Here is a 576,716-nt window from a genome sequence, read left to right as displayed (position 1 = left end):
TAAAGGGCAAATTTTGCAGTTTTCATACCTTATTTTATATCATAGGTCATGGTGCTTGTTCCAGTAAATGTTTTTTTTATAATCTGTTGATTGTGCTATCTGGGCAGGGCTTCATGGCCAAAGCACCACTTGGCTCCGCCCACAACACCACCATTGGCACCATTGGATGTCAATGCTGCATGGTCCTGCCCCCTTAGCTGACCTAGAGGGCATGGGACCTAGACCTTTAGCCTGGTCTGTTCCAATCGCCATCGACGGGCGGGGCCTATGCGCCATAGATGTGACGGGGGTAGGGCCAACAGTGGCGTTGTGACCAGGGCTCAGTGGCGCTTCGGCCGTGAAGCCCCGTCCAGATAGCACAATTTGCAGATGATAAAAGATCACTTTTTACTGGAACAAGCACCATGAGGTACAATCTAAAATAAAGTATGAAAACTGCAAAATTTACCCTTTTATACCTGTGTAGAGAAGTCATAATGCAAAAAGGGGGTGACAGTGTCACTTTAAGCAATAATATAACGTATTGACATCACTGCAGTATGTAACTTTTATGGTCCATATGGATTCAAGTCCAAAAAGTGTACCTGGATGCTGGTTCCTGAGACACCACTATAAGGTTAACACAAGATAACGAGAGGTGTGGAGACCTAGGTATCTGCTGCTTTAATTCAACAAAATTCAAGGAAATTTAACAAAAAAAATTATAATTAATAAGCCCTGAAATATTGGAGCAGTCTCTCTTTAAGGTTCTGGAGGAGAGATGTCCCATGTGGCTGGACATGCACAATTAACAAAGCAGAGAACTAGAGAAGAGCGAGCTTTTAAAAGTTCGTTTCGGGAGGGCTCACCAAATTTTGAGAAAAAGTTTGAGTTGTCAGCAGCGTGACTCATGTGAGTGACTCAGCTAATCACTGGCCAGAGCGCTGTCTTCTTTCAGTCAGTGATTGGCTAACTAGGCTGGAGGCGGTAGCGATCAGCAGGGGACTCCGGAGACCCACAGGAGGACACCAAGGGAGCGCAGACAGGTAAGCATAGCCTCTTGTTTTCTATGTGTAATAAAATGTGCAGCCGCTATCTTTACACACTCATTACGAACTGTAATGGGCTTGAAACTAACCAAACTTTTTGCTTAATTGGTAACTAATCTCAGTTTGTGAAGTTTGGTTCGCTCATTATATCTTGTTGTCATAGTGACATCATGTCATCAAACAGGCTGCCAATAAGGGAAACAATGCACTGTTGCGTCTCATGTGCACCCACTACTGATGATATAGATATCTTTCTTACTGGACACTTCTCATTTTAACTTGGCAGGAAATTACAGCAAGTTCTGAAGCACCAATCTGCAGCCAAATTTTTCGAATCAGTAAGAAGCGACATGACTGTTTTAGGCTAGTGTTCACCTACACAGTAAACAGTCCTTTACCATAGAATGCAGTCAGAAAATAAATCTTTATGAAGACAGGGAATGGAGGTTTTGTCAGAATTGAAAACACCCAATCTCTCATCAAATCACGATATTTACAAGGAAGACAACTTTCATTGCTTTTATCGATGTGTGCTACTGACAGTCCTATATTGATTTTTTTTGTTTTTTATTAAAACCGTTACTGATCCAGTGATTTTTGAGAATATCATAGTTGCTCTTTTATACTCCCTTATATTTAATACCAAATACCAAAATATATAATTGTTCTACTACTTTAAAAAGTTGCCAGTATCTTTTATTGTTCTGACTGCGGGATAATCTTGGGGAAGCCATCATGTAACAAGAGCAACGCTATTATTGACTGGCGACAGGTTTATAGGTCCACAAGTTTTCTTCTCCTGCATTCCCTATGTTAGGACTAGGGTTCTGGATGACAAGAGACAGGTGAAGCCCTGGCACTGACACCCGCCCGCTTTCCCTGCCTAATTTCCTCGACTGCCCTAGGCGGCAGCACATAGCAGGTCAACAGTCCCTTACAACCCCTGATACCCTAAGGCTATGTTCACACCACATCAAAAATAGAGAAAAGGCGTCTGATTTTGATATTTTAAAAATGTCTGTTTTTACCTGACTTCAATGGCACTGCATTAAGGTCAATGGGAAGACAGACGTCCAAAGCACACAATGCATTGAATAACGAACATTATACCGCAGACGTCAAAATAATGAACATGATCGTTATTTTTGGGCATCTTTTGCAAACAGCAGACTTTTTTTATTAGTTGTTCACATACAGTTTTTCTTTTGTCACCGTTCTTTCTCCGTTTTTACTATTAAATTTAATGGACTTTTCAATTAAGCCACACCAAAAGGGCAATTAGTAACCCAAATTAGACTAATGTACCAGCAGCCAGGAAGGGAAGGCCAGGCTGCTAAATAACGTCCGTTATTTTAGACTCAAAATAAATCGTCATTTTAAACAAAGCTGAAAAAAAAAACGTTGTGAAATTAGTCTAAGGGTTGCCATAATAATCATGCAGTTTACCATAGTGTTTGTAACAAAAGAAATAAATTAATAGAATAAAACAAATTGGTGATCCCTGTGTGTGGAAAACAAAAGTAATGTTTCTGTAAAGCCTGACTACAGAGTGGGCTGCTTGTAGTCAGGATCCCTCAGTTAGCCACAGAATTCTGTACACCAGAAGGAAATACAGTTACAAGTAAACCAAAGAAAGCAAAACAGATCATTAAGATATATTATTATATTTGATAGCTATTGGCCATAACATGCACTTTATGCCATTTACCTAGTCACAAAGCACAAAGCTCAGATAAATTATAAATGATCGTACTTCATCTTACTCACACATCTCCCAACAAGTAGTATTCTGCATGCTAAGATATGAAATTATCGTCTAAATGTAAAGATTAATTGAATGTTAGGGTAAAGAAAATTAAAGAAACTCCAGAGAAAAGCTTTAGAAATTCATGATTTATCATCTGGGCCATTTCACTCTATGAAGGTGATTAATCCCATTAAGTGTTCACAATGAGATTAAATTGCAGCATTACACAGATGATCACGCTCCGAGGAGATTAAAAATTTCTACTGTGCCAGGTCACATAGGTAATCATTTGTCAAAAAACAGGCGATTTCATAAATGAGACTATTTTCCTGAAACTAAATTATTAAAAACTAGCTGCATTTATTACTTAAAGGCAAACAACAGGGGCTCTTGCTCACTGAAATTAAATTCATGAAGTTAAATTCATGGCAAAACATATGGCAAATATTCATTATCACAATACTGAAATACAGGTAGATACAGGAGCTGCTGCATTAGCACTTGGTTCCAGGGGAAGATGGGGACCTGTTTTCTTTGAGGCTCAAAATTACATCTTTGGGGTTCAAATGTCACATCAATGAGTATTAAAGGGATTGTCTTTTTCACCTAATTTTGAAATAAAACCTATCCGGTGATTGTAAACAATCCAACAATCTGCTATTATTGCTGTGGTTAGATGCACATTTCACTGCAGGGGAAATAAAGCACTACACTTTAGCCATTCAGATTAAGGGATTTTCCAGGACTAACTTTTTTCAATCAATATAAATGGAAATGTTAAACACATTTGTAAATGACAGTCTCTTTATTATATTCATTATTCTGCCTATTCACACAGCAGTCATGTGATCTTAACCTCTCTGCCGGCAACAAGCTAAACATACTGTGCATCCAGCACATGATCTAGGCTTGGTGTTTTTCATGCCATTGTACATCATCATGGGTGATATCACATAAGCAGACATAAATTCCTTGACTGTAGTGTATGCACTGTGAACCTATGTTCACACAACGTAATATTTTATATATTGCAATGGAATCAGTGTTCGTTCTTTACTGCAGGGGCGGCATTGCATTGAATTCTATGCAATGCACCAGGTTTCATCTACAACGTATTATGTTAAAGCCCATTCTTTAGAACAGACGTTAAAATAATGTACCTTCCTAATTGTGGACACTGTTCACACAATGTAATGTGTGGCGACAGCCACACATTACATTGAAGTGAATGGCTAATTACGGGCAAACACGACGGTGCCCGCGAAACAATAGTAATAAAAAGCATTCCTGCAGCCGATACAGAGGTATCGGCTGCAGGAATGTCCTAAATGCAGCCAGCCGGCCAGCAGATTGACAGCATTAACAGCAATGGATGCTGTTAAACATAGTGTGAACATAGCCTCACTGTACTGTGAGAATCGGCACAAATTGGGGGGGAAGGGGGGGGGATCATGTGAGCCAGTCCATGTAGTGTGGTTGAAGTGGTGGGAGTTTGCTGCAGGAAGTGCCTGGCACCAGGAAGCTCAGGTGATTTAAAAAAAAAAAATCACAAATGCACTAAATGTATTGATTCATTGAATTATCTTAATTTTAGCGTACAAAAAGTGACAAACAATAATTGTGGGCTTTTTCATCTCCCAGCCCCATTATAGCTCCTTTATTTTCTTATCCAAAGAAACTGATTGTGAATGCTATCCCTCATGACAGCAGAATACGTATTTATGAGGTCACACAGATATGTTTTCTAATTTGATTCTGTGCAATAACCTTAGTAAAAAATGTTTAAAGAAAATCTAAAGCTTGAGCAAGTAATGATAATTTAGCTATAACATAATTAACAACTAATGAGATTTTTAATGACTTTTCACAAATACCAAGACTAATGGCTTTATGCTTTTAAAGGGTCTACTTTATTTGAGAAACAGCTTGTCTATAGCCTGTATCTGGTTTTGCAGCTCAATACTATTTTAAAGGAGAAGTCCGGCCACAGATATAAATCCACTGCAGACAGGGTCGTGCAGAAACAAGAATGTATACTTACCTGTTCCCCTGTAGTTTCACATGACCACCTCTCTGACAGCTGTCAAATTCCGTTTTCTCACGGCTTCTTGGTACATCACGACTCAGGGGAAAGTACCCACTCAGCCGATCAGTGACTGGCTAAGTGGCATCCCTAAGCTCAGGTTGGGATGTTGCAGCAGTGGGAGCCAGGGGAGTGGCTCTACGGAGGGATGGGTAAGTACACATTCTTTATAATATTCTCGCACCCCTGCCTGCAGTGGAGTTCTCCTTTAATTGAACTGCAATACCATACACAACCTCTAGGCAAAAGGATAGTAAATGAAAAAGAGTACTGCAAACGACAGTAGTTTTCCTTGTAAGGCTATTTTCACAAACGTTTCTCATGCAGACGTATTTTAGACAACTTTCATTTTGATGGCAAAAGAAGGCTGCAAGTAATAATCATTATTTGTAGTCATCTTATTCTGGGTATTCTGTCCATGACCTCTTTTTTAGCAATGCCCGGGGAAGGAGTGGGTGAAAAAAGGTACACAGTTTCCTTGGTGTTCGGACGCTTCCTGGTCTTGAGATGGGACGTGGCAGGCTCGCTAAGCCATTCAGCAGCGTAGATGCAACAGCATTACAGCCAATGAATGGCTGAGTGGGTCTGCAAAAAAAAAAAAAAAATTGTGTTTATGTTGAATATACCCAGAAGCATTTGTCATTCATCTAAATAGGACAGGTCCAATCTGTTATTTCATATGGTGAATGGTAAGGATGAGCGAACTGAAAAAATAAGTTTGTAAAAATTATGGCCGCACATTATACATTACATAACATTAAAAGGACGGGTCCAAGGGATTATCCATGTTCACTTGCAGACGGCCAATGCAGCACATGACCTTGCAACGTCATATATATGCAGGAGCACGCTGTCAGCCCCCCATTCAACTCCTGATCAGTAAACTGAATGCAGACACAGTATAGAGAAACAACAAATCAAAGATGAGAACAGCAGCGACCAGTTAGAGATATGTAAATCCAGGGGAAGCTTCACATGAGGTGCTGTCTCCATCGCAGTGTTTATCCATTGTAGAGTGTATCACCATGTGGTGTGCATAGCTCTCCTGGCTGATTTGAGCGCTTTTAATGATGAATATACGTCAGTCATCCACCACTGCAAATTTCATTTACACCTTAGAATCACCAGTCAGGTGACATATTTAGTGCTCCATGTAAAATGTAAACTAGATTATACGTCAGTCATTCAATTCTCCCGATTTAATTTAAGCCTTTGAATCACCAGTCAGGTGTCATCTTCAGTGCTTTCTTAAAACCGTGCCTGGCACATAAAAACTGTGATTATACGGCAGTCATTCAACTACCCTGGTTTTATTTAATCCTGTAAGGCAACTGTCAGGTTTATTTTCCTATTAAAAAATTCAATATGTCCAAAATCTGACCCTTCTCAGGGTATGACCAGTGGCAGAACTAATAAAAGGTGGGAGAGGCGGAGGCACATGTGGTCATGCCGGAGGTGAGGGCCGGATTAAGGTTGGTGGAGGCCCCTCATCCCCCCCCCAAAAAAAAACAACAACAACTATTTAGTGATTTATACAGATGGCTGCTTACTGTTGGGGACTTAGCATGAACCCCTCTCACTCCTGGCTGTATGGCTCAGCAATTGAGGAAGATGCCAGGCCTAGAGACAGGAGTGTGTGGGGGGGGGGGGGGGTGAGTGTCAAGGTGTGTTCTCACATTGTTATTGTGTTAATAACTCAATGTGAGAATCTGCTCTTCTCCACTACAGCTAGCATATGCAGTTATGAATCATGGGCAGAATCAGGACTTGGAAGTCTAGGTCCCATCTTCAGTTCCCAATCACATACACTAGCTGAAGCAGTAAAGAGCACCCACAAAGTAGAAGCATTAGAGCAGGTTTCTCCTGGAGGGGGACGGGTTCAGCCACATCCAGGAGAAGCAGGTGAGAGAGCTCTGATCTCCGGGGCTCTCCTGTGTGGCAGAGCGGCGCACATCTTCTCCTGCGGGCCACGTGATGACGTCATTTCATCACACACAGCCTGCACGTTCCACCAGGGACATGGACTTGGGGCACTAATCATCCCACCCAACCCCTACCAGCTCCATGGCCCCAACACCCCCCCCCCACCGGTTGGGCTCCGCTGGGGGTTTCTGTAGATAACTACAGATCCACCAGCCTGAACTCGGAACCCTGCTTCCGGGTTCAGGCTGGTGGGGGCCCCCAAGTAGTGGGAGCCCCGGGGCACGTGCCCCTGGTGCCCTCCCTTTAATCAAGCCCTGCTGGTGGTGTTAGCAACAGGTGTGGCAACAGGGTGCAGCTACCTGTAAGAGCTAGTTGTTATTATTTGAGCAGCCAGCATGCAGTCCTGGATTGGCTAAGCTAAACCTGTAGCCAGCAATCTGCGGGATCCTTTTACTGGCTGTTCTAGGCCCTACTTTGTTGAAGAGACTGCTGCTTCTGCTAATGCTTCAAACATGAACTGGCTGTTCTAGGCCCCACTGGATCAAAGAGTGCTGCTGGGTCGCCAGATTCTACCTCATGTCCTAGGCCCTGTGGGGTCATTTACACTGTGACTATTTATGGCCAAATCTGTTACAGAGCAAGTAAGGTCAAAATAAACCTTACTCCTGTCTGTCTTTGGCCCTGTGAGGTCACTGAGATCACTGTTACTACTACTTACTGATTTCCACAGTAATACTCTAAGGGTTTGTTCACACCCTTTTCTGGTGTGTTTCTTGATGTGTTTTGTGTTCATGGATTTTGCCACAAAAATGCTCTTTAACCCTTAGGGGACACAGACAGTTTTAATTTTTGCGCTTTCATTTTTTCCTCCTTGTGTATATAAGGCCATAGCGCCTGCATTTTTCCACCTAGAGACCCAAATGAGCCCTTATTTTTTGCCAACTAATTGTACTTTGCTATGGCAGATGTAATTTTTGCCTAAAATGTGCCGTGAAACCAGAAAAAAATTATATGTGTGGTGAAATTGAAAAAAAAAAATGTTTTTTTTTTTTTTTTAATTTGGGGGGGTGGGGGGGTGGGCGGGTTTTGTTTTTACTCCGTTCGCCCTAGGGTAAAACTGACTTGTTATATATGTTCCTTAAGTTGTTACGATTACAACTAAATGTAACATGTATAACTTTTATTTGATTTGATGGCTTGTAAAAAATTAAAACCTTTTAAAGAAAATATATGTTCCTTAAAATCGCTCGATTCCCAGGCTTATAGCGCTTTTATCCTTTGGTCTATGGGGCTGTGTAAGGTGTCATTTTTTGCGCCATGATGTGATCTTTCTATCGGTACCTTGATTGCGCATATACGACTTTTTGATCACTTTTTATTACAATTATTCTGGATTTGATGCGATTAAAAATGTGCAATTTTGCACTTTGGGATTTGTTTGCGCTTACACCGTTTACCGTGTGAGATCAGGAATGTGATTAATTAATAGTTCGGGCGATTACGCACGCGGCGATAGCAAACTTGTTTGTTTATTTATTTAATTTTTTTATAAAATGGGGAAAGGGGGTTGATTCACAATTTTATTAGGGGAGGGGATTTTGTGTTATTAAAAATACATTTTTCTTTTACTTTACACATATACTAGAAGCCCCCCTGGGGGACTTCTAGTATATGCACTCTGATCTCTCATAGAAATCCATGCAGTATAGTTATACTGCATGAATCCATGAGATCAGTGTTCTATTGCTTTTGGCTGCTGCAGCCGAAAGCAATAGAATGCCGAGCCAGGATCAGCACCATTATGGCGCAGACCCCGACCCGGCATGGATGTGGGGATCGCCCCCCGCAATCGCGTATTGAGATGAGCAAGTATTTAGAAGCAGCTGTCAACTTTGACAGCTGCTTCTAAGTACTTAATTAGCGGGCACGGCGATCGGACCGTGCCCGCTAATAGCCGCGATCCCAGGCTACACGCGGCACCCGGGATCGCGGCAGTTCAGAGGGGGGTCGCCGCGCGACCCCCCTCTGAACTCCCATGGCGGCACGAGGACGTTCAGTAAAGTCCTGGTGCAGCTATAGGTTATTGCCTGGAACAAACAAAAACTGTCTTAATAAGTGACTTGGATGCTTCTCCCATTTGAATCAATGAGCCATTAAAACTTAGCTTTTGTGCATCGAAAAAAAACTATTTTTTTCTTTTTTCACCGTCTTTTCACTGTCTTTACTAAAAAAATCAATAGACTTTTCCATTAAAGACACACCCAGAGGCCAATTAGTTTACCTGAACTAGAATAATGTACCAACAGCTGTCATTGTACTGAAGGGCGGCCTAACAGCGAATTGATGGACGTAATTTTAAATGAGAGGAAAAATGTAGTATGAACATAGCCTATCACTCCAGGAAAATAGACAGAAAATAGGACCATTGGAGCGCCACTGCTAGATTGGCAGGGATTGCAACAGATAATTGTTATATGTCATTGCAGCTCATTTCTTGTTGTTAGACAAAAAATTTGAATTTTTTAAATCTGTTCCACCAGGAAATAATCCATCAGAACAATAGATAAGTGAAGAGAATGAGAAAGACATCACATCTGGGTGTTTTTCAGTGTTAATTGGATCCTTTATTAGAAATGAATGAAAAACAATTAGAGACAACTCGCTAATAAAAAAACTCCAACAGAGCTACTTACAGATACGCATAAATGATGCTTGACTAAGTAATGTATTGTATTATTGATGTTTCAGACCACATGACCTCATTAACCGAAGAAAACAATGATATTGTTACAATTGGGGCCTCAGGCAACAATACACATAGCTAAATAATATAACATTATTTAAAGGATATAGCATACAAAGCGGAAATACTTTAGACATTTCCTTGATGTAAAAAGGCAACACAGTTGGTAGTTTGCAATGAAGAAACACAATTTTCATCAACAATTAAAAATGTATGCATGTCATATGGCGATGGTAATTATTCATATCACAAAGAACAATGCTGAGTGCTATATATAGTAACATGAAAAATGGATCACTAGAGAATTAAAAAAGAAAGGTTTCCCTTCTTTCTTTAGATGGGACTCACTCCTACTTTAAGCAAAATCCGTCGAAGGTAATATGCTGTAATGTACATTTTTTAGGTATGGTTTTATGCTTGGGCTTTCCTTTCTAATACCGGTAGTTGAACCTAGTAATGAGCGAACATCCTGATGTTCGGTTTGGATCCCGAACACGAACATAAAAAAAAAAAAATAATTGGTTTGTGTTAGTGTTTGTGTTTTCCAAGCGTTCATGAACAAATAACGAACATACAGTAGAAGCATCTACAGATCTATGCACATGCGTACAGATTATCAGGTGCAAAGTGTAAACTACGCAGTTGCATACATTCGCAAGTTTGAATATGTTCGAAATTGATCGTTATAACCATTCCAATCATCAAACAAATTGTTTCGTTCGAACATACGAACATGTTCACTCATCACTAGCTAAAACTCAGACTCAGTGTTATACTAGGGTGCCTCAATTTAAAGGGAACCTGTCACCCGGCATTACAGCGCAGAGCCCGCCCGACCCCCCGGTGGAGCCCCGGATACTTACCCTTTGCTGCAAGTTCCGCTCCTGGACCCGGTCCTGGGACAGAGATATCGCTGTCGGCAGCCCTACGCAGGCGCTCCAGAGATGAGTCCGACACCCATAGAGAATGACGGCTCCAGTCATTCTCTACGGGCATCAGACTCATCTCTGGTAATTAGCATACAGCGCGTGCTCACCTTCCGGCACTGATATCTCTGTCTGGGGACCGGGTCCAGGAGCAGGACTTGCAGCAAAGGGTAAGTATCCGAGCTCCATCAGGGGGAGGGGGGGAGGGCGGGCTCTGCTATGCAATTCCGGGTGACAGGTTCCCTTTAAGTAAATTGCTATTGCAGCCATGTCTACTTTTAAGCTTTAGATGAGCATGGCATGGGGTTAGTTAGTTCCTATAAAATTTGTAATAAATGAAGAGATGGTGGAGGGGGGGGGGGGCTAAAAAGTCATATGCTCAACCATGTTGGACCACAGAAGTTTGAAGCCCCTACCCCAGAAAAAAAAGATCTATCATACAGTCTGGCTGTGAGCCTCCCTAGTAATTCTCTCCAGAATACAAATCAATATGAAGAAGAAATAGAATCACTCCAGGATCAGACTATATTAGGTTTGTTTGTAGTCTGTGTCCATGGAGACACAGAGCAGTAGTATGTATTTTTAACCAAGACTATTTGGAATATTGTTTAATTTTTTGTTTTGTTACAAATGTGTTGAAGAAAGATTAAAATTCCCCTTTCATACAATACTCAAATAACATTATTTTCCTGTACACTTGATTTAAGTCTTGTTTCTTAATTTTTTTTTCTTTTTTCCCATGTTGAAACATTTAAGCAGCAAGCAAGGTGGACAGGAAAGATGTCATAATTATTGCTGAGCTGCTATGACAAGCCATGCCACTCTTGTTTAATGTCTAAGCTGTCACAGGAAGTCACATAACCTGGCACAATCATGGTCAATTAAATAATTCTTCAATTCGTCCTGATTAATATCGAGATGACACTTTTTCAGACTCCACCACTGCAATTTCAGTGCTAGAATATCCTATAAGAGAAAATGTTGAAGTGGAATGAATTGTCAAAGAGCACATCTGAAGTAGTAGAAAACACTGCAATTTAAAGGGGGCAGTTTATACACCAATCAGCCAATAAATTAAAACCACCGACAACTGAAGGGAATAATATTGATTGCCTTATGATGATTGTCAAATAGTGGCAGCAAAAGAATAGTTAATTCTTGAAGTTGTTGTTATAAAGGAAGCAGGAAAAGTTGTGACAACTATGACAAATTGTGATGGCCAGATGACTGGGTCAGAACATCTTTAAAACAGCAGGTCTTATGGGGTGTTCTCAGTATATAGTGGATAGTAGTTACCAAAGGGATCCAATGAAGGGCAACCAGCAAGCTGGTGACAGGATTATATGTGCCCAAGGCTTATTGATATATTTGAGGAGTGAAGACGTTCCTGTCTAGTAGGATCCCACAGATCCCAGATGACACCACAATACAATATGTAAAGAAGACAAGCTGAGAGAAGCAATAGAATATTCTTGGCAATATTCCAATCATGAACATTGGTCTTGTGAATGCACAATATTCTTGCCCCCGTTACCCCTGTCACTCATTGGTAGGTAGGTGCCTGCAGTAGGTAGATAGGTGCCCCTCAGTAAGTAAAGAGTAGCCCTTGTAGATACAGTATATCTGCCTCCAGTGGGATTAAAGTCCCCCCAGAAGATATAGTTGCCTGCAGGTAGGTAGATGTACCCCCAGTAGGTAGAGAGTCGTCACCAAGTAGGTATAGTTGCCCCAGTAGGTACAGAGTTGTCCCCCTCTACGGAAAGTTGCTCCCAGTAGGTACCTGTATAGTTGACTCCAAGTAGGTAGAGCTGTCTGTAGTTTTGTATCGTTTCGCTGGGTTGTGATATCATTCTAAGCAACCCATTTTTGTTAAGTACACTTCCCTTTTTTATTTTGTGGATCTGCAAGTATAGATTTAAAACATATATTTTGCGAAAGAACAATGTAGACTACATTTCTGTATTTTTTTAGTCGGCAAAGTTCTTAGAGTTGTGTAAAAAAGGCCTTAAAGCGATTATCCAGGATCGGATAAAGCATGGCTATTTACTTGCCAAAATCAGCACCAAACCTGTTCCCAGGTTGTCTGTGGTATTGCAATTCATCTCCATTCGCTTTAATGGAACTGTCTTAGCCAGAACAACCCCTTTAATCTTGTTTTTAATACATGTCAGTGTTTGCTATTAAGTAAATAGGGTGTCATTGCTAAAACTGGAAAGTATGTAAAATGTGGGTTTGAGGACCATCAAGCACCCGCAATGCAACCAGATTTGCGTATTTTAACTGTAACTATAAACTGCTGGTGTATTACACACTAATTTTGTTCCTATATTGACTAAATCATTTGTTGATTACAATAAGCTATACTCCATTTGTATAAATATAGTTTATCTTATTTACTGTTATTCACTCACTCATACTGACTTATCTACTGTAATTCATGCAATGGCTTTGATTAAATATCATGCATTCTAGTGCCAGGCCAGGGTATTACTGACACGCTTGGAAGGAAAACCAGGTTGCAGATGGTTCAAAGCTTCTTGATTGGAAACAAGCTTTACCTATTTTTCATGGATCATGGTTGGCACATAGAAAAGAGACCTATCAATGGAAAACAGGAATAGTTTTTTAATATATTGTAGCAATTTTTGGAGTATTGCACTTTTATTATACAGTATACAAAGACTTAAAGAGACTTAAAACATAACATATACTGTATGAATAATGCACTCAGAACTTTGCAAAGTAGAATCCTAGCAATTAGGTGGGTTTCAAAGTAAATGTACAAATGCAACTCCTATGCTTAGAGCTCCTCTTGTGTTCTGTATATTGATTCAGGTCCATGTGTCTCCTAGGAGATGCAGTATTCTAAAAATCCAGAATTTACATCATGTGTATAGAGTGAAAATGGTGCACATTGTCAAAACGTGAAGGGGTTATGATCAGTGTCGGACTGGGATACCTGGGGCCCACCAGAGGAAATGATCCTTGGGGCCCACCAATATAGAACCAGTGAGACACAACATGCTGACCCAGCCCTATCCTGGATTCATCTGAATCTGCAACAACTCCCTTGTCTATGACATGTTTTCAGTCAAACTATAACTCTCAAAATACCCTACACTTTTGAAGCTTTATTGAAGGGTATGTTGGGAGTCTTAGTTTCAGAGAGAACAAACCTTTAACAATTGACTGTTGTGCAGAAGCTTCTGGTGGCTGTAATCTGTTATCCATCAGCCCTGAAGGTCCAGCACTATATCTTTCTACAGTGGCAGCTCATATGTACTACAACTCCAAGTGTATCCTGAGGGATGTAGACTATGGCTATGTTCACAGAACGTGAACAACCGGCCGTTCTGTGACCCTGGCCGGGTCACGGAACGGCCGGTCTCTGCCCGGATCATCCCGGCCGGTACTTAAGTACCCGGCCGCAGAGTTCTGATGCCTCAGAGTTTCCCATAACACACAATGAAGCAAGCTGCCGGAGTCGCTTGCTTCATTGTGTGAACTGACAGGGTTTCCTATGTCCGCAATTCAATGAATTGCGGCTGCAGAAAACTGACATGTCAGTTATTTGCGGCCCCGCACGGGATCCCGGCCAGAGCGTATACGATGCGTATATGCTCCGGCCGGGATCCCATTGAAAAGAAGGCATTGTTCCACCCCGCAAAAGTATAGCCATTGTTGCCGATGGCAACAACAGCCGTACTTTTACGTTGTGTGAACATAGCTTATAAGTAAATGCTGGGAGTTGTAGTGCCTGCAGCTGTTGTAGTTGGAGGGTCTTAGGTACATTGTACACTGAATGCTTTGTGGGAGATCAGAATACATACTGTAGTTATGTGGGGGCTCAGTGTGTGGAAGTGACCCCAGAACAGCACTAATTATATATATATATATATATATATATATATATATATATATATATATATATATATATATCCCATACTGTACCTATCAACATACCATCACACTGTTACTGACCAAATCCAGTACACAAAGAACAATAAATTCTCCTGCCCCTCCATCATCATACTACTACCTTCTGTATTCCCCTGCCCCTCCATCATCATACTACTCGCTTCATTTTCCTGCCCCTCCATCATCATACTACTACCCCCCTTCATCCTCCTGCTCCTCCATCATCATACTACTACCTCCTTCATCCTCCTGCTCCTCCATCATCACACTACTACCCCCTTCATCCTCCTGCTCCTCCATCATCATACTACTACTAACCCTTTCATCCTCCTGCAGCTCCATCATCATACTACTACTAACCCTTTCATCCTCCTGCAGCTCCATCATTATACTACTACCTCCTTCATACTCCTACTCCTCCATCATCATACTACTACCCCCTTCATCCTCCTACTCCTCCATCATCATACTACTATCTCCTTCATTCTCCTGCAGCTCCATCATCATACTACTACTACCTCCTTTATCCTCCTGCACCTCCAAGATCCTCCGTTGGCCCCTCCATCATCATACTACTACCCTCTGTATTCTCCTGCCCCTCCATCATCATACTACTCGCTTCATTTTCCTGCCCCTCCATCATCATACTACTACCTCCCTTCATCCTCCTGCTCCTCCATCATCATACTACTACCCTCCTTCATCCTCCTGCTCCTCCATCATCATGCTACTATCTCCTTTAATCTCCTGCTCCTCCATCATCACACTACTACCCCCTTCATCCTCCTGCTCCTCCATCATCATACTACTACTACCTCCTTCATCCTCCTGCAGCTCCATCATCATACTACTACCTCCTTCATCCTCCTGCACCTCCAAGATCATACTACCCCCCTTCATCCTCCTGCTCCTCCATCATCATGCTACTACCTCTTTCATCCTCCTGCTCCTCCATCACCAGGGGTGGATTAACTTTACCATAGGCCCCGGGCTGTTCACCAAGCCTGGGCCCCCCCACCCCACTGTAACTATGGCAGCACTAGCCTGGCGTTCATAGTACAGGACAGATAATGTCATGATGTCCTGATTTGTGCAAAATTGCCATAAAAAAACCTGTGATTTTTGCAAATCATGGCGGAAATGTAGCCAGGAGACAGTACACCACTGAAAGTATAAGTCTTTTTGGGTGGTCATGGGCCCCCCCAGGAGCTCAGGGCCCCGGGCTACCGCCCGAAACGCCCCTATTATAATCCGCTACTGATCATCACACTACTACCCCTTTCATCCTCCTGCAGCTCCATCATTATACTACTACCTCCTTCATCCTTCTGCAGCTCCATCATCATACTACTACCCCCTTCATCCTCCTACTCCTCCATCATCATACTACTACTAACCCTTTCATCCTCCTGCAGCTCCATCATTATACTACTACCTCCTTCATACTCCTACTCCTCCATCATCATACTACTACCCCCTTCATCCTCCTACTCCTCCATCATCATACTACTATCTCTTTCATCCTCCTGCAGCTCCATCATCATACTACTACTACCTCCTTTATCCTCCTGCACCTCCAAGATCCTCCGGTGGCCCAGTCCGACACTGGTTATGATCTGAGGACATATATTTGATTGTTTATGTAGCTTCATTCATTTACTAGAGAGTCATGCATGTTTAACAACCACCTGAGATTGGATGAGAGTCCCAAAGAAAGGACTCTCATCCAGGGCCTATTTTACATTTGATGATGCCCTTCGCCCTCCCCTGTTTATGCCCTATGGAGTATATGCTTAAAGTGTAACGTTGTTGTTGTTGTTACAGAAATCAAAAAGCCTCTTTCTGCACTGTGTACACTTTTTATTTGTGCATTTTCAGGCAAAGCTGTCTTCATTACAGAGGAACAAAGTGTTTGCTGAGTCCATTATAACCTATGAAGGGAGGAAGAGCAGCTGTACAGTTTGAAGACTGTCTGGGCACAGAAAACGCTATATTCACAGGTAGGGATGGTCCGAACCGAGTTCGGTTCGGGTTCGTACGAACCCAAACTCTCGGTAATGATTCCCGCTGTTTCCCCGCTCCGTGCAGCGGGCGGATCCAGCGGGAGGACCGCCTGGAAAACTGGGATACAGACTTAGCCATAGGCTGTATCCCAGTTTTCCAGGCGGTCCTCCCGCTGTGTCCGCCCGCTCCACGGAGCGGGCAGACAGCGGGAATCTGATGCCGAGCGTTCGGGTTCATACGAACCCGAACCTTGTAGGGTTCGGACCATCCCTATTCACAGGTAAGAAAGGTCATTGCTTATCTGGAAACTTTGTGAAAGAAGATTGCAGGATGTAGCGTTTTGTAGGGCTGCCTTTTCTCTTCTCCGTGCTCAATCACCCCCTCGACCCCTCCCCTCTCCATAGAGCATTTGAATAAAAGAGGAAACTGTTTTGCTTAATAAAACCTATTACAGAGTTTCTTAAATTCACTTGTACTATTGATTTCTGAAAAATGGTACTTTAAATTCATACAACTAGTTTCTAGTTGGTTACTTGCTGTTAAAGATTTACTACCATACTGTACGTTAATGTTATTTTTCTATCTTAGTATTTTAGAAGGATATACTAGTGGGTGTCCAAGGGCTGGTACTACCACCATTGCTCTTAAAGAAAGGCCCTGACACTCATTTCAGCAAAGCCACTTTGCAACCATTTTTTTTTTTTAAACCCTAGAGGCTGTGGATGAGAAAAGGTGTTAGACGGACGCTATGGCTGCGGCAGCGACCCATGTCCCGGGCCACCGCCGCACACGCTCTCCCTGCCAGCATTCTCTAGCAGACGCCGGAGCCCATGTGCACTGCTGTCTCTTTGGCCCCGCTGGGCGACTCACCTGGTCACGCTCCTGCTGTGTCCTGCTCTGTCCAGCGGGTGTACCCACCTCCTAGGGTGTATGCATGCCGCCTCTTGCAGATTTAAAGGGACGGCATGTCGCTAATTGATTAAGTGCACTCAACAATCCCGTATAAATCCGGGCACCTTCCTGACCCATATGTTGGAGCCTATGCATGCTTCCTAGCACGTGGTCCCAGCTCTCCTGTGATTCCTGTCCATGGTTCCTGCCATTCCTGGTTCCAGCTGTCTATGGTTCCTGCCTGTGACTGCTATCCCACTTGCAGCTGTGAGTCCTCCTTTGTTCCGCCTGCTTTCCTACCTGTCTCCAGCTGCACCTCGCCCACTACCACTAGCAAGCCAAGCCAGGGGTAGCTACGTGGGGGTCACCTGCCGCAGCAAGTCCATCCCGACTTGTGGTGGGTACTGGTGAAGATCAGTGGCCCCTTAGACTTTGCTCCCTGGTGCGGATCTGTGACTCCAGTTGTTACAATGGAAAATAGCAATGAATGTATGCAGGATCAAACTGTACATATGAAGGCATATAGTTCCGTAAGGAAGATTTGCACATGAAATGGTAAGATAATTTTGTTACATTAAAATACATGTGGATGAAAGGATTTTAAAAAATCGCTGTCAGAAACTCACCTGACCCTTTGTCTAAACCCAGTATCGAACTGGAAAACCAGCATAAATCAATCCTGGGGTTCACCTTTCAGCTACCTTACTTATCTATATTAAAATGATTAACACACTACTACATGCATGATAACACTGCATACTTAAATACAATAGTCATAGAGCTACCAAATACCAGTACATAAAGATATTATCACTGTGCATATTACCTCAATACTGTTACTGCCCAAATCATGTATACTAAGACCAATAATACCAATGGTACCAGTTTACAAGGGACACATATTACCACCACATCCTGACTAATGCCGCAACTCTGATACTGGATAAAATCCACTGCCCAAAGACAGATATCACCCAGCTATGACTGGTCTCTGCAGAATCTGTCAGACAAGCACTTTAGAAGCCTCACTCATGTACCATAATCTCTATACAAACTACACATTTGTATTGGCCTCTCTGTGTCCTCATATAGTGGGTAGGTCCAACTCTGTGCCCCAATATCATATTAGGCCCTAGGACTAGCTTCAGGCTTCCACATCTCTTCCAACGTGACCTATTTGTTCAAAAATCCTAATAATCCTAGCAGTGATGCATCGGTGCTAAAGTAATATACTATAACCACCATAAATGTAAAGCTAGCTAAACACATTAGACAGCTAGACAAGAGTTTAGCCCACAGCAATTTCTCCAGATCACCCACTATACCTATACATGGTTGTTTTTGTGTTTCAACTGAAGTTAAAATTTTAAAAAATCTTCTATTTGTCAGCATTGGAAGTCAAGAGGCCACAATAGACATTAGAGGATGGGTGGTCCTGCTAAAATCTGTGTGTTCAACTGACATTTACTGTACCTAAGTGTATGGCCAGCTCAAAGGTGCTATCCCAAGATTAAAAGTTATCAATTATTCATTGGACAGGTAAAAACTCTGATTTTTAGGGGTCCAACTACTGCAACCTTCAGTGATCTTGAGAATGAAGATCCTTTGTCCCCTGAGTGAAAGGAATGGCGCAAGAGAAATCCCATTGGAGAAATAGGACAGGCAGAATTTCGAGGAGAATTTCAGCCTCTTCTACTCAGTGTGCAAGGGCCCTAAGAGACTTCAGAAGACTGCTGATCGCAGCGCTTTCATAAAGAGTGGATGGAGTTGAGGCTAAACATGCGTGCTGCTCCCCCATTCACTGCTCCCCCATTCACGTGCTGCTCCATTCTCATGATTGGCAGGGGGTCCAAGCGGTCATATCTCACTGATCAACCATAGAGGCACCCAGGCAGAGAGAGGCTGCTCTGCATACTTATCTTTGGTGTAGAAAGGAACGCTGTATGTCTGCAGGAGCGCCATTAGAAACCACTGCAGGAGCATGGTGCTGGGGGGCCAGCTGGGGGAGCGATCGGGGAGGACAGACATACACAGCACACTGTCACATAATGCATGTAGTGTATGTCTGTCCGCCCCGATCGCCAGGGCCGGCGTTAGGGGGGGGCAAGCAGGGCAAATGCCCAGGGCCCCCATCCCCCAGGGGCCCCCTACCGCAGTTTCAGTGGAGAGGAGAGCACAGACAGGGTCCTGCAGCGTCTGGCAGTGATCCCTGGCTGCTGCTATCAGGGGCCACGCAGAGGCTGCAGGACGCTGGGCTCGGTGTCTGCTCCCCCTCCCCCTCCCTCCAGCTCCTCTCACTGCACGTGACTTCCTGCTCTGGTGTGGAGCTGTCGGGACGATGGAGGAGAGGGCTGCCGGGTGAGGATGACAGCCTGCTACTGCTGCTGCTGCAAGGAACATGAGGGGGATTCACCACTACAACCAGCATGCTAGAGGGAGTAAGTATACTGTATATGTAGTGTGTATGAATGTAGGTGTATAATGCATGAATGTAGTGTGTGTTACATGTCCTGTGTATAGTGTATGGACTGGATGGTTTGTATCTGTATAATGTGTTTTCATGGGTGAGTGTGTGTGTGTGTATATATATATATATATATATATATATATATATATATATATATATATATATATATATAATGGTGTGTGTGTATAAGCACTGCTGACTCCAAGTGTTGAGGTGAATAGACTGTATATAGGAGCTGCAGCCATTCTCCGGCCTCATCAGTCCTATGTAATTGCTGCAGCTCCTATGTATAGTGCATGATGACATCACTAAGGCAATACGGTGTATTTTATTGAGAAAAAAATAAGATGGTATTCAGTCCTTAGGTGGTGGTCACTGTATGGTGGTAATATTGGTCTGTATATAGTGTCATTATGCAGTGGTCACTCTTTGGCATTAATATTGGTCTGTATATAGCGTATATATATACACTCATTACTGCCATAGATTGACTACCACATAATGACACTATATACAGACCAATATTACCGCCATACAGTGACCACCACATAATGACTCTATATACACACTATATACAGACCAATAGTACAACCGTAGAGTGATCGCCACATAATATTGGTCTGTATATAGTGTGTATATAGAGTCATTATACAGGGGTCAGTCTATGGCAGTAATTTTGGTCTGTATATAGAGTCATTATGCAGTGGTCACTCTATGGCGGTAATATTGGTCTGTATATAGTGTCATTATGCAGTGGTCACTCTTTGGCATTAATATTGGTCTGTATATAGCTTATATATAGAGTCATTATTGCCATAGATTGACTACCACATAATGACACTATATACAGTACAGCCACAGTACAGTATATATAGTACAGCCATAGAGTGATCGCCACATAATATTGGTCTGCATACAGTGTATATAGAGTCATTATACAGGGGTCAGTCTATGGCAGTAATATTGGTCTGTATATAGAGTCATTATGCAGTGGTCACTCTATGGCGGTAATATTGGTCTGTATATAGAGTGTATATAAAGTCATTATACAGGGGTCAGCCTATGGCAATAATATTGGTCTGTATATAGCGTATATATAGAGTCATTACTGCCACAGATTGACTGCCACATAATGACTCTATATATACTATATACAGACCAATAGTACAGCCATAGGGTGACAGCCACATAATATTGGTCTGTATACAGTGTATATACAGTCATTTATTATACAGTGGTCAGTCTATAGCGGTAATATTGGTCTGTATATAGTGTATATAGAGTCATTTATTATACAGTGGTCAGTCTATAGTGGTAATATTGGTCTGTATATAGAGTCATTATGCGGTGGTCACTCTATGGCGGTAATATTGGTCTGTATATAGTGTATATAGAGTCATTATGGGGCGGTCACTTTTATGGTGGTAATATTGGCCTATATATAGTGTGTTTTCTTCAATAACGGTATGGAGGTAATATTTGGTCCTGATTATAGTGATTTTTTTAAATTTATTCTTTTAAAGCAATTCATATAAATAGTTCTTGTATTTACACCACTAGCATTTACACCACTAGCAACAGTCCTGACATTTAGCGGCAGTCCTGGCATGTAGGGTCAGTCCTGGCATTTAGCGGCATTCCTGGCATTTAGCGGCAGTCCTGGCATTTAGCGGCAGTCCTGGCATGTAGCGGCAGTCCCAGAATGTAGCGGCGGTCCCGACATGTAGGGGCAGTCCCAAAATGTAGCGGCGGTCCCGGCATGTAGCGGTAGTCCTGACATGTAGCGGCAGTCCAGGCATGTAAACTTCTGAACTGAGTAAGGGCCCTAATACATGGAGCGAAAATTGTCCGAATCAGGACGCTATCGCTCTGTGAGGACACTGGGGAACATGATCAGGTAGTATATATCACAGACAAGGCCTGAGGACACCGGGGAACATGATCAGGTAGTATATATCACAGACAAGGCCTGAGGACACCGGGGAACATGATCAGGTAGTATATATCACAGACAAGGCCTGAGGACACCGGGGAACATGATCAGGTAGTATATATCACAGACATGGCCTGAGGACACCAGGGAACGTGATCAGGTAGTATATATATCTTTATTGTTTACTATATACAGCAAGGATTGCACACACATCACTAATGATATACTGTATATATACACATAGGGGGAGATTTATCAAACATGGTGTAAAGTGAAACTGGCTCAGTTGCCCCTAGCAACCAATCAGATTCCACCTTTCATTACTCAGATTCTAAGTAGGTGGAATCTGATTGGTTGCTAGGGGCAACTGAGCCAATTCTTCTTTACACCAGTTTGAAAAAATCTCCTCCATAGCTTTTGCTGTAGTAGGCTCTCTAAGCAAGCTCCATTCTACCAGATTGGCGCTCACTTCTGCAGAATATCAGGCAGTGTAATACGGCCTTAAAAGTGGCCGTATGCTTCCAATAACTGCTGGCTGAACAATCCTTCAGCTCACAATTATCTCTCCCATCTGGTCCCGTCCTCCCCATACACAGAAATTTGGCACATCTGAGTTTTCCTATGTTTTCTATGAGAGGGTAAAGCCATAGCCATACAGATCTGATGGTGGCTTATCTCTCTTAGAACAAAGAGGTTGGGCATTGATTTTCCATCAAGCTCGATCCCCTATGTCCACTGATATCATCTGTCAGAGGACTGTCCAGAGAGCCCCATACACCTTACACTGATGGCCGAACCCACCAGGAGCAAAAGGTACCACCAACAAAAGAGTAACATGTATAGGGACCTTAAATTGTTGCTAAAATTTCAGCATTTGGGGCCCCACCTTTAACTTTGCCCAGGGCCACATCTAGTCTAAAACCGGCCCTGCCGATCGCTACCCCAGCTGGCCGCCCGACACCCTGCTCTTACAGTGGTTTCTAACCACGCTCCTGCAGACATACAGCGTTCCTTTCTAAACCAAAGATAAGTATGCAGAGCTGCCTCTCTCTGCCTCTACGCCTCTATTGCTGATCGACAGCGTCCCGATGGCCGAGTGACGTCACTGGAGCGACGTCCGCTGAGCTGAGGAGAGGAGACGCGCGGCGGGGAGCCCGGTGAGTTAAAGTGTCTGTTTTTTTTGTATATGTGTTTGTCAGTGCCTACATCAAGAGATGACAGGGGATGAGAGGGGAGGGGGTGTCAACTACCTACCTACAGCTACCCACAACTACCTACAGCTACCTACCTATAACTACCTACCCACAGCTACCTATAACTACCTACAGCTACCTACAACTACCTACCTACAGCTACCTACAGCTACCTAAAACTACCTACCTGCATCTACCTACACCTACCTATCTGCAGCTACTCCCAGCCAGTCTTTCCTCTTTGTACAGCTCTCTGCCCACCCTCCTCATCCCCCTCCTCTCATCTCTCTCCTATGGTTTTTGATAGCTAACCCCCATTTTCCATCTTTCCCCAAATTTTCCCTTATTTCCATCTTCTCCCTGCCCTTCTTTCCTTCTCCCTTTTCTGATACTGCCAATTCCCTCTCTATGATCTATCTCAGGAGATCGCTCTTGCTCTGACATTCTAGTGCTCAAGTGACAAATAAGTGTGCTGGTGCATTATAAGGGGGCACAGAGGGGTCCTGAATACTATTTGGGGGCATGTATTGGGCGTACTGCTTATATGGGGGCACAGTGGGGGCATGACTACTATTTGGAGGCATGTATTGGGCATACTGCTTATATAGGGGCACAGAGGGGGCCTGACTACTATTTGGAGGCATGTATTGGGCATACTGCTTATATAGGGGCACAGAGGGGGCCTGACTACTATTTGGAGGCATGTATTGGGCAAACTGCTTATATACGGGCACAGAGGGGGCCTGACTACTATTTGTAGGCATGTATTGGGCACACTGCTTATATGGGGGCACAGAGGGGGTCTCTGTTACTGTGTGAAGTGATACAGATGAGGATTTGTATAGAGATGATGATGGTGCTGCAGCACAGAGGAGCCTAATGTGATTCTGCGAAGATGAGGTGTCAGCAGAAGTCTCCATGATGGTCTAAACCAGAAGAAAAGAAAAAGTGCCTGCAAAACTATCACCTACAATTTATGCAGAGAAGACGCCCTCTGTGAGTCTTGTGTTGAGTATTGTCTTATGTTAATGTATTATTATTTTGTAGTTGTATGTGGTATTACAGTTTGTCTCTATTCACATCAATGGAACTGCGTCGTAATACCACACACAACCTGAGGACTGGGATGGAGCGGTTTATGAAAGATAGTAGCCATGTTTTTTTGAATTCTGGATAACTCCTGTAATAGGGTTGTCTAAAAGTGGAAAAGAACAGCTACTTTGCTTCAGAAACAGCACAGCCACAGGGACAGCAGCAGCTCTGCCCTGTATGTGAATACATATATATAGTGTGTGGGGGGGGCGCCAGAAGACGGTTTTGCACAGGGCGCCATCTACCCTAAGGCCGGCTCTGGTGGTTGACTTGCCATTTGCTTCCCCTGGCTATAGCTCACTATTGCGGCAGTTCTCAGAATTGAAACTTTGTGAGAACTGTATGAGAAAAGTTTTGACATCTCTGAACAATATGTCAAAAGTTTATATAAATGCTGTTAATGTTTTAAGGCAGCATTAGAGCCACATGGGTGAAAGTCATCATGGAGCCCTTGCTGAAAGAAGATGTTTTGCACTTTACAACTTGAAATGATAAATAGTTTTCATCAACTTGGATAGTCCTAGAAGACGGCATTCACAGCTACAGGAAAAAATAGAAAAAATGCTAACAAAACACATAAGTAAACTAGAACCCAAGTGATTGGAAAGTCTTAGCAAAGTGTGATTTAGTATGTTTACCTAGAACAAATCATTGTATGGACACAGGAGACAATGCTGCAGGAAAGAGGTGAGCTTAAATTATACTAAAGGGAGCAGAGTAATTGGCTGCTGCAATTGATTAAATGTGATGTTTCACCATTAAGCCTAAAATGAAGTCTTAAAATGATGAAATAGCCGGGGTTACAGTTCTCTATACTATAACTATGAAACACGCATAAGGGCTTGTCTGAACTTTGTCTGCAAAGTGAGCAAACAACTCTTGGTCAATCAGACTGAAAGAATGACAGAGGATTACAATGCTTTATTGTTTCACTTTGCTATCAGAATGGTGCCCCTGCCAAAAATTAACAGGGAAACGTAATTATTGTTTTTCTCTCTCTCTCTCTCTCTCTCTCTCTCTCTCTCTCTCTCTCTATATATATATATACTCCCTAAGAGTAAGGTAGGGTGAATTAGCCTATCTAGACTAGACCCACCTCAGTGTGCATCGCACATCTCTAACGCTCATCATGGGTATATTTTGTATATTAATTCCCACTGTATATATTTAATTCTCACTGTTTATATGGAAAATTACCTTTCACCAAAAAAATATTTTTGATACACTGCTACTTCCAGTGTTGTGTCCACCACTTATTCCACTTCTATACAATACTGCTTTACTTTAATAAGTGGGGACAACAAGCATCTATACTTTATATCGACCTGGGATAACGCTTTACTACTTTTTGATATATATATATATATACATATATATACAGTATATATATATATATATATATATATATATATATATATACACAGTATATATACAGTATATACACTGTATATTCCGGCGTATAAGACAACTTTTTAACCCCGAAAATTCTTCTTAAAAGTCGGGGGTCGTTTTATAGACCGGGCATGGTCGCCCCATACGGTGAGGGGGCTCAAAAATGGCCGCATCCCTACCGTATGGGGCGACCACTATAAAAAAGTAAACAGTTAACTCACCTGGGGCCCATTCCCGGCCTCCGTGTGTTTTCTGTCCTGTTCCCTGCGCAGGAAGTGTGACGTACACTGACTGCGCTGCTCATACCTCCTGCAATAAGAAACTCTTCCCTCTTCAATCTGTAGATAAGATAAGAGTGTTTATAGTTTTAACACCTCTTAAAGCATACCTCAAGCTATCCTTTAAAGGGAAACTAAGAGCAGCTCAGAAAACTTTAACCTGCTGTTATGTTCCCGTAGCACTGGGGACGCTGAAGATAAAGGTAATTTTCTCACCTTCCTCCTCAGCTTCATTTTCAGTAAATCTTGGCTTTATCCAATATGGAAAATGAGTGGTTTTGAGCACTGGGGGTGGGAATATTGCCTTCATTGCACTGATCCACCATGCTAGCTCTCTCCTTCTCTTGAATATTCATCTGGTGCTCTGCAATGAACAATGCTGCAGTGATGTCACTGCAGAGCTCTACCTCTAGATTCATGAGGAGAGCCGGTAGGGAAGATCGGTGCACTGGGGGCAGTAGTTTCACCCCAGTGCTCCAAACTGCATAATTTGCATATTGACTAAAGTAAAAAAAAAAAAAAAAAAAATTGCCAATAAAAAAATAAATTGCCTTCATCCTCAGTCCTCTATGCTCTATGGGAATATAACAGCAGGTTAGAGTCTTCTAACCTGCTGTTAGTTCCCCTTTAAGAACCTCTTTGAATGTGCTTCTCAAACTACAATTGAAGTTAGTGCTCAATGTTATTAGTTTATTTGAGCGGCAGGCTGTATTCATCACATAATAGTAGGGGGAGACTTGAATTATGGTGGTCCTTTTTTTACACTTGTCAGAGAGAGGCAGCCAGTGAAATAAAAACAATATCTTTTTATTTCACTATAATTTCATTAATATGAGAGTGGTATAAATAAAATATTCAGAATATCAAATGGAATTGTAAGGCCTCTGTGTATCTTTAAGAAGAACTAATGAAGTACCATGGTCACTGAAGGTGCCCTTAGGGTATGTGCACACTAAAGAATTTGGGTGGTCATTTCAAGCAGCGATTTCAACTGTCCCATAGACTCAATGATATTCTGAAGCTCATTTCACCATCCGCCCAAAGAATCGACATGTTAATTCTTTGTACAGATGACGGAATGAGCTTCAGAATATCATTGAGTCTATTGGACAGGTGGAACTTGGAACAAATTCTATAGTGTGCACATACCCTTATACTGCAGTGTGAGAGAGGAAGAGTAATATTAGGCTGCAGGTATACAGACAGAGTGACTGTGACCGAGCTGTTGCTCCACTTTATCTATAAAATCCCATTTGTACATACTGTACCATTTAATAGAACCCTAGAATGGCACATTTTCCTTCACAACAACGTGAAATAACATGTAATATTTTGCAAGATTTTACCCATATCTTGCAGAATATTTCTTGCACTAAATCGCACTTTAGAATTAGGTGTGAATTTGCTGAGAGATTTCATGCAACCGCATGTAACAAGTCACCATGGAGCAGGGAAAATAAATTTAAACTCTTTCTGAATAACTTTTCTGTAGAGTCTAATTTGTGTTCCTTTTACTGTATATTGCTGCATATTCTTGCTACTGCCCTTGCAATGAATATCTAGAAGACATATGCCATCTGTAAGCAGAGCCTCATTTGCCATCTGCCCTTAGACCCATATTGGTGAATTTACACTTGTCATTTTTTAACTGTTTTGTCATAATTATTCTTTTTAAAGCTAATTCTACTAAGACTCCACATTGGTGTTGGATTCAGTTTTGTCAAGTGCCTGTCATTTATAACAGCAATAACAGTTTAGCCTTCAGTAAAATTATGGCCATTAAATGGAACCTAAGAAGAATCTTGCTGATATGTCCCTATAGTGCATGAGACACTGGGGGTAAAGCTAAATTTCCTACCTTCATTCTCTGCACCATTTTCATAATATTAGCAATTTATTTGCTATGCTAATGAGGCATTTTCATGTACTAGGGATTGGAAGAAACGTCCCCAGTGCACCGATCCGTCCTGCTGGGCCCCTCCTAATGAATATAAGCAGAGTGGGCAGACTGGGGTTGGTCAGTGCAGTGGGGACGCTATCTCCCCCCCCCCCCCACACACACACACACAAGTGCACCAATAGCATAAGGAATAAACTGTAAAACTTACCTTCCTCCTCAGCACCCATGCACTATAGGAAGATAGGAACAGTTTCCCTTTAAGGCACGTGGCCATGCAGCTTAAAGCCGCTTGCTCATCCTCTAAGGGGATCTCTGAGCAGTGGCTGGCAAAGCCAGCGTCAGAGTATTATGTCTTATGGCCACAAGAGGCTGCTCTTTCCCCAGCCCAGGGGCACCTGGGGCAATGTCACGTCCCTTGCAGAGCAGGGAAGTGGACGGAATGCTGGGGGGCTGCATGGGAGGGAGGGAAGTATGGTTTGTTAGTTTTCTCAGTAATACCTAGAGGGAGATACAGGGCTTAGTCATGACATCTAAGTATCCTCCGCCTCCCAGGTTGGTGTTTTCTCCATAGCCCAAACGGATCTCAGTGCGCTCCAACCGCACCCCCAGAATACATAGAAACAACATGCATAGTTGCTAACACTGTCCCGGGTATGTCCCAATGAGCCCAACTTTGCTTGAACATTGCCCTGCTATCTTTCCATTCCGCTTAACAGTGGCTAAAGCTTAGAGGGAACATTGATTAGTGTGTTAGATTCTTCTATTTTTGTGCATGGTGTATATTTTTTTTCAGCATTTATAAAGCAGTTTGCACTATTTTTGAGCAGTTTATACCATTTTGAGGCCTTTTTTTTATTTGTTTTCGCTAGGAGGTGGTGTGTTGGGGGCTGGTGTGCTTCATGCAGTTTCTAATATACCACCATTCTTATCTGACCAGTATACAGGGCGTTAATGGCTGTGAAGCAGTGATTCCTTTGATACATTACATCTGACTTTCATCAGCATTTGCAGTGCTGTATATCCAGGCAAAAATACATTTACTACACTCTCATCATTGCATTTTAATGGAACTGAAATCCAGTTAAAGCAAAAGAATCCTCTTCAGTAGTAAACAGTGATGGGGCATCCAAGGCTATGTTAATGGAGGCACAATTCAAAATTAAGCCTCTAAGCCTTCACATCTGTTCTCAAATCTAATTTTAAATGTACAAAGAAAACATAATTCATAACAGCGCTGCATCAGGGCATGATAATTCACATATGTATTTTCATCTATATCTCAGACAGGATGCATCCACTTTATTTTATTACTTTGTAGCCATTATTGTTATTTGATACTGGTGAAAAATGAACATTATGTGGAAGGACTATGTGGGGTTTTACTTTGCACATATATCTTGTTGTATTTCTTACCGTGTGAAGAATACTTTTCTCTTCTGCCTGATACACAAATTTATTCATTGATATAGTAACCTGTAAAGCAAGGACCAGTTGTATATGATAGGTAAAGGTGTGAACACGCTTGAATTTGTTTTCAATCTCATAAACATATAATGTAATAATATGTAATTCTTAGCTAGTGCTCCATACAATTCTCTTTGCCAGCACATCCATCTGAGGGTCTGGGATTGAGTTCCCCATTGTTGCAGTCAGTGAGTTAATAGTAGATAAACCCCCAGAAATCAAGTTATGACCTATATCCCGGGCATGTGATCTGTGAAGCAGCAGTCATACCTTGGTCTTACTGGCTAAACACCCTCACATTGGCATAAAGTCCTATGGGCCCTGAGGAAAATGTTGAGCTTTAGAAATTGAACCTGCCGGGGCTCATCTTTTGTGAATCTACTAGACAAACATCTTGGGTTCCTCTCTTTTCTGGCACCCTATTAATATCTATATATAAACTTATATAATTTACTATGTGCTCCCACACTTCATTCTGTGTTCCAATTTTAGATTCTCTACAGTGGCTCCAGACTTTTTAGGTCAACTTCTGTACCCTTTGATAATGCCCCATTTAGTGCCCTAATAGTCTAATATATGCTTCAAAACCAGAAAAAAAAAATTTGCATTGTAAAATAGAAAAAAAAAAACATTTTTTTTTTATTTATTAGGGGGGTTGTGTTTGCGCTGTTCGCCCTATGGTATAACTGACATGTAATCTATGTTTCCTAAATCTGTACGATTACAATATGCAACTTGTAAAAAACGCAAAAAAACTAAATGTGTTTAAAATTGTTCTATGACTTATAATTAGAGATGAGCGAACCTAGAGCATGCTCGAGTCAATCCGAACCCGTACTTTTGGCATTTGATTAGCGGTGGCTGCTGAAGTTGGATAAAGCCCTAGGACTATGTGGAAATCATGGATATCCTCATTGGCTGTATCCATGTTTTCCAGATAACCTTAGAGCTTTATCCAAGTTCAGCAGCCACCGCTAATCAAATGCCGAATGTTCGGGTTCAGATAGACTTGAACCCGAACCCGGTTCGCTCATCTCTACTTATAATGCAGGGGGATTTTTTATTAAGGAAAACCTTTTTTTTTTTCACTTGGGGGACTTTTATTATTACTACACTGATCTCTCATAGAGATCAAGGCAGTATTATATATATATATATATATATATATATATATATATATATATACACACTGCGTTGATCAATGAGATCAGTGCTTAATTACAATGAGCAATTAATTAAGCATGTGGCCCAGACAGTTAAGGAGCAGGGATCGCCCCTCCGGGATTGCAACACGGGGGGGGGGGGGGGGGGGAGACGCTAGGGATAGCTTGTTTATAGTCATTTAAATGCAGCTGTCAGCTTTAACAACTGCATATAAATTGCTAATTAGCTCGGCATGGCGAACAGCTGCGCTGTCTGAAGCCCGCGGTCCCCGGGGCATCACGATAGCAGCCGGAAGCAACATGCTTCAGAGTAGGTTCGTGACACGACCCGTATCTAAACTCCTCCTTTTAGAAATAGTAACCTTCTTGTCCTCAGTTTAGTTGTGGTTTTGTAACTTAGTTCCATTGAAGTGAATAGAGGAACAAGGGATTCCACTATTATTTGAATGTTAATGACTTTTACTCCTATATGTTAAAAAACATAGCTTGTTGTATGGGCACAAACTAGTAGAATTGTTTAACTATTGTATGGATGTATTATTTAAATACTATATGGTGGTATTATATTTATGTAAGGCTGTATGAAAGGCTGTACTGTTTCAGCGGTATCTTGATCTTCGCCCTATCTTCATACAAATAAATATCTTCCCAATTACTAGTCTGTGACTGGCTGAGTGGACATTTCTTATGTATTAAGACAGGGACAATGACATGGAAATTAACTAGGATATGACAAATAAGCATTAAACCAATTCACATTAATTGTGTTTAATTAAAATGTATTATTCTATTGCCTTATTATTTAAGAGACAATCCAATTCCAGCAAAACTACCAAAAATGGAACAGTTCATTAAAAATAAATGTATCATTCTACATGTTGACTATGCTGAGTACTCAGCTTAGTAAAAACAAATGTCAAAAATTCTTTAGAGTAACTCTTTCAACAAATTTTGATAATGAATTATATTAGGGATTTCTGCATTCCCCATAATAAAAAACATATGAAAATTTATAAGACTCAGTCATTGTCGTCGACAAATTGAATTGTCCTATATATTTTAATCATTTTGAAAAAGCCATTTCTCCCCTTAGGGCGTTAATATTTACATAATTGTAATTTATTGCTTAAAGTACTCGCCCATGCAAAAGACAAACATCAAAGTATTTCAGTTCATTAAATCGCTGATTTATCCGGGTTTCTGTCTAGCTGTGAGAATGTTAAATGTGCAATACTGTTGGCAGGAATAAATTAGAGGAGATTTATAAAACAAGTTGGTTTTGTGTAGGATCAGGATTAGGACTAGGCAGAAGTGGCGGCTGCTATGGGAGCCATCTGAAAGCTCACGGCATCAATGCTTTACAAGAGCTCTCAGGAACACAATGCCAACCTCAATGGCACTCATTACAGATTTCCACAGATCTTGGACATGGGCTTATGTATTATGTCATGGGCTTATATACTATAACAACAAGCCATGCAGGTGCCTAGACTTGATTGGCTGTAGAAATGATTTTTATGGATAGTCTGGGATCCCCTCTCCACAGGTCTTGCTGCAATGTCAAAACACAAAGAGGTAAGAAATTGAAAGTCTAAATAATATATCATGGAAGGAAGACTGTAGGTATACAAGCACCAAGGTACCCTGTCCATGAATAGATTACAAGCACAGTAGGGCATATTTGCTCGCCATTATTCAAGCACTTTTCTGGTAGTTTTCGAATTTTTGGTTGTCTTTGGTAGTGAAAAAAAAAAAAAAACACTGGTGGTCAAAGGCAGTGAAGGGGTATTTCTACATTCTTTTGTGGTCTAAGCCATTAAGTGGGGGTCAATAGTAAATTCAGAGCATAAGAACAAAAGTGATAGAATTTTCCAAAGAGTAAAAAGGGGTTGCCCCCTTTGACCAGTAATCAAATGCTAAACAATAAAACTCGAGCATGCTGGAGTTGCGCTCATATCTACTGGTAAACAATGAGGGGTACATCGAAGCTGAGTAAGAGCCATCAATATCAAGGTACTGGGAAAACCTCTTTTATGTGGACATAGCATTAAAAAGGTCATGTGAGGTTCCCTATCTAAATATAATATAGGATAGAGGTTGGTCACTTTATAGTAAAATAGTTCAGTGTACAGTATTAGTTAGTGTATCCACAGCACTTGCTGACAGCAGTTCCCTGTGTACCTCATAGAGCTAAAATCAGACTGCCCTCCTCCAGGCTGTGCTGCCCTGCTCTGTGGTGAGTTTGTCCATAAGATGGATGACATGGAGAAGCATGTGACCATGACCCCCCCCCGCAGTGTCCACCACTGAGCCGGTATATGTCTAAGGAGTACACAGAGGGTAGGGCATAGTAACATGCTTCTCCATGCTAGGCAATTTTATGGACAGAATCACCACAGAACAGCACAGCCTCGATGAGGGGAGTCTGATTTTAGCTCTATGGGGTATACAGGGAGCTGTCAGTAAGTGCAGTGACTACTCTAAATAATACTGTACACCAAACTAATTCATTATAAAGTGGCCAACCCCTTTAACATCTCGACCTCTATGCCACATTGTAACATACCTAGTATACAGTGAGTTAAAGGGTGAGTGGTTTGGTGGTTGGTGCACTAAGGACAAGGCTTGTGGGTAATCGTCTTTTTGACATTTGTCTTATATACATTTTGTATCATATTGAGTGTTATCATCTGGTTAGATATATGCCCAATGCCCAGTGCTCCATTAGTATAAATTGATTTCATACATTTCCTTTTGAGGTTTACTATGTAACTATATTTATGCCACCTGTTCCTTTGGGGATCTGGATACGTTTTAGCTCCTGTACAACATTTTAATATTGTTTTGTAAATCTTTGTTTCTATATATTCTAATAAAGGAAAGATAATACATTTTCTTATATTTGGTCCTGCACTTTTTGTCTTTGGGTTATCACCCTTTCTTTTTGGTCTGATACCTAGTTTATAACATAGTTTAGTTGTAAAGAGGTAGTACTTTAGTGTGTTTCTATTCATAGTGCCAGCATTTTACATTAATGTCAGTGACACATCCAGATTGTCACAAAAGAAAGAAGATCTGCATATGTCACCCTTAGAAAAGACTGCTATTTCTTTGTAACACAATATATTATTATTCACTATGGAGTAAAGGATTTCTAATGAATAATAATTAGAGGACTCCATTTTCTTTGGGTCTTTCCCTTTAATGGTACCTACAGATACAATAGATTCAATAAGAAATAGTAAACTCTGCTTCATAGAGATAGAAGCAACTTTTTTTTTCTGTCGGTCTATTGCAAAGATTCTGTTGCCATGGATACAATGAACCGAAGCTGTGAGGCAAATTGAATGATCCTGGATTTAAGTAACAGAATAATAGATGAACACTGTAGTTAGGTAGAACACAGGGTTTAATGTTAATGATTATGTATAGCATGTAGATAGCAGATATTCACTGCCGAGGAACTCTGAGTGATGGTCTGCATGTACGCTTTCTAGGAAGATGATGCAGGAATGCAAATGACTCCATAATTATTTTAATACGTCTGAACCAGAAATGTCTTTTGGTTTTTTACCGGGTTATCCAGGATAGATATTTGCAGAAGATTCCTTAGGGTGCGTTCACACCTACAGGATCTGCAGCAGATCTGCAGCAGATTTGATGCTGTGTTCAGTTATTTAAATGAAATCTGCTGCAGAAAATCAGCTGCAGATCCTGTAGGTGTGAACGCACCATTAAGCTCTGAACGTTAGACGTGTGTTACTGAAATGTAGTCGGGTTTGGAGAACATGTATGTAGGTGTATGTGATAATTGCATTTCTTATCCTTTCATTTACAATATGTATAAAGAATGTTGAATGATACATTGGGTTGTGCAAATACAAATAGCTCCTGCTCTGTGGCTTTATGTTTCAAAGGAAAAGCATCTTTTTTTTCACAAAGTTCTGTGTATAGCTGTCTATGTAGAGTGAGCTGTCAATCACTGAGTAGGACCACCTACTTAATTACGCAGTCCAGATGAGCAGAGATTTACATTACAAAATAACAAGTTATCCTGGAAATGTTTCTGAAAAACTATATACCAACTCCTCCTGCTTTGTAACAAGCTTCATTTACATGGGACTCCATCTTTAATATAATATGGTCAATATGACAGGTGAAATATCTACACAAGCTCCAGAAAATATTTTGGAAATATGTAGTTTTATCTTTTTTTTTCTTTTCTTCTCACAAGAAATTTAAAAGAAAAGGAAATTGTCAGTTTATTTATTCCAGTCATATCAACACCCCATTTGTGGTTTTGAGCACCTGTTTTTTTATCCCAGATTTTCAGGGTATAATTTTTAGGGTTCATGTCACATTTGTACAATGCTTCCGTGGGAAGGGAGCCCAAAGGGAATGTAGATGGTACAGTGCAGGGAGACTTGTGGAGTGGCTGAGCTTTAAAGTCCCCATGTTAATAATCACAGTGGGTATAGAGCTTACGTAGTGTCCTAGCACAGGTGTGTTACTAAGTATTTATTGCACCTGGGCAAAGTAACTCTTTTCACATTCCCACAGTGGGATATAGCCTAGTGTACTTGTGTATTCCACCGCTAGAGGTCACTACTATGTTTTTGTGTTCTTGTATCCCGCACAGTTGAAGGAGGTATAGGGTTAATTGCTGTTTGTCATATGTGTGTTTTCTCCCAATCACAGGTGCAGGCCTGTTTTCCCTCATTTGTCTACCTATCCTCTTTCTCCTCTGTTTACACCACACAGCCCCATTAATCACTAGGAGATTAGTTGCCCCTATAAAAGGAGATTAGTTCCTGGTGGGGGTGAGTTCTCTAGTCAGACAAAGACACTTCCTGCTGCAGTGAAGCCAGGGCCTTGCTTAGGCCAGGACCCTTGTCACGGACCAAGAGGCTCAAACAGATTTCTTTTGTATGCAAGTAGCCAACACTAGCATGCAGTGCTAGACCCTTCAGGAGGAAAAGACGTCATCTGAGCATCACCTTGTCCATGCCAGGGACAAGATACAGGGCAGTATACCTGAGTTTGGTTCTCACCCCAGCAGGACAAAGCTGCAACTTGCCTACGTATTTCTTGCCTTGTAATTCTTAGTAGGAATAAGTGTTGTCCCAAGACTAGAAGTTAAGCAGGAGCAGATGTTGTCCCAAACCGTCCTCACTCTATGGCTTTTCTCATCAGTATAAAGGCTAGACCAGAGCATGTTCTCCCCTCCCCTCTGAAAGGCCCCCAGCTGTGTGTCTGGATTAACCTCCCTCATGCCTGGCACGGTTAAAACTATGTAAACAGTATAAAACACCATAAAACAGTGCAACTCAGTAGACACATCCCAGACACTTGCAAAATAAATTACACTCATCCATAGTCCCCAAAATAATTTCACTGGGGCACTGCATTCAAGCTTGCAGTAACGTGGAAACCGCGCTGTAGTGTCCACATTTTAGAAACTATAACCCTTAAGGTATTCTTTTAAGGATGTAGTAAACATTTTATTCTTAGAAATGTTAAAAGTGTTTTTCAGAAACAATGAATGCTGCAGAGCCAAAATTGCAATTTACGGTACAGATATTCGATTTTATATATATATATACTGTATATATTGTCCCATATTGAATGGACGGCAGTCTAATTATTATGCTGTTTTCTAAATATAAAAAACACCCTAAATCTATGTTCACACATAGTATTTCCTTCAATCTTCAACCAAAATTAGAGGTGGAACTGACAGAGCAAAACTAAAATGGAAAGATTTGCATAGTTTCTTTGTTTTTAACTCATTGGCGTCCCATGACGTATTTGGTATGTCATGGCGCCACTAGGGGGGGGGGGGGGGTTCACAGGGGGTCGTGCCATGACCCCACTCTGAACCGCCACGCTCCTGGCAGCAAGTTCTCAAGAGGAGATGTGAAACTTATTAAGATGCATTCTGCTGCTTCTAAGTATTGTATGGGTTTACGTTGACTAAAATTAGTTGATGCGAGCATATCCCCAAGAAGAGAGACAGGAAGACACAAGGTTGTTTTAAAAAAAAGGTTTAGTAAGCAAAATGTTAAGATATTCAACAGTGAGTTGCAGAATATTGAAGTTATAGGGCAGGTCCACCAAATGAGCAACATATTACCAATGTCTGGGCATAACAAGTCAGGCTTTGTAAAGCCTATAAATAATGGTGGGTATATAATAGACTTTCTGCAAAATTTGGATAGAAGATAATTTCTTGGTGGTTCCCTTCTGCAAAAGTGATGCTATCTGTTAAGAGAAAGTGTGATAACAAAGTCATCTTTCCATTTGGTCATAAATAGTAGCCATACAAACTGTAAAGAATATGGTGGTGTTTTACACATGGCTGTCCCACAACTGCAGATGTCTAACAAATTATAAAGGAAACCCCATGAAGTGACCCTATTTTTGCTGGTAGGAAACATCACTGTATCAGTGGTAGCTTGTTATATTGATCACAAATGCTCACTTGTCACTAATCACATGCTGCACACTCCAACATATTACTACAACCTCAACTAATCACTTTTGGCAGGAAATCACCATTTTTACTGGGTGCCCATAGACTCATGGAATGGTCATGTTACACTGTCACCAATCTTAGTTACACAGCTGGCTTGCAATGCTAGCCCCTGCTACTACCTAAAGCCCCATGGTGTCCAGTTGTGTGCTTCTGTATCACAGCCAACACTGTAATATATATACAGCAACAAAATCAGAGACGGACATATCACTTGTGCAGCCTGTTCAGCTGCACAGGGGGCCAGGCCAATAGAGGGGCCGCAAGGGTAAGACTCTAAAGTGCCAGCTCAGCATGTCACGTGTCTGTAGTGGGGCCCACTTAGTCACTGGATGCTATGCCCGGTTGGGACCAGGGCCGACCTTTAGGGTGTGCGACTTGTGTGCTTGCGCTGTGCAGCCAGCTGGGGGGGCGCTCCGACAGGCCGAGATGCACTGCACATTTAACTACAAATAGAAGTTAGATGTGCTGTGTGTCTGCTAGAGAGTGTGTCAGTCAGGCTGCTGTAAGCTGTAAGATAGAGGGTGGACTGTGTAAGAGAAAGTGCAGCTCACCACCACCACCCTTTGATTGGAAGTTTATGCCTTTTTAGTAGTGATGAGCGAATACTGTTCGATCGAATAGATATTCGATCGAATAGTGAGATATTCGAATATTCAAAAAATATTCAATAAGAGTTCAAATCCCCCAGCTTCCGGTTTTACCCTCCAAATAGTCAAATAGATGTTTTTAACTAATCGAATATTTGTTCCCATAGACTTTAATGGGATTGAATATTCGATCGAATATTCGCGGGATATTCGTATGAATATCGAATATTCCAATATCTCACTATTCGCTCATCACTACTTTTTAGCCAATAACTGTGCCCCCTCCTCCCTGCAGCATGGTAGTTTTTCTCTTTCATCTACCCCCTAAGCATCCACATACAGTACATGTATCCCACCTGAGCAGTCACATACAGTACATGTATCCCACCTGTGCAGCCACATACAGTACATGTATCTTACCTGTGCAGCCATATACAGTACATGTATCCCACCTGTGCAGCCACATACAGTACATGTATCTCACCTGTGCAGCCACATACAGTACATGTATCAAACTTGTGCAGGCACATACAGTACCTGCATCCCACCTGTGCCCTAACAATGATTAAGGGCCCATTTGTTCTATCCCCTATTAGTGCTGCTCTGGGTTCACTTCCACACTCTAAGCTATATACTCTCATCCCCCACACAGCATCCAGTGTACAATGAACCCAGGACCCTCCAAGTACAACAGCTGCAAACACTACAACTCCCAGCATTTACTGCAGTCTGCAGCCCTCAGCATGTAGTGGGATTTGAAGTACAAATAGGTAGACAAGTTAAGGGGTTGTCCCCTCGGAAACTACAATTCCCAGCATTCTCTGAGAGCTTCATAAGTGTAAGGCATTCTGAGAGTTGTGGTTATTGTTATTCCGAGGTCACAGATACATCAGTCCTAGATGGGACCAGGTCAGCATGTTGCTTCTGACGGGTTTTTTATTTGGGTGCCCAATGATCAGTTCTATTGGTTGGTCACAGGTACCTTAGTTCCACACTGGGGCCTGCACAGACTACAGTACAGTCCTTTAGTGGGGGCTGGCATCTGTGCTGCACTGTAGGGCCCTCCCGCGCAACCAGGACATATTCCGGGGCGTACATATGTGTGCACCTTTAGGGCAGAAAGGTGGAGAAATAGGTTTTAAGGGCCCAAACACATTTTTTGCACAGGGGCCCTCTGCAGTCTGTGTCCACCCCTGAACAAAATGGTAAAACACAATATTCTCAGGGCTACAAACTTTTCATCTATAAGAGGCACAAAGGTTCAAAGATATAATCTTAGCAAGCATTCACCTGTCAGCCCCAAAGGGGTCTGTGTGTAACATTCTTTTACCCCCTTATACATATAGTGTATATTATATATACTCTAAGGCTATGTTCACACTACATATGAGTCCGGCCGCATTTCGTATGCCGCCGTACATGTGCGGCTGAAACTACGGGCGGATTGCGAACATACGGGCGAACCGCAAACATACGCCGTGAGTTGGAACATTTCCGTCCTCAAACAATGGTCTTGTTCATTTTTCACGGCGCCGCATATGATCCGGCCGTAAGCTCATTGTGCGGGCGTATATTGTATACTTTCAAGCGAACGCATCAACCTCAAAACTACGTGCGTATATTCGCGGTTCGCACTACGGCCGGACTCACACGTAGTGTGAACATAGCCTAAAGGTGTAAACAAGCATCAGGATTCATCTACATTGTTTCTACTTTGAAGTATTTTTTTTATCTTATTTTCAGTTCCAATATTTACACATTTTTAACAGTTTTTTTTTTTTTAGAAAGTTTGGTTGAAGCTATGCCGTCAATTTATTATGAGAACCTTTGATCAGAACATTTAATTTCAGAGGATTCAGCATAGAACGGTATAACACTAACAATGTATCAACAAAAAAAAAGACATGACCCTCTTATCACGGGGTTCAAGGAACCATATTTTATACTGGGTTGAAATGATCAAGGAGACAGTATTAGAACACCTGATCCCAGGCAGCAGAATATAATTTTCATTTCTCTGTTCTGGCTGAACATAATAATATTTTCCTTTCAGGCTCTTTCAAGGTTAACAACACTGAATGTATGATGCTTTGTCTCGCTCTATTTTGTATATGACAATAATGTACTGTACTAGCTGGAGAACCTTCTGAAATCCCTAGAAGCCAGGCTTTCTGTTCTGAATGATGAATGTGGGGAGCAGGTGAATCTTTTATATCGCATCTTCTCTAGCTTCTTCACAATTGTTTTGTTCTTTCCTCAATGTGCCTATGTTGGTTCTTTCAATGTTCCTAAACGTGTCTTTGAATTTTTGTTACAAAGCATCTTCTGGTATAGGGAGCAAAAAAATAATTACAAAGAAATATGGAAGAAGAAACTGCAATAAATATAAAATTTCATTAATCAAGTACTTAATGAAAATACAGTTAATCTGGTACTCTATGTGATTAAAGTAGTACCATACTGGATTAGCATTGTCCTCACTTGCTACTGGGTCCACAGTGAGGCTGGGGCTACATGGCTACACCCAGTCAGATAACCAGGAACCACTGTTTCACGTGACCCCTTCACTTATACAAGTAAATGGGGTCACATTGCGACTGAACCATGACTGGCCATGACCGCACAACCACACAGTCTAAAAAAAATTTTGGCAACTGCTTAGGCACAGTCGCCTGTAGATCGGAATGTGACCCCATTCACCTGACCAAGAAGCATGACAGACAGTGTAATCAGCCGAATGCGGCTGATTGGTGGTATTATACATTCTAATTTTGGTCAGTTGCAGTTCATTTGAATAAGGAGGGTGCACGGTCCCGACGGTGGCCATCCATCATTCCATAGGGACAAAGAATACAAAAATGTGGTTCCAGCACTCCAATAGAAATATTCAAACTTAATACTTTATTAGAAATCCAGTTGAATGTGTTGAGAACAAAATCACAGAAAAATCAATGTATTAACCAATAGAGGCATGGATTTGGAGTCACACACAAAATTAAAGTGTAAAAACACACTCCAGGCTGATCCAACTTAGATGTAATGTCCTTAAACAAAGTCAAAATGAGGCTCAGTATTGTGTGGGGCCTTTGTGTGCCTATATGACCTCCCTACAACACCTGGGCATGCTCCTGATGAGGTGGTGGATGGTCTCCTGAGGAATCTTCTTCCAGACCTGGACTAAAACATCCACCAACTCCTGGACAGTCTGTTCTGCAATGTGACGTTGGTGGATGGAGCGAGACATGATGTCCCAGATGTGCTTAATCGGATTCAGATCTGGGGAGTGGGCGGGCCAGTCCATAGCTTTAGAGCCTTCATCTTGCAAGAACTGCTGACACACTTCAGCCACATGAGGTCAAGCATTGTCCTGCATTAGGAGGAATCCAAGGCCAACCGCACCAGCACATGGCCTCACTAGGGATCTAAGGATTTCATCTTTAGACCTAATGGCAGTCAGGCTACCTCTGGCGAGCAGATGGAGGGCTGTGCGGCTCTACAAAGAAATGGCAACCAACCCCATTACTGACCCACTGCCAAACCGTTCATACTGAAGGATGTTGCAGGCAGCAGATTACTCTCCACGGTATCTCCAGACTGTCACATGTGCTCAGTGTGAACCTGCTTTCATCTGTGAAGAGCACAGTGCGCCAGTGGCAAATTTGCCAATCATGGTAGTCTCTGGCAATAACCAAGCGTCCTGCATAGTGTTGGGTTGTGAGCACAACCCCCATCATCTGTGGACGTCAGACCCTCATACCACCCTCATGGCTCCGGCCGCCATCACTTACTCCTATGCAGTTCCCACACACAGTGTCTCCTATAACTCTTATGCACAGTATACCATGTTGATAAAGGTCGTAAGTCACCAAAACGTACACCAAAACTTATGTTAAATCATTGCTACCTGTGTTGGAAACTCAAAAAAAATCTTTTAAGTACATAAAATAAAAACATAAAAATTGATGGCAATTGGTGTGCAGTTGATATTTCTGTATTCACCACCCTCATGGAGTCAGTTTTTAACTGTTTGTGCAGACACATGCACATTTGTGGCCTGCTAGAGGTCCTTTTGCAGGGCTCTGGCACTGTTCCTCCTGTCCCTCTTTGCACAAAGGTGGAGGTATTGAGCCTGCTGCTAGGATGTTGTTTTTCCACGGTCTCCTCCCCATCTTCTGGTGTACTGGCCTGTCTCCTAGTACTGCTTCCAGCCTCTGGACACTACGCTTACAGACACAGCAAACCTTCTTGCCACAGCTCTCATTGATGTGCCATCCTGGATGAGCTGCACTACCTGAGCCACTTGTGTGGGTTGTAGAGACAAGTGTGAAAGCACCACCAACATTCAAAAGTGACCAAAACATCAGCCAGAAAGCATAGGTACTGGGAAGTGATTAGCCTGTAGTGTGTTTTTCCACTTTAATTTTGTGTGTGACTTCAAATCCAGGCCTCCATTGGTTAATAAATGTGATTTTTATTGATTATTTTTGTGTGATTTTGTTGTCAGCACATTCAATGTAGTACAAAACAAAGTATTCGAGGAGAATATTTCATTCATTCAGATCTAGGATGTGTTATTTGAGTGTTTGAGTGTAGTAAAGGCCCCCCGTATGCAGCATCCCCTATAGTATAGGCTTCCTCTGTGCAGTATCCCCTTATATTTAAGCCGTCCCATGTGCAGCATCCCCAAATAAAATAGCCTCCAATATGCAGCATCCCTTTATATTATAACCCCTCTCCATGTGCAGCTTCCCCATATAGTAAAGGCCCCTTCATGTGCAGCATCCCTATATAGTACCCCCCCCCATGTGCAGCATCCCTATATATTATAGCTCCCCATGTGCAGCATCCCCATATATAGCCCTCCCACATGCAGCATCCCTATGCATAGCCCCCCCCCATGTGCAGAATCTTCATATATATCATTTCAAGGACGTACTATAACTGACCTGCTTCCGATGTGAAATGCCTAAAGGGTTAAAAAAAAAACCTGTATGAATGTCAACTTGAATTCTTGAAAGGGTGAAGATTTAAAAAAAAAAAAAAAAGGTGAATTTTGGGGGTTTCTAGTATACAAGCCTCTAAAATATACTCCCAAACTGAACTGGCTCTTAAAGAATTTATGAAAAATTTTAAAATTGCTACTAAACATTTACAGCCTCTAACATCCTAAAAACTTAAAAAGATGTTCACCAAATGCTGTTATTATAAAGTAGACATGTTATAGATATGAATTAATAAATATTTTATGTAGTATTACTATTTCCTTTATTGGCAGAGACTTTCAAATGTAGAGAAATGCTTTTTTTAAAAAAAAATCTCAACATTTGGGTTTTTTTTACAAAAAAAATTTCTAAAGCTATAAGCCCAAATTTACCACTAACAGAAAGTAGGATATGTAACAAAAAAAAACAATCTTGGAATCACAAGGATTGGTAAAAGCATTCCAAAGTTATTGATGCTTAAAGTGACACGTCATTTGAAATATTTGGCCGTGTCATAAAGGCTAAAACTGGCCATGTCCCCTGAGGGTTAATTATTGTTTACATACGCACATGCACTATATGAGATCAGTGATGATATTGTTATGTATTGTGCTTTGTACTTTGTAATCCCCCAGCATTTTCAATATCCTTGGTACAGTATTCATATTCATCATATTGTGCATATATCGATTTATATAATCATGCATTGTCATATAGGATATGGGTTGTTTTATATAATTATGCCTGTAATGACTTATAATAATTATACATACTGTGACCCATGTGCAGCATTCCCATATAGTGGAACCCCCCCCCCCCCCCTCATGCAGCATCCCCTATAAGAAAAATGAAAAATAAAAACAAACCACTCCCAGCGCCTCCCAGCAGATCCTCTATCCTCCCTTAATTCCGGTTATCCAGAAGCTATTGCCAAGTTTACCCTCCTCTAATGCCAGCCCTGGTTATGGGGGGGGGGGGGGGGCAGGTACATTTTTTTGCACAGGGGCTCTATGCAGTCTGTGTCTGCCTGGAGTGAAATTATAAAATCCTTTCCTACTGTGACTACCACTATGGGGAGCTCTTTTCATAGAAATGTATACAGCTAATATTAAAGGACAACTCCGGCGAAAAAATTTTTTGGCTTATTTAACACACATTACAAAGTTATATAACTTTGTAATGTGGTTAAATACCCGGTCTGGCCCCCTTCCCCCACTTTCCGACCCCCGACCCCGGAAGTTAAAGAATATATACATTACCTATTACGGTCGTCACGGTCCTCTTCTCTGGTGTCGAGTGACGTCAGAGCTGGGGGGCGGTCCGGGTCTTCTTCCTCTTCGGCGTCTTCATTGAGAGTGAATGGGAGAGAAAAGGCTGCTGGTGCACATGCGCACCAGCAGCCTTTTCATTGGCTGGAGCGCATCACATGGCTTCCAGCTTGCTCAGCCCTGATTGGCTGAGCTTGCTGGAAGCCATGTGATGCGCTCCAGCCAATGAAAAGGCTGCCGGTGCGCAAGCGCGCTGGCAGCCTTTTCTCTCTCATGGACCCGGAAGAAGGAGACATCGCTGGACGGCGGACGCAGGTGACGGTGAGGTGGACGGCGGGCGAATGGAGTGGCGATCGTCGCCGGAGGGATGTTGAGTATGGTGTCTGTGTGTGTCTGTGTTTTTTTTTGGGGGGGGGGTCCCGCCGGAGTTGTCCTTTAAGTGGTTTTCCCTGCAGCAAAACAGAGCATTCTTAGTTCATGAGAACTAATATGCCTTATCCCTACTAGGGGTTCATTTTAGTCAGATCGAGCAGTAGGCAACTTTAAACCAATCTTATTTGCAATTCCTAAATATTTCCGTTTACATGTATAACACAAGAATGCAAGTCAAGCCTTTGAATCAATACAGCAATAGTAATATGCAAAGATAACATCTCCGATACCCGTTGTGAAATATCCTCTAACATATAAATATTTTACAAAGCCCCATTTTTGTAGCATGGGCGACTCAGTTCACTCAGCTTGATTTCATTATAGATCATAATCCCACTGTTATGGTAGGATAAAGAAAAATGTACCGTGATGGCAGTCAACCGAGAAAATGAATAATGAATGCTAAAAAAAGGAGGTTCAACAAAGAAATGCAAAAAGCTGAAAAAAGAAGAATTCCAGGGAAAAAGTCATATATATCTATATAAATGTGAGGCTTTATGCTTTTCTTAAATGAAGTTTGATCTGCCAGAGGCTGACCACGTGATACACATAAAATATTAACCAAGCAAAGAGTATAAAGGAGATTGTGAGTCATAAAGTGACACATGTACAGGACCTGACACCACTGCTGCATTCGAGGCTGAGAGATAGTTCTGCTGTATGTGAGTATTATTATAAGTATTCTTATGGTTGAACAAAGCAATATTTTTTAAAGTGATTATCCACTTTTTCTCATCATGTCATAATCAGTCCCAAAATCTTTTCCTGATTCATTTCTTAAAGGGGTTTTCCAGCCTGTAACTTCCATAACAGCCTTCTATACTAACCTTCCTGTGACCCGCTCCTTGGTTAAACTGCACTTCCTGGTTAGTGGTCAGTTCAAGATCTACTGGGTGTCCCCTCATGCATGGTGTACACAGTAGATTGTTCTCATGCAGCTGCAAATGATAGGATTTGCTGACAAAACCTTGAAGGATTATTCTAATTTCTGATATTTATGGCTTATTCATAGGATATTCCATAAATTCCACCTCTAGTGACCTGCTCCTATCTCTAGATATCTACAACAGGGCTTTCTTGACCTCATCTGGATGTGGTCACCAGAAATGGTAAGGACAACGACTGAGCGTGCATCTTTTCCGTTTCTGTGACTCTAGTAGATAATGAAGGGCGTTATATAAACAGCAAAGCACCAGAAGCTACACTGTTTCTGCAAGGCAACGTTCACACTACAATTGTGCCTTTTGAAGCAGGTATATTTACGAACATGTTGCTCGCCACTATTTTTAATGAAATTTGTTTGTATGCAATTCGCGAATATTCCCGAATTGCATACAAACAAATTTCATTAAAAATAGTGGCGAGCAACATGTTCGTAAATGTTCGTATTCACAGATACAAACAATTTGTTGGTGGTTTTAACAATCATTTTCAAACGTGCAAATGTTTATCTCGTGATGTACACAACTGTGTAATATTCGTAACTGTGTAAGTATAAGCTAACATGTGCGGTCACTATAGTGGCCGCCGTGTTTAACAATTTGTGAAGAGAATCTGGCGAATTCGCGAATCGCAATGAGGCAAATTAAACATGGGATTTGCTGCAAATCTGAATTCGTCAGATTCGCTTCGCTTATCTCTTCTAATGATCATGCTTGGGTCATTTTCTAAACCTATACATGTTTGCCTCAGTCATGGTTACCTGGGTGAAGCTAAGTGTCCGAGTCTTTCTGGTTACCTGCACTGCGAGATAGGATTTGTAGACCCTCTGGTTGCTATGTCCTATCCAGACTAGTTCCTCTTGTGTATCAGGATACTGCCCTGCACTTTGTAGAGTGGTTCTCGGTGTGGACTAGGATGATCCCCGACCTTTCTCCTTTGTAGTGTCTAGCACTGCATAGTAGATATAGGATAAGTACTGAAAGAACTGGTTGGCTCTGACTGCATCTGCATACACACATGTCTTAACAAATTCAGTGAACACTCTACATTGAACTTGTCCCAGACAACGGTCACTGGCAGAGCCAGGTTCTGGCTTGGCTACAGCAGGGAAGTTTGCTCTGTGTGTCCTTCTTCCATGAGAATCTGAGTAGAACTGACATTACACCTTCTCCCACCAAGTAACTTCTTTAACCCCTTAGCGACCCATGACGTATCTGATACGTCATGGTGCCGCGGGGGGTGTTCAGAGCGGGTCCCGCCGGGCAGTGCAGACATGTGCAGCCGGGCAGTGCCTCTATTAGCCGGCGCGGGTCCCGTTGCCGCACCGGCTAATTAAGCCTCTTAGTGCAGCTTTCAAACCTGACAGCTGCACTTAGAGGCTTCAGACCTCACGTCCCTGGTGTCTAGTGGGACGGATCTCCCACGGATTGCATCGCGGGAGATCGGAATGACGCTGATCCCAGCTCGGCAATAGATTGCTATGGCCTGCAGTAGGCCATAGCAATCTATGACCGATCTCATCGATCTTTGCTGTGTATATACACAGCATTGATCACTATGAGAGATCAGTGCTGTTTATATACAAGTCCCCCAGGGGGACTTCTAGTTAAAGTAAAAATAAAAGAAAAAAAATTTTTTTTATTAATAAAAATCCTCTCCCCTATTAAAAGTCCAAATCACCCCCCTTTTCCAATTTTATAAATATAAATAAATAAATAAATAAATAAACAAATAAACAAATAAACAAACATGTTTGGTATCGCCGCGCGCGTAATCGCCCGAACTATTAATTAATCACATTTCTGATCTCATACGGTAAACGGCGTAAGCACAAAAAAATTCAAAGTGCAAAATTGCGCATTTTTGGTCGCATCAAATCCAGAAAAAATGTAATAAAAAGTGATCAAAAAATCGTATATGCGCAATCAAGGTACTGATAGAAAGAACGCATCATGGCGCAAAAAATTGCACTTCACACAGACCCATATACCAAAGGATAAAAGTGCTATAAGCCTGGGAATAGAGCGATTTTAAGGAACATATATCTGTTAACAATGGTTTTAATTTTTTACAAGCCAACACATAATATAAAAGTTATACATGTTAGATATCATTGTAATCGTAACGACTTGATGAACATGCATAACCAGTCAGTTTTACCATAGGGCGAACGGCGTAAATGCAAAACTTTTTTTTTTCAATTTGACAGCACAAATGATTTTTTTTCCCGTTTCGCAGCATATGTTATGGAAAAATAATGCCCGTCATTGCAAAGTACAATTGGAAATTTTACTTCTCTACTTAGTCACTAGTTGACTACATTGCGCCAAGTCTATGGAGTTGTGTCTGCCCATGCTCGGATACGGCACTATCCTGTCAAAGGCTCAGTTATATGAATGCACCCTAACTTAAAAGTTATGGAAACAGTGTAACTGGCAGTGGTATTATGCTAGTCACATCTATGGAAATTACAGAAAAAGTAAAACATCTATTATTCTATTATGTGGATTGGAGGCCCTGTACTGAAAATAGGTCAGGGTTTGGAGGTGTCACATTTTTCTGACATTTATAACATAACCTGGGGATATCCTGTAAATGGCTTATATTGACATATCAATTTAATGGGTATGAACAATGGTATCGACTTTAATAGGGTGCAAACAAAAATAGATTTGCATATGAACTAAACTTTGCTGTTTGTTGCACGTTACAGGGCTTTATGTTGGGCAACAATTGTTTAACTTTTTCCAAACATAAATGTAATATAAGTGCATTGCATTCATAAGCCCGTTTTTAGCTATAATGTAGACCGCAGAGCCACTAACCAACTACTATAACCTTGATCCACTTGATTTGCTTTATAAAAAATTTATTTGAGCGGCACTTAGTTCATGCATTAGGCCCTGAACATACACTTAAACAGTGTTCTAGTCCTTGACATTGCCCAAATGGTCAGTCCACCCCTGATACTCTGAAAAAATGTTCTTCTATAGCTTTGTCCTCCAAATTATTTATGTGTCTACATCTTTCATTATATCTTATTTACCTGTCTCGCAGATGGAACTGATAAATGTTCCCATCATCCACCTTCTTCGCTCCTTGGTTGAACTTGATAGACATTTTTTTTAACAATACTACAATACTTGATTGTCTTTTTTTTTTAACAATACTAAATATGTAAGAGTGCAAGCAGAACAGACCTGTCTCCTAAATGCCTTTCTTGCTTTTCTCTTTATTTTACATTAAAAAAATAAATGAGCTGACAAGAACTCGTTCCTAGTATGAGTAATACCTATACAGTGATGCCAAAGGGATTTACTTCTGTGTTCCCAAATACAATTTAAGTTCTAATTTCCATTGTGGGAGACAGGCTGTATGGAGAAAGAGGAGAAGAAACAGAGCCTTGCATTTATTCTAATCTAATACAGCAATGTTTGTGTAGCAATCTCCTAGCCAAACGCTTGTAATACTCTATGAACAAAAACCTGGGAAATAAATTGCGGAGACTGACTACATATTGGCAAGCTTAATAGGACCGCTAGCAATCATTTATTATCTGAAGGGAAATCTAGCAGTAAGCTTTAAAAGTCTCTACAGCACCACCACAGGGTAAATTAAGTATTACACAGTGCCTACTTTAAATTAATGGGTTTTCTGTACATAGCCTGACAAAACAAGTCCTCCAGAGCAAGAGATGTTCTTTATAACTGCTACACGAGCTGCGCCATAAGCTGTCAGACTGCTCATCAATGGGTTAACAGATCGCCCGCACAAGCCTGGTAAAAAGTACTGTGTTTCCGTCGATAGTTGCAAGTTACGCCCCACTGCTGCCCACAGAAACTACAGAACTCTATAGTTTTTCCAGTGGAGCCCCTGAGTCTGCTGCACACGTCCATTGATGTCACAGAAAGCATCCATCTTGGGAGAGCCCTCTCCCATAGACTTTTGACTTCAGCTGATTGTCCCACCTACCTGAAGTGATGAACTTTCCTCTCATGCTTGCAAGATGGCGATTTGGGAGCAGCATGTGATGACAGCTATGGCCAAAGCCTTATTGGATATTGATGGCATCCAGCCCAGCAACTTCTGATACAGCCCTGGACCCAGTGGCTGCATGTCTGATTGCATACCTTGGGTGTATGCTCCACCGCATGCCATGTGGGTGTATGACTCGGATTTTTATGGATTCTATGGCCCTGATGAAGATGAGGCCAGTTATAACTACACTTCCTTTGAAGAAGTGGAGGAAGCTGCTGAAACAGTCCTGGTGTGATGGAGAATTTATCCGGCGCCCGAAGAAGCCCTGTGCAGGTGACAGCCTTCTGGATAGGTGGAGAGCCACTGTCCTCTCATTTGACAGAGAAAGAGGGTTTGGGGTGCTTCAGGATTTTTATATGGACACGAACACGAACATTTTGCAAATGTAGAGGTCCAAGGCATCTGTTACCTGCACAACCCAGAAAGAAGCAGCCTGCTGCAACCTGGCAGCTAACCAAGCTGTGAGCAAGCTACTATGCAACTGATACTGCATTGCTAAGACTTGGCCCCAATTGGCCATCTTGTTGCAAAGGTTCTGTGTTTCCCCAGTGAAGAACCCGACACAGCTCTGAAGTGAACTTTCCCCTTCCTTCTCCCTCCTTTCTGTGAGGAAGAAGACGTCTTACTCTGCCTTCACTGCTTTTGTGACGTATATGGACTGACATCATAGCACCAACAAGGGTGTATATTGAATGATGCATCCAGTTGTTTTCAGTTGTTTCAGCATACTATCGATGATCTCACCATTGCCTAGTATATAGCCTAAGTTATTGCAATATGGACAATTTCATTATTGCCTTCTGCACTTTTATATGCATTTTTATACAGTTTTATAATGTCATATGATGTAAGCTATGCTGTGCTCATTTTCTGTAGTTACTTTCCCCTAGGTGTTACACCTTGGTAGGGGAGTGTGTAGTGTCCCATATGGGTGATCCACTAATTTTTATGTCACCAAGGTAAAGGTAACTCTGTCAGAAGTCACACAAGGTGATGAAGTTGCCTTTTGAATTTTCACCACTTTGTGTCTCACTCTCACAGCTGAAAAATACGGGTTAACTATGCTTTCTACATTTACTGTTTCTAACCAATCACAGGTGCAGGTACCTCACACAGCTTTCAGCCACTCACACTTTTCTCTTTTTTTCTTACACAGTCCCATTAATAGAAAGTTAGACCCAGTCACTCCTATATAAGGTTAATTAGTTCCTGGTGGGAGGTCTTTTTGTTTGGTTTATGGGAGACAAAACACGAAAGCTAGAGAGTTCCCGCTTCAGTAAGCCCTTGTCGGGGACCAAGTAACAAAGAAAAAGATTTTTTCTATGAAAGAGACTCTTGCAAAGATACAGTGCTAAACCCACAGGAGGGGTAGCCATGCTCTAGAGAAAACCTTTTCTTAACAGGAATCCTTCCCCAGTTTTGTCAGGACAGTCTTAAGAAGTCAAGGGACTGATCAGCAGTAAGACAAAGAGCACAAGCTGAAGTATCTTACTGATCATGCACGGCTATCATGGAAGGTCTTGAGGAGTCTCCTATGCCCAATTGTAGCTCTTACTACCCAACTTTGCACTTCCTGATCTGGTTGGGCGGAAGGCGGTCTGTTATATACGCAAGTACAACTATTTTCTCCTTCACACTGAGTACTATTCTCTACCCTAATCCCGGTAGAGTACACTTCTACCTTGGACAAGGACCCCAAGACGATCTCTGTACTTTCTTTATGTGAAGCTACACCTCTACTTCTACTCAGTACTTTTTTAGACACTATCTCACACACTATTGTCACCTGCACCTGTCAATTTCTGCATTATATCGATTATATTGCACTGAAGTGCATTAGTAAAAGTCACCTTTGATTAAGCGCTGGACTTTGTGCTGTTGTTTATTTTTTTGTCAACGCACCTGCACCCTCACAACTGTGCTACCTTTACAAGTGCCAATGCCCGTGTGTCCGAGGGTATCACCACTCCTGGCAACCGTGACAAGTGAACCAGCTACAAATCACCAAACGCCCACCTGCTGCATAACGCCTTAGCACCCCAGGCCACTGCAATTACACAAACAGCCTATTGAATCAAATAACAAAAACAAAGCAGGCAATACCTGTGCTGGGTAAATAAATAACCAACTCATCAGTACATCAGTCCTTCAAAGATAAAAGATTCTCCCCCCCCCCCCCAGATATTAGCACAGACACCAATCATGTGTCCATAGACTAACATCAACAGAGACTGCCAGATGATACTTCACAGGAAGCATATACGTGGCAGGGTTGGTTTTCCCTACATTATTTTGATTAATTTACACAGGGATTTGTTAAATAGATTCTGCCACTGTTCAATTCCCTTTAATGAAAGTTTCAGAAATACATGTGCTTCACCCAAAATAATCTGGATGAATGCTTATTTCTGCAATAAATCTGAAGTTTGTGAATATATAAATTTTAAAAGCATTATATAAACACGAGAGATTAGCGAACGTGCTCGTCCGAGCTTGGTACTCGATCGAGTATTAGGGTACTTGTTACTCGGACGAGCATCTTGCGATACTCGAGGAAATCTCATCATCCGTTTCCTGTAAGTTTGCTCGCTTTTTCGCAGCCAATAAACATGCAGGAGACTCTTTGGTACATCCTGCGATGAAGTGGGACCCATACATGTCGAAAGCAGCGATTGGTTGGCCAGATCAGATGACCCTGCCATATAAAACTCTGCGCCGGTAGTGCTCGCTTCAGACACATGCTGTGAGAGATCAGGGACAGAGCTGCTGCTGGTCAGGGAGAGTGTCAGTGTAGGATTTAGCATTCCAGTAGGCAGGGTATATACTAGCAATATAAACAAACAGCCCTTTTCAGGGCTTAAAAGCTTTTATTAATACTATTACTACAGACTGCTGGCTGGGAGTTGCAGTGCTGCTACCGAGATTTAACCAGCACACTTTGGTGACCGGCTGCTGGCAGAAAGGGGACATTAGGTGTTGCATACACACCCCTAAGAAGTACTCAGTGTACTCCTTTTTGATTTTGGGGCTGGTGGTCCTGGTGTACTGCACTGTATAGCTGGGAGTTGTAGTGCATCTCACATAGAACTTACTTCACTGTTCATTGTATTGGGGTGACAAAGTGTGTACAGTTGTTGCCTATACCAGATAGCACCATCAAGCCCCCCCTAAACTAGTGTGTACTGCACTATATAGCTGGGATATGTAGTGCATCCTGCATAGAACTTACTTCACTGCTTATTGTATTGGGGTGACAAAGTGTGTACAGTTGTTGCCCATACCAGATAGCACCGTCAAGCCCCCCCAAACTAGTGTGTAGTGCTCATTATAAGGGGGTGTCACAGCGTGCGTGTATAGTTCCGGCCAATACCAGATTGTACCATACAGCCCCCCCTAAACTAGTGGGTACTACACTGTATTTCTGGGATTTGTAGTACACTACCCCTCAAGTGATGATCCCTTTGCATAAGACAATTGCCAGATCCTCAAGGATGAAAGTCAAATTCAAAATCAAAAGAGCGGTGGGGGGAGAGGTGGTGAGTCACATTGTGCAGTCAAATTGAAAATCAAAAGGGTGCTGGGGGTTGTTGGCTACTTGTTGGCTACTGCTGGGCCTTAACTGGCACCCATGTAGCCTACTGGTGTGCCTGCCCTTGCCTCGTTGTTGCTGGGCCTTAACTGGCACCCATGTAGACTACTGGTGTGCCTGCCCTTGCCTCGTTGTTGCTGGGCCTTAACTGGCACCCATGTAGACTACTGGAGTGCCTGCCCTTGCCAGTAATGGCCACTTTTTTTTTTTTTCTAACCTTCAATTTAAATTTTAAAATCAAATCGACTTCAATTAAAGTGCAATTTTCACTGTTCAAAGGAACAGACAGTGATAATGGTGAATCCTAATTTAGCATCCTTGTGTTATCCATTTCAAACCATATGACCTATGGATGTGAACTTGCGGGGATTCTCTGCTGTCCTTTCATTTTTTAGCTTGGGGCCTCTTAAGAAGACTGTATTGTTATTCTTCGTCCCTACCTCCAAAGAGATGCCTATCACGCACAACTGCATGAGCGTGTGAGGCTAAATCTGGCCATAATACGGCTATTTTACTTTTAGGCGCAGCAGCACTGCCGTGGGTAAGCGCTACCAGGCAGTGCTCAAACTGCTGATCAGCACCTTCTACCTTCCTTGCATGTTTTAGCCGTTTTGAAGGCAGGATTGACCAGGCCTTTTACTAGTAGCTTCTTTCCTTCTTTGGATCTTATAGTAGCCTTTTTGAAGGCAGGATTGACCAGGTCTTTTTAATACACAGGCTACCGCACTTGCCGTCTCTTAAATGATTGAAAGTGTATTTAATCAAATTCCGTGGCCTCTTAAGCAGACTGTATTGTTCTCTGTGTCCTTAATGCCATGCTCTGACGTCACACTACGTCTGCGGAGGAGCAGACTGGTTGCAGGGGGCCCGCCAATCGCACCCCTGCCAACCAGCCAGCTGTTTTATTTTATTTTTTTTGTCTAGCCGTGGCACGGGCCTCACCACCCCCGGTCGAGAGGCATCAAGTGCACCCTTGATGGTGAGTGCTGACTGACAACTGGCCTAGCCAGTTAGCTGTCAGCACCCGGGTTCATGTCCACTACATATCCCAGCCCCTGGACTCAGTCCAATTTTTGGGTGGACTCACTTGTAATGGCTCTCTTTGTCTGGCCTAATTTTTGGGAGGCTCACCAGCTTCCTCACTCACTTGTAATGGTTCTCTGTGTGTTCAAGGCCCTGCACTGTCTGACCTAGTTTGGGGGAGCCTCACTAGCTTCCTCACTCACTTGTAATGGCTCTCTGTGTGCTGAATGCCATGCTGTGTCTGGCCTAGTTTTGGGGAGCCTCACTAGCTTCCTCACTCACTTGAAATGTCTCTCTGTGTGTTCAAGGCCCTGCAGTGTCTAGCCTAGTTTTTAGGGAGCCTCACTAAGTGTGCCTGCCCTTGCCTCCTTTTTGCTGGCCCTTAACTGGCATCCATGTTGACTATTGCTGGGCCTGCCCTTGCCTCCTTTTTGCTGGGCCTTAACTGGCATCAAATGTTGACTATTGCTGGGCCTTTACTGGCATCCATGTTGACTACTACTGCTGGGCCTGCCCTTGCCTCCTTTTTGCTGGGCCTTAACTGGCATCCATGTTGACTATTGCTGGGCCTTTACTGGCATCCATGTTGACTACTGCTGGGCCTTAACTGGCATCCATGTTGACTACTGCTCTGCCTGCCCTTGTTTTTTATTTTTTCATTTTATTATTTGTATAGGGCACACAGATTCCGCAGCGCTTCACCTATCTGTATGTTTTTGGGCGTGGGAGGAAACCGGAGTACCCGGAGGAAATCCACACAAACATGGAGAGAACATACAAACTTTTTGCAGATGTTGTCCTTGGTCGTCTTTAAACCCAGGACTCCAGCGCTGCAAGGCTACAGTGCTAACCACTGAGCCACCGTGCTGCCCTTGCCTCCATGTTGGCTACTGCTGGGCCTTAACTGGCATCCATGTTGACTACTGCTGACTACTGGTGTGCCTGCCCTTGCCTCCATGTTGGCTACTGCTGATCCTGCCTGGCCTCCATGTTAACTACTGTTGCTCCTGCCTGGCCTCCATGTTGGTTACTGTTGCTCCTGCCTGGCCTCCATGTTGGCTACTGCTGATCCTGGCAGTTCTCTGTGTGCTCAATGCCATGCAGTGTTTGGCCTAATTTTGGGGAGGCTCACTTTCTTCCTCACTTACTTTTAATGGTTATCTGTGAGCTCACTGTCATGCTAGGTCTGGTATAATTTTTGGAAGGCTGACTGGCTACCGCTTCTACCTTGTTCACTCTGTCCTCACCGCTATGCGGTGTCAGGCTGAATTTTTTGGTGGTTCATGATAAGCTACTTCTGTTTTAATGGTTCCCTGTGTTCTCAATGCCATGCTGTGTCAGGCTGAGTTTTTGGGTGGTCCCTATGCCTACCTCTGTTTTAACCAGGCTGATTTTAACCAGGCATAATGGAGCCATTAGGCAGCCTCAGAGGCATGCATACATGCTGCCCCTGCTGTTTCCTGTCCATTTCCGTTGTGTTTCCCTCAATTTCTGAGGTTAACAGGTTTTCACACGACCTTCTCTCTACCGAACTTGAGTCCCCTCAAAAAATGCTCGAGTCTCCCATTGACTTCAATGGGGTTCGTTACTCGAAACGAGCACTCAAGTATCGGGAAATACTAGGCTCGAGTAATGAGCACCCGAGCATTTTAGTACTCGCTCATCACTAATAAAACACCTGACTACACAATGTGTGTAATGTGATCACAAATTCTGGTTCCCTAGTTTTTCTAAAAAAAAAAATAATAATAATAATAATCCCTTTAAAATGAATAACATTTAAAAAACTGCAATGGTATATACAGGAACATCTAGAAAAATAGAATATTAATTATTTAAACAGCAGTGTGCTGGATGTCAAAAAGCAAAAGGATTAAAAAAAACAAAAAAACATTGGCAGAATTGTTATTTTTCCCCACTCCTTGTTAAAATTTGTAAGTCAAGAAGTAATTATACAGTACAGTGGTCCCTCAACTTACAATGGCCTCAGGATACAATATTTTCAACATACAATGTTCCTTTTTGAACCATCGTAACTTGTGACCAGTCTCAACATACAATGCTACAAACAGTCCGGATCTGTGGAACATGTGAATAAGTAGATGATCGACCAATAAAAGTGTCAATTTTGCTGATAAAACCCCAGTATTACTGGAGTGCATGCAGTGATTGGCTGTCTAGTATCTCCTCTCTACAATACAGTGTGATATTACACTACCGTTCAAAAGTTTGGGGGTCACACTGAAATGTCCTTATTTTTTAAGGAAAAGCACTGTACTTTTCAATGAAGATAACTTTAAACTAGTCCTAACTTTAAAAAAATAAACTTTATACATTGCTAATGTGGTAAATGACTATTCTAGCTGCAAATGTCTTGTTTTTGGTGCAATATCTACATAGGTGTATAGAGGCCCATTTCCGCAACTATCACTCCAGTGTTCTAATGGTACAATGTGTTTGCTCATTGGCTCAGAAGGCTAATTGATGATTAGAAAACCCTTGTGCAATCAAGATCACACATCTGAAAACAGTCTAGCTTGTTACAGAAGCTACAAAACTGACCTTCCTTTGAGCAGATTGAGTTTCTGGAGCATCACATTTGTGGGGTCAATTAAACGCTCAAAATGGCCAGAAAAAGAGAACTTTCATCTGAAACTCGACAGTCTATTCTTGTTCTTAGAAATGAAGGCTATTCCATGCGAGAAATTGCTAAGAAATTGAAGATTTCCTACAACGGTGTGTACTACTCCCTTCAGAATTCAGAGGACAGCACAAACAGGCTCTAACCAGAGTAGAAAAAGAAGTGGGAGGCCGCGTTGCACAACTAAGCAAGAAGATAAGCACATTAGAGTCTCTAGTTTGAGAAACAGATGCCTCCCAGGTCCCCAACTGGCATCTTCATTAAATAGTACCCGCAAAACACCAGTGTCAACATCTACAGTGAAGAGCCAGCTGCAGGATTTTGGGATTCAGGGCAGAGTGGCAAAGAAAAAGCCATATCTCAGACTAGCCAATAAAAGAAAAAGATTAAGATGGGCAAAAGAACACAGACATTGGACAGAGGAAAACTGGGAAAAAGTGTTGTGGACGGATGAATCCAAGTTTGAGGTGTTTGGATCACAAAAAAGAACGTTTGTGAGACGCAGAACAAATTAAAAGATGCTGGAAGAATGCCTGACGCCATCTATTAAGCATGGTGGAGGTAATGTGATGGTCTGGGGTTGCTTTGGTGCTGGTAAGGTGGGAGATTTGTACAGGGTAAAAGGGATTCTAAATAAGGAAGGCTATCACTCAATTTTGCAACGCCATGCCATACCCAGTGGACAGCGCTTGATTGGAGCCAATTTCATCCTACAACAGGACAATGACCCTAAACACACCTTCAAATTTTGCAAGAACTATTTACAGCAGAAGCAGGCAGCTGGTATTCTACCGGTAATGGAGTGGTCAGCGCAGTCACCAGATCTGAACCCCATTGAGCTGTTGTGGGAGCAGCTTGACCGTATGGTACGCCAGAAGTGCCTATCCAACCAATCAAACTTGTGGGAGCTGCTTCTAGAAGCGTGGGGTGCAATTTCTCCAGCTTACCTCAACAGATTAATAGCTAGAATGCCAAAGGTGTGCAATGCTGTAATTGCTGCAAAAGGAGGATTCTTTGACGAAAGCAAAGTTTGATGTATAAACAATGTTATTTAAAATACAAATCATTATTTCTAACCTTGTCAATGTCTTGACTCTATTTCTATTCATTTCACAACGTATGGTGGTGAAGAAGTGTGACTTTTCATGGAAAACACTAAATTGTTTGGGTGACCCCAAACTTTTGAACGGTAGTGTACATCTCCTCTACTGCCCTTTACCTGTGTTGCTCCTTTGGGCACAAGGTAAGAACGACTTTATTTTATTTTTCTGGGACCGTGACGGAACTGTACAGGACCCTGAAAGCACTCCAGTCTTCTACACAACCAATCAGATTCCACTTTTCATTCCTCACAGACTCTTTGGAAAATTAAAGGTGGAATCTGATTGGTCGCTAGGGCAACTGAACCAGTTTCACTTTACACCACCATGTTTGATAAATTTCCCCCAAAGTTCTTATAAGATAGCGCATTACATATAATATAAGGTGATGTGATTCAATGGTTGGTGGCCAATCTGAACAGACAGAAAAGTAGACATTTTCATTATGAACACAGACCGTCTCATAAATGTGTCCATCTGTTCTTACTTAGCAATGGCTTGAAGTTACAAATGAGAATTTTTCCAAATCCATTAAGTGCTTTGTGTTTATCCTCCCAAATATGTGTATTTTATGTTCAGCTTCAAGTCAACTCCCCCGACTCAGACTAAATCTGTTCAATAAAGCAATGTTATTCACTCAACAGAACTGTTACATTCATTTGGCTCAGGCAGTCCTGCTACTTGCTACGTGAGGTATATGAGTCACATCTTTAATGCCTGCTTCATGGCAGATGGCCAGAATATCACCTTCTAGAATCAACAGCAGAGAAAGTGACAATGTGGTATAATAATCCTTTCTGACTTAAATTGTCAAAAACATTCAGATTACTGTGACAATTCACACTTCAAAAATGGTTTGGGATAGGCCTTGGCTTCACCAATATCCATACATCTATACAACCACTCAAATTTGTATCTAAAAATTGTCATCCGGAGGTATGATACAAAAGCCATAACAAGGCTGACACCTACCATGTACCATTTATGAGACCAGTATCTTTTCAAGAGGCCATTTGGCCCCCTTGAACACTAAGGCTACCCCTTATACTTTACCACCTGTTTACATAATACTATGAGATAAACAAACTTTTCAAAAGTTCGGTTCACCAGACTTTGCCACAAAGTTCGGGTTCATCCGAACCAAACCTTAAAGGAGAAGTCTAGCGAAACTTTTTATTAAAGTATTGCATTGCCTCCCAAAAGTTATACAAATTACAAATATACACTTATTATGGGAAATGCTTATAAAGTGCTTTTTTTCCCTGCACTTACTACTGCATCAAGGCTTCACTTCCTGGATAAAATGGTGATGTCACGACCCGACTCCCAGAGCTGTGCAGGCTGTGGCTGCTGGAAAGTATGATGGCAGGTGGATACTGAGGGACACAGGGTTCTGGAGGGACACTGTGCATCCCTCTGCTATCATCCTCTCTTAAGGCCCTATTCCATGGAACGATTATCGGACGTATTCGGCTGATCTTTGCATCGTTTGTCTTTCAAACATGCTGAAAGACGACTAATACAGCAACGATCTGCTGCCGTCGCTCCGTGAAATAGGAGCTTCGGCAGCAGACGCTCGATCAGCGATCCCCCGGGCAGCCCTCCCGCAGCTCCCCGCGCCCCCCCCCCCCCAGACTCACCCGCTCGCTGCTGCCGCGTGGAATAGCTGCAGCAGCGAGTGGGAACGAGGAGCAAACGAGCGCTAATAGCGCTCATTTGCTGCTGTCAGTCGGCCCGTGGAATAGGGCCTTTAGAGTACCTGCACACTACGAAATCCGGGCGTAAAACCTCTTGTAGATTCAGCAGCTCGCACTCGTGGGCTTTGGCGGCTGCGGGCATCTCTGCCTGTGCCATAGACTCCAAATACTACTTTTCTCAAACTTTCTACTATCTCTACCTAATCAACCTTCTCTCTCCCAGCCTCTCTCTCCCTTTTCCTATCTCTTCCTCTACAATGTGTGAGTGTTCAGTTCACTGATCAGAAGCTGAATGGCAGTCTGACAATGCCCTCCTACATTTATACTGAAGGAAGAAGTGTGACATCGCAAAGGGTGGCCGCTGCAAGGGATTATGGATAACTCCTTGCATCCGTGCTTTTGATGTGATATAATGTAATGTACAATGTGCATGAGGAACTTTTCAGAGAGTTCAGTTCGGCATGAAACCAAATTGTTTTTGCAAAGTTAGGAACGAATCTCGGTTTGGGAAGTTTAGTTCGCTCATGTCTACATAATACTTATGAGTCTGTAATATGGATCCATGGGTACTTTATTTGCTGCAATACAAGGGCTATGTTCTTGGCATCGCCATGCCCATGAGTCCTTTCTCAGGTCTCAGGGTTATGATGGATGAATATCTATCTATCTATCTATCTATCTATCTATCTATCTATCTATCTATCTATCTATCTAGTCCAACTTGTGAGATATCTATCTATCTATCTATCTATCTATCTACCTGTGCATAACCCCCTATGGGGGGGTAATATATATATATATATATATATATATATATATACATATATATATATATATATATATATATATATATTTAAACCTTTTCTTTTAATCAGTCAAAACAGCACAAGGCAGATCTGATCTTTCTAGTGGAGATGTAAAAAGCACAGGAAGCCGGACAAAGGCCTCTCCTGTAAACAAATCCCATTCTTTCAAAATGATGGTGGGTGGGGGAGCTAGAATCAGATAGAGCAGAGGAAATAGAGAGCTGGAACTGCCCAAGCATCCTGCAAATACTCATTATTTGATTGATGGCGAGAGGCTTCATTATACATTCAGTGCAATATGTACAGATGTGGCCTTGGTAAGTGCTCTGCCAATACTGTACATGAAACCTGCTGGGCTCCTATAAATAGGCTTCTATTTTAACCCATTCACTAGAGACAAGATACAGTAATCACACACAGCACACAGAGGAGGCACAGTATCTGGGCTTCTGTCCCTGAAATAATAACCACCGGCAATGTAGGCAGATCGAGAAATCTCTGACTCTGAAATGGTTTATTTTATCACAGATGTCATTCATGGCGTCAACCCCAGAATCCCGGCTCTGCTGTCTAGACCTGTGTGACAGCTTCTAATGAGTAGGCTGCAAACTGATTGGTGGCACCGCCATCTAATTATACGCAGCCCTGACACATGCACCGCACGGCTCGCTTTTATTTGCAATACAGAATATTGAAAAACAGTAATTTAGTCGATTTATTATTGGAGATGCATTTGCTGTCCGTATAATGCTCAGCTGTTGGCTTCTCTATGGAGACACGCCTCATACTAGTTCTATACTATTGCTACCTAGCAATTAAAGGGATGCTCTGCCTTAAACCTCTCTACAGTCAAAGCTTGCAAATAAAGCTATTTATTGGTACTTAAGCAAGGATCACTAATCATATAGCTGTTTCCAGGTTCTTGCTCCTTATCAGTAGTGATGAGTGAGCATGTTTGTAAGAGTTCATATGTTCGTACAAACATGCCACTAATTGTTTGTGCTCCCCGATCACTAACACTTTGTTTGATGATAGCAATGGTTATAACGATAATTTTCAAACATATTCGAAAATGCGAACGTTTATCTTGCCATGTATGCAACTGCGTAAGTTTCCTCCCATTAATTTGAAAGCGCCAACGAACGTGTGGGGAAGGAAGGGCATATCAGGTAATGTAGTAACCATCTTTACTACTCGAATTAGTTCGATTGGCTATGCAATTTGTGTAATTACGTATGTTACGTATATGCTGAAAAAACACGGTGCGGTTCAGTAGGGAGAGTGAAACGAGCAGGGACAGCATCTGAATTGAGTTAAGAGGCAATATTCACAGTTATAGTTAGTCAGTGTAGGAAGGGAGAGCTGACCGAGTAATGGTCCTTTTAGGCGGAACGATTATCGTTCGAATTTGCACGATAACGATCGTATTTGAGCGATAATCGTTCCGTGTAAACACTAACCGATCAAGCGACGAGCGAGAAATCGTTCATTTTGATCTTTCAACATGTTCTCAAATCGTCGTTGATCGTTCGCAAACAAATTGCAGATCGTTCCATGTAAACCGTCTTTCAACGATTTCACCTATGTGTGAGATAGGCTTAAGCGATCGCAAAACGAATTTTCCATACGATGTATCGTTCCGTCTAAACGCTGAGCGTTATACAAAACACATTGTTCATTCAAAATCGTTAATCGTACGATCGGGCGAATTATCGCTCCGTCTAAAAGGACCATTAGGCTTAAAACATTGTGAAATTGTAGTGAAAGTGTAGGGAGGGTGACATAATCAAGCATTTTAGCACTGTAGAGACCAGGCGTCCATCATAGTCCATCCTGTCAATTATCTTCACAATGTATTTGAGTTCTCCAAGGCCAAAAGGGGAGGCTCACTGGGACATCTTGACTTGCTGACTGTAAGCTGCGGCCAAGCATTGTATATAGCGTGATACACGCATGCATGTCATTGCATATATATGCACGGACGAATAAAAGGTAATGATATGCACCTCGTAATTGGCCCGCTATTACGTATGTTATGCTTTGCACCTGATAATCTGTATTCACCAAAACGTACGCTTCTACTGTATGTTCTTTATTTGTTCATGAATGTTCGGCGAACACAAACCGAACCGATCACGATAATTTTTTTAATGTTCGTGATCAGGATCCAAAACCAACATTACTACAGAAGAGGATGCTGCATGGATAGAGAGATGCCTTAGACCAAGAGTAGGGAATGTCTTATATGGCCCACAAGATCATCTGTTCTGTTTCGCATTCCCCTAAGTCAGGAACAGTTAAATATTCTTGTGTATACAATACAAAAACGTGTGCCCACTGCCACTTTGGGTCCATCTGTATATACTGATACGCAGGGGCGGTCTTGGCATTTCTGGGGCCCCAAGCGAAGTTATGTCTGGGCCCCCCCCCTCGACGTGCGTTCCAAAACAATAGACCGCTGTGTGTTGCCCCCAGTAGTATATACCTCTTGTGCGCTACCGCCAGTAATATATACTCCTTGTGTGCTGCCCCCAATAGTATATACCCCTTGCGTCCTGCCCCCAGTAGTATATAGACCTTGTTTGCTTCCCCCAGTAGTATATAGACCCCTGTGTGTTCCCCCAGTTATATATAGCCCCCCCCGTGTGCTCCCCCAGAAGTATATAGACTTCCTGTGTGCTGCCCCAGTTGTATATAGACCCCCAGTTGTATATAGACCCCCTGTGTGCTGCCCCCAGTTGTATATACCCCCTGTGTGATCCCTGACTAGTATATAGGCCCCCTGTGTGCTCCCTCAGGGGTATTTAGCCCCCCTGTGTGCTTCCCCACTTGGATATAGACCTCCTGTGTGCTCCCCCACTTGGATATAGACCACTGTGTGCTCCCCCACTTGGATATAGGCCACTGTGTGCTCCTCCAGTAGTATATAAACCCCCTCTGTGGTTACCCCAGTAGTATAAAGACCCCCTGTGTGCCCCACCAGTATTATATAGACCCCTTGTGTGCTCCCCCAGTTATATATAGACCACCTGTGTGCCTCACAAGTAGTATATAGACCCCCTGTATGTTCCCCCAGTAGTATATAGACCCCCTGTGTGCCCCACCAGTAGTATATAGACCCCTGTGTGCTCCCCCAGTAGTAAATAGCCCCCCTGTGTGATCCCCCACTTGGATATAGACCACTGTGTGCTCCCCCAGTAGTATATAGCCCCCCTGTGTGCTCCCCCACTTGGATATAGACCACTGTGTGCTCCTCCAGTAGTATATAAACCCTGTGTGGTTCCCCCAGTAGTATAAAGACCCCCTGTGTGCCCCACCAGTATTATATAGACCCCTTGTGTGCTCCCCCAGTTATATATAGACCACCTGTGTGCCTCACAAGTAGTATATAGACCCCCTGTATGTTCCCCCAGTAGTATATAGACCCCCTGTGTGCCCCACCAGTAGTATATAGACCCCTGTGTGCTCCTCCAGTAGTATATAGCCCCCCTGTGTGCTCCCCCACTTGGATATAGACCTCCTGTGTGCTCTCCAAGTTGTATATAGACCCCATTCTGCTGCCCCAAGTAGTATATAGACCCCCTGTGTGCTGCCCCCAGTAGTATATAGACCCCTCTGTGAAGCCCCAGTAGTCTATAGCCCCGCTGTGTGCTCCCCCTGTTATATAGCCCCCCTGTGTGCTCCCCCCATTTATATAGATCTCCAATGTGCGCTCCCCAGTTAAACAGACCCCTGTGTGCTCCCCCTCCCATATAGTATATAACACAATAAAACAAACACTTATACTCACCTGGGTCCGGGCATCTCCTCTTCTCTTCACTCTTGTGGCGGCAGGAAGAGTTTTCCCTGCGATCACAAGAGGCCGCACTCCCCTTGTCCTGGCGCCGATGCTCCAGTGATGTCACTGGAGCACCGGCACCACAAGGACAAAGCTGCCACTTGTGACCACAGGGAAAACCCTTCCTGCGGCCACAAGAGTGTCTGACAGGAAGGGGGCCAATGTCTCCCGCCCTGTCAGTGCTGCAGCATGTAACTATAAGCGCTCATAGTTACAGTTCAGATGGCAGCAGCGAGCGGGGCAGTGGCCCTGTCCAACGGTATTAAGCACAAGAGCGGGGCGTGGGGGCCCCTCTGGATGTTGGGGGCCCCAAGCGATCACTTGGGGTGCTTGGTGCCAAAGACCGCCACTGCTGATACGGTTACACAAGGGAACAGCACCTGCAGCTAGACTAACAACTAGAGATATTAGTAATTGTAATACCAAGTGTCAGTTATAATGTCAGTAGATTATAGATTAGAATGATGTATTACAACCCCCATCTTGCATAAATTTAATGCAGTATGGTGGGGGTTGCAATCTTTGTGAGGGTGTCTAAAATACACTTATGGTATGGGTGCTAGCTGTAAATTAAAACCAACACTAGCTGGCAACTGTTGGGATCAGACTTTACTCTGATTCTGACAGTTTAACACTGTGGATGCCATGGATCAGAATATGGCCATGCAAACACTTAATAATATATATACTGGGCATTGTTCTGATAGATCCCACTGAGATGTCAATTCTTTTGACGGAATGCGGAATCAGCCAGCCCATAGAATGGTGTCTATGGAGCCGGTGGAAAGGCGCACGTCTGTGAGCGCATACAGCTGGCGGAGTTCCGCAGAGTTCATCAATCACGAGGAAATCACGAGATTTCCTCAATGTGAACCCATCCTAGCAGAGCAATAGATAAGACTCCTCCGGAGCCCTAAGTAAAGGGGGCAATGACTTTGTGAGGAGGGCCCTACAGCTCCTGCTGTTTTGTCTGTATAATGCTATACATTTAAGCACAGGTGGTTCTGATTTAAGAGTTAGAAGTATAAGCCTTTTTTATTGCTATGAATGAGGAGGGTGTGGTTTAGGAATAGATATAACCTCATGTCTTGTCTATCTTTCTCTCTCTCACACAAGAAGATCTGGAGAAAAACATTTCCCTCCTGCCCTCTCCCATCTTTACAACTAATTCTCTTTATACAAGTGTAATAATGCAATTATTATTGTAAATTTTATCTGTTTGTAAATGGTATCATATATGTGATGACAATATTGATTTTATTTTTATTTGAATAGTTACAGTTTGGCATTAACCTTGTAAACCCAAGTGAAGCACAATCCTTTAGCCATGGTTCCCTAGAGGTTTCCCCCACGGGGGAGGGGGTGTCCTCCCCTGAGTGCTGGAGGATGAAATAAAAATTGTAATAAATTAAAAAAAATCATACAATTAAAAATTTTTGTATATATATTTTATTAACCCCTTGCCTCTAAAGTCTGTTTTGGCCTTAATGATCAGGCTCATTTTTCAAAATCTGACCTGTCTCACTTTATGCGCTTATAGCTCAGTGATGCTTTAACGTATGCTAGCGATTCTGAGACTGTTTTTTCATCACATATGACACTTTATAATAGTAGCAAAATTTGGTTACTACTTTGTGTATTTTTTGCGAAAAACATCAAAATATCATGAAAAATTTGAAAATTTTGCATTTTATGAACTTCTGAAATTCTCTGCTTCTAAAAAAGGAAGTCATAGTACATAAATTAGTTGCTAAATCACCAATATTTCCTCTTTATTCTGGCATAATTTGGGAAACATATTTTACTTTTTTAGGGTGTTATGGGGCTTAGAAATTTATTAGCAAATTATCACATTTTGTGAAAATTTCCAAAACGGATTTTTTTTAGGGACCAGTTCTTTTTTAAAATGTATTTAGAAGGCTTGTATACTGGAAACCCCCATAAGTGACTCCATTTTGGAAACTAGACACCTTAAAGAATTAATCTAGGGGTATAATGAGCATCTTAACCCTACAGGGGCTGGAGGAAAGTATTCACAATTAGGCCGTAAAAAAATCGAAAATTTTAATTTGCAAATAATATATACGTTTAGATTAAAGTTTCTCATTTTCAAAAGGAACATGAGAAAAAAAAAGCATGCCAAAACTTGTAACGCAGGTTCTCCTGAATAAAACGGTACCCCATATGTGGGTGTAACCACTGTATGGGCACACAGCCGGTCTCAGAAGGGAAGGAGCGCCAATTAGCTTTTTTAATGCAGATTTTGCTGAAGAAGTTTCTGAGTGCCAGGTGCGTTTGCAGTGCCCCTGTAGTGTCCGCAGAAGAGAAACCCCCAAAAAGTCACCCCATTTTGGAAAGTACACCCCTCAAAGAATTAATTTTGGGGTGTGGTGACCATTTTGACCCCACAGGTATTAGAGGAAAGTATTTAAAATTAGACAGTAAAAATGAAAAACTTGAATTTTTCCAATAATATGTTTGTTTAGTTTTAAATTTCTCAATTTCACAAGGAACATGAGAAAATCCGCACCCCAAAATTTGTAACACAGGTTCTCCTGAGTACAACGGTACCCCATATGTGGGCATAAACCACTGTATGGGCACACAGCGGGTCTCAGAAGGAAAGGAGCGCCAATTAGCATTTTCAGTTCAGATTTTGCTGAAGTAGTTTCTGAGCGCCAGGTGCGTTTGTAGTGCCCCTGTAGTGTCCTCAGAAGAGAACCCCCCCAAAAGTCACCCCATTTTGGAAAGTACACCCCTTGAAGAATTTATCTTGGGGTGTGGTGACCATTTTGACCCCACAGGTATTAGAGGAAAGTATTCAAAATAAGACAGTAAAATTGAAAAACTCGAATTTTTCCAATAATATGTTCGTTTAGTTTGAAATTTCTCAATTTCACTAGGAACAGGGAAGAAGCTGCATGCCCAAATCTGTAACGCAGGTTCTCCTGAGTAGAACGGTACCCCATATGTGGGCATAAACCACTGTATGGCCACACAGCGGGGCTCAGAAGGGAAGGAGCGCCAATTAACATTTTTAGTGCAGATTTTTCCGAAGAAGTTTCTGAGCGCCAGGTGCGTTTGCAGCGCCCCTGTAGTGTCAGCAGAATAGAACCCCCCCAAAAGTCACCCCATTTAGGAAAGTACACCCCTCAAAGAATTCATCTTGGGGTGTGGTCACCATTTTGACCCAACAGGTATTAGAGGAAAGTATTTAAAAGTAGAGAGTAAAAAAGAAAAACTCGAATTTTTCCAATAATATGTTTGTTTAGTTTGAAATTTCTCAATTTCACGAGGAACAGGAGAAAAAATGTACCCAAAAATTTATAACGCAGGTTCTCGTGAGTAGAACGGTACCCCATATGTGGGCATAAACCACTCTATGGGCACACAGCAGGGATCAGAAGGAAGGGAGCGCCAATTAGCTTTTTCAGTGCAGATTTTGCTGAAGACGTTTCTGAGCGCCAGGTGCATTTGCAGAGCCCCTGTAGTGCCAGCGGAGTAAAATCCCGCCATAAGTCACCCCATTTTGGAAAGTACACCCCTCAAAGAATTCATCTTGGGGTGTGGTGAGCATTTTGACCCCACAGGTATTAGAGGAAAGTATTCAAAAGTAGACAGTAAAAATGAAAAACTCGAATTTTTCCAATAATATGTTCCTTTAGTTGGAAATTTCTACATTTCACGAGGAACAGGAGAGAAAATGTACCCCAAAATCTGTAACGCAGGTTCTCCTGAGTAGAACGGTACCCCATATGTGGGCATAAACCCCTGTATGGGCACACAGAGGGGCTCAGAAGGAAGGGAGCGCCAATTTGCTGGAGCAAAACCGCAGCTAGAAACAGTTATTAGAATAGCGCAGTTACTAAAATACAATAAAAAAATTAGATTACAGGTAATGTGGGGTGGTTACGGGTAATCTGCGGTGGTTACAGACAATCTGGGGTGGTTACAGGTAACCTGCTGTGGTTACGGCCAACGTGGGGTGGTTACGGACAATCTGGGTTGGTTACGGATAAACTGAAGTGCTTATATGTAATTTGGGTTGGTTACGGCAATCTGGAGGGGGTCTTTGGCAATTTGGGGTGGTTAGAGGCAGTGTGCGGTGGTTAGAGGCAACTTGCGGTGGTCAGTGCCAATGTGTGGCGGTCAGTGGCAATGTGCGGAGGTCAGTGGCAACGTGCGGCGGTCAGTGGCAACGTGCGGCGGTCAGTGGCAACGTACGGTGGTTACGTGTAATCTGGCGTGATTAAGGGCAACCTGGGGCGGTTAGGGGCAACGTGCGGTGGTTACGGGTAATCTGGTGTGATTATGGGCAACCTGGGGCGGTTAGGGGCAACGTGCGGTGGTTACGGGTAATCTGGTGTGATTACGGGCAACCTGGGGCGGTTAAGGGCCAACGTGCGGTGGTTACGTGCAATCTGGCGTGATTACGGGCAACGTGCGGTGGTTACGGGCAACGTGCGGTGGTTACGGGCAACATGCGGTGGTTACGGGCAACGTGCGGTGGTTAAGTGTAATCTGGCGTGGTTACGGGTAATCTGGTGTGATTACAGGCAACCTGGTGTGATTACAGGCAACGTGCGGTGGTTACGGGCAACGTGCGGTGGTTACGGGCAATGTGCGGTGGTTACGTGTAATCTGGCGTGATTACGGGCAACCTGGGGCAGTTAGGGGCAACGTGCGGTGGTTACGGGTAATCTTGTGTGATTACGGGCAACCTGGGGCGGTTAGGGGCAACGTGCGGTGGTTACGGGTAATCTGGTGTGATTACGGGCAACCTGGGGCGGTTAGGGGCAACGTGCGGTGGTTACGGGTAATCTGGTGTGATTACGGGCAACCTGGGGCGGTTAAGGGCAACGTGCGGTGGTTACGTGCAATCTGGCGTGATTACGGGCAACGTGCGGTGGTTACGGGCAACGTGCGGTGGTTACGGGCAACATGCGGTGGTTACGGGCAACGTGCGGTGGTTAAGTGTAATCTGGCGTGGTTACGGGTAATCTGGTGTGATTACAGGCAACCTGGTGTGATTACAGGCAACGTGCGGTGGTTACGGGCAACGTGCGGTGGTTACGGGCAATGTGCGGTGGTTACGTGCAATGTGCGGTTGTTACGGGCAACGTGCGGTGGTTACGTGCAATCTGGCGTGATTACGGACAACCTGGGGCGGTTATGGGCAACGTGCGGTGGTTACGGGTAATCTGGGGGGGTTAGGGGTAATTTGGGAGTAAACTGCAATTATTACTAAAAAGTGTGTGTTTTATTTTTTTGTATGTTTGTCACTTTTTGTACTTTATACATTCATTTTCACTGTATTACTATGATTACTGTGATATTTTCTATCACAGTAATCATAGTTCAGTGACAGAGACCAAATTGGTCTCTGTCACTTTAAATTTTCAGAGCTGGCTGGTTGTGGAGCGCATGCGCACTTCATAACCAGCCAGGACACCGAAGAGGAAGGAGCTCCGTGGATCCAGTGAGTATATGGGGAAGGGCGGGTGACTGGGGGACGGGGGTGACTGGGGGGGTGGGGGGCAACTTGGGGGGCGACACTGTAAGACTTTGTATCCCCTGTCACCAATGATTTATGGTGACAGGGGATAAAAAGTGCTGGCAGCACTGGGAACAGGCGATCAGCGGTATATAGTATATACCGCCGATCGCCTGTTCCGGGACCCCACAGGGGGGTCCCCGATCACTGCCCCATGCTCTCCGCTACCTCTGGTGGCGGAGAGCATGGGGCTTTGATAATTTTTTCATTTCCATCCCTGCGAACAAACATCGTTTGTTCGCAGGGATGGGGGCGGCCATCTTGGATCTGATGGCCGCCCGGGGAGGGAGCGGGTTAGTGATCGGGGCACTAGGGGGGCTGATCTGGGGTCTGATTATTACATTTTCATCTCCCCCCACCGTGGATTCACGGTGGGGGGAGATGAAAGCTGTCGGCGGCGCCGGTACCGGAGATTGCCGTTATAACGTTGATAGCGGCGATCTCCGGTACCGGCGGCAGGGGAAGGGGGGCCGGGGGACACAGTGACAGTGGCGGCGGGAGGAGGCAACGTGCTGCAGCCTCCTCCCGCCGCCCGATCGGCGGCAAACATCACATCTCCCCCATAGACGCTGCGGTCGCATCGACCGCGGCGTTTATGGGGTTAACTGCCTGGGGGGAGCGCGGCTCCCCTCCGGGCAGAGGCAGCGGGAGTATGTGGTGTGATACTGCCTCCTCCCGCTGCCCGATCTCACTTACAGACAGCGGGGGGAGGCAGGAACAACATGACGTTTGGGGAACGTCATGTTGCATTAACTACCTACTTTACATGACGTTCCCCAAACGTCATTTTGCGGCAAGGGGTTAAAGGGGTTATTCAGCGCTAAAAAAAACATGGCCACTTTTCCCCTCTCTTGTCTCCAGATTGGGTGGGGTTTGGAACTCAATTCGATTGAAGTAAATGGAGCTTAATTGCAAACCACACCTGAACTGGAGACAAGAGCAGGGGAAAAGTGGCTAATGTTTTTGTAGCACTGGATAACCCTTTTAACTGGACTTGTGGTGGACTCATTTTAACACACAGAGGATGTTAAACCTCATGGTGGTGAACAGGCTGAGCTTTGGAATTGGTTAGTCTTAAGGATGTCATAATGGTAACGTCATCTATTGGCGGGCATGGTGGTTAAGCACAGGAGTAAAGTTATTAAGTAGGGTCATTGGTGCCCTTAAAGTAGACTGCAACAAAAATCCTACTCTCCCCAACTGGGTCCAATGGGTGCAGACCCAGGTAAAAATAAGCAAGGCAAAATTAAGTACTAAAAAAATTTTATTAAAAAAACGACAAGACCCATTTCTGGATTGCACCGATCCCTTTCTCAACTGTCTTACCAGGTGAGATGCTTGAGAAAGGGATCAATGCAATCCTGAAACATTTTTGTATTAGACTAGCTCTGCTGGAAAGAAAATGTGCCGCCCTCTTTATTGCCGTCTGTCCGGACAGTTGGGGATCTCACGGTATCTGTAAAGTGTAGAATTAGCTCAGCAATAAAATTAGCTCAGGTATGGCTACAAAAACGTTGTATGTACAAATTGAAAACAATGGGGGAGATTTATCAAACTGGTGTAAAGTAGAATTGGCTCAGTTGCCCCTAGCAACCAATCAGATTCCACCTTTCATTCATCACAGATTCTTTGGAAAATGAGAGGTGGAATCTGATTGGTTGCTAGAGGCAACTAAGCCAATTCTACTTTACACCATGTTTGAAAAATCTCCATCAGGGTGTGTTCACACCTAACGGATCCGCAGTGGATATCTCGCTGCAAATTTACAGCGAGATCCGCTGCGGATCCCGGCCCTGTAAACTCGACATCCCGCTGTGAGTATGTCAGCAGCTGCCCTGTTAATCCAAGAATTCACAGAAAAGGATAAATCGTCTAGCTTAAACCAATAGGATCACAGACTAAAACTAAAACTTAACCTTTATTCTTATCAATAAAAAATCCCTTACCTAAACAATATACACAGTGATAATTACAAAATACAAAGTAGCGTCATCAAACCCAGATGAACGCTTAGTAAAAAAAGCCACTTTGCCAGCACTAGATAATAGAAGAGGCAATGTACCTACGCTCGGAACACGATAAGTAGACGTAGATAAAGGGGTCTGTATTGCCCTAGGCTATAAGTCCTTTGCTCTCCCTTAAAAGTACGGCCCCGCACAGGAACCTAATCCCTGGCTCCTAGTATAACCTGCTAATTCTGAAGGGAACTATCTCACTAGGCCAAGTATCCTATCTGGCTGTGTGTACTAGTGAGGTAGAATTCCTATACTAGGTATATAGCACACAACCGATGTTATTAATAAACATCCTCAACCAGTCTGCCACCTGATGTAACAAAAAGTGGCAGACTTTTATGTCTCTGATAATGCATACGCACTTAGTGATGCAGTACCCAGTCAATTAATCACGATTCAGATAGTGACGCTGTAGGGATAGATATCTTAGAGTACCCCAGTGTGATATATGTGTACCTAGATGTTACTCGATATGTACTGTAAGCCGTTGATTAGGCAGTTATATTCCCAAAATCCTAGGTATAAATAGATAATAAACATGCATTAATTACAGCACAGTACATTGCTGAATACCCTTATCCAGTATCGCTGATAGCTCCCATACATGTAGTGGCTACCAATGATGTCCTATAGTTATCCACTCCAAAGGGGGGAATACTCAGTCCGACACTGGAAGGGTACACCTGCAGTCACCTCAGGCTAGACAAATTAACCGCGATTATCAATGATAGACAAATAGATCATGATTCTCAGATATACACAAATAAATCACAGTTCTCACTGATACGGTAAACTGCCGTGTCCCAGAGATTGTGCAGCCTAATATGCTCTCCAGGCCCCGCTTCCAGACAGCCCGGGCTCACCCGTGATATCTTGGTGATTGGGGCTGCGTGTACACTTCGCTGCTGGCAAAAAATGGACTAAATAACTAATAAGAGAGGCAGATGTAACATAGATATATACTCATCTGTCCCCCTACAGAAGTGGTCTCAACGCGATTCATTTCCTTAAATCGTCAGGAGACCCAATAGAGGAAAGATAACTGATGTCCGTGGTCATGATGGACTCTGCTCCACTATGATGAACGTGGCTGGTATCGCTGTAGTGTCCATACTAATGGGCTTTATTGATAAGAATAAAGGTTAAGTTTTAGTTGCCCTGTTAATCCCCCTGCCGCCGGAGTGTATACATCACCTGCTCCCCGCTATGGCTTGCTTCGGGGCTCCCGGCGTCTTCACGTCCCTCTCAGCCAATCAGTGCGCTGCGGCGGGGCAGCGCACTGATTGGCCGAGCAGGACGTGTCGGGAACCCCTGAAGCAAGCCACAGCGTGGAGAAGGTAATGTATATGCTCCGGCGGTGGGGGGGTTAATAGGGCGGGCTGCTGACATACTCACAGCGGGATCTCCATCCCGCTACGAGTTTGTCTGCCCATAAGTGTACAGGGCAGGGAATTGCGAATTGGCAGCGAGAAATCCGCTGCGGATCGATTACGTGTGAACGCACCCTCAGGCTATGTTCTCACATCGTTTAACAGCTGTTAAACAGCTGGCCGCCGGGCTGCACTCAGCCGTTCCTGCAGCCGATACCTCTGTATCGGCTGCAGGAACGTTCTTTTTTCATAATTGATTTGCGGGCACCCGCAAATCAATTAGCCATTCACTTCAATGCAATGTATGGCCGCCGCTGCACATTGCATTGTGTGAACAGCTGATGTTTCCGGACGCTGTTCAGTGAAGAACGGGCGTTAGAATAACAATGTGTGAACACAGCGGGCGGCATTGCATTGACTTCAATGCAATGCCACTTCTGCAGTAGAGAACAGACGCTAGGGCCATTGCAATCTGCGTCCGTTCTTTAAAAAAAAAAAACGTTATGTGAACCTAGCCTCAATGTGTACCGAAATCTGTACAAGTATTTCACATGTACAGATACAGCTGTGCTTCCTACCATCCAGTCTTGAGAGGATGAATATTTAAAAGGGGTCATTTAGAATCTTGAATAACCTTTAAAAAGTGAGTAAACAGTACATGCACTGCATTACCTTATACTGGACTTATTATACAGTACACGTCTGAGGTTAATGGGTCCAACTTGTATAAAGCATCTAAATGTTACAACAGGACTTGGTTATCTACTAGCGCTAAACATCTGATAAAGAAATGTAAAAAACCGAAGCATTTGGTCATATGTTTACATTATCTACTCAATCTCCTCTTATCTCTTCTTTTATGTTCCTATAAAGTGATTAAAGAGTATCCTTCATCTCACAGTGCACTCTGCTGGTAGTAGTTGGAATTACAACTGATTTATTATTGTTCTAGTTTGTGAATGGAGTATTAAAAGAATTTAGGAAAATAGATAGATAGATAGATAGATAGATAGATAGATAGATAGATAGATAGATAGATACAGATAGTATAATCAAGCAGCACAGCACAAAGTCCTGTTATACTGGTGCCAGCAGATTGCCTTGACCAAGGGCTGATAAATCCAATGTGAAATAGTCTGCAGCACTCCCAATGGTACGTGCAAAAAGTGGTTTATTCCATCAAAACAATAAATTCACAACATGTGAGTAAATGCGGCGTGTGCAAATGCGTTTGCACACGCCGCATTTACTCACATGTTGTGAATTTATTGTTTTGATGGAATAAACCACTTTTTGCACGTACCATTGGGAGTGCTGCAGACTATTTCACATTAGATAGATAGATAGATATAAGAGGAAGAGGTGCTGGAAGAGGTCGACCTCGGGGCCGTGGTAGAGGAAGGGGACGGGGTTTTTTAGAAGGAACTCCATCGATGTCCCATTATGTTCTGAGGGAACGCAAATAATAAAACAACAACAAAAAAGCACAGACTCATTACAGATAATAAATCTAACAACTAAGACATTGACAGACACAGAAATGCAAGTACTTGCCAAAGGATTATCCTTTGTTCCCACAAATAAATATAACGCCTTCATGTGGGTTAAAGATCTTAATATGTTCTCGAGGAATCTAAAATGGAAGAGATACTTTGAAGTAAAAAATAATAAAATGAGTTTGGAACTTGGCTTGGCTGAGGAAGACATAAATGTATACAGAGATATGATGGAGTTAACGGATTCTGCTAACAGACAAGAAGGCGAAGGTCCCTTTACTAATCTCAAACCCACAAATGTAAAAACACCACCAATTGGTGACTACGGTTACATTGATGCGTTTGTGGAGGTGGTAACAAAAGAACTAAGAGAACTTGAAGAAAAAACTGTGAAAACACAAAATCTGACTGTGGCTGAAAGGGAGGCTCTTGTGACATTAGAGCGTGATTCCTCCCTGGTCATCAAGCCCTCGGACAAAGGGGGCAATATTGTGTTGATGACCAGGGAGGAATATGACGCTATGTGCCTCAATCTGTTAAAAGATAAAAATTGTTATAAACATCTAAAATCTGATCCTACAGCCATGTATAAAGAAAAACTCATTTCTATATTAGACCAGGCTAAATATAAAAAACTGATTGATGAAAATGAATATAAATACCTGAGATGCGATAACCCCAGAATTGCAAGCTTTTATAGCATTCCAAAAATTCATAAAGGGTACCCCCCCCTGAGAGGACGTCCCATAGTGGCGGGGATAGACAATGTCACCCAGAATGCAAGCCAGTATGTGGATGTTATACTGAGACCGTTTGTGGAATCATTGCCTTCTTATGTGAGGGACACTACCGATGTACTCAAGAGAATAGAGGGAGTACAAGTTGATGGAGGAGTATTTCTGGCCTCACTGGATGTTGAGGCATTGTACTCCTCCATCCCACACGAAGGGGGAAAGCAAGCTGTCCAGTTTTTCCTGAGTTCTAGAGGCACGCAATACATGGCCCATAATGAGTTTGTCTGTGAACTATTGGACTTTATACTTACCAGCAATTATTTCCTCTTCAGAGACGAACTGTTCCACCAGCAGCGGGGTACAGCTATGGGGAGCCCGTGTGCCCCCACTTATGCAAATCTGTACCTTGGCTGCTGGGAGGATCGGGTTGTCTTCGGAGAGGAAATGCTGGAATGGTCATGTCATATAGGCCTTTGGTTAAGGTTTATAGACGACATCCTAATAATTTGACGTCCACAGCGGAGAAATTCACTCAATTCGTGGAACGACTTAACGTTAATCAACTGGGATTAAGATTCACCCAAACTATTAGTGAAAAAGAGGTGATTTTCCTGGACTTGAAAATATGGATTGGTGAAGGAGGAGCCCTCCTAAGCACGGTCTACAGAAAGGAAACGGCCACGAACTCCATACTTCAATGGGACAGCTGTCACCCCAAGTCTCTGAAGACTGGCATACCGGTGGGGCAGTATTTGCGCGTAAGGCGTAACTGCTCCACGGTGGCTGAGTTCAAAGAAAAGGCAGGGGAGCTAAAAAACAGATTACTTAGGAGGGGGTACCCCAAAAAAGGGCTACGTACAGCATATTGGAAGGAGCTAAGGATAGAAATGAGTTGCTGTCATCCAAAAGGAAGGAAGAAAGAAATCAGGAGGCAGCTATAAGAATTGTGGGAACGTATGATGAAAAATCGGTTCAGGTCAGACAGATACTGGCAAGATACTGGCCACTACTAAAATCTGACAGAATAATTTCTCACCTCATCCCTGAGTATCCGCAGATAACGTACAGGAGAGGGAGAAATATAAGAGACAGGCTGGTTCACAGTTATCTACCTGCAAAAGATAATGAAGAAAAAAGAAGAAGAAATGAAGAAAAAGTGAAAGGAACCTTGAAGTGCGGACACTGCACTATGTGTAAATTTGTCAGTCAGAGTAAAACATTCTCAAGCACTTCGACGGGTGAAACTTTTGCAATGAAAAACTTTGCTAATTGCTCAACTGAAGGAGTAGTCTATTTACTCACATGCCCATGTCCAAAGGGGTATGTGGGGAAGACATTCAGATCTCTAAGGAAAAGGCTGAGTGAGCACATTGGTGACATAAAAAACAAAAGAGAAACGCCAGTTGCACTACACTTCACAGAAGAACATGGTGGAAAAGTGGATGGTCTGAAGTGTCAGGTACTGGAAGTGATTGAGCGGACGAGACGTTTAGGAAACTTCAATAAACTGTTGTTGCAAAAAGAAGCCCAATGGACTTTTAGACTAAATACAGTCAAACCAGAAGGCCTGAATGATTTTATATCATATATGTGTTTTAAGTGAGATCTGTATAGGAGAGCTCCGATATACCAAACACTATATACATTAATGATGGATTTTGGAAGTGCTGTGTAATAATGTGAATCATCTTGTTTCTAATCATGTAGAATATCAGAAATACCTTACCTCATTACTAATCATATCAAACTCCAAAAAAGACATGGAAGTCGTAAGCGGAACTTGGAACGCATAATGCGTTCCAGGGTGAAATCACATGACAAAGAACACGTGACAGTCACATGACCGGGACCCCGGACGTAACAAGATCCTCTCCCAGGTGTGTCCACACTGACGAGTGCGGTGTGTGACCTCTGATTGGTTGAGGACTGCGTCCATCAAAAGGAGGGTTGGATCATGGACAGTATAAAAGGAGGCTGGAAGACAGGAGTTAGTGTGCGGCCAACATCAGAGCTGTTCACATGTAAGCAATTCCATCAAGAAGTAAGCGAAACGAGCCCCTGAGGATTTATCGCTAAGGAAACGCGTAGGGCTACCAACAGAACAATCTGAATGGACCCCAATGAAAACAAAAAGGGAAGTCTTTTTAATTCTTTATTTTTGTGGAATGTCTGCATTTTTTTAGAAGTACTAATCATGCAAGGCATAAGAGATGGACTATGCACCGTATTGAATAGTTGCAATAATAAAAAAAGTGGTTATGTGCAATAAATGAAAACAAAAAAAGTGCAATAACTACTAGTGGAATAATACAATCATATAAGTGCAATAATAGTGATGCAATAAAGACACTAAGTGAGAGCTTATAACAATTTAGTGGCAGCGAGATGTTGGCCGTGAAGAGTCTTAAGCACATTTGAACTTTTGTTGTTTTTTTGATTTGCCTCTTATTGAGGATATTTTTGTGTTTTGTTTTTTCTTTATGAATATGCATTTTTTCTTGGCACATTTTAAATGAAAAGAAATAAAAGGTATATTTTACAACTTCCCATTCTTCAGTGATTATAATCAAAAATAAAAAGGAAGTGATACTAAAAGTTTCTGACTATCTCAGTATAGATAGATAGATAGATAGATAGATAGGAGATGCAATACAGGAGAGAAAAGAGCGCTGCACCTCACACCTATGGCTTACACCAGTGCCTCTCGGCAATTCATACACAAAATTCTGATGTTTTTTATGCAGCCGAGAGGCACTAGTGTCAGCCGTAGGTGTGAGGTGCAGCGCTTTTTTTTCTCCTGTATTGCATTTTTCTTTCTTTCTTTCTTTCTTTCTTTCTTTCTTTCTTTCTTTCTTTCTTTCTTTCTTTCTTTCTTTCTTTCTTTCTTTGTGTTTTGCACTCGTCCTGGTAAGACTCATGACCGCAATCAGCAGGAGACACCTGAGTGCACGTGCTTTTAATCCCTCCTGTTTGTCCCATTCTATCTGCAGTAGCTATGGTGAGCGCAATACTTCATCCAGACTTGTGCTGCTTGGGGGCGACCTTCTCCGCCGGCGGTGCTGGCCGGGTTCTGGCGTGGCATTTTTGGGTCTGGCCCTGTGATATGGGGGTCGCAGGGCCGTTCCATTGCCCCCCTTCCCTGACTGTGCACGCCTGCGGGGGTGGTGGTCACTGACCGGCACAGTGTGGACTTAGTGTAGGGACCCATGTGTATCAGATACCTGCACGCGGTACATGGGGCAGTGTGGCTTGATCAATTCATACACAAAATTCTGATGTTTTTTATGCAGCCGAGAGGCACTAGTGTCAGCCATAGGTGTGAGGTGCAGCGCTCTTTTCTCTCCTGTATTGCCACACACCTTCATTAGTACTGCACCATCTGTATTTTCTTTAAGCTGCAATAGATAGACAGTTTATTTAGTGTTCTTAATTTTCCTTAAAATATAAAGTTATACAATACAGAATTACTTTATCTGAGGTGCCCTTAGTGTTCAGGTATCTTTCAGCTGTTGGACAGGAGGAGCTGGGAAAGCGATGCTGACAGACGTACACTATAGAGAGACACAGGGTTTTCAATGGTTGCAACAATGTTTGGCACCCTGACTCCTAATTTTCAGCTTCTGCTACGTTTGGAAGATATATTTTGAGATAAATTGAGGTTACTGATAATATATTGTCATAGGCTACAATCAGTGGTGAGGCCTATGCTTCACCCAGTTCTAGTTGGTGAGGACCCAGCAGGAAAAGATACAATTTATCCTTCCCAAGTGCATAGTAAGTTTGGGCACATTTATGTAGAATTGCTTATATTTTAGTTTCTACTGCCATCTAGTGGTACTATTTCAGAATACAATGAAATATATAGAGACATAGATAACTTTTTTTGCAGTCACAGTGACATGTCAGAAATATTTATCCGTGGGTATCTGGCCCCTAAGACACATGCAGAGAGGTATAAAAATTTATAGAAAATATATCAGCACGTTCATGCTAAATCCAGGAGTTTATGCTAAATCAGTCCGCTGCCTGGCCTCTGGTTCTTTGCTCCCGGCACCTTTCCTTATGCACGAAAATGCAGTTTGGAATTGACCATTTCTAGCATACACACAGCCACAGCGCAGGACTCCCAAGAGAACTCCAAAGACCTCACGTGTATCTTTCTTGGACGTTTATTCACTCTAGGCTTAAAAATGAGCGGCGCGTTTTGGTGTCGGACTGACACCTTTATCAAGCTCCTATATACAATAACACAATGTACACTAGGGGGGAGATTTATCAAAGGGTGTAAAATTAAGACTGGTGAAACTGGCCACAGCGACCAATCACAGCTCTTCTTTCCTTTCACCAGAGCTGTAATTGGGTGCTGTGGCCAGTTTGTACCAGTCTAAATTTTACACCATTTGATAAATCTCCCCCTAGATGTCCAAAAGAGAAACCAATTAAGTAGCCTTAATACACATATATAACTCAGTTGTCAGTTCCTAAGTGTCTTATCAGCTATAACATACTAAACATAATAAATACCAAAAATGCTGTGTGTCAGATCAGTTGTAAACCACATGTAGCAATATGCCAGCAACTTACCTCCCCACTGCAAAACGCCAAGTCCTGCTCTGACAGCAGCAGCAGCAGCAGCCCCATGACATCACTTCCCCTGACATCACCTGACTCACATCACCTGACTCACATCAGGAGCTCTTAACCCTCTCAGGACCAGGCCCTATAGCGGGCAGGGGTAGAATGTGGAGGAATGTATATGTATTTACATTGGATGGCCAGCTGGAATGTTGATAGAATTTGCTGCAATGTTGATAGAATTTGCTGCAAGTGAGATGTGTGAAAATATAAGATTATAAAATGTGTATATAAATTATATGGATGATGTATGCAGTTAAAATATCTTTACCTCTGAAGTAAATATAAAAAATTAAATGGCCTGCTGGAATATAATAGTGGCCTGCTGAAGTGAAGCTTACTGAATAAAATTCATTCTCTGTACATGTACATCCAAATGAATTGTTGCTGCCCATACAGCATGATGTATGTAAATGAATTGTGACTACCTCATTATACATTGATAAAATAATGCTGGTAAGTACATGATTAAAAAAAACAATGTAAGATGCACTGAAAATAGTACACTACATAAAAGAAATCTATAAAAAAAAATATTTAAAAAAACAAAACAAATTTCTAACATATGCCCAATGTCCAACAGTACAATAAACACTCATATTCTAGATTCTAGTGCTTCATTTAGGTCTTCTGTCATAAGTGTTTTAGGCTTAAATATCCAAAAGGCTTCTCGTCTATTAGCCGTTTTTATCTATTGGCCTCCATCATTGGGACCTGTTCTATGGGTGTCAATTTAATACAGCTGAAGTCACCGTGGTGAAATTCAAGTAGGTGCCTCGACACACTGAGTTTGGTGAAATGAGGATTCGTGTTGAATCTGCGGCCGGTTTTTGTTGGCCTCCCAACATACTGGAGGCCACACTCACACTCAAGAAGATAGATCACATAGTCTGAAACACAGTCGAGGTCAGATTGGATGTTAAAAATTTTTGTACTTTTATTGACATGTTATAACTGACCTGATATTGGCTAACCAAGTCAAGGCTATCTGTAATCTGAATGTCTATGCCATTCAGTTTGGTTCAGTGTTGCATGATGAGGTTATTATTCATTATATGTACTGTAATTTCTTAGTTATATAGAGCATGTTTGTCTGCTCTTGGGTGGAACTATCTGTGTATTATTGAGTAATTTATGTTATTGTATATAGGAGCGTGATAAAGGTGTCAGTCCCCCAACGAAACACGTCACTCATTTTTAAGCCTAGTTTGAACAAACGTCCAAGAAAGATACTTGTGAGGTCCTTGGAGTTCTTTTGGGAGTCCTGTGCCGTGGCTGAATGTGTGGTCCAATGGTCAATTTCAAACTTATATGGTAAAGGAAACCTAAACTGTGAGCCCAATTGGGGTGATGACAGTAGCTCCATATGGGTAATGGGTACAGTGCAGCAGAATATGCTAGCATTACATAAGTACCAGGAATGAAGAAATAAGGTGTGTATGTAATTGGTGTTAAAGGTGTTTTTTTTTCTCTTAGCACCAATACCAATGACTACATCATGGAAGGAGATCGGCCTCTGATTGTTAGTAGGTAAAAAAAGAAGTACAAGTTTAGTCATGTGTACAGGTTTTTCCCCTTTTTATATAGTGTAACAAAATGACTTTTACAAATTTGCATTAAACTGCAAATAAGTCCATGTTCTCAACTATGGCTGGAACCAACTCCAGTCCACCCAACAACTTTTCTTGTATTGCTTAAGAAGAGGCACCTTGGCTTGGCAGTTGCACAATAAACAGACAATGGTGTCATGTATAACAGTTCTAACATATTTCTATGTTCCACACAGTTGGTTGCAATATTTGTGCTGTCTGCACCCAGAGCTTAGGGTTTTGTCATTAGAGCCTTGGACCTACTTAGTCGTAGTTCACAGTCTACAGATCTGGAGGAAACCTCATCTTGTAGTGTGCACCACAGTCTGATACACACTCAAAGAAACAAACTTGTGGTTCCAGTACTCAGTGTTCTCACCATATGGGAATGCTCTCTGTCTTGGAGTTTTAGGGGAAGGCTATTTTAAGCCCAACCAGTGCTCATATTCAAGATGGTCCTTTTCTGAAGACTAATAATTCCAGACTCACACTTCCAGACTCCCTGGGGTCCATGACCACTACAGCTTCCCATGCTCTTCTGTCGTTCTTGCTCCTAAGGGCGGGAGCCTGAGAGTGGAATCACTAGCTCAGAAATCCAGGGGAAATTCCCTTTATTCCCAAGTTGATGCTGCTTTTTACAATGAAGCAGGTAGATATTGTCTCCCTGACCCATTCCGGCTCCTTATAAGAAATCAACGGCAAATGAGGCATGAAAAATCCAGTGCAGCTAGCATGATGATATTAAGGTGTGGTACTTGGCCAGTGCTGTGATGTTACTCGTGACGCCAGTTCTGTGATATACAGGTGTGATGCTGGTATCTGACCGGTTTGTTGTCTCCAAATGGTCGGTAACCTCCGGGAGTGTTGAGGGTCCCCTGGGCACTTGTCACGGTAACCTGGAGGGGTAGTAGTCCCAACTGGGATGTCAGTGCTGCCACCCAGAGAAAGGGGAAAAAAAACTAAGATAAATGGTGTTGTGTGTGGGTACAGGTGCAGATAGATGAGGCAGAGTCCCGTTTGTTTAGTATAAAAATAGAACACTTTACTTAACAAGGTTGAAGGTAAACAGTACACAGAATACAGTTATTGGCAATCTTGACACTGGGAAAGTAGTTGCTGACAGTAGAGTAGAACCAGTGCTTTGTAGTAGTAGGTGCTTTGTAGAAGTAAGTACTTTGTTGAAAAAGGTGCTTTGCATAGAATGAAGAGGATAGTTGCCAGAGGAGCCCTGCCTGATGTAGAATATGTGCTCTGCCGTAACAGGAGTGTAGATAAGAAGAGATAAATGATACTCGTACTCATGTATAGACTATAGTCTGACTGCCTTCTGCCCCCTAGGTGCATAAAACCAATCCTAGGTGGGTAGCACGAGCCCCAGCCAACGGTTATCTGGGTGTAGCAGGTTTCTGAGATTAATAGGATAAGTAGACCTTTACTCTGGTAGCTTTGTCCTGCTGGGGTCAGTTCCTCTAGTGTCAGGAAACTGCCCTGCACATTTTATAAAGGTTCCTGGCATGGGTTAGGGTTATCCTAGGTGGCTTCTCTCCCCTAAGGAGAGCTTAGCACTGCATAACTGTGTTAGTTGCTTGCATAAGAAAAAATCCTGTTACTGTCTCTGTCCCTGTCAGAGAGGCTCCAGTGATGTAGGTTTAGTGGATGTTTCCTTCCGGGGGCATCCTGATAATGTGACTGGCTGGTGGATTGCTGGGCTCCCAAGATGGTGTAGATGTTGTTGAGAAGGAGGAGCAATGGATATTTTATACTGAGAGACTTGAAATACTTTCAACCTATTACAATACAGTCTCTTAAACTCCCAATCCTAGAGATCTAGAAAAAATTATCCACGTGAAGAGGTACTGCTGCTGACAGTGTATCACTAATCTGGTGTTATTGCCGTCAGGTGGCTAAGATCCCTTGTGGTAAATAATAAATCCTGACTCATGCTTCACCACTTTTTCTCAGGATCATGCTTTTAAGGGGTTATCCAGTGCTACAAAGACATGTGCGAGCCACATGTGGGGGCCACTCCGCAATGCAGGTGTTACTAGCAGGCAGAACCCGGGGCAGCTGCAGGGTATAGAGTTGTCACGGTCAGGGCCGCTTCTGCCATGAGGCGGAATGAGTATTCCGCTTTAGGCGGCAGATTCTGCGGCCATGCAGGGGGCGGCAGATAGCCGCCCTGCAGCCGCTCACTTGTCCTGCGGCAGCCGTCCGGTCCCGCCACCAACGCTCACCGATGTCCCCTGCCGCGCTGTCAAGTCAGCAGCTTTCATGGTCCTCCAGCAAGTCGTGAGTGCCCGGGGTCAGCGGGGGCCGCGATGAGCTAGGACAGCGGTTATCGTTGGCGGCGGATGGCGGCGATGACAGCCGCTGACTGACGGCGCGGGAGCGCGGCAGGGGACAGCGGTGAGCTTTGGCGGCGGGAGTGCTGCGGCAGGACAGGTGAGCGGATGCAGAGCTGGAGCGCGAGCAGGGGGGCGGGGGGGGTGTTCTTTGTATACGGGGGTGCCGGGTACGCATTGTGGTCTGGGGGGGGGTCAGGAGCTAGTGAGGGGGCGGCCGCCTGCGGTTTGCCTCAGGCGGCGGAGACCCCAGAATCGGCCCTGGTCACGGTTCTGGCACGAGGGTGGCACAGCTGTAGGCCGGTCTGCGGTACTATGCGGGATACTGGGCATGAGATTCTTCGCTGTACCTAGTCGGGGCACCAGATAAGGGACACCAATGCCAGGGTTCAGTAACAGCGGTGGTTACAAGTCTATTGTAACTGAGGTAACTGGTAGCAACAGTCTCTTCCGGATGCAACTGGTTATATAGCAGGTTTGAACAGACAGAGCAAAGGTGGTGCTGCATAGGCTGAGGTGAAGCGTGCCAGATGATGGGAGTAGTAGTGATAGAGGAATAGAGAGGCTGGGTGGATTAGAGTACTTGCAGTGAATATCTTGAGTTGATGAGGAGATAGCAGGAACGACACCCAGATGAGAGGATACTCCAGGCACTTGAGCAGGCGGACAGCCAGGAACAGCTACAGCAGAGCACCGAGTCCACTCTTCTCAAGGTGAAGAGGGACACACACACACCACCTCCTTGCTTGGGAGCAGAGGCCGGAACTGCGCAGCAAGGGGAAGTCACATGGTACCCCTGGCCAAAGCTAGACGGCCATTGGAGGAACCATGGTCACGGGGCACGGTCACGTGATCACCAGCCTTTGCATACCACTGCACAGAGTTATACACACAAGATACACATGAACCTGGGAGTAATAGGGACTACACAGGAAACAGTTGCAGTGCATATAGTTTCCAGGACAGGCATGGCTATAGTAATAAAAGTAAACTTAAAGTGAGAAACAGACAGCCTTTTCTGGGGCACTGCACATGGCCACTTTTGCACCACTGTTGTCTCCAGTTCAGGTGTGGTTTGCAATTAAGCTTCATTTACTTCAATGGAAGTGAGTTTTAAACCCCACCCAATCTGGAGAGAAGAGTGGTGCAAAAGTGGCCATGTTTTTGTAGCACTGGATAACCCCTTTAAAGGGCAGACGAGGCTGCTGAAAGTTCCTGGATTGTGTTTACCTCACTGGTGAAAAAATGTATGTTGAACTAGACCTAAACCTCACATGGCCTAGCACGAGACAAAAAAAGCTGTATTTGCTCAATGCTAGAATGTGTATGTATGTGCTGCTCTTGGATTTGTAAAATACTTAAATCCCATTTCTCTTCTAATGTAACTGGTGAAAGTTTTCTTATTCATTGAGCATGATTGTTCCACTAGTTTTGTAATATATATGTTGGAATGCCACTGTAAACTTCAATATAGACCGTGCGGTCCCGCATTAACAAACATTGGGCAAATATCTGAAATGCCTATCTGTTACATGGTGAGTCAAAACACATTTTTTTTAAATATAATAATGATCTTAGTAATTTAATTTTAACTATCCTGGAACATATACCAGCGATTAAACATAATAGATTCAGGCATCTTATTAATCGAGAAGCACTCTACTGCTTGTTGAATCCATCACCAGTGTGACCAGTGCCAGATACCACCTATGTTGTTTGAAGTGGAGGTTTGATGTCTGAAGTCCTATCGGTGTAACATTCATAAAGGAGGCTGCAGTCCTTCTTCTCACCCTTAGACCATGTTCACATAGCGTAAGAGACTGGCCGGTCCATTACCTGACCGGGTCACAGAGAGGCCATTGTCTGCAAAGATCATCCCGGCCGGCTGCAGTACCTGCTGGATGATCTTTCGGCCCACTGAGTTCTGATGCGGGCACATCCATGCAGTGCAGTCACATCAAAGCTCACTGCTAATTGCCCTGTGAAAGATGGTGGTATATACTATATAATAGTACTGAGGACTTCTTAGGGGTCTGCATGCAACACCTACTGTCCCCTTTCAGCCAGCAGCCGATCACCACAGTGTGCTGCTAAAATCTTGGTAGCTGTGGGATACAATCCGCTAGTGGCTGCACCTATACACACTCTGTGACACCACCTTTTCTCTGTGCAACAGTTGTGAACTCAGATAGACCTTGCGTATGAAATACAGAAATCAGGAAAAATACTTGTGGTCCCACTAGTTTTGGGGGTCTATGGAATACAATCAAGTAGTGGCTAGACCTATACACACTCTGTGACATCACCTTTACTCTGTGCAAGCAGTTGTGAACTTAGATAGGCCTTGCGTATGAAAAACAGAAATCAGGAAAAATACTTCTAATTGAAAGGGGGTATCACAGAGTGTGTTTAGGTGCAGCCACTACTGGATTGTATCCCACAGACCCCCAAAACTAGTTACATAGTTAACTATGTAACTATGTAACTAGTTTTGGGGGTCTGTGGAATACAATCCAGTAGTGGCTGCACCTATACACACTCTGTGATACCCCCTTTCAATGAGCAGTGAAGTTCTATGCAGGTGTACTACAAATCTCAGCAATACAGTGTAGTACCCACTAGTTTTGGGGGGCTGTGCGGTAAAATCTGGTAGTGGCTGGACCTGTACACACTCTCTAACACCCCCTTCCAATGAGCAGTGAAGTTCTATGCAGGTGTACTACAAATCCCAGCAATACAATGTAGCACACACTAGTTTTGGGGGGCTGTGCGATACAATCCGGTAGTGGCTGGACCTATACACACTCTGTGACACCCCCTTCCAATGAGCAGTGAAGTTCTATGCAGGTGTACTACAAATCCCAGCAATACAATGTAGTACCCACTAGTTTTGGGGGCTGTGTGATACAATCTGGTAGTGGCTGGACCTATACACACTCTGTGATACCCCTTCAAATGAGCAGTGAAGTTCTATGCAGGTGTACTACAAATCCCATCATACAATGTAGTACCCACTAGTTTTGGGGGCTGTGCGATACAATCCAGTAGTGGCTGCACCTATACACACTCTGTGATACCCCCTTTCAATGAGCAGTGAAGTTCTATGCAGGTGTACTACAAATCCCAGCAATACAGTGTAGTACCCACTAGTTTTGGGCGGCTGTGCTATAAAATGTGGTAGTGGCTAGACCTGTACACACTCTCTGACACCCCCTTCCAATGAGCAGTGAAGTTCTATGCAGGCCCTTCCAATGAGCAGTGAAGTTCTATGCAGGTGTACTACAAATCCCAGCAATACAATGTAGTACCCACTAGTTTTGGGGGCTGTGTGATACAATCTGGTAGTGGCTGGACCTATACACACTCTGTGATACCCCTTCAAATGAGCAGTGAAGTTCTATGCAGGTGTAGTACAAATCCCAGCAATACAATGTAGTACCCACTAGTTTTGGGGGCTGTGTGATACAATCTGGTAGTGGCTGGACCTATACACACTTTGTGATACCCCTTCAAATGAGCAGTGAAGTTCTATGCAGGTGTACTACAAATCCCAGCAATACAATGTAGTACCCACTAGTTTTGGGGGCTGTGTGATACAATCTGGTAGTGGCTGGACCTATACACACTCTGTGATACCCCTTAAAATGAGCAATGCAGTTCTATGCAGGTGTACTACAAATCCCAGCAATACAATGTAGTACCCACTAGTTTTGGGGGGCTGTGCGATACAATCTGGTAGTGGCTGGACCTATACACACTCTGTGATACCCCCTTCCAATGAGCAGTGAAGTTCTATGCAGGTGTAGTACAAATCCCAGCAATACAATGTAGTACCCACTAGTTTTGGGGGGGCTGTGCAATACAATCTGGTAGTGGCTGGACCTATACACACTCTGTGACAGCCCTTTCCAATGAGCAGTGAAGTTCTATGCAGGTGTACTACAGATCCCAGCAATACAATGTAGTACCCACTAGTTTTGGGTGTGTGTGTGTGTGTGATACAATCTGGTAGTGGCTGGACCTATACACACTCTCTGACACCCCCTACCAAAGAGCAGTGAAGTTCTATGCAGGTGTACTACAAATCCCAGCAATACTATGTAGTACAGCAGCACCACCAGCCCCAAAATAAAAAAAAGATTACACTGAGCACTTCTTAGGGGGTCTGTATGCAACACCTAATGTCCCCTTTCTGCCAGCAGCCAATCACCACAGTGTGCTGCTGAAATCGTGGTAGTAGCACTGCAAGTCCCAGCCAGCAGTCTGTAGTAATACTATTAAAAAACTATTTGAAGCCCTTAACGTTTCAAAGAAGTTTTTATTTAGGATTTTTTCTTATATAAATTTTCAAAGCATACATCAGGTTATACATATAAAATATAGGTATACAATATAGGTATACAAATTAAATGATTAGAAATGTGTACAGCTCATATGGAAATCTGTGGGGTATGCGTAGTTGGAAAGTCTATTAAGGTTATCACCTTACATGTATTGCAAGGCCATGGGGAGTAGTGAGGGTTAACCAGGTAGAGGGTTCATATTCCTGATAGGCCTTGTAAGAGTAGTTGTAATTAAAAGGTCTTTCAAGCTGTACAATTAATATAACCTTAGTATCAACATAACAACAAACAACCAGTAAAAAGAAAAAGGAAGAAGGAAAGCAACCTTCTAATGGTTTGCAGGCAAACAGTATAATGTGGAAGTGATCAATAAGAAATAACTATAGAGTTGTTGTGTCAGGTGTCCGATGGTGCATGGTATTTACTTGATTCCCAGGATTGCCATTGTTTCATAAAGGTAGGATATGTTCCCCTGCCGTAGGCAATATGTTTTTCCATTAGATATATCTGGCGTATTTCCGATAGGACCTCAGAAGCTAGTGGTGGTGCACGAGATTTCCATTTCCTCGTTATCAGCAGTCGGGCCAAGGTCAAAATTTTACATGTTAGGGGTCTGTCTTTGGGGGGTATGCAAGAAAGGTTTAGTGCCAGGATTGCCATTGCTGGGGTGAGTTGAATCTTGTTGTGCAATATTTCAGATATAATATCTGAAATCTGATGCCAGAATAATTTTAGATATGGACAGTCCCATAGTATATGTAGCAGGGTACCTACGTTTCCACATTTGCGCCAGCAATTGGCGGATATCGCTGGGTAAATAGTGTGCAAACGTTGTGGCGTAAAGTACCAATGTAGTCGGCATTTGAGAGCGTTTTCTCGTTGTTGTGCGCTGATGACAGATTTTAATGACCAATGAAATGCCTGTTTCCATTCGGAAGTTGAGTATGACATTCCTAGCATGTTTTCCCATTTGGAAATTGGAGCGTCTTTAACAAACATGTCAAACCCTCCTATGTGGTTATAGAGTGGTTTAAGGCCTCTAAGTGGTCTATCCAGGTGGGATATTAATGTTTTATTCCATTTGACTGGTTGTTGAGGAGGGGATGTCAGAAGGTGTCGCAGCTGGAGAAATAGGAAAAATTCCTGTTTTGGAATCGAGTATATAGTTTGGAGGGAGGAGAAGTCCCGCATCAAACCATCTGAGAATAGTTGGGACACCGATACGACACCTCTGTCATGCCAATTTTGAAGGTATGATTGTGACGAAGCAGGCATTAAAGCTTTAAGGGACAACAGGGGAATTTTAGACGATGTCAGGGTACATGGAGAACCGTGTGTCTCATGACATAGTGTCCAGCATTTAATACTCGCTTTCATTGGAGGGGATAAAGATGGGGTAGGGTGTGGGCTTTTCCATATATGAGATATAAGGAGGTCTTTTAGGTCAGTGCCACTGATGTTGCGTTCAGTCAGAACCCAGGGTTTGTCAGTAGAGTTAGTCCACCAGGATTGAAGTTGTTTCATAAGTGTTGCTTGGTAGTATAGGTATGGGTCAGGTAGGCCTAGGCCTCCCATACATGTTGGTTTTATAAGAATTTTTTGGGCGATACGTGGTGGTTTCCCGGCCCATGTATATTGTGAAATGAGCTTTCGGATAGATTTAAAAAAGTGTTGGGGTATGAAGATGGGCATGGTCTGGTACAAGTATAATAACTTTGGTAACAGGAGCATTTTGAAAGCGGCTACTCTGCCAATCCAGGACGTTTCGATCTTGGACATTTGGGATGCTAGTTGGTTAAGTTCGGCCAGTAGGGGGGGATAGTTGCTTGAGAATAGTAATTTTGGATCTTTGGTAATTTTTGTGCCTAGATACTTGATGGAATCCTCCCTCCAATCTAGTTGGAAAGACGATTTCATCTTAGATAGTTCAGCAGGAGAAACATTGATGGGCAGCACTTCGGATTTTGAAGCATTTAATTTATAGTAGGATACAGTGCCAAATTTTTGGAGAATTTGCAGGGCTCTCTTTAAGGATGAAGCAGGTTTACTAAGCATGAGGATGATATCGTCAGCATATAGTGACAGTGTGTGCTTGCCTCCTCCAACGTCGACCCCCTCAACCATGGCATCAGAGCGGAAGAGTTGTGCAAGGGGTTCAATGGAAAGGATGAATATTAAAGGGGAAAGGGGGCACCCTTGCCTTGTCCCATTTGTAATTGGAAAGGAAGAGGACAAGGCACCGTTGGTGAATATTTGTGCAGAAGGGTTAGAGTACAATGCAGTCACACACTTATAGAAATCGCCAGAAAGGCCTATGCGGCGTAAAACAGCAAAAGCATATGACCAGGCTATTCTATCAAATGCTTTCTCAGCATCAAGGGCTACTAAAACTGCCGGAATTTTCTTTGTAAATATGTGGTGTACCACACTCACAACCCTTCTTGTATTTTCGTATGCTTGACGGGATTTGATGAAGCCAGATTGGTCGCTGTTAATGATGGCAGGCAACACATCTGCTAACCTATTAGCTAGTAATTTTGCATATATTTTTAGGTCGCAATTTAGTAGTGAGATTGGTCTATATTGTTTAGGGTCATCTGTGGGTTTGCCTGGTTTGGGGAGTGTGACTATTATGGCACGTTGATTTTCATCAGGGAATTTCCCTGTGTCCCTAATTGTTTGGAAAAAGGTTAAAAGGTGTGGGGCTAGACAGGAGAAAAAGGATTGATAATATAAATTTGTAAGTCCATCAGGACCAGGGGACTTGTGTGCTGGCAAAGATTTGACTATTTGTTCCACTTCTTGTATGGAGAAAGGGGCGTTGAGTAGTGTTAGGTGTTCAGGGGTGATTTTTGGTAGTTGCATGGAGTCAAGAAAGGCCTCTATTTGGTCTGAGGATGGTTGTGGGGTGGTAGGGTCATCGCGCAGGTTGTATAATTGGGTGTAGAATTTTTGGAAACATTCAGCTATGGCGTTTGGTGTGATTAATTTACTTTTGGAAGTTGGGTCAATTAGGAAGGGGATTCTCGTCTTAGTATGATGTGTTTTCAATCTTTGTGCAAGTAGTTTACCTGCTTTGTTGCTTTGTGAATAGTACATGCGTTTAAGTTTTCTAAATTTATATTCGTAGTCTGCTACCATGGTTGCACGTAGTTTGGAACGTAAAGCTTTCAGTTCCATTGTGGCTGAGTGAGATTGTATGCGTTTATGGTCTATCTCCAGCCGTTTTATGTCCGCTAGGAGAGATGTTATAGTTTTCATTTTTTCTTTTTTGACTTTTGAACCTAATTTAATTAAGGTGCCACGAACTACAGCTTTGTGGGCGTTCCAAACCACCTCTGGCCTGACCTCTCCTGTGGCGTTATGCATGAAATATTCTTTAAGAGTTTTTTCAACTTCGGCTTTATGTTTGGAGTGGGAGATTAGAAAGGTGTTACATCTCCAGAGGAATGTTTTTGGAGTGTTAGTTTGTTCGGACATGGAGAAGGTTACTGGGCAGTGGTCTGACCACGTTCTAGTTTCAATATTAATTTTAGTGATACACATGGAAGTTGGTAAATCAGCCAGCACTAGATCAATCCTGGAATAGGTGTTATGCGCTTGGGAATAATAAGTATAGTCTAGTTCATTCCCATGAAGAGCGCGCCATGTATCATAGATTTCGTGTTCCCATAGAAAATTGTCCAGTGAAGGCAGATTTCTAGTGGATCTGGATGTAGAGTCTCTTTTTAAATCTGGAACTATATTGAAATCGCCGCATATGATCACATGACCTTTTTGGTGTTTAGTCAGTAGGTTATGAACTTTTCTAATAAAGGGTAGTTGTTTTTCATTAGGGGCATATACGTTGAGTATTGTGAATGCAGCGTTGTTAAGGGTGCATACCAACAGAATGTATCTACCCGCTGGGTCGCATATTTGGCTATGGATAGTGAGAGCAACTGTGTTCCTAAAAGCGATCAAAACTCCTCTATTTTTGGCTTTGTAGTGTGAGTGAACAATAGTTGGGTATGCTAGATTTTTAACTCTATATGCGTCATTTGATAGTAAGTGTGTTTCTTGAACACAGAGGACATCACCATTAAGTTTTTTGGCTTCAGACCACAAGTAGTTTCTCCTTATTGGGGAATTAAGACCTCTTACATTATATGATATAAAATTAATTACCATATTGATTTGTGGGGGAGGTTGCTATGGGAAGGAATCTATAGTTACCATAGATATGTTGTTTTGGGGATGTACCATGCACCAAAGGACGACACATGTGAGTCACTTCATTGGCTACAGTAGTCTGCCAGTCTAGGCCTGCAAAACAAAATGTCAACATGTCAAACACAAAATGAACAAAAAAAAAACACAAAAGTGCCTTGTTGGGGCACAAAAAACAAAAGAAAAAGAAAAATAGCTAACATCCGGTTAGCTCTCTATTTCCAGGGGTGGAAAAGTTCAGCCAATACCGACTCGACTTGGAGCGAGAACTAAAACAAACTCAGGTCATGTCAGGCCTCTGATGTTAGGCGGTGGAATGACCTTAGCGTTTAGGGGTGGATTGCCAGTCACGTCGCAGTCTCTGTGGGAGAGGGCCGGGGTTAGTTGAGGTGGTAGATGATGCTGCAACTAAGTCCCAAGACTCCAGCAATTGAAGGCCATCTTTTAACTGGAAGACAGTGGATGTGGATCCATTTCTTGTAATTAAGAGGCGGTTGGGGTACCCCCATTTGTATATAATGTTTTCCTCTCGAAGTGTAGATGTAATGGGGCCCAGTGATCTTCTCCATTGTAAGGTAGCTGCTGAAAAATCCGCGAAGACTGATATATCTTTGTATTTCTCTGGTATTGCTTCTTTCTTTCTACATGCTGCAAGGAAGGATTCTTTAATGTGAAAGAAATGTACTCTCACTAGAGTATCTCGTGGAACATCTGATGATAAGTGTCTTGGGCGGGGGACTCTGTGTGCCCTATCAATTATCAGGTCTCTGTGGGTGCTATCTGGGAGCATTTCTTTAAGAAACCGTTGAACAAAATGTGTCAGTTCATAGGGAGCAATTGCTTCTGGAATGCCTCTAAATTTGAGGTTATTCCTCCTTGTACGGTCCTCCATGTCTGTCACTTTAGATTTTAATTGCTGGACCTCGGTTTCTAGTGCTTGATGTGCCTCAGTAAGCGTATTGTGTGACGTAGAAAAGTCATCCATCTTGTGCTCAATATGGTCTATACGTTGTCCAAAGTCTTGGATCGCTGAGTGTATAGGGCCATTGAGCTTTTCTATTTTGCGTTCAAGTGAGTCTCTCATAGCAGAAAGCATTTGTTTGATTGACATGTTCGTGGTTGGTGATTCGTTAGCTGGTATAGCATCAAAGCAATCATCATTGTCACTGTCTTGATCTGAATCAGCTATAACATCATTAGAGGGCTTGTGTTTTTGTTTCACAGGGCTCTGTGATGAGGGAGAATCATCAGAGGACGAGTTGTGCCCATAGGGCTTGTCATGGGGACGCTTGTTCTCCCTGTCTGCTGCAGAGCTGTGCTGTGGAGTTAGTCCCTCCCCCTCTTCCTCCGTTCTGCTGCTAGTGCCCGCCAAAGCAGAGAATTTGTTTAATAAAAGTGTACCTTTGATTCCTGATGTAGGAGAGACCTCGTGTTTGTTAACACTTTTATTCCCAGTGTTTCTTTGCGAGGTTTTGAAGAAGGCAGGCTGCTGCTTCTTGGTGGCTGCGTGTGCCGGAGCTCCGTCTTTGATCCGGGAGCCGGCGCCATCTTGTTTCCCTGCCGGGTGCCGAGTTTCGCTCGATTTAGGGGTTTTCCCCCCATCTTTTTCGCCCCGCTGCATCCCGATGCTGTCAGCAGTCCTTCCCCTCTCCAGTCGGGTGGTTTTTGCGTGGGGATGTGCGGTCTATGTCGCTTTGTAGACGCTGTGAGGCCGGAGCTCAGAATCAGACGTCCATGCGAGTCGGCTGCAGGCCACGCCCCCTTGAAGCCCTTAAAAGGGCTGTTTATTTGTATTCCTAGTATTCCCTGCCTACTGGCAGGGCGAATTAAAGAGAGAGCACCCAGGTCCCCCACCATTTTGGGGCCCCACCAGCCCGAACCCAGAAGCAGAGTTCCGGGTTCAGACTGGTGCATCTATGGCAGGGTTGGGGTGAGGAAACTCCCACGAGCCGCATCAGGCTCCCGACATCTGATGCGGCCTGCGCACACAGCGTTCTCCTGTGTCCGGTTCCCGCTAGACACAGGAGAGCGCTGTGCCTGTGAGCTCCTGTGAGGCGACGCACGTCTCCTCTCTGTGGCGGGCTGTGCGCGATTACGTCATTTCATCGTGCGCCGCCTGCCGGAGAAGACATGCACTGCAGAAGATGGCAGAGGGCTCGGCCAGCTCTGGAGCAACAAAAGGTAAGTGAAGTGTTGTTTTTTTTTTTTTTTTTTTTACTACAGCTATCAGCACACCACAGGGGATTGGGGGGGGGGGGGGAGAGAACTACAGCTATCAGCACACCACAGGGGATTGGGGGGGGGGGACTACAGTTATCAGCACACCACAGGGGATTGGGGGGGGGAGAGAACTACAGCTATCAGCACACCACAGGGGATTGGGGGGGGGACTACAGTTATCAGCATACCACAGGGGATTGAGGGGGAGAACTACAGCTATCAGCACACCACAGGGGATTGGGGGGGGGGACTACAGCTATCAGCATACCACAGGGGATTGAGGGGGAGAACTACAGCTATCAGCACACCACAAGGGATTGGGGGGGGGGGACTACAGCTATCAGCACACCACAGGGGATTGGGGGGGGGGAACTACAGCTATCAGCACACCAAAGGGGATTGGGGGGGGAGAACTACAGCTATCGGCACACCACAGGGGATGGGGGGGAGAACTACAGCTATCAGCACACCATTAGGGGTTGACTACAGCCATCAGGGGCATCACTGGGGGGGTTGGACTACAGCTGCCAGGTGCATCACTGGGGGGTTAACTCCAGCTACACGAGCACCACTAAAGCGTTAATTACAGTGCTAGAGGCATTGGGGGCGCAAGTACTTTTCCTTGCCGCAGGTGCTGCTAACCCACACACAGCACATCTGCACACAGTATAAGATTAGGGGGGAAATTATTGCTATATGGAGGGCACAGCCAGGGACATTATTACTATATGGAGGCACAGCGGGAGACATTACTACTATTTGGAGACATAGGGACTTTATACCTATTTGGACGCACAACAGGGGAATCCTACATACAGGGGCAACTCACATACTTACTGTGCTTTTATTTATAGCCTGTGTTGTAATGAATCACTGCATTTCCAGACTTCAGAGCATAATTCAGGACAGCTGTACCTTTTACATGAGGCAGACCAAAATTGTCTGGGCCTTCAAGGCAATAATGGTCTCTGGCCCTTTACCAACCAGATTACTCATAACTAGAGATGAGCAAGTCGGGCTGAGGCTCGGGTTCGTATGAACTTGAACCATCGGCTTTTGAATCCCGCTGTCTTCCCGATCCGTTGAGAAGGTCGAGACAGCCCGAGTCTTAGCTGGAAAACAGGGATACAGACCATGACCTTTATCCATATTTTCTAGGCGGAACTTATGCTATCTTCACCTTCCCCACAGAGCAAGCAGACAGTAGGATTCAAATTCTGATGGTTCTGGTTTAAGCCTGGCATAAGTCTAAAATATTTCAGAATACATAGAATTAAAAATAAATAAATAAACAAACCCCCCATAATCCCGAGACTTTTTTTTTTCCTTTCAACACTCATCTATCAACAGGACCTGTATATTAGCAGGTACACATACCATAGCACACAATTTATATGAATTTTATTTATAATAAAGGAATGCATAAAACAAAGCAATACTATAATTTTTGTCTTTTTTATCCTTTTTATTTCCTATACAGCCTTGATGCCAAAGCTTTATGATAGGGGTTTTGCGTAGGGAGTTACCTAATGATATAGCTAAAAAAAATCTTATTTTGTTATATTAAGGGGGTTATCCCAACAGGAGAGTTTTTATGTATTTGTGCGGGGAAAAAGAAGGAAAGAAAAAAAAACATGCACTTTCCATTTGCATATAAATTTACCTACCAAGACAGCCCTTACATTTTTAATACTTATTTTTTTAAACACACGTACTATTAGGCTATGTTCACACAATGTTTTATGTTGGTTATTCTAGTTAGGTGGACTAATTGGCCCTTGGGTGTGGCTTAATTGAAATGTCCATTGAATTTAATAGTAAAAACAGAGAAAGAACGGTGGCAAAAGAAAAACTGTGTGTGATCAACTAATAAAAAACGTCCGCTGTTTGCAAAAGACGTCAGAAAATAATTGTCATGATCATTATTTTGACGTCCGTGGAGACAATGTCCGTTGTTCAATACATTGTGTGCATTGGAAGTCTGTCTTTCCATTGACTTCAATACATAGCATTGCAGTCAGTTACATCACGGCAAAAATTAACGTAATTTTAAAGTGCAAAAGCGTCTGCCTTTTCTCTATTTTTGATGTTGTGTGAATATAGCCTTATACTGTATATCTGTATGATTCAAGGTGTACACCAAAGGACACTGTTACTGGACAGACCTGGGAGCTGTTTGACTGTCAGTGATAAGTACACTCGTAGAAGCTTAGTATAATGTATATGGATGATATGATCGAATCGTGAGGGTATTACTTTCTACCAATAGTTAAGTAATGAACCTACTGTGGTTACAGCCTCAGAAACTGCTAATGCATATGGCACTAGAATGGGCCCTTTATGCGTCTCCTTTATTACTGGTACATGGTAGCAATTTTTGAAATATATAGAATGAGTATATAGAAAAAATAATATTAATAACAAAAAAGAAAGAATTACATGGTGCTCAAAGAAAAAATAGATTTTCTTGTAAAGATGTATTTTATTTCAAAATTAGAGTGTGTTAGACATACAACTAGAAAACAATACACAAGACTTTAGTAGGAAATATACTTATGACAGATTTATCAAAAATTCCACAGCAAAATGACAAAAAACGGGAAAAAAATTGAGAACTAAAAAATCAACATTCTTAAGAGGCACATACAAGTTTTTTTTGACTCAGCCATACATAATGCAAATTATTATAGGCTTCTATTGACCAGTTATAAGAACCATTAGACTCACACAACAGCATGATTTGCAATGGAGAAAAGAAAAATTGTAAAAAAAAAAAATTGTAAAAATAAAAAAGCCTGTATTTTGCATGATGGAAAAAACACATAAAACCCTCACAAGATAAATCTTATAATACATTTTTGTCTATCAATATATTAATGTCTTTATTGGTGTTGATCATGTAAATGAGTTGCTTTTCATATAATACAATCTAAAGTTTGTGAACCCTCCTACTAATACCTAATTTATACAATTTGTCTCCTTTTCTATGCAAATTGCTTTAAAATAAGAAAGTTACAAATTTTTATTTGTCCAACCTTAAAATTCAGATTTCAGGCTATGTTCACACTACGTAAATCTACGGCCGTAATTCTCGCCGCAGAACTACAGCCATAGATTTGCGGGGTGGAACATAGCATTGTTTGCTATGGGATCCCGGCCGGAGCGTACACACATCGTATACGCTCTGTTCCCATGCGGCGCCGGAACATCTGACAGGTCCAATATTTGCGGACGGAATTCAATGAATTCCGTCCGCAGAAGGACCTGGCAGTTCACACAGTGAAGCGAGCGGCTGTGGGCTATGGGAAGCTCTGATTCGGGCGCGTGCTAATGCGCCCGCATCAGAGCTCCAAGGAGGAAAGATCATCCGGCCGGTACTTAAGTACCGGCCGTGATGATCCGGGCTGAGACCGGCTGTTTCGTGACCCGGCCGGAGTCACGAAACGGCCGGTCTCATCCGTAGTGTGAACATAGCCTAAAAACGTAAGTTTACAGCTGCATATATAGTGAAATACTTGCATAAATAATATAGGGAAAAAATGGCTCTCCACTTCGTAAAACCTTCATGAAAACAGTAAAAAAAAAAGAGGACTTTTTCTAATCAGTTGAGATTTTTGTCAGTCGTATACATTTTGTTAGTTGTAATAAATATAATCTACATCCAATTAGAAACTTAAACTTTTTTGTCAAAAATATGTGTTTAAAGGGAAACTATCAGCAGTTTCATAAATGCAGTAGTTGTAGTTGTAGATGTACAAGTCGGCAGGTGGGACGTACACTGGCGCCACACAGAAGAATAAGAAGATTAGCGTCAGAATGAACAACAGATGCAGTTTAACGGCTTCCTATGTGCAAACCTGCTGATAGTTTCCCTTTAATGAACTCATATACAACTTCACTCAGTCCTACCCCATATATGCTTGATGAACAATAATAATGTATATATTTTCAACATAAATATTACTAAGTTTATGTAGAAATGATAAATAGAAATTGTAACGGAGCAAAAATTACTGTATATATCTCTTCTGCTGGTGTACCAGAAGAGCTGCATGTATATTTGTTAAACCCCCATGTCATCACATGGCCATAGCATCAGTGGTAAAATAATATATATATGTGATAATCTGTTTATTAGGAGTCCAGTGGCTGGGATTTCTATTAATCACTGGCACGTGGAAGGACAGTTGATCACGTGACCCCTGTTCTCATGATCAGTAGGAATCCTACCAATGAGATATTTCGATCATAGATGCTAAGCTGTAATCTGAGGATAACACCCTTAATTGAAAAGGAATTGGATAAAATAGCACATTTAAAGTTATTTTACACATGGGCCAAATAAATAATCATTGCATTTTACTACCATGAATAAATGAAAGGGTTTTTATGACTGAAGAAACATAGATTTTTTTTTTGCCCAGAAACAGTACATCTCTTGTGCATGGGCTCTGTTTGCAATTCAGCCCCATTCTCACATCTTCCTTTTTACTTGTCATTGTCCAGAGTGATGCAAGGTTAATTTCCATACTGTATTATTCTTGCCATAGATATGGAATATACAAAATTGTGGTGTGTGTGTGTGCGCCCAATTTTTATTTATAAATAAAATTGGAAAATTGCCCTAAACTTGCAACTAAACTCTCACTTAAAAAAAAAAAAACATTCGACATGTTCTACGGACATGAATTCAATGTTTCATAGTATAATGTCGAATAGCTGAGTACTGTGCAATGTTTTGAATCAAAAGAGTTGAAAAAGACCCTTTTGGGTAGATACATTGAACTGAACCACAAATATGCTATAAAGTCATAAAGTGATTTTACTACCTTGGATGCTGTCAAACCTTGTACTTTATTTTATGTTCTATGTTTATGTCAGAAGTTTTGATTTTGCTTACATGTATATGGCTTTCTGAATAAACTTCACCAAGGATTTACACAAATGGATGCTGTTGGAATTCTTTTATGCTATGTTCTCTGGCCTTCTGTTCTAACTATGCCTCACTAGACTGACATTCTAGTGCAGTTAGACACTTGTTATTTGGTAAATCTCTAGGACTAGAGATGAGCGAACCGGGTTCGGGTTCGAGTCCATCTGAACCCGAATGATCGGCATTTGATTAGTGGGGGCTGCTGAACTTGGATAAAGCTCTAAGGTTGTCTGGAAAACATGGATACAGCCAATGACTATATCCATGTTTTCCACATAGCCTTAGGGCTTTATTCAAGGTCAGCAGCCACCGCTAATCAAATGCCGATCGTTCGGGTTCGGATGGACTCGAACCCAAACCTGGTTCGCTCATCTCTATCTAGGACATATAAAATATTTTTTTAAAGCGACATTTCCAATTAAGGAGAAAAATGGTGAGATTGTGGTTTTTTTGGGTGCGATGCTCATATCATAGAGGTAGACTATGTGGCTACTTTTGGGTCCATAGACTTGGTTCAACTTAGATTGGTTGCAATACTTATTTTAATGGGTTAGAACTAGAGATGAGCGAACCTCGAGCATGCTCGAGTCGATCCGAACCCGAACTTTCGGCATTTGATTAGCGGTGGCTGCTGAACTTGGATAAAGCCCTAAGGCTATGTGGAAAACATGGATATAGTTATTGGCTGTATCCATGTTTTCCAGACAACCTTAGAGCTTTATCCAAGTTCAGCAGCCCCAGCTAATCAAATACTAAACGTTCGGGTTCGGATCGACTCAAACCCGAACCCGGTTCGCTCATCTCCTGTTATGATTTCTTTTTTAACAAACTTAATCAAGTTCACACTGCATTTTTTGTTTACATTTAGTATATACAACTTGAGAAGGATAAAAGTCCAGCGGAAATTTTTATTAAAGTATTAAATTCCCCCCCAAAAGTTCTACAAATCACCAATATATTTTCCCTGCACTTACTACTGCATACTACTGGATGATAGCAGGGGGATGCTCAGTGTCCCTCCTGTGTTCCTCAGTGTCCCTCTGCCATCATCCTCTCCAGCAGCCACAGCCCGAACAGCTCTGGGAGTCGGGTCGTGACATCACCATGTTATCCAGGAAGTGAAGAATTGATGCATTAGTAAGTGCAGGAAAAAAAAGCACTTTATGTGCATTTACAGTAATAAGTGTATATTGGTGATTTGTATAACTTTTAGGGGCAAAACAATACTTTAATAAAAAATTTTGTCGGACTTTAATGTCAACTGCCTTGGAAACGATTAATAATGCAGCTAAGAGCTGTAAACTTTTTGGAGTTGAAGTTGAAGTTTTAATGACGAGTTGCTTCCACAGCATGATGTCATGTGATGGCATTTCCAGTCATTCTCATAGTCAGGGAATAAGAGCAGGGAGTCAGGGAATATTAATGAGCAGAATTTAAAAGATGTGACAAATAAAAGATAGGAATTGTAACTTTTTTCTTTAATAGTATGTAAATTGAAACTGGTGGGACCGACTAAAGAAAGACCAGTGCTGGAAAAAATGAGATACACGACTGCAATAATACAGTATGCATCAACCTGCTGATAGTTTCCCTTTAAAACTGATCTGCCCGCAAGGCATGAAGAAGGGATATATAACTTTGTTAAGAACCACAGACACTAAACCTTTAGCATGTATTATCACTCTATATTTTGTAGTTGACTATGATGAAGCTTTATGTCGGTTTGTTATAGAGGAGGAGATGCTGAGCAAATAGATATATACTTTGGGGGAAAAACATTCAGTATAGCTTTATTTATTTAAATTACTATTTTTTAACACGTATGAGTCCAGTGATTAATTCTAATCTGTGCTTGGCTACTATGTATGCATGCTCATACAGTGAGGGCTGTCAATCATTGAGTGAGACCACCCACAGAACTCCTAGGCTCAGTATAAGCAGACATTTTTATTAGTAAGTTAGTAAGTTAGAGTTCCTTAGTGGAATTCCGGTGGTTTTGCTCAGTGTGAACTGGCCCTTGATGTGCATTTTCTTTGTTTATTCTACATTGTTTGTACTTCACACACCCGGTCTCTGCTTTGGACATATTAGTTATCCCGGTCTGGTGGGGTGCAAACCCCATATTGCAGGGTGTTGCTTGTCATGCCATGTATTTAGATGTTTTTAACCTTCTGTGTTTTAAACTGTCAATAAAGATTTTCTTATATATTTTCCATTATTTTGGTGTGCACTTGAATCTTTATATGTGCCTCCTGTTCCTTTTTTTATTTAACATTGAATTTAATGCCAACAAGCAACAATTTGGGGGGATTTTCCATAATCAAGTATTGGAATGGTTACACTAGAGTGGTTCTTCATGTAGTCCTTCATAGCTATGACCATACACTGTACAGTATATAAAAAACAGAATTGCGCCAGTATCATATCTATACTTGTAGGACTCATCAAGTTGAATATTTTTGCAAACACATTAATTTAGCAAACTTGCCTACTTCTGATATTTCCTCACCTTGTTAACAGCCAATTGTTTCCTTACAGCGCCACCACAGGGCTAATAATGCATGACAAGGAACCTATTCAGACTGTGTACTGTATCACTTTGGGTCCTCCAGAGGTTAGGCAATCTTTCTGCTTTCTGCACTGGCTATGAGGGTCTTGAGTAGGAGACCCCCTCATTCAAAACGGACTAATGCTTAAAAATGAGTTTACTAAACCAGATGGCCCCTTTAACCTACAGAATAGAATTAAACACAAATGTTTAAAAAATAAAATCCAAAAATAACTACACCTTTTTTTTATTTACTGCATTTAAAAAAAAAAATACTTGTGTGTGTTTAGCTCTTTAACATGAACGAATGACAATTTTAATTTTGTAGATTCAACATAATACATCATGGGGTAAATAATCTAGAATGACTTGTAACCAAACATGCTTGGAGTCATCCAGATGAACCTGTTCTTACACTGCAGATGTACAGCTGGATATCTGCTATTGACCATCTCTGGTATCCTTCTGTTTGGTCTAGCAGTGTGGAAAACGACATGGGGTGGTAACGGATTGTCCTATGGGTTGTGTTGTTTCTTGCATGCATGTCATACTGTTAAGATCATAGTTCGTGATGAAATTAGGAAGATACATTGTCCAGAGTCATATTCTCTCGCTAAACAACCAAGATGTAAGATATTATTTATTGATCTAACCAGATGATTCAGTTATTATTACATGTGAATATTTAGAAAATATAGTTCTTGCACCTGCAAGAATAGTAAGCAAAGTACATTGCAAAATGAAAAGCACTGTATATATTCTATGATAAAAAATCTAATAAAGATTGACTTTCCAAGTAACTTAGGGAGTATCCCATGTGAGGTGTTTGCTAACATGGATGGACGTTACAAGCTCGGATTTCCTTCTTGTCTTTACAGCTGGTGAACTGAGAACTTTTGAACCTCTTCTTCACTGTCATGAACCTCTCCTGAATGCCACCACCACAAAATTTGGTGCATTCTGTCCACGCTGTCCATGGCTTCATTTTGCAAACTGAAAGTAAAAGTAGTAGTGTTACAATTTCATTAACATTAGTTGTGCAGAGGTGCCTACTCTGGTGCTCGATGGAGGTCAAAGGCACAAATGCAAAGAATCCAAAATTTCAAATAGAATATAAGTGAGGCTGCACTACATATTTTGCATAGGGGCCCAGTAACTTCACGCTATGTCCTCGTAATGGTAGACAGTTACCATAACTACCATAACTAGCTATTTCGACTGTATTAGCAAGACATTGCCTGACTGTTTCAGGTCTGGCTTCTAAAACCCTTGGTAATCGGTTGTTATGAACAGGCAATGATGATATTTGGATGTGTTCAGAATTCAATAATGGGAAGTGCTTCTTATACTTACTATCTGATGTTGTTAAAAAATAACCTTTCATATAGATAGGAACTCAGGCTAGACTTAGTGAGTTGCTCATACCATAGTTAAAGGGGTTCTCCAGGTCCGGGACAAGGAGTTCTGGTGCCCTAGGCAAAGAAGGCAAATCACCCCCCCCCCCCCAAAAAAAAAAAAAAATACATACATACATGGACCCTCACTAACACACACATACATACATGCACCCTCACTTACACACATACACACACACACACACATACATACATACATACATACATACATACATACATGCACCCTCACTTACTCATACATGCACCCTCACTCACACATACATACATGGACCCTCATTCACACATACATACATACATACATACTGTACATACATACATACATGCACCCTCACTCACTCATACATGCAACCTCACTCACACATACATGCATGCATACATACATACATACATACATACATGCACCCTCACTCACATGCCAGCACTGATTGATTTAGGTTAAAAAAATAGCAGCAGTGCACCTGGTAGTACATTCGTTTTAAGCACAAATCAGCTTTTACATGCAAGGGTTTGTCAGTCGCTGGTGGCCAAAATAGACTGAGATAGGAATATGTTTGCAGTGCCTTTACCTGGCACAACAAATCAAGTAGCAGGGCTGTACAAACAATCCTTGTATCATTTGTGCAGCCCTGAAAACTGACAGCACCGATATGTATTGTATATATTTATGCTCTCAGTTTCCAGAATACAAGCAGTGTACACTTACCATCTACATTGCTTGAGATTCAACATCCAGCTCTCCAGTCCCCCGTCCTGAAGATACAAAAACGGCTGGGGCAGGAAACAGGATGTTGGATTACAAGCAGTGCTGATGGTAAGAAGACATAGCTTGCAATCTGGAAACTGACAGCACTAATATATACATATTTGTGCTGTCAGTTTTCCTTAATCATTATCGGTCACACTTATACCTTTTATTTACACAGGCAGATAGTGACACATTTTAAAGCATGGTCAAAAGATGCGATCATCTGAGGATCTGGCAATTTCCCAGACTTCAACTGATCGCTGACACTGCACTACAAGCTAGAGCTACACCAATATGTATTTCTCAGTGCCTGCTTGAAATTCTCATAAATTCTTCTGATTGCCCTCAGTCTCTGCTCTTATGTTATGAGCATGGTTGTAAATTTTACCAGGGGACTCATGGTTACCTGCCATGCCACTAGTTACCAGAAATATTACTATATATATACACAGCCAATCAGGGGAGGGGGCACTATCAGCCTCATCGCTTTTCATGATTAAGTAAGACCTGGACAACATTCTAATGTACCTGGAAACTGTTCACCATCTGTATCTTCATTCGTCCTTTCACTTCTCCTCTTCTCTCGGGCATCTTTAAGACGTCTCTTTTCAGCACCGTTATTTTTTTGGCACTTTCGAACTCTGCATTTTTTACGTTGTACGGTTTCTGGACAGAGGCCACCTCCAAACTGTGGCTCCAATGTGATCATTCTTGTTCGGATCATATGTCCTTTTCCACATGACTTGTTACATTCTGACCAGTGAGACCATTCAGTCAGTTCACAGTTGATAGCTGGAAGGTAAAGTAGATGTTAGATACTAACAGAGAAATATCACAGCTAGAGAGAGCATTTAATAGACTTCTTCAAAATAGGACATCATTCACTAAAAACTATTACTTTTTGTGTGTCCTATTAGAATAAAGCTTATATCAGAGTGACTCTGTACCCACAATACCTCCCCCCCCCTCCCCAAACCACTTATACCATCAGATAGCTGCTTTTAATCCAAGATCTGTCTTGTTTTTTTTTTCAGCAGGTGATGCAGTTATTGTCCTAAAAAAAACAACTTTCAGGGTGTGTTTACACGTACAGGATCTGCAGCGGATTGTATGGTGCAAATTTGATGCTGTGTTCAGGTATTTAGATCAGATCTGCTACGGATATGCTGCAGATCCACACCATCAAATCCACTGCGATACGGTACATGTGAAGCTACCCTTAAACTTGCAGCCCTGTGTCAAATTGTCATGGCCTACAGTGTCTTTGCCCTAGGCCTGTGACACCTCTCCATCCTTCCTTACCACCCTCTTCATCATTAGGAATGCCCCAGGCAGGTTTTCTCCTATTCATCACTTATCTGAACACTGCACGTGTCTCAACGATCCAGCACATGTGCAGCGTGAGGACAGCATAGAGAGTCTGTGAGGAATGGGGGGGATGGGCATGGAGACAAAGTGGTGGATGCTAAACAGGAGTGTGAGAACCCCTTTTCACCCTTTCTACATGTCATTTATGACATTATTGTCTCTGGTTGTACTAGTTATTATGTATTCTGTGACTGTCTGCTCAGTATAACAGAAGGCATGTACAGGAAGGTGGACAGCAGATACTAGGGGCATATAAAGAAGGGAGGACAGTGGATATTATAGGGCACACACATATGGGAAGGCAGTGGACACTAGGGATCACTACAAAAGGTAGGACAGAGGACACTAGGGGCATGTACAGAAGGAAGGACAGCGGACACTAGAAGGCAAACACACACCCAGGAAGACAATGGACATTAGGGGCGCTTACAGAAGAGAGGAACTAACAGGCACAGAATTAAGTATAGGTCAAGTTCAGCAGAGCAAGAGACACTCTTTTACAGCTATTTACTTTTTCCGACACATGATTATCCTGGATAAAGTCTTAGGGGATAGGAATCTGAGGTAGAGGTCATGTAATTTTCACATGTACCATATTAATTATTTATTGGAAATATTATATGCTGTTGGGAAGCTGAAAATCATGAGCTTGGCCTTTTATATAAAATTAAGGTGTCTAATAGTGTGGCTCAATATAACATTTTTTCATTCAGAACCGTGTAACAAATTAAAATGATCTCAACCATTTACAAAGCTTTTCTTTTTATACATACGACATTCTGGGAGCATGCATTTTTCCACTTGTTTTAGCTCTTCATTGCAGTCTCCAAGTTCAGCTGGTGATTTTAACATCCTTTGTCGTGTTCTGGTTCCCTTGCCGCATGTCACACTGCAGTCACTCCATTCAGACCATGGTGATAACATACATGGAATAGTATCTGTGGGATACAGGTAAGAATAAAAAATACTAAAACAAAACAAAACCTGGACAGTAGAATATCTACTCTTATACATAGTACTCGCTACATTTATCTCAATGTCCAATTGCTTTACTCTAAATGCCTTTTAACAGCACATTGTATGTACACCAAAAACAAACAGACATATATATCTAAATAACATCAATTTTATAGTAAACTGTGTTATGTTCACAGTTTATAGGACACCATGGTGGCAAGTGGCAGCCATTTTAGCAGATGTGGAGCTATAACTTAGTCAAAGAGTAATTCAGATTCATAGTATAATAAAACTTTAGTAATCCCAGGAACCCTGCCAGGGAATAGAATGATTGTCTAGCCTGATGCTGCGTTTACACGTAACGATAATTGGCCCGATCGTACGATTAACGATGTCGGAGTAACGTTTTTTTTTTTTCATAACGAGCAGCATTTAGACGGTACGATATATCGTACGGAAAATTCGTTTTGCGATCGTATTGCGAATGCTTAAGCCTATCTCACACATTGGTTAAATCGGCGAACGACTGTTCACACGGAACGATTTGTGAATTTTTTGCGAATGACGAACGACGATTTGATAACATGTTGAAAGATCAAAATGCGCGATGTATCGTTCGTCGTATGATCGTTCGCTGCGTTTACACGTACGATTATCGTTCGAATTAGATCGTTATCGCGCAAATTTGTACGATAATCGTTTCGTGTAAACGCACCATGAGTCAGCACAACCTGGGTCAGCACCAGGTGAACCTGTCAGGACCAAGTCAGCAGTCAGAGGAAAAATTTACCCACTTCTAGCATCATATTGGAAATGGGGCAGGGGGGATTTCACTATAGGCCTTCAACGTCTGTGTTGTCCCCGAAACACGGAATATGGGAATAAGGCCTATCCCTGCAATACACTGGGCCTTCTAATCTGTCTTCATACTACCAAGGGAAATGCCTACCATGGGGGACACTATGCACTGAGGGGTAGGATACTAGGGGTGATGTTTATTTTAGAGGACACTAACATATACTGTCTACAGGGCAGAGAGCTAACAAACAGGGGGATTACCCACAGTGGGATGGGGGCTCAATGAAAAGTTTGCTATGGGGCCTACGCCTTTCTAGTTACACCCCTGAGTCTGAAGGTGAGAAGCCAGGAGAGAACACAAACAAAATCAGCAGACAAAAGTTTAAACTCCTGCTCAGTTAAATGATCAAAGCCAGGAGAACAGGTATACACAAAATCAGTAGGGAAATGGCGTTACCATGTACTATCATCAGAACACAGTATAACGGAGCTGCAGCCACGTAATGACATCAGTAAATGCCTTGGACTGTAGGAATGTGTGTCAGCTGTTTGCTATAAAGCTTTTCCAATCTAGCAGACAGCCCCTGAGCCACTGCTGGGGACCCCCGCCTTATAGTATAGTATAGTGCTTACATTTCATTTAATGATTCCGTCAATAATAGGCAATGATTTTGTGTTTACCTTTTAAGCACAGAAATAGCATCATTGTATGAATTTTTATATTCCCAGTTAACTACACTGCCAACTTGTTTGATACATCATTCTGTAGAACACGAGGATAATGGGCCATTTTCGAATCTTTTCATAAGCTAGTAATAATGATTCACTGTGGTTTGTAAAGGGCACTATGAAAAACTTTGTGATGAAACGTATTGAGATCACTTAGACTGGTCAGACCGAGGCCACAAAAGAACAGTAAATGGTCTATAACAGATATTAAGAGAGTCGCGAAAAGCCTGCAGAGAGGAGATATTCATCGGGGCATCCCCCAAATGGCTTCACATGAACATAAGTACATTTAAAGAAGGCTTTGATGTGGCGTCATTACAGCACAATACAAGTTAGAAAATGGATTTTCCTTCTTGCATTTGACTAAAACATTTTTATGGTGCTTTGATTTCCTTACAGTCAGTGGTATACATAGAAGAAAGTGGTCTCATAGCAAAGATTAAATGCCCCCCTTTATGGCACAGTGTTTTCCAATCAATCAGATTTTTCAATGTTCCCCTCCATAGCATTTCCATGACCCTGTTTGCAGACAATACATTTCCCCTGTAGAGAAAAACTGAGATGGTAGCCACAGAGCCTGTCTTTAAGGTGTCTATGCCTTTGCTAAAATTTAACTTGATAGGTTCTTGCTCCGTCTGATCCACTTTGACGGGAACCAAACCTTAAAAAAAATGTGTAGAGTAACCAGTTTGACAATGGATTTAATAGTAATATGGTTTGTACTTACGACATTCAGGCATCATACACTTTTCCACTTCAGAAGTCTCTGCTTTACACATGGACCCATCTGCCGGAGTCATCTTGATCATTCTGTGTCGCTTTTTCATCCCCATACCACAGGTGGCGCTGCATTCCTCCCACTCACCCCACTCTGTTACGATACAGCTGCTTGGCTCTGTGCAGTGAATAATATAAAGCAAAGAAAAAATGTACAATATATTTTGATGTAATCAAAACTATTTACCTATAGGAAATAGCTTTGATTGATCATTTGGATTAGATATTGGCCTCCTTGTAAATATATTGCATTATTTATCCCATATTGTTCCTGAGTTATAGCATAGGTAGTAGTTCAGAGCTGTATTCATAATTCCTTAGCTTCAGAACTGCCCCCTGTCCTTCATTGCTAATTGCCTGATCCTTAATATAATTTAGGATCAGTAAAGCATAAGAAGCGTATGTACACAGTGACTCCACCAGCAGAAGTGAGTGCAGATTCATAGAGCTTCATGCTCCTGCAACCTACACCATCTGTCTCCACCCCTAGATGGCACTAAAACTCTCTCTGTCTATATCATGTGCACGTAAGTATTCTGTAGATCCGCTGTGTTTCGCAATAAAATGCGGTGAGGCTTCTGATGGACTCCTAGTGCTTGTCTGTCTAATGTCATAGATATGTTTGACAATCCTCATCCTCACGTACATATAGAAGATGGTATTGCAATTGAGAAACATCTTTATCTCAAACTCTTTGGATCGCCCACTATTGCTGAACTTTTTACAAGGAAGAGTATATTGACATTGGGAATTATATCACTGCCAAGTCTCAAAACTTCATTGAGAATAGTATCTCCCTGCAGAATATACAAATTGCATGTTAACATTTGTTTGATGAGAATTAATTGTGGAGTATACAGTATTTAGTCACAAATGTGGACTTCGCTGGTCGTTCATTACGGTTCTTTTTTTCATGACACTGAATTAAATCCTACCTGTCCCTTTTATTAACCCTACTATGTGCTCTACTGAGAGTCCATTCAGGGTAAACTCTCGATCGTAGCCTATCTCAGCTCACACCACACTCCTGTACAAAACTGTCGGTGGTACTACAGTTGTGTCTTATGTCAAACAGCTTTCTATGGGCCTTAGTGATAACAATATGATTTGGTACACTGGTAAGTTCAAGATCTAAAAAGGTTCTGTCCGTAGCATGTGAATGATAGGAAAATTTTTGTCCCCATTGGTTGTTGAAATACACACCATAATTTTTATGGAATAACCTCTTTCATTTGTCTTCTAAATTGAATAATTATCTTTCCAATTAGAATCTTTGATTAACTCGTTATATTATAAAGGAATTTCTATTTAGGAAAACCCTTGTGAATAGTAGTGATGAGCAAACGTGTTAGTAATTGTTCGTATGTTCGTACGAACATGACGCTAATTGTTCCTGTTCGCCTATCAAGAATAATTTGTTCAATGATTGGAACGGTTATAACAATAATTTTCTAACATATTTGAACTTGTGAATGTAACTCTAGACCAAAACGTAGAAAATCTGTACACAGCGGCGTAATTTACGCTTGCACCTGATAATCTGTGCGCATGTGGGTAGACCGAAGTGTACGCTGTACTGTATATTCGTTATTTGTTCATGAATGTTCGACGAACATGAACTGATCACAATCAATTTCTTATATGTTTGGGATCTGAACCGAACATCGGGATGTTTGCTCATCACTAGTAAATAGCATAATATGTATATTGAAATATGACTTACCACATTCCTCATTGACTATACACTTCTCTGTTTCTTCTGTTGGAACTTTGCAAATAGATCCATCCTCTGGGAATTGCTTTACATAACGTTCCCTGGATCTCATTCCCATGCCACAGGTAGCACTACACGGTGACCACATAATCCACTCTGACATCATACATGTGGACGCATCTAAAAGAAATCAAAACGAAACTGGTGGCCAAGGGAGAGCAGGAGTTTTCTATACTAATGTTTGCACAAAATATGCAACTTTGGCTTGTTTAAAAAAGTACCATGAGTCCCAATGCAAATTCTGTAACAGAGGCCCAAACAATCAGACTTGGTGGAGGGATCTTTTGGATCAACTAAGGAGACAGGGACTCTTTACGTTGATGGTGATGTCTAAGTCTAAGTCAAATATTAGAATATTTCCATTGACTTTCATACCATAGACACAAACCTCCACCAATGACATCTTTTGACACGAGTCAATATTATGAGACAGTTATGGTTATTAATGGTTATGGTATAATGAAAGTCCCAGACATGGGATTGCAATATTTAAAAAACAACCATGAATATAGACATCTGGAAGAAAATTGTCCCAATGGTCACAGGAATTTAAACTGACATAACCTTTCATAGAATTCTTTTGAGCTCTAAGTTACCATCATCACTGCATCCTGGTCCCATACAAGGTTCAAAGTCCTGTGTGTCTGGACAAGGAACGCTGAGATCTAGCTGTGCCTTCAGCATACGCTGTCTCATTCTTTTGCCTTTCTCACACGTAGCAGAACTGCAAGCAGACCAAGGAGACCAGTTGGAATAGATGCATGTCTCTGGGGTGTCATCTAAAAAAACAAAAGAAAAAGATAATTAAAAAAAAACATCTTCTTGACCCCATTCAGACAGCTTCGGCTTAGGTATCAGGCACTAAATATCATTTTATAGGTAGAACATTTAGATAGTTCTGTCATGAATGTGGGGGACAGTATTATGTAAGACTCTAAGGATGTGTCCATTGGATCTTTTCTGCAGATTTCTTCAGGTCATCAAGATTAGACTGGCGGGGGTCCGAATTCTGTCACTCCTGATGATCAGCTGTATGAAGGGTCGATGAAGGGTGTGGCAGCCCCTTTATTACTCCTACATGTCATTTTATCATCATACTATTTGTGGTCACAGTACTAGGCACTGCCTTATTCAAGTAAACAGGACAACGCTGCAGGCCTGTACTTTGCCCTTCAAAGGTTGTAGCACTCCCACAAATGTCATGGCCCCTTCAAAAAGTTGACTAGCGGTTGTGCTGGGAGTCGGACCCAAGACAATCTAATAATGAGGGCTTACTGCGTTTCTCATGACATGCTACCAAAACTCTTACTAGACTGCAATTCACATTACAACAACTGGCTGGCCACACATAGCATAAATACCTCCCAGCTGAGTATTGTGTGACTATGTTATTAAACCAGGTCATCATTTAATTCAGTAGCCTAATAGACATTGGAGGCATACATCTTTTGTCTGTCTAAAGGATCCCACCTATTTACTGAAGTGGCAACAGCACTAGAAAAGCAATGTGCCACTTATTTGCTGTACACATCTTGGCTCGTATTAGCTGTATACAGCTTGGCTCCTATTAGACAGTTAGGGTATGTGCACACTATGGAATTCTTACGGATAACATCCTGTGGATTTCACTGCTTGCCCCCATGCGCTCCCGCTTGTCTCTCCAAAAAACTAACATGTCAATTTTTTGGGCAGATGGGACGGGCGAAGAGTTAAGCAGGAGTGTGCAGGGGCGAGCGATGGAATCTGTGGGATGTTAATCGCAAGAATTCCATAGTGTGCCCATACCCTTAGGCTCCTATTCATCTTGAAATATAGCCCCATTTACTATGATTTTTTTTTTTATATTTATTATTGCCAGATAACTCCCAGGTGACCTGGTTCATTCAAAAACATTGTATTCTGTATTTATCAATCCTTTACTATCATAGAACTGGATTTGATAGCTTAGATCCTGTCACAGGGCTGATTTATCTGTTAAAAACTTTGCATTGCCCACAGAGCTGGGACTACAACACATTGAATATATTGAGGTAATTTAAGTCAGCAGCAGATAGAGAAGAAAAATACTTTTTGAGGGCAGCACAATGCATTCTGATAAATCACTTCAAAATCCCCAAAAAGTAAAAATCCATCAAGTGCCATTTTCCTGCCTTTTGTGTGCCCTGCCGAGCTTGATAAATGAGCCCTTTAATCATACATCTTGCAGATCTTACAAGGGCCACTTGAGGGCAGTGACTGGCAAATAAAGAAGTAATTTTTCCTTTGCTCTTTTGTGGTGGCAGCGCAGATGAGTGATTGCGAGGAGGAGAAGCGGCAGTATGATTTTAAGACAAACAAAACATTCCTTTTGCATAATCGCAATCAATTCTTGTCATCGTCTCACTTCGGAATCAGGGCAGATTTATTTCATTTTAACCATTAGAGATACAGCAATGCTGATAGGGGCGGCTTCTAGATTGGGGCATTTATCTTACACGCACCTTGGGAAGACAGATTCAATGTTCCTACCACAAAAATAATATATTACAAATAGATGCATGTAAAATAACATTAAGAGGTTATGCCAGGGAATGTTGCTTGAAGGGAAGGGGCTGATGAAATTTACAATTTATTATACGGAAATTGTAAACTAGCTGGGAACTGATAAGCTTACTGTGTATGCCCCTGGTATACAAGCTAAACAAACATCACAAATGTTATGTATACATAACCTTACGTGCAATGGGTCCAAGATCAAGACCAAGTCCAAGATCAATGAGAAATAGGTGAGGCTTGCTTCAATGTGGGTGTTCCTTGTGGCGCTGGTGGGGCTTAAACATGGTGTATATGTTGGTATATGGAACACATGTATAGTGTATGAAGTGTGTATGGAGTCTGTCCAGATGGGGGAATGAGTGTGTGAACCATATGACAGTGTACAGGGCAGGGCCGGACTGGCCATAGGGCACTTCTGGCAAATGCCAGAAGGGCCGGTGGCCGTGCTCCTTGTGACCTGGTGACTCCTTTCCCCTACCGTAGGAAAAAGGAGTCACTGGGCCAGGAGAAGGACGGGATCAGCCGGCCCACAACGCTCCAGTCAGCCCCCAGCTGATGCGCGGCTGCCGGGGGTGTCCCGTCCTATTCCCAGCAGCATGCACATCATAGAGCTCTATGTGCAGCTATGGCCGGGATTTCCAGTACAGGGAGCGCACGTAAGAGATGCTCCCTGTGCCGAAAGTCCCAGCCCCGGTGCACAGGGAGCTCTCTGATGCACGTGCTGCCGGGGGAAAGGACAGGACACCCCTGGCAGCCGCGTATCATCGGGGGGCCAGAAGGAGGCGGAAGAAGAAGAGAGGGACGGGTTGTCAAGCGAGTTTTTTTTATTTTTATTTTATCTGCTGTGTACAGGGGGTGGGGGTGGGTGTCTGGAGGGGCCAGGGAGCGAAGGGGCTGTCTATAAGGGAGGGGGGAGAGAGGGGGCATCTATAAGGGAGGGGAGGGGGAAAGGGGCCATCTATAAGGGAGGGGGAGAGAAGGGGCCATCTATAAGGGAGGGGGGAGAAAAGGGGCAATCTATAAGACGGGGAGGGGGGAGGAGAAGGGGCCATCTATAAGGGAGGGGGAGAGAAGGGGCTATCTATAAGGGTGGAGAGGAAAAGGGGCCATCTGTAAGGGAAAGAGGAGAGAAGGGGCCATCTATAAGATGGTGGGAGAGGAGAAGGGGGCATCTATAAGATGGGGGAGAGGAGAAGGGGCCATTTATAAGGGAGGGGAGAGAAGGGGCAATCTATAAGGAAGCAGAGAAGAAGGGGCGATCTATAAGGGAGGGGGGGAGAGAAGGGGCCATCTATAAGGGGGAGAGGAGAAGGGGCCATCTATAACAGGGAGAGGAGAAGGAGCCATCTATAAGTGAGGTGGGAGAGAAGGGGCCATCTATGAGGGAGAGGAAGGAGAAGGGGCCATCTATGAGGAGGGGAGAGGAGAAGGGGCCATCTATAAGGGGGAGAGGAGAAGGGGCCATCTATTAGGGAGGGGTGAGAGATAGGGGGAGAAGGGGCAACATAGGGGGAGAGGGGTCCATCTATAAGGGGGAGAGGAGAAGGGGCCATCTATTAGGGAGGGGTGAGAGATAGGGGGAGAAGGGGCAACATAGGGGGAGAGGGGTCCATCTATAAGGGGCGGGGAGAGAAGAGGGGGCCATCTATAAGGGAGGGGGGAGAGAAGGGGCCATCTATAGGGGGCAACATAAGGTGAGAGGGCGCCATCTATAAGGGGGGGCAACATAGGGGTAGAAGTGGGCCATCTATAAGGGGGGCAACATAGGGGAAGAGGGGGCCATCTATGGGGGGACAACATAGGGGAAGAAAGGAGTAACATAGGGGAAGAGGGGTCCATCTTTAAGTGGCGGGGAGACGCGAGGGGGCCATCTATAAGGGAGGGGAGAGAGAAGGGGCCATCTATAGGGGGACAACATAGGGGGAGAATGGGCAACATAGGAGGAGAGGGTGCCATCTATAAGGGGGCAACATTGGGGTAGAGGGGGGCCATCTATAAGGGGGGAAATATAGGGGGAGAGGGGCCTATAATAGGACGGGGTGTCTCGTCCTATTCCCAGCAGTATGCACATCATAGAGCTCTAGAGCTCTATGTGCAGCTATAGCCGGGATTTCCAGTACAGGGAGCGCACGTAAGAGATGCTCCCTGTGCCGAAAGTCCCAGCCCCGGTGCAAAGGGAGCTCTCTGATGCACTTGCTGCCGGGGGAAAGGACAGGACACCCCTGGCAGCCGCGTATCATCCGGGGGCCAGAAGGAGGCGGAAGAAGAAGAGAGGGACGGGTTGTCAAGCGTGTTTTTTTTATTTTTATTTTATCTGCTGTGTACAGGGGGTGGGGGTGGGTGTCCGGAGGGGCCAGGGAGTGAAGGGGCTGTCTATAAGGGAGGGGGGAGAGAGGGGGGCATCTATAAGGGAGGGGAGGGGGAAAGGGGCCATCTATAAGGGAGGGGGAGAGAAGGGGCCATCTATAAGGGAGGGGGAGAAAAGGGGCAATCTATAAGACGGGGAGGGGGAGGAGAAGGGGCCATCTATAAGGGAGGGGGAGAGAAGGGGCTATCTATAAGGGTGGAGAGGAAAAGGGGCCATCTGTAAGGGAAAGAGGAGAGAAGGGGCCATCTATAAGATGGTGGGAGAGGAGAAGGGGCCATCTATAAGATGGGGGAGAGGAGAAGGGGCCATTTATAAGGGAGGGGGAGAGAAGGGGCAATCTATAAGGAAGCAGAGAAGAAGGGGCGATCTATAAGGGAGGGGGGAGAGAAGGGGCCATCTATAAGGGGGAGAGGAGAAGGGGCCATCTATAACAGGGAGAGGAGAAGGAGCCATCTATAAGTGAGGTGGGAGAGAAGGGGCCATCTATGAGGGAGAGGGAGGAGAAGGGGCCATCTATGAGGGGGGGAGAGGAGAAGGGGCCATCTATAAGGGGGAGAGGAGAAGGGGCCATCTATTAGGGAGGGGTGAGAGATAGGGGGAGAAGGGGCAACATAGGGGGAGAGGGGTCCATCTATAAGGGGCGGGGAGAGAAGAGGGGGCCATCTATAAGGGAGGGGGGAGAGAAGGGGCCATCTATAGGGGGCAACATAAGGTGAGAGGGCCTATAAGGAGACAACATAGGAGAGAGGGGGCCTATAAGGGGACAACATAGGGGAAGAGGGGGACTATAAGGGGACAACATAGGGGAGAGGGGGACAACATAGGGGGAGAGGGGGACTATATGGGGACAATATAGGGGGAGAGGGGGACAGCTATAAGGGGACAATATAGGGAGAGACGGGCCATCTATAAGGGGACAACATAGTGAGAGAGGACATCTATAAGGGGACAACATAGGGGGGGCATTTATAAGGGGGGATATATACTATAAGGGGCACAACATAGTGTCAGCATAACCACTAAACAAGGGTGTAAAGGGGCCAATACAGATGTGCAGTTTGTAGAGAGATGAGGATTGTGCCAGAGTGAGGAGCCTAATATGTCTTTCTGGCAGATTCTGTGGATTTGGGGCTTGGAGAAGTTCTCATAATGGCCCAGGGCAGAAGAAGAAGAAAATGAAAAGAGAAGAACTCTGATCAGAGAAGACATCCCTTGTGAGTCACCGGATATAACTGCACTGTAATGTATATAGTGTACAGATCCTGTGTGGAGCTGCGTCCACCTCTATATGACTGTATGAGGTGATAGTGATCTGTGTACAGTGGATGTTATGTGGTGGTATTAGTCAGTATGCGGTGGTATTAATCAGTATGCGGTGACATTAGTCAGCATGCGGTAGTATTAGTCAGTATGCAGTGGTATTAGTCAGTATGCGGTGACAGTCAGAATGTGGTGGTATTAGTCAAAATGCGGAGGTATTAGTCAGTATGTGGTGGTATTAATCAGTAGGTGGTGGTATTAGTCAGTATGTGGTGGTATTAATCAGTAGGTGGTGGTATTAGTCAGTAGGTGGTGGTGGTGTTAAACTCAGCACGGTTACCGGGGCTGGAAAAGGTCTGTCTCTGTACACTGTGTAGTGGTGACGACCAGTAACTGCAGCTCAGCTACACAGTACAGAGACAGAAGCTTCTGACCCCTTTTACTGTGTTATTATCTGTTATTCCAGTCGTGGCCGTGATGATACAACATGTAGCCATGCAGCACTCACAACATCTTCTTGTGACTTTTCACCACACGGAGAGTGGGCCTGTGTGCTCTGAAATGCCAGGGCTAATTTTCAGTCCCAGTCTGGCCCTGGTACAGGGAGCAAGTGAAGAACCAATACAAACATGTAGAGCATTTGTGCTGAGTATGTGCCCATTATTCTTGAAAATAGTGTGTAAACGAAAATCCACATGAACATTTTACACGAGACACACAAATGTGGTAATTGCTTGTCACTAACTGTGGTCATTTGCTACCTGTAAAATATTATGAAGATGCCATGTCGAATGTTGGGTAACACAGTGACCAGTTTGGTTTTAGAGTATAATATATATATATATATTTTTTAATAATAATTCTTTCTTTTTATAGTACAAACTGATTCTGCAGGACTTAACATAGATTTTGGGTGTGGGAGGAAACCCACACAAACATGAAGAGTACATACATACTCCTTGCAGTTCCCCTTGAACCCGAGACCCCAGCGTTGCGAGGCTACAATACTAAAAACTGAGCCACCATGCTACACATCATACCACAGTATGGTGACAACAGTTTTTCTTTCCTTCATAAGTAAAGGCCTCCATAAACATTGAACAAAAAGGTCAGCTCATTGATATTTGTCAGGCTGGTCGACTTTTTGAATACTGAATTTCTGGATTTCAACACTGGATTCCTAAGCTGCTGCTAGAATTGTCTGACTGCAGCTTTCCCGTCTCTCCCCATTAGAATCACACGCAAGCTTGCCAGAGATAAATGTGCATATGTATGGGGAAACTCAGAGGAGAAGCTGTCAGACAGAAATCTGTAAAGAAGGGCAGGAAGAAGTCTTAGGCCAAAGACCTAGCCCAAGAACAGGGTTATGGCATCACACGAAGAATAAAATATTTAGTTGGGAGGGGGGGGGGGTTGTAATTCCCTTTAATTCCCATAGAATTCTCTAAAGCTACCCACCAAGAAGACATGTGGATTATTCTTTACATTTCTTCCGGTTAATGACATCTATTTTTGTAGCATTTTTATTTTTGAAGGTTGTTTTTCTGGTGCCTACAATAGTCTGTCAGGATTCATCGCTGAGCCAAAGAAATGTTAACTTTTATTGGTCGCACACATGATATTTTTACCTTCTTCTTTTTCTTCAGTGACAAGATCAGCTACGATGTCATCCACGTTGTCGGGGACTATATTGCATTGTTCTCCCTGTAAGACACAAGACATAATTAATGGAGTGTAGAGAGTGTGCCGCTGCTCCAATCACTGATCAGCTTCTTACTAATGAGAGACAGAGTTTTCAGTGTGATAAGGTTGAGTATTTCTCAGTATACATTCATCAAACAACGCCCTGCTATGTCCCACAATAGAGTGGATCATTAAAGGGGACCTGTCATCAGCTTCAAGCCCCCCCAAAGAACCTATTGCCTTATAATGTATGTAAATACCTTTCTAAACATGTCTCTATAAATGTTAATAGCATCTTTATTATGGTTGTATGTGCTGTATGCTAATCACCTGCTCATAGGCTTCGAGGTCAGTATACTGTATGTCATCGCACCCAACTATGTAGGGTTGAACAATAAACATCCTCATTATTCTTGTGGATGTCCTGCAATCTGCATTGATGGACAGCCACATCAGATCCTTGACATGTTCACTTAGCCTTATGTTCTTCTTCACATTAAAAGGTATTACAAATTAAAAAAAACTTGTCACCTATCCACAGGAGTTGCTTAAATTAGCCAAAAACAGTATTGGCTATCTTTGGTAGCTCCATAGACAATGAATGAAGGGGTGACAAAACAAAACTTGGGATCTCATTTTTAAGATTTTAGGGGGTCCCAGTGGACCCCCCGTGATCTGACATTTAACATCTTATATGCATAAGTGTGTACACTTTCAATACACGTTTAGGCTGGGTTCACACAGTGTATGACAACGGCCGTTCTGTGTCAGAACGGCCGCTGTCTGTGAAGTTTGTTCCGGCTGGTACTGCAGTACCAGCTGGATGAACTTAAATTATTTTTTAGTGGAATGCAGGCACATTCTGGTGTGCCCACATTCCAATTACCCATAGTAGACAATGTAAAGTACAGCCAGAGCCGTACTTTACATTGTCTGCACTGTCAGTTTTGTGCAGCTGCTATTCAATGAATAGTCAATGCACAAAACTGACATGTCAGTTTTTTTGCTGCCTCATAGAATCCTGGCCGGAGTGTATACAGAGTGTATAAACTCCATCCAAAATTCCATAGCAATTAAAGCAATTGGCAAATTTATTAAATAAAGACCGTGGTTGCAAAACTGCGACTATGGCAGTTGTTTAATGAATTTTACATTATGTGTACTTAGCCTTAGATGTGACGTCTCAGGTCCACTCAGCCGTCTCATTGAAGGAGGCGGGATCTGAGCGAACTTGAAACGGATCCCGCCTCCTTCACTGAATGGCTGAGTGGACCTGAGACGTCACGTCTCGGGCCCACGTGAGACACCAGGAAGCGTCCGGGAAATGGGCACCGGAGCGGCGCGATGCGGGACCTGCTGCTGGAACCTGGGAGGTGAGTGGATGTCTTTTCCCTCGGCCACCTCCTCCCCGGTCCCAGTGAAAAAGTGCCCCTTTAACTCTTTGTTGTCCTGTTTTGCTGCCTCTACTTTCTCTCTCCATAGGAAAATCATAAAGACAAAGGGAGAGCTTCAAACTGCTTTTTTATGATAAAAATTATTTTTTCGGCTAATAAACCCAATTACAAAGTTTCTTAAAATCGCCTGTACTATTGATTTCTGCAATAAAAATTTTTAACGACAGTGACACTTTAAGCCCTTATTGGTTATGCACATGCTTTTTAGTGTTACTTACCTTTCTGGCAATTCGCTCAATAACAACTCTAGCAACTGGAATAATAGGGCCTCCTTCTGGATCATAATATGGGCTCTGTGGGTGGTCCAAACTGGTCAATGGACGGATTTTATCTTGTGGTATCGTAGGCTTGTTAGGTGACTAGATATAATGAGAACACAGAAAACATATATTACTCAAAAGAACTCTGTATAGATGTGATTCATCTATCCCAAGCCTCTAGTGATCCAGCCTGCGGCTCTCCAGCTGTTGCAGATCTACAACTTTTACAATGCTGTGACAGCTCTTAGCTGTTATTATATGATGGGAGTTGTAGTTTTGAATCAGCAGGAGAGTGTCAGTATTACTAGCAAAAGAAGAGCCTGTGGAACCTCATTGAAGAGTCTCAAAACACAGGACTAGCCAGATATCCCTTCGGGAAGGACTCAGCCGAGGGGTGACTCCTGTAAGGAAACCACCAAAACCACCATATTAAGTGGCCCTATAAGTCAATGTAATGACAAGGGAAAAACAAATAAAGCTGTTTCAGGGTGTTGCCCCTCATCAGTGTGGAGCAGGATTCTGGCTAGGTGGGAGCAATGCCTAGTAAAGCCATAAGAGAAACAGATCGCTGATCTCAGGGAGACCAGCCAAACAACAATACTGCCGGCTGCTAGTGAAAGCGCTCAATGCAGTGAAATCCTGCTAGCAGATAGGTATGCTAAGGTATAGCACTGCAGACCCATTAATGGTCCAAATCTAACCTACCAACTATGTTCAGCTTGTTTCATGAATATATACTTCTGTTTTGCAGGACTCAAAAGCAGCATAAAAAATGTACATTCAGGAAAAAAACTAATGTATTCATTAGTAGACTATTTTTGGACCAATAAAGTCCCTGTCAGGACCCAGTTATCCCACAGTATTCCTTAGCATGTAAACCAGCGATATAGATTTGAATCCTGGCTTGAAATATTCACCACGTTTCTGAAGAATTTGTAATGATAAGACCGTCCTTTAGGTGGCGGTATAATCACATCATGCTACCAGCTTGTCTGAAGGGACTCTAAAATATATGACTACAGCGCAGCAAAAAATAAGGAAATTTGTAGATCAGTACAAGACATTAACAGACCATTTTCTGTACACACATATAAGAATAGGTCCTTAACAATCAGCGTAAAGTTATGTTTCTTCAAAGCTGTGAATTTATATGGGGATTGTGTCAGTAATTCACTATGCACATTGAAGGATCGGTTTCTCTGACTTAACACTTGCTACTTAAGAATATCTATGCACATTTTTGCTTTTTTAAGAAAAAAAAAAAGATGCAGAATGCGGAGATCCATTTTTATCTTCAATTCTGAAAAAGAGTTCATTTCAGGCAAAGGTTTCTGCAGGAAGGGATAGAGAGTGTGTCTGATATTGTGCATTGATTTTAATTTGTAATCCCAGCTTTTACATAGAGCAGAAAATCAATAGAATATTCTCAATTTATGTTCTGTTTTACGCAGTGTCCTCGGTGCGCACAAGTAAAATGAAACTTTAGCAATGTAGGAGAATGATATGCTTTACATCTGCAGTACTGTACGGGTCTCGGCATGGGTTTAACTACCACGGTCGGAGATGTAGCAGCTGCTATGGTGCCCAGCAGCTAAGACACTGTGAAGTCCAAAATAATCTAAATTGCCTCAAAATTCTGTGCTGATCGATGTCTTGTTATATCTTTATGGCATAAAAAACTGTTTATCTGATACACAGCACCAAATCTCCTGCTTAGAAAGTTGAAGAGGTTTTCTGAGTTGTGGAAAAACTTGACCGAAAGGGGGGAAATGTGATTAAGGAACAAAAGAAGCATTACCTGATAAATCCTTCCCAGCTCCAGCATTAGAAAAATAAACCTACTTTATTCCAGATGCAGCGTCACACCTGTCATTAGGTTATGTGTGGTATTACAACACCTCCATTTACTTTGATGAAGCTGTGCTGCAATACTGAGCATAAAAATGATGCTATTTCTGAAAGAAACAAGCTAAGTTATTGTAATTCTGGACAAGCCCTTTAAGCTAGGTTGGTACTATCCCATGGGAATGAAGTCAAGAGGAATATAGTTGTAAGTTAGTTGTTGATAGTTACAGTAATTATCTGTCTCTTCATCTTAAAGTGTCACTGTTGTTATAGCTTACAAAATCTAAATCAGCAGTAGATGTGATATAAAGCAAGATTGCAATTTATATTCATTATTTATTTTTTAGTTATCATTGGAAAACATGGCATTTCCTGTTTTCTGACTTTTTTTTTTCTAAAAAAAAAAAAAAAAAGGAAACAGTCAGAAAACAGGAAGGTCTGTGTATCCCAGGTCATCTGAGCGCTCACAGAGAGAAGGCAGTCATGTGACTCTCTGTACTGGCCGGAATTCCTGTGTTTAGTCTGGTTTTTTTCTACCAGCACAAGTCAGAAAATCTGCCTTCAGGAGACTGGACCTGGATTTCTGGTAAGTATAGCTTTGTTTTACAGCATGATAACAAAAAAAATAAAATAATGAGTGTATATGGCAAACTTGTTTTATATAACATCTACTGTTGATTTAGATTTTAAAAGTTATAACGACAGGTACACTGTCACTGGGAGCAAGCGAGCGCCGACCTGTCAGATCAGTGCTCGCTTTCTCCTTGTTCCCCACTCGCTGTCTGCGCTAGTACACGCGTACACATAAGTGCGGGGGGGAGGGCGCGGGGAGGTGAGCGATGGCAGCAAATCCTTGCTATCATAGTCATTAAGTCTTTCAACATGTTAAAAGACGTTGAAAGACAATGATTATCTGACATGGCTTTTATTACACAAATTGATTATCGTCTGTAATGGCCGATAATCGGCCTGATACGGCCAATAATCACTTCATGTAATAGTGCCTTTAGGAATGTACATAGACAGGGATAGACTGGGGTCCTCATATGGAGTAGTGGTTCATTCCTGTTAGGGATCTTTATCCACAAAAGTGATATGGGGTCAACCTGGTGAAAGGCCGGAATAAAACACCTTTTTCCTGATGTAAAGTTACTGCTGCAGACGTGACTAGTATGCTCGGGGAGCTGTCGATTTTTAGTGTGCAGCTGGGAACCATATCAGCACAAGCATGCTGATTGGTTCCCTTTAACAAAACTACACTGTGTAGGAACATCCTTTCTTATCAGAAACGAATGTGCTCACGACCGTTCATTTGGCAACTAATCGGCATGTGTAAAAAGGACTTTTAGATTTATCTGGTGGGGGGCAGTACTGAACCTCATTGAAGAGATCACTATGTATTTTTCAGGCAATGCACCATGGGGAAAAAATATGCAACTACTGGTCTCTTCAATGAGAGTCAATACCTCCCCTTGTGTTCTTAAATACATGCAGCAATTGCTTAAATGGTTTTATGTTTTACATAGGCCACTGGTGTCCAATATTAATGTACATGTAAAGATATAAAAGCATTAGTATAATGGGGTAAATCGGTAATCACATCACTGCTGGCTTATGTGAATTAAACTGATAATGTGGATAGAGATGATAAAGACCCCCAACAGTGTGAACTAAGACAATCACAGAAATAATGAACATACCACTTACATTCTGGAGGAAAAAACAACTAATTTGTGCTCAAGAGTTAATGCCATTGGCACATTGTAATAAACTCCATTGGGGGCAGTCACTATCAAGTAATAGGTGGAAAAATCTGGCAGCAAGGGCTCAATTCCCATGGAGTGCTATTAAAAGGATTACATAGAAACTATTGAAACCTATGAGCCGGCCATGTTATTCACAAATGTGCTGGGTTCTCTGATGCAAGAGATGTTATTTGTAGCTGCTTCTATTTGCCAATTAGACGAGAGTTTTTAATGGAGGACTACCTACTGTTAACACCGAATTATCTAATAGGGTTATGGATGAGAGAACCCTGCTAAAAATAACACCTTTTTTCCCCTTTTATGTGTTCCTGGGCACAGTCAGGGATCTTCAGCATATGTTTCTGAACAGTGCTTTAGACTGTTTCAGAGATATATTTCCACGATTTTTTGTAAGCGACAGTAAAACATGAGTTTATATTCGTCATCTGTATCACTAAAATGACAAGTTAGACATGTCATTGGCCCTGAGGGGACAGATCAACAAACTACCTGGGAGATCCTCTGGGCTGATTTTTCTTCAGTCTTTTTTTTTTTTTTTAAGAAAGAAATATTATAATTAGAGATGAGTGAACCGGGTTCGGGTTCGAGTCGATCTGAACCCGAACGTTCGGTATTTGATTAGCTGGGGCTGCTGAACTTGGATAAAGCTCTAAGGTTGTCTGGAAAACATGGATACAGCCAATGACTATATCCATGATTTCCACATAGCCTTAGGGCTTTATGCAACTTCAGCAACCCCCGCTAATCAAATGCCGAATGATTGGGTTCAGATCGACTCGAGCGTGCTCGAGGTTCGCTCTTCTCTAGTTATAATAAAAGTAAAAAACTGTAATAACATTAGAGATGGCATATATAATAATGTCATTAGGAGAAGACTAAGGGCACAAAATCAGAAAATTTTAACACTGGCTTTACTATCATGTTTTTATAGATTTATTTGATTTAAAGGAGAAGTTCACTAGGACTAGGACATGCAGGTAGATCAGGAACATAAACATGGGGCCCCATAGCAGAAGGTTAAATGGAATCCCTTTCCAGCAATAGCAGCAATTGAGTTTATAACATGAAAAGCAGAAAGGAGCTAGAGCAGGAGTCTGGCTTGATAAGTTACTTAGCTGGGTGGGGGACAGAGTGCAGGTGGACCTGCATCAGGGACATGGCGGGCACAGGGAGAGCGGGGGCGGGCGCAGCTTGTGGTACAGGTCGTGGCGCCGTCCATGACATTCAGTAATGTCATAATATGGGGCTAAGTGCAGTGCAAATGTACACAGTGATATCACATGGCAGGGAGAATGCATACAGTAAATTCACAATAGAGGGATAATGTACATAGTGATGTCACAGGTAAACACAAAGTTATAAAAAGTCTTTGCCCTCCAGGTGACAGTAAATTGTAATGCAGTAAAGGAAAATGCAGCTTACTGTAACTATGTGGAAAGCACAAGCAGCCGACAGCAAAAATGAAATAACTCAATTAAAAAACTTCCTGCACTCCAAGTGAGCGCAATGATCCCAAAATGTATAAAGGGGCCCACAAATATAGATAAAGTTATAGAACTGGCTTGGCATGTTTGATAGAGGGATCTTTTAGGACCCCTCAGGCTCCGGAGCTCATGTACAGCTGTAACCCCCAAACCCCAGATAATTGTACCCTTGGAAGGTATCACTAGTCACAATGGTCTACACACAGCACATGCAAAAATAACCTAATTCACACATCACATAAATGCTTCTACAGCATGCACAGAACAAAGCACCGCCATGCTCTTGGACACTAGATTTAGTTATGATGCTAAAATACAATTAGTCTGGCTTATTGCTAAGTGACTCAATATATTGGCTCACATTTCGCTCCAATACGGCCAAATAAACTACATTTAATTTAGGTAATGGGGCAGTTGATAATAGAATAGTATTAATAAATATGGAAAATACATTAAGAAGATAATTATGCATACCATTGAACTAAATGGGCTTTATATGAAATAGCTGGATGTAATTGTTCCCTGCAACTATAATAGATAACATTATCATTAATTTGTTTTCTTTAGCCATCTGACCACAGACCTTTGCTTTACAGCAGGCACTTGGATAGAAGAACCCTATTGATGTCTGTAGGAGAGTGTTGTGGGTATGCTCCATGACATATTGAAAGGTCACTGTGTATGGAGTGACCTATTACCTACTGTCAATGGTGTAATCTTGCCTTCAGTTTTAGCCTATGTCCCGCTATGTAAAAATAAGGACAAATAATGGCTGTTGTTGTAAAACAATGTCCATAATTAATGATCATAAACATTAATATTGGCCGTTGTTTTGGAACAACGGACACTATTTGCTCTGATTTTTACCTAATGGGTACATAGACTTATTTAAAAAATTTTTTTTTTTACTGTTTACTGTAATCCTGTCTATGATAACTATGGGATATGCACACTGCTATAGTTAATATAGAGAAACAATGGGATATTTTTGATAATAGATTGTCTATGTGTACCTGTCATTTAACATAGCATTTGAAGATAAGATAAAGTGCGTGTATACATGAGTAGTAGAGCTATTTCTAGCCATTATATAACTTGCTTGTGACATTAATTTTTATAGAACTGCTCCTCTGCAGCCTGCAGGTCTGTTTTTAGGTTTCCCCTGAGCTAGTTGGTGGAGACTAGCTGCCATGATGTCTCCCTACACTGCATACGAACATAGTGTTGCATCCAGCTTCCCTTTTTATAGCACACCCTCAGAAGCAAGAGCATGAATGACATTACAGAGCAGTACTCAACAGTCTAAACTGTGTCTCAAACCCTTGGATGAGACCTAATACTCACTGCATTCTCCTACAGTCTTTCGGAAGTCTCTTTGCTTCTTTACCTCTCTAGCTATGTCACCTCCTCTTTCTTTTTCCCCTCACCTTTCCATAGCTTTTCATGAGCAGCATGTAACCTGATCACTTTGTGACCTGCTAGTTTAATTAACACCTCAGGACAGATTTGTGTTGTTTTTCAGAGTGAAGAATAGGTTTAAGACGACTCTGTACCCACAATCTTCCCTCCCCAAACCGCTTGTACCTTCGGATAGCTTCTTTTAATCCCAGATCTGTCCTGTGGTCCGTTCGGCAAGTGATGCAGTTATTGTCATAAAAAAATACTTTTAAACTTGCAGCCCCTTGCCCTATGGCTGTGTCTTAGCTTGTGTATGCATTAGGCTGGCACCACACCTCCATCCCTCCTCCCCACCCTCCTCATCATTAGAAATGCTCCAGGCAGATTGTCTCCTGTCTGAACATTGCACAGGTGCCTTAACGATCCAGCCCATGTGCTGGGCTGACACAGCTGACGAATAGTAGGCAAACTGCGTGGAGCATTCCCTAATGATGAGGAGGGACGGAGAGGTGGTGCCAGGCTATTGCATACACAAGTTAAGCCACGGCCACAGGGCACGGGGCTGCAAATTTAAATGTTGCTTTTTATGACAATAACTGCATCAGCTGCAGAACAGACCCCAGGACACATCTTGGATTAAAAGCAGCAATCCGAAGGTACAAGCGGTTTGGGGGGGGGGGGGGTCAGATTGTGGGTACAGAGTCACTTTAAAAGAGAGGGAGAGCAGAAAAACACCTGACAATGGGATATTTCTTTCCTGACGGTATACATTATACAGTCTCCTATAATTGTTCCCATTATTGATTTATGTACCGTATGTTGAAGCGACAATAACTATTTAAAGGATGCTTTAGCAGAGCTCCCTGAATTGTTTACGTATATCACAGACCTCAGTTGATTGTGATACATGTCAATGTAGTTTCTGCTTTACATGAATCCATACAACATAAGAAAAAACTGAACATCACCATATCATGAATCCAAGTACGCCTTTAGTGTTTTTTATCTTCTTTTTTTTCTTTTCTTTTTTTTTTTTTTTTAGCTCCTAGTGACAGGTTCATTTTAAGCAGTTGATGACAAGCGTGTGGCTACACAGCACATATTCTTTATCTGATCCATAGCCATGATTTCACTAGCATAAATCTATTTTTTTCATTTAACAAAAAAAAGAAGAAAAAGAAGAAGAAATCTAATAGAAAACACTAACAGAATGTTCTTAAAAATATTATTGTGCCACCTTATACTTTGTACGTTTCTTGCATCTATGTCTTGAATGCTCTTCTGGAAATATCTGTTTACTGACCTCCACTAATGTATTCCTTAGAAGAAATGGTTGACTTAATGTGAATGGAAATAAGCTGCACAGAGCTGGACCTTCTTAAATAATTCTGCTTTCATGTAACATTCTAAATGGTAATGCTGCCACAATCACGAGATAAGTATTAAGAGGAGCTATCTAAACACTGTTTGACAAGCTATTTACTAATGAATCACAATTCTATGTCAGTCTCCTGTCTAAAAACTACTTGAGTTTAACTAAATACGCATGCAATAAATTCATCTGTATCTGCTGGAGATGACCTAGATTTGTTACTCTGGTTACACACTGAGTGATTTCTGTTGCTGTGATAATGGAAAATCTATAGAAGAAAAAAGAATAACAAAAGCTTAATTTGTGCTATGAAAATTGTACACAAGTAATGGAGGCCATATATTTTCAATAGCTGTCAAATGCTCATTCAGCTAGCAGCTATTCCTATTGGCTCCCCCAATGGTTTGATCAAACATGCATGTGTACTCAATGAGGAAAGGGACACCTTTGACAGTGGCTTGAGATAAAAAAAATAAAATAAATGATGTTGAAATTCAACATGGTCAATACTTTTAACATGATGTGTCACAGAAGAGTTAGGCTGGGTTCACACTGCGTTCTTGCAGTCCGTTTAACATATCCATGAAATGGGGGGGGGGGCAGATGCAAAAACTGATGCAATTGCGTGTATCCATTTTTTTCCATTGACTTCCAGTATACAAAAACTCATCGAAGCCGATGAATTTTTGTTGTTGTTTTTTTTTTTTTTAGTGCACACAAAAACGTGGTTGACCACATTTTTCTGTACATTAAAATTATCTAATTAAAGACGAATGCTTTAAACGGACTGCAAAAATGCAGTGGGAACCCAGCCTAACGTACAGAATAATGAGATCAACCATGTTTTTGTGTATGCTGAACAAAACAAAAACAAAAAATGGATCAATTTTCATCCATTTATTTATTTATTTTTTAATAATGGAAGTCAATGGAAAAATGGATCCAAACGGATGCACACAATTGCATCCATTTTTGCATCCGTTTTTTCCCCCCATAAAACAGAGATGTTCAATGGACAGCAAAAGCATGCTGTCAACCCCGCCTTAGACCACAATAATTGCCCAACTTTGCCCTGATACTGCCCTGAGTTCATCTTCATAAACCAAAATGAAGTCTAATAACTCATTAAGGCAGCTTTCATTTGCTTCAATGTGTGAACAGAGGCTTGGAATGTCACTAGGGATTTTACAAGGTGGTTTTCCCAAGGATAAAGAAAAGATACAGCGATCATTTATGCTGGCCCAAAAACCGAGCCATGTAATAGGCTCAAAATAACAGTTGATCAGAGCTTACAGCCACACTGTGTCTTGGCCATTACCTTCATCCAATGGCAGCAATATGAATCTTGTAACAACATTGTTTAATAAACAGTTTTAAGACCTCCCAACTTTCTAAGAAATATTTACAATAGGAGGATCTGCGATCAGGTATCAGGATCAGGTATCGTTTGCCACAAAATGGACCATGGGGTGATGTCAAAGTTAGAGTCAATACCATCCTGTGATTGGAGAATGCTCAAAATGGACTTTATGTAGATATTTTATAGTATGAGGTGAAAAGAGGAACAGTGAAGCTCATGGCTGTGATAGCGTATAATGAGCAACTAGTAACTAATAATATAGAAAGAAGCCAAGTGAAATATATTAGAAGTTTAGACATCAAACTTCCTCCCTGGCTTCTCCATGTAGGACTTGAGTGATAAGATATTAAAGGGGTAGTGCGGCGGTAAAAATTATTCACAGACTAACACACATTACAAAGTTATACAACTTTGTAATGTATGTTATGTCTGTGAATGGCCCCCTTCTCCATGTCCCACCACCCCGACCCGTTTACCCGGAGGTGTGATGCGCTATACTCACCTGTAACATGCCGAAAAGCGTCTCTGATCCTCAGCGAGTGACGTCTTCTTCGGGCGGCCGGCGAACAGCTCCGACTGTCCCGAATGCCGGCCGCCCTCTGCAGCGTCATCCGATGCTCAGCCGCGATTGGCTGAGCATAACTGTGCTCAGCCAATCGCGGGTGAGCACAGTTGTGACGCGGCGGAGGGGGGACGGGCGGCAGCGACTCGGCCGTCCATCCGAAGATGACGTTTGGCACAAGATGGCGGATGGCCCTCGACATGGATCAGGTAATGTATAATGCACCAACACTTCCGGGTACACGGGTGGGGGTGGTGGGACACGGGGAACGAGGCGATTCACAGACATAACATACATTACAAAGTTGTATAACTTTGTAATGTGTGTTATTCTGTGAATAATTTCTGAGCGCCGCACTACCCCTAACTACATATTTAGGACCTGTACAATCATTGACCAATTTAAAGACCAAGAGGGTGTTGTTTTTAAGAAACACATTTATATATATAAGTAGTATACACAATTATTCTCTATTGAGAAATATTTCTGGATAGTTTAGAGACTGCTACAAGACAAAAATTCTTGAATGAAAAGCCCTAAAAGAATGTTCTTCTTGGAATCAAAAATGGAAAATGCAACTACAAAACTACAGCACAAGAAAATACCTCATACGTGACCCCGCTGTCAGTGCCTGCATCCCATGGGATTAGATCCTGGATGACTCTTTGGACCCAGCCACAGTCTTTGGTGCAGAGATCCTCAGCAGAGAGTCCAACATTCCAGTCTGGGCTTGGACCCAACATAGCCAAGAAAGACATCAGATGTCGACTCCTGTCCACTGAGAACTCAGCAGATGGAGCAGCTCTCCTGTACAAGACAAAAACAAGATGAAACGAAGAGCAATAATAAACTTTCTCAAATTTTTTAAGTATCATTTAAGTATGTTACTGTGTAACAATGTACACATAAAGTTAACTGTGTTCCCATTATTTGGGTATCATGACAATGCTTTCAGTTTGGATACTACCCCCATCTGCTTTATGCTATAAAAAGGAGGTCTTTTAAATCATGCTGTATATTTCTGTCCTCAGTTTTTGTTTTTTGTTTTTACAAAGTTTGGATTCCTGTTCTTGGCTGGCAAGACTTGAAACTGATGTAGTCTACATCTGCTCTACTCCATCCACTTCAAGGTCTGAGATGCTATGGGTTTGAGATGCTCCTATGCACATCACTGCTATAATGGGGGTGGGGGTTCCTTTTCTTACAGTCATCTAGATAGAGCCTGGAAATTCTCCTTTGATGTCTCTCATTTGCAACTCATTCACTGGGCAATATTGCCATAGATAGTAACAAAGAGGCCTGATGTAACGACTAACAAAATGTTTTCATCCACAGAACTGTTCTGTTGTTCTTAGTATCCTTTATTATACACATCATAAAATACCCTAGAGAAATGGCTAAATATAGTAAGCCTCCAAATGTCTAAATATAGTAAGCCTCCAAATCTGCCACCACTCATTTATCAGTAAAAATCATGCAGATTATATTTCTTCCCCAGTCTGGTATTTGAACATATGCGTTTATGCATTGAGCTCGGCGTACATAGATTGATCCTATTCCTCCTATGCTGTTTGGAGGAAAATAAGTAACCCTACAGAATTCCTTTGGTTAAAAAAAAAAACTGCAGTGTCTGCAAAAGAGGAGTGAGAAAAAGGCTTATGTGCCATGGAAAAGCTATGAAGGAAGAATAAGGCCTTCATTCATCTGACAGCTATTCCTTCAGAACCCAATACACATGTATACTGTTTATGTGTCACAGAGATAATGATAAGCCATTATATATGGCCCCCAAATCACATAATGTGTAAAGTTATATCCTTCTATTTTAGGAAGGCAAAACCCAGGCTCTATAGTGGGCCCATTTTGAAGTGAGTAAAGAGGGGTGCAAATAAACCCATGGCTAGATATGGCTTTTTATTCAGATTCTGGACTTTTTAATCTCCATAGTCCTCTTCAGTGCCAAGATATAAGACTGAAATTAGAGAGTTTCCTGCAACACAGCTAAGTCCAGGGTTAGCCAGCACAGCTGCTCTTAAAGCATTACTGTCATTGGATATGTAAAAAGTTACAGGATTTACCAGCTCTCAAATTGCAGAGACCTGCTGCAATCCCAAGATCCCGCTTTGGAGAGTGCACAACAACACCACTCACTCCCACACCATTTTCAACTCTTTTGCTTCATAGACTGTTAGGAAGAGCACCTGATGCGATCTGATGACATGTCAAAAGTTATTGCAAATGACAGTAGCACTTTATTACCGCCTTTTAGGATAGGTCCTCACTGTGTTTTTGCTGTCTGTTTAACGTATAATGGATTTAAAGAAAAAAAATGGATGCAATAACAAATAGTAAAAATGGATGCTATTGTGTGCCATACCGCAGGAACCGATTTCCATTGAATCACTTTATTAAAAAAGGATTGAAACTGATACATTGTTTTACCAAATTGTTTTCTAACGTACACAAGGACCAACTGATCAAATCACGTAAAATTAAATTGACCGAAATGGATATAGTGAAACTAATTCAAAAAGGCAGTGTTAAGGCTTGTCCAAGTGAGAAAAGGGCCAGTAAATAGGGGCTGGCTAACCCTGGAGATAAAAAAAACGGTATGCCCATTGCTGATTAGAAGCCTTATCTAAAGGTCATATTACACGGGCCGATTGCGGTCCGATCATTTTAGAAAATGAGCGCTAATCTGCTAGATCAGTGCTTTATTTACTGGACCTATTAGACAGCTCGATAATTGGGCAGCAAGAGATGCATTGCTAGCAATGTCCATGCAGCTCTTACCCACACAAGATACCTTACCTCTCCCCGCTCCCAGTCTTCTCTCCTGCACGGTCGTCCCCCAAAGATTTTCGGTCCAAATCTAAACCAACAATCAGCTGATGATCATTTCATTGGTTCATTGTTGTTTCTATTACACAGGGCAATAATCGTCCGTATCGGCCCAATTCAGCTGATTTTCGCTCCGTGTAATAGGGCCCTAACTATGGCCTAATTTTTCACTACTGACAGGTCCACTTTTACATTTACTATGGGCCCCCTCTATTCTGTATATGTCATGGTATATGAATAGCCAAATATTTACAGTAACTATATATATATATATATATATATATATATATATATATATATATATGGAACATACTTTGCTTAAAGTTTTTAAAATTGACAAGACATAATACATAATAAATAGCAGACCTGTCCTTGCTATAAATAGATGCAGTTTAATTTAGTTAATTTAGTTAGTGGACTACCATTATGGATAATGTGAAAAAAAAAATAGAAGAAAAATGTCAAGGAACATGGACAAAACTTTAATTACACAGCAGGGGACAAATATTTATGGAGGCCAAGAAATAAATTAAAAAGACGCTCATTGCAGTGCAATGAATCTACAGCCTACTTATGTCCGTAGGCAAATCTAATGTAGATTATAGTAGAACATTTTGTACTTGCGAAGGGTGTGCAAAGGTAACAGTCTCTTCTTTCATCATTTGTCACCCTTCCAATGTAAAGTGGATGTTATTAAACTCTCATTAGCGCAATGAAGTTGAAAGACTTTGGCACAAGTCCAGCACAGCTTTTAGATGTCACAATGATGGCATCAAACAACCTATAGCTGTGACTATGCAGCCATATTATACTTCCAAGTTCTAAGTGTTAATAGGAGAAAGGTACAAAATACTGCATATTATACTTTATTCTCTGTAATAAATTTTAGTCGACACATGGCGGTCTATTGGTGGTTGGTCCATCGGTTACTGGTTATGAGTTCCACTTTGTATCACTAATAGCTACCCAAACTATTTAAATATTCTTGTGCTCTTAATTCGATGGACATTTTGAAACGAGACTTAGAGTGTCCATTGTTAAAGGGATATTCCGATCTCATAAAATCATTGCAAATGACTATTATATGCCTCACATTACTATAAGTGGGGATCCATTATTTAGGCCACCAATATTTTGCTAATGTAGGTGATGCAGTGTTGGTGTTGTGTTCCCCTACACTGTCTTCTCTGCACAGCACCTCAGTTACCCACTTTGTAGGGAACCACAAGACCCCCCAAAAAATCTTGACACCCCTAACAAGCTCAGGAGTCCCTTTAATTCTTGTGATCATTGGGGATTCAACCTCTGGGGTCCCCAAAGAGTTTGAAGAGGAAGCAGTTCTGGCTTAGCATTACATCCCATTCACATTTCCCCTGCATAAAAAGCACTGGCCACAGCTATGAAGGGTACTGCAGCATGCCAAATTACCACGAACAGAACCAGTTTCAGTTTTCTGTACAGCCAGGTAACTAGGTAATGCTGTACATGAAGAATACAGTTCTCCACCACTACTGCATAACTGTAATTGATATGACCCCCAGGCATTGCAATTCTAACAAAAATACATTACTTTATTAGATGGGATGGCCCCTTTAAGACTTTATCATAGAAGTAACTCATAAACTTGTTTTGTTTTTGTTTTTATCTCTGGAATTGTGTCTTTTTCCAAAGAAATGAATGCTTCAGTCCTCTGCTTTTCTGAAATCTACTTAGACAGTAAAGTCTGAACATGAAGTGAATTCAAGCAGCAATGACAGCAGACAGGAAGGGCCCCGTCTCACCATTTGCAGCAATAGATCAATACAATTGTACTTTGCCTCTGTGATGAGAATATCTGGAGCCAATAAAGACAAGAGTCACTCTTAACAAATAATTACTTTTACAAAACATACAAAATTCTTCCATGCCCGAGCAATTAATCCCAGCTCTAATCTTCCCACTGACTCTTTAGCCACAGAGCCCATAAACCTTGCCCTGAGGTAACATATTAAAAATGCATGCAATGGTCTGAGCAGCCAACGTGTCCCACTCGGTTATAAACTATTTATTCCTAAATAGGGCTTCATTTTCAAAGGTTTGTTTCAACTCTTTTGTATCCCCTGGGCTTTGTTGCACATTACAAGACAAAGTAATAGAATCAGTCATAGGAGTTAACAGGGGAAAACCACAAGGTTCTAGTTTTTTTCTTTTTTTTTTTTTTTTAAACAGACATATGATAGCAATACTTGCTGCAAGTTTTTGGAGTCAACTGTGGTTTCAACTTTTTATTATTGTTTTTATGATTGTATATGATTTTACAGCTTGCATTTAGATATTTAAAGTAGTTGTGTCACCAAGAAAACCCATTTTGAGGCTATGTTCACATTACGTGAACAACCGGCCGTTTCGTGACCCAGGCCGGGTCGCGGAACGGCTGGTCTTAGCCCGGATCATCGCGGCCAGTACTTAAGTACTGGCCGGATGATCCATCCGGCCGCGGAGCTCTGATGCGGGCGCATCAGCGTGCGCCCGCATCAGAGCTTCCCATAGCACACAGTGAAGCGAGCGGCCAGAGCCGCTCGCTTCACTGTGTGCACTGACAGGGCTTTCTGCGGCCGGAATTCACTGAATTCCGGCAGCAGAAAACTGACCTGTAAGTTTTTTCCGGTCAGGATCCCATTGCACATAAGGCATTGTTCCACAACGCAAAACTACGGCCGTAGTTCTGCGGCGAGAACTACGGCCGTAGTTTTACATTGTGTGAACATAGCCTTATACTGTAACAGGCCTGAGCCAGCTATATGGAGGAGGAAATTAGTCAATTCCAGAGGACATATAGTACGACATGTAAGCCTTTGAAGAGAATGGAGGACCATGTAATAAATAATCAGGCCAGGTCCGAAGAAGTTACAACAGCTGAGTTCTCTACTCTGGCTAATGGAGTGAGGGATACTCCTATATATTGTTGAGCTGACCTGTCAAACTGCTTGGGTTCTGCAATGTACTCTCCCAACCCTAACGCTTAGCATTTGATTCCCTGCAGCTGCAGAAGTTGGATGCCACCCTAGGGCTGCCAAGAAAGATGGATACAGCTTATGGCTATGTTCACACTACGAAAGTACCATAGTGATCACGGATGCGATTACTACGGTACTTACGTGGTGCTGCACATAGTATACTCTCCCGCCGGGATCCCTAGCGGTGCCACAAGAAATTGACGTCAGTTTTCTGCGGCCAGTATTTACTGAATAGCGGCCGCAGAGAACCTGTCAATGCACACAATAGAGCACGCTCCATTGTGAGCAGCGGGGAATTCAGATGCGGGCGCACATGGATGCATCCGAATTCAGCCGCAGTAAAGATCATCCAGCTGGTACTGCATTACCGGCTAAGATGATCTTCTCAGACACTGCCCGTTCCGTGAACAGGCTGGGTCATGGAACGGGCAGTGTCTGAGAAGATCATCTTAGCCGGTAATGCCGGTGTCTCACAAAGTGGGGACATAACCTGCAGCTGTATTCATGTTTTCCAGGACTCCGTAGGGTTCTGCAGCCACATGGAATCAAATGCGAGGGTTCAAGTTGGGAGAATGTTACCGAACCCAAGCAGTTTGACATTTCTGCTCAATACTACTCCTATAAAATGTCCATATGTTCATATATCTAGCAGGACATATTAAAAAAGGTTTCTTCAACCTATACTAACCTTGTGGGTAATACTCTGATCATATCCAATGCTGCATCCAGTATTTTTCTCAAAATAATCTGGGACACATGATTCATAAAAGGGTAGGTTCACATGTGTCAGATGGGTTGCAGTCATCTCTAACTAAAAATCTTCTTCAGGAACGGGTGGATTTTTATCACATATACCGGTATGTAATTTTCACAAAATTCCATTCAAAGATATGACCTAGATTTTGACCGGGGGAAGTTCTGCAATAGTAGGGAGTGCTCTACAGGCACTAAGAATGATCTCTAAAATCACTGCTGGGTTTGTGATATCAAAAGAATTCTAAATATATTGTATAATTGTGCAGAATGCTACGATGCAAGTAAGGATGCAGATTTAGAATTACATAATTAGGTGCCGTTCATCTACAATAAATGCCATCTGCATATGTTCTGCTCGCAGTGATGAAAACATGACTGTGGCTTCATCAGAATTAATTAGAACATATTCATCTTTGTTATAAGTGCTGCTCCATCTGTCAGACACTTGATCTCTCTGAAAGACGGGGAGTGTATTACAGGAGTAAATGCACTAGAGGCTTTCCTTGAAGTGCCCAATTAAAATCATAATTTTTGGGCAAAACATTAACAGCACTAAATTGTTGGGGTCTGATTTTTTTTTTTACGAATTTTTTAATGTTAGCTCGTTATCATTATTTTCCTTTAAAGAGGACCTGTCACCACCCCAGAGCGCTATAAACAGCCCCCAGTACCTTATAGATCAGGTGAACAGCAGCACACTGGCTTGAGTGATGTCCCTGATCTCTGCAAGTGAGGAGATAAAGCTTCATCTTGGCCTATTACTGCTGGCAGGCTTGTGCAACCTGTACACATCACCGCTCACTATTGTATAGGAGCAGGGAGTTCGGTGGTAAACTGAAATCCCTGCTCATCTACGTACATTGTGTTGCAGACTACATAATGTACATACAGGAGCAGGAACTCCCCTAATTGCCGAGTCAACTACCAGCTGGGGCCATCTTCTAACTGTGTGTATGTGGGGGGATAATTACTTGCTAGGGCATCTACTGAATTGGGGGATTAACTTAATTGGGGGGGGGGGGGGTAACTACTGCAGGCATCCACTTGATTGGGACCAGGACTTAATTACATACAGGAAGCTTTATCCAGGGTACTGAGGGTAGGGAAAAGGTAATAAAAAAGCTGGAAAATAGTAGCGCCTAAGATATTTGTCTGCCAGACTCTACGGAGACGAGCCCTGGCTTGAAAACTTAGCCAGATAGAGAAGAAAAGGAAAGAGTCATTAAATATAACTGCAATGTAATCTCTTATACTGTCTGCAGAGCCTGTGTAGAGCTGGGATCACCATGATATTAATGTTTTGTATGTGGGATATTGGTCTGTGTACAGTTTGAGGCTATGTTCACACAGCAGAAAAGTACGGCCGTTGTTGCAATCGGCAACAACAGCTTTACTTTGTACGCATACCTACACTGCATGTCCTTCTATAGGTCCCTGGCCGGAGCGTATACACATAGTATCCCATGGGATCCCAAGCGACGCTGCAAAGAACCGACATGTCAGTTTTCTGCGGCCGCTATTCATTGAATAGCGGCCGTAGGAAACCATGTCAGTGCACTTGCTTCACAGTGTGCTATGGAAATTTCTGATGCGGGCATGCGCCGATGCGCCCGCATCAGAACTCTATAGCCATAAAGATCATCTGGCCGGTACTGCAGTACCCGCCGGGATGACCTTAGCAGAGACCGGCCCCTCCGTGACTCGGTCGGGTCACAGAACGGCTGGTCTCTTACATGATGTGAACATGGCCTTATTCATTATAAGTATGGCGGTATTCAGTCAACATGTGGCCATTGTGTGGCACAGTTATTTGTCCCTTATGTAGCTGTGGTATGTTGGTCTGTTATAGTGTTTTTTTATTCAGTACCAGTATGGTGATATTATCCAGTCACTATGTGGTAGCAATGGCAGTAGTGGTGTGATGGAATTATGTGTTCCTTGTATAGTGGTGCTTTACTGTGTAGGGGCCCTACAAAGGAGGCAATATACTGCGTGTGGCACTTAGGGAGCATTATACTATGTGGGGACACTTAGAGAACAAAATACAGTACTATGTCCTTGAAAGGCCACAGAAATTATTAGCAGTGCGCTCACTAATGTTCAGTCTGGCCCGACAATCCATCCATAAGAAAGCTATAGATCTTGGAATGTGATGACATTTTTGTTGTTTTTGTAGGAAGATATTTTGCCTATGTAAAGTAGAATGATGATACCAAAAGCTCTGAGGTCTGATCCGCAGAATACTGTGCGTACATGGATAGTATTTTGTGGACGGGTGAATGGCCATAGATTTCCTATAGATCACAGCTGAAGACTGGGGGTCCCAGCAGGGGGCATTGTGTGATCAGCTTCACTTCAAAACATCCCAGCTATGGATTTCCTGATCAAAAGTAATAAGTAAAGAAAACACTGAAGACATTAAACTGCTGACAAGTTCCCTTAACATATTTCTAGCGCCTCTCTCCTCAGATGTAACATTCTGTCTTTTTTTTTCTGCTAATCCGGGGGGTAAAAATGTTCAATTTTCGACAACATCAAAAGACAGTTTCAGCTCTGGATACATCTCAGCTGTCTGTTACCTGATAAGGGCAAAAGCAGAAACCTTGGAACGCAGATCTGTTGCCATGGAAACAAAAATATGTCTACCTATGATTCTATGAAACCGAATAAACATACACCTGAAAAATAATCCAGTATACAGACCCTCTTGGTTGACTGCGCATTTCAGCTAGCACAAAGGGCTGCACAAAAGAATAAAACACTCAGTAATGTGTTAATATAAGCAAGAACTAAAGGTAAATAATAAAGTCGCTGACTACAATAAAATAAGGATGTAGAGGACAACAAAATAATATTGCGGCCACAGCTGCCAGTTACCGTTGGCAGTCGGCGCTGGCTACTGGACCGGATAAGTTTTGATGCCAGTGTCAATTCAGTTTTATTTTCTCTGTGGTAATTACCAATGTTATTACTTGTTAGCTTAGATTTACACTGGAATTTAGTCAAATGACATTATTACGGTTATTGCCACTAAAGGTGCCCATACACATAAGAGCAAAATCTGCTGAACCCACAGGTTTTGTCAACTACTGCCAACTATCTTATGGGGGTGTGCCAGCTGTCCGCCGATAGATGATCAGGCATCAGGCATACTGAATTTCAACACCCGACAAAGAGGTGTAAGGATGGGTGTGTAAGGAAATCACTATTAGCAGAATGAGCGAGTGTGACTACCCAAAAATGCTCTTCCTTAGTTATTATTATTTGTCTGTTTCTTCCGGCCTAGTTCTCAGGCCAGCCTTAAAAAATTCTTAAAATTTCAATTAAAAAAAAAAAAAAAAAAAGCTCACTGACTCAAAGGCACTGTAACATACATTACAAAAAACCCTAAGAACTTTTATTCCATACATTGCAAAGCCATGTACTGTATGTGTGTTTATCTTGCTAAAAATGCTTTTATTTGAACCAAGAGAGTGTCAAGAAGATGTGACCTAGGGTACTTTGGAGTTTGATGGACATGCAGGGCTTGGCCTACAGAGTCAGGCTATGTTCACATTATGTAAGATCCCAGCCGGGTCACGGAACGGCCGGTCTCTGCAAAGATCATCCCGGCCTGTACTGCAGTACCGGCCGGATGATCTTTATGGCCGTAATGTTCTGATTCACGCCCGCATTAGTACTCCCCATAGGACACAATGAAGCAAGCGGCCGGAGCCGCTTGCTTCATTGTGTGAACTGACAGGGTTTCATACGGCTGCAATTCACTGAATTGCGGCCGCAAAAAAACAAACATGTCAGTCCTTTGCGGCGCCGCAAGGGATTCCGGCCGGAGCGTATACAATGTGTATATGTTTTGGCCGGGATCCCATAGAACAATAGGCATTGTTCCACAACGGCCGATGGCAACAACGGCCGTACTTTTTCATAGTGTAAACATAGCCTAAAGTGGGCTTCACCATTGGAAGAATGCAGTTTTCTTGATGCCTGTTTTACAGTACAGGTTGCTTGTATGCAGAAGCTAAGAGAAGGGGAAGATGCATCAACGCCTCTTGCTCTGTTATATTGTATGGGAGTTACTGACATAACTTTTTTCTGGGAAAGACATATAAGTACTCTTGCACTGAGGACCCGTGGGTGTGGGAGCTCATTTTCCTAAACCAATTATTACATTTTATTTCACTGTTTACAAGATTACATGTAAAGGACTGTTCTAATTATTGTCCTACTAATGGGCCAACTAACTAACTGGAGTCAATTAAAGAAATTGTTACTCCAATGGTAAGATGGCATGCTGGCTGCCTGCAGGACACCTCGGAGAGGCTGTGTTCCTCTGTCAATGCATAAGGTGCGTTTGTTCCTGCTTAGTTTCTTAAAAGGCCAGTGTTCATACCCATAAATCTTCTCCTGTCCACTATTGGTTCAGAACATTTGCAGTGCAACCATTTCACAGCTGTTCCATTGCTCTGGATCAGCTATCTTGACTGGAAAGTAGTTCCTACTGTTTTTACTTAAAGGTCATTGTATTTCTGTAGTTCTATAGTCAGTGTCCTTATTCCTACTTTCTCAGGTATTTCTTAGTTAAACTTTATGTATTCTTGTATTTGTATTTGAATGTTGCTGCGTATTTGCTCAGTTTGTCTTGCAAGTTTCAGTTTTTCAGCTGATGCTCAGCATTGTTTCTTTATATCCTAGAACCATTTTGTTGTTTCTGTAAGTGGTACTAGGGAAAGATTAGTCTAGGGAAAGATTATGGACAGTTAGCATCATTCCTTGTATTCTTTTCTTTGTTTTTTTTTTACCTTCTACTTAATTTTTAACTGCCATCATATCCTTAGTTTATGTCAACATTCATTCTATTATCTTTGATTCCAGACAACTTAAGGTAAGCTCCGGTTCTTGCTACCTGCTGGTACCATAATGTTCTTGTATGGTTTTCTTTCCAAAAGCATTTTTGTCATACTTTACAGATCTACTGTAAGTCTTGGGGGTAACTGAATACTGGGAGCCACAATTAGGTTTCAAAAACAAATTGTAAGGACTGTGCACTGGCACTCCTCGGTTCAGGCTGTGCGTCCGAGAAGACGCTGAGTTGGTGTTTCTGTGGAGTTTCAGAACCCTGTCTGAACACAGTTCTATTTTAGGTTTGTTCAGCCTCATCCATCTTGCTTGTTATGCCTTGGCAGCTTCAGGGTTAACCTGCTGCTGTGCAGGTGAGCTGTGTGGAGGATCAGGGGCAGGTCCAATCAGCTGCTGAGTCTCTGATCCTCCATAAATAGTGTGAAAGCCAAGCAGACAGACGCTGGCTATTAGTGTTCCAGCTAGGCTAAGCGCGTCCTTGCTGTTACTTGTAGTTCTTCTGATCCTTTGCTCGTTCTCTGACTTCTCTGTTTTGCCGCCTGACCTGGCCATTTTTGCTTGACCTTGACTACCCGACTTCCTCTGTTTTTGTACCTTAGCTGCCCACTGTTATTGATCAGAACTGTTTACCTCTCCTTATTGTTTTCGTTTTTCTGTCTTTTTTGTGTCACACCTTACCAGCGTAGGGACCAGAGGCGGGACTCCCCTACAGCCGCTGAAGGGGGCAAAGTAGGTTATAAATGCTTATAAAGCCTCAAAAGAGAAAAAAATGGCAAAATCTGTGGAGGGGAATAAAACCTTATTTAGGTATATAAGTGACAGGAAGAAGAATAGCTGCATCATTACTTAAATAAGTAATGGCAGAGAATTATGTTTATTGGCGGAGATAAGGTGGTTGCTGACTATTTGAATAAATACTTCCATTCCGTGTTTACAGAAGGAGGCCTTCACAATCACAGGATGGTTGAACACAGCATTACCTCCAGCTATATGGATTTAGCCCCAAAGTTTTCAGAGTCTGAAGTTGCAGAGGAACTTGCTTGTTTGAAGTTAAATAAGGCGATGGGTCCAGATGGTGTCCACCCCAGGGTTTTTAACCCCTTAAAGACGGAGCCAATTTCCATTTTTGCGTTTTTGTTTTTTCCTTCTTGTGCTTAAAAGGCCATAGCACTTGCATTTTTCCACCTAGAGACCCACATGAGCCCTTATTTTTTGCCCTACTAATTGTACTTTGCAATGACATGCTGAATTTTTTCATAAAGTACACTGCGAAACCAGAAAAAAATAAATGTGTGGTGAAATAAAAAAAAAAAGCATTTTGTTTATTTTGGGGGTATTTGTTTTTACGCCATTGGGCCTGGGGTAAAACTGACTTGTTATGTATGTTCTTCAAGTCATTACAATTAAAACTATATATAACATGTATAAGTTTTCTTTTATCTGATGGCCTGTAAAAAATTCAAACCATTGTTAACAAATATATGTTCCTTAACCCCTTAGCGACCCATGACGTATCTAATACGTCATGGCGCCGCGGGGGGTGTTCAGAGCGGGGTTCCGCCGGGACCCCGCTCTGAACGGCGCTGATCCCGGCTGACACGTGCAGCCGGGCAGTGCCTCTGTTAGCCGGCGCGGGTCCCGTTGCGGCGCCGGCTAATTAAGCACTTCAATGCAGCTGTCAAACCTGACAGCTGCATTGAAGGGCTTCAGACATCACATCCCTGGTGTCTAGTGGGTCGGATCTCCCCCCCGCGATGCGATCACGGGGGGGAGATCCGTTCTTCTGGCCGTGCCGGGCCTCAGCGTCGGAATGACGCTGATCCCGGCTCGGCAATAGATTGCTATGGCCTGCAGCAGGCCATAGCAATCTATGACCGATCTGATGGATCTTTGCTGTGTATATACACAGCAATGATCTCTCATAGAGATCAATGCTGTGTATATACAAGCCCCCCAGGGGGGCTTCTAGTGTATGTAAAAAAAAAAGTAAAAAAGTGTTTTTATTAATAAAAAATCCCCTCCCCTAATAAAAGTCCAAATCACCCCCCTTTTCCCATTTTATAAATATAAATTAATAAATAAATAAATAAATAAACATATTTAGTATCGCCGCGCGCGTAATCGCCCGAACTATTAATTAATCACATTCCTGATCTCGCACGGTAAACGGCGTAAGCGCAAAAAAAATCCCAAAGTGCAAAATTGCGCATTTTTGGTCGCATCAAATCCAGAAAAAATGTAATAAAAAGCGATCAAAAAGTCGTATATGCGCAATCAAGGTACCGGTAGAAAGAACGCATCATGGCGCAAAAACTGACACCTTACACAGCCCCATAGACCAAAGGATAAAAGCACTATAAGCCTGGGAATGGAGCGATTTTAAGTGACATATATTTGTTAACAATGGTTTGAATTTTTTACAGGCCATCCGATACAATATAAGTTATACATGTTATATATCATAGTAATCGTAACGACTTGAGGAACATGCATAACAAGTCAGTTTTACCATAGGGCGAACGGCGTAAATGCAAAACTCCCCGAAATCAAAACAAATTAGTTTTTTTTTCAATTTGACAGCGCAAATGATTTTTTTCCGGTTTCACAACATATTTTATGGAAAAATTATGCCTGTAATTGCAAAGTACAATTGGTTTCGCAAAAAATAAGCGCTCATATACGTCTCTAGGTGAAAAAATGCAAGCGCTATGGACTTTTAAACATAAAATGGAAAAAGCAAAAGCGCAAAAACGAAAATTGGCTTGGACCTTAAGGGGTTAAAATCGCTCCATTCCCAGGCTTATAGCGCTTTTATCCTTTGGTCTATGGGGCTGTGTGAGGTGTAATTTTTTGCGCCATGATGTTTACTTTCTATCGGTACCTTGATTGCGCATATGCAACTTTTTGATCGCTTTTTATTACAATTTTTTCAAACAAAAGAGTGACGAGGTCGGGGGTCAGCGCCATCTTGGCGGAGACCCCGGCAGGTAATAAACACGGAGATCGCTCCTCCGGGACAACGTCCCTGGGGAGCGATCTCCGCCACTAGACCCCAGGGAAGTGCTGCATCTGGTAATTGGATGCAGCTGTCAACTTTGACAGCTGCATCTGATTGCCTGATTAGCTGCGGTCCCGGGCTACACGCGGTACCCAGGATCGCAGCGGTTCAGAGCGGGGTCGCCACGCAGCCCCCTTCTGAAACCCCTTAACGGCAATAGGGTGTAAATATACGCCCTTTGTCGTTAAGGGGTTAAAGAACTTGAATCTGTGATTGCTGCCCTCCTGACAGATCTGTATAACCAATCCCTCCTAACAAGAGATGTTCTTGTTGACTGGAGGAGAGCCAATGTATACACATCCACAAAAAGGGGAGTAGAGAAGAACCCAGTAACTACAGGCCAGTGAGCTTAATATTTCTAGTAGTAAAATGATGGAAACTCTTCTAAAAAAAGAAGATAATGGATCACCTAAGAATCAACAATTTGATGGATCCAAACCAGCATGGCTTTACTGCGGGCCGATCATGTCAAAATAATCTCATTGATTTCTTTGATTATGTCACAGAAGTGCTGGATGAAAGTGATGCTGTGGATATCACCTATCTGGACTTCAGCAAAGCCTTTCATACAGTTCCCCATAAAGAGCTGATAGAGAAAATTAGACTTAATCCCTGACTGTAACGCTCAGTGTTGTGGATCCGCTGTGCCACCACTAGCGATGATGTAAGCTGCACAAGGAAGTGGAGATTAAGGGGCAGCTGGTCTTCACCAGTGCCCGCCGCAAGGCGGGATGGGCTTGCTGCGGCAGGCGACCCCCAGGTCACTACTCCTGGCTTGAGACGAGTAGGCAGAAAGGCTGGAACTCAGCAGGAGGCTCGGCTGGAACTGAGTCAGATGGCAGAAACCAGGAATGGCGGGACCCATTGGGCAGGATGCACAGGCAGGAACATACGGACAGGATACACGGGCAGGAATGTACAGGAATTATAAACGAGAGCTGGGCCACACACTAATGGAAAGCATGTAGAGGCTCCAACAGGGAATCTTAGCACAGGTGCAGCTTTGTAGGCAGGTAATTATGTGCACACCCAATTAGGGATGCACTGGCACTTTAAGTTTAAGCAGAGCCGCTCCTATTCCACAGAGTGACGGCAGCAGATCGTTGCTATTTTGGTTGTTTGTCTTTCAACATGTTCAAAGACAAACAACAGCAACAATCAGCCGACATCGTTCATGTCGGCTGATCGTTGTCTTCAATTACGCTAGCTGATTATGGGCGGTAACGGCTGATATCGGCCAAACACGGCCAAAAATCATGTAGTGTAATATGGCCTTAAAAGACTTAAGGAAAATACTAAAAGGGCAGACTAGATGGACCCAGTGGTCTTTCTCTTTTTCTGCCAACAATCGTTCTATGTAACATACCATTATTGTAACTACAGTATATTATTATTATATATATATATATATATATATATATATATATATATATATATATATATACAGTATTTTAATGAATAAATGCATTGGGTATTCTTTAAACCTTCTACAGTGTCCCTACATAAAATTCTATGCTTATTTTCCGGTTTTTATGTCATTGCTTCTTAGCATTTCAATATTTTCATTTGTTTTAAAAAAAAATCCAACTTTTTGAAAACCAAAATGCCTTCTCTCCTGCTGAGTTCACAACTTCACATTTCAGATGTATTTAATTAAATCACAATATTCTGTGAATCACCACTGAGCGGATAAAAAAAGGTTGAAGTCAGAAGAAAGTCTTTTCTGGCTTTCCTTTCTACAATCTCCAAACACCAACTGCGGCATCGGCAGTGGCTAGATCAGACTATATCTCCAAACAACACCCGTGGCATTACATCTTTTTTGTTATTGAAATTTCTTTTTCCTCGGACGGTTTGATCTATAGAAATTGAGATCTAAACATACCTTCTACACTTCTTTTTATTCTCCTTCAAGTTCTTAGATGAATAGTAAGGCCTAATTAATTGAGCAAAACAACAATTTGCAGTCTAATTTGTCCTTTCATGATTAACACTTTTATCAATTGGTTCTGTGGATAGAAAAACATTCATTGAAAAGCGAGGCAGTGCGGTTTCAAACTAGGTCACTTTGGCATCTTAATGAATCGTATGAGTGAAATGTTATTAACCTAAATTAACAACCTTTGCTCTTATTAATAATGTGTTTTTGTAAAAGAAAACGAGCAGAGAAAATGGCCTTGCAGAACTAATGGGGTTTTAATGGCTATTTCTGTTTAAACTTTATATTTAGCGAGCAAATAAAAAAAAAAAAAAATAACAGGCAAGTTTAACTTGGTTTATTTTCAACACTTTCCTACAGGTCAGGAATCAAAGAGAAAAGTTCTTAAAAGGAACTCTGGAGCTCAGTTGAACTGTTTTTGAGGGAACTTTGAAGAGGAGAATAAAAGTTTCCTTAGAAGACCACATCCTAAATAGAGAATTAGGAAACAAGCCAAGACGACCACAGGCATGGGTGAGGATTGCAGGATTGTGAAGCAAGAGACGGATTTCCTGAGCTTTTTTAAATTGATACCCAGAGACATAGAGAATGTTGCATTCGAGCCACGGTGACCAAGAGGCAGGATGATGGTATAAAGGAAATTAAATGTCAAACGCAAGTCAAAAGTGGGTTGGGAGTCATTACTGTAAAAGACTTAAAGGTGATGAGCAATGTACTGTAGCAAAGTGTTTCCAAATGTCAGGGTAGTCAGTAATATATAGCAGGAAGAATGGGAAGAAAACAAAAATGAGGGACTATTCTGTTTAAAACTTCAATGTTATATTTATAGATAATAAATATGGGCAAAATATTTCTCTCTATAACACATAAGAATAATTGGAGAGAGGAGCTCTGTGTCCCGAGTAGAGATGAGCGAACCTCGAGCATGCTCGAGTCCATCCGAACCCGAGCATTCAGCATAGCGGGAGCTGCTGAACTTGGATAAAGCCCTAAGGCTATGTGGAAAACATATCCATGTATTAATGTTTTCCAGACAACCTTAGAGCTTTATCCAACTTCAGCAGCCCCCGCTATGCCGAATGCTTGGGTTCGGATGGACTCGAGCCTGCTCGAGGTTCGCTCATCTCTAGTCCCTAGTCCTGAGTTACAGGACGTGGAATGGTGAGCTATTAGTAGTCTTAAACCAACACTTTTACCCCCAGACTTCCTAGCCAGCTTTTGGCTCCACTGAATAGATATCAATAAAAAAAAGTTTTAAACATACCTTTTGTTGCCTGTCTCTGTTTTTTTTTATTTTCATAAAAAAACGTCTTTACTCGGGCAACAAATATTGTCAAGGGGGTGGGTCCTATCGTTCCCACAGTGAGGCATAATGTAAAAGGCCCCCATTATAACAGCTATATGTGGCGTTTGAAAAGCTGGACCCATGGGTAACAGCTGATCACTGGGATGGCCACCTTATAAAGGTTACTATAAATTTAGCTATTGAGGAAAAGGCCCTGGTTTGCCTTGAAACGCGTTTAGCATAATATATATCATTTGATATTAATAAAACACCTCCCCAGAATCATTACCGCTATTTTACACCTTTGGCCAAAGCTGCTGGCAAGAACATCTATAACGTCAAGGTGATTGACAGGCCGCTTCCCGCGCAACTTTGAATCTAACAGCGCTCTATCACAACTCTAGTACAGCTGCTATTCTGAACTCACAGCGGTCGTAAGCAGGAACAACCCCGTGATACGATCCAGCAACAATACCTTATAAGCCGTCATGGCCCTGCACAGACCTGCCTAAGACGCACACTCCACGATAAAGCTGAGAGCTCTCCGGTGCACTGCAAGTCACAAATCACCCCTGTGAACAGCTTGCCCAGACGTAATACAAGTTGCAAATTACCTCTGTGGACAGCACGACATCACAGTTATCTGGTGAGAGGTGTAACACACCAACATTCTTTCTACAATATTGCTATTACTTTTTTACTTTTTACAAAGACATTAACAGTGTTTTAAACTTACAATAGAGACATTGAGTGACGTCTGCCCAACACATTCCGGTGTTTAGTAACCTGGGCCCAGCGTTAATCATCAACATCATATATCATTATTCTTATGTTTTTTTATTTCACTAAGTTCTATTATGTTCGTTCATGAAGTGTGTTAGTACATTGTGTCAATACATGAATTGATTTTTTTAAGCCCATTTTAACAATTTTTATATGAATTGATTTTTAATAAATACCACATTAATTTAATAGTAAAGTTCCTTTGAGGATTGGCCACATTTTTGCACCTTATAAAGGTTGCCATACACCATCTTTCCCATCCGTCAGCCGTCCTCCCCATACACAGGAACACACGGGGCAGCCAAGCATTCCTGTATTTTCTATGGAGAGAGGAGGAATAAGCCACAACCAGCTCTGACTGTGGCTTATCGCTCCCAGAATAAAGGGGTTGGGCACACCCGACCCCTTATCTCCACTATTAACTGTTGGTGGTCATTCAGGGGAGCGAAGAAGAACCTCTCTGCTTCGCACCTATATGGCTGGGTTCACACTACGTATATTTCAGTCAGTATTGTGGTCCTCATATTGCAACCAAAACCAGGAGTGGATTAAAAACACAGAAAGGATCTGTTCACACAATGTTGAAATTGAGTGGATGGTCGCCATTTAATGGCAAATATTTGCTGTTATTTTAAAACAACGGCTGTTATATTGAAATAATGGCAGTTATTTACTGTTATATAGCAGCCATCCACTCAATTTCAACATTGTGTGAACAGATCCTTTCTGTGTTTTAATCCACTCCTGGTTTTGGTTGCAATATGAGGACTACAATACTAACTGAAATATACGTAGTGTGAACCCAGCCATACAGCATATTCCCCTGAATATGGGAGATTGTAGCTGATGTGTTGATGTGCATTACAGGACTTGTTGTTTTCCATGAATGATACAAGTATGACTATTTGGATTATTGGACTGAGCTATTGGTACAACACGAGACCTTATGCTTTATGTACCGTTTACACAGTAAATAAACAATCACTTTTAAAGCATACGTTTTCATTCTCCACAGTCTTAACTATATGAGTTATATGAAAACAAATATATGAGACAGATATCTATACAATTGTTATTGACAGTAAGTATAGCCAACTAAAGTCTCAAGTCTTGATAAATATCCCCCTGTGTCTGAAAGAAACACTCAGATGGATGAATTTCCCAAATGTGTTGCAGCTGTCGTCTAGGGGTAAATCACCTGATGGAATTTCCTCTGATGAAAATTAGATATAGTTATATACTTTTTCTTTTTCCTTATTATCATATCATTTTTGAGAGTGCAAAGTATTCCCAATCAGGTCTAAATTTGTTTTCAAATTCAGGTTTTTTTATACAATAATGAGAAAAATAAATATATATTTCATTTTCATAAAGGGAATCAAACCAAGGACCAACTTTGGTCTCTACCCAGGTGATTTCCCCCTAGACCATGGCTCCAACACATTTGGCTAGGCATTTCAACTATATCTGAATGTTTCTTTTAGGCAGAGGACTGGTCTGCAATTAGAGACACTGACTGACAGCTGAGTGAGCAGAAGGCCAAGCAGCAGAGATTATTCATGAAGGAGAGGGAGGAGGAAGGAGAGATGAGGTGTACCAGAGTGGGGCACAAATGCTGAGCCAGAACTCCTCTTTGACTCTTCATTGCAGTAGGAGACCTGTGCATAACTTACTCCACAGAAAAATTACCAAAAGCTAACATGCTCCCTAGGGGACTGCCTGCTACAGCACACTGCCAGCACCTCAGGTATGGCCCGGCCCTGGTGCTGACAGAAGTCCAGCTTTTTTTTGCATCGGACTTACAATTGTCCCCAGCTGTGCCGCTGCTCCACAGATTTATGTAGAGGCGCAATACCTCTGCATAAATCCTTGCACACCAGTGTGCGCACATAGTGAAAGCTACAGCAGCTCAGAGCGTTAAAAATGTTAAATTGAGCTGATACAGAGCCCGTGCCTCCTGTTCGGCCCCCTCTTCACCCCTAATGCAAAATAATATGCACCATAATAAATGTATATATATATATATATATATATATATATATATACTGTATATATATATGTATATACTGTATATTGCATTTGACAAACAGCGTAGGCTTATTCTGTGTCCCGCAGAGAGTAATTCATTGTCCAAACTGCAGTATAGATTGGGCAATTTTCACCATTTCCAGAACTAAAAAACCTGATGTGAATGTTAGCAGTAGATTTGTCAGTGCGAGCTGCCTCCGTGTTACTCAGTTTATCACTTTACCTCTGGGATGTAGCAGGTATAACACTTGTCAGGATTGAAATTAGGAAGAGCTTAGAGTTCAGCAGAAACATCTGTCTTTTCACACTTACACATTCAAGGGTTGCCAGGCTGGCCACTGCGCTTTGGCTTTGACGACTGTTAACACTTCATCGCCCTGGAAAAAGAAAGAATAGTTGTCAGATACTTTACTCTCAGACCCTGTGACTGCACATCATTTTTTCTATCATCAATTGTCAATAACAATCACATTTTCAGAATCTAGACCCAGGTAGGGAAGGTATTATATGAATGTAACCAATAAAAAGTGATTATCAAAGAGTTACTTTGGAATCTGGAACTGTGATATAGAAAATGATATCTCTTCTGTCAAGCTGGCAATAAACAATGCTATACCTGATATTTATCAGCTTGACTTCTCCATTACTATGCATGCACGGTTGAGCCAAATACACTTGTTATTTCTGTGGGGGAATGGAAGAGGACCAGCTGCCAGGTACTGTAGTGTCATCACTTATTTCTAGAGAAACAATAGGCTTAGATAATAAATGTCCAGCTTGTCAAGTCCCGGTTCTCTATGTGGGAGATATGAGCGGAATGCTTGGAAGTCTGCCTATATATTACATTGTTATTGCTTCCGGGCTATAATCTGATGTCCATGTCCATTGACAAAATTGAAAAAGTTTTACTTACTCCACTTTTACATCCTCTTCTGCGCACGCAAGGAAGATTTCGAGTGATTATATACTACCCCTTCCACCTTTCTTACACAACTAATTATCATGTAGCATCTGGAGAAGATGTTGGTGGGGTTTCATATTTGCCAACATTTAAATTTGGGAAATTTAATCTGCACCCCTAAGAATGCTCAGAAAATCTCTCATAATTACCAGACTTTTTGGATAGGAATTACATGAATTCTTCCCCTTTTGAATTTAGTATTTTCCTGCCAAAATCAAGACTTCTGGCAAGTATGGACTGCCTAGCTGTTTTCTTATATATTAGATTGACTAAGGTTCTATAGCTGTAGCCAACTGAAAGAATTCTAGGCTCTACCATGTCATGTTTCAAGGCTCTTTAAGAGGTTAAAGATGGCCATGAACCTTCAAAAACCAACTGTCAAAAGACCATTCAGCCGTCAGTCACCTCACCCATCCGCCACCTGACCTCCCCAAAAACAGGAATGCCGAGTGATCCTGTGTTCCCTATGGGTAGGAGAAGGAAAGCAGCAGTCAGAGAGCTCTGACTGGCTTTTCTCTCCCAGAACAAAAGGGTCAGGCAATATTTTCCATCAAGTTGTTGGTGGTTGGTTGGGAGAGCCTATACTGAGTATAAGGTGCATGGGGACCTGGAGACTTGGGTTACAGGAATGCTACCCCAATGGATGACAAAAGTGAGCAGACTTCTTTACTTCTGTTTCCCATGAAGCATTGCCTTTCCTTTAAGACTCCTCATACCAGCCTAGTGGTGGTCTCTCCAAGGAGACTTGTTACCCACTTGTTACCCTACAGCACCCTGGAAGGAACTAAGGTAATTGTGTTATACATAACTCTGTTACCTCTTTACTTTAGAATTGGTTGGACCCACCAGACATTTCCTCCATTGGACGCTGATTCCCCTGATCTATGAACCTAATACAAATCTTAACACTGACTACTTTCCCTTCAGCAAAAATGTTCTATCCAAAAGTTATTTGCTTCTATATTAATAAAAAAAAAATGCTGGCACGGAGAACATAAGATACTTTCCCCATCATCGTTTACTGTATAGCATTGCATTATGAGTTATGCTGAATGTGTGGAAAGGTGAGGACCTTGCCTTGGGTGACAATTTAATAAGAAGTGCATTGCTACCTCTCACATTGCTTTTGACAGCCACCATTAACAGTAATCAAAAAAGCTTTGCAGGGTAGTGCAGAAATATTTTTTTCATATACCTAGAGGTAAGTTTGAAGCTAGAGATCCGAAGTTCCAAGCTGACCTCGAAGTATAGGTGATAATACACTTGAGAAATGACATTACAATTGCCAAAAAAGTTTATCATTTTTATCTCGGTCAACTGAGGCTGAAAAGTTAGTTACTAAAGAATCTTAAAGTACGTCTTAAGGCTATGTTCACAGAACGTTTTTTTTTTTTTGTATTTCTATGGCCGTTGTTGCAGATTACAACAATGGCCGTAGTTAATACGAGAAATTACGCTGGCCGGGTGTCTATGGGATCCTGGCCGGAGTGTAAACACATAGTATACACTGCTACCAGGACCCCTAGCTGCGCCGCAAAAAACAACTGTGGCCACTATTAAGTGAAAAGCGGCCGTAGAAACCCATGTCAGTGCACACTATGAAGCGAGCGGCTCCGGCCGCAAGGTTCATAGCGGGCACTGGGGAGTTTTGATGCAGGCACGCATGGATGCGCCCGCATCAGAACTCTGCGGGCCGAAAGATCTTCCGGCCGGTACTGCAGTACTGGCTGGGATGATCTTTTTAGAGACCGACCGCTCCGTGACCTGGCTGGCTCACGGAACAGCCGCTCTCTTACACCATGTGAACATGGCCTAAATTTAGTTTTTTTTTTATTGCTACAACAAAATTTGTTTAATTGGGCATCCCTCTGTGCTAAATTATAATATTTTGAAGATTATCAGATTGTATACAGTGCATAAAGAACATCTGGAAAGAGAGGATAAAAAAATAAAATAAATTAAAGTGCACAGACTTCTTTTCTCAAAACAACGGGGGAGAAGGTCCTCCACACCGGTTCCAGGTCTCCAGAAGCCTCTAGGACCTGGGGACCTGGCCTGGTTATCCAGTCAATGGACATAGCTGGTAAGAAACATAACAAGTGATTCTTATGTTCCTTATACTGTTGTCAGTGATTAATAGGAGGGAAATTGCATCCATATTCAGCAATCAGCAGGAGATGTAGACCAAATCAGGTAAATCATTTGGCCTCCAAAACTGGCCTCCGTGTCATAATGGGAGTCAATGGGAGGCTCGAGCGCCTCCTAAAGGCTGTTAAAGGAGAAAATTAAAAACCCCTTGCAGCGCTGACTTACCAATTCCTGCCAGCCACTGGTCTTTTGCAGCTCCTCTAGCTGCAACATCACATACCCCCCTGATGGACTGCCCGCTCAGCCAATCAGTGACTGGGGCAGAACATCACTGCAGTCACTGACAGGCTGAGCAGGCAATCCCTCAGCCAGACCATGACATTGCAGCTGGAGGAACTGGGTATGTGACGTATCCGGCTGCTGGCAGAGAATGATATCCAGCAGCTGACAGTGGCGAGTGAGAGTGGTGTGATGGAATATGGACAGGTATGTATACTTTCTTTATTATGTTCCCACACACGCCTGCCTGTCTGAGATTTTTAATTTTGGTGGGAACTCTCCTTTAATAGATCTATTGATATGCTATCAGTGTGTGATTGGTTGGGGTCTGACCCCTGAACCTCCACAGATCAGTAGAATATACAGTACATGGGCTAAGCTTCAATACCATACTAGACATATACACACAGACTTTAGAATCAGATCCCAGTAAGCATGCTAATAGCCTGTTCTAAGAATCTTTCATGTCGATATCTTTTTTATGGTGGATCAATTTTTGACTTTACATCTTATCTGCATTTGAAAATGTTTAATTACAACTAAAACAGAAGTTCTGAATTGGGTTTTCACCCTGTATTGGGCTAGCATAACAAGGATATGCTGCATTGTGTTCTGCAAGTGCAACTGATGTCCTTGTACTATTTCCCTTGACCTTCCTTAAATAGATAGTCCGCCCGACAAGATAATTGCTGCTTTATTTCTTACAAGACTAAGGCAATTAAAGTCTAATACTTGGCTCTTTACAGCCAGGAAATGTTATGAGTGTTGTGTTTGCATGCAAGTTTTGATCCTGTGTGACCTGACATTTAAAGGGGAATGGAGACAATTATTTCTTATGCAATGTTATAAAATTGTTCCGGACCTTTACATAAGAGTTGTATAGCACACATGATTAGTGAGATCCCCTATTTTATCAGTGCACCTAAAACGCCCTCCTTTAATAAAATAACGGATGTTTGTCAGTGCGAACGTCAAAATAATGATCATGACAATTTTTTTCGGACATGTTTTGCAAACAGCGGACGTTATTTTTTAGTTGTTCATGCACAGTTTTTCTTTTTTCACTGTCCTTCCACTGTTTTACTGTTAAATTCAATAGACTTTTCAATTAAAGACACAACCAAAGGCCAATTAGTCCACCTAAACTTGAATAATGTACCAGCAGCCATCATTGTACTGATGGGCGGCCAAACCGCTAAATGACAGACATAATGTTTTCTTTTCAAAAATGGAGAGGGAAAAACAGTTGTTTGATCATAGCCCAACTGTGACAGACGCAAAAACATAGCAAAGATGTACTATGAAGATGTACAGAAAATGTTCACACTGCGGCAGTGCCAGTGATTCAGTCTAAAGACTTTTTAGACTCTGTTAAAATGCTACTTTAGTAATACATATGTGGATATCAAGGACTTTTCCCCACAGGGCTCAGAAACCTATTTGCACTATATACCATTACATTGAGAAGAAAATGGTCCAGTAATATGTCTTCCTAGACATTACTGAAGCATTAAATGTAAAATTGAGTTGGTTTTAGCCAATTCTAAACAATTATGTCCCATTGATGCTTCTAAATAACCTATCCCATGCTGCTTGCTCTTAACAATACAGCCATTTTATTATGGAAATTGTAGTTGCTTAGGATACAGTTGATTTTTATTCTACTTATGTTTATTTTTTATTTTATAAAAAAAAGAAGAAGAAAGTAAATAATGAAACTGCTTTTACCTTTTTACTATAGTAATAAATGACTTGAATGTAATTAATAAGCCATAGTATTAATTGTAACCTGCAAAATGTTTTCATTAATTGTATTTTTTTTCTGAGAGTAAAGGTCTAGCAGCTCATTTTGTCAAGAGAGAAAAATCGTTACATTCTGCAAGACATAAAATGTTATTGCTTATCATTCTCTAACAGATGTTTCCTTAAAATGAGATCATAAATGTCGTCGAACAGCGCTCTCTGAAGATTCACTTGGCAGTTCTATATGTCTCGTACATGGGGTGATAATGCTTAACATTTGTATCTCCAAATAATTTTTGTTTTACCGGACTAAGATCTATGTAAGAGCGATTGAGTCCACTGCAGAGGATACTAATTGAAATTTTTTATTTTTATTTTGTTAGTTTTTTTTTTCTATCCAGTTTAAAAAGACTATGGCCTAGATTTATCAAAGGATGCAAAATACAGACTGGTGTAAACTGCACACAGCAACCAATCACAGCTCAGCTTTCATTTTACCAGAGCTAAAAGCTGAACTGTGATTGGTTACTGTGGGCAGTTTACACCAGTGTATATTTTACACCCTTAGATAAATCTCCCGCTTTATGTTTTTATATTTTGCATACAGTATTTTAAAGGGGTTGTCAAAGGGGTTGTGTGCCTAATAAATAAGGGAGGGTTACTTAGCCAATCCCCAGTCTTTGTTGATCAGTTCTTCTTGGGGATGTCTCAACACACAGAGAATGCCTGATCTGCCAATCAGTGGCCACAGTATTGACCTGCCTCAGCCAATCAGTGGCCACAGTTTTGAGCTTCTTAAGCTAATCAGTGATTACAGTAGTGACCTGCCTCAGCTAATCATTGGCACAATAGTGACTAGAGATGAGCGAACCAGTCGAGGTTCGGGTTTGTATGAACCTGAACTCTGGGCTTCTGATTCCCGCTGTCTGCCCGCTCAGTGGAAAGGGTGGATACAGCCTGAGGACCACTTGAAAAACTGGGATACAGCCTATGGCTATGGCTGTATCCCAGTTTTCCAGGCAGTCCTCAAGGTTGTATTCTTCCTCTCCACGGAGCGGGCAGACAGCGGGAATCAGAAGCCGAACCAGGTTCATACGAACCTAAACCTCGTCCGGTTCGCTCATCTCTAATAGGGACCTGCCTCAGCCAATCAGTGGCCACAGTAGTGACCCATCTAAGCCAATCAGTGGCCAAAGCAGGGATTTAATGCATTTTAAGTATAGATTAAGAAGATGAACAAACTTCAAGGATGAGCAAAATTTAAGTTCCAGGCCTGGAACTAGTAGATTTTATGAAAATTTAAATAAAATTTTCATTTACGGTACTCAATCTTGTAAAGAAAATAAGTAGTTCCTTTATTGTATTCCTAAGGCTATAACAAAATAAATCTCCTGAAATGGATCTAAAAAGTTTTAGTTACCATAAGTTTTGAGAAAAGGTGAAGAATAAATGTTTCTTGATGCCACTTTGTAAATGTTAAAGTGATGTATGGCATATAGGCATACCCACACACCTTGGCAGACATTCAAACAGCAATTAGCATAAAATACAGCTTACTATTCACAGCCACAAACACTCCAAGGTACGAATACACACAAGGGTGAATGTTATTACATTCTATTTCTAGAATCCTGGAACCAGATGGATATTTCAAAGGACAATGAGTGAAGGGGAGTGATAATTTATGCAACAGAAAAGTCTTAAAAGTTAGTAGCAGAATGGACCAAACTGGTTATTTATGCATGGATAGACAGTAAATGCAAGTATTTGACTTTCTGTCATGCTTTATGTTCTATAATTGAATACACTGCGGGCCAAGCGACCACACCACTCATCTACCCAACCACTACCACCAGTCCAAGGTGACATCCAGAATTCAATAAGCCACACCCCTTTCGGGCATATTGAACATACAGATGAAAATTGCACTGATGATGAGGACCTTGAGGACTATGAGTGCTGGGAAAGAAAGAGCAAGTTATAGGTTTTCTGGGTTGTAAAGTAAATGTTAAAAGATCATCTCTCTGGTGCCACCTATTGGAGATAGCTACCTTATAAGTCAATGATTGCCCTTTTAACAAGACTTAGGGTCCTATTACACAGACCGATGGCGGCCTGATCAATACTGTAAACAAGCAATGATCTGCTAGATTGATGCTCATTTACTGGGCCTATTACACGGCCTGATAATAGTTTAGCAAGCGCTGCATGAACATAGTTAGTTAGATAGTCCTGCGCTATGTTTCCTCCCTGGCACCGTGCTTCCAGCTTCAGCCAATCACTGTCCGGGACCACTGAGGCCAGTGATTGGCTGAATGGCCTGTCGGCTGAAACAGGCCGCTCTGAAGCTGCAGCGCGCATGATCGGGGAGGAAACAGTGGGCAGGAGAAGACCAGGAGAGTGGACAGGTGATATTATCGTTATTACACATAGAAATCAGTGGTCCCTGGGCGATGATTTTAGGTCTGGGCTGTTTCAACGGCTAATCGTTGTCTCTAATTACATGGAGTGAAAATCGGCCGAATTAGGCCGATTATCGCTCTGTGTAATAGGACAAAGGACTCAGGTTCTAAACACTAGGCACATTGCTCAGACTGTAAGAATAAGTTTGCGAGCTAGCCTTTTTGTGCTTAGAACAGGTCACCCTCAATTGAAATAATTTTTTTGTACATCTAAAGCCAGGGGGCATTACTGAATGCCTAAAAGATTATTGTTATTCTGCCTAAAGATAAATCAGAATTTCCCAGCAGCTCACTATCAGCTAATTACTCCCGCTATCAAAACTAGAGGTGCAGCTTCCTATTCAGCACCTCAGTTATTCAAAGGAATTAAACGCTTAGCTTTTTTCTTTTCTTAGTCATTTTTATTTCTACACAAAGCAAACTGTGAAAAACCAACTCAGGAATTATTTGTGATAGACTTGAAAGTGTGCAAATATGTAAAATAATGTTAAAAAATGAAACAAAGGTAGAAGCTATAGAAGTAGAAGATGGAGAAAAGAGTTAGAATATTAAAGAGTATCTGTCATTAAAAATAACCTTTGACATGTCATCAGGCTTTTCAAAGCTGATGACATGCCTGATGACAAAGAAAATAGGACGAAGAAGGAGATGAAGCATAAGAACACAAAAAAAATCTTCCTTTCAACTTCTTATATGCTATCATAGTCTTTCTCTTTTCTTGCCTTAAGCCCTAAAAGGGTTTACAGGGAGTAATTTTTTATTATTATTATTATTATTATTATTATTATTATTATTGTCTGTGTCAACACTCCCCCACTGCTGCTATTCTCTTTGAGGTTTGGTCTCACCATGCAGCACTTAAGGGGTTGGGGCTTGCAATTACCACGGAGCACAACATGCATTTTATCATAAATTGCTGTAGATTTGTGTTATTTTTATTATTTTTTTTGCCCTGAATTAATGATAAATGTGTAACACTTTTTTTTTTTTACATCTCACTTGTTAGAACTCAAGCAGGGCAAGTGCCAGGGCCCCAGCGCCCCGAGGGGCCCAGAGAGGGAGGGGAGCCCGGAGTTCTGACGTTCAGCCTTTTTACTGTAGTGCATGATGAGCAGGCTAAACATCAGAAGATAGAGAAAGAGCAGGACCTGTGAGTGTCCTGCAGAGAGAGAGAGGGACAAAGGACCTGATCACATGACCCGCAGGTCCTCAATACTACAGTGTGGAGATCAGCCTGACAGGGAGGAAGAGGGAGAAGAGGGAGCTGTAAGTGGTGTGTGTGTGTGTGTGTCAGTCAGTAATGTGTTTAAGTTACGCTACTATCCTGGTCGTTTGTCTTTCAACATGTTTGAAAGACAAACGACGCAACAATCAGCCGACATGAACGATGACGGCTGATTGTTGCCTTTTATTCGACGGGACAATTATCGGCCGTAATGGCCGATATTGCCTGAATACGGACGATAATCGTTCCGTGGAATGGGGCCTTTAGTGTGTGTGTCAGTCAATAATGTTAGTCAAACAGTATTGTGTTTGTGTCGGTCAGTAAAGTGTATGCGTCAGTCAGTAATGTGTCAGTCAGTAAGTGTCAGTCAGTATTTTGTGTCAGTCAGTCATGTGTATGTCTTTAAAGAGGTTATCTAGCGCTATAAAAACATGGCCACTTTCCTCAAGAGACAGCCCCACTCTTGTCTCCAGCTTTTGCTGCTCAGTTCCATTGAAGTGAATGGAGCTTAATTGCAAACCACACCTGAACCGGAAACAAGAGTCGTGTTGTCTCTGAAAGAAAGTGGCCATGTTTTGTAGCATTGTAGAACCCCTTTAAGTGTCTGTGTCAGTAAGCATGTGTGTCAGTATTGTGTGTTTGTGTATGTAAGTGGTGTCTCGAGTGATTGTGCATAGGAGATGGATGAGGGGCCTGCTAAATCTCTGACGCCCAAGGGCCTGCAAAAAAGGACTATAGAACCATAGAACTATAAGGCTATTTTTCCACAATATTAAAATAAGTGCAAATAATACCCACTGTTTTGCAAAAACAGCCATTTTTTTCCCCTTGTTTTGCAACAGTGACCATTATTTTGCCTTATATTTTCATTGTGAGTACAAAGCTGCATATTTCTGGAAAAGGAGGGCAGATCAAGAAACTGTAAAAAGCTTTGTGATTGTAACAACTCATTTTGGGGGGTCAACAGGTCCTCTTTAAACCCTGCCCCATTATTTAAAACAGGAATTTCAAAAGTTTTCACTTGTAGACTGGGTTTTGAGGTCCAGTTTATGGAATTGTTCCCCCAAAATTGGGGCAAGTATGCATTTAGTAAAAAACTTTTCATATAAAAGCTTGTTTATATAGAAAAAAATATGTATTCTGGTATTTCACCATTTTTACATAGTCTATAGGGGTAAATGTTTCAGACCCTTGGGAGTTATAAAAACAAGGTGGGAAATTTAACAAATGTAAAGTAGAATTGTCTTAGTTGCCCCTAGCAGCCAATCAGATTCCACTTTTCATTTTTGAAAGAATCTGTGAGGAATGAAAGGTGGAATCTGATTGGTTGCTAGGGGAAACTGTACCAGTTCTACTTTCAACAGTTTGATAAATCGACCCCAATATGCTTATATTTATCTCCATCTAACCATGGTTTCACATAGCATTTTTAAGAAAAAGGCCACTGCAGTTTTTGATGCATTTTAAGAACCAACTAAGTAGATTCAGGAAGAAAGAGAAGTATAAGTCCCATCTTTTTATCTCCCATTCCTTTTGAATCCACTCCTGAACTTGGCAAAAAGAAAAAAAAAGCTGCTTAAAAATATCCAAAAAAGCTGTTTGTTAAATGACTTTTATAAAGAAATTTAATTCCCCAAATGAAGGATTATTCCATCAAGTTTACAGGGGTTTTCCAGGATAAAATTACATTTAACTATGCTGCTGAGGCTGTGAGGAAGATGTTAGCGCCCTGTTCCAATGACACTGCTAGGTGCTGTCAGCGGTTTCTGTTGCTGCCAGTGGTTTTAAACATCCTATCTCATGCCATTCCCACCAGAAATGGAAGCTCATTATAGCCAGTATAGAGACTATGCTGAGCTTACATTTCCGGTTAGTACGGCGTGTCACTGGATGTTTTGAAACCATTGACAGCGGCAGAGGGCTGGCAGCCCAGAGCCCAGCAGCGGTGGTGGAATATTACAGGTAAGTATATGTAACTAACATCTTACCCGCAGCCCTGGCAGCATAGTAAATGTAATTTTATCCCGGAAAACCCTTTTAATCTTTCTCATGGCAAATTAACCTGTGTAATGGCGGAAAATTAGGGATAAGCCAAGGGAAAGTGCACAGTAGGTGCCATGTATCTAAAATAGCAACCTTTATAAACATTTCTAACACATGTTAGTCATAGTCACACTAAGATAAATAGATGATATATCATTATCTGGCTTTCAGAAACGAAATCCTACTATTTAGCCATGTTTTATTCCAACACTTCCAAAATAAGCATATACTGTAGATGACCCTTAATGCGACTCTGTACCCACAATCTGACACCCCCTCCACCCAAAAAAAAACAAAAAAAAAAACACTTGTACCTTCAGATAGCTGCTTTTAATCCAAGATCTGTCCTGCGGTCCGTTTGGCAGGGGATGCAGTTATTGAGCTAAAAAACAACTTTTAAACTGGCAGCCCCGTGCCCTACGGGAGTGGCCTACATTGTGTATGCATTAGGCTGGCACACCCTCTCTGTCCCTCCTCCCCATCCTCCTCATCATTAGGAATGCTCCAGGCAGATTGCCTACTATTCCCCACCTGTTTAGCCCGACACATCGTTAAGACACCTGTGCAAATGTTCAGCATGGAGAAAATGTTCCAGTGGCATTCCTAATGATGAAAAGGGTGGAGAGGAGGGACGGAGGGGTGGTGCAAAGTTAGGGCACAGATACTCCCGTAGGGCACGGGCTGCAAGTTTAAAAGTTGTTTTTTTAGCACAATAACTGCATCACCTGCCAAACGGATCCCAGGACAGATCTTGGATTAAAAGCAGCTATCTTAAGGTACAAGTGGTTTGGGGGGTCAGATTGTGGGTACAGAGTCGCTTTAAGTTTGATCTTACTAATGTGATGGTTATATTACTTTTTAACATATAGTAAATAATGCAATTATACTGATGATATCAGTTAGGCTAGGTTCACACTGCGTTTTTGCAATCCGTTTAAAACTGATGCATTTGTGTGCATCCGTTATGATCCGCTTTTTTATTGACTTCCATTGTAAAAAAAAACGTATCCGTTTTTTTGACGGACACAAAAACGTAGCTGACACTACTTTTGTGTCCGTTAAAAAAAAACGGATCCGTTTTGATCCGTTTTTTTACAATGGAAGTCAAAAAACGGATGAAAAAAACGGATTTCAAAAACGCAGTGTGAACCTAGCCTTGAAAAGCCAGAACCTAGCCAGAAAATAGGTTGTATATTTTTGTCTGCCCTTACCATACCCTACTTTCAGGTAATCATATAGATTAGTATATTATCATTTAATTATAATATAATTTGCTTCTATTTTACTAATTCTAAATGTACCCCTAAAAAAGATAAGATACACTTTTTAAAATGTTCTTATTATTTTTGTGCAGTCATAAATATGGGACGTTGCTATTTTTTTTTTGTACCATTCCTACAGTTTTTTTGTCCCTCTAATGCAAAGATCTGAAGATCTGTTCCTAGTTTTCTGTAATGGTATGCACCCAGCAAACTACATTTCCCGGTGTGCAATGTCCCGAATGTCATCCAGCTAGGCACACACCACTCTCCACTAAAATATTGTCACTGCTGCTATACCATAGGAGATTCTGTTTTTTTTTTTCTGTCTCTTGTCCTGGTGCTCCCATGAACCATGTGAGACGTATTACAGCTATATCTATAGAAGAGTAAGGACATTACATGTCCTCCATCTCCGAAGGGAGAGGCAGGATGACGGAGTGGAACTGACACTCATGAGCTTCCACAGCTTCAGGGGGATGGGGGGATTGATGACTGGTTGGGGATAGATAGCCGGATGATCGCATCAGATGGATATCAGTGGGTTTGGCTGACTTTTATCTTTTGTGCATGGTTTGGTTGAGGCAATTTATTTATATTGCGTAAGGGTGATGTTATTCTTGTTAAGGTATTATAGTCAGGGATATGCTCTGTGAAGGAAGAATGCAACACCACAATTAATATGAGGGACCTTTGTACGTTTACATCTTCGGCTAATAGATACAACACTCCATTCATTGTATACTGTATATCCTTTAGGAACTAACTTCTTTTAACTTTCTCCAGCCTCTCTGTCTTCCTAACAGCCCCCACCCCCCGGATTTAATGTACATAAAATTCTAGACTTTTCTACATTGTTTCAAAATCCACACAATGGTGACTCTATATTTCCTTTATTATATGGATGTCTCCCCAAGTTATCAGTCTAAATATCTAGCAAAAAGTATGCTGGTTTGGCACACTGCCCGTAATGCATTTCAGAACAGATTAAGGCTGTTTCTAATATCACAGATTTTCCCAGATGACAAAATAAACAGAGCAGAATCTCTCTGAAGGGCCAAAAAAAACCTTAAGCAAGTATAAAACAAACATTACAAGACACACAAGGGATAAAATAAACCTTGGACCATGTGAATGGTTTAACACGTCAAAGCACTGATTTGTGAGAGATGATCTTGGTCTATAATATTGCTGAGCTAAGCATATACTTTATAAATGTACAAAAAAAAATATTAAAATTGTTAGGAAAAAAAATCTATTTAATATTATCATTCACTTTTAGGTTCAGGTTTTGTTTAATGGACTTTTTCTTCAGACATTTTTTTCCCATATACCTTATTGGGGATAAGAACTTCATAAAGGAGTATACTCCTCTTGGGACTCCCTTCTAAGCTAGAGCCGAGAGATGCTAAAAAGTGGCCTTGGCCATGGTCATCCATTCATTTATGTAGATGGCATGGAATACTACAAGAAGAACCATGGCTGGGCAACTTTTGCCTTTTCTTTGGGGTTCCTGAAGTTAGACTCTTAGCTGATTTGCAATCTTTTTATGATACTGAAAACCAACAAGTGTTGAACACACAGACAAATATACCTTTTTGATGAAAGTACACACTTGGGATTTTTTTGTGACTGGAATTCTAGACTTACTAGAATTTACTTGGACCATGTGAATGGATTAACTGGGGACTTATTAGCTGCACATCTTAAATATGGAGTCCCAAGATGTTATATAGTTGATGAGGTTGGAAAAAACAGTAAGTCCAACCTACAATGCTACTGTGTTGATGCAGAAAAAGGCAAAAAAAAACCTTATCAGACAGATGCCAATTTCTCAGTAGCAGGGGGAAAATCAGAATAAGTCCCTGAATCAACCTCCTATCTACAGAAATCTTCCAACAATAACTTAGGCCCCTATTACACGGGGCGATTTAGAGGAGCAAGCGAGCGCCAACCTGTCAGGTCAGCGTTCGCTTGCTCCTCGTTCCCCACTCACTGCCAGTGATATAACACACACCGACAGCAAGAAGGTAAAAGCAGGTGGGGGCGCGGGGAGCTGAGGGGGGTCTACCTGGGTGATCACTGGATCATCCGGGCAGCCCATAGAAGGTAGCGGCGGTCTGCTGCCACCGCTCCTATTGCACGGAGCAACAGAGAAGATTGCTGCTATTTAGATAGTTGGTCTTTCAACATATCGAAAGACACTGAAGTACAATGATCAGATAACATCATGCATGTTGGCTAATCATTGTCTTCTATTACATGAGACAATTATCGTCCATAGTGGCCAAAATCGGCCGATAATTGCTTTGCGTAATAGGGCCTTTACTAAACTATACTTGTTTTTTTTTTGAGGGAGGGTATCCAGCCCATCCTCCTTGAAATTCTTTCAGCCATCAGAACATCATGCGGCAAAGAGTTCCAGTCTCACTGCCCTTACAGTTAAGAATCCTCATCTGTGATGATGGTGAAATATTTTTTCCTCCAGATGTAGAGCATGTCTCCTTGTCATGGTTCCAGGTCTAAGTGTAAAAGATCAGTAAGACAATTTCTGTATTGTCCATTCTTTATTTATTTTCCTTTTTTTCCCCCCAAACTCAATAATCCCAATTTTGAAAATCTTTCTTGGTCCGGTAACCAACCCATTGATTATCTTGGTTGTTCACCTCTGCACCCTTGCTACTTCAGTCATGTCCTTCCTATGTACAGGTACTCAAAACTGTACACAATATTCCATATGTGTGTTTGTGTTCTTGTCATGTGCATTTAAGCCTCTTTGATGGCTCCCATGATAATATTAGCCTTGGCAGCCACTATCTGGAGCTAATCACTAAAGCTAAGTTTAATTTCCACCAATATGTCCAAGTCCCTTTCGGAAGCAGATTTATCAAGTGTTTTGCTATTTAGCACATAATTGTAGACTGCAGGAACCTCCAAGTCATTGCTCCACAGTACATTGCATATGTAGTGCTCTCTGCCTCATTTACTGTGGAAGCATCTGTTAAGTGGAACATCTCTAACTCTGCCGCCAAGTTTATTGTTTATTTTCCATTCCACACTTCTGCTTGACACCCAGCTGCACGCGTCAGAGGAGATATTTCATACGGCCAGACACATTCTTGAATAATACACCGTATTTACCACTTTACAAGTACTTATTTCACAACTCAGCCCAGAATGTTGACATGTTTATGAAATTGAAGAATTACTCAATGTCTGCATTACTTTAATGCCTAACTGATTGTGGCGTTCTGACTGTTGGGGCTCCCTGTGATCTTGAGAAAAGGGTTCCTGTTGAAATGGAGAAATCATCACCTATTTGCACAACCTTTCCATTTATTGTCTATGGAAGCTGCTGAAGATAGGAAAGTACATAATTGTAAAGATCACAATGGAGGGGGGTAGTATTGGAGTCCCTGTGATTAAATGTCCCCAAACATACAGCTAAGAAAACTTTTAACTGGTTTCAAAGAAAGAAAATAAAGCTGCTAGAATGGCCGAGCCAATCACCTGATCTGCCACCAGGAACTGTTATATAAAATACTCTGTCACTAATAGGGTCTCATTGGACATGTTATTTTACAGGATGGAATAATGTAGTCCTCTTGTTTATCAGCAGTATAGTAAAGTATATAGACCAGTAGAGATCAAAGAGACACTCTTGGCTCAATGGTCTAATGAACCCCTTTCTGAGATATTTTTTTGCAGGAATATGAAATTTGGCACATTTTTTAGATGATTGACAAAGAGAAGATAGTCTCTTATTCCTGTCACCCTCATTAATATCCTGTACCCCAAATGTCAGTGTCACTTTCCTGTTAGTCCTGCGCTGAAGCACAGTCATTATACCTGGGGAGAGGGTGCAATATAGTGCCAGCGGCTGCCATGCCGAGGCACATTAACTGTCGGGGGGAAGGTAGTAGCTAGTACCAGAGTACCATGGAGGCAGGCGACGTGTTTTGCCCACCTGGGGCCACATATTAATGGGGTCCATTAGTGGTTTTCTTGAGTACCTTTTCTTGAGTGCATACACAAGTACCTTTTGTGATGTACACATCTCTATTATGAGCAAATTTTTGGGCATATCAGATTGTAATTTTATAGGCATAGACAGGCACTATGCCATATTGAACTGTTTGTTATTTCAGCGATAACATTTAACGTTATGATGACAAAATTAATTTGCAGATGAAGCCATTTGGTGAGCAATATTTAATATCTTTCTAAACAAACAAGCTACATTAGGAACATTCAACAACTCATTTCTTACTCCCAGAATGATTGGAATGGAAGAGCTGCTCGCTGCCAGGTCATATACAAAATGAAAACTTCATTCCAAATTGGATTTATATTTACAGTGTGATTCCAAAACACTATCTGTCCATGCACACAGTAAAATTACAGTCACTATCAAATAATAGGTTTGTTGATAACTTTTGTGACCCCAGATCAATGAGGTAAGGTGCAAAATGCAGTTGACTTAAAGGAAATCTTATTGTTTGATGACAAAGCCTACAATGGAATTGGAAAACATGATTATCATACCTCAGGATAAATATAACATATTATTTTATCCTCAATTTGTGTGGGAAACCCTCATATAGTAACAAGGGTCAATTAAAGGTCTTTTTAGCAATGGCAAAAGGCTCCAGATAACAAACACAGATCTTGGTGATCGCCACCAAGCCCAGTAGACTCATTAAATAGTGCAGCTGGAGTTTATGAATGATCACTAGATTAGCAAGGGACTTTTTAAATTTATCATTGTTGACTGCTTATCACCTGTTGAGACAGGGCAGGGTTCCGCCATTAATAATAATTTAAATGACTAGTTTATCAGCTGATCGCTAGTTCTTTTACACGGGTCTATTATTGGAAATTGCCTATGTGTCTGATAACGGTCAATATAAGAGCACCTTGGACTGTTGTCTCCAAGCTCTACTGTATGTAGTATGTACTGGATGCAATGATTTCTGACTTCAGTTCAGTAATATTCTGCACTCTGCAACACTTTTTGTAGCTTTTAATTGACTATTACTTAAAAAGCTTAGACACACTTCTGTGTACAGACATAATGCTAGGTATAGTATCCAAAAGGTAGTGCCCTCGGGTCAAGCAGTTATGGTGGAAGGTTAAATTGGTTTACAAGGATTAACACAAGTAGATCGGAATTGCTGTTTTTTCTCCATTCTGATGGTTATTGTAAACTATTGATCAAGAATGTTAATATTTTGCTAATTTTTTGTTGACATTTTGTGTTACATGTGATGTCACACCCTAAAGCCACATTCACACTGTGTCACAGAACGGCTGTTGTCAGTGAAGTTTATCCGGGCTGGTACTACTGCAGTACCAGCTGGGATAAACTTCATTTCTATTGAATTGGGATGCGGGTGTATCTGTGTGCCCCTGCATCCCAATTGACTATTGCACACAGATGGAAAGTATGCGGCCAGAGCTGCACCCTTCATTGTGTGCACTGTCACAGTTGTGCAGCCGCTATTCAATGAACATAGCCTAATAATGTGAAACTGATACTGCAGAATAAAGATAATGCACTAAAGTCCCATGGGTATTGTCCATGCCAATGATGAAGGTGGGTCTGCCTAATTATAAGCCCCAAAGTAGTCGCTATGCCTGTTACTCTGGTGTTTATGTAGTTTCCAGTCTTCTAGTTGAATTTACCACTAAGTTGGCATTGTAGAATGGAAGCATTCAATTCATGTCATGAGATATTGGTTGGAGGTATCAAGGTGATGATTTTCCAAAGTATGACATGTGCCACCGAGTATGTCAGCCATTGGCTCAGTGAGAAGAATCCTCTAGTACCCTTGTCGGCAATTCAACCTTTCTTTAGTTAAAAAAAAAAAAGATAAAGAAATAAGAAAAGAAAAAAATATATCTTAAGGGTGCGTTCACACCTACAGGATCTTCAGCAGATCTGCAGCAGATTTGATGCTGTGTTCAGTTATTTAAATGAAATCTGATGCAGAAAATCAGCTGCAGATCCTGTAGGTGTGAACGCACCATAAAATAATTTTTATAATCCATTATCTACATTGCTTTACTTTTGACAACTGTATTTAAGAAAAAATGCTAGTTCTGACTCATAGACTCATATACTGTTGTTTGGCAAACTACACACACAAAGTTTGCTCTGAGGAAGGTTATTAATATGTTTATGCATTTTACAAACTAGGTATCATAAAAAAACACCACTGTCAGCTTTTTTTATATCATACCAATTTTTCAAAGAAACTGAAAGTCACCAAATACTGCTGAAACTTCACAAAAACGTTCAGCATAAAATCAACCAGATTAGGGAAAATTATTCATCCTTGAATGTCAATGTGTACTATTTAAAACTCTGAATCTAATTTGGTGCATCCAATAGGGAACACTGACGCTATATAATGGTAGGAAACATGATGAATATCACATCATAAATAGGGAATATTTGTAAGACAAAAAAAATTGAAATGTGTCAAAATGTTGGATGGAAATTTCTATTGTCAACTGATGATGAATTAATTTGTTTATCTGAAATGATTGTTGTCTACATTTCCATTACCTTTTTATAAAAGCATAAAATATATATTACAGCTATATCTGAGAAGGATTTAAATGAAAAGAAGGAGCTGTTCAGCCAGAATTTACTGATGAACGTCCATTGCAATATAACGACCCCTACCATACCAATGGGGTCCAACCTCTAAGACACTCATATCCTAAGAATGAAGAAGCTGCAGTGTTGATTTCAAGCACTTTCCTGCACAGCGGCACCTCTGGCTTTGCAGGGAACTGCAGTGAACTCCATTCACTTGAATGTAGTTGCATTGCAGTTCTATGCTACAGTGTATGGCTGGGGTACTACCATGCAGGAAAAACTTTGAAAGGGCAACATCACTGAGTCTATTCTTTTCAGGATTGGTAGCGGTCCTAGAAGTTGGAAATCCACTAATCATGTGAGTGCATGTTCTAGGGATATATGGGACAGTGCCATGTCCTTATAAGATGGCAATAACTCTTAAAGTGTGGATGTCCTAGAGACATATCAAAAGTTTTGATCTGTGGAGGATCTTGGCATTCATACCCCAACCAACTGTTACCTTTTTAATCACCTTACACCAAAGTTTAAGGACAGCAGAGTACATGGACAAAAGAGCCAAACTGTAGTCAAAGGAGCTCCCACGGGTGAATTGCGCTGAGAATTTGAGTGTTAAAGGTAGTTCAGGTAGATCAGTAATGGTTTTTCTTATTGCATTATACATGTAACTCAACAGTATAAATATTTGGCTGTCACTGTACTCAGCAGACAACTGGATGATTTGACTGCTAAAATCCCCTCAAGGTTGCTTAATATACTCACAAAGAACAATGATTTTATTATTCTCCCATGGCAATAATAAAATGTAATCGGAAGTACTTAAGCTGAAACATTAGAAACTTGGCATCTTTACTGAAAGTGTGTTTCTTTTGTGTCAGATAATTTGCATCAAAATAATTACTCGTTACGCAACAAATCTATCCACAGCCGGCTCACACGACCGCAAACCAGTGTTGGATACTTTAATTACTTAGTTATATGAGACTCAAGAATGCTGACATGCTGAAATACGTGATAATCTGTTATAGTTCATCACATCAAACTTGGCTCCAGGGTACTTTATGTATTATTAAAGTTTTTCAACTTTTTAATTGGTTTCATTAGTGGCTGCGTAAGAACGATTTTGTAATGGAGAGAAGCTCTAGCGCCTCTGAGCACTGCTTAGACTTTTTATTATTATATGTTATGATTATTTCAGTATATTTCCTAAATCTGGCACAAACTCTAAGCCTGATTTTTGTTGATGAAAACTAACACTTTAAGGCTATGTTCACACTTTGTAAGAGACCGACCGTTCCGTGACCTGGCTGGGTCACGGAACGGCCGGTCTCTGCCTGGATCATCCCCGCCGGTACTTAAGTACAGGCCGAATGTTCTTTCGGGCCGCAGGGTTCTGATGCGGGCACATCAGCGGCGCATGCATCAGAACTTCACAAAGGACACAATGAAGCAAGTGGCCGGAGCCGCTCGCTTCATTGTGTGAACTGACAGAGCTTTCTGCGGCCGCAATTCAGTTATACACTCCGTATACACTCCGGCCAGGATCCCATTGAAGTAGAGGCATTGTCCACCCTGCACAAAGTACAGCCCTTGTTGCCAATGGCAACAACGGCAGTACTTTTACGTAGTGTGAACATAGCCTAAAATGGTATTCCACCCCAAATCTTTTTTACACCATTTTAACCTCTTAAAGAAGGAGCCAATTTTCATTTTTGTGAAATGCACAATTTTTGCACTTTAGCGGGTCTTTGCGATTACGCCGTTTACCATGCGAGATCAGGAATGTGATAAATAAAAGTTTGTGCGATTACACACACGGCGATACCAAACATGTTTATTTAGTTATTTTTATTTATAAAATGGGAAAAGGGGGTGATTCAGACTTTTTTTTAGGGGAGGTTTTTTTTATTAATGAAAACACTTTTTTTTTTTTTTTACTTATACAGTAATTATAAGTCTTTGGGGGACTTCTAATACAACTACATTGATCTCCAATAGAGATCAGCATAGCTGTATTATGCAGCATCGATCCATGAGATCGGTGCTCTATTGCTTTGGTCTGCTGCAGACCATTGCAATAGAATACAGAGCCAGGATCAGCATCATTCTGACACTGAGGCCCGGCCCGGAAAGACCAAGGGAACCCCGGGGGGGGGGGGGGGGATACCGCCAGTAGACACCAGGGATGGGCTGCAAATAACACTGTTAGATGCAGCTGTCATGTTTGACAGCTGCATCTAACGGTGTTAATTAGCGGGAGCGGCGATCGGCCCACTCCCACTAATAGTCGCGGTCCCGTGCTGCAGATAGCAGTCGGGATTGCGGCAGTTCAGAGAGGGGTCGCGGCGCGGCCCCTCTCTGAACACCTCTTGTGGACATATGCCGTACGGGTACGGCATATGTCCTTAAGGAGGTTAAGCAGCAGGCTTTATATGTGTGCTATAAGTTAAAATTACAGCTTCCGTTCTGTTCCTGAGCTTTTCTATGGCACTCACCCCTTAAGACAAGAGCTGCTGCATGGAGATTTCTCCGTCTCGCTCCTTGCTCTTTCCCCCCCTTCCATCTGAGACATGGATCGCATGTCTCCCCAGTGGGTAGAGTTAGCGTTTAAAACCTTGACCACTGCAGAGACAGAGACACGTGACCCACTGACAGTGGTGTTGTGGCATGATCAGTGGGAAATGTGTATTATTTCTCTACCTGGATCGTATGCCAGAAGTTTAGTAGTTTCCCAACCGGCACCATATTCAGAAGAGTCCCTGGATTACAAAAGTTTGTAACGAAGCAAAGGATGCAGTGAAAACATCGGGGAAAGTATTGGAAAAACTCAGGGGGGTTGGTGAATAAAACTAGTGGCTTTGAAAGTAATTAATTGGAAATGGTCTGGGCAGAATACACCTTTAAGATCTTTTAAGTTGTCCCATAATTTAGAACTATTCATTTAATAGATTTAAGGAAAATGTTGAATAAAAGAAGCAAAGAGAAGTAGAGACAGGAACATAGTAAAATAAAAGAAAACTATGAAAGAAATATGAGAAAATAGAACCAGAGTTTACAACCCGAATATCGAAGCCTTGGGGTTTGATGACTCTACCTGGGTCATTTGTCTATATCTCTTTATAAATAAAGTTACCTCTTTTCCCTTAAAGGGAACCAATCAGCACAATTGAGCTGATATGGTTCCCAGAATCATAGTATAGAGCTACTGTCCAGCTTGCGGCACGTACCAGCTCTGGTTGCAGCAGCAGCTTTAGTAAAGAGAAAAAGTACTTTTATTCTGCTGGGCAACTAGTTATCTGGGTCGGAATCCGCTTGTATTTAGTCACCTTTCTCTGCCTGTTGGCGTGCAGTGCGGGGATGATTGACAGGCAGAGAGACCCATTAGTGGCAGAATAAAAATACTTTTTCTCCTTACTAAAGCTACTGCTGCAGCTGGTATGTGCCACGAGCTGCACAGTAGCTCTATACTATGATTCTGGGAACCATATCTGCACAATTGCGGATTGGTTCCCTTTTAACGCTTCCAGAGGACTGCATTGGCATCACCTCCCTTTCCCTTCTCCCCCTTATCTTATGTTTAAACATTTTGATGCAGAGATCTGTGCGTCTTATTTTCCCAGGCTTATGGTTAAGGCCGTCAAGTAAAAAAAAGTATTTGTACTGTTCTCATTTGAATAGTTTAATTGTTGTACCAAGAGCAGCCTTACTACGTTCGTATGTCTCTCTCTGAATCCCCTTTGTACCATGTTACCATCCCCCCTTTTTTGTTTTCTGTACCCGAGATATTTTTCACTTCAATAAATCTTTTGAATAAGAAAAAGCTGAATTTAGAAGATGGCCAGAAAAATAAGAAAATATAACAGTGTACAACAAGCATAAAGTCAGAAGCATAAGGAGACAGAGCCAAAACAATGACAGAAAAAGGACCATGAGGTCAAACTGGTAAATGGAAGTGGAACACAATGGAGAATTCATAGCATGTGGAGAAAAGAGAACCAATAGAACCACTAGAAGCACGAGGAATTACAATAAGGCATCTAAAATTATGTGGGGAAAGAGGCAGAGAAGTCAGAGAGCAACAAGAACCACATGGAAACCATGTGATAAAAGAGTCAGTGAGGGGACCAAGAGGGAAGAAGAGTAGAACAGGGAGAGAACATGGTCACAGAATAGAACAATGATGGAACAGTCTCAGAATTGTAAGGTGAACCATGAGGTGAAGCAAAGCTAAAACTGTACTTTCAGGACCACGAGAAATAGAGCCAGAGTAGTTAGGAAACAGCTGAAAATCTGACATATTAGAGCAAGAAACGTGAAGGAACAGCTAGAAACATGAAGGTGATAGAAACAGAAATGTTAGTAAACTGTTAAAATCATGAAGTAGGTAGAGTAAAAAATCTGAAAGCAGTCATAATCATGACTGATATAGAGCCAGAAAAGTGAGGGAACAGGAACAATCATGTGGAAATGGAACCAGAAAAGTGAAGGAACAGCAAGGAGGAGGAACATGCAATATAAAGGAACAGCCAAGACCATAAAGATATAAAAAAAACTGAATATATGGGTAGCAGAACAAAAAGTGGGTAGCATATATTGGTAGCAGTCAGAATATAGAGAATATAGAGCGAAAATCAAAAGAATACTGGGGAAATAATCAAAAAGTGGTTTGTTTGAATTTTTCAATGCATCTGTTGTGTTTTTCCATGTACGGCATTTTAAACATGGCATATGGTCTGTGGACTTTTGAAAATTTGGTGCATTATTGAAAACTGTTTGCACAAATAGTTTAACAGTGTGGTGTAAATTACTCCAGATTCTAAGCCATACTCACATTATAAGCCTGGTGAGAGAGGGTAAAATGTGACTCACAGTCTGGGTTTCTTTTTTTGTTTTTTTTACTTTCACATTGGTCAGTTTAAGAGGAAACCAGAGAATCTAGGGCAAACCCATTAAAGCATGGCAGAACCTAATAAATCCATGCACTTTTTTTGCAAAAGTAGGGGGCTTCAAATAAGGTAAGGCTATGTTCAGAAGCTGTTTGAGACTGTCCGGGTCACGGAACGGCTGGTCTCAGAAAAGATCATGCCGGCCAGTACTACAGTATTGGCCGGGTGATCTTTAGCGCCGATGAGTTCTGATGCGGGCGCATCCGTGCCTGCCCGCATCAGAACTCCCCACTGCACACAACAGAGTGTGCAGCCGGTGTTTTCTGAGGCCGCTATTTATTGCTATTCATGTTTCTCGCTGCGTCGCTAGGGATCCTGGCCAGAGTGTATACTATGTGTATACACTCCGGCTGGGATTCCCTCAGCCTGCAGCACAACGTAAGTTCCGTAGTAATCATGGCTGTTGCAACAACGGCCGTGATTACTGCGGAACTTACGTTTTGTGGACATGGCCTTAGACAATTTCTTAGAACAAAATAGCATAAATTCATATGTATAGAATCTACCCAACATCCATACCTCTTTGTTGAACTTGATGGACATGTGTCTTTTTTCATCTGTACTATTTAACAAGACAACAGTGCTAACCACTGAGCCACTATGCACTGTATATGACATATTAGGCTGAAAATAATTCCTATATACAGTAATAATGTGGAAAAAAGTCTAAGCTATTAAAAATGAACAACAAAAATTTCTCGTATATCTGACAATGACACAATCTGAATCATTGACCTTATTATTCAGGTTGAATATCTCTGCAGGAATGATTAAATACATTACAAACTATTATTTCAAGCAAACAAAACGCAAAGTTGTATGTTTACAGATTTCATGAAAATACTTCAATTATATCTACTGCCTTTTGCCTTCAATGCAAAAATTTGCAAAAGCAGACAGCTCTAACAGATGGCGAGCAGGGCTGAGATACATTCTACCACTGTGATGCTAATAGTATGCCGCATCATTTGTATTCATTATTTTTAATGTGATAAGGCAAGTGGAAAAGTCTTTTTTTGCATGAAATTATAGTGACAAAACTTCGAAAATAGAAGTAGAATATTAAGCTCAATCTTCGTCTGTTCCGGCCATTTACACATTGTTATCTATAAAGTGGCAGTGGCCCTTGAACATCTGGCCTCTTGCTATAAGACAAATACTCCCTTGAAATATAGCAGCATAATATTTGGTATGCATGAACATTCAAAAGTTTATAAATGTCCCACTGAAACTGTCATTACACTTGTAAATGTATAATATAAGAATATTGTAGATTGCCCTCACTGAAAAAAAAGGAACAGAAGAGAGAAGTGAAGTGAACAGATCACGTAGTAAAAAGGACCTGGGACAAAAATTATGCACATTCTGACCAAGCTGTTAGGTGGTGTTACTTGAGGGCCCACTGTGTGTCCTGCATTAACACTAAAGTTATTGAGAAACCTGGACATCTACAGACTAGAATCATTATCTTTAGCAATGAATATAGGTTCTGCTTGGGGTCCAAAGATGGTAAGGTTTGGGTAAGGAGACCTCATGGCTTCAATCCTGCCATTATCTTGAGCAAAGCGCATGCGCCCTACTACTGGTGTGGTGATCTAGGGAGCCATTGCATATTACAGTCAGTCACCCATTGTAGTGATATGGGCAGGACACCCTGTAGGTGTCACCTCTCATGGCTCCCAACTGGTAAAAAAAAATTTAGCTCGGGGCACCCCTACCAAATAATGTTCAACACAATATAAATACAGTATAGTAATAATGCTTCCTGCTGTATTCCCCATATAGTAATAATGCCCATGCTTTGCCCTCCATATAGTAATAATGCCCATGCTGTGCCCCTTAGTATAGTAATAATTCCTTCTGCTGTATTCCCCAAATAGTAATAATGCCCATGGTGTACCCCCCAATATAATAATAATGACCATGCTGTGCCCTCTCCCTGCTCTGCCTCTCCCCCATGCTGCCCCCTCAGTATAAATGGCCCCTGCATGCCGTGCCCCCACCTATACATAAAAAAACAAACAGCTGTGTGGCTGCTCTTCTTCTCTTCGGGCTCCATCTTGTGAGCCGTGGGGACGGGACCTCTGGCAGGCAGGATGACATCTGCCGCAGAGGTCACATCCTGGAGTCCCATAGGCTGCTGGCCTGAAGTGCCAGCGGCCTATGGGAGTGAATGTCGGAGCAGGACGCTGACAGGTCCTGCTCCTACATTCTTCTCAATTGAATGTTCCGCCTGCTCACTGTGTGACCGGGCAGAACATCAAACCGATCGGTATATCCCTAGAAGCTGCGTGGCCGCAGCTTCTAGGGATATTAAAGGGACAGTGTCGCATTTCCCACCGGGATCCCGCGGCACCCCGGTTGGGAACTGCTGATCTAGAAGCTCTGGAGATGTGTGTGACCTCAGAGGGAGAATACATACTTACCAGCTCTTGACCCAGGGTGTCAGCAGCCAGCTAACACTCACAGAGTGGAGAGTGGTGGTCTATAACCTAGGTAACGAGCTTTCAACTACAGGGGAAGAGAATAAAGCCAAAATGCTAAAGTAAGCAATTTTACTCATGAAAAATATGGGCAAAATTGCTTACTTTTGTATTATCTATAAAATAATAAAACTTTTGTAGCTCAGAATATCCCTATAAGATCCCTGCCTAACTGTATCTCATCTTGTATCCAGGCCAAAGGTGGCCCAACAGATGCCTCATTTCAATTGGACAGTTTTTCTTTATAAACTTATCCTTTCCTCTTAATTTTGTAATTACTTAACATATCGTCAGTACATTCACACATATAAGGATTCATTTCTTGGTATGTTATTTATTTCTCTGTGTTTTTTTTTTTTTTTTTTACCTTGACACCCAAAAGGCAAAAAATAAATATATATCCTTCCCATTCCTGTTTGCTCATTGCTATAACATAACCTGAGTACAGTATGTGAACCTGCCCTTTAATTACAATACTAGTGCCACAAGATGATAATAAATGGGAAATTACCATACTCCAAACCAAATTACAATATTAATCACATCAGAACATTAGGTAGGCCAAAGACCTGAAGAGGCCATCTTAAGAATGTATGTGAGGGTAATGTGATTAGCTTTCATTTTGTTGGTCATTCCCAATGGATATATTAAAAACACACCACGGATGACTGCCAGAACCTCTATGAACCCCTCGATTCATAATATGCAAGTAGTCATCATTTTCCACATACATATATACGGGTCATTATCTACAAATAGCACATTTCAAAACTATTTTGAGAATTAATAAGGCAATCATAAAGCACTTAAGCAAATTAACCTTTACATTCAGAACACATATTAAAGCAAGCAGAACATATAGGAAATCCTCGCATGGTAGACTTTACATTTTACAGACACAACTGGATTTTTCTTTTTGCCTTTGCCTTTGTGTTTTTTTTTTTTTTTTTTTTTGCTTTTTTTGGTCCTCCTAGTGAGTTATTAGTACACAAGGCACATGCAGTGTTGTACAATATGACATGTTCCACCCACACCAGTAGAGCGTTCGCCAGGAAATTGTTCCATCCACCAGTGAGGTCCTGGCTCTATGTACACTGCCTTGGAAAGCTTAGACAGCCTAACAACCTAATGACACAATAACACAGCTAGAGACTCGGTCCAGAAATCTATAAAGATTTATAGCTTTCAAATTACAATGTAAAGTAGGAACAGTTTGTAATCTAAAAGTAATTTATACAACTTGGAAAGGGCAACATTCCCAGATTAAACTGCAGCTAAACTTTCTGTTTTTATTTGTTCATGTTTAATATTTTTTTAGAAAATATTTAGCTAATGCAGTATTTGTATTCAAAGATATGGGGGGGCATTTATGAATCATACACCCGAGGCGTACGCCAGGGAGAGCATGCAGATTCACCCCTTCTCCCTGGGGTACGCCTCCTGTACGCCCCACTCGCCAATGGGCGGGCTGGGGGAGCTTGCGGGGTGTGTGATAAGGCAGGGAGGAGGCGTGGCCTCCTCCTGCACCTCATTTATCATGATTTACGCCTGCTTGCAGGCATAAATCAAGATCAAAATCTGCACCTGCTGGAAGCTCGAAGATTTAGTATGCCGGGCGCAGATTCAGGTGCCTCTTAGTGAATCCTGCCGGGGAAAAGAGGGCCGAGGCCTAATATAAGGCCGGCGTACTTGTACGCCGCTCTTCGTAAATCCCCCCCATGGTGTCTGAAACCATAAAGGGAGAACATACAGCAACCCACAAGACCCACGCTTCAGCCCTAGCTAGTCACCTCTTCTGGGCAACTACAGTATGTCCACTCTTTATTTAGGTTAAATGTCAGTCTTTTGTTTAAACTACCATCTGTACCATGTGCCTCTGTAATCTGAGTCATGCTCCACTGCACTCGATTGGAACCATGCTTTTGACTTGGTCACTCTTTGTTGTAGAAGGGATAGTTCTATAGGGTCGCAGTATCTATGATGTGAGTTATGGGGACTAAGAGATATGGAATTTTTTTGTTGTCATTTTTGTACGAACTCTGACTTGATGTACCTCCAAGACTTGTATGGGTGCTTTATGACTTTATAGTACCTAGACATGAAACCTAAAAAAAAAAAAATAAGTAAACTAGTAATTGATGCATAGCAAACTAATTAAATAGTCACTGCCATTTCAACAAACTTCATAATCCAATAGCACCTGTGAATGTAAGAAACTTTGTAATAAATCTTAACTGAGAAAAAAATCTTTTTTATCCTCTTATTAGGCTCCCTTCCAACAAAAAAATTTAAATTAGACTAAAATACAGCTAAATTTTCTACTATCTATACAAAATTGATTAGCACTTTAATGAGATATCACAGTATATGCTCTTCAAGCCTATGGAGAAGGGAGGGATGAAGCAGGAGATATGAGGGGTAATGTTTGATTACCAAAGACAAGTTACAAAGAGTACACAAGTTTACTGTATTAGATTAGATTTGAACCTTTTATGCGGTTCAGTCTTCCAGGCTACTGCAGCTTCTTGGTATGTACTATGTAAAGAAATGGAAGAACATGCTCCAGTCTTTTGCATATGAAGTGTATGGGAGACACCATTAAGGTAAGGCTCCCCTATTAGATCATGGACAACTGAAAATAGGGACTCTGGAGCAAGCATCTGATGAAAAATGCCATATACCTGTCATATACAGGTTATATAATGGCTAGCTATAGATATCCTCCTCATATTCACACACATGACAGCCTATTCTGACATGTTGCCTGAAGCGACAGGTAAGCTATAAGTATATTTTCTATATTTTGCTATTCTAAGTTGGTATTTTACATATAACTATTAACCATTCTATGACTAAGAGGAATTAAATAAATAATCGCAGTCACGCTCTCGCTTCTTGGCAGCATTATGTATTCTGCGACGGCTTGAAATTCAAGCCCTGATTGATATTGCCCTTTCAGCAATGACTTCACTGTGTATTTTTTTAAAAAAAGGTTTATTTTAGAAAATGTCAAAACTCTCCGAATTTGATGAGTGCCATTTTCTCACCTGCCCAGGTTTTATAATTTAAGTGCAAGCTGCCAAAGTGCCTGATGGTGGGAAGTGGAAAATGGCAAAATATTAGATTTAAACAAAATGAATTTATTTCAGCATCAACGATAAAACAAGCCGCCAGGTGCACAAACACTGATATGTTTTTCTCTTTCAACTAAACTTTCTAGATTATATCGTCTTTAGATGAATTTTAGCAAGGACTTAGACATAATGGTACGATTTCTCAATGTGCTTGAGCTGTAAAACTGTGAGATAATAATGAAAACTGCAATTTATGGCTGTAAAACAACTCCATACAGCCATCAAGTTGTTCAGAAAAGTTATAATTGAACACCCATAAGCTTTGTATTTTACGCGTACCACTTTTTTTTTAAACTATGCGTAATACATATGTGCAATGGGATTATTTCTTTTTTTGAAGCAAAGTCCAAACTTTCTGACTCCATGTACCTCCATACATCTGCAGAGCACATGTAGAACCCTGTTCATAAGACATTTTGGCCTTCCATTGGAGGTTAGGGGGCCTCCCATGGAAGGCTTTAATGTACACACTATTTACAAAAAGTTAGAAATATTTGGCTTGCGGAAACCTATGGAAAACTTAAAAAGTTCATGCTACAGTGATATTATTTAACGAAAGTAGGGCATGCATGTAGAAGCATGCAATGGTGATTTCCTCATCTCAAACTATTTATTGAACAAAAGCCAACAAGAGTAGTGTGTATAGCCCAACAAAATATATCAATGTTTTAATAACTTGTCATGTGCCCTTGAGCATCAATTGACAACAACGTCTCCTGCTGTTCACAAGCCACTTATTGTCTGCTGAGACATGGCAGCCAACTCTTCTTGAAGGGTGGCCTTGGAGGTCATTGAGGTTCTGGGGTACAGAGTTGTGAGTCTCTACACAGTAACCTAGGGAGGTACATCAGTCTCCAGCAGCCATTCCCTATTGATGCAACCTCAATTTGCTGGAGCACTGTCATCCGTGAAGATACAATTAGTCCTGTGTTGTTCATCCCCTGGACGAAGACTACGAAACGCGCGTCGGGTGTCCCGGAGGACATATATGGAAGTTACTTGATAGGTATTTATGCTGTGTCTCTAAGATCATTGGGGTCAGGGATTGTTTTAGGCAACTTGTGATAAGATGTATGACTTGATGCACTAAGATTACTGACAATTTTGCACTAGCACTTTAACTGTTTGCCTATGTCATGGTACGTTAAGCCGGTCAGGGACACGGCATGTACAATAATAGTATAGTATAACATCATACCTCCTCCGGGATAGCCACTGTTCTTTAATGTTGGTCTTTCTTTAAAAAAAAAAAAAAAAAACGAATTGTTTTTAATATTGTATTCAACAAAGATTGATTTTTTGGCTACATAATTTCAGCATTTTTTCTTTGGAGGTAATTAGGAAAAAAAACATTAAAATTTCACCTAGAAAAGTCAGAGGCTGAGACCCCCACCAATCTGAAGCTATAGCTAGGAGAAGCAAGTGTGTATTCCCTTCACTCCCAACCTGTCGCTTAATCCAACTCATTGCAGAAGATGGGCTCAACATCCTTACAATAGAGCCTTTTCCTACAATGAGTGGGAATGTGCAGCGAGCTGGGGAGTGAAGAGCACAGCCACAAGCTTCTATCTTGGTCGGATGGTCTCAGCACTGAGACCCCTACAAATCAAAAACTTTTGACACATCTGTGTGACACCTCCAAAGTTCTAAAGCTGTAAATCTCTCTTTACTCACCTGTCATTGCCATTGGCACTGAATAGAGTGGACACACACAAACTCTATTCTTATCATAGTAGGGGAACTTTATGCTTCAATTTTAATGGCCCATGGAGGTCCCCATTATCATGTACTTCACTCATTTATCTCCTTTGTACAGTGAAGGGAGTGTCTTAGAGTGCTTCTTACTACTAATGCAGAAGAGAGTATTCTAAAAGATGGTGATATCTGTCACCATGGCTACCACCGTGATCGCACATAGTGGTACATTAAATTGTAATTATACCAGATCCAAGGATAATGAATAAACAAAGCAATAACAATCTCCCAGACCAGTAGTGGACTTGCAGCTTCATCCTCATTCCTAAAAGCATATTTCAGCTCTTAGTAATGATTTTCTCTCAGTGGAGATGAAGGTCACCATCCGACTTCTCATCGTTTCATTATTAGTAAAAACCTCTGCACTTAGAAACCTCTTAGCTTTCCTTTAGCTATTAAACAACAAACAGACCAGCTTGTATTATATAAGACAATAAATAGGGAAACAAAGTTTTGCTGATTTTTATCTGATTGTAAGTAGGGATGGTCCGAACCTGCCGAGGTTCGGGTTCGTATGAACACGAACGCCCGGCAACAGATTCCTGCTGTCTGCCTGCTCCGTGGAGCGGGCGGATCCAGCGGGAGTAACGCCTGGAAAACTGGGATACAGCCTATGGCTATGGCTGTATCCCAGTTTTCCAGGCGGTCCTCCCACTGGATCCGCCCACTCCACTGAGCAGGCAGACAGCGGAAATCATTACCGAGGGTTCGGGTTCGTACGAACCCGAACTGAACTCGGTTCGGACCATCCCTAATTGTAAGTAATTAGAGTCCGAAGTTTCTGTTGGTGGGGTTTGAGGGGGTTAAGACCTAACAGTAGCTAATTGATGGGCAGAAGAGTCCCTCTGTGTCTGCTCAGCTCTCCTTGAAAAGACAGACATACAGGGTGATCAGAGGGTGTCTCAGCACCAGCAGCACCAAAATTGTTTGCAAAAAACTGTTAAGCTATGTTCACACAATTTGTTTTTTGTATTAGTCTGTTGTCGCAATTTGCAACAACCGCTGTGATTATTACAAAAGATATGTTGCATAGAAGTCAGAGGGAATCCCGGCCTGAGTGTATAGACATAAGGCGAAATTTATTAAATGGCTAAAATGCCTTTTTTAGGCTAGATGGGCCAGATCGGCGTAAAAATATTCGCAAACAGTCTATTTTCAAATATTTTATTTGCATTGGGCTCATCTGCGCCTCCTGCGCCATTGGGGCGGAAAGGGGGCGTTATGGGGGGTGTGGCAGCACAGAGAGGGGGCACGGCCTCTGCGTGCGCTGCATTTATAGGGGAAAAATGATAGTGAAACCTAAGCCAGTTCTGAGCTGGTGAAGGTTTCAATTAGGGATGAGCGAACCGAACCGTTACGAACCAGATTCATTACGAACTTTCAACAAGTTCGTTACGAAGTTCATTAAGATCGCAACGGCGTCGCACAACTGTATTGTTTTCACAGAATGGAAGAGGATATAAGGAATTATTACTCCTATAATCCCTTTTATCCTGTTATTATGTGAATATCAAGGTGTGTGACATCACTACAGGAACAGGAAGTGCCTGAGCGTCCATGCTCTTTCTCATTGTGTGTCTAGACTGCAGAAAGAGAGGAGGTGTACGTTAGGCAGAGAGGGAAAACACATAGATTACATATCCAAACTGGATAAGTACAGGGAGAGATAGGGAAGGAGTATATATTGTTTGTGAGAGAAGCAGGAGAGAGGAAGATAAAAAAAAAATTGCAAGATCCAGGGAAAGCTTGATAAGCCCATACATAGTGAAAGAGGCTGAGAAATCAAGAGTTAGGTAGAGAGAGGGATAGATAGGCATATAACTAAAAAATTGTGATATCTAGGGAGAGATAGGGAGATAAAAAAAAAGAAATAGGGAGAGAAAAGTGAGAAGAGTCACTCAGGACACGTAGCATTGAATCAGCTACTGTTCCGTGACAGAGAGGAGACGCTAGACGTTGCTGCTCTGCTGGGTGCCGTTAACCGCGTATAGCCGCAAGCAAAAATGTTTAAAAAAACTTCAAAAAAAAAAAAAAAAAGTTTGTTTGTGATAAGCTGTTCTAGGTGATGCTAAGTCAACGCCCCACAAAAGCTGTCCATTTGTGCTCTGCTGGTTGCTGTCAACCCCGTCTAGTAATACTGGCCTAGAGTTAATCAACTGCTCTGCTGGCAGAGAAACTGGAGTTTTCCTTGGCTCTGCTGTCCTGCCCAGCTAGTAGTGTGGCGTCAGAGAGAGTAATCAGTGGGTAACATCGTAACACCGTAAAGAACGAGGCTCTCTTGCCACAGTGTTGAGATGCTGACTTTTGTGAAGATGAATCGTGCCTGAATTAATAATACTGGCCTGGAATCAATCAACTGCTGCCTCCTCCTGCTCTTCAAGTAGTCTTTTTTTAATTATACTGGCCTGGAATCGATCAACTGCTGCCTCCTCCTCAAATAGCCTCTCCTCTATAATACTGGCCTGGAATCGATCAACTGCTGCCTCCTCCTGCTGATCAACTTGTCTCTTCTCAACAATACTGGCCTGAGAGGCGAGCAATCTACTGCTGTCTCCACCTGTTCCTCGACTTGTCTCTTCTCAACAATACTGGCCTGAGAGGCGAGCAATCAACTGCTGCCTCCTCCTGCTGCTCAACTTGTCTCTTCTCAACAATACTGGCCTGGGTGCAATCAAGTGCTGCCGCATCCTCCTTGTAAACTTTTTTTTTCAATATTTTTTGTCACTATTTTGGTACTTTTATTTACTATATTTTATTATTATTTCTATAATTAATTTTTTTTTTCTCATTATTTTTGCACTTTCCTCCTCCCCCACACTTTTTTCATTGTAATATCAACTGCAACTAAACAAAACTATACCCTATCACACTCCCACTATTGTAGATGCAATTATTCAGCCGTTAGAGCAAGGTTCGTTTTCGGTTCGGACCAATCCGGACTTCACGAAAGTTCGCCGGATCGAGCCGAACTTTTCAAAAGTTCGCTCATCCCTAGTTTCCCTAGAGGTAATGCGCCTCTACATAAATCCTCTGAGCTCCGGAGCTGGGGGGACAATTGTAAGCCCGGCCTTAAAAAACGTTGGACTTAATAAATGTCCCCCATAGTATACACTCCGGCCGGGATTCCAACCGGCTGCACGAAAAACTGAATAGCGGCTGCACAGACCTGTCATTTCACGCAAAGGAGAGTATGGCTCTGGTCACACTGTGTGCAATGGTGAATTGGGATGCGGGTACACACATGTGTGCTCACATCCCAATTCAACATAAATGAAGTTCATCCAGCCAATACTGCAGTACCGGCCGTTCTGTGACCCAGCTGGGTGTGAACCCGGCCTTAATGGAGTAGTAAATAGAGTCAATTCCATTAGAGCTGCTCCTGCTTTCCTTTACACACCTAGACTCCCCAATCATCAGCTGGTTGCACGGAGTCAGTCTTGAAGGTGAGGTCATGAGATCCTTAACCCCTTAGTGACCGCCGTGCTGCCTTTTCACGACGGCTACTAATGGGCTTTATTCCGATGCGTACACCTTTTAACAGCGTACGCACCGGAATGAATTGCCGCCCGGCGGCGGCAGTGCAGGGGATCATCTGTCAGTATGACAGCTGACCCCCTCCTGTAACTGCCCGGAGTTTAACCCTTTAAATGCCGCTGTCAAAGCAAAGTGTGTACCGGACGGCGCCGCAGGTCCACTTACATGATTGGAGGTCCCGTGGCGCCGTTCGGTTTCCTTGAAGTCTCCATGGTAACCTCGGGGGGCCTAATGTACTGCAGAAGCAGTACAGTGTATTGTATTAGTGATGAAAGTGTTACACTAGTTTACAGTAATGTACACTAGTGTAAAAAAGTAAAAAAAAGTGCACCAAACACAATCCCTCCAGCCCCCCATAATAAAAATGCATTACATTCCCCATATGCAATAAACCATTACATAAAAGTGATCAAAAACACAAATCATATACATATTTGGTATTGCTACGTCCGTAATGACCCAATATATAAAACGATATCAATAATTATATCGCACAACACACGCTGTAAAAAAATAAATAAAAAAACAGTACCAGAATAGCTGTATTTTATCAATCTTCTTTAACAAATGTGGTATAGCCGTAATTGTAGTGACCCAGAGAATACATGTATTATGTTATGAGTGACCGCCGATATGAATTTTTACGGCGATCACTAATGGGCTCTATTCTGCTGCCATCAGCTCTTTATGGCGATGGCAGAGAATAGTGCAGCAGTGCCGGTAATGCTGTCGGAGGTGGCTGAGAAGTTGGGGCAGAATGTGGGGTCAGTCCCAGCCAGTCCCCGCACCGACGATCGCTGTTATTACCAGTATAATGGCGGCCACCGGTAACGGGCACTGCATGCTTTCATCTCCTCTCACTGTTAATCCACAGTGAGAGGAGATGAATACATGTACCCCCCCGCCCCCCCGGAATAACCTAAGTGTTCACAGTGATTAATTCCTTGGGGTATAAACACACTTGCTGTATCCGCAGCGAGTTTCTCGCTGCATATTCGCAGCAAGACTCGCTGATGATCCCGGCCCTGTGTACTCAATGGCAGACAAACTCGCAGCAGGGATGTACATCCCTGCTGCGATTTTGTCCAAAGGCCGACCCATTAACCCCCCGGCCGCCGGAGACTATACATCACCTGGTCCCGACTATACATCACCTGGTCCTTCGCTGATTCCGACAGTTCCCGCTCGGTCAATCAGTGCGCTGCCCCACCGCAGCACTGATTGCTTGAACGGGCCGTGAAGACGTTGGGAGCCCCGTAGCCAGGATCAGGTGACGTATAGTCTCCGGCGGCCGGGGAGTTAAAGGGGCGAGCTGCGGACCAACTTGCAGCAGGGATGTACATCCCTGCTCTGAGTTTGTCTGCCTTTGAGTACACATGGCCGGGATCCTCAGCGAGTCTCGCTGCGAATATGCAGCCAGAAACTCGCTGCGGATACAGCAAGTGTGTTTGTACCCTTAAAAAAGATCAAACTCTCATTCTCTCCACCACCAGAGGTGGCGGACAGCATGGGGCAATGATCAGAGACTAGCCGATGTGGTCCTGGTACAAGTGATCAGCGGTATATATCACTTGTTCCAAATGCTGCCGACACTTTTTGTCCCCTGTCACCAAAAATCATTGGCTGCCTGTAACGACCCCAGATAGCCAGTAAACACCCCCAGATTGCCGGTAACCACCCTAGATTGCCCATACCCACCCCAGATTGCCTGTCACTCCTCCCCCAGATTGCCCATCACCACCCTAGTTTGCCTGTGACCCCCCCGATTGCCCATTACCACCCCAGATAGCCAGTAAACACCCCCAGATTGCCCGTTACCACCCCATATAGCCAGTAAACACTCCCAGATTGTCCGTTATCACCCCATATAGCCAGTAAACACCCCTAGATAGTCAGTAAACACCCTCAGACTGTCCGTTACCACCCCAGATAGCCAGTAAACACCCCCAGATAGCCAGTAAACACCCCCAGATAGCCAGTAAACATCCCTAGATAGCCAGTTAACAACCCCAGATTGCCTGTAACCACCCCAGATTGCCCGTAACCAACCCAGATAGCCAGTAAACACCCCCAGATTGCCCATAAACACCCCAGATTGCCACAGACTGCTCGTACCACCCCAGATTGCCCATCACCACCCCATATAGCAACTGCGCTATTTTAATAACATTAAAATATGAGGCACCTTTGTACTCAGGAGAACCTGCTTTACAAATTGTGCAGTGCATTTTCTCTCCTGTTTCTCGTGAAATTGAGAAATTTTAAACTAAACAAACATATTATTGAAAAAATAATTTTTTTCATTTTTACTTTCTAATTTTGAATCCGTTCCTCTAATACATGTGGGGTCAAAATGCTCACTGCACCCTAAGATGACTTCTTTGAGGGGTGCACTTTCCAAAATGGGGCTACTTTTGGGGGGGTTTCTCTTCTGCAGACACTACAGGGGCTCTGCAAATGCACCTGGCGCTTGGAAACTTCTTCAGAAAAATCTGCACTGCAAATGCTAATTGGCGCTCCTTCCCTTCTGAGCCCGGAGTGTGCCCATACAGTGGTTTATGCCCACATATGGGGTACCATTGTACTCTGGAGAGCCTGCATTACAGATTTTGGGGTGCGCTTTCTCCCTTTCCTTGTGAAGTTGAGAAATTTTAAACAAAACAAACATATTATTGGAAAAATTCAAGTTTTTCATTTTTACTGTCTAATTATGAATACTTTCCTCTAATACCTGTGGGGTCAAAATGCTCACTGCACCCCAAGATGACTTCTTTGAGGGGTGCACTTTCCAAAATGGGGTGACTTTTGGGGGGGTTCTCTTCTGCGGACACTACAGGGGCTCTGCAAACGCACCTGGTGCTCAGAAACTTCTTCAGAAAAATCTGCACTGCAAATGCTAATTGGCGCTCCTTCCCTTCTGAGCCCTGCTGTGTGCCTATACAGTGGTTTATGCCCACATATGGGGTACCGTTGTACTCAGGAGAACCTGTGTTACAGATTTTAGGGTGCGTTTTCTCTCCCTTTCCTTGTGAAGTTGAGAAATGTCAAACTAAACAGACATATTATTGGAAAAATTCTAGTTTTTCATTTTTACTGTCTAACTTTGAATACTTTCCTCTAATACCTGTGGGGTCAAAATGCTCACTACACACCAAGAATAATTCCTTAGGGTGTGTAGTTTCCAAAATGGGGTCATTTATGGGGGTTTCAAGTATAAAAGCCTCCTAAACACACTTAAAAAAAGAACTGGTCTCTAAAAAAATTAGTTTTGGAAATTTCATGAAAAATTGGTAATTTGCTGATACATTTCTAAGCCCCGTAACACCCAAGAAAAGTAAAATATGTTTACGAAATTATGCCAGAATAAAGAGGACATATTGGTAATGTGACCTAGTAACTAATTTATGTGATATGACTTTCTTTTTTTAGAAGCAGAGAATTTCAAAGTTTGTAAAGTGCAAATTTTTCATGATATTTTAATGTTTTTCACAAAAAACACCAAAGATAGTGACTAAATTTTGCCAGTAATATAAAGTACCATATGTTACAAAAAAAAAAAATCTTAGAATTGCTAGCATATGTTAAAGCATCACTGAGCTATAAGCGCATAAAGTGAGACAGGTCAGATTTTGAAAAATTAGCCTGGTCATTAAAGGGGTTATCCAGTGCTACAAAAACATGGCCACTTTTTGCCCTACTGTTGTCTCCAGTTCAGGTGTGGTTTGCAATTAAGCTCCCTTTACTTCAATGGAAGTGAGTTTCAAAACCCCACTCAAAGTGGAGACAACAGTATGGGGAAAGTGGCCATGTTTGTGTAGTGCTGGATAACCCCTTTAAGGCTCAAATAGGCTTTGTCCCTAAGGGTTTAAAGTGTCACTGTCAGGAAAATTTTTTTTTGCAGATATCAATAGTCCAGGCAATTTTAAGAAACTTAATTTTGAAGAAACGATTTTAAGAAACGAAAAATGCATTTTTATCATGATAAAGCAGTTTGAAGCCCTCCCCCCTGTCTTCATTGTTCTTCTATGGAGAGAGCTAAATAAAAGACCAAAACAGGACAACAAAGAGTTAATCTACAAATACATCACCCTCTATATCCTCTGACAGTCACCACTGACCTCTCTGAGCTCTGATTACAGAGTTTACCCAGCCCCGTGCCTGTAATCCTCTGTTATCTGCTTTCTACTGCCGTCTAACTCCCTCCCCCCCCTTTCCTCTCCCTAGAACAGACAGGGTTGTGTCTGATGCAACAAGTCACAATTTCCTGATTTTTTTGCAGTGAATGGAAAAGAGGAAGGAGGGGGGGACCTGGGAAAAGGCTTTTTAACCCCTTAAGGACCGGGCCTGAAATGGCCTTAAGGACCGGAGCAAATTTTATGAATTTGACCAGTGTCACTTTATTCATTAATAACTTCGGGATGCTTTTACCTATCCGGCTGAGATTGTTTTCTCGTGACATATTGTACTTCACATTTCTTGTAAATTGGAGTCGATACTTATAACGAATCTTTATGAAAAAACCCAAAATAGCGTGAAAAATTGTGAAAAAATGCATTTTTCCAACTTTAAAACTTTTCTGCTTATACAGAAAGTGGTTATACCACATAAATTATATATTGAATAGCATTAGCAACATGTCTACTTTATGTTGGCGGCATTTATTAAACTATATTTCATTTTTTTTAGACAATAGGAAGCTTAAAACATTAGCAGCAAATTTCCAAATTTTCTGTAAAATTTCAAAATCAGATATTTTTAGGGAACTGTTCAGGTTTAAAGTGTATTTGAGGGGACTGTGTGTTAGAAAGCCCCACGAAGCACCCCATTTCAGAAACTGCACCCCCTAATCTCTGCAAAAGCATATCCAGAAAGTGTTTTAACCCTTTAGGGGAGTCACAGAAATAAAAGCTAAGTGTGTAAGAAATTTGAAAATTTTAATTTTCTGTGCAGAGATTTTATTGTAATCCAATATTTTTCATAATTATAAACCTATTACCAGAGAAATGCACCCCAATATTGATTGCCCCGTTTCTGCAGTTTATAGAAATACCCCATATGTGACCCTATTGCGCTATTTGACGCAACCACAAGCCTCAGATATAAGGGAGCGCCTAGTGAATTTCAATGGCTCCGTTATTTTTGGTCATTTTTGACTGTACCACTTCAGGTTGGCAGAGGCTCTGGGGTGCCAAAACCTAAAAAACACCCCTAAAGGGACACCATTTAGAAAACTACACCCCTCAAGGAATGTAACAAGGGGTGCGGTGAGCATCTGGACCCCACAGGTGCTTCACAGATTTTCCAAACAATATGGCTTGAAAAAAGACTAAAGTATTTTTTACACTAAAATGTTGTTCTAGCCTTCAATTTTTCATTTTCACAAAGGGATAAAAGGAAAAAAAAAAAACAAAACATGTAGCGCAGTTTCTCCCGAGTACGGAAATACCCCACATGTGGACATAAAGTGCCAAGCGGGCGCAGGACGAGCCTCCAAAGGGAAGGAGCGCCAATTGGCTTTTGGAAGCTGGATTTCACTGGAATGGATTTCAAGGGCCATGTCGCATTTACAGAGCCCTCGTGCTGCCAAGAAACTGGAAACCCCCCACAAGTGACCCCATTCTGGAAACTACACCCCTCAAGGACTCTAACAAGGGGTGCAGTGAGCATATGGACCCCACTGGTGACGGGCACAAATGTGGAAAAATGTGACGTGAAAGTGAAAATTTTAATTTTTTTCACTTTCATGGCACAAATGTGCCCGTCATCCAGGGGTCCATATCCTCACTGCACCCCTTGTTAGATTCCTTGAGGGGTGTAGTTTCCAGAATGGGGTCACTTGTGGGGGGTTTACAGTGTTTTGGCAGCACAAGGGCTCTGTAAATGCGACATGGCGTTCATCATCCATTCTAGCCAAATCCAACCTCTAAAATCCTTCCTCCTTCCCTTCAGAGGCTTGCCCTGCGCCCACATGGCGCTTTATGTCCACATGTGGGGTATTTACAGACTCGGGGGAAATTGCTCTACACATTTTGTGTTTTTTTTTTCACTTTTAACCCCTTGTGAAAATGATAAATTCAAGGCTAGACCAACATTATAGTGAAAAAAATTTAATATTTCATTTTCACGCCACATTGTTCCACATTTGTGCCCGTCACCAGTGGGGTCCATATGCTGACTACACCCCTTGTTACATTCCTTGAGGGGTGTAGTTTCCATAATAGGGTCACTTATGGGGGGTTTAACTGTCTTGGCAACACAGGGGCCTTTTGAATGCAACATGGCCCCTCGAAATCCATTCCATCCAAATCCAGCCTTCAAAAACCAAATGGCGCACCTTCCCTTTGGAGGCTTACCCTGCACCCGCATGGTGTTTTATGTCCACATGTGGGGTATTTCCGTACTCAGGGGAAATTGCTCTACACATTGTAGTTTTTTTTATCTTTTAACCCCTTGTGAAAATGAAAAAATCAAGACAAGATCAATGATTTAGAGTAAAAATTAAAAAAAAAATTACACTAAATGTTGGTCTAGCCTTGATTTTTTTCCATTTCCACAAGGGGTTAAAAAAGAAAATGAACACAAAACGTGTAGGGTAGTTTCCCCTGAGTACGAAAATACCCCACATGTGGACATAATTTGCCATATGGGCACAGGGCAAGTCACCAAAAGGACAGAGCGCCATTTAGAGGCTGGAATGGGGGATGGAGGCCATGTCGCAATTACAAAGCTCCTGTGCTGCCAGAACAGTAGAAACCCCCCACAAGTGACCCAATTCTGGAAACTACAACCCATAAGGAATCTAACAAGGGGTGCAGTGAGCATATGGACCCCACTAGTGATGGGCACATGTGTAGAACATGTGCGTGAAAATAAAAAATACCATTTTTTTCATTTTCACGTCCCAAATGTGGCCGTCACCAGGGGGCCATATACCCGCTGCCCCACTTGTTAGATTCCTTATGGGGTGTAGTTTCCAGAATGGGGTCACTTGTGGGGGGTTTCTACTGTCCTGGCCGCACAGAGGCTTTGTAATTGCATCATGGCATCCTCTAATGGGAATGGCGGCCATACCTACTTAGCTGTGGAAAAGGGACAATTCTAATTTATTTGGGGGTATTAGGCCAATTATTAGTTTATAAGGTTGAAAATGACAGGTGTCCATCAAATTCAACCTGTGTTGATCCAGAGGAAGGCAAAAACCCCTTGTGAGGCAGACGACAGTAGCCTCATCACAGGGGAAAAATTCCTTCCCGACTCCATAATGGCGATCAGAATAATCCCTGGATCAACGTGACCCCTGAAATAGGAATAAGGGACAGAATTTAGATAATGTAGAACCTCAATGACGTGTGGTGCACCTTGGAGCGATCCAGTATGCAGAGGCCGGGGGGATCAGGACAGGTGTCACACTGGAAAATGTTGTCCTTCCTGATCCCCCTGTTACCCCACACTCTGCACTTCTTCTGGGGTCTCCCTTTCTCCAGTGTGGGGGACGTCACCTGGAAAATGTTGTCCTGGTGCGATACGGGGTCCTTCATATCCAGAAGCGATGGGTCCGCTCCATGGCTGCTAAATATTAGGGCTCTATTACTACTTCTGATATGTTCGGATCGTGCCGCAAGCTACAGTAGCTCAGGCAGCGAGAGACCAGAGGAGGGGGTGCTGGTATAAAAGTTATCCCGTACAGGTGGTAACCTTTATCCAGCAGTGGGAAGATCAGTTCCCGGACGATGTCCCCACTAACTCCGAGGATGGGGGGGGGGAGTGGGCATCTGGGGGCTGGATTCGAGTGTCCCTTCCTTCATACACTCTAAGGGTACGTGCACACTGCGGAATCGCGAAGGATAACCCTTTGTGCATTCCGCAGTTGGCACCCGCCGGCGGACTGATGCAGGCGCACGTCTCCGTCCGTGTCGTAGACTCCATTCTATGCACGGGCGGATTCCGCTCTGCGTCCAACGTGTTGATGGAATGACGGATGATGGAATCCGCCCGTGCATAGGATAGAGTCTATGACACGGGCGGAGACGCGCCCCTGCATCAGTCCGCCGGCGGGTGCCAGCTGCGGAATGCACGAAGGGTTATCCTTCGCCATTCCGCAGTGTGCACGTACCCTAAATCTGTAAGTGTACCCTGAGGTACTCTCACAGAGTTTGTAGAATTTCACACCATACCGTGATCTCTTATTGGGACGGTACTGGCAGAAAAGACGTGTCTGGGGGGCAGCGTACGCTACGCTACTCCCAGACACGTCACTGGATGATGAGGAGGATGAGGATGAATGGAGGAACAAAGGACCCCCCATTCATCCTCACTGGCTGTTTCGGTGTCGGAGGCAATAATAACGTATGCGTCCGATACCGAAAACACCCTGGGGGCCATCTTTATATGGGGATTGGTATATAGGGTATGTAGTGGTGTAGTGTAAAACTTTATTCAATGTAGTGTGGTGTAATGTAGTGTTTTTTTACGTGTTTTTTACAGTAAGTATACAAAAAAAACCTACGCCAAAAATGGTGTTGCTGATAAATGCCGCACTTATGTTCGGCACTTATCAGCAGACCGTGGCAGTAGAATATAGAAAAAAAAACACCCTACGCCAAAAAGGAGGAGTTGCTGATTAGCAGCGCACTTTCGTGCGATGCTGATCAACACTCAGCGGCGATAGGGTGCGGAAAATAGAAAAAAAAAAATTGGGAAAAAAAATTTTTTTTTTACTACATTCTGAACATCCCTGTAGTGGCTGATACGTGTATTACACTTATCAGCCGCTAGGGGGCAGCAGAGCGCAAGATCTGAAAATAGACGACGCTGGAGCCGGAAAAATACGAAAAAAGACGACGCTGGAGCCGGAAAAAGCCGATCGGGACTCACGGAAGAAGCCGAAGTCCCGACAAGATGAAGAGGACGCCGGGAACCCGGAAGACGCCGATCAGGACCCCGGGACAGGTGAGTAATGTACAAATACCTGCTCTGGACCCCTCAGCTACCTAGCTGAGGGGTCCGGAGCAGGTATTTATTACTTGTGGGAACTTTGATCGCCGTGAACGGCCGGCCGGCTGGCCGGCCGTTCACGGCGATCGGGACGGTGGTACCGTGACCACCATTACTTTTTACAGTAATGGCGGTCGGTGCCGTCCTCGGACAGCACCGACCGCCATTTTTTTCCGGGTCATCGGGCCACCGATGGCCCGGAAAGGTTCCGATCGCCGCTATGGGCTTATCAGCCAATAGCGGCGATCGTCGGCATGGGGGGGTTAACAACCCTCCATGCCAACAGGGAGAGATGGCCTGCTATGTATTATAGCAGGCTATCTCCCCCGATCGGGACCCTGGCCGGCCGCGGCGCCCGTTTAAAGGGCGGACGTACCGGTACGTCATGGGTCCTTAAGTGACAGTGATCCATGACGTGCCGGTACGTCATGGGTCCTTAAGAGGTTAAATGCAGATAATGTCATATTTGGCTAATAAACCCAATTACAAAGTTTCTTAAAATCGCCTGGACTATTGATTTCTGCAAAAAAAAAAAAACCTCCAGTGATCCCATTAAAAAAATGCACAAAAAGTATATACTGCACCTCAGAGCCAACTGCCTGGTACCCACTAATCACTGGCTCCTTCTGTTTCTGATTTGGTGGGATGATCACTCATAGGTGTGAGTCAGTTACAGAAGATGCGCTACAGATTGCCTGTCACACAGAAGAGACGGAGATCACATGTCCTCAGTCTCAGAGGGGAGGGGGAGGACAGAGGAGTGGAGACAGAGTAGATCAGGCAGTGAGTATTTTCAGCAGCTTAAGAAATCAGCTTGTGACACAGACAAATGACCCAATTCATGAAATAGAAACCTAATACAAACAAGCTTAGTGATTGAACAGCAATTGCTCTTTCCTAACCAGAGTACCCTTTTAAAGGGAACCCGTCAATAAGAACATGCTACCTATGCTATCGGCATCATATTATAGAGCAGAAGGAACTGAAAGGAGTGATAAATCTTTATGGAAAAAGATTCAGTGTAATTAATTGATTGAAATCTCTGATCTTTCCATGCTAAAGAGTCCAGTCCACTAAGTGACACCGTCAACGTGTTACAAGTTATACTGAATGTTTTCCCACAAAGAGATATATATCTATATGCTCAGTTCTTCCCGCTCTATAACATGATGACAATAGATTAGATAGCATTGTCTTGGTGACAGGTTTCCTATAACATATAGTAAAGTAGATTTTGCCACATGATGTTTATGTCTGGTTTTGCATAATACTGCAGGTAAACTGTCATCTATGATCGGTAACACCAAAGAAGAGATGTGCTTGGTATGTTTGTATATCTATACTGCAAGCCCCAAGGTTACAATATAATAGTCAAAAGTCTGCTTATTCTGTCTGTGCTTTGATAAATCTTTCCAAGTTTTCTAAACCAAGGCACACATGCTCCGGAGGATATGGAACAGTCTTGAAAACATATTATAGGCAGCTTAAAATAGCTGAAATGCAGAAGTAATGTGCAATCTGTGTTTATAGCGTAAGACTACATGAGTTAATAGCTGCTTGGAGCATTGACTTGTTCTGCACTGTGCGCTTTATGCAGACCTTCCTCGGACAACTATGGCACTTAGCTGCCTCTTGGGCTACCAACATTTTACAGGGAAGGGTTTAGTAAGACAAGTATTAAATGTAATTTTGGTATTTTGACTCATAATCATTCAACATAATGGGAACATCTCAGGATCAGCCTGGTTGTTTTCTTAGTGTGTTCTATCTGAACTTAAGTAATTTCTTCAATAAGTTTCTCTGTGGGGATCTGAAAATGTGCTTGAAACAAATAAACCATACCCATAAAATAAATATCATATTCATATTTGCCAAGAGAAATAAGTGATGACCACAATGCAAACACTTCAAGTGCGTCTATATTATGTCACTGTACAGTGCTAACTTACGTAGATGAGTCTGCCAGAAAAATAATGCTTTTTGGACTGTATAGTTTTGTAATATAGTGTCCGATGAAACATAGCATGATTTTTGTCTGTTAAATTATATGGAGTCCACACAAAAAAAGGCCAAACTATAGTAACTACAGTACTGGGACTGTTACAGAAAAGTGAATTTGTTAACGCACGTTCTTGTAAAAGTGTCAAAAATTGAAAAATCACAATTTAAAAAAAATGTCAGTCAACCAATCATCCAATCTAATGAAACCCGATTTATATAACACAGCAAGAGTGGAGTGCTAGAACTGATTAAGTAAAGCACACACTCAGTTCAGTAATGAAACTAAATTTGTTTAACACAGTAGGAGTGCAACCACTGATTATGTAAGGTGTACGCTCCCTTCACTGATCCCAGTAAATTGGTATAACTCAACAGGAGTTTACAGTGCCCATTGAGTAAATAATATGGACTGTGTCTTCACTGGTCCCAGTAAATACCTATAGGCTTTCAGTTACTTGGTAAACTGGACACTTGGTTGGCAAGTACAACAAACAATCATTCACAATCAGCACTTCTGTCCTTTCCTCTCTTTCCCTATATAGTCTCTCCCAGCTGATTAGACAGGCGCTAGAGATTATGGTTAATCCCTTTCTCCCACCCAGTGACACTGCAGACACCATGTGCGGCCACCATTTTTTTTTTTTACAATTTTCCTTAATGAATTGGCGGGAATTCACTTCGCAGGACAGAGTGAATTGCCAACCCGATTCACAGCAAATTATAATTTTCCGGATTCGCTTTGCTCATCTTTAAAAATGATATATGATCTCATAGACTTATGGAGTTACGGTAAGGCCCCATCTTAGTATATGAGTCCAGAATTGCATCTCCATATTTCTGATTAATTGTTTAACTGGAAGATATACCTTAGAGCTGATCCAACATCCTCCTAAACCAGGCATGTCCAAACTTTTTTCGAAGAGTGCCAAATTTGATGAAGTGAACATGTGCGAGGGCCGACCATTTTACATGCTATATGCTTTATAACACAGACAGATAATAGCAAGCTGGATACCTGGGGGGCCTGACAATTTTCATAATGGCTATGAAGCTTACCTAATAGACTTGAGTAGTAAATCCACTACAATGCTTTTGATTTAGTGTTCTGTTTCAATGAGTCTCCCATTCTTGTGATCCAGGACATTGTAGCCCCAGTAATCATACATTTATTACCTATTCTGTGAATAGGTAATGTAGGTTGTTAATGGGAGAGCCCAGTAGAAGTGTACGCTTTGGTCTACGCACATGCGTACAGATTATCAGGTGCAAAGAAATACACAGTTGCATTGCATAAACATTTGCATGTTCGAATATGTTCAAAAATGATTGTTCTAACCATTACGAACATCGAACAAATTGTTCATGATCGGCGAACACGAACAATTAGCGTCATGTTTGTACAAGCAAAGGAACATTTACAAACATGTTCGCTCATGACTTCTGCTCTTTCCCCCATGCTTTATGTTGCAGCTCTGCTGGTTCAGAATGGATTTATGATTTGCAGATAAACATTCAGGGGGACATTTATGAAAGCCACATGACTGGCGTACGTCAGATAGAAGGCGCATATTTGCCCCTTCTGTCCGGCGTATGCCAGCCATATCCCCCCTTTGCCCAATGGCCGGGCAGGGTGGCTGCGGCAAGGACTGGAGGAGGTGTTGCCTTCTCCCGCACCAGATTTACCATGATTTACCTCAGGAGCAGGGCTGATTCTGCCATGAGGCAGAATGAGTATTCCACCCCAGGCGGAAGATTGTGTGGTCCTGGAGGGGGCGGCATAATCTTCCCTCTCGCTGTTATTTAAGTTAAAGTGATACTGTCACCCCCTTTTTTCATGCTTACTTCTCTGCACAGAAGTTTTCATACCTTATTTTGTATCATATGTCATACTGCTTGTTCAAGTAAAAAGTGATCTTTTATCAACTGCAGATTGTGCTAAGTGGGTGGGGCTTCACACCATTAGCGCCACTTAGCCCCGCCCACAGTGCCATTGTTGGCCCTGCACCTCCTTGACGTCATTGACACATAGGCCCCGCCCCCTCGACAACCATAGGTGGGCCAACCTAGAGGGTCCTTTGTGGGCCAGCCTGTTCCAATGGTCATCGAGGGGGCGGCACTTATGCGCCGATGACGTCATGAAGGGGTGGGGCCACTTAGCCCAATCTGAAGTTAATAAAAGATCCCTTTTTACTCGAACAAGCAGCATGACGTATGATATAAAATATGGTATGAAAACCACTAAATTTACCCATTACATCTGTGTAGAGAAGTCAGAATGCAAAAAGGGGGTGACAGTATCACTTTAAGTTTAACTTAACTAAAATGACAGCAGCCCTGGCCTCTAACAGTTTCTGGCTGCTCACCGTTGACCCCCCCCCCCCTCCATCGCCGCCCCTGCTTACCGCCGTCCACTCGCCGGGCCACGTCTCAGGCAGTGTTCCTTTTAAGCTGCGGGGCTTCAAAAGGAAGCCCCGCTCACTGCCTCCGGCCGCCCGTAATTGGCAATGACAGGCTTCAGTCAAGCCACTTTCAAAAAGGGGCATGCGCCTCTGAATCCGGCGGGGCAGTTGGGGGTGGGGCCTAATTTAAGACCAGTATATGAGTATGCGACACTTCATAAATGTCCCTCTCAGTATGCAGCAGAAGATTGTCTATAGCAATTTCAACATCATTATTGTATTAGACTATTCTAATGTTTGAACTCATTGCCCCCAGTACCACATTGCAGCTGACGAAACTACAGATGGGATATGTCCTCCTTCCCTAGATGACACCTAGACCAAATTGCAGTTGCAGTACACAAGCCTTGGTACACGTCTCGTCTTCACGCCAGCTTTCATTAACTGGTTTGTATATCTCAGATATGATATAAAAATACTAAGGGTTTAGGCTTCAAGTGCATCTCATCAGATTTAGGATGATTGCATACATCATGCCGTAATTGCCATATCACTGTGAAACCGAATCATGTATCAAGAGATTCAATTGATGATAATTTAAGAAGAAAAAATGCAAAAAGCGTCAGTGTTGGGCTTCGCCTATAATAGAGTGCTCTTAGCCCATTTAAGTTATTTTCAGGCAGGAAGAAGCAACATTTCATCGATGACAGTAATCTCACACAGAGGCAGCGTTGTTTAGACCACCATATTGCTGCAGCCATTATATATGTATTTTTTTTTATTCCCAAATGCTCAGAGGAGGGATAATTGCCACATAAACTATCAAAGTGCATAAATGTAGCTGTACCCAGGAGACATTGTTATCCAAGAGGCACTGCGGGGACTGTATTTATGCCAAGCGCAGGAATCTTTGTAAAACTAAAATAACCCAGAAACTTTTTTTTTTATTTATGCTTTATGTTTTGAAGGAGGAAAGCACATCCCTTTAAACAGTAGAACCTGGTGTGTTGTGACCTATTTGGATTGCGGTACAACAAGAGTCAGCCTTTCTATACTAAATACATCCTTTTAACTCTGAAATGAATAAAGACTTAACAAAATGCTTTATTGCCTCATTATGTACTTCTATGTCAGACAGTCATTTGTAGTAAAACCCTTATGCTTTTGTTATCTTTACCTTCCGAGAGCCATAACCCACATACCAATATAAGGGCTTGTTTTTTGTGAGGCAAGTTGTATTTTTTGATGCTATTATTCACTGTATCATGTAACATATTGGGAAAACGTTAACATATTTGAATGCAGTGGGAAAAAGTAACTACTCCATTGTTTGTTACTATTTGTTTTTATAGCATTCACAGGGTAAATTATATGTTCATTTATTTGTTCACTGTGGTACCTGACCCCTAGGGATCATTGTCACTAGTGAAATACTGTACACTATAATATAGCTGTTTTGCAATATATGGAGACCAAAATCCTGCTGCACTCTGGCAAGACATAGTGTACAAAAATGGCAGCCTAGAAGACCTTATAAGGCCCCTTGCTGTCAACCACTCAGTACCCAAAATCACATTCCTGGAAGGCAATGGGTATATTAACTATCAGATCAGACCCAGTCCTTAAAGGGGTAGTGTGGCGTTTAACATTTATTCACTAAATAACACACATTGTGTGAATGTAAGTGTAAGTGAATGGCCCCCTTCCCCGTGTTCCCCCCACCCCGGAAGTGCGGTGCATTATACTACTCCAGTCGTCCCTCATGCCGTCCCCCCTCTGCCATGTCATCAGCTGCTCAGCCGTGATAGGCTGAGCATAACATCGTCGACCCAAGATGACGGCCGGGGTCGACAGCAATGGAGTAAGAATAATACACCACACTTATGGGGTGGGGAGAACACAGGGTGAGGGGAACACGGAGAAGGGGGCCATTTACTTAAATAACACACATTACAAAGCTGTATAACTTTGTAATGTGTTTTATTTAGTGAATAAATGTTAAATGCCGCACTACCCCTTTAAGGCCCTATTACACGGGCCAATCTGGAGCGCCCACCTGTCAGATCAGCCCTTGCTTGCCCTGTGGGCAGGTAAGAGTGGGGGGAGCGGGGAGCTGCGGGAGTGGCTCCCTAGATGATCTTTATATCATCCAGGGAGCTCATAGGTATAGTGGCGGTCTGCTGCCACCACTCCTATTACATAGGGCGATGACCAGCAGACCGTCGTTATCTTTCTAAAATTTTTTTTAACAAGTTGAAAAACAAGAATCAGCCGACATCGTGCATGCTGGCTGATAGTTGCCTTTTAATAGGAGCTATTGCACAAAGTGATTGTCTGACGTAACGGCCAATAATCAGCCAAATGCGGCCGATAATCACTTGGTGAAATAGGGCCTTTACTTCCTGACTTGGACCCTAATGCACATGAGGTACTTTAAACTTGGTGGCTACGGGAAGTATACATACAAATCCTTATGATTGGTGGTTACTACTCAGACCTACAGATATTAGGAAGAGCCTGGCACTCACCAAGTAAATTATGCTTCTTTATTGTAGTGTAGCAAACATATGGTACAAGGACGCGTTTCGGCCAAGCATGGCCTTCATCAGATTAGGTACACCCCTAAACTGATGAAGGCCATGCTTGGCCGAAACGCGTCCTTGTACCATATGTTTGCTACATTACAATAAAGAAGCATAATTTACTTGGTGAGTGCCGGGCTCTTCCAAATATCTGAACATTTTTCTCACCTCGAGCACCACCGCCACGGAAGTGCCGTCTTCTACATATTTCTACAATACTCAGACGTAGGCCTGGACAATATGGCCAAATAATTAAATCAAATTTTTTTTAACATTATGCATGGTTTTAATTTTTTATTCTTACAGACAGCCTTAGATATAGTATTTGAGTCAGCAAGTGTATTCCTTCACACAGTAACAGTGCCCCCAATGAAGATAACTCTGTGCACACCATTTAGTAGACAAGCTTCCTCTGTGATCCCAAAATAGTAGACAAGCCCCTTTTTTGCCCCCCATATAGTAGACAAGGCCCCTCTGTGCCCCCCATATAGTGGACGACCCTCCTCTGTGCCCCATATAATTTTGGACCCTCTCTGTGCATCCATGGAAGTAGGGGTATAGTGGATGAGGGGTGTAGTAGCAGGAGAAGTATAGTAAATAAGGGGTGTAGTAGTAGCAACAGTATAGTAGATGAGGGGTTTAGTAGTAGAGGAACGTGCTGGAGTCTATTAGTATCCGTGCCGCTCCGGCACTTGCAGATACTTATTCAGGGGTCTGGTGGTTTTCAGTCTCTACTCTGAACCCTGAGTCAAGGGTTCAATATATCATTATAATGCTAGACCCCAGCACCCGAAGCACAATATAATACTGTCTCTCTTAAATGACCCTGCTTCAGTGATAACATTGTTCAGTCTCTGCATTGCTTCAGAACCACTTACTCTTAGATGGTACACACCTGTCTCCAGTAGTGGATCATAACAGATCTGTTTCGGGTGGTAGCCCTGGGACCTGAGCTCATGGGAGGCCCATGGCCACCCAAACACACTTGTACTTTCAGTGGTGTCTTGTCTCCTGGCTACAGTTCTGCCATGATTTGCAAAAAAATTGCTGCTTTTTTACCAAGAATTTGCACAAATTAATGCATCATGATATTATCTATCCTGTAGTATGAACAACACGCTAATGCTGCTATACTTACAGTAGGATGGGGGCCCAGGCTTGGTAAACAGCCCGGGGCCTATGGTGAAGTTAATCCCCCCCTGCCTGTCTCCTGGTCAAGTTACCCTCTGTCTTCAGATATCTCTTAGGCTACCCTCCCACTGAGTAGGTGTCATCACTACCTTGCTCCACACGGATGGACAGTGTATAGCACACTTCATTTCTTTGTGGCCACAGCTTCACCTACTTCACTTTTGATGCCCCAGAAGTCTCCTCTTGCTAATGTCTCTGCTGCTCCAGAACTTCCTTACCACCATGTTACTAAACTGCCCAGATACAGCAGCAAAACATTTCTCAGTATTGCATTAAACTATGTTTCTCATAAGGAGGGCACCTGCCAGTTCAAAGGGTTCTTATACAGTTCACTGGTGTTCTTTTCCCGCCTTCTTACATGTGTTAACATCACACAGGTGATTTAAAGACTTTCAGATGTTTCCACTATGGGGGTTCCTGCTGAGGCTTATGAATTCATGCCTCACTATATTAGTGTGCGCCCATTAGGAACCAATAAGAACAATATACAAAAGACCATCTGTGTCGTGATTTGGAATAACTAGCATAGCACATTTCTTCTTCCTATTTTTACTGGAAACATTGCATTGTATTCATTTGGGAAGTATTTATTTAGCATTGATCTGTTAAGAAATTCAGTGCATCGCAAAGAAGAAGGTTTGCTGTTTCCTGGGCCAGGCAGTATTTAGCATTAATATATGCATCACACCTTCATAAAAATGCTGAGGAAATTAGATCCAGAAGATTTCACTAGCAAAGCAAGAATTGTAAGTGGCACCAATTAGCCGAAGAGGGATTTGCTGGAATGAAAATTCAATAAGAACTTTACATATCGCTACTTTTTAATAAGCGTTATTATTAACACCAACAATTAATGTACAGTAGTTTCCTACTGTGGTTATTGATGAGGGAGTTTCTCAGACTTTTCATTTTAAAAATCAAGATGTGGATGCTTAGCCATATCTCTATTAGTCAGAAGCAGAGGTGCACTTGGAGGGTGTTTCCTAGTACCTGGATAACATCTCTAAAGGCTGAATTACACATAGCGATTATCGTTCAAAGATTTCCAGAGTCAGATAAAAACCTGACTTGAGGCAGACACCAAGGGCGACATTTATCATACTTGTGCCCCTGGTGTACGTCACAGAGAAGCCACAGATTTTTACCTTTTTCCTGATGTATGCCAGCAGGGAGGAAGCATGGTCTCCTCCAACACCTAATTTACACCTGGCTCAGATTTCTGCGCCCGCATACGCCAAGTGCAGGTCCGGATTTACTGTGTGTCTCTTAGTAAATTTGACGGGTGAATGGGGGCAAGTTCTAATAGTACATCAGTCTTAATAAATCCTCCTTCACCCGATTGTCTAATATAAGGTAAGGTTTTCTATGGGTATTTGTTACTGTGCTGGACAGTTGCTATCAAGGACAGCAGCACGGTGACAGGATATGTGCACACTGCTGAAAAGTGACAGAAACTCTGTCGCGTAATCCGGACGCATGTCTTTGCCCGTGTCATAGACTCCATTCTATGCACGGGCGGATGTACGATTACGTTTCCGTCTGTTTTAAGCAGTGTGCTAATACCCTAAGGGTGGGTTCAGACTAGGGAATTCTCCTGGATAAATTCCGTGGAATTCCATAGCCTGTACGCGCTCATGACCGCACGCCTTTCCGCTGGCTCCATAGACACCATTCTATGGGCCGGCTGATTCCGCATTCCGCCAAAATAGTTGACGTGACAATTCTTTCAGCGGAATGCAGATTCAGCTGGCCCATAGAATGGTGTCTATGGAGCCAGCGGAAAGGCGTGCGGCCGTGAGCGCATACAGGTGACGGAATTCCATGGAAATTATCCGTGAGAATTCCGTAGTCTGAACCCGCCCTTAGATTGGAAAGTAAACCCCACCTCCTGCCAGACATAGAGCAGCTGATATGTACTGGGAGACTTGACATTTTTAGATAGAAGTAAATTACAAATCTGTATAAGGGTGCCTTCACACCTACCGTATCGCAGTAGAAAATCCGCTGCGGATTTAACTAAATGAATGAACACAGCATTAAATCCGCACTTACAAATCTGCTGCGGTTCCGCAGCGGATTTGACAGTGCGTATTTAATGCTGTGTTCATTCATTTAGTTAAATCTGCTGTGGATTCGCTGCGGATCCGCAGCGGATTTTCTACTGCGATACGGTAGGTGTGAAGGCACCCTAAATTCTGAAACCAGTTGATTTGAAAGAAAACTAATTTTGCTAAAGTACGCCTTTCATTTTAGTAGCATACACAAAGATGTTCACGTACGTTGAGACATTTTGGTTCTTCCCGATCCTTTCTCAAACATGAGATCTTACGTTTGAGAATGGCTTAGGCACAGCTAAAACATGCCAATGTGAGAGTGCAATTTTGTATATTCTACAAAGCTGAAGAAATCTTTACAAATGAGTGCCAGTCATCTGCTCTATACTGATCCTGTTACTGGTTAGTTGTTGCCTGGGAGAAGAAACAAGAGAGAGCATCAACCACATTTTTTGGCTATAAATGTATTTGTGACCTCTTGTTTGGATGCAGCCTCAGTTTTAAATATAGAATTGCAAGTGCAATATATAAACAAAGGGTCCAATGATAAAATTCACTCTTCTTGTAGCCATCGTAAGAACTTGCCGCATACTAAATAATACTAAAATAATAATCCCTTGTAGTGAGAAGCAATTTATTATGAATGCTATACGGCTGGTTTCACACAGCGCTGTATTTGGTTCTCCTTAGTGGCACCATAGAGAAATAACGGAGCAGTTACAGGCATGTGTGGCCAGCAACTTCATTCTGCGGGGATTTTGAGATTCCCCATATATGAGATTACAGGGTCAGCGATTATCGGATGTATATGGCCGATTTTCAGCCATTATGGCTGATAATCGCTTCGTGTAATAAAAGGCAACAATCAGACCACATGCACAAAGTTGGCTCATCGTTGTCTTTCAATATGTTGAAAGACTAATGATAATGATAGCAACAATTTGCTGGGGACACTCCGTGTAATAGGAGACAGTCACTATCTCCTATGGGATCCTCGTGCAACTCTCCCCGGCCCCTCACACTTACCTGCTTGTTATCAACACATGTAATACCGCCGGCAGCAAGCGGGGAACGAGGAGCAAGCGAGCGCTGACCTGACAGGCCGTCGCTTGTTTGCTTCCGCTGATGGTCTCGTGTAATAAGGGCTTTAGTTATGCCCTATCCTGTGGATACAGTGGATAGGATATTACTACGCCAATTGAGAATACATCTTTACAGTATGGTAACAGAATAAGTAGGCAAAAGGTATATCTCTTCCTTTCTACATGGGGAAAATGTGCCAGGTTTAAGAAAAGGTGACACATTACTTTTAATGATAGAAATCGTTACCCTGTGTGACAAACTTCAGATGCAAAATTTAATGGATCTCCTGGAGGTGACTTAAATGAATTTCTCAGGAGGAAAAAGTCTTAAATGGTTTTCATTATAAGGAATTACTCTTGCAATCTGTTGCAATTCTGTGTTATACATGATGGTCTATGTGCATTACTTGTAGGGATCACTTTGAAGTAAAAAAGAACTATAAAGTAGGTGAGTCATAGAACACCTGGTGAGTTTCAGAGAAGTTGTTACAAAGTACCAAGAATGTCCATGCTCAGAACAAGGGAAGGGTAAGGCTGAGCTGTGAATAAGCCATAATGAGCGAAGCTTTGATGATGAGGAGGAGGTGCGAGACTGCTGGGAGAAACTCTAATCCTGGAAACAAGGTGTTAAAGCAGTTAGTAACCAGCTCTATTATAAATGGTTTTATGTTTTACTATAGCACATTCTACCGCTACTATGTGTGGCTGTTTCTGTACAGCTGGTCGTGTATATTTGACAGCTATTTCTTTCTATCAAAAGTGCATCCTTATTTCAATAGGGTTGGAAAATATGCCAGATACCTTTGTCAGCAACTTACCCCCTGACAGCCAGGCCTGCCTTAGAACCACAGTACTTGTATAGTCATAAAAGGCACTTCCCTGATCCTTACTGGAAGGGTTGTCAGTGGACTGGATAACCTGGGAACCTGGGGTTTGATCCCCCAATCCTGCACTTTGTGCCCCAAACCTATAAAGAGGCAGCTGTACTGGATCTAGCTACATTGCCGAGTTTATTGATTGATCAGCAATCAACACATTAACACCTTACAACAATGTTATTTCAGTATTTTATGGATTGATTATATGAACACTGAAACCAGTTGCCATATAAGATAGTCAACGCATGCATTAGGTGCTTAAATGTACAGTCTGTTCCTGAGTAACTTTTATATTGTTTGATTGTATGTGGCTTCTACTTGATCCTGACCATAGCATACTCCTGACTATTTTTTTTCCCGGCAGGAAGAAGCGCTGAGTGGGCGTGAAACGTCATCCCGGGGGTGTAAGCGCCTGCCAGTCCACCTGTCCTCCCTCACCTTTGGATTGATGTCGGATTAAAAGACTTTAAGCTTGGAACTTTTGGGTGAGTGCCCCAGTCTCTCCTTTCTAAATTTGTATTGCATACTCTATCTGTCTCTCACCTGGGAGCACCCCTAGCACAAGCTATTGCAGGTCTGAATTCTGGCAGCCAGTCCCATATTGCTATTACCGCCGGCAGTGCCGACTGCACTCTACCACTATATTATACTCCTGACTATACTACAACCTAGTAGAATAGTGTAGCTGTATTCCTGTTCCTGGTTCTGACACCTGGCCCTAGCCTTTCTTTTGTCATGTGGACATACTCTATTCTTGTCCTCTTGGCATGCGTTCTTTTGTTGCTCTAACATCTAGGAGCCACCTGATGACTACTATGGGGACTATGACTTTGGGATACTCTACAGCACCTTCTTGTGGAAATTAAATATAAACACTAGGGCTCAGTTTAGCCAGATTAAAACTGTTGGCCATCCCAAGATGCACTATATCCATCATAAGAAACATGACAATAATGAGAGGGGGGATGAGCAACCCTGGAATTCAGTATGCTTGATTCTCATTGTCCCTGAAATGAGCCCTTAAGGGACTGTAGGAAGGTGTCCATAAACATTAGAGTGTCAATAATTCCCAGAAATTAAGTTGCTGGAACGGTAGATGTGCAGATAGGTGAGTATCATTTATCTTTTTTATTATTACTGTGCCCCCCAGTAACATATGAAAAATTTTAGCATACAGTATATACGGGAATACCTCTTTAATTTGAGGTGTATCAGACATACATTCTGTAGCTCTTCCACAAAAAGACAGAGATGGTAGAATCGATGAGACAGGTGCTTTATTTGCAACAAATGATGATTTGGCTCTTTAAAAATCTACGCCTAAAATGCAAATTCCAATCATTAGAGATAAGTGAACTGATTTGCCTTTTCTTATATTTGTTATTAAATCTGTGCTCATGATGCATGATAGAGGAGTCAGTCAGCACACAATATACTGTAAAAAACTAAAAAAAGAAGAAAAAAAACCCCACATGTATAGTGCACCTAAGAAGCAACACATGCTTGCCAACAGTCTCATTTTTGCCAGGATAATCCCAGAAACCAAACAACAAAAGGGGCAAGGTTTATGCAAACCATATTCAAAAGTGGACTTTCAGGACTGTTATGGACGGTTCCAGACAGGATCCAAATATCCTGATGTTAAAGGGTTGGCAAGTAGGGCAACAAATGAGCTTGTTTTTTTATAGTGGGTAATAAATTGGAGAGGTAATGGAATAACAGGTTAGGAAAGGAGTGAAAAAAGGGCTCAGACAAGTAGGTAGTGGACTCTACACTGTGACAACAAATCTAAAACTTTTGACTTATCTCTAGGAAAATACAAAAACTTTTACCTAAGTTCCATTTAGTTTACAAACCTTACCAGAATTTGTTTTGTAAAACTTCAGCAAGTCTTATAGTTCTTGGCTAATAAGTGAATGGAAAAAGCTTGTACTTGCAGATGCAGATGCTGACCATTAATTTCCATGACAAAGTAAGACATCACAATTGTATTTCATGTTCAGTTCAACAGTACAATGTAAGTACAAGGCAAATAAACACATCTCTATCACACCTACTAATGTACCCCTGGAGACAACCTGGCATGCTATACTCATCTGTTATTGAGATGACCTTAAAGGTTACCCTCTGAATGCAATGGCAGCACTGCAAGTAATAGCTGTTTTTTGGATCCTTCCAGTCTAGCCGATAAGGTGTGAGCAGATAAGGCATGGGAGAAATCATCATACAATCATTCTCATTGTTACAAGGAATACATTTCTTAGATTATGTTGTTTAAATTATTGAAGGATGTAGAATAACACCTAGGTCAAATATCCTAATATTTATCAAAAAGGTGAAAATGTCTACTTAAACTATTCTAACTAAAACTAGCACTTGAATTGCTGTAATAGATATAGATCTTTTCACTGGCAATACATTTCATATGTTCCAATTTCAGCAGGGCAGGCTGTCTATCCAATGTGCATGGAGATTTTCTAACTCTTTTTAAGCCCTCTTTTTAGCCTTTTCTAATGGCACTTAGTAACTAAAAATTGGTTAGTTGTATTTTAAGTGACAGAATCTTTTGTTCTTAAGGGAGATATTACCGCAACTTCCCTAGGCGGCAGGGGGTAACTGGGCAACGGTCCCTAACCTGTTAAAGTGTAACACAGAAATGCAGACAAGACAAACACAACAGTTTCAGGGTAAATAAGCTGGGTCAGTAATAATCGCTCGGTGCAGTATAAAATCAGAAGTCAGGAGAATCGTTAGAGGTCAAGCCAGAAATCAGGAAAACCTAGAAATACAATCAGGATACAAACGCTAGCTTATTTACTCTAACAAGCAGGCTCTATCGCAGGCAAGGAAGCATGGTGGGGGTACTAGTTTTATGGAAGCCAGAGTCCCAGACCCAGGACGTGATTGGGGCTGAAACTCCAGCCCCCCAGTACACACTATGGAGCTGACTGGTGATGTTGGCTGCCCAAATATGGTTACAAATCTCTAAAACTGAAAATATTAAACTACAACATTTAATACTATCTTGTTTAATTTTACAAAATCACGGTTCAAATAGTGAAAGATAAGCTCATAGATAAGGACATTAAAGTTGCTTTAATTCTACCATCTCAGTGGGGTTCAAGTAAGGTCACTGCAAACCTTAATTTTGACAGGCTAGCATTGTAAAGCTGCCAACAGACCTTATATTAATGTTGACTGAATCCTTCGATTTTGGCAAGATGGGATGACAATGTAATGTGCATGGCAAGCCCCCAACTCTCAGCAGCAGCTGCACAATACTATCTCTGTCTAGTGTCATCCATGTCCACATTTTATATAAAAAATAATGGGTTAAGGGTAGAGATGAGCGAAGCGGGTTCGGGTTCGAGTTCATCCGAAATCCGAACTTTCGGCATTTGATTAGTGAGGGCTGCTGAACTTGGATAAAGCTCTAAGGTTGTCTGAAAAACATGGATACAGCCAATGACTATATCCATGTTTTCCACATAGCCTTAGGGCTTTATCCAACTTCAGCACCCACCGCTAATCAAATGCCGAAAGTTCGGATGGACTCGAGCATTCTCGAGGTTCGCTCATCTCTAGTTAAGGGAGAACAAAGAAAACTAATCACCACATAGGCCACTTTATGTTTTTGTTTTATTTTATTGGACCAGCACAAACATTCTTAACACTTGACATAAAACTGTGACACTGAAATTGGTGTCACTTATTACAGTTTTATGAATTGTCAGTAAAAGATGAAATAAAAATTATACAGGCAGGTTGGCAAAGTACTTACTAAGTGCTACGTGTCTTGTTGAAACGGCAGAAAACTGACACTCGAAAGCTTATTTGTATCCAGGGCTTACTATGGAAGCTAAATATTATGATATTGTATGACAAGACTTTCGATAATGGTTGGTATTACAGTCTAGAAAAAAAGCATTCAAACTTACAATTGAGGACAAATAGTTATTGAATAGTAATATCTCAAGGTAAAATATTGGGAGTCAAACAACCCCTTTTTACATTACAAAATATATGTTATGAAGATGTAGGATTAGACTTTGAGGTTTGTCTGTAGTCAGGGAATATGCAAGGTGGTTTGCAAGGTTGCTGATAAGAGAAATGGTCAAGGAAGTCATAATGACTAGATAATATACACAATCAACCACAAAAAAATCTACTTGCCTAATGTGTAAGGTCACTGTGCCACCAGCATGACCTCTACAAGACCTCTAAAGATGTACCTGCAAAAATATTTTACTAATAGATCTTCTTAGTTTTGTAAATTGTAAGGTGTGCCTCCCATGGGTTGGACTTACTTTTACAGCACATGCCAAGTCAACATCCTTCAAACTATTTCTGAACAAGAGGTGCTGCAACTATGGTGCTGCCAAAAAGGGTCATACTTGGTACAAGATCTGCTAGCATGCCTTATTCCTAATGCATATCCCTGGGTAAGAGGCGCACATTAACCTGATTGTCCACAAGCTGCAAAAGTGAACAGAGTTTATCATACCAGGCCATCTGTAATGTTAATCCATTCTCCACTTCAGATGCCCATGTGCCTGTGGCAGCTACAAATACAAACAACCTGTCATGTCCTGTGTTATCTGACATCTTTCTATCCTAGCCACCATTCAAGTTTTCAGCAATTTTTGCTAAAACATCTTCTGTGGGATCAGACTAGATGGGCTAGACTTTATTCCTTATGCATATCTGTAAACCATTAGTGCCCATGACCATGTAATTGTTTTACCTGATGTCTTTATTTGCACTGCTTTTGGTAAGCAAAACTAATGCATACCTTGAACACCCTACAAGAGTTGCCATTTTGGAGATTTTCTGGCTTATTTGTCTAGCCATTATTATTTGGTCCTAGTCATAGTTTGCTCAGAACCTTTGCTAAGAGCTTACTGCTCATTTGCTGCCTAATATAACCATGGTACCATTTCCTTAAAGAGTAACTGTCATTAGGTAATGAAAAAAAAAAAAAAAATGCAGACGTGTCGTACATACCACCTGCATCCTTGCTGGTGGGTTATTTTAAAATTCTGCCTCTCTGGGTCCTGGTAATAGCCTCCTTTCCCTAGCAGTCTCTCCAGCAGCTTTCAAAAATTGAATGGGCGTTCCCTTTGCTGATATGGCACACACCCAATGTCCATTTCTGCAAGCCTGCCCACATAACTAAGCCCATCCACATAACAAAGCCCGGCTACATAACTAAGCCCACCCACATAACTAAGCCCACCCACAGTTCTGCTGCTTTGTCTTGAATCTTTTGACACATTTTCGAGTTTTTAGGGTTTTTTTCTGGAGCAAGCAAAGAAAAAAATTTAATTCATGTATAATAAATTAAAATTTTTTTTTTTTTTAACAGGACTGAATTGATTTAGAAGTTGATTGTAGTAACAGTGCCTCTTTAGGATAAGGAATGTAATTGGTTCTAGTGGCTATATCATCTATATAATCTAATCATTATCTGACCTGAAAAATACTCATATTTTCATGTGTACACATTTCTTTTTACTGGCACCGTAATCTGCCATTCGTAAGTAAACGCATTATAAAAAGATCTTATACATAGCCAGCTCCAGGTTTTTGCGGGCCCTCGGCACCAGAGCCTCAGCAGACCCCTCACCCATCCACTATGCACCCATCACCCACAAACTATGCGCAATCACTTAAGACACCACTAACGCACATTATTGACACAGACACTGACTATGACTTACTGACACTGACTGACTGACAATGTCTGATTGACACTGACACACAGCTTTTAAAGCTCAGTCTTCTCCCTCTTTCTCTCTGGCTGCTCTCCCCACTGTAAGGTTGAGGACCTTCAGGTCATGGCATCCAGGCCTTCACCCTTTTCTCTCTTTGTGCAGGTCCTACTCCATCTCCTATGTCATCTGATGTTCAACCCGGTCATACTGCATTACCCTCAGCAGGCTAAACATTAGAGCGCAGGGCCCATCTCCCTCTCTGAGCCCCTAGAGGTGCTGTGGGCCCCGACACTTGGCCGGGTAAGCCCTGTGCTGATGCCGGCCCTGATCCTAGAAATTTCCTCCAAAATGAGTTCTGAATTGAGTTTTCTGCTGGACCTTTGGACTCCATTATTATAGCAGAGGCGGATGCAGAAGGAGGCCTTGGTGGGCCAGTCAGACCCTGGCTGAAACATTTGCTGACTTCATATAGTTAATAAGGTGAAAGATTGAACATATGATGATGCTGTGCTGTAAATTTGCTGTGTAAGCAAAACTGAATCTCTGCACTGTACGTTATTAATTGTGTTTTACAAATTTCAAACAATAAGAAAAAAAGTATAAATAATATATTGAACAATGGATTTATTATGCTGTTGATGTTCCACTAAATTAAACGCTAATTATTATTCAGTGCCGTCTTAATGCTAAACATTTTTCGTTAAAGACTGTTGAATTAGAATTTGTCCAATTTAGTTCCCATAATTAATCTGAGCAATTTGCATACATTTCAAGAGGACAGTTCATGTCTGTTGTATTAATCTGCCATAGAAATGACCCATTGTTTTCTATTCATGCCTGTAAGTGATTTACATGGGGATCTCATTTTAGAGCACTTCCAGTTCTATCATACCAGATTGATTCAGCTCTTTAACAAAGTTATTCAGTTATTCAGCTCCTCAAGACTAGTGGTTCTTTTATCAAAGGATGGTGAAAATCTAGAAACGTCTCAATCAGATCTGTCACCAGTAGGACCAGAGCCAAATAATAAAAAAAATAATGTGGGTTGCCACTGCATCCACATTGAATGTAAATTGTAGTATAAAGCAGTATGTAGACAGCCCTATGGTATGCTCTTGGGAGAAACATCCTTCAGCAATATTGGATATTAATATTGAAATGGTTGATCCTTTTTTTAACTAGGGGAAAAGCATTGTCATGAGTGTTACAACCTGATCCCATGTTCCAGAGGGCATTTATAATACTAGTAAATTCTTATATCACAGATTTCAAGCCCAGTTGAAACTCCTGCATCTGCTCTCCCTATATTGGCAGCTGTCCCAAGGGTATGTGCACACTAGGAAATTCATGCGGATAACTTCCAGTGGATTACTTCAACCGATCCCCCCCACCCCCCTGAACCCGCCAAACTGTCCCTGCCTTTTGGAGTTGTTGGCTCCTTAACAGTCCAACTCCAACCTGATGACTGGAAACTACTCTGGATAAGGTGCAACACAAATAAAGAGAAAAGACTATACAAAAAACAATGCAGGGCAGGGTCCACCAGCCAGGTCAGTCACTAACGGTCATCGCAGTACAAGATCAGAACACAGGAGAATAGTCAAGGGGTAAAGGCCAGGAATCAGCATACCAGGAAAATCAACCAGAATCAAGATGCAGTAGCTAGCTTAGTTACACACTAGGAGGCTCTATAGCAGGCAATGAGTGACAGGAATAGACAGATACTTAACATAACTGCAGTCCTGGCCGAAAACCTGAATCGGACAGGAACTCCAGCCTCCTCACATGACCTAGAGCTGACTGGCAGTTGCACCTGCCAGTCAGAAATACTAGTAACACATATCAGCTGAATGCCCGGCCAGGGAGCAGTGTGGCCCCAGCAATAAGTAGGGCCGCCGTTGTCGCGCCCCCAGCAACCGTCCAGGCCAGTTGCTAGGGATGCCATCGGCACGTCCTGGCAGACAGCGGCGCACTCCGCCACTGTTGTCTATGCGAATCAGGAGCAGAGCATGACAGCAGGCGCCGGCTCCTGGCAAGAGGATGTTAAGAACTGAATTTCTGAGATTTATTTCTTTTCTACTTACTACATTTAATGTTCCTTTATTTAATCTATACCTGGTGAGCCACTGAGGTTCTTAGGTCAACATTTGACATTTTTAATCATTTGTATCCTTTGATACAAATTATTATTTTTTCCCCTAAGGATAAAAATGTTAAGTAAAATGCTATGTGTATCAGATTTAAACAATGAGCTTAAACAAGCTGGAGTCTCTGATGCAACAAATGCCATTTTTGGCAGAGCATTGCTCTATGCTTTCAAGATAAATGCTTGTTTTACTTACTCGGAAATCAGATACCAAGAATACAATTCAATTAGCCCTTGCTTGATGGTAAACACACACTGATGATTGCTTTCAAACCTTCTACCGCATGGATGCAGCACTGGAGCTAGATAAAACATCTGGCCGAATTGGTCTGCTAAGGGGGAGGCAGAGAAGCTCTTTTGTGTGTATATGGACACAGCAGAATCTAAGGATAGTTATCGACCAGGATGTAAACAGGCAGCACAAGAGACCACAATTATTTTATTCCTTTGTTCCGTCTTGCAATGTTAATGGAAACAACTATAGTGAAATCTATTAGGACCCGAAGAAGTTGAAGAGTCAGCTGAGATAATCAGATGTATGGAAGAAGATGGGTAAACCCCAAGGAAAAGCAATGTTTTCTGGCACAGCCAAGTTAAAATAAAGCTTTAGATTTCCAATAAAGTCTTTTTTTTATTAATAATAATAATAAAAATAAAAGAAGACTTTGGTGAATATCTAAAGACTGGTTCTTCTTTGGCTGATCCTGAAAGGGTCTATTTTTCCTCTGTGGTTTGACCATCCACTTCATACATTTGATTTCCATATTGGCTGATCACCAAAACCCTAAAAACCCCAGGCTGCAAACCATTAAAAATACTATTTAATTTGTCATCCACTGGACTCCCAATCATTGCCCCTATATACTCTATACTGATAACCAACAGTGTAAAATGTATAAGGGCCTGTGTATAGCATGTAACACTCTAAGACACAGTTTATGTAATCTCATCTGTCTTGCAGTCCCCGTACACTTTAGACAGTTGACCAGTCTTGTTGAAGCTTGCAGGTTCAGTCAACTTTTGACCAATGTGTATGGAAGCCTCCCGACTCTTCCCGGACTAATGATGTAACGGAAGAGAAGAATTGAGCATGTTGAATTTCAATTGCCCACCCATTTTGTTCTCTAAAAGGTAAAACAATGTTTGGCAGTAGCTTTTCTCTATTCTCTCTAGTGCTGAACCTACATGTGTATTGGGAGACCAAAAGTGATAACTGTTGATCAAATAAATTGATGGTGCATGGCCACCTTTAGGGACCCTTTATAAGTCCAATATTGGCCATGCAAGGATGCAAGAAAAGCATCTGCAAGCTTGGTGCTCATTTCCACTACACTTAGAAGGCATGAATAATCACGTCGCCGGGCCAATTAAATATATTCCTGTCGACTGAAAGCTATAAAGGGGAACTCCAGGTAGAGGTTAAAAAAAATGAAATTTCAGCATATAGCATTACTTACCTATCTATCCCAGTTTTGAAACTGCCAAAAATCCATTTGTTTTGCGGGGTTTGTTCTGTTTTGTGTTTCTGTACTTCCTGGTTGATCAGTTCCCAGAATGCAGTATTGGTTCCAGAATGCAATGCTTTCCCTCAGTTGTTCATCACAGTCCTCCATCCTGCCCATTCTCTGCCCAAATCTGTTGCAGAACATCCAGGCTATGTTCACACATTACAGTTTCATTGTGTTACTGAATAATTTGCTGTACTCTATCATTTCATTGTTGTCCCACCCACACAGCATGCTGTATTCTCTACCTGTAATGCTGATATTGGAATAAAGTAAAGAACTTTTAGATTTTTTTTTTCCTTTTCATTTCCATGCACATATTATGGTCAAGCATCTTTTATCTCTGAAGTTGAGCCCCACAATAAGGCTCTGATCCTTTCTGCTGTTTAGCATCATTTACTTGTGTTACTGCATCATTTTTGGGAATATGCTGCAGAACTGTAATGACACTCCAACATGTGTGAATACAGCCCTAATTTCACTGCACACTTCTGCACAATCAGTGAAATCAGTGCAGCAGCTGCTTCTGGCCGGTCAGAGATGGTGAATCACTCAGGGAGAGATCACGCCCTGCCCCCTGTCTGCATCATCAGCCTGATCTCAGCAAACAGACACAATGTGAGACAGAGACATGGAATATTTGTCTCCTAAGGTGGGAGAGCAGAAGGAGCAGGAGACAATGTGAATTGACACAGAAGCCATTTTTCTTCACTTCCTGGATTTCAAACAGCTACCAGTGTGGCAGAACTGTACAGATAGGGTAATACATTACATAGACATATCTATATAACTTTTAATGTACTTTTAATAGAAAACATGTTTTCCTTATCCGGAGTTCCCCTTTAAATGTATTGCTGTCGACTAAATTTTGAAGCCATGCGAAAGATGCCATCAGCCAATGAGCAGGCATTTTCCCACTCCTTGGCTGATCACCGTAACCTTCCCATGGACCAATTATCGGCCAAAGGAGAGTTTCTAGCTTCCTGCTGATAATCGGCCCATGTAAAAGAGCCTTTAGGCAAGTGGTTGCAGCAGGAACTTTTTTTCTACTATAATAGGAGACTAGGAATATTAAAGGGGAACTCCAGGTAGAGGTTAAAAAAATGAAACTTCTGCAGAAGCATTACTTACTTGTCTATTCCAGTTTTGAAACTACCAAAAATCCATTTTTTTTTTTGCTCTGCTTTGTGTTTCTGTGCTTCCTGGTTTGGCATTTCCCAGAATGCAATGCTTCCCCTCAGCTGACCATCACAGGCCCCACCCATTACAATCAGTAAAATTAGAGCAACACCTGCTTCTGTTCGGTCAGAGATGGTGAATCAGTCAGGGGATTGGGTTATCCAGCCAAGCCTCCTGTGACATCACACCCTGCCCCCTGTATGCATCATCAGCAAACACACACAGTGAGACAGAGGCATGTAAGATTTGTCTCCTAGGGGGGATAGCAGCAGGAGCAGGAGACAATGTGAATTGGCACAGGGGCCTTTTTTTTCACTTCCTGGATTTCTATCAGCTACCAGTGTGGCAGAACTGTACAGATACGGTAATACATTGTATAGACACATCTATATAACTTTTAATGTACTTTTAACAGAAAGCAAGTTTTTCTTATCCGGAGTTCCTCTTTAAAAAGAAACTCCGATGGGTCGGGCTCTGTTCAAATTTCCTGCCAATCGCGGGTCCCAAGAGCTCCCGTCAGTGGTGGCTTCTCACGGCACTTTCTTCTTCTTCGTCTGGCAGCGTCAGATGCCTGACAGCTTGCTCAGTCAGAGCTGAGCAAGCTGTGAGTCATGTCCTGACGTCTCCCAGGGGGGTGGAGAGCATCAGATGACTGACAGCTTGCTCAGCCAATCGGAGCTAAACAAGCTGTCATTCATCTGCTGACATCTCACAGAGAGGCCGGCCCACTGTGAAGACATCATTGACAGAAGATGGCGGGGGCTTGATAGGAAAAGGGGGCAGAACGCTAATTAAAGCACATTACAAAGTTATATAACTTTGTAATGTGTTTTAATTACCGGGGGTAGAAAAATCACTGGAGTCGTCTCAATTACCATAACTTTTGTAAAAATAGTAATAAAAAAAAAAAAATAATGAACTCTTGGAAGGGTAGTTATAGATAGCATAGGTTTCAGAAGCATAACAGTTGTAACAGGAAGGTTGCTAGCAAGTGGGTGCATTCAGTTGCAGCTGTGGGCTCTTGGTTTGCTTTCTACAATAACAGATCATTCTCATTCTAGTTCTAAACATAGAAGACTTGACAACATAAAAAGCACAACATCTCTGACATTTGTTTAATGGAGATTAATTTGTTAATTCACTTAGGAAGCTGCAGAAACTGTTCAGTGCCAGTGAGCATTTCACCACAGTCCTGAGAACTGTTTTTACAAACCCCTCTGGCACTCTGCAAGTGAACAATCAGGAAGAGACACTTGAAAAATGTTTTTCACATTAAAGCTGGCAGCTTGATGATCAACAAAGGAAGACTTTTGGGGATACGGCTTTGTAGGCACAGAAACATCATAAATGCCTTTCCATAAACTTTCATTCATCTCTTCATATGTCTGATGAAATTGTCTTCATTGTCTGCTCATCCATTGTAAGACTTCAAAGTCTTTTAGAACCATTTTCTTACTTAGCAAGTGGAAACTGATAGTATGATTATGATATAATGACATTAATGTATGGCAGTTCTATGAAACGTGCACTAGAATCCTTACTGTTTTATATTAAGAGCCTGTTGGAACTCTGGGGGACATTTATTAAGATCGGCGCACTCGTACTTAAATAAAACCCTTCCCTTAAAATCCCCTGCCGAATTTACTTAGAGACGCACGTCTTATAGCAAATCCAGCTGGACCTCCGCCTCTCGCAGGGTTAGCACAGAAATTAACATCTGCTCCAAAACAGGTGTGGATTGCTGCCATGGTTTACACCTGTTTCCAGGTGTAACCCATGATAATTTAGGTGCAGGAAGAAGCCATACCTTCTCAACATCTTGGCGAGCAGGTTTACGTCTGGCTTATGCCATGGAATAGGCACAAATCTGCATCTTTTCCATAGCATGCGTCAGGGGTGCATCCTTAAAGGGGTAGTGGCAGAAATTATTCCCAGAATAACACACATTAGAAAGTTATACAACTTTGTAATGTATGTTATGTCTGTGAATCGCCCCGTTTCCCGTGTGTCCCCCCACCCCCACCCGTGTACCCGGAAGTGTTTGTGCATTATACATTACCTGATCCGTGTCGAGGGCCGTCCGCCATCTTGTGCCAAACGTCATCTTCGGATGGACGGCCGAGTCGCTGAGTCACAACAATCGCGGCTGAGCATCGGATGACGCTGCAGAGGGCGGCCAGCATTCGGGACAGTCTAAACTGTTCGCCGGCCGCCCGAAGAAGATGTCACTCGCTTGAGAAAGGCCCTCCTAGATTAGAGGGCAGAAACGCGTTGCCAAAATAAATGACTTTTGTTCTTTATGATAATACAAGGATGGCACTCGTTTGTTAGCACCGCGTTAAGAACCTGATGCGGTTCAGCTATAAGAGTGCCAGTATTTGAACACCTGCGCCCTACTCGTGAAAGGACAACCTGTTTTCTGCTGGGCCCTGGCAGTTAACAATTCCTGGTCATTTCCACTCAAAGTTCGTTGTGGTCCCTCCAGTGTGCTGCGGTGATTCATCTTATGCGATTACTAGCGTTGTGCCTAATTGCACAACCCTAGTAGGTGAGTGTATAGTCTGCCCTCGTTGGGTATCTCTATTGCTCATTTATTTTAAGTTTTTGACTATATTGCACCAGGAAGCGCCCTTCTGTTTGTGTTTTGTTTTAGTCACTCTGTTTAGGGGAGAAAACCTTCTCTACAGGGAATTGATTCCAAGGCTAGAGATATACAGATGTACAGTATGGGTCATCAGAGTTATTAATTATCAAATGTCATTGTAACTTTCAAAATCTAAGTGAACATTATATGTAATATAAGGCAAGTTTGAAATTTACATTCTTTTTTTTTTTTTTTTTGTATACCAGTCAATGTGTCCATCAATCAAATGACTGCCTTCTCTGTGGGCGCTCAGATGGCCTAGGTAACATATGTATAGGAGTGTGTCACAACCTTGGAGTTTACCGGGGATGAGGTATGGAGGACTTCATTCGGCGCTGGACGATATTCAACACGATTATTTAAGATGTCAGTTATTTATTATCTCATAAAAACAATGCGTTTCGAGGTCTGTACGTCTTTTTTAAGTTAAAAGAGATATATGTCTCTTTTAACTTGAAAAAGAGGTACAAACCTTGAAACGCGTTGTTTTTTATCAGACAATAAATAACTGACATCCTAAATAATTGTGTTAAATACCGTCCAGCGACAAATCAAGTCCTCTATTCCTCATCCCCGGTAAACTACGAGGCTGTGACACACTCCTATCCATTTGGACTCTGGGATCTCGTGGCCCAAGATCCTAGACCGTACGTTTGGCCTGGCTGCTGCGGATATCCTTAGTATCTTCACTGATAGCGCTACAAGGTGTTGTACTCTTTGTACAACATCAAAAGGTGAGCATAACAATTTGTGCTCCCCTTGTTCATTTTATTGCCTGATGATATCACCCTATGGAGCCTTTCTATTCCTTTCAACCTAATACATGTGGTCTAGGAAACATGGGACTTCCTGTGTTTAGACTCTGGAGAAAAAAGAGCGTAAACACTGGAAGTGCCTTATTTCCCATGCTAAGAAAATAATAATAATTACTACACTTACAGGTACACTTTAACTGATAGAATATGAAGTCTTTTTTTTTTTTCATTCATGTAAATGTTTACAATAAGTCACTCTTACTCTGACTCTACTCTCACTCTAACTCTAACTTGTTATTTATGCCCATTATACAACTTTTATGTGACATTTTCACCAGTTTTCTTGTTCTCGACTTGGTGGAGACTAATTGCTACATTGTCTCCCATATAATGCACACAGAAGGAATCCTGCTACCCTGTAGCCTTGTATCACATATTCAGAAGCAGGAGCATGGAAGACCTTACAGAGCAGTATTGAGGAATGCAAGCTCTGAATCCAGCACTGCAGTAAGATATAACACTCACTGTATATTTCAGCAGTATATCTCTGTGTCTCTCTGCTGCTGTCTCACTCTGTTGGAACATTTTCTTTCTCCTCCCCTCTACATAATTTTTTACGGGTAGCATATAAACTGATCCCTAAGTGAGTGAATAGTTTTTCTAGACTCAAGACATACCTTTAGCAGTTTAGTAGGGAGAGAAGGAGACAAAAGAACTCAGAAAAAAGACTAAAAAGATTACCATTACTTTGAAAGTACTGTCAATAATTTGAAATACAAAGTGACAGCATATGCTAGCAATTTGCCATTACTTTACAAGATGGGAATACCCCTTTAATTTATACAATGCTGAGCTTTCCAGTAAATCTCATGTGAAATCATGTGATTTGGGATTTAACTCAAATGGCCAGTTCCCAGGGCATGATAAAAGTGTATTTCTCTTCTTAAAGATTCTAATTAACATGCCGCTTCTCATTCAAAAATTGAATTCTGGCACAAAGTACGCTATCAAAGCCTCGCACATCAGACTAAAAAGTAATTTCAACCGGCTCGGCTATCTTCACAAATACTTCAATTTTATTCTAATGGGCCTGGAAAAGTGACACCAAATAGTGTTAAAATAGTTTTCATCTTATTAGATGCTGAAAAGGAATAAAAAGATTATGAGCTGGATATTTTAGTGATGGGGAACTCTTATAATCTTAATAACCTTATCTCTATAGGAAAAAAAATCAATGCTACTAATAGGTTCAGCAAATCAGTAATGGGTACAATTTTCTTATGTTATTTCAAGTACAGTAGAAAGCCAGTAGAATGCAAGATTAATTTAAGGTATATAGATGGAATTTGGCTTAAATAGGTCCTTAAAGCAAATGTACTATCTAGTACATCACTGCTATTTTTTTTACCTTAATCGATCGGCACCGTGATCCTGGTGGCGTGGAATTGCCAGATGGTTCCCGCGCTCGGCGCCAGTCTTTTCCCAAGCACTGGCCCGCCCCACAGCACTAGGGGCAGGTCTGCCGAGCCCTAGTGTGACGAAACCCCCTCCCCTCTGTGACGTGGCTCCATCAAAATCAATAGAGCTGCGTCACAGAGGGGAAGGGATATCGCCGCATGGGGGGGGGCGATGGGCCTGCCCCTAGTGCTCCAGAGTGGACCGGTGCTTGGTAAAACACTGGCAGTGATCGATAAAGGTAAAAAATAGCAGCGATGTACCTAAAGGTACAATCATTAGTTTTGAGTGAGCATCTTGAAACGATCCGCTCTTGCTAAAGTTTTTCACAGAATACAATCCTTGATCCACATTTACTGGAATAACCCTTAGAAGAGCAATAGATATTCATTGGTTGTGACTAGAGATGAGCACAATTCAAACATGCCTATAGCTGTATCCATGTTTTCCAGGACCTCTCTAGCCACCAGTATTCAAATGCAGAACAATCACACTCAAGCATGCTCCAGTTGCGCTCATCTGTAGTTGTGTCTCTTCGATTTGGTCAATAGTCCCCAGAGAGGATCCTCTTTCTGTGTTGTTCATGTATGAAAAGATGTTGTGGTGATCTGATCTGAACTTATAGGGGTATTCCGGTAAAAATTAACTTTTTCCCTATCTACAGAGCTGGCGGTGTCTAGGGGTCAGACCCCGCTTGTGGCTAGGCGAAAAGTAATTTTTTCCCGAAATACCACTTTGAGGTGTCCAAAAAGGCACTGGTCGTCTTCGAGAGTTAATCAACCGATATTTTCATTCCATTAGAAAGTGTTTTTAATCAGTAAAGCTTCATATGACACTTTGATTTTTGTTAAACTCTGTTGCTGAGCTTTTTTCTGGTGTTCATATGGTGGTATTTTTGGATTAGTGCTGAGTCTGATCAGAGCAGGCCAACAAAATTGGCAACTCATTTTATCATTCTCTGGAACGCATCTCAAGGCTTAAGGCTCAGTCATTAAGGCTATACGATCAACTGGAGTCCCCAATGTGTCCACAGTAATGGCACATGCCACTGTGGTAATTACTCTAATCCATCTGTTTGACACAGGTGCTCTGCTCATGATAGCTAGTCAGGTGTCTAGTTTTATGGGAAGGCTGAGAGCCAGACTCAGCCTGGCATTCGGACACTTGAGTGCAACAGTTAGATGTCCTAGATTTTGAGAATTTATTAAAGCAGGTTCTGATATATCAGTCTCCATGACCTACTTTCAAACTTTTTTACTAAAAGATCTGCGCCGAAATCTATGGATTCAGTGGTATAATGCTCTCTGACTGTATGAGCCATTGCTGCAATATGTAGGCCTAATTAAACAGTTTTGTCATCTGTCACTCAATATCTGAGCCCATGTAGGCTTCATTTTGTAAGCTAAGTTTTCTATTTCCACTCCATTTCATATTTAGTAAAACACCACAGCTTTTTTTTTCTCTTATAAGGCAAAGTGCACACGGAGCAAAAGTGGCAGAATTCCGCCACAGAATGCCACCAACCTTTCTGTCATAATGACAGTCATTCTTCAGCGCGGAGAGAGAAGGCGGGCGAGCTTTCCATAGACTGTCATTATGACAGGGAGGCTGGCGGCATTCCGCGGCGGAATTCTTCCACTTTTGTTCCGTGTGCATGAAGCCTAATAATAACCTTCTGATGACCAAAAATGCTAAAGAAAGTTGCTAAATTGATTGCAAAACTTATTTTTCATCAGGTACTCCGTCCTAATCGGTACACCATCTTTGCTCATCTGGATCGGTGCACATGGAAGAAGTACTTACTGTCAAACTGACCCCCTATCAGGCCAATAATTCACTGGTTCAAAATTTGATACCCCGTGGCTTGCGAATATCGGTCTTTCCCTCATTCCCAGTAGATGATAATGTATTGTGTAATAAATGGGAGGAAGCATGTAATACATGCTCTAAAACATTTCTGGAGCTACTGATTGGCTATGACCAGAAAAATCTTGATACTCTGGAGACACAAATCAGTACCATTCAAGAAAAAATGCAACAATCCATGAACACAGATTCTATCAATCAGTACCAACAGGAAATCAATCTTTTCTCAAATGGGTCTTTTCTCAAATGGGAGAGAGAATTCCAACAGCGAAAGGCAAGCAAGTTTCAGAGGGATACGAGTGACCAAAATAGGGTGTATAGGTGGAAACAACAGAAAACATTGTCAAGATCTAATTTGGTGATGTCTATACAAAGTAATGCATCTACCAATTCACAAGCAAGTGTGACGAGTGGTCAGTGGCCCAGGAGAGATGTAAGGAGAACAAACATGAAGCGGAAGGAGAGAATATCAGGTGATGGTGAACAAAGGATGGATAACAAGATGAAGGTAATTAATCTATCGCACCATGCACTTACACCTGCACAACTATCTGTTTTATCTTTGGGACTTACTTTTAGCCCAGCATCCCATTTTGACAGCTTTGAAGCAATTAAGGATGTCTTTTTGTTTGCTCGCAAACTGTTATTAAAAAAACATTTTTCAAAACAACCTGCATCCTCTATTTTTACAGAACAGGAGGAATTGGAGGTACTCCGCTTATTAGAAGAACTGCTGTTGGAACAGGAAAACACAGATGGGGGTAAGTTTCCTGATTTTATTGAAAAGAAATCCACAATGTTTCCTCCCTTGAATTTAAGCTCACCAGTAGAGCTTTTTGTCAAAATGGTGGTACAGGATCTAAGAAAGATACCTGAAAATAGACGTTATGACAATTTGTCAAGTGAACAACGAATAGCCTTGAAACAACTAAAAAACATGAAGGATGTTATTTACAAACCTGCGGACAAAGGGGGGAACATTGTGGTATGGCCTTGTGATATGTAAGAGGCAGAAGCCAACAGACAGTTGGGTGATCGCAACTGCTACAGAAAACTTACTGAGAACCCTCTAACCGTGTTCAAAAAACGGTTATGTGACATTTTGGGATGCGCCCTTAGAGAAGGCATAATTTAAAAAAAAGTGCATGATGGATTGGTGGTTGAGTATCCAATAATCCCAACCCTATACCTTCTACCGAAGATCCATAAAAACATTCTAAATCCACCAGGTAGACCAATTGTCTCCGGTAGAGGGGGACTTTGCGAACCAGTTTGCCGCTTTCTTGATTATTATTTATTTGATTTATTATTATTTGAAACCCTGTGTACAGGACTTACCGTCATACATTAGGGATTCAAGTGAAGTATTGCAAAGACTGGAGGGAGTTGGATTGGAGAGAGATGTATACATGGTCTCTTGTGATGTGGAGAGCCTATATACATGCATAGATCATCAGCAGGGTTTGAAGGCATGTAGGTTCTTTCTTGTTAACAGTGGCTTGGATTCCAAATTGACGGATTTGTTGTTGATATTGCTAGAGTTCGTTCTTCATCATAATTTTTTCCTTTTCAGGGACAGATATTTTTTGCAAATAAGGGGTGTGGCCATGGTCGCGACTTGCGCACCATCGTATGCTAATTTATTTTTGGGCCACTGGGAAAAGGAAAATGTACTGACCTATGACACCACATCGTATGGACAGGTAATTATGTGGATGCGTTTTATCGATGATATATTGTTTTTGTGGCAAGGGACTAAACAAGGCCTTGAAAGGTTTATTCAAAACCTCAATAATAACGCCTTGAATATCAAATGAACATATGTCATTAAACAAGACTGCATCGACTTCCTTGATTTGCATATTTTTGCAGACAATCATGGCCTATTACATACGAAGATTCATCGCAATAGTACCAGTACTAACTCTCTCCTACATGCCAAGTCATCATATCCAAGACACGTGGTCAAAGCCATACCCACTGGTCAATTTCTGCGGCCACGTAGGATCTGTGATTTGGAGGAAGAGTTCAAAAAAGAATCCAGAGAGATGGAAATAAGGTTTCAACAACGAGGTTATCGTTCCAGAGATATTGATGCCGGAATTTTGAGAGCAAGAACATCACGTCGGGATCTGTTGATACCACATCAGAAATGGACAAATGATGGAGCGATCCGGCTTATTACCAGATACCATACGAGATGGGCAGAAATGACTGAGGTATTTAAAAAACATTGGCCAATTTTGTCACATGACCCTGATTTAAAAAAGGTCTTGTCCTCACAACCATTGATTACACCTAAGCGAAGTCGGTCTTTGCGTGACGAATTGGTCCAGAGTCATTTTATACCTGCTAAATCTAATTTTATTTCTCAGACACGGGGCCCCAAGTGGGGATCATTCCCATGTGGTAGATGTTCCGTTTGTCCACATGTGATCAGAACAGACCGTTTTTTTGATTCCACGAAAGAACGAGAATTTCGCATAGTGCACCGCATTGATTGCCGAACTACTGGTGTCATATACTATGCCACTTGTCCATCTGATTTGATATATATTGGACCGACAACAAGAGATCTGAGAGTCAGAACACAAGAACATATCCGTGACATCAAGGCAGCTATGAACACTCCATTGGAGGATAGTTTTGCCATTCCACAACTCAAACCACTGGCCCATCACTTCCGTGTGAAACATAAAGGACAATGGAAAGAATTGACAGTACGAGGAATAGACCATGTACGTCTCGGATCCAGAGGGGGAGGTATGGCAAAACTGTTGGCACAGCGAGAATGTAAATGGATTACGAAGCTGAAAACAATTTCTCCGGATGGTCTGAATGAACAATGGACGTTTTCAAGTTTTCTGTGAAGCTAGCACGTATGGATTTATACACTTAAATACATCTCAGGGTCATTTTCTAGTATTGTTTTTTATGGGTTAGGTTTTACTTTGCGGTGCGGGTTATATTGGTTGGGTACGTAGGATCTCATTGCGGTTTATCAGGGCTACTTACCTCTACTAGCAGGTGGTTGCAACAGTGCAGAGAGTATAGGGAGACTCCGGCAATGTTCTTTATAGGCTGGGTTCACACACTGTATACTTCAGGCAGTATTTGGTCCTCAAATCAGGTCCTCATAGCAACCAAAACCAGGAGTGGATTGAAAACACAGAAAGGCTCTGTTCACACAATGTTGAAATTGAGTGGATGGCCGTCATATAACGGTAAATAACTGCCATTATTTCAATATAACAGCCGTTGTTTTAAAATAACAGCAAAAATTTGCCATTAAATGACGGCCATCCACTCAATTTCAACATTATGTGAACAGAGCCTTTCTGTGTTTTCAATCCACTCCTGGTTTTGGTTGCTATACAGCCTCACAAATACAGCCTCAAATATACATAGTGTGAACCCAGCCTTAATATGTATACAGCTTTTGTTCTTTTGTTTTTTTCTTTTTCTTTCTCTGTTTCTTTTCTTTTCTTTTTTTTCTTCTCTTCTTTTTTCTTCTTTTTCTCTTTTTTTCTAGCAGGGTTCATCTTCCAATTATGTTATTCTATTTTTTTGACACACTCACCTTTTTTTGCATACTTTACACAATAGAGAAAAAACTTTTTTGTATTTTTTGTTATCACTGCACTTTTTTGACTACATATTGCTATTTGCACCTTGTAATGATATTTTATATTCTTCACACATTTCATTTTTCTTACAGTTTCTTTATATTATCCACTCCTTTTTAATAATTATATCACGATTTCAATTTTTTTTTTTACTATACCACACTCATGCACACATGCACTTTATGGCACCCAGACACTTATATGCACTTAACCCTTAGGGGACACAGCCAGTTTTCATTTTTGCGTTTTCGTTTTTCCCTCCTCGTGTATATAAGGCCATAGCGCCTGCATTTTTCCACCTAGAGACCCAAATGAGCCCTTATTTTTTGCGCAACTAATTGTACTTTGCTATGGCAGATGTAATTTTTGCCTAAAATGTGCCGGGAAACCAGAAAAAAATTCAAAGTGTGGTGAAATTGAAAAAAAAAACGCATTTCTTTTATTTGGGGGAAATGTGTTTTTACGCCATTCACCCTGGAGTAAAACTGACTTGTTATGCATGTTCCTCAAGTTGTTACGATTAAAACGATATGTAACATGTATAACTTATATTGTATCTGATGGCCTGTAAAAAATTCAAACCGTTGTTAACAAATATACGTCACTTAAAATGGCTCCATTCCCCGGCTTATAGCGCTTTTATCCTTTGGTCTATGGGTCTGTGTGAGGTGTCATTTTTTGCGCCATGATGTGATCTTTCTATCAGTACCTTGATTGCGCATATATGACTTTTTGATCGCTTTTTATTACAATTATTCTGGATTTGATGCGACAGAAATTGCGCAATTTTGCACTTTGGGATTTTTTTGCGCTGACGCCGTTTACCGTGTGAGATCAGGAATGTGATTAATTAATAGTTTGGGCGATTACGTACGCGGCGATAGCAAACATGTTTGTTTATTAATTAATTAATTTATTTTTATTTATAAAATGGGGAAAGGGGGGTGATTCAGACTTTTATTAGGGGAGGGGGTTTTGTGTTATTAAAAATACATTTTTCTTTTACTTTACACATATACTAGAAGCCCCCCTGGGGGACTTCTAGTATATGTACTCTGATCTCTCATAGAGATCCATGCAGTATAGTTATACTGCATGAATCCATGAGATCGGTGTTCTATTACTTTTGGCTGCTGCAGCCAAAAGCAATAGAATGCCGAGCCGGGATCAGCGCCATTACGGCGCAGACCCCGGCCCGGGATGGATGCGGGAATCGCCCCCCCGCAATCGCGCCGCAGGGGGGCGATCCCCCCACTAGACCACCAGGTATGGAGATTAGCAAGTATTTAGAAGCAGCTGTCAACTTTGACAGCTGCTTCTAAGTACTTAATTAGCGGGCACGGCGATCGGACCGTGCCCGCTAATAGCCGCGAGCCCGGGCTACTCGCGGCACCCGGGATCGCGGCAGTTCAGAGGGTGGTCGCCGCGCGACCCCCCTCTGAACTCCCATAGCGGCACGAGGACGTTCAATAACGTCCTGGTGCAGCTATGGGTTAATTATGTAATCAGGCACTTCATTTAATCATTGTACTCATATTTTATATATCTTAACATATTGGTCACTATCATCATGTTTGAAAATTCTTTAGTGTACAAATCCATCCACTTTGATATGTGGATGCACATAGATACTAGTTCAATTCATCTGACATTGAGGTTTTTTTTTTTTTTTAGTATTGTATATTCGTTAATCATTTATACACGTTTTATTGAGTATTGAGTATTGTATACTTATTGTATTATATATTATATACTCATCATATATTCATTAATCATTTATACACAACTTATAGTTCATTTGTTACAGTATTAGTAGTCACTCATATGTCTTAATCATGTTGATTGTATATTCATGTTTATCATCTTTCACATCACCCACCATCACAGTTCACAATTATGCTCATTTAAATGACACAGTTCACACTTCATCACTTATCACTGGTCTTATTTGGTCTGCTTTAAAACAAAGGCTGTTTGTTAATTTATGAAGGGGATGGCATCTTTAGAATTAGATGCTATTCAAATGATATAACCTGAACACTACTGTGGTTATCTAGAGTGACATGTTATGGGCATATCTGGAGCTTTCCCTTATTTAAAATGGCCGCCGCGATTGAGCGCTTCGGTGCGCATGCGCCCCCTCCTCCGTGACAGCTTCCGGTCCGACGCTCGCACCGCTGACGGCGCACCATGTGCGTCCTCTGTGATGCGGCCTCGTGGCAGGCGTGGTCTCGGTGGAAGGGGGCGGCATGGCGTCGGAGCGCCTGGTAATCATAATCACGGTATGTTATTGGCCAATGTACTACTGCACCAGATATATAAGCGTGCCCAGCTCTGCACATCTCACCACTCCTTGAGAAAGGTCTACGAAACGCGTTGGAGGGTGAGGTGCAGGGGTCGTATCACAAGGGGATATGGGATTCCATGTATTTGGCAGTGGTCTGAGGTTTTAAAAAAAATTTTTGGTGGCAATATCAGCCATATGATGTATACTGTTTCCAAACTCAGTACCAGTTAGGTATAACATTTTTTGCACATTGCACTTTAAAGCATATGAATTGAGCCATTTGGAATCCCATTATTTATGTAATCTTCTATTTTTCCCCTTCTTTGTGTAATTTAATGTGATCTTGCTATGGATATTTGTATGGTCCCCTGCACCCTGTTTTTAAGTGTCTCATGTGTATATGTAGTTTTTATGGGATAGGTTTGGGATTTATATATGAATAAAGGATTTGGATTTTTGATCATATTTTTGGCATGTGATTTCTTTATCTGATTATCTAGGGGTTGTTTGTTTTGGTTGTATATGAATTGAACCCTTATTAGTTAATATTGGTCAGAGACCCTAATATAGGTTTTTTTGTTTTTTGTTTAATTCACTGGGGTGGCTGGTGGTCAGACTAAAGTCAGATGACTAGCTTCTCTTTTTTTCTGAAATAGTATGAAGACAATAGTAGAGAGATTGCAGTAGCTGAAGTATATATGTGAAAGCTAATAGGATATTAGATTAGGATATTTAGTCCGTTTTTTCTTTTGGCCCATATATGTTACTCGCCTTGTTCTTGATCAGACGTGTCAAACTCAGGCCCTCCAGCTGTTTTAAAACTACAACTCCCATCATGCCTGGGCAGCCAAAGCTAAAGCTTTAACTGTCTAGGCATGATGGGATTTTTAGTTTTGCAAAAGCTAAAGGGCCTGTTTGACATCCCTCTTCTTTATGATACATACCACCAAAGTGGTTTGAAGGTTGTGGCAAACGTCATGGCTTATATTATATCAAGAAAATATTGGTGAGGAAGATAACAAAGCCCACTTAAAGCAGTTCACTTTAATGATATCTTGGATAGTCACACAATACATTAATTCACAAAGAAATAGTAAACCTGTTGGGATGTAATGGTGTCACGCTCAACCCTTTTTTCACAACCTAAAGCATCTACAGTTGGCATATGAACTGGACCTCAAAATAACTAAGGATGGTGACCTGGTCTGATGGATTACAATTGACATCCTGGTGTGTGAGTTTCATTTAACTGAGATAGTATAATGATGGGGAAAAAAAGCAAGCTGTCAGGGGCAATGTGATGCTTTTTGCAGTGTTCTGCTAGGAATCTTTGATTCCTGGCATTTATGCCGATATTACACATATCATCTAGCTAAGCATTGTTGGAAAAAGGGCACCACTGTAGCCTTGCAGCACTGGGATCCTGGGTTCAAATGCCACCAAGGGCAACCTCTGCAAACAGTTTGTATGTTCTCTCTGTATTTGCGTGGGTTTCCTCCAGGTACTACAGTTTCCTCCCACATCCAAAATATACACACAGGAGAATTTAGATTGTGAGCCCTAATGGTCTTGTGGAGTCCATTCCTTGAAAAGTCACATCTGTCCTGGTGACTCAAAGGGAACCTAAACAATCTTTCGTTTTTAAACCTAAATTCAGTAAGCCAAAATTATTTCATCCAAATTTACAAGTTCACTAGTTAGTATAAATATTTAACTTAAAGGGTTCTCCAAGGTTTCTTAAACCAGAGATTTTCAGAACTGTGTTTTAACAATGATACATAAAACTGGATGCAAACAAAGTAAGGGGGTCTTTAGCGCCTCAAAAAGTTCATCTTTATTAGGCTATGTTCCGCCGCTTGCTTCATTGTGTGCTGTGGGAGGTTCTGATGCGGGCGCGTGTTGATGCACCCGCATCAGAACCCTGCGGCCGGAAAGATCCGGCTGGTACTTAAGTAATGGCCGGGATGATCCGGGCAGAGACCGGCCGTTCCGTGACCCGGCCGGGTGACGGAATGGCCTGTCTCATACGTAGTGTGAACATAGCCTTATACTTTAGATCCAATTAAAACATCAAATTGGATCTATAATAAAGATTAACTTTTTATGGAGCTGAATACCTTCTTACTTTGCTTGAATCACTACCAGGAGTCAGCCCAAGTGTACATGCACTTTGTACTTCTGAACAAGAACTTGGTCATTACATGGAATTGTATGGGGTAAGCTGCCACTTATATGCTTCAGGACATAAAAACTGGATTATTTGACCGTTAGTGTTAAGGTATTCTCATGATGAGCTATTTAAAGCGACTCTGTACCCACAATCTGTCCTAAAAAACAACTTTTAAACTGGCAGCCCTGTGCCCAACAGGCATGGCCTAGATTGTTTATGCATTAGGCTGGCACAACCTCTCTGTTCCTCCTCCCAACCCTCCTCATCATTAGGAATGCTCCAGGCAGATGTGTTAGCACGGCACATGGGCTGGATCGTTAAGCACCTGTGCAAAGTTCAGACAGGAGTAAATGTTCCAGTGGCATTCCTAATGATGAAGAGGGTGGGGAGGAGGGACAGAGGGGTGGTGCAAAGTTAGGGCACAGATACTCCCTTTGGACACGGGGCTGCAAGTTTTAAAGTTGTTTTTTAGGACAAAAACTGCATCACCTGCCAAAAGGACCCCAGGACAGATCTTGGATTTAAAGCAGCTATCCAAAGGTACAAGTGGTTTGAGGGGGTCAGATTGTGGGTACAGAGTCACTTTAATTTACTTGGTTCTCTTTGGTTGTAGGACTAAGATACAGATCTGATCAAGTTTTAGGGTACCAATCACAATGCTTCTCCACCCAGATGTCAGTGCAGTTGCAGCTGACGCTCAAAGATTGGGTTGCGGTCACAGCTATGACTGCACTCCAATCTGCTGAGAAAACCCTAGTTACTTTTTAACATGGACTCAAAAACTTTATACTTTTAAAAGAAATAGCTTGATAGGCTGCTTCAAAATTATTTAATAAATATCTTGCATTGGGAAATATACAGGTAGAATGAAGGGCTTCTGCTAGGTCATTGGCCAACAGTTGGCAGTCAAATACTGCTTAAGGCTATGTTCACACTACGTACTTCATAACAACGGCCGTATAGGCGCAAACAACGGACATTATTTGCAAAATAATGGCCGTTGTTTGCGCAAATACGGCCATTGTTAGGAAATACGGACGTGTTTTTAATGTAGTGTGAACCCGGTCTAAGGCTGGGTTCACACACAGCATGCTTGCTCAGTATTATAGTCCTCATATTGCAACCAAAACCAGGAGTGGATTGAAAACACAGAAAGGCTCTGTTCACACATTGTTAAAATTTAGTGGATGGCTGTCTTTTATTGACTTATATTTATTTTGCATTAAATGACGGTAATCCACAAAATTTTAACAGTGTGTGAACAGAGCCTTTCTGTGTATTCCATCCACTCCTGGTTTTGGTTGCAATATGAGGACAAAAATACTGAGCAAAAATACTGTGTGTGAACCCAGCCTAAAATTGATTGATTCAGTGGAAATTCCAGTCATCATCTATACAGACACAATGGAATTCTTAGCAAAAACAACTAACAGCTAACAGACCAATTAGATCAAGTGAAGTATTGGAATTGAGTTAATCATTTCCGCTTAGAGTTGGGGACAGTGTTCTATATGAACATTCCTATGAGAGTTAGTACATTGGTTATCTAGTAGGTGTACAGAGATCATTAAAAAGCTGATCATTTATCTTACTGCTTTCATATTGCAATGAATGAAAATGAAGGTAATGAAGATAAATTGAATAACAGAGATAAAACACCCTAAGAACAATGGGTTTATAAATAGAAAGGTATGGATAAAAATAATCACATTCCTGTACTGTCTTCAAAGCTTGAAATCAATGAAGTGATTAACTAAACTGTTCTAAGCCAAAGCCTAAGAAGATGACAACAATTACAAAGGTACAAAGACCCCCAAAATGTTTTCCCAAGCTACTGTACATAGCCATAGATGATGAACCTGTGCAGCTCCAGTAATGTTATAGTGATCCAGTCTGCAGTTCCTTAAAGGAGTTGTCCATTTTGAACAAAGTGTTTTGAAAATAAGGGTCTACTAACAATATACTAATTACAGGATGTCTCAATTATGGAAATCTGCAAGTTATTAGAGGGCTGTTCATCTTAAGCTCACACATATATGAATCCACAAAAGGTAAATTAGGAATCTACTTCTTTTAACTAGCACCTAACTACAACCCAATAAGTGTTGCTGGCTGCCCAATTTGACTGTTAGTCCTGGTGCAATCTTAACTTTTGTCTAAAGTCTTACTTTGCTACCATATATATCCAATCTAAGATATGTTTGCCCCATCTAAATGCTTCTTAAATGTGAATATTTGAAACCAGATGGCAAGTAACAAAAGCTAGGGACCCTTTCTCTATGAGCCCCTAGGCCCAATCTATATAGTACCGTATAGTACTTGTAGTAACTATAATCCTTATATATAGCTCCTTTTGAAGATTTTATTGAAAAGCAATTTTGCTCTTAGTCAAACTGAATTGTGGTCCTAAATTAGGAGTCATGACCAAATAGATAGGACTCACAAGGTCATCTTGATATTCCTACTGACAATTACATATTAAAATATACTTATTACTGCTGAGCCAAAAGTAAAATGTTCACATACAAAGGCTGAGCATTTCATACCACATTTGGTTTACCTATATCCCCCATGCTGCCATTTTTGACAGTGTCTGCCTATTGTTCATAGTGCAGAACTATATTATTATTATGTAGAGAAACAGATCGCTGATCTCAGGGAGACCAGCCAAAGGATAACACTGCCTGCTGCTAGTGAAAGCAGTCAATGCAGTGAAATCCTAGGTGAATTGCCCCCTTGGAAACATGAATATGCAAAAGAAGAGCCCGTGGAGCCTCATTGAAGAGTCTCGAAACACAGGAGTAGCCAGATATCCCTCCGGGTAGGACCCAGCCAAGGGGTGGCTCCTGTAAGGAAACTACCCAAACCACCATATTAAGTGGCCCTATAAGTCAATGTAATGACAAGGGAAAAACCAAGGCCAGGTTACCATCCACATACAGCTGTTTCGGGGTGTTGCCCCTCATCAGTGTGGAGCAGGATTCTGATTAGGTGGGAGTAATGCCTAGTAAAGCCATAAGAGAAACAGATAGCTGATGTCAGAGAGACCAGCCAAACGATAACACTGCCGGCTGCTAGTGAAAGCGCTCAATGCAGTGAAATCCTAGATGCATAGCCCACTGAAAAACATGAATATGCAAAAGAAGAGCCTGTGGAGCCTCATTGAAGAGTCTCGAAACACAGGATTAACCAGATGGTGGTTTTGGTAGTTTCCTTGAGGGAGCCACCCCTTGGCAGGGTCCTCCCCGGAGGGATATCAGGCTAGTCCTGTCTTTTGGGGCTCCATGGGCCCTTTTTTTGAATATTATTATATAGAGAAGCACATTTCAAATTTTAATGGCAATTTACAATGCCAAGTCAGTCTGGGGCAACTGCTTACAGCCTAGGGTCCTGGACGTCTAGACCACTATGCTAACTATAACCAATAACAAGATTAAATAAAAATCATTTTAACACAGTGATTAGTATTCCTGCTTTTGAGTCTTGGAACTGCAGATTCTGATCAGGGCACCATCTGCATACAGTTTATTTGATGTCCCTGTGTTTACATTTGTTAGCTGCAGGCGCTCAAGATTTCTTCCAAAAATCAGGCTTTAGAAGTAGACTTGCACATTTGTGTGTAAAAGTGTTAATCCTGCTGCAGAGGAAAGTAGACTAGAAGTGTATCTACACAAATCGCTTCATCCTGAAGGTTTAAAAAGGATAAAACAGGTAAAGATTGCATTAAACTTTAGAATGGGCCCCCAGAGTCAATTCTACCAGTGACCCTTAGGCTCTCTGCACGCAAGAGATTTTTATCAAGCATGGTTGAATAAGATCCGTGCACAGGTTAACATCCAGAATGTTAATTTTTTTTTTTTTTTTTTGGTAATGGAGTACTTTAGAGGTTCTTGGGGTGTGTGCCATTCCTTTTAGCTGTACAGTGCTTGTTGACTGTATTTGCATATGCTATGTATACTCTCTAGTGCCTATTCCTCTGTGAGTCTGCCTGCCACCTTCCATACTATGACTCCTGTAGCTGCCCCTTGCAATCAATGTATATATGTATATATTTGTGCATTAATACATTCAAGTATCTAGTGAGCATGCAGCACACACAGCGCATCCTGCCACTTTCACTCACACTGGGCAGCAGGCGACTGTACCACAACTGTCTACAAACAAAAGGAAAAATGGCTCCAGAATCAGACTACCTGGGTTTATTTGTAGTCTGTTACTATGGGGGGGCCTAAAAGTTTTCATTGGAGCTTTGGACTGGTTAGAATGGTCACATTAGATAACATTTTATTACAGTACAAATAATACTTGCAAAAGTATTCATCCCATTTAAAGTTACAGAAAATCACTCTCAAACTACACAGGTGAGAAAACACTACTCATGAAAGAGTTAAACGTTCCAGAACAGCGTGATGTTGCCGCACTATTTCTTATTCATCTATTGTTGTGTTCAAATTTAGCAATTTTTTTGTTTATCTGTTTTTCACTCCTGATGTTAATGACAAACCATAATCATGCAATCAGAGTTCCAGTAAATTGGTTCTCAAAGTTACATGCATAAAATACACTTGATTTGACATTTAAAATGATTTTCATTCAGACTGGTTCGATGCCAGCAGGTTCCTATCAGGGCTTTATAGGCTTCTGTATAGATTGGAAATATTATTTTAACTGCTGATGTGTCATTTAGTCAGTAGAGCATTGCTTTGTGTTCTGTTGACTTATACTGAATAATTATACCATGTAATAAATAGCAGAATTAAAAGCAGTTGATTTTTCACATCATTGTATAATCCTGATCTCTGAAACACAATGTAACCTACCTCCTCCAATAGTCGGTAACCTGCCAGGTTGTTGTGGGTCCCTTGGCCCTTGGACTAGGCCCTCACATTGTCTCCAATAGCAACCCCTAACCCCCTACACCAGCATACATTGTGTAAGCAGAACTCTGAACATTACTTTTTGGGGCCCCACAAATCCCGTACAGCGTAAACATAATGTTCAGAGTACTGCGCACACTCTGAGCCTATTATTGACTCAGCAGCACAGACATTCTGATGTGGGATGGTCAGAATGTGTCCCCCAGACTATACAATGCCCTGGTCTGATTTATAGGATAGGGGATAAATGCTAGACTGTGGGGGATCTGACCACTATGCCCCTCTGCAATCCCCAGAACAGTGCCCTGAGTCTTTGCAATGAATAGAGCAGCGAGTCCAGCATGAGTATTGTCACTCCCTTCACTGTCTATTTTTTGGATCCTCCACAATTTGACATGTATGCAGTATCCTGTGAATAGTGGATATGTATCCCATCTCAGAATACCCCTTTTGAAGTAATTCATCAGATATCTCAAATTTACGGTACACCATCTGAATTTTTTGTAATATTCAAAACTAAATGAATAGCCACAAACTAGAAATGAGTGAACTTGCCAAAATTTGCAAAAAAAACCCTGAACAATCGTTTAAATCCCGCTGCCTCCACGTTTTCCAGGCTGTATCCATGTTCTCCAGACAAGGTGTCAGGAACCGGCATGGGGACACAGACAGTGGAGTACTATCAGGAACTGGTATGAAAAGACACAGACAGTGCAGTCCCTAATTCTGAGCCCACATAAGCTGTCCTTACCTACTTTCTGCACTCTACCCTAGGCTGCAGTGGGCAACTGGCAACTGGGCCCAGATACCGACAGCTAACTGGTGAGTCGGCTCCCAGTCAACAATCAGTGAACACACACAACACCTTTGCTGATCAGCCAAGGAGAGAATACTTGCCACTGCTACAACAAGGAATAACAGAGAAGAGTATAGATAAAACATGAGAAGCATTCTGGTTGCTATGAACACCGAGCCAAACGCATGGGCTGAGTCCTAACACAGGGTTTGTGCAGACCTGAACTTTTGGCAAATTTGCTCATCTCTACCGCAGACCATTAAAAAAAAGAAAAGAATTTTAGGGACTCATTTATGAAAGTATGCCATGGAAAAGACAGAGATTCTTAAAATCTCCATGGCGTGCACCAGCTTTAACACCCCCCCCCCCCTCGCCTAATGGGTGGGCAAGGGAAGCAACAAAGCAGGAAGGAGGTTTACACCTGAAAACAGGCATAAAACCATGCAAAAATCTACACCTGTGTTGGCAACAGGAGCAGGTCCTGCTGGCTATACAAAAAGGCGTGCACCACTTAGTAGATCCAGCCAGGTAAATAGGGATGAAGCTTTTATAGGCTTTATTTACACCAGTGGTACTAAAAATCCCCATAGTGTCTACATAAAAAGTGTATATTGTTGAAAACCATAAAGATAAATGGGGCTATTAAAGTATTAAATGAGTATGTCTAGTAGGCCTGATCATTACGGGTGTTTAAACCTACGTAGTTAGCCTCTGCATAAATACGGACTCTAGAGGACCCTAAACAAAGACAGTAGACTAGATTTCCTCTACATGTAGAACACCCACCTCTTAATACCAGGATTGTTCACCATTACAGCACTTCTTTTCACTCCAGTGCACCAGCACAGGCACTGGAAGTACTTGGCCTAGTGTGAAATCCAAACCCTCTGAATAGAAATAGATGGAAGAGCTTCCATATCCCCTCTGTAAGCATCTCTTTATCAGAATTTTATTTGTAGCAGTAACCTTTTACAACACTGCTATAATATATCCAGGAGCTGAAGGAAGCCCCTCTAATATAGAGGCCAGGATTGTCAAAATAAATTTTAGAAAGTTTTCATAGTCAGTATGTAATTCAGCATTGTGCATTTGAACTTATGATGCTATGTTATATCATTAAATCAATAGCCACATATTTTTTCTACGTGAATTGAACCAAGAACTGAGAATTTCTAGGCCATCTTTGGTCTAAAATAAAAAATCAATGTCTGGAATATACGCTTTCATTTACTATAAAGTCTGTTCCATCTTCAAATCGCAGTACGCACAAACATCCATTTATCCCATATGGCTGAATTTGCAAAGCAAGTAACAAAGTGAGTGGTTTTGCCTGTAGAGATGAAAAATGTTGTATTCATAAATGTCTGACCAACATTCCTATCACCGGTCTAAGTACCCACCAGACATAATTTTTTAAAGAGTTTTACAGATTTTTCTCTTGTATTCCACAAAAAATGCTGCCTCAGCAGAGCTACAGAACCAGAAGGCGTTATACGACAGCCGGCTTCATACGACACAGTTATATGAAGAGTACCTGCTTACTATTTGTTACCGCAGTCTGAAGGGAACTAGCAGATATTTTATTTGTATTTTTGGATGTTATATAGTTGAAGTTTTGTTCGAACCGTCATCAGATTTTTGTGGCAGACACCAATGGCACCCAACAAACCCCAATGGGTTTCCTTATATTTGACAGAAAGTACATTCTGCTATTCGTCCTGTCAAATCTGAGAGAGCTGCTGAAGGAGGTTTAGTAGTATGAACATATCCTTTAACTACATGGATAAAATATTATTATATTATAAAATACCAAAATTGTACAAACCCTCCATTGTGTAGATATCACAATTAGAAATTAACATTTTTGAAAAAAAAAGTGATGAGTATTATGGTATACCTTATACAGTAACTCCTGTTAGTGACCATGTTAAACAATGCCTGATTAATAAGTCAGTGGCATGTAGAGGTATAGCATAAAGCCATAAACTAAGGGCTGTATTACACGAAATGATTATCGTTCGAAAAATCGTTGGATCGCTTGGCTTTAAACGTTAAATGTTTCATGTAATAGCAGGCAACAATTTAATGACCAACAAGAAATCGTTGATCGTTTGATAGAATCTGGACTTATTTTCATTGTTAATTGTTCACAAATCGTTTGAACATCATTCAGAGTAATAACACGTTGTTCGGTCAGCCAGGAAAGGACGAGCACAAGAATGACTGCAAGTAACCATCATTGTACTGTATAATAAGGAGAATGATTTAAGATCGTTTGTCATAGTGGTCGTTTTAGATCATTTATTGTTAATTGTTAATCGCCGAAAAAATTTTCTGCAAAGTTTTCTGTGTAGACAACCCATAGATTGTTCCCACTCATGTCATCGGGACTAATCCTTCAGGATCTGTAGTAGGATCTGTAGAGTGCACGTCCACAGCAGAAATTAAAGTGTCGGACTTGGATTTCTGCCATGGAAACACTTGAACTGATGTGCGAATACACCCTAATGTTTTTTTTCTTGCCCAACAGCTCAGTCAATGGCTTGTGTAGTACACCTTCCATTATAGCAGCCTTTTAGAACCATTTTTGGCTCTAATTGTAGGACTTTCAGAAACAAAATGATAAAGAAATGGTGCTTTTTATGGCAGAGTCCATCTTGTTCAGGATGTGCGCTTTGTACACTGTACACGCCTTGTTTTCTAACAACAGGAGCCTTTTACATTCACAAACAGATTTTGCTTTACTAAAAGCGCCAATTACCAGCATAGAAGTGCAATTGGTTTCTCCCGCGTTCCTTGCAGAATCAGAATCACTTATAACAGTCTATTATGGAGAGCTACGTACTCTATAGATAATCACTGCCTTCAGGTACAAACAAACATATTTATAGCGTTGGGTAAGATGGAAAAAGCCTAGGGGGAGTAACATACAGTAGCTACGTCTGTAAGTGATTCAGGCAGCTTTTAGTGTCGATTATACTGTAGGGAAGAAAGTAGGTTATAAGTTTAGTGTTTAACTAATTAAAGGGAACCAATATGTATTTGGTTTTTAAAAAGTTAAAGTGTTATTCCCATCTAATAAAATAATGGCAGGATATGCCATTAGTTTATGATTAATGGAGGTCTGAATTTTGGGATTGAAGAGAGCATGGCGCTGATGTTTTTGTACTGCATAACAACTCCTGGCTGTAACGCCTGGAGTAGTGGATACACTGGACCGTCACCAGCGATGGCACTAACCTCACCAGGTAGCGGAGTCTAAGGGGCCGCTGGTTTTCACCAGAGCCCGCCGCAAGGCGGGATGGACTTGCTGCGGCAGGCGACCCCCAGGTCGCTACCCCTGGCTTGGTTGCTAGTGACGGAGGGCGAGGCGTGGCAGGAGCAGTAGGCAGGAGATAGTGCCGGCAGAGGACTGTAGACGTGACCGCAGGTGGCGGACAGGACTCAGAAACAATGGGAAGGCAGCGGGCAAGGACTAGGGACAAGGACTGAAGACAGGAACAAGGGACAAGGACTAAGGTCAGGAACAACAGGGAGCTGGGCCAAATGCTATGGGAAGCAAGTAGAGGCTCCAATACCTGAAAGGGGGCAGAGCTGGAACTTATAGGGGAGTGATTGACATGTGGACCAATTAGGAGCGCACTGCCCCTTTAAATCTGAGACAGCCGGCACGCGCGCGCCCTAGGAGGCGGGAACGCGCGCGCCGGCCGGCACAGTGAGTGACAGGAGCGGAGGAGAGGTGAGGCGCCCCCAGGGGCCGAACTAGCAGCAGCGCGGGTCCCTGCACAAGGACCCCGGCGGCTGCATGGGGCAGGAGGAGGTCGCGGCGGTGGCCCGGAACACGGGACGCCGCCGCGGCCGTGACACTGGCCACCCAGATGGCAACATAGGGGTCCCAGGGGTCAACCTATCATTGATTATAAAATGATATACCTTAAGGATATGCCATCACATTCAAATGATAGAATACCCCTTTAAAGGCTCTGTCTGAGGAGTCTTTCAAGCCTCTTTTTCCGACCCGATTTTGTCTTGGAAGTACAGTACAGTACAGTACAGGCGATGATTCTAATACTATTAAAAGTTTTTATTTAGACACATAGGGGGAGATTTATCAAACATGGTGTAAAGTGAAACTGTCTCAGTTGCACCTAGCAACCAATCAGATTCCTCCTTTCATTTTCCAAAGAGTCTGTGAGGAATGAAAAGTGGAATCATATTGGTTGCTAGGGGCAACTGAGACAGTTTCTCTTTACACCATGTTTGATAAATCTCCCCCAATGTATTTTAAAGCCGTAATGGCTTCTTTTTCAAGTGTCATACATGACACTTGAAAATGAAGCCAGTGCGGCTTTAACCCTTTAAGGACCGTGCTAACTTTCGTTTTTGCGTTTTCGTTTTTTCCTCCATGTGCTTAAAAGGCCATAGCACTTCCATTTTACACCTACAGACCCACATGAGCCCTTATTTTTTGCGTCACTAATTGTACTTTGCAAGGACAGGCTGAATTTTTCCATAAAATATGCTGCGAAACCAGAAAAAAAATTATATGCGCAGTGAAATTGAAAAAAAAAACGCAATTATTTTTCTTTGGGGGGGGCTTCATTTTTACGCCGTGTGTCCTATGGAAAAACTTAGTTGTTATATATGTTCCTAAAGTCATTATGATTAAAACAATATATAACATGTATAACTTTTATTGTATCTGATGGCCTGTAAAAAATTAAAACCATTGTTAACAAATATACGTTCCTTAAAATCGCTCTATTCCCAGGCTTATAGCGCTTTTATCCTTTGGCCTATGGGGCTGAGTGAGGTGTCATTTTTTGCGCCATGATGTTTACTTTCTATAGGTACCTTGATTGCGCATATGCGACTTTTTGATCGCTTTTTATTACAATTTTTCTGGATTTGATGCGACCGAAAATGCACAATTTTGCACTTTGGGATTTTTTTGCGCTTACGCCATTTACCGTGCGAGATCAGTAATGTGATTAATTAATAGTTCGGGCGATTACGCATGCGGCGATACTAAACATGTTTGTTTGTTTATTTATTTATTTATTTTTATTTATAAAATGGGAAAAGGGGGGTGATTCAGACTTTTATTAGGGGAGGGGATTTTTTATTAATAAAAACACTTTTTTTTACTTATACTTACAGTAATATGAAGCCCCCTGGGGGACTTCTATATACACAGAACTGATCTCCCATTGAGATCAATCCTGTGTATATAATAGAGCAATGATCCATCAGATCATGGCTCTATTATAATGGTCTGCTGCAGACCATCTAAATAGATTGCCGAGCCGGGAACAGCGTCAGTACAACGGATCTCCCTGCCGCGATCGCATCACGTGAGGGAGATCTCCCACTAGACACCAGGGAGAGGGGCCACATTCACTGTTCAAATGCAGCTGTCAGCTTTGACAGCGGCATTTGAATTGTTAATTAGCCGGCCGCGGCGATCGGCCGCGCCGGCTAATACACGCGGTCCCTGGCTGCACTTAGCAACCGGGGAACCGCGCGCTGCAGAGAGGGCTCACGCCGGGAGCCCTCTCTGTTTACTCTTAATGGCCGCATGACGGGTATACCCGTCATACGTCGTTAAGAGGTTAAAATAGCATTATAGTCATAGATAATATTATAGTCATCACTATGTTCTTATAACAGCAAATACAGATCGCAGAACGGCACTGGGTGGATCAAGGCTCAGATAGGGTGCACAGCCTCGTGGTACCAGACCCAGGTTCCGGTGATGATACAGCAAAAAGTATTTTGGCGTGTCCCCTTCTTTCTACCTTTTGTCTTGTTCTTATATGTAGCACTAAAAACACTTTTTTTTAAATAAACAGGGGATGGACGATTGTTCCCGCATCTGCTCACCTCCCATTGATCAGCACTTATAAATGTCAATGATCTGTGTTTAAGGATACTAATACAATACATCTTCAAGATCGGGTCGTTACATGGACTGGAGTGCTTACCTTTTGCCGTATCTCTTCTTCCATCTTGACTGGGGAACCCAATTCTGCTACTTGTTTCACCCCTTCACTAGCATATCCTCCATATTCCCACAGAACATATTCCTTAGAGTGTGAACCGCCAATAATTGCAGACCAGTGATTGGCTCTCCCTGTAGAGATGGAAACAAAAACATTTTTTTTTCTAATGTCAACTAAATGTATTTAGCGAGAGATGAAAGACACAAGCACAACGGGGGAATTCATCTAAATGTAAAATTATGCAGATCTTCTGTATGAAGGGGAAAAAAATAAATCAAGACAATATTTTGTTGACCTAGAATGGTTAATGGCAAAATGATTTACTGTATGAATTTAAAGGATGAGAATAAAAAGGCATGGTGCCAGGGGATCACTCGGGCCGAGGTGTCTGTATGGGTCCAAAGACCCCTCTACCAGATAAGAAGACATCATAACATAAATGAACCATGGGAGCTGAAGGCTGTTACCGATTTTAAGAAACTTATTTTAAGAAAGTTTTACATCTATAAAAAGTAAATGTGATACCAACAAATTATCCCATGCATTGTTTTTTTTTACTCAAGTTATAAATAGGGCTGTATGACCCACAGAGGAAAATTCTAGATTTTTTTTTAAGAGGGGACTTAAACCCAATTTTGCTTTAACCTCCATTTCTACTGTGTCAACTTTCCACAGACATAATAAAGTAACATGGAAAGGTGGCATAGGTTATGCCTACCCCTGGGGCTTTGTTTTCTTTATGTATAGCCTTAAATACAGTATTATAGCTTTCCTTAAATAATTAAAAAAATATATATTTAATAATATTTCTGCCTTATAGGGGTTTTCCAGGACTTTATTATGAATAGTGTGGTGGCCGTGCTCGGCTATGCTGGCGGCGCAGGGTCATCTGGTACGGTGGTGTAATAGCTGAGTGGGCCTAGGGTCACTTGGGAACTTGTCACGGTAGCCTGGAGTGGTGTTGGACCCACCCCGGACAGTTGGAATGGCAGCACCACAGTACAGAAAAGGTAACTAGAGATGAGCGAACCTCGAGCATGCTCGAGTCTATCCAAACCCGAGCATTCGGCATAGTGGGGGCTGCTGAACTTGGATAAAGCCCTAAGGCTATGTGGAAAACATATCCATGTATTAATGTTTTCCAGACAGCTTAAGAGCTTTATCCAACTTCAGCAACCCCCGCTATGCCGAATGCTCAGGTTCGGATAGACTCGAGCATGCTCGAGGTTCTCTCATCTCTAGAGGTAACCCGAGTGTACAGGTGTGTGTAGGTGCAGGTGCACAAGGAGGAAGCCAGAGTCCAATGCGTCTAGCAAAAATAGAACAGTTTACTGGAGGTAACCGTAGTGCAATACAAACTCAAGGATAACTTGTTGACCGCCTTATGCCCACTAGTTGCCGGCTACCCGTCCTAGGTGAGTAGTATGAGCCCCAGCCGTCAGTTATCTGGGGGAAGCAGACTTCCAGGGTTTCCTAGTCGTCCTGCACTGCGCAGTGGGATATGTAGACGTACCATAGCTTTGTCCCACTTGGGTCAGTTCCTATGGCTTCAGGTAACTGCCCTGCACTTTTTAGAGAGGTTCCTGGCATGGGCAAGATGAATTCCTGTTTGGCTTCTCTCCCCTGGAGGACGTTTAGCACTGCATAGTTAGAATTGCTTGCATAGAGAAGACTTTAGTTGCTGTCTGTCCTGTCAGGAAACCTGGCCAAAGCCAGGCCCTGGCTTAACCTCAGCAGAGACCAGTTGGTTTGCTACACCAGAACTCCTCACTTCCTCCTGCCAAGAACTAACTCCTCCTACAGGGGCTAACTAAACCCTTCTGTGAGTAGTGGAAGCTGTAAGTGTGTGGAGAGAGAGAGGATAGGATAGGACAGCATAAGAGAGAAAGCACCTGCACCTGTGACTGGTCCATACATGTGACATACAATATAGTTAACCTTGAAGTTCCCTCAGCTGTGCATAAGGTTAAATACAGACAGTGGTGACACCTAGTGGGGAAAACACAATAGCACACCATCTTCCACCTGAGGGAGTTACTTTCTCAGGTGCAATAGACAGCACCCTGTGCTGGGACGCCACAATAGGTGCACAATATCATATCACTGACTCTTGGTACTCAGGGCTGTAGTACTTTATGCCAATGTTTTGCACTACAAATATGGCAAAGTGGGGCAGATTTACCTTCTTTTCTAGCATTACCATTATACTTTTGAAGCCCTCGCAGGACTACGTCTGACACAAATTTGTTGGAACAAGAAGTTAGGACTTTACCTTTCACTGAACAACACTCATTTATCTAAATGGAAAAGTGTCAGAAACGTTGTCAAACTGGCAAAGTATGGCGCAGTATGACAGTATTTATCAACAGGGCATGAATCTACTTCATGCTGCTAGTTTAATTAACCCCTTCCTATCGTGTCCCACAAATAAACAGCACTGGGAGCCAGTTACAGTGCTGTGACTGCATGGGCACATGGGGAATGGGATGGTGTGACTGTGATAAAACAGCTGGCATTCCGCAGCAGTGGCCAGGATATGAGAAATCGCTGTTATCTCATAAAAGCATGCATAGTAAGACGCTATTAACTAATCATCCCAAATCTTCTGAAGCTGCGGATCTGCTAAAAACAGCTTCCTATGGATCCTTTTTTTTCATAAACATCAAGTTTTGGGTCTGTTGATCTTCCTTGCAGCCAAATGATTTTCTTTCAGGAAGCCAAAACAAAACAAAAAAAAAAAACTTCAGATTCCCTGCTTTCATCTCATCTGCAAAGACATTAATTTTCTTAACCTGGCACAACATAAGAGCCATCTTTACAGCTGCTACCTCTGCAACGCCACGCTCATCTCTCCTAATAATAAACTGTTCCAGTACTACAAGTGATTTAACACATAAATGACATTCTATGATCTACTTCATTACCTCTCGAAAAAATGGGAATATTTGGAGCGCCAGTAAGATAGTAAGATGCTGTAGGCTAAATGTGAAAAGATGAACCTTTCCTTTGTGTCATTGTGAATTAAAATCTTGGAATATATTTGGCATACTCGGCAAAGTTTTAGATATTCGACTTTAGGCTTTGTTACCTTATAGATCCCTTTGTCATTGTAAAAGATACTCATTCAGGAGTAATAGTGTAACGGATTATAGCAAACTACAAAGGAGTGAAGAACATTTTTACTAAAGCTAAAGGATAAGAATGAACTTCTAGCTCTACATAGACCATTATAAATTTCTTAGACCCATAAACTTTTATACATAATAGGCAGTATTTTGGGGTTGAGAAGTAGAAATAATTTTGTTTTTGCCATCTTTAGAGGTGGACAAGGACAAGCTTCATAAAGTCAGGACGTCTAATTGAGAAATGGAGTGGTTATCCCAGGTGGATCCCAGGTGGTTATGAGTATAATTGAGTTAGGCCCTTAGGTCTTTGGAGAGGGTTGTAATCTATGTATATTATGAAGGTGAAATAGCAGCAGATCTTATTAAAAAAAAAAAAAAAAAGACATATGGGGAGCTTTATCAAATATGGTGTAAGGGGAAACTGGCTCAGTTGTCCTTAGCAACCAATCATATTATACTCATAACAGAATCTTTGTAAAATAAAAAGTGGAATCTGATTGGTTGCTAGGGGAAACTGAGCCAGTTTCACTTTACACCATGTTTGATATAGCTCCCCCATAATTCTATAAAAAAGCTCATTTTCATCAAATAATTTTAAGTTCACACACAGTAAAATAAAACTAAAAATCAAAAATACGATCGTAACTATGAGTGAAAATGAAACAATGCCTGAATAGGTGAGAAAAAAAAATAAAAGGCTGTATTTTGCAATGGAAGGTGGTAAATAATGAGCATGTTCATTAATTTTACGGCCATTATTCTATACGGTTTGTGCACTACCTACCAATTCTTTCTACTGTATAACATAATGCCTATAGATTACATAGCATTATCTTGGTGACAGATTCTCTTTAAGAATTTATCCTTTTGTCTACTTTTGGGAAATTGTTCACATGGCATCCCATACAGCCGATCATAACTATATACACATATACAGTGGTCCCTTAATATACAATATTAATTGGTTCCAGGACGACCATTGTATGTTGAAAATATTGTATGTTGAGACCAAAAATCTATGGAAAACTGGCCGGGGTGAAGAGCAGCACAGGACATGTAGTATCACACTATACTCTGAGAATCACTATTACCCATTTCCTTAAGGGGGTAAAGTTTGCTTCATATTAATGCTGCTCACTCAGGAGAAAAGAAACATGAACAGCTCGGTGGCGTTAACCTATAACTAAAAATGCGCTTTCAAAAAATTTGATTTTGTCTCCATATATGATGAGAATACCACTTGTTTGGGGGTGGTGAATTCCAGGTATCCCCAAATCTACTCACAGATGAATTTAATTGTGCTTGCTTACCGCTGGAATAATAAGGCACACCTGGAGAAGACCATGAATTTATTTATATTTGGTTAAACTAAAACACTCTTGCATAATAGTATAGGAAATATTCAGGGCATTTTTAAATTTTTATTTTTTTACATTTTTTGCTTGTATTCAGGGAAAGAAATTGACTACTAGTTACAAAAGGGATCTTTCATAGTGACTTCCATATTCAGGGCCATCCAAATTAGTTCTAAAGGGTCAGCTAAACTAACAATATCTAAGGCTACTAAGACTTCTATGTGTGTTAAGTGCCAGAAAGAAAAATAAGAAGAATGCCAAGGTTAATTTCAGGCATACCTGGATCTATTGGTTTTATACATGTTGTTTATGAGGTTCATTAGCTCTATACTCACAGTAGTGTATTTCAGTATGAAATAGTGCAATATGCCAACATTTAGGATTTATCATTTTCCTCAAGTTGCCACGAAAGGAAGGTTTTGTAATTACCATTTTCAGTACCTGTACTGCTTTTTTTATAGCTGTGGGCATGGATATTTATCTATGAGAAGGCATAAGATGAATATTGGGTATAATAAGGCTTATGTGCCACAGGCAAGTATAATGAGAGGCGCACAGCACTATGTCTATGTCTGTCCTCTCCGGCTTCTGGTGCATAATCGTTGCACAATATGTAAGTGTGCTAGATATTGTACCACCGGTAATGAAGACCGATAAACACCATTAGCAGTTGGACTTGGAAGTGCATTGTTCGTTAGTCTCAGACTAGAATCCTATTGAACAAAACATATGTTCTATGTACACAATGGAAGAGATTCCGAGAACAAAGAGCACTCCAGGCACCCAGCGATTATCAGCCTGCGCATTGCAAGGTAGGTACGTGAAAGGCAGCAGAAACAAGTATAAGAAAGGTTTCAATGATAAACAACATTTGCTGAGCACATCCTCCGAGTTATTATTCAAAGCCCCTCAGCAACTGCTGCCTGTTTTGTTCTCTTCTGTACCTAGCAATAGGAACTGAGTATGCAGCTTGCACAGACTCCATTCCCCAATTAACATGGACACAAAGGTCTAACCGATCCTGATATAGGCTTTTGTTATAGAAGATAAAGTAGAAAACTGGTTATGTACTATATTTGTAGCAACTGTATCAAAGAAATATAATTCACTGATTAGCTATAACATTAACCCCACTGACAGGTGAAGCAAACTTTGACAAGCATTTAAATTGTGATGGCTCAATGAGATGATCTCCAAAATGGTAGGTCTTGGGGGAGAGTGGTGTTCCTGACATACAGTGGTTATTACTTAACAAAGGGGGGGGGGGGGCAAAGGAATGCCCAGTGAACCTGCAAAAAGGTTATGGTAATTCAAGACCAATATACAGTGTTTTGCAATAAATTAGAAATATCAACAAAAAGATTTTTTTTTTCCAGTAATTCAATTCAAAAAGTGACCTCATATATTCTATAGAGTCATTACATGCAGAGTGAACTTTTTCAAGCGTTTATTTCTGTTAAAGTTAATGATTATGGATTACAGCCAGGAAAAACCCATAAGTCAGTATTTCAGAAAATTAGAATATTATATAAAACCAACTGAAAAAAAAAATGTTTTTAACACAGAAATGTTGACCAAATGATAAGTCTTTACAGTAAATGCCCTCAATACTTGGTTGGGGCACCTTTTGTATGAATGACGGCATCAATGTGGTGTGGCATGGAGGCGATCAGCTGATGGCACTGCAGAGGTGTTATTGAAGCCCATGTTGCTTTGATAGCGGTCTTCAGCTCGTCTGCATTGTTGGGTCTGGTGTCTTTCATCTTCCTCCTGACAATACCTCATAAATTACTGGCCAATCAAGCACAGTGATGCTGTGGTTAGTAAACCAGGTATTGGTACTTTTGGCAGTATGGACAGGTTCCAAATCCTACTGGAAGATGAAAATTCCATCTCCAGAAATCTTTTCAGCACAGGGAAGCATGAAGTGCTCTAAAATGTCCTGGTAGACGGCAGCGTTGACTTTGGTGTTGATGAAACACAGTGACCCTACACCAGCAGATGACATGGCTCCCCAAACCATCACTGATTGTGGAAACTTCACACTAGACCTCAAGCAGCTTGGATTGTGTGCCTCTCCACTCTTCCTCCAGACTCTGGGACCTTAATTTCTGAATAAAATTGAAAATTTATTTTAAACAGCACCTTGGACCATTGTTAAACAGTCCAGTTCTTCTTTTCCTTGGCCCTGATAAGACACTTCTGGCGTTGTTTATTGGTCAGAAGTGGCTTGACACATGGAATGCAACACTTGTAGCCTATGTCCTGCAGACGTCTGTGTGTGGTGGCTTTTGAAGAACTGACTCCAGCAGCACTACACTCTTTGTGAATCGCTCCAAAATTTTTGAATGCCATTTTCGTTACAATCATGTTAAGACTGCAGTTCTCCCGGTTACTTGTGCACTTTTTTCTACCACACTTTTTCCTTCCACTCAACTTTTCATTAATATGCTTTGATACAGCACTCTGAGAACAGCTGGCTTCTTTAGCAATGAACTTTTGTGGCTTACCGTCCTTGTGGAGTGTGTGAATGACTGCCTTCTGGATATCTGTCAAGTCAGCAGTCTTCCCCATGATTGTGTTACATACTTAACCAGAATAAGAGACCTTTTATAACACTTAGGAAGCCACTGCAGGTGTTTTGGGTTAATTATTTTAATTTTATGAAATACTGACTTTTGGGTTTTTCTTGTCTGTTATCCATAATCATCAACTTTAACATAAATAAACGCTTAAAAAAGTTCACTCTGTATGTAATGATTCTATAGAATATATAAGGTCACTTTTTGAATTGAATTACAGAAAAAAAAAATACTTTTTGTTGATATTCCAATTTATTGCAAACCACTGTATGTGAAAAATGAAGACTTGCCTACCTGATTGAATCCTGCAAAAAAGCTACTGCACCACAAAATGCTGAAAAGTTACTTCTGGATATGGTAGGTGTCAGAACTAACAGGACATTGGTTTAATGCGTAAAAGGGCACATACTGACCTCCCAAAATAGCTACAAACGGTACGTAAGCATCAGAAATGGACCACGGAGCAAAATAAGATGCTGTTAAATCACATCTTTTTTACATTATGTTGGCCACTGGGTGCCTGTGCATTGTTTACCTGGAGAATAAATGGCCTCTGGATGCACTATGAGATGAAGACAACACAGTAGAGGCAGCATGATGATCTGGGCGATGTTCTGCTAGGATACTTTGGGTGGACATTGCTGTGTATCACATACCTTAACATTGTATGGGCAATTGTGTTGCTTCATGGCAGCAATGTTCTTTGATAGCAATGAACTCTTTGGCAGGATAACGGTCCTGCCACACTGCAAACATTGTTCCACAATGGCTTAAAGGAACACCAAATAGAGTTCACAGTGTGAACTTGGCCTCTAAATTTTACAGATGAAAATTGAATATGGTTTGGCTGTACTGAAAAAAACTGCTCCAATCCCTAGAGGCCCAACCTTACAATTTTCAGAATTTTCTGCTAACTTGGTATAGGATAACATAGAACATCTTCAGTCAAAGCGTATCATTAATACAGTGGTGCCTTGGATTACGAGCATAATTAGTTCCGGGACCGTGCTTATAGTCCAAATCAACTCTAAAAGCAAAGCAAATTTTTCCATAAGAAATCATTAAAATGCAGACAATTGGTTGCATACCCCAAAAATAATGAAGAGGATGGGAAATCCAAGGGCTGACAGAGACTGCAGGGAAAGTGAAGGCATGAGCAGGACAGATGTAGGCACATACATGCAGCACTTTCTGTCTGGGGAGAGAGGGCTTACAGCTATGAAGAGATCCTGCCCCCTGATGCAAACCCCAGCCTGAAGTGGATCTGCTATGATTTGGAAGGTGAGGGAGACTTCCCGGGTCAGAGTATAGTGCTGTAGACTGCGCTATGCAGACCATGCCTCTCCTCCAACCCCCCTCCCACCCAGTACAGGGAGCTCTTAAACCAAAGCAATGCTCTTAAACCAAGTCACAATTTTGAAAAACTGTGACCTCTTCTTGCAAAATGCTCTCAAACCAAGTTACTCTTAAACCAAGTTACCACTGTATATCGAATAAGTTTAATAATTAACCATAGGAAATAATTCCTAAAAATAAGTGATAGGTTTAAAAATCCTCCTACTTAGAGATGTTTTGAGTATTTCGTTGACTATTTTTTATTTGGTAAGACTTGAATATAACAGTGAAAAATCTCCACACTTTTGGGGGACATTTATGAAGACTGCGCCACTGGGGTACACCAGGGAGAAGGTGCATATTCACCTCTTCTCTCTGGTGTACACCAGCCATATCCCCCACTCGCAAGATAAGTGGGCAGGAGGACACAGCAAGGCGGGGAGGATGTGTGGCCTCCTCCCGCACCAGATATACTATAATTTACGCCTGGCAGAAATCGTGGCAGAAATCTACACCTGCTCAGGTCAGACCAGTTTCACTATGTAGCAATTGGGGGCAGGGCCTAATTTAAGACTGGCATGCAAGAATGCCAGTCTACATAAACGTCCCTTTTTGAGTACTAGTTCATCTATGAAAACTTTTTAATTTCCCAACAGGAGCCATAAATAATAAAAAAAAAAAAAGAGAACTTATCAGGACAGCAAAAGAAAATATATTCTTCCTTTAAACGACAAAGCAAAAAAAAATTACTAACTAGCGTATACAAATATTCGGATTGCATCATTGTACAGAAAGACCTTTACTCAGATTTCAAGACTGATTATTAATTATTAATTTCGCAAACATATTAGATTTAAAAGACTGAACAAATCTGCTGTGTTCAGCTGTGGCTTGGAACCCTACTTGCATGCCAGAATTCTGCAGTGCTCTACAGCTTACATTGTAGACTTAGGTGCTGATTCAGTCATTGAAGCTAAAGTCATAAATGTTGAAAGGGACTTGGAAAACAACCCATCTGGGAATATTCATCAAACTTTGTTCATCTCTATAAGGTTTAAAAAAAATCCCCACCATAGTGTTTCCTTAACGTTTGGTAATATTGTGCTGATAACAACAGGTTTGTTTTCGTTTTCATCCCTTCAATTTTATGTTAGAAGATGACTGAACTAAAGGGAAGGGGCTTAGCATTCTTTGTTTACTACTTTAGACCAAACAATGGGGGAGACAATATAAGACAAGATGAAATCTAAGGACAGGGATATATTAAGATAAGTATGTGTGAGATTTTAAGTTAAACAGCCACCATAAAAAGAGATGCTTGGTTGGCCACATCTATCCACAGCTATCAGAGGATCCAAAGTTTGCAAATTAGACGATCCCAGCACCATTATTCCACCTTCACCAGCCTGAACAGTTGACAGAAAGGCATAATGGAATTATGCTGCTTGTGCTAACTTCTGCATGGTGCTATAGAGCCTTGGACTCATCTGATCAGGTAATCTTTTTTCTAATGCTCAATTTTTGGTGTTTTTTTGCTCACTGGCGTCTGTTTTCATTAAACAGCAGTGACACTCAAACTTGTTATCTGCTATTATAGCCCATCTATGCTAAGGATCGACAAGACGTGTGTTCTTTGATACTGTAAGATACTTGACTGTACACTGTCTGCTTGTCAAAACAATTCGTGATATCTTCTTGTGACCGCTTTTATCACAAAGTTGTTTATGTTCACAGGATCTCTCTCTGGCCATAGCTAGTCCAGTACTGTTGACTAGGTCTTGAAGTCACTTTAATCTCTTAAATTTTCCATTTTAATTTGGATTCACAATAAAGGCCCTATTATACGAAGCGATTATTGTCCGTTACCACCGATAATCGCTCTGTGTAATAGAAGACAACGATTAGCCGACATGCACAATTTCGGCTGATTTTTGTGTTTCCACAGGCGCTAACAAACGCTAACAATCGGCCTGGCAACAATCTGCTGCCATCACCCCGTGTAAAAGGAGTGGTGGCAGCAAACCGCTGCTGTCTCCTATTGGCTGTCTGGGCTGTGCTGGCCGCTGCCAAGGGAGCGAGCAGCAAGCGAGCGCTGTCCTGACAGGTTGGCATTCACTTGCTCTCCACATTGCCCCATGTAAGAGGGGCTTAAAGCGTAAATTTCATTTCAGGGTAATTTTACTGAAAACAATAAATATCTATAGTACAAGCAATTTAAAGAAACTCTAACAGGTTTTATATACCAAAAGAGTTTCCTTCTGTACTGAAAAAGCTGTTTTCCTAGGTCCCCCCACTCTTCAGATGAGGCAGGATTTCTGTGTCCATTATGTGGCTATGGAGAGAGGAGGGGCTGAAAGGAGTGAGTGAGCACAGAGGAGTCCTGCACAGCATGACACCCTGCAATCTTCTCTCAGCAAGTATCTAGATAAGTACTGACCTCTCTGACCCCTGAATCAAGCGTTTTAGATGCCCAGACAGTCTACAAACAGCTGACCTTCATGTCTCCTCTTTCTGCTCTCTCATCTCCCTCGGCCCCTCCCCCCTTCATAGGGATATAATGGACACAGCAGAACTGGTCTTCACTGGCTTTTCTGTAAGACGGATTTGCCTGATAATGCACAGATAAGAAGTGAGGGGGGGAGGCTGGGAGATTGCTTTTTGAGTACAGAAAGAGGCTTTTTTGCCTAATAAAACCTATTATAGAGTATACTACTGATTTCTGTAAAAAAAAAAAAAAAATGACAGTTACGCTTTAAGGCTATGCTCATACTGTGAAAAAAAAAGAGAAAAAGGCGTCAGCTTAAATTTTTTATAAAATTTTTTGATCGGTATTACCGCATTTAACCCCTAAAATACCTTTAACGACTGCAACAATTTTTAATTTTATGTTTTGTGATCACACCCGGGTCTGGCGTGGGTGGGTGGAAACAAGGGGAAGGGGGCCATCCACATACATAACATACATTACAAAGTTGTATAACTTTGTAATGTGTGTTATTTTGTGAATAATTGTTTAGCACCACACTACCCCTTTAATGTTTTATAATTTTTTTAATAGTAAAAAGTTATTTTTTTGCAAATAGGTATGATTAAAATAGTCCTATTGTGACTGTTAAAATGCTTTTTTTTTCACCTACGGGGCTGTAGCAGGGGCAGCACTCAGACTCTCTTCGACCCTGAGGGGACTAGAACAGACACTAGGAGGTGGCAGAGGCACCACTTAGACTCTCTTCAACCTTGAGGGGCCTAGAACAGACACCTGGGGATGGCAGTGGCAACACTCGGTCTCTCTTTGACCCTGAGAGGCCTGGCACAGATAGTTGATGGTGTGATGGTGGTAACTGTAATGGGCCTCCTTTTTTCTTTAAAATATACAAGAATGTCACGCAAAATTACTGTAATTTCTGTGAAAAGTTTACTGGAAATAAGCACCTTGTCAATGGGGATACACTTAAATAGAGTGGAAAACCCCACCCACAAAAGTGCCTACGATATGATGGAGAATAGAACTGAGAAAAGCCCAGATTCAAGAAGGGTTTACACTGATTGTAAAAAAAAATAAAAAAAAGTGGCAAATATTACAACAACCTAAAGTTGAAGAAAATGTTTCCACTTTACTGTATTTTCTAAAAAAAAAAAAAAAAAAGAAAAAATGGTTCAAATAATGTGTTAAAATATCTGAATCTGCTGAATCTTGCTGAATCTGGGCCTCTGGCTTTTTCCCAAGACATCCACACATATTAAGCACTGGGTTATTGATTCAACAAATTGGAAGTAGCAACCCATGCATACATCTCTTGGGATGTTTAAGCTGTCCCCTGGGAAGGGGGATACCTCTGATGGGTGTGAGACACTGAAGGGGTTAATCCTGGATGGTCGCTATGTTTCGCCTGTGTTCAGCTATTACACCTACTAGGACTGAGGGAAGTTCATGTCTCACTATCTGAGACATGGAAAAACCAGGGATGTGAGGGGATCTCCAGCAAAGGTAGTTGCTGGGGATGTATTGATAAAATGTGTTTGGGCCTGGTTTTTAGGGATGGGTGGCAGGCTTGGTAGTGGGGCTGTCCATTCCACTTCCTCCACTCCAGATATTGTTTTGGTGTCAGGCACCACAGGTGCTGAGGCTGGATCATCAGCATCTTCATAAAGTTTTGCAGAGCCATGGACAGAGAGAGGCCGGGTGCAGCTGAGTGTGCTGGAAGGCTGCAGCCTCAGGAGAAACCATATACCTGACCAAGGTAAATACTGGACTGTATACAATGTTATGTTCGTGCGACTGCAGCTAGTCGTAGCGTATAGACAGGGCCATCTTCTGTTTAGTTAGTGCTGGACAAGCAGAGTTTATTTTGTGTTATGCCTAAAGCCAAGGCTGTTTATTTGTTTTCTTGTATTGGATAATAAACGCAGGCAAAGCCTGTACTTGGACTTCATTCGTTTGAGCCTGTTGACTGCTGTTCACACTGCAATCCTGCACTCTACTGAGCAAATCCTCCCACATGGGGTATGGGAGTGACTCTCTCACCCTCATTTTGTTCACTCCCAAAAAACCTCACCCTCATGGTGCACTCACATGTTGCTCCAGGGCTGCTGCATAAAGTCATCAGCAGATATTTATGCCGGTCAGTATTATGTAGAGTTTTGGAAATACGCAGCTTAAGTGTTGAAGTGAGTAGTTGTACACTGAACTTTGTATTATCCGACCTTCCCATAGTACTGAAAGGTGGCTGAAATATAGCTGCGCATCCGTTGAGGGTTTTAGACAGCAAAAAACAAAAAACAACTATTGATAAATGCACAATAAATAAGTCAAGGTAACCTGCCTTTCAGTAACAGATAGCTGTTGGTAGTTACTTTAGAAGTTTCTAAACTCTAATATCACGTTTAGAGGACATATTCCTCTGTTATATATACCCCATCAAGAAACCTTTCTATAGCTTTAAACCACCCAAGAAACCACAAGAGCCATTAAAACGTCACATAACAAGTACCCAATCAGGAAGCATCGCACAAGCTCTGAGTACCCTTGTGGAATCTTAAAAACCCCAAGAACAGTTATTGTCCAGTTACCATGTGTGTCTGGAAAAATGGGACAGAAATGGTAAGATTCCTCAGCACAAGTGCCAGGGTTTAAACACCATGGCTATGGTTAGCGAGAAAGGAAATGTCCTTTTTGTGAGCCATAGTTATGAGGATTTGTGTCTGGATAATCCTGTTCTTGGGGCATGGGTCGTAAATTGTCTTATTATACTGATGTAGATAATATAGCTGTGTTGGAAATATTTTGGCATGGGCACTAAATTGTTTAAATATATCTAAATTGAATATAGGTATTTGCTACGGGATTTTCCTATTAATTTTTGGTGTATGGGGTAAAATTACTTGGTAAAATACTTAGGGCGGGTGAATATTTTATTGGGGACTTTACTTAGATAGAGACTGGCACAAGTGCTAACTGACGGCTGATGTTTCAATCATCAGGCATCGGGGTGGTGAAATCCGGTCCTATCCTGGCTTGATTTATCTTGAGGAATGTGAGCCTCTCCACACTATGGCAAGACAGTTTGGTCCTCTTGGGCCCCTGCCACACTGTACACCCTCTCCAATGAAACTCTGCTGGCTGGACATGACAAGAGCAAACTGCCAGCTGCGACCAGATGTCTAGCTTTTCTGCCCAGAATTTTACTGGGCTGGAAATATTTAGGGGCAAGGGCTGTCAGTTTTCTTCCTTTAGTGGCTTGAGGAAGTCACTTATTATAGACTGAAGGCTCAAGTGGCTACTGTGCCTACTGCTGCACCTCATGCATCCACTACCTATCGTTGTTGTAGAGTGTCCAATGTCCTCATGACTTTGGCGTTGCAGTCTGGTGTTGTTGCTGATAGGCCTCACCCAAACGAATGCACAGTAGCTCCTGATAGAGTTTAAGTTTGGCTTCCCTGTCCGTCAGTGTAAAAAAATACCAAGGGTAAATCAGGATTGCCAGCCAGTACTCATTTCTCCTATGCATGTCCTTTAAACGCATGTTGCAGGGCAAACATTTCAATAAGCATGTGGCGTCCATCTGCTCTGGTGTTTCCAGGCTAGAGATGCTGCTCATTGGTGTATGGAACACCTGGCCATATACCCCCTCCTCCTCCTCCACCATCAATTCATCCATCTCCCGCCTCAGATTACCATTATATTGCTCCCCTCGGCAATGATGTTACTCATTAAGGTCTCCATGACGTGAAGCAGGAGGGCGAAGTCATTTACACCGTACTCATTGCGGCTGACCAACAGAGTGGTTTACTTGAAAGGTACGAGCAATCGGCAGACATCACGCATCATCTGCTTAACAGCACTTACAGGTTGGTTTGACTGGACACTGCCTTAAAGGGGTTGTCAGGCGATAAAAAATTATTCACAGAATAACACACATTACAAAGTTATACAACTTTGTAATGTATGTTATCTCTGTGAATGGCCCCCTTCCCCGTGTTTCCCCCCCACCCACGCTAGACCCGGAAGTGTGGTGCATTATACTCACCGCATCTCGTGTCGTCCACGGTCTCCGATCGTCAGCAGTGACGTATTCTTCGGGAGGCCAGCGGATCTTCCCGAGTGCCGGCCGCCCTCTGCAGCATCATCCGAAGCTCAGCCGCGATTGGCTGAGCATAACTGTGCTCAGCCAATCGCGGCTGAGCAGCTGATGACGTGGCCGCGTCATCAGCCGCTCAGCCGCGATTGGCTGAGCACAGTTATGCTCAGCCAATCGCGGCTGAGCTTCGGATGACGCTGCAGAGGGCGGCCGGCACTCGGGAAGATCCGCTGGCCTCCCGAAGAAGACGTCACTGCTGAGGATCGGAGACCATGGTCGGCACGTGACAGGTAATGTATAGCGCACCACACTTCCGGGTACACGGGTGGGGGTGGTGGGACACGGGGAAGGGGGCCATTCACAGACATAACATACATTACAAAGTTGTATAACTTTGTAATGTGTGTTATTCTGTGAATAATTTTTTATCGCCGGACAACCCCTTTAACAGCACCCACTGACTGGTTTGAGTGGACACTGCCTTAACAGCCCCCTCAGACTGATTTTAGCAGACACTGGCTTCACAGCACCCACAACTACTTACAATGTACCCTGCTATCCTCTCCTCTCTGTCCCAATCACTCCCTATTTCTCTCACCTCCTTGTAGTAAATTCCCGCTGTGATCCTACTGTCCTCTGCACACACAGCCTGCCTCTAGGAAGTAGCTCACACTATATACAGGGTGAGGGGGAGATGCTGACATCACAATGGGGCTTGCAAGTGATTAGACAGTTGCAAGGGATTATAAATAATCCCTTGCTCCCGCAAAGTGACAGTACTGTAACTAAATATGTGCATCTACCATTCCGGTCATCATGTTTAGTCAATTTGTTAAAAAAAAAAATCAACAAACAAAGAAAAAGCCATGTCACACATACAGGGGTGGCACATCCCCAGAAAAAATGATGGAATAGACTGTATGTGAAAGTGAAAAATGATACAGATTTTATTAGTACACAAAAACTACAAAGTGAAAAACATACATAATAAAATCAATTAAAACCACAGCATACACAGGTCCATGTTAAATGGACATGGAACCAGGACATACCCACATGTATAAATATTATGATCCCCCTATGGCTAATGATATTGACTCGCAACAAACATGGTGTAAAAATGTCAGAGTATGAGCAATGATGTCTGTATAAATGACTAAACTCTATGGACACAAAACAACAAATAATAACAAAAAAGGGGTAGGGAAAGATATGGGAGGCAAATAAATAAATCAAATATCACCAGGGGGGAGTCCATGTCAGGGTCCGAGAAACCCCACGCGTTCCGTCTCTGTCACAAGACTTTCTCAAGGGTCAAGTCAATTTGTTAACGAATCGCATAGAATTTGCTTCGCACAATGAAGTAAATTAACAGCGAGATTTGCAAGATTCGCTTCACTCATCTCTAGGTAAAAGTGCAAAAAAAGTTGCACTTGCTTATAAACTCCAGGCCATTCCCATGCTGTGATGATTTGTCGTCTTGGCACATTACCATGGAAACCAATAACTGGTCTTCGCAATGATATCAATAAAGAGTCTGGCCACCACAGTCATATGTCAAGAAGACACATTATCGGTGTAGCAGAGATAACGAACACCAGCAGTCGGCTAGGAAACTGACAGTTCAAGAACACTGGGGAGTTTAAAAGGTAAGTACTACCTTTTTTAGTTGAAAGTGTTATTTAACAAAACTTTAAAGTGATATTGTCTCCTGCCTTTCTCTATTTGCAGTTCTCTGCACTATCCACAAGCTTAGATGCTGCACATTCAATATATACCTGCATAACATTTGCCCATGTCTTCTTTTTGTTTTAAAATTGCTTAATTTTATCGATGGACAGTGGCACCTAGGCAGGGTTTCATGGCACTTGGGTCATCTCTCCTATATGGATAGTTGCAGTTAGGCTTTATCTCCCAGTTGGATAGAGTGCCTAACTGCCATAAAGCACCAACTGGGTACCTTTGTCTACTGATAAAAGAAGCGATTTCAGAGCAGAAAGAATACATGGCATTATACACGTATATTCCCCATTATAAAACATGCAGAAGTGTGTCTCAAAGATCACAGGAACCAATAAAAAAACCCGTAGGAGGGTAATCGCAGGTGAGCGTCCAGGAGACCAGCAAATTCACAGTTGGAGAATTAACTGTGTGTGATGCAACAACTGTGATTTTGTTAGTCTCCTGGACGTTCACCTGTGCTGACCCTCCTATGGGTTTTCCTTTGGTTCCTGTGATCTCCTTTGAGACACACTTCTGCATGCTTCTACCCACTGTTGGTGGCTGCAACCCGAGGGATAGCTGTGGTCTTTGCACACAAACGCATCAGGTTTTTTTTTTTTTTTTTTGCAAAAAAACTGATGAAAAAAACTGATTGCAAAAACATAGTGTGAACCCAGCCTAATTCCATGAGAATTGTATTGCTTCTTTCCATTGGTTCTTTTAATTCCACCATAGTATCATTTTGTTTTAAAGTGGCATCTAATATGGATATAGAATTGTCCAAATCTGCAAGTTTCTTTTCCTGTTCGGCAATTCCTATGGACATTAAAGGGGTTATCCAGCACTACAAAAACATGGCCACTTTTCCCCCTACTGTTGTCTCCAGTTCAGGTGCAGTTTGCAATTAAGCTCCATTTACTTCAATGGAACTGAGTTTCAAAACCCCACCCAAACTGGAGACAACAGTAGAGGGAAAGTGGCCATGTTTTTGTAGCGCTGGATAACGCCTTTAACTTAAAGGAACATGCCATCAGAGCCTCATTCCACTCACTCACATATTCCTGTCCCTCAGCTGTGTTGAGAGGCTTCTTCAATCTGAGGCCTACTATCTGTTTGTCCATACATTGATAGTGTGGTAACGTCCCACCAAAGTCTTAATTGTTTGCTTTTAGGGTGCGTTTACACAGACAGATTTATCTGACAGATCTTTGAAGCCAAAGCCAGGAACAGACTATAAACAGAAAACTGGTCATAAAGGAAAGACTGAGATTTCTCCTCTTTTCAAATCCATTCCTGGCTTTGGGTTCAGAAATCTGTAAGATAAATCTCTCTGTGTAAAGGCACCGTTAGTTTCCTTCATATTCCAAACTACTTTTTCATATGCATATGGTGATTCTTATTATTGTAACCGGAGAAAACATTTGCAATTATTTGTGGATGGTCTGCATAGTTCAACGACATGGTATATGAAACAAATAGTATTGAATAGATGTAATGTGGAAACCAACACCACAAATTATCTGTGAATTTTGACTTGTGTATAAAAAGTCCTTTCAATCCATACCAGGAATTTATCACCTGGTATGGTAGGTATATTGATGACCTACTTCTAATATGGAGCGGGGGGACATGTGGACTAGGATTTTATACCAGAAATATGTTAACCGCAGATTTACATATCAGTATGATCCAGTCCAAATTTCTTTTGTTGATATTGTATTATGCTTTCAAGAGGGTAACATTCAGACAAATTTATTCAGGAAACACGTCTGTGTAAAACGTGAATCAGTCAGGGTCTGATCATTAGAATGAGGAGAGAGAAAATGTGGATATGCACTTCATTCTTGACTCCCGAAAATCCTATGGAGTCTTTTTAATCCAGTTGCTTCTCCCCATTTCTCTCAGATCCTGATCTGGCTAAAACTGTTGACATTCATCTGGGATATCAAAACATTTGCTCGACAACAGGGGCCCTTTAAATTATTTATCTTTAGTTTATTGAGAAAATTAGTGGGGCTAAAAAAAATTGGATCCCCTTTAAACACAAGAAAACAACAAGGTAAAAGAGATCAGAAAATAATGCTGCCGTTACACATACTTTGTGTTGGCTTTATTCTGCCATCTTACAACACCGTGAATGTAAGATTATTAAATCGTGCTTTTTTGGTGCAATATTGTCTTTGACAGCTTAATGTACCTTTATTGTCAAAACCCTTATCGTACTTTTAAATAAATTTCTTTCATAAAAAAAAAATTGCTGTCAGCCTGTTCCCAGCAGTAGATTTCTTTATATATAGGGCCTGTGTGTAATTGGTGATTTGAAAGAAAAGGCCAATAAAAAAAAAAAGTCGGTGGAAAATGATTCTGTCATCCAATATTGAAGTCTACAGATAAAACATTTCATTAAAGAGTTTCCTTTGCCTTCCTAAGAATGGAAGGTCAAAACTGTTACAGGCAACAATGAATCATATTTTCGAGAGTAGAACTCAGTTGAAGTAATTACATGGATGGATATTTCAATGAGCAGCGCCCTTGGCTGACAGACGACCCATTGGGACCATTTCTGTAGCTCAACAGAATACATCATACAAGAGTTTGTTTGTTCTAGAAAACAACTGAAAGAGATCAAACAGTCCTTTGGAAGTAGATATTGTTGTGGCTTTCTGTCTGATGCTCAGAATATTTTTTTTAAACATCAGCTAGGATCAAAAGGTATACCTCTGGGCCTCAATGCAAAATGTTTAACAAGGCCCTCATCTACCAAAAGTCATTTGTAATATTGGTCTTCTTATGTGGCCGAAATGCTACACCAGGGCGTGGGTATGATTGCTTTTCTAGAGTTTCGCCACCACCTTCGATCAGGAACTAAATTCACCACAACATTTTCAAGGAAAATATATTATTTTGTGTACTGTCTCCCAATGCAGTAAAACAATAAAAGGGTGCATACCTACCTCCCTTTCTCCCCCGCTGCCAGATCTTCTGGTCCTGGCTGTAACCAGCTCCTGATGACACCCCTCTCTGTGATTGACTGAGCAGAGAGCAGGATGTCAGCAGAAGCTGAAAGAACAAGAGTGCAGCAAGAACCATAAGTTCTCGTAGCAGGAGCCAGGACATCATTGGAAGCTGGCAGAGCCGGAGCTGGGAATGGAAGATGTTGAGCAGGAGCCGAGGGGTAATAAGGAAAGGTAAATATGTGTTTGTTTATTTAACAAAAATTTGTCAAAAAAAAAAAACAAAACCCTTAAAGTAACAGAATATAGATAAACTTACTTGGATAGTCTTTTGGATGTGACTTCTCTGACCAGTTTCCATAGAATGTCAATCTGTATTTAGCAGTTCCACATGCACAACAATCTGGGATTGCCTTTTCGTTTCCTGCATCAAATGCCGCATCTGAGGAAAAAAAAAGTCATATGCATTATGACTACCTAATGAAATAAAAACTGCATAACTCTTTTAAGATCAGTTTTATGTTTTCTATGAATAATGTTAATTTGAATTTACAAAATGGTTAAAGCTAAATAATTGGTGCAACCCACAACATATTAGATATATATTAAGCCACCATCTTTTGCCATCAAAATTACGGTAGTCCAAAAAGATGGCAAACATTTCCTTAAGCTGCCATACGTGCGTAACAAATTATAGCACAACTCAAAAATTATTAAAATGCCACTGTTTAAAAAATCTGTAAGAAATATTCTCACCTTGCTCACACATTCTTTTTGTAAGTGAGCCTTCATCTTGGAAATAAATTATCTTCTTCTGTACAATGCTTGCTCTACAAGTGAAACAGAACAGAATGACTGAAATCACTGAACTTATAACAGGGGATACACATTTGCTACTGGTGAGATTTAATATCATTGCATACTTTTGTTTACATAGTCCACCAGAGAGGTCCATTGAATTCTAGAGGCATAAGTAGGGTTAATGGGGGTTATCCAAGATTGGACAAAGCACAGCTACTTTCTAGCAAAAACAGCATCAAACCCGTCCTCTGGTTGTGTGTGGTACAACCCAGCTCTATTCACTTCAATGGAAATAAGCTGCAAAACCAAACCCAAACTGAGGACAGAGGAGGTGATGTTTCTGGAAGAAATCAGCCATGTTTTTTCTAAGCCTTGACACGCCTTTAAGAAGGATAGATAAAGTAGAAAGAAGAAACAAGATACAAGAACACAGATATGGTCACACATTATAGTCAACTTTTTGGTTACCTGCATGGGCATTAAGAACTTTGATCAAGGGGGTTACGCAATGGCAGACAAAAGATAGAAGAGAACTCCAATGAAGTCTCTCAACTGATCATTATAGATTGCCCAACATATGTCTCCCTGTTTATTCCACAATCCACCAGCAAATTCAAGCCTTGACATCCACTGGCTCAGTCCCTTAGCTGTGATCTAATAAACAGTGAACAGGCATGCCAAAAGTTATTGATCACAGTGGATCTACAGAAAGTACAATTTACAGTGAATCGGGGTACTTTCAAACATGCCTAATGGCCCAGTCCAACTGTGCACATTTTTAGTACAAATTCATGTGGTTTAGCTATGTGGTCCTTTGGCTCCTACATGTGCGACAAGGTAAAATACTGTGTCACTCACTATGTGAATGTATCATAAAACAATGTGTTACGCTATCCAGGCTGAGCACCTGGCCCAGAGAAGATTACACGTAGTAGCTTTGGAGGAATTGCTGTTGCGGCCATCTAATTGATAAGAATGGAAGATCAGTTTTCAGAACAGCAATATACACAAGAAAGCCATTTGACTGGGACATCCTCATAAATCTTCCTCACACTGCACAGCTCTTCAACCAAAATGACTTTATATCTCTCAAAAATACACTGTGCCCAGCACATAAAAACACTTTAATGTTTATGGGCCTTTACTTAACCTTTCAAATTTCTCCTAAATAATTTACCACTCATTTTTTATGACACAGAATTATTAATATGGCAATCAAATTCTAAATGGCACATTCACTTTATCCTGAAACAGCACTAGAAGTCAAGATTATTTATTAATAGACATTTTATAAAAAGGGAGAAAATAACACACTTTCATGTTTTACGGCAAACTCTCACATGTCGCCCCCAAACAACAATTAACTGGGCTGGAATTGATGTCTTAATTTCCATATGTATGGGGCTGATGGAAAAATCTATAATTTCACATATTTACCTGAAGGTCAGAAAGAGAGAAATCTTTAGATAAGATTTAGAGAATTTGAAGAGGACAATTCCCACAAAATAAGTACATGAAAAATAATTTTTTTTTATTGTTTGTGCTTATCCTGAGATTTGCATCAAACCGTTAATAAATAGATATGAGTAAACTTCTGTCATAGCCCTGTATTTTGTGGCGGTCCTCTCTGGTTAAGCAGCTGCTGAGTACTACTACAAGTCCCAGAATGCATCACTTTTTCTCTGCTCTTCATCACAGTCCTTCTACCATGCCTACTCCCCCCCCCCAGCAATCCTGCCAGTACTCTCACCAAAGTTTTTCGCAGAACATTTAATTTCATTGCAGACCACTACACAGTGACAAGTTGCAACACTTGCTTCTACACACTCAGGGAAATGGTGAAGTACTGGAGACCGGAGGGGTAAATACTGCAACTTTTAAACAGATGTGTATCGGGGAACCATTACAGCTTCTATTGGCATATGCTTGGGCAAACCTGACTCTAGAATAATCTTTGGCATAATTCTTTTCTCTATTTTGGTATTGTCGAAGTGTTTTTTTTTCTCATACCTACTGTCTAAGTGCCATAGCATTTACATTTTTCAGATGTGTCCAAGTGGCCCAAGATGGCTATGAATGTGAGCCAACATAAAATTGTAATATTAAATAAAACATTATGAAATGCCCTGCAGAACATCTGTACTACAGCATAGTATAATTGTCAATAATGCATTGAATGTTAGCCTGCAAGAGCCTGCCTGTGGCTGGGCCTCACAGACATCCATCTATGACAGGCCTGGAAGCCATGATTTGGCCTGTAGCTGCTGAAGCAACTATTTAAACCCTACAATTGCTTTACAGCATTACCAATGGGTGCCCTTTCCCCATGTCAACCCTATAAGTGTTGTGACATTTACAGGGCTAAACTGCCAATACTGGTGCCACCACTAGCCAATCACCAATCAGGTGGGCTCTCTTCTGAGACCACCTGATCACCAGGACATTGAAGTATGTTCTGGAGCAGAAAGGTGTTAAAGAGGTTACCCCAACATCAAATTATGTTCCCTACCCATGGTATGGGTGATTATAAGGGGTGACCTCCACCAATCTCAGAGGTTTAATGTCTTTGGAAATTATTATTGGAGCCACATTGGAGCTTTAGAACTTTATAAGGTGGATATGACATTTTACCCTTCAATTTTGAAAACAAGAAGTGACCCACCAGTTCTGAACATGGAATCTGCCATGAAAAGCCACACATAAATTAGCCACATTAAATTAATAGTCCTGTTTTCCTGTTTACCAATACAGTGACACTAGGAAGGAAACTGTGACTTGCAGCCTTGGTGATAAAATACTATCATACTACTATAAAAGCCTTTTAACCCCTTAGAGACCAAGCCTATTTGAGCCTTAATGACCAGGCAAAATTTTCAAAATCTGACCTGTCTCCCTTTATGCGCTCAGTGATGCTTTAACATATGCTAGCGATTGTGAGATAGTTTTTTCGTAACATATGGTACTTTATGTTAGTGGCAAAATTTGGTCACTGTCTTGTGTGTTTTTTGTGAAAAACATCAAAATATGAAAAATTAGAAAAATTTGCACTTCCTTTGAAATTCTTTGCTTCTAAAAAAAGAAAGTCACATGACAAAACTTAGTTAGTAAGACACATTATCAATATTTCCTCTTTATTCTGGCTTCATTTCGTAAACATATTTCACTTTTTTAAGGTGTTACGGGGCTTAGAAATGTATCAGCAAATTATCAAAATTTCATGAAATTTCCAAAACTGATTTTTTTTTTAGGGATCAGTTCTTTTTTTTAAGTTGATTTAGGAGGCTTGTATACTGGAAACCCCTAGAGACCCTATTTTGGAAACGATACACCGGGGGGAGGCTGCAGAACGTTGCCTCCCCCCACCGCCACTACATTTATGTCCCCCGGCCCCCTCCCCTTGTCCTTGGTAATAGCAGAAATCCGCCGGTACTGGGCATTACCGCCGCTGCCTTACATCTCCCCCCATCGTGAATCCATGGTGGGGGGAGATGAAAATGTATCCCCCAGACCCCAGATCAGCCCCCCTAGTGGGCGATCACTATCCCTCCCCTCCCCGGGCAGCCATCACATCCAAGATGGCCGCCCCCATCCCATTCGCAGGGATGGAAATGAATAAATGATCAAAGTGATCGGGGGACCCCCCCCCCGTGGTGTCCCGGAGAAGGCGATCAGCGGTATATACTATATACCGCTGATCGCCTGTTCCCAGTGCAAAAAAACACTTTTTATCCCCTGTCACCATAAATCATTGGTGACGGGATAAAAAGTGATACAGTGTCGCCCCACACCCCCCCAGTCACCCCCGTCCCCCAGTCACCCCCCTTCCCCATATACATTACCTGTTCCAGGGAGGTCTGTCCTCCTCGGCGTCCAGGCTGATTCTGAAGTGCGCATGCGCTCCAGAATCAGTTATCTCGGAAAATTTTAAGTGACAGAGACCAATTTGGTCTCTGTCACTGAACTATGATTACTGTGATAGAAAATATCACAGTAATCATAGTAATATAGTGAAAATGAATGTATAAAGTACAAAAAGTGAAAAACATACAAAAAAATAAAACACACACTTTTTATTATAGTAATAATTGCAGTTTACTCCCAGATTACCCCTAACCCCCCCAGGTTACCCGTAACCACCGCAGGTTGCCCATATCCGCATCAGGTTGCCTGCCCGTATCCACCCCAGGTTGCCCGTAATCACGCCAGATTGCACGTAATAACCGCACGTTGCCCATAACCACTGCACGTTGCCCATAACCACCGCACGTTGCCCATAAACACCGCACGCTGCCCATAACCACCGCACGTTGCCCATAACCACCGCACGTTGCCTCTAACCACCGCACGTTGCCCATAACCACCGCAAGTTGCCTATAACCACCGCACGTTGCCCATAACCACTGCACGTTGCCTATAACCACCGCACATTGTCCGTAACCACCGCACGTTGCCTGTAACCACCACATGTTGACCGTAACCACCCCGAATTGCCAGTGAACCCCTCCAGATGGTCTGTAATCAGCCCTGAATGCCCGTAACCCCCCAGATTGCATGTGAAAACAGCACGTTGCCTCTGACCACCGCACGTTGCCTCTAACCACCGCACGTTGCCTCTAACCACCGCACGTTGCCTCTAACTCACACACGTTGCCAGTGACCCCCTCCAGATTGCCCGTAACCACACCAGATTGCCGTAACCACCAAAAATTACATGTACCCACCCCTGATTACCTATAAGCACTTCAGTTTATCCGTAACCACCCCAGATTGTCTGTAACCACCCCATGTTGCCCGTAACCACTGCAGATTGTCTGTAACCACCCCATCTTGCCCGTAACCACCATAGATTGTCTGTAACCCCCCCAGGTTGCCCCTAATCACACTTAATTCCCCCCAGATTGCCTCTGACCACCGCACGTTGCCCTCGACCACCGCACGTTGCCTCCGACCACCCCAAATTGCCAGTGACCCTCTCCAGATTGCCCGTAACCATGCCAGATTGCCTGTAACCACCCCAAATTACAGGTACCCATCCCAGATTACCTATAAGCACTTCAGTTTATCCGTAACCACCCCACGTTGCCCGTAACCACCCCAGATGGTATGTAACCACCCCAGGTTGCCCGAACCCTCCCAGGTTGCCCATAACCACCCCAGGTTGCCGGTAACCACCCTAGTTTGCCCGTGACCACCCCAGTTTGCCCGTGACCACCCCACATTACCTGTAATCTAATTTTTTATTGTATTTTAGTAACTGCGCTATTCTAATAACTATTACTAGCTGGGGTTTTGCTCCAGCAAATTGGCGCTCCCTTCCTTCTAAGCCCTGCTGTGTGCCCATACAGTGGTTTATGCCCACGTACGGGGTACCGTTTTACTGCGTTACAAATTTTGGGGTATGTTTTTTCTCCCATTCCTCGTGAAATTGAGAAATTTTAAACTAAACGAACATATTATTGGAAAAATTCGAGTTTTTCATTTTTATTGTCTTATTTTGAATACTTTCCTCTAATACCTGTGGGGTCAAACCGCTTACTGCACCCCAAGATGAGTTCTTTGAGGGGTGTACTTTCCTAAATGGGGTGACTTTTGGGGGGGTTCTCTTCTGAGAACACTACAGGGGCGCTGCAAATGCACCTGGCGCTCAGAAACTTCTTCGGAAAAATCTGCACTGAAAATGCTAATTGGCGCTCCTTCCCTTCTGAGCCCGGCTGGGTGCCCATACAGTGGTTTATGCCCACATATGGGGTACCGTTCTACTCAGGAGAACCTGCGTTACAGATTTTGGTATGCAGCTTTTCCCCTGTTCCTAGTGAAATTGAGAAATTTCAAACTAAACGAACATATTATTGGAAAAATTCGAGTTTTTCAATTTTACTGTCTTATTTTGAATACTTTCCTCTAATACCTGTGGGGTCAAAATGGTCACCACACCCCAAGATGAATTCTTTGAGGGGTGCACTTTCCAAAATGGGGTGACTTTAGGGGGGGTTCTATTCTGCGGACACTACAGGGGCACTGCAAACGCACCTGGCGCTCAAAAACTACTTCAGCAAAATCTGAACTGAAAATGCTAATTGGCGCTCCCTTCCTTCTGAGCCCGGCTGTGTGCCCATACAGTGGTTTATGCCCACATATGGGGTACCGTTGTACTCAGGAGAACCTGCATTACAAATTTTGGGGTGCGGATTCTCTCATGTTCCTTGTGAAATTGAGAAATTTCTAACTAAACGAACATATTATTGGAAAAATTTGAGTTTTTCATTTTTACTGTCTAATTTTAAATACTTTCCTCTAATACCTGTGGGGTCAAAATTGTCACCACACCCCAAGATGAATTCTTTAAAGGGGTGCACTTTCCAAAATGGGGTGACTTTTGGGGGGGGGTTCTCTTCTGCGGACACTACAGGGGTGCTGCAAACGCACCTGGCGCTCAGAAACTTCTTCAGCAAAATCTGCATTAAAAAAGATAATTGGTGCTCCTTTCCTTCTGAGCCCAGCTGTTTGCCCATACAGTGGTTTATGCCCAAATATGGGGTACTGTTGTATTCAGGAGAACCTGCGTTACAAATTTTGTGGTATTTTTTTCTCTTGTTCCTTGTGAAATTGGGAAATTTCAAACTAAACGAACATATTATTGGAAAAATTTGTGTTTTTCATTTTTACTGTCTAATTTTGAATACTTTCCTCTAATACCTGTCTGGTCAAAATGCTCATCCTACCCAAGATGAATTCTTTGAGTGGTGTACTTTCGAAAATGGGGTGACTTTTGGGGGGATTCTGTTCTGCGGACACTACAGGGGCACTGCAAACGCACCTGGCGCTCAGAAATTTCTTCAGCAAAATCTGCATTAAAAAAGCTAATTGGCGCTCCTTCCCTTCTGAGTCCGGCTGTGTGCCCATACAGTGGTTTACGCCCACATATGAGGTACCATTGTATTCAGGAGAACCTGCTTTACAGATGTTGGCATGCTTTTTTTCTCATGTTCCTTTTGAAAATGAGAAACTTTAATCTAAACGTATATATTATTTGAAAATTTTCATTTTCGATTTTTTTACGGCCTAATTGTGAATACTTTCCTCCGGCCTCTGTAGGGTTAAAATGCTCATTATAACCCTAGATTAATTCTTTAAGGTGTCTATTTTCTTAAATGGGGTCAGTTATGGGGGTTTTCAGGATACCAGACTTCTAAATCCATTTAAAAAAAGAACTGGTCCCTAAAAAAATCAGTTTTGGAAACTTTCACAAAATGTGATAATTTGCTAATAAATTTCTAAGCCCCATAACACCCTAAAAAAGTAAAATATGTTTACCAAATTATGCCAGAATAAAGAGGACATATTGGTAATGTGATTTAGTAACTAATTTATGTGCTATGACTTTCTTTTTTAGAAGCAGAGAATTTCAGAAGTTCATAAAATGCTAAATTTCCTAATTTTTCATGATATTTTGATGTTTTTCACAAAAAACACAAAAAGTAGTGACCGAATTTTGCCACTAATATTAAGTGCCATATGTGACGAAAAAACTATTTCAGAATCACTAGCATACATTAAAGCATCACTGAGCTATAAGCGCATAAAGTGAGATAGGTCAGATTTTGAAAAATGAGCCTGGTCATTAAGGACAAAACAGGCTGCGGAGGCAAGGTGATAAACAAACAGCCCCTTTCAGGGCTAAAAGCTTTTATTAATACTATTACAAGAGACTGCTGGCTGGGAGTTGCAGTGCTGCTACCGCGATTTAACCAGCACACTGTGGTGACCGGCTGCTGGCAGAAAGAGGACATTAGGTGTTGCATACACACCCCTAAGAAGTGCTCAGTGTACTCCTTTTTGATTTTGGGGCTGGTGGTCCTGGTGTACTACACTGTATTGCTGGGATTTGTAGTGCATCCTGCATAGAACTTCACTGCTCATTGTATTGGAGTGACAGAAAGTGTATACAGTTGGTGCCCATACCAGATAGCACCCCCTAAACTAGTGTGTACTACACTGTATTGCTGGGATTTGTAGTGCATCCTGCATAGAACTTCACTGCTCATTGTATTGGGGTGACAGAAAGTGTGTACAGTTGGTGCCCATACCAGATAGCACCCCCTAAACTAGTGTGTACTACACTGTATTGCTGGGATTTGTAGTGCATCCTGCATAGAACTTCACTGCTCATTGTATTGGAGTGACAGAAAGTGTGTACAGTTGGTGCCCATACCAGATAGCACCCCCTAAACTAGTGTGTACTACACTGTATTGCTGGGATTTGTAGTGCATCCTGCATAGAACTTCACTGCTCATTGTATTGGGGTGACAGGAAGTGTGTACAGTTGGTGCCCATACCAGATAGCACCCCCTAAACTAGTGTGCACTACACGGTATTGCTGGTATTTGTAGTGCATCCTGCATAGAACTTTACTGCTCATTGTATTGGGGTGACAGAAAGTGTGTACAGTTGGTGCCCATACCAGATAGCACCCCCTAAACTAGTGTGCACTACACGGTATTGCTGGTATTTGTAGTGCATCCTGCATAGAACTTTACTGCTCATTGTATTGGGGTGACAGAAAGTGTGTACAGTTGGTGCCTATACCAGATAGCACCCCCTAAACTAGTGTGTACTACACTGTATTGCTGGGATTTGTAGTGCATCCTGCATAGAACTTCACTGCTCATTGTATTGGGGTGACAGAAAGTGTGTACAGTTGGTGCCCATACCAGATAGCACCCCCTAAACTATTGTGTACTACACTGTATTGTTGGGATTTGTAGTGCATCCTGCATAGAACTTCACTGCTCATTATATTGGGGTGACAGAAAGTGTATACAGTTGGTGCCCATACCAGATTGCACCGTGCAGCCCCACCAAACCATTGGTTACTACAAATATTTTTCCAGATATCTGTATTTCATACGCAAGGCCTATCTCTGTTCCATACTGTGCAGTGTCCAGGGGTAAGGGTCGAGGGTCGAGGGCGTGGGGTTCCAAGTGATGTGGTTGCTGGAGGCCGTGTTTCAGGGCAGGGTGACACAGCAGCACCTGTTGAGGAGGTAGCAGTGGCACACCACAGACGTCCACTCCCTAGCTTCTTTGACCAACTTAAGGGGTCTCAAGGTAGACCGTTATTGAAACCGCAGCAGTGTGAACAGGTGATCATGTGGATAGCGGATAATGTGTCCAGTAACTTATCCACCACCCAGTCTTCAACGCAGTCCGCCCACACTACCCAAGGGAGTGGAACCTTTGCTCCATTAGCTCAGCCTCCTTCCCCACAGCCTGGCCCCTCCAGGGAAAGAAGGGATTCAGATCCACCACCATGCTCCCAGGAACTGTTTTCATGACCCTTCCCTGAGTCAGAGCAACCGGAGCAGTCGATCTGTCCTGATGCCGAAACTATGCAGCTCACGCAGTCAGTGGGTGATGAGAGTGGGGAAGAGGTGTCTGATGATGACGATGAGACCCGGTTGTCAGACAGTGAGGTTGTTGTCATGGATGCAAGTCAAAGTGAGGAGGAGAGTGAGGAGCTGGTGGATGAGGACGAGGTGACTGACCTGAGCTGGGTGGATAAGCCTAGTAAAGGCCGTGCTTCTGAGGGGGAGGCAAGTTCACCCACCGGACTGGTTGGAAGAGGAAGAGGGGTGGGCAGAGGGAGAGGCAGGGGCAGAGCGAGTAGATCAGCAACTGTTTCACGTAGTCAAACTCCCGTGGCCAGGGCTAGATGTTCCGAAGTCTGGAGGTTTTTTGAAGAAACTGCGGATGACCGATGGACTGTAGTGTGCAACGTGTGCCACGCCAGGATTAGCAGGGGAGCCACCACTACCAGCCTAACCACTACCAGCATGCGCAGGCATATGAGTGCTAAACACCCCATTCAGTGGAAGCAAGGCCGTTCAGTGACTGCAAGTCGCACCCCTGCTCCTTCCCCTGTGTCACGCGCTGGCTCTGTCAGTCCCCCCGCCCAGGCCCCAGGCACAAGTGCCTCCCACCCTACAGGCACCCCTTCACCTCCACTATGCTCCACACCCTCCAGCAAGGTGTCCAAGTGCAGCGTTCAACTGTCCCTGCAGCAACTGTCCCTTGCCTCCATGTTGGCTACTGCTGGGCCTTTACTGGCATCCATGTTGACTACAAGTGTGCCTGTCCTTGCCTCGTTGTTGTAGGGCCTTAACTGGCAACCATGTAGACTATTGGTGTGCCTGCCCTTGCCTCATTGTTGCTGGGTCTTAATTGGCATCCATGTAGACTACTGGTGTGCCTGCCCTTGCCTCCTTGTTGGCTTCTGCTGGGCCTTAACTGGTAGCCTGGGTTTGTGTGTAATTAGCAGTGAGCTTGGTTGCGTGTGACAAGGGGCAGTGGTGGCGGCTCTGCAACTCGGCAGCCTCACACATGTACCATGCCTGGCCCACATCTTCAACCTAATGTTGCTGCGGTTCTTTAAAACTTACCCCAATGTGGCTGACTTACTCAACAAGGTGCACCGCATCTCTGCGTATTTCCACAAGTCAACTGCCATCCATGTTGACTAATGCTGACTACTGGTGTGCCTGCCCTTGCCTCCATGTTGGCCACTGTTTGGCCTTAACTGGCATCCATGTTGACTAATGGTGTTTCTGCCCTTGCCTCCATGTTGGCTACTGCTTGGCCTTAACTGGCATCCATGTTGACTACTGCTGGGCCTGCCCTTGCATCCTTGTTACTGGGCCTTATCTGGCATTCATGTTGACTTCTGCTAGGCCTTAACTGACATCTATGTTGGCTACTGCTGGGCCTTAACTGGCATCCATGTTGACTACTGCTGGGCCTTAACTGGCATCCATGTTGACTACTGGTGTGCCTGCCCTTGCCTCTATGTTGGCTACTGCTGGGCCTTAACTGGCATCCATGTTGACTACTGTTAGGCCTTAACTGGAATCCATGTTGACTACTGCTGGGCTTTAACTGGCATCAATGTTGACTACTGGTGTGCCTGCTCTTGCCTCCATGTTGGCTACTGCTGGGCCTTAACTGGCATCCATGTTGACTACTGCTGGGCCTGCCCTTGCATCCTTGTTGCTGGGCCTTAACTGACATCCATGTTGACTACAGCTGGGCCTTAACTGGCATCCATGTTGACTACTGCTGGGCCTTAACTGGCATCCATGTTGACTACTGCTGGGACTTAACTGGCATCCACGTTGACTACTGCTGGGCCTGCCCTTGCATCCTTGTTGCTGGGCCTTAACTGGCATCCCGGGTTCGTGTGTAATTAGCAGTGAGCTTGGTTGCGTGTGACAAGGGGCGGTGGTGGCGTCTCTGCAACTCGGCAGTCTCACACATGTACCATGCCTGGCCCACGTCTTGAACCTAGTGTTGCTGCAGTTCCTTAAAACTTACCCCAATGTGGTTGACTTACTCAACAAGGTGCACCACATCTAAGCGTATTTCCGCAAGTCAACTGCCATTCATGTTGACTACTGCTGACTACTGGTGTGCCTGCCCTTGCCTCCATGTTGGCCACTGCTTGGCCTTAACTGGCATCCATGTTGACTAATGGTGTTTCTGTCCTTGCCTCCATGTTGGCTACTTCTTGGCCTTAACTGGCATCCATGTTGAGTACTGCTGGGCCTGCCCTTGCATCCTTGTTACTGGGCCTTATCTGGCATTCATGTTGACATCTGCTGGGCCTTAACTGACATCTATGTTGGCTACTGCTGGGCCTTAACTGGCATCCATGTTGACTACTGCTGGGCCTTAACTGGAATTCATGTTGACTACTGCTGGGCCTTAACTGGCATCCATGTTGACTACTGGTGTGCCTTAACAGGAATCCATGTTGACTACTGCTGGGCCTTAACTGGCATCCATGTTAACTACTGGTGTGCCTGCTTTTGCCTCTATGTTGACTACAGCTGGGACTTAACTGGCATCCATGTTGACTACTGCTGGGCCTGCCCTTGCATCCTTGTTACTGGGCCTTATCTGGCATTCATGTTGACTTCTGCTAGGCCTTAACTGACATCTATGTTGGCTACTGCTGGGCCTTAACTGGCATCCATGTTGACTACTGCTGGGCCTTAACTGGCATCCATGTTGACTACTGGTGTGCCTGCCCTTGCCTCTATGTTGGCTACTGCTGGGCCTTAAATGGCATCCATGTTGACTACTGTTAGGCCTTAACTGGAATCCATGTTGACTACTGCTGGGCTTTAACTGGCATCAATGTTGACTACTGGTGTGCCTGCTCTTGCCTCCATGTTGGCTACTGCTGGGCCTTAACTGGCATCCATGTTGACTACTGCTGGGCCTGCCCTTGCATCCTTGTTGCTGGGCCTTAACTGACATCCATGTTGACTACAGCTGGGCCTTAACTGGCATCCATGTTGACTACTGCTGGGCCTTAACTGGCATCCATGTTGACTACTGCTGGGACTTAACTGGCATCCACGTTGACTACTGCTGGGCCTGCCCTTGCATCCTTGTTGCTGGGCCTTAACTGGCATCCCGGGTTCGTGTGTAATTAGCAGTGAGCTTGGTTGCGTGTGACAAGGGGCGGTGGTGGCGTCTCTGCAACTCGGCAGTCTCACACATGTACCATGCCTGGCCCACGTCTTGAACCTAGTGTTGCTGCAGTTCCTTAAAACTTACCCCAATGTGGTTGACTTACTCAACAAGGTGCACCACATCTAAGCGTATTTCCGCAAGTCAACTGCCATTCATGTTGACTACTGCTGACTACTGGTGTGCCTGCCCTTGCCTCCATGTTGGCCACTGCTTGGCCTTAACTGGCATCCATGTTGACTAATGGTGTTTCTGTCCTTGCCTCCATGTTGGCTACTGCTTGGCCTTAACTGGCATCCATGTTGAGTACTGCTGGGCCTGCCCTTGCATCCTTGTTACTGGGCCTTATCTGGCATTCATGTTGACATCTGCTGGGCCTTAACTGACATCTATGTTGGCTACTGCTGGGCCTTAACTGGCATCCATGTTGACTACTGCTGGGCCTTAACTGGAATTCATGTTGACTACTGCTGGGCCTTAACTGGCATCCATGTTGACTACTGGTGTGCCTTAACAGGAATCCATGTTGACTACTGCTGGGCCTTAACTGGCATCCATGTTGACTACTGGTGTGCCTGCTTTTGCCTCTATGTTGACTACAGCTGGGCCTTAACTGGCATCCATGTTGACTACTGCTGGTCCTTAACTGACATCCATGTTGACTACTGCTGGGCCTTAACTGGCATCCATGTTGACTACTGGTGTGCCTTAACTGGCATCCATGTTGACAACTGGTGTGCCTGCCCTTGCATCCTTGTTGCTGGGCCTTAACTGACATCCATGTTGACTACTGCTGGGCCTTAACTGGCATCCATGGTGACTACTGCTGGGCCTTAACTGGCATCCATGTTGACTACTGCTGGGACTTAACTGGCATCCACGTTGACTACTGCTGGGCCTGCCCTTGCATCCTTGTTGCTGGGCCTTAACTGGCATCTATGTTGACTACTGCTGGGCCTTAACTGGTATCCATTTTGACTACTGCTGGGCCTTAACTGGCATCCATGTTGACTACTGGTGTGCCTGCCTTTGCATCCTTGTTGCTGGGCCTTAACTGGCATCCATGTTGACTGCTGCTGGGCCTTGACTGAGATCCATGTTGACTACTGCTTGGCATTAACTGGCATCCATGTTGACTACTGCTGGGCCTTAACTTGCATCCATGTTGACTACTGCTGGGCCTTAACTGGCATCCATTTTGACTACTGCTGGGCCTTAACTGGCATCCATGTTGACTACTGCTGGGCCTTACTGCTGGGCCCTAACTGGCATCCATGTTGACTACTGGTTTTGGACAACACAGATTACTGAGTGTTCACTCTCCTGGACCCTTGGTAGAAACCGAACTTTTCCACTATCATTCCTGCTGAGGAACGCAGTATGAGAGTGAATCAAGATAAACAGGCCCTGGTGCAGAAGCCGAAAATGTACTTCCCATCTGACACCACTAGCGCCAGAGGACATAGTTCTGAGGGCCAAAGAGCGGGGGAGAGGAGCGGTGGAGCAGGCAGCTTGTAAAGGGGCAGGGGAACACTCTCCAAGGCCTTTCACAGTTTCATGGCACCCCAGCAAGATTATGTCAACCGTCCCCAGTCTAGAAAGAGTAGGGGGAAGCCTTCAGGAAGATGGTGAGGGAGTACCTTGCTGACCATACTACCGTCCTTCCCGATCACTCTGCTACCTACAACTACTGGGTTTCAAAGCTGGATACATGGCCCCAACTGGCGCTTTACGCCTTGGAGGTGCTGGCCTGCCCTGCTGCTAGCGTGGTGTCAGAGCGAGTCTTCAGTGCAGCTGGTGCCATCATCACTGATAAGCGCACCCGCCTGTCCACTGACAGCGCTAACAGGCTGACGTTTATAAAAAAAAAAATGAACAAAGCCTGGATTTCACCTGAATTCAACTGTCCACCCGGGGAAAGCTGCTGAACATGAAGATTCTTGGTATCTCCTCCTCCTCCTCTTCCTACAATTATCAGCCAACTGCCAAGTCTTCTTCCGCCATGCAGGGTCTGGCCTAATTATCGGGAGGCTCATTTGCTTCTTCACTCACTTCTAATGGTTCTCTGTGTCCACACTGCCATGCTCTGACGTCACACTACGTCTGCGAAGGAGCGGGACTGGTAGCCGGGGGCCCGCCGATCGCGCCCCCGCCAACTGGCCAGCTGTTTTTATTTTTTGTCTAGCCGTGGCCTCACCACCCCCGGTCGAGAGGCATCAAGTGGTGACTGACAGCAGGCCTAGCCAGTTAGCTGTCAGCACCCGGGTTCATGTCCACTACATATAGCAGCCCCTGGACTCACTCCAATTTTTGCGTGGGCTCACTTGATTCCTCACTCACTTGTAAAGGTTCTCTGTGTCCTCACTGCCATGCTCTGTCTGGCCCAGTCTTGGGGAGCCTCACTAGCTTCCTCACTCACTTGTAATGGCTCTCTGTGTGTTCAAGGCCCTGCACTGTCTGGCCTAGTTTTGGGGAGCCTCACTAGCTTCCTCACTCACTTGTAATGGTTCTCTGTGTGTTCAAGGGCCTGCAGTGTCTGGTCTAGTTTTGGGGAGCCTCACTAGCTTTCTCACTTACTTGTAATGGTTCTCTGTGTGTTCAAGGCCCTGCACTGTCTGGCCTAGTTTTGGGGAGCCTCACTAGCTTCCTCACTCACTTGTAATGGTTCTCTGTGTGTTTAAGGCCCTGCTGTGTCTGGCCTAGTTTTTGGGAGGCTCACTTGCTTCCTCACTCACTTGTAATGGTTCTCTGGGTGCTCAATGCCATGCTGCTTCTGCCCTAATTTTTGGGAGGCTCATGTGCTTCCTCACTCACTTTTAAGGATTCTCTGTGTGCTCAATGCCATGCTAGGTCTGGTATAATTTTTGGAAGGCTAACTGGCTACCGCTTCTACCTTGTTCTCTCTGTTCTCACCGCCATGCTGTGTCAGGCTGAATTTTTGGGTGGTTTATGATATGTTACCTCTGTTTAATGGTTCCCTGTGTTCTCACTGCCATGCTGTGTCAGGCTGAGTTTTTGGGTGGTCCATATGCCTACCTCTGTTTTAACCAGGCTGTTGCACAGAATTAGGCATAATGGTGCCATTAGGCAGCCTCATAGGCATGCATTAATGCTGCCCCTGCTGTTTCCTGTCCATTTCCGTTGTGTTTCTATCAATTTCTGAGGTTGACACACGACCTTCCTTCTACCGAACCTGAGTCCCCATAAAAAATGCTAGAGTCTCCCATTGAATTCAATGGGGTTCGTTACTCGAATATCGGGAGATATTCGGTTCGAGTAATGAGCACCTGAGCATTTTAGTACTCACTCATCACTACTGATGAGGTATTGACACAAAGGAGTGCCTACTTAGCCAGTTACTTGCTGACCTGGCTAAGCAGGTACATTTTGAGAGAACACCATGACGTATAGATCTTTAGAGATCAGAACCACAGTGGCAGAGAGTCATAACAGGTCCTGCTTTCTTTTGTGCTTATATATATATACTTTTTTTGCCCAAACTGGCCACTATTAAAGTTGCCAGACAGCCCTTTTTAATCCAGAATGAGCACCAATAATAATTCTAATAACTAATACTCTTTACTGTCTATTGATTATTGGATTATGAGACCTTTGGATTAACAGGTTCTACATAGAATCGGGCCCTGTCATTATCAAAAAATAATGTTAAATCAGCAGAGGGTTGATATACTACATCTTTGTAATTTACTTAATTAATTTTTTTGCCTGTTTTCAATATTAAATACAATGCTAGAAAATCAGCCACTAGGTGTCTAACTTACTGGAAAACTTCAGTTAGGCTATGTCACTAAGGTGATTTTGTCTTAAGTAATGGCAAAAAGAGACCAAATGCAGGAAGTGGTGTCAGTTGTCCCTCTGCTCTGCATAGACTGGCCCAGTGAAGATGAATGCTGATTTTCTAGTGCCATGCACACCCCTGTACACGCCCCTATGCGATGCTGTAGATGAGTGAACTAACTGATCTAAGGGCCCGCCCCCCAGCGTAGAGTGAAATGCAAAGCATGGTCAGCACAATGGGGCACTAAATGTACCACAGCAGCTGCAAAATTAAACTGACAGCATAAATAAGGCAAGCATTAACTATCTATTTACTGAGGTTCTTTCTTTTTTTTAATATGTCATGACAGCTTCATTATAAGGAACGCTACAACAAATAAATAATTACTTAAAAAAAAACAACAACATCCTTCTATTCCTCCAAGTCTAAATTTTAGCATCTGTTATTTTAGCATGTACCCATTTAGCCCTTAATGCATTACAAGATAAAAACCAAAATGGGAATGGTATCAAGATAGTTTCACCCCTCTTACTTTTCCAGTGACCATAAACTCAGACGTAACCCTCATGAATCACCAGTAAACTTTGAGGAGCTATGCATGAAGGTAAAAGCGGTAAGACAGAGCATAGATGAATACACATTTCCCATCCCTTCACACAATTTCACATAAGCCATGCAGAAAAATGAGAACCAAGAGGACATGACATGAGAATTACCAGTTAGCTATTTCTCTGGTGTGAGTGGTTCATGCCTTATAGAACATTCCTATTGTTAGCCTGCCCGGGAGGATCACTATTTCCAATTTGAGTTGCCCTTTCTATAGCTCTTCTCTCATATTTATTCTCTCTTTAAATTTCTCAACTGTGATCCCCGTCCAGGTGGCATTAGGTAACTCCTTTTGGAAGATGAAAGAGAACATTCCGTTTGATTTAAAGCCTTTCATCGGCAGAGAGCAAACTGTGGATAGAGGTTATATGTCATTTGTGTAACCAGTGATATGAAACGATTTCTTCTTTGACTTCAGGAAAATATAGCAGCAAAATTTAAGGGGGAAAAAAATATCCTTTTAAAAAAAGAAAAAAAAAAGAAATATAAATTACATGAATTTCTTTATGGTATGAGGACTGTCGAGAGGTAAGGAAAAATAGTTTGGGTGAGCATAAGAAAGTTTTCCTTAAAGCCCTCAGAAATGTCATAATATAGCATTCGAAGATCAAATAAAGCACAAGTTTTCAATAGAAAATATCCCGCAGCTCAGATTTTCTGTCATTTCAAATGACCAATATAAGAAGATTAAAAGTTTATTTTGGTTGGTTTCCATCTATATTTTAAAATTTCTTATCCACAGGTCGATTGAAACCTTGATATTTTTTTTAAGTTAGAGGTACTGATATACTGGATGGAAATATTACATACAAGAAACTTAGGACTATGTTCACATTTGCTCAGTTAGGTGCTTCCATTGCAGGCTTTGTCAAAAAAATTAAAGGTGATGCACCATATAGCTCTTTTTTGTCAATTAAACCACTGGACACCATGATGGGAACCCAAATGATTCCAATAGTCAGTGGGGTCTACCGGTAAATGTCTGGGATGTAAGAGGTTCAGTTATATTCTGTTTGTTGTTCTTGTGATGGAACTGAAAACAAAAAATAATAGCTTAAATGTGACTCTAGCCTACTGGACCTTACATCTTTAAACCCTTCATGGCCAAGGTCATTGGTGCACGGATGTCCGGGTCAAATTGAAGTTATATTCCTCCCCGTCTTCTAAGAGCCATAACGCTTTTATGTTTCAACCTACAGGGCTGGTTGGGGGGTCATTTTTTGTGCCACAATCTCTAGTTTTTAATGGGTTTTATATTGGTGGAAGAAATTTTTTTGTATTTTATTATTTTTTTCTATTATATTATTTAAAAAAAAAATCAGCAATCCTGGTGTTTTTTTCTTCACTTTTTCATTTACACTTTTCACCGTGCTGGAACAATATTGTTATATTTTAAAAGATCAGACAATTCCGCACGCTATGATATATAATGTATTTGTTTGTTTGTTTGTATAATGGGAAAGGGGGTAATATAAATTTTTATTAGGGCATTTTATTGGGGATTTTTAAAAATACTTTTTTTTTTTACTTTTTCTTTTACACAGTCCCTGAGGTCCCTTATGCTCTAAATGCATGTACTGATGAATGCTTTGCCATAGCAAAGCATTCATCAGTATTGTTGGCTATCTGTTCATAGAGTCTCCCTGAGAGCAGACTCTATGAACAGATGGACGATCCGACAGGATGGAGGTAAGTGGCTTACCTCCGCCTGTCGGTACAAGTTAACGGGGGTCCCAATCTGTCCTTATCCTGTCACTGACTACCTGAATGCAGTGATCACAGTGTTTAAGGGGGTTAATCATTAGAGCGGTCCTGCAAAGATTTAAAGCCCCTTCAGTCTAGGAACGTATATATATATATATATATATATATATATATATATATGTTCCTACTGCACAGGGCATGTGCAGTAAGAACATATATATATATATATATATATATATATATATATATATACGTATTATGGACATGGAGGAATTAAAGGGTGTTGGCTTAATTCTCATACAGCTAACACCCCTCTCCCCCTTCAGTCACCATCTACAGTAATCTATGGATGTAAGGTTTAATAAGTAATAAGCAGGTTACCGCTTCGATCTCAATTCTGTATGGGCTGATACATCCTTGTCATTTTATTTGACTTTTTATTTTATCGCAGCATCTTTAGAGAAGATAGAAAATGCATGAGCCCCGAAGCACTTACTGTTGTTTTGCAGTTTCCACTGAGGACTAACACTCTGGGATTTGCTTGAAATTGTGGATGTGGAGAAGTTATTAAATCTTTCAAGCTGAAGTGAAAAGAAATCTCAATTTCATAATTAGACTGGAAGTCTAAATCAAACAGTTTGACAAGAGCTTTCCATTTTCTAGGGAGCCTTATTCACCGAGTTCGGGGTAGCGTGATGAAACCTCTTCACATTCACTGATTAAAAATAGGCACTCAGTACTCTAGTACCATCAATACATATAATGCAGAGGTGCCACTATATACAGTTACTGACAAGTTATGTACTTACTGTAGCTGTGTTGCTGGGGATGAAAGTTAATTTTCCCTTATTATACTTAGAAGTAAATGACTGTTCCCTTCTGTACCATAGATTTTTATGTGTGATCATTACTAATAGAAAATATTAGAGGTTTAGAACACCTAGTTTCAAATAACATGGCAGAAGCATATTTAAAGGAGAAGTCCGGCAAAAAATTTTTATGAAAGTATTGCATTGCCCCCCAAAAAGTTATACAGATTACCAATATACACTTATTATGCTTAAATAAATGCTTATAAAGTGCTTTTTTTCACTGCACTTACTACTGCATCAAGGCTTCACTTCCTTGATAAAATGGTGATGTCATGAAGCGACTCCCAGAGCTGTGCGGGCTATGGCTGCTGGAGAGGATAATGGCAGGGGGACACTGAGGGACACAGGGCACTGGAGGGACACTGAGCATCCTCTTCAGCAGCCACAGCCCGCACAGCTCTGGGAGTTGGGTCGTGACATCACCATTTTATCCAGGAAGTAAAACCTTGATGCAGTAGTAAGTGCCGGGAAAAAAGCACTTTATAAGCATTTCCCGTAATAAGTGTACTGTATATTGTTGATTTGTATGACTTTTGGGGGAAAGACAATACCTAAATAAATAAATTTCGCCGGACTTCTCTTTTAATGGAAGATGGCAGCAATATGCCCCAGGTGCTATGTGCATTGCTTAGAAACAAAAACAGTTTATTGAACTGTTTTGCCTTCCAGGTTAAGGAAAACCCTTATTTATGAGTCAGAACAGTGTGTGAATAAAAAGCAGAATTCAACAGGTCCATCTATTACATGAATACCCAACTTTAATGGGAAATGTGCAATGCTTCTTTTACACGGTGGGGGCACTGCAGGGAAATACAACACTTGCTACTGTTTTCCACCACAGACCTACAATTACTAACAGCTAATCTGCAATCATCAAAGGGCATTCCAACCAGCATTTGAGTGTCCAAATAACATATAATTCTGCAATAGACTCCGAAAGGTCACCAGGAAAATGCGTACAGAAAATATTTGGTGAAGATGAGCAACTGTGAAAATGTGTTTAATAGACTGACAAATTGCCTTTTAAGGAACTTTATATCCTCATATAAGTCAGTGGAGGTTGAAATAGGGATCTGTATTAAAAATGTTTTTTGGACAGCAGAATGTCCTCCACATAACAGAATGCTTTAAAGCGACTCTGTACCCACAGTCTGACCCCCCCAAACTGCTTGTACCATCAGATAGCTGTTTTTAATCCAAGATCTGTCCTGGGTTCGCACGGCAGGTGATACAGTTATTGTCCTAAAAAACAACTTTTAAACTTGCAGCCCTGTGGCAAATTGGCGTGGCCTAGAGTATCTATGCCCTAGGAACGCCCCTGGGCAACATTTCTCCTATTCATCACCTCACTGAACACTGCACAGGTGCCTTAACGATCCAACACCTGTTCAGTGTTCACAAAGGCGATGAATAGGAGAAATCCTGCCGGGGCATTCCTTATGGTGAGAAGGGCGGGGAGAAGTGATGGAAAGGCGTTGCAATCCTAGGGCGTGGGTACTCTAGGCGACGTCAATTTGACACAGGGCTGCAAGTTTAAAAGTTGTTTTTTAGGACAATAACAGCATCACCTGCCGAACGAACCCCAGAACAGATCTTGGATTAAATGCAGCTATCCGAAGGTACAAGTGGTTTTTGGGGGGCAGATTGTGGGTACAGAGTCCCTTTAAGTCTTGCTCCCCCAAAAACGATTAGTGCCACACGGGTGCCTTAAGAGTATCCTAGCTTCCACCACATTTTTTTTGCATGCTCGAAGAGGGGGTGGTAAAGCGGGCATGGACTAACAAAAAGGGTATGCAACTTGCAAAACAACATGGTGTGCCAAAACTTTTGCTTAGTAAACATGTTAAAAAAGAGCTGCATTCCGCAAGTGCTGGATCCTGGGCTGAGGTAAAAAGACATCACTACTTTATGCATACATGCACAAGTAGATGGTACAGAAAAAGCCGATGGGTGGATGGGCCAGCGAACACCCCCAGTGCACCAGATGAGCACATTTACCTGTTTTATATACTACAACAAAACGGCACAATGGATTAGAATGAGATCTTTACCTTTAGGCTGTAAAATAAGAGGATTATCATTCCATCTTGCATGGTGATCTCTCCAATGCACCAACTATGGTTTGTTGCCATGTGATAATGCACAAGGACTTAGGTGGCTCATTATTTCAAGTTTACTTCTGAATGTCCATGTTAAATTATGTGCATAGATAAAGATGTTGTTGGCAAGGAAAAAAATAGATAACTTATACTGTGATTCATCCTTGTGTCCACTCTTAATGTGATCAACAAAACAGTCATTTCAGACAAGTGGTTCATCCGGTGGGTAAAGTGCGAGGAACATTATTATCTTCACTAATGAGCTCTGTTGGTCGCCACCATTACCGGACTAATTTCCTTTGAGCTACAGTGACATTCCATCTAAATGTCATTGACAATACATTAGAGCTTTCAAGGGGGAGCTGATGGGAAATCTTTATTAATTAATGGTAAGCCTTCCTACCCACCTAGTCTTTTCATTTATTTCACTGTAATCATCAGAGAAAAACAAGGAAATATTCCTAGTTTGTACTGCCAGCATTATATAATGAACCCTCAAGCATTGGCTGCATATTTCTTGGTTATCATGTTTCCAAAAAATATGGATTTAGCTGGATAAGTGGGTCAGCCAAAAATATTAATGTTGGTATCGTTCTACTTGTTCTAAAACCATAGCATAATATACCTTATTTTTGTAATCCAAGGTCAGAGTGAAATTAGACAATAATGTTTAGCCATGGGATTATCTGCCATACCTACTGCTATGCCTATTACCTAAACAGATAAAAAAAAACAACAGACACCTGAGTAGCAAAAATACTGGACACAACGTTCTTTATTAAAACATTAAATAAGTCAATAATATATTTACCATACTCCACAACAAAGAGGATTTTCTACAACTAAAAGGAAGAATTTTTCAACGGTACATAAACATAGAGGGGGATTATTTACTGTACAAGCATTGAGACTATTGAACTCTCTGCCAGAGAATGTGGTCATGGTGAACTTAATATAAGAATTCAAAGGGGATGTATTTCTGTATTGTAATAACATTACATCTTAAGGCTATGTTCACACTCTGGCCGCTCACTCTATAGTGTGCAGTGGAGAGTTTTGATGCGGGAACGCATGGATGTGCCCGCATCAGAACTAAGCGGTGCTAAAGATCATCCGGCCGGTACGGCAGGAGTGGGATGATCTTTTCTGTGACCGGCTGTTCTGCTGGTCTTATACGTAGTGTGAACATAGCCTAAAAGTTACTAGATTTTGCAAATTCAAGGATTTATTCTGATTGCTAAGTTTAAAGTCTGAAAACTTGCTTTTTCCTGTCCAGGAATCATGGGAATTGCAACAGTTGGAGGACTGTAGTTTCTTCCAGACTTAAACAGTCTGCAGAGTGGGGGCAGGATGTGCCTCTGTAATTGTAAACATATAATAACTGGGATCCCATATATTAACTAGGGTAGGGGCCATGGATGTGTTTTGCTTCCCTTGTGCAGAACCCCAAGTCATGGCTCTGCAGAAAAGTTTTAAAGGCTCCCTTTAAACTACTTCCCTCCATTTCATGGCCTATTTAATTACTAATGTATTTGGAAATCACTTATGTAACACAAATTACTAATTATTTCCCCCAAAAACAGCTCTAAACGCCTGTCCACCAGATGTCTCCCTTTCCTGCAATCTGCTGCCCACTACCCGTTTCCTGCTGCCGCTGATCCACAATGTTCCATTTTCATCTGTCACCACCCATAAATCTCAGGACAGGTGCATCTTAAATACTAGTGTACCTACTGCCTGATGTTTTCAGTGCTGCAGTGTAACCCCCCCCCCCCCCCCCAACACACACATGCGCACATACACACACACAAACACACACACACACAGTCTCTCTGTAGCTTCTTAGAAGCAGTTAGCAGTTCAGTTCTCAGTGCCATTATTATTGCTGCTTTTTCCTTCTGCTCGCATATCTTCTTGCTAAACTAGTGGATCAGTAACCCCTTCTTTCTTCACATGTCTTCTAGTACTGTAATATGTAAATCAGTAGTCCAGCACAGTGCCAGCTGGTACAGTTCAGCACTATGTCATATCATAGCAGAAGGGTTCCTTGATTGGCAAGAGAAATAAAGGAAAGTAAGTGCCCATGTGTGTACTGCTAGCAAACAGCCTTTGGTGTAGCCCTATTAAATGGAGAGAATGAGAAATAGCTGTGCACCATGGAGGGAACTCTTAAAGTGAGAGAGAGAGCACATTAAAATCACCTCATTACCACTCAGAAGGGTTAATGTAACAGAACCTTGCAGATTTGAATACATTGAAATGTCAGGTACGATGTAATAAAGCAGTGTGAAATATAAACACAATTATTTAATCAGTGCAGAATCTGGCTTATTGTCATTTTAAGACAACCTTATAAGTCATTAAAGGAACATAATATAAAACTCTCTAAATCCTGACATTTTTGTCTGCGATCGCTTAAGCCATCCTCATTTTGTCTGTTCTAAAAAAAAAAAAAAGCCCATTTCCAAACACCCGAGAGCACTTTCATAATGTAGAGCTAAGGATGTAAAGAACGCTCAGGTGTGAGATTGCTGCAACTGAAATACTGTATCACTGATCATCATAAATAAAATGCATTTACTTTATGAGAGCAAAAACAATTTCTATAATCCTCTCATTATGTAGGGAAAGAGACATTTCATGCGGGTAGGCATCTATAATTCCAAGTATCATTAAGCCTATAAGTCATATAATGGCAATACCATTTTGAAGTATATAATCTATAAAAACCCACATTTATGCATAAATACCTAGCAAGCTGAAAAAGTCTAAAAATACTGAAACATTATATGGATCCAACCATATGCTCATCTTGAAGTGCCTAAATATGTGATAAATAAAGCTTGGCTTGTTTTTTTCCCAGGGGCCAAGAGATCAGTACATAACAAGAAATGTGCTGCAACCCATTTCACTTCCCAGCAAGCATTCAAAACCATAAATAGTAGTATCCTCATATTAACACTAGCAAGCAAAAAGAAAAAAAATGTATACCTGAAGAGGCCAAGCCCACAATATCTAGCTGATCTGAGGGTTATGGCTGATACACACAACCATATTATAGTTCCATACAGGCTAACATGCTCCTTTTAATGTTTTTATGTTTTTCTCCTCACCTCTACTTTTTAATGACAGCATTTGTCTTACTATAAGGTGCAATGCAGGACAAAAAAATAATAATTTGTGGGGTAGAATTGATAAAAAGAATACAACATTTGGGGGTTTTGTTTAAACACTGTCAAACTGCTGAACCCCTATTACAGTTTACTTAGTCCCTGAGTTGGGCATGAATTAAAGGGGTTATCTAGGATTAGAGAGAAAAAACACAGTAACTCTTTTGAAAAAACCCCACCACACCATGTTGTGTGTGGTATTACATTTCAGCTCCATTCATTTCAATGGAACTGAGCTGCAAAACCACATCCAAAGTGGGGATAAAAATTTTGCTGTTTCTAGATGTTTTTCTAAGCCTGGACAAACCCTTTATTTGGTGGTCGTGAGTGGGCAAAAGAAGAATAAAAACCTACATGTGCCTCCCATGCAGGTCCCCGCAGCTCCACCATATACTCCTCCGCAGATTCTCCACCGAGCACTCATCTCAGAAGCAGGCTGGAGACAGAAGATGGAGGGATCATATAGAGGAGAAAAGCAGCTGTAGAGGGGACATTACCCACAGATTTTCAATCGATTTTTACCCACCACCAGCCTCATATTCTGGGCCGGACTGGGACTTAAAACCAGCCCTGGCAATCAAACCCCAGCAGCCCACATACCATATCATGGATAGCGGTGTAAAATACGTGCTGTAGCAAATTCTGCTTCATTTAGCCATGTCCCCACTACTCCCTTAAACATGTGAACCCCACCACCAACACCTAAAAGTAATGATATAACATAATCTGCTGTGGATTTGATGCGGCATATTTATGTATTCATTTCAACTGATTAAATCAGAAGCATCAAATCCGCATTGGATTAGGTATGAACGTGCCCGTAAAGGGAACCTGTGGGGTCTATACCAGGTACAGAGCTGTAGATCCCAGCGTACAGGTCAGGGACTGGATCTTTAGTCCAGTGTAAACCTCTATAATTCTATAAACATCTTTTCATTACCAGCTGAAGTGTCACAGAGGTGGAGTCACAGCAGCATCTTCTGCCCCCGCCCCTTCCTGCTCTGACTGATGGACATATAGGGTGGTGCTGCTGCGGCTGCTGTTGTGAAACTTTATGTGAAACTTTAGTTGGAAATGAAAAGAACATTTATATAAGTTTACACTGGACTAAAGGTCCTGTCAGTGATATCTCCCTCACACCTGTCTGCTGAGATCTACAACCCTAGACCTGGTATGGACCTCATAGATTCCCTTTATAGGAGAAAAACATGGCCACCTTCTTCCAGAAACAGCGCCACACTCTTCTTCAGTTTGTGTGAGGTATTGCAGCTCAGTTCCATTGAAGTAATTTGGAGCCAAGTTGTAATAACCATACACAGTCTGAGGACAGGGTGGTGCTGTTTTTGGACAAAAGCTACTATATTTTTAAATCACTTTTATCCTGACTAGGTCTGCACCCCATATAATGGCGGTATAAGTAGTAAGGTTTTAATTATTAGTTGTTTTTTTTTTATTATTATTTATTATTTTTTATTTTATTATTTATATATATTATTTATTATAATTATTTATTATTACAATGTGTCTGGTTATGATCTCATGTGTAATCAAAGCTACATAATGAACTGCTAGATAGCTATTTCCTACTGGAGATCTATCTATCTCCTATCTATCTACAGTATCTATATATCTATCTCCTATCTATCTATCTATCTATCTATCTATCTATCTATCTATCTATCTATCTATCTATCTATCTATCTATCTCCTCTATCTATCTATCTATCTATCTATCTATCTATCTATCTATCTATCTATCAAAAGAATCTATCTATCTATAGTATCTATCTATCTATCTATCTATCTATCTATCTATCTATCTATCTATCTATCTCAAGTATAAGTATATAATGGTAACAGGTAAGAATTTTCTGTGCATGATAACACTGTCACAGTTAATAACACCTGTAAGCAAATATTATCCCCATACTGTACACATTACTGCCATACTGTCACTAAGCAAACCTACCAATATTCCTACCAATATACTTACAGTATATAAGTAACAAATAATATCACCACACCATGAGCACTGCCATTACCACCACATAATGACTAATATCGCTATACTGTGACTGAATACAATCCACTATATAAAACACTAATATGACCAATAATACGAGTAATACCATCACACCATGCCCACTACTGTCACCATACAGTGACTGGATAATACCACTATACCATCACACTATGCCCACTACTCTCACCATACGGTGACTGGATAATACCACTATACCATCACACCATGCCCACTACTCTCACCATACGGTGACTGGATAATACCACTATACAATAACACCATGCCCACTACTCTCACCATACGGTGACTGGATAATACCACTATACCATCACACCATGCCCACTACTCTCACCATACGGTGACTGGATAATACCACTATACTGGCACCAAATAAAAGCTACTATATAAAGACCAATATTCTCTCAGAACAGTGACAATAGAACACAGGTGTCACACTCCAGCCCTCCAGCTGTTACAGAACTACAAATCCCATCATGACTGGACAGCTAAAGCATGATGAGAATTGTAGTTTTGCAACACCTGGAGGGACGGGTTTGACACCCCTAATACTGAGGTAGATCCCAGCTTTATAAAGGTTCTGCAGACCTTATAAGTGATTATAGTGCAATTACATCCTGTCACTCACAGTAGGCGTCTTCTCTGCATGAAGAGATGTCCACTTTTCCTTTTCTTCTCCATCTGGCTCTGGCCATCATGAAGGCTTCTCTGGCCATGACTCATCTCCACGGGATCTGCCAGACAGACATTTTAGGCTACTTGCTCCAGCAACATCCTCATCTATACATCCCCCCAAAGAGAATAGCCCCCCCTGCTGTACATCCCCCCTATATAACCCCCCCGTACATTCCCGCATATAGAATAGGCCCCCCCCTGCATCCCCCCACATAGACTAGCTCCCCTGCATCCCCCTCCCATATAGAATAGCCACCCTGCATCCCCCCTCATATAGAATAGCCCCCCCCTGCTTCCCCCATATAGAATAGCCCCCCTGTATCCCCCTCCCATATCGAACAGCCCCCCTGCATCTCCTCTCATATAGAATAGCCCCCTGCATTCCCCCCATATAAAACAGCCCCCCTGCATCCCCCTCCCATATAGAATAGCCCCCCTGCATCCCCCTCCCATATAGAATAGCCTCCCTGCATCCGCCTCCTATATAGAATAGCCCCCTTGCATCCCCCTCCCATATAGAAGAGCCCCCCTGCATCCCACTCCCATATAGAATAGCCCCCCTGCATCCCCCCCATATAGAATAGCCCCCCTGCATCCCCCTCCAATATACAATAGCCCCCTACATCCCCCTCATATAGAATGGCCCCCCTGAATCCCCCTCCAATATAGAATAGCCCCCCTGCATCCCCCTCATATAGAATAGCCCCCTGCATTCCCCCCATATAGAACAGCCCCTCTGCATCCCCATCCCATATAGAATAGCCCCCCTGCATCCCCCTCCCATATAGAATAGCCTCCCTGCATGCCCCTCCTATATAGAATAGCCCCCTTGCATCCCCCTCCCATATAGAAGAGCCCCCCTGCATCCCACTCCCATATAGAATAGCCCCCCTGCATCCCCCATATAGAATAGCCCCCCCTGCATCCCCCTCCAATATACAATAGCCCCCTACATCCCCCTCCCATATAGAATAGCCCCCCTGCATCGCCCTCCAATATAGAATAGCCCCCCTACATCCCCCTCCTATATAGAATAGCCCCTCCTGCATCCCCCTCCAATATACAATAGCCCCCTACATCCCCCTCCCATATAAAATAGCCCCCCTGCATCGCCCCATATAGAATAGCCCCCCTGCATCCCTCCATATAGAATAGCCCCCCTGAATCCCACTCCCATATAGAACAGCCCCCCTGCATCCCCCTCATATAGAATAGCACCCTGCATTCCCCCCCATATAGAAAAGCCCCCCTGCATCCCCCTCCCATATAGAATAGCCCATCTGCATCCCACTCACATATAGAATAGCCCCCTGCATCCCCCTCCCATATAGAATAGCCCCCCTGCATCCCCCTCCCATATAGAATAGCCCCCCTGCATCCCCCTCCCATATAGAATAGCCCCCTGCATCCCGCTCCCATATAGAATAGCCCCCCTGCATCCCCCTCCCATATAGAATAGCCCCCCTGCATCCCGCTCCCATATAGAATAGCCCCCCTGCATCCCTCCCATATAGAATAGTCCCCCCCCCCTGCATCCCCCTTTAATATACAATAGCTCCCTACATCCCCCTCATATAGAATGGCCCCCATGCACCCCCCTCCAATATACAATAGCTCCTACATCCCCCTCCCATATAGAATAGCCCCCCTACATCCCCCTCCCATATAGAATAGCCTTCCCTGCATCCCCCTCCAATATACAATAGCCCCCTACATCCCCCTCCCATATAGAATAGCCCCCTACATCCCCCTCCAATATAGAATAGCCCCCCTGCATGCCCTCCCTGTGTGGCCACATGTGAAGGGGTTAAAAAAAAAAAAAAAAAAAAACATTCTCACCTCACCTCTTTCCCAGCAGCTTCTTCCTCTGGATCTTCGGTGCACAGCATCTTCTTCCTGCTGCAGCAGCGTGGTGGCGGCCACTCTCCTCTCTCTCCTCCAGGTCCTCAGCGCCTATAAAATAGCCCCCCTGCATCGCCCCATATAGAATAGCCCCCCTGCATCCCTCCATATAGAATAGCCCCCCTGAATCCCACTCCCATATAGAACAGCCCCCCTGCATCCCCCTCATATAGAATAGCACCCTGCATTCCCCCCCATATAGAAAAGCCCCTCTGCATCCCCCTCCCATATAGAATAGCCCATCTGCATCCCACTCACATATAGAATAGCCCCCTGCATCCCCCTCCCATATAGAATAGCCCCCCTGCATCCCCCTCCCATATAGAATAGCCCCCCTGCATCCCCCTCCCATATAGAATAGCCCCCTGCATCCCGCTCCCATATAGAATAGCCCCCCTGCATCCCCCTCCCATATAGAATAGCCTCCCTGCATCCCGCTCCCATATAGAATAGCCCCCTGCATCCCCCTCCCATATAGAATAGCCCCCCTGCATCCCGCTCCCATATAGAATAGCCCCCCTGCATCCCTCCCATATAGAATAGCCCCCCCCTGCATCCCCCTTTAATATACAATAGCTCCCTACATCCCCCTCATATAGAATGGCCCCCATGCACCCCCCTCCAATATACAATAGCTCCTACATCCCCCTCCCATATAGAATAGCTCCCCTACATCCCCCTCCCATATAGAATAGCCTTCCCTGCATCCCCCTCCAATATACAATAGCCCCCTACATCCCCCTCCCATATAGAATAGCCCCCTACATCCCCCTCCAATATAGAATAGCCCCCCTGCATGCCCTCCCTGTGTGGCCACATGTGACGGGGTTAAAAAAAAAAAAAAAAAAAACATTCTCACCTCACCTCTTTCCCAGCAGCTTCTTCCTCTGGATCTTCGGTGCACAGCATCTTCTTCCTGCTGCAGCAGCGTGGCGGCGGCCACTCTCCTCTCTCTCCTCCAGGTCCTCAGCGGCGCGTCAGGGAAGTGACATCACCGCTGGGGGCCTGGTGGAGGTGGTTGCAGACGTGCCTGCGTGTGGCACGTCTGCGGCCCTCGGCACTTGGGGGGGAGACACGCCACCACAGGCGGGGCGGAGACACACCACTGCAGCCCCCTCTCACCACCACAACCCTCTCACCTCGGCCCGGCTGGCCCGCTCTTGACGTGCTTCTCCATTCAACGAGGGGCCGCTGGATTGAAGGAGCTCGTCAGGAACTGCGGTGGCAGCGGTGATTCCCCCCCTCCCCCATTATGCAGCCCGGGCGCCCCAGGGACTGGTGATCTGGCCAGCCCAGCTGGCATTTGCCTGCCTTGCCAGATTACCAGTCCGGGCCTGCTCATATTAATGTATACAAATTGGAATACTATTTTAGGGTAGCTTCACACGTACCGTATCGCAGCTGATTTTCTGCTGCGCATCCGCAGCAGATTTGACTGAATGAATGAACACAGCGTTAAATCCGCACTGTAAAATCAGCTGCGGATCTGCTGCAGATCCGCAGCATGTTTGATGGTGCAGATTTGATGCTGTGTTCATTCATTTAGCCAAATCTGCTGCAGATGCGCAGCAGAAAATCAGCTGCGATACGGTACGTGTGAAGCTACCCAAAAAGTAGGCTATAACGGAAGCCATGAAGAAGTGGTTGATGACAAACTGTCCAAAGTTGTGGCCACTATTGGCCTTGTTTTATCCCTTGTCATTACAATGACTTATAGGGCCACTTAATATGGTGGATTTGGTGGTTTCCTAACAGGAGCTGCCCCTTGGCTGGGTCCTTCCCGGCTAGTCCTGTGTTTTGAGACTCTTCAATGAGGCGCCATGGGCTCCTCTTTTGCAGTAGCAATTGTTCTAGATGGAGCAATCATCGACCACAGCTGACTGCTGTTAAAACCAACTCCAATAATCCTTAAAGCTGCTGTGCTGCAAACATATGGTACATAGGGTCAGGGGTTGATAACACTCTTTATTTTACCATAAAATGAAAATTCATTGGTATAGAAAAGATATCAGCACCAAAAAGTATCAAAAGTGAAGAAAACAATGATGCTACAATTTGCTGTAATCAATACTAACAAGCTTTGCAATATACAAGGAAATGATGAGCAATTGTGGAAAACAGAGGACAAAATGAACATCTTGAAGAATTTAAGGATTTTTTTTTCCAAAAAAACTGCAGCCAAACCCTTTCCCAGATGATTCTACTTTCCAAGATATTTGCTGAATGTCTACAATTAGCATCGGGTTTTGAATAAGTATTTTATGTTGTTAACAAGTGCAGTATCATAGGATTATTATCAGTTAGTTATAGGTAGACATAACAATATTATAATACTAACAAAGGCTTGTGCACTTTACCATATTAATGCTCCAAGTATAGGGCCTTACTGTAGTTCACACCTTAAAAGGGTACTCCGCCTGGGGGATTTTTTTTCTGTATGGCCGGGGAGAAGGTGGCTGAGGGCAATGACGTCCACTCACCTCTTCGGTTCCAGCGGCGGGTCCAGTATTGCGGCGCTCCTGGTCCCCGCTGTCTGGCTGCTTCCTGGTGTCTGATGCGGGCTTGAGACGTGACATTTCAAATCCGCTCAGCCTGACTTGACTTAAGGCGCTTTTACACAATGCAATTATCGGCCGTATTTGGCTGATTAACGACCATTATGGCTGATGATCGATTCATGCAATAAAAGACAACTCATCCCCTCTTACGACTCGAGCGGGGAACGAGGAGCAAGCGAACACTGACCTGACTGGTCAGCGCTCGCTTGCTTATAAAGATTGCCCTGTGTAATAGGGGCTTTACTCTGAGTGGCAAGTTTAGGTGCACATACCATATAACATAGTATACTGCCACTATGGTAAACAAAGTCAACAAGGAGTCATCCTATATAGAGTGTCTATCTTATAATATAGGTGTCTTTCTATGTGGCAGATGGGCATTTGTTTTGGCACAGCTGTTATGGCTGCAGTTACACCCCTGAAGCCATTCATACATACACCTGTGCCATCCTAACCAGAAGTCCCCCAGGTGCCAGATGTACAATCGGTGGAATTATTTCCTCCACTTCTCAGTATCTAAGGATGTACAAGAGTTTAATGAGTCTTACTCTACACCATGAACCCGTTGGCCTTCAAATGGTTCCAGGAGCATTTCCCAATGAAAAGTAATTTTATGTTAATTATATTTTCTTAGAATGATTCTGAAAATATGATAATCATTTCCCGTACCTGTGATAATAATAATCTCTTTATCCATTAGATGATTACATTCAGTATAATTATGGGGTGCGACAAGTTCTTTTATTCCATTTAGAACCATTCTACAGCAAGTACGCTACTCAGCTCCATAACATAATCATCTGATCTGCTGTTAATCAGTGTAATTTCCAGTCTGTTTCCAGATATATTGTGGAGTGTTATATCTAACCATCTACTTAAATATCGGTAAATTCTATTTAATAATTAGGAGGCATAAATAAAACATTGTGTGGGAACAAACATCGATTCCTTGTTGGCTGATGTACTGTAGCATTCCCTTGGCAACAAGTTAAAATTTTATTGGAAACATGTTGAAAAACATTTAGCGAGAGGTGACTTGTGAAGATATATGCCTATTGGTGGTGCTGGCGGGGGGGGGGGGGGGGGGGTGTCTCCTACTTGGGACTGGACCCCCTCTATTAGCAACTGGTATTTAAATTACCACCTTGTAACACATTTCGGGCGAATTATCGTTCCGTGTAAACGTAGCATAAGTCTCATCTGTCTCATCTGTTGCTCATCTGCACAAATGGAAATCCTTCAACATGCATTCGCTCAGTCAAAAAAACCTGCATGCAATGTTTTTTGATATGGCACCTGCAGGCCAGATGGTAAATATGTTGGGAGCTGCATAAGTGGAAACAAGCCCTGCACAATACAAGTTACTCCTCCGGATCAGCTGAGGATGTTGATTTAAAAATAAATTATTAAAAATTACAAGCCCATGATTGAACAATTGCAGGATTCCAAAATAATAATAATATGCAAAATCTATAATAGATTTAAATGGCCACTAACTTTGTAAAAATCAATTGTTCAAGCAGACATAAAATTATTGAAATATATTATGAGTGTAAAAAGCTTCTTTTTCTACTTATCAGTTAACTCATCAGTTACTCTGAAAAACTGCTAAAATTCTATTTTTAGGGATGATCAACTCAGCAGGAGATAAGGTTACATGCTGCCCATAGAAGTTTATAGAGAGGGTGGAGGCTTGAGTGACAAACAGGCAAAGAGAAGTTGCTAAATGCTTCAGAGACAGATTTTAGTTATTTTGTCCCAGTCAGGTTTATTGCAAAACTTCTGACTCTAGGCAGGCAAATTGTAAACCACATGGAAGAAATTATGGAGATTGCAGCCAAACGGAAAAAACAAAGGACTTTTGATGTTGTCATTTGTCACTTTGATTTATGATTTAAAAGAGGAGTAATCATGAATATTCTGATTATTCCTCTTCTCTGTTCTCTGAATATCTGACAATATCAGCAAAGTCCTATTAAACATCTGTTTGTGAAATAAAGCAGGCGCATGGAGACAGCTGCTCCAGACTGGGAAATGCCATCCAGCTGTCTGACATGTGCATTAACAGTGCTTTTCATTTGCTTAAGGCAAGAGACAGAGGATGGTGCCGTTGTAGGGTTTTATTGCGTGCAAGTATAAACACATACTATTAATTCTAGGGACCCATAGAAAACAAATGGCTGCCGCTAACAAGTGAGTGCAAAATGAATAGAGGATGCTATTTCTGATGAACATCTGGAGACCAGACGTGGCTTCAATGACCATTTTCATATCCAGTTTTCTATCCCTCATAACGTATTGTGAAATTCTGCATTATTAGTTATCAGGCATAGAAATTAGTCAATCCCACTTGGGGCTACTTGGTTTATGAACTTTAAGAAACAAGACTGTTGGATCTCTTAGGCTGATTGATAATCTAATGCTAGGTTCGCATCATGATTTTGCTATCCGTTTGATGTATACACTCTATGTGGAAAAAAAAAACGTATGGTAAAAACGGATGCTGTTGTATGCCATACATTTTGATCAGTTTTTGATCAGTTTTCGATTGACTTACATCATTAAAAAATGGGTCAATACGGATGCGTTTTTTTTTTACATTTTGTAACGTACACAGAAATGTGGTTGACCACGTTTTTCTGTACATTTTCCAAAACGGATACAGTAAAATTGATTACAAAATCGTGAACCTAGCCTAACGATTAAATAACCAACGAGAAATCATTGGTTGTTTAATAGAATTTAGACCTATTTTTATCGTTGATCGTTTGCAAATCGTTCGCTTGTAATAAGACGTCATTCGGTCGTTTGCAGTAGCGGCAAACGCAGTGGCGATGACAGGATGAATTCAATAACGGTCATATGTAACGAACATCGTTCCGTGTAATTGGGTGAATAATTTCAGGTCATTTGCCATAGCGGTTGTTAGAGTTCATTTATTGTTAATCGTCGAAAAATCGCTCCGTGCAATAGTACCCTAACTCTTATTTTACAAGGGGGAAATGGCTTATATAGTCCAATCTGTCCAAGAAATCATACTAACTTCCAATAATCCCAGTTAAGAACAAGAGGATGAAGCTTAGAATCAGTGATGCAATAAGACCTTATGGGAAAGTGACCGCAGAAATGGCAGACCTCTTGGTTATGGATGCTGAAAACCAATGCAGATACTGTACAGACTGTTTCAAAATAGTGAGCACATAATGTAGAGTATATTTGACAGTTTTAGGACTTATCATCATACAATAAATAAATAATACTCACTTGAGTATTACACAGCCTGTACCAATAGCGGGAGCTGTCCAGAAGACTTGTATCCTTGTTCTTCGCCTTGGCGTACTTTCTGTGACTGCTACAGGGCAGTTGCTCATGAATTGAGTATCTTCATCATCTATTATCTGCAAATTAAGATTTGTGATTAATTCCATACAGACAGTAGACTGGATTATCAGTGACCAGTAACAATATATCTATATATAATTGTGGGAAGTCCACTGCTATTATTGCTGTACATGTTAATGGGTATATTCTGCTCACCTCAATAAAAATTGCGTTTAATCTCTTGCTGACTGTTATAGACATAGTACTCTAGTATAGGGATTACACTACTTTCATCACCATTTGCCATTCTTATTTGAATTATGGTATATTTAATAACCAGGTGCAAACATAGAAGTCATAGGACCCAAAATGAAAGGGCTTATATAGATACAATAAGACAATTCATAAAATGATAAAAACCTGCCTAGTAGGGAGCCTAGGGCATTTGAGTTTATACAGCTACTATTTAATTTATTGGGAAGTGTGAAAATCTCTATGCCACAGGTGTCAAACTGTTGTCCGCCAACTGTTGCAAAACTACAATTACCAACATACCTGGACAGCCAAAGCTTTGATGATAGGAATTGAAGTTTTTCAACAGTTGGAGGACCAGAAATTTGACACCCCTGCTCTATGTAGTAAGCTCACCCTAGTGGTAGCTGCAGGAAAATCCGATAAGGTTGGGTTTACTTCTATTATAAAAAAGGGAGGGGGGGGGGACGGATCGAAATGGATTTTTTTTTTTTTAACAGACACAAAAATAGTGTTGACTTTGTTTTTCTGTCTGTTAAAAGTAACCAATTTCAAACGGATATGATGAACGGATTGCAAAAACACAGTGTGAACCCAGCCTAACAAAGCAGGAGAAGTAGTTCAGCCTTCTAACCACCTCAATATATAAATGGTACAATACGGTTAATGATAGTGTAGAACAATTACTTAATGATCCACTCCAGATGTCAGGTATGCCGTAGACTAGAAAAAAATCTTTTATGCCAAACCAGAGAAATAGTTGTAGCTCCTGGAGTCCACTGTGTTCCTCATTACTAACCAGTGACCAAATCAATAGAGAATAGAATTCTCAGGCATTCACTCCTTCTCCAATATGTTCAGAGGATGCTACAACAATGTGAAATCTGTATTTTTATGAAGGTTGTCAGTGTGTCACTTTCAAAAATGACATTTTCATGATTCAGTTTTGTAAATTTATCACTAGAATTTCCATTTTGGAAGACTATGTAAAATATTGAGCATATGGATCATAAGAGGGTAGAAAACACAGCTTTTTATTCCATTTTCCAGGCAATAATTTATTTACATTGCAAAAAATTACCCTATAATTAGATATTTACTTGTAAGCGGCAGGTGTTCTCAGAAATTTATCAAAAGTAGCAACAGAATGAGAATTCTACAATTATTTGCTTAACTTAATAACTTTCATTTCTATTAATTACTTGGATGACACTGACCCAAGCTGCAGTAGGAAACAGTTCCAAAATATTCTCTGAAAGCCTAAACTTAAGCAATATTATGATTGTTATGTGGCGCATATATATACATAGGAACACTCCTACACTGTGTTACAGCTATTGCAGCGCCTGAGGGGGAAGAGTATAACACAAAGATACTATTTTTGGTGTTCTTAGAATCCCTATATCGTGCTCCATCCTCTTGAGGCCTTTGATAGGGATGAGCGAACTTTTGAAAAGTTTGGTTCGGTTCGATCCCCAAACTTTCCTAAAGTTCTGGTTCTGACGAACAAACCGAAAAGTAACCTTGCAATAACGGCTGAATAATTGCAGCTACAATAGTGGGAGTGTGATAGGGTATAGTTTCGTGTGGTTGCAGTTGGTATTACAATGAAAAAAGTAGAAAAAATCAAAGTGCAAAAATAGTGGAAAAAAAAAATAGCCGGCAAATCGGCAATGATGCCGTGCCGACTCCCCTAATGGTTAATATATTTAATTAATAGAACGTATTTTCGTTGTAATAAAGTCACTTTCGTTGTTCAATAATTTAATTAAAACGATTCCATCATTGTGCAATTAAATATACTGTTAAAATAAATATATATATAAATAAATCTATTTTTATATATATATATATTTATTTTTTTACAGTATATTTAATTGCACAAGTATGGATTTGTTTAAATTAAATTATTGAACAACAAAATTAATTTTATTACAACGAAAATGTGTTTTATTAATTAAATATTAATTATTACAGGAAGCTCTATTAAGCCGTTAATTCATATATCCGGTAATAGAGCAAACTGTAATAATTAATACTTTATTTTAATTAAAACATGAAATGTTTCTTCTAATTATGCAATCACAATAGCATTATTAGAAGAAACATTTTGAATCATATGTGCGCTCAGCGCACATATAATTAGCGGGTCCGCAGCACAGTGACTTCATTGTGCTGCGGACCAGCGAAGAGGACACATGGGGGTGAGTATACAGCTCTCCCCACCCCCTCCCCAGAACTGCGCCCATCCCAGCAAGGAAGGGGGGGGTCACTTAACCCCTTCCTTGCTGGGATGGGTGCAGTCTGACATCAGTCTGGCCCCCAAGGGGTTAAGGGGGATGCAATGCATCCTCCCTTAACCCCTTGGGGGCCAGAATGTAAGCAGCGATCTGGAAAGATGCTGCATACTGTAAGGAGCACAACACCGCTCACAATTATTTTTGGTGTTGGGTTGGGTGTTGCTCCTGTTTGTGTGTTTTTTCTTTGTTTCTCCCTTTTTGTTTTTCAGATATCGGTATCCAGTGGATTATGTCAGATTCGGTGGACTACGACGATGACCAGCGGTTGTTTTAATTTTTTTTTAAATAAAATGGTCAATGAGGGGTGTGGGGGTGTTTTTATTTGAATAAAAAAAAATTTCACTCGTGTCTTGTCTTTATTTCTTTACTTTATAGACTTAGTAGTGGAAGCCGTCTAATAGACGGAATCCATTACTAAGTCGGGGCCTAGTGTTAGCCGGTATAAAATGGCTAACACTAACCCCCCCCATTATTAACCCAGTACCCAATGCCACCAGGGGTACTGGGAAGAGCCGGGTGCCCCGACTTCGTAATGGATTCCGTCTATTAGACGGCTTCCACTACTAAGTCTATAAAGTAAAGAAATAAAGACAAGACACAAGTGAATTTTTTTTTATTCAAATAAAAACACCCCCACACCTCATTGACCATTTTATAAAAAAAAACAAAAAAACAGCCGCTGGTCATCATCGTAGTCCACCGAATCCGTCGTAAAAACAAAAAGGGAGAAACACACAAAAAACACACAAACGAGAGCACAACACCCATCATTGTGAGCGGTGTTGTGCTCCTTACAGTATGCAGCATCTTTACAGATCGCTGCTTACATTTTGGCCCCCAAGGGGTTAAAGGAGGATGCATTGCATTCCCCTTAACCCTTTGGGGGCCAGACTGATGTCAGACTGCACCCATCCCAGCAAGGAAGGGGTTAAGTGACCCCCCTTCCCTGCTGGGATGGGTGCAGTGCAGGGGAGGGGGTGGGGAGAGCTGTATACTCACCCCCATGTGTCCTCTTCGCTGGTCCGCAGCACAATGAAGTCACTGTACTGCGGACCCGCTAATTATATGTGCGCTGAGTCGATCAGCTGATCAGCTGAGCGCACATATGATTCAAAATGTTTCTTCTAATAATGCTATTGTGATTGCATAATTAGAAGAAACATTTGATGTTTTAATTAAAGTAAAGTATTAATTATTACAGTTTGCTCTATTACCGGCAATATGAATTAATGGCTTAATAGAGCTTCCTGTAATAATTAATATTTAATTAATAAAACACATTTTCATTGTAATAAAATTAATTTTGTTGTTCAATAGTTTAATTTAAACAAATCCATACTTGTGCAATTAAATATACTGTAAAAAAAATATATATATATATAAGTATACATTTATTTATATATATATATTTATTTTAACAGTATATTTAATTGAACAATGATGGAATCGTTTTAATTAAATTATTGAACAACGAAAGTGACTTTATTACAACGAAAATACGTTCTATTAACTAAATATATTAACCATTAGGGGAGTCGGCATTACTGCAGAGGATCGCTAACCCCGTAATGCCGATTCCTCTAATACTGTTTCCCTGCTTTCCCAGATGCATTCCAGAGGTGTTTGCATCACTTTTTAAAGATGTCTTTGATTTTATTTGTTATTGTTATTTTAACCAGATTCGTTACGAACTTTCTCAAAGTTCGGTTCGGTGACGAACCAAACTTTTTGCAAAGTTCGTAACGAATCTGGTTCGTTACGGTTCGTTTCGCTCATCCTTAGCCTTTACTAAACACAACATAGTGTTTGTTACTTTCTATACTACTATTGTTATATATTATTTATTATACATAACAGTTATTCATGGGCTATGGGCTATGGTATTGCAGGTCAATCTCATTCTATTAACCGAGCTATTATACCAAACATAGCCAAGAGTGGCACTATGGCAGAAAGGAGTGGCACTCTGAAAGAAAAAGCAATATTTTTTTAGTTTCATAAATCTTAGTATAATATAGTGTCCTCCTCCTGTTGGACATGTAACTCCAGCACTAGCACCTAAAGGCTATGTTCACACTACGTAAAAGTACGGCCGGTGTTGCCATCGGCAACAAAGGCCGTACTTTATGCGGATTGAAACATTGCCTTATCTGCTATTTTCGTAAAATCACAGCCGTAGTACAATGGCAGTGATTATTACGAGAATATGCGTTGGATTGCTGTTTATGGGATCCCGGCCATTAAGCTTAAGAAGTTTACAGAACTTATCTCAAATATACTGGTCAAGAGAACTGAGAACAAAGTAGTCAACAAGGAAAATACAGAGAGAATATAAGAGCCTTGTTGTATGCAGAACGTGAAAGCTTCTCACAAAATCTGGTCAAGCAGCTGTGGCTAGTGAGGCTACCAAGTACTACATCCCCCAGCTGGGAACTGTAGAAACATATAGGAACTGACTACAAGTAACAGGTGTATCCTGTTGGGAGCCAACCAATGAAGCGGCTTGTGCTCCTTTGGAGAAGACTTTTACAAGGGATTATGGGCAAATTAACCTTTTTTTGTTTGGCTAAGAAGCCAACATAAAGTAAGTGCTGTATGTGTTGTATAAAATTAAGAAATGTACGACAGAGCTAAAATCGGTACTGTATTGGGAAGATACCTGCATTCTTCTGTTGCAAGTGTTGAACAAAAGTAAAGGAGCAATTTATATCACTGTTAATCTGGTGCCCATTTTTCGCACCTACCATCATCCTCTATACTTTACCAGTCCTTTACTGCACACCACAGCAGACCTGCTACAGCCAATACTGTGGTTAGAGAACACCTGGGGGACCCCTCATGCCCGTGACAACTGTGACAAGGCTGGACAAAAAAGCTTGCTTACAGGTTCCTCATTCTATTGTATCCAGCACTAGCAGCATTCAACACGGCTGTCAGATGCACCCTGTTCTGTTGAGTTGAGTGTTGTATAACCACTTAAAGGAGTTTATCTAAAGAATATGACAGTAGTTAAGCCGGCTATGTTATACATGGAGTCGCCAGGACTGCCCCAACTGAAACGAGATTCTTAGTGGATCTATGGACACCTACAGTCTATGAGATCTGTAGAGCATATAGATATAGAAAGGGGTTGTCTTAGTGAAACATGGCTGCTTCCTAACAAAAATATCATCAAACATGTCAACGGGTTGTGTTTGTGTTAATACAGTGCTATTCACTTCAATAAAGACCACCAAATAAAAGGTGTGAGGCTGATTTTTGAAGAAAGCTATGTCAAAGAATCATTGCCAAGATTACCAAAGCAGCCGGACAAACTGTTCTATGCTTCTTCCATAAGACAAGTAAATGGGCAACACTTTCAAAATCTCAGCCACCTCATCACACCCAGGTAGGACAAGGTCGTCAGTGATCTGTTCTAAAGATTGGTTTATCAGACCATTATGGAATATTCTATAGATGAGAATATCCTGTTAATTTTATATTGTCCAAAGAATATAGCCCCCCAAAAAAGTGACAAATTTAGCTCCGCTACATTTTTACGTTCAATCTGCTGTCTTTAACTTTACATGGAGAACTGTATTGCAGAAGTTCCCTGGTCAGGTTTGGAAAAAATGTTAACTAGCATATTGCTGAATTTGATGATCTTATGGTCTTTATCAGAGCAATTGGTCCAGATGTCGGAGACTAATAATCCCATGTAATTTTTTGCCTCATTTGCCAGTCTATTACATCTGTAAAAGGTTGAATTATACTGTAAAAAGCATGGCATCTCTCTCCAAATCATATGGTAATATATGAGCATTGGTATGGGCACTATGAAAACCGGCATCCTCATCATGATGTTCTGTATACTGATTGTATGAAAAATATCAAATGACATCCGCAAATGAGCTCCTCATAAATATGTAGAGAGGCATTAGAATCAAATAGGCTATTACCCGCAGCCATTTCCACATGGAAGCCTAGTGTGCAGGGACTTGCCTTTTAAACAGGATCTTTTTTTTTCTTCAAATTGTCTGTAATGGTGTGTATTACGTTCTGGCTTGTGTTCATATCCCAAGGAGGAGTCATTATGGCAAGCATTAAAACCACAGCGAACGAAGGGAGGGCAGCAAGGAAAAGGATTAGTTTGCCTGAGGGTTTTATAAATCTTTAGTTACGGCTCTAAGAGGTGAAACTATAGAACAGCGGTTTGTGCTCAGGATCTCTTCCAAAATGTGACAATCTACGTCCCCTTTGGTGATTTATAGAACCACTAATATTTTATTAAGTTACCGTAGCCGAGAATATCAATCGCTCATTTTAAGAGCGCTCTAGCCTGTGCTGAGAGGATGATGGATTCTGTTTTAATTTATGTTTGCTTTGTTTATATGGCAAGGTTGTTTTCTCACATTTTAGCTTTTACTAGTTTTGTAATGTTATTATGGCAAAATGTGTTTTTTTGTTTTTTTTTTTGGGGGGGGGGGGATTTTGGGAGTTATGATGGGTCCATCAAAGCTTTGTTAGCATGATTAAATTGGCAATATCTTTTCTGGAAAATTCTCCTGGATGTTAATAAATAGGAACACAAAATAATGATGTGCATGGACTCACAAGGTCAGGAATCTAGCAACATGGCCAGCAAAGGAGCACAGAACCCTAAAGAGCCTACAATATGGACTCCATAATAGTTATAGTTAGCAAATTGTGACTTTATTCAGACCACAAATACGATAATATTTCCACTAAAGAGCTAATCTCGAGCATAGACAAATATGCCAATGTCATAGTTTAATTAATTGATTACATTAATCATTATAATCATGTGTCCACAATTCAAATCAATCAAAATTATAGTGTACACATCCATAAAATAGGGGCATACAGTGTACAAGTATATCACTAAAGCTCATGAAATCAATGAGATCAAAGATGTAATAATCCATCACACGATCAAAAATGTGTCCATTTATAAGCAAGTGTATAAAATACATTAAGGAATTGCTCATATAATGCACAGGTGAAAAAATGAAGTATAACTGTGCCAGTGGTGTAGGAATAGGTCTCAGGTAAGCATAGGAACATGTGTATTAAGCAAACAAAATAAGTGTATCAAGTGCGAGTACAGTATATGAAAAAACAAAGTGGTCATGATAGGGACAGGGGAAGGAAAATAAATGACATCTATTTATTGTAAGTAAGAACATAAGATGCAATATAAATGCTAGCAATGTATCTGTCTGTCGGTTGTAAACTGCTGTCTGTATCTACAAATAAAGAATACACTGCTGGACTATTCCTTGTTTCAACACAGTTGGGCAAATCAATTAGAAAATAGCTCTGCAAGCATCTTGTATCTATAATGCTGGACCACAGTTTATTGTTAGGTGCATACATTACATTAGCCTTATGTCAAAACCGCATCCTATGACCTGCAGCGCAGCAGAGAACCAATCATATGGACAGAGTCTAGGATATGAGGTATATGACACCTAAGGAAAATAAAGAGGCACACTAAATACCCCAGATCATGACTGTAATGAGTAATGTAACCACCTGCACTTTTATTTAAACCATGGTATTCACACATTTGTAGAAGGATAGAAATGAAGCGGCACTCACCACTGTATACATGCAAAAATTCAGTGCTTGTTTATTCGTCCACAAATGGCAAGCATATTTTCTTTAGCAGGTAAGATGCCAACACTTCATGATGATAACAGGTGACAGCTGTTTCGCTTTACTAAGCTTCTACAGACCTCACACATTCACACATTCACACATTTGTCTAATGTCTATGCTTGAGAAAGTCTTGAGCAAGTCATGAATGAATGGAAGTGCTGTCTTTTTTCCATCTTTATAGATTAAAGAGTCACTGTCATTATCAATAACTTTTGATATGTCAGTGACACCTGCTGGGATACAAAGATACATCCTGGGAGAGAGGGTGCAGGGTCATCCTTTGCTCACTAATTCCAGAACTTTAGCCCCCGTTATACTTTATAAGACTAAAGTGTCAGAATTAGCGAAACCCATTGCAATCAATAATTTTTTTAATGAATTGTAACAGCCACAGCAATACCATAACAGTGCTGGCCAATGTGCTCACAACAACCCAAACAAGTCAACCAAATCCCTGATGAGATTAAAGTGCCTCAAATATAATTCACCTTCTCCTTCAGACTGACTGAGTTTCACCTGCTAACATGGCTTCTACAAGTGCCACACAACTAATTCTTTGTAGTGAGTAGGCCATGATGAAGACTTCCACACATATAATTATGTGATGTGGAATTTGTTAAAGGGGAAATCTGGGCAAAATAATTTTAATATATGTTATTGCCCAACAAAAGTTATGAACATTACTAATAGACAATTATTATGGGAAACTCACCTATAGTGCATTTTCCCTGCAATTGCTACAGCATGGCGTGTTCAGGTCTCTGTAAAGTTGGTGATGTCACGTCACATAAACTGCCGACTCCTGCTGCTTCAGTCTGTCCCACCGCTGCAGCAGGTGTCGTCAGTTTATGTAACGTGACATCACCAACTTTATAGAGACCTGAACACGCCATGCTATAGTATGTGCAGGGAAAAGTGTGTTTTTCATATAAGTGTCTCTTAGTAATTTTTATAATTTTTGTTGGGCAATAACATATCTTAAAATTATTTTGCCCGGATTTCCCCTTTAAGGTCACTTTTTAGGTCTTATATAGGAGGGGGGAAAGTGACTCACCAAAATATGAACTGACAGCAAACCAGGTCTTAAAATAAACTTGTCAACAGGCTTGGGCACTATTAACTGCCACAATATAGTTATAAATAATACCCCCCCCCCCCCAGCTTCCTTATCTGCCCTGACGGCCTCTCCATTATGAACATTATGTTTAGGGGGGCCCCCATGAATCCTCTATTAAACGTAATGTTCAGAGTGCTGCTGACACTCACAGCACCGAAGCTCATGGGACGGTCCAATCAGAGCTAGTAAGCGGGCCGAATGTGGCCTGTAGACCATACAATACCCAGGTCTGGTTTAAAAAAACAACTTCCAAAAAAGTCATTTGCTCTATGCTAATGAGCTGAGCTTTGGTTCTGTACACATCAGGTGGCGGGCCAAAGAAAACCCACAATTTTCAGGATCTGTAAAGGTCTCTGAGGTTAAACCCTCAACAAGGTCAAACATTTTGTGTCGAGAATCCACAGTCCTATCACCGTATAGTCAATGTTCTGCTCTTTGAAGTATGTTATATTTTCCCAGCAGGATTTCTCCTGTGCGCTCCATGTGTGATTAGGCTGTATAAAAATGATTAAAAATATATAATAAAAAAAAACACAGCATCATTCTGCAGAGTTGCAGCACTGAAGTCCACTACATTTGTATAGCAGAGCCAGCTAAAACATTATTCTGAAAGCCTTTCTTGTTTAGAGATGTTAATACATTCTGTTAGCTGGGTTTTCCATCCAGACCGGTTCAATAAAAAGCCCTACAATCCATCTCTCTGTGCTGTTTATTTAGGATTACTTTTATTATAATCTCTGCTTGCCAAATTGGCAAAATCCCGGAGAGAATGAAAAGGCAAAACGTTGTCATACAAAACCAATAAGCAGAACTTTCCCACAATATGGCCCAGCAGAACGATTCTTAGGAGCTTGGGATATGTTGTAACTTTCCATACATTGACATGCTCAGCTGCAGAATACATTGCATCTGGGAACAGTAAATGAAACAAAGTCTATATACCAGACAGAATTAAAACCATCTCTGTAAAGGTCCATGGCAAAGCTACACATCAGTCCATAGGGAATCTACAATGAATCTCAAGAATTATAATACAAGAATATAAAAAAGGGAATGTAAAAAATGTAAGAGCACACACTGTGTAATACTTTGCATCTTCTTTGGTTGTGCTGCAGGGAAACAACACTTTCAGCAAGAAAGAGATGAGTTCAACTGGAGCATGCTTGAGTCAGACTGTCCGACATTTGAATACTGGTGGCTGAAGAAGTTGGATGAAGCCCTAGGGAGTCATGATAAACATGGATACAGCCATTCGGCATAGGCTGTATGTAAGTTTTCCCAGACTCCCTATTACTGTATCCAACTTCTTAAGCCACCAGTATTCAAATGCCGAACAGTCGGACTCGAGCATGCTATATATATTGTGCCTTTACCTAGTTGTCTCATGAGGATAACATCTTTTCCCTATGTCCTATTTGGACATATAGTGTAGGGATCTTCCCGGGGGATGGTGTGTTTGGACACAGTTCAGGCAGCAAACTTGGGCTCATAAAACAGCTTTGGGTGTTTATTTGTAGCATAAACGGTCCAGCAACATAAATACAGCAACACCGTGCAGTGAGAATAAACAAAACAAAAAGTCCTGCCTGTCTGGGCGCTTACTAATACAGCAGGTTACCTCTCTGGCACTTCACTTGGCAGGTAATATTGCAGGGTGTGCATAAGCCCCAGCTCCCAGCGAACACACCATGCAGGCTGTTCACTCCTGTCTGAGAGCAAACCAAGGATCCTCTGCAGGGCTTTTCTCTGTCAGGCTTGATTAGGGCCAGAGACACCTGACCCCAAAACCTGACCTGGATCGGGGGGAGGGAATGGCAAATCCCACTACCAAAACCTATCTGCCATTCCATGTAAGTCCAGGCCCGGCAATATTAAATAATAGCTCAGCAGCATAACACTGCTGAGCACAGATGCCTCCTGGACTTACCATCTCACACTCCGTATTAACCTGGGTGAGATGTACACCCCCTCGAGCACTTTTCCCGTGACATGTCCACATATCCCCCCCCTCTTTTTCAGACCGGAGGGCTGAGCGTATTGTCCCCACAGGCAGTGTACCCTTGATAGGGCGTCCGCATTTGCCTGTAATTTCCCTGGCCGGTGTTCCACAGTAAAATTAAAGTTTTGTAGGGACAAAAACCACCTAGTCACCCTTGCGTTTTTCTCCTTGTTTAGCTTCATCCATGTTAGGGGGGCATGGTCTGTCACTAACCTGAATTTCCTGCCTAGCAAGTAGTACCTCAGGGACTCTAGGGCCCACTTCACTGCCAGACACTCTCGCTCCACAATGGCGTAGTTTTTCTCGGCCGGGGATAGCTTCCTACTCAAGTACATCACCGGGTGCTCCTCGCCATTCACGACCTGTGAGAGGACGGCACCTAACCCTGTGTTAGAGGCATCTGTCTGTACTAGAAACTCTCGCCTAAAGTCAGGGGTAACTAGCACAGGCTGTTGGCACAAGGCAGACTTAAGGCTTTGAAAAGCTTTCTCAGCCTCTGGAGTCCATGTCACCATTGCGGACTTTGCACCCTTTGTCAGGTCAGTTAGTGGGGCTGCAACTGAAGCAAAATTCGGCACAAACCTCCGGTAATAGCCCGTAATACCCAGGAAAGCTCTGACCTGTTTCTTTGTGAGGGGTTGAGGCCAATTCTGTATTGCCTCAATTTTATTTAGTTGTGGTTTCACTAACCCCCTCCCAATAATGTAGCCCAAGTATTTGGCCTCCTCTAAGGCTAGTGCACACTTCTCTGCATTGATGGTTAACCCTGCATCACTTATGGCATCTAACACCGCCTGGACCTTACAGAGGTGACTTTCCCAATCAGGGCTAAAAATGACCACATCATCGAGGTAGGCAGCGGAGTAATCACGATGTGGTCGCAGAATCAAGTCCATCAACCTCTGAAAAGTGGCAGGGGCTCCATGTAACCCGAATGGCATCACTACGTATTGGAAGAGCCCATCAGGGGTGGAGAATGCAGTCTTCTCTCTAGCCTTAGGAGTGAGTGGGATCTGCCAGTAGCCCTTAGTGAGATCGAGGGTAGTTATGTACCTGGCATTACCCATCCTTTCTATCAACTCATCTACCCTGGGCATGGGGTAGGCATCGAACTTGGAGATCTCATTTAACTTTCTAAAGTCATTACAGAACCTCCAAGTTCCATTGGGCTTTGGGATTAACACAATCGGGCTGGACCACTCGCTCTGGGACACCTCAATGACTCCTAGGTCAAGCATACGTTTTACCTCGGATGATACCGCCTCCCTCCGTGCTTCTGGTATCCTATAGGGCTTCAGGTTTACTCTGCTTCTAGGCTCAGTTTCAATATGATGACTAATGAGATGCGTACGCCCTGGTAGGTCAGAAAACTTGTCTTTATTTCTCTGCAGGAACTCCTTACCTTCCTGCTTCTGGGATACTGATAGGGTGTCACCAATCCTGACCGGAGGGATTGGTGGTGACAGATGACCAACAGGCTTTGTCGCCACCAAGGATTCCCTGTCTTTCCAGGGCTTGATCAAGTTTATGTGATAAACTTGGAAAGGCTTCCTTCTACCTGGTTGGTGTACCTTGTAGTTGACCTCACTGATCTTCTCTACAATTTCATAGGGACCCTGCCACTTTGCTAAGAATTTGCTTTCTACCGTGGGAACAAGAATGAGTACCCGGTCACCTGGGCTAAATGTCCTGATTCTTGCAGAACGATTGTAAATTCTGCTTTGGCCCTCTTGCGCCTTCTGGAGGTGTTACCTTACTAGGGGCATTACAGTGGCTATACGGTCCTGCATTTGTGCTACATGCTCTATAACACTCTTGTATGGGGTGGACTCACTTTCCCATGTCTCTTTCGCTATATCCAACAAACCCCTAGGGTGACGACCATAGACTAATTCGAAGGGAGAGAACCCTGTGGATGATTGGGGTACTTCCCTAATAGAAAACATCAGGTAAGGTAGTAAGTGATCCCAATCCCGACCATCTTTTTCCACTACTTTCTTTAACATATGTTTCAGGGTTTTATTAAACCTCTCCACTAACCCGTCTGTCTGTGGGTGATATACAGAGGTACGAAGGTGTGAGATTTTAAACAGTTTGCATAGCTCTTTCATTACCTTTGACACAAATGGGGTACCTTGGTCGGTCAAGATTTCCTTGGGGATCCCCACCCTGTAAAACATATAAAACAATTCCCGTGCAATTGTTTTAGAGGCAGTGTTTCTTAGGGGTACAGCCTCAGGATAGCGGGTCGCGTAGTCTTAATACAACTAGAATGTACTGGTGTCCCCTAGCCGACTTTACAATGGGGCCCACCAAGTCCATTGCGATCCGGTCAAAAGGTACCTCTATGATGGGGAGTGGAACCAAAGGACTGCGAAAATGCGACACTGGAGCGCTAAGCTGACATGTGGGGCACGACTCACAGTATTTTTTTATGTCAGCATAAATCGCAGGCCAATAAAACCTCTGGAGGACTCTCTCCTGCGTTTTATCTGTCCCCAAGTGGCCCCCAAGGACATGATTATGGGCCATGTCGAGTACCTGACGCCGGTACGACTTAGGCACCAGAAGCTGTTCCACCACCTCATCATTAATCCTAGTGACTCTATATAAGAGATCATTAGTCATAGAAAAATGTGGAAATTTTTTCTCAGCTTCTGGCTCCTGAGGTACCCCATTCATAACAGTGACCTGCTCTCTAGCATTTTTGAGAGTGGGGTCCTGTAATTGTGCAGTACCAAAATTATCCCTAGACACCTCTAGGTCTGGAACATTTTGCGCAGTGGGAGGAGCCTCTTCCTCACCAGCCAGGACCTGCAAAGGAAAAGCATCATATTCCTCCTGTACATCTTTACCATTTACCGTGGGTAATGCAATAGACTTAGGGGTCTCCTCACTCCTTTCAGGGGATTGTTGTTTTCCCCATAGAGCCCAGAACAAAGGAAAATCACGCCCCAATATCACATTATGCATAAGGTTTTTAACCACACCCACTTCATGTTGTACCGTGCCTAGTTCAGTCCCGACATTAGCCAGTACTATAGGGTAAACCTTTGTATCACCATGTATGCATACCACACTCATATGTCTTTTTGGCACAAAGTCCCCAGCCACCAGGCTGGCATGCACCAGGGTGACAAGGCTTCCTGAGTCCAGCAACGCCTTAACAGGGAAGTCATTTACAGTAATGTTGCAGACTTGTGGTTCAGTCTCTAGTCCAGTGACTGCAACAAAAGACGGCTCCACAAATAGAGACTGACGCCGGCTAGCGTCACATTCCATGGGCTCAGTGGTAAGAGGGCAATGGGCAGACATATGTCCCGTCTCATGGCATCTCCAGCACTGGATAGGGCCTGGTCTCCTTGGCAGGGAGTCCTTTTTAGGGCCACTTAGCCACCGGGGACCATCACCAGTCTTTTGCCCCTGAGTTACCTCCTGAGCGCTCTTCCCTCTATCAGCACCCCTCCACACTCCCCCAATAGATGGAAGTCTCTTACCAGATGATGGCACAGATCTGGCACTCCGGGGAGGTGACGGTGCTGCAGGAACATCACGGAGGTAGTCCTCGGTCGCCTGGAACCTCTCCACAAGGCTGACGAGTTCGTCGGCACTCCTAGGGTCGCCTTGTCCCACCCAGCGTTGTAGATCAGCAGGAAGGGCACGGAGGTAGTGATCCATCACGACCCTCTCTAGGATCTGGGCAGGAGTAGAGGTGTCTGGCTCCAACCACTTTCTTGCCAAATGGATCAGGTCGTACATCTGGGACCTCGCTGACTTGTCCAGACTGTAGCTCCAGTTGCGGACCCTCCGGGCACGGACAGCAGCAGTAACTCCTAGTCGGGCGAGTATCTCTGCTTTTAGCCGAGGATAGTCTTTGACCTCTTGCTCACTGAGGTCATAATAGGCCTTTTGAGGTTCGCCTGTTAAATAAGGCGCAATCACTTCTGCCCACTCAGTGGATGGTAACTTCTCTCTCTCAGCCACCCGCTCAAAGACAGTTAAGTAGGCCTCAATATCGTCATCAGCAGTCATCTTTTGCAGCGCACGCTGCACGGCTCTTTTCACAGACAAATTCTCTGGCGCGGCTGCTGCCACCAGCTGGGGATTAGCACCTGCAGACGCCTCTTGCTTTGCTATCAGGTGCTCAATAAGTCTCTGTTGTTGGGCCATCGCTTGTTCGTGGCGCAGATTAGCATCTGCCAGAGCCTGTTCATGGCGCAGGTTAGCGTCTGTCAGAGCTTGTTGCTGTTGCAGACTCACTTGCATTAACTGCTTCATCATCTCCTCCATGTTGCTTGGCTGTTTTTGGAGTGAAGCAGCAGCCTTCACCCAAGACATAAGCAGCTGTAGCCAAGTTGATGCACACCGTTGCCCCTAGCAACCGTTTTGCCCGCTCCGCAGCACCAATTGTAGGGATCTTCCCGGGGGATGGTGTGTTTGGACACAGTTCAGGCAGCAAACTTGGGCTCATAAAACAGCTTTGGGTGTTTATTTGTAGCATAAACGGTCCAGCAACATAAATACAGCAACACCGTGCAGTGAGAATAAACAAAACAAAAAGTCCTGCCCATCTGGGCGCTTACTAATACAGCAGGTTACCTCTCTGGCACTTCACTTGGCAGGTAATATTGCAGGGTGTGCATAAGCCCCAGCTCCCAGCGAACACACCATGCAGGCTGTTCACTCCTGTCTGAGAGCAAACCAAGGATCCTCTGCAGGGCTTTTCTCTGTCAGGCTTGATTAGGGCCAGAGACACCTGACCCCAAAACCTGACCTGGATCGGGGGGAGGGAATGGCAAATCCCACTACCAAAACCTATCTGCCATTCCATGTAAGTCCAGGCCCGGCAATAATAAATAATAGCTCAGCAGCATAACACTGCTGAGCACAGATGCCTCCTGGACTTACCATCTCACACTCCGTATTAACCTGGGTGAGATGTACACCCCCTCGAGCACTTTTCCCGTGACATGTCCACAATAGATATTAAAGATGGACTCCCTAGTGTTAGGGCCTCCTCCTTTAGGAATACTGTCTACATAGGAAGAACAATTAAAGTTGTTTTTTTACAGAGATAATTGTGCTCACACATTTTTTTTTACAGAGAACTTGTCGAGATCTGATTGACTCACCAGTCACGGAGCTCAGAGATTTTTAGACGCACGAACTTTGTCGACACGTTTTGCTCATCTGTAGAAAGAGTGATTGTGATTTTGAACTGAACCTGACAGCTGAAATGATCATTTTCTTATTCTCTCCATATTCCAAACAGACATCTCTAAATGTTTACATGTGTAGTTGGTAATTCAGTTTTTATAAGAAGTATTTATAAGGAGGAGTAAATGATAAGTGGATCCATGCTAATATTATCACTATTTAGTCTTGTATTTATTTCATGGTGTGGCTACTGTATGTTTACACACCGTCTTTTTCTGACTGTTTGCCGCCAAATAACAGCCGTTATTTCATAATGACAGCCAATATTTGGCATCAAACTGTCAGGAAAAGACGGTGTGAACATAGCCAGCCAGTGGAGCTAGAGATTATACATTTCTATAAGAATTTACCATTAGGCCATGTTCACACTACGTAAGAGACCGGACGTTCCGTGACCCCGGACTGGTCACGGAACGGCCGGTCTCTGTTCGGATCATCTTGGCCGGTACTTAAGTACCGGCTGGATAATCTTTCTGGCCGCAGAGCTCTGATGCAGGCGCATCAGCGTGCGCCATCAACAGAGCATCCAATAGCGCACAGTGAAGCAAGCGTCCAGAGCCGCTCTTTTCACTGTGTGAACTGACAGGTCTTTCTGCGGCTGGAATTCACTAAATTCCGGCCGCAGAAAACTGACATGTCAGTTATTTGCTGCCCCGTATGGGATCCCATGTACGATGTACCATGTGTATATGCTCCGGCCGGGATCCCATTGAAAGTAAGGTATTGTTCCACCGCGGCAAAAGTACGGCTGTTGTTGCCATCAGCAACAACGGCCGTACTTTTACGTAGTGTGAACATAGCCTTATATTGTTACTTATACCATCACTGAGCTTATAGTATTGTGTGAATGTTAGTATTTCAATGATTTTTTAAAGGGGACCGCCTACTAAAATATATCATAGATACATGTAAGAAAGTCAACTGGAAAAGTGCATGACAATGGATGTCCACTAATTTGTGGGCTGGTCCCATCAAAATAGCAATAGATATTAGGCCTGACCGTAAGACTCCCAACAGTTGATTTTGTCAGAGAAACTTGCTGCTAAGTAATACATGTGACATTACAGAAGTATACATACAATACAAGGATATACTGAGTCTACCAAAGGTTTCTAGTAGTGGGTGGTCTAAAAGACAGAACCCCTCTTTGTCAATCATTCATATAACATGTAGAAATCCAAATATTTCATATTCTAGTTATAACACGTCCTAATATTCTGTTAGCCAAAAAAAATAACTTACATTGCCATTTACTTTTCCTGTTCTGTCACAGGAAGCAGAAATCATAGCATGTTGGATCTGACGCATGACGTCATGACTGGCATGACCAGTATTACCAAACAGACAGGGGTGTAACTAGAAATGGCTGGGCCCCATAGCAAACTTTTGATTGGGCCCCTTCCCGACTGACCACTAAGCAAACAAGTATTGTCATAACTACATAACTGCAAGCGCTCATTAGGAGTGCTTGCAGTTAAAGGGACATTTGCACATCCTGGCAGGCTCGCTTGACTGCCTGGTGCTGCAAATGATGATGGCTAAGGGGCCCCAGTGTATTGCAGGAGCCGGCCATGAGGCCCTCTGTTGCAGTGGGCCCCATAGCAGCTGCTACTGTATGTCTTCTACAGTTACGCCCTTGCCAACAGACCAGGTTGACTTATATTGCAGTAAATCAGGACCTTAGCCTTTTCCTAGTCCTGTTCGGTGTTCACCTTATTTAAAGGTGTTATCCAGGAGTAGAAAAACATATCTGCTTTCTTCCAGAAACAGTGCAATTCTTGTCCTGTTCTTGTTTGTGATATTGCAGCTTATTTCCATTGACGTGAATAGAGCTGTAATACCAGCTGCCATACCACATAAAACCTGAGGACAAGTGTGCCACTGACTCTGCCACTGACTGGCTGGTGTCAGAACCCAGCCGGAAACCAGAGTAGGGGAATGCATGCAGCAGCGTTGGAGCCAGAGAGGTAACTGGAAGTAATTGTTTTAATCTGACCCCTCCTCAGACATTGCAAATAAAAAAAAGGGGGTCCAGGCTGGAAACCCCTTTAATAACTCCATTAATATTGCTTTGTAATAAAACTTTTTTTTAAAGCAATGCATTACCAAATAAAAAAATAAATAAATATATAATAAAAATGTCTGTCTGTCTGTCTGTCTGTCCTCTATAAACTTCCGAATGCCTGACCCGTTTGACCCCAAATTTGGCATGCAGACACATTGGGTGCCCAGAAAGGTTAAAGCAAAGGTCTTATCCTTGCCAGATATACAGAAGAGGAGGGGAATGGGGAATACCACCCCATAGAAATGAATGGGAGACTCTCCACACTGCACACACAGGTGACATAATTAGAGCTGTGAGTCTTCCCAATGCACAGGTGAGGAAATACACATTAAGGGCCCTATTCCATAGTAATGATAATCGTCCGAATCGGCCCCATTTGGCCCCAATTCCGCCGATTATTGTTCGGTGTCATCGGCTGATCGTTCATTTAGGGCCAGACCTATAATCATCGTTCCCCCACCGCGCATCGCTACAGATGAATAGCGGTGCGCGTCAGGCGACCGACGATTTCAGAAGCGCAGCATCATACATTACCTGTCAGGTTTTCTTCTCTGCGCTGTCTTCATCCCCGGGTCCCGCGCGCTCTATCATCCGAATGGCCAGTCAGCTGACGGAGCGCTCAGCCAATCACAGGCTGTGACCGCCGCGGCCTGTGATTGGCTGAGTGTGGCCTGTCAGCTGACCGGCCATTCGGAAGATAGAGCGTGCGGGACCCGGGGATGAAGACAGCGCAGAGAAGACCTGACAGGTAATGTATGATGCTGCAAGGGCTGCAAGGACATCGGTAACGATGTCCTTGCAGCCCTCGCTCAACAATCATCGGGCCGTGGAATAGGCCCAGTAAACGAGCAGCGATCTAGCAGATCGCCGCTCGTTTACATCGTTGATCGGGCCCTGCTCGGCCCGTGGAGGATTACAGGATTACAGGATCTGCAGCAGATCCGCAACAGATTTGATGGCCCAGAATTGATTTGCTTTGAATCTGCAGCTTCAAATCTGCACCATCAAATCTGCTGCAGATCATGTACGTGCGATTCATACAACGCATGTTCACACAACATAAACTACATAGTTATCACCGCCGCTGTTGCCGATTTGCAACAATGGCCGTGATTACTACGTAGTTTATTTAGTGCTGCCTTCAATGGAAACCCGGCCAGAGTGTATTCACATAGTATACACTCTGGCCAAAATCGCTAGCAGTGCCGCAAGAAACTGACATGTCAGTTTTCTGCAGCCGCAGAAAACCCTGTCAGTGCTCACAATAGAGTGTGCGTGCCCGCATGAGAATTTAGCGGCGCTAAAGATCATCCTGCAGTACTGACCGGGATGATCTTCTCAGACACCGGACGTTCTGTGACCCAGCCGGATCACGGAACGGCCGGTGTCTTACAAAATGTGAACATAGCCTAAGGCTAAGTTCACACTACGAAAAAGTACGGCCGTTATTGCCGATGGCAACAACGGCCGTACTTTTGGCGTGGTGGAACAATGCCTTACTTTCAATGGGATCCCGGCCTTAGCGTATACACATCATATACGCTCCGGCCGGGATCCCATACAGGGCCGCAGATACCTGACATGTCAGTTTTCTGCGGCTGGAATTCAGTGAATTCCGTCGCAGAAAGCCCTGTCAGTTCACACAGTGAAGCGAGCGGCTCCGGCCGCTCGCTTCACTGTGTGTTATGGGAAGCTCTGATGCGGGCGCGCTGATGCGCCCGCATCAGAGCTCTGCGGCCTGAAAGATCATCCGGCCGGTACTTAAGTACCGTCCGAGATGATCCGGCCAGAGATCGGGCGTTCCGTGACCCGGCCGGGGTCACGGAACAGCCGGTCTCATACGACGTGTGAACATAGCCTAAGGGTGCGTTCACACGTACAGGATCAGCAGCAGATTTGATGAGGCAGATTTGATGTTGTGTTCAGTTATTTAGATCAAATCTTCTGTGATACAGTATGTGTGAAGCTACTCTTTACTGGGTTTTATATAGAAGCGTTATTGCTGCAATATCCAGGCCATGGTGCTACTGCACTTTTCAGACCATAATAGATAGGGCTGTGTTTTTGCCTCGAGACAACTGTAAATTCCCATGAATGGATGGGCAGGGTTGGCATGCCTGGTAAATATTTAACGTTCTAAGAACACAATCATTTATGTAAACCATGAGACCACTATGCTGTTCCAGTTAATTGTTTAATGACATGAACAGAGTTTTATTTCTGGAAACAGAGGCTTGGGATTTAGGTGAATCTGGCGATGGCAGATTGTGAGAATATTAAATCCCTCATAGGGGCTGTGCTAAGCATGCATTATCTTGTACTTCTGAGATCTCTTCTCAGCAAGGAGGTTAAAGGTTACAGTCACTGGGAAAACAGGCAACATCTGGATAGTGGACTCTCCCTGGAAATTTGGCTCAGTAGCAGCTGCAAAGTCATTTACAGCAAATGCTGGAACGTCACATACTAATTATTGGCTTAATGTCCTGCCCGTACCACTGAAAAGTTGTACATTACTTCTGCTTAAAAGGTCATTACAGTATATACATCAGATAACCACAGTGTACACAGTATCCAACTATAGTACAGCAAACTTTGTAATGTCTGTATAATTTGTAAGCGTTTCCTATAATGACAATTTGTAGAGTTTGCAGCATCAGTTAAATCATCAAAAAAGCAGGATTTTCAGTGGTGTTTTTATTTTGTTATAACTGCTTTCCAAGCAGCATAACTTTAATTCTTTTGTTGCGTAGCCATATGAGGACTTGTTTAATAAAAATGCAGGTGGCGATGTTGTTGCCCACACTACACAGTGAACAGAGGCAAACTGTAGGTACAGGTTACCCACGCTACACAGTAAACGGAGACAAACTGGTTCTGGCCCTGTTCCCTGTGTAGTGCAAATGGATTGGCGCGGGTGCCTACTATGGAACTTGTCTACTAGGGGATTCGATTGCTCGTAGAATACATGGTAATACTATGCATTGAAGTATTCTGTGAGCAATTCTACTAGCACCCCTTTGGCAAGGTGTAATAGCTGTAGTAACATGGCAGACCTGGGGGCATTCCTTGTTGTAATGGTTTAGATCCTATGGCATCTAAGAGGATAAATGGACAGGAATGGAATCACTGATCAGCTGAAATATACAGTTGTCACTTTCTGTGCATGGAGCCAGCTTAGCTCTGTACTCCTTGTCTGACATCTTATGCACATGTACATCAAATGTGTGGGAATAATAATTCATAAGTGATGTCACTAGCCACGGCGACCGGGCCCCTACGCTTGGGGGGCCCGCACGGCCCCCCTTGCCACTTGTCTCTGAGCATCCTGAGAAGCTGCGGCCGCGCAGCTTCTCGGGATGCACTGATCGCTTTGATGTTCCGCCCGCACAGTGAGCAGGCGGAACATTAAAGCAATCAGAATACAGGAGCAGGACCTGTCAGCGTCCTACTCCTGTATTCCCTCCCATAGGCTGCCGGCACTTCTTACCAGCAACCTATGGGACGCCGGGACGTGACCTCTCCGGCAGGCGTGATGATGTGACGTCATCACGCCTGCCGGAAGTCCCATCCCTGCGGCTCGCAAGATGGAACCCGAAGAGGAGGAAGAGCTGCTGCCTGCAGCCACAGCGCGGATTAGGTGAGTATGATGTTTGTTTTTTTAGGGGCAGAGCAGGGGGCATTATTAGCTCATGGTTGCACCTCTGGGGGCATTATTAGTTCATGGGGGCACCTCTGGGGGCATTATTAGTTCATGGGGGGCACCTCTGGGGGCATTGTTAGTATATGGGGGAACCTCTGGGGGCATTATCAGTTCATGGGGGCACCTCTGGGGGCATTATTAGCTCATGCGGGCACCTCTGGGGGCATTATTAGTTCATGGGGGCACCTCTGGGGGCATTATTAGTTCATGGGGGGCACCTCTGGGGGCATTATTAGTATATGGGGGCACCTCTGGAGGCATTATTAGTATATGAGGGAACCTCTGGGGGCATTATTAGCTCATGGGGGCACATCTGGGGGCATTATTAGCTCATGGGGGCACCTCTGGGGGCATTATTAGTTCATGGGGGGTACCTCTGGGGGCAATATTAGTTCATGGGGAAACCTCAGGGGGCATTATTAGTATATGGGGGCACCTCTGGGGGCATTATTAGTTCATAGGGGGCACCTCTGGGGGCATTATTAGTTCATGGGGGCACCTCTGGGGGCATTATTAGCTCATGGGGGCATCTCTGGGGGCATTATTAGTATATGGGGGGACCTCTGGGGGCATTATTAGTTCATGGGGGCACCTCTGGGGGCATCATTAGCTCATGGGGGCATCTCTGAGGGCATTATTAGCTCATGGGGCATCTCTGGGGGCATTATTAGCTCATGGGGGCATCTCTGGGGGCATTATTAGCTCATAGGGGCACAGCAGGGAATCCTACATACAGGGGGCACAGCAGGGGATCCTACATACAGGGGGCATCCCACACAGTGCAGTTACTATGGGAGCCTACAGGGGGGAGAAAGGAAAGGAAGTAGCTAGAAATGTGCGGAGCCTAAATTGTTTGTCTCGCAGGTTCTGAAAAGATGAAACGTATCTGGAAGGAATCATCATGGAGGTCTGGGCCGGATGGAGAGGAAAAGGGAAAGTGACGCCTCAGATCAAAGAAGACGTCACCTGTCAGTCACTGTATGACACTTTTCTTATTTTGTAGAACATCATTTAGTAGGGGTGCCCCGAGGTGACAGCTACTACATTATCTGTACTCAGAGATATCACTGTGTTATCTGTGGTGTTACATAGGACTGCAGGTGACATCTACATTATCTGTACTCAGAGATATCACTGTGTTATCTCTGGTGTTACATAGGACTGCAGGTGAAATCTACATTATCTGTACTCAGAGGGATATCACTGTGTTATCTGTGCTGTTACATAGGACTGCAGGTGACTACTACATTATCTGTACTCAGAGGGATATCACTGTGTTATCGGTGCTATTACATAGGACTGCAGGTGACATCTACTACATGATCTATACTCAGAGATATCACTGTGTTATATGTGCTGTTACATAGGACTGCAGGTGAAATCTACTACATTATCTGTACTCAGAGATACCACTGTGTTATATGGTGTTACATAGGACTGCAGGTGATATCAGGTGATTTCTCCAGGTTGCAGAAGTTCAAACTTCATCGTGCCCTGCTGACAGTTTATTATGGGAGTTGTAGTTTTGCAGCATGTGGCTCTTCAGGTTGCAGCACTACAACCCCCATCATATCCAACTGGCAGTTCATGATGAGAGTTGTAGTTTTTCAGCTGTAGAGTCAAAGATTGGAATGCAATGATTAGACAATGACACTGTACAGTCCATTAATTATAGGGGGCAGTAGGGCAGTACATGAGGTGGAGGCAGTGGAAGTGCATTAGAACATGGTGGCACATTAGAGTAATTGGATATAACGTTAGATATGACTTTGCCTGATCGGGTGAGATGGGGGGGGGCCCCAAGCTAACATTTTGCACCAGGGCCCATCAGCCTTTAGCTACGCCCCTGGTCACTAGGGATGGAACATCACAGTTTCAGCAAGACATTGGCTGTCTTGAGCACCTGATATGTTTTGCCACAATGAAAAGCATGTCTGTAATAGTATAAAATTTTAAACTTAGAAAACTAGAGTTAATTACAAGTCATTAACAGAATTTTTAGAGATGCGTGAACCTCGAGCATGCTTGGGTTCGTCTTGATATTTGTGCGGCATTTGATTACTTGTGACTAAAGAAGTTGGATGACGCCCTAAGGCTACCTGGAAAACCTGGTTGTCAAGGACTTCCTAGGGCTGTATCCAACTTCTTCAGTCACTGGTAATCAAATGCCAAATCCGAGTGGAAGACTGGATTCTCAGCAAATTGTCATTTTTTTTATTGATTACACGTGGTGATGATGAGTTTCTGAAAGATAATTTAAGGCTAAATTCACATATACAGTATCCGCAGCAGATTTCAGACAGAGTTTGCAGTGAAATCCACTGCAGATACCATCACTGCCATTTTCAATGTGATTCCATACTCGCAGTAGAATTGTCATCCCGCTGTGAGTATGTAAATACTGTCTCCCTTAACCCTTGTCCACGGGGACATCCTTTACCTGATCCACGTTCCGGCTACATCTAAGACTTCTGGCTACCGTAGGTCCTGCTCAGCCAATCAGTGCACAGCCCCACCATAGTCACTGATTGGCTGGGTGGGACCTCTGGGAGCCGGAAGCCTAAGATGCAGCCGGAGCATGGATCAGGTAAAGGATGTTTCCAGCGGCAGTGGGTTAAGGGGGCTGGCATTTAGATACTTGTCATCCTGCTCTGAGTATGTAATCTCATTGAAAATTACAATGATGGTATCTGGGATTTCGCAGCGAACTCGCAGCGTAAAATCTGTTGTGGATAATGTATGTGTGTTTCTACCCTTAAGATGATAACCATTATGGCTGCTTTCCTTGCTTTATACGAAAAAAAATACTGTGCCTGCAGTAACAAGATGGATGCCAATATCTTTGGACAGTTAAAACACAATTAAAAAACCTTGCTGCTCTAAATTCATATTTACTAGCATAAAGAAATTTTTATATTTTGGTAATGAATCCTCAGAGCTTGTCTTATGAATACAATCCCTGTCAATGTGAGTTATAACACTATATGGGCTTTAATGAAGCTCGTTCACTCTTCAATCACTACGGCTGGAATGACGGCATTTGCAAGAAATGGATGAAGCTGATTGCAACTTTTCAGAATCAGCTGTTTTCTAAAGGTGCTATGAGTGGAAAGTTCTTGGCACTGTATTTCATATTTGGGCAAATAAATTGTCCACACAATGGAGGCCAGTAAAACATGTAATAATATGTACAAATATTTGTGTTGGAGCTCTTACAGAATAAATGTTTTCTGAATGGGCCTGAAGATGTATATCATCTGAAATGTCTGAGGGCTTTGGTTCCCTTAGATGACTATAAATGCTATTTATATACATAAGGTTGCCAGTTAAATCTTGCTCATTCATGTCTGAACAGTTTCTCATCTGTGGATGACCTGGGAAGAAAGATGAAATTTGGCCTGAGTCGTTTTCTGTAAAAATCAGTCAAGCAAAATATTGTTCATTCCTAAAGCTTCGTGCACATGTCCATGTTAATGCTCAGTTTTTACAGAGCCATAGGGGTCCATGGGGCCTTTTTTGTACTTTCATGTGCATTCTACAGTGTCTTGGATCGGACACTGTAGGTACAGAGCTATTTTTCCCTAGAGGCATGGTAACACATGTCATCTAATAATGACATAATTCTGTGCATCAGAATGATATATTTTGACAGCTTTGTCTTTCTGAATCATTGGGACACAGATAAACATGCTTGTGTCTTGATGGTTGGGGACTGTACAAAAAGCTATCATGGGCTTCATGCAGAACCAGGTCTCAGATTGTAAACCATCAGTCTAGTACAATATTATTTATTGCTGAAAGTTACATAGGGAAAACAAGCAATCCAAAATAGACATGATTCCTGTCTGTCAGGTAGAAGAGCCGCCATAGCCATTGATTAGTTGTTGTTGTTATTATTATTATTATTATTACTATTATTTTATGAAAGTCACAGTCCAAAGACAATCATTTTGCATACAGAAAATGTATGCCTATACTTCTGAGAGTCAATATACAATAAATCTCCCCATTTACAGGTGTGTAGCTATAGAAGTGCAGAGGTAGTAGCAACACTAAGGGCCCCATTACACACAGCAAATATCATTTTAAAAAATCGTTACTTCGTTCTTTTTTAAACGACAATCATCCCATGTAATAGCAGTCAACGTTTAAACAACAAACGAGAAATTGTCGATTGCTTCTTGAGGCCTGGACCTATTTTTATTGTTGTTGGGTGTTGGGTGTAATAACACGTCATTCGGTTGTTCCATGAGGGTAAATTCACACGGGCAGATCCGCCGGAAGTCTAACGCACGAAATCCACAGCTAATCCGCAGCTAATCCACAATACATGTATTATTCTTATTATTTTTAATATGTGTATTCCGGATTAGCTGCAGATTTCATGCGTGAGACTCCCGGCGAACTGCTTGTGTGAATTTACCCTAATTGTTATAACAAAAAAGGGAGGGTTTCATTGATGTCCTAGTGCAAATTCTATTGGTTCAAGACATTGATTGACAGGGATCGTATACTTGTCTAAAAGAAGTCCAACAGCATCCAGAAATAACCTTGCAAAGATAATTGGACACCAATCTACATAGGTATAACATTTCAACCCCTGCTGGAGTCTTTGTCAAGTATAAAGGACTGTATACTTGTCTTTAAAAGCTATTGTGCACATACATAGACATGATATAAAGTAAAACTGGCTCAGTTGCCCCTAGCAACCAATAAGATTCCACTTTTTATTCCTCACAGACTCTTGAAAATGAAAGATGGAATCTGATTGGTTGCTATGGGCAACTGAGCCAGCTTTACTTTTTACCATGTTTAAAAAAAATCTCCCCCCATGTGTATATAGTGAACATTATCGGATGTTTATTTGTATGAGTTTGTATTAGAGATGAGCGAATCGGGTTCGGGTTCGAGTCGATCCGAACCCGAACGTTCGGTATTTGATTAGCTGGGGCTGCTGAAGTTGGATAAAGCTCTAATGTTGGCTGGAAAACATGGATACAGCCAATGACTATATCCATGATTTCCACATAATTCCACCGCTAATCAAATGCCGAAAGATCGGGTTCGGATCGACTCGAGCATGCTCGAGGTTTGCTCATCTCTAGTTTGTATATAAAATTTGACACTTTGGCGGATGCTACTATGTTGACTAAACATATTTGAAGACATGTGTTCATATAATGTTGTAAAATGTAAAAAAAAAATGACCAAACAAATGGATATATTCTGTACGAAAAAGACGAAGAAAGGCCGCATTTGGCCATGTGTGTTTTGTCAGGACTGGCAGGTGTAGACAAGACAAGAGACAGTGGGCCCTAGATCTGAACCCACCCACTGTCACCTGCCTACTTGCCTCAGTCGACCCTAGGCGGTCGCGGACAACCACGAAGACGTTCCCTACGCTACGTAAGTGAACACACAGAACAGTACAGACAGACGAACACAATAAACAGTAATGGAACAAGCCAGGTCAAACCACACGGACAACGAAGTACAAAATCAGCAACACAACAGTATAGTCAAAAGTCAAGCGGAGGTCAGAACACGGGTACGTCAGGCAGAATGAATAGGACGGGGTTAGCAGGAGTAGGACAAGTGGAGCTGGGACCAGGAGTGAACCTAATTAACCAGCACTGGAACTCTGCCTTTGCTTTGCTATATACTGAGCAAGAGCCCGGTCCGAATCCTCATTGGACCGGCGCTCTGATTCTCCAGGCTGCAGACAGGCAGAGAAACCAGTCAATCACAGAGACCAGACAGGTGTAAAATCAGGCCCAGAAGCTTCTTAGCTTAACTCCTGCATGTCCGGAAGCTGAGAAGCAATCGGGGGTGGGACACAAAAGCCAAACACCAGGCCCACTTCAGACAAGGCTACTGCAGATTCCTGACATGTTTATTTGAAATTTTTGGGCGCCGAATAGGAATGGTGGTTGTTGAACCAGGCGAGATTTTTACTAAAATTTTGAATCCTTACTATTTAAAGCTTGATTACGAACATATTCGAAGATATGTGTTCATATAATATATAAAAAAATAAATAAATAAAAAATTGATATATTCTGCACTAAAAAAGGCAAAAAAAGGCCACATTTGGCCACATGTGTTTCTTTAAAGACTACACGCCTTTCCACCAGAGAAACAAGATGCGTGATACTTTAGAAAAAAGGTATTCGCCCCACCTGCTTGAACAATCATGTTTAATGATCTGTAGGTGTAATAGCGCTAAAGCGAAGCATCAGCAAGGACAGGACGATCACAAGAACTATTCGTAGTAACGAGTATCGTTTTGTGTAATAGGGTGAACGATTTAAGGTCATTAGCCAAAACGGTCATTTTAAATAGTTTATTGTTAGTTGTTAATCATTTAAAAATGACTTTTATTTAAAAATAAAAGTGTAATAGGGCCCTAAGTTTGGATGCCTGGGACCTTCTGTAACATAAAAAAGACACAAGGTGGAGGTCTTTACCAAATCTGCATTGGAACCCAGGATTCTGCCCATTCATACATACACACTTTTTTATTTTTTAAAAGCAGTCATATTCCTTCAGAAAGAAAAAAGTTTTCACATTTTGCAGGATTCAGATCATCTAGTGGCAAGTTCTGGTTCAAGATGTTAGCTGCTGAAATAAATTACAGTGTTACTCCAAGCCTGCTGTTAAATCCCAAAGACTGAAAACTTCATCCAATGAAATATTGACCCCTGTGCTTCAAAATGTTCTCTGTTCAGCGGACAGTGAGATCATTGGGAGGCTGGTTGAATTTGGAGCTAAACACATGATGTGATTTTTTTCTACTTACTTTCCACGTTATGGCCATTGCCATTACTAACCCTTTGTCAAAAGTAGTCCTGTATCAATTAGTTTGATGGTGCAACCTTAAAAAGGTTCTCCAATATGGTCAATTCTTACTAGTGTGAATGTGCTTCTACAATAATCTGATCACAAAGCATCCCTAATGTTCAGGCTACCCGCCATTAGATAGAAGAATTTAATATCTTTGCAGCACCAACACATGGGAAATCAAGCATTAGGCAATTTTTGTTCAAATCAATGAGTTGTCTGTATAAGGAGGGCAGGTCCTAAACAGGGGACGCTTGTCTATCTCAGAATTCCACAATAGGCTAGGTTCACACTATGTAAAAACAACATCCATATTTTATGACTACGGCCGTTGTTATGACATACGGCCATTGTTTTTACATAGTGTGAACCTAGCCATAGGCTGTATGCAAATATTTGTTGTAAACAAGTGCTGATATTTAGAGAGTCTTTACATGGTTCAAGCATTGTGCAAGGAGGGCTGCATGTTTTCCCCTTTGCTGCTCTCAGTTGTAGAACACACCTCCCTTCTCACACAGGGACATGTGCTGCCAATGGCCGTTGATTTTTTTGGCCAATCAATATGGTGACTGGCCCTGGCAGCCTTAAATCACCCCATTTAATAGGACCCTATTGTCTCTTATGAGACTGTGAGATGAAAGGATGCAGTTTGATGTAGACAAGAGGATATTAAAAAGAATAAAAGGGTCATTATGCAAGAAAATTAAAAAGGTTTCCATTATGCAAGAAAATTAAAAAGGTTTCCATTAAGAATATTGTTTGTAGTTATAAGGGGATTTTGGACAAAATTTACTTGGTGGGATATCGGCATCTGCAAATGTGTAACTGCAGCTCAGCTTCCGTTCAAATGTATAGGAGTTAAGCTGCAGTTGCGCATTGTCACCGCTACACAATGAACAGACGTAAACTCTGTTAATTGTGTACTGCGGAACTGAACAGCTGATCACAGTGGGTGCTTGGGAGTAAGCACCCTGCAGTTCTGTTACTGATGAGTGATCCTGTCAGTAAACTTCCAACTCTTCTTGTTGGATAATTTGTGTTAGGGTGCGTTCACACCTACAGGATCTGCAGCAGATCTGCAGCAGATTTGATGCTGTGTTCAGTTATTTAAATGAAATCTGCTGCAGAAAATCAGCTGCAGATCCTGTAGGTGTGAACGCACCATTAAAAGGGAAACTTCAGCCAAAATGACACAACAACTGAAGGCAGGGGGTGTGGGAACATAATAAAGAAGCTTTACTTAGGGTCCTATTACACTGGCCGATGAAGGCCCAATTAATAATGTAAACGATTGCCAATCTGCTAGATCGGCACTTGTTTATTGGGCCTATTACACGGCCCGATAATCATTTAGCTAGAGCTGCAGGACATCATTAGCAATGTCCGGCGTGCAGCCTTTGCCCAAACAGTACATATTTCACCTGTTTACACTCCCGGTCTTTTTCTTCACTCTGTATGCATCCTGGCCCTGCATGCTGTGGCTTCAGAGCGGCCTGGCCGCTTAGCCAATCACTGGCAAGAAACATGGACAGGTGAAAAATTTACTGTTTGGGCAATCGTCAGTTGTGGTCCGCGCATCACTATTACACATAACAATGTGCATTATGCGGCCAATGTTTTTAGGTCTGGGCCTAAAGAAACAATCGTTTAATTGGTTGATCATTGTCTCTATTACATTGAGTGATATTCGGTCAAGTCTGGCCTATTCAGCCGATAATCGCTCTGTGTAATATGGCCCTTACATGTCCCATGCCCCTACAGTGTCATCACAACCCATTAGGAAGGGCCAGTCAGTGACTGCTGCACTGTCCTGCCCCAATCACTGACTGGCTGAATTGGCATTGCTGAGCCCAGGTCATGGTATTCCATGACCAGGAGATTCAAGAGGCGGGCGGGGAGAAGTAATGCACCGCTGCGAGGGCACAGGGATCAGTAAGTAGAACTTCTTTATTTGTCAACTTGCTGGACTTTTCCTTTAATTGTAAACTTCTATGGAATAGCATCTGGTCCTTGCTGATCAGAGCTTCCCGGTGTTCCTTTTAACACATGGAAATACCTGTTTAGCCAATAAGTGGCTAAAGCAATGGCAAACCACTGCCTAACTCTTTGTGGCTAACTCTTTGTCCATGCCAGCATTTGGAGCTTTACATCAGAAAACAGACCATTGACTGTTATAAAGATACACTAAGAAATAAATCAAAACATATTGTTGTACCTTAAAACAACGATGATAAAAAGTGGGGATCCCCTGCTGATTTCTCTACTTAGTAGACAAGATTACCTTGCAAGCCACACATTGTGGTCTAGATGTCGCTATAATAGTATCACAAATCATCTACATTTTTACAGGGAAATTTACAATAATCACCTCTTTTATTAGGCTGTACAATGTGAACTTTGTACGGATGTGATCATAACCTTAGTATTTAATTACAGTAACATTATTCATGTACGAAATAGAGTTTATTCCTAATTTAGAAGCACAACATGTTCCATTTTACATAGATGTTCGAAGAGAAAAAAAAATATGTTATGTAAGGTCACAGGAAACCGTGCAAAGAATCTTAACAATTCCTAGAGATTCTTAGAGGAAGAGCAAGAACAGTGACCCTTAACACACTCATATCATCGTATATACACAAGCTAAACTCAACATAGGATGGAATGCCCAAGACCGTGAGAGCAGATAAGCAAAGGCCATGGACTGCACAGATGGGAAGATTGCAATGGACTCAAAGATTCAATTATGAAAGAAAGGGCATCAAACATCATTTACATAATCATTTGCCAGATAAACATTAATTTTATTGTCCTGTAACAGTTAGTAACATGGAAATATTGCATCTAATGAGAACTCAAGATATATGTTAATGATGGTGTTATCTTCCAGCTGTTCAGGGTACATAAAAGTCTATGATATATGCATGTGTCACGTTCTTCTAAATAGGCATACTTGAAAAAGATATTAAGGCAGTGCAACTGTACTGCAAAAGAATTTGCAAGGATTTTAGAGATGTGACAGAGCTGAGTTCTGTAAATTAACGTTCTATTAAAAGAGTTTGTTCTATGTAGATTTTTATTATTTATGATCTGGCAGCTACAACCCTTGAGAATCATCGGTTAATGCACATTGGCCACTACAAGATACAAATATTTTTGCATGCCCCCTATGCAGCATAAATCTGTATGAGAGATCAGTGTACTTATACAAGAAGTCCCCCAGGGGGGCCTCTAGTATAAGTGTAAAAAAAAAAAAAAAGTGTTATTATCAATAAAAATCTATTAATTTATCACATTCCTGATCTCGCACGGTAAATAGCGTAAGCGCAAAAAAATCCCAAAGTGCAAAATTGCACATTTTTGGTCGCTTAAAATGCAGAAATTTTGTAATAAAATGCGATCAAAAAGTCGCATATGTGAAATCAAGGTACCGATAGAAAGAACACATTATGGCGCAAAAAATGACACCTCACACAGCCCCATAGACCAAAGTATAAAAGCGCTATAAGCCTGGGAATAGAGCGATTTTAAGGAACATATATTTGTTAACAATGGTTTGAATTTTTTAGAAGCCATCAAAAACAATAAAAGTTATACATGTTACATATCGTTGTAATCATAACAACTTGAGAAACATATATAACAAGTCAGTTTTACCCCAGGGTGAACGGCGTAAAAACGAAAAAAAATAATAATTTAAACAAATGCGTTGTTTTTTTTTCCCAATTTCACCACACATTGAATTTTTTTCTGGTTTCGCAATGTACTTTATGAAAAAATTTAGCCTGTCATTGCAAAGTAAAAATAGTGGCACAAAAAATAAGGGCTCATGTGGGTTTCTAGGTGAAAAAATGCAAGTGCTATGGCCTTTTAAGCACAAGGAGGGAAAAACGAAAACGCAAACATTTAAATTGGCCCGGTCCTCTAAGGGTTAAAGACCATGTTGACATATTTTAGATATGTGCTTCATAACATCTAGAGTTTTTAGTTTTAAAGAAAAATAGCTTTGGTTTTTAAATGGTTGCACAAGATTTTAAAAACACATTGCTTTCTTCTACACCTGTGCATAGGTTGTACCTTGCAAGTAACAAACAGTATTAACTCACCTCTCCCCATGCCTCTTCAGCCCTCGATCGCCACTTCAAGACCCCTGCCGGGCTTTGGGATCTCCGGTGCTTACACGTCAGTGACTGGGATGGGACACTCATTATTACATTCCCCCCTGCCCTTTTTTGAAAATGGACCAACTTTCCTTTAACATGCGGGCTGGAATCTAATATCACACCACCTATAAACAGGTATAGCACTGTTTTTGTACAAAAGCATCTATGATTTTCTAATACTAAACAGCTCTTTTAATAGAAGATGAGTGTATCTGTTAATACTGGTAAACAAGACTATGGTTAAGTCATTTTCAAGATCCCAAACACTAGGAGAACATAGGCCTACCTATAGACAACCTATAATAGACTCATTTTAGGTTTAGAATTCAGAATTCTCCTTTTTGCTGTTAAGCACAATACACAACCCAACATCCCCCAGGTTCTGCCTGCAGTGTTTCAGAGTTACAATCCATCAGAAATAATGACTCTATTTTTCCTGCCGAGGTTACTTCTTTGCCATTAATCCTCTATTGTACCATCGGATTAGTGTGACCTAATTGTATTGTTTTGAACTTTTGGTATTAAATTGTATTTTCTGCACCTTTGTGCTTTTCTGTGATTTAGCTAAACCATTAATCAATTTGTCTATTGCCTCCCACCTTGGATACTAGTGCTTTCTGCCAACTAAACAAACATATTTTTCCCCTAGTTCATTTGCTCAGTCTTTAAAGATTGTATTAAAAGGCTCATAGAAGAAAAGATACTTCTACATGTTTCCAACTTCAGTGAAATACAAAGCAGGGCCACATTATAAAGCTGTGGTAACATTTCTGCCTGTGCTAGAGCTAAAGTTCCACTGCCAACCTAAAGGCCTATGAAGCCCTCATAGGATGCCACAGGTACAGGTATCCACGTACAATCATGTTAACGGATGTAAATACAATGTAATAGAACTGTTATTGAGATGTTATCATGGGCTAAGTTTGATATTTTAGACATTTAGGCTATGTTCACACTATGTATGTGTGCGGCTGTATTTTTTATGCGGCTGTAAATGTGCGGCTGAAACTACGGCCGTGGGAAAAAATAGACATGCGGCTGAAAACATACGGTCATTTACTTGGAAATCTGGTTCAACTGAAAATAACAAATAAAATCTTAAGAAAGTGATGCAAACACCTCTGGATGCATCTGGGAAAGCAGGGAAACAGTTTACAGGAATCGCTATTACCGGGTTTGCGATCCTCTGCAGTATGCCGATGCCGATGCCTCCCATGGTTAATATATTGAATTAATAAAACACATTAACGTTGTAATAAAGTCCCTTTCATTGTTCAATAATTAAATTTAAACGATTCCATCATTTTGCAATTAAATATACTGTTAAAATAAATATATATATACATAAATGTATATTTATATATATATATATATAAATTTTTGACAGTATATTTAATTGCACAATGATGGATTCGTTTCAATTAAATTATTGAACAACGAAACTGATTTTATTTAAACGAAAATGTGTTTTATTAATTAAATATTAATTAGTACAGGAAGCTCCAGTAAGCCGTTAATTCATATTGCCGGCAATAGAGCATTCTGTACTAATCACCACTTTACTTTAATTAAAACATCAAATGTTTCTTCTAATTATGTTATCACAATAGCATTATTAGAAGAAACATTTAGAATTATATGTGCGCTCAACTGATTGGCTGATCGGCTGAGCGCACATATAAAGAGCCGGTCCGCAGCACAGAGACTTCATTGTGCTGCGGACCAGCGAAGAGGACACATCGGGGTGAGTATAAAGCTCTCCCCACCCCCTCCCCAGCACTGCACCCATCCCAGCAAGGAAGGGGGGTCACTTAACCCCTTCCTTGCTGGGATGGGTGCAGTCTGACATCAGTCTGGCCCCCAAGGGGTTAAGGGGGATGCAATACATCCTCCCTTAACCCCTTGGGGGCCAGACTGTAAGCAGTGATCTGTAAAGATGCTGCATACTGTAAGGAGCACAACACCGCTCACAATGATGGGTGTTGTGCTCCTGTTTGTGTGTTTTTTGTGTTTCTCTCTTTTTGTTTTTCAGATATCGGTATCCTGTGGATTACGTCGGATTCCATGGACTACGTCGATGACCAGCGGTTGTTTGTTGTTTTTTTTTTTTATAAAATGGTCAATGAGGGGTGTGGGGGTGTTTTTATTTGAATAATAAAAAAAATTCACTTGTGTCTTGTCTTTATTTCTTTACTTTATAGACTTAGTAGTGGAAGCCGTCTAATAGACGGAATCCATTACAAAGTCGGGGCCTAGTGTTAGCCGGTATAAAATGGCTAACACTAACCCCCCATTATTACCCCAGTACCCAATGCCACCAGGGGTACTGGGAAGAGCCGGGTGCCAGTGGTCCCGGAGCGTCAAAATTGGTGCTCCTGGACCGGGCGGCAGCAGGCTGGTAAGATTTAGGCTGGGGAGGGCCTAAAACAATGGCTCTTCCCACCCTGGTGTTACCAGGCTGCTGTAGTTTGGTTTTTAACCCGGCTGGTTATAAAAATAGGGGGGACCCTATGCGGGTTTTTTTTTAAATAAATAAATAATTAAAAAAAACCGCATAGGGTCCCCCCTATTTTTATAACCAGCCGGGTTAAAAACCAAACGACAGCAGCCTGGTAACACCAGGGTGGGAAGAGCCATTGTTTTAGGCCCTCCCCAGCCTAATTCTTACCAGCCTGCTGCCGCCCGGTCCAGGAGCGCCAATTTTGACGCTCCGGGACCACTGGCACCCGGCTCTTCCCAGTACCCCTGGTGGCATTGGGTACTGGGGTCATAATGGGGGGTTAGTGTTAGCCATTTTATACCGGCTAACACAAGGCCCCGACTTAGTAATGGATTCCGTCTATTAGACGGCTTCCACTACTAAGTCTATAAAGTAAAGAAATAAAGACAAAACAAAAGTTAAAAAAATTTTTTTATTCAAATAAAAACACCCCCACACCCCTCATTGACCATTTTATAAAAAAAAAAAAACAACAAACAACCGCTGGTCATCGACGTAGTCCACGTAATCCGACGTAATCCACAGGATACCGATATCTAAAAAACAAAAAGGGAGAAACACACAAAAAACACACAAACAGGAGCACAACACCTATTATTGTGAGCGGTGTTGTGCACCTAACAGTATGCAGCATCTTTACAGATCGCTGCTTACAGTCTGTCCCCCAAGGGGTTAAGGGAGGATGTATTGCATCCCCCTTAACCCTTTGGGGGCCAGACTGATGTCAGACTGCACCCATCCCAGCAAGGAAGGGGTTAAGTGACCCCCCTTCCTTGCTGGGAGGGGTGCAGTGCTGGGCAGGGGGTGGGGAGAGCTCTATACTCACCCCGATGTGTCCTCTTCGCTGGTCTGCAGCACAATGAAGTCACTGTGCTGCGGACCCGCTAATTATATGTACGCTCAGCCGATCAGCCAATCAGCTGAGCACACATATAATTCTAAATGTTTCTTCTAATAATGCTATTGTGATAACATAATTAGAAGAAACATTTGATGTTTTAATTAAAGTAAAGTGATGATTAGTACAGAATGCTCTATTGCCGGCAATATGAATTAACGGCTTACTGGAGCTTCCTGTACTAATTAATATTTAATTAATAAAACACATTTTCGTTTAAATAAAATCAGTTTCGTTGTTCAATAATTTAATTTAAACGAATCCATCATTGTGCAATTAAATATACTGTCAAAAAATAAATATATATATAAATATATATTTATTTATATATATATTTATTTTAACAGTATATTTAATTGCACAATGATGGATTCGTTAGAATGAAATTATTGAACAACGAAAGGGACTTTATTACAAAGAAAATGTGTTTTATTAATTTAATATATTAACTATTAGAGGCATCGGCATTCGGCATCATTGCCGGCTATTTTTGAAGTACTCCGTACGAACCGCCTGTCAATCCACGGCCGCATTTCCAGCCGCAAACAATGGTCTTGTTCATTTTTTACGGGTCCGTTTACGATCAGGCCGTAGATTCATACATAGTGTGCACTGTGCAGCCGTATATCGTATACTTTCCAGCGTACGCATGAACCGGAAAAATCCGGCCGATGATTTACCGCCCGCAATACAGCCGCACAGATACAGAGTGTGAACCTAGCCTTAACAAGTATACAGCATGTAGTGCAGCAGGATAAATAATACAGAACACAGAGATAAATGGTGACACACATGTATTTGGGCTGCAGGTGGAACAGTGAAAACCTCTTCCATCCTCTGGTTTGACTTTTTGGAAATTTGGCTTTTCAAACTACTTAACCATGTAACTTTATTTCAATGTTATTTATGGCATATGAGAGTTTGGTAGTTAAAGGTAGCTGAGTCTGCTTTTGAAATGATTTGTACAGATAAACATGGCAGGTGTGTTGTCAGTACGACACTTGTTCATTAATGTTATATCAGATGTTGCGATCAGCTCCTTTAAGGCAAATTGATATAAATTGCAATATTGCGTAAACCTGTGTAAAGATATGGCACTGTTTTGTCAAAAAGTATACAGCATATAATATCTCTCCTTCTCAACTTCAAAGAACTCCCATGAAATAAAACAAAAAAGGCAGGTGGGGTGTGGGGGAGGTGTGGGAATTTAATAAAGAAAGTGCAAAAATTAAGAAAAAGAAGCGGCTGCACCTCACACCCATGGCTGATACTAATGCCTCTCGGCTACATTTAAAAAACAACGCCAGAATGTTGGTATATAATTTGATCAAACCCTATTGCGTCATGTACAGCGTGCAGGTCTTCTGGCTCCCTACTCTAAAAACTGTTTCCGCCAACCCCGCCAAGAAAACGCCAACAGGGGAGGGGGGGGGGGCACAGAATGGCCATGCAACCCCACTGTCACAGGACCAAACCGCATGGGCCCCCCACACCCCGCAGGCACCGCCGGCAGAGAATGGGGCTGCCAAGCAACACAAGTGTGAACAAAGTGTAACTACTCACCAGTGCACCAGATGGTAGAATGGGAGCAAGAGGAGGTAGGTATTTACCAGTCAGTGACTAGGGCAATGTCCAGCCCCAGTTACTGGTTGGCTGAGCAGGTAATCCATCAATCAGGTACGTGATGTTTCAGCTGGAAGAGGTGCAGGAGGCTGGTGGCTGTTAGTGAGACCCGGGAGCAGCACTACGGGGCAAGAGGATAAGTAACTACACTTTGTTTATTAGGATTCCACACACCCCTGCCTTTCTGTTTTTTTTATTTCATGGGAACTCTCCTTTAACTCCTTAAGTGTCCGGTTCACTATTAAGCCCAGGGGCTAAGCTTGCTTCATAGAGAGCCAATGATGGGCAGCAGTGATCACTCTGACACCCCTACCATTCACCCCTTATACAATCAAGGTGTTTAAATATTAGTGACAGTAGTGTCATATAGAGGGTCCCAATTGATATCCCTCACTGCAGAATGTACAATACTGGCCTCTGTGTGGTCAGATTGGTGATCTTCTCATACAGTCTGCCTACAATGGCATAGCATTGACCACTACAAGCAATTGATTAATTGCATGTAATAGTTCTCTAGGAGTACTTAAAAATATATAACAAAGCCCCTCCCCAAATAAGTTAAGATCACATCCCAATTTACAAATAAAATATGTAAAAACTAATAAATAAACATATTTGGTATTATGTCCTTCTTAAAATGTAGCTAAAAAGTGTGTGTGTGTGTGTGTGTGTGTGTGTGTGTGTGTGTGTGTGTGTGTGTGTGTGTGTGTGTGTGTGGTGCCTTGGATTATGAGCATAATTTGTTCCGGGACTGTGCTTGTAATCCAAATCCACTCTTAAAACAAAGCAAAACTTCCCATAAGAAATCACTGAAATGCAGACAATTGGTTCCCCATCCCAAAAATAATGATTTTTTTATTCTGAAACCTGAAAAAACAGCATCAGTTTGTAGATACAGGATGGAACTGCAGATCCCCACAATGGCTGAGTGTGAGTGCAGGCATATTATAGCAGCAAAGTTAATAGCTGAGTGTGAGTGCAGGCACATTATAGCAGGAATGGAGAGGATGGGAAACACAAGGGCTGACAGGGACTACAGGGAGCATGAAGGAATGAGCAGGGCAGATGTGGGTCCATACATGCAGCACTCTCTGTCCGGGGAAGAGAGGGGTTACAGCTATGAAGAGATTACCTCCACAGCCCTGTCCCCTGATGTAATCCCCAGCCTGAAGTAGATCTGCTATGATTTGGTAGGTGAGGGAGACTTCCTGGGTCAGAGTACAGTGCTCTAGACCCCACTATGCAGACCATGCCCCTCCCCCACTCCCCCTCCCATCCAGTACAGGGAGCCCTTAAACCAAAGCAATGCTCTTAAACCAAGTCACAATTTTGAAAAACTGTGAGCTCTTAAACCAAAATGCTCTTAATCCAAGTTACTCTTAAACCAAGGTACCACTGTGTGTGTGTGTGTGTGTGTGTGTATATATATATATATATATATATATATATATATATATAAATAAATAAATATATAAATATAAAAACATACATATATATACTGATTTACATTTTCACATAATTAGAAGTGTCCAGATGTTGGAAAAGTTTATTTTCCCTGTCTTTCCAGTAAGTTCTGTAGCTTCAGGCCTTTTAATACTATAGCTTTTACTTTTCCCCATTTTAGTTCTTTTTGAAGAAAACTCAATCCTGCCAAAGAATTCTTTCAATAACTTCCGATCTTTAAAACAACACGTCAACGATGGTCTTGTGGTTTATTTGTGGTGAGAAATAGTTTACTCCGGAAGAATGAAGAGGCCTTGGTAATCTTGGAAAAGCATGATCCTAACTAAAGGGGAGTCTATGGCGTATTACCTTAATGGAATCCCCAATAACTAAAAAATAAATAAATAAATATATATATATATATATATATATATATATATAAAATAATTTTTTTTTTCTTTATTTTGTTCAGATGCACTGAAGACAAATACTTGTACATTTTCAAATTTGGGAATTTAATTTTTTAACCCAAAGGTGGACCATCATCCTTTTGTGTAGTTGCTTAAAGTGCTTTTGGGGGCAAAAGCCAACTCCACAATGGGGGCCCAGATGGATCTTTGCTTTAGAGTTCATCTCTTTTCTCAAATTCTATGTCTAATGCTGTGGAAGATCCATGAATTATTTTATGGGAAATCTTCTGCACGACACAGACAAACTCAGTAGGCAATCTGCATCCATTATCCGCTTAGACAGCTTAGCTCCAGTTCTAGTGCATTCTCCTTAGGGGATGATGAACTTTATATGCTTTCCACATTTAAGTATATTATCCAAGCTTATAAAGTTGAGCTTAAACTAAGTATGCACTTTTTAACACTACATTGGGTTTAGGTGCAATATTCTGTGCTGCATTTTTATCATAGAGAATTCTACATAGAACTTCTCGCTGTTTGTACACAGTTGTACACAGTTTATTGAGCCACTGGGCATACAGTTTAGTGGGTATATTTCAGTCAGTATTGTGGTCCTCATATTGCAATCAAAACCAGGAGTGAATTAAAAACACAGAAAGGATCTGTTCACACAATGTTGAAATTGAGTGGATGGTCGCCATATAATGGCAAATATTTGCTGTTATTTTAGAACAACGGCTGTTATATTGAAATAATGGCAGTTATTTACTGTTATATGGCGGCCATCCACTCAATTTCAACATTGTGTGGACAGAGCCTTTCTGTGTTTTTAATCCACTCCTGGTTTTGGTTGCAATATGAGGACCACAATACTGACTGAAATATACGTAGTGTGAACCCAGCCTCAGGCTGCGTTCACACTACATATATTTCAGTCAGTATAAGTATATTTCAGTCAGTATTGTGGTCCTCATATTGCAACCAAAACCAGGAGTGGATTGAAAACACAGAAAGGATCTGTTCACACAATGTTCAAATTGAGTGGATGGCCGCCATTTAATGGCAAATATTTGCTGTTATTTTAGAACAACGGCTGTTATATTGAAATAATGGCAGTTATTTACTGTTATATGGCGGCCATCCACTCAATTTTAACATTTTGTGGACAGAGCCTTTCTGTGTTTTTAATCCACTCCTTGTTTTGGTTGCAATACTGACTGAAATATACGTAGTGTGAACGAACATCAACACCTCTACAACATAGATTTTATACCAAAAGCATGATGAGGCTAGTTACCATTAAAAACAATGGGGGATATTTACTAACAAATCTAAAAACACAATTTTGTCAAAGATGTTTTGGCATAATTTCCAATCTAATGTGTTTAGTCAAATGTATGTAAATTGTCTAATAGCATAGTAAATGTGTCTTAAAAATAATGGTCTTTTAATTAGTCTAATAAATTCACCTGGTTCGGAGCAGACGTAGGGATGCGCCAATATATGCGACTTTTTAAAAAAATTAAGCAGTTAATAAATTTAGCTAAATAAGAATTCCAGCGCACTTTCGATCTAATTAACAACAAAAAATCTAATTCAAAAAGTCGCATCTAATTTGGATAGTTTTGTCTAAAAAAGCTTCATAAATTCATATTAGATTTATTTTGAGCGCAAACTGGATATATTAGACTAAAAACAGGCGCAATTAGTTTAATAAATGTCCCCCAATGACTTTATTATAAAATATACAAGAAAAACACCAAAATTCAAATGCGGTGAGTATCTTACAACCAGTCCTTTATTCACTTGCACACAGAATAATTCCTCTCTATTACTGTCACCCACAATGGGAGTAGTAGAACCAGCCCATTAACACAAATGCATATCCATAATATGGCGACCCAATCACTCACCCATCTATCTTGCTGCTGTGCACCTCTGCCACCAGATCCCCCTCAACACACGTTTCGCGTGATTGGCTTCCTCAGGAGGGCATCTTTGTGTTAATGGGCTGGTACTACTACTCCCATTGTGGGTGACAGTAAAAGAGAGGAATTAACCTGTGTGCAAGTAAATACAATGACTGGTTGTAAGATACTCACCGTAGAGGAAAATAAATGTAAACAGATTTTTATTACCTGCTAACCTGTACACTTTCACTTGTATATTTTATAATAAAGTAATTGTGTTTTATGGTAATTAGCCTCATCATGCTTTTGGTATAAAAACATGTAACAGGAGTGTGGCTAGTACACAAAGCCAGGCTCCTGCTGTAATTGATGGAATCAGATACAACTCTGAACCTGGAACTGTGACCTAAATACCATCATCATCATTTTCAAGTCCCCTCATGGGACTATATCAAAATGTTAAAAAAAGTTTTAATAGAATATTAAAAAATAAGAAACATTGTACAAAAATCATAACCATAACGATCTTAGCATCAATATCTTAGTGATCAAAAAGTCATGAACCCCAAAATGGTAAAAATTTGAGATGAGCGAATCAGACGGAAATTTGTTTCGCAAGGTTTGCAAATTTTGGGTCAAATTTGTTAATATTCGTGAATTGAATCTTATTGAATTTCAATAAAACAGCGAAACTATAGTAGCTACAGTACTGGGACTATTACAGAATGACAAATTTGTTAATGCCTGTTGTTGTAAAAGGGTACTCACAGGATCTTTTGGAGGAATGGGAGGACAGTGGAGTGTGACCACTGAATATGTAAGGTGCACACTCAGTTCACTGATCCCAGTAAATTGGTATAACTCAATAGGAGTTTACAGGAATGTACAGTGCCCAATGAGTGAATAATAAGGACTGTGTCTTCATTGGTCCCAGTGAATTTCTATAGGCTCCCAGTTACTTGGTAATCTGGACACTTGGTTAACAGCTACAACACAAAATCACCCACAATGAGCCCTCTTATCCACTCCTCTCTGTCCATAAATCGCTCAGTTAGTCTCTCCCTGCTCTGCTCTAACTGCCTTCTGCCATCTTGCTCTCTCCTCCGCACACAGCTGACTGGCCACCTCTGGTACCAAACCTCCTTATATAGAGGGGGAAGGGGAGATGCTGACATCAAAGAGGGGCCTGCAGCTGATTGGACAGGTGCTAGGGATTATGGTTAATCCCATTCTCCTGCCCATTGATGCTCCAAACAGCGTGTGCAAACGCCATTTTGTTTCCTTGATGAATGAATTTACTTTACAGAACAAAGCAAATTGACGGCCCGAATCGCAGTGAATCTTGCTTTACTGCATTTGCTTCACTCATCTCTAGTATCAATGAAAGCTACATTGTGTTCCATTTTAGTCTTCCAAATTAGTCTTCACACAGCTCTACCAAATGTGGTCCACTAATGAATACGTTCAGTCCATTTCCTGAGAGTCTGTGGAACTCAAAAGCGTGGTCTGCTTTTGCCACAATATATGTTTACATTTTTTGGAAGGTATTCCAAAGTATGTGTATACCTCTTACATGTTCCAAAATCATGATGCGTATGGAGACCAACTTGGGCTTTTTAGTTTTTGAAAAAATACCTCGTAATAAGAAAAAAAAAAAATTGAACATAATTTCCTATAGATTTTGGCATAAAAAAGGCATACTAAGAGCAATGCTATGCCAAATAATGTAAATGAATGTCCCGAAACTGGGTTAAGTGACGACCTGGGAAAGATAAGACTGCACTGCAATGTAACAATCTCTCATTTAATATTTTCTTCCACTGAACTGAAGCGGTGTATAAAATGTAAAGTGCATCTTGCAGTGTAGCCCGAGGCACTTATGATTGACTGAAAATAGGACGAGCCCTGACTGTCAAGAGACATTTGAGACAACTTGAATTTCTCACCTGAAAAGACCCGGCATGATCTTCTTCTTTTTCCCCATCTTTGCCTTCCTTCAGTGCAATGAGTGTAAATCCTCTAAAGTATGCAGGGCTAGCCGCAGAGAGTGATACTGAAAAATAAAGAGAATTTATTGAAATATATTGCCAATACAATATACAGTGTTCCATTAAACAACACAAAACACGTGGAGGGGGTACATAGCCTACACCAGATTTACTATGTTTTTTTATGCTTTTTACCCTTGATGCAGCAACTACATTCATGCCCTTTTATAAATCCTCACCAACGTGTTTCATGAAGATAAGATAACCCATTTATCATCCGTTTTAGAAAGTAAACCACTGCAGGGGATATACAATATTACTTGCTGGCAGTGGTTTAACTAACTTGCCAATAATAAAATCTATAGCAGGATCCAAAACCAAACATGTGTTCTTGATAAAACTGATGTTTTCTTATGTGGCTGAGGGGATTTTGTCCCATTCAGGCATCAAGAAATTTCTACCTATGTCTGCCAAAATACTACTTCTGCCTATTAAAGTGAATTTGTCAGCTGCACGTCCCAAACTTCTGTCACTGTTGGTTGCTAGTTCAAGAAGACTAATGGTCTTCTTACACGGAATGATTTATAGTTCGAATTTGCACGATAACGATCGAATTTGAACGATAATCGTACATGTAAACACAGCGAACGATCAAGCGACGAGCGAGAAATCGTTTATTTTGATCTTTCAACATGTTCTCAAATCATCGTTGATCGTTCGCAAAAAAAATCACAGATCGTTCAGTGTAAACAGTCTTTCAACGATTTTCCCTATGTGTGAGATAGGCTTAAGCGATCGCAAAACGATTTTTCCGTACGATGTATCGTTCCAGCTAAACGCTGATCGTTATAAAAAAAACCATTGTTCATTCAAAATCGTCAATCGTGCGATCGGGCAAATTATCGCCTTGCTTGGGTCTATTGTTGGCAAGGCCTTAGGGCTGGGTAGATGAGGGAGAGGTCCCCTTACATCCTGAATAGACATTGGGCTCCATTGGGAGTCTGGGAGTCCTTTTACACTGCTTTAGTTAAAGGGGTACTCTGGAGAAAAATGTTTTCAAACCACCTGGTCCTAGAAAGTTTTACAGATTTGTAAATTACTTCTAATTTATACTTATCAGTTGCTGTATGTCCTGCAGGAAGTGGTGTATTCTTTCTAGTCTGACACAGTGCTCTCTGCTACCACCTCTGTCCTTTTTTTTTTGTTGCTCTGGAGTACCCCTTTAAGGCTGCAAAAGAGTGCCAATCAGCAAGTTTAGCACTCATTGGCAAAGCCTTCACCAGATTCAACAAATCATGTGGCCTGTCTTCTGAATAGTTCATGCCATTCAAATGTATTATCGGTCACACATCCCCTGTTTAACCAATTACAATAATATGGCCGCAGAAAAGATTCAATTAGCTATTGAACTTGCTGATCATCGGCTGATTGCTGGGTCTTTTACATGGACTGATTATCGGGTAAACAAGCATCTCTAGGAACGCACATTCTATCCATGTAAAAGGACCCTAACAGTGAGAGACGTCATAGAAACAGATCGGAGCAGAAGATGGTTTCTGTCTCTATGGAGGGGTGAGCATATCAACTGTAAATGAGCCCAGTAAGAGAAGTCATTGCCACTTTAAAACTTTATGCTGACATTTTTTTTCATGGATACAAATTTTGGAGGATCATTACAGAGACATGGGGGTGATCTATGATGAGTTACTAGAGAGTTCTGACACAGCACCCCCCTGATGTCTGTGCTCACTCCCCACTGCTTGTAATAGTAGATTGTTGTGTTTCAGCAATAATTAATATCCTGACATCACATTAAATGTTGCATCAGAAAAGCAAACATTAATTAGAATTGACAGATGATGAGCCGGAATATGTCCCTGGCAGAGATGATGGGTGGCAGGCCGCAGATACACTAATGCAATTTTACAGCTGGAATAAATTTTGGGAAGAGCCTTGAACATTTTACTTTGTGATAGAACAAAACACAGCGCAATCCATGGAACAGTGTAGGAATAGATGTTTTATTAGCTCGATGGAAGTTGCCAAGGACTCAAGGACACATCGACTGATGCAATTACCTGAGGCTACAGGTTGCTCTAACCCTCAGTTTTATGTATCATTTCACTTTTATTCTCTGTAATTGAAACCTATAACAGAATTTTGAAAATGGAAATGTTGAAAAATTTTATTATATTTATTATTTATTGCATGTATTTTTTTGTAATGTGCATTTATATTTAACATCACTTACAGATACATAAAAGTTTGTGGTTTTTTTGCTTACTTTCACCTGAAATAATGTGCATACAGCTCAATTGTTAATATACTTCCTGAGCCTCGGTTTATGGAGTTCTGATATAAGGCTTTTGTCCAGCAAGGCAATAGTCTGTGGAGATTTCATTTGTGCATATAGTCAATTTTCTACTGGAGGCGGCAGTGTGAGGCTACACAAGGGATTGTCCATGGGTCTTCACCACCAACCCCCAGTTATCTCCAAGTTCTACCAGCAGTAAGTTTGTATTTTGTAAAGCACAGAACATGATTGTTAAAAGAAAATATGCTGAGCCTTTGATTCCCCCTCGAGCTGACGTTAGATTGGTAGATTGGGTTATTGTCATTGGGTGCTATCAACACTAGAGAGTTGCTGACAGTTATATAAATCCAATTTTAGTAAAGGGAATTACTTGAAGATTGTGGAAGGCAATGCAAGATCTGTACTGGTACTTGGTACTTGCAACTTAGATCCAGTCAATGATGATTAATGCTGATATAATGGCAGTGGCCTTTTGGTTCAATAAGAATGAAATTGCAGATGAGTGAATTTATTCTATATTTATTAAATTTAGTCAGACTTTTTTTTAAATTGGATTTGTCTAGATCCATAGGGATCTACAAGGAGCAAGGATCTGTGTCAAAGGCATGTCCCTGCTCCTGTACGTATAGTGGTGAGGGATACCCTGCATGCCAAACTGGTCAGCTGGGCTGCCTGGACATAAGCAGCAATACAATGCACTGTTGGGTGTGGTTAGGGGACGTGTCTTGGGCATGTGTGTTTGGCTGGGGCGTGTCTATGTCCCTCTTTGCACTCAGTCAAAGATGGGAGGCATGCAGCTTGTGACATTAAGTGAGCGGCAAGACATACATGTATGCTTGGCTGCCTAGTGCACAGGTGCAGGGACAGGAGTTCCTGCCCCTGTACACTGATCCCTGATGCCTCTCAGTTAATATTGGGTGGATTGGGTGCAGATTGATCATCCTAGCCTGGGTGTGCCTGAATGTGAACCAGTCGTTGAACTTAAATTAAAACTTATTTCAAGAGATTTGCTCATCTCTGGTTGGCATTATAGCCTATAATGATGTGCTATCCTGTAAAACTGTCCCTAAACACCAGTGTCCCAATGAGACAAGGGAATGTAATATCTGGACAGTGGAATTTCCTACGACTGTGAAGTGCAACTTTGTATGAAAGCAGTTCATTCAGCTTTTTGTCTGCAAAAAAATTTGTCCGTTCATCATGACTATAGCTCTTTCTAAGTTTGCCTAGGGAATGAATTTACCCCTGTGCATAATAAAAGCACTATAGCATACGATCCAAAATTAGCTCAGCAACTCTGCCTAATGGACAATGGTTTGTCAGCACTAACATAATTTACGGTTCATCATACAATGGCCTACGGAATCGTTACTACCACTTAAATAAACATTAATTCCCGTTAAACAGTAACGGGTGATCTAGCATCTTGGCTTCCACTGTGGATTATTTAATGTTATGTATACACAAAGTATTACGAGATGCATTTGGATACTGAGCTTCCAGATGGTTGGAAAAAAAAATCTACCAAACAAATATCTTCTGTCCAAAAACATGGAGTGCAGCCTGAGTCGATGAGCGTAACTAAAAATGCCAACCTCAAAAATAACTCTGTGATTCGACATGATTTAAGACGCTGACATACTTTTATTAGTAGGTTGTTGATTTCTTAAGTTTCCTATGACATTTCCAGTGAAATAAAAGATATTTCTGGTACCTTGGCATTGCATAAGAATCATAAGCCATAATACAGTATGACACAAATATAAGGCAGGAGAAATTTGCAATATAATAAAAAAGGTATACCCCATGTACCCACAATATTTTTGTGCATAGAAGTTATTTTCCGCAACACCTACCCCATGTAGGTCTTCTGCCCCAACACTTCCCAAAACTTGCTGAGTAGGGCTTCTAGCTTTCATTATGCCATGCAGGAATTGCAGCACACCCAAAAGTGGCTAGCCACAGAGCTAATGACTGAGATAGCATTTCTGTATGTGAGAGCATAAGCAGGATCAGGGAATCAGGGTAGGCAAAATTATTTTTAGGCCAACCTAAGCCTTTGTACAAAACTTCGCATGAACAAGCCCTTTAATCTACTCTTGATGTAGGAAAGTCTTGAATGAATGGTTGACTGTGAATTTCTAACAAAATTGTGGTAATCTGGATTATACAGTAACAATGTGTTGTATCAGGGGCGTAGCTAGGACTTATGGGGACCCATAGCAAGGAACTGTACAGGGCCTCATGAATCCTGTATGACCCTCACCCCATACCCACATGAACCGACGCAGTCCCGCGGCACCCCTTTCTGCCGGATTCCTAGCACACAACTGACGTCACTGGTGCGCCAGGGAGCTGGGAGAAGGGACTGCACAGGGTCAAAACAGTATTGGGGGGGTACAGAGATACTGGCAGGGCACGGAGCCAGTGGGTGCTGTGAGCAGGGGCGGATTAACTTTACCATAGGCCCCGGGCTGTTCACCAAGCCTGGGCCCCCCCACCCCACTGTAACTATGGAAGCACTAGCCTGGCGTTCATAGTACAGGATAGATAATGTCATGATGTCCTGATTTGTGCAAAATTGCCATAAAAAAACAGTGATTTTTTTGCAAATCATGGCAGAAGTGTAGCCAGGAGACAGTACACCATTGAAAGTATAAGTCTTTTTGGGTGGTCATGGGCCCCCCAGGAGCTCAGGGCCCCGGGCTGCTGCCCAAAACGCCCCTATTATAATCCACTACTGGCTGTGAGCCATAGCTAACATGGAGGTAGACCACGTCTCGCTGGAGGGGCCCCTGCCGCATAGGGCCCCATAGCAGTTGCATGGTCTGCCTCTATGGTAGCTATGCCACTGTGTGGTATGAACTTAAAGACTAACTCCACCATCATCAACCATTTTTTACCACTTTTTCCATATAAAAATGAATCACTACAAAAATAAAAATAGTTGTAATGCAGCTTCTATGCAGACCAATGTTTCTTCATGGTAACAGGGTACGTCATACTCTCTACACTCTACTCTCTCAAGCTGACATTCAGTAAGTTTTAGAAAGAAGGAGATGGATGAAATATGAATCCAATGTTTTATTATTATTTTTAATGTTTAATACTTTGCAGAGGTGAGATGACATTTTCTTCTTCTTCCCTGAAACATTTTGGCTCTGGACTGTTTATAGGTGTCTGAAAAAGTCTATGACTTGTTGAACAGGGATAACGGAAATCTTTTAAAGGTGCTGATAACCACATCCTGCATAAGCGGAAAATGAGATGGTGCCTGCATGTTATGATATACTCAAGGCTTTGTCTGCCCCTTACGGCATGTTAAAGCTGATGCATGTTTGGAACATAGAAGATCATACGTTGTACCCATATTCTTTTAAGGTGGCCATACTCTGAATTGTCTGTGACTATACTGCACAAGCTGCAATGCACTGCATGTTTTGACACCAATTCTTCCCACATGCATCACTGAGCCTTGGGTGTCCATGGCCCTGTTGCAACTCTTTGTAATCCACAAGACCTACTGTTTGGAGATACTGTGACCCAGGCGCCGAAATCCTTAAACTTGCCAATTTTAACTTCTTCTAACACATCAGCTTTCCAAACTAACTGTTCACTTGCTGACTAATCTATCCAAATGCTGAGAGAAGCCATTGTCACTAAATGTTTTTCACTTCACCTCTAAGTGGTTTTAATGTAATGGCTGATTTGTGCATCGTACCACAATGGCTCACGCTCCCAGCATTATAATGAACCCTAATTTATCTCCATACTTGCTACATAAAGATGCCAGGTGTATCCAGGCAATATATAATTTACAGAGCTCTTTCAATCTTGACAGCACTCAGAGGGATAAGAACACGGAGTTCACAAAAAGGATCACAAAAAGGATCACACAGACCACACACCTCCAATTATCAGGCACTTTCTAGCTGAATAATAACTCATTGCTGAGCACAAAGCAATCTGTTGTTTAGATTGTTTTTCTTGCTGGGGGTCTCAGGGTTAAATGCGGCCGTTTTATTCTAGCAGCGCACGTGAAATATTCTAGCTATGGGTAAATTAGTTTATTTCACAAAGACTCCATCAAGTATTCTACAGATAGCATTGATCCTGCGGGTAGCTAAACTGTTTTATCCCTCTAAGTTGTCACAATGATTTTGCTGATCTAATTTGTATTGCTTCCACTGAATATGACAACAATGTTATTGTCCAAGGAATCGTATTACTGTAAAGGTATTGCTGCTTTTCAACTTCAAGAGGCAGGGAACAGTATATGACTCTCAAAATACCACATAAAACCTTCAGTATATTCTATCAAGCTAGATCAATAATTTTAATTCCACTCATATGGTACTTAATGGTGCGTTCACACCTACAGGATCTGCAGCAGATCTGCAGCAGATTTGATGCTGTGTTCAGTTATTTAAATGAAATCTGCTGCAGAAAATCAGCTGCAGATCCTGTAGGTGTGAACGCACCATAAGGGTATAAACCCACACACCGTATAAGCAGCGTATTTACTGCTGCGATACGCAGCAAATACGCAGCAAACACGCAGCAAATACGCAGCAAAAACGCAGCAGATTATATCTAAATAACTGAACACAGCATCAAATCTGTACCAACAAATCTGCTGCGTATTTGCTGCGTATTTGTTGCGTATCTGCTGTGTATACGGTGTGTGGGTTTGTACCCTAAAGGTGTTTTCTTATTAAAACAAACATTTAAATACCCTAATAGGACATATAAGTCATGATATCTTTAGTTGGGTCCCTTTCCAAGTACAAAAAGATTACAAAGAGTGTTTCTTATTTTGTTGGACCCTGCACATCAGTCCATAGATGAACTTGTAATATACTTTGCAAAGCTTTTGTAGAGCCTAGTTGGCTCAGTGGGGCACCTGCAATGGGCACAAGGCACCACTGGCACCAGTAGCGATGTTAAAGGGGTTTTCTTAAAGGGGTTGGCCACTTTATAGCAAAATAATTCAATGTACATTGTTAGTAAGTGTACTCACAGCCCTTACTGACAGCAGCTCCTTGTGTACCTCACAGAGCTAAAACCAGACTTCCCTTCTCTGTGGTGAGTGTGTCCATAAGATGGTCGACATGGAGGAGTGTGTGACCATGCCCTGCCTCCAGTGTACTCCATAGGCATGTACAGACTCAGTGGTGGACACTGGGGGGTGGGGCATGGTCACATGCTCCTCCATGTCAGCCATCTTATGGACAGACTCACCACAGAGCAGGACAGCACAGCCTGGAGGAGGGGAGTCTGGTTTAGCTCTATGAGGCTCTATGGGAACTGCTGTCAGCAAGTGCAGTGAGTGCACTTACTAATACTATACACTGAACAATCTTACTTTAGAGTGGCCAACACCCTTAAGTTCCACAGGATCCCCCCCCTTATAAATGGAGTGGTGTTCAGTCCCACAAAACGTGAAAGTGCACAGGCTCGACTGCCACATCCTATGCTCTCACTGAATACTCGACATCTAGCTAGCATACAACAAACACTATTAGATTATTTCTTTGCTTTTTCAGATATACTCTCAATTATGTCATTAGTATATTTACATCATGGCGGGTAAAACGTAATGTTGAACAGATGGTAAATTTCTTGGACTACTGGTATTCTAATGATAAAAAATTCTAGAACCCTTAGCTTCTATTGCTGAGTGATCATTTCTCCTTTATCAGAAACCATAGAATCTGAATTGAAATCAATAGGGGTGTCCATGTATTGGCCAACGTCTATGGGTCCTTCATATAATGAGATTTGCCCAGGATATATAAGGACAAAGAAATAGGATTACCCAGGATAATGCTGTTCCAATGTGATCTTACTTGTTTGATGGCAAAGAGGTTTCTCGTACATTCACGATATACAGAAGAAGTGCCTGTGTCTTTAAGATATGGTCCATAATTATACATTCATGAAAAACTTTGATTGCATTCTCCTCATTTGCTATAATACTGATTCATCCCTAAGAGCATAAACAGCAATGTATCTCAGACGGTAGGATTTTTTCCAGTTATGATGTGATCTGAAGAAATATAATGTATTCAGAAAGCAGAACACAGCATGGGTATATACACTGAACTTCTTATCTGCTGCTGCATGTGCAATAAAACAAAGAAGACTCATCAAAGCAGAGTCTAATGAAAATTGTAATCACTGGTTGGAAATTGAAATACCTATCTTTCTACATGTATCATCGGAATACTGTGTAAGTAAAATTAATATAACGCACAAACTATGAGCAATGAGGTTTCAGACAATAACCATGGGCCTTGGAATTGACAATATTCACAATTCATCTGCTATAATGTCTGTTGACAAAATTCAGATTTAAAGAACACATTCTTGAAAAATCACCTGGAAGTATATTATGCTGAACCCTAAAATTCACATGAAGGAACTTACTAAATGGTGGAATTACATATACAAAAACGCAGCTGCATTACAGCCATCTGCATAGGGCCTCACAGTAAGCCATTGGGTTGGTCACCCAACTTTCCATTAAGCCTGAAAGGTACACAAATCTGAATTGACATGCATATATATATATATATATTTTTTTTTTTTTCAATTATCCAATTTAGTATTCAGTAACTAGAAGGGAGTTCCCTGTTGTGGACCATCATCTATTGTATATAGTGGGAATCAGATACAAAATAGGGCTTGCCGAGGAGGATCCAGCTCTGGAGGGTGGCCTTTTAATCTAAAAACACAATTGTGTAATGCTTAATTTCCCCTGTGGTAGCACTACAAGTAAGTTGAATAGCGTTGAGTGGACCTGTGAAATTGTTCGGATTTGGCAACGTTCTTTGAAACAGAACGCTCAGCGTTTGATGCTCCATAGCTGCACAAGTTGGATGCAAGGAAAACATGGATACAGCTTATGGCTGTGCCCATGTTTTCCAAGACTTCTTTGGGTGGCACCCAATGTGTGCAGCTGCAGGAAATCAAACACTAAGGGGGAGAAAAATGGAATCTGATTGACTGCTAGGGGCAACTAAGACAATTCTACTTTACACCAGTTTGATAAATCTTCTCCTGACAGCTATGTTTCAGAGAACGTTGCCAAATCTGAACAGTTTAACAGGTCCACTCAACACTAGATTTGAACATTTGTGGCTGTACTACAGTTGATCCCCAGGGTTCTCATAAGCCAAACATACCATGATTGGTCTATCATTTGAAGATGTTTTAACAAAAATGAATAATTTGAAGCAAATGTACCATCAGGTACCTTCGCTTTAAGTGTAGCATATCAATAGAATAGCACCGGTGTAGAGAAGCCGGTGCCACGGTCCTTTCTTTGAACCACAGCCCTGTTCCTTTATACTGCGCTATTCTATTCCCAGGCACCGGCTTGGGCTGAAGCACAGGAGGCAAGTTAGCCCAGGTTAGTCGGTCCGCCTCCTGTGCTTCAGCCCAGGAATAGAACAGTGCTGTATGCGGGAACAGGGCCGCGGTTAATAAAAAGAACCCCAGCACTGGCTTCCCGGCTTCACTTAAAGCAAATTTATACTCCCACAGTCTGCTGCATACTGTGTATACTGTGTCGGAGAGACCTAATGACTCCATTCGGATCTTATAAACTAACAGAAATGTTTTATTAAGTCCCATTAATTTATGGTATACAGGCAAAATGGAGTTAGTAAGTGACTCTGTTTGGGCCAACAAAATGAATGGCACCCACTGCTCTCAAGTATACGTCGGCATCCAATTGTTTTCAGGTCTGTAATCTTGACATTGTACAGTACTTATAGTTATGTGTCAGGAGGTGCAGGATGAACAACAATCTATTGCTCTACAGTATATAGGTGAGTGCCTATGTATATGGATTTTTTTTTGGCTAAATGGTAAGGTAAGTTTGAAAGAGCAATTATCATCAATGTGGCATCTGTAACTGCAATTCCGTTGATATAATCCTTGAACAGCCAGTAAATGGTTGAAGAATTTCACTATATTGAGGATTTTTTGGCAGCCAGGTTATGGAATGAAATGAAATATGTGAAATAGTTAATGAGTTTAAGATGAACTGAATCTGTCCACTGGCTGTGTGCTTTATGCTTTAGAGAGAGCAGATATTGCCTATGAGGCTGGTTCAATAATGCATCAGTGTGAAGGAGCATGCTGCCAGGGCTATGAGATTGCTATTAGTCTCCTGTACTTTGTACAGTCTACTGTATGGAGCCTCCATACAGGGTAACTCTGACTGTATTTATGACTGAAGTTGCCAAAAAATGCTGGAAAGAAATATAATATCACTAAACATTCATCATGATAACCACTTTCCATAAGCCCTAGTAGGATATATGTGCATTATACGGAAGATCCATTATTTGGGATCAATACAATGAGCTGAAACATAAAGGGGGAGATTTAGGAAAGGGTGTACACATGGTGTAAAATACCCACAGCAACCAATCACAGCTCAGCTTTCAGCTCTGGTAAAATATAAGTGGAGCTGTGATTGGTTGCTGTGGGCAGTTTACACCAAGTGTATATTTACACCCTTTCATAAATCTCCCCCAAAGTCACTAAGACCCAGCCATCCATTTGAAAGGCCACATGTAATACTACCGTTAATATTACCATTGCCCAGTAAGGATTATTGAAGAGTAAGGGCTTATTCCCACATCTCGTATTTTACGGATGCTACAGACAGGGAAGCCCTGTAGTGGAGTGTTTCCCCGGCCGGCATGATGTATCAATATCATTCCAGGAGAGGGGAAACTGTTTGAATCTCCGCGGCACAGTAGTGATAGAGCCGCAAAATTCATTATAGTGCTGTTGAGATTTAAACAGTATCCCCGCTCCCAGCATGATATTTATATATCATGCCAGGCAGGAAAACACTCCACTACATGGCTTCGCCGTCCATAAATAAGGGACAAGTGAATAAGCCCTAAATAAGTAAATCATTTAATCTGAATGGCTGCTTTCATATTAAAGAGGTTGCCTGTAAGGAGACAACACCTTTAAAAAAATTTTGAACTTCCACTTTCTAACACATGTCAATTTTGGAATCAACATTCAAAATTGTGTCACAAATGTTACAATAAATAACTAGAGTTATAACTCTGCCTGCCAGTCTGAAGTTACTCTTAGGAGAAGCTCACTGCATACTGTATTGTTATTAAGTTCAGTGTACAAATTGTATGCCTTTTTGGGCCCCAAAGTTTTGAAGTTTGGATCAAGGCTGAGTACACGAACCAGTCTTTTTTTTTTCAAGTTCCTCTGAATCTGTCAAACTCCTTACTAATTCAGACCCTATGCTATGACCCGTAAAGGGGTTATCCAGCGAAAAACTTTTTCTTTCAAATCAGTTGGTTTCATAAAGTTATATAGATTTGTGTTATAGACAGTGCTTCCTGTGGACATCTCTGTCCAAGACAGAAACTGTCCAGAGCAGTAGCAAATCCCTACAGAAAACCTTCCCTGTTCTGGACAGTGCTGTCTCCGACAGAGATGTCTGTATCAGACTGAAAAGAAAACAACATTTCCTGTAGGACATATAGCAGCTGAGAAGTATGGGAAGAACAGAGAAGTGCAAAATGTGAAAAAAGTGAATGGATCTGAATCTTCTGGATCTGCTGGCGGCCATAATGTTTCTTAACCTCAAATTATACCTACACAGGAAATTTTGTAATTTTGAAAAAAAAAAAAAACAAACAAACAAAACCTTCTATAGGATCATGCCAACCATTGGAAGCACCAACAGAGCTGACAAATTATGCAGCCATTACATATGTGGGTGCGCCTTTCTAAGACCACTCTCTGTGCTTCTGGTGCAGCGTGCAGTAGGGTTGTGATTCTTTCCTTTATGTAGAAACAGAAGGACTGCGGAAAAATAAAGCCTTTGCTCTCTTGGTAATGTCTTTATTATTGAACCTTTGTAATGATCTGAAATGCTCAATATCTCATACTGAAATCCCCATCTATTTGGCCAATTAAGGAATAATAGTTGTGTGCCCTTCCTCCCTTCTTAACGTCTTTCTTACATCCTTCCTATTAGTCTGACATTTGTCTAGAGGATATGTATGGAGCAGGCTCAGGAGCTAATACTGCTCCATATGGAGTAAGTGTCAGCTGGTTACTATGGCTGACGCTCTGTTGCAGCTGCTGTAGTAGAAGATAACTTTTTTTCCTGTTTAAAAGCTGTTTTTTACTTTGATTCCACAATCAATAACAATCAATAACAATCAATCTAATCAACTCGATCAGGGAGTGCAGTGGGGTTGTCACTGCAACCAGTAGTCTAATAAAGGCCCATGTGTCTGCCTTGTTAGGACTCCTATTAGGTCCTACATATTCTTTAAAAAAAAAGATTATGTAAAAAAGAGTAGAGGGGGTAGGTATATTTCTTGATCATTTTGTGGCAGCTAAACTAAACCCGCATGTGATGTCCAATAGTTGCACAATGTGGAGTCACAGAAACTGAGCAAAGGGGAGCAGAAGGCTTCCGTCGCCTTTTGCGTCCTAGACAACCCCTTTAAGATAAAATCACCATCAAATAGACTGTCTAGGAAAAGGATTCATATATGTTCATGTATTGTCGCACAACTGTGATGCTGAAGAAGTATGTGAGTGTAGGGTGGCACTGTACTTACATTTATTCTATGGTGATATGTGTGGTAATGGTACTGTAAGGTAATGTGTGTAATGAAGGATGTAAAAACTGCATTTCTATGTGTCTGACCATGCATTCCATTCACTGACAGCAAGCATATGCTGAAGGACTGCTAAACTTTAACTGTACATATTATTTCCTGCACGTAATTTGTCTGCCACCTGCTTGAAGAGCGGATTGTCTCAGGTTTCCTCCTCTCTCCTAGGCCTATTAGGGACTAAGCTCAGTTTCTACATTCCTCTCAGCCAATCACCTGTCCAGTTACCTCAGGTCTCTCTCCACCAATGGGAACACACTCCCTGTAGCATAAAAGGGGGGTTGGAGCAGGCCTGTGGAGCTTAGTAGTTCAGTCCCGTATAGTTCTGTCATGTACCAGTTGTTCCTGTGGAAAGTATCCCAGCTGTATCCAGAACATCTTCCAGGGGCCTGGCCGCTGGCCAGTACCTCTACCTTGTACCTTCTGTACTGCTGATCCTGTTTTCCTGTGTTTCGGTCTGCTTAAGCATAAATTACTAAAATACTAGAGGTGCAGCTACACACAGCAAGGTCAGCGAGGAAATAAGTAAATGCAACCAAGCCAAACTTGTCAAGACCCTCTACAGCAGAGTCCAAGAGACCTGCTAAAAGCAGAAGTGTTATTACTTAAAGGGGAACTACCTCACAAACTCGCTCCCAAGCTAAACTTGCCTCATGAACAAGAATTGCGTATTGCCTTTATTCCTGTGTATTTCACCCTAAAGAACTCTCAAGTAAACATGGTTCAGTTTTCCCCAGACTCCTTGTGCTAGATGTCACCTGCCAACGCCTGGTAGGAAAGGGTTAACTGCTTCTATTCTTGGAGTGTGTGTTGGAACCCTAGTAGAGCTGGTGTACCACTCAGCCCTGTTAAATATGCCGCTAGGGTACTGTACCACCCACTAGCTCCCTTTTACAACACCTTGCAGATGTCATAGTCACCACACCTGGTTATAAGTGGTTCTTTACTCCAATTCTCCTTTTCTTTTCCATCTTCTTTTAGAGGGCAGATGGAGGACCATTTACAAAGAGCATCTCCTGCTCTGATCCCACATGGCTGAGTATTATATGGCTAAATATGGTTATATATATTTTACCAAATTGCAGGGATTTCTGCCCCACAGTGGTCAATTCCCCAGCTGTCCAACTTTATGTAAAAAAAAAAAATACAGTGGTGCCCTGGATTACAAGCATAATTCGTTCTGGGACCGTGCTTTTAACCCATATCCACTCTTAACCCTTTAAGGACAGAGCCAATTTCGATTTTTGCGTTTTAGTTTTTTCCTCCTTGTGCTTAAAAGGCCATAGCACTTGCATTTTTCCACCTAGAAACCCACATGAGCCCTTATTTTTTGCGTCACTAATTGTACATGGCAATAACAGGCAGAATTTTTGCATAAAGTACACTGCGAAACCAGAAAAAAATTCAAAGTGTGGTGAAATTGAAAAAAAAAAGCATTTTGTTTATTTGGAGGAAATGTGTTTTTACGCCATTTGCCCTGGGGTAAAACTGAAGTCGTTCCTCAAGTCGTTACGATTAAAACGATATGTAACATGTATAACTTATATTGTATCTGATGGCCTGTAAAAAATTTAAACCATTGTCAACAAACATACGTCACTTAAAATCGCTCCATTCCCAGGGTTATAGCGCTTTTATCCTTTGGTCTATGGGGCTGTGTGAGGTGTCATTTTTTGCGCCATGATGTGATCTTTCTATCGGTACCTTGATTGTGCATATACGACTTTTTGATCGTTTTTTATTACAATTTTTCTGGATTTGATGCGACCAAAAATGCGCAATTTTGCACTTTGGGATTTTTTTTTGCGCTGACGCCGTTTACCGTGCGATATCAGGAATGTGATTAATTAATAGTTTGGGCGATTATGCACGCGGCGATAGCAAACATGTTTGTTTATTTATTTATTTACTTTTATTTATAACCTGGGAAAAGGGGGGTGATTCAGACTTTTATTAGGGGAGGGGGCTTTTTTACTATTAACAACACTTTTTTTTTTACTTTTACACTTATACTAGAAGCCCCCCTGGGGGACTTCTAGTGTAAGTGCTTTGATCTCTCATAGATATCTATGCTGCAGAGATCCATGAGATCGGCACTCGTTTACTTCCGGCTGCTGCAGCCGGAAGTAAACGAGTGCCGAGCCGGGGACGGCGCCATCTTGGAGCGGTCCCCGGCCGGCTTCAGAAACGGAGATCCCTCCTCCGGGATAACATCCCGGGGGAGCGATCTCCTCCACTAGACACCAGGGAACGGCTGAATCCGGTAATCGGATGCAGCTGTCATGTTTGACAGCTGCATCTGATTAATGTATTAGCGGGCACGGCGATCGGACCGTGCCCGCTAATACCTACGGTCCCGGGCTACACGCGGCACCCGGGACCGCCGCGGTTCAGAGCGGGGTCGCCGCGCGGCCCCGCTCTGGACTCCCTTACCGGCATCAGGGCGTAAATTTACGCCCGATGTCGTTAAGGGGTTAAACCAAAGCATATTTTCCCATAAGAAATCATAGAAATGCAGAAAATTGGTTCCACACCCCAAAAATAAGGATTTATTATTCTGAATAGCATATAACAATAATAATGAAACAAACATTCAGAAACAGCAGAATATGTGATATTATAAGTTACTGTACAGTAAATGAGAGGATGGGAAACACAAGGGCTGACAGAGACTGCAGGGAGCATGAAGGAATGAGCAGGGCAGATGTGGGCACATACATGAAGCACTCTCTGTCCAGGGAGAGAGGGGTTACAGCTATGGAGAGATTACCTCCACAGTCCTGTCCCCTGATGCAAGCCCCAGCCTGAAGTAGATCTGCAATGATTTGGAGGGTGAGAGAGATTTCCTGGGTCAGAGTACAGAGCTGTAGACCCCGCCATGCAGACCATGCCCCTCCCCAACTCGCGCTCCCATCCAGTACAGGGAGCTCTTAAACCAAAGCAATGCTCTTAAACCAAGTCACAATTTTGAAAAACTGTGAGCTCTTAAACCAAGTTACTCTGGCCTCTATCCATCACATGCATCACTTGTATCAATCTATGATTAGCATTGTGAGTTTATCAAAATGAGTCACTGACATGAAATTATCATATTGTGACTGTCTGAAAAACATTTAGCACTCAACAGTGATCTGAATACATGTCCTTCCATGAACAGAAACAACATGAGAGTCTAGATAAAGTCAGGACTAATGCACTGCAGACCTTGGATGAGGATAATACGATTTAACACAAACATTTCCATACAATGACTATCATGAATAGTTTGTTGCTGCTGTGTTTGGTTTACTTATTGCTGCCCCTAGTGGTGAATTGGCCGACATCACCAGCCAAACTGTGGGTATTGCTATGTGTAGGCGAGGGACCTTATTACCAGGGAATGACTGCAGAGTTACTTTTGGATGATTGACTTTAGCTAGACATGTCTGATTTATAGAGTTGGCCTATATTGCTATTCCTTGCCATGCTGTTGCACAAAGACTAAATGGATTTTAAAGAGAGCACTGAAACTCCTAGCATAATGTTAGGAGCCATTTTGGGGATTAATCAAAAAAGATTTATACTATGTATTACTTTAGGCAAGGAAGTACTTTGCTGAGTTCTCATCAGTTGTTCTGCCCTGAAACCATTGTAAATCCTAAAATGAGGGGCGCAAGCTTCGAGCACTGTACTAGAAAATCTATGTATTTAAAGGAACAGTGGACGTGCTTCATATTTCATAGATGATTGTACTATACTATATATATATATATATATTATACTCAAATGCAGCTAAGTTGTATTTGTCATAACCAATTTTAATAACACAATTGGTTTCCCTTGATACTACATTACCTTAAAGTGTACCTGCTGGCTACAGGTGCTGGCTAGAGCCAGAGCCAGATGTTTTCTTTCTTATTGCATGCTTATAAACCAGACCACAACTGCTAACACAACAGTTTTTTTCATTAAATTTTACAGGTACACTTTTAGGGTACAAACCCACTTGACGTATTTGCTGCGTGAATCAGTCTTAAAAATAAGCAGGCAAAACGCAGGTTTGCTTTATACAATTGTTCTGCGTTAAAATACGCAATTGCGTATTTTTGAAGCGTGAAGCTTGTTGCAACTGATGCAAAGCATCAGTTGTTAACAACCTGTGTGAAAAACGCATGTAGCTTCACGCTTCAAAAATACGCAATTGCGTATTTTAACGCAGAACAATTGTATAAAGCTAACCTGCGTTTTGCCTGCTTATTTTTAAGACTGATTCACACAGCAAATACGTCAAGTGGGTTTGTACCCTAAAGGAAGAGCAGTCCTCAATATTCATGAGCACCAGCTCCCTCTGCCCATCGGCTTCTGATTGCCAGATGTCTATCTATTCTGTAATATATATATATATATATATATATATATATATATAGTGTATAGGCAGAAACAAACAGTGTATCAGAAGCTAGAAGGCTAGTTTATGCAACAATAAAGTAGTGACAGATTCCCTTTATTTATTGCGTTAAGTAAACCATGTAATTTGGTCCTTTTTGGACAACCCTTTAAATTATTTCAATTATAGATCCTTAATAGAGATGAGCGAACCTCGAGCATGCTTGGGTCCATCCGAAATCGATCGTTCGGCATTTGATTAGCGGTGGCTGCTGAAGTTGGATAAAGCCCTAAGGATATATGGAAAACATGGATATAGTCATTGGCTGTATCCATGTTTTCCAGACAACCTTAGAGCTTTATCTAACATCAGCAACCCCCGCTAATCAAATGCCAAATGATCAGGTTCGGATGGACTCAAGCATGCTCGAGGTTTGCTCATCTCTAATCCTTAAATATAGATCCTTATTCAGAGAACCATAAAACAGAGTTATATGACCTATTAAAAAGAACTCTGGCCCTTTTTTTTCAATAGGCCTGAGGGATGGTGGGTCAAAACAAAAACATCCACTTACCTCCCCTACTCCGGCTCTGATACCTGCAGTCTGCGGCTCCAGTAGTTGGTCCCCAGTCCTCCTCCTCGTGGCGAGAAGCGACCTGGGACGTAACATGGCAGGCCCGCTCAGCCATTCAGTGACTGTAGTGGTGTGCTGTCTCTGTGGCTGAATTACTAAGCGGGCCTGCCACATCACATCCCAGGTCACTTCTCACCACCAGGAAGCTGCCGGGGACCGAAGCAGTGGACTGTGGAGATCAACGCTGGAGCCAAGGAGGTAGGTGGATGTTTTTTGTTTTCACCCACCCCCTTCCTAAGCATAATGGGAAAAAAAAGGGTCCCGTCCAGAGTTCACCTTTAGCAAACCAGAGAGGCATCATGTAGTGGTATCATTTATGAATAATATGGCAATATTATCTTTAAACTTTATGACAATACTGTGGTATTACTAGGAAAATAGCCCCATATATATATATATATATATATATATATATATATATATATATATATATATATCAGACTCTGGTTCTACATGCATTGAATAGCTTCTGCACTTTCTCCATGCCATGTCTATTTCCATTAAATCGGCATTGTACCCAATTCTTGCAGAACCAGCACTTGTAGTATCTTGCATCATGTCAATTCTTTTCTAAAGTGTGTGTATTTAAAGACAGGGCTTTGAGCTCAGCTATCAGCAGTCACACTCTCAGACACCCAAGAAGAATGTGTGGGAGTCAAAGCATCAGGCAGCTGGTACTATTCACTTCTGCATCTTCTTAGACTGCTAGCTGTCAGTTAACAAAGGATGGGAAATTCACATCAGTAAGTGCATGGTGCATATTTTACACCACAGTGTTGCTATCTAGATAAAGTAAAGAGCATATGATACTAGCTCCAAAATCTAATTTCCCTATCATTTCCTTTTTTATTAAAATTAATGTAACATCAAAATATAGCTGATAAATTCAGTAACAAGCCATCAAAATAAGTCAATAGGCAAAAAGAGGACAACAATTTGAGCACATTGATTTAAAAGGTACAATAACAGTGTGTCATCATGTAGTGGGTATAACTCGAGTAAAACCAAAACACAACTCGTAAAACAAGCGAGAATATCAGTCATATAAAGTAAAAATGATGGGTGGTTGAGGAATGGGATAGAGAGGAGCGTGGTAAATATAGTGCATAAGGGGAGAGAAACAGAGAAAAGGAGAGGGAGGAATGGGGAAGAAGGGGGCAGCAGGGTTACCCATTGCCCCTATAAATCAGGAACATTTGCGACATCAGATGGCAGAGGTGTGGAAGAAGCAGCCAGGCTAATGGGAGGAGTAGCTATTTACGGAGTCCAAAATGTGAAATACTCTGACTTCAGCCAAGGACACAAGGTTTTCTCCAATATGTCATGGGTCCTGGTCGACCAGATGGACATTACTCAAAGTGACAGATTTGGTTCACCCTATTTATCAAGCATATCCAATATTTGTCAGTTGGGCATAATTTATAGGTGAATAACCACTCAGGCCTTTTGTACTATCCCATCAGTACTTTGTGGCGGTTCTCCTGCAGGAGGACACATCTAGACAATCCATGAGAGTTGTCTAAAATCGTGTACATTTCTGCGTCTGAGAGAGAGATGTGCCACTACTTTTCCCAGGAGACAAGAAAACCCTGTCTGGATCAATGTGAGGAAGTTATAGGAAGATGGTACAAAGAAGAGACATTTGCTTGAAAGAGGGTAGGGAGCCCAGCTTTTCAAAGTCAGTGGGCTGCATAGAAAGAGGATTATTGGATGGTAATTTGGAAAGACAATTGTTAATATGAGAAAGAACAGATTGGGTGGTCCTAGTGCTTTGCAGAGTTTTTCCTTGTTTTCCTCAGATGTATCTGTAAGAAGTGCTGAAATAGTTGTCTGGTCTAGTCGTGACCACATGGGCAGGTAGGTGGGAGCAGGATTTATCATCAACCATGGGAGTAGCGAGGCTGGCATGATTGGAAAGGGTGAGGGGATCAGACTTGATGCTAGGTCCTTCCAACCATGAAGGGTACCCAGAAGCTTCAGGGTGACTGAAGAGGCCTTATAGGTTGGAGGCCTGTTGCATCCACAAGTTCTTTAGAGGTAATGGGGGTGAAAGTGTGTGAGTGGGATCTTGAGAGGGGGATGGTTGGGGGCTAGTGGAAAAGCAAGGTCCAACCATTGGTTTAAGTAGATTGCATTGTAGTAGATTGCCACATCAAGTAGTCCTATACCTTCCTTATTTTTCTGTGAGCATAGTGTGGGCAGTGCCTGGTCTCTTTTCTTTCCATAAGAAGTGAGAGAAGAGGCTTCTAATAGATTGAAAATATGTAGTGGGTAACTTGATTGGGACCATCTGTAAGGTAATACAGGATTTTCGGTATTATTTATGTTTTTATTATATTTTTTTCTCCTTAGCCAGGTGATCAGTGGTATATCATATTCTTTTAACAGGTTAGAGATAGGAGGTGAGTAAAGGAATGTAATTTAGCTGATATAGGTCTGTCTGGAGCTTGGAAGCTTTAACTCTTATGTATTTGACAGACTGAGGGGTCCAATGAAAGGTGGCGAGGTGTTGAAAATCTGACTGGTCAGAGGGGGGAATTGTCAGGTTCAGAATCTCTGGTTTTAATAAGTTTACCTTAAAGTTAAAGACTTTGTGGGGGAAAAAAACCAATAAGGGCTAATGCCCATGTCCGTAGAGTTCCATCTGTACGTGGACGGTGTCCTGCAGAGTGGAACTTTGGAGTTCCCCGCATCATGATTAATTATTATGTCGGCAGTTCCGATACTGTTTGCGCTAGTGTACTGACACAGTCTAAAGGTTCAAACAGTATCAGGGCAATCTCTTAGTGACTGGGGCAATCACTCAGCCAGACCATGACATTGCAGCCGCTATTTTGTAGCCAAACAACATTCGTTATTTCAAAATAACATGCAAAATAAAGTCATAAAAAACACTGTCAAGCGGACAAAAAAAATTGTGTGTGGTCGTGGCCTAATACTGTACCAACATTGTAGATGAGATCTAAAGAAGTTTCATTTACACGAATTGTATGAAAACTGACCTGTAAAGCAGATGTGACGGCATTGTGAATTTTCCCCATGACTGAGAAATTAGAACCCACAATAATATCTGCATTCTTGGATTTTTCTGCCGATTTTACACAAATCAAAATTTTTTTCATCCTACTTTATTTTATTTTACCCCTGGAGCTGGAAAAGCTGCAGATTGAAGAAATGCCATTGCCGTTTTTACTGTAACCTGAAGCAACTGATACCAGAGTACAATAGACTGAATTACCTGCACAGCCTGAAATACAGTATATTCATTCGCTGTAATACAGTACCTGCCAAATTTAAGCAAATAATTACTTCAGTAGCCTGCAGTATCTGTTGAGAAGTAAACTGATCTTCTAAGCCTTGCAGGATCTTACACTCTCCAGTACATCTTTCTCTCATGCTATTTTACCATAAGTGACTCTGACAAGCACAGACAGAAAGCAGTGCATTCATAGTGTTCCACTCACATCCAATTCATTCTCTGTAATTCATGGTAGATGAGTTTCCTATCTATTCTACTGTCTGCAGTTTCATCGCATATTATCATTATATATTTTTAATTTCACATTCTATTTGATTTTAAGTACTATATACTAAGTATTATAGGAGGAATATCTTTCACAGCCTAGAAACAAGAATCTTACCCTGATATCACCAGCAGAGAGCAGTAATGAGATAATATTAAAGTTTCATGCTAAAATAGACCACCAAAAAGCCTTATATTAAATTAAACCAGGATGCCGGCTACACTTTCACTGTGAACTGCACATTCAGATCCCTTGTTTACCCCACTGCATGCATGCTCAGCCGATGTTCAGGCATGCATGCTCAGCCAGTGTTCAGGCATATGCATGCTCAGCCGATGTTCAGGCATATGCATGCTCAGCCAGTGTTCAGGCATATGCATGCTCAGCCGATGTTCAGGCATATGCATGCTCAGCCAGTGTTCAGGCATATGCATGCTCAGCCGATGTTCAGGCATGCATGCTCAGCCAGTGTTCAGGCATATGCATGCTCAGCCGATGTTCAGGCATATGCATGCTCAGCCAGTGTTCAGGCATATGCATGCTCAGCCAGTGTTCAGGCATATGCATGCTCAGCCAGTGTTCAGGCATATGCATACTCAGCCAGTGTTCAGGCATATGCATGCTCAGCCAGTGTTCAGGCATATGCATGCTCAGCCAGTGTTCAGGCATATGCATGCTCAGCCAGTGTTCAGGCATATGCATGCTCAGCCAGTGTTCAGGCATATGCATGCTCAGCCAGTGTTCAGGCATATGCATGCTCAGCCAGTGTTCAGGCATATGCATGCTCAGCCGATGTTCAGGCATATGCATGCTCAGCCAGTGTTCTGGCATGCATGCTTATAGGGTCAGACACTATAGCTGCTGGCAAAAGGTCATATGTGTGCAGATATGCTGTGATCTCCCAGCAGCATGTTATATAGCAGGAAGCACTGTGCAAATAGAGATATGGGGAAAAGATTCAGTATATAGTCCAGTGTGTGGTGTTAACCAGTGATTGATGGGTGGGGGGTTTATACTTGAGATATGGGAGCAAGGAAGGATAGATTATACCTAGGGAGGAAGGCGACTCCTGGGAGAGGATATTTTATCTAGGGAGAAGGGATGTGATACCTTGAGAAGGAGACGACGCTTGGGATGGCACCTACAGGTGCTCTTCACTTTAGAAAGTTACTTAAGATAGCTGTCAATCAGATATTTGTCTGACATTCCTCCTTCCACCCTCTTTTTACAATTAGAGATGAGCAAATCACTCAGGTATTCACTTCGTGAAGTTCTCAAACATTTGCACAAATTCATGAATATGCACAAATCGCATACAAACGAATCTCATTAAAACAGGCAAACTATACTACAATAGTTGAACTATAACTGAGTAGCGATTAAAAAAAAAAAAAAATGTCAATCAGCCTGTCAATAATTCAGTTTCCACCATGGACAGTAGTGGACGTTGGTGGATCAACGGCATAATATCAATTTTTTCCCAGGACAGCGGTGGACATTAGTAAATGAGTACCCAGTGAGGTATTAAGATATACACTGTGTTCACTGGGACTTCCTATAATGCCCACCCAGCACCCAGTGACTTAAAGGGGTTATCCAGCGCTTCAAAAACATGGCCACTTTTCCCCCTCATTTGTCTCCAGGTCAGGTGTGGTTTGCAATTAAGCTCCATTTACTTCAATGGAACTGAGTTCCAAACCCCACCCAATCTGGAGACAAGAAAGGGGAAAAGTGGCCATGTTTTTGTAGCGCTGGATAACCCCTTTAATATAATGCACACCCAGCGACTTCCTATAATGCACACCCAGTGACTTTTTATAATGCACACCCAGCGACTTGGTATAATGAACAACAGTCACTTGGTATACTGGACAAAGGCTTCACTGCTCCCACAGAAAACCACCCACAATCCACCCTCCTATCCTCTCCTCTCTCTCTCTCTGTCCCTATCTCTGTGTATTTCTCTCCCTGCTCTAACTGCCTGCTGCAGCCTACTCTGCACTATACACAGCCGACTGGCCGCCTCCAGGAGGCCAATCACCTGATATAGAGGGCAAGAGTGGGGGGTTGCTGACATCACAGTGGGGTTTGCAGCTGATTGGATGGGCGCTAGGGATTATGGATAATCCCTTTCTTTCACCAAAAGACAGTACTATAAGCTAACATGTGCGCCCACCATGTTTAGCGAATTTGGTAAATGAATCACTTTGAATTTGCTTCGCTGAACGAAAGGAATTGACAGCACGAACCCATGCTTATCTTGCTTCGCTCATCTTTACATATGACATCTAGATATTTGGTGTTTAGGACATCTGCATAGGTCCCTATATATTGGTTGGTTAGGATTCCAGCTACCGAACCATGTCATCAGGTATGTCAAAAGTCATTGATCACAGGGGGAGGCAAGAGTCACCACTGTTTTCTGCCTACTACACTCTTTGCAACTATTCAGCTCAGTTAACGCGTCAGTAATAATACAAGCATAGCAATAACATCAATACATATGTCTATATTATTGCTCCCAACGGACATAATTTCGAATTATATTCCACAAACCACAAGGGTAGTCACTACCACCACAATGGCGTCAGAAAAAGAACTTCCCATGGAAAAAAATCCAGCTATAAAAGTGCCATCTATAATATGTAAGCAAATATGTCATCTTCCTATATCAGCCACAACGCCCCTATAAACACCACATATGTAAAGCCATCAATATTTTGGACTAAGGATCCTTTCACACGTGCAGATAAATCGTTAAAGGGCTTGTTTAGCGAACAACAACTAATGATTTGTTCTTTTCTTTTAGAAGTTTAGACGAAAAGATAAATTGTTAATACGATTGTTAACATGATCGTTATATACACTGATCCCTGTGAGCGACCGAACAACCAGTGTTTACACTACAAAACTTGCGAGCAATTAACAATGATTTTGAGGTCAGCTAAAAAGATGCCATCAACGACATATGAGTAACTTTTCATTGCCGCATTTACACAAGAAGATTATTGCTGAAATTCGACTTAACAATTGGCCCTTGTAAAAGGCCCTTAATATGATAGAAACTGACTGGCAGACAGCTAAACCACTTTAATGTAGCTATCAGTTCCTCTGCCACAAACTGTTAGACAGAGCGACCACAACCCATATTGTGGGCACCTTGGTCATATAATTATCAATCTCTAACTCTGAATCCTGCAGGTGCCTGATCCTCCTCTGCTTTAGGGAAAGGATGGAATTCCTGGAAGTGCCGTAGACTACACTGTAAATGTATTGCAATGCAGTCAATGGTGTTTTCAGGAGTTTCATACCCCGCTGGCGTCATAAGAAGAAACAAAGACACATAGAAGATTGTCGGCAGTAAAAGACCACTCGGTCCATCTAGTCGGCCCTTTTAGTATTCACTTTCTTATTATCTTAGGATCGATATATGTTTATCCCAGGCAGGTTTACATTCAGTTTTAGATTTACCAACCACATCTGCTGGGAGTTTCTTCCAAATATCTACTACTCACCATTCACACTAGGCAAGAGCATGTTGCTATGGCTGAAATTGCAGACACACAAAAAATGCAACAGCTCACCACAATGGCAAGATACAGACCCAATACAGATATGAAAATGGCTTCTTATATTACACCTAACTAAGCCATTATGCTGTTGTTTGTGTCTGTTTTTTCTTGCCAAATTAATTAATGTGGCGCATGCCCTATGTAAATCTGGAAGATTTTTCGCAGGAAAAAACTAGAACCCGACCATCTCTAGAAGTGGTTGGTTTTTAGGATAGAAAACCTGTAAAAAAAAATTACAGTTTGCTTTGTAAGGCTATTTTCACACTTCGTATAACACCGTCTGTTGCAAAGCACCAATTGGACAGTTGTACCAATGCAACTGTCAGAGAATGCTAGGAGTTGTAGTCTTACAACAGCTGGAGAGTCGCAGGGTGAAGAGCAAAGAATATAGGAATAAACAAAACACTAGTGAATTGTCCTGTTTGGGTGTTCCCTACTGGTGTAATCCATGTACTGCTCTACAGCTCACACACCAGCTACAACAATGCATTTAACAGATGTATACAAGGCCACTGACCTGTACCATTTAAAGAAGGGGGGGGGGGGGGCTGACAAAAATTGGGGGCAGGCCTACTTTTTCCTGAGGTCTTTCCACATAAAAGGTTCCTGCAGCACATAAGAGTAGCAGCCAAGATAATGTCAAGGTACCCTTAGGTTAAGTTCCCACGTTTTGGGATGTAAGTGCCACAAACATCGTCTTAGCTGCAATATAGCAAGTAATTTATTGTTTCATTTCTTATAATAAATTACTATTCCTATGAGGCCTCCCTCCATAGGATTTCATTATAACACATTATCATACCATTGACATTTTTTTTTTAAATCATAAAATGGTAGTTGTGACTGGCTCAACAGCCTACAGTTCACACTATGGTTGGCTTACCAGTGAGCCCTATAAGTATTGTTGTTCTACTGTACCTTCTTTGTCTTATGAGAAATGACACTGGGATTTTTCCCTATACAGAAGTTGTTCTGTTGAACAGCTCACAGTAATAATATGAGCAATAAAGCCGCTCTCACATACCGTACAGACTATTACCGTCCTCACAGGATATAGAAGGATGGTGCCTGGTTTACAGGGCTCTTGGAGTTCATAAAATACTCAGCAAACAACCATGATATATTATTATATGTAATTGTGTAAGTCTTTATGTCTTTTTATATGTCATTTTACATGATAACACATTTTGAAAGGCATTGATCCATTTTTACTGTTGATTGCCAGCACTGCATACACAATACGACTATTAGTCATCGAGCCTGCAGAGAAGTTCAGCAGTGTCTTGTAGAAGGACTATCTCTTATGTTAATAATATCCAATATGCCGTTTTTTCCTTTCTTACTGGAATTCAGACAACAATTCTATGAGGTCTGGGGCGGATGTTAGGGTAGTTTATAGGGAAGTTTTTTGTGCCACAGCCAGGAGTATATTTAAAAGGAACAGGAAATATAAAGGAAGAACTTAATGGTGTATGACACTTTTTTTTTTTTTTTTTTTAAGATGGCACTCACCCTCTCAAGACACTGAAAAACTGCTGTATGGATTTCTCTCCATCTCGCTCCTTCCTTTCTCCCCCGTCCCATCACATATGTGGATCATGTGTCCTTCGACTCTGCAGTGAGCCGGGATAGCACTTCCAACCTGGCCCACTGCAGAGTCGGAGGACATGTGACTCAATGACATCACTGTTTAGGGATGGTCAGTGGGGCTGTGACTTTTCCAATAGCAGAGTGGGGCACTGGCAGAGACCATGTTCATATAATCCAAAGCATTGGTTGAGATTGTGTGTATGTAAAGCACCAATCACTACCAATGCTTTGTATGCTGTGCCTAAGAAATTACATTGCAGCCTATGTGCTGTCCCTTTCCTTATGGCACGGACCCCATACTGAGATAGAGGAGGGGCAGAGGCATACTGAGATGCAAGGGGCATGCGGTATGGTGGGAGCTGTAGTTCAATGTATTCTATATAGTCACTGTTATTACAAAAAAAGTTTTGACATGTCATAGAGACATGAGTGTTCAGACCCATACCGATCGGGAGAACGAGTGGGGTGAAGACACGCTGCGGCACGGTCCTCTCCCCAATTTTTCTCCCAATGGGTACGGGTCTGAAAACTCAAACCCAGACCGATCCAAACTTCTGACATGTCTCTATGTCTTACTAAAAGTTTTTGTAACGACAGGAACACTTTAAAACAGAGCTTCAGAGGTGCCAAAACGGTGGGTAAGGTCTATCCTGTGTATAGGGGATAACTTTGTTAAAAATGTCATCCTTATAGATCACAGATGTCAAACTGCAGCCCTCCAGCTGTTGTAAAACTACAATTCTCATAATGCCTGGAGATCTAAACCTTTGGCTTCAGCTGTCCAGACATGATAGAAATTTGTAGTTTTGCAATAGCTGGAGGGCCACAAGTTTGACACCCTTGCTATAGATGAATCCATGTGGAGGCATGAGCCGTTTTCTGCTCCCCACATGACCCTTTAAAAATTGAGTTTCCAGCCAGTGGTTTCACACAGCATTTTTTCTTTTTAAACACTGCTGTTTTTTATTCATTCTTTTGTAAGCCAAAGCCAGGAGTGGTTCACGGGGAAAGATTTATACTTCTTCCTGCTGGATCCACATCTGGCTTTGGTTCAAAAACATCTTTAAAAAAAAAAAAACCTCCTTCTTGTCCATAGCAGCCAATCACAGCAGTTTTTATTTCAGAGTCTACTGTTTATAAAGTTGCGATTGGTTGCTATGAACAACAAAAAACTTTTACTATTTTTAAAAGTTTTCAAACCTGCCCCATGATGTGGAGCTTTGGGCCTTGAGGATGTAGTAACTTTTCTTTTTAAGAGCCATAACTTTTTTTTTTTTCTTAAATGTACCTGCATGAGACTTTGGGTTGTGCATTTTGGCACCATTTTGGGGCAATGAAGAAATGAAGTTGGTTATTTGGTCAGGATTAATAATTAAATACAGGCAGATACTTATCCATCAAGCAATACCATCAGGGAGGCTTCGTAATGGCTCAATGTTTTTTATGCAGCAGGACAAGGGCTGCAAGCATAGAGGCAATTTAATGAAGAACTATCTTCAGCATAAAGAAGAACAGGGAGTACTGGAAATGATGACAGAGAGCTGATCCTAACATCATTGAGTCTGTGTGAAGAGGAAGCCTACATTCACAGAAGATCTGGGGTTAGTTCTCCAAGATGTTTGGAACAACCTCCCTGCTGAGCTCCTTCCAAAAACTGTGCAAGTTGATGCTACTAAGGAGGTCACAGGGCGGTCACACTATATATTCATGTGATTTAGATTTCTCTTTTGTTCATTCAATTAGCATTTTGTTAATAGATAAAAATGAACTATTAGGCTATGTTCCTACAGGAAAAGGTGTCTGTCCATTGATAATAACGGCCGTAAATATTCATGATCATTATTGTCATAATCAATAGACGAATGCCTTTCCCTCCAAATAACGGCACATTCCTATAATATACTATACTAGAGTATACTATTGTTCCTTTAGTATGAACAACAATTTTAAAGCATTTTTACTTGGCTGCATTTTTCTTGAAACCTTTGCACAACAGAATCGACCCCTTTTCCCAGTCGGGCCATGCCTCCCCGCCTTGTCCCTCCCTGCCCACCCATCAGGCAAGCCAGAGAGGCATGGTCTCTTCCAGCTCCAGATTTATCATGATTAACGCCTGCTTGTTGGTGCAGATTTGTTTCGCCAGGCGCAGAGACTGATAAGAGGTCTGCGTCCCTTAATAAATCCGGCCGGGGAAAGGGGGTCGCGCTTTATCTAAGTCTTAATAAATGTCCCCCATTATGCTGTATAAGGAAATTTTAACTTTATCTACTTTTGCTCAGTAAAAGCACAGTTTTTGTTGTTTTTATTTTGTACTTTTGATCGTTAGTTAACACAGTCTTAGAAACCTTTTTTCTACATACATTTTTAGATTTTCTGTTAACTGAGCCTTATGGGGGCTTGTTTTTTTTATAGGACAAGTTATAGTTTGGGTATGATCTTGGGGTCTATCGGATGTATAGATTAATTCTGTTTTTGGTGGAGGTGATAAAAAAACACTAAGAATCTTCATTGCGTTGGATAAATAATGTTAGTTAAACAGCACAGGTCGTTACAGTTGTGGATTTCTTTGATATACCTGTGAATCAGCCTGAAGTTTTGTACAACTCCAGATACACATAAAAAACCCTCTATATAGCACAAACTGATTTTGTAGTGTGTGAATATAGCTTGTAATTTACTTCTTTTAAAAAACCTCAAGTCTTCCCATACTTATCAACTGCTGTATGTCATGCAGGAAATGTTTTATTTTAAAGGGGTTATCCAGTGCTACAAAAACATGGCCACTTTCATTTAGAGACAACACAAATCTTGTCTCCAGTTCAGGTGTGGTTTGCAATTAAGCTCCATTCCCGTCAATGGAACTGAGCAGCAAAACCCCACCCAAGCTGGAGACAAGAGTGGGGCTGTCTCTGGAAGAAAGTGGCCATGTTTTTGGAGCGCTGGATAACTCCTTTAAGTCTGACACAGTGCTCTCTGTTGACATCTCTGGCCGAGACAGGAACTTTGTCTCGGTTTTCTATGAATTCCTATTGAAAACCTCACTGTGTCAGACTGAAAAAAAAAAACATTTTGTTGCATGACAAACAGCAGCTAATAAGTATGAGAAAACTTGAGATTCACAAATCTATATAACTTTCTGATATCAGTTGATTTGAATAAAAAAGATTTTCGCTGGACAACCCCTTTAAGTAAAAGACAGTTACAGTTCTTTTTTTTGTTTGTTGGTTTGTTTGTTTTTGCGAATAAAAAGACAGGACCAAAAACTGTGTGTGAAAATAACGTAAAACTGACAGGAAAATCTAATAAGCATGCACACAGTGGCGTAGCTACCATAGAGGCAGAGAAGGCGATTGCTATGGGGCCCGTGGAGGGAGGGGGCCCAGGGAAAATAAGAGCCTCCTGTGTCCTTTTGCTTAACCCCTTATTAACTGCAGTGTGTAAGTGACCCAATGTTCTCTAACATGCTGCAAAACAATAAAAGGGTTACTACAGAAGACAATTAGCTCTCTGCCTGACTACTCTGATAACCTCTGACCTCTGTTCTCTGAGTTCCTGCAGAGGTCGGGGGTTATCAGAGCTAATTGTCTTCTGTATTAACCCTTTTTTTGTGTTGCAGCATGTAAGAGAACACTGGGTCACTTACACACTGCAGTAAATAAAGGGTTAGGAAAAAGGTAGTCTGCTCCTGTACCTATGTATTAAACCATAGGATTCTGCCCCCGGCCACAAGAGATTTTTTTTTTTTTTCGGCCACATCACCGAGTATAAGTATATATATATATATATATATATATATATATTTATTTATTTTATATTAGTGTGTAGGGGAGGGGGGCCCATACAGTTTTTTGCTATGGGGCCTCATGAATCCTAGCTACGCCCCTGCATGCACAGATCTGGTATCCTCCTTTAGACCTCCAGCTGCCATGGACACCCAATGGTCGAGGGGGTGGCAAAAGCAGCACTATTCCTCATTAACCACTTTTGATGATACAATCTGACGGGTTACATAGCCAGGAGAAGAGTTATTTTCTAGTCTCGACTGTTGCAGAAAATTATGCATTATAATAGGACGATGATACCTGCTGCAGATAATGGACACCTGAGCTCACACCACCCCTGTGCTGCACATTTATGGAACTGTAAATGTACGGTGCATTAGGCTAAGTGGTCTAAGCAGTTTATTGGCCAATTATATTTAACTATTGAATACTATGGAAGTTATAAAAACTCTCAATTAATCTCTTTAATTGCTATACAGCACTGCTCAATCTGACATGGGCATGTTGGTAGGGGGATGATTTCCCTCATTCCAGTAAATTATGTCTAATGTATCCACTTCAAGTAAAAAATTCTAAATATGATGGATGTGACACAACGTAATACCATGTCTAAGCTCCTTTATGCAATGTGAAGTCACACTGTAATGTCATCTTGCCTTAAACTAATACCAGAGATGCTGTGCAGGCTACTTACTTGTACTCCTTGAACATGTTGCTGCACTCATCTTGCAAGAAAGAAGGGATTTCATCCCCTACACTAGGAACAGCAACTGATACATGTAATCTAGCAGCAGAGAAGGCTGCAGCCATGAACACATATTATTAGGATTAAGGAGAGAGCTGCCTTATATTACCGAGCATCAGCGACTAGCATGCTGTGACTTGGAGATGCAGGAACAGGTTATGGTTAAGGCTCCGCTCATGAACTTCTCGCTTCATTTACTATAGCAGTTTGCTGCGCTGAATTAATTAATTGATAAGAGACGGTGTTCTCAAGCTAATGAATTCATACATCACTGCTAACCGCAATAGAAAATCAATGAGGAAACTCACATACAATGCCTATTGTACCAGGTGGATGAGGTCATTGATGGGGGGCTGCACTTCATCTATGGTGTCCGGTGGCTGAACTAATGATCTAGTTGACTTCATGTTACTTGTATTTGTATCTTGTGTCTGTCTTTGAATCTGGAGCAGATTTTTATGTTGAAAAGGAAAGAGGTCTTTAAACCCCATTTACTCTGCTATAGTGTCATACTTAATATTCTAGGGAAAATCGCACATAAAGTGGGCCATAAAGGGGCTGGGTTTATGTGGGCATTTGGGGGTGTTCTGACTTGTTTCAGAGTGGCCCAGGATAGGCGTCAAATATATAGGCTTTAAATTGGTAGGCTTTATATACAAATGGTTTATATAGCTAGGTTAACACATAAAAGGGTTTATCCAGCGCTACAAAAACATGGCCACTTTTCCCCTTCTCTTGTCTCCAGATTGGGTGGGGTTTCAAATTGAAGTAAATGGAGCTTAATTGTAAACCACACCTGAACTGGAGACAAGAGAGGGGGAAAAGTGGCCATGTTTTTGTAGCGATGGATAACCCCTTTAAGTCACCGGGTGCTGGGTGTGCATTATAGGAAGTCCCACTACTGTCCATGGTGGAAATTGAATTATTGACAGGCTGACTGACACTTAAAAAAAAAAAAAAATCACTACTCTTGTATTGTAGTATAGTTTGCCTGTTTTAATGAGATTCGTTTGTATGCGATTTGTGAATATTTATTAAGTGAAGGATGTTTGAAGTAGACTGGCAGAATGGTATGCTGACATACAGTATACTGACATATTCACAGGCCATGGCCTTTTCAGGTCAATGGACTGAATGTAGTTTGTTAGTGACTAGGTTTAGTCCACTTTAGAGCATTTACAATAATTTTGCAGGACTCAGAATCATGGTTGCCTTTGCTTTGGAGTCTCATAAATTGCGTTATATGTTTGGAAATGGACCGAACACTATCACTGTTAGACTACATTCAGTCCAATGGACTGATGGGCACAGCTCAGCTACAAGGCAGCATACATGAGCATATTGATCTGCCAGTATACTATCAAATAAGATAAACATACTCCACTTAATAAACTTAAACAGATCTATTAGCCATAACCTTAGGGCTGTATTACGCGGCCCGATATTGAGGAGGAGGCGAGCACCGACCTGTCAAATCGATGCAGCCTTCCTCCTCATTTCCCGCTCGCAATCAGCTAAGTACGGCTGATAATCGTTTGTTGTAATAGGGCCCTTAGACTGTCCAGACCATCTTAATCTTTATAATATAATATAGAACAGTTTGCATATGCTGAAATCTTCGCACTGATCATGTCTCTGTGAATGTGAACTTTTTTTCTCCACCGATACTCGTGAATGTTAAAAGCTGCACTAGACGTATTTCCAGTCCCTGTCAAGCAATTGGACTTTTTTTTTTCTTTCATTATTCTCTTCAGCCAACAGAATTTGTACTATTAAGTGCTTAACCCTCAAACTTCTTTTTTTTTTTTTAAATAAGGAACCAAACAAACAACTTTTACATACACCCAATGATTAAGGAACGATCAACAATGTTTTTATGGTCAGTTTAAAAGATGTGATCAATGCCACACAGATGAGTTGTTCGATCAGTGCCTTTATACACACGAAAAGATTGCTTAAATTCGAACGATATAGCTACTTTTTGCGCAATAATCACTTCATGTAAGAGGGCCTTTAGATTTAACTTTTAGCAATGGTGTCCAGGCGCAATTGCTACTCCTTCATCTCCTATAGTTTTCCCCCGGTGGGATTATAGCCTGCATTTGTCTGGTTTCCTTCCTTGCTAGCTAAACATGTAGGGCCTGTAAGGAGGATGAGACCTGTTCAGCTTCCCTCCAAACACTGCAGGTAACCTGGTCTGGACCCCCATTAAAGTGGAACCCCACAAGTTACCTCTATGATTCTTTAATATCACTGTGCTGTCCTTCAATCACTAATAATCTAAAACAGAGACATAGCAAAACTTAGTTACCTTTTGCCCCATAGACACAAACTGTACAAACAGCCTGGCTAAGTAGCTAGTTGGCGTTAACCTTCTCCTTAGAATCTAGTACCAATACCCCAGTCCCCTACCTGACTAATTACTTATACAGTGGTGCCTTGGATTACAAGCATAATTCGTTCCAGGACAATGTTTGTAATCCAAATCCACTCTTAAACCAAAGCAAATTTTCCCATAAGAAATCATTGAAATCCACACAATTCTGAATAAAATGTAAAACAATTGAAAAAAAAAAAAAAAACATTTAGAAACAGCTGAATATGTCATATTATAAGTTACTGTACAGTATAGCAGTCAGCATGTGGTGTATAATTTATAGTAAGTGCATAAGAATGAGAAAAAAACTGCAGCAGTTTGTAGATACAGGATGGAACTGCAGATTCCCATAATGCAGTAGCCTAGTACAACAGGCTAGAATAGAGAAGCAGGACTGCTGTCAGAGGTCTGTGTGGTCACATGACAGCAATGGGGAATGGGGAATGGGTGGGGGGGTTCAGCATGGACCAATCAGGAAGTAAGAATCACAGAGCTGTGCAGAAGGACAGGGACAGAAACCTTTCTATACAGCAGTGTGAATGGCTGAGTGTTAGTGCAGGCACATTATAGCAGCAGTGTGTATAGCTGAGTGTGAGTGAAAGCACATTATAGCAGCAGTGTGAATGGCTGAATGTAAGTGCAGGTACAGTATAGCAGCAGTGTGTATAGCTGAGTGTGAGTGCAGGCACATTATAGCAGCAGTGTGAATGGCTGAGTGTAAGAACAGGTACAGTATAACAAGAATTGGGAAGATGGGAAACACATGATTTGGAAGTTGAGGGAGACTTGCTGGGTCAGTAAGTACAGTGCTGTAGACCTCGCTATGTAAACTATGCCCTTCTCCCACTGAGAGCTCTTCTTGCAAAACGCTCTCAATCCAAGTTACTCTTAAACCAAGGTACCACTGTATATCTTAAGGTCAAATGCAGTATTAGTAGCTCTTAATGTAAGGGTGTATATACTGTAGCGCTTACTGTCCCTAAAAACAAACTTAATTCTCCATTGGAATTTCTTCTTTCCTCTTCCACTTTAAGAATGCAATCTACTTCCTTAGCGTTCTGGGAACATGAAATGCAATATATTTGAGGCAGACTCTAGGGGTGCTAATACTGAATGATGGTTTTGCCTCCGGCCTCAGGTAGTCTTTGCACTTATGATTAATATCAAGTTCTTGGTGATTTTCCGTATAAAAATATATTGAAGAAATTCATCAGCGTTATATCTGTCTCTGGAGTCACAGCTTACTGCACTGTGTCTTCTTCTTCTTTCCTTTAAACTCACCCAGAAGAAAGTTATAATTTTCCTCATTGCCACCACTTATGCCCAAATTGAAAATAATTACCTACAATCAGGATGAATGACACAGTAAGGCAATGCCAGCTCTGATTGCGGCTCAGGAGCCTTCCTCGCTGCCATAGAGCAACCATACTAGTCACAAGTGTCAAGACTTTCTCTGTAAAGAGGCCAAATTGCCATATGTGCAGTAAGTACAAAATCCCAATGTGACCGTATCTTGTGACACCCAGCAGAGGACCTGCAGCGAACATTGAGTGAACTCTTTAACATTAACTGGTTATTAACAGCCGGGGAAAAGCTTCTGGCTGCAGCTTTATCGGATATCCAGAAAAAATCCATCAACCTTCTCCTCCGGATTTAACAGATCGTAATCACGAATTTAAAGAAGCAGTAAACCTAAAGTTTGCAGCTTATAAAAGTGCAGTCTAAATGAAGAACTGCTAATATCATATCCATGCAATGCTGTATGAAGGGTAAATAAAGAAGGAAGCCATGAGGAACAATACTGCTTTTACATAGTCATAGCTAGACCTTTAGTCCCCTGGGGCAAAGAAATAAGCTCATCATATATTAAATAGATGTCGGCCAAAACACTGATTTCAGTAGGACAAGCCAACTATCCTATATGAATAGTGGCCTCCCAAATCTCCAGACTGCAAATGTGGATCAAAGAAAGATCGGATTTCATCTGCCGGATCCTTTCATCCTCAGGGAGATAATCCACCGGTAGACATATCTGGGGCTGTGTTGCTACATTCTCTACATTAAAAGTACATGCAGAGCAAAAGATGCATATGTATGGGGGATTGGGAGAGATAGCTGTCATATGTGTATGGGGAATTGGGTGAGATAGCTGTCATATGTGTATGGGGGGATTGGGAGAGATATCTGTCATATGTGTATGGGGGATTGGGCGAGATAGCTGTCATATGTGTATGGGGGATTGGGAGAGATATCTGTCATATGTGTATGGGGGGATTGGGAGAGATATCTGTCATATGTGTATGGGGGGATTGGGAGAGATATCTGTCATATGTGTATGGGGGATTGGGAGAGATAGCTATGATATGTGTATGGGGGATTGGGAGAGATATCTGTCATATGTGTATGGGGGTTTGGGCGAGATAGCTGTGATATGTGTATGGGGAATTGGGCGAGATAGCTGTGATATGTGTATGGAGGATTGGGCGAGATAGCTGTCATATGTGTATGGAGGATTGGGCGAGATAGCTGTCATATGTGTATGGGGGATTGGGAGAGATAGCTGTCATATGTGTATGGGGGATTGGGAGAGATAGCTGTCATATGTCTATGGGGGATTGGGAGAGATAGCTGTCATATGTGTATGGGGGATTGGGAGAGATACCTGTCATATGTGTATGGGGGATTGGGAGAGATATCTGTCATATGTGTATGGGGGATTGGGAGAGATATCTGTCATATGTGTATGGGGGATTGAGCAAGATAGCTGTCATATGTGTATGGGGGATTAGGAGAGATATCTGTCATATGTGTATGGGGGATTGGGCAAGATAGCTGTCAACCAAACAAGGGTTCAGCTAACAACTATCATATATGTATGGCCAGCTCTAGCTTGCTGCTATGGCAGATTGGTTTGTTGGCACCCAGACAGCACACAGGGCAAATTCCATCATCTGTGTAAACCCCTGGTTATATTCCTGTCTACTTTCAAACACAAAGGCAGCTAAATACCACAACTATACATACATGTATGAATATTACATGCATAGACAGAGCAGAGCCACATGTGCACATGACTGGGTGAATCATGGGCAACATGTCCGGCAGCTACCATGCTAACCTTTAAATACTACTACTGGGGAGGGGTTGAGCATATTCTGAGATCCCTGCCTTGAGTGCCCTGTCCCACCACTGAAGGTTCTCAGACCTGGAGATTTGTGGAGAAGACATGATTCAGACATTGGAGTGAGGAAGAAATAAAGTTGCTGGGGTGAGGAGGTAGGGTCACTTTAGGGGACCACTTTAGTATTCTAGGTTGCTCACCTATGCTCCATCTGAACACTGTGTCTACCAACCACCTCAATTTTGTTAGTATAATCTCTGCAACTAGGACACAAAATGGATTAATGCAAACCCACATAAAAGTGAGCATTTTGGGGGTGGTCCCAGATGAGGGATGTAAATGTCTGTTGTTTTTTTTTTATGTTGCTAGCTGTGAAACACAGATTGGTTTTTGTAATCCCTTGTTCTGTTGATTGGTTTGGCTTGGAAATCCATAGCTGACACAGGCAACATGCTGCTAGATAAACCTACAAGTATAGGTTTCCTGGTTCTGGATCTTACATGTATAATTAATAAAAGCCATGAGGAGCTCTTACCAACAAGTCTGTATTTTTATTAACTTTTCAACATGTATTTTTATTGTTTTGGTCAGTGAACGTATTGAGTTACACCAGTGAAAACAGAAAACGCATGTTAAAAACATGAAAAGGACAGTGTGAACACAGCCTAAAGATGGCTTCTAAAGTTATTACGGTGGACCTGTTGGAATATACCTAGCTGGGTTCTCTACAATCTCACAGATATTTCACTAATTTACATTAATACTCGGAACCTAAAATTGCTGATAAAGAAAAACAGTTATTAACGCAGCTAAAAAAAAAAAAAAAAGTTGAGTGTCCCTTTAAATATGAGTTATTATCACCCAAATGGCTATATATCTCATCACGGCCATCCAGAGTTGAGGCATCTACCAGGTGAAGGGCGTAGCTGCATGGTACATGGGTGTGATCACATGTGGTCATATTTAGTTTCCTCTGCCCGGACTGGAGAGGTTCTGAGCTGCCAATGAAAATATCAGTGCAAGCAGCCGGCTGTTGTCAGCAGCATAGACTCAGCTACAGAAATGAGCAGGAACCTCTACCATATACAATAGAGAACACCTACTGACAATATGCTTGGTGGCCTCAAGACTACTATGACTCCAGAAACAGCCCTATATACTTTATTTAGCTAAACTTAGAAGAACACTTCTTAAAGGGACCAGCGTTATTCACTCACATGGTCTCAGAAGTGGAGATATGGCAGATAAAATAGTGATGATGAAAGTAAATAAATCCCTTTATAAGAACACTCCAGTCATTTTGATCCCAAAATGAAATGACTGACAACAGGGAACAATAAACTGAAGTAACCGAAGATACAATTTGTGATCTTCAGTGAAGCATTTTTAATTTCCAACTGAATATATTTCTCTTTAACTCTACTATACTGAAGTTTATATCAGTTTTAATACTGCGCATAGCAGAGCTGGGTCCTAGGTGACTTTCATTCACCTCAGTAAAGATTCAGTTTACAGCCCTAATCCTGTATCTAAATACCAGGATCAAGGCAAAGTGACTTGTTGGTGTCCTCCCAGCATCTAGTATCCAGAGAACATGCCCCTATAGCTACAGCAGTTTGTGAATTGGTCAAAGTCTCATAAAAGATTTGCTAAAACAGCTTTGTAATGTATCAATGCCATATATATATATATATATATATATATATATATATATATATATATATATATATATATACACATTCCCCCCCAGGGATGTATACCAGAATAGTAAAGCATACAGAGCAGGCTACTTTCTAACACACTATAAGACTGAACAAATGGCTGAGCTTATATATTGTCAGGGGAAAGGAGCTAATAAAAGAACAGAGCAGAATCCTGCAGGGTCCCCCCTTGTCACTTACCCCTGTAAGTATTCCCTGGCTTGTAGTAGTCCGGATCTCCCTCTACTCTCAGGGAAAATTCATTGTATCCTTCTTTTCTTGTGCTTCCTTGTGCTCTTAGAATCCTGCTACAATATCCTTCTGATTTCACTGCTTTGTCTACAGTTTCATCCATAAATCCATAGACCACTACAAAAGAAGTCACCGCAACATAATGCAACAAGAAAGATTGCATAGACAGTCCCATTTCAGGAAACCAAAAATCTGCAAGGAGAAGAGGGTTCCACAGAGCTGCAAGTGGGAATAAGGAGGAATCAGGCTGTGATCTTCAGCAGATCCAGGACTGAAGTGCTGCTTTCCTTTGCTGGATGTGATTAGCAGCCCTGTAATGTTTACTTAGCCCAGCAGAATTCACAGGGTTTGGTGAAATAGCAGAGCACAGGGGACGCTGCTGTCTCCTAGACATCCAGCAAAGATCTGCTCTAGATGGACTGAGCTAACAGACTGAGAATTAATCATGCACATTCCTTCCAGAGCCTATAGTTACTATATGTATTTAGGTAAATTTTCCCTTTTCGCCTTTAAGGTTTGCATACGGTCTAATTTTTGGGAAGCGAAGATTACATAGCAACTGATCGCCGGAGTTAACTACGTGGGATTCCCAGAGTAAACCTATAATACTGAGATTTGTTAGATGAATAAGTATAGAGCTGCGTTCAGTTCAAGCACAATGGAAACTTTAAATAGGGCTGAAAGTTTGTTCACCCACCAGCCCGTAGCAACGCTGGGGGAATGTATGACAAGGCATGCAGATGTAGCACATTGTTTCTCATGTATTGTGATATGGAGATTCACAGATGATACTAACTGGAACCTGCTGCACTGACAAACTCAACTCTGCAGGTTTGGAAATGGATAAAATGTGTTGAGCCATCAGTTCTATGAGAATAAGGCAGTTTACTAATCAGGAGGAAAACACACCATCAGGTTCTGTCGCAGTGGCTTAAAGGGGTTATCCAGCGCTACAAAAACATGGTCACTTTTCCCCCTCTCTTGTTTCCAGTTCAGGTGCGGTTTGCAATTAAGCCCCAATAAAACCCCACCCAATCTTAAGAAAAGAGAGGGGGAAAGGTGGCCATGTTTTTGTAGCGCTGGATAACCCCTTTAACAGTTTGTAAGTGTATCACGTCAGTTTGCAGTAATAGAAGAGTTTCATTGCTGTTTCGGAAATACAATGCAACTGCAACACATCACAACCTGATCGGGTGTTCAACCAAGTGCAAATCAAGTTAAGGTAGACAACCATCTCAAAGAATGCCATTGGCCATATACAATCGGATCCAACTTTAGAGTCATTGCTAGATCCATCCTCTGGATATGATTTAGATAACTTAGGGCTTTCCTCTAGGGAAATTGACACGTGACAGTTTTCTTGCTGAAATTTCTGGAACTAGAATTATCAGTTCCATACATCTGAATGGGGTGTCATAGAGACGTGTGAGTGTTCAGTCCCACACTGATCATGAGAAGGAGTAGGGAGAGGACCACGCTACAGTTCAGTCCAGTGAAAAGAGTAAGACCCCATAGACTTACAGGAGGAGCCCAACTCATCAAATGACATGGAGTTAGGAGAGGACTGCGATTAACAGTCTTCTCAGAGCTCTTTCTCACGATGGGAAAGGGTCTGAACACTCAAACTGATCAAAACTTTTGACATGTCAAAAGATTTTTATGATGACGGGTACACTTTAAGGGTTTGTTCCCACTACATATAAACAACAGCCGTTATTTGGCACTCAAAACCACAGGCCTTGCTTTGAGTTTCAAACCACAGCCCTTGTTTTAAATAAAAAATTGCACTGAAGTCTATAGACAATGGCAAGAAATAAATGACATGAACATTATTTTGAGGGCCAAAGTCAAACAATGGCCGTTGTTTAGTTCATTGTGTGAACATCAGCCATTGTTTGCATTGATTTTAACGCAAATCAATGCATTATGAAAAGAACAGCCGTTGTTTTAATTGAAAGAAAAAAACACTGTTCTTTTCCTAAAAAGTACGTTGTGAGAACATAGTCTAATACTCATTTCTTTATTAATACAGCCTAAAGCTATGTTCACACAACGATTTTCAACGGCCTTTATTTGATACTCAAAATACTATCATTTCATGCATTGTGCGAACTCACGGCTCTTGTTTCCATACATTTCAATGAAAATAATTGAAGACTGAAAATAACGACTGTTATTTTGAGTATTAAATTTTGTAGCAATTGCTTTCTTTCTGTAGCAACTTTTTTTTTCTGTCCCCACTGATGAATACCAACAATTAGTGCAGGAAACAAGTCGGGAGGGGATGTTTTTTAAGCCACACATCTCTCTATTTTGTATTGTGAATTGTTACAATGGCTTTGTATCGCGAATTGTTCAGGGCCTTGACCCAGTACATAGGTCTGATTGACATATGTGTGACTGACCAGTAAACAAACTGCTTGAATTACATATTACCTTGTGCAGACATGGTGAACTCAAAGATTTATCTTTGTGGCATTCTTTTTGTTTATGTACACACGCAGTAGAAACAACGACCATTCCTCATGATCATTAATTTCATCCGTTGATACTTTTAAACAACGTCCATTCATGTGGAACAGCCGCTGTTTCTACAGTGTGGAAACATAGCCTTAAAGGAGAAGTCTGGCGAAAAAGTATTGTATTGCCCCCAAAAGTTATACAAATTACCAATTACCATACACTTACTATGGTAAATGCACATAAAGTGTTTTTTTTCCTGCACTTACTACTGTATCAAGGCTTCACTTCCTGGATAAAATGGTGATGTCACGACCCGACTCCCAGAACTGTGCGGGCTGTGGCTGCTGGCAGAGGGATGCTCAGTGTCCCTCCAGTGCCCTGTGTCCCTCAGTGTCCCCCTGCCATCATCCTCTCCAGCAGCCACAGCCCGCACAGCTCTGGGAGTCAGGTCGACACATTATCATGTTACCACTTCCTCTTTTTTGCATGGTTTAAAGGCCCTATGCCACGGAACGATTATCGTCCGTATTCGGCCGATATCGGCTGCTACGGACGATATTCGTCCCGTGGAATAGAGTGAAACGATCAGCCGACATCGTTCATGTCCGCTGATCGTTGCAGTCGCTTGTTTTTCAACATGTTGAAAAACAAGCGACTGATATAGCAGCGATCTGCTGCCGTCGCTTTGTTGAATAGGAGCATCGGCAGCAGACGCTGCTGTATCCTATGGGCTGCCCGGACGATCTAGCGATCACCCGGGCAGCCCCGCCACAGGTTCCCGCCGCCCCTCCTGCACTCACCCGCTCACTGCAGCTGCGTTGAATAGCGACGGCAGCGAGCGGGGAACGAGGAGCAAACGAGTGCTAAGAGCGCTTGTTTGCTCCTCTAAACGACCCGTGGAATAGGGCTTTAAGTATTGTCCATTATCCATGCACCAGTGCTTAAACTTGCAGATCGATAGAATTGTAGGGGATTCACTGAATGGATGCTATTACACCTACCAGCAAAGAGGAACACTCCAGGCAAGACTGATACAGTACAATATGTGTACTATTGCAAATGTACCAGAATTCTAGTATAATTTATCTCCACAAAACAGTGCACATCCAAAGTTAGAAGTTAGGACAAAAGCTGTGCTGTGACGGACGTGTTTTATATATTTGGAGATCAATGATCAGTGTCGGATTGGCCCGCCAGAGCATCCTTCGGTGGGCCTCCAGCCTTAAAACCTGCACAAACACTGACTGACATGTTGTTTCATGGTTCTACATTGGTGGGCCCCCAGGATCATTTCCTCTAGTGGGTCCCAGGTACCCCAGTCTGACACTGTCAATGATTCCCATCTATGATGATGCTAAAAAAAGGAAAGCAGCGGATTCAAACCTCATAATACACTTAGAAGCGAGCAGTAATAGTCTCAGAAACCCTGGCATACCTTCAACTATTTATCTCTATCTCAAGAGTTAAATACATTAGAGTAATCCTAGCTCCTGGCTTCTGCTTCCCCTTCATTGCATGTTTTTAATTTCTGCCCACAAGGTCGTCCAGAGAAGATCATAATAAACTTGCATACAGTGTAATTGAAACATCCTCATGTTTTACAGCAAAGCAATTGACAGGCATGGAATAGCAAGGAATCCATTTTCTTTACATTTATTCTGCGGATAAATACCGGCATTCATCTAGTTCTCAGGACAGACTCATTACTTTTCTTTCCATACATTTTGAATAGGTAATTGAATTAGAGACTGATTTAGGTAGCCCAGGGCCAATCTGCTAGTCTCTTATCACCAATTTAAATCCATTTTTAGCCACCTTTCCCTGTCCCTGCACCTTCTGTGCCGCCTGCGGGGAACACTGCAATATCACTTTTACAGGGAAATCATATTTTATTGAATACGTTAACATTATATATATATATATATATATATATATATATATATATATAATCATCTTCCTTCAATTCGCTGCAGATTTTAAGTGATTTAAATGTGCCTTGAATGCCCCTGAAGTGTGACTGTACTAAAAACATACAGTACAAGGGCAATGCATGCCATCATGTGCTATCACCAGGTTCATACAGTATAGCTATAAAGAGTGTGGTAACCAGAACATAACACTGTGTTGCTGAAGAAGCCCTCAGGGTATTTTAGGTGTAAAACAACAGCTGCACTCTAAGCACTAATGCAATTAGCCTCAGGCTGTAATTACATTGGTACAGCCAAAGCAGTGAACAATGGGGGAGGGAGGTCACATAGGACCTGTCCCTATAGTGTTGGGAGGACGCCTGGTTATTATTTACAATACATATATAGAACTTTAACATGCCTGTGTTACATGTTGTATGTATAACTTTCAACTTCAATTAGGCAGGTATTATATAATGGGAAGTATGGGAGTTTAACAGAAAAGCGCCTTGGATAGTATTGCAGATCACATGGCAGATCAAGTATTTTTCACCTCAATTATTCCTCAAAACATAACTAATAAGATATTTAATTCCCTACCTACTACACTGGTCAAGGAACAAGCTGCATAGTATAGAATGTGCAGCCAACTATGGGCGGGGGGGGATTTTTAGAGGCATATGGGAGGGGCTTCCCAGGTGATCTTTAGATCGTCCAGGGAGCTCATAGGAGATAGTGGCAGTCGCCATTTCCATTATAAACAGAGATGGCCAGCAGACCGTTCTAGATTTTTTAAACATGTTGAAGGACAAGGATCAGCCAACATTGTGCATGCCGGCTGATCGTTGTATTTTAACAGGAGCTATTACACCAAGTGATTAACGGCCGTAACAGCCAATAAACCCTTGGTGTAATAGGGCCTTTAGGTAGGTGTATGTAGGTGTTGGGGCACGGTATGTTGGTGCCCTAGGCAGATGGCACCCCCCCCCCACCTGCTGACCCATGACTTAAGGTCCCCATACACTTCAGTCTTTTGATGACCGTACCCGCCCGTGGCTGGTTAGCCCGACAGTATAAGGAGCCCTTTTTCTTTCCAGGAGGGATAAGCTAAATATGCTTCCTTCCTTCACTTGCAGCTGGAAGCCATGCTTGCTAGCTCAGGGATCCAGAACATGCCCCTGGATTCCTAGTCCTAAAAATTGCTGGCAATTGCTCCCCTCTGTGCAGGGTAGGCAGCAGCACCATAGGTGATGGTTACCCTGCTTAGCCCTTGTTTAGGCTCTGAGAACATTTTTTAAAGGTATGATATGGTAGTGTTATGTGTTTACCGTATGACACTGTTATGCTGGCAGAGTTTGGCAGCGTTTTTTTGTGTGCTTTATGGCACTGTTATACAGGTACAGTATGATAGTATTATGTTTTTACAGTGTGACACTGTTAGTCAGAGTACGGCAATTTTCTATTTTCTCTGTGACACTGTTATGGCATGTTATTGTCATGTGGCCATTGTATGCAGTATTAGGCTTTGTTCCCACACAGTATTTTGCAATCAAAACCAGGGGTGGATCAAAAACACATAAAGGCTATGTTCACACTGTTGAAAGCGAGTGGATGGCCGCCATTTACCGAGAAATATTTGCCATTATTTTAAAACAATAGGCGTTATTTGCCGTTAAATGACTGCCATCCACTCAATATCAACAGTGTGTGAACATAGCTTTTCTGTGTTTTCAATTCACTCCTGGTTTTAGTTGCAAAATACTGACCAAAAAATACTGAGTACAAATACTGTTTGGGAACATAGCCTTATACAGAATGTTGTAATATAAACTTTTATCATTTAGGCCCAGTAAAAAAAAAACAACATAAACCTTGATCTGGCCATAAATTGCATAGTTCATTAGAATACCCAAACTGAACTGAACACTGCCTTTTACTTTCCTCATATGACATCAGTAAAAAAAAAAAAAGAAAAATGCCAGGAAATGTGGTTTGCTTATCACAGACATTTGGTTACAATTCAGCGTTGTTCTTAGTTTGTGTGTAGGAAGATGCTTCTAACTCCATATTCCCTTGTGATGCTTTAAACTTGAACGCTCGAGCTCCTCAGAGTGCCGTGGTTAAAATCTGAATACGGGAAAGATTAATTTAGAAGTTAATTGATTCTCTGGTTCCATTTAACTCCTTCATGCCTCCCTGTATCAGGCCTGACTACATAATATACAATGGCTGCATGCTTTAACTTGTTTATCTTCCTTTAATACATTGGCTTTCTCTGCTGCCCAGAGATGTGAAATCACAAATTTGTTCTACAGTCATTTTCGAGAAGGCGCTGTCATAGTGAATGGCCGTGGAATGTAGTCATACATAACAGATGTAAATGTTCCACATGATCCTACGTAATGTAGCAGAAACAATCATATTTGGATATGCTGGTAATATGAGCTTATTCTGGGTAGTAGACATAATGAATCTTATGGAACTTATCGTGTAAGGAGTCCACCTTCACCCACATGTAAGGATTATGTTTTATTAAGTCTAATGCAGATCACTGGTATATCAAGGAAATGCTATTACAGCAATATTATAGCTATATATTATAATTTTTACATAACTAGGCCCAAACTGGTAATCTGCTTTACCTAGCATATTCTCTGAGGGACCTTATCTTAGTGGACTTCCTACCAGCAGGGAAGGTTCCAGGACCACTTTCCCATATCCCTGGGAAAGAAAAGACAGCATTGCAGTAGTATCCATGTCCCTAGGTCAACTATGCAGTTGCAGAATTAGTATATCAAATAATTGTAAGTTCCCTGCCTCCCCTATCTAATATAGAGGGTCTACATATTTAAAGTGAGGAGTCTACCTACCTAACATGAAAGGTCATACTATCTACCTTATATGGTATCTACCTACCTCATTATAGGGGTCTACCTACTTTAATACAATAAATATTTCCACATAATATGAGAGACCTAACACAAATCCTAGCTACCTCATATAGTTGGTCTACTTATCTAATATAGGAATAGTCTCCTTACCTAATATTAGGGGACTTACTACAATAGGGGAGGAATATCGGTAATAAAAGAGGCATGTGATTGCTGGACACATTAAGCAATGACTCTCTGTACTGACTGGACTTCGTGTTTTTCGACCAGAACAAGACAAAAAATCTGCCTTCAGAAGCCTGGACCTGGATTTCTGGTAAGTATAGCTTTGTTTTACAGTATAATAATTGAAAAAAAAAAAATACTTTAAAGGGAACCTGTCACCCGGCATTCCAACGCTGAACCCGCCTGACCCCCTGGTGCAGCCCCTGAAAACTGACCCTTTGCTGCAAGTCCCGCTCCTGGACATGGTCCCTGGACGGAGATATTGGCGCCGGAAGGTGAGCGCGTGCTGTATGAAAATTACATGAGATGAGTCTGATGCCCATAGAGAATGACTGGAGCCGTCATTCTCTATGGGCTTCGGACTCATCTCTGGAGCGCGTGCACGGCTGCCGGCGGCGATATCTCCGTCCCGGGACCGGGTCCAGGAGCGGGACTTGCAGCAAAGGGTAAGTATCCGGGGGCTGCACCGGGGGGTCAGGCGGCCTCAGCGTCAGAATGCCGGGTGACAGGTTCCCTTTAAGGGGAAGGGGATACATTATCTACCTAATAATTGGTTTACTTAGTGTTTAGGGGCACAAAAGGGAGGCATACCTTTCAAATAAACAAACACCATGGTGGACTGTTACTGTTTGCATAGGAGCAGAAAGAGGGGCATTTTTAATATGTGAGAGCATTATTACTATTTGAAACACCACAGGGGACATTATTACCATTTGGGGTACTATCCTTCTGTTCTCAAATGAGAGAAGCCACCAGGGAAGATACATATATTTTTTATGATTTCTGTAAAAAAAATTATTAATAACTATCTGACAAGACACTGATGAGTATAGAGGAAGTTATCGTAATACAAAGTCCTCAGATATGCAATAAGTCAAAACATTTTGAGATAATGGGGCTATTTTACTCCTATCATGTAAACCATGTGATTCCCAGAAATCTAGGGGAAAAGTCCATTAAATTTAGTGATAACCACATGCCAGTACATTCTATACATACTTTCAAGATACCAGATGTTACCAATGACTCTAAGCATCAACTTCAATGAAAAGACCAGGGTGAGAAAGACTGTTTTTCTGTATCAGTTGAGTGTAGTCACAAAGCAATTGGGCCCAGCACTTTTGCCACAACCATCTGTTCTCGACAAGGAGGTCTGAATTAGTGGTCATGTAAACAGACTGAATACTTGACATATGGCTTGTATCTCCATAACTGGAATGTGCTACTTATGGGATCTTTTGCTGTAAGGGCTGAAATCTTAATGCTTACACAAAGTGCGTTGAAACAAGGTTTATCCTGTGATTCAAATACAGTATAATGTATCACATGTCCTCCAGTTTCTTACCCACAGGATAATTCCCAAAGGAATGACCAGGCCTCTATCTTCTCTTAATTTAGACCCCTTAATCGATGTTTGTGGATGGTGGCCTTTATTGGCAGTAGTTTGGCATTGTACATACACCATCTGGTTACAAGAGAAATCCAAAACATTAGCTTCTGTAATTGGCGATAATCATAAATAAGTATAATGGCATGGTTTTCCATAGTTTTTTTTATAGAGCAGCAATAGAGGTATGTAAGCAATAATACTAGCAATAAATGTATACATCTGAAGGCTTAGAAGAGAGTGCACCTTGAACTCATGGGTTTGGAACTGCTATATACATATACTAGCTGTTTCCTCCCTCCTTCATAGTTGGGGTCCAGTTCCCGCTTTATTTTAATATAATAAAACATAGACTGGAAGTTCAACAAGAATTGCCGCACGGCTGTACAGTACAGTAGCGCAAACATTTAAAACTGTTTTGGAGCTCCCAGTGATACATGATGTCGGGAGCTCTGTGATTCCGGTCTGTAGCACATCTTCTGTGCACGGACCGTATTTACGGAACGTATAATTGCCCCCTAAAGCAAAGCTGAACTTTGTAACTGCCCCCTCAACAGCCTAAAAATGCCCATAAACTTTCAAAAGTTTTAACAAAAACATAAATAAAAACATTCCAGCATGTATGTCTTTGTCAGAGCATAGGGAATAATCGGCTGCCAGATTGGAAGCACAAAGGATTCGGCTGGCTGAAATTAAACATGCCCAATCCTACTTTTCCACAACATCTGCCCTTGGGGAACACTCCCATATACATTACATCAGCAGATGTTCCAGTAGTTGTCAGATTTAGCCAATGTTATAGTGTATGTGCAGCTTACAGCATCCTCATTTTTCCGTTATATCAGCTCCCTGTCCCTTTCTGATGACTTCTGTAATTTTTCAGCTCTCAGTAAGCCCTGTGTGTACACAATAATATTGTCAGGTGCTCTGTGTCCATCAAACTGTTTAAACAACAAACACCCAATAAGACCATGAGTAAAGAGATCTAAATCCATATAACTCCTAAATGTCTTTTTTTTTATCACCTAGCTTACAGACCACTTAGGATACAATGTAAACAGACAACCAAACAGTGCAGAAAAAAGGAGAAAATGTATCCATCAATATCCGAAGAAGGACAGAAGACATCTCACCATCACTCTTGTCCAAAGAGAAGAGAAGCTTTTCTATGGCTGCCAAGTGTATTACGAAATACATTCGAATTTGCTCACAATTATATATATATATATATATATATATATATCCTTTTCACAAAGGGTTCATGTCACTTTGAAAATGTACTCCAGTCTACTGGCATCATGTTATAGAACAGGAGAAGCTGCGGAATCGGCACTTCCCTGCAAAAAAAACCCGTGCAGACTCAGCGCCAAATCCTGCCTTCAATCTCTTTGAATTGAAGGGCTTGCGCGCATCCACTTTCCACACCTCTCTGCTTAAAATTTTTTTTAGCAGAAAAAAGGACTGATCACTAGAACAGGCAGGGAGAGAACAGAACAGCCAAGACTCACATTGGAGTCTGTTTCGGTCACGTGGCACATAGAAGGCACTGTCTCTATATAGCAAGCTGGTGGTTATTCAGCTTACTGTATAGAAGCTGTGACTGGGATGATAGGCAGGAGAATATTGACTGGCCGAGCTCCCTTCTAAATTGGGAGGCCAGCCCTTCTGGGCCCCCTGATGCCCCAGGCCCCGTAGCAGCTGCTTTGGCGGCTGTGGTGGTAGTTACGCCTCTGTTAGAAGATCTAGAGAAGATTCAGTGGGCGACAAGATGAATCAATAGAATGGGTGGTCTTTCTTATAATGAATAGCTGGAACATTTGGTCTAGGTAAATCATTTTTGGTGCCATGAGGGGTCAGGAAGATAATTTTTCTGTTTCAGTTATCCAAGGGGTTTCATAATGCCTTTCTCTGGAACAATAACTCAGTTCTCAAACAGGTTGAAGTTTGCTTGTCTAAAATAATAGTGAAGGTTGATTTTTAATGTTATGATAAACCATAGATATTTAATATGACACAATGTACATCACAGCGTGCCGTGCAAAATGACACTTGGCTTTGCTACATTTATTTTCCATTCGCAACTGTGCTTTTCAGGCCCATAAATTAAGTTCATTAAATAAATGTCAATGTTATTGACGGATTTATTAGCATTTTTACAAGCCTAAACTGTCCCAGATCTGTCCAACTAAGTTTTTAAAGTTGTTCTTGACGTCCCTGTGACAGTGAAGTAGTGTAGGGCAGCTACAGTTGGAGAGCACAGATCTTGCGAGAAATTTGCATAGCGATGAGCGGGTAGTGCTTCCCTGTTGGATTGAAAATTGTTGAAAGTCAATGTTCTACTTGGATTGGAATATTATATTAAATTATAATAAGACCGTGGCTGAAGCCTGAGAAATAGAAATTCTATGGAAAGTGAAGATATAATGTTCATGCATATTTAGATGAATAGAAAATCAGAAAGAAATAGATAGTGTGGATGTGAGAGAGAAATGATATAGATAATAGGAAATAGATAATAGCTATATTTCAAATAGATAGATAGATAGATAGATAGATAGATAGATAGATAGATAGATAGACCCGTATCTAGTCTGTGCCTGTGCTCACAGGGACACTGTGTAGATCTGTCACACAATACCCGGAGGCACGTATGCAAAAGAACAATCACCAGCACAGTCTCCAATCATAGGCCTACTAAGAGAATGGTAGAAACCAGTGGCCCTGGAGCAGATGATCCAACCCTGGACTAGAATAAAGTTGTAGAGCATAGAACTTATCCTCGCAGTGTGGAAAATGTGACTTGATTTTTAACGGCTTTTGGAAGTGCTGGAATCGGACCTTAGAGGGGCCCTTGGGGCAGTATAACAGGGTTGTATTACACGGGCCGATGGGGGCCCGATAATACCTGTAAACGAGCGCCGATCTGCTAGACCAGCGCTCGTTTACTGGGCCTATTACACGGCCCGTTAATCGTTTAACAAGGGCTGCAGGGACATGGTTACCAATGTCCTTGCAGCCTTTGTTTAAACTGTATACATACCTATCCAGGTTGCAGGGCTCCTCTTCCTCTGAGCTTCTCCCCAGGTCCTGCGCACTCCAGCTTTACAGTGGCTTGTCTCAGCTGAAAGGCCACTCAGCCAATCACAGGCCGCGGCTGACACAGGCCGCTGTAAAGCTGGAGCACGCAGGACCCGGTGAGAAGCTCAGAGGAAAAGGAGCCCTGCAACCTGGATAGGTACAGTATGTATTACTCTTTGCATATCGTTAGCGTCGGCCACGCACCGCGATTACACATAGGGATACGCGGTTGGCGCCCGACGATTATAGGTCAGAACCTATATCAACGATCAGCTGATGACAACGATCATCGGCTGATCGCTGTCTTTATTGCACAGAGCGCTAATCGACCAGATAGGGTACTATTAAACGGAATGATAATCGGCCGAATCAGCCCTAACTTATAGCTTGTCCTAGTCACAGGTTATTTGGCTTGACCTCTACAGATAATCAAGTGACATCAGAGGCAACTTCAGGAGTCAGGAACTTATCTATTTGCTTGTCTCTCCTTGTATATGTTGTTACGAGGGCAGGGACAAGGAGTTTTGGTGCCCCCTAGGCAGAGAAGGCAAATGCTCTCCCCCCCCCCCAACCAAGTGTTATCAGAATCGGTGTGCCGCAGATAGTGTAAAGCCCATAAGTGTCCCCATACTGTATTAGGAGCATCAGTACATTCGGTAGTTTTCTTATACACTCCTACCACCATACAGTGATTACATATTGCCCCTGGACAAAACCGAAAGATATCACTAATGATACCATTGAATAATACAGCCACACCATGACTACTATCACTACAACCCTATAGCAGAGTGCAGTTACATCCAGTGACTTACAGGTGGTGTCTTTTGTCATCAGAATCTTTCACCTTTTCTTTCTCTCTCCATCCAGCCTGGGCCACCTTGAAGTCTTCTCCTGGCTGGGAATCTTCTCGTCAGAATCTGCCAGAGAAACATTTTAGGCTCCAGCACATCCAGTAGTTAGGTCCCCTATATTCCTATATAGTAGTTACACCCCTCTGTGCCCCCATACTTTTAAGATGTCCCTGTGTGCTCCCCCAGTTGTATATATGTCCCCTGTGTGCTTCCTCAGTTGTATCTATGTCCCCTGTGTGCTCCCCCAGTTGTATCTATGTCCCCTGTGTGCTCCCCCAGTTGTATATATGTCGCTTGTGTATTGCCCCCAATAATATTTAGACCCAATTGTGCTGCTCCCAGTAGTATATAGCCCCTCTGTGTGCTGCCCCCAGTAATATATAGACCTGTGTGCTGCCCCCAGTAGTATATAGATCCCTTTGTGCTACTCCCAGTAGTACATAGACCCCTGTGTTCTGCCCCCAGTAGTATATAGACCCCTGTGTGTTGCCCCAATAGTATATAGACCCCCTGTGTGGTACCCTAGTTTATATAGACCCTCTGTGTGCTTCCGATAGTTATATATAGACCCCCTGTATGCTGCCCCAAGTTGTATATGTGTCCCCTGTGTGGTGCCCCAGTTGTATATATTATGTATATATATATATATATATATATATATATATATATATACATACACACACACAGACACACACATTTATGTATACACATACATTTACGCATGTATATATATACCAACAAAACACAACAATCACTGAACTCAGGGAGAACAGTGAAAAATTCCAATGGAGTACTCATTTACGAGTCTCCATTGATTGTCCCATACAAAATTTGAATATGCAAAAAAAGGGGTCCGTGGAGCCTCAGTTACGAGTCTCAAAACACGGGAATAGCCAGATATCCCTCTCTCCAGAGAAGGAAGCCCATTGCCAAGGGGTGCCTCCGAGTGGGGAGAGCACCAAACCACCCTGATATTGTATGGGACAATCAATGGAGACTCGTAAATGAGTACTCCATTGGAATTTTTCACTGTTCTCCCTGAGTTCAGTGATTGTTGTGTTTTGTTGGTCTATTTATCATTGCCCCAGTAGCCAGAATCCTGCTCCACACAGACGAGGGGCAAATACCCTGAAACTGCAGTCTGTGGATGGATGCCTAGCCTTGGTAACCCTTGTCTTATGTCGTTATACTCGCCACAGAGTTAGACTTTGACTTACAGGGGCCACCCTGGTGTTTCCCTATTTAGGTCCCAAAGCTCGCAACAGAGTGAGGACTTGAGGAACTACGTATCAGGGTGGTTTGGTGCTCTCCCCACTAGGAGGCACTCCTTGGCAATGGGCTTCCTTCTCTGGAGAGAGGGATATCTGGCTATTCCCATGTTTTGAGACTCGTAACTGAGGCTCCACGGACCCCTTTTTTTGCATATTCAAATTTTGTATGGGACAATCAATGGAGACTCGTAAATGAGTATTCCATTGGAATTTTTCACTGTTCTCCCTGAGTTCAGTGATTGTTGTGTTTTGTTGGTCTATTTATCATTGCCCCAGTAGCCATAATCCTGCTCCACACTGACGAGGGGCAAATACCCCGAAACTGCAGTCTGTGGATGGATGCCTAGCCTTGGTAACCCTTGTCTTATGTCGTTATACTTGCCACAGAGCTAGACTTTGACTTACAGGGGCCACCCTGGTGTTTCCCTATTTAGGTCCCAAAGCTCGCAACAGAGTGAGGACCTGAGGGACTACGTATCAGGGTGGTTTGGTGCTCTCCCCACTAGGAGGCACCCCTTGGCAATGGGCTTCCTTCTCTGGAGAGAGGGATATCTGGCTATTCCCGTGTTTTGAGACTCGTAAGTGAGGCTCCACGGACCCCTTTTTTGTGTGTATATATATATATATATATATATATATATATATATTTACACACACACTTATGTATACAGATACACACATTTATGTACAGTATATACACACACAGACACACACTTATATATATACACACACACATTTATGTATAGTATATACACACACCTATGTATACACACACAGATACACACATTTATGTACAGTATATACACACAGACACACACTTATGTATACACACATTTATGTACAGTATATACACATAGTTATGTATATACACACATTTATGTACAGTATATACACACACACACACACACACAGGCACAAACTTATGTATTACACACACACACACACACACACACACACATTTATGTACAGTATACACACAGGCACACACTTATGTATACATACACAGACACAAAACACCTACCTTTCAGCAAGGTGTGTGGAGCTTGCACTTCCTCTCCTTCTCTCCATCCAGGGACTGTCATGGAGGATGAGGATGATGAGGATGATGCAGAGATGAGCGGCTGACAGGAGAGGCCCAGGACACAAGGCACAGGCAGACACTTCCTGGTCACCATGTGTGGTCTCTGCAGGCTGCCATTCCTCACCTCCTCCTCCTGTCTGGCCCGACAGCTCAGTAGCTACCAGAGGCTGGAGGATGTACCCCTGCCTACTCCTTGTCCTGGCCCTGGTTGTTACACAGGAAAACTGTAGCTAAATAGCTGACTAACTAATCTGCCAGCAGGAGCTGAACTGGCAAGCATGTGTCACAAGCCAGGCTCAAACTGTTTTAGGTCTTTCCCGTTCCAAGTTAACAGGGGCTGCACTAGGGACTACTCTCACTGCAGAGACACTCTATCCATTTCCCAGCTACTTTACGTTTATAGTTGTCATTAGTGTTGTGCGAGCATGCTGTATCCATTATAATGTTGCCCATGGCCATCCAAACCCCCTACATCATCACTGTCAGTGTCCATGAGGCCTCAGGCACCACTCTGAAGCAAAGGAAATGGGCAGAAATTAGCCTGCAGCCATTAGGCTACATTCGCATGTCAGTATTTTTCATCCGTTTTCACGGACCTGGAAATACTGAATCCATTACAACCCATTATTTTCTATGGTGCTATTCATACATCCAGTAAATTTGCGGATCCACAATCTGTGATGAAAAAAAAAAGGACATGTTGTAATAAGGTCCGTGATTACGGAACGGACACCCCCATAGAAGTCTATGGAGAGTGCAAAATTTGCGGAGAATACATTTCAATCCGCAGAACCATCCGTATCACGGATCCATTTTTTATGAAATTACCAAACTCCTCCTGCCAGAAATATTCTGCCTGATAGAAATGACTGTAAAATGGCCCTTAGACGACCACGGGGGGTCGGGACAGCTAATGACACCATTTTTGTCATCCCCTCTTTTTTCCGTCATTACACCTATTTTTACGTATCCGCAAAAAACGGAGAAAAATACAAAACAAAATACTGATACAAAACGGATGATTTTTTGCGGATTGCGGATGAAAAAAAAGAGGATCGGGATTTTCATCCTTGAAAAGACACTGACGTGTGAATGTAGCCTTAATCTTTCATAGAGTGATAATGGTGAAGGAACTGAGTCACATGACCTGCAGGTCCTCAAACTTAAAGTGTGGAGCAATCAACCTGACAGCAGAGAGGAAGGGGGGAAGACTAAGGGCCGTATTACACTGGGCGATTATCGTTTGAAAAATCGTTAGATCGTTCGGATTTAAATGATAATCCGTGTCCAATCCAGAAGGAATAACACTCCCGGCACCACTACCTTCTCAGCTTGGCTTAAAGAGACGTACCCCGCTATTGGATTTCCTCAATTCTGCTGATGGTGTTGCTCAACAATTCAGCACAACAAGTCCAATCATATCCATAGAAAAAAAATTGTGGCACTCACCCTTGTAGCAGTAAAGAAGCCTTTATTATAGCGGCTCGGTACAGACGCTGACAAGTGACTGGGCTACAGCCGTTTCACGCGCATGCGCAGCGCGCTTCCTCAAGGCCCTACACGTCATCAGTATGTCCAACCTTTTAACACCATCGCACAGGTGTAGCAATCAATGATACAAAATACATTTTAAACAGAAAGACATACATGTTAAAATCACTTAAAAACATTCATGTGTGATTATAGGTAAATACCGTGAAGATCTAATCTATCATTCAATCCCAGCGGACCCAAAGCTTCAGTTTTTAAAATTAGTTCTGTTTCTTTTTTTAATAGTAACTCGTGTCTGTTGCCTCCATATTGCGGTTGTTTCACCCGGGCCAGGCCCAAAAACTGTAATTCACTGATATCGCCCCCATGCACTTCGCGAACATGTGAGATAAGCCTCGGGCAACCTTTTCCTGTCTGAATGGACCTAAGATGTTCAGAAAACCGCTTAAATAAGGGGCGAATGGTTTTTCCCAAATAATAACAGCCACAAATACAAATAACAGCATACACTACATATGTTGTGCGACTTGTAAAGAAATCTCTAATCACCCAATTTACACCACCTATCTGTATGTTTTTTACGGTGTGGAGATATTTACAGTATCGACACTGACCACATTTGTAATTTCCTGGTTGTAATGAGCTAGAAAGCCAGTGCTCACTATCCTGTTCTTTTTGAGTCAGCCGTCCCTTAACTAGTTCATCTCGTAGGTTTTTACAGCGTTTAAAGGCTACCAAGGGGGGTACAGTCGCTATTGTTTTTAGACATTCGTCACCCTCTAATAGGTGCCAGCACTTATAGACAGCGGAGCGAACTACCGCGTTCATAGGGCTGTGTTTGAATGTGAACACAGTCCTATACGCGTTATCGCTACGGTGTCTATTACTATACAGTAACTGTTTGCGATTCAGAGATTTGGCTTTCACTCTACATTTGTCTATTTCATTCTGAGGGTATCCCCTTGCTATTAGTCTTTTGGATAGGGCCTCTGCCTGTGTATCAAAAAGAGATTCTGTGTTATTAATACGTCTAAGGCGGACAAATTGTCCGTATGGGACAGCACGTTTTACATGTGGGGGATGATAACTCGTGTATTCAAGTAATGTATTCGTGGCGGTAGGTTTACGATATCCACTTAATTCCAATCCATTTTCGTGATTTCTATATGTGTATCCAAGAAGTCTAGTGTCTTACCCCCAAAATTGGCTGTAAATGTCATGTTGAACTCATTGTCATTGAGGTATGTAAGGAACTCAAAAAATTCAGCCTCCTGTCCTGACCATACAATCAATATATCATCTAAATAGCGTAAAAATAAAGCTATCTTAGAGATATGTGAATTGTTTATATTGAACACTTTATTGTCTTCTAACTCTGCAAGATATAAGTTTGCAAAAGTCGGGGCTACTGGCGTCCCCATCGCAGTCCCAGCTCGCTGACAGTACCACTGGTCAGCGAGCTGGAACGCGTTGTGACCCAAGACAAACTGAAGTAGTTCACAAATGTATTCTATAAAGTGGGGTTCACAGGTACCACAGTTTTGCAATCGACGTCTAACGGCCTGTACACCCGCATCCTGCAGGATGCGGGTGTATAGGCTCTCGACGTCGATGCTAGTCAGTGACAGGCCCTCCCTCCATTCAAAACTCTCCAACACTTGTAGCAGTTCCTTGGTACCACGTAACACTGCGGGGACATTCTTGAGTAGAGGGTGTAGGATCCAATCCAGGTATTTGGATATCGGTTCAGTAACCGATCCACAACCAGCTACTATGGGGCGTCCAGGAGGACGCTCCATACACTTGTGGATTTTCGGGATCCAATACCAATGCGGCCGTTTAGGACACTCTATTATAGGCTTCTCAGCAAACCTTTTTGAGAAAAATCCTGCCTCTACTCCCCTTCGCAATAATGAACGGATACCCAACAGGTAACTTGATGTGGGATCAGCGGTGATACAAAAATTTATTTTTACAAGTCTACTGCTCCAGTTTTTAAAATGGCAATTTGCATATACTCCAGAATGTTATAAAGAGTGATCAGCTTAACAGCAATTACTTGCAAAGTCAATATTTGCCTAGAAAATTAACTTTTCAAAACACATTTCAACATCATTGCAGCCCTGCCTTAAAAGGACCAGCTAACATTGTTTCAGTGATTGCTCCATTAACACAGGTGTGGGTGTTGATGAGGACAGGGCTGGAGATCAATCTGTCATGACTTTTGGTGCGTTTACACAGGCAGATTTATCTGACCAATTTTGGAAGCCAAAGTCAGGAATGGACTGAAAAAGACAGGGAATCTCAGTCTTTGCTTTATGACCTGCACCCTGTTTATAGTCTTTTCCTGGCTTTGGCTTCAAAAATCTGTCAGATAAATCTCTCTGTGTAAACGCACCATAAGTAAGAATGACACCACTGGACACGTTAAAAGGAGGCTGGTGCTTGGCATCATTGTTTCTCTTCTGTTAATCATGGTTATCTTTAAAGAAACACGTGCAGTCATCATTGCACTGCACAGAAATGGCCTAACAGGGAAGAGTATCGCAGCTAGAAAGATTGCACCTCAGTCAACAATCTATCGCATCATCAAGAACTTCAAGGAGAGAGGTTCCATGGTTGCCAAAAAGGTTCCAGGGCGCCAAAGAAAGACCAGCATCAATGATCCCAGGTCGTGAAAGGGTTAATCCTGTGTATAACACCCTCTAACATCAATGACAGCCTGAAGTCTTATGTGGAAGTTGTGTAATATTTTTTCACCTGCTTTAATACAAACAAAAAAAAAATCCATAATGCTTTAGAAAAACATTGGAGTACTTTTAGATCCAGTTTTAAAAACCCTCATTCCACAGAAACCAAAAATTACCTTTAGGAGGGTAAAAAATATATTAGCACTGAGACGCCTCCTCGAGGAGAGGAAGCAGGAGGACAACAAGGCTTCAGGAGTTATTGTACGAAAATGTGGAAAGAGAGGATGTCTGTCTTGACTGAAAATAGGTGACAGTGAAGCCCGCGGGACCCCCCGGTGGAGCCCCTTATACTTATCCCCCTCTCAAAGTCCCGAACCCGTCCGGCCGCCAAGAAATCTGGAGCAGTCATTCTCTATGGTCGTCAGACTCATCTCTGGTGAGCACGTGCACGGCGTCCGATGAGGGTCCGGGACCAGGAATTGGAAAAAGGGGTAAGTATAAGGGGCTCCACCGGGGGGTCGGGTGGGCTTTACCCCAGCAGCCAGGGTGACAGGTCCCCTTTAATTTTAAGTCAAATTATTCTGGTGAAGTGTTCCCAATATGATCTTATTTAGATTGTGGATCAAATTTTGTCATCTATCTATTGGCATGAAGATGTGGACTTTAAAATATTGGGAGAAAAACCCTAGGTCTTCCATGGAGGAGGAGGAGCCACACGGAAGCAAGTGCTAGCTGCCAGCACTTGGATCCTCAACTGCCTGATGTACCTACCCTGCTGAGTCCTGATATTGGGAGAACCCAGGTCTTAAGAAAAAAGAATGTCTAGCCACCGGTTCAGCGCCAATAGCGGTTTTATCAATCGTGGGGAAGTAGATGGAGAAAGCTCAGAAGCTGGGACGGCTTCATGCACAGTAGGTGTCTGGAGAATTGCTGACTTTTGGTCACATCACATATCAGAAAAAAAGCATATCAATTTAAGCATATTAATTAAAAAAAAATTTAAGTATTAGAATGAAACAAAAGCTATACAAATGGAAATCAGTGTAATCGCGCTTAACACAGAATACAAATAATATGTCAGGCTTGCTATAACTAGTTAGTAAAAATGAACTGCCCCCCAAAGTTTGCTTAAAAGCTGTGTTCTTTCCATTTTACAGATAAAAGAACATACAAATATATATTTTTCAGTTTCGTTTTATCATATATTTTAAGGTAAGATGGAAGCAGCCATGAGAAAGTACAAATAGTCTCACAAAGATGCCTTCATATGGCTCTGTAGATGGAAAAATAAAAGAGTTATGGCTTTTGGAAACAAGATGAAAAAAATGAAAAAGTGAAAGTAACCAGGTCTTGAAAGGGTTAAGATAAAAGTCACATTTTGTCACTTTCTTCCCCTTGGGTACGAGTCAGTAGAGCAAGAAGGCACAAACTGTAAACAAATGATCCCCTTAGAGAGTAATATTTGTTTTGCTCCTACGTTCCCTCTGACAGTCTGATAAGCCAGCAATGAAAAGGTCATTGGCTCTGACTGAGCAGACATTTTTAGGCTTGCAGCATAGGAAAGAAGGTGAGATTCGCATAGAAGAAATGTATTGTTTTAGAAAGTCTATATTTATCTACTGTATATGTCTTACAGGGCAGTGTTCATTAAGGTCAGAGTTAAAGGGATTCTCCAGAGAATAAATTTTTTTTTCAAATGAACTGGTGTCAGTAAGTTATACCCAAGTCCTCCAGTACTTACCAGCTGCTGTACAGTATGTCCTGCAGGAAGTGAAGTTTTCTTTCCAGCCTGAGGCCTTATTCACATGTTCCGTAAGTGCTTCCATAGATGCGTATTTGTAATTACGGACAAGTTTAGCGCACATTGATTTCTACTGAGCTATTCACACTGTCTGTAGTTGCACTGGTCCCCAATCAGGAAATGTCCATAATGTCTGCAAAAAATACTGATTACCTTAATTTAAAGTGTCACTGTTGTTTAAATTTTTCTTGCAGAAATCAGTACAGGCGAATTTAAGAAACTTTGTAATTTGGTTTATTGGCTGAAAAATGCATTTTTATTATAAAAAAAGCAGTTTGAAGCTCTCCCCCGTCTTCATGGTTGTCTATGGAGAAATGAGGCACCAAAACAGAACAAAGTGTTAATTTACAATTACATCAACGGGCTACTATCTCCTCTGAAGTCAGCACTGACCTCTCTGACCTCTGAATACCGGCTTTCACATAGGTCCTGCTGTGTAATCCTTTGTTCTCTTCTCTCTGCTGGCGTCTAATTTCCCTTCTCCCTCCTCCCCTCTCCATAGGTTACACAGGGCTCGACTGATGTAAAAGAGTCGAGATTTCCTGACAATGAGCAGTGAATGAGAGAGAGGAGGGGGGGGGCTGATGAAAGTCTTTTTGAATGCAGATAATGGCATATTTGTCTAATAAACCCAATTACAAAGTTTCTTAATATGTCTTTTTTTAATTATATAATGGGAAAGGGGGGTAATTAAAACTTTTATTTGGGGAGGGGCTTTGGGGTATTTATAAAGACATTTTTACTTTTTTTTTTACACATTTTAAGTGTACTTTTACACTTTTACATACAATTATTAGATTATACACACTGATCATTGCTTAGCATTGATCAGTGTGATAGGCGCTCAGCTGATTAAGCCTGCCTGTGGCAGACTTAATCATCACAGCGCCGATTGGACCGCACAGAGGAAGGTGAGAGACCTCTGGCGGTCCATTAAAATGATCGGGAGTGAGAGACCTCTGGCGGTCCATTAAAATGATCGGGACACCTGGAGTCACACTGCGGGGGTCCCGATCGGTAAGTGACTGGGGACTGCCCCTGTCACTTACAGTTAAACGCTGTTTAAGAGGTTAATGACACGCTGCAACAGTGAGGGCCGGGCTGTTCACTGCATCTGGGCCCCACCTCCTATGAAGCGTGCTCTGCTCCAGAGCGCGCTTCATAGCCCAGGACGTACCGGTACGCCCATGGTCGTCTGGGGACAGTGACCCATGGCATACCGGTACGTCCTGCGTCATCTAGGGGTTAACCCCTTCATATCTACAGTATGGCTATATACATTCCTACTGCCGATGCCCCGTGCAGTAGAAATGTATATAAACGTTTGTGGCCAATCACACAGCTGCCTAAAATTAACACCTTAAACGACATTGCGGCATTTAAAGAAGTTAGTGACAGGATAAGCACTTGTCACCGACTGATTGAGATTGCTTATATCAGTACAGGAAATCCAATGATTGCATGTGTAACTGTAGGGACAAACAGGGGGGGGGGGGGGAGTGTAAAAACAAGTGTAAAAAGTTTTAAAAAAATGTTTCCTCACCCTGCACCAACACAGCACACGAACATTCCTTGGGTCAGCTCCCCTTTCTGTAGTGCCGATAGTCCGGGTGGGTCATCATTCCACTCCAGACCACTGTGACAATAGCCCAAGGGACCCCGCAATAACCTGGCAGGACACTGTCCACATGGGAACAGGGTGCGGCGGCCCCTAAAAGCAGGTGTGCCACCATACCTGCGTGCCCAACCAGCACTAGCGTCACAACATAACATCATTGGGCCCAGCTGTGTTTCAGCCAACCACCATAGCACTGGTGTCACACTTCACCATCTGACAAGTGACCGGCCGTGTCGTCTCCACACCGGGGGTGTACCAGCACCAGCGCACCCAAAATGTGACATTTTCTCCAGGCAGCACTATGCCCCTTGCACAAATAGCACAAATAGTCAGAGGTCATGTGTCATTCCTCTAGGCCAGTGTTTCTCAATCTTTCACGACAAGTACCCTCATGTGATAAGATGCTTTAGCCACGTACCACCAAGGTACCCCAACTAGAAACATTGCCTTGACAAGGCCAAGATCACACTGCCGCTATATGCTCTGTATAAAGTCTCTTTCAGCAATTGATTCCAGATCAGATCTTCCCATCACAATGTGACAAGTAATGTCAAATAATAATGCCCCCTGTGGCCATTTTTAACCCCCTCTTCACAATAATAACTGCGCCTGTGGCCAGTAATAATGCCCACCCAGTATCTAGATGCAATGCTTCCTGTACCCAGACATATCCCCTGGGAGAGAAAGGCCCCCAGTAGAAGGTATGCATCTTTCAGTCAGATGTGCCCCCCAGGTATGACACATACAACCAAGTACCCCCACTGCAGCCTGATAAGTCCCTTGTTGCCAGGTATACCCTGCAGTCACATTTGTCTCTTTCTGCTAGGTATGTCCATTCCAGTCAGATATGTCCCATGGAGACAAATATGCCTCTTTAAATAGGATATTTCCCCTGCAGCCAGATGTTCACCTAGCCAGGTATGCCACCTTGCAACCACATATGTCCCCTGGAGTGAGATATGCCCCTTGCAGCCAGGTAAGTCCCCATGTAGCCAGCTACCGTCTCCTCCAAATAGATACATGTCCCCTTGCAGCAGGGGCGTAACTAGAAATGGCTGGGCCCCATAGCAAACTTTTGATTGGGCCCCCCCCCCCCCCTCTCGATCGACCACTATGCCATCAACACACTCAGCTCTACACAGGTCCTGTACACCATATAAATTACAGTACAGTTACATCAGGTGACTTACAGGAGACGTCTTCTCTGATCGGAGTTCTTCCCTTTTCATTTTCTTTTCCATCTGTCCTGGGCCGTTATGAGAACTTCTCCGGGCCACGAATCCACAGAATCTGCCAGACAGACATATTAGGCTCCACACTCTGTCACCATCCTCATCTCTCTACACACTGCACATCTGTATTGGCCCCTTTACACCCACATTTAGTGGGTAGGCTGACTCTATGTGATCCCATTTTAGTATATGGCCCTCCTCTCTGTCGCCCCTCCTTATAGATAGCTTCCTTATGTTGCCCCCCTCCGCTGTCCCCCTTATAGATGCCCCCCCATGTTGTCTCCTTATAGATGGTCCCCTATGTTGCCCCCCCTATAGATGGCCCCCTCTTCCCTTATATTGTCCCCTTATAGATGGCCCCCTTTCCCCCTTTATTGTCCTCTTATAGATGTTCCCCTCTCCCCCAATGTTGTACGTTTATATCCCCCTCTCCCCCTATGTTGTCCCCCTCTCCCCCTATGTTCTCCCCTTATAGATGGCCTGCTCTCCCCCTATGGTGTCCCCCCCTTATAGATGGCCCTTTCCCCCCCCTTCCTTATAGATGCCCCCCCCCTTCCTTACAGATGTCCCCCTCCCCCCCTTCCTTATAGATGGTCTCTCTCTCCCCCCTCCCTTATAGATGCCCCCCTCTCCCCCCCTTCCTTATAGATGCCCCCCTCTCCCCACCTTCCTTATAGATGCCCCCCTCTCCCCCCTTCCTTATAGATGCCCCCTTCTCCTCTCCCCCCCTTCCTTATAGATGCCCCCTTCTCTTCTCCCCCCTTCCTTATAGATGCCCCCTCCTCTTCTTCCCCCTTCCTTATAGATGCCCCCTCCTCTTCTCCCCCCCTTCCTTATAGATGCCCCCTCCTCTTCTCTCCCCCCCCCCTTCCTTATAGATGCCCCCTTCTCTCCTCCCCCCTTCCTTATAGATGCCCATGCCCCCTTCTCTTCTCCCCTCCCCCCTTCCTTATAGATGCCCCCTCCTCTTCTCCCCCCCTTCCTTATAGATGCCCCCTTCTCCCCCCCCCTTATAGATGCCCCCTTCTCTTCTCCCCCCTTCCTTATAGATGCCCCCTCCTCTCCTCCCCCCTTCCTTATAGATGCCCCCTTCTCCCCCCCTTATAGATGCCCCCTTCTCTTCTCCCCCCTTCCTTATAGATGCCCCTCCTCTTCTCCCCCCCTTCCTTATAGATGCCCATGCCCCCTTCTCTTCTCCCCTCCCCCCTTCCTTATAGATGCCCCCTTCTCTCCTCCCCCCTTCCTTATAGATGCCCCCTTCTCTCCTCCCCCCTTCCTTATAGATGCCCCCTTCTCCCCCCTTCCTTATAGATGCCCCCTTCTCCCCCCCCTTATAGATGCCCCCTTCTCCCCCCTTCCTTATAGATGCCCCCTTCTCCCCCCCCTTATAGATGCCCCCTTCTCCCCCCCCCTTATAGATGCCCCCTTCTCTTCTCCCCTCCCCCCTTCCTTATAGATGCCCCCTCCTCTTCTCCCCCCCCTTCCTTATAGATGCCCCCTTCTCCCCCCCCCTTATAGATGCCCCCTTCTCTTCTCCCCCCTTCCTTATAGATGCCCCCTCCTCTTCTCCCCCCCTTCCTTATAGATGCCCATGCCCCCTTCTCTTCTCCCCTCCCCCCTTCCTTATAGATGCCCCCTCCTCTTCTCCCCCCCTTCCTTATAGATGCCCCCTTCTCTCCTCCCCCCTTCCTTATAGATGCCCCCTTCTCCCCCACCTTATAGATGCCCCCTTCTCCCCCCCCTTATAGATGCCCCCTTCTCCCCCCCTTCTCTTCTCCCCTCCCCCCTTCCTTATAGATGCCCCCTCCTCTTCTCCCCCCCCTTCCTTATAGATGCCCCCTTCTCTTCTCCCCTCCCCCCTTCCTTATAGATGCCCCCTCCTCTTCTCCCCCCTTCCTTATAGATGCCCCCTTCTCTCCTCCCCCCCTTCCTTATAGATGCCCCCTTCTCCCCCCCCTTATAGATGCCCCCTTCTCCCCCCTTATAGATGCCCCCTTCTCCCCCACCTTATAGATGCCCCCTTCTCCCCCCCCTTATAGATGCCCCCTTCTCCCTCCCTTCTCTTCTCCCCTCCCCCCTTCCTTGTAGATGCCCCCTCCTCTTCTCCCCCCCCCCTTCCTTATAGATGCCCCCTTCTCTTCTCCCCTCCCCCCTTCCTTATAGATGCCCCCTCCTCTTCTCCCCCCTTCCTTATAGATGCCCCCTTCTCTCCTCCCCCCTTCCTTATAGATGCCCCCTTCTCCCCCCCCTTATAGATGCCCCCTTCTCCCCCCCTTATAGATGCCCCCTTCTCCCCCCCCTTATAGATGCCCCCTTCTCCCCCCCCCTTATGGATGCCCCCTTCTCCCCCCCCCTTATAGATGCCCGCCCCCCCCCCCCCCCGAGAAAAGCAAGTTTAAAAAAAAGAAAAAAACTCACCTAACAACACGCTCCCCCGTCGAGCCTTCTTCCTGTCACCCCCTGTCTGATACGCGGCTGCCGTCTGATGCCGCGTCCTAGCCCCGGCAGCGCGCGTATCATAGAGTTCTGTGTGGGCCTGTAGCCGCGACTTCCGGCACACGTCTCTGTGCCGGAAGTCGGGGCCGCAGCACAAGCCCACACAGAACTCTATGATACGCGCGCTGCCGGGGCTAGGACGCGGCATCAGACGGCAGCCGCGTATCAGACAGGGGGTGACAGGAGCGCTGTGGACCGGTCCCGTGCTCCTCCTGGCCCAGTGACTCCTTTTCCCTATGGTTGGGGAAAGGAGTCTCCGGGTCGGGAGGAGCACGGGACCGGCCCCCGGCTACAGCACCCGGGAGGCATGCTCAGCCGCCGGGTGCTGCAGGATATGTCAGCTCCAGGGGCCCGCGTCACGGGCCCCTGATGCGGCGGGGCCCCGTAGCAGCCGCTACGGCTGCTACGGCGGTAGTTCCGCCAGTGCCTTGCAGCCATATACATCCTCCTTATAGACAGACACATGTCCCCTTACAGCCAAATACCCTCCCCCCTTTGCAGCCAGACACCTTCTTCCTGTAGCCAGATACAAATCCCCATGGGGCCCTATATCTCTCCCCTGTAGCCAGATAAATGTCCTTTTACAGCCATACCCTGTAGCCAGATACATGTCCCTTGTGCCCAACTTCTATGCACTTTTAGCACTTTATACATTTATTCCTTCATGAATATGGATGTATGTTATTTAGATTGCATCCTATACATATGGACCGTTGACCATCACGCATTGATTGAAAATGACTGAAATATTTTGCTTGGATAATTAGCACAGTCTTACAGCAGGAATGTCCTTTGTAGCCCATAGCAACCAATCACAGCTGAGCACTAATGCCCTTTGTAGCCCATAGCAACCAATCACAGCTGAGCACTAATGCCCTTTGTAGCCCATAGCAACCAATCACAGCTGAGCACTAATGCCCTTTGTAACCCATAGCAACCAATCACAGCTGAGCACTTATCACTGACTGTAAGCTTGATACATAAACAATAGCGGCAGTTATGATGACATCACAAGCACAAGGATCATGATGTTACACATGGTGCAGAATATACAGTTATAGCTGAGGCTTCTGTTGTTATTTCCAGGTTGGGAGCTTGAAGAAGACACGTCCAGGTAGGGAGCTCTTCACTTAGGCCTTGTTCACACATGGAACTAAAATGAGTTTAGTAAACACCCCATCTGGGCACATGTGTGAACATGGCCTAAAAGGGGTTTTCCAAGAGAAGTTGAGTTATGGTTTGTACACAACATTGGCCATCATTCCTTGGAAAACCCTTTTAAAATGGCTGTTCTTATGTAGACAGCCGCCTCTCTGTTGTATGTCTGCTGTGTGGTAGGTTGTATATTAGATTGTAAGCTCCTGCAGAGAGCAGGGCCTCTACACATGTAGCTTGTGTTACCATGAAATGCTTTGTCCTGTTCATGTTAACACTGGCGACATCTGTATGGTACATTGCAGTGCAAGCTCTTAGGAGTGGGGTATTGTAGTGTACATTAGATTGTAAGCTCTTTTGGGCAGACATGTAGTCATGTACTAAATATAAGCCTGTAAGCTCTTAAGAGGAGGGCCTGTGTTACTCTGTGAGCTCTTAGGAGACTGTATTATATATAGAATTGTAAGCTCTGTGAGCAAGACATGGACTGTATATATGATTGTAAGCTCTGTGTGCAGGACATGGACTGTATATTAGAGTGTAAGCTCTGTGGGAAGGACATGTATTGTCAATATTAGCATGTAAACTCTTAAGGGCAGGTTTCCTGATCTACATAGATTGTAAGCTGTTAGGAGCAGGCCATGTATTGTATATTATATTGATGTATATGTAATAATAATAGTTACTTCTATAGGGACAACATATTGTGCAGCATTAATGTCTCTGTCTTTCATTTGTTACAGTGTGGAGTCTCCTCATCCTATATAATATATATATACAGCTGTATGCAGCAGGCCAGTTGTGATCCAGGGAGATCAGATCCGATCGCCACTTGTGGGGTCAGGAAGGATTTTTTCCCCTCTGATGTAGAACTTTCCGGGGGGTTTCTTTGCCTTCCTCTGGATCTTTAGATCTGGTGACTCTCAGACTTGCTTCGTTTTTCTCTGCATTTCTATTTACTATACTGATCATGAGAATAAATACTATACTGACCATGATCAGAGAGATCACTGCCTCTCGGCTTCAGAATAAGTACAATAAACTGGATTTAGATTATTATTAATAATAATAATAAAGCTAATTAAGGTTTTTAGGGGTTTTATGTGTGAATATACTCATGTAAAGATTAATACTATTAAAAAAAAACACCTATAATATGAGAAAACCATCAGACTACACACAGTTGGTTCACAGATCTTGTGGTGGGCACAGTACAGATGGTGGTGGGTATACCTGCGTATACCCAAGCAGTTTAATAGCGAATTTCCGTGGGATCTATGGATGAACCAAGCCACTCCTGAGGTGGCCCACTAATAAGGTAATCAGATGCAGCTGTCAAAGATGACAGCTGCATCCGATTACCGGATCCAGCATTCCCCTTGTGTCTAGTGGGGTGGATCGCTATCGCGATCCACATATCTTACTGCTGCCGGGGTCTTCGCCAAAATGCTGCCGATCCCGACTCGGCACTCGGATGCTTTCAGCTGCAGCAGCCGAAAGCATCCGAGTGCCGATCTCATTGATCTTTGCTGTATTACTATACAGCGAAGATCTCAATGAGAGATCAATGCACTTATACTAGAAGTCCCCCAGGGGGGCTTCTAGTATAAGTGTAAAAAAAAAGTGTTGTTCTTAGTAAAAAGCCCCCTCTCCTAATAAAAGTTTGAATCACCCCCCTTTCCCCATGTTATAAATAAAAGTAAATAAATAAATAAACATGTTTGCTAACGCCACGTTCGTAATTGCCCGAACTATTAATTAATCACATTCCTGATCTCGCACGGTAAACGGCGTAAGCGCAAAAAAATTGCAAAAATTGCAAAAAAAAAAAAAAGCTAAATTGCACATTTTTGGTTGCATCAAATTCAGAAAAAATGTAATAAAAAGCGATCAAAAAGTCGTACGCGCAATCTAGGTAGCAATAGAAAGAACACATCATGGCGCAAAAAATGACACCTAACAAAGCCCCATAGACAAAAGGATAAAAGCGTTATAAGCCTGGGAAAAGAGCGATTTTAAGGAATATATATTTGTTAACAATGGTTTGAATTTTTTACAGGCCATCAGATAAAAGAAAAGTTATACATGTTACATATTGTTGTAATCATAACGACTTTCGGAATATGCATAACAAGTCAGTTTTACCGTAGGGCAAATGGCGTAAAAACAAAAAACCCCTAAGTAAAAAAAAATTTTTTTTTGTTCAATTTCACCTCACATTTATTTTTTTCCTGGTTTCGCAGTGTACTTTATGCAAAAATTCAGCCTGTCATTGCAAAGTACAATTAGTGACGCAAAAAATAAGGGCTCATGCGGGTCTCTAGGTGGAAAAATGCAAGTGCTGTGGCCTTTCAAGGGGTTAAGGACAGAGCCAGTTTTCATTTTTGTGCTTTCGTTTTTTCCTCCTCGTGTTTAAAAGGCCACTGCGCTTGCATATTTCCCCCTACAGACCCACATGAGCCCTAATTTTTTGCGACACCAATTATGCTTTGCAAATACAGACTTCATTTTTCTATAAAATATGCTGAAATTATATGTGCAGTGAAATTTGAAAAAAGGTACAATTCCTTTAATTTCGAGGGGTTTTGTATTTACGCCCTTCGCCCTATGGTAAAACTGACTTGTTGTCTATGTTCTTTAAGTCAGTATAATTACAATGATATGTAACTTGCATAACTTTTATATTAATTGATGGCTTTTAAAACATTTAAACCTTAAAAAAAAACTAAATGTGTTTAAAATCTCTCTATTCCCATCCTTATAACGCTTTTATTGTTTGTTTTATGGGGTTGTGTGAGGTGTCATTTTTTGCGCCACGATCGGTTCTTTCTTTTGGTACCTTGGTTGCATATATGTGACTTTTTGATCACTTTTTATTACATTTTTTTCTGGATTTAATGTAAGCAAAAATGCGCAATTTTGCACTTTAGCGGGTTTTTGCACTTACAGCGTTTACTGTGCGAGATCATAAATGTAGTCATTTAATAGTACCAAATATGTTTATTTATTTATTTATTTTTATTTATAAAATGGGAAAAGGGGGTTGATTCAAACATTTATTAGGGGAGGGAATTTTTTATTAATAAAAATACTTTATTTTATTTTCACTCACAGTAATTAGAAGCCCCCTGGGGGACCCCTATACACAGCACTGATCCCCCTGGGGGACTTCTATATACACAGCACTGATCTTCCATTGAGATCAATGCTGTGTATATAATAGAGCAATGATCCATCAGATCATTGCTCTATTATAATGGTCTGCTGCAGACCATCTACATGGATTGCCGAGCCGGGATCAGCATTATTCCAACGCTAAGCCCCGGCCAGCTCATTACAACGGATCTCCCCTCCGCGATCACATCGCGGGGGGAGATCCCCCACTAGACACCAGGGAGAGGGGGCACATACACTATTCAAATGCAGCTATCAGCTTTAACAGCTGCATTTGAATAGTTAATTAGCCGGCCGCGGCGATCGGTAGCGGCGGATAATAACCGCGGTCCCTGGCTACACATAGCAACCGGGGACCGCGGGTTGCAGAGAGGGCTCACGCCGGGAGCCCTCTCTGATCACCCTTAACTGCCTCATGACGGGTATACTCATCATGCGTCCTTAAGGGGTTAAAGGGAAACTATCAGCAGGTTAGAGGTATCTAACCTGCTAATATTCCACTCTAGCGCAAGGGGTGCTGAGGATGTAGGTTATATTCTTACCTTGATTCTCGCACAGTTTTAATTTTTTTTCTATTTCTAGTCATTATGCACACAATGGGTTAACGGGTAAACTCTGTAGGCCCATCAGGGGGGATTTATTAAGATCAGAGTACCTGTATACCAGTCTTACCTAAACCCCCGCTGACATGCCCCATGGTAGATTTCTTTAGAGGTTCACATCTTTCATTATTTTTGGTGAAATCTACAACACGTCTGAGCAGGTATAGACTTTTAGAATGGTAAAATGGAACAAGATGAGGCCATGTTCCTTCTGCGCTTTGCCTTGCCCCCACACTTGCACATATGAGCATATGAGCAGTGGTGAGCAGTGTGCACATCGGCAAAAAAGTCTCTGATTTTTGTGCAAACTGACTGGTTGCTGAAGCAGGAAGGGCGTGGCTGGTTCGGGGTGATAGTAGAGGGTGGGCTTAGAGTGGTCAATGATGAGCAGTCAGTGTTGCTCCTGAGGCTGTGTGCACCCTCTCCTTCCATTCCCAAGTATAATCACCAGGCCACCATGTCACCAGGTGGGTAGAGTCAGGAGCGGTGGTGATTGGCATCAGGACATGATGGCAATGTCCTGGCACTAAAATTAAAAGTTTTTTTTTACACCTCCCACGTACCCCCTCAACCTGTGCCTCGTACCCCCTAAGGTACGTGTACTGCAGGTTGAGAAACACTGCCCTAGGCAACGCTATACCCCTCAATAAGGGGGTGGTAACTTTATTAGTTCTGGTGCAGGCAGGTGGTGGGCCTTCACAGCAAAATCTTAAGACAAAGGAATCACGGTTTCCCCAGTTTCTGTTCTAGCGGAGAGAGACAGGCAAGATTTCTGAAGCGGAGCCTATAAGCAACATCACAGAATAGCTATGAAACAGCCGAAAAAACTAAAAACTAAATGTAGATCAAAGGACACAGAAGGCATGAGTGAGTATACCTCTAGTAAAGTCTTATTATTTTTAATCGGATAACCCCTTTAATATTCGAGAATGTTTTAAGTCCTCAGAGTAGGAAGGAAGGAAGTAATTGCTGATCTGTGGAGCAGAACAAGAAGTGATTAGAGAGATAAGGTTTAATTAAATGGCTTGGTGAAAAAGGAAATAAGAAAGGGACCTTTAAGCAGCTATTATACAGTCTGATCTACAGGATTTAAGAGCACCTCCATATGCAATTAATAAAGCTTATATGCGCGGATAAAGGCTACTCTGCACATCATTTTATCTGTTAGAGGAGCAGTTTGTGCTCAAGAGCTGTTTATCTTGCTATAGCATGAGTACATTGTGGAGTGTTGCTTAATAATGATAGATAGATAGATAGATAGATAGATAGATAGATAGATAGATAGATAGAGCTAATAGCGCTCGTTTGCTCCTTACTGTCGGCCTGTGTAATAGGGCCTATAGATTTGACCTCGAAACTGCAGTCTGTGGATGGATGCCTAGCCTTGGTAACCCTTGTCTTATGTCGTTATACTCGCCACAAAGTTAGACTTTGACTTACAGGGGCCACCCTGGTGTTTCCCTATTTAGGTCCTAAAGCTCGCAACAGAGTGAGAACCTGAGGGACTACGTATCAGGGTGGTTTGGTGCTCTCCCCACTAGGAGGCACCCCTTGGCAATGGGCTTCCTTCTCTGGAGAGAGGGATATCTGGCTATTCCCGTGTTTTGAGACTCGTAACTGAGGCTCCACGGACCCCTTTTTTGCATAGATAGATAGGTAAATAGATAATAGATAGATAAATAGTTGATAGATAGATAGATAGATAGATAAATAGATAGATACTGTAGATAGGAGATACATAGAAGATAGATGGATATATAGATAATAGATAGATATGAGAGATAGATAGATAGATAGATAGATAGATAGATAGATAGATAGATAGATAGATAGATAAATAGATAGAAGATAGATGGATATATAGATAATAGATAGATATGAGAGATAGATAGATAGAAGATAGATGGATATATAGATAATAGATAGATATGAGAGATAGATAGATAGAAGATAGATGGATATATAGATAATAGATAGATAGGAGATCAAGTATCAGACATCAAGTATATAATCTCCAGCACTCCGTAGTAGTGAAAAATATGTGAAATTTATTTCATCAAAAAAACAAATGTTTCAATGTCCATAAAGCTTGCTAGTGGAACATACAACACTTGCATTTAGGAGAGTATTGTATGTTCCTCTAGCACTCTTGATAATGATGACCAGAGGTCATTGAAACGTCATGTTTGTTTAAAGCCACACTTTTTTGTTAAATTTTGTTTGTCTTTTTGATGGAATAAATGTCACATATTTTTTCACTACTATAAAGTGCTGCGGATTATATACTTGATGTTTAGATAGATTAATGTAGGTAGACAGACAGAAAGACAGATAGACACACCCCCCCCCCATTTACCACTAGGTGGCAGACCACTTCCCTAATCATCCAGGCATCTTCTATTTAACACTTTTTGGAAATACATTTCCTGTCACTTAAGGGTAAAAGGAAAAAAAATAAATGAAATTCTTGGAAGAAAGTGAAAGTTATTTCTGAAGATGAACAGATGTTGTACTTAAAATGTCAGATTCCATCATTTGCAGATCACACTGTAACGGCTCTTGGTTGCACTAGTTAAAGGGGTAGTGCGGCGTTTCAAAATTATTTACTAAATAACACACATTACAAAGTTATACAACTTTGTAATGTATGTTATGTTAGTGAATGGCCCCCTTCCCCATGTTCCCACTCACCCACGCTAGACCCAGAAGTGTAGTGCTCTATACTCACCTGATTCGTGTCGGCCCCCGTCCGCCATCTTGGGACAATGATGTCATCTTCGGGAGGCCAGCCGAACCGCTTCAAGCTGTCCCTCATGCCGGCCCCCCTCTGCCCCGTCATAACTGTACTCAGCCGTGATCGGCTGAGCACAGTTATGCTCAGCCAATCACGGCTGAGCAGCTAATGATGCGGCAGAGGGGGGCCGGCATGAAGGGCGGCTGGATCGGTTCGGCCGGCCTCCCGAAGATGACATCATCATCCCAAGATGGCGGACGGGGGTCGACACAAATCAGGTGAGTATAGTGCATCACACTTCCGGGTCTAGCGTGGGTGAGGGGGGAACACGGGGAAGGGGGCCATTCACTAACATAACATACATTACAAAGTTGTATAACTTTGTAATGTGTGTTATTTAGTAAATAATTTTGAAACGCCGCACTACCCCTTTAACTAGTGCAACCAAGAGCAGTTACAGTGTGATCTGCAAGTGATGGAATCTGACATTTTAAGTACAACATCTGTTCATCTTCAGAAATAATTTTCACTTACTTCCAAGAATTTCATTTATTTTTTTCCTTTTAGTGAATAATTTTGAAACGCCGCACTACCCCTTTAAGCCCTAGCATGCTACACGTTCATGTTGTCTATAGGGCAACCACGCAATGACCCTGTCGTCTCATGCAATACACAGAAATCATAGAGCCCTACAGCAAAACTCAATTTAAGTAGTTTATTCACGCCTTTAAAATGAAAGCCAGTTTACCAGCCCTTTAATTTCAAAATCTATTTGATGGTGCTAACTAGTGATGAGCAAGTACTAAAATGCTCGGTGCTTGTTACTCGAGACAAATGTTTTCTGATACTCGAGTACTCGTTTCGAGTAACGAACCCCATTAAAGTCAATGGGAAACTTGAGCATTTTTGCAGGGGACCCAAGTTCAGTAGAGGAAAGGTCGTGTGAAAACCTGTCAGCCTTAGAAAATGATGGAAACACCACGGAAATGGACAGGAATCAGCAGGTGCAGCATGCATGGATGCCTCTGAGGCTGCCTAATTGCACCATAATGTCAAATTATGTGCACAGCCTGGTTAAAACAGAGGTAGGCAGATGGACCACCCAAAAACTTAGCCTGTCACAGCATGGCAGTAAGAACACAGTGAACCATTAAAACAGAGTTAGCATATGAAGTACCCCAAAATTTAGCCTGACACAGCATGGCGTTGAGAACACAGGGAACCATTCAAACATAGGTAGCATATGAAGCACCCCAAAAACTAAGCCTGACACAGCATGGCGGTGAGGACACAGAGAACCATTCAAACACAGGTAGTATATGAACCACCCAAACACTGTGCCTGACACAGCATGGCGGTGAGTACACAGAGAACCATTAAAAGTGAGGTAGCAAGTGAGCCTCCCAAAAATTAGGCCTATCACAGCATGGCGGTGAGGACACAGAGTTCCATTAAAGCAGAGGTAGCATTTGAACCACCCCAAAATTTAGCTAGACACAGCATGGCGGTAAGGACACAGAGAACCATTAAAAGTGAGGTAGCAAGTGAGCCTCCCAAAAATTAGGCCTAACACAGCATGGTGGTGAGGACACAGAGAACCATTAAAACAGTGGTAGCATATGAACAACCCCAAACTTTAGCCTAACACAGCACCAACACTTGGTTAAAGACGTGGGCCAGGCATGGAACATGCCTGAGGCTGCTGAGTTGGAGAGCCGCCACCAGGTTCCGTCCGTTGTCACATGCAACCAAGCTCACTGCTAATTACACAGGGTAATACAATACAGTCTTCTTAAGAGGCCCCGGAATTTTTTTAAAAAGACCTGGTCAGTGGTCAATCCTGCCTTCAAAACAGCTACAACATCCAAGGAAGGTAGAAGGTACTGGTGAAAGGACGGCAGAGGACACCCGTTAGATGAAATTTGACTTTGAATTTGACTGTAGCAGTTGGGGTCACATTCTCTTCATCATGTGACTCACCACTTCTCCACACCACGCCGTTTTGAGTTTTAATTTGACAGTAGCAGTTGGGGTAACTTTCCCTGGCTGACTTGCGGAAATGTGCACAGATGCGGTGCACCTTGGTCAGCAAGTCAGCCAAATTGGGGTAGGTTTTAAGGAACTGCACCAACACTAGGTTAAAGACGTGGGCCAAGCTTGGTACATGTGTGAGGATGCCAAGTTGCAGAGCCGCCACCAGGTTCCGCCCCTTGTCACACGCAACCAAGCTCACTGCTAATTACACAGGGTAATTAGCAGTGAGCTTGGATATGGCTGCAATAAGAAATAAAGAAATAAGAAAATTAATAAACAACAGCCTGTCAGCACTGTCAGTTGACAGGCAGGTGCGCTTATTAGTGATGTTGCCACCAGCTGCACTGAAGACCCGCTCTGACAACACGCTAGGGGCAGGGCAGCCCAGAACCTCCAAGTCAAACTTAAACTCAAAATCGAATCAGCGGTGGGGAGAAGTGGTGAGTCACATCCAAGCTCACTGCTAATTGCCCTGTGAAAGATGGTGGCATATACTATATAGCTGCAGTTACCCACAGATTGTATACGACAACCTCCAGAAACTAGTGTGACCAGTATATTTTTTAATTTCTTCATTAATGACTGCAGTCACATCCAAACTCACTGCTAATTGCCCTGTGAAAGATGGTGGCATATACTATATAATAGTAATAATATAATAGTAATGAGGACTTCTTAGGGGTCTGTATGTAACACCTGCTGTGCCCTTTCTGCCAGCAGCCGATCACCACAGTGTGCTGCTAAAATCTTGGTAGCTGCACTGCATGTCCTAGCCAGCAGTCTGGAGTCTGACTTTGAGTTTGACTTTGAGCATAGTGGAGGTGAAGGGGTGGGTGTAGGGCGGGAGGCGCTTGTGTCTGGGGCCTGGGCGGGGGGACTAACAGAGCCAGCATGTGACACAGGGGAAAGAGCACTAACTAAGTGAATGGCCTTGGTTCCACTGAGTGGGGTGTTAAGCACTTATATACCTATGCATGCTGGTAGTGGTTAGCCAGGTAGTGGTGGCTCCCCTGCTGATCCTGGCGTTGCACAGGTTGCACACTACAGTCCGTCGGTCATCTGAAGTTTCTTTAAAGAACCTCCAGACTTGAGAACATCTAGGCCTGGCCATGGGAGTTAGACTCCATGAAACAGTTGCTGATCTACTTGCTCTGGCCCTGCTTTTCCCTCTGCCCACCCCTCTTCCTCTTCCAACCTGTCCTGTGGCTGAACTTGACTCCCCCTCAGAAGCACTGTCACTAGGCTTATCCACCCAGCTTGGGTCAGTCACCTTGTCCTTATCCACCAGCTCTTCCTCCAATTCTGGATCCCTCCATTCCCTGGAGGGGTCAGACTATGGGGAAGGAGGCTGAGCTTCTGAAGCAAGGGTTCTACTCCCTTGGCTAGCGTGGGTGGACTGCGTGGAAGACTGGGTGGTGAATAAGTTACTGGACACATTATCCGCTATCCACGTCAGCACCTGTTCACACTGCTGGAGTTTCAATAGTGGTGTACCCTAAGGCCCCATAAGTTGCGACAAGAAGCTAGGGAGTGAATGTCTGCGGTGTGCCACTGCTCCCTCCACAATGGGTGCTGCTGTGTCACCCTGCCCAGAATAACGGCCTCTGCCCACTGCATCGCTTGGAACCCCACGCCCTCACCCCTTACCCCGGGGCTTCACCATTTTATGGACACTGCAAAGTCAAGACTGAGATAGCTGCACTACAGATCACAACAAGCCAAGAAAATATAATACTCAGACTACTTTTGGAGGTAGTCGTATAGAGTCTGTGTGTAAGTGCTGCTATATGGTGTCTATATTGTGGCTGCAGCTATACACTGTGTAACACCCCCTTACACAGTGCAATCACTAGTAAGCTAAGATATGCCTTGAGTAAGAAATACAGAAATCTGAAAAGATACTAGTGGTCCCAGCAGTTTTGGGGAGGCTGTGGTATACAATCAGGGCCAGCCTTTGGGGTGTGCGACCTGTGCGCTTGCACAGGGCGCCTCACTCCCGGCCAGCTAGGGGGCGCTCCGGCAGAGAGCTGCACTGCACAGCTCCCAGCCTCGGGTCTCTGTGTCAAAAGCTGCAGTGAGTGTCCTCCACCACAGGGGGGCAGTGTGTGGCAGGCTGGGGGCGGCATCATGTCTCTCTCATCCTCCTCTGAGGATTCAGGAGGAGGGGATCAGCGCTCCATACACACAGCCTGGGCTCCTAACAACGGACCACTGTGCCCATCACTGCACAGCTCAGCACCAGGTACACCATCCGCAGTGGGGGAGGAGCCTCAGGCCGGCAGGGGGCGCTCTTACAGTCATGTTCTGGAGGGAGGAGAGGGAGCTCACCCTGGTAGGGCTGCAGGCATGAGGAAGCTGAGATACAGGCTGCTGCAGGCATGAGGAAGCTGAGATACAGGCTGCTGCAGGCATGAGGAAGCTGAGATACAGGCTGCTGCAGGCCTGAGGAGGCTGAGATACAGGCTGCTGCAGGCATGAGGAGGCTAAGATACAGGCTGCTGCAGGCATGAGGAAGCTGAGATACAGGCTGCTGCAGGCATGAGGAAGCTGAGATACAGGCTGCTGCATGAGGAAGCTGAGATACAGGCTGCTGCATGAGGAAGCTGAGATACAGGCTGCTGCAGGCCTGAGGAGGCTGAGATACAGGCTGCTGCAGGCATGAGGAAGCTGAGATACAGGCTGCTGCAGGCATGAGGAAGCTGAGATACAGGCTGCTGCAGGCATGAGGAAGCTGAGATACAGGCTGCTGCAGGCCTGAGGAAGCTGAGATACAGGCTGCTGCAGGCATGAGGAGGCTGAGATACAGGCTGCTGCAGGCATGAGGAAGCTGAGATACAGGCTGCTGCAGGAATGCTGAGATATGAGTAGGAAATATGAAATCCATTGCTAGTAATTACTATACTATGTTTTCTCTTGGGTCTGCTGACCACGCCTGCCGGTCACCCAGCTTTCCTAGTGTTCTGTACGGCCATTCTGTTGTTCCTTTCTTACTTAACAACCAGACAGAGTGTATATAGGAGGATATTGGCTGATCATTACCTGTCACCCAGCTTTCCCAGCCTCCTGAATGTGATGCAGCAGTGCTCCCCTTACCCCCTGAGGAGGATGCTGGGGACAGTGTTGTATGATGTGTGTGTGGACATCACTGGGATGGAGGGCAGCCATGATGTGTGTGATGTGAGCTTCCTCTCATAGAGGAGCAGAGCTGTGCCTGGCTGGATGGAGGGGAGAGGCCCAGCAACAGGGGTATGGGGAGGCCCGGGGCCTTTTATACAAGCCTGGCCTCTACACACATCATGTATATACTGTATGTATGTGTATATACTGTGTGTGTGTGTGTCTATATATATATACTGTGTGTGTGTGTGTATATATATATATACTGTGTGTGTATATTTATAAGAGATGAGTGAATCGCTGGCGCAGCGCTCTGTTCATCAAGCCACTCCCCGTTGCTTCACACTGGGTGCCAGAGAAAAGCTGGATCCAATCCTGAAAAACTAAGAGAATTTTCCCAGGATTGGATCCAGCTTTTCCTGGGAGGGGTGGCCGGGAGCAGAGCAGCGCTGACAGGCAAACGGCTTGATGAGCAGAGTGCTGAGCTAGCGAAGCACTTAGCTTTGTTGAGATGAGCGTTTCTCTCTCTCTATATTATATATATATATATATATATATATATATATATACACACACACACACACACACACTGGGATAGATGAGCTGATATATTAAATGAAACCGCTGTACCAGTTGCACTGCTCTGCTCTTACAGAGGTAGTCACCCAGCTTTCCTAGTCTGCACTGCTCCTACAAAGGTAGTCACCCAGCTTTCCTATATTTCAAATGAACAGCACAGGTAGACAATATGCAAAATGTTGGGAATGGAGTGCTCGCCTCACCGGATAGGACCCCTCCCTCTGAAGACAGCACCTCTCAGTGAAAAAATGTGATGTCTTTATTCACATCCTACTTGCGCGACGTTTCGGCTGGTTCTCAGCCTTTCTCAAGCGTTGTCACCCAGCTTTCCTAGTCTGCACTGCTCTTACAGAGGTAGTCACCCAGCTTTCCTAGTCTGCACTGCTCCTACAGAGGTAGTCACGCAGCTTTCCTAGTCTTTACTGCTCCTACAGAGGTAGTCACTCAGCTTTCCTAGTCTGCACTGCTCCTACAGAGGTAGTCACGCAGCTTTCCTAGTCTGCACTGCTGCTACAGAGGTAGTCACCCAGCTTTCCTAGTCTTCACTGCTCCTACAGAGGTAGTCACGCAGCTTTCCTAGTCTGCACTGCTCCTGCAGAGGTAGTCACGCAGCTTTCCTAGTCTGCACTGCTCCTACAGAGGTAGTCACTCAGCTTTCCTAGTCTGCACTGCTCCTACAGAGGTAGTCACCCAGCTTTCCTAGTCTGCACTGCTCCTACAGGGGTTGTCACCCAGCTTTCCTAGTCTGCACTGCTCCTACAGGGGTTGTCACCCAGCTTTCCTAGTCTGCACTGCTCTTACAGAGGTAGTCACCCAGCTTTCCTAGTCTGCACTGCTCCTACAGAGGTAGTCACGCAGCTTTCCTAGTCTGCACTGCTCCTACAGAGGTAGTCACTCAGCTTTCCTAGTCTGCACTGCTCCTACAGAGGTAGTCACCCAGCTTTCCTAGTCTGCACTGCTCTTGCAGAGGTAGTCACCCAGCTTTCCTAGTCTGCACTGCTCCTGCAGAGGTAGTCACGCAGCTTCCCTAGTCTGCACTGCTCCTACAGAGGTAGTCACTCAGCTTTCCTAGTCTGCACTGCTCCTACAGAGGTAGTCACCCAGCTTTCCTAGTCTGCACTGCTCCTACAGGGGTTGTCACCCAGCTTTCCTAGTCTGCACTGCTCCTACAGGGGTTGTCACCCAGCTTTCCTAGTCTGCACTGCTCCTACAGAGGTAGTCATGCAGCTTTCCTAGTCTTCACTGCTCCTACAGAGGTAGTCACGCAGCTTTCCTAGTCTGCACTGCTCCTACAGAGGTAGTCACGCAGCTTTCCTAGTCTGCACTGCTGCTACAGAGGTAGTCACCCAGCTTTCCTAGTCTTCACTGCTCCTACAGAGGTAGTCACGCAGCTTTCCTAGTCTGCACTGCTCCTGCAGAGGTAGTCACGCAGCTTTCCTAGTCTGCACTGCTCCTACAGAGGTAGTCACTCAGCTTTCCTAGTCTGCACTGCTCCTACAGAGGTAGTCACCCAGCTTTCCTAGTCTGCACTGCTCCTACAGAGGTAGTCACGCAGCTTTCCTAGTCTGCACTGCTCCTACAGAGGTAGTCACCCAGCTTTCCTAGTCTGCACTGCTCCTACAGAGGTAGTCACCCAGCTTTCCTAGTCTGTACTGCTCCTACAGGGGTTGTCACCCAGCTTTCCTAGTCTGCATTGCTCCTACAGGGGTAGTCACCCAGCTTTCCTAGTCTGCACTGCTCTTACAGAGGTTGTCACCCAGCTTTCCTAGTCTGCACTGCTCTTACAGAGGTAGTCACCCAGCTTTCCTAGTCTGCACTGCTCCTACAGAGGTTGTCACCCAGCTTTCCTAGTCTGCACTGCTCCTACAGAGGTAGTCACACAGCTTTCCTAGTCTGCACTGCTCCTACAGCTGTAGTGTGTACATGGGTGTATACATGTAAATACTCGTCTTGTAGTGTGTACAATACAGTATGTGTACATATACGTATACAGCTATGTACACACTACAGGACTTGTATGTAGAGGTATACAGCTATGTACTGCATAACTGTATCACGTCCTGTAGTGGCTGTATACATGTCCTGTAGTGGATGTATACCTGTATATACACTCCTGTAGTGTGAGCATAGCTGTATACCTGTGTATGTATTCATCCAGGTTTCTGCTGAGACCCCCTAATAATAGCAAATAATAATAATGGCTATAGACTAAATGGCACGGCCTTGTGTTGATGTTCAGTAAGTTCCTTTTTGGCATGGCTAAGTGGATCTGGCTTGCAAAAAAGGGTGTGGCTTGTTAAAAGGGCGTGTCATAATTATTGTTACCGTTATGTTAGTTCTTTGGGGGGGCTGGGGGTGGTAGTTGTGTGAATGGCGGGGGGGGAGGAGGCTGAAGGAGCTTTATGTTACATTAAGGGGGGGGGGGGGGGGGGGCGCCGGAAAAAGGTTTTGCACTGGGCGCCATTTACCCTAAGGCCGGCCCTGTATACAATCTGTTGGTGGCTGCACCTATTGTATACACTGTGTGACACCCCCTTACACTGGGCAATCAGTAGTAAGCTTAGGTATGCCTTGAGTAAGAAATACAGAAATCATAAAATATACTGATGGTCAGTGTCACAGTAGTATTTGGAGGCTGTCATATAGAGCCTGTGTGTAAGTGGTGGTCTGTGGTCTATGGCACCTGTTAAACAGTACAATGAGCAGTGAAGTTCTATACAGGTGTACTACAAATCACAGCAATACAATCTACGACAGCAGCACCACGAGTCACAAAATCATAAAAGAGTACTTAGCACTTCTTAGGGGTCTGTATGCAACACCTAATGTCCCCTTTCTGCCAGCAGCCGATCACCACAGTGTGCTGCTGAAATCTGCATGTCCCAGCAGTCTGTAGTAATACAAATTAAAAACAATTTGAAGCCCTTAGGGCTGTTTGGTTGTTTCGCTAGTATTTCCTGCCTACTGGAACGCTAATTCCCTCCCTAACGCTCTCCCTGACAAGCAGCAGCTCTGTCCCTAATCTCTTCCAGCATACGTCTGAAGTGAACACTGCCGGAGTCTCCTGCATGTTTATTGACTGAGAAATTGCACCCAAACTTACAGGAATGATGAGATTTTCTTGAGTATCGTGAGATGCTCATCCCAGTAACGAGTACCTTGGAGTACCCTAATACTCGAACGAGTACCAAGCTCGGACGAGCATGTTCGCTCATCACTAGTGCTAACATATTCTGATTTAAAGGGAATCTGTCAGCTTCTTGGCCCTACCTAAGGTGCTGACAGTGTGCTGTAGCTGACAGCCACCAGTGAGCATGGTGCCTTTTTGGTAATTTTCCGTGCAGCAGATTATGTACAATCTTATGTTTCCTACTGTACTAAAGATTCACAGAGCAGTTGTCCGTGCCACACTCTGGCATGCATCCTACTCCCTCTTCATGAATAATGAATGTTGCCCGGCCTCCTGCTCGATTAGCTGTCAGATTGCAGATCAGTCCTCTGTAGGCAGTTTATGTCTTAAAGAATCTCTTCTCCCTAATGTGTTGGACCTGTGGTCTAGGGGTAACTCACCTGTCTAGAGACCTGCCAACAGTTCAATCTGTGGTTCAAATCCCCTAATGGAAATTAAGTAGATGTCTTTTTTTTTCTCATTATTGTATCCTTTTTAAGGCTATGTTAACACACAGCATTTTGGTCAGTATTTTGCAACCAAAACTAGGAGTGGATTAAGAGCACAGAAAGGTTATGTTCTCACATTGTGGAAATTAAGCGGATGGCAGCATTTAATGGCAAATATTGGATGTTGTTTTATAGTAACAGTAATTATTTGCTAATAAATGGCAGCCATCCACTCAATTTCAACAGTGTGTGAACATAGCCTTTTTGTGTTTTCAATCCACTTCTGGTTTTGGTTGCAATATGAGGACCAAAATACTGAGCAAAAATACTGTGTGTGAACATAGCCTTAAAAATGATACAATAATTAGAATAAAAAAAGACATCTACAGTATTTACTTTCCATCAGGGGATTCAAACCAGAGAATGAACTGCTGTCAGGTCTCTAGACAGGTGAGTCACCCCTAGACCACAGCTCCAACACATTAGGGAGAAGAGATTCAAGAGTGTTTCCTTCAGACATAAACTGCCTACAGAGGACTGATCTGCAATCTGAAAGCTTCATGAAGAGGGAGGAGGATGCATACCAGAGTGTGACACGAACAACTGCTCTGTGACTCTTTAGTACAGTAGGATACATAAGATTGTACATAATCTGCTGCATGGAAAATTACCAAAAAGTCACCATGCTCACTGGGGGCTGCCAGCTACAGCACACTGCCAGCACCTTAGGTAGGGCACAGGAGCTGACAGATTTCCTTTAAAGAGGTATTTCAGAGAGAAAAAGATTGCTTTTTAATTAACTGGTGTCAAAAAGTTATATAGATTTGTCAATGGCTTTTGTTTTAAAAATCTCAAGCTTTCCAGTACTTATTAGCTGATGTACTGTATGTCCTGCTGGAAGTGGTGTATTCTTTTCAGTCTAACATAGTGTCCTCTGCTGCCAACTCTGTCCATGTCAGGAACTGTCCATAGAAGTAGAAAACCCCCATAGAAAACCTCTCCTGCTCAGTTCTTGTCACGGACAGAGGTGGCAGCAGAGAGCACTGTGTCAGACTGGAAGAAAGACACCTACAGGACATACAGCAGCTATTAAGTACTGGAATACGTGAGTTTTGTTTGTTTTTTTAAATAGAAGCTATTTACAAATCTTTGTTATCTTCTGTTACCATAGTGTCCGGCGTGTCTGGAGTACCACTTCAAATGATTAAATTCTAGCTGCATGCTGCTACCAATGGGGGGAGCTAAGTGCATATAGACGCACTGTATCTCTATATCTATATTATATATTAAATGATGACGATGGGAGGTATATATACCAGTGATGTACCTTCATACAGGCAGACCATGCTTCTGAAATGGGGCTTATAAAATGAGGGGACACAGATCATTTTTGATCCTGTAGTACCCCTTTATGATACAATTCTGTATATATCCAGCCACTAGCTCATTGCATACAGATTTAGGCCATGTTCACATGGCCTAAGACACCAGCCGTTCTGTGACCCGGCTGAGTCACAGAATGGCCGGTGTCAGAAAGGATCATCCCGGCTGGTACTGCAGTATCGGCCGGGTTATCTTCATTTCTGTTTAATTGGGATGCGGATGCATCCTTGCTTGCCCGCATCCCAATTTACCACTGCACACAATGGAGCGTGTGGCCAGAGCCTCACTCTCCATTGTGTGAGTTGACATGTCTGTGCGGCCACTTTTCAATGATTGGCGGTCGCAGAAAACTGACATATCAGCTTTCTGTGCGGCCAGATGGAATCCCAGCCAGAGAGTATACCATGTGTATACACTCCAGCTGGGATTCCATTAATTCAAATACAATGTATGTTTAGCATAAATCACGGCCATTGTTGTAAATTGCAACACTGGGCGTGATTTATGCTAAACATACGTTCTGTGAACATGGCCTCATACCGCACGGAGCTTTCTGAATTCATATGCAGTGAGCTCCCTTTAGTGGTCGCTGTAGACAGACAGCAATTTAACCCCTTTCAACACAGTAATTTTTGGTAACATTTTCACTTTTTCCTTCTTACTTTAACACAGTATCATAGGTATCCCTTTTAAACAGTATGATTCATTTCACCATAATTGTTGCAAAAAAAAGGAAAACAAGGATGTTCGTGGGATAAAATAAAATAAAAAAAGAAACACGACTGTTTAAAAAAAAAAACTGGCATAGGGCTTTTTTTTAATTATTGTTTCATCTGTAGTTAAAATTACATATTAATGTTGTTTGAGTTTTTGTTGTGTGTTCTAACAATAAATAGAATGCTGTGCATTTCCATATTCTAACTCCTTTAACATTATTATTTTCCTGTCTATGCTGTTTTATGTAGGGTGATTTAAAGGAGAAGTCCCACAAAAGTACAAAAAGTACAAAGTACAAAAGTACAAAAACTGCAGGCATTCTGGTGTGAGCAGGAAAATAATAAACAACTGAACTCACCCATCCCCATGCCCCCGATGTGATGCTTCTAGGTCCCGTTCCCACCAGCCAGTTGTCATCTTCAGCTGAAAACTAGGAACCTCATGTAACTGGCTTCTTCAGCTGCAATATCACAGCCCAGCTGAGAGATGGCAGGGCTGATGTGAACAGGACCCGGGAGAAGCGCATCCGAGCCACAGGGACTGGTGAGTTCAGTTCTTTATTATTTTCCTCCCCCCCACCAGCCTGCCTGCAGTTTTTGTACTTCCATAGGACTTCTCCTTTAAAGTGACTCTGGACCCACAATCTGACCCCCCCCCCCAAAAAAAAAAGAAAAAAAAAGAAACGCTTGTACCTTCAGATAGCTGCTTTAAATCCAAGATCTGTCCTTGGGTCCGTTTGGCAGGTGATGCAGTTATTGTCCTAAAAAAATGCTTTTAAACTTGAAGCCCCGTGCCAAACGGGAGTATCTGTGCCATAACTTTGCACCACCCCTCCATCCCTCCTCCCCACCCTCTTCAGCATTAGGAATGCCACTGATACATTTTCTCCATGCTGAACATTTGCACAGGTCCTTAACGATCCAGCCCATGTGCTGGGCTGCCACAGGTGGGGAATAGAAGGCAATCTGCCTGAAACATTCCTAATGATGAAGAGGGTGGGGAGGAGGGACAGAGAGGTTGTGCAAAGTTAGGGCACAACCTTTTAAAAGTTTAAAAGTATTTTTTTAGCACAATAACTGCATCACCTGGTAAACGGACCGCAGGATAGATCTTGGATTAAAAGCAGCTATCTGAAGGTACAAGCGGTTTGGAGAGTCAGATTATGGGTACAGAGTTGCTTTAAATAATTGATTTAATTTTAGTGTAGATTTTTTCTTTTGATGCTCTTAAGTTTTTTTAGGTGGCTAGTTGACCAAAAACTGGCACTGTTTTTTTTTTTCCTTTTTCTAATACGACAATCACCATGCAATATAAATAACATATAGTTAAATAGTAGAATGAGAGTTGTTCTTTTCTTTTTTTATTTTTCTGTCTTATATCACTTCTAAAATTTTAATGTACTCTTTGTATGTGTAATAAAATGCGACTGTTCCATTTGCACACCTTACATTAGGAGCACTAAGATGTAGTAACCTGAGACCTTTATTAGTCCACTGACTTTACAGCATCCAGCTGCCTAGATGAAACAGTTGCTATTTACTGTAGCATCTAGAAAGTCAAGTGGATGGAATTGGAGCAATCTCTCAGTTTTCCCAGTTTAAAGAGAACCAATCACGGACGAAATTTAATTTTTTTTTATTTTCTAATTCAATGTAATTATTTATTTAATTACATTTGTAAATACTTTTATTTATTTTTTCGGCCGCGTTTTTGTTTTATTAACTTTTCAATTCACTGTCTCGCGCCGGCTCTTTTCAAAAGAGCCGGCTCGAGACAGGAAGCTCCCGTCATCCACAGCGGCAGCAAGGCCGGCCGCCGCCATCTTGATTACGTCATTTGCGTTCCAGTGGTGGAACGCAAGTAACGTAATCAAGATGGCGGCGGCCGGGCCGAACAAGAGGAACAGGTATAGTATAAGATACAGACTGCAACAGCAGTCTGTATCTTCATTTTGTCTATTTATGAAGATACAGACTGCCTTTGCAGTCTGTATCTTATACTTTACCTGATCCTCTTGTCCGTTGCAGTCTGATGCCGGGCGCCGCCATCTTGAATACGTCACTTGCGTTCCAGCGGTGGAACGCAAGCGACGTAATCAAGATGGCGGTGCCGGCCTTGCTGCAGCAAACAAGAGGAACAGGTAAAGTATAAGATACAGACTGCAAAGGCAGTCTGTATCTTCATAAATAGACTGCCTTTAGAGTCTGTAGCTTATACTTTACCTGATGCTCTTGTTCGGTGCTGGAAGGCCGGGCGACGCCATCTTGAATACGTCACTTGCGTTCCAGCGGTGAAACGCAAAGTGACGTCATCAAGATGGCGGCGCCCGGCCTTCGTTCAGCTATCAAGAGAATTGGGTAAAGGGATAAGATACAGACTGCACAGGCAGTCTGTATCTTCATAGATAGACTTAGGGAGAGATTTCCTTTGATAATAGGGACAGTGATTTTTAGTTGATTGGTCCTCTTTAAGGGATAGCAGAGATTTTGGAGCCATGACATGACATGAAATGACTTTCTGGACATTTTGCCTTTACTGTATAAGTGATCATAACAGATCTACAATAAAGTAACTATCTGGATAATGTCCAAACATACCAATGTACAATAGATCACTACAACAATCTTGGATTGAAAGGATGTTTACCGCTTGAGGACAACTTCGGATCTCTTACCATTCACCATAAGTGCCTCAAGTGGAGTCCGTGATTATGAGTTTAGACCCGGGCTCGGGAGAATGGATATTACCATCAAATCATCAGAGTAACAGTGAAATCAATACAAGGAGCTGCTACCACTCGCACAATGAAATGAGAACGTGCATATTTTAATCAATAGCCGTATACCGTATAATACAATTGCAGATTTGATTAAAGCAATTTAAGTTTATACAGTTGGGAAAATCCTAAGTGGTTTTGCTTTCCACTTGCAGTAGCTCTTTCTGTAGTTCATTGTATAGTTTAATAGGGTGGAAACAATGTATACTGTGTAAAAAGTGACTTTGTCCTAATGGAATAGCCCCATAGTTCATAAAACCTCCACTATAGTCAGCAATTTGGTAGCTTTTCATCATAAGTATTGCTGCATTATGTCGTGTTCCACTGAAGATGAATCAGAGCAAGACTTACAAATATGGGCTACCAATAACTTAAAGCTGTATTCTAATTTCAAAAAGTGATGATATATCACTAAGATATGTCTTCACTTTATAATCAAGGGGATCCAACCTCTGGTGCCCCTACTGATTGTGAGAAAGAGGGGGACAGCACCAGTGTAGCACTGCACTACTTTCACTTGAATGAAACAAATACAGATTCTTAAAATCAGTGGAGATCCTAGAGGTCGAAAAAAAAAAACTTGCACCACCACCACCATAATGGCATGTCCTAGAAACATGTTCTAACTTTATGAAACCCCCTAGGAGGTGCAGTGGATGGATATAGGCGTCTGGTGTTCTCGGCAGTTTATTATTTTAGGGAAGCTTCACACAGGAAGGATCGCAGCGAGATCCGTTATAATCCAAGGTCCTGGCAGTTCTTTGTGAATACATACTTGCAGCGGATCTTTCCGGCTTCCTGCTATCCCGCCCAGCCAATCAGTGGGTTGCTCAGCTGCATCCACTGATTGGCTGAGCGGGAGAGTAGGAAGTCGAGACCCCGTGCAGGAAGTCGGATTGAGGATGGGTAATGTATGTACAGGAGGGTGTTAGTTAAGGGGGCGGGTGATTTACATACTCTTAACGATCCGATCTTAAAGATCCACTGCAAGCATGTATTCACAAGGAACTGCCAGGACCTCAGATTGCAACAGATCTTGCTGCAAAACTCTCAGCGAGATTTCCGCTGCGATCCATCCTGATTCGGACAGTGTGAGGCCCGCTACCCAATGTCCAAATTAATATTTAAAGAGGTACTCCACTTAAAAAAGATTTAAACCCACCCATCATCTAAGCTTGTTTGTAATAAGTTTCTATTACATGAATTGGCCCATTTGTCTGCAGCACATCCTGACTTACACCCTGAAGCTGCAGAAAATACTCACTTCCTGGTCCACTCTGTCTCCACTTCTTTGTCCTTTCCCTCCCTTCTGAGACCAAAGTCACATAATCCCTACTTCTTCTCTTACCAGACAAGCTGTAACACCTCATCTGTAACCAAGAGAAACAACAATGTGACAGCAGCAGCAGAACACAAAGTAGTTGGGTGCTAGTCTTACTGCACTGGACTCAGAAGCATGTAGAAATCCAGAAGAAAGCAATGTGGAGACAGCACATCAAAAAAAATCTTCACTCTTAATCACACCAGTGCAGCATTTTGGCTGTGTATGCAGCCTTTTTCTCACTGCTTGAGAAAGACTTCATACATTGCAAAAAAGCTGCACTGGTGTGATAAAAAGAGTGAAGATTGTTTGGATGTGCTTTCTCCACATTGCTTTCTTCTGGACCTCATCTTTAACGAAGCCCACCACTGACATTACACCAATCAGTGGGCACCCGGCCAAGGGGCATAAAAACAACAGAACAATGACAGCCTCCTGAGCCATATAGGGGAAAGAAAACATTGTTGTTTCATCTCTCTTTCTCTCTGTCTTTTTAATTTTTCTATGTAGATGGATAGTTAGATTTTTTGTTTACTGTATAAAGCAAAGCAGACAGAACCAGCGATTGGCAGATACTACAAGATGAGGCGGATACTTGGCAGTTGGCTTTGAGGTGCAATACATGCTGGTAAATGTAGTTTCCCGTGTAGTGTCATCTTGGATATAGACCGTCTTTTAGAAAAACTTTCAACTCAGGAACAGCGCCAGCACGAAAGACAAGAGATGGCTTAAAATACTCAGGGGGAATTGGCGAGTAAGGCCATCTAGGGAGCACTTCATCTTTTAGCTCTTAGGTGGGATGCCCCTTTACCTGTCCTGCTGATCCAGAGATTTATAAAAGTTCATACTTTAGCAGCGGTTCATTTGACAAGAACCTGTGAGACCATGACAACCACAGACTAGATCCTCATTAATTATCACATCTATAGGGGCCAAATAGATACTAATGGGTTTTTACTTAAGGTTTCTCCAGAATCATCATGTTGACAACCCCTGTCCGTAAAAATGTCCATGATGGGGGGGGGGGGTTTAGATCAGAAACACCTCTAAAAACCAGAGCATAGAGTTGTCCTCTAAATGTCTAGCTTCCACTTTTTGTTGGATGCTGGAAGCTAAGGCAGCCCTAAAATAAAAGAGTTTTTCTCTAATGAGAAAAACACATGAATAGACTTGTGTTTTACTAGAGTCCTGCTAGGATCATAGCATGCAGAAGCTTTCATAAACCACCTTAAGGCTATGTTCACACTATGTAAAAGTACGTAGTGTGGAACACTGCCTCTCCTTCTATGGGATCCTGGACGGAGCATATACACATAGTATGCGCTCCGGCCGGGATCCCATACGGTGCCGCAAAGAACTGACCTGTCAGTTCACACAATGAAGCGAGCGGCTCCGGCCGCTTGCTTCATTGTGTGCTATGGGGAGTTCTGATGCGGGCGCGCGCTGATGTACCCGCATCATAACTCTGCGACTGGAAAGACCATCACAGAACAGCCGGTCTTTCACATAGTGTGAACATGGCCTATAAGTCTATTTAATCCTGAATAATCTTCCAATGACCTATTGTGCAGCCAATACAGTAGGGACCATCTGAAAAAAAAGAATTTATATATATATATTTATATATATATATATATACACACAGTATTTATATATATATATATATATATATATATATATATATATATATATATATATATTATCTGATTATCAAAATATTTCCTACAATTGGCTTATGGTTCACACTACATCTTTCCTATTTTAACCAGTGGCCATGTTAAAGGGAAGCTTACATTTTTATCCCACATAAAGAACAGAAGGACTCCCTTCTTCATGCCTCTTACAGCTGCTTTCTCTACGATACATATCCTTGCCAATAATATGGTTATGGCCAAAACCCTTAGTGACATTTGTATATTTTTGTATACTTTTTTTCCCTATGGCCTGAAAGTATTTCTTCATACATTATAATTTTATTAATAATCCATACCGCACAAGAGAAAATACACCACAAATTATATGTTTGTAGTTGTTAAATCCTAGATTTTTTTTTTTTATTTGTATTTGTATTCTAGGATTCCTTTCAGCCTTTTTGTCTTGTTTGTAGTCTAGAGATTAAGATCAGACATATGAGACTTCAATAGCTTGTTTCATCGTATGCATTTAGGGGCAACATGACACACAAGTGACAGATAGTTCTTTACAGCCACATGAAAAATCCTTTAATGTCAAGAGGTCAGTAAAATGTGTTTCCAACATGCTATTTACTACCCTCATTGTCAATGATAACAAAATCAATGGTGCAATTAATTCACAATCCACTTCTCTCTGGAAGCTGCCAGTACTCTCACACCTTCATCTTCCCACAGCTGGAAGAGGAGGAACTACTGATAGTATCCTCCACTGACACTCGTATTAAATAAACTGCAGTAAGGCTTTACATAGATATTAGTATTTCTGATATATATATATATATATATATATATATATATATATATATATATATATTAGTTTTCATATAGTTTATTTTGTTGCAGGACCCTTTTTGTTGTACTGTCAGTGTCCTTACAAATGGCTGAGGGAAAATCATTATCGTTATCAGTGGTTCTCAGAAGAGCTCGGCTCCTTCTTCTTGTCAGCTAAATTACCTCTATGTTAGCTAAAACGTCTCCTGTTTAAACACAAAACATTCATTGTTTCATGATCCTACACTTATGTGAATAGTTTGCTGCAATTCCTACCTTTATGCGTTTACTTGTGCTTTATACATATAACATCATTTCCAATTAGAAAGCAGGGATGTAGTTGGGGTGCTGGAGGGGCATGTTCTTTAGGTGCTTTGGTAGGAAGGTAGAACAACTGTACATGGTTTGCAGCATAAAACTTCAACCCTTATACCAGTGAAGAGTAAAATCAGCTAAATTTGTGGAATACAAGAAAACAATAGGGAAACATAAGTGGACAAAACTAGATGTTTTTTTGACTCCCTGCAATCCGGTTTCCGCTCCCACCACTCCACAGAAACTGCCCTCACCAAAGTGGCTAATGACCTGCTGACTGCCAAAACCTCGCGCCACTACTCTGTGCTCCTTCTCCTTGACCTATCTTCTGCCTTCGACACAGTTGACCATTTTCTCCTCTTACAAATCCTCTCATCCCTTGGTGTCACTAGCCGAGCTCTCTCCTGGATCTCCTCTTACCTCTCCAACCGCACTTTTAGTGTCTCCCATTCCCACACCACCTCCTCTCCTCGTCCCCTTACTGTTGGTGTTCCCCAAGGCTCTGTACTCGGGCCTCTTCTCTTCTCCATCTACACCTCTGGCCTGGGACATATCATAGAATCCCATGGCTTCAGGTACCATCTTTATGCCGACGACACTCAGATCTACCTCTCTGGTCCGGATGTCACCTCTTTGCTATCCAGGATTCCAGAGTGTCTATCGGCCATATCCTCCTTCTTCTCCTCCCGCTTTCTAAAACTCAACATGGACAAAACAGAACTTATCATCTTTCCCCTTTCTCACTCCACCCCGCCTTCTAATCTGTCAATCACTATCAATGGCTGTACTCTGTCCCCTGTCCCCCAAGTCCGCTGCCTTGGCGTCACCTTTGACTCTGCCCTGTCCTTTAAACGACATATTCAGGCCCTGACCACCTCCTGCCGCCTTCACCTCAAAAACATTTCCAGAATCCGCTCTTTCCTCACCCCTGACTCCACCAAACTGCTGGTCCATGCTCTCATTATCTCCCGCTTGGACTACTGTAACATCCTCCTCTCTGGCCTTCCAGCTAACTCCCTTGATCCCCTCCAGTCTATCCTTAACTCTGCTGCCCGACTAATCCACCTTTCCCCTCGCTTTGCCTCAGCCTCTCCCCTCTGCCAATCCCTCCACTGGCTCCCCATTGCCCAACATATTCACTTTAAATTGTTGACCATGACATACAAGGCAATCCACAACCTGTCCCCTCCGTACATCTCTGACCTGATATCCCGCTACCGTCCCTCACGCAACCTTCGATCCTCCAGTGACCTCCGTCTCCGCTCCCCCCTTGTTCGTACCTCGCACAACCGCCTCCAAGACTTTGCCCGAGCCTCCCCCATACTCTGGAACTCGCTACCCCGACACATCCGTCTCTCATCCACCATCAAGTCCTTCAAAAGTAACCTGAAAACCCATCTCTTCAAACAAGGCTACAACCTACAATAACTCTGCATCACACTTGAATGGCTGCACTTTACCTCCTGTTTCTCTCCCTATACCCCATAGATTGTGAGCCCTCGCGGGCAGGGTCCTCTTCCCCCATGTACCAGTCTGTCTTTTGCCTTCATGTAATGTTTTCTGATCTTGTATTGTTCCTGCCTGTTGCCTATCTATTGTATAGCGTTTTGGAACTAAGGGCGCTTTATAAATAAATAATAATAATAATAATAATAATAATAATAATAATAGATGTCGGAAATATGAGGAAAAATCTGAGCTTAAAGGGGTATTCCCACCAAGAGCTAAAAAAATAAAATGTTCCTAGCTAGTCTTACTCACCAAGTCCCCCTGAGAATTTTGAGCTGTCTCCCGTCTTTCTAGCTGCTTCCGTTCCTGAGTTACAAGTTTTTTAGAAAGTCGAACTATATCCAACATGGCTCCAGCCAGAAAACTACATCTCCCATCATGCAATGCTTACGTCTGATTGGTCCATGATGTAGCAGAGCTGATATCCACAAGATATAACAGAGTTGAGAGCGTAGCATAACAGAGTTGAGAGCGTAGCATAACAGAGTTGAGTGCGTTGCATAGCAGTGTTGAGTGCGTTGCATAGCAGAGTTGTGTGCGTTGCATAGCAGAGTTGTGTGCGTTGCATAGCAGAGTTGTGTGCGTTGCATAGCAGAGTTGTGTGCGTTGCATAGCAGAAATGTGAAGGGGGGGAGAGAGATGTGAAGGGGGGGGGAGAGATGTAAAGGAGAGAGGTGGTGAAGGCTTGGGGGTGAGACACCACCACCCCCGTTCCCACCCGCAGCACCTTGCCCCCCCCCCCAGTCTCACCCGTGGCACAGCTGGCAGGGAGCGGCGGTACCAACACCCCAGGACCCCACACAGCTCAGTACAGCACCCGCCGCCGGCTACTCTGCTTGGTTGCCGGGATGCGGGGGGTGCTATGCGGCGCTCACTAATCGTCCGATCCCCCCCCTCCTATACCAAGTACATTACCCCCTCCGATACCAAGTACATCACCCATCACCCCCTCATCAGATCTGCAGCGCCGGGCCGTCTCTCAGCTTCCATCAGCAGCAGGAGCTCACAGTGTTCTGTGCGGGACAGAGCACGGTGAGCTGCTGCAGCTGCTGTGATGGAAGCTGAGAGACGGCCCGGCGCTGAAGATCTGATGAGGGGGTGATGGGTGATGTACTTGGTATCGGAGGGGGGTGGGTAATGTACTTGGTATAGGAGGGGGGGGCGATCGGGCAATTAGTAAGCGCCGCATAGCACCCCTCGCATCCCGGCAACCAAGTAGAGTAGCCGGCGGCGGGGGGTGCTGTACTGAGCTGTGTGGGGTCCGGGGGTGTTAGTACCACCGCTCCCTGCCAGCTGTGCCACGGGTGAGACTGGGGGGGTCCGAGGTGCTGCGGGTGGGAACGGTGGTTGTGGTGCCGGTGAGTCCCAAAGGGGGTGCGGGGGGTGCCGAGGTGAGCTGCGGGGGGGGGGGGGGGGGGGGGGGGCGGCAACGTCAGGGGGCACAGTGTGAGGGCCACAGGTGTGTTCAGGGGCGAGGGGCACACAGGTGACCTGGGGGAAGGCAGTCGGGGGACAGCAGCAGCAGCTGTCAGTGTCCTCCCTCACTTCAATAGGCAGGGTTAGAAGCCAGCCCATTGAAATGAGGGAGGACACGTGATGCCGTCTCGGAGGGTGAGGGCCGGGAGCAGGGAGCGTGTCGGGTTAGACTGAGATGATGATTCTAAGCAAACGGTGGGGGTGAGTGCTTCTAGATAACAGCAAAACTGGGCAGCATATTAATGCAAAAAAATTTTTTGGGGGGATACCCCTTTAATGTGGTTGTCTCGTACCTATCTGATATCGGGCTCTCTCTTCAACAAGTTTCAGGATTGAACTTTTTATCAGGAGATTCCTACAGGCAGGTAATATTACTAAAGACAGAGGAGCAGCTCATAATTGACCATTTCGGTCCCGAAGTGCATTGTGCTCAATTGTGGTAATGGATGGGTCTGCGTGGTGGTGTAGGGAAGAAGCTAGTGGTTTTGTTGTACGGTTGAGGCACTTGTTACGGGGCATGAGTGTCATGCCTAGCTCTCCTTAGGTAACAACACAGAGAAAGAAGGAGTAGTTGCAGAACAACAAACTTACTGAACAGTTACTTAAAGGTGCAATGCAGTTTACGGTAACAAGGTGCTTTCAGCTTGGGATTTGACCTGTCAGCAGTTCCCTCTAAGAAAACATGAAACACTTAGGACTTGACAGTTTCTTAGTTGAGTGGCTTTAAACAAGTCAGACAACATAGAAGGCCACTGTCGGTGCCTGATAAAATTCAAGAGTCGCTGTTGAAGTCAGAGTTGTGGCTTACTGATATATTTGAAAATATTACATATACGCCAGATGTGATAGATAATTAAAAAAAAAGGCTGCCCCCAGTCAGTCCACAGTACAGTCTTGTGTAGACACTGCCCTCTGTCAGCCCAAAGTCTTGTGAAAACACTAGCCCCTGTCAGCCCACAGTCTTGTAAAAACACTACCCCCTGTCAGCCCACAGTCTTGTGAAAACACTACCCCCTGTCAGCCCACAGTCTTGTAAAAACACTACCCCCTGTCAGCCCACAGTCTTGTGAAAACACTACCCCCTGTCAGCCCACAGTCTTGTGAAAACACTACCCCCTGTCAGCCCACAGTCTTGTAAAAACACTACCCCCTGTCAGCCCACAGTCTTGTGAAAACACTACCCCCTGTCAGCCCACAATCTTGTAAAAACACTACCCCCTGTCAGCCCACAGTCTTGTAAAAACACTACCCCCTGTCAGCCCACAATCTTGTGAAAAACTGTTCCTGGTCAGTGCCCAGTCTAGCATAATCGCTGATGCCAGTAAGTACACAGTCAATTGTAAGCATGGCACCTCAGCGATGCTTCCCACATTCAGGCCACAGTCTAGGGTAAATATTCTGGAAGGAGCTAGAAGGGAAAGTGAGACAAAAAAACTGCTGTGGAGAAATTGGGGACAAAAAGAGGCTACCAGTGATGGATCGGGCCCGGGGGGGGGGGGGGGGGGCGGAGGCAGTGTGTGTCAGAGGCTCTGGGGGGAGGGCAATTTAGATAATCATTCCACTGCTTTTTGTACAGGTCACAGATGGGCACCAGCTTTAGAAGCTCTAGACACGGTCCCTCACTGACCTGCCCAGTGCACCATCTCACAGATCCAGGAAGGGAGGGGAGAATGCTAAAGACATTCCTTCCTCTTCTCCCCCCTACTCAGGGTCCTATTACACGGGACGATTATCGTGTAAAAAATCGTTAAATCGTTAGAATTTAAACAATAATCGTTCTGTGTAATTGCAGGCAACGGTCGAACATTCCACATTCGTTCGCTCAAGTTCCGCATTTTTATACTAATCATTCAGTGTAATAGCACATTGCCCATTGTTTTCCTGAGATCAGAAGGAATAAACAATCATAGTAACGATCGCAATAACGATCGTAATAACGATCGTATCTAACGACTATCGTTCTGTGTAATATGGTGAACATTTTCAGGTTAACGATAAACAATCTCGTTTGCGATCGTTTATCGTTAGTCGTTAATTGTTGAAAATCACTCCGTGTAATAAGACCCTCACCCTGGGTTTATTACATTTAATGGACCAAATGTTGCCAAATAATAGCTACAATACAAGTCAATTTCTCTAAATACATTCCTTGTGCAAGAAAGCAGGAGGCTATGCTCTTGAGTCCTGTATAGACACAATGTGGGAGATTTATCAAACATGGTGTAAAGTGAAACTGGATCAGTTGCCCCTAGCGACCAATCAGATTCCACCTTTCATTCCTCACAGACTCTTTGAAAAAATGAAAAGTGAAATCTGATTGGTTGCTAGGGGCAATTTAGCCAGTTTCACTTTACACCATGTTTGATAAATCTCCCCCAATGTTTGTTCTGTAAATGAACTGTAGTCATTACTAAACTACATTTGGTCCATTAAACTCATTTATCCCACAAGGAGTTTGCCACAGTACATGGTGGCATATTTTTTTTTGCATATTGCTGGACAAAAAGTAATATGAGTGAAAAGAAAAGCCAAATAGGAATTCTGCAGAGATAGATAGGCAAATGCACGGAGTAAAACATGAGATGAGACAGATAAGCCAAGATCCAGGGAGCAGTGGTTACTAACTCCAGAGACCCCTGCAATCTATTGCATATGCAGTATACCTCCCTTCTGCTAATGTCCCAGGATAACCCAAGTATGCTCAGAATTTACATCACCCCTTCTAGGTAATGGGTCTTACTAAATGAACCAGAATCAGTTGTAATATGATAGAAAGATTATACATCCCAGTTACCAAAGCTATGTACAAAAACACATTTTTCTTTCATACGTTCTGTTCCCTTTCCTTCTCCTTTGCTGTCTCCAGATCTTATGTGTCACCTCCTGAATCTGTACACCAGTAGGAGTTCTGCTTTCTTCTTTCCTATCACCTCCTCTCTTTCTTCTTCTATTGCACTCTTTCACCCACTCGCAGCGCACCTAACACGCTGGGGAGGAAGTAAGTCACAAAGGTGGAGGAGGAACAGAGGTCTTTCGTTCTGGATGTTGTGGAGGAAGGACACGCTAGATAGCTCTCCACAGTGGTCCTATCTGGGCCCTGGCCCTCTGCCAGGTCCCCGTACCCCAAGTTCAGTCTTAGTCAGTACCCCGTATGGGAAGCACACCTCTCACAACTTCTTCACTAGTAACACTCCAAAGCACTATGCAATGTTAAACTCCTCTTAAGAGAGGACAAGCCAGAGACAACCTCAATCCACGCCGAGGACTAGGAGAGTCACAGAGCAGTACAGTATCCTCAAAAGAGCCAAAGAGCTAGGAACTAATCTGGACAGAGCAAAGTTGCAGTAGCCTAGGAACTCTGTCTTGCAGCGCGGGCGTCTGTAAGGGAACCCTCAGCATTCTGCTCAACCCAGGTAACAAGGTCTTGGGCCAGTGTCACCCATTAGGAAGGTTCAGCCGAGTCAAGTGGGCATAAGGTGGTGTGAAGACTAAAGTAAAGGTCAATACACGGGCACTGGTGTTCTTCTTTATCTTCAGATTCTTCTTCTTCTAAGTATTCTACCTTATCCTCCAACATCCCGGCAGAGCACAGTACTACAGGGGTTGAGACTCTCACGGTATCCTCCTCTCTGCTACTCTACTTTTTGTATTTCTCAGTACAACTCAACCAACACGACTATATCCTACACTGCACTTATACTACAGATTTGGTCGTTCTACTGTCAAGTGTTTATTGGGACTTTGTCAAGTGTGTCTCAGAGACTTTATCCAAGGAAACCTCATATGGTCTATTCTGCATTACCTGCTGCACATTTACAAGTAGTAAACCGACAGCACACACTGCAACCTTGGGACATTCTCCCCTTTCTGTGGGTGTCGGGTCCTATCATCCGGGAGGGTCATTACACCACTCTGGCCATCCGTGATATAAACTTAAGGGACCCAGTAGCAACCCGGCAGGACACTGACCATAGGGGAAAAGGGTACAACCGACCTTGTAAACTAATAAAGCAGGCGTGCTATCACACCTGTGTGCCCACCAGGCACTGGCGTCACATGACAACATCCCAAGGTCCGGCTGTATCTCGGCCATCCACCACCAGAGTGGTGTCACACTACAACACCTAGCAAGTGACCGGCCGATATTCCGATATAACATCACTCTGGGGGTACACCACATGCAGCATTCGATTAGGGGTGACTGCATCCAACCTTAGCAGCCACCGGTAATCAAATTCCCTACGCTCGGGTAAGGACAAATCCGAGCGTAGCCTCCTGCTTTCTTGCACCTATTCATTTTTACAGAGGACACAGCCTGAACAGCTGATAAAATAACACGCTTTGTACAGATATCTGCATGCACAATAAAGGTATATTCTCTTGCTCCAGCATTTATGCCAATACATTATACCCAAAGAATTAATTCCCTCAATCGTTTGATGTATTCTGTAGGCCTTTATTAAACTGTACAATGCTGTTACTGGCTTTATCTGATATATAACGATTTCTACATTCCGAATCATAGAAATTCAGGATGAAAGATGCATGACATCTAAGCCTTGTAGCCTTTACAGAGTGTTATATGTGCATCCATAGTAATAGAAATGTGTGCTGCCTATGTGGAACAATACGGGTTTTATCTCTCTGTGACATCTATACTTGTCTTAGGCTTCCTCAATAATAGAAAATATACTGTACATTGTTGCAATGGTGATTAATTAACTAGACATACAATACGTCTTCTAGCTGTCACTTAGCCGTCTTTATCTCTATAACTAGATGTCTTTTTTTCTATACAAGTACAGATTAAATAAAATTTAATAAAAAGAATAATTCGCATTAGAGTCGGGTCCGCTGTAGATCCTTTTTCTTTTTTTTAATAGATTTTTTTTAAATTTAATAAGAAGCAGAATCATAAAGAGAGAGAGAAAAGACCCACCAGAATGACACTAATGATTATGTAACAAGTATAATGGAAAGAAACAGACAAGTAAAAGTGCAGGACAAAGCTGTTATATACCACATAATATGTTAAATTATAAATTTAAAGGGATATCTCCTATCCACAAGATGACAGTTGCATATACATATGTTGTAGACACATACAACCAGACCTATATGCCCAGCCATATGGACAATATAGTTTACTTTAACAAGCCAATCTTAGGAGCTTAGCCAACATTAGAAAACAAGTTGCCATTATTCAATATGTGCTCAGAAAATATTTTATGGGCATGAATGTTAAAGAAGGTAGCCACAACAAAATATTTGGGGGTAAGGTATAATTGGGTTTGACACAGTGAGGGGATTTTGTCTGTAGTCATTTTCTGGTACTGCCCAGAAAATGGGGTTAGATGTCCACTTCTGTCCACTTTTGCATCTCCAGCAAGTATCTCTGATACTAACACCCAATTTACATTTGGAAAGCAGTGGCTAGTTGTCCATTCTTGCTGAGGCTGGGGAGATAGGCTAAAAATTGCATCTATAAAAGGGTGGAGGATTAAGGGTCCTATTGGGGGGCCGATGGGGGCCCGATCAATAATGTAAACGAGCGCCGATCTACTAGATCGGCGCTTGTTTACTGGGCCTATCCCACAGCCCGATAATTGTTTAGCGAGGGCTGCAGGAAAATCATTACCGATGTCCTTGCAGCCTTTATTTAAACACCATACATTACCTACACATGTTGCAGGTCTTTTCCTGCACGCCTTCTTTCTCCCAGTCCCACGCGCAGCAAAAGCAACTTTGGTCTTGCCTATCTGAGCTGACAGGGGGGTCCTGGCCAATGATTAACTGAGCAGACTGTCAGCTCAGACAGGCCTCACCGAAGCAGACCAGGAGGAAGAAGGAGTGCAGGATTAAACCTGCAATATGTGTTGGTAATGTATGGTGTTTGTGAGATCATTGCTGGCCCGCCGCACATCGCTATTCCACGCAGCGATGCGCAGTGGGTGTCCGATGATTTTAGGTTTGAATCTAAATAAACGATCAGCCGATGACACGATCATCGGCTGATCGTTGTCTCTATTTCACAGAGCGATAATCGGCTGAATCGGGCCGATTTGGCCAATTATCGCTCCGTGGAATAGGCCCCTAAGTTTCTAAAGAGTTAAATGCATTAAGCACCATTCCACATAAATGCTCTTCCAGCATGAGCACTAAGCATTAAGAAAATAATGTTATAGGACTGTACAGATGCTCTAATTTGTGTGTTATGCTTAGTGTGACATGCAACCTATCGTAACATTCAACCTATTCATCTCTGACCAGCAACCACAGCATATTGAGCCTCATGTCCAGTAGTTTGGCTCATAGTTTCATATCCGCCACCAAAAGGCATATTGGGTCATAACTGCCACATTGTTCTAGGTGGTTTTGCTTCTTTGATAACTTTTATAGTTGTATGAACTGACCTGGAAGGAAGGGTTAAGCCAGCATGGTATTGCACTGGTCAGGTAGGGAAGGAGAATGAAAGAAAAAAATTATAGTAAAGAGCTGGTAGGTAGACATGAGCGAACCCGAGCAGACTTGCCGAATTATTCTAATTTGGCAACGTTCTCAACAATTTACTCCAGGAGAAGTGGGATGCTGCTCTAGGGCTACCAGAAAAACATGGATACATGTATCCATTTTTCCAAGACTTTCTAGCGTAGCATCCAGTTTCTCCAGCATCCGGAAAACAAATGCAGAGCATTCAGATTTGAAGAATGTGGCCAAACCCAAACAGTTTGGCAAATCTGCTCAACACTACTGTTAAGCCATCAGGTCCTGGGCCTTTTTCATCTAAAATTGAGTGAGTACCGGCCGGATGAACATCACTTCTTTTGAATTGGAATACAGCACATACAGGTGTGCCCACGTTCCAATTGACCAGAGCAGACGATGTAAAGTACGTCCGGAGTTGCACTTTACATTGTCTGCACAGTCAATTTTGTGCTGCCACTATTCAATGAATAGCAGCCACACAAAACTGACATGTCAGTTTTCTGTGCGGCCACGTGGAGTTCCAGCCAGAGTATATAAAGTATATATACAGTACACTCCGGCCGGGATTCCTTAAGAAACAATGTGAATTTGTTCTTTCAATAAATAGCGGTCGGTGTTACAATCTGCAACAGCTGTTTTTTATTGAAAATATACAGCCTGTGAACAATGTTTCTTAGCTGTGGTTTTTACAATGTAGTCCTAAATTAAAAAAAAAAAACTAAAAAAACATTCCAATGCTTTAACAGGGTACATGGACAAGGATTGTCTTTATGAGACAACCCTCTTAATGTTAATTACTGATGGATATTACTGACCCACATTATAGTCCACAGTTCTTATGGCTTTTGGTTTTAGATTTTTTTTTTTTCCAAAACATTGTCACTTTGCCCCTAGAATATACCCTATTATCAGCAGAAAAACCTGGAGGTGGTTATTATCACACAAATTGTGCTTAAATTCCAAGATCTGTTCCAAGTGTGGGATTTGTAGAGATCCATTAAAAAACCTTCTGCCTAAGCAGTTTCTTACGGCACATCTGCTTGTTGACGGGTAAGAATTTATTGCATATGTCGTTCATTGTAACTCATCTCTTGACTCTCTACCCACCTTAATTAAAATTCATTGGATTCTTTTTAGACCTTCGGAGTTGGCCGCTATTCCAAGATCTCATGCTTAATAGGAATGCATATTAAAGAGTTTGCAATCACCTCTTTATAATTAAATTTGCTCTTCCTCCAGCTATTGTACAGTTTTCTAATTCTTAATCTTTCACACTAATTATGGGCTGTCATAAATGGTTTGGGACCTGTAGCTGTCTCGGGGTTTATGGCCGCGGCACTTTGGTCATTGGTTGGTGATGTGTTTATCGAAAAATGACCTCTATTTTTTTCAGTCCTGGCTACAGAGATTCTTTATAGTCTTCAGAGGTTCTCAATGCCATTCTCTAATTCCTGTCACTCAGGTGAGTCAAGTCATATTGTTTTTGGCAAATGTAACCTGACCCTGTGTGAAGGCCATAAATAATTATTATTATTTTTTTCCTGTTTGTCTCTGGTTTGAGTTGCTGGGAAGCAAAGCTGTAAAATTCACCGAAATCTCTTTGAGTCTTATGCAAATCTTTGTGTCTCCAAGGTTACAAACTGCAAACAAACCCTGTGTAATCGATAAAACGGTCAATATTTTATAATGGTTTTATGTAAATCGAGATTGATCCCTGATAAAAATAAAAAGTTCTTCAACTTCCATTTGTACTTTGTATGTCTTTATTCCCATAGACCAGATTTTTGTAAAAGAGAATGCTTTTTTACTTTGACAAGCTGGAAACCTATACATGCATAGCTCTGGGCCACATTTATCATCCAGCTGCCTGAGACTATGTTTACACACCCACAAAATGACATCCATTTTTATTGGACGGCCATTATTTAAGGAAAAATAACAGCTGTCATTTTTATACCAACGACTGCAATTCATACAGTAATGGCCACTGTTGTGATATGGCTGTAATATGGCTGTTGTCCAATAAAAGCGGCCATTATTTTGAAAGTGTGTGAATACAGCCTGAAACTCACACTGTTGGGTTATTCCCACAGCATCCACATCTTACAGCTCAGGTTTTATTTTACCAGAGCAGGTTAGGATATAAAAAACAAGCTGTGACTGGATGTTGTGGGATAAAACAGACAATAAGGGTTTCAGGAAGCTTAATAAATGTTTTGAAGGAGTATGTTCTGAATTTTCCAGACAAGTGTTGATGTCATTTGTTTCTTGATTTTGAACTGAAGCTGACAAAGCAGTTCGGATACCGGAAAGGGTGTTCCCTTAGTTTTTATTTTTTCAGACGTCATATGTTTCTACTAAGGGTTTTCCTCCAGTTTTAAAGCATCTGAGATTCTAAACCAGTAAAGGCAACAAAGGTCCTTAGTGCCACTATGTTTTGGCTTATTTTCTCATATACAGGATAATATAATGTCAGGAGTTCTAGAACTGTAAATGTTTGTTTGTTTGTTTGTTTGTTTATTTTATTAAAAAATAAATTAGATCACAAAGTGCTGTCCGCTAAAACCATGCCACTCTTGGCACCAGCCCTTGGGTGCTTTGTTATAGATAAAGCCGTGGTCAGGAATGTTTCTACCTATGAATGTAATCAAGAATATTCTCAGGCATTGACGGCAATCAGAAATATGGAAAATGGTGAGAAATGGAAACCAAGAGAAAGTCACATCCCTAAACTGTATCCCGTTTTATAACTGAGTTTGATATAAATAGTATGCAGGAAGCTCCCAACTTACCCCACATGGTATATCCAGCCAGCAACAATTGTATTTTATCTTTGCAAGGTATTAAGAGGTTTGCATCAGAAGTAAACACAGAACAATGGGCCTAAGAATGACCAGGTGTGTAAAGGGGGATATTCCCTTTAAAGTGTCACTGTTGCTAAAACTTTCAAAATATAAATCAGCAGTAGATGTAATATAAAGCAAGTTTGCAATATAAATTCATTATTTTTTTTGCTGTTATCATGCTGTAAAACAAAGCTGTACTTACCAGAAATCCAGGTCCAGTCTCCTGAAGGCAGATTTTCTGATGTGCTGGTTAAAAAAAAACAGACTAAGGGTAGCTTCACACATAGCGGATTAGCAGCGGATTTCACGCTGCGAGTTTGCATTGAAATCCGCTGTGAATCCTGGTACAGTGAAGTTGAATGGGTCTCATACCCGCAGCGGAATTTTCATTCTGCTGGCAGTATCTGACCCGGCCCCTTTAACCCCCCCCCACAGCCCTCTGCCCACGCCCAAAGCATACATTACCTGCATGGCAGCCGCACCGCCGAGCAGGTAATGTATGCTCTGGGCGCAGGCTCCGGGTGGCGGGCTGCAGGGGCTTAAAGGGGCCGTGTCACATACTGGCAGCGGAATGAAAATTCCGCTGCGGGTACGTGACCCATTCAACTTTACTTACCAGGATTCACAGCGGATTTCACTGTGAACTAGCAGCGTGAAATCCGCTGCTAATCCGGTATGTGTGAAGCTACTCTAAACACAGGAATTCCGGCCAGTACAGAGAGTCATGGCTCTATGTGTTCATCAGTCACATGACTGCCTTCTCTCTGTGAGCCCTCAGATGGCCTGGGATACACAGGACTTCCTGTTTTCTGACAGTTTCCTGTTTTTTGAGAAAAGAAGAGTCAGAAAACAGGAAGTGCAGGGTTTTCCATGATAACTAAAAAATAAATAATGAATGTATGTTGCAAGTTTGCTTTATATCACATCTACTGTTGATTTAGATTTTGAAAGTTGTAACAACAGTGACACTTTAAGGCTATGTTCACACAACATTTTTTGAGGTCTGTTTAAAATGATGTCCGTCATTTTGAGTCTAAAATAACAGACATAATTTAGCTATCTGACCTCCCCTTAGTGCAATGACGGCTCTTTATTATTACATTATTCTAGTTTGGGGTTACTAATTGGCCTTTGGGTGTGGCTTAATTGAAAAGTCCATTCAACTTAATAGTAAAAACAGAGAAAAAAACAGAGACAAAAGAAAAACCGTGTGTGAACAAGTAATAAAAAACGTCCGCTGTTTGCAAAAACGTCCAAAAAATAATGATCATGTTCATTATTTTGACTTCCGTGGTAAAAACATTGGTTATTCAATACATTATGTGCATTGGACGTCCGTCTTCCCATTGTTTTCAATGCATTGCCATTGCAGTCAGTTAAATCGTGGCAATAGTGTACTTTAAAAAATAAATAAATATCAAAATCGGCCACTTTTTTTCTATTTTTGACGTTGTGTGCTATGTTTCCATTTCAGGAACATATCGGGGGAAGGTAGCCATTTTAATATATAGACATGATCATGATTAGCAGCCATCTATTTAACAAGACCGCCACCTTCCCCCGCTTTGTTCCTAAAGTAGGAACATAGCCTAAGGAAAGGTTCATACACAGTGAAATAAAAGCTAAATGCGGTCGTAATTTTGAGTGAAAATAAAACATTATGTGAATGGATTAAAAAAAAATCTGTATTTTGCAAAAGCAAGTGGTAAATATTAAGCATGTTCATTATTCGGAGGATCAAAATCTATTACGGCTGTTATTCTATACAGCGTGTGCACTGCAGCCAGACTGCATTCCAATTCACGGCTGCACACAATGGAGTGTGCGGCCGGAGCTGCACGCTCCATTGTGTGAACTGACATTTCTCTGCGGTCATTATTCAATGAATAGCGGCCGCAGAAAACTGACATGTCGGTTTTTCATGCGGCTGGATGGAATCCCGGCCAGAGCGTATTCCATTCATTCCAACAACGTATTTTTTATATATTTTTTACGCCCATTATTGCAAATTGCAACATGGGCTGTGATTTTTGCAAAACATACGTTGTGTGAACCTAGCCTTATACTGCCATGATTAGGGTACTATGTCCTGAAATGCGGTGGCGTGTTTTTTTTTAATGTTCTATTTATGGATTTTAAGAGGAATTTCTGAATAAAAGTAATGAACTTTTTATTGGAGCTGTGGATATCCGTTTTGTATGCTGCTACCGAAATACGGCCCGGACATATTGTTTCCACCTGCTCCTTATCTAACAAGGACTAGCGTTACCAGTTTGCTATACAAATGGTGAGCTGATTCTATCCTTTACATTGTCTAAGTGTTATTTACATACTTTATAGGCACCTGCATTATGGTGTACCCCTTCATCATCATTCTCTTAATGCAATTCATAAATATGATTGAGAATAGATAGACACAATTAAGCCCTTAAGCCATATAAGAAAATAATGTAAAACAAGAGCTAATGGCCTTAGAATTTCTCATGCCAACACTATTATAATTTCACTTATGCAGCGATTTCAGTCATTAAACCCAAAGTTTATTTCAGATTAGCAAAATTCATGATATTTCCCTGTAATGAGTTATACATGACCACATATGCTGTGCTATTCTAATGTCAGATGTTAAAAGTGCTTTCCTACCATTCTGTTCTATGGTAGATGAAATGTATCATTGAATGAGTGAAATAGTGAAGATTGGACTTTTTCTAACCATGGGCATTAGTGTTACAGGTCTGCTGTCACTGAGCAGGGCATTAAGCCCCTGGGCCCTAGGCAATCACCATTGTTTAGATGTATGTTAGGAACTAGGAAAAGTTTAAAGGAATTGTTCATGATCGGTGTCACTTCTGTCATAGATTGTGTCTGTTATTACACCTTAGTACCTTTGTGGTGTTAAACGGGTACTCTGGCACTTGAAGACTTTTAATATGTTGCTGCCTTTATTCTATACTTACAAACATCTTAGGCTCTATTCATACGTCCTGTTCATGTCCTTAATTGCGGATCCGCAATAATATAGGACCAATGTATTTCAATGGACCTATACACACATCCGTGTTGTGTACTGGGCTGCAATCCGTTCCGCAAAAAAAAAAGGACAGACCCTAGTACGGACAGTAACTGACACATCCAATACAACTCTATGGGGTCCGTATTTTACGGATGCAATACGGATGCAATACGGATGCAATACGGATGCAATACGGACTGAATTTGCGGATTGTATACTGACTGAAATTTGCGGATTGGAAAAATATACTGACGTGTGAATAGACCCTTACGCTTAGTTTTTCCTGCTTTCCGATGTCCTCCTGCAGTGTCTCCGGGTCCCCAGCTGACTGCAGCTGCCATCCCTTTCACATACAGTGACAGGCTGTTCAGCCAATTACTGACTTAGTATAGCACCACGGTCAGTGATTGGCTAAGCTGGCTGTCACTGCAGAGATAAGCTTGTCTGCAGAAGTGGCGGTGGCTGCGGTCAGCTGGGGACCCAGAGAGTGTGCTGAAGGACACCAGGGAGCTTGGAAAGGTAAGCCTATTACCTAGGCTGTATCCCTGTTTTCCAGGCGCTACTCGGGCAGTCTTCACCTTCCCCCCGGAACAGGAAGGCATCAGGAATCAAATGCTGAAGGTTTGAGAAGGTTCGAGTTCGATCAAACCTAATATTTCTGCAGCTTTGTCTCCTTAGCCATTAAAAATACATGTGTGTACTTTGGAAAAAGGACAAATTATTTTATATTTTAATTAACAATTACACTGTTTGATTATACAATTAAAATATAAACAAACAAATTACAACCAACAATAAATAAAATATAAATAATAAAATATTTGCAAAGCAATTGGTTAAATTGAGGACAGGTAGCCACTGTATACCCATCAATTAAAAAATGTCTCAGAATTTTTTTTTATCATACATCATTTTTGTCTTCTGTCAGATAATTGCGCCGTAATACAGTAATAGAATAAGAGCATCCTGTGCTATTATGCCTGAAATAAGTTACTTCATGTTTCTGGTCTTACAAGATTGCCTCCTTTTAATAGAGTAATTGAAATGTCCTTCATAAATCTAGACAATTACAGGGCGCAACAGATTGAATCAAAGAGATGGAAAAGCCATGTTGTGTACTTCAAACGGTGTTGACAGGTGCTTCATGTATACTGGACACTACTAATGGGTTCCATTGGTTTGTAAGCGAGGAACAATTACATAATGTTTCCGGAAATAGACAGACCATAGGAACTCGGGTAAACCAATGGCTTATCATTGAGAGAACAATTTACATTGGCACAAGGGTTAAAAAACAGAAGCATTGACCATGATACTTTCCGCCTATTGGTACAATATAAGAAAAAACATGTTTTCCATGTTCTTTTTCTTTTTTATTGACTCCTCTTATGGTTATAAAAAAACACATAATTACTTTAAAATTGTTAATCATTCGATTTTTGTTGCTCCGTGTAAACGATTATTATTGCTCAGTGTAAATGCAGCATTACCCTCCCCCTCCAGTGCTAATGCGTGTGAATCAATGGTCCAGATTTAGGCCCCCTTCACACGTCCGGAAAATCTGTCCGGATTTCCTATCAGGAAATCCGGACGGATTTCCGGACTCATAGGCTAACATTAGACACGGACACCCTTCCGGATTTTTCCGGAAGGGTGTCCGTTCTGGAAAATAGGACCAGATTTTTTTAGATCCTGTCCTATTTTCGTCTGGAAATCCGGCACAGACGCCCCATAGAAGTCTATGGGAGCGCCGGAATCTTGGGCATTTTCCTGATGTATATCAGGAAAGTGCCCGCGATTCCGGATTGGTAGAGAGCCAGCTCCGGACCTGGACCTGAGCACAGGACTGCCTCAGATCCCCCCACCACCCGCCCTGCACTCTGGCCGGCCGATCACCCGCACCGCACACTGTGCCCGGTACTACAGGGCTGGCCGGCCAGAGTGCGGTGCAGCCCGCCCGCCCGCTCGCCCACTTGCTCTCCATCATCTGACCCTCTCCACACACACCCCCGGGAACTCACCACCGGGCCGCCCGCCGCATGCTCCGCACCTCCGACCTCTGCACTGCACTATGCCCGGACCTCACCACAGGGCTGCCCTGGACCCGGACCTCAACCTCGCTGCCCCGACAGAGCAGGATCCAGGACAGGTGAGATTAACCCTTAGGACTACTACTCCCACCATGCTTTGCTGGCAGGCCATGATGGGAGTTGTAGTTCTGCAGCCTGTGACCATCCAGGTTGCAGAAGAACAACTCCCATCATGGCTCTGCTGGCAGGTCATGATGGGAGTTGTAGTTCTGCAGCCTGTGGCCATCCAGGTTGCAGAAGTACAACTCCCATCATGGCTCTGCTGGCAGGCCATGATGGGAGTTGTAGTTCTGCAGCCTGTTGCCATCCAGATTGCAGGAGCACAACTCCCATCATGCCTTGCTGGCAGGCCATGATGGGAGTTGTAGTTCTGCAGCCTGTGGCCATCCAGGTACACTAGGGGCTGTGTGGGTACCTGTGATTTATGAAATCCTGAAGGTTTTTCCTTATGGTTTCCTGATGGTAAAAACTGATTACTGTCAGGAAATCCTGATACTTTCCTGATGACATTTGAGGTCTCCTGATCAGGATTTCCTGACAGTAAAAACTGACACGGACGTGTGAATGGGGCCTTACTATCACCTGTTTGTTTTCAACTACTAAGTAGCAGGCTATTTTTGCATTTGATCATGCTGTATATTTGTACATGTTGATTGTGCACGTATTTCGCCAAGCAGGTGGTAAATAATGAGCATGTTCATTAATTAGATAGTTGTAATTATGTTTGTGTCATTCTATATGGTGAGCACACTGCTGTCCGATTTCCTATTGACTTTAATGGAGCTTGTTATTATGTTAAAAGCACAGCCATATTTTTATCTCAAAATAATGGCCATGTTTTACTTTTACTTTTTAGTTTGTTACCTTTTTCCTCTGCGCTGCTTTTGTTAAATTTTCAGTTTAATTAATATGTAAATTAGCAGTTTGGGGCATTTTTCCACTAAAAAAAAGATCTCTGAAGTCTCTAACCGTAGGAGTCTCCACTCCAAATAACGTGACAGACGATGCCTATTGTTATGCTAAGTCCATAACTAGTAGTAGTGACACTGAACGTGGAAAGAAGGGGTATAACTGTCGTCACATGCTTCCTCCAGTGTACAGAGTTTGCCATATGTAGTGTATGCTGTTCTGGTCAATGGAAAATTACCTTAGAGCCCTTTAAGATGTGCAGATTTCTTGTCTGTGGGGGCCACAAATGAGCACCGATCAGAGAGATCGGCAGGTCATAAGCTGTGCATTGTCACGAGAAATCGCACAGATTGGCTGCATGGACAATCCTTGTATCGCTCATGCAGCCCTGGAAACTGACAGCACAGATATGTATATAGGCAGGGGCGTAGCTAATGTCTCCTGGGCCCTGGTGCGAGAGGCCAACTTGGGCCCCCCCCCCTCCTTTCACGACCCCCCCCCCCTCCTTTCACGACCAAGTGATGCTATTGGTGTGTATATATATATATATATATATATATATATACATACACACACACCAAGACAGATATTACCAATAACACCAGCATATTGGAAGAAGAGTATTATCACCGTACATATTACCGCCATACTGTTACTGACCAAATCCTGTATACTGAGACCAATATTACCAGTAATACCAGTATATAGGAAGGAAACATTACTGCCACACCACAACCACTACCATCACCACCATATTGTTACTGACCAAATCCAGTATACTAAATCACCTCATCCAGTCATATAGAGGTGGCCCCAGCTCTACACAGGCTCTATACACCATATACATTACAGTGCAGTTATATCGGGTGACTCACAGGAGACATCTTTTCTGATCGGAGTTCTTCCCTTTTCATCTTCTTCTCCATCTGCCCTGGGCCGTTATGAGAACTTCTCCGAGCCACGAATCCACAGAATCTGCCAGACAGATATATTAGTCTCCTCACTCTGGCACCATCCTCATCTATATACATACTGCACATTTGTATTGGCCCCTTTACACCCTCATTTAGTGTGACCCCCTAATAATATATGCCCCCCTCTGTGTATTCCCTCTCCCCCTATGTTGCCCCCCCCAAATAGATGGCCCCTCTCCCCCCATGTTGCCCTCCTTATAGATGGCCCCCTCTCCCCCCACCCTCCCTTATAGATGGCCTCCTCTCCCCCCTCCATATAGATGGCCCCCTCTACCCCCTCCCTTATAGATGGCCCCCTCTCTCCTCACCCTCCCTTATGGATGGCCCCCTCTCTCCTCACCCTCCCTTATGGATGGCCCCCTCTCCCCCCTCCTTGATAAATGGCCCCCTCTCCCCCCACCCTCCCTTATAGATGGCCCCCTCTCCCCCCTCCCTTATAGATGGTCCCCTTCCCCCCCCTCCCTTATAGATGGTCCCCTTCACCCCCCCCCCTCCCTTATAGATGGTCCCCTTCACCCCCCGTCCTCCCTTATAGATGGCCCCCTCTCTCCTCACCCTCCCTTATGGATGGCCCCCTCTCCCCCCTCCTTGATAGATGGTCCCCTCTCCCCCCACCCTCCCTTATAGATGGCCCCCTCTCCCCCCACCCTCCCTTATAGATGACCCCCTCTCCCCCCACCCTCCCTTATAGATGGCCCCCTCTCCCCCCCTCCCTTATAGATGGCACCCTCTCCCCCCCCTCCCTTATAGATGGCCCCCTCTCCCCCCTCCCTTATAGATGGTCCCCTTCCCCCCCCCTCCCTTATAGATGGTCCCCTTCACCCCCCCTCCCTTATAGATGGTCCCCTTCACCCCCCGTCCTCCCTTATAGATGGCCCCCTCTCTCCTCACCCTCCCTTATGGATGGCCCCCTCTCCCCCCCCCCTTGATAGATGGCCCCCTCTCCCCCCACCCTCCCTTATAGATGGCCCCCTCTCCCCCCACCTTCCCTTATAGATGGCCCCCTCTCCCCCCACCCTCCCTTATAGATGGCCCCCTCTCCCCCCCTCCCTTATAGATGGCCCCCTCTCCCCCCCCTCCCTTATAGATAGCCCCCTCTCCCCCCTCCCTTATAGATGGTCCCCTTCCCCCCTCCCTTATAGATGGTCCCCTTCACCCCCCCTCCCTTATAGATGGTCCCCTTCACCACCCTCCCTTATAGATGGTCCCCTTCACCCCCCCCCCCTCCTCCCTTATAGATGGTCCCCTTCACCCCCCCCTCCTCCCTTATAGATGGTCCCCTTCACCCCCCCTCCTCCCTTATAGATGGTCCCCTTCACCCCCCCTCCTCCCTTATAGATGGTCCCCTTCAACCCCCCCCCCCCCTCCCTTATAGATGGTCCCTTTCACCCCCCCCCCCCTCCTCCCTTATAGATGGTCCCCTTCACCCCCCCCCCTCCTCCCTTATAGATGGTCCCCTTCACCCCCCCCCCTCCTCCCTTATAGATGGTCCCCTTCACCCCCCCCCTCCTCCCTTATAGATGGTCCCCTTCACCCCCCCCTCCTCCCTTATAGATGGTCCCCTTCACCCCCCCCTCCTCCCTTATAGATGGTCCCCTTCACCCCCCCCCCTCCTCCCTTATAGATGGTCCCCTTCACCCCCCCCCCCCTCCTCCCTTATAGATGTCCCCTTCACCCCCCCCTCCTCCCTTATAGATGGTCCCCTTCACCCCCCCTCCTCCCTTATAGATGGTCCCCTTCACCCCCCCTCCTCCCTTATAGATGGTCCCCTTCACCCCCCCTCCTCCCTTATAGATGGTCCCCTTCACCCCCCCCCTATCCTCCCTTATAGATGGTCCCCTTCACCCCCCCCCCTCCTCCCTTATAGATGGTCCCCTTCACCCCCCCCCTCCTCCCTTATAGATAGCCCCCTTCACCCCCCCTCCTCCCTTACAGATGGTCCCCTTCACCCCCCCCCCTCCTCCCTTATAGATGGTCCCCTTCACCCCCCCCCCTCCTCCCTTATAGATGGTCCCCTTCACCCCCCCCCCCTCCTCCCTTATAGATGGTCCCCTTTCCCCCCACCCTCATAGATGCCCCCCTCTTTCCCCCCACCCTGCAGGCTGATAAAAAACAAAACAAAACTTAACTCACCTGACAACGCGCTCCCACGTTGATACTCACTCCTTCGGTCTGTCCCCGGCTGCTGCGCGGCTGCCGGGGGTGTCGCGTCTTATCCCCGGCAGCGCGCGCATCCCAGAGCTCCCTGCGGAAGTCAGGGCCCAAGGCGCGCAGGGAGCTCTGGGATGCGTGCGCTGCCGGGGATAAGACGCGACACCCCCGGCAGCCGCGCAGCAGTCGGGGGAAGACGGAGTCGGACTCTTGTGACCGCAAGCAAAACAATGCTTGCGGTCACAAGAGCGATTGATCGGGAGGGCCTTGCGGGGCCCTGAGGGCCCCGCGGGCCCCCCTTTGTGGCGGGCCCAGTCGCGGCGGCGACCCCCGCGACCACGGTAGCTACGCTACTGTATATAGGATATGTATATACAGTGGTACCTTGATTTAAGAGTAACTTGGATTAAGAGCATTTTGCAAGAAGAGCTCACAGTCTTTCAACATTGTAACTTGGTTTAACCCTTTAAGGACGGGGCCCATTTTCGTTTTTGCGTTTTCGGTTTTTTCTCCTTGTGTTTAAAAGGCAATAGCACTTGCATTTTTCCACCTAGAAACCCACATGAGCCCTTATTTTTTGCGTCACTAATTGCACTTTGCAATTACAGGCTGAATTTTTGCATTTGGTACACTACGAAACCAGAAAAAAATTCAATGTGTGGTGAAATTAAAAAAAAAACGCATTTCTTTTATTTGGGGGAACTGTGTTTTTACGCCATTCGCCCTGGGGTAAAATTGACTTTTTATGCATGTTCCTCAAGTCATTACGATTAAAACGATATATAACATTTATAACTTATATTGTATCTGATGGCCTATAAAAAATTCAAACCATTGTTAACAAATATACGTTCCTTAAAATCGCTCCATTCCCAGGCTTATAGCGCTTTTATTCTTGCGTCTATGGGGCTGTTTCAGGTGTCATTTTTTGTGCCATGATGTGTTCTTTCTATTGGTACCTTGATTGCACATAAACGACTTTTTGATCGCTTTTTATTACATTTTTTCTGGATTTGATGCGATAAAAATGCGCAATTTTGCACTTTGGGATTTTTGGGCGCTTACGCCGTTTACCGTGCGAGATCAGGAATGTGATTAATTAATAGTTTGGGCGATTACGCACGCGGCGATATCAAACATGTTTATTTATTTATATGTTTGTTTACTTTTATTTAAAAACTGGGAAAAGGGGGGGTGATTCAGACTTTTATTAGGGGAGGGGGCTTTTTACTATAAACAACATTTTATTTTTTTTTATTTTTTAGACATATACTAGAAGCCCCCCTGGGGGACTTCTAGTATATATACTTTGATCTCTCATTGAGATCTTTGCTGTATAGATCTACAGCAAAGATCAATGAGATCGGCACTCGTTTGATTTCGGCTGCTGCAGCCGGAAACAAACGAGTGCTGAGCCAGGGACGGCCCCATCTTGGATGAGTCCCCAGTCGGCATCAGACAGGGAGATCGCTCCTCCGGGACAACGTCCCGGAGGAGCGATCTCCCCCACTAGACCCCAGGGAAAGGTTGTCTCCGGTAATCGGAGGCAGCTGTCAACTTTGACAGCTGCCTCCGATTAGCTAATTAGCGGGTACGGCGATCAGACCGTGCCGCTAATAGCGGCGGTCCCGGGCTACACGTGGCACCCGGGACCGCGGCTTCTTAAAGCGGGGTCGCCGCGCGGCCCCACTTTGAAGTGCTAATGAGGACATATGACGTACGGGTACGTCATATGTCCTTAAGACGTTAAGAGCATTGCTTTGGTTTAGGAGCTCCCAGTATTGGGTGGGATGGGGAGTGGGGGAAGGGCATGATCTGCAAAACGTGGTCTACAGCACTGTACTCTGACCCAGGAAGTCTCCCTCACCTTCCAAATCATAACATATCCACTTCAGGCTGGGGCTTGCATCAGGGGACAGGACTGTGGAGGTAACTGTGCTTGCTGACAAGTGGTTGAAAATAAGTGGAGTTTAAAAAAGGAGTTGTTGGTGATTCTGTGGGTTTGGAGTGACTGATATATTGTTGTTTTTGTGCAATTGTGTGGTGTGCATTGCTGCAGTGCATAGATAGCTAGTGCCATAGTTGCTTAGTTAAACAGGTCCAAACAGTTTTTTTTTCTCTGGTCTGCTCTGCACCTGGGGGTAGGGTTAATTGATCTCAGGTGCTTAAATCAAGGCTCAGCACTAACTGTGTGTGCTTGCTCATTTTGCTTGCTGACAAGTGGTTGAAAATAAGTGGAGTTTAAAAAAGGAGTTAAAAGAAGGAGTTACAAGTTCTGGTAAGTGCTGAATCTCTTTCTTTTTCACTGTTTTTGTTGCACTGAGGATGATGGCTAGCGAGATGGAAGGATTCATTCAGTGCGCAGTCTGCCGCATGTACGCACAACTGGAGCAGGAGTTCCAGGGTAAGAACCGCTGTGACAGATGTGAGCATGTTGCCCATCTAGAAGCTCGAGTTAGAGATCTGGAGAAGCATATTGCAACACTGAGGGAACTTGGCCACCTTGAGAGGGAACTTCGGCTCACTGAGCAGGAAGTTAGTGGGTTAGAGATGGAGGTTGGTGATATAGATCAGGAGGCCCAAGTAAGTAGCTGGGTTAATGTAGTTAGAGGGACCAGTAAGGGATCCAAGAAAAGGAAGGCCACTTCTCCTACTATATGCCCAAGCAAAATTGCCAAGTTAGGTGATGATGCAAGGGCATCCGTGTCAGAAATGGCAGCTCTAGTGGAACCTGTTCTCCCTAACAGCTGGGGGAACAGTCCAACTAGTAGTGGGCGGGATGGTATTGTAGGTAGGCCTAGACAGCTAGTGGTTGTAGGGGATTCTATAATCGGGAAGACGGATAGAATAATTTGTCGCCAAGACCGCCTCAACCGAATGGTTTGCTGTCTCCCTGGTGCCAGGGTTCGGCATGTGGTGGAAAGGGTGGATAAATTACTTAGGGGGGCTGGGGATGACCCAGCTGTCGTGGTCCATGTGGGAACCAATGACAGGATACAAGGTAGGTGGAGGTCTATTAAAAATAATTTTAGAGAACTAGGTGCTAAGTTGAAGGGAAGGACCTCCAAGGTGGTATTCTCTGGAATACTGCCTGTGCCATGCGCATCGCAGGAAAGACAGCGGGAGCTTAGGGAGTTAAATGCATGGCACAAGTCATGGTGTAGAGGAGAAGGGTTTGGGTTTTTAGAGCACTGGGCTGACTTTTCATTGGGGTACAATCTGTTTTCCGCAGATAATTTGCACCTTAATGGAAGGGGGTCCGCTGTGCTGGGGGAGAGAATCCTAGAAGGGGTGGAGGGGTTTTTAAACTAGGGATGTGGAGGGAGGACAATGTAGTATGTAATGTAGTGGCAGATAGGTTAGAGAGGGGACAGAACAATGAGGAGGGAGGAGAAGGGTCCTGTGGGGGGAGGATAAGAGCAGTGCATAGGGAGATCCATATGTTGCGGATGAACAGTGAGGATGATTGTAGCCACAGCACAGTAATAAATCCCATTTCTTATAATGAAGCGGTTAAACTCGATGGTAATATAAAGTGTATGGTTACTAATGCCAGAAGTCTAGCCAGCAAGATGGGGGAGCTAGAGGCCTTGGTTCTTGAGGAGTCCATTGATGTGGTTGGTGTAACTGAGACATGGCTGGACTCCTCACATGACTGGGCTGTCAATATTCAGGGATTTACGTTGTTCAGAAGGGACCGGGTGGGTAGAAGGGGAGGAGGAGTATGTCTGTATGTCAGAAATGATATTAAAGTGAGTGTAAAAGATGCAATAGTGGGCGATGACTGTGATGATGTGGAAGCATTGTGGGTAGAACTACAGAAGGAGGTAAAGAGTGAAAAAAATATTCTTGGTGTAATCTATAGACCCCCCAACATTACTGAGGAGGTAGATGGCCAGTTGAATAGACAAATAGAGCGGGCTGCCCGGGAGGGAACAGTAGTGATAATGGGGGACCTCAACTACCCAGATATAGATTGGGGTCACGGTTCAGCTAAAACCACAAAGGGGAGGGAATTTCTTAACCTCCTGCAGGATAATTTTCTGGGCCAGTTTGTGGAGGAGCCAACTAGAAGTGATGCCTTGTTGGATCTGGTTATTTCTAACAACGTTGAGCTGGTTGGGGATGTCACTGTCCATGAACACCTGGGTAATAGTGACCACAATATAGTGACTTTTAGCTTAAAGTGTAGAAAAGAAAAACATGTTGGGAGGGCAAAAACTCTTAATTTTAAAAGGGCCAATTTTCCTGGGTTAAGGGCAGAACTTCAGGGCATAGACTAGGAGCGGCTGCTGTCACATACGGATACAGCTAATAAATGGGAAATCTTCAAATCCACATTAAATAACTGTACTGCCAAATATATTCCTATGGGTAACAAATATAAACGGTTAAAATCCAATCCCACATGGCTTACAACCGAGGTTAGAAGGGCTATAAATGAGAAAAAAGGGGCATTCAAAAAATATAAATCAGAGGGGTCAGCTGCAGCATTTAAACATTACAAAGAAGTCAACAAAACCTGTAAAAATGAAATAAAAGCAGCAAAAATTCACAATGAAAGGCAGATAGCTATAGAAAGCAAAAGAAACCCCAAAAAATTCTTCAAATATATTAATGCAAAAAAACCAAGGTCAGAGCATGTAGGACCCCTAAATAATGGTGAAGGGGAATTAATAACTGGGGATCAGGAGAAAGCTGAGTTACTTAATGGGTTCTTCAGTTCTGTATATACAAAGGAGGATGGAGCTGTGGTGGGTGGGGCCAGTACTGAGATGGGTGGGGCCAGGGCTGCTAACACATGTAATGTACTGAACTGGTTTACTATAGATATGGTCCAAGATAAATTAAACAAACTCAATGTAACCAAAGCTCCAGGGCCTGATGGATTGCACCCCAGAGTTCTTAGGGAACTCAGTTCTGTAATTTTTCTACCCTTGTATGAAATATTCCATGATTCTTTGCTTACTGGTATTGTGCCGAGGGACTGGCGTAAGGCAAATGTAATGCCGATCTTCAAAAAGGGCTCTCGAACTTCCCCAGGTAACTATAGACCCGTAAGCTTAACGTCCATTGTGGGGAAACTATTTGAGGGGCTTATAAGGGACTACATCCAGGAATATGTAGTGGCTAATAGTATTATAAGTGATAACCAGCATGGTTTTACTAAGGACAGAAGCTGTCAAACCAACCTAATATGTTTCTATGAAGAGGTAAGTAGAAGCCTGGATGGCGGCGTGGCTGTGGATATCGTGTACCTGGATTTTGCAAAAGCGTTTGACACAGTTCCTTATGGACGTCTGATGGGTAAGTTAAAGTCTATCGGTTTGGAAAATTTAATGTGTAACTGAATTGAAAACTGGCTTAATAATCATATCCAGAGAGTGGTGGTCAATGATTCCTACTCCGAATGGTCCCCGATAATAAGTGGTGTACCCCAAGGATCAGTACTGGGCCCTCTTCTGTTTAACTTGTTTATTAATGATATTGAGAATGGAATTAACAGCAATGTTTCTATCTTTGCAGATGACACCAAGCTTTGTAGTACAGTACAGTCTATGGAGGATGTGCAGATGTTACAGGATGACTTAGACACACTGAGTGTTTGGGCGTCCACTTGGCAAATGAGGTTCAATGTGGATAAATGTAAAGTTATGCACCTGGGTACTAATAACCCGCATGCATCATATGTCCTGGGGGGAGTTACTCTGGGAGAGTCGCTGATGGAGAAGGATCTGGGTATACTTGTAGATAATAGACTACAGAACAGCACACAATGTCAGTCAGCTGCTTCTAAGGCCAGCAGGATATTGTCATGCATTAAAACAGGCATGGACTCACGGGAGAGGGATATAATATTATCGCTTTATAAAGCTTTGGTGCGGCCTCATTTGGAGTATGCCGTCCAGTTTTGGAACCCGATTCATAAAGGGGATGTTCTAGAGCTGGAGAGGGTACAAAGACGGGCAACTAAACTAATAAGGGGAATGGAGCATCTTATTTATGAGGAGAGATTAAAAGAATTAAATTTGTTTAGTCTGGAGAAGAGACGTTTAAGGGGAGATATGATTAACTTATTTAAATATATAAATGGCCCCTACAAGAGATATGGGGGAAAGATGTTCCAGGTAAAACCCCCTCAAAGGACAAGAGGGCACTGCCTCCGCCTGGAGAAAAAAAGGTTCAATCTCCGGAGGCGACAAGTCTTCTTTACCATGAGAACTGTGAATCTGTGGAACAGTCTACCCCAGGATCTGGTCACAGCAAAAACAGTAGAGGGCTTCAAAACAGGGCTAGACAAGTTCTTAGACCAAAATAATATAAATGCATATGTATAGAACCTATCACCCCTCCCCCTTCCCTGTATCCATCCCCTCCTTGGTTGAACTTGATGGACATGTGTCTTTTTTCAACCGTATTAACTATGTAACTATGTAACTATGTAATATCTTTATAGCTGTAGCCCCTCTCTCCCCGGACAGAGAGTGCTGCATTTATGTGCCCACATATATCCTGCTCATTCCTTCATACTCCCTGCGGTCTCTGTCAGTCCTTGTGTTTCCCATCCTCTCCATTCCTGCTATAATATGCCTGCACTTACACTCAGCTATACACACAGCTGCTATTATGTGCCTGTACTCACACTCAGCCATTCAAACTGTATATAAAGTTTCTCTCACTGTCCTCCTGCACAGCTCTGTGATTCTCCCTTCCTGATTGGTCCATGCTGAGCACACACCCCTTCCTCATTACAGTCATGTGACCACACAGACCTCTGACAGCAGCCCTGATTCTCTAGTCTAGCCTGTTGTACTAGGCTACTGCATTATGGGAATCTGCAGTTCCATTATGTATCTACAAACTGCTGCTGTGTTTTTAGGTTTATGCAGTTACTATACATTATACTCCACATACTGATTGCTATACTGTACAGTAACTTATACTATGACATATTCAGCTGTTTCTCATTGTTTGTTTCATCTGTTCTACATGTTATTCAGAATAAAAAATCGTTATTATTGGGGTGGGGAACCAATGCTCTGCATATCAGTGATTTCTTATGGGAAAATTTGCCTTGGTTTAAGAGTGGATTTGGATTACAAGCACGGACCATGCTCGTAATCCAAGGCATTACTGTATCTGTGATGTCAGTTTCTAGATCACAAGCATACACAAAAACATGGTTGACTACGATTTTGTGCGCTCTAAAACAAAGGATGCGTTTTGATGGGGTTTTTTTTTTTATAATGGAAGTCAATGGACAAAATGGATCAAAACAGTGCACACAAATACATACATAAACTGCATAAAACGGATAAAAAAGAAAGGCCTGCAAAAATATAATGAATTCAGCCAAGTCTCAGCTTAGTTTTAGGCCCTACGATAAAAAAGAAAACTACAACATTTTTAGATTATTTATGATATAAATGGTAAAATAAAAGATTAGAAAAAATGCCTCAAAAATTATTTAAAAACATGTTCAATATAAAAACTTGATTTTAACAATAGGTCATTTTCTAAGGACACATTCCCTTTAAAGAGTTAAATAGTGGCAACTAGAACTGGTCACCTGCTATCTATACAGAACACGAGTGCATTCATCTTGTTGCTATCATTGCACTACGGGACATATGATCAATAAGGTCTAATAGGTTATTTGTGCATCCACCTATAATAGACGCAAATGGAATGTGATTGGCTCCAGAGTCTCATTCATATTATTTTTGTCTTCTACTGAGATCTGAAAGGGGTTAGAGTCCAATTATACAAGCAAAGTAGCATCCCCTTCTCAGTGTAATGCTGCTGGTGTGGGGTCTTTGGTGTCTTCCTGTTGTTCAGCGCCAATTGATGCATGTTGCAGTGATGTCACCATTGCCGACATTGATTGACAGTCATAATTACAACATGTCATTGTACAGTAATGACAAGAGTGATGGTGTCTGTTGGTGACACAAGAACAATGCTGATTTTAAAAGCTACATATAGTATGTATGTTATTAGTGCCAATATTAAACAGTGAGCGGGAAAAGTGTTTTAGAAGTAACTTGAGGACTATACCTCCTTATGCACAAGTCACGCTATAATGCACACAATCCCTATCCATTTGTGTTTCGGCTATCTAACATTATCTGCTGTGCTCATGTAAAAGCTTATAGCCCTGTCAATAAACAGAGCAGAGCTCAGCTGTACCAAGGGATTTCCCTCAGGTTAAACTTTAATGCAGAAACTGGGATTAATGTAACATAGAAAGCTACAGGGAAGCCAAACTATGTAAAAGTTTAGTTATAGCAGCGGTGTAGATGTAATTACCTCTCTTGCAATACTGTCAAAGAGCTATTTATTCTGCTTCATCCACGCTGACTTTGATAGGTAGAAAAATAGGATCTCAGCAGTGGGTTAAGTAAGGTGAATTCAAAAGAGATGTGTCAGCAGAAGCCCGTACATTACTAACATTAGGAGGTAAATTTCCACTAATGTAAAAAGAAAAAGTAGAACAACAAAGCTCCAAAGTATAAGAGCAGCTATAGGGGGTGCACAGGTAGGAGTTAAGCTAGTGCCTGAGGGGTCCCATGGGTTCCACCACTTCATAGGAAAAAGCATTAGAAATAGCACATGGTATTTAGGCCCAGAAGCTCAAGGTTAGGCACCTGCTCACAAAAGACAAAACAGATAATAAAGGATAGCCTCGTAGCGACCATAGGTCAGAATAATACTGTACAAATACAGTACAATAAAGTAGCATGTACCTCCAGAACTATACAATGATGTGAAAAAATCCAGCCCCCCTTCAGCTCCGGCCCCCCTCCAGCGCGTCATCAGCTGCTCAGCCACGATTGGCTGAGCATAACAAAAGCCCCAGGCGTTTTCTGTTATGCTCAGCCAATGGCGGCTGAGCAGCTGATGACGCGCTGGAGGGGGGCCGACATAAGGGAGGGCTGGAGCAGTTAGGACGGCCTCCTGAAAATGACGTGATCGTCCCAAGATGGCGGCCATGATCGACAGTGATTCCATGAGTATACTGTATCACACTTCCAGGTCCACGGTCGGGGGGAGAGATGGGGAAGGGGGCCATTCACTTAAATAACACACATTACAGTGTTGTATAACTTTGTAATGTGTGTTATATAGTGCAAAAAATGTTTTACACCGCACTACCCCTTTAAGATTTATCCCTTTTCTCCTAATTGCAGATTATTTTATGTGTTTCTATGTTGACATTGTCTAGATACTGTTACTAGTAAATAATCAGGTTATGGTTACTTGTGATTCTGCATATATGATTACAGCAATGTCCTTAATGGTGTCAGGTCTTATCAAACATTTGCAGATCCCATTTATAAAGCCACTGGTGACACTGTGTAAATAACCACAGATGGAATGCATAATCTTTCCAGCTTAGACATTGCGAAAAAATTATAATAATTAAGACTTTAATATGGACTAATGAAACCTGCATTCAGTAAGTTTGCAATTCTTAATTGCTTTCTAATTTGGTTGATGATTTATTCTCAATTACTGAGCTGCTTTATTAAACCCATTTTTAATGTAGACATTTAGAAGACAGCAAAAAAAAAAAGACCCACAAAACAGGTGCCAGATTGTATGACACCCCATGTTCTCTATCTCTCTATTTCTCTATCTCTCTATCATCAATCTAGATAGAACAACCCCTACATCATTTGTGTGTCCCATTATTTCTCTAATTTGTTTCCTACACATCCCCTATAACACAATATGCAGTATGATGAACCTGTCAAAGTTCCGCCATCATACAACAAATAATTTTTTGCCTGTTCAATGACTAACTGTTGGGCCTGTTACACGGCAGAGGCCAATACTGGCAGGTTTCTGCTGTCTACGTAATATATAGCATTGGTAAATCTCACTTGATCATAACTGACAATTAAAGTTATTAGAAGAAATGACAAATTGTAGACATTATTGAAGTCTTTATAGCCATCTTTACTTTTTTTTTCTTCAATCATAACATTCATTGACCTCCCACCACTATACAGTTAATTGATTGAAAGATTGAGTCAAAGGAGGCTATAAAAGAAACCATGAGAAAAAGAGAGGTTTTTAGAACACAAATCTCTTAATTTTACCTTGATGAATTTACCATGAACTACTCAAGAAATCGACTTTTTCTCCATGACCCATTTTCTCAGATCTGTATAATAAGGCTCGGTAACACTATACGTCTTGATTTCCAGGGCAGACATTTGTCAATATCTGATTTAAAAATCTCTTTTGTGTGGCAGCTTTTCAGCTCTCATATAGTCTATGTAGCACATGTAAAGTTTGGTCAATGTGAAACTAGATGAGGATAAATGATTATTAGCTATCCTAATCTTCTGTTTCTAAATCACCAAATACCCTTGAAATCAATATTCCTAAGTCAAGGTCAACTGTCGTCTGCATGTATTCGGCAGTAAGCACCGTGACAATAATATTGTCAGTCTAGTGGGATTCTTTAATCGTGATCAGGCAAATCCTGGCTAAGCTTCTTCCTTATCTCCTACACAATTAAAAGTTAATGGGAGATACTAAGAATATAATTAAAAAAACATTTGGAGGGTAAAAACCTTTTAAGAAAGGCTTTAAAAACTTGTCTCCTGAATGAGAAAATTGCTGTGATGTAAAATCCAACATTTAAATTAATTAGCCTTTCTTCTTAACGTACAATGCTCATCACCTTACAGGAGAAATCTGGATGAATAAAGGTACAACTTCACCAAAATCTTGTCATTGATCTCAAAGTTGTCGCTGCAGAATGTTCCCACAAACAAGAGAAACACAGACATGCAGATTGGTGTATTATGGAGTGTCCCTCTAAGTATTTCCAGAAAGCTCAGTATATTTATAAGAAAATTTTCCTAGGACGAGATAGAAAAGCTAGGGGCCAACTTCAGCCTGTCCATGGGCCACCCTAATGCTGGGTTTACACGTAGCGATAATTCACCTGATCGTATGATGAATGATTTTGAAATAACATTTTTTTTTTATAACGATCAGCGTTTAGACGGAACAATATATCTTACGGAAAAATCGTTTTGCAATTGTTTTTCGACCGCTTAAGCCTATCTCGCACATAGGTTAAATCGGTGAACGACTGTTAACACGGAACGATCAGCAAATTTTTTGCGAATGACGAACGACGATTTAAGAACATGTAAGATCAAAATGAACGATTTGACGCTTGTTGTTTGATCGTTCGCTGCGTTTACACGTACGATTATCGTTCGAATTCAATCGTTATTGTGCAAATTTGAACGATAATCATTCCGTGTAAACGCAGCATTACAGACCAGCATCCAATTACACTTCATTAGTATAATTAAATTACTTTAACTTCTTCCCTCCTGAGCCACTTTTCATTTTTGCACTTTTGTTTTGTCCTCCTTATGCTTGAAAGGCTTTAGTTATTGCATTTTTTCACCAACATAATCATTAGAGTCCTTATTTTTTGCGAAACCAAATGTACTGCAATGATAGACTTAATTTTTCCATAAAATATGCAGTGAAACCGAAAATTTTTTGGGGAAAAAAATCATTTAGGGGGGTTTCGTGTTCACACCGTTTGCTGAATGGTAAAACTAAATGTTTAAAATTGCTCTATTACCATCCTAAGGGTGGGTTGACACGGACAGGATCTGCAGCAGATTTGATGGTGCAGATTTGAAGTTGCAGATTTGCTTTCAATCTAATCTGGGCCATCAAATCTGCTGTGGATCTACTGCAGATTCAAATCTGCACCATCAAATCTGCTGCAGATGTGTGAACACACCCTTAGTTTGCTTCCAGGACCGGGCAATCAGCAACTTGGCAGCCGTTAATATAATTAAGAGCAATTTAGAGGCCTTTTTCCCCATCGTTTTAGGGGGTAAACTGAGAAGACATAGGACCGTCCAAGGGAATAGTTTTCTCAAAAATTCTAGTAGCCAGACCACAGACCTCCAACCAAAAACCTCTAATAAGAGGACATCTCCAGAAAATGTGGAATAGGGAGCCTCCTCCTGACAGGCACCGCCAACACAGCGGAGAGACAGAATTATTCAATCTGTGGAGGAGCTCTGGGGTATGGTACCACATCATCATAACTTTGTAGTTGGCTTCTTTATAGGTCGTACAGATTGATGATGTGGCAGCCTTTTCCCATATTATTGTCCAACATTCCGGGGAGAGAGTCCTACCCAGCATCTCCTCCCATTTATCCATATATTTATGTCTACAAATGGTGTCCCCTATCGGAGAGTTAAGGATGTTATATATGGCCGAGATAAGTCCACTTGTGGATGTCCCCATGCGCACCAGTTGCTCAAAGGCTGAGGGTTTTGAGACTGTCAGCGTCCCCATACGTGTCAACATGAAGTGTCTCATCTTCATATAGGAGAAGCGTTCAGTAGAGGCTAGTTCATATTTCTCAGCCAATTTCTCAAAAGATAGCAAAGTGCGGGACAGGGGGTCCACTACATCTGCAAACTGGAAGAGCTTTTTGGAAGACCAAGCCTTCACCGTGGCCGAATCCAGGCCTGGAGGGAAATCTGGGCACAACAAAAAGGAATTCATAGGAGAGGACGGAGAAAACAAGGCAAACCTAGAGGCGCACGCCGACCAGATAGAGAAAGTGAAACGCATAGGGCCTAGGAGAGACAGATGGGAGCAAGAAGGAGGAGTGGAATGCCAAAGGAAAGAATTAGGATGGAAGGGGGCCAACCATATTCGCTCAATGTCCACCCATTTTTTGTAAGCGTGGTACTTTGCCCAAGCTACGATTTGTCTCAAGTGAGTTGCCCAATAATAATATTGGATGTTCGGGACAGCCAGTCCCCCCTGGGTCTTACTGCTCATCATGACTGACCTAGGGATACGATGCCTCACAGAATTCCGTATGAACTTAAACATAACACTCTGTATTGCTTTAAGTTCATATAAGGGCACCCTTACTGGCAAGGTTTCAAAGCAGTAGAGGAGCTTCAGAAGGATAGTCATTTTAACTGAGGCAATCCGGCCCAGGAGGGAGATGTAATGGGAAGACCATTTGGACATCAGAGACTTAAGGTCCCGAAACAGATGAGGGTAATTGGCTGCATATAAGGTGGCATACATAGGGGTGAGACGAATACCTAGATATTTAATGGACGTTGTCGTCCATCTATATGGGAAATTAGATTTCAATTGAGTCACTAAGGAGCTAGGAAGGTTTAGACCAAGTAGACCATGCAGGACAGGTAGCGTGACTATTGGTTCCGACAAGGTGAGGAGAACATCATCTGCAAATAGCATTATTTGGATTCTCTGCCACGCACAGACACACCCTTAATATCAGGATTCCCTCGAATAGCCGCCGCCAGAGGTTCAATGCAGAGAACAAAAAGTAACGGAGAGAGCGGACAGCCCTGGCGGGTGCCATTAAAGGGGGGAAATGTATCCGACACCATACGGGGAAATTTAAGCGCTGCAGTAGGATTAGCGTAGAGACCTTGCACAGCAGTCAGGAAGGAGCTTGTAACGCCAAATCGCTTCAATGTCTCAAACATGAAAGGCCAACCAAGGCGATCAAACGCCTTTTCAGCGTCTAAACTAAGGAGAAAGGCCCTTCCCGACTGCTGATTCACAGCGTCTATAACATCTATCGCTCTCCTAGTGTTATCGCCACCTTGCCGGTTTAACACAAAACCAACTTGATCTTTATCTACCAACGACGGCAGCCAGTAGCCAAACCGCGTTGCCAGAATTTTAGTGAAGATCTTAAGGTCAGAGTTCAATAATGCAATAGGTCTATAGTTACCACATTCCTGCAGATCCCTGTCTGGCTTAGGGATCAGAGTGATGTATGAATGTAGCATAGTGACAGGGACAGAAGTGCCTTGCAGAAAAGAGTTAAAGAGGGTCAGAAGTCTGGAAGATAGTTCAGAAGAGAAAGTCTTATAATATAAATAAGTAAAACCATCAGGACCCGGGGAGCGTCCCGAAGGCAATTCCTTGAGAACCTCCGATAATTCCTCAGCTGTAATAGGTGCATTTAGATCCTCCACAGCTTGGATAAGGTCGGCAGGTCGCCAAAAAGGCATTAATGCGTTCGCTACGCGCCACCGGATCTGAAGGAAGAGCTGAGGAGAGAGAGTACAGTTTGGCGTAATACTTCTGGAAGGCAGCAGAAATGTCTTTAGGATGATATCTGAGGTTCCCCTGGTGGTCTTTAATTACCTGCGGAGACTGAGCAGCCAAGTGTTCATTAAGCATACGGGCTAAAAGAGTGTGGGCCTTATTGCCCTTCTCATAAAAACGCTGTCTAGAGTAGAGAAGAAGACGCTCCACCCCAACCAAAGACAACTCCTTTAAGTGAGCTCTAGCTTCCACCAACCTGCTCAGTGTCCGCAATGAGGGCCTTGCAGCCAGAGATCGCTCCAGGTCCTGAACAGTAGGTTTAGCTGCCAGCAGGGCTGCCTGTCTGTCCCTTTTCTGATGGGTTCCCAGCATTATACAGTGGCCCCGAATAACTGCTTTATGAGCTTCCCACAATAATGAAGTAGAAGAGACCGACCCCTCATTCTCAAGGAAATAAGCAGAGATACATTCTTTAATAGAGTCACGTGTGACTTGATTTTTGAGGAGACTCTCATTTAGGCGCCAATGGCAATGCCTAATGGGAGCAGCAAAATCTGCTAATTCGATGAGAACAGGGCCATGGTCAGACCAGGAAATGGGATCAATGCGGGCTTTCCGCAAGAGACAAACAGTGGGAACATTACCAAAGAAGTAGTCTATGCGGGAGTGAGATTTATGGGGATGGGAATAAAATGTGAAGGTCTTCTCAGTGGGGTGATCAATTCTCCAAAGATCATACATTTTGCAAGCGAATCAGTTTACAGAATTCGGTGGACACTCTAGCCTGATCAGTGGAGAAGGGCCTACCCAACACAGATTGCCTGTCATGAGAGTCCGAGAGGGGAATATTAAAATCTCCTCCCACGATTCTCGAGGCTGGGGGGTATTTAGCTAGGCGAGCAAGGAACCTGCGCAGAAAGGGGATTTGGGATTTGTTAGGGGCATATACATTACAAAGAACCACTGACGTACCCCTCAACTTCCCCTCGACCATAACAAACCTCCCTCCGGGGTCTGAATAAGAGGAAAGAACCTGAATCGGGCAGTCCTTGGCAAATAGAATAGCGACTCCCGCCTTTTTGTTACCTCTAGAGGCTGAGTAAACTGTAGGGAAGGTATGCCTTGCAAAATTGAAGGTAGCAGCAGAATCAAAATGCGTCTCCTGCACAAAAGCTATATCAGCCTTCAGAGTCCGAAGTTCTCTTAAGAGCAGACAGCGTTTGAGATTCGAGTTAAGACCTTTGACATTGAGAGTGACACAATTAACCATTTGGGTAGTAATGTAGGTAGAACACTCTAATACAGGTACCTACCCGTCTCAGGAGAGCACAACGGATCACTCGAGACCAAGCCCAAACTATCAGAAGCGTCCACAGAGTTGGCAGAGGCTGTAGGGAAAAACAAGAGGAGGGGAAGGACAAGGGAAGACACACAGAAAACAACACACACACCTTTTGACAGGTAAAGGCACTTGACCAAAACCCTTGGCAGCCAGTGCCAGGGAGCGGGTGCCAACTTCTCTCTGTCCAAACCGTGGCCAACTGAGTCCACACATGCAGACAAATAGCCAGAGAGAATCAACCCCAAGGGGGGAGAAAGAGAAACCAACAGAACATGAGCAATAACATGATCAAGCAAAAGAGCTCGTCCACACAGCTATATAAGTAAAAAACTTAGAAAAAAGGACCCAGGCAATAAAGTAAAAAGTTATAGGAAAAGGTCCAGGTAAACAGGGGCAACCCACGCAGGGCTACTTTAAAGAGAGAGGGTTTTCAGACACGATGACCAGTAGTTCACCTGGGGGCTTGTCCCGGCGGGCTTCTTGGGGAGGGATCATTGGAACTTTGGCGTCGCCTCTTATTATTCACTGACTGCCAGACAGATGGTGGGGGAGGCGGAGGAGCCGCCAGTGTCCAGTCTGTGATCTTTGGGACAGGTATATCCAGGGTCTCACAGAACCTATCCAAGTCAGAGAGGGACCTCAGGACCGATGAGCGTCCGTCCCTACGAGCAGAGAGGGCAAATGAAAAGTTCCAGCGGTACGTGGCATCATGATCTCTCAGTAGAGCAAGCAGCGGTCGTAATATGCGCCTTATTTGTAGGGTAATCCAAGAAAGATCTGGAAAGAGCTGAACATGAACCCCATCAAACTCAAAGTCTCGAATGGCACGTGCCTTTGCCATGATAGCTTCTTTCACTGTGTGATTGTGCAGGCAACAAGTTACATCCCTGGGGGCATCTGAGGTGGGGCAAGGCTTTAGGGCTCTATGAGCTCTGTCGAATTTGATCTTGTGGGTAGTCGGTTCACCCAGCAGCATATTGAACATACCCTCTAATGTGGCTACAAGATCATCATCATGAGTCGCCTCCGGGAGACCTCTTATTCTGATATTGTTGCGACGCCCCCTATTGTCCAGGTCTTCAATATGTCGCTGCATATCATCCATGGCAGCATTTTGGGTGGAAATGGCAGACTGTAAAGAGCCTATATAAGCACGTGTAACATCGTGATCACCTTCCAAGGAGTCAACCCGGGTGGTAATGCCCTGCAAATCCTTTCTGACTTCAGCAATCTCAGCTCTAAAAGTCTCTTTAACCTCAGCAAGCAAAGATTGGAGATCATGTTTTGTGGGAAGCTGTGACAGAAGCTTCCTAATGCTGCGCTGTGAGGTAGCACTGGTTGTAGAAGCATCTGAGTCAGATTCAGTATGATAAGAAGGAGATTGGCTCTGTGAAGGGTGATTCTTATTGGCTTGGCAGGAGGATTTAACAGTTGAGGAACCTTGTGCTCCCTTCCCCGTCTTGGTCTTGTCCCCCTTATTAGACTTAGGCACGGCCGCCATTTTGAGATGTAGGGGCCCCTGTCTATCTCCTGAGCGTCCACAGCCCTCTAATATGCCACTGCCCCCTGTATATATCTGGGTTTGGTGGGCACAGACACTGTCTGGGGAAGAGCCCAGGGGCTCAGACTCACATGGGTCCGGAGCAGGAGGAGTGGAGGCCTGAGGTTGGTGCAGCTGCCCTCTGTCTGCCGCCTCCCAAGATGGCGCCGCTCCAGGTGCTAACTGCGACACAGGCCCGTCACCGGCTGGGGGAGTCCCGCTGTCCCCTTTCAACGGCACCGGAGGAACCCGCCAACCACGCGGGGGAAGACTGTGGGACCTGTGTGCAGCAGGAGAATCTTAAGGCGTCCGGCGGGAGGAGGTGGATGCGGACGTGCAGACCGGGACCGGAGCGGCGGCAACACCTCTGGTGAAGTAGCGGTCCAGGGTCTGAGGAGTCCGGCCGGTGTCCCCAACAGGTGAGGGGTGTCTGGGGTCGTCCTGGACCTTTTGTGCATCAGCACAGCCGATTTTAGGGAGCCTGGGGTCTATAACGGAGCTGTGTGGAGCGGGAGCTCAGCCTGCACACGTTCTCTCACATCAGTAGCTAGCTCCGCCCCACCAAGAAAATGTTTTTATTCAAATAAAAACACCCCTCGTTGACCATTTTATTGAACATTAAACTCCGCCGGTCATTGACGTAGTCCAAACGAATCCACATAATCCTCTGCATGCCGGTATCTGAAAAAGAAAAGACACAAGCAAAAACAAATAGCAAGTAAGGGGTTAAGTCCCAGGGAGCCAGACTGTCACCCAGCTTTCCCAGCATCCTGTAAAGTTAACCCTTACAGGATCCTGAGAAAGCTGGGTGCCCTTCAGCATGGGCATGGGAGGTACAGTCTGGCTCCAAGGGACTTAACCCCCTGGGAACCAGACTGTTCTGGCACTGCACCTGCACCAGCAAGGAAGGGGGTTAAGTGCCCCCTTCCTTGCTGGGGCAGATGCAGTGCGATCTCCATGGGGAAGAGGGGGTTTATGCGATTTCGGGGGCAGGGCTTACCGTAGCTGGGGCGGAGCTTACCGGGACATTCGGGGACTGCTGCCAACTGCGGAAAAAGACTCAGCAGGTAACCCCCAGCCCCTAGCATCAACCCTCCCCCTCCCTTATGGAGATCGCACTGCATCTGCCCCAGCAAGGAAGGGGGCTTTTAACCCCCTTCCTTGCTGGTGCACTGCACTTTCCGAGGGGGGAGGGGTGATGGTAGGGGCTGGGAGTTACCTGTTGCTGCTTCCTCAGCAGTTTTGGTAAGCCCCGCCCCCGTATCGGAACAGGTAACCCCCAGCCGCTATCACCCCATTGGAGAGCGCACTGCATCTGCCCCAGGAAGGAAGGGGGCACTTAACCCCCTTCCTTGCTGGTGCAGATGCAGTGCCAGAACAGTCTTACTCCCAGGGGGTTAAGTACCCAGGGAGCCAGACTGTAACGCCCATGCTGGAGGTCACCCAACTTTCCCAGCATTCTGTAAGGGTTAACCTTAAAGGATGCTGATAAATCTGGGTGACCTCCAGCATGGGCATGGCAGTTACAGTCTGGCTCCCAAGGGCTCAAGCCCCTGGGAGCCAGACTGTAACTTCTGTGCCGGGATTTTAAATTTCCCGCCCAGAAGCAGACTGCTTTCTGCTTTTGGGTGGGAAACCCTGTAGGCAGGGAATCCCGGCTTAATTAAGGGGATTCCCTGCTCCTGTACTGCAAGGAGGGGTGCGCTAAGCACCCCTCCTTACTGTACAGCTCCAGGGGGTTAGTAGTGATGCTGCTGCATCACTACTTAACCCTTTACACTCCGTGGACCGGGTGCACTGCACCCGACCCACGGAGCAAACTCACTCCACAGTATAGGGAGTGAAATAGACCACCTCTAGTGTGGAGTGAGTTTGCGACACATGTGCGACTATTTTAGATAGTCGCACATGATAAATCATGCTTACTTTCAGCTTAAGCTGAAGTAGGCATGATCAGTCTAAGTAGGTGAAATGTCGCAAAATTTTGCGCAGCTAAATTTTGCTACATTTTCACTCCAGAAAAATGGTCTATAATGATGATAAATCTCCCCAATTGTGTTGATAACTCAAGGGTAATCTGATCAAATTTGTTCTTTTTTCCTATTTATTCTTGTTATATTTCATACAAAATGCTACTATAATTGAGATTAGTTTTGTATCTGAATCATGCAATATATGCCTGTTCATATATTAACACAATCATCTGCACAGTTTGCCTGTGTTACATGGTTTGCCAACGTAATTCCCATGGACAAGACACAGCTGGCCAGGCACCATGTCTCCAAAAATGAGATGCCTGTCTAATCATCCTGCTGCGTGTACTAATGAAAGGTGAGATTCAGATGGTTGTCAGTACAAATCATATGCATTCTCATTTATGCAATGTAATCTGTTTTTTTTTTTGTTTTTTTTAAGCTTGAAGCAAAATTGTATTGTTTTGTAATCATGTAGTTTTAATAGCTGTTGTACTGTATCTACTTGTCTGAGGCCAAGAGTATTAATCTAAGCTCATACATTATGGAACACAAGCTGTTATGGTCAGTATGGCAAAGGCAGTCTGACAAGACACAGACAGTGAGCCCTGAGCTGACCCCACCCACTGACCCTGCCTAATTGCCACGGACGGCCCTAAACGGCCCGGACAACCACGGAGTCGGTCCCTACACTGAATAGGTGCGACACACAGAGCACGGACAGACAAACAAAACACAATAAGAGGTATCAGACAAACCAGGTCAGCAACAGTCGAGCGGCGAAGTACAAAAACAGCAAACAGGAGAATAGTCGAGGTCAAATGCAGAAGGTCCAGAATACAGAGATCAGTGTAACTAAACAGGGAGCTGAGCAGGCGAGTGAACTCTAATAGTCAGCAGGGAAGGGAGAAACTTGCTGCTTTTTATCTGAGATCAGAGACTAAGTCCAGCAGATGATTGGACCAGCCCTGATCCCAGCAGCAAGTTCAGCTGAGAAGATCAAGCAGAGCAGTAACCCCTGCACTGCCAGGAGTCTGCCAGGAAAAGCGGGTGTGGCTGGCAAATACAACATAATTCAGACAGAGTAAAAAGAAAAACACAGACAAACTCAGCGCTTCCTCGACCGCCCGGCACGGACCGAGGAGCGCAAAGTCATATTCCTAACACAAGCTATACCTGTTCCCACCAACCAATTGCTGTAGATGTCACCTGGCATTGTATGTAATGAAGTCTTGTATACGGTAATATATATAATGGAATGTAAGTATTAATTTGTTTACTAAAACAAGAGAATGATGTCATTGTGCAGTTATTATAATGTCATTTCTTTACAGCTTCTGTCATTACCTTTTATGAAAATGATTAAAAAAGCTGTCCCGGTCTCCATTACAGGGACTCTCAGGAGTGCAATACACATGACAAATATTATGGCATACTGTAATAAAATAATCAGGTTCTGAAGTACAGGTGCACTGAGTGCAGTCTTAGCCCCCCAGTTATAGGCCATTTACCAACCAGTGGAGTAATGACACATATGATTTGGTTACTGAAAAACATTAGAAGCACATTTTCTGGCAATGGGGCCTTGGACACTTTCCTAGTGCCCAAATGGTCAGTGTCCATGATCTGTAGTAATAAAATACTTGATATCTCATCCTATATACAGGGCAATTTAAAATGATTGGTGCAAAGGTTTTTGTGTGTTGGAATTTAAAAGAACTGGCCTGTTGTGTCAGCACAGCAAAACTATCAGAATAAATTTAGTGAATATGCTCTGCTTAGAATTGCACATCACGTTGGGTGAAGTGTATCAAAACCAGTGGGTGTTGGGAAAAGCCTTGGCTGCCAAAAGACTTTGGAAGAGGCTATGGACAAGATTCAAGCTATTTAAGAGCCTAGTCATAGAAAGTTGACCAAACTGACTAGTATGGATTTAGAGTTGCCACAAACTATGGAGTGATATATGTTACAATAACATAAGAATTTGAAGCCATAGAGTTTAAATCTTCTCTGGGAGATGAAACCAGACAACAAAGCAAAATGCTGTGACTTTTGCATTTACTTGCAAGGCAGAACAAGCTGGCCAGCTGGTCTTCAGCAATGAGACTACCTTTTACTCCAGGTAGAAGATCAGTCGCCTCAACGTTAGAGTTTCAAGCTCAGAAAACGGGACACCGATCAGCTGTGGTGAGTATACATTCCAGCGCCTACCGGGGGGGGGGGGGGTCAATAATATTTTTTTGGCAACTGCTTCTTTAAGAAATGTCCCCCTAAGTCTGCAATTTTGGACCATACTTTTAAATCACCCTGTGTATAGGATTAGGGCACTAAATTGACTCTTTTCCCCAGCTGAAGAAAATCCTGGTTATAAAAGTTTTCTTCTGAACAAAAAGGACAGTTAAATGAGAATAAAAATGAAAACTCCCTTTGCCTTTTTTTCTCCATTTAGTAACTGGCATCATTTAGTACTTACTTCATCTTTTTGTCAGTTCTTTACAGTTTGAATGCAATAAGTGAAACATAAAAGTAGGCTCTGGACTGAAATGATATGTAAAGTATTATTTCAATAAATGTAAATGCTACTTTCATTGCTAATATGAGAAATGTCCTTTTACATTATTCAGATCCACTTACATAAACTGTGCTTAATAACATGGTTCGGGCAACAGTGTGACACAGTTAGCAAGCAAAGCACATTGGCTGAAACCTACAGGGAGAAATGGGTTTGAGTAGAAGTGTGAATTATAAACAAGCTGGTTTTACCCATCGACCTCCTTTAATATCTGTTTGAAGCTGCAGAGCCTGTTTTGGTAATTGTAATATATTGTACAGTGAAATTGCTGCAAGCTATGCTGTTTTGCTTTTCCTCAGTAGAAAAGCGTCTCTGTGGGGAGTGAGTTGGTCTTCACGGACATGAAAATTCATAACGGCTCCCCTTTCCATTCTATGCATTTAATGACAGTATGAAAGCAGAGACAAATGATCTGGATAGCGGATATGACATTGAATTTCGACCTCTGCTTATGCTTTAAAGGTTGGATAAAACAAAACTGGAACCCTGTAAACACAAGTTACATAAATGGTAAATTCACCTTCAGATGAGGTGATTTATTAGGTCGATCATGGAACATACAGAGTCCAATATTATCACTTTCCTTAAAATCAGCAACAGTGCAGGGACTGGTGTGTGTCGACCGGCTACTTCTTCATCAGTGCCAGGGCTGGGTAAGAAGCAGAAGCAGCACAACCCTACCAATACTATAGCCTACTATAATAATCAGTACCCAGAGTACATCTACAGTACAGTACAGTACAGTACTAGTAATTAGTACATATTGCCTTCTATAAAGCCAGTTCACACTCAAAAAACTTTTTTTTTATTACATAGTTAATAAGGTTGAAGGTCCATCAATACACAAAAGACTAAAGGGGAGTCTAACTTCTGCTTGTCTTGTTAGTCGAACCTCAATGTTAAGCTGCCCCTGTTTGCTGGTGAGGTACAGCTGATAAGGCTGTTCTGATAAGGATACAGAATGCAGGATACAGTGTCCAAAGGAGTCAGCTAACATGTACAGCACACAAATAACCACGAATAATCACAAATGATGATGATGATGATGATGTGAAACACCTAAAAATAGCATTTTATCACAATTTTGTCACAACTTTTGATCTGCAGCATGGCTTCTCCTCTTATTCCTGGATCTCAGCGTGTCTCCTCTCTCATTCCTAATCCCTAACATGGCTTTCCCTATCATTTTTGATGCAAGGTATCGCTCCTCTTTTTATTCCTGGAAGAAAACATGGCTTCCCCTCTTAGGCTTGGGCCCAGCATAGCTCCCGTCCTATTCCTAGTTCCAACATTGCTGTCTTACTCATTCCTGAGCTCTGGCATGGCTTTCATCACTTTCATGGTCCTCAGCAAGAGTCCCCAACATAGCCTTACCTCTTATTTCCACTTCCCAGTATGGCTTCAATCTGATCCCTGCATCCCAGCATTGCTCTTGTCTCACTCCTGGTTCTCATCATAGGTCATTCTTATTTTTTCCATTGATTATAATAGAGGGGGGAATCTATTGCAGACAAATAAGAACTGGTCTGGATGTGATCTTTTCAAAGAAGTGATATTTTGAGGAGGCTTTACTGTATATCCATTGGCTTGCATATACATAGGGCTAGCTCCAAATCAACAGGTTCTTGTGGGCCCCCTTAAAATTAAGGGGCTGTTATTGGCCCATTAAGTTGCTTGTTTAAATCCCCCTTCCTTGATGCCTGTGTCTTTGCCCTACTTATGTGTTTCCTCATTTGTCTACTTGTCCTGTGCTCTTCCTGGGGGGAGTAGAGTGGTTGTGGGTGTGTGTTGGGAGCAAAGCTTCTAAAAAGCAGGGCATTGCCATACCAACAGCACTCTGTGGGTATCATGCACCATGGTAATGGATGCCTTGCTATGGTGTGGCACTGCAGAACTGTAAAGAGACATGTAAAGGTAGGAGGGAAGGGTGTAGGGTGAAGTAGTAAGTTTGGTAACACAGCGGGGAAACAGTCTGTAACATTCAGTGTGTCTTTACATGTACTGTATACACTGCATATGCTGTGTTCAACTATTTATATTGGTTTACTATTAGTTATGAGTGAATAGTATTCAATCGAATAGCTATTCGATCTAATAGTACGCTATTCATGCTATTTGATTGCGTTCGAATATTCGAATGATAATGCAGTAAAAATTCGATTTGCCCTCCCATCCCCCCTGGCGCCTTTTTCCAATTAATAAACATGGGGATTGGCTAGCTAAATTACATCACCTCCTGAATATCAGAATAGTGATTTTAGATTCGTGTCAGTTGCTGGTTGGAGCTAGAGTGGGACAGACTGTTCACCAAAGAGAGAAATCTTTTAGGTGAAGTTAGGTAGAAAGGGACCCCCAAAAGCCCTTGTTAGGGCTAAAAGTATAAAAACCAAGCGGTTGTGAGACAGGCAGTGTGTTCAGACATCTACTGATGTATACTGTGATTGCGAGATAATACCTGTTATCTTGCTACTACTGATTTGCGCAGTCTGCGTCCTGTAAAGGAGTTGACCAGCTCTTTAATTTTATTGTGTTAAAAACAATTATATATCCAAAATACAGCTGTATACTGTGAGTGTGGGATAGACAAAAAACAGCTAAATTGTATTGAAAAAAGTTAAACAGCTACTACAATGCGTAGCGCAAAGCAAAGAGGACAGGGACGCGGAAATGCTGCTTGGGGTTTACGCCGCGGTCAAGTGAATGGGGATACAGCGTGTGCTTCAGAGGGCTTTTATACTTAAGATCCAACACTTTCTCTGAACTTTCTCTTCGCAGCTAAAACTTCTGCTGCAAGCCAAGTATAATTTTATTAATAATAATTTTTTTGTGCAGGTTCAGATTCTGCATTGATCCGTGTTTTAAATCATAGTCCATCATGTCCATAATTTTAACCAGGTATTTGAGTTCACCAAACCCGAATAGGGACGATCACTGGGCCATGTTTTCTTGCAGGGCTGTCAGTACGCAAAGGTCTTGCATTCCTTGTGCGTATTGCGTCATACATGCATACATACATGCATGCACCACCATGCACCACCTAATACGTACGCAAGTACCGCTATACCAAAACTTACACTTCTACTTTACGTTCATGCACCCAGGAATGCTTCACCTGCTGTCCCATATGCATTCCAGAGGTGTTGACATCATTTCCTGAGGTTTCATTGTGCACTTGGTGACCTCTTAGTGGTCGAATATTGATTTCCAGGTCCGAAGGGTTTTTCTCCCATAGACTATAATGGGACTCGATATTCGTTCGAATATACGAATATCGAGAGCTATTCAATTCGAATTATCGAATATTTCACTATTCGCTCATCTCTATTTACTATGTGGGCATACCCAATCTCTGAAATATATCCTCTAATGTAAACCCCAGCTTTGCTCTGTTTTATATACTGTAAGTAGAATCAAATGAAGCATAGAGATTATACTGATATTGTAACATAAACATAAATGTAAAGGTTAGGAAATGATCTAAAACGCAGTCCCTTTAAATTTCTGCCTTTATCTCCCAAGAAAGTTCACGCTGAACAGGTTCTAGTGTTTAGTCAGCAAAATGTGCAATAGATATATTGCCCTTCTCTGCAGTGTTTGGGGAAACTGTTTGCTGCTGCATATCTACCACCTGTTTGCCTGTGGCTTTTAATCTTTTTATATATTTTCAGATGGCGGTCTCCAGCTGGCATCCACATTATAAAACTAAAAAAAACTGAACATTAAGAGGTTTCTGTTATTATGTAAAGGTGCGGCTGAAATGTTACGCTACCGAATTACAGAAATGTCTTCAGTTTACCAAGAAAAATAAAGCAGTGTGGAAGCTCATGTTGTGCGCCACTCCGGTTATTAAACGCTCTACGAGATCCTCCCATCCATTTTTATTGTTTACCGTAATTGCTACTCCTGAAGTCAGGATTTTAAGTGCTCATAATGATGTCCTGTGATTACCGCATCACATCACACACCCCGGATAATCTTTTAAACTTGGTTGCTTAGGTAACTGTCCCTATGCCTTAAAAGCATTACACGCCGGTCTTATGAAAAACGATGGGTCTGCAAACTGGCAGAGGATTTCTGATGAGCGTCCAAGTCAACTCCATTTGTTGTAATGCTGACATCTTCCAAAGCAAAACCTTGCATCCTAGACCTTGCATGTAAATACTTATAGGCTTACGTATGTAAAAAGTACGTACAAATATTACCTGTTTGTCTTAAAACCTTTTTGATACAGTGATTTTTCACATTTTTTTTTCAATGTAAAGTTCCACATTATTAGGCTATGTTCACACTACGTATTAGACCGACCGTTCCGTGACCCGGCCACGGAATGTCCGGTCTCTGCCAAGATGATCTTTATGGCCGCAGTGTTCTGATGTGGGCGCATCAACGCGTGCCCGCATCAGAACTCCCCATAGGACACAATGAAGCAAGCGGCTGGAGACACTTGCTTCATTGTGTGAACTGACAGGGTTTCCTACGGCCGCAATTCACAGAATTGCGGCCGCAGAAAACTGACATGTTAGCTTGCTTACTATGTGTATACGTTCTGGCCGGTATCCATAGCAAAATAGGCTATGTTCCACTCCGCACAAAGTACGGCTGTTGTTGCCGATGGCAACAATGGCCGTACTTTTACGTAGTGTGAATATAGCCTTACACTGTTTGAGTGCTATATGTTTGATTAGAAAAAATAAATTCAGGAATAAGCAAGACATCTTTTCCCAAATGTTTCCATTGGGGTAGTTTTTCTTGGTTTTTTTTTTCTCTCACCTGTTTTCTTTCCATAGCTGCTCGAAGCCACTCGCTTCACTGTGTGAACTGACAGGGTTTCCTACGGCCGCAGTCATATCAGTTCTTTGCGGCCCGGTGCAGGATCCCGGCCGGAGCGTATACTATGTCTATACGCTCTGGCCGGGATCCCGTAGTAGCAGAGTAGTGTGAACATAGCCTTACAATAAATATGTTCTATATTGTCTAAGTCTAAGTTGTATGGGATCTATTTGTATGTTTAAATGGGATTATCCTGCATTAGGAAAATACAGTGCTTTTTTTTTTTTACAAAAATAGCACTACTCCTGTCTCTAGGTTGTGTGTGGTATTACCACTAAGGCCCATTCACATCAATAGAACTGTGCAGCAAAACCACACCCAGAAAGTGGTTTTGTTTTTCTAGGCCTGGATAACCCCTTTTAATTCATTAGAAACATGTTAAGGCCAAGTTCACACAACGCATGAAACCTGCCGTTCTGTGGCACGGCTGTGTTACAGAACGGCCGGTATTGCAATTTTGTTTGAATTGGGATTCAAGGGTAAAAAGGTGTGCCCGTGTTCCAATTAGCCATAGCCGACAATGTAGAGTGCGGGCGGGGCCGCAGTTTACATTGTTTGCTCTGTCAGTCTTGTGCAGCCGCTATTCAATGAATAGTGGCCACACATTACTGACATGTCAGTTTTTTCTGTGGCCACAAGGAATCCCGCCCAGAGTGTATACAGAGTGTATACACTCTGGCCGGGATTCTATTGAAATCAATTTCATTTAATAATGGTCGAGGTTGTAAACCTGCAATACATAGTGTGAACCTTATTATTAGAGAACAAAAAATACATTGAAATGATGGCCATGTTAGACCCCTCTTAGTTCTGAACTGATCAGATGCAGTCATTAAATACAGTACAAAACAATTTCCTTTGGTGACTCTCATATGATGTATCTTCCTGGATAGTAGATGTTTTCTTTCCCTTCCTTCTCCATTGAGCCCAGACTTATATGACAGCATTCTCTGATAACTGCAGCAATTTTTGCCCAGACATCTTTGAACCCACACTTTTGCTGTCTAAATTGAAGCATAATCTTTCCAAGTACCATATTTTAAACATAACAATGCCTGAGTAGATGAAAAATAATGAAGACAAAATGATGGGCCCTAAAGCATACTTTTTAATGAGCCTCAGACCGAACTGCAAATCTATTCCAGAACCCTGATCAGACCTCAAAATTACTCTATATTCCAACAATGTGTTCTGATCTAAGACCTCTGAATTTATCAAATCCTAGGTCAGAAATAAGTTCAGACCTCAAAATAGATATCTACATAAATTCAAACCTCAGAGCAGTCCCCAAAAGAATTCCTCCCGTTTGTTCCATCACATATACAGCTTTTGCCCCCCCCCCCCCCAAACACACACCCCACTGATCTCTATTCCTCCTGTTTTACACACATGCTGCTCCCCATGGTTTCCCCTGTCAAACTTCTATATATGGTTCCCATTTTCTCATATAGATTGCTTTCCATGCTACCTTTCACCTAGACTGCTTACTAGGACTCCCCATTCTACTGACACACACACACACACTGCTCCCCATCATTCTCCCCACTTTACATAGTTTCCATCTCTATCACACACACAGAGAATGGTCAACTTGTCCCCCTCCCTCATTTATCACAGATCCATCATGTTTCCCTATTACATCAATTCTTCTTCTTTAGCAGACCAGCGACAGTCAGTAACTGTAGTGTCCGTAACTGTGTAGATCTGGGTTTTTTTTGTGAAGACAATGAGTAATTACTACAGCACTACAATATAGTGTATTATAGTGCTTTACATGGTACACAGCAAACCCTGGCAACACCATAACAAAGGCATATAAAGTATTTCCTTTGCACACAGCTGTAATGAAATGGGTAAAAAGTTATATACTGTATTTTCCTGCCTATAAGACTACTTTTAAACCCAGGAAAATCTTCTCAAAAGTCAGGGGTCGTTTTATACTCAGGGTGTTGTCTTATAGAGCGGGGGCTGAAAAACTTCGGAACCAGATCGGAGAATTTGCAGCCACCACATACTGTGGGGGAGCTTAAAACGTCTGCAAATGGATGCATATGAGGCAACCATATGAAAGGCAAAGCAAACTGTAGTTGTCCGGGGTATGGAAAAAGAGACACAGAAGAGTGGCGCTGTGCCCAGAAAAACACACGTCTTTCATGCGTTTGGCCTTTGAATCCTACCAGTATTACTGTACCTCTTTCTCTGCCTCTCAGATCTCACTGCTGTCTTATGGTTTTTACTTATTTTTATTTGGTGTGCATTGAAATAGGGGTAGTCTTATACGGCGAGTATATCCCAAACGTCTTATACGCCAGAAAATACAGTATTAATAATTTTATAGTTATTATACTATGACTTTAGGATTAGAATGGGGGAAAGTAATAAGAGTTTTAGAAATGTAGCAGTAATAATGGAAACAGCACAGAACACACTGCTAGAGCTAATAATGTTACTTGCTGGGGAAAGTATTGTGAATATCAGAAAGTTTTTAGACCTTTAAATGATTGTTTTTAACAACACAGCAGCGGGGTCTGAGAGACACAATACATCCTGTAACTCATAGCAGAATAACGCTGGAGAAAAGATGCATTCTAAACTACCAGAGTTCAATCTTACACTTTTTGATGTATTTTTCAAAACTTGAGACGATGACAATGACAGCACAGTCTTAAAGGTAAGACCTGCCAGCTATTTTACAGCTGTCAAGAGTGTTAAAATATAAAACAGATTGCATCCTTTGGGCCTTCAAAATCTTGTAGCTGAATAGCTCATCTCAGAAGAGAATGTCAAAGTTTGTTGAGACCTTCTTCATTATAGTCAGAAGAAAGTATGACTATCTGCCTTAAAGGGAATGTTCACCTTTGAGTAGAATTTTGCTGCTTAAAGCTAAATACTTTGCAGAACCTATGCCAAATATTATAACATATCTTTATTTTGTCTGAGGCTTTATGTTTCTGGTACAAAGGTCCAACATTTTAGAATAACCATAAGCTAATAAACCTCCACTTTAAGCACCATTAGGTAGTAAATAAGAAAAGACAAAGAAGCTTTCCCTCCCAAGCTCCTGAAGTGCAACCAAGAAGCTGTTATACCTCTCTACTCCTCCCGTACCTGACCCGACCCTGCTTGGAGCTTCCAGGTGTCGATCAAGCAGGGAGGGGGAAGAGAGGAAGCATTTTAGCTTGCAGTTAATCAGGAACTCTGAAAGTTTTGACTCCTTTTACCAGAGAAGAAAAGCATTTCTCTGCATCTTGGAAGCACATATGTATATATGAAAAATACCCCGTGTCTCCCTGTCCTTACAGCTATCTAACAGTTTCTGCAGTTTGGCACATGATTCCCTTTAAGTGCTTAAAGCGACTCTGTACCCACAATCTGACCCCCCCCCCCCCCCCCCAAACCACTTGTACCTTCAGATAGCTGCTTTTAATCCAAGATCTGTCCTAGGGTCCGTTCGGCAGGGGATGCAGTTATTGTCATAAAAACAACTTTTAATCTGGCAGCGCTGTGTCTAACGGCCGGGGCTTACATTTGTATATGCATTAAGCTGGCACACCCTCTTTGTCCTTCCTCTCCACCCTCCTCATCATTAGAAATGCCCCAGGCAGATTGCCTACTATTCCCCACCTGTGTGTATAATGAACATGGGCTGGATCGTTAATACACCTGTGCAAAGTTCAAACAGCAGTAAATGTTCCTGGATCATTCCTAATGATGAGGAGGGTGGGGAGGAAGGACAGAGAGGTGGTGCCAGCCTAATGCAAATACAAATGTAAGCCCGGCCGTTAGACACAGCGCTGCAGGATTAAAAGTTGTTTTTAGGACAATAACTGCATCCCCTGCCAAACGGACCCCAGGACAGATCTTGGATTAAAAGCAGCTATCTGAAGGTACAAGTGGTTTGGGGGGGAAAGATTGTGGGTACAGAGTTGTTTAAGACATATAAGTTAGACATTGAAATCAACAGTAAAACTTAATGTATTATGTTCAGAATATTCCCTAGTAGATGGCACAGTCCACGGAAGGAACCAGAAGATTTGGAGCTTTGCCCAATTCTAGGCCCCCAGACACTGTCAAGGTGTCACCACATGTTACTGCTCTTTGGAAGGGGTGGTAAGGTGTGGTGCACCCCAATGGGAAATAACTCCAGAGAGTCAGGGTTCGCAGTAAACAGTGTGCTTCTTTACTGAAGAAATTTCAGGTGAAAAACAATACAGGCAAAGCAGGGATCTGGCTTCTCCAATCTCCGACCCATAGAAGAAGAAGGTCTCTTCTAGATCTCTGCAGGCTTGTGCTCTGGTCATAGAGCTGGTGATCCAGGGTTTGTAGAGTCAGCGTCTTTTTCTTCACGTCTTCAAGTCTCTTCAACTCTCAAGTCTCTTTCTGCAGAACAACAGGCTACTAATTCACTCTTCTTTTTATACTGTATGTGAGAAAACTAGATTTTTCTAGTGAGAGGGGTGATGCGGAGAAGCACAGCCTTAACAGATACAATGTTTCAACTTTAGTCTGCCATAGACTTGTATGGAGTTTCCATACAGGTCTATGAGAATGACAAAGCAGTTTTCTAGACGTAAACAACATAAAAAAGATCAACATGTCAGTTTTTTTCCTGCAAAAGTTTCACTCCAAAAATTCTGCAAACTCAAAGCAACAGTGGAAAACTACCAGCTTCTTTCTAAGCTTCTTGTGTCATAGCTTGGCTTTATATTAACCCCTTCAGGGTATGCTGCAGGAACAGTGCAATTATAGTGAACATGACAAAAATAAATTACATACCAAACAAAGTTCAATACTATAACACAGTACAAGTGTGCCCAACAGAACAACACAGTGCAAGTTAACCCTTGAAAGTACAATAAAGTCAGACAGTGATGGCCTTCAATTATAGCGAATGTCCATGATCAAAGGTACCCTTATTCCTGAGCGCTACACTATTATTATTTATTAACTTCTTTTCCATGTATGAAAACGCTGGTACCATACTCTAGTTGCTACCATGCCATGTCCGGTCCAGGGGTCAGTCTTCTTCCTGGGGCCGGTACTATGGTTAAAAAAAAGTTTGTCTTGCAGCGCAGCAAGGCAGGGTGTCAATGGGGCGGGTCCTAGAACATCTGTGCCCTAGACCTGCAGTGTCTCTCCCCCCCTCTTTATGTAATTTATGTTCCATCACTAAAAGACTCCTTGATAACTTTCTTAAAATAAATTATCTTATAAATAGATTACTGGAGATGGATCATGGATCCAGGGATTTCTCCTGATTCTTGGAGTTTGACATTTTTTTTATACCCTCAACAAAATGGAATTTTTTTCTGTTTTGTATTTTTCATTACATTAACAGTAGAGCTATGTACTTCTTGCTCAGTAGTATATTCAGTACCAATATGAAGCACTGTATTCTTTCATCAAAGCAATGCCTTTAGCTTAGAGGATAATTACAATATTATATGGCATAATATTCTGTATGAACCTCTAGGGGAGTTAGTATTATATTATGGAAGAGCAGCCATTAAATTTGCCCAGATACATAAATCTATTCTACCACATACTTGGAGGGAATACGGATACGGATTGCTACAGATCTGGTCATGAACCAGGGTACAGAGTTAGGGTACTATTTCACGAGCCGAGGAGGGCCCGATCAACGATGTAAACGAGCGCCGATCTGCTAGATCGTCGCTCGTTTACTGGGCCTATTCCACGGCCCGATGATCATTGAGCGAGGGCGACAGGGACATCGTTACCGATGTCCTTGCAGCCCTTGCAGCATACATTACCTGTCAGGTCTTCTGCTCCGCTCTGTCTTCCTCCCCGGGTCCCGCGCGCTCTGGCTTCAGAATGGCCTGTCAGCTTACCGGCCACTCAGCCAATCACAGGCCATGATCATTGGCTGATCGTTCTCTCTATTCCACAGAGCGATAATCGGCCGAATCGTTACTGTGGAATAGGGCCCTTACTGATAGCAGCGTTTCTCACTCCTTGAACCCACTGTCATTCTTAAAAAACAGTCGGAGGAGTGGAAGGCAGTGTGCATCTCTCCCAGGATGTCAATCAAATCAGAGTCTTTTGCCTCATAGTCAATTAGGCAAAAGAGCCAGATGTTCAACCAGCTGGAGAGTGAAGCTCACCACTGCATATTCCCCAGGCTATACCTCAGGACTGCAACGGGTCTTACCAGTGAGACTTGCTGCAATCAGTAACTTTTGACAAGTCTGATAAAATGTCAAAAGTTACTACAAATATCAGTAATGCTTTAAGGTTGCTACTCCCAGAGAATCCTCTGTTAGCCATAGCTGTGTCATTGATACTGTACTATGGTAGCAGACTGGGTTTGTTAATAATAATATACAAAACACTTCTTTCAAAGTTTTAAAAATGCTGATTTCACCATTATGGTTTAACAAGACAAAATATATGGTGATTCACTTTTAGTTCTGCAGACCCATGAGTTTTCAGATCATAATGAAAGACATTGTTCATGATATTTTGGATTGATCAATGTGAGACCTATAGAGACCTATAGAGAACCAAAAGTAAAGAACATAACAGTTTGTTTAATTGATTTTCAAAGAGTTTAATTGTTTTTGACCAGAATCAATGAAACTTTATTTGTTATCTAGTTTAAATTAGCATAGTATTTTGCATTGCAATGATCACCCGGCCTAATACTGCTACGCATGTTAATTTTTCCGCTTGCTCTATAAAAAGGTTTCTCATTAAAAACTGAAACCGGCTTAAGTGAAAGGTTAAAGAGACCACAAGTTGAGAATTCCAAAATACAATGCAAATGTTCTAGAAAAATCAGTTTGCAGCCTTTAATGAGCAGACACAAAACTTCTAATTGGGCAAAATGTCAAAATACCAACAGCACCTTTCTGAAATATCTTCCAGGATCCAATTTAGATAATGGTAACCAGAATGTGTCCCTCTTGCATACTGGACCCAAAGTGCTCTGGTAGAGGTTCTCATGGTGATCAGTGCTGAACTGGACAGAATAGTGCAATTAACAGAGATTTTGCTACATTATATATATCCAGGATTCTGCACTAAGGGTGACATTATTTAACAGACATAAAGCACTTTTGTAGCTTCAAGAAAGTCACACATTTGTATTAAAGGTAATCTATAAACTTTTACCCCCCCCCCCCCCACTCTCTCCATGGAGAGAGACAAGCCTACTTATGCATATGAATGGGTGTGGATATAAGAGAGGCGGGTGGGCAGGGCGGTGCCATTGCCCATCGGCTGTGCATCGCTATTTTACATTGAACCTAAAGACATGATCAGCCGATGGTTGTCGTCATCGGCTGATTGGTGTCTTAATTACATGGTGCAACGATCTGCCGAATTGGACTGATTCGGCAGATTATTGCTCTGTGTAATAGGGCCCTTAGCCAACTGACCCAGGGATGTAAACAAATGAAAGGGGAGCTGCCAATGTCCTGCTCTACCCCAGCGAGTCTCTCTGAGTCCACTTCTGAGTTGTCCTCCAATATCATTGAGAAGCCATCCGCTGTGTCACCAGGGCATCCAGCACATCCAGCATAGGTGCATGATCTACTACAATAAGAGTCCAAACAGATAGAGGAGAAATCCTTTGGCTCCACTTTGAGTCAGCAAAGAGAGTTCCTAGCAATAGACAAATAAGGTGCCATTCACAATTATGAGGATGGGGGAGGTGTTTAAGAGACACCTGGACCCCACTTCCTTATACCAACATGGGAGTTGGTATAAAGAGTACATAGGTAAGCTTCACACTAATTTACACCGATGCCCCCTATCCACATGGGCACAGAGAGGCTAAGAGAGAGCTTAAAACACCCTTTTACTAGCACCAATGAAATAGGGCTCTGCACGCCTGGTAATATTGACACCAGTTCCTCATTAGAAATAAGCGGTCACTTATCAGGATTAAATTGGGCCAGAAACCAGTCCTGTAGAATGTAGCATTAGCCTGAGAACATGAATATGCGGATTTGTGGATCAAGATAAAAGAACAACATCAGTACGTATATCAATGGCCAGACATTCCCCCTCCAATCCCCTTGGAAATAAAGTCAAAAACTCCACAATCTCAAGATGGGGCATTGGATCCTGTGACGTTTGGAGACCAAACATGCCTTTTCAACCCAGCTTTTATTACTAGTCCTGCGTATCTCCATAGAGAGGAGTGAGACATAGTGTGGCATGCGACTGATTAAGGGCTGTATTACACGACCCAATAACTTGGTGTAAGTGAACACCAATCTGCTAGATCTGCCGGGATCAAGCTTAAGCTACCATAATATAAGGTACTGGAGGTCCAAAAGATAACGGCAGAGTTTTCAGTTCTGGATGCCCTGAAGATTCCAGCATATTTATGCATTACAAAACATAGCCACAACCAAAGCATGGAGCTGTTACTGGCAACCAATGTTTTGTTGGTGCTCTGTAATCAACTTACTATTGGTAAACAGGCCCTCAGAGATCTCATAGTCTATTTATTATGTCGTTCCAAAAAAAAAAAAAAACTTTTAAAGGGTGAAAAAACAATGATGAACTTTAATTTCACATATTATTCCGGTTTGCCTTATGCAGGTTATACTGACTACCACTATCACATAAGCTAAAGCCCTTTGCACATTTCTTCCTCATCATTCTGAACCATTTAGCTGCACTATTTAATCATCCTTTACAGAACCTACATCTGAGGCTGGCCACAATCCACCAGGGATTTCCTGCTCTGCTAAATTGGATCCTCCATCCTCCACAAAGTGGCCTTCTGGCTGTTAGCAAGAAAGCTTTCAAAAAGTTGTTTGGGTCAATGCTTCAAATGAAAGATTTGTGTTCTATTGCTTTAACATGGACATATATCAAACGTCCTAGAAGAGAAAGTCTAAACATGCAAAAGATATATACTCCACAGCACTTACCAAAGCATGCAATAGTAGTTTATAAATTTTCCCAATTGCGTTTTTTTGAGGGGGACTGTTTTGTGAGTTAAATGTCCTCTAGGGACAGATTTACAGTGGCAAATTTGATGCAAGGTTGCATCAAATTTGGGGGGTAACTTTGTCTGTTGCCTTTACATAAAAACTGAACATTGCCTGATTTGTCCTACTCATCCAATACTTTTCAATGTCACTTTGTAAAAATAACCTTTAAAAATTATATATGTCTGGTACATTGTAACATTACTCATACTGTACAGTCAGACATAATATTTAGTAGTAAAGTGCTTCTAGTATTTAATAGAGCGCACATGGGTCAATTAATTGGTCTTTACTTACGTAAATAGGACATCTGACATGACTGGGGCACAAGGTAAATGGCATCATCCTGCATTCAATGGGATTATTAATCCTTACTTGCTGTTCATTTTGGATCGCATGAATTATTCAGGTATAAAATAGACGGGATTAAGGCAATGTCATGTCATGATATTGCCAGGAAACAGACAAAGCATTATAAAGCATTTTCAGAGTGCTTAAATGTGTTTCCATACAATGGTGATTGAAATGCAATAAATGGAAAAGTAGTCAGGCGTGGAGCTCAGTACTGTACCATAAAATAAATAATGCTATAAAAGCCTTTCTAATATATATATATATATATATATATATATATATATATATATATACAGTATATATAGTATATCTCCTACTGATAATTTATAGATTGACAGCAGTATGTTATAGAGTCGGAGGAGGTGAGCACATTGATATCAGAGGAGGTGAGCAAATTGATATAAAGGGAAGATTTATCAAGCTGCATGCCTGGCTCAAAAATTGCAAACTTTTTGCTCAAGACCCCCGTCTGGTGCAAAAATATTTTGTGACAGTCACACAAGTTGGCTGCATTTTATTTATCTCAATGGATGCTTACATGCAGGCTTACATTGTAGCAGATATCTAAGCCAACTGTACATAAATCTAGGTTGCCCTTGCACTGGAAGGGTCTGTTCACACAGAGAAAAATTGGCAGAATCCTGCCTGCCCCAGTGTCAAACGGCCTCTCTATGGGAGGGCTGCAGTCTATTTCTATGGGACGGCTCATGTGATTCCGCGTCTCTGCGCTCAAAGAATTGACATGTCAATTCTTTGACTGGAGAGCGGCGGAGGCACGCGAGCCCTCCCATAGAGAGGATGTTTGACACTGAGAAAGGTGGGTTTCTGCCCATTTTCATCTGTGTGAACAGACCCGAAGGGTACTTAGAAGTGTCTAACCTGCTCTAATGTCCACAGTCCACAGAATTTCACAAACCAAAATTCGTTATGAACTTTTCCACCCAGTCCAAGATGGTTGCTGCACAATTTAATACACATAGAAAACAAAAAAAGTACAGGCTCACCTGCCTTCGCTCCTCCAGTGTCCTCCTACAGGTCTCTGATGTCTGTTGTTTGCAGCCACCTCCAACCCCCTCAATCATACACTGGCCGTGGTGCTGTCTCAATCTGTGATTAGCTGGGCGGGCTGTCACTCCACTCACGGCCAGTGAATGCCTAAGTGGGCTGGACAGGGACCTTTGCTGTGACAGCTCCAGGGAATTGGAGGGAATAGAGCTTCAGGCAATAGTGCTCTCTCATTTTACACTTTCAGGCTATGTTCACAGTACGTGAGAGACCAGCCGTTCCATGACCCGGCCGGGTCACGGAATGGCCGGTCTCTGCAAAGATCATCCCGGCCTGTACCGGCCGGATGTTCTTTCTGGACGCAGTGTACTGATGCGGGCGCATCAGCGCTCGCCCGCATCAGAACGTCACACAGCACACAATAAAGCAAGAGGCCGGAGCCACTCGCTTCTTTGTGTGAACTGACAGGTCTTTCTGCTGCTGCAATTCACTGAACTGCGGCCGCAGCAAACTGACATGTCAGTTCTTTGCGGCGCCGTATAAGATCCCGGCCGGAGTGTATACTATGTGTATATGCTCCGGCCGGGATCCCATAGCAGATAAGGCAACAAAGGCCGTACTTTTACGTAGTGTGAACATAGCCTTATCTTGTGGATTATTTTGCTACAGATTTACAAGTAATCTATTTTACTTGGATTTTTACTGGACACTGGAAAAATGTGTTAGTCAGGGATGAGAACCCTTGGCTCTTCAGCTGTTGCCAAACTACAATTTCCATCATGCCTGGACACCAAAAGTATTTAAGGCCCTGCTTTTAATAGTAGCAGTTAAAAGCTTGCTACATTTTGTGCGAAGGTCGTATTCCCACATGATGATGAAGGCAAGCAGACGAAATCACGCCCCCAGGCATTCTCCAATGACTTTGCAATATTGCTGATAATTTCTAATGTAAAAAAAACATGTATTAGGATAACACATTTAGGCTATGTTCACACTACTGCAAACTGCAGCATGTAATCCGCTGTGGATACGGTACATGTGAACCCATCCTTAGGGTAATGGAAGAAAAATTAGCAGCCCATTGGTAGCTCCAATGACCAGCAAAAGTTTTTATTCACTCGTAAACAACTGAAAACTGTAAAAATTAAGTTTGACAAAGATACTAGATTCGATGGTGTACCATCACTTAAGAAACATTAACAAAAAAAAATAATTATATATATATATATATATATATATATATATATATATATATATATACAGTATATATACAGTATATATACTGTGTATATATATATATATATATATATATATTAAAAGGCTTGTATTCACTTGGTCTATTTTCATAAGCTGAGGGAAACTTTTATCCCAGTTATTTCAAGGCTGAAAAGCATAAATATTACACCCTAGAGACTCATCTAGAACTTAAAAATGAAAGGCTATGTAAGCACAAATGTTCTTACGCTGCCGAAATTCACAGCAAATGAATCATTATACACACAAAGCTCTGCAGAGACTAAGCCTAGAAACTGATTTTACTTTACATGTCTTCTACTGAGCCGTTTAATGTGTTTTCAACAAAACAAGGTTAAAAAAAAAAAAACATATACTGTGTAGAAACACAGATTTCTCCTAAAGTGGACCTGTTTTGCTCTCCCAAACAAAGTGGTTGCTACCATCCCTCTTGTACATTGGGGAATAGACATGTCATTAATACGTGAAAAGGTAACATTTCATTGTTAATCTATTTACACAGAGGAACACCATAATGGCAGAAAACCTCTAGCTCTAACTCCTTTACTTTGAATGAAGAGGCAGATTAGCATGCCAGCCACTGCCTCATTCATTTTCTATGGAATTGCTGAAAATAGGCGAGATCTCACACTTATCCCCTCTGGATAGGGTTAATTTAATTCAAGTTGGAACACCCCTTTAAATGACTAATTTGGTATGAAATGCCATACATTTTACCACCATTCATTGATGACGTCACACAGGAGGAGGATATAAATCCCATATTTCCAGACACTCATTTCTTTTTGCTTACCCAACTCTAACCATGTTTTGCTGCATTGCCGATCATTCTGAACCTTTACAGTTTCTTGGCCTATGCCTACTCGTAATCCTGATATTTGGCAAATTTTTTCACTGTGTCCCTTTTCTAATCTCTAGTACCACAGCCATTGGTTTGATCTGTAAGGCTAAATTCACACAGCCTATCATTTCATTAAACAACGGCCATAGTTGCAATTTTACAACCATTATTTAATTAAATTACTGATCACATTAAAGTCTATGGAATCCCGACCGGACTGTATACACTCAGTTTACACTCTGCCTTGTATGCTAAGCGGCCACACAAATAACTGACTTGTCAATTTCGTTTGGGCGCTATTCATTGAATAGTGGCCGTACAACACTGACAGTTCATACAATGTAAAATGTGGCTCCGGTCAGACTTTACATTTGTTGGCTATGTGCCCGCATTCCAAATCTAAGGAAATTAAGTTCATTCATCCGGTACCGGCCAGGATAAACTTCACTGATACCGGCTGTTCTGTGACCCAGCCGGGTCACAGAACGACCAATGTTTTACGTAGTTTGAACCCGGCCTAAAGCCATGTTCATACACAGTAAGAGACCGACCATTCTGTGACCCGACCTGGTCACGGAACGGCCGGTCTCTGAAAAGATCACTCCGGCCAGTACTGCAGTACTGGCCGGATGATCTTTGCAGCCGCAGAGTTCTGATGCAGGCGCATTCGTGCACGCCCACATCAGAACTCCCCGCTGCACACTATGGAGCTAGCGGCCGTAAAGTACACTGGCATATCAGTTTTCCACGGCGTCGCGAGAGATCCCGGCCGGAGCGTATACTATGGGGTAAATGTATGAAAAGGTGTAAATGCCTTTTTTAGGCGCAGATGGGACAGATCGGCGTAAAAATATTTGCAAATGGTATTTTTGCGAATATTTTTTTTGCATCTGCCCCATCTGCGCCAACTTCGCCAGTGGGGTGGAGAGGGGGTGTTATGGGGGGTGCAGCAGCACACAGAGGGGGAGCGGCCTCTGCGTGCGCCGCATTTATCATTTTTCCAGTGGAAAAATTATACTAAAACCTATGCCAGCTCTGAGCTGGTGCAGGTTTCAAAATTTTCGCACGGACGGCCTCTGTGCGATCGGGATTTGTATAGAGGCAATGCACCTCTACATAAAATCCCCTGAGCTCCGGAGCTGCGGGGACATTTGTAAGCCTGGCGTAAAAATGCAGGACTTCATAAATCTTCCCCTATGTGTATACGCTCCAGCCAGGATTCCATAAAAGGTAAGACAACGTAGATTGCAATAACAACCGTGCTTTTACGAAAATATACGTTGTGTGAACAAAGTCTAACTCTAAATAAACCTTGCCTACTGGTTGCTGTAGTGCCATAGTCTGAATTTGGAGACTATTCTGGTGACCTCAATCAGGGGAGAACACTGGGGCAAAAAGCAATCCTTCATGGAAGAGTTTAGTGTGAAGCTGAGGGCTCCCCCAGACTCTGCACCACAATCATGGGATACATACTGTAGTTATATACGTACCATAGTTACATGGCAGACACTGTTGCCACATCACTTCTTCTAGCAGGTGGGACAACAACAAAAATATTTGGCCATAAATTGCTGGTGTTACAGTTAATGATGCCTATAATGCAGCTATAAATGATTTACCTCTTCACAAGTGCACAACTACTCTTGAGTATAAGGTATTAGCTATGCTTGAAATAAAACTGAATGTCATTTGGAAAACAGAGCCATTTCATAACTTTGAGCGATCATCTACAGTAAAGGTTAAGTATGCACAGGGCCATCAGCACCATTTAAATAGCACGTATTATGCATAAGAGGTCATTTAAATGCTTATACATCATGTGACTACTGATTCAGAAAGCCTTAAAAACATACGGATTGCCTGTCATCTAAAATGAATGATAATTACAACAGATTCAAATAGGGCTGTTATTATAGTTATAATTGCTAATGTAAGACCTCTACAGTACCTGTGGATATCATATATGAAGCACATGTAAAGAATAATCAAAAGGGGTGTCCCCAGCCTGAACATGGTGAATGTAGGGCTTCTTTATTAAGCCTATGTTCATACAACAAACGGGCAACAGCCAATGTTTGACACTCAAAAACGACGTCTGTTCAAAAACAACGGCCATTCTTTCATAAAAAAGTACGTTGTGAACATAGCCTAAAAGTTAACCTTTATTAGAAATCTTTTAAAACATTATTTCTATACAGATTCAAGTTCCCATATGCAACAATAACAATGTATCTCCTTACTCCTCCCAATGTGTTTCTGCCCCTGTGGCTCCTTAAAGTGACTCTGTACCCACAATCTGACCCCCCCAAAACCGCTTGTACCTTCGGATAGCTGCTTTTAATCCAAGATCTGTCCTGCGGTACGTTTGGCAGGTAATGCAGTTATTGTCATAAAAAATTAGTTTTGAAATTGCAGCTCTGTGGCCTACGGGAGTATCTGTGCCCTAACTTTGCACCACCCCTCCGTCCCTCCTCCCCGCCCTCCTCATCATTAGGAATGCTCCAGGCAGATTGCTTCCTATTCCCCACCTGTGTTACCAAAGCACATGGGCTGGATCATTAAGACACCTGTGCAATGTTCAAACAGAAGTAAATGTTTCAGTGGCATTCCTAATGATGAGGAGGGTGGGGAGGAGGGACGGAGGGGGTGGTGCAAAGTTAAGGCACAGATACTTCCATTTGGCACGGGGCTGCAATTTTTTTTTTTTTATTCTTTTATTTTATATCACAAATCAACAACATTGATAAAATAGAATCAGCACAAGTAGGGTCAGTGGAAGCCAAAAACATTTCTCCACCTACCCCTCCTATAGCTAGATCTAAACACGGATCCATAAAAAACAACCAATCAAGCAATTATTCCCCTACCCCCAACCCACCCCACCAGGCGAAAGAGAGAAAGACCAAGGCAGAGAGAGAGAGCCAGAAGAAGGAGAGAGAAATAAAAAAAAAAAAGCGGGAACACCAAACCTTTCTTCACATTCGGTTACTGATCCATTTAAACCATAATCTATCGTACTTTCGCAAGGCTTTATTGGAGTTGGTTCTAGCGAGGCACCTCTCATAGTTGCATGTTCTATCCACTAAAGCTCTCCATTCTGCCAAGGTCGGAGGAACTTCCCCCAGCCATTTGCGGGACACTAAAACCCTACCCAGTGCCCAAAGTTTATTCAGCAAAGAGCCATCTGAACCATCATTATCATGCCCAGCAAACAAAATCAAAAAGGGGTCCTCCCGAACCGCAAGGGAGAGGCAATTTACCATATACTCCCCAATCTCCCTCCAGAATTCCTGTATCTTGGGGCAGTCCTAGATCAGGTGAAAGAAATCGGCGTGTTCAGAATTACACTTAGGGCACTGAGAGGACTTCCAGCAACCCACCATACAAAATTTCTGTGGGGAGTAATAAACCCGATATAAGATTTTTAGTTGGATAAGTCTATGGGGTGGATTCAGAGCCACAACTCTATTGTTATGAAGCACTGCCTCCCATCTGTCCTGTGGAATTACCCCAATTCTAAGTTCCCACTTTCGCCTGACTTTCTCAACATATGGATTATCCCAGGCCCGAACAAGGTATCTATAGATGCCTGACAGCAATTTCTTACCCTGTGGATGGTCTCTCAGGTGCTCAAAGAAGGAGTGAGATTCATAGTGCCAAATCTCCTTATTTTGTGTGTCTTTGAAAGCCCCTTTAATCTGTGCATACCATAGTACTTGTGAATTTGTGAGGCCAAATATTCCTCAAAACTAATAATGTTTCCATCTGTGACCAGCTGATGTATATACGTGAGGTCCCTATTAGACCAAAAATGAAAATCTTGAATTTGAAGAAATTCCTCTAATAGTTGAATCCCCCAAAGTGAAGAAAATCCAAAACATCCCTTACAGTTAAATATTTTTTTCATCTTCCGCCACATTTTCACATATTTATTAACCTGTGTTAATTCATTATAACCCCCAAATCCAGCGTCCACCCAACCAGGGCATCTGCATATTTCCAACCATAGTGATCCATAATATATTTGAGCACCTGAGAGGTCCGCCATCGCTTAACCCCTTAACGACATCGGGCGTAAATTTACGCCCTGATGCCGGTAAGGGAGTTCAGAGCGGGGCCGCGCGGCGGCCCCGCTCTGAACCGCGCCGGTCCCGGGTGCCGCGTGTAGCCCGGGACCGTAGGTATTAGCGGGCACGGTCCGATCGCCGTGCCCGCTAATACAGTAATCGGATGCAGCTGTCAAAGTTGACAGCTGCATCCGATTACCGGACGCAGCGTCATCCCTGGTGTCTAGTGGGAAAATCGCTCCTCCGGGATGTTATCCCGGAGGAGCGATCTCCGTAAATGAAGCCGGCCGGGGACCGCTCCAAGATGGCGCCGTCCCCGGCTCGGTACTCGTTTACTTCCGGCTGCAGCAGCCGGAAGTAAACGAGTGCCTATCTCATGGATCTCTGCAGCATATCTATGCTGCAGAGATCTCAATGAGAGATCAAAGCACTTATACTAGAAGTCCCCCAGGGGGGCTTCTAGTATAAGTGTAAAAGTTAAAAAAAAAATGTCATTATTAGTAAAAATCCCCCTCCCCTAATAAAAGTCTGAATCACCCCCCTTTTCCCAGGTTATAAATAAAAGTAAATAAATAAAAAATAAATAAACATGTTTGCTATCGCCGCGTGCGTAATCGCCCGAACTATTAATTGATCACATTCCTGATCTCGCACGGTAAATGGCGTCAGCGCAAAAAAAAACCAAAGTGCAAAATTGCGCATTTTTGGTCGCATCAAATCCAGAAAAATTGTAATAAAAAGCGATCAAAAAGTCGTATATGCGCAATCAAGGTACCGATAGAAAGAACATGTCATGGCGCAAAAAATGACACCTGACACAGCCCCATAGACCAAAGGATAAAAGCGCTATAAGCCTGGGAATGGAGCGGTTTTAAGTGACGTGTATTTGTTGACAATGGTTTAAATTTTTTACAGGCCATCTGATACAATATAAGTTATACATGTTACATATCGTTTTAATCGTAACGACTTGAGGAACATATATAACAAGTCAGTTTTACCCCAGGGCGAATGGCGTAAAAACACATTTCCCCCAAATAAACAAAATGCGTTTTTTTTTTCAATTTCACCACACTTTGAATTTTTTTCTGGTTTCGCAGTGTACTTTATGCAAAAATTCAGCCTGTCATTGCAAAGTACAATTAGTGACGCAAAAAATAAGGGCTCATGTGGGTCTCTAGGTGGAAAAATGCAAGTGCTATGGCCTTTTATGCACAAGGAGGAAAAACCGAAAACGCAAAAATCGAAATTTGCTCTGTCCTTAAAGGGTTAAGGTCCTGGGCTCCCATTGCAAGGAAATATAATGCAAAATCTGGCAAAGCCATACCCCCCTCGCCAATTGCCCGAATCCAGTTTTTGTATTTCAATAGGGGTTTCTTCCCCCCTCCCCAAATGAAGGAGTTGAGAAGAGTAGTTAACTTCCCAAACCATTGGTCGGAGATCCACACTGGAGAGGAGAAGAGAAGGTACAGCACCTGAGGGAGAATAATAATTTTTATAATAGCCATTTTATCTGACATATCTATGGGGAGTTTGGACCAGAAGTCCACTTTCTTCTGAATCTTGTTTAGTAAAGGAGTGAGATTAAGTTCGGCAAATCTACCGATAGAGGGGGAAATATGAATACCCAGATATTCTATCGAGTCCACCACCCGGATGGGCAATCCTCCTAGTGCCTCCACAGTGAAGTTGTCATATAAAGATTTATATGATTTGCCAAGATTTGCCCCAATTTACCTCAAAACCCGAGACAGTACCGAACCTCTTTACAATAGTCATAGCACCATGAATCGCCTCCTCACGGCCACGTAAAAAAAGGAGAACGTCGTCCGCATAGAGAAGACACTTATCATCGAGCCCCTTCAGAGCAAAACCCCTAACCTCTGCTGAGGATCAGAGACAGGCAGCCAGAGGTTCTATGTAAAAAATAAAAAGAAGGGGAGAAAGCGGATAAAGGGAACCAGTTCGTAGTACTCTCATTAACCACCACCCTAGCCCGGGGAGATGAATGTAACAACTTAATCCATGCAATGAGGTTCTCCCCCTAGTCAAGCTTCTCCAGAACCCTCCAGAGGAATCCCCACTCCACCCTGTCGAATGCCTTAGTGGCGTCTAAGGACAGGATGGAGTGGGGAGCCTCCCGATTAAGCTGAATGTTGGCAAAAACCCTAGTGATGTTATCATGTATGATCCTGCCGGGTACAAAGCCTGTCTGCTCCTCTCCGATAAGGTCCGCCGCTACCTCCGCCAGACGCAAAGCAATAGCCTTTGCAATAATCTTGCCATCTGTATTCAATAGTGATATGGGGCGGTATGACTCAATTCTATCAAGATCTTTATTTTTCTTGCCAATGAGAACAATGCAGGCCTCTCTCATGGAGGGAGGAAGAGAGCCCTCCAAGAGAGAGGCCCGGAAAGTCTCCAGAAGCCATGGAAGTAAGATGTCAGAATACTCCTTATAAAGCTCAAACGCCAGCCCATCGGTCCCCGGGGCTGATTGTCCCCGGAAACTTTTGAGGGCTCTGAGGAGGTCCCCCACCCCGAGCGGCCTGTTCAACAAAGCTTTCTTATCAGGATTAATTTTAGGTAATTCCAGACCCTCGAGGAATGCTTGGGTTTCCCCTCCGTCCCCTCTCCCACTAGAGGTATACACTTCCTGGAAGTATTCGCCTATTAATGTTTTGATCCCTTCAGCATCGTGGGTCAGCACACCCTCCCCATCATACAAAGAAACTATGCACCTCCTAGCTTCCTGAGCTCTTACAATATTAGCCATATATTTGCAAGGCCTCCCGCCCTCTGTAAATCTTTTTTGGCCCTGGAAAAGGATCTTCTGTTGAGCCTTATAGATAGTAAATTCGGCATATTTATCCTTTGCAGCCTTAAGAGCGTCCCCATTAGTCCTAGACGGATCAGTGCTGAAAGTCCCCTCGGCACGCTCCACTTCCTGTCTCAATTTATTTTCTTGAGCCAGGAAGGACCTCTTCTTATAGATGACCTCCCTACAAAGGCACCCCCTTAGGAAGGCCTTCAGAGCGTCCCGCACGAACTGAGCTTGAGTGGAGCCTTTATTCACCTACCAGAAAATCTTAAGCTCTTCGCGGATTTTAGATTTCCTATCTATAATGGATAGCCAATAGGGATTTAGGCGGAACTCCCTCCTAGGGCCAGGGTTGAGACCGGGCACTCTAATACGTAGTACAAGAGGAGAGTGGTCGGAGAGGGATCTCGCCTTATATTCCATTGACTGAACCCATTTAATGGAAACTTCATTACAGACAAACAGGTCTATACGGGATGCAGTGTTATGCAAAGCACTAAAACATGAGAAAGCTACTCTGTCACCGTACAGAACCCTCCACACATCCAACCAACCAACCTCATTAAGGATCCTGGACACAGGGGAGGGACGGGCAGAGATCCTCTGCAAATTCCCTCTCCTGTCCCCAAAACTATCAGGGGCACAGTTCCAATCTCCACAAATGAAGACCGGTAAAGTACCAATGTCATAAACAAACTTAATAAGCTTTAAAATAACCGCTGAGGAGCATGGGGGAGGAATATAGAGACACACAATAATAATTGGTACATTGTGAACAGTACAATGAAGAAAAATGTATTTCCCTTCCGGGTCTATTTTACTAAGAAGAAGATTAAACGGAATTTTATTGTGAACAAATATAGAGACAACAAAAAATTAGAGAAAACTGTCTGAAACTGATGCAAGGCCCATCGTCTCCTAATTTTATGCAAATTGTCAGAAGAACAGTGGGTCTCTACAAGACAAATAATAGCCGATAAAGATCTATTGATTTGGTCAAAGACTGCGCATCTCTTTATCCTGTCCCCCAGACCCCTCACGTTTCAAAAGAAAAAAGACACATCAAACTTACTCATAATAACTTAAAAGGGAAGGAAAAAAAAAAAGAAAAGAAGAAAACAAAAAAACACTGCCCCCCTCTCTGCAACCCTCCCCCCTTCGCCTGGACCCCAGACCCCCCACCCCCTCCTCCCTCCGAATCCCCCCAAAAACATAAAAATAACAGTTAAGCCCTGCAAATCTCATAGACCTTCCCCATCTAACCAATTAACGGCATCCTGAGGGGAAAGAAAGAAATGTACAGAATCCTTATAAACAACACGCAGTTTTGCAGGAAAAATTTGTGAAAAAGAAATCTGAGCCTGCGCCAGTCTTTCCTTAATGTCCCTGAATTGTAGCCTTTTGACCTGGGTGGCCTTAGAGAAGTCAGAAAAAAACAACACTCTGCAGCCATTGTAAACAATATCATTCCTAGGCCTTGCCAGTCTCAGGATGGCGTCACGATCACCTGAGCTTATCATCTTAAGCAGCATGACTCTGGGGTTACTCCCCGGGGGAAGCGCCCGCAGAGGGACCCTGTGAGCACGTTCCAGGCCAAACATTGGGAGAACGAGGTCCTGTCAAATAGTTCCAAAATCCATGCTTGACAGAACTTTAGGGCATCCCCTTCCTCCACACCTTCCGGGAGACCCACGATCCTGACATTGGACCTCCTGGAGCGGTCCTCTAGATCCGCAAGTTTATCCTTCATAGTTTTTAGCTGTGTATCATGTGTCTTAACCTTCCCCCTCAGCTCAGACATCTCCAGCTCAAGTTTAGGTACTGTAGTTTCCAGCAAGCCCAGTCTCTCTCTCGTTTTGCCCAAATCTGCCCTTATGAGACTGACATCAGATGAGAGAGAGCCCATGTTCGTTGTCAGATCTGCTAAGGACCTTCTGCAGATCAAAAGTTCGGCAAGAATAGTATCTAGTTTGCTGGAAGAGCCAGCTGCACCTTCTTCGCTCTCCTCCTTCACCCCCTCCTCCCGCAATACTGCAAAACGAGATCCAGACAGAGTACCATTAGGCTGAGTGGGGGAAGGCTGAGGTATAGGGCTTGAGCAGGGAGAGTGCAGAAATTTGGCAAGCTTGGTAGATTTAGTCTTAGTCGTAAGCGAGCCACCTGTTTTTCTCTGGGCTGGTTTCGGCGGCATTTCTCTCCCAAGTCCCAGCAATAGCCTTTGACAAAGAAATGCCTTTAGCTGAGCACCAGCACTTGAACCGGGCTCCAGAAAGAGGGGGATAGGAAGTCTCGGATGATCTCCAAGTCAAGGAGGCAGAATGAGTACAGTCAGTGGAGGCAAGCAGCAAGTCCCGCAGTCCAAGACGAAGCAGGGCGTCTGATGTCACAATGTCCGGCCTGGGACTTAAGAGAAGGACCCGGGTCACATGATCTTCAGGGGCGGCCAAGGATAATTCCTGCCCGGAGTCTCCAGTGCAGCCGTGGCCCGGCCCAGCCCCGTCACCTCCCCATTCCATCGGGAAGGAGCAAGCCCAGGACCGAGCACCTAGCCCGGTGTCCGGTAGTAGGGCCCCGAGCCAGACCTCCAGTCAGGCCCGAGTCCGGCACCCACTGCGTCCAGGCCCCAGGTAACCACATGACCGTGTCTTCATGCCGACCGGCTGCACAAAAGCCAGAAAAGCCAAGCTACATCCAGGGCAGTCCAGGAGAGCCGGAGCGGGGGTAGGAGGGAGGAGGAGCGAGGTGCAGCGCGTCCTACGTCATGACGCGCCGGAACCGACCAGGGTTAATTGGTTTCTAATTTTTCCCAGTGTAGAGAGAAGATTCACGGGGCTGCAATTTTAACAGTGTATTTTTATGACAATAACTGCATCACCTGGCGAACTGAGCGCAGGACAGATCTTGGATTAAAAGCAGCTATCCGAAGGTACAAGTGGTTTGGGGGGGGGGGGAGTCAGATTGTGGGTACAGAGTCGCTTTAATCATGGCTGAAACATGGCAGTCAGGTTAAGCTATGTCACAAAGGCCTTTAAACCCAGATGCACCTATGATGTGTCCCCTGTTAAATAATCACTAATACACTATATAAAAAAAAACCACACACATATACAGCAATTTTTTATTACTTCCAATCTTGCTTATGTTTTTAACCCCTTAAGGGCCATGGCATTTTTCATTTTTGTTTTTTTCCTTGCATAGCACTTGCATTATTTCACCTACAGTCCCACATCACCCCCCCCCCCCCCCCCCCTATTTTTTTGTGACACCAATTGTACTTTGCAAAGACAAACTTAATTTTTCCATAAAATATGCTGTAGTGATATTGAAAAAGAGAAACACATTTGGCGGGGGGTAGTGTTTACATCATTTGCCCTATGGTAACACTGACATACTGTAGTAACATTGACGTGTTTCACAAGTCAGTACTATTACAGTGATATCCAACTTACAGTATATAACATTTATTTTATTTAACATCTTTTAAAAAAGTAAAAGCTTTCTAAAAATAAAACTAAATGTTCCTAAAATTGCTCTATTACTGTCCTTATAACATTTTTATTTTTTGGTTTTTGGGGTTGTGTGAGGTGTCATTTTTTGCAATGTGATCTGTACTTTCTATTGATACCTTGCTTGCTTATATGTGCTTTTTTGATTACTTTTTATTACAATTTTTCCGGAAGTGATGTGACCAAAAATGAGCAATTTTGCACTTTGGCACTTTTTGCATCAACGCCATTTACCGTGCAAGATCAAGCCTGCCATAAATAGTTTGGGTGATAATTTGTTTTTATTTATAAAACAGGAAAAGGAGGGTGATTTAAACTTTTATTATTATGGCATGGGATTTTTTTTTTATGAAAAAACCCTTTTTTTTTTACGGTGTAATTTAAAGTCCCCTTGGGAGACTTCTATATCAACTACACCGAGGAATGCAGAAATGAGATCAGTGCTTGAATACAATGGACTGCTGTAGCCCATAGCAACCCAGTGCCAAACCAGGATCAGCATCATTGCGGCGCTGAGGCTCGGCTTGGACAAAAGCATGGATAGCCCCTTCGCAATCACATCATGGGGTGGGGCGGTGATCCTGCCACTAGACCACCACGGATGGGGAATAAAAGCCATTTAAATTTAAATGCAACTGTCAGTTTTGACAGCTGCATTTAAATATCTAATTAGCCTCTTTAGTCCTCTTTAGTACATTAAATCCTGCAGAGAAAATCATTCTTGGTGTCCACTCTTCATCCCTACTTTCTGACCCAAGGCAACATAGCTATAAGACAATTTCCCACGTAAGATAATACTATATATACAGTATGTGTGAATTAAACTTATACAGTTACCAAATAATACCACTATACAAAGATGAAATATCACTAATATACTGTTAATGACCAAAACTCACTAAACCATGGTGAATTTTGCTAATAACACCACTATGCAACGGCCATATATTACCACCACTCCATGATCACATACTGTATTAACACCATAACTAAAAAATATACTATTACTCAATATCACCACACCAAGTTCATACAATGCTACCCCCACATGTGATGTCTTCTCTGATTAGAGTGATTCACTTTTTCTCATCTTTTTCATTTGGCATAGACCACTATGAAGACTTTTTCCAGCCACAATTAGTCTTTGCAGGATTAGCAAAATAAACATACTATTTTCATTTTTTCCAGCACGCTCCATACCTCAAAAAGAAACTCTCCATCCACAGTACTCTAGATGGTGATAATGACTCATTTAGCCCCAGCACAGTAATAATACCCGCCTTTCGGTCCTGAACATAGGGTCCTTTTTGTGCCCTACAGAGTAAACATGCCCTTTTTGTGCCTCTAAGCTAATATTATCATTTATGAATGCAGCAAATCCTATGTTGTTTATTATGTATTAGTCCTTCTATATGTTTATGTGACAGCAATCTCACACAATCTTTCCTTTTGTAAAAGAATTGGTAGGAATTTACTTACTATGGTTCGAATTTGATGATATTGGGTACTATATGTTGTTACACATGTGGGCCACCTCGTAACTGCATTCGCATGTACATGGTTGCTGGTCTCCTTTATTATTTATGGCCTCTGTCAGCACGTCCACTGTATATCCTTTTTACTGTAGTTATTTTTATTCACTGTTGTAAGCCTTCTCGAACAAGTACTTCAAACAAGTGAATCATTTCATTCCTTTCTGTGTCATGGTTGACATGACATAGCATGTATTACAGTATTTCCTGACATAAGTTTCTTATATGTTCTGGTCACCACCCTGCCATGACCCAGTGAGAGTCTGCTGTCTGTAAGTAGAGATGCTATGAATTGCCACTTATGCTCCGCCACTGCTCTGCACCCAGCCCAGCGACTTTGAATTAGTTTCCATGGTGTCCTAGCATAAAATGTCATGGAAACTATGTAAAGGAGTATTTTGACAGGAATCCCTGATATATATATATATATATATATATATATATATATATATATATATATACAATATATATATCAACTGTCCCAGATCTTTCGGGCACATACACTATCAGTCCCCCATCTGTCCTCCGGTCAACCCCTTCCTGTACCATGACGTACAGTTGCTTGCATTGTGGTGCCGGAAAGGGGCTATAGAGAGGGGTCACCGAGTAGGGCCTGGCTATTATATAGTTGCACAGAGGAAAGCCTGACTACTATAAGGGGGCACAGTGGAGGGCCTGGCTACTACATGGGGGCACAGAGGAGGGCCTGGTTACTATATATGGGCATGAGTAGGGCCTTGCTATTATATAGATGCACAGAGGGGGCTTATCTGTTAAATGAGGGACCTAAATACTACATGGGAGCACAAAGTGGGCACTGTTACATTGTGAATCAATATGTAGTGATAGGTATAAACTGTAAGACTCACTGCTCAGATACACAGTCTGGGGACAAATGAATGAAGACATGTTGAATAGGAATAATTACAGGTGCCTACTCCTCCAGCCACTTCAGCTGTCAGATCACAGATCCCTATTATTCCAGATGCTCCTGCAATCAAGGACAGCTCCATTGTACCATTTTCACTACTGGAGAATGAGTGGACCCAATCGCAGGCACCTGCCCCTGCAGCCATCAAATGACAGATCCCACTTGTCAGACGCAGCTTCATTACACCAGCAGTGAATTGCTATCTGACAGCTGTTGCATCTGTAAAGCAAGTCCACCCATTCTCCGTTTCTTCTTTTAATTAACCTGAAATAGTGTAACTAAGCAGAGCGGCATACAACATGCCAAGTCACCATGGCCCCCTAGCATAGGGTGCCACGAAAAAAAAAATAAGAAAAGTCATAGCTCCTGTACAGGAAGCAGTGATTCACTATGCCTTGCTGCTTACTATATGGCCCATAGGAAGTATGTGATAAGGCTGTGTGTTTTACTCATCACAATTTATAATCTAAATGGTATCAATAGTAGTATGGCTGTCGCAATCTAAAGCCAAACTATTATGACATCATCTATATAGTGTCTGGACCAGACTAGACTAGTAAAATAAAACAAGAGAGGAAGATATAATTAAAGGGATTACAGGAATTTATAATTACTTTGTACATTTAGTTTCCCTTTAAGAAGCAGACAGAAGTTATAGATGCCGACATGTCGTTTTAATTCTTAATAGCTGAATTTTGTCCTTTACATAACAAGCAATGTTCTTCAAGAAAGAAATTTTTACCATGTCTTTTTTTTGTATACTGATAAATGGCCAATGTTTCAGGACTTTAGAGGCCATTGCTATAATACTGTTTACTAAGATTAAATTAGAAGAGATGTCTGAGCTGAACAGAAGAATATAGAAAAAAATAGAAATGCCTTCCTTATTTAGTAATATAATAAAATTCCCATTAATTCTAATTAAAATCACCCGTTCTGTCTGTATCACATATGTGGTGATATAAGGGAATGTTTCATAGACTTTGTAATAACATTAAAGTGGATATGTCAGCTGCATATGTCCTCCTATGTAAGGGCAGCATGATACAGATACAAGTCTAGTCTACTGAGAGCCAAATTGCACAAAAATGTGTCTTTTGGCTGTTAGGATTGATAAAAGAATACAGTGTCTGATGTAGTCATGAGGGGATTGTGTCCCCTCACCTCTACCCTACTCTCCATATTTGGGATTGACGGTCATGTTGGTGTATACTCAGCAGCCTGTCAGTCACAGTGAAGCAGAGAAGGGGAGGAGCAATCCCCATATGAATACTGCTGACTCACAAACATCATTCTATTGTATTCTTTTATTGCTCCTATCAAATTAAAGCACAATATTACAATATTTTGTGCTGTTTCTACTAATAGAAGTGTCAGGGAGTCCTGGGGTCCGGGAAGATGGAAGTCCCTTGTCTAGACCCGCAACCCCTGTCCCTACCTGCTTGCCCCCCTAGGCTAACCCCTAGGGCAGCAACTGGGCGACAGTCCCTAACTTACCTAGGGATACGGGGAGGTAGACAGAACACACAGACAGGAATATACAAACAGGTCAGGCAGTCCGAGTCAGCAACAGGAGGTCACGTCAAAATCCGAATCAGTAAACAAGGGGTAAACAGAGTCCGGTCCTAGGTCAAACACGAGAGGTAACGCAGTACCCAGGATGAGGCAAAAGCGAAGTCCAAGTCCAAGTGTCAAAATATTTAGCAGAACAATAAGATACGCTGGTGTAGCTGGAGACCAAACATACACTGGCAACTACAGGGTGTAATTCACCAGCTTAAATGCTACCAGAGCTCCCGCCCCAGCCCCTGATAAGGGCAAGGAGTGTGAACAGGTCAGAGAGAAATCCGGCGTCGGCTGATTCTTCTAGCCGAGTTCACACACACAGACTGAACTCTAACAAGAAGAATAGACGTGCAGTTGTATATGCCACCCTTTGTATTTCAATCATGATAAAGCATGTTTCCCTATGCAGTTTTTGGGATGTTTACGTAAAAGGATTGTGTACTATGGATTTGACCAGGTGATAGAGACTTTTGGGGGGAAAGGGAAATAATTACAGGACTTGATGTATGATTAACCAGTATCATTACGGAGATTTGGTTAAATAAGCTTGTTCTTTTGCAGTACCCTTTTCCTTTGGGTTCATATTTTTAAAGTTAGATTTTACCTAACTCCTACTATAGAGTATCCAATGAGATGCATCTTTAGCCTGTGTGCCTGTGAAGGGTTTAGGGTATAAATATCAGTATCAGGCTATGTTCACACAACATATTTTTTACGTTACCTCTCAGTCTGTGGGATCCCAGCTGGAGTGAATACACATGGAAAACAACTGACATGTCATATTCAGTGAATAGCGGCCGCAGAAAACGCTGTCAGTGCACACTATGGAGCGAGCGACTCCGGCAGCTCGCTTCATAGTGTGCAGTGGGGAGTTCTAATGCGGGCATGCACTGATGCGCCCGCCTCAGAACCCTGCGGCCAAAAAGATCATCAGGCCAGTACTGCAGTACCAGCGGGGATGATCTTTTCAGAGACCAGCCGTTGCGTGACCCAGCCAGGTCATGGAACGACCGGTCTCTTACAGCGTGTGCACATAGCCTTAGATTGTACCTCATAGGACATACTAGAGAATCTGCGCACAGCAAATAGAGACAGGTAATGTTAGTCAGTGGAGTTGTATAACTAACTCAGCAGCTGTGTATTGACTTATATCACTGCTCTCTCAATCCTTTACGATCACACACTGTCAAAATGACCTTTGTTTTTAATGGACAGCCGTCGTTTAACGGCAAATATCGTTCGTTATGTAAAAAAAAAAAACTGCTATTATTTACCGTTGTCCAGCGAAAATCTTTTTCTTTCGAATCAACTGGTGTCAGAAAGTTATATAGATTTGAAATTTACTTCTAGTAAAAAATCTTGTGTCTTCCAGTACTTATCAGCTACTACATGTCCTGCAGGAAATGTTTTCTTTTTAGTCTTAGACAGTGCTCTCTGCTGACATCTCTGGCCGAGACAGGAACTGTCCAGAGCAGGAGAGGTTTTCTATGGGGATTCATAGAAAACCGAGGCAGACTTCCTGTCTCGGCCAGAGATGTCAGCAAACTCTGCCTCAGTTTTCTATGAAACGGCCATAGAAAACCTCTCCTGCTCTGGATAGTTCCTCTCTCAGCCAGAGATGTCAGTAGAGAGCACTGTCTCAGACTAAAAAGAAAACAACATTTCCTGCATGACATATAGTAGCTAATAAGTATGGGAAAACTTGAGATTTTTTCATAGAATTAAATTACAAATCTATATAACTTTCTGACACCAGTTGATTTGAAAGAAAAAGATTTTCGCTGGACAACCCCTTTAAATAATGGCTGTCCAATTAAAACAAACATAATTTTTATGGTGTGTGTGTGTGTGTGTGTGTGTGTGTGTGTGTGTGTGTGTGTGTCCACACAGGGAACAGTGACATTCTGTGCATACAACTTACTGGTTTTCAGGTAAGGGTTCAAGATGTATGGATGCAAGTGAGATGGAATGGAACAAATTAGAATACTGCTGGTGACATTGTAGAGACATGTGTGGTGTCCCTCAACGGGTGTTACTAGTTTATACTTCCCACAAAAAAGCCTGTACTTTAAGTAAAAGTGGTAACTAAGTAGTACCTAAGTTTTGCCACTAGATGTTGCTAGTAAGTATGTCTTGTATCTATGTATTGCACAGTGGTAGTACTCAAGGGGTAATTGTTGTTCGTGATTTGTGCACCAATGAAAGCTCTTTTCACTTCTCCACCTATCTCTATTCTCCCTCTTCTTCTGCACTCTCTTTTCACCCACTCACAGCAGGTATAACATACCCTGTAGGAAGTTGTCACATGGGGAGAGGAAGTGTAGTTTCACTTAGTCAGTCTTAGTCTGGTTCCCGTACAGAGAGGACACAAACCAGAATGGTCCCTACAGCAGTCAAGTAGGGCCCTAACCCCCCCCCCCCCCAACTGGCATGCCCCCTCTAATAATTATGAATGAAGCGGGCTGGATGGGTGTCTGGAGGAGGTAGTCATGCCCACTGTGCTCCTTACAGCTGACTGGGCACAGCTAACAGCATGGGAATGGCACTGAGGATAAAGGTAAGACATACCTTCATCCTCAGCACACTGTGCCAACTAAGGAGCTCTAAGCAGGTTAGATTTGTCGAATCTGCTGATAGTTCCCCTTTAAGTTTACAGTTAGCCTCAATGTGTATAGAATGATTCCTAAAAGTGGTGCCTCTGTGTGCCTTGGTTGTATGTAAGAAGACGAAAAAATCTAATGTTATAAGAAAAATTCTACCCTTTTTTATTTTTTTTATGAAAATATTTTTAAATACTATTTTGGAGCAATACATGAAATATTTCTTAAAGTACTTCTGCACAAGCAAGATAGGATCCTACTATAATTGACTTATTATTTTAGCTAGTGAATGCATTCAACATCAGCTGTAATGTCTCAGCAATGACAAATAGCCCTGTGGTATAATAGGCCTGACTACTATCCAGAGATCGAGTATATGTCATTTCCCCCGGATTATCTTTGTGGGTTTATTATCTAATAGCATATTGTTTTTCAGGTTGTATTTTGCTGTATGGCCTAAAGGAAATATTGTGTAGAGCAAGTTGGGATAATAGCACCTAGAGAACATATTAGGAATTTAGCAACAAATCCATTATAGCTCAGGGGCACTATCAGCTGTGTTCAGAAATGAATCTAATAGACAGTTTTGTGTTACCAATTTGCCAAGTAAGATTTTAGGGTCTTGCATTGTTGAATCTCCCATAGTGATAGATAGACCGCCCTTATACTATGTTCCCAATTCTGGATGCCATTTTTCTCATATTAGATTCACATAAAATATATACATATTTTATATCCCTGTACATACTATATTAAGGTGGTATTCAAAGCCTCTGCAGTTGGGGATAGTGGGGTGGCAGGTGATGTGTCAAGGAGGTAGAGAGTGCTTATAGCTCCATAATATGCCACTAATGAGATCATTAAAGGAGAAGTCCTCTGAAAATAAAATAAAAAAAATGACAGGAAGGCGGGGGAGGGGGGGGCATGGACATAATAAACAAAGTATACTTACTAGAGATGAGCGAACCTCGAGCATGCTCAAGTCCATCCGAACCCGAGCATTCGGCATAGCGGGGGCTGCTGAACCTGGATAAAGCCCTAAGGCTATGTGGAAAACATATCCATGTATTAATGTTTTCCAGACAACCTTAGAGCTTTATCCAACTTCAGCAACCCCCGCTATGCCGAATGCTCGGGTTCGGATGGACTTGAGCATGCTCGAGGTTGGCTCATCTCTAATACCTACCTCTCTTTGTGCCCCCGTAGTGCTGCACCCAGGTGTCACTGACAGCCGCCAGCCTCCTGCAGCTCCTCCTAGTGCAATGTCATGAACCCGACTGATGGATTGCCCGCTCAGCCAATCAATGACTGGGGTGGGAGGTGTCACTGACTAGCTAATTAGGCAATCCATCAGTGGGCCGTGAAGTTGCAGCTTCTTATAGTTGCAGCTTCTCTTATAGTTTCTTTACTATGTTCCCCCACCCTCCATGCCCTCCTGTCATTTTTTTTTATTATTATTTTCATGGGACTTCTCTTTTAAGTGTTGCCAGCTCTATACTCCACATACAGCTTTAGCATCTGCATAGGGTGGCATTCAGTCACTATTTGGTCTTCCTTTTGTAGTTCATTTTGGTCTGTATTTGACATGACACCAGGTTTTGGATTCACTCCCTGTTTCACTAAAAATACAAACCAAATACTAGCCAAAATGCTATATGTAAAGAAAGTCTAACTCCGCAAAAGATAAAGGCTTGAGATGAGAATGGATGTCTACAACAGATGTTTCAGTAGCTTTAAAAAAGCCTTTTAGGATGGCATCTCCGTTATTTTCTCATTCATCAGCTTTAGCTTTGTATTAAAGTGACTTGTGCCATATGTACTTTTGACATCTATTTTGTCTCTCATGCCTCAGTATTTTTCTTAGCGGATATATTGTCATCAATATGGGCCACACTGTAGTAATTTGAGAGGGTGGGCTTTGGAAAATTATTTAAGCTTATTTACTGAAAGATGTGTGCCATCCACATTACAACGTCAGTTTAGAAATGAGAGGCTCCTTGTTGAATAAATCACATAACAATGTTTTATAGACATCTGGAAACCCTCATTTACTGTAAAGAATATTTATGTAATCTTTTCAGATGGCTTTTTTCTGGATTTAATTTGAGCTTGGCTTTATATGAAGCAGATCATAAATGGCGGCACTCAATTCTAGTTTTGAAGGGTGTAGTTTGATTACAGTAGCTGTTTAAAAGAGTTTTTCACTGGTAATACTCAGGGCAGAGGAGCTTATGTAGGCTTAACTCAATTCTTATGGGCTTCTACAGACAGCACTAATATGGTTTCTTATAGACTCTAGGTTGTATAGAGCCATTGAACAGCACCTATAAACAGCAACATGAGTGGCCTTTAGTGTTTAAACAGTGAGTATCAAACCTCAAGGTCTCTGTTCATTAGTTAATGGATGTACGGTGCAGTACCAAGCACAGCCACACCTGTATGAATGGCACTGTACCTCTGGAAAGGCTACTTCAAGTGCTGGAACACAGTAATTCCTTCACAATGCTGATTAGTGGGAGTTCAGAGAAGTTTTTAAACTATGTTTTAATGGGGTGTATCATTAATAAAACAAGGTCAAAACTGATGCTTTATGTTAAATTAAACATATTTCAAAAGTACAAGCATTTTTGAGAATGTTATTAGAATTTAGCTCCCATTTTTGAGCTGCAGAATTCAGTCTATTAACCTCCAGTGGAGTCTTTCAGTTTTCTTAAGTGCTATCCATGATCACACGATCTGTCATAATTAGGGATGAGCGAACTTTTGAAAAGTTCGGTTCGGTTCGATCCCCTGAACTTTCCTGAAGTTCGGGTTCTGACGAACTGAACTGAAAACTAACCTTGCAATACCGGCTGATTGATTGCAGCTACAATAGTGGGAGTGTGATAGGGTATAGTTTCGTGTAGTTGCAGTTGCTATAACAATAAAAAAAGTGGAAAAAATCAAAGTGCAAAAATAGTGAAAAAAAAAATAGCCGGCAATAATGCCGAGCCGACTCTCCTAATGGTTAATATATTTAATTAATACAACATATTTTCGTTGTAATAAAGTCACTTTCGTTGTTCAATAATTTAATAATTTTTTTTTTTTTTTTACAGTATATTTAATTGCACAAGTATGGATTCGTTTAAATTAAATTATTGAACAACGAAATTAATTTTATTACAACGAAAATGTGTTTTATTTATTAAATATTAATTATTACAGGAAGCTCTATTAAGCCGTTAATTCATATACCCGGTAATAGAGCAAACTGTAATAATCAATACTTTAATTAAAACATCAAATGTTTCTTCTAATTATGTTATCACAATAGCATTATTAGAAGAAACATTTTGAATCATATGTGCGCTCAGCTGATCAGCTGATCGGCTGAGCGCACATATAATTAGCGGCTCCGCAGCACAGTGACTTCATTGTGCTGCGGACCAGCGAAGAGGACACATGGGGACATCGGATGGTGAGTATAAAGCTCTCCCCACCCCCTCCCCAGCACTGCACCCATCCCAGCAAGGAAGGGGGGTCACTTAACCCTTTCCTTGCTGGGATGGGTGCAGTCTGACATCAGTCTGGCCCCCAAGGGGTTAAGGGGGATGCAGTGCATCCTCCCTTAACCCCTTCGGTGCCACACTGTAAGCAGCGATCTGTAAAGATGCTGCATACTGTAAGGTGCACAACACCGCTTACAATGATGGGTGTTGTGCTCCTGTTTGTGTGTTATTTGTGTGTTTCTCCCTTTTTGTTTTTCAGATATCGGTATCCTGTGGATTACATCAGATTCGATGAACTACGTCGATGACCAGCGGTTGTTTGGATTTTTTTTTTTTTTATAAAATGGTCAATGAGGGGTGTGGGGGTGTTTTTATTTGAATAAAAAAAAAATTTCACTTGTGCCTTGTTTTTATATCTTTACTTTATAGACTTAGTAGTGGAAGCCGTCTAATAGACGGAATCCATCACTAAGTCGGGGCCTAGTGTTAGCCGGTATAAAATGGCTAACACTAACCCCCCATTATTACCCCAGTACCCAATGCCACCAGAGGTACTGGGAAGAGTCGGGTGCCAGTGGTCCCGGAGCTGTTTTAAAAAAAATAAAATAAATAAATAATAAAAAAAAACGCGTAGGGTTCCCCCTATTTTCATAACCAGCCGGGTTAAAAACCAAGCGACAGCAGCCTGGTAACACCAGGGTGGGAAGAGCCATTGGTTTAGGCCCTCCCCAGCTCAAATATTACCAGCCTGCTGCCGCCCCAGTCCTTGAGCACCAATTTTGACGCTCCGGGACCACTGGTACCCGGCTCTTCCCAGTACCCCTGGTGGCATTGGGTACTGGGGTAATAATAGGGGGTTAGTGTTAGCCATTTTATACCGGCTAACACTAGACCCCGACTTAGTAATGGATTCCGTCTATTAGACGGCTTCCACTACTAAGTCTATAAAGTAAAGAAATAAAGACAAGACACAAGTGAAAAAATTTTTTTATTCAAATAAAAACACCCCCACACCCCTCATTGACAATTTTATTTAAAAAAAAATACAATACGACATAATCCACAGGATACCGATATCTGAAAAACAAAAAAGGAAGAAACACACAAAAAACACACAAACAGGAGCACAACACCCATCATTGTGAGCGGTGTTGTGCACCTTACAGTATGCAGCATCTTTACAAATCGCTGCTTACAGTCTTGCCCCCAAGGGGTTAAGGGAGGATGCATTGCATCCCCCTTAACCCCTTGAGGGCCAGACCGATGTCAGAATACACCCATACCAGCAAGGAAGGGGTTAAGTGACCCCCCCTTCCTTGCTGAGATGGGTGCAGTGCTGGGGAGGGGATGTGGAGAGCTTTATACTCACCATCCGATGTCCCCATGTGTCCTCTTCGCTGGTCCACAGCACAATGAAGTCACTGTGCTGCGGACCCGCTAATTCTATGTGCGCTCAGCCGATCAGCTGATCAGCTGAGCGCACATATGATTCAAAAATTTTCTTTTAATAATGCTATTGTGATAACATAATTAGAAGAAACATTTGATGTTTTAATTAAAGTAAAGTATTGATTATTACAGTTTGCTCTATTACCGGGTATATGAATTAACGGCTTAATAGAGCTTCCTTTAATAATTAATATTTAATTAATAAAACACATTTTCGTTGTAATAAAATTAATTTCGTTGTTCAATAATTTAATTTAAACGAATTCATATACTGTAAAAAAATAAATATATATATAAATATACATATATTTATATATATATTTATTTTAACAGTATATTTAATTGCACAATGATGGAATCATTTTAATTAAATTATTGAACAACAAAAGTGACTTTATTACAACGAAAATATGTTCTATTAATTATATATATTAACCATTAGAGGCATCGGCATTACTGCATAGGATCGCTAACCCCGTAATGCCGATTTCTCTAATACTGTTTCCCTGCTTTCCCAGATGCATTCCAGAGGTGTTTGCATCACTTTTTAAAGATGTCTTAGATTTTATTTGTTATTGTTATTTTAACCAGATTCGCTACGAACTTTCTCAAAGTTCGGTTCGGTGACGAACCGAACTTTTTGCAAAGTTCGTAACTAATCTGGTTCGTTACGGTTCGGCTCGCTCATCCCTAGTCATAATGCCAGCCTCAATATACATGATGTCACTGTCTTCTTCCCTGTTGCCTACCCATATGTGGTATCCCACTACTAGTTTTCTCTTATGCACCCGTCCTAAAGTTCGCACTCAGGTTAAGTGGTGGATGAAGTATGTAATTTCCCCACTAGTAGTCACTCTTCTATACATGTATTTCTCATACACAGCTGAAGGAAGGTAATTGGTTAAGTATCTTGTACCATGTGTTATATGCTGACCACTCATATGTGCTCTTTCCTGCTATCCTCTCTAGCCTCTTTCTTGCACACACTCTGCCCCACCAATCACAAGAGGGTTTAGATTTAGCCCCTGAAGGAGGAGTTATACTGGTGGAGGAAGTGAAGTTAGTCTTACTTAATTTTCTAGTGAGAGAGGACACACAAAACCAACTTCCTGCTGTAGTTAAGCCAGGGCCTGGCTTTTGCCAGGACCCCTGACAGGAACCAAGCGCAGATGCAGCAAAAGACTCTTTTCTCTATGCAAGAAACCTTTTTCACTATGCACTGCTAAGTTAACAGTAGGGGAGAGCAGCCAACAAAGCCTGTACTTTAACCTTGCCAAAGTTCTACAGTAAACTGTTGTATTTTTGTCTATCTCTGTATATACCTGCACCAATACACACACCACCGTACACCTTGGGTTATTTTTCCCCTTCTCTGTGGGTAGCGTTATCGACATCCCAGGTGGGTCAGTTTCCACTCCAGGTTGCCGTGACAAGAGCCCAAAGGACCTGCAACAAACCAGGAAGTTTACCAACCATTTGGAGATATAAACTGGCCATATACAAAACAGGTACCAACATCACACCTGTGTGCTGGACTAGCACTGGCACTCTACAGCATAACTTTTTCATGTCTCCTTACCCACAGCCTCTTTTATAATTGTACATGCGGTGTTATGAAACAGACAGTGATATGGGCAACTCAAGCTGTGCTGACAATGCACTGAATACCTACCCATAGCCCTCTGCATAACTGCACATATGATTGCAGTACTATTGAAACACCATTTCTGTAGTGTCACATACAGTATTTACTACAATTAAGTGAAATCATGGTAAAATGGTGCAATTTTACAGAAGTTATGCAAATTGCGTAAAAAAAAAATTGGTGTCTCTTTCGCTTATCATCTGAAAGCCAAGAAATAAATCCTTCTAGCTTCCAGCTACTTGGACAGAGCATTGTGGCACCATCGAATACCATCATCCCACCAATCCAGCTACAGGTATTAAACACATCACAAGTAAGTGCTCTACCAGGTATAAGGCATTAAATTGCCAGTTATAATAAAGGTCCAAAATAATTTAATAAGCTTAGTACTCCCTTAGGCAAGTACACAGTCTCTTAAAGTGATATATAAAGAAACTGTTTACCCCGCTTACAGCCACCTGCAATGAAAAAAAACCTCTGACGCTTAGGCTTAAGCTAAGAATTCATTACATTAAAAGGTGCACAAATAATGCAGCCCACAGAAGGCTGTTTTTGTGTTTAGTACTACTTTATCACCCGCATTTAACCCTACAATTTGGATGTATATTATTTTTACTGCATCCTGCAGGTCAGCTTCTAAAAGCACATTTACTAACTAAATAATATAGACTTTTATGAGTTCCAATTGCCGCTTGAGCAAAATGAGTCATTTGTCTTAGATTTTAAAAGCTTTAATATCGACTTTAACCAAAAATATATTTCTACATAATGTGGAATCCTGATTATGGCTTGTCTCCGCTAAACTAATATAGTTCAGATTTTATAGAGCTCTTCCAATATTTAATTCTATATTTTATCTATATTGTTCCCAGCTAGATTGTAATTGCACAATAGCTAAGGGACTAAAGTGCTGGTTCAAGTGAGTTTTCTTCAATAGCAGAGGGATTGCAAGAACAAGTAATACAAATGTAAGGGGTTATCTGCATTCAGGACTGTTATCTATTAGCAAGAACATAAAGGGGGGCGTTCATGAATGTTCTGGCAGGGACATACGCCCTGCTCGCCCGATGGGTGTGCAGGGGGAGCTCGGGGGGTGTCAAGGCGGAGAGGAGGAGTGGCCGCCCGCGCCTGGGGAAAAGGAATCGGGCCTAATGTAAGACCGGAATACTCGTAAATACCGGCATACTTAATAACCCCCCCCCCCCCCCAAGTGAATATAGAAAATGCATGTTATGCTGGAGTACCTGGGCCACTATTCCGCTTCTTTTTGCAGATATGTGAATAGAGTCAGCAGGTGTTGGCTGCTACTGCACCTAGTGTGCTACCCTAATTGAATTTAAATATTTTTCCTTCATTACTATTTTATTGCCACATTATATTGTCTGCCGCCCTAAAAGCCATTCTTATCTTTATTTCTGTACAAGCATCAGACTGCTTCTCCATTTTCTAGTATCATCTATGTCATGGTATTGGCAACTTTTTTCCCCAAGTTTTGGAAAATAAATATACCACATTGATTTTGTGAAATCACTGCAAAAAAACTGAAAAACTATAAAATAGAAATATGACCTTTATATACAATAGTGCAATGTTCAATTGAAGCAATTGGAACTGTTGCTGACACCATGGGCGGGGTGACCTCTCAGCATTCTGCTTTTCATCCCACCAGCCCCAAAGTAATCTTGTGGCCTGTCGCCATTGGAGTTATGCCACAAGCTGAAGGAGTCTTTCTGTAAGTGTTTTCTCTGTGCAGTGCTTTACATTAATCTATAGGAATATTTTGCCCATTTGGCATTGTGTTTATCTTGAATTCCATATTTCCCATACGCTATTCATCTCTGGAGAAAAGCTCGGAGATGCTGATTAAGGTGAAATTGAAAGCTCTCAGTATTGCTCTTTTTCAACAATAAAAACAACTGCATTTTCTTTTATTGTAGTATGCATTTTTAACAGTCAATTTACTATGAAAAGGAGTTTTTGACAATGTGTTTTTTCTTTTACTCTATCATGTACTAATACTGAGTGCCTTCTTTCGCACACTGCAATGTACAACAATATGTACAGTATGTCCTTTTTGCACTTGATTTTGAGCTGTTTCTCATTTTATCAAGTATTTCTATTTCTTGGTTTGTAGGGTGGCTTTTATATTTCCACAAGTACAATACACTGACATGAAAAAAATTACCTGTAAGTTAAAGAGGTTATATGGGATTTAAAAAATAAAAAACAACTGTCCTTAAGAAGAGCTAAACTGTATTAACAGGCATGCTCATAGCAATTTCTCGGAATAAAAAGTAGACAAATGTTTTCAGTCTCATACAACTTCCTTTATAAACTTGGAGGAAACAGAAGATGATGAATTTAACCCCTTAAGGACCGGGCCTGAAATGGCCTTGAGGACCGAGGCAAATTTTATGAATATGACATGTGTCACTTTATTCATTAATAATTTTGGAGTGCTTTTACCTATCCGGCTGATTCTGAGATTGTTTTCTCGTGAAATATGGTACTTTACATTCCTGGTAAAATTGAGTCAATACTTATAACGAATCTTTATGAAAAAAGACAAAATAACGTGAAAAAATGTGAAAAATTGTATTTTTCCAACTTTTAAACTTTTCAGCTTATACAGAAAATGATTATGCCACATAAATTATATATTAAATAGCATTAGCAACATGTCTACTTTATGTTGGCGGCATTTATTAAACTTTCTTTTATTTTTTTTAGACAATAGAAAGCTTAAAACATTAGCAGCAATTTTCTAAATTTTCAGCAAAATTTCAAAATATGATTATTTTAGGGACCTGTTCAGGTTAAGGCTATGTTCACACTGCGTCAACTTACGGTCGTAATTTTTCACGGCCGTGGATTTGCGTTCGCACATACGGTCGTATGTCCGATCGCACTTCCGACCGTAAGTGCTAGCCGTGAACATACGGCCGTTGTTTAATGTGGCTTCCTAGCATGATTTCAAGCTGGCTGACACAGGTCGTTTACTTTAAATATGGCGCCCAGCCCGAGAAACCACTCAGAATATATTTTATATCAAAATCAAGTTTACTTTGGCAGATATCAGATGTACGTTCACATCCGCATTGAAACTCACGGCCGTAGGTGCAGCATTTCCGGCCGCAAATAATGGTCTTGTTCGTTTTTCACGGGGCCGTATAAAATCCGACCGTAAGTTCGTACGTAGTGTGCATTTCCCGGCCGTAGTTCCATTGTATTACATTCATATCAGTGAACCTCAAACTTACGTTCGTATTTTTGCGGTCTTAAATACGATCGTAAGTTCACGCAGTGTGAACATAGCCTTAAAGTGTATTTGAGAGTATTGTATGTTAGAAAGCCCCACAATGCACCACATTTCAGAAACTGCACCCCCTAAACTCTGCAAAAGCACACCCAGAAAGTGCTCTAACCCTTCAGGTGAGTCACAGAAATAAAAGCTTAGTGTGTACAAAAATTGAAAATGTAAATTTTCTGTGCAGAAATTTTATTGTAATCCAATATCTTTCATAACTATAAACCTATTACCAGAGAAATGCACCCCAATATTTATTGCCCCATTTCTACAGTTTATAGAAATACCCCATATGTGGCCCTATTGCATTATTTGACGCAACCACAAGCCTCAGATATAAAGGTGCGACTAGTGAATTTCAATGCCTCTGTTATATTTGGTAATTTTTGACTTCCACTTCAGGTTGGCAGAGGCTCTGGGGTGAAAAAACATAAAAAACACCCCTAAAGGGACACCATTTAGAAAACTACACCCCTCAAGGAATGTAACAAGGGGTGTGGTGAGCATCTGGACCCCACAGGTGTTTCACAGATTTTCCGAACAATATGGCGTGAAAAAAGGAAAATGTATTTTTTACACTAAAACGTTGTTCTAGCCTTCAATTTTTCATTTTCACAAAGGGATAAAAGGAAAAAAAAAAGTGTAGCGCAGTTTCTCCTGTGTAAAGAAGTACCCCACATGTGGACATAAAGTGCCAAGCGGGCGCAGGACGAGCCTCCAAAGGGAAGGAGCGCCAATTGGCTTTTGGAAGCCTGATTTCACTGGAATGGATTTCAAGGGTCATGTCGCATTTACAGAGCCCTTGTGCTGCCAAGACACTGGAAACCCCCCACAAGTGACCCCATTCTGAAAACTACACCCCTCAAGGAATCTAACAAGGGGTGCAGTGAGCATATGGACCCCACTGGTGACGAGCACAAATGTGGAAACATTTCATTTTTTCACTTTCATGGCACAAATGTGCCTATTATCAAGGGGTCCCTATCCTCACTGCACCCCTTGTTAGATTCCTTGAGGGGTGTAGTTTCCATAATGGGGTCACTTGTGGGGAGTTTCCAGTTTTTTGACAGCATAAGGGCTCTGTAAATGCGACATGGTGTTCATCATCCTTTCCAGCCAAATCCAGCCTCCAAAATCCAAATGGCGCTACTTTCCTTCGGAGGCTTGCCCTGCACCCACATGGCGCTTTATGTCCACATGTGGGGTATTTATGGACTCAGGAGATATTGCGCTACACATATTGTGTTTTTTTTTTTTCTTTTAACCCCTTGTGAAAATGAAAAATTTAAGGCTAGACCAACATTATAATGTAAAAAATTTTATATTTAATTTTTATGCCATATGTTCCACATATGTGCCCGTCACCACTGGAGTCCATATGCTTACTACACCCCTTGTTACATTCCCTGAGGTGTAGTTTCCATAATGGGGCCACTTGTGGGTGGTTTTCAGTGGCTTGGCAGCACAGGGACTTTTTGAATGCAACATGGCCCTCGAAATCCATTCTACCCAAATCCAGCCCCAAAAAGCTAAATGGCGCTCTTTACCATTGGAGGCTCGTCTTGCGGCCGCATAGCGCCTTAAGTCCACATGTGGGGTATTTCCGGAAATTTCTACACACGTTTTGTTTTGTTTCTTCTCTTTTAACCCCTTGTGCAAATGAGAAATGTCAAGACTAGATCAATGATGTTGTGTAAAAATTAAATTTTTTATAATTAAACATTGGCATAGACGTGAATTTTTCATTTTCACAAGGGTTTAAAAGAGAAAAAAAACAAAACGTGTAGAGCAGTTTTTCCTGAGTACGGAAATACTCCACATGTGGACATAAAGTGCCATACGGTCGCAAGACGGGCCTCCGAAGGGAAGGAGCGCCATTTGGCTTTTGGAGGCTGGATTTGGCTGGAATGGATTTCGAGGGCCATGTTGCATTTACAAAGACCCGCATAAGTGACCCAATTCTGGAAACTACACCCCTCAAGGAATCTAACAAGGGGTGCAGTGAGCATATGGACCCCACTGGTGACGGGCACAAATGTGGAACAATGTGACGTGAAAGTGAAAAAAAATTCATTTTTCCATTTTCACGGCACAAATGTGCCCATCATCAAGGGGTCCATATCCTCACTGCACCCCTTACTAGATTCCTTGAAGGGTCCAGTTCACAGAATGGGGTCACTTGTGGGGGGTTTCCAGTGTCTTGGCAACACAGGGCCTTTGTAAATGTGACATGGCATTCACTATTCATTCTAGCCAAATGATGCTCCCTCCCCTTGGAGGCTTACCCTGCACCCGCATGGCGCTTTATGTCCACATGTGGGGTATTTTAGTACTTGGGGGAAATTGCTCTACACATTTTGTGTTTTTTTATCTTTTAACCCCTTGTGAAAATGAAAAAAATAAAGACACGATCAATGATTTAGTCTAAAAATGTACATTTTTTCACACTAAATGTTGGTTTAGCCTTAATTTTTTTCATTTCCAAAAGGGGTTAACAGAGAAAGTAAATGCAAAACGTTTACCGTAATTTCCCCTGAGTACTAAAATACCCCACATGTTGACATAATCTGCCATATGGGCACAGGGCAAGCCACCAAAGGGACAGAGCGCCATTTAGAGGCTGGAATGGAGGATAGAGGCCATGTCGCATTTACAAATCTCCTGTGCTGCCAGGACAGTAGAAACCCCCCACAAGTGACCCCATTCTGGAAACTACACCCCTCAAGGAATCTAACAGGGGGTGCAGTGAGCATATGGACCCCACTAGTGACGGGCACATAAGTAGAACATGTGCTGTGAAGATGATTTTTTTTTTTTTTTCACTTTCACAACACTAATGTGTCCGTCACCAAGGGGTACATATCCCCGCTACCCCCCTTATTAGATTCCTTAAGGGGTGTAGTTTCAAGAATGGGGTCACTTGTCAGGAATGGGTTACTGTCCTGGCAGCACAGAGGCTTTGTAAATGCAACATGGCAAGCCTCTAATGGAAATGGGGGCCATGCCTATTTAGTTGGGGAAAAGGGACAATTTTTAATTAATTTTGGGGTATTATGCTAATAATTAGTTTATAAGGTTGAAAAGGACAGGAGTCCATCAAATTCAACCTCTGTTGATCCAGAGGAAGGCAAACAACCCCTGTGAGGCAGACAACAGTAGCCTCATCACAGGGAAAAAATTCCTTCCCAACTCCATAATGGCAATCAAAATTATCCCTGGATCAACGTGACCCCTGAAATAGGAATAAGGGACAGAATTTAGAAAATTTAGAACTCCAGAGGCGTGTGGTACGCCTTGAAACAATGCTTTATGCAGAGGCCGGGGTGATCAGGACAGGTGTCACACTGGAAAATGGTGTCCTTCCTGATCCCCCTTTCGTGGCACACTCTGCACTTCTTTTGGGATCTCCCCTTTTTTCCAGTGTGGGGGACTTCAGCTGGAAAATGTTTTTCCTGTATGATACGTGGTCCTTCATATCCAGAAGCGCTGGGGCCCGCTCCGTGGCTGCCGAATATAAGGGCTTTGATCACTGCTTCCTAGAATTCAAGGTATTTTCCCGGGTGCATCGGTACAGCACAAAAGCGTTGTACATCGCTGTTTGTACCAGATATACTCCTCCTATATTTGATTGTAGTCTAGAACACAATCAGGTTTGTTCACTATGTTTGTGGTACCTCGTACAGGAACAAGGGTGGCGCTGTTCCTGTGAATTGTGGTCAAAATAAGGACATCGCATTTGTCCTTATATCTGACCAACAACATATTTTTACAGGCATATGCCTTGCTCACACCCCTTGCCATCAGTTATGTAACCGGATGACTTGGGAGGCCTTTTTGATTTTTCGGATCGTGCCGCAAGCTACAGTAGCTCGGGCAGCGAGGGACCGAAACAGGGGGATGATGGTATAAAAGTTATCAACATACAGGTGATAACCTTTATCCAGCAGTGGGAAGATTAGTTCCCAAACGATCTTCCCACTAACTCCGAGGAAGGGGGGCATTCTGGGGGTTGGATTCGGGTGTCCCTACCCTCATATACTCTTATAAATCTGTAAGTGTACCCTGAGGTACTCTCACAGAGTTTGTATAATTTCACGCCATACCACGATCTCTTATTGAGAAGGTACTGGCGGAAATGGAGTCTTCCTTTGAAGCTCAGGAGGAACTCATCTACTGAGATGTATTTCTCTGGGATGTAGATCTCAGTAAATTTGGCTGAGAAATGCTCTATAACCGGCCGTACTTTGTACAGTCGGTCATATGAGGGATCATCTCGTGGGGGGCAACTTGTATTGTCATTATAATGCAAGAATCGAAACTGTGTCATAGCCTAAGTGTAAAGTGGGGTATTATACATAATATCCCCACTCCAGTATTGCCGCATTGTGTTTTTTTTTACTAGGCCCATGTGCAGCAGGAGTCCCCAAAATGTTGTCAACAGGGGTCCATGCCATGGGTCTAGCAAAAGAAGAGGAGGGATTCTGGGCTAGAAATTGGTGCGCGTACAAGTTTGTTTGCGCCACCATCAAATTTATAAGGTCATCAGAGAAAAAGAGCTTGAAAAAGTCCTCTGAGACCCGTGGGGTTAATTTGTATTCCCGCCTTTGCCACAAAGCCAGGAATCTGGGGCTGATAATTTTGGGGTTCTGGGGTCCAGATGTGGTTACCTGTCTGGGGGGCGCGATGGGGTCACCTGTCTGGGGAGCAGGGGGCTGGATGGCATGATGTGTCTGGGGGGCAGCCCGAGGCGTCCTCCTTGGACGCCTAGGTGGATAGTCATCATCACTGGATGATGATAATGATGATGAAGATGATTGGAGGAAAGAAGGATCCCCCGTATGCCTCCTCCCACACCCTGTGGGCCATTTTTTATATGGGGATTGGTATATGGGGAGGGGTATGTAAATGTAATGTGATGTAGTGTAAAACTGTTATTTCAAGTAATGTAATTTGTAATGTGGGCTAGTGTAGTGTAATGTAGTGGGTTTTTATAACGTGTTTTTAACAGCTACGCCAAAAAAGGTGTTGCTGATGAATGCCGCACTTATGTGCTGTACTTATCAGCAGACAGTGGCAGTAGGGTATAGAAAAAAGGGGGGTGGGAGGGGAAAAAACCCTATGCCAAAGAAGGGGAGTTGCTGATCAGTGGCGCACTTACGTGCGATGCTGATCAAGCACTCAGCGGCGGAAGGGCGCAAAGAAAAATTGAGGGGAAAAAAAGAAAAGAAAAGCTATTTCTTCACCTCAAAGCCACTGATTAGTGTATTAAATAAACTAATCAACCGCTAGGGGGCAGTACAACGTACCGTACGAAGATAGCCGAAGATTGCCGAAAAGGCCGAAATCGACGGGAGCCGAAACCAGACGACGGAGAGAAGAGGACGCCGTGGGATCGCCGATTCGTCGCTCCGGATCAGTTGAGTATGGTGCACTACACACCACACACACCTTGTCTGCACACCTCAGCCTAACCGACTGAGGGGTGCAGATAAAAGTTAAATATTTATTTGTACATAGATCGCCAGCATTGACCGGCTATCGGGAAACCTCAGGCCTAAATGTACGCCCGTTTGCGTTAAGGCACGGGCTGCCAAGGGCGTACATTTACGCCTGTGGTCATTAAGGGGTTAAAAAAAAAGTGACCATGAAAATGTTTTTTCATCCACCAGCATCAAGTTACAAAGCATGAGGATCTGAAAAGAACAGTGTAGTGATGGCTTACCCCTCACCTTTCCATAGAGGAAACATGACCACCATAACAAACAACTTTTGAAAAGTAAAAAACTGGTATGAAATAACAAAATTATTTTTACTCCTCTTATAAATTCCTCTACTTGAGCTCCCCTGTTTCCGCGCACCGCGATTTATTTATGGCTACAATAGCATGTTCTATAAATTTGTCCCTTATTTTGGATTTGCAATTATGGACAAGTTTAGCACCCATAGATTCCTATTTGGTTAATCACACTGTGCGTAGTTACGAATGTTCCTTCTGTAACATCATTCGGCCAGTGATTGGCTGAGCCACCTGTCACTGAAGAAACGCGGCCAGAAGCATCAGTGAGTGATAACATGGGCGTCAGTGAGTGGCTAACATGGGCTGCAGGACACTGGGGGAAGAATAGGTAAGTATGAACTTAATTATTTTTTATGAAGAATTCAACTTCTTCATGGACATTGCTAATGAGATATACAGCCTTTGCTGCAGAATTATCAAGCCACATATGGGCTGCGTAGGTGAGTGTCCACCAGCTTATTTGAAACTGTCTGGGCATGTAATTACACAGCCCTTAGCTAACATAGCTGTAGTGGTGACACACCCATTTACCCACACGACCACTGTAGCCAATCACTGACCAAAGAAGCCTTGCATCATACACAGAGAATCTGTGACCAGTATCAAGTTATAAAGTAGGGCACAGTAGTCTAGTGATGACTTACCTCTCACCTCTCCATAGAGGAAACATGACCGCCATAAAAAATACTTTTGCAAAATAAAGAAATGGTATACAATAACAAAAGAACCCTTACTCATCTAACATATTCCCTACACTACGTTCCCCCTGATCCAGTCCTTCCCATTAGTTTATTAGTATATCTTCAGAGTCGACACATCCATATACTCACATGACCACTGCAGCCAATCACTGGCCAAAGCACCGCCATACATTGCCAACGCCAGTAGTTGGCTGCAGCAGTATGTGAAATGGTAGGGCATCTGTCAGGTGAGTATTGCTTCCTTTGCCATTTTCAACCATCTACCACCAGATTTTGTGCATCTCAAAAAACTCATTTTGCTTTAACAGTGCTATGTATTGTAGGGAAAACCAATTTTCATATACCTTATTTTTAGATATGGGGGGAGGGGAGTTCCTCCTCCATGGAACTTTTTCAAACACTAAGGATAGATCTTGAATCATTCATGAACTTAAAAACTGATTTACTATAGTGAAACTGAACATCTCATCTTGAACAGTAAGACAGAAGCTGCATTTAATGTTTACAGCTGACAGTATACTGCAATAGGGCTACCTATTAAAAATATGCTTCTTCAGCAAAATCATATCTCATAAAAGACCCGAAATACTGTGCTCATTACTGATGAGTCAGAACTCCGCTGCTGGTGGTATTAAAGTGACTCTGTACCAACAATCTGACCCCCCCAAACCACTTGTACCTTCGGATAGCTGCTTTTAATCAAAGATCTGTCCTGGGGTCCATTCGGCAGGAGATGCAGTTATTGTCCTAAAAAACAACTTTTAAACTTGCAGCCCTGTACCCAACGGCCGGGGGCTTAGATTGTGTATGCATTAGGCTGGCACAACCTTTCCGTCCCTCCTCCCCACCCTGTTCATCATTAGGAATGCCACTGGGACATTTTCTCCTGTCTGAACATTGCACAGGTGCCTTAACGATCCAGCCCATGTTCATTATTCACACAGCTGATGAATAGGAGACAATCTGCCTGGAGCATTCCTTTTATATTGCTACAATATAAAAAAATATATATAGAGGTCATTGGGCACGGGGCTGCCAGTTTAAAAGTTGTTTTATAGGACAATAACTGCATCACCTGCCGAACGGACCCCAGGACAGATCTTGGATTAAAAGCAGCTATCCGAAGGTACAAGCAGTTTGGGGGGGGGGGGGGGGTCAGATTGTTGGTACAGAGTTGTTTTAAGAACCTCTCTTACAACTTTGTGGATATTTTACTATAATAAAAATCCCTATAATTAACACGTCTTGGGAATATTAGAATTTTTCAGTGCCTTGCTTTGACATTATCGTGTGCTGTGTCCTGTCTTCTGGAGCCATACCATATGGGAATGCCATCTATAAAAAGCTGCATGTGTTGCATCCTGTGTCACATCCAGTGTCCCATAGGCTGACACTTATAGACCATCGTGGGCTTAGTTTTCCTCCAGTTTGGTTGTAAATCCGACCATCTTACTATTCTATAACAGTGTAAATCCTTAGTGTATTGGATCCAAGCAGGCCCAGATAGGTCCCTTTGACTGTGGGTCTATCAAGTTTTAGCAGCAGCAGCAGACTACCTTATCCTTGATATAAAACAAACAAACAAAAAAAAAACAATAGCACTGTGTAGATGAAGTAAACAAAACCTTGAAAGGATTGTGAACAGAACTTTAAAGGGGTTGTTCATGGACTGTAAAAACTTGCATCTATGGATTGTCTAGTCTGGACTAAGGGCCCTATTCCACAGGACGATTATCGGTAAACGACCGTTATTGCGAAAGACCTTAAATCGTTCACCCATTTACATGGAACGATAATCGTTACTTATGATAGTTCTTGCGGTCGTCTGTCATCGCTATTGCGTTTGTCACTACTGCGAACGAACGAACGACGTCTTATTCTATGCGAACGAGCAACAATAAAAATAGGTCCAGGTCTTATTAAATGATCAACGATTTCTCGTTCGGTCGTTAATCATTAACTGCTTTTCAACCGAACGTTTATAGCTTAGATTCGAATGACTTAACAATGATCTGAACGATAATCGTCCTGTGGAATAGGGCCCTAAGTTTGGGCTAACTATTTGTTGGCTTAATCTACTCCAAAATCTTTGCTGCACTGTGTCATATCTTAGGCCATGTCCTATTTGCCAATGACACTAGCTATTTTGTTAAAGTAACATCCCTTTGTTGGGTGCAGAGGAAAATAAACCTGTTGCACAGCGTGTAAGCCAGTTTTTTTTTTTTTTTAGTCAACTTGTGCCAAAATGATGTTGCATTCTCAATGGTGTCCATATGTTCCACTGATAATGGATTAGATCTCATTCATGGTTGTATGTGGGTATCATTCCATAGTATGTTGCCAAGTAAATGTTGGTCAAATTCACCAATATCAGCAGAATTGGCTAACTTTCTAATGTGTATAGGGGCTACTCGACTTTTCTTTAATAATTTCAGGGAAAAGAAAGATCTGCCATGTTAGGTTTTATTATGAAGTCTCCTTTGTTTGATTGTGAACTGCACAGAAGAAAAGCTGCAGTAAATCCCCCATGATGACTACACAGTGAGCAAAGCCATTTTCTCCTGGCTCCATTCACAGTGTAGATCAGGTGGCTGCAACACTTCTGAAGAGCCAGTCAGTGTTGTGTATCAGTACCCTACCAATCAAATTGACTATTCTGGAGGACAAGCCATTAATATTTGTAAAGGGAACATTTTTTCAAAGCCAGTCTAGTACTAACCTTGACAATGATCTGTCCATGCTAAAATCTTTACATGGGCAAGGTTAGTGCTAGACTCACTATAAGTATATTGCCCTTGTACATTTAAATGTACAACTGGTGATAGAGCCGTCCTTAATCTTTTAAGATTTTATAAACAAAGATCGATAAATTAGAGTAAAAGAGCAATCTCTGTCTTAGAAGAACATGATTTTCTTAGTACAAAGTAAAAAAGATAAAAGCAGTGGCAGTCCGTCTGGACCAGGAGTCTGATGTCTGGATCACTGGGTTTCCTCAATGTTACCGGACACTGACTCCACGTTCTGGTGAAAAGAAGTTCTTTATTTGCATTCAGCTACGCATTTCGAAGAGGTCACCCTCCTTTTTATCAGGCATGTCTCATCACATGCCTGATGAAGAGGAGGGTGGCCTCCTCGAAATGTGTAACTGAATGCAAATAAAGAACTTCTTTTCAGCAGAACGTGGAGTCAGTGTCCGGTAACATTGAGGAAACCCAGTGATTCAGACATCAGACTCCTGGTCCAGACGGACTGCGCCAGGGAAGCCACTGCTTTTATCCATTTTTTCTTTGGGCTAATCTTGCTGACGGAACTCCTGGCTGTGTTACCGGAAGGTGGCGGGCTGCAATCCCACTGCAATTTCAAGCTCTGAATAGTGTCGTGCCTAATTCAGTACGACCACATCAGGTGAGCGTCCATACTGTGCACTTGTGATTGTGGCTCCCTTAGAGTTCATTTTCCTGCACATGCAGCGCTTATTGCTTTTCTCTTTCATATATTTAGGATTTTCTTAGTATAATATACCAATAAACAGAATGGTGTTGTAAATTCTCTGTTACCATTTTCTCCTAAAAATGATCTTGGACATAGAAATAAGAAATGCATTGTCTCACAAAGACGGTCTCTTTCCGTATACCATATAATGCTAAACCGCCATCATAGAAGGATGCCTGGAACCAAGCTCTATAAGCTAGAATACCCAGCCCCTAACAATGAGTGTCTCTGGCCCTATTGGCTCTAGCCTGCCTATATATGCCATTGTTTTTGAAGCTGGATTTATATGGTGATCATGATTGTATCCAATCTATAAAAAGATACATCCTCTTTAATATGAACAGAAATTTGCTACAGTGCTAACCCCCTTGAAATTCCCATTCTAATTAAAGACAACACTAGTACAATGCTTCTATTTTTTCTTTGACCTTTAACTCCCGTAGTGCATTTTTGTGCAATTTGAGCCAAATTATTGACAAAAGAGAATCTAACTATGGGACGTAGGTTTGACACATGCAGTGAAGAAGGCCACTTGTGTACATGTTCACCTTCACTGAATGCAGTAAATATGTTTACTTGGAAAAGAATCAGGACCCTTGTTGTTACATGCAAACCCTATGAAAGGCACAGCATGGAAAATGATCACATTTAAAAACTTTAAGAACCAGCTGAACTAAGTACCAGGTAAATTGTACCAACACTGGCCAAAAAAACATAAAACCTCATTATACAAACAAACAGCAGTGGGTGCTTAGGCGTACGTAAGGCTGTTCTGTGAATTTTTCCGTATTAGAAGAACTGTTTGTTTAAATGTCATCATTCTGCAGGATAAAAAGTAAAATGTACGGGTGAATACAGGGACAAAGTATTTGAGCTTTTAACCATAGAGTGTGTGACTTGTTCTTAGCACTGTACCCACTACGAGTTGGAATGGCTTGCTCTAAAATTCACCTGCAAAAATAACAGACCTTAATGGAAAGCTGGCAGGCATCCTGCTCACAGCCCATAAAGCATTACAGAGCAGCTGATAAAGAGCAGAAGCCTTGTGTTCTGTTTCAGCCACACAATAAATACAGTGTTTGACATGCATATGAAGTACAGTATACAGTATGTGTATATACATCTCTGTATCCAAAACATATAGGAAACCTAAAACAAATGTAATAATAGTCTAAACATCCCAAGGATACAATGTACATAACTCCTGAATACATGTGCTTGTGACATAGTAATAGTCTTCAACCCTGTTCTCTCCCAGCTCTAGTCAGGCAGCCGGAGATTGACTTTTATAGAAGGAGAGACAGGATGAGAAGTGTTCAGCTCTGCATTTCTTCTGGCTGGTTCCAACAATCGATGGAGGTTTGAGCATCCAAGTCCCGAGTGATAAAAACTTTTGTCTCTAGAACATGTCAAAGGTTTTCTGATGTGATGGTAAACTTTCAGTAATATATCCTAGCTACTTTTATCTTCAGGCAGGATACATCTTGGTGTCATAGCTTCTGGAGCTATCCCATATGGGAACACTAGACCCAACAAGGTGGATCTGTTGCCTTTAGTGTCACATCCAATGCCTATTCTGCATCTGACTAAAGGCCCTATTACATGTATTACATGTGTATTAGAAGACAACGATCAACCGACATGCACAATGTCGGCTGACCATTCTCTTTTAACATGTTAAAACATCAACGATCAGGATAGCAACGACATGTTGCAGTCGCTCTGTGTAATAGAAACAATGGCAGAAGACCACCGCTATCTTCTAAGGGCTGCTCAGACGATTTAATGATCACTCGGGCACCCCTCTTGCAGCTCTCCGCGATGCCCCCCCCCCCACCCCTTACCCACTTGCTGACGGCACGTGTAATAGCACTGGCAGAGAGAGGAAAACAAGGAGCAAGCAAATGTGGACCTGACATTTCGGCAATCATTTGCTCTTCTGAATCGCCCCGTGTAATAGGGGCTTTAGTTTCCCTCCATTGTGGGCGTGAACCCAACCACCTAACCAGACAGGATACGGGTACTCTTGTCTTGACAAACTCAGCTTTTGTGTAGTGGATCCTAGCAGACCATGACGAATTTCTTTGACTTTGAATTCTGATGGAACAAATCCCAGCAGTGAACAGAACGGATAAGTACTGCAACCCCTTCAATTAGCTGATCAGTGAGGGTGTCAGGTCTTAATCTCATATTGTGAGACTATGCTTAAAACGACTGACCCCCCCCCCCTTCCAAACCACTTGTACCTTCGGATAGCTGCTTTTAATCCAAGATCTGTCCTGTGGCCGGTCGGCAGGTGATGCAGTTATTGTCCTAATAAAATACTTTTAAACTTGAAGCCCATGCCAAACGGGAGTATCTGTGCCCTAACTTTGCACCACCCCTCCGTCCCTCCTCTCCACCCTCTTCAGCACTAGGAATGCCACTAAAACATTTTTTCTATGCTGAACATTGCACAGGTCCTTAACCCCTTAAGGACCGGGCCTAAAATGGCCTTAAGGACCGGAGCAAATTTTATGAATTTGACCAGTGTCACTTTATTCATTAATAACTTCGGGATGCTTTTACCTATCCGGCTGATTCTGAGATTGTTTTCTCGTGACATATTGTACTTCACATTTCTTGTAAATTGGAGTCGATACTTATAACGAATCTTTATGAAAAAAACCAAAATAGCGTGAAAAATTGTGAAAAAATGCATTTTTCCAACTTTAAAACTTTTCTGCTTATACAGAAAATGGTTATACCACATAAATTATATATTAAATAGCATTAGCAACATGTCTACTTTATGTTGGCGGCATTTATTAAACTATATTTCATTTTTTTTAGACAATAGGAAGCTTAAAACATTAGCAGCAAATTTCCAAATTTTCAGTAAAATTTCAAAATCAGATATTTTTAGGGAACTGTTCAGGTCTAAAGTGTATTTGAGGGGACTGTGTGTTAGAAAGCCCCACGAAGCACCCCATTTCAGAAACTGCACCCCCTAAACTCTGCAAAAGCACATCCAGAAAGTTTTTTAACCCTTTAGGGGAGTCACAGAAATAAAAGCTAAGTGTGTAAGAAATTTGAAAATTTTAATTTTCTGTGCAGAGATTTTATTGTAATCCAATATTTTTCATAATTATAAACCTATTACCAGAGAAATGCACCACAATATTGATTGCCCCGTTTCTGCAGTTTATAGAAATACCCCATATGTGGCCCTATTGCGCTATTTGACGCAACCACAAGCCTCAGATATAAGGGAGCGCCTAGTGAATTTCAATGGCTCCGTTATTTTTGGTCATTTTTGACTGTACCACTTCAGGTTGGCAGAGGCTCTGGGGTGCCAAAACCTAAAAAACACCCCTAAAGGGACACCATTTAGAAAACTACACCCCTCAAGGAATGTAACAAGGGGTGCGGTGAGCATCTGGACCCCACAGGTGCTTCACAGATTTTCCAAACAATATGGCTTGAAAAAAGACTAAAGTATTTTTTACACTAAAATGTTGTTCTAGCCTTCAATTTTTCATTTTCACAAAGGGATAAAAGGGAAAAAAAAACACAAAACATGTAGCGCAGTTTCTCCCGAGTACGGAAATACCCCACATGTGGACATAAAGTGCCAAGCGGGCGCAGGACGAGCCTCCAAAGGAAAGGAGCGCCAATTGGCTTTTGGAAGCTGGATTTCACTGGAATGGATTTCAAGGGCCATGTCGCATTTACAGAGCCCTCGTGCTGCCAAGACACTGGAAACCCCCCACAAGTGACCCCATTCTGGAAACTACACCCCTCAAGGAATCTAACAAGGGGTGCAGTGAGCATATGGACCCCACTGGTGACGGGCACAAATGTGGAAAAATGTGACGTGAAAGTGAAAATTTTCATTTTTTCACTTTCATGGCACAAATGTGCCCGTCATCCAGGGGTCCATATCCTCACTGCACCCCTTGTTAGATTCCTTGAGGGGTGTAGTTTCCAGAATGGGGTCACTTGTGGGGGGTTTACAGTGTCTTGGCAGCACAAGGGCTCTGTAAATGCGACATGGCGTTCATCATCCATTCTAGCCAAATCCAACCTCTAAAATCCAAATGGCGCTCCTTCCCTTCAGAGGCTTGCCCTGCACCCACATGGCGCTTTATGTCCACATGTGGGGTATTAACAGACTCGGGGGGAAATTGCTCTACACATTTTGTGTTTTTTTTTTCTCTTTTAACCCCTTGTGAAAATGATAAATTCAAGGCTAGACCAACATTATAGTGTAAAAAATTTAATATTTCATTTTCACGCCACATTGTTCCACATTTGTGCCCGTCACCAGTGGGGTCCATATGCTGACTACACCCCTTGTTACATTCCTTGAGGGGTGTAGTTTCCATAATAGGGTCACTTGTGGGGGGTTTAACTGTCTTGGCAACACAGGGGCCTTTTGAATGCAACATGGCCCCTCGAAATCCATTCCATCCAAATCCAGCCTTCAAAAACCAAATGGCGCACCTTCCCTTTGGAGGCTTACCCTGCACCCGCATGGCGCTTTATGTCCACATGTGGGGTATTTCCGTACTCAGGGGAAATTGCTCTACACATTGTGTTTTTTTTTATCTTTTAACCCCTTGTGAAAATGAAAAAATCAAGACAAGATCAATGATTTAGAGTAAAAATTAAAAAAAAATTACACTAAATGTTGGTCTAGCCTTGATTTTTTTCCATTTCCACAAGGGGTTAAAAAAGAAAATGAACACAAAACGTGTAGGGTAGTTTCCCCTGAGTACGAAAATACCCCATATGTGGACATAATTTGCCATATGGGCACAGGGCAAGTCACCAAAAGGACAGAGCGCCATTTAGAGGCTGGAATGGGGGATGGAGGCCATGTCGCAATTACAAAGCTCCTGTGCTGCCAGAACAGTAGAAACCCCCGACAAGTGACCCAATTCTGGAAACTACACCCCATAAGGAATCTAACAAGGGGTGCAGTGAGCATATGGACCCCACTAGTGATGGGCACATGTGTAGAACATGTGCCGTGAAAATAAAAAATACCATTTTTTTCATTTTCACGTCCCAAATGTGGCCGTCACCAGGGGGCCATATCCCCGCTGCCCCACTTGTTAGATTCCTTATGGGGTGTAGTTTCCAGAATGGGGTCACTTGTGGGATGTTTCTACTGTCCTGGCCGCACAGAGGCTTTGTAATTGCATCATGGCCTCCTCTAATGGGAATGGCGGCCATACCTATTTAGCTGGGGAAAAGGGACAATTCTAATTTATTTGGGGCTATTAGGCCAATTATTAGTTTATAAGGTTGAAAATGACAGGTGTCCATCAAATTCAACCTGTGTTGATCCAGAGGAAGGCAAAAACCCCTCGTGAGGCAGACGACAGTAGCCTCATCACAGGGGAAAAATTCCTTCCCGACTCCATAATGGCGATCAGAATAATCCCTGGATCAACGTGACCCCTGAAATAGGAATAAGGGACAGAATTTAGATAATGTAGAACCCCAATGACGTGTGGTACGCCTTGGAGCGATCCAGTATGCAGAGGCCGGGGTGATCAGGACAGGTGTCACACTGGAAAATGGTGTCCTTCCTGATCCCCCTGTTACCCCACACTCTGCACTTCTTCTGGGGTCTCCCTTTCTCCAGTGTGGGGGACGTCACCTGGAAAATGTTGTCCTGGTGCGATACGGGGTCCTTCATATCCAGAAGTGCTGGGTCCGCTCCATGGCTGCTAAATATTAGGGCTCTATTACTACTTCTGATATGTTCGGATCGTGCCGCAAGCTACAGTAGCTCGGGCAGCGAGGAACCGGAAGAGGGGGTGCTGGTATAAAAGTTATCCCCATACAGGTGGTAACCTTTATCCAGCAGTGGGAAGATCAGTTCCCGGACGATGTCCCCACTAACTCCGAGGATGGGGGGGGGAGGGGGCATCTGGGGGCTGCATTCGGGTGTCCCTTCCTTCATACACTCTAAGGGTACGTGCACACTGCGGAATCGCGAAGGATAACCCTTTGTGCATTCCGCAGTTGGCACCCGCCGGCGGACTGATGCAGGCGCACGTCTCCGTCCGTGTCGTAGACTCCATTCTATGCACGGGCGGATTCCGCTCTCCGTCCAACGTGTTGATGGAATGACGGATGATGGAATCCGCCCATGCATAGGATAGAGTCTATGACACGGGCGGAGACGCGCGCCTGCATTCGTCCGCCGGCGGGTGCCAGCTGCGGAATGCACGAAGGGTTATCCTTCGCCATTCCGCAGTGTGCACGTACCCTAAATCTGTAAGTGTACCCTGAGGTACTCTCACAGAGTTTGTAGAATTTCACGCCATACCGTCATCTCTTATTGGGACGGTACTGGCAGAAAAGACGTGTCTGGGGGGCAGCGTACACTACGCTACTCCCAGACACGTCACTGGATGATGAGGAGGATGAGGATGAATGGAGGAACAAAGGACCCCCCATTCATCCTCACTGGCTGTTTCGGTGTCGGAGGCAATAATAACGTATGCGTCCGATACCGAAAACACCCTGGGGGGCATCTTTATATGGGGATTGGTATATGGGGTATGTAGTGGTGTAGTGTAAAACTTTATTCAATGTAGTGTGGTGTAATGTAGTGTTTTTTTACGTGTTTTTTACAGTAAGTATACAAAAAAAACCTACGCCAAAAATGGTGTTGCTGATAAATGCCGCACTTATGTTCGGCACTTATCAGCAGACCGTGGCAGTAGGATATAAAAAAAAAACCACCCTCCGCCAAAAAGGAGGAGTTGCTGATTAGCAGCGCACTTTCGTGCGATGCTGATCAACACTCAGCGGCGATAGGGTGCGGAAAATAGAGAAAAAAAAATTGGGAAAAAAAATTTTTTTTTTACTACATTCTGAACATCCCTGTAGTGGCTGATACGTGTATTACACTTATCAGCCGCTAGGGGGCAGCAGAGCGCAAGATCCGAAAATAGACGACGCTGGAGCCGGAAAAATACGAAAAAAGACGACGCTGGAGCCGGAAAAAGCCGATCGGGACTCACGGAAGAAGCCGAAGTCCCGACAAGATGAAGAGGACGCCGGGAACCCGGAAGACGCCGATCAGGACCCCGGGACAGGTGAGTAATGTACAAATACCTGCTCTGGACCCCTCAGCTACCTAGCTGAGGGGTCCGGAGCAGGTATTTATTACTTGTGGGGACTTTGATCGCCGTGAACGGCCGGCCGTTCACGGCGATCGGGACGGTGGTACCGTGACCACCATTACTTTTTACAGTAATGGCGGTCGGTGCCGTCCTCGGACAGCACCGACCGCCATTTTGTTCCGGGTCATCGGGCCACCGATGGCCCGGAAAGGTTCCGATCGCCGCTATGGGCTTATCAGCCAATAGCGGCGATCGTCGGCATGGGGGGGTTAACAACCCTCCATGCCGACAGGGAGAGATGGCCTGCTATGTATTATAGCAGGCTATCTCCCCCGATCGGGACCCGGCCGGCCGCGGCGCCCGTTTAAAGGGCCGACGTACCGGTACGTCATGGGTCCTTAAGTGACAGTGATCCATGACGTGCCGGTACGTCATTGGTCCTTAAGAGGTTAAAGTGTCACTGTCGTGAAATTTTTTTTGTGTGCAGAAATCAATAGTCCAGGCGATTTTGAGAAACTTTGTAATTGGGTTTATTATCCGAAAAATGCATTTTTATCATAAAAAAGCAGTTTGAAGCTCTCCCCCCTGTCTTCATTGTTCTCCTATGGAGAGAGCTAACAAAGAGTTAATCTACAAATACCTCACCTGTTATCTCCTGGGACAGTCACCACTGACCTGTCTGAGCTTGGATTACAGCTGTCACCCAGCTCCATGCCTGTAATCCTCTGTTATCTGCTTTCTGCTGCCAGCTAACTCCCTCATTCCTCCTCCCCCCTCCCCTCTCCCTAGAGCAGACTGGGTACGACTCCTGCAACAAGTCACAATTTTCAGATTTTTTGGAGTGGATGAAAAAGAGGAAGGAGGGGGGGACCTGGGAAAAGGCTTTTTACATGCAGATAATGGTGGATTTGGCTAATAAACCCAATTACAAAGTTTCTTAAAATCGCCTGGACTATTGATTTCTGCAAAAAAAAAAAAAAATACGACAGTGACTCTTTAATGATCCAGCCCATGTGCTGGGCAGATACAGGTGGGGAATAGGAAGCAATCTGCCTGGAGCATTCCTAATGATAAAGAGGGTGGGGAGGAGGGACAGAGAGGTTGTGCAAAGTTAGGGCACAGACACTTCCGTTTGGCACGGGCTTCAAGTTTAAAAGTATTTTTTTAGGACAATAACTGCATCACCTGCCGAACGGACCCCAGGACAGATCTTGGATTAAAAGCAGCTATCCGAAGTTACAAGTGGTTTAGGGGGTCAGATTGTGGGTACAGAGTCGCTTTAAGACAGGCCATTCATTTACAAGACCCAGAAATACCTCTTTAAATGATAATCTGAGTATTTTCTTTTTAATTTTACACAGATCAAATTGAAATGATTTAAATAGATGATTCTTAGCTCTTCCTTCCTCCCACCATATGACTTGTTAATGATTTTCTGCTTCCTGGGTTTACCACACAGTAAGAATTGTTCTGCTTATATTCTTGAGAAATTAGCTAAATTTACTTCATTGTGAAGAGATACTATCCAGGGCCATCACATCCTCCTCACTTGTATTCACCATAATAGAACTTGGCAGTCCACCATAGCGTCTGTTACAATCTTATAGCAGAAAAAGTATTTTTTCTTCAAAGCACTTAACCCCTAACTGGATCTCTTTATGCTGTTGCCTGGTAATAGTCTCTGGACATATTAGTATATAAGGAACACTAGCTAAAGCAAGAAAACAAACTGTACTCCTCTAGCCTAGTTATTACTGGCTGACATAGTAAAAAGAGAATAGGAGGACAAAGTTGTAGTCCTGTTTCTAGCAGGTGATTGGCAAAATTAGGCACACACTGTACCAGTGGGCCAACAGATTACTTTTAAAGGGAATCTGTCAGCTCCCAAGCCCTACCGAAGGTGCTGACAGTCAGGGCCTGGTCCAGGTTTTTGCGGGCCCTCGGGCGACAGAGCCTCAGCTGGCCCCTCATCCTTCCACTATGCACACATCATCCACACACTATGCACAATAACTTGAGACACCACTAACATAAACAAACACATTACTTATACAGACACTGACAGACTGACACAAGCAGTGACTGAAACACCTCCAACACCAAAATACACGGATCATGGGGCACAGGTCTAACTTGGGATCGAGGCAGAGTGAAGAATAAAATAGTTTTATTACAGAGACTCAACGCGTTTCGGAACCGCACCGGTTCCTTTCTCAAGAGTCATAATGCTATACTGACAAAACAGCACAATATAACACAAAACAAAAGACCAATGACGTCAGAGGGGAGGAACTGAGAACCTCCCACTTCAATCAACATAGACACCTGTAACAGCAATAGTAAAAGGCATACAAACATATACAATTCATTAGAATAAAACATGTATATAAAAATGTATATAAAAAAGTATATAAAAAAAATTGTAAAAAATTGGTTAAACCTTAGTATTTTCTAATGTCTCATTTAAGCCATCCGGTGACAGAGAGCAAAGTTTAAAAATCCAATACGATTCCCTGTTAATTATCTATTGGGAACACTCTCTCCTATTTGTTCCAACATAGTGAGTCTCAAACTGCTAGGATCAGAGTTATGTTTAAGAAGATAGTGTCGAGAGATACTATGCAATAGAAAAGAATTTCTAATGTTAGCTCGATGCTTATTCATGCGGCACCGCACCATCTGAACAGTGCGGTAGAGAAGAATTTCAACCTTGTTGATATTGTACACAAGCAGTGACTGACACTGACTTACTGACACAGACAGTTACTGACTGACAATAATGATAATGACTGACTGACTTACACACTCAGACACTGACACACAGCAGTTACAGCTCAGTGTTCTCCCTCTCCTTCTCTGTCTTCTCTCCATACTGTGAGGTTGAGGACCTGCAGGTCATATTCTTAGGTCCTTCACCTTCTTCTCTCTCTCTGCTCTCTCTGAACATTACAGTGGCTGGCCTCTATCCCTTCTGGGCCCCTAAAAGATATGTGGGCCCGAGCACTTGCCGGGGAAAGCCTGGTGCTGACACCAGCCCTGCTGACAGTGTGCTGTAGCTGGCAATCCCCTTGTGAGTCGGTCGCCTTTTGGTAATTTGTCCGTGGAGTGGATTGTGTTCAATCCTACTCTAATAAAGAGTCAAAGAGGAGTTGTGGCTCAGCGTTTGTGCCGCACTCTGGCACACTTCCACAATTGTCCTTCCTCATTCCCCTTAATGAATAATTACACACACTATATACAGTAGATATATACATGCACATGTACATACACACACAAATAGGCACTCCACATGCAGTAGATACACATGCAGATGATTACAATAACTTTACTTGACATGTTAAAAAAAAGAAAGTTTATGTTTTGTGTGTGTTTGTTCATTGGGGTCTTTTTTTCTTTTCTCGTATATTTTAACCCCTAGATGACCCGGAGGAGCGATCCACACATCCGGCACCAGCCAATGTCTGCGCAGTAATGGCGCTGATCCTGGCTCGGCACTTGATTGCTTTCTGCTGCATCAAATCCAGAAACTTTGTAATAAAAAGCGATCAAAAGGTCGCATATGCGCAATCAAGGAACCGATAGAAAGAACACATACTGGCGCAAAAAATTACACCTGACACAGCCCCATAGACCAAAGGATAAAAGCGTTATAAGCATGGGAATGGAGCGACTTTAATGAACATATGTTAACAATGGTTCGAATTTTTTAGAAGCCATCGAATAAAATAAAAGTTATACATGTTACATATCGTTGTAATCGCAACGACTTGAGGAACATATATGACAAGTCAGTTTGTTTAGTTTTTTTAAATTTCACCACACATTAATTTTTTTTCTGGTTTTGCAGTGTACTTTATGAACAAATTCGGCCTGTCATTGCAAAGTACAATTAGTGGCGCAAAAAATAAGGGCTCATGTTGGTTACTAGGTGAAAAAATACAAGTGCTATGGCCTTTTAAGCACAAGAGAAAAATATAAAAACACAAAAATTTTAATTGGCCCGGTCCTCTAACGGGTTAAAGAAAAAACTAAAGTACCGCTACAGTTACCACCTTCACCTGTCTGTGTTAGGCCTCTGAGGTTAGAAGAGAGTCAGAGTGCTGCCCTGCCACCTTCCAGTGTCTGTCATAGGCCCCTGAGTTTAGTGCTGCCACTCCCACATCCAGGTGTCTCTTCTGGTGCTTTCTAGGACCATTGGTCCTGATGGGGCTTCTGCTTTAGAATGTCTACTGATGTCCTGGGAGAAAGTGTTATTTAACACTGTTAATCGACAAACACATACACACAGTAATCATGCCCATTCATGCAGTAACAATGTCTCCTGTGCCCCCATACAGTAGTAAATGCCCCTTGTGGTCCTCATGAATAAAAATTTCTTCCTGTGCCACTGACAGTAGTTATGACTCCTGTGCCCTCATAAAGTAATAATACTCTTTGTGTCCCCCATGTAATAATATCCCCTATAGTAGTAATGTCCCCTGCGTCCCATGTATTAATAATGCCCTCTGTAGTAATCATATTAGTAATGTCCTCTGTAGTGGTAATTCCCTTGTGTCCCCATGTATGCATAATTCCTTGTTGTGGCCAAATAGAAAAAAAAGACCTTCATGTATTAATAATGCCCAACTTAGTAGTAGTAGCAGTAGTAGTAGTTCCCAGTTGTTCCAGATAGAAAAAAGTCTGGGTTCCACTGCCTGTGTAAGTGAACTGACAGCTTTCCGAAGAAGGCAGATGCAGTTATGAGTGCTTGAAGGTAATCTGTCAGCTACAATTTATGGTTCTAATGGCTGACACTGTTACATAGTTGTTAGGTCAAGGAGTCAAATAAATTTTACCCTTCATACTGTTTATCCATCTGTGCTTCTAGAATGTAGAAAAATTATTTTATTTTATAGTACAAAGAGTCAAAGAGGCTTTCCCGAACTTTAAGCTGCATAACCAAACAGGGGGTGGAACATCAAACGGGGTGGGACATTCAAGCTTGCTGCTTGGAGCTCAGGTTAGCAAAGATATGTGAAAGGTGTATCTCTAACAGCATCTAAGGCTATGTTCACACTACATATGAGTCCGGACGTAGTTTGTACGCAGCCGTACATGTGCGGCTGAAAGCACGGCCGTGGGAAAAATAGACATGCGGCCGGATTGCGAACATGCGGGCGAACCGCGAACATACACCGGTAGTACAGTTATGCTTCCCTAGCTTGTTTCGAAGCGATCTGAAACAGGTCATTTACTTGGAAATCTTCGCCCAGCCCAATAAAACACACAGAACCTTTTAGATCTAAAAATCAAGTTCAATTTGGCTGAAATAAGTACTCCGTACGGGACCGCATGGAAATCCACGGGCGTGAGTTGGAACATTTCCGTCCTCAAACAATGGTTTTGTTCATTTTTCACGGCGCCGTATACGATCCGGCCGTAAGCTCATACGTAGTGTGCATTGTGCAGGCGTATATTGTATACTTTCAAGCGAACGCATCAACCTCAAAACTACGAGCGTATATTCGCGATTCGCACTACGGACGGAAATATACGTAGTGTGAACATAGCCTAAAAGTGTGAGCAGTTAGGATCAGGAATTAACTTTGAGGTGTGGTTACACTTTTGCTCTAATATCAGCCTTTTATGGTGTGCAGCTAAGTTCAAGTTTTAGGCCATGTTCACATGCGGCCACTGTCTGTGATGTTCACCCCAGCCGGTACTGCAGTGAATATCACTTCTTTGTAATTGAAATACTGTACGAGCACATTCAGGTGTGCTCGCACTCCAATTAGCTTTAGCAGACAATGTGAAGTACGTCCGGAGTTGTACTTTAAATTGTCTGCACAGTCTATTCAATGAATAGCTATTCAATGAGTAGCAGTGGCACAAAATAGATGCGTCCGCATTTTCTGTGCGGACGCATGGAACCCTGGGCGGAGTGTATACAGTGTGTATACACTTTGGCTGGGATTCGATAGTAGTTAATGTGATAGGCCGCTGCAACAATGCCCATTGTTTAAAAAATAAAAAAATACATTGTGTGAACTAGGCCTTAAAGTAGATTTACAAAGTGGAGAAGTAAGCAATCTTCAAGTACATATAGTCCATCCATAGAATTCCTATGCCACAGCACAATGTACAAATTCCATTTTTAAATGCTAATGGTTATTTCTGCTATGTATTGCTTGTGCAGCAATGGTTAGTGTACGCAGTCACCCTTGAACGTGAGTCTTTACTGTTGTTTATCTTTTAGTTTTTACAGTATTAATAATTTATAGACCATGCATAGCTGCTAAAGATAATTAAACAATAAATACAGAAAATAAAAAAAACTATTATCTTTGTGAAATAAGCCTTAATATACCTGTATATCACAGGATACAAGAGGATCCATTTAATTACGTTTGCTCATTATTTTTCAGGCGCTGAATTTAAAAGCAATCACTTTTTATTTATCGATTTTAAACCACAGCTAAAATGTAGAATCTGATTCAACATGGAGGAATAGTATAAAATGTGACTGCATTAAAAGTTTCTACCTTAAATTTCCATACAATAGCATCTCTTTCTCCCTTTGCATGTGCATCCTTTAACAGACAACCCCTTAAGCTCCATTGAAGGGGAACTCCAGGGAAATGTAACAATCCCAGGCGGACAAGGGTAAGGGGGAACATAATAATGAAGCTATGCTTACTAGAGATAAGCACAACTTAAGCATACTCGAGTCCATCCGATCCCGGAAGTCTCGGCATTTGACTAGTGGTGGCTGAAGAAGTTGGATGCAGGCTTCAGACAAAGTTGAGCGAGAAACAGAAGACTGATAGCGGTCAGTGAGCTGCCATGAAATTTGTTCTATTTGTTGCACATAATCTGAAACTTTATTTTAATCCAAAACTTTATTTTAAAAGGGGTGTGAATGCTGGGCTCAGGGAGAGTAATGTATTAGGCTGAGGGAGCATGAATCAACCAGAGGGCATGAAATATCACACCCCCGAGCTCAGCATTCATACCCCTTTTGATATAAAGTTCACACCACAAAACTATGCAGATGTGTGTCCGAATATGAAAATCCCTGTGTGACAATGTGATATTATGAAATATTGAACCTTTTACATACACAGTGCCAGAGACTCCAGTCCATAGGGGACATTTATTAAGTCCGGCGTTTTTTACGCCCGGCGTAAAAATGTCCCCGCAGCTCAGGGGATTTATGTAGAGGCGCATTGCCTCTACTTAAATCCTGATTTCAAGGAGCCTCTCCATGCGAAAATTTTGAAACCTACGTCAGCTCAGAGCTGGCGTAGGTTTCAGTATAATTTTTCGTCGTGAAAAATTATAAATGCAGTGGACCCAGAGTCTGCGCCCCCACCGTCCCGCCCCCTCCACACCCCCGCCCCACTGGCGAAGGTGGCGTAAAATGGCCAGATGCGAATATTTTGCCATTTGCAAATAAATTAAGTCGCATCTGGCCGTTTCACCCCAACAAATACAACGTTTTGCTTATATAACTTTTCCCCCCGTGTGTTTAGATGTGGTGTCCCAGCACAGGTGCTGTCTGAAGCACCTGAGTAAGTCACTGTTTCAGATTCACAAGTGGGAGATGTAGTACTGGTTTTCCCCACAAGGTATCAACACTGTTTAGCTACACCTGTTGCACAGCTGAAGAGCCAAGGGTTAATTGTTTGTATCACCTGCTTTATTGCAGACCGGTCAGGGGTGTTATTTCTATCCTGTGTTATTCTATCCTGTCTCTCCTCTGAAACGCACACTCAGCCCCACCACTCACAGGAGGGTTTAGTATTGGCCCCTGTAGGAGGAGTTAGTCTTGGTAAAGGAAGTTAGTCAGTCTCCAGTTAGTTTTCAGAGTAAGAGGACACAGATCAAGCTAGTTTCTGCAGAAGTTATGCCGGGGCCTGGCTTAGCCAGGACCCCTTGACAGGGACCAAAGATAGCAGCTAAAGATTTCTTTATTCAAGTAACTACAGCAACTATGCAGTGCTAAGTTCACCTTAGGGGAGAGAAGCCACCTAGGATAACCCTTGCCCATGCCAGGAACCTCTTTAAACAGTGCAGGGCAGTCTCCTGAAACAAGAGAAACTGACCCCAGTAGGACAAAGCTACCAGGGAAAAGGTCTTCATATCCTTTTGCGCAGCACAGGATGACTGGGAAGTTTCAGAAGCCTGCTACACCCAGATAACCGATGACTGGGGCTCGTATTATCCACCTAGGACGGGTATCTTGCAACTAGGCAGCATAAGGCAATTCAGATCCACAACTGGCATCTGTGAGTATGAGTATCTTCTACCTCTATAACTGTTCCAGCAGAGCACATTCACTACATTGGGAAGGGCACCTCTGGCAACTCCTCTTTTTTTCTCTCTCTCTAACTGTCTTTCATTTTCTCTCTCTTACTGTCTCACTGTTGTCTCTCACTGTCAGCAACAACATTCCTGTGTCAAGATTTGCACTATTGTATGACGTGTACTGTTAAACTCAAGTCTTATTCAGTAAAATGTTCTATTTTTGACAAAACGCACAGGACCTGCCCTTTATGGGAGTGGCACCAGATCCTGGGTGGGTCTGCTACCTCTCCAGGCTCCCGTGACAAGTGACCCTGAACACTCCCGGAGGTTACCAATCATTGGCCAAAACTGGCCAAAGCAGGTATCCACAAAACACCTGCTTTACACTTGTGTGTCCAGCTGAGGTCAAGCAATCACATAGACATTCTGTATTATTGCTTTGTCTGGCTGTGGGGATAAATACACAATGATCTGTTCAGAGTGGCGCAGGAAGAGAAGATGAGTGAATCTGCCTAGGTGCTGGTCATCTACTCAAAGGGCAACTTTTCCTTATGACCCCCTGCCAGGACTGATCACACATTTGCAGACTGGACAGTGAGGACACTACACACCTAGGAGCAATGGTCTTGATGTAGAAGATGCCCCCTGCTGAAGTTTAGCCACAGCCAGGTATGGCGGGAAACTTTTAACAGGATGTGAGATGAGGGGGGGTTGTAGTTGATGTATGAGGATCCCAAAGCAGAAGAGCTGATGAGAACATAGAACCTCCCTGAACTCTTTTAGCAGATTAAACCACCCAATATAACTTAATGATGCATGGTGGTATTATTTGGTAATATAATTGTACTAATACATGAAAGTGTTATGGCAGTATTCTGTACGCTCTCTAAGTGAGTATTAATTACATACAGTATCGCATGGGACTATAGGGCAGAATTATCTTGCCACTATATGGCAATATTACATAGGCTGAAAATATGATAAATGTCTTTAAAAAAGTAGGATGCCAGATTATAGTTGCTGAGAGTTTGACCAACAGGACAACCTGTGAACAACCCTTTTAAGTTCAGTTGAGGAATCTTTATTGTTCACTAACTTGGCTGTCTCTTAAAACTAGAGAGAAAAAAATGTGGGTGTTTTTTAGTTGTTTTAATTCCTAAATGTTGATTCATTTTATTATTTTCTCGTTCTGGTAGATTTGCTATGACTACCCATATGTTATTCTGTGTGGTGGTGCAATCATTTGCCCTCAAGCTTTCCCAATAGATTATCCCACTAACTGGGTTTAGTAGCTCATGTCTAGTATATGCTTGTTGTGTTTTAGGAAAATCATTGCTTATTATAGTGAACTTTACATGCGGGAGATAGGGTGCTCACCAGGCTGCGCTTTTGTAATTAATGCGTATCTCAGCAGAGCATGCAAAGGCTGTGTTTAAATGAGAATACCATTAACATCTGGGGTTGTTACAAAACTTGAAAAGATGACAGAACTGGGGCATGTGCTTACCAACAGCAGCTAATAAAGGATGTGGGAGCTGTTACATAATGCACAGCCGCACGTTCGCATACTCTGAAATGCACATTTCAAAGGCATTTCCAAGCATAATTGTACCGTTTCTCTGTTTGAGGGCAGGACGCAGCATTTACATGTAGTATGTAAAGTAGTTCACAGGATCTTATGCATATGTCAGAGCAGAGCCTTCAATTTGTGCATTAACGCTTCATACACTGTCGCATGATTCCTATATGTTGAGCTTAAGCATATGGATTGAATGTATCCAATGAACCTCGTTCCCAGCACCGCAGTCAAGCATAATAATAGTTATGACACTAGCTCCTTGCCTACCATCTGTCTGTACAACAGTTTTCGTAAGAGGGCTATTGGGATATATATATATATATATATATATATATATATATATATATATATATATACACAATTTACTGTACTTGGGGACCCTGTCATAGATTGGTATAAGCTTTTAGATAAAACTATCTATCTATATTTCTATCTGTCTATTTTGTTTTGGGAGATAATTATTATTATTAATTATTAGATAATTATTAATGACCTTAAAGCAGAACTATCAGAGGGTTAGATGAATCTAACCTGCTGATAGCCCCCTATTGTATAGAGACGCCAAGGAGGAACGTATGTCTCTTATCTTCATTCTCTGTGCGATTTCAGTGCAGTTAGTCGTTTACTCTTTAGTCTGTTAAAACTGTTAAGAGTACTGGGGCACCATTATGGGCACTTTCCGCCTCCATAGCACCGTTGCGTCCCTGGGCGGCCCACCCCTTTCTGATGATAATCAATGGAGTGAACTGGATCATAGAAATGGGGACAGGGCAGAGCTCCTAATGGTCTCACCGGACCGTAGACCAAATGACTACCTGCACCGGAACAGCACTGAGGATGAAGGTAAGAGACATACCTTCATACACGGCATCTTCTGCACAATAGGGAGCTATCAGCAAGTTAGATCCATCCCCCTTTAAATAATAATGTTGCCAAATTTTACTTAAAATATAACTTTACTAATATGTTACGCACATTATTTAGCTGTAAAACATAAAATACCAAAAAGAGGAACCATTCACCTTTTCTCTTCCACTATATAATCCATTATAAAACAAATTTCTATACGTGTGGCATAATAAACATATAGAAGTGGATGTAATAATGAACATACTGAACTGCTGACACTACTAGATAGCTGTCAATACAAAGAGACACATGGTACCTATCATATATCCAGCTGTGCTTCCAGAATGTATAAAATGCTTTTATTCTCTGTTACAAGGAGCTCAAGAGGCTTTCCTGTTCTCCTGAATAGCTGTAAAATGTAATGTTTCATCTCTTCCTCTTTCTACTTGACTGACACCTGGAAGCTGAGTCCCAAGCAGATCAGGTATGGGAGGGGGGGGGGGGGCGAGGAGGTGTTACAGCTTTGTGCACTTCAGGAGATCAGGAAAAAATCTGACTCTTTTTTACTATAGTATAAAAGCAGTTTTCTATGTCCTGGAATCACAGACAGATATATGAAAGGTGTCTCATTGAACATCTATCTAACATTGTCAGCAGTTTGAACGTGGATTGTAACTTAAAGGGATGACTTAAAGGGCATGTTTTCGCTATTTTGTTATGATTAGAGACAGATACTGAAAGATGTTCTTTTTTATTAAAAAAAAAGGTTTTATCATCTGTATTTTTACATTTGCCTTTTTTCTACATCATTATGGGAGGGGGGGGGGGGGGGGGGGGGGCATCTTGCCTCAATAGGAATGCAATGAATAGCGAACATTATTGAACATACAGTACTTTGTCACCTTTAAAGAGGGCATTGCACAGGGAAGGGGAAATTGAGCTTCAGCTATTGAAATTTGTATCTACTAGTGTCACATTTTACAGTAATGCTGCACAAATCACTTTACATCAGTCTCTCATTTATCCCCAAAGATAGAACAGGAAGTCTCAGTTTAGTTTTAGGCCTGGCGGTTAGAAAAAACTGTAAAACTGTTTTTGTTTTGTTTTTTGGAGTGATGGGTAAACCACAGCTGAAGACATTTGGCAACAGGTTATTTCTCATGGCTTAAAAAGTAGGATTCCACCCTGGGGCTGCCAGGAAAACATAATTACAGCCTGTGGCCTATGGCTCTATCCATGTTTCCTGGGACTCCCTAGGGCAGCATCCAAAGTCAAATGGTGATCATTCAGGTAACCTTGCCAAACTCAAACATTGTGATAGATCCGCTGGAGTAATAGAAGCACATGCTTCACTTCACTTGAGCAACTGCTCAACCAGGAAGTACAATCAGAAAATATAGAACCAAGACCCCCAAACCAAATAGATTTGTTTAGTGGTTTCAGAACAGAGGTAGATGATATATTCTTCTACAATATGTCTATTTTTTCCCTGATGTCAGAGTACACCTTTAAAAGGCCAATTCTGGCATGAGGGGGAAAAAAACACAAACAGAATTTTTATTCTTACCATCACTCCTGAGGAAATCTTTATTTGAATTTACCGCTGTTCGCAGACCCGCAGAGCTATATGTTAGCATATACGTAAAATTTTTGTTGGCTGTACCCATCGTAAGTCAATATATCAATAGAGGTTGTATAGGTCTCTTCCGTCTGACCACTGACAGAAGATGGCAGTTGAGATAGCTGTCTGCCATGATGTAAAATCAATGCCACTGCTGGACAGAATGCTCCTTGGTATAAGGAGGACAGGGGGCCGAATGGGAAAGATAACTGATGTCTGAATGATCAATCAGCTATTGGTTATTGTAGTTATGTGGCCACTTTTACTCTAGAAACATTCCACATTCCACAGCATATAGTGCCCCCAGGAATCTGTAATGCTGACCCATGTAAACTCCATGTGCCACTGTATAAGGCACATGTGCAGGGACTTTTAAAGGTCTGTGATGTTTGATTTCTTAGAATAGAATGATGGGGATCCTGTAATGCAAATATTGCTGTATTATAGCCATGTCAAACAGTGCTAGCTTAAGTGTCACAATATATGTGTAGCTATGTAATAAAGATCAAAGGTTTCACACATCAATGACCCACAACTTGATCAAGAATGATGTCCTAAGTCATATTGACTTTATTTGCCATCACTGAAATCTCTTAATGTTAATCAGATGGTATAATAGAAGTACGAGGGGCACAATGTCAGTGATTCTAGGGATATTACCAAAATGGAACAACTGATAATATCGGTGCAGTTTCTAATCTCCACTGCAAACTTGAGACTATGGCAGCAAATGAGAAAAAAAGGCTGACCTTTATCTGTGTCACTTAATTCACTTGTAAGTGACATTTTCTTTATATAGAATCTAATGTCTCTTCAGCCCATGGGCTATGAAAGTATTTAGCATGAAGGTACAAAGTCATTTTATATGCTAAATAAGATTTACGGAATATTTCTCCTATTTTGACAGCGACCATTGGGAACACAGAATCCGCTATGAAGCTGCATGGAAGTAGCGTTGAACATCTGCTGTGAAGCAGAACCATTAGATCTAATATAACCACGGAGAATTATTTATTAAAGCTCTAGCAATGCTGCATGCCATTTTCCTTCATAATATCCTATTTTAGGAGTGGGGAATTACAATGTAGAAAATCATAGGCAACTTATAACTAGAGGTAGGAATAAAAATGAAATGTATTGTCTCCGTAATTAGTAGTGACAAACTTGAGCATAATAATGTCAGACAGCAGCTGGTTAAAGCTGAGCGCCAATACTAAGAGATATAAAACAAAGGAGGAAAAGTGTTTTATGGTAGCAATATGCAAACACATTCTGCAGTGCATTCATTTCTGTTTAATAAGGTTTTGTCAGAGGACAAAGCAAAGGTAAACTTAAAGGGGTTTGCGATTTAAAAATACTTATCCCCTATCAACAGGATAGGGGACAGGTATGAGATCATGGAAGGTCTGACCTCGGTGCCTCCAAAGGATTTTTCTATTGGCGCCCGGTTTGCGCCCTATTGCTTTATTTTGAATCGAGACGCAGGTCAGTATATAACCCACAGCTCCATTCATTCTCTATAGAGCTACCAGAGCGAGCCAAGTGCTGTTCTCAGCTCTCAGTGTGGGTTATATGCTAACCCATGGCCTGGGGCGTAGCGAGGGGGGGTAGGGGTGGGCAGCTGTCCCGGGCGCAGAGACCAGGGGAGGCGCAATCACAGGGAGCAGAGAGAGAAGGATCACAGTGGATGAGGCAGCCTGGAAGCATTCTGCCCTCTGTCAGTGTGGGGAGGCAGGGGACGATTTTTACTTGATCAAAATAGGTATTTCCCATACTGTATTGTCTCCTGGCTGCTGTTTAGCTATAATTTGCGCAAAATCGCTGCGTTTTTACTGAGATTTTGCACACATTAGGGCTAAACAGCAGCCAGGAGACAGTACAGCAAAGTTACTGTAGATGGTGAAGGACCTTGACATGTGACTATGATGTCTCCGCAGCTCCTGTATGTACACAGGAGGAGGAAAAAAGAAAATACAGGTGTGTGGAAAGGAGAGGACAATCAGGGGTGCCCAGTCTGGGGAGGGGGGTGAAGGGTGCCCAGTCTGGGGAGGGGGGGGGTGAAGGGTGCCCAGTCTGGGGAGGAGGGTGGAGGGTGCCCAGTCGGGGGAAGAGGAGTGAAGGGTGCCCAGTCTGGGGAGGGGGGTGAAGGGTGCCCAATCTGGGGAGGGGGTGAAGGGTGCCCAGTCTGGGGAAGAGGGTGAAGGGTGCCCAGTCTGGGGAGGAGGGTGAAGGGTGCCAAATCTGGGGAGGGGGGTAAAGGGTGCCCAGTCTGGGGAGGAGGGTGAAGGGTGCCCAGTCTGGGGAGGGGGGTGACGGGTACCCAGTCTGGGGAGGGGGGTGAACGATGCCCAGTCTGTGGAGGAGGGTTAAGGGTTCCCAGTGTGGGGAGTAGGGTGAAGGGTGCCCAGTCTGGAGTGGGGAGGAGGACAGGGGTGTACAGGGTGACACCAGTCTGGGATGGGGGGAGACACACAAGAGTTTCCAGTGTCTATTTAGGGGTCTGGTTGTACATTCTTCTATACTTAACCCTCTCCGAATATATACAGTATATCACATTTATATAAACCTTACCTACTATCTGCAGGGGTAGAGAACCTTGGCTCTCCAGCTGTTGCAGAACTACAACTCCCATCATGTCTGGACAGCCAAAGTTTTAGCTTTGACTGTCCATGTATGATGGGAGTTGTAGTTTTGCAACAGCTGGAGAGCCAAGGTTTCCTATGCCAATCTATAAAGCACCTGTATCTGTTGTGGACATGTCACGGGAGAAGTGCTCGAGGGGATGTACATCTCACCCAGGTTAATACATAGCCTGAGATGGTAAGTCCAGGAGGGATCTAAGCTCAGCAGTGTTATGCTGCTGAGCTATTATTTATTATTGCCGGGCCTGGACTTACATGGAATGGCAGGTAGGTTTTGGTAGTGGGACTTGCCATTCCCGCCCCTCCGCCCCCCCCCCCCCCTGATCCAGGTCAGGTTTTGGGGTCAGGTGTCTTTGACCCTAATCGGCCTGACAAGGTAAAAGCCCTGCAGAGGATCCAGTGTTTGCTCTCAGCCAGGAGTGAACAGCCTGCATGCTGTGTTTGCTGGGAGCAAAGAATACTGCCACTGCTGGGGCTTATTCATACCGTGCGATACCGCTGATCGAAGTGTCAGATAGGTGACCTGTTGGTTAGTAAGTGCCCAGACGGGCAAGACCTTTTTGTTTGTTTTTAAAGCACGGTGTTGCTGTATTTATGTTTTCTGGACTGTTTATGCTGCAAATAAACACCAAGCTGTTATTTTAAAAAGCCAAGTCTGCTGTGAACTATGTCCAAACACACCATCCCCCGGGAAGATCCCTACAATTGGTGCTGCGGAGCGGGCAAAACGGTTGCTAGGGGCAACAGTGTGCATCAACTTGGCTACAGCTGCTTATATCCTGGGTGAAGGCTGCTGCTTCACTCCAAAAACAGACAAGCAACATGGAGGAGATGTTGAAGCAGTTAATGCAAGTGAGTCTGCAACAGCAGCAGGCTAATATGCAGCAACGACAGGCTCTGACAGATGCTAACCTGCGCCATGAACAGACAATGGCTGCACATCAGCAAGCAATGGCTCAACAACAGAAACTTATTGAGCACCTGATAGCAAAGCAAGAGGCGCCTGCAGGTGCTAATCCACAGCCAGCGTCCGTGGCTGCTCCAGAGACTTTTTCTGTGAGAAGAGCTGTGCAGCGTGCGATGCAAAAGATGACTGCTGATAACGATATTGAGGCCTACTTAACTGTCTTTGAGCGTGTGGCTGAGCGAGAGAAGTTACCATCCACTGAGTGGGCAGAGGCCATTGCTCCCTATTTAACAGGCGAACCTCAAAAGGCCTACTATGATCTCAGTGAGCAAGAGGTCAAAGACTATCCCCGGCTAAGAGCAGAGATACTTGCCCGACTATGAGTTACTGCTGCTGTCCGTGCCCGGAGGGTCCGCAACTGGAGCTACAGTCTGGACAAGTCAGCAAGGTCCCAGATTTATGATCTGATCCATTTGGCAAGAAAGTGGTTGGAGCCAGACACCTCTACTCCTGCCCAGATCCTAGAGAGGGTCGTGATGGATCGCTACCTCCGAGCACTTTCTGCTGATCTACAATGTTGGGTGGGACAAGGCGACCCTAAGAGTGCCGACGAACTTGTCAACCTTGTGGAGAGGTTCCAAGCGACTGAGGACTACCTCCGTGATGTTCCTGCAGCACCTTCACCTCCCCGGAGTGCCAGATCTGTGCTGTCAGCTGGTAAGAGACTTCCATCTATTGGGGGAGTGTGGAGGGATGCTGATAGAGGGAAGAGCGCTCAGGCGGTGTCTCAAGGGCAAAAGAGTGGCCCTAAAAAGGACTCCCTGCCAAGGAGACCAGGCCCTATCCAGTGCTGGAGATGCCACGAGACGGGACATATCTCTGCCCATTGCCCACTTACCAGTGACCCCATGGAGTGTGACGCTAGCCGGCGTCAGTCGCTATTTGCGGAACCGTCTTTTGTTGCAGTCACTGGACTAGAGACTGAACCGCAAGTCTGCAACATTACAGTCAATGACTTCCCTGTTAAGGCGTTGCTGGACTCAGGAAGCCTTGTCACCTTGGTGCATGCCAGCCTGGTGACTGGGGACTTTGTGTCAAACAAACATATGAGTGTGGTATGCATACATGGCGATACAAAAGTGTACCCTATTGTGCTGGCTAATGTCGGGACTGAACTAGGCGCTGTACAATATGAAGTGGGTGTGGTTAAAAACCTTATGCATAATGTGATATTGGGGCGTGATTTTCCATTGTTCTGGGCTCTATGGGGAAAAAGAAAATCCCCTGAAAGGAGTGAGGATACCCCTAAGTCTATTGAGTTACCCACGGTAAATGATAGAAATGTACAGGATGAAAATGCTGCTTTTCCTTTGCAGGTCCTGGCTGATGAGGAAGAGGCTCCTCCCACTGAGCAGAATGTTCCAGACTTAGAGGTGTCTAGGGATAATTTTGGTACTGCACAATTACAGGACCCCACTCTCAAAAATGCGAGAGAGCAGGTTGCTGTTATGAATGCGGTACCTCAGGAACCAGATGCTGAAAAAAGATTTCCACATTTTTCTATGACTAACAATTTCTACTATAGAGTCACTAAGATTAATGACGAGGTTGTTGAACAGCTTCTGGTTCCTAAGCCGTACCGGCGTCAGGTCTTGGACATGGCCCATAATCATGTGCTTGGGGGACACTTGGGGACTGACAAAACGCAGGAGAGAGTCCTCCAGAGGTTTTATTGGTCTGCGATTTATGATGACATTAAAAAGTACTGCGAGTCCTGCCCCACATGTCAGCTTAGCGCCCCAGTGTCGCATTTTCGCAGTCCTTTGGTTTCGCTCCCCATCATAGAGGTACCTTTTGATCGCATTGCAATGGACTTAGTGGGGCCCATTGTAAAGTCGGCTAGGGGACACCAGTACACCTTAGTTGTCTTAGACTATGCAACCCGCTATCCTGAGGCGGTGTCCATAAGAAACACTGCAATTTGGGGTCAGGTGTCTCTGACCCTAATCGGCCTGACAAGGTAAAAGCCCTGCAGAGGATCCAGTGTTTGCTCTCAGCCAGGAGTGAACAGCCTGCATGCTGTGTTTGCTGGGAGCAAAGAATACTGCCACTGCTGGGGCTTATTCATACCGTGCGATACCGCTGATCGAAGTGTCAGATAGGTGACCTGTTGGTTAGTAAGTGCCCAGACTGGCAAGACCTTTTTGTTTGTTTTTAAAGCACAGTGTTGCTGTATTTATGTTTTCTGGACTGTTTATGCTGCAAATAAACGCCAAGCTGTTATTTTACAAAGCCAAGTCTGCTGTGAACTGTTTCCAAACACACCATCCCCCGGGAAGATCCCTACACTGTATATACAGTGACCATGATACAAGAGTAATTTTTCTAAATAATTTCTATTTTGAATTTGGTGATGGAATACCTTACTGGAAGTATTACTGCTGCTGTTGTCTCCGCTGCTGAGTAGAGTTGATCGAGCCTCGGGAAATCCTAGGTTCGATCATACTCGAACATTCACGAACCAGCCGTATTTAATTGCTGATGCCTTCCCGGTATGTGGGGAAGGAGAAGACAACCCGGGGACCGCCTGGAATTTCGGGATTCAGCCTAGGTAATAGGCTGAATCCCGGAATTACAGTCAGTACCCGGGCACTCTCCTCCTTGCCCACGGACCGGAAAGGCATCAGCAATCAAAGACGGCTGGTTAGTAAATGTTCGAGTTCGATCGAACCTAGGATTTCCCGAGGTTCGATCAACTCTACTGCTGAGCGTACCTGTGCATTATGAGAAGGCACCATAGAATCACATTAGACTGGGTGTCACACTGGAGATAGATCGGGTCACTCCGCCTTCGAAATTCACAGGTACAGACAGCAGGGAGCTGAGACAACGGCGCCTCCGTTAAGGTACTTAGAGACCAAATTTTAAATGGGAAAAATGGAAGTACTTTTAAAAAAATGGTGATTGAGCCCATAGCTGGCTAAGGCTGGGTTTACATATATAAGTTTGCATCAGTTGCGTTTTTTGTCTAAAAACTGACCACAACTGATGTCACACCTAATGCCAAAAATGCATCAGTTGCCATCAGTTTTTCTATCCTTCTTTTCATTAGAAACCAGCAGTTTCCATCAGTTGCCATCAGTTCCCATCAGTTGTCACAAGTTGCTCTCATTAGTTGACATTTTTTTTCCCAAGTATGTTTTCCTGTCCTTTTCAATGGGATTTGCGGGGAAGCACACAGGGGGGCTATATACTAATTGGGGGAGCTCACAGGGGGCTATATACTACAAGGGCAGGGCGCACAGGGGGGCTATATGGGAGGGGGAGAGCACACATGGGGGGCTATATACTATTGGGGGAGAGTGCACAGGGAGGCTATATACTAATTGGTGGAGCTCACAGGGGGCCTTTATGGGAGGGGGAGAGCGCACAGGGGGGCTAATTGGGAGGGGGAGAGCGCACATGGGGGGCTATATACTACTGGGGGAGAGCACACAGCAGGGCTATATACTACTGGGGGAGAGCGCACAGGGAAGCTAAATACTACTGGGGGGGCAACAGGGGGGCTATATACTACTGGAGGAGCAACAGGGGGGGGGCGATATACTACTGGGGGACCAAGGGGGGACTATAGGGGAGGGGGAGAGCACACAGGGGGAGAGATATGTTTATTTCTTTACACTGTGCTGCTATTTGCCTGAACGCCGGATGCCAGAGCCGAACGGCACGCGTCCTGCCTGGCGAGGCATCTGGCGCTATATTCGATTGAATTGGTGCGGCGCCGCATCGCCGAAGCGGCGGTCCGCCAGGATGCTGCAAGATGCGTCCTAACGCACCGACGGTCCGGCGATGCGGCGGCCACTATTTCACCGCCGCACATTTTGAACGATCCCATTGAAAACAATGGGATCAGTTTTATTATGCGTTTCCCTCCGGCGCTTTTCTCCTGCGTCGGAGGGAAATGCCGCCGCACCTCCGGACATATGTAAACCCGGCCTAATAATGATTCTTCATAAAAACATTCCAGGTACACAGTAAATATGACATTATGTATCCCATATTGTGAACACCACACTAGTGCTGCCAGTAGAGGCTCCATTCAAAACAAAAGTGCTGGAATGCTGATAGAGAGATGAGGGAGCCCTCCCGATCTTATACTTGTCCCCTATCCTGTGGATAGAGGACAAATCATTTTAAATCGGGAAACTTCTTTAAGCAATAAAAAAAAAGGTATAAATAAAGAGGTGGGATTTATCAAGAGTAGCACCCTGATGTCCTACATTAGATTTATTGAGAGGCGCATGCCTGTGTTCCCATGATATAGCAAAATGAGTGCAGGAGTAAGACAGGCCTTCTCTGTGCCTTGCTATGCCTCATGGTTGCCCATCAGGCGAACAGGGAGTAGATTAGCAAAAAAAAAAAAAAAGAAAAGGGTGACTTTTTTCCAATGTATGCCAAGTGGAGGAATAATAAATCCCCAAAAGTGGATAAACGCTCAGTTTACCTATCACTTTGAGATCGCTGCAGGATACGTTGCAAAAATCCAACAGAGGAGTGGTCCTCTTCTGTTGCTGGCAAAAGACAAAATTGTGTGCATGTGTGTGTGAAAATTGTCTATTGTGCACAAAAACCTTTGTGAATTTTGTGCAATATTTCTCAAACTCAAAAAAGTACAATTTACACCTGGTATAAAAGTGATGCCGAACAAAATTTTTTACATTTTTGAGCAACAATAAATTAGTTTAATATAACTGCACAGTCTAACTAGGTGAATAATAAAATCGAATGTGCACTATCTTTAGCATGCACATTGTATTTCCTAAATACAGTGGGACAGGAAAAACAGATCAAATAAAGTTTATAAGTGGAAACAAAATTAGCAAAAGCAATGACATTTTTTCCCTTTGTGTTTATCCACTCTAAATGTTTTTAAATTAGCTCAAGCAAGATGGCTGCCTCCATATGCTGTATTTTCCAGCGTATAAGACGACCCCTGACTTTCTAAAGAGATTGTCAGGGGTTCGACTTATACCCCGGAAAATGTTAACCCCTGCCTGACTACAGCCCTGCTGCGGTCAAGCAGGGGTTAACTGCAGGTAAATAATTAAAACAAAAAACAGTTAACTCACCTGGGCCCGTTCCCGGCCTCCGCACGACTTCTTCTCCGCTCCCGTTCCCGGCGCAAACAGTGTGACGTACACTGACTGCGCTGGGGATGCACAAAGCTCTCCTGAGCAGCCGATCGTCTAATCGGAGACGCTCAGCTGCTTGAGAGAGCTTCGGAAGATTGACAGAGGCTTCGGGAGGCTCCAGAAGTACCCGAAGCCTCTGTCATTCTTCCGAAGCTCTCCCGAGCAGCCGAGCGTCTCCAATTAGACGCTCAGCTGCTCGGAAGAGCTTCGGGCATTCCTGGAGCAGTCAGTGTACGTCAGTCCCCAGAGCGCAGAAGAAGAGCTGCGCGGGAGCAATTAGTTACAGGTTAGTAGTACTGATTTTTTTTTTTTTTTAATAATTATTGTCATTGGGAATGCACAGAAGAGGACTATAATATATGCTCAGCAGTGGCTAAAGTTTAGAAGGAACACTGATTATCACTTGCTGTTTTTTTCACACATGAACATGGCAACACAAAGCATGTTACAACTGAAACAACCAACAACTGATAGATTTAGTAACTATTAAGAATTTATGTCAGGTTAACGTAATGTGGTACATATTGAAAAAACATCAATAACATCACAATTAATGTATGAATGATGTAAAAAAAAAAGTGCCATATGCTTAAGGGGGCTGTCCCATATATCTATAGATTACAGATAACTCATTAATTCCAATAGGAAACATGTAATGCTTCTTTTCCCCAGTGGTGGCACTGCAGGGAAATAAAACAAGTGTTCAAAGTTTCTTGACAAGTTGTAGCTGTTATTGATGAGTGCAACTCAAACATGCTCTAGTCTGATCTTCAGTATTTAAATGCTGGTGGTTAAAGAAGTTGGATGCAGCCCCAAGGCTGCCTGCAAAACATGGATACAGCCATAGGCCAGGACTTCCCAGGTCTGCATCCAACTTCTTCAGCCACCCGTATGCTTGAATGCATGCTTCAGTTGGGCTTATCTCTAGTAGCTGTTGATAGAGGTTGTAGCTGAGAAAAACCCTGTGACAAGCTAATATACAGATGACCTTATAAAAAAAAAAAAAAGTATTATCCAAAATATTCCCATTATTTATCCGGATTTCATATGTAAAATAGAATAATTCATAAGCAACCACATTCCCAAACCTATCCCAAATAATTTATTTTTTATTAACAAATCCAATATAGAAGTTCAGGGATGTGAAGTAATCACGATTCACCATCAGGAAAAAGCTTAGCGAATGAGCAGCTTGTGCTTCTTTCAAGTACATAAAAGAGAAAACAATTGCTTCATTAATAAAAAGAAGGCAAATGAGCAAGCAGGCAAGGAAGGCAGCGCGGTAATAATATAAATGTAGAATAAACATTTAATCAAAAGATCTGTTCTGCGGTGAGGAAAATTAAAACTTTCCAGCACAGATTTAAACCATTTATTTTAGAAAGAGAAAATATATTTCAAAAACAATTTGGGTTCGTTTGCTGATAAAAGGCAAAAAAAAACAAAAAAACATTAAAGGTATTATTCTAGAAGCGTAGCGCTTTTGACAATATGGGAACCTTAGTGCTTCTCAGCCATTTTTTTTATATTAAAAGTGGATTTCAAGCACAAACATACAAGTATAGGTAATACTGCTTTATCTTTAGTAACCCAAGATGCAGGTTAGATTTTGACCGATTATCCAAATTGATAAGCAGAGTCTCAGGGGGCATTTACACGTCCACAATATACAGCCTGTGCATGGACTGTATACTGCGTTCCGGACAGGGCCGGATTAAAGGGAGGGCACCTGGGGCACATGCCCTGGGGCCTCCACCACTTAGGGGCCCCCACCAGCTGGAACCCTAGCAGAATGGTGCTACCTACCCAGGATATCAGACTGTGTAATAGGACCCTAACACAGTGGGCAACAGCGCACAGAAAGTGCTGTGTTCTCACATTGCATTATTAACACAAACACAATGTGGGAATACACTCTGATACTTAGCCCTGTCTCTAGGGTCTGGCATTTTCCTCTGCACTGCAGCCTCTAGTGACCATTACGTGCTCAACAGAGGAGGAGGATGAGCAATACAGCCAGGAGCGAGGAGGGGTCTGTGCTAAGTCGCCTACAGTAAGCTGCCATCTGTATAGATCGTGGCATAGTTTTTTTTTTTTTTTTTGGGGGGGTGGGGGTGGGATTGTCGCCCGGGGCCTTCACCAACCTTAATCCGGCCCTGGTTCCGGACCTCGGAACTCCCAGCATTATCATTCATTATGATGCTTCGAGCTCCAAAACTGTCCATGCAGAGACCGTATATTGTGGACATGTGAATAGCCCCTAATTCTCTTGCAGTTACATCTACTGTATATATAGTTTGGCCTATATTGCCTGTTGCCTATAATGTTTCCTATTCATGAAAATGACTAAGTCTATGTATCCACATTTGCGTTCAGAATGCGTTCCGAATGCAGCCGAAACCACACCTCTTTTTTTACCAATAACTGCACAATGTTGCTGGGTTTATCGCCAACATCACACGGCTGTCGGTGAAGACATAGGGGGTACTTTTAAACGCATTTGGAAAGCATACTGAACAAATAATGTAAAAACACAGCTTTAGATACTTTGCCCTAATGGTGCGTTTACATGAAACAATTATCGTTCAAATTTTTGCAATAACGAGTGTTTGAGAGATAATCGGCTTGTAAACAAAGCGAACGATCAAGCGAGGAGCGAGAAATCATTCAATGTAATCTTTCAACATGTTCTCAAATCGTTGTTGGTTGTTCACAGATCGCAATTCGCAGATCGCTTCGTGTAAACAGTCTTTCACAGATTCCCCCTATGTGGGAGATAGGCTTAAGCGATCTTAAAAACGAACTATCTAACTATTTGTCTAAATGCTGATAGTTATAAAAACCAAATTGTTGCTTAAAAATCGTTAAACAATCGATTGGGCGAATTATCGCTTTGTGTAAACGGACCATAAATATACATAATTTGATCATTCTTAGGACTCATTGATCACTACAACAATCAGCTGTAATGTGTGGGGGAAACAGCACATCAGCAAGTGTTTGATCTACATGTGGTGTGAAGTAGGGATGGTCCGAACCTGGTCCAGACGGGGTTTGTACGAACCCGAACCCTCCGCAATCATTACCGCTGTCTGCCCGCTCCGTGCAGCGGGCGGATCCAGCGGGAGGAACGCCTGAAAAACTGGGATACAGCCATAGCCATAGGCTGTATCCCAGTTTTCCAGGCGGTCCTCCCGATGTATCCACCCGCTGCACGGAGCGAGCAGACAGCGGGAATCCGATGCCGAGCGTTCGGGTTCAGCCGAACCCGAACCTCGGCGGGTTCGGACCATCCCTAGTGTGAAGCATTGCACAGTACCTATGAATAATTCCCCCCAAAATTAGGTTCACAAGAATTTGTTCTAATTGGCTATTGGAATTGTATATAGAAAATAATAAAATAATAATTACATGTCTATACTCCCCAGTGTTTTCTTGGCTTCTTTCCGCTCACCGCAGGCTCACCGCAGGGCATCTCTGATGTGACAGGCTGCTCTTCCAATCACTGGCCCCAGCACTATCCCGTCTCTACCAATGATCGGCTGAATGGCCTCTCACTGCAGAGAGATGTCAGCGGCTGCTGCGGTGAGCAGGGAGAAGACAAGGGGACACCAGGAGTGTGTTTATGTTAGTATTACGTTACTATTTTCGGTACATGGACATTGCTAATGACAGACTTCTGCCTCTGTATCTGTGGTGTCCCACCACGGGTCTTACTAGTCTAAACACCCCTCACAAAAGCCTATACTCCAAGTGAAGTGGTAATGAAGTCACGTATAAGTTTTGCCACTAGATATCAGTAGTATGTGTATTCATGCATGTATATTGCAGAGCTGTAGTGAACTAAGGGTTGTTGTTTTGTTTATGATCTGCATACCAATGAGAGCTGCTCTTCTCTTCCACCTAGCTCTATCCTACTTTCTTCTTGCACTCTCTTCTCCACCACTCACAGGAGCTGTTACACACCTTGTAGGACGTTGTCACATGGGGAGAGGAAGTGTACACCCACACCTAGTCAGTCTTAGTCAAGTTTCTGTAGAGAGAGGACGCAAGACAGGACGGTCCCTGCTGTAGTCAAGCTGGGCCCTGGCTCTGCCAGGTCCCCTGTCAAGCACACTTAGTCAGTCCAGTGTAGTCTAGTCTGCAGTGTGGTAGTGGAAAGACATATGGAAGACACAGAGACCTTTTTCTTCTTTAAAGCAACACTTCTACCTATAATGCAGTGCTAAACACCAACAGAGAGGACAAGTCAGAGATCACCCCAACCCACGCCGTGAACAACTCAAACACAGTGCAGGACAGTACCCTACAAGCTAGAGGAACTGATCGGAATAAAGCAAAGCAGCCAAGAGCCTACGTACTCTATCTCACAATGCAGGTGAAACCAGATAACTTAGGACATCCTAGGAGGACGGGTTACCCGACACTGTAGGGCAACAGGTGGTTACAGTGTCAAAGGTCGAAACACAGGCACAAGTATTCTTCTATCAAGTATTCTCACGTATCCTACTCCCTCTAAAGTTCCAGCAGATTAAAATACTAGATTGGGTTGGGACTCTCAAGACAGACTCCTCTCCACTACTCTGAACTCTCACAACCTATTCCTCTCCACTCCTCTGAACTCACTCTATTCTTCTCTGCACGCAACCAAGTCAGCACTGCTACTCTATGTTCACTAACTCTACAAGTCCAAAGTGATTGTCTATTTGTATGCCAACCAGGGGCGGATTAACTTTACCATAGGCCCCGGGCTGTTCACCAAGCCTGGGTCCCCCCCCCCCCCCCACCCCACTGTAACTATGGCAGCATTAGCATGGTGTCCAGGTGTAGTACAGGGTAGATAATGTCAAGTTGCCCTGATTTGTGCAAAATTGTGGTAAAAAAGTAATGTTTTTTTGCAAATCATGACAGAACTGTAGCCAGGAGACAATACACCACTGAAAGTATAAGTCTTTTTGGGTAATCATGGGCCCCGCTGGAGCTCAGGGCCCCGGGCTACCACCCGAATTGGACCTATTATAATCCACTACTGATGCCAACATGTTCGTCAGTAAAGGAAGAGTTTATTTATTTTACCGGGACTCATTGGTTATTGTACTAGTGCCTACACATCAGTTACACCATCCTTGGGATATCTCCCCTTTCTGTGGGTGGTGGTACCCACAGTCAGAGTGGGTCATAGCTCGACTCCGGACCACCGTGATAAGCGTCCAAGGGACCCACCACAACACGGCAGGTCACCGACCATTGGGGAAAGGTATAGCCAGCCTCAAAAAACTAAAAGCAAGTGTGGTCTATACCTATGTGCTGATTCAGCATTGGTGTCACAACACTATACCATCTGGCTGAGCTATACTCCACCGACCAACCACCATTGTTGTGTAGTCACACTCTACCACCTAGCAAGTGACCGGTTGCACCTGCTACAACACCACCCGGAAGCCCACCACCCTATATCATTATACAGCTAACTGCATCCCCCTCTCCATAAACCTCTGTAGGCAGAATGTAATTTGATCTCTAAGTAAGTTAATGCTTCTAGGAATGGATATGTCTAATAATGTACTCTACAATTTTCTTACATGCTGATGAAGGGGTAATGACTTATTACATTTTTTCCAGTCAGGTTCCCTGTGTATAGACACACTAAGAATAAGTGAGCAAAGCTGCGACTGGGATTAGTTATTGCTGAGCATAATTGAGAATTCACTACCTTGGCTGCCAAGAGGTTGTTCCACTTCTGCTTTCCAGATATCATGTTCTTAGTAGTAGAGATGAAGGAACAAATGTCTGGATGGGCAGGTTCACCAGACTTTCTCATAAAGTTCGGGTTCATCCAAACCTAACCTTACATAAACCACATTAAAACAGCTAACCCATTGCAGCTACAAGAGTGGGACTATTGGAGCTCTTTGGCATGGAAAATTGTGTACAAAATATGCGTTTTTTGTGGCAAAAAAGTTTTTTTTTTATTTTTTATGCCACATTGCTTTCTATGGGGAAGGCGGCTGATTTGAGCATTTCTACTTGGGCTTTTGCAGCATGACTCCCCCAGAAAAATGCATCATAACCAGAGCAAGAAAACCCTGCTAAACACCAATAGAAAGCCACTTCTCTATACCCGTTTTTCTGCCCCTAGAGAGCTGTGTCCCCTGCATGGAAGTAAAACAGTAGAGGAAAGTATGGCAACAAGTTGGCAGCACGGTGCTCATCAGCAAGCTGTTTACCCAGTCTAGCCGTCCATGCGTGCTTATGTGGTGGCCTGAGGAGGATGAGGAGCCCTGGTGTCAACAAGTGCTTATGGGTTGGTCTGAGGAAGATGAGGAGTCCCGGCATCCACAAGGGCTTATGAGCTGGCCAGAGGAGGATAAGGAGTATATGCATTCATGGTAAGAAGCTTCGTTCCCACTATCTCCACCACCCAGCTACAGGGAGGCTATGGAGTCTGGCTAGGGTCCACAGCTAGTTCAGATGGATGCACCGCCATCATACTGGGAGCCAACAAGTAGCATGGAGACTATTGTAAATGATTCTGCATGCAACCAGTGTGCAGCAGTCTCATTGAGGTCATCATGTGATGAGGGTGCAGCAGTCCCACTAATAAATCTCCCTTTGTTTTGCAAGATTTTATTCCTCCAAACAGACCTAAAGGGGATGGTTTAGGCAGATAAGAGGGTCTTTTGGCATTCCCAAATTGATCATGTGTCAAGTAGTGATGAGCGAATACTGTTCGATCGAATAGATATTCGATCGAATAGTGAGATATTCGAATATTCGATATTCGTACGAATATCCTGCGAATATTTGACAAATATTCGATAAGCGTTCAGATCCCCCAGCTTCCGGTTTCATCCTCCAAATGGTCAAAAAGATGTTTTTCACTAATCGAATACTTGTTCCCATAGACTTTAATGGGATCGAATATTCGATCGAATATTCGAATATTCTCTGGATATTCGTACGAATATCGAATATTCTAATATCTCACTATTCGCTCATCACTAGTGTCAAGGTTAAAATAGGTATAATTTTGTGCTTATTTTCAGAAATATAATTTGGGGTGCCATGTGCATTTTGTATATCTACATACAGTGGTAGAAAACTAATGGTAAAGCAAAAACAATTTGTTTGGTACCCCGAGGCGTGCTGGAAGGTTACTCTGTATGTGTTTCTCTCAAATGTTGTTGAATATTCATAACAGGAAGCATTATGTGAAGTACAAGTGCGCTCTGCATGCTATCTGAGCTTTGTTCTTTACAGGCTGGTGGTCCTTTCAGATTGTGAACACAGGTAGTTATTGTATATACAATGCCATCAGGAAGGATATAATGGAGGAAGGTGAGCTGACACTCCATTCCATTGCACACAGATTGTGGAGAAAACTAGAAAAAGAAAAATCCATTCAGCTAAAAGCACTATACTTCTACTTTCTTTTCTGAGAGGAATCTTCTAACTGGAGAATATCGACAAGGCATTAGCCTTTTTACTTTGTAGAGTGGATACATTTGCACACATACATTTTGTTACGTTTCTGAATGTGTTTATTTGTTAGGAAATAAGCGTAACGAACAAGAAAACTATGAGTAGAAATAAGGTCACATACTGTTATATTTATATTATGTAAACATGTTGTTATATTTATATTATATAAACAAGCCATGCTAATTTCCAATCATTTGCTAAAATGGTGACGGGCTGATTGTTGTGGGTCCTGTTATTACTCTTAGTGCAGCTGCATTCAAATGAGTGGCGGACTGTGTACTAGAGATAAGCGAGTAGCCATTCGGTCAAATAATACACTATTCAAAATACTCGTTTTTGTTCGAGCATACAACTGAAAACGCAGTAAAAATGTGTTTCTCCTCCCACCTTGCCTGCCGCCTTTTTCTAGCCAATAACTATGCCGGGGGGGGGGGGGATGTGTGACAGGCCATAGGAGCACACTGACATCGTGAGAACAGCGTCTGCATTCATTGGCTGGCTTACTCATGTGACCTTCAGAGTATAAGAACTTAGCTTTTCCTGCTCATCATCAGATGCCATCTTGAAGGTAGTCCGGAAGAGAGGCTGGTGCAGGGAGAGTAAGGATTTAGCTGACTGTAGGAAGGCAAGCTCCCAAACACCCTTTTTAGGGCTACAATTATACACAGCACAGCATTTACCTGCAGATAATCAGCAAATCAACCGGCTAACAGTATATCAACTTATTCCCACAGACAGGCAAGCAGCTGCTGCTCACTAATAGGCTGCAGTGTATCTACTTCCTCCTTCACTGTATGTGTTGCAGGTACTTCAGTGGATAGATTTTAAATTAGGGACAGTGAGGGTTTTAGAAGATTGTAGGCAGGACAGACCATAAAAGCCCTTATCAGGGCTACTGCACAGCAGCAACAGCATATAACTTCTTCCTCCATTAAGAGTGCATAGACTGTCTAACAGCATATCAGATAGTGACACAGACAGACAGTCACGCAGTTTAAAATTATCCTGCATAGACATGTGTCAGACTATTTTGTCCTAGTTAGTAATTGTTTTAGTAGCTGATTGCCCTCTGCACCTCACTGAAAGCAGTAAAACAACTGGCACCTGTCGCCTGTTGGCACACATAAATGTTGAGATATAGTATATACGCCTGGCATAATTGAACCAAGAAACTGATAAAGTGTCACCATTTTTTTTTTTTTCATGCTCTGTGCCTCATTAAAAGCAGTAAAATAACTGTCACCATGTATTGTGTTTGGAGTGTATGGTTGAAAGGCTGTTATAGTGGCATAGTACTGCCACTTGGGCATGTTAGATGTACAGTACCCAGGCAGGTACTGTGCCAGGTTGACAGGCTCCCGACCCCCAGCTAGATCCCCGTATACTGACCTCATCTCGCCGAGTCGCGCCTAGTTCCGGCGTCCATAGAGAATGAATGGAGCCGTGCACACGCTGCAGAGATGAGTCCGGCTCCATTCATTCTCTATGGACGCCGGAACTATCTCCACACTGCGCGCGCCGGATTCTGGCCAGGATATCTCCGTCCCGGGAGCGGGACCCGGCGAGATGAAGTCAGTATAAGGGGATCTAGCTGGGGGTCGGAGGCCTGTCACCCTGGCACGGGGGTGACAAGTCTCCTTTAACATCGGATGAATAGGATTCCAACCTCACAATTAGGATCACCTTTGATAATGAGAATGAAGGTCCAGCAGCTGTCAAGCTATAAGCTATTATCAGTTCCATAGGGAGGAAACGCACTGCCACCATTTCACAATTTGATTACACAGACAGATTTATTTGACAGATCTTTGAAGCCAAAGACAGGAACAGACTTTAAACAGAGATCAGATGCATTTGTGTGCATCCGTTTTGATCTATTTTTACATTGACTTCCATTATTAAAAAAACAGATCAAAACGCATCCGTTTTTTTAACGTACACAAAAGTAAGGTCAGCTAAGTTTTTGTGCGCGTTAAAAAAAACAGATGAGTTTTCATCCACTACGTTTTTGCAATCCACTTTTTTCATCCGTTTTGGCCAAAAAAACGGATGAAAAAAGTAGATTGCAAAAATGTAGTGTGGGGCTTCACGGCAGTTGGCCCCCATCTCCTAGCTGGGGAGAAAGACCAAATGCTGTGAAGCCCTGCCTAGTCAACACTGTCCACTGATGCAAAAAAAAGCTATTTTAGAGCAGAAAGTAGACACAGACAAGTTTTATACAGGTATATATCAAATGTGCAGCATCTAAGCTTGTGGATGGTGCAGAGAACGGGGGAGGGGGGCAATATCACTTTAACCTGTCCTGTTGATATGTAATGATAAGTATTAATTTTGTCTTTATTTTTTTAAGGATTTTAAAGCCGGTTTGAAAGTGCTAACTAAAAACTCAGTAGTGCTGGTGGGAGACCCTGTAATTAACATCTGATTTTCCCCATCAATTAATTTATTTAACTTTAGATTTTTCTTAATACAATTATATAATTATATTCTGATCTAGTCTATACTGAGCCTCTAAAGGCGAATTTTTTTCTGCATCAATGTATTTTATTGTATGTGTGTACCTAATACCTATTATTATATCTATCTACCTCAGCGCCATTGCAATCTTCTCCTTCTCTGCCGCTAATTATACATAAAGTAGGGAAATGGAAAGTTCTTGACGTCTAGTGACACTCGACTCCATTAAACCAGAACATTATTTATTCATAGTTTGAGCGAAGGCTTGTACACCACGTCCTACATTTTATCATTTAATGTATCAGGGGCCAGGATGAAGTACTCCTGCCTTGCTGGCTATTGAAATGATTTGCTAATTTTCATTAAACAGGTATAGTTCTGCTCTGTGTGACAGGACAGTAACCTGACCGTACCAAGACAAGATGTTCCTTTAATCAAAATGGAGCCACTTGGAAATAACTGATTTTATGCTTGGCTGAGTTTGGTCTTGCTTGACTACAAAAGAACATTATCTTACTACTTGCATTGGTGAGGATGAAATCCAGTGTGACTGCTGTGCAAATTGCAGGGTCGTGATGCAGTAATATTCAGCAAATACATTTTTAATACACTGTGACACAGGATCATTGTTTGGTACAATAAGGTGAAAAAGAAAATCTCTTTTCCTCTAATTCCCCTAAGTGACTAATTGCATAGTCCCACTCCATGCTCCAGATGAAGATATCTAGAATTTTGTGGTTGCTATAACTGTGTTGACAATCAAGAAGACTATTTTAAGGTATACATTTGTTTAATTTTTGATGTTATAGATGAAATATTTAACATTTTAATATGGTAATTTTAGGTACCATAAGTACAGCTTTTGCACTGTTAGGGCCCTGCCACTGAAGCCAGTTTTGTCCTTTAGGACTGTTAATGTAGTATTTTTTGGTGGGATACGTTTTTAACAATTTCCACTGTACACTACGCTAAATAAATAATAAATAACCTTTATTCTTCTATTGTACGACTATGGGCAATAAGAAATGCAAATTATTTTTTCCTGTTTTACTGCTTCTGAACCATAAAAATACTTTGCACAAAAAGCATCTGTTTTAGGACAGGGGAGGCAGGGACAAGACATGACAGTGAGCTCTGATGCTGTGAGCTCACCAACTGTCCCTACCTACTTGCCTCAAATGGCCCTAGGCAGCCGTGGACAATCACAAAGACGTTCCCTGTGCTAGATACATGCACACAGAACAAGACAAACAAACACAAGAGCGGATAGTCAAACAAGCAGGGTCAGAACCAACCGGGCAGCGTAGTACAGAATCAAGTAACAATCAGATAGTCAAAAAGTCAAGCCAGATGTTAGGTATCAAAGTCGAGCAATCAGAGGAAGTTAGGACAGGGATCGCAGGAATAGACTGGGGGAGCTGGGACCAGGATATGAAACCTAATAGCCAGCGCTGGGAGACTGCCTCAGCTTTTTTTTATGCTGAACAAGAGCCCGGTCCGGATCCCCATAGGACCGGCACTCTGATCTTCCAGGTTCCAGATAGGCAGAGAAACCAGTCAGTCTAAAGACCTACTCAGCTGCATAAATCAAGTCTCCCAGTGATCAATTTAACTCCCGCATTGCCAGGAAGCTGAGAAGAAAGCAGGTGTGGCACATAAAAGTAAAAACAGGCCCAGTTCACACCAGGTTACTGCACAATCCTGACAATCTGTTTTTGCATTGTCATGTGTTCATTCCCATAACTAGTGCTGAGCAAACATGTTTGTAAATGTTCGTATGTTCGTACGAACATGGCGCTAATTGAACGTGTTTGCCAATCACAAGCAATTTGTTCGATGATCGGAATGGTTATAACGATCATTTTCAAACATATTCGAACTTGGGCTACTGTGTAATTTACGCTTTGCCCCTGATAATCTGTATGCATGTGCATAACTCTAGAACAAAACATACGCAATCTGTACGCAAATGAATGCAATTGAACGCAACTGTGTAATTGCACCTGATAATCTGTATGCACGTGAGTAGACCAAAATGTACGCCTCTACTTTATGTTCGTTATTTGTTCGTGAATGTTCAGCGAATACGAACCGATAATCTTTTTTTTTTATGTTCATGTTCGGGATCCAAACCGAACATCGGGATGTTCTCTCATCACTACCCATTGTTATAACTTGTTATACTTTTCCACTGGAGCTGTTTTTTTTGCGGGGCAAGTTGTAGTTTTCAGTGTTATTTCGGCTGAACAAGATTAAAGTTGGGTGATAAAACTTGGATGCAAAAAGCCACTCTGTATTAGCTATGGGATTGAGACACACAGTTAAAGCAGAGAACTGAGTCTTTCTCTCAAATAAAAAAACATTTATATGACTTTAAAATCCAGTATCTATATAATTTAGTAAACAATAGAGATTTTTTATATCATTATTTATTTTTTAAATGACCTTAATTCCAGAGCGTTATACAAGTGATTGGCGGTGACAAACAGAACATTGTAAAATCAAAACACATTAAATAAAGGTAAATGGCAGAGTGGTAGATAGGGATAGAGGATGCTGCTCGTGAGGGCTTACAAGGTAGGGGAGGGAGACAGAAGGTTAAGGGCAGTCAGTCAAAGTGTGATGCAGAATTAGGCTTTGTTCACCCATGGTATTTCTTTCAGTCTTTTTATCAGTATTTTTTCAACCAAAACCAGGAATAAATTAAAAAACACAGAGGCTGTGCAAAGCTCTCCATTATAATTTTTTAGTTCCACTCCAGATTTTGGTTAAAAAAACGACTGACGATAGACTGACCAAAAGACTGACAGAAATACTATGTGTAGCCTAATTGTGGGGTGTAGCCTAGTATAAAGAGATGGGTTTTAAGGTTACTTTTGAAGGTCTTGATTGTGGATAATAGACGAATGTGTCAGGGTATTGAGTTCCAGAGTATGGTGGAGGCACGGGCAAAATCTTGAAGGAGATTGTGTGAGAGGGGAAGGACAAAAGCAGGTCATCAGATTACTGGAGGTTGCATGAGGGAGAATATCAGGTCACAGATGTACAGGATGTACAGAGGGGACAGGTTGTGGATGGCCTTGTATGTCATAGTCAACAATTTGAAAATAATTTGTTGGGCAATGATTGGCCAGTGAAGGGAGAGGCAGAGTGGAAAAGCCAGGGCTAGAGTGAGAAATGTTTTTGAGGTGGAGGTGGCAAGAGGTGGTCAGGGTCTGAATATGCGGTTTGAAAGATATGGTAGACTCAAAGGTGACCCCAAGGCAGCAGACTTGGGGGACAGAGTGCAGCCATGGATTGTGATTGACAGATTAGATAGAGGGTGGAGCAAGATGGAGGTTGGAGCAAGAAAGATCATTAGTTCTATTTTTTTTTCCATGTTAAGGTTTAAAAAATGGTAGGATAAGAAGGAAGTTATATCTGATAGACACTTTGGGATCCTGGAAAGCAGAGAGGTGACATCTGGACCAGAGAGGTTTGAGTGTCATCGGCATAGAGGTGATACTTAAAGCCATGGTATTCTATGATGTGTCAAAAGTAGGCCAAAATTATAGATGGAGAAAAGAATAGGACCTAGGACTGACTGGTGTCCTTGGGGGACACCAACAATGAGTGGGGGAGAAGAGGAGGTTCGTGAGAGTCGGAGACGCTAGAAGTGCTGTTGAAGAGGAGATCCAAGAGAGGGCCAAGCTGGTGATGAGTTTGTAGCAGGAGGCTGTATCCATGTTTTCCTGGACTCCCTAGGGCTGCATCCAACTTCTTCTCCCACAGTTATACAAATGCCAAAAGATCGGACTCTAGCATGCTTAGTTGTGCTTGTCTCTAGTAAACAATAAAACAGGTCTGCGGCATAAATAACCATACACTTTATTTGGTTGAAATAAAATCTTCCCCTCACATTATCCAACTCTACACCATCTATGTCTATGAATTCAGTTAAGGTTGAGGTACTAAATGCAAATTTTGTCGGGTAAGACAAGGGTTAGGTATCAGTAGTCAAGTAGAACCACATAAGTGTCATTATAACACATGGTTCAGGAGGGTAGGCAGGTGAACCAAGGAATTAGTAACTGTGATATCTGGAAACAAGGCATAGGAGGTGTCAGACAAACAGGTCATATCATGAGTCAAAATTCAATGGTAGGAGATACCAGAGTAAAAAAAGTCTAGCAAAAGAATATACACCACTGGCAATTAGGTTAGTGTATTGCTGTTGTAAGTAAGGGATACTTGCCTACCCTGGTCCCCTGCAACTCCCAGGTGTGGTGTCATCTGGGCCTCCGCTTGTTGTGATTGGCTAAGTGGGCAGTACCTGCTGAGGGGTCTTGTCTCAAAGGCAAGAAGAAGCAATGGTAAGTGGGGGACCAAAAGCTGCAGAGAAGCCCAGCCATGTATAAAAAAATATATATAAAGTCCCTAAACAACCGCCTTAATTCTTATTGGTTGGACGGTGGCGTGCTCTATGTATGTGTTATCCAAAGCGACGAGGCTGTTATGGTCAGTGGCATTACCCAATCATGCTCTCTATGGAATACTTATTTTCACTGTGTCAAATTTTCCAAGGTCCCCAGCAATATTGGATACAGCATGTGATAGGAAGCTATACCTTGAACCCTAACACATGTAATAAAAAACCATGCAGCATCTCTAAAAATAACACTGCATGCAGCATATGTGCTAAGCAATTTAAATGACATTGTCATGGCTATATCATATACCATATACTCTTATTTCAGTTTGCGGCTCATGGAGAATGATGGATGGCCTTAATTTTTACTTTAATTCCAGGCACCTCAGCCCAGTGATTTCTGCGTTATTAAGGAAAATGATTAAGAATCTGCAGTTGTTTTACAGTCATGAAGTAGATCAATGCACATTGCATTTTATGGGCGGCATCTAACATGACCAAGATTAAGTAGTGTGAAATAAAAAGTCAGCCTCCATTTAAGTGTGTTTTGAAGATTGCTGTTAAATTGTTTAATGATGAATTGCTGCGGGTCACCTCTGTGATAGCAGGTAGACTGTTTCATTACTTCATTCAATCAATTCTCTAACCTCCATTTTGCTTTTTTTAACCTGTTGTCTCCTTTGACACCTTTATTACATGTAGTTTCTATTCAGACCTCCTAGCTCACTACATTTTAGTTCAGACACCACAGGTTAGTATGGGCTATTCTAGTGTATTACATAAAAAATTTACAAACATAAAACATAAATATATTACATAAAAAAGTGACATCACTGAGGATAGACTCTCAGTATTATTAAAGTCTTGAAAAACCCATAAAAGTGAATCTGTCACCCTCTAAACACCTACCAAGCTGGTGGCACCACTGGACAGCTATTAATAGAAGCATTCGGAACATACCTTTGTTGCCTATGTCTGATTTTTTATTTTATCTTAAGGGTTAAGGGTAGCTTCACACGTAATGTAATTGCAGCTGATTTCACGCTGCCATTCCCCTCCTGTTAGTTTCAATAGGATTACACACTCACAGCAGATTTGTCATCCTGCTGCGAGTATGTAAGCGGCAGCCCCCTTATAAACCCCCACAGCCCGGGGCATACATTACCCGTCCGCTGCAATTCCGTTACGTGTGAACCCACCGTTAACAAAAAACACCCTTGATTTGTGCTGAGAATAGTGTCAAGGATGCAAGGCTTATTGTTTTCTTGGCCCTAGCACCATTTCACCTCAGTGTGCTGTCTGCCCACCCCTGCAGTCACATACACTGGGCATTCAGCACAGTCAGCTGTAGTGGTGCCACAGCCCAGGGAATTACAGACTCCACCTTTTTGACACTAAAGACATAAAAAATAGCAGTGCTACAACTATATGTTCCGAATGATTTTACTGATCAATAGAGCAGTGCCACCAGCTGGGTAAGAGGTCAGGGGGTGACAGTCATTTAAAACTGGAAACTGACTGAAATACGAAATATATTAGAATGTTCCCAAACTATTCGATATACAGCGATTACAGTGATTTCTTTGCAAAATAAAAACAAAACAGAAACCCCCTATGCAGCTATGCTTGTATTTACCGCAAGATTGAAGAAAGGGAAGGTGTCAGTGTTCCTCCTTGGTGCTAAAACAATCTGTTTCTATCTACAAGCCATCAAAAGTTTCCAGCCTTCTTTTTTAATCTTCAGCCCAGCATGAGTGCTCGGTCTCTGGTACATATATCCAACAGTCTATGAGACTCAGAAATATAGCTCTGTAATACTGTACCTTTAAAATATATTCACTTCTATAAATGTCCTCTTTAACTATTAAAATTTCGCTTTTTTTTTTTTACAAAACCTATACTTCAAGACAGAATAGATTGTTATTCCTAAAGGGAAACTAACAGTGGGCTTGCACATAAAAAAAAAGGTTATTAAAGTTTATTAAATTTAGCACCTAGCACCGATCATTAAAGAGTTGCACATTTTTTCAAAGCCTCTTCTCCTCCCTTTTATTATAATTTATGCCCTCCTTAACCAGGCTTAGATTATGCCTAAAATCTATGCTAGCTAGAGTCGTGCACCTCTTGATAAATCCAGCAGAGTGGACGTGGGGGGGGGTTGAGATTATGAAATGAAGCGCTGCTCTTGATAAACTCCCCCTATGTTTACATGACTAGTACTAGGGAAATACCCTATTTTCTTTACATATACATTTATTTTTCTAGACAGAAATACTAAGAAATCTGTTGTCTTGCATTTAACAATAGAAAATGTTCCTATTGTACTTGTTGAGCTTGTTTGATTCATTTATAACTATTGATTCTCATTGATTCCTTTTTGAAAACTTCAGAAACTTTAATTTCCTCTCAAGGATAATGTGCTTTGGGATATCGGCTGAGAAGAGGAAAGTTACTTGAATATGGATCTGTTTGATCTAGAATTTGAGAAGTTGTTAAAAGGAAGATCTCTCTAAACCATAAATTGGCATTCCTTGGCATCACCACCAAATTGGGCTGCAACCAACCTGAGGCTGTGTATTGTTAAAAAAAAATATATACAAAAAATGAGATTTCACCCAATAGAAAATATTTTGAGGACAGACCTAGATATCACATATGCTCCTTATTAACATGAAAAGATTCATATTGGGATTGCAGTCAATCTTGACTGCCAGTTAACAAAATATTGAAGACTGATGGCCAAATACATGGAAAATGTAGTCAAAGTTTCCTTGGAGACCAGCTCTACAGAGTATTGGCACAAACAGATTAATATTATATAATAATATAAGTTGCAGCCAACATATTAAAATTATTTGCAAATCTTTACAAACAAAACGTCAACAAACTAGTATAGAGCTCTATTTTTTTGTTGGCTTTACGTATATTAATTTATGCATGTGGGAACATAAATGGCCCATAGTTTGGGTAGCACATTTAAAGGTGTTGACTTGAATATTAAATAAAAAAATAACTGTTTTGCAGTATTGTGTATAATGATCATTTTTCTAAATGACTTCCATTTTGATTTTGGTGTGTCAGTACCAGGGGTGCTGTTTAGGGAAGAAAATGTTTTTCTGTGAAGTACTATTTTTCATTTACATTGAAGATCGAAAGAGGCGTAAGATCAAATGATGTGTAAATAATAACTAAGGATAGTAGAGAAGAAAAATCATGAAAATAAGATCCCATAGCGCCAAGTACTAATGTGTGATCGACTACTTTCTGTAAGTCAG

The 576,716-nt window shown here is 42.4% G+C and overlaps 1 protein-coding gene across 1 annotated transcript; it reads right to left on the bottom strand.

Moving 5' to 3' along the window:
* Positions 1 to 100,834: 100,834 nt before the first annotated feature.
* Positions 100,835 to 381,619, bottom strand: SPON1 (spondin 1). Its single transcript, XM_069965794.1, has 16 exons — positions 381,215 to 381,619; positions 342,562 to 342,668; positions 298,461 to 298,594; positions 263,194 to 263,267; positions 262,757 to 262,879; positions 242,769 to 242,917; positions 150,377 to 150,441; positions 130,127 to 130,328; positions 119,693 to 119,833; positions 117,966 to 118,041; positions 110,771 to 110,953; positions 110,124 to 110,294; positions 108,351 to 108,518; positions 105,913 to 106,077; positions 104,300 to 104,563; positions 100,835 to 102,604 (listed from the first exon to the last, which is right to left on the bottom strand). Exons 1-16 carry the CDS (start codon positions 381,438 to 381,440, stop codon positions 102,441 to 102,443), a joined length of 2,412 nt encoding a protein of 803 aa, XP_069821895.1. The 5' UTR covers positions 381,441 to 381,619; the 3' UTR covers positions 100,835 to 102,440.
* Between the last annotated feature and the right edge of the window lie 195,097 nt (positions 381,620 to 576,716).

Source organism: Dendropsophus ebraccatus, chromosome 4 (assembly GCF_027789765.1).
Source record: "Dendropsophus ebraccatus isolate aDenEbr1 chromosome 4, aDenEbr1.pat, whole genome shotgun sequence".
In the NCBI taxonomy this organism is placed as follows: Eukaryota; Metazoa; Chordata; class Amphibia; order Anura; family Hylidae; genus Dendropsophus; species Dendropsophus ebraccatus.
The sequence above is the reverse complement of the archived record's forward strand: the minus strand, read 5'-3'. Positions and strand labels throughout refer to the sequence as shown.

Bases quoted from the DNA above. Each gene is read 5' to 3' on its own strand.
- SPON1 (XM_069965794.1), bottom strand. From the start codon at position 381,440: ATGGGACTGTCTATGCAATCTTTCTTGTTGCATTATGTTGCGGTGACT. The intron at 298,595-342,561 runs GTGAGAAATTCA...CTTAATTTGCAG, and splicing joins ATCATGCCGGGTCTTTTCAG to ATAATAGATGATGAAGATAC. The intron at 150,442-242,768 runs GTAAGCACTCCA...TTCTTTTTCCAG, and splicing joins AAGAAGAGATACGGCAAAAG to GGCGATGAAGTGTTAACAGT.